Source organism: Pleurodeles waltl, chromosome 7, assembly GCF_031143425.1.
Source record: "Pleurodeles waltl isolate 20211129_DDA chromosome 7, aPleWal1.hap1.20221129, whole genome shotgun sequence".
Classification (NCBI taxonomy): domain Eukaryota; kingdom Metazoa; phylum Chordata; class Amphibia; order Caudata; family Salamandridae; genus Pleurodeles; species Pleurodeles waltl.
Genome location: NC_090446.1, coordinates 295,589,999 through 296,166,714, shown reverse-complemented (window position 1 = coordinate 296,166,714; position 576,716 = coordinate 295,589,999). Strand labels below are relative to the sequence as shown.

General features: G+C 43.6%; 1 protein-coding gene across 14 annotated transcripts; it reads right to left on the bottom strand.

Moving 5' to 3' along the window:
- Window positions 1-94,261: 94,261 nt before the first annotated feature.
- On the bottom strand, window positions 94,262-553,024 carry EPB41L1 (erythrocyte membrane protein band 4.1 like 1). Of its 14 annotated transcripts, XM_069243684.1 has the most exons (25): window positions 552,698-553,024; window positions 473,881-473,931; window positions 296,251-296,453; window positions 270,126-270,290; window positions 245,781-245,885; window positions 223,143-223,185; window positions 216,947-217,022; window positions 210,878-211,096; window positions 205,368-205,455; window positions 203,982-204,134; window positions 178,628-178,725; window positions 175,302-175,477; window positions 168,917-169,074; window positions 160,995-161,030; window positions 158,839-159,033; window positions 155,107-155,208; window positions 140,289-140,384; window positions 137,327-137,740; window positions 127,029-127,154; window positions 124,153-124,233; window positions 122,614-122,739; window positions 121,167-121,262; window positions 115,351-115,431; window positions 107,967-108,083; window positions 94,262-98,976 (listed from the first exon to the last, which is right to left on the bottom strand). In XM_069243684.1, exons 3-25 carry the CDS (start codon window positions 296,437-296,439, stop codon window positions 98,968-98,970), a joined length of 2,949 nt encoding a protein of 982 aa, XP_069099785.1. In that variant the 5' UTR covers window positions 296,440-296,453; window positions 473,881-473,931; window positions 552,698-553,024; the 3' UTR covers window positions 94,262-98,967. The 14 variants fall into 14 exon arrangements, with proteins under 14 accessions (XP_069099785.1, XP_069099789.1, XP_069099788.1 ...); XM_069243688.1 differs by lacking the exon at window positions 140,289-140,384; XM_069243687.1 differs by lacking the exon at window positions 160,995-161,030.
- Between the last annotated feature and the right edge of the window lie 23,692 nt (window positions 553,025-576,716).

The window sequence follows — 576,716 nt, the reverse complement described above, 5'->3', positions numbered from 1 at the left end:
TTAGCTTTATATGCACAACACGTAGGGAAGCTTTGTATATATAGGCCTAAATCGTGCACAGACACTTTATTTGTGGGTACTAGTGAATGTAGACATGTGTTTTTGTTCCAGAGGAAATAGACTTTTATTTTGAATGGGCTGGACCCTGCAATTCCAGGGATTTACTATAGTTGTGGACTTAATGCTTTTTACCATCTTCCAAGAGGATGGTATTGGACATGGTATTTGGGGATAGTTTTCCCAAAGATTTTTCAAATGAAGGATTTGAAAAAGTTGCTAAAAGTGACTGAATTACATCTTAAGAGACAGAGGAGGGGGTCCTCTTCTTCTATAGTGGGAGATATATTTGGAGCAGTGATTCCTTCAGTGGGAGTCATCCTAAAATTGATTAAGATTCGAAAGTTGTCTACTATTGTGGATAACATGACGACAAATTTTTCAGGGGCTATACTCCTAATCGATACTGAATAAGCTGCAGTTAGAGCTATGACTCTTAAAAATTGTCTTGCTTTAGACATTCTTTTAGCGTAGGATGGTGGAGTCTGTCGAATGATTAAATTTAGGCATTGTTGTTCGTATATACCAGATAAAAGTAAAGAGATAAGAGACTTAGGGACATATGTACAAACACATTTTCCCATAGACACAGAATGGGTAAAAACCTTTGCTACATCTGGCCCTTACTCACTAATCTGACTAATGCAAGTGCAGATTTAAAGGAATTGAAAGAACCAGGTGTTTGGGAAAATGTTGGCAAAGGGTTTGCGTCAGTGGGAAATTGTCTCAGCAAAATTATGAAGAAATTGTATTATAAGAGTTTTAGCTGATGCAGAATTTTGTGGGTAAAAGTGTGATGACCCATTTATGCCCTCATTATGAACATGTCGGTAAACACCGCACCACCACAGCAATCCATGACCTATATGGATTACTGGATCCTGTACTGAGACCTGCCAATTGGAATCAGCATGCCATACCTACTGAAGTGCACGTTTTGGCTACAGGCTCATTTCAGGCGACAGTGGGCATGGGTGCAGGGTTCTCACAGCCAATGTTTAGCCTTATCCTGTCCAAATTCCTGGATGCATTTGTACAACACCTGCAGGCATATGTAAAGTTTTCCCAAAGGGCTGAACTCCCTCCCATCAAGTCTGACTTTTATGCCTTTGCTAACATTCCCTATGTTATAGGTGCCATCAATGGCACCCACATAGCCCTCATCCCCCCATGAGTGAATGAACAGGTGCACAGGAACAGGAAGAACTTCCACTCAATGAACATACAATTGGTGTGTACTGCTGACCAGTACATTTCACATGTGAATGCCATGTTTCCAGGATCAGTTCATGATTCCTTTGTCCTGAGAAATAGCAGTTTGCCACGCATGATGGAAAACTACAAGGGGACAGAGGGTGGCTCATAGGTGAGTGTGTATGACAATGGATCAGTACATAGCTGACAGCCAGGCTGTCTACAAGTAATGGCAGTTTGTTACAGTCCTGTTTCAACCACAATTGCAGGTGATTCTGGCTACTCCAACATGCAATAGCTCCTGGCACCAGTGAGAAATCCAAGGAGAGATGTAGAGAGGAATTATAATGAGGCCCATGGACGTACTAGGAGGGTGATTGAGCGAACTATAAGCCTCTTGAAGGCTAGATTCCATTGCCTCCATCTCTCTGGGGGTTCCCTGTGCTATGGCCCTGAGAAGGTGTAGAATAGTGGTGGCCTGCTGCATGCTGCCCAACGTGGCTGTGAGGAGATCTATGCCCCTACTAGAGGAGGATGGTGCTGTACATCCAGACCTGCTACCTCTGAGAGGGGGTGAGAGTGATGTGTGGATGAAGAGGGGAAAGATGTCCATTCCAGGAACCATCTGATCCAACTATACTTCCAGTGACTATGGGGTACTGTTCACTGATGATGTTGTCTGCACTGCATAATGTCTGTCTGACTTATGTTTTGGGGGATGTGGGGCCTGTAGTCATTGACACTGTGACCTGAAGAATTAGGTGGCAGGTGCCATGGAAACATACATGGTGTACATTTTGGTTTACTCCAGACAATGTTGTGCGTTGGGTACCATTCCTGCAATAAAGGTCTGATTATGGAATTGACTGGCACATGCATTCACATTTACAATTGATTCTACATAATGCCAGGGACATATGAATTGGTGTACATGTGTTTTATTTTGTGTCACAAATGCATTGGTGCACTGTACAGTGATAGGGAGTGGACTAATGGTGGATGTCCATACTAGGTACATAGGCTCAGTGATTGGTTGCAGAGGGTATAGGTCCATCTGTCCCTTGTAAGTTGTTAAGTTGCTGTTTGCGGGTGAGGATGGTAGCACAGTGGCACACTTGAAAGACAGTTCATGTCAGAGTCACTTCTTAGTGGGGGCCTTGGTCTTGGTAGCTGTTGTGCTATATTTGGGTCTGAGAGACCGTTTGAGGGTCTGGTGCTAGGCTGCATGGGTAGGGGTGCTGGTCTCCTGTGTGTCTCCTGTGTGTCCTCTGCCAGTGCCACTAGTCCAGTTGCTGCTGCTGATGTTGAGGGCTGGTCTGTGTCCTGGGCAGTGGCAGGGGCTTCCTGGTTTGTGGGGGCCTCAGGCTGGGTTAGGTAGTGGTGCTGCAGCACCCCTGCAAAAGTGGAAACGTGGCATTAAGTTGTTTCCATTGCACCATGGTCTCTTGATGTTGGGCTGTCTCCAGCCTTTGACTCTGTTCCTGGGTGGCCAGGCTCTGGCCCATCCTGTCTTGTGTATGGTGGTATGGTCCCAGGACCTCGGAGATCACCTCCTGGGCTGCAGCATCCATCCTTTGGCCTCCCCCCTGGGCCACTAATACCCTCCCACTGGGCCTGTCCCCTGTGGCTCTGTCCCCGCATGGGTCTGGCAGTACCACTTGCACTGGGGCCACCAACATCCTGCCTGTTAGTGGGTGGGGACTCTGGCCTCTGTACTTGTGGTCTGCCAGCCTGTGGCCTGGAGACACTGGTGTGGGGTCGTTTGGCCAGAGCTGTTGTTGGTGCCTGGGTGTTAGAGGTGTCAGTGGTGTCCTGGGTGCGGCTGCTGGAAGGTGACAGTCCAGGACTGTGTGACGGGCCAGGGTATTGCTCACTGTCCACACTTCCCTCTCAAGTGCCCTGAGTGGGGCCTCTGTCTCCATGTGGGGTCGCTGGCACTCCTTGGCCTTTCCATCAGGGTGGCATGGTGGTGGTGCCTGTGGGGGGGAATGGACATGTATGTTACATGTAATAATTCAAATGAGGATGCACAACTCTGCCCTATTTTGTTCTGTGTATTCCCATGTTGGGCCATGAAGGGACCTATTGTGGGGTTGGCATTACATTTTGCTAGGGATGTGGAGGTGCATTGTGGGTGGTGTTGTGCCATTGTGATTCATTGCAGGGGTAGGTGGCTGTGCACAGGGGGAGGGATGTGGCCCTGTTGGTGGGTTTGTGGACATGCAGGGTGACTGGATGTAGTTATTGTGGCCTGGGTGGGGTAGTGGTCCTGGTGGTCGTTGGAGGCGTTGGGTGGTACAGGCATTACAGGTGTGGTGGATATAACATTATTGTAGATGACTTACCCAAGTCCAGTCCTCCATTGAGTCCAGTGAGGCTCTCAGGGTGCAGGCTGGCCTGTACCTTTTCCTCCCAGTCGGTGTATTTGGGGGGTGTAGGTGGGGGTCCTCCCCCAGTCTTTTGGACCGCAATGTTGTGCCTGGATGCCATCAACCTCACCTTCCCACGCAGGTCGTTCCATCTCTTGCGGATATCGTCCCTTGTGTGTGGATGGTTTCCCACTGCGTTGACCTTGTTTACTATTGTCTGCTATAACTCCATCTTCCTGGCGATCGATGTGTGCTGGACCTGTGCCCCAAAGATTTGTGGCTTGATCTTGAATATTTCGTCCACCATTGTTCTTAGCTCCCTATCTGTGAAGCGAGGGTGGTTAGGGGGTGCCATGGTGTGTGTTGTGGGTGGTGTATTGTAGGATTATTGGTGAGGGTGTTATTGTGTGGTTGGGTGTGTGACTTGTGTGATGTTGTGTTCCGTGTATGTGTCTTGTGTTGTCACTATCTGTGGTGCTATTGGCATTGCAAAGGGTTGTGGAGTGTGAATGGGAGTGTTTTATAGTGTTGTGGAAGTGTGGGTTTTAAACTTGCCAATGTGTGCATTTCTTGCTCTTGGGTCCACTTGCTGGCTGTGGCAGTCCGTACGGCCAATGGTCATTCTACATCCACTATCCGCTGTGGTGATTTGTGCATCATTATTTGGAGGGCGGGGGATTTGTGTGCTTGGCGGTGGCGGGGTGGGGTGTGCAGCCTTTCTGCCATGAAGGGCCCTGGCGGTGGCTGGAGGTAGCAGAATTTTTGGCATCATTATATGGTGGGTTTATGTTCGCTGCCAATGGCGGTCTTCTGTTCACCGTCACCATGGCGGTCGGCTGTGTTTCCTGCCATGTTCATAATGACCACCTTAGTCATCAGAGGAGGGATTGCTAGGGCAGGTGTCTTTAATAAAATTTATTAATGAGTGTTTATGTATTTTGAATAATGGGATGATGTAGAAAATGAAATAACGTAGAAAAATAATGCACACATTTGAAAATGTGACCTCGAAGAATGGCCACCAATGTTCATGAAATGTACTAATTAATGATCAATACATATGAAATGTTGAAAAGGTATTAGATTAATGCAGTAATAGGTCATATTAAGGGTTATGAATTAGGCTTTAACTTTATTAATTGTAGGCCTTAACTTAGCAAGTGTCTTGCCCTATTTTGCCAGGCCTCATGCAGAAGCTGTATTTCTTAGCGTTTAATAAAAATGCTGACCGAATTAATTAAACTGTGAAATGTTCATTGTCTTGTTAAATGGGCTGAACTGAAGCTTTTCATGAGAACCGACTGCTAGGAGATGATGTTCCTGCTAATGTAACATTTTATGTTTAATGTGTGTGAGACTGACTTTCCCAGGACAAGAATAATGACGATACTGACTGGAGTGGAAGCTCCAACAATGTTGTTACCTGACAAGCCGGGTGATAAGAACATAGTAAAGTGGACCAATCAACTGTATGTGAGCATAGAAATATTAGAATACATAGATTTGGTATAGAAATATTATTGGAAAACAAGTCAATGTATGACTAACTGACCAATAGGGAATTAGGGGATAGTTTAGGTGACTTTCATATAACAACATGGCAGAGGGAAGATACTTCAGACAAGTTAGAAGAGGGAGAAACTTATTCAGATATTGAGAGACTCCAGAGATAAAGGAGAGAGACACTCATTGTGACATTGGGCTCATAATCCCTGACTGAGAGCCTGATGCCTTGCTGATCGACTGATGACCTGAGGACGAAGACTGATTTTGCTTTGCTGACCCATACCAATGATAGGTATAAATTGTAATGTGATTATTGTGCATATTTTGCCTTTTCTTTCTAGGTACCAACTGCGCAGTTTTGATAGAACCATAGCTAGATGTTTTACCAAATTTGGGGCACTAAATTATTTTGCATTAAGCCCAACATGCCGATGCCAATCTGATGTTAGTTGAGGGTTCTGACTTATGACGGAACAGACCACTGCTTGAAGGATTTCTCTGCTTAACTACATGTATTACATTTCATTAACGCAGCTGACTCTGCTATTGATTTGTACTGTAACTCTAGAATGTGTTGTGGTTCAAACCTTGATTAGATTACGTTTCTTCCACTTCTTTGGACAACCAGTGCTGTTTTTGTATGTGTTTCATTTGATTTTGAGATTAATCTACATGACCTTAGCATTGTTAATATAGGGAAATAAACTTACTAAACTTTTAATAAAGGTGTGGTTATTCATGGCTGAAAGGTCATGGTGCGTGACAATTACTGACTCCATTGATTATTAATTTTATTGATTACTAATGATTTATGTTTATTGTGTACTGATTATTGATTAAGTACTGGAGCTATGGTAAGAACTTCTTAATTGTGAGTCAAAAGGTTCATCGACTTAGTAGCGTCCCCTTGGAAGTTTACTTATTAATGTCGGATGCAATAACAGCGTTGCTCCTATTGCTTCGGCTACGTCATCTGCTTTGTGACCTGGAATAAGATGGCTCCTGGAGCGAGAGCACCTTCGAAACCTGGTTGAGCTTCTGCTGCATTAATGAGACCCACTCAGGGATCTATTCTTGTAGTTTCCTTCAATCAATTTGATCTATCTTCCATTTGTTTCTTTCCTAGGCAGCTTCTCAATGGCATTCTCTAAGTCACTGTAAGATGCATATTGAACAACCCTAAATTTAACTTGGGTCTGTGTCAGTGCTTTGAATAGACATATAGAAATATACGTGCTCACTCTTTAGAGTACCTATTTGCTCCTAGGAAGTGTTAACGCTGAATTTTACTTATAAATATTCATGTATTCTGAATATTGAATCTGCATAGACAATGAGTGAATATATAAAAAAAAATACACAACTTTGAAAATGTGCCTACTTCAGTGGCCATCAGTAATCACAAAGGGGGTCATTCCTACCCTGGCGGTCATGGACCGCCAGGGCAGGGGACGGAGGAAGCACCGCCAACAGGCTGGCGGTGCTTCAGCGGCCATTCTGACCGCGGCGGTAAAGCCGCGGTCAGAAAAGGGAAACCGGTGGTTTCCCGCCGGTTTTCCCCTGCCCCAGGGAATCCTCCACGGCGGCGCTGCAAGCAGCGCCGCCATGGGGATTCCGACCCCCTTCCCGCCATCCTGTTTCTGGCGGTTTTCACCGCCAGAAACAGGATGGCGGGAACGGGTGTCGTGGGGCCCCTGGGGGCCCCTGCAGTGCCATGCCACTGGCATGGGCACTGCAGGGGCCCCCTAACAGGGCCCCATTGAGATTTTCAGTGTCTGCAAAGCAGACACTGAAAATCGCGACGGGTGCGACTGCACCCGTCGCACACCAGCAACTCCGCCGGCTCCATTCGGAGCCGGCTTCATCGTTGCTGGGGCTTTCCCGCTGGGCTGGCGGGCAGCCTTTTGGCGGTCGCCCGCCAGCCCAGCGGGAAAGTCAAAATGACTGCCGCGGTCTTTTGACCGCGGTACGGTCTTCTGGCGGTTCCCGCCAGGCGGGCGGCTTCCGCCGCCCGCGGGGGTCAGAATGACCCCCAAAGTGTCTTTATTAATTGCTTATTAGTACGGAATGTCGTGCTGATGTTTTGATTAATGCAGTAGTATGTTATATTAATGATTATGTATCATTTGCTTTATTAATTGTAGGCCTTAAGTTAGCAAGGTCTTGGGCCTAGATGTACAGCCTCATGTTAAGTTGCACTGCTTAAATAAGTCACATAAAATGGCTGCGTAGAGAAAGAATATTTGTATTTTCCCACCATGCTGACCAAATGCTAGTAAATGATTTTCTTTCCCATGAGAACTGTTGGCTAGAATATGCTGTATTGGCTGTTGTTACAATGTAGAGTTTAGTGTTTGTGAAAGAGATTTTTCCGTGAGCTAATAACAGATGCACTGACTGGAGGATGGAGAGATACAAAATTGTTACCTGTCGAGTCCGACAATGAGAACAGGAGCCAATCATCAACATGTGAAAGACAGATTAGTTATATCTTAGATTTGAGGTTCTACTTTAATTGGACTAAAGGTAAACATGCGATTCTTAGACAAGTAGCAACGTGGGAAGAGTTCTAAAGAATTTTAACTTAGCCCTACTGCACCAAGAGGAGAGAGGTCACTTTTCTTAACCTTTTACGGAGAAGCACCATTCTGATTATTCCCATTCCTCAGACATTTTCTATCTTATTGCGAAGTCCCAATGCTGATGCTGACCAAACAGATGTCCAATTGATGAAGACTACTGCAGCTTGCTAATCCATATTGAGGAGAGGTATAAGAATGTTATTGTTCTTGATGTAATTTGACTTTTGTCCCTAGGTACCAACCGCTAATTTTGACAGAGCCATAGCTAGATGTTTTCCAAAGTGTTGTTGACTAAATTATTTTGCATGAACCCTAAACATGTTATTCTAATCAGAAGGTTAGCTAGGAGACTCACAGAAGATGTTTACTAATAATTAATCACTACGGTGCTGTGGACGAGCTGATCTCGCCCTCGGTACAGTGCTGCTGTGCCGAGGGCAAAACCAGCTCGTCCTGCACCTGGCCCACGGGGGGAGTGCTCCCCCTGTGGGCCTCCCACCCCCTACCCCAGTCAGGGATGGAAGGGGAATCGCTTTCCTTTCCACCACCAACCCCCCGCCCCTCCCAGTGACGTCTGATGACATCCGCGCACGGTCGCAAGCTGACGTCATTAGACTCCGCCCCCATCGTGCTGGAAGCTCCTGACAGAGGAGAAACAGATTAGTTTCTCCTCGGCACGGGGGCAGGGGAGGTCAAAGAGACATGAAAAGGAAAGCAAAGGCTTTTAATGCCACTAGACACCAGGGATCCTTTTGGCATGCGTCGCTCCCCAAGGGGGGCATGTTTTATACGGCCATTTCTGCCCCCCTGGCAGTAGACACCAGGGATCATTTTTTTAAATTATTTTTTACATGCGGGGAGCAACCCCTTAGGCAAGGGTCACTCCCCTGAGGGGCAAAATGTTTTTAGGCAATTGATCGGCCTATTTTTATTAGGCCAATCTGTCCCCAAGAGGACATTTAATTATTTTGGGTTTTGGTTTTATATTTGGGCTATGAGAGGTTGTCTAACTCTCAAACTCGTCCCACTTGAAATGGTGAGGGCTGAACTTTTTGGACTTAAGCATGTGGGTGAGTCCAGGATGGTGCGCTTCACATGCACCTCGCACCATTTTCTTACCCACAATACTCTGCAAACCTCCAACTTTGCTTGAAATCACACATTTCCCCCACATTTTTGTGATGGAACCTTCCGGAATCTGCAGTGTTAGAAATGGGGTCTTTGGTTGGCAGTCAGGTTACCCCCCTGTCCAAGCAAGGATCCTCACTCTAGTCAGGGTAAGTACACAATCCAAATTATCCTGTGCCCACCCTCTGGTAGCTTGGCAGTGAGAAGTCAGGCTTAACTTAGAAGGCAATGTGTAAAGTATTTGTGCAATAAATCATGAAATAACACAGTTTAACACCACAAAAATACACTACGCAGTGTTCAGAAAAATATAGAATATTTATCTGGTTAAATGCAGGTCAAAACGATCAATATTTGATAAGTACATGTTGCGATCTCACTTCATAGAAGGATAAAAAGAGTCTTTAAGTCTTAAAAAGCAACAAGTGTCTCTTGCAAGCACAAAGTACCTGGTTTGCGTCTAAATTATCCGCAAGGGGCCGCAGAGTAGGAGACGCATAGAAAACAGTGAGGTGTGCGTCAGTTTCTCCGGGCACACACAGATGATGCGTCTGTATTTTTCATGCAGCCAGGGACTTATGTTGATTTCTGGCGTGCAGACTTGGATCCTCTTCGGGTAGCAGGGTATTTGGACGCCCCGGGGACGATGCAGAGAAATCCTGGGCGTGCAGGACGAAGTCACAGGAGCTGCGTCGATCCGGTGGGCGATGGGGGGAAATTTCTGTCGCACTGCAGGTGCTGCATCAATTCTTCTCGCAGGAAGTCTGGGTGTGTCATTCCGGCTCGGCTCTGCATTGATCCAGGGGGCCGTGCGTTGAAGTTCCGGTCTCAACTCTGGCGCTGCGTCGATCTCCTCTTGGGGAGCTGGGCTGCGTTGTTCCGGTTCGGCGTGCGGTGATTTTCTCACTGTGATGCCGGTTGTGTGTTGTTTCTGGCAGGCTGTGCATAAACTTTTTGCCGCACAAGGAGTTCTTCGCAGAGATGAAGTCTTTTTGGTCCTGATACTTCAAGGAACAGAAGGCAAGCTCAATCCAAACCCTTAGAGAGCACTTCTCAGCAGAGCCAGAGGGCAGCAAGGCAGCAGGGCAACAGCAGAGCAGCAGTTCTTTGCACAAAAGCAGTCAGGTGAGTCCTTTGGGCAGCCAGGCAGTTCCTCTTGGCAGGTTGCAGGTTCTGGTTCAGAGTTTCTTCACCAGCGGTATCTTGTCCAGAAGTGGCTGAGTTAGTAGGGTCAGAGGCCCTGTTTAGATACCCAAATGTACCTTTGAAGTGGGGGAGACTTCAAAGAGTGGCTTACAAGTGCACAAGGTCCCCTTTCAGTAGGGGGTTAGTCAGTCCATTGAGTGAGAGCAGGCCACTGTCCGATGACATGTAAGTGTCAGGCTCTACACCCTCCCAGCCCTGGAAGACCCATTCAGTATGCAGATGTGTGCAGGTGTGACTGAGCATCCTGTGTTTGGAGCTGTCTGAATGAAATGCACAAGAGAGCTGTCAACTAACCTAGCCAGATGTGGATTGGAAGGCACAGAAGGATTTAAGGTGGTCATTACAACCCTGGCGGACGGTGTTAAAGCTGCGGTAATACCGCAAACAGGCCGGCGGACAAAAAAAGGGAATTACGACCCTGGCGGAAACCGCCAACTAAGACAGCCACTTTAACACATCGCCCGCCACGGCGGTACAGACAAACAGCGCAGCGGTCACCGCCAACAGACAGGCGGAAGACAGTGTACCGCCCACACTATCACAACACACCAATCCGCCACCTTTTCCGGGGCGGATTCACCGTGGATAAAAACACGGCGGAAACAGCTTGTACTATGGGAAAACGCTCACCTCAACACATCCCACGAAGAACGAGGACACCATGGAGCCAGAACTATAAATCTTACCTGCCCTTGCATTCCTGCTCATCTATGACCAACAGCGACGTAGGCGCAGAACAAACCGGTGAGTACATCACCTACGACACGGGGAGGTAAAAGTTACGGGGACACACACCAAACACCCCCACCCTCGCATATTACAACATACACACCAATGCAGTCACAAAAATCACAGTAACAACCCACAATCCCCCCGGAAGAATGCAAAGACAAATCGAATAGCGGTCAAACTTTGTATTGTGCCAATATACTACTCATCAAAAAATCTACGGATATATATCACGAAATTAGTCAAAAATAAATGTACAATACAAGAAGTAGTGCAGATATGTACACAATAATGTCCGTGCACCAACAGTCCAAAAATGCATGGGCGACGCCCACAATAGATACCTGACCAAAATCTGAGAGAACACTGCCGGGGCATCAGATCGAAACAATACAGGCACCTCAGGGGGAAGGGAAGGGGGGGCACCTCAGCTAGATGAATGCGAAGCCAGATCCACGTCGGGGCTCCATGACCATTGATGTATCCTGGGGAGTGCAAAGCCACAGTCTCTCAAGTCTCTACAGTGGGTGGGTTGCCCACTGTGCCATCTTGGGGAGTGCAAAGCCACAGTCTCTCAAGTCTCTACAGTGGGTGGGTTGCCCACTGTGCCATCCTGGGGAGTGCAAAGCCACAGTCTCTCAAGTCTCTACAGTGGGTGGCTTGCCCACTGTGCCATCCTGGGGAGTGCAAAGCCACAGTCTCTCAAGTCTCTACAGTGGGTGGCTTGCCCACTGTTACATCCTGGGGAGTGCAAAGCCACAGTCTCTCAGCGGTGCTTAGCCATGGCGGTCTTTGCCCTGTTCAGCGGTCTTCACCATGGCAGTCTTGGCCTTGTTCAGCGGTGCTTAGCCATGGCGGTCTTTGCCCTGTTCAGCGGTCTTCACCATGGCGGTCTTTGCCCTGTTCAGCGGTCTTCACCATGGCAGTCTTGGCCTTGTTCAGCGGTGCTTAGCCATGGCGGTCTTTGCCCTGTTCAGCGGTCTTCACCATGGCGGTCTTTGCCCTGTTCAGCGGTCTTCACCATGGCGGTCTTGGCCTTGTTCAGCGGTGCTTTGCCATGGCGGGTCTGATACAGATATTGGTGTGTGGCATTACGATCTCCACACTGGACATTGGTGTGTGGCATGACAAACTCCACACTGGACATTGGTGTGTGGCATGACGAACTCCACACTGGACATTGGTGTGTGGCATGACGAACTCCATACTGGACATTGGTGTGTGGCATTACGAACTCCATACTGGACATTGGTGTGTGGCATGACAAACTCCACACTGGACGTTGGTGTGTGGCATGACGAACTCCACACTGGACGTTGGTGTGTGGCTTGACGTTCCATCATTGCCCAGAGGGGCTGTGGGATTCTGGACCCTCATGGGCTGTGACTCCGGCGGTGGCGGTGGCGGTGGTCTCCTGACCAGTAACCATACTTGAGCCCTCCTGGGCTGTGACTCCGGCGGTGGTCTCCTGACCAGTAACGATACTTGGGCCCTCCTGGGCTATGACTCTGGCGGTGGTCTCCTGACCAGTAACGATACTTGGGCCCTCCTGAGCTATGACTCTGGCGGTGGTCTCCTGACCAGTAACGATACTTGAGCCCTCCTGGGCTGTGACTCCGGTGGTGGCGGTGGTCTCCTGACCAGTAACGATACTTGGGCCCTCCTGGGCTATGACTCTGGCGGTGGTCTCCTGACCAGTAACGATACTTGAGCCCTCCTGGGCTGTGACTCCGGCGGTGGCGGTGGTCTCCTGACCAGTAACGATACTTGGGCCCTCCTGGGCTATGACTCTGGCGGTGGTCTCCTGACCAGTGACGATACTTGAGCCCTCCTGGGCTGTGACTCCGGCGGTGGTGGTGGTCTCCTGACCAGTAACGATACTTGGGCCCTCCTGGGCTATGACTCTGGCGGCGGTCTCCTGACCAGTGACGATACTTGAGCCCTCCTGGACTGTGACTGGCGGTGGTCTCCTGACCAGTAACGATACTTAGTCCCTCCTGGGCTATGACTCTGGCGGTGGTCTCCTGACCAGTGACAATACTTGGGCCCTCCTGGGCTGTGACTCTGGCGGTGGTCTCCTGACCAGTAACGACTGTGCTGGCGGTTGTGTCCGGCCCACCGGAAATGATGGCGCACTTCTCCGCCGTGACACTCACAACAGGTTGGGGAGACTTCCTCGGGACCTTCCCCACCTTCTTTTGAGTTACAGATGACTCACCAATCGCCTTGGATCCCATGTCACTGTTTGTCCCACCAGGAGTCTTGACACAGGCCTGTCGTCCACTCTCCAATTTCAGAATTGGGGGCAAAAAGGTCAATTTGACATAGGGACAGTTTCTGACGTACACTGGGATGGGTAGCTGGAGGGGCTCTGGGAGTGGAGGAAGAGGAGGTGGTTGTAGGAGGTGTCACTTTAGCTGTTTTGGGTGCAGGTGCAGGTACTGGAGGCTGTCGTGAGGTGGATGGATGTTGGGTGAGTGATTGCCGGCGTTTGTGTACCTTGGGAGGGGGCGTCACAGACACACTGGGAGAGGACACAGGGGACGTGTAAATGGCAGTGGAGGTGGTGAGTGCAGGTGAGCGGCTTGTGGTGCTGGGTGTCCTGGTGCGAGTCCTGGTGCCTGTAGATGTGGTGCATGCAGGTGTGTGTAGACGACACTGGGAGGGAGGAGGGAGAAGAGGAGGAGGGGGACACAGTGGAGACTGTGGATGTTGCTGTGTCTGTATGGGTCCGATGCTTGTGTGAGTGCCTGTGGTGTGTGTGGTGCCTATGTTTGCTTGAGCTACTTGTGTGTGTTGACTTGTGTGCATGCTGGTCTGTAGGTGTGCTTGGGATGGGCTGGGGTACAGGGGATTGGATCTGGGTGGAGGAAGTTGGAGGGGGGAGGCTAGACACCGGGACAATGGCTGCCATCAGTGCAGAGGCCAGAGATTGCAGGGTTTGCTGAAGGACAGCCGGACCAGAATGAATGCCTTCCAGGAATGCATTACCGTGTTTCAACTCTCGTTCTACACCCTGGATGGCATTCACAATGGTAGACTGCCCAACAGTGAGTTACCTGAGGAGGTCAATGGCCTCCTGACTGAGGGCAGCTGGGGTCACTGGGGCAGGGCCTGAGGTGCCCGGGGCAAAGATCATGCCCACACTCCTGGGTGAGCGGGCACGGGGCGAACGCTGAGGGGCTGCTGGGAGGGTGGTGCTGGTAGGGGAGGTGGCGGCTGTACCTGTAGAAGTGGGGCGCACAGATGGTGCCGCCACCACAGGGGAGCTCCCATTGGTGGACGAGTCCGTGTCGCTGTTTGGTGATCCTGTGGCCGACGTGAAGCTCCCCTCGCCCTCCGTCCCACTGGTGAATTCAGAGTCTGTGGTGTGGCCCTCCATGGCCATGTGGGATGCAGCTCCCTCGTGCTCCGGTGCCACTGTACCTCCGCCTGTTGATGCTGATGTACAGAAGGACAGGGAGAGCAGAAAAAGGGTGGAGACAGAAGAAAGAGAGTTTTAGTGCATGGCATACCGCTACCGTTGGCGGACAAGACAAACGCAGCAGCCCCCTGCATTACACCGTGCTCCTGCCCTCTGCACATGCAATTTCTGGGATATGGCCTACATGGCAATGGTAGAAATCTGCCCACATGGATGGCAAAGGGGCAACTATACATCAATTTGCCTTTTTTTTTAGCTGGGATAGAGTGCCACATGGCCTACATAACGGAGGGGCCTTGCCTACCTAACTCGCCCTGGCCTAGGGACACCCACAGCCCACCACGCCCACCCAGACAGCTCCACTGCACGCAAAGTCCATAGGATGAGGTTGTACTCACCCCCTTGTGTCTGCTGTGATGTCCTTAAGCGCCCATCCAACTCCGGGTAGGCCACGCCAGGATCCGAAACATCAGGGGGGTCATGGTGCGACGGGCACCCCTCCCACGTTGGGAGGCCATCCCCAGCTGAGCCTCCGTCGTCTTCTTGCTGCAGCGGCGAATGTCCTCCCATCTCTTACGGCAGTGGGTGCCCCGTCTCTGGTGGGTCCCCAGGGTCCGGACGTCCTTGGCGATGGCACGCCAAATGTCCCTCTTCTGGTGGGAGCTGACCTACATGACATGCACAAGGAAAGAGGAACAGTCATTACCTAGAGCACCGTCGTTGTAATTGGCCCCCTCCCAACTCTATCCCTGTGGCCCATTCATCCCCATGCATGACTGTACTATGTACTCTGCCCCCTTCCCTCATCCACCCAGCCCTCTCCACCCAGGCCTAGCCCATACAACGTGCTCCCTGTGTACTAACCTGTTGGTCTGGAGGACCGTAGAGTAGCGTATACTGGGGAGGAACCCATCCACAAGTTTCTCCAACTCCTGTGCAGTGAAGGCAGGGGCCCTTTCCCCAGACGCAGCAGCCATCGTCACTTCCAGACCGAGGTCACAGCAGCACTCGCAGTGTAGGTCCTCTCCTGTCGAAGGTCAGGTATCTAGTGATTGAATAGATAGAAAATGGTGGTGACATCCGCGGCGGTGACGTCCGCGGCGGTGCGCATCATCACCGCCAGCGCACCTGTTCATTGGCTCCTGAGACCCATAGGGTCCAATGTTAACCAATGCAGCATTGCGCTGCGATCTACGACCGCCTACCGCGACGGTGTACAACGCCAGCGCAGTTACCCCACAATTCCAATGTCCCAGTTTAGAGGTCAGGCAGCCGCCATTTCAGGGGGCCACATGGCTTCAATTACTACTGCGTCACACATACCGAGGCCTACACTCAAAACCTTTCCCGGATGGGTTAATTGTCTGGTGTAGTATTGTGTGTGACTGTGGGTACGTACCTGGAGGAATGCTGACAGTTTCTTCGCTGTTGTCCTTCTTAGGCACCGTCAGTTGGGACATATTGGAAGATGGCGGAATCCACCGGTGTACCGACCGCTAGTGGACCTGTTGACAATGGAAGAGCGACATGTCATCGTGACCTACCGGTTTGACTGTGCCACAATCCAGGAACTATGTACCCAGTTGGAGCCAGACCTGATGCCACCAATCCGCCATCCGACTGGAATCCCCCCTGACGTGCAGGTGCTGTCAGTGCTCCATTTCCTTGCAAGTGGGTCTTTTCAGACAACTGTGGCCATGGCATCAAGGATGTCCCAGCCTATGTTTTCCAACGTCTTGTCCAGAGTGTTGTCTGCCCTGCTGAAACACGTAAGGAGATACATCATTTTCCCTGAGGTGGCGGATTTCCCTACAGTGAAAGGTGACTTCTATGCCCTTGGACATATCCCCAACGTCATAGGTGCCATTGATGGGACCCATGTAGCTCTGGTCCTCCCACGCAGGAATGAACAGGTGTACTGGAACAGGAAGAGTTATCATTCCATGAATGTACAGATGGTAGGTTTGGCAGACCAGTACATCTCGCAGGTAAATGCAATGTTCCCTGGCTCAGTGCATGATGCCTACATCCTGCGGAATAGCAGCATCCCTGATATGATGGGTGAACTCCAGAGGCACCGTGTATGGTTATTGGGGGACTCTGGTTACCCCAACCTGTCCTGGCTACTGACCCCAGTGAGGCATCCCAGGACCAGGGCAGAGGAGCGGTACAATGAGGCCCATGGGCGGACTAGGAGGGTGATCGAACGCACCTTCGGCCTCCTGAAGGCCAGGTTCTGGTGCCTCCATATGACAGGTGGGTCCCTATTCTACTCACCGAAGAAGATGTGCGACATCATCATCGCCTGCTCCATGCTTCATAACTTGACATTGCGACGCCAGGTGCCTTTTCTACAGGAGGATGATCCAGATGACGGTGTTGTTGCAGCGGTTGAGCCTGTGGAACCTGTGGACAGTGATGAGGATGAAGCTGATGAAGATGAAAACGACAACAGGGAGTCAGTCATACAGCAATATTTTCAATGAGACACAGGTGAGTACAATTTCATGTTTCACATCATATTACATTTCACACGTCTACCTCTATCCTGTACCTACATTTCACTCCCTATTTGGTAACTGAGTTGTCCCCTTCCATTTCAGTTTCAGTAATGTGGTAACCTACGTGTCAACAGCTTGCACCCTTGAAAGGCTTGTGATGTGTGACATTGATATGTTGACCTTCCAATGGGTAACCTTTTTTAACACTGTAATTGACAATACAAAGTTCACAATCATTGACTGACTCAAATATTATTGAGGTTTCAAGGGTGTTTATTGAAGTGCATAAAAATGTAGGGGGGTTGTGAAATGGGGAGAGGTCATGGTGGAAGAATGTCCATGGCAGAGTCCAGTCTATTAGTCTCACAGGTACATTGCACATCTGGCCATTGGAAGTGGAGCTGGGGCAGTTCCAAGCTGGACAGGGTAACAAAGTGGGACGGGGGGGAAATCAGGGTGGTCTTATTTCCTGGCGGGGTCTTGCCATCTTGCTCTGTCCTGTTCCTGGATCTCAGGGCCCGCTTTCGTGGTGGTTGTCCGTCTGCAGGGGGTGGGGTGCTGGTGTGTTGGTCCTGTGGCGGGGCGTCCTGTCCACTAGCGCCGGCGGAGGTGGTGGGCATTTCATCGTCCTGGCTAGTGTCAGGGGCCCCTTGGAGTGCCACGGTGTCCCTCAAGGTCTTTTGAATGTCTGTCAGCACCCCTACAATGGTGCCCAGGGCGGAGCCGATGGTCCTGAGCTCCTTCCTGAACCCCAAGTACTGCTCCTCCTGCAGACGCAGGGTCTCCTGCAACTTTTCCAGGACCGTTGCCATCGTCTCCTGGGAGTGGTGGTATGCTCCCATGATGGAGGATAGGGCCTCGTTGAGAGTAGGTTCCCTTGGCCTGTCCGCCCCCTGTCGCACAGCAGCCCTCCCAGTTCCCCGGTGTTCCTGTGCCTCCGTCCCCTGGACCGTGTGCCCACTACCACTGCCCCCAGGTCCCTGTTGTTGTTGGGGTGGTGGGTTACCCTGGGTGCCCTGTAGTGGTGGACACACCGCTGATTGACCTGTCCTGGGTAGGGAGGTATGGGCCCGCTGGGTGGGTGCTGTGCTGGGGTTACCAGAGGGTGTAAGCTCGGTGTTGGGCTGTGGCTGGGCAAGGGGAACCGACTGTCCTGAGGCCCACGATGGTCCGGGCTGGTCATCAAGATCCAGTAGGGCAGAGCTGCTGTCGTCACTGTGGGCCTTTTCTGGGGTTGGAGTGGTGTTGTCTGGACTCTCTGGTGTGGTGACGTTCCTTCGGGTTCCTGCGGGGGTATAAGTACATGATTATTGCATGTGTGTGTTTCATGGTGTGCAATGGTTGGGTGTGCTTGAACCCCAGTGCAGGCATTCCTGTGTGGGGGCTTGTGTGGTGATGTTTGGGGGTGTTGTGGGTGTGTGCGGTGGGCATGCTTTAGTGATGGGTGTCCATGCTTAGTTGTGTCATGCAGGTCTTGGGATAGGGATGGGTGGTTGGTGTTATGGGTAGATTAGTGAGGAGTTAGGGTGATAGGGAAGGGTGTGAGGGTGGGGGTGTGTGAGAGCATGCAGGTAGGGTGGGGGAAATGATAGTGAAGATTTGACTTACCAGTGTCCGTTCCTCTAACGACTCCTGCGAGGCCCTCAGGATGCAGGATGGACAAGACTTGCTCCTCCCATGTTGTTAGTTGTGGGGGAGGAGGTGGGGGTCCGCCGCCAGTCCGCTGTACCGCGATTTGGTGCCTGGAGACCGTGGAACGCACCTTCCCCCCTAGGTCGTTCCACCTCTTCCTGATGTCCTCCCTATTTCTTGGGTGCTGTCCCACAGCGTTGACCCTGTTGACTATTCTTTGCCATAGCTCCATCTTCCTGGCTATGGATGTGTACTGTACCTGTGAGCCAAATAGCTGTGGCTCTACCCTGATGATTTCCTCGACCATGACCCTGAGCTCCTCCTCTCAGAAGCGGGGGTGTCTTTGGCGTGACATGGGGTGGTGTGTGTGATGTGTGGGGTGGTGTATGTGTTGATGAGTGTGGTTAGTGTAGTGGTATGTGGTGTTTTGTGCGTGGATGTTGTGTGGGTGATGGTGTAGTGTGCCTCTGTGTGATGGTGTTATCTATTCTGTGCTGTCTCTCTCTGGCCTTTGTCTCTAATTTGTGGTCGTAGGGGTTTGTGGGTGATGTGGGTGTGTGTTTTATATTGTGTTGGGTGTGTGGGAGTAGTGTGTGTATGTGTATCAGGTGTGTGTATTTGTAATTGTCCAATGTGGCGGTGTTTTGGAGCTGTGTGTGTATTTTGAGCGCGGCGGTGTGTACCGCCAATGGAATACCGCGGTTGAAAGACCGCCGCGTGGATTCGTGTGTCGTAATAGCATGGGCGTGTTTCTGTTGGCGTGGAGGTGGAGGATTTGTTTCCGCATATTTATATCGCTGACCTTTGGTGTGGCTTACTTGTGTGGGTGTCTGAATTTCGGCGGAATCCGTGATGTGTGTCATAATAGCTGTGGCGGTCTCCCGCCGCCGCCGCGGTGTATTGGCGGACTTCTGCACGGCGGTAAGCGGCTTATACCGCCAACGTTGTAATGACCCCCTAAGTGCAGATAAATGCTCACTCTAGAAAAGTAATATTTAATCCCACTTCACCATTAAGCAGGATTTTCTATTACCATTCTGGCCATACTAAATATGACCTAGTTACTTGTTTCAGATTGGAACCTACCACTCAAACAGTATATGAGGGTAACCCTAATTCTATCCTATGAAAGGAGCAGGCATCACAGCAGTGCTAAATGAATTTAGGAGTTTTACACTACCAGGACATAAAGAACACACATGTTCATGTCCTACTTTTTACCTACATAGCACCCCGCCCTCTGGGCTGTGTAGGGCCTACCTTAGGGGTGACATATTAAAAAAGGGGAGTTGAAGCCTTGACAATGGCAGGCCTGAGACACGGTTATGGGCTACTTATGTGGGTAGCACAACCAGTGCTGCAGGCCCACTAGTAGTATTTAATTTACAGGCCCTGGGCACATGTAGTGCACTTTGCTAGGGACTTACAAATAAATTAAATATGCCAATTGGGTATGAGCCAATATCACCATGTTTTAGGGAGAGAGCATTTGCACTTTAGCACTGTTTAGTAGTGGTAACATGCGCAGAGTCCTAAAGCCAGCAAAAATGAGGTCAGAAAAAGAGAAGGAGGAAGGCAAAAAGTTTGGGGGTGTCATTTCCAACATACAAGAATCCACAAAATTCCTAACACCCAGCATTGTCGCATCTATACTGATAAACAGTCTGCCCCACTTGTCAGCCTAAAACCTTTTTTTTTTCAAGCTGCCCTTTTGGACCTTCTTTAGTTCCCCCTCAATTTCAACATGTTTTTGTCTCTTCCCTGTCACAGGCACTTGGCCCACCTACACAAGTGAGGTATAATTTTTTTCGGGAGACTGAGGGGAATGTTGGGTAGTAGGGAATTTTTGGTGGTGCTGTGACCCCACACAGAAATGTGGGGAAAATATGATTTTTTAGCTAAATTTGATGTTTGCTGAGGAGTCTGGGTAAGAAAACACTGGGGAATCCATGCAAGTAACATCTCCCTGGACTCCCTCGGGTGTCTAGCTTTCAGAAATGTCTGAGTTTGGTAGTTTTCCCTAGATGGCTGCAGAGCCCAGGACTAAAAACACAGGTCACCTCCTCAAAAACAGGTAGTTTTGTAGTTGATCATTTTGATGTGTCCACGTAGTGTTTTGGGGCATTTCCTGTTGTGGGCACTAGGCCTACCCACACAAGTGAGGTACCATTTTTATTGGGAGACATGGGGGAATGCTTGATGGAAAGAAGTTTGTGGCTCCCCTCAGATTCCAGAACTTTGCATGACCAAAATGTGAGGAAAAAGTATTTTTTTTGCCAAATTTTGAGGTTTGCTCAGGATTCTGGGTAACAGAACCTGGTGAGAGTGCCACAAGGTACCCCATCCTAGGTTCCCCTAAGTGTCTAGTTTTAAACAATTTACAGGTTTGGTGGGTTTTCTTAGGTGCAGGCTGACCTAGAGACAAAAATCCACAGCTAGGCAGTTTCCCAAAAACTTGTTAGTTGTCAATGTAAAAATGTGATATGTCCATGTTGCATTTTGGGGCATTTCCTGTCGCGGGCACTAGGCCTACCAACAAAAGTGAGGTACCATTTTGATCGGGAGACTTGGGGGAATGCTGGGTGGAAGGAAATTTATGGCTCCTCTCAGATTTCAGAACTTCCTATGGTCGAAATGTGAGGAAAAAGCATTTTTTTGCCAAACTTTGAGGTTTACAAAGGCTCTGGGTAACAGAACCTAGTGAGTGCCACACATATCACCCCATTCTGAATTCCCCTAAGTGTCTAGTTTTCAAACATGTATAGGTTTGCTAGGTTTCCCTAGGTGCCGGCTGAGCTAGAGGCAAAAATCCACAGCTAGGCACTTTGTAAAAAACAGGTCAGTTTTCTTTGAGTAAATGTGATGTGTCCACATTGTGTTTTGGGGCATTTCCTGTTGCGGGCACTAGGCCTACTCACACAAGTGAGGTATCATTTTTATCGGGAAACGTGGGGGAATGCTAGGTGGAAGGACATTTGTGGCTCCTCTCAGATTCCATAACTTTCTGTCACCGAAATGTGAGGAAAAAGTTTATTTTTGCCAAATATTGAGGTTTGCAAAGGATTTTGGATAACAGAACCTGGAGAGAGCCCCACAAGTCACCCTATCCTGGATTCCCCTAGGTACCTAGTTTTCAAATATGCACAGATTTGGTAGGTTTCCCTAGGTGCCCGCTGAGCTAGAGGCCAAAATCCGCAGCTAGGCATTTTCCAAAAAAACCATCAGATTTCAATGAAAAAATGTGATGTGTCCATGTTGTGTTTCCTGTCGCAGGCATTAGGCCTACCAACACAAGTGAGGTACCATTTGTATTGGGAGACTTGGGGGAACACAGGATAGAAGAACAAGTGTTATTTCCCCTTGTCTTTCTCCTCATTTTGTCCTTCCAAATGTAAGACAGTATGTAAAAAAGACGTCTATTTGAGAAATGTTAGTATGGGGGCCTCGGAATGCAGAGATGTGCAAATAACCACTGCTTCTCAACACCTTATCTTGTGCCCATTCTGGAACTACAAAGGTTTCCTTGATACCTATTTTTCAGTCTTTATATTTCACCAAATTAATTGGTGTATACCCAGTATACAATGAAAACCCATTGCAAGGTGCAGCTCCTTTATTGGCTCTGTGTACCTAGGGTTCTTGATGAACCCACATGCCCTATATATCCCTGCAACCAGAAGAGTCTAGCAGATGTAACAGTATATTGCTTTAAAAAATCTGCCATAGCTGGAAAAAGTTATAGAAGAAAACATGGACAGAAATGGCTCTTTTTTTCACCTCAATTTCAATTTCTTTTTTAGCTGTTACTTTCTGTAGGAAAACCTTGAAGGATCTGCAGAAATTACCCCTTGCTGAATTTAGAATTTTGTCTACTTTTCAAAATGTTTAGCTGTCTGGGATTCAGCATTGGTTTCACACCTATTTCTGTCACTAACTTGAAGGATGTTGAAAGCACAATAAATAGTGAAAAAGGGGTATGCCCCAGTACAATGCCAAAATTGTGTTGAAAATTGGGTTTTCTGATTCAAGTCTGCCTGTTCCTGAAAGCTGGGAAGATGGTAATTTTGGCACCTCAAATCATTTGTTGATCGCATGTTCTGCAGCCATTTGCCCCCATTTTGTTTTAGAAAAAATGAAAATGCAGCTGTATTTTGGCTAATTTCTTGGTCTCCTCCAGGGGAACCCAGAAACTATGGGTGCCTCTAGAATCCCCAGGATGTTGGAAAAAAAAGGTCTCAAATTTGCCATGGGTAGCGTATGTGGACAAAAAGTTATGAGGGCCAACTGCGAACTACCCCAAATAGCCAAAAAAAGGCCTGCCACCTGAGGGGAAAAAGGCCTTCCTCTCAGGGAGCGAAGGGGTGAACAACATTTGGGATTAACAACAATTCATGTCAGTTCTTTGCTGAATCTAAAAGTATGCTATATCTATAGCGCAGTATTCTTGCTATTGATTTGTACAGTAATTCTAGAGTGCATAACTATACAAGCTTTGATTAAATTGAGATTCTTTAGGAAATTTGGTCAACCAGTATTGTTTCTGTATGTTTATCATTCGATTTTGAGATTAAATTACATGATATTAGCATTACATAAAGGTGTGGTCATTCATAGACAAAGGGTCATGGTGGGTGGAAATTACTGACTCCCAAAAATATTGATTCTATTGATTAATATTGGTATTGATTGGTATTAAACTGAGTCTTCTGGTGGGAATTATTCTAAGCACAGTCAAAAGGTCCATCAACTTTCTAATGCGTCCCCTTATAAACTATAGATAAAAAGAAAAATAAGGTCAGAGGCGCAAACAGAGATGGAAACACAGTATGATGGTTCGGCTCCTTAAGAGCCCATCATAAAGGTCCGGTACAAAAAACCCAGTACATGGTTGGACTCCTTAAGAGCCCATCATCATAAGTCAAATTGCATTTTGCTCTCTAGAGAAGGTAAGAGAGTTTGATGGTTACGTTTCCTTAAGAGACCACCATGAAAGTTTCCTCTTTGAAAATAGCTGGTACCTAGAGATTGTAATAGGGTAATCGTTAGTCCCCTAAAGAGAAAATAATTTGTAGATTTGGTAAGAGGAATTGGTGAAAGTTTGAATTTTCAGATTCGATGATACAAAGAGGAGAGAAAATGTGCCCCTAAGAACTTAGGATGACTTTCCTAGAACCTTGGAGCTCGCCAATGGTTGTTTGAAGATGTTCTTGGCGTTTAAGTGACACTGTGAATGGACTAGGTTTTGTGCTTGCACAGATTATGCAAATTGCAGGTGAATTGTCATGTTTGTGAGGGATTAGGGAGGTTGCGTACTCCAAATGAAGTAGTTGAAGGATTTTGCATACTCCGAAGTGTGAGCATAGGGAAGCTTTTGAACTTCACATGTGTGTGGTGCTAAATTGTCCATGTGGTTTTTGGTATACTGGCCCTGAGAGGTCTAAAACTCCGGAGTATATTGAAAAGTGTATGAGACACTTGGTTTTGTTGTAATTTGTCTGGTTTAATAGGTCAATCAGGTGTGGTTGGCAAACTCGAGAGTGCGTGCTAAAGTGTTTGAAAGGATTTTTGACTGAGATTTGGTGAGTTCTATGTGCACCAAGACAGACCCTCAGATCAGTTGAGAGTAAAATTTGTGTGTCAAATTTTGCTTGCGAATCAGGGGAACTGAGAAAGAAAGAGTAGCTGCTAGAGTGAAAGGCCATCAGTGAAAAATCCATAAGATTTCTGAAGCGATTGTGTTACCCTAACTGTAGTAAACTGACAAATTGGGTTTTGATTTTGTTCGGTGCTCGTGATAATTTTGCATTCGTTCTGCCTGAGACTGAGATTAGCAGGGCAAGCCGAAAGACTTTGGCAGCCACTGTACATGTGAGTGTGACGTCATTGGAGCCGCGCTGGGATAGGTCAGTTAGTCAGAAGGGTTACGCACGGATTGGCGGATAACCGTGAAGCATCATCAGTTGAGTAGGTTGGCGAAAAGGATTTTGGGATTGTAAGTCACTTCCTGATTTGATTGAAAGTCGCATAAAAGTTGCTGAAATTAAATGTTTCCAAAGCTTTAAAGAGTGCCCTAAGAGGAGATAGTAAATTTTAATGAGTATAGGAGAAACTACACCACCAGAAGGTACACCGCCTATATTGCATTCAAAGAAAAGGGTGCTGTGCCATGTCTTTGGCTGAAACAATGGCGCAAAGTGACGGAGAAAGATGGGATTTTAGTGTTTCCTGACCACAGAACATTTAATTTGAGGAGCTTAGAAAATTTGGGGAGGGTGCTGTATGATTTGAAACCTCCTCCAAGACAGCACAGTTCAAGGCATTAACAATTTGGGAACTAGTAGCCAGACAGCAACAACAGCAAAAATGTGAGAGAACAATTTGAAAAGCTGAGAAGACACTAGCAGAGGCTAGATGGGAAAGTGATCAGAAATTTTGGAGAACCAAGACTTTACAGGGAATTAAGTTGTTTCCTGCAATTACATTGGAGAATGAGAACAAAGCTAGAAACAGTACTAGAAAGAGGGATTCATATCCTTCCGATTCAAGAAATCCACAAGATCCAGGAAGTCTCTGACATATGATGAGGAGTCAGATGATGATAAATTCATTTTGCAGTTATTAAGAAATCGTCCCCGGCCATATGCAGCGCATGAAAGAAGTTCAAGCACCAGTGTAGATCCTCATGCCCCGATATCAGTTGAACCAACCCAGAGCCAGATATATGTTAGCCATAATTCTCCAGTTACTTCGGCAGTTAAGAGGCCTATGCCGCAAATGGATATTCCAAGAATTTACCCTGATGTACCCATTGCAGATACTGCAACAAACTTAATAGTGCCAACAGGACAAGTTTACCAGAAGCCAACATTGGTCCAGATAGAGTCCACCCCAAACTTGATGTCCCCCGATACAGTCACAGACAGTTCCACGATACACCCCTATAACAGGATCACAGACAGAGATGTTCACATTGACAAAGCAGAATACAGGACTAGTACACACACAAGAGCCAAATGTCAGACCAAGCCCAAATGCAGTGTCTGTACAGGTTACCATAGGTCCGGTCATACCATTGTTTTCCTAGGGAAATAATGAGAACAGTGCAGCCCGAGCGTAGAAAGGGAGAAATACAACACAAATGCAAGAATGACAACTCCTATGAGACCACCATTTGATGGAACTGGTCCGTTAATTAATTTTAGTCCTCTTATCAATATCACAACCCACCCGTCCCAAACCCAAACCCTGCATGCAACACCAAAGCATGGACACCCATCACCAAAGCATGGCCACCTCACATACCCATACACCCCCCTAAACCATCATCACACAAGGTCCCACATAAGAATGCAAGCACTGGGGTACACCGTCACCCACCCAATGCACACCATGGCACACACAGATGCAATAATCATGCCTTTATCCCCTGCAGGACCCCTACCCACCGTCACCGGACAGGAGGGTCCAGACATGTCCACTCCACCCACAGAAGAGGCCCACAGTGATGACAGCAGCTCTGTCCAACTGGATCTAGACGACCAGGCCGGCCCATCTGGGACCTCAGGACAGTCAGTTCCCCTCACACTGGCACAAGCCACTACAGGGCTTCCCCCCTCTGGAAACACCAGCACAGCACCCACCCAGCGGGCCCATACCTCTGTCCCCAGGACACGTCAATCACCAGTGTGTCCACCACTACAGGGAACCCAGGCTAACCCACCACCCCAACAACAACAGGGACCTGGGGACAGTGGTAGTGGGCACATGGTTCAGTGGACAGAGGCCCAGGAACACAGGGGAACTAGGAGGGCTGCTGTGCGACAGGGGGAGGACAGGCCCAGGGAACCCACTCTCCGCGAGGCCCTCTCCAACATCATGGGAGCCTACCACCATTCCCAGGAGACGATAGCAACGTTACTGGCCAAGTTTCGGGAGACCCAGCGGCTGCAGGAGGAACAATATTTAGGCTTCAGGGAGGAACTCAAATCCATCAATTCCACCCTGGGCACCATTGTAGGGGTGCTGAAGGAACTCATCAACACCAGGAGGGACACTGTGGCACAACAAGGAGCCCCAGACACTAGCCTGGATGATGAACTACCCACCAACTCCGCTGGCGCTTGTGGACAGGAGGCACCGCCACAGGACCACCACACCATTACCTCACCTCCTGCAGAGGGAGAACCACCCCGCAAACGGTCCCTGAGATCCAGGACAAAGACAGAGAACAATGCCAAGACCCCTAGCCAAGAAATGAGACCACCTTGATTGTCATCCTTTTGTCCCACCTTGTCACCCTGTCCATCCTTAAACTGCCCCAGCTCCACTTCCTATGCCCCTTTGGACAATGCACCTGTGAGACTTATAGACTGGACTCTGCCATGGACATTCTTCCACCATCACCCCTCACCATTTGACAACCCCCTCCTATATTGAGCACTTAAATAAACACCCTTACAGCACAAAACAATCTGGAGTCTGTCAGTGATTTCAAAATAGTGTATTAGCAATTACAGTGCCAAAATGCTCTTTCAACTGTAATGTCAACATACCTATATCACACAGCTCTCGTCCCTGAGGAAACAAAGCAGATGTCACACAGTGGGACCCACATCTGTGAAATCATAAGGGAAAGTGAAAACTCAGTGACCATACATTGGGTGAAAATTACAGACAGTAGAGAGGTAGTAGATTTTAATTAGATGTAGCAGGCATGTTTGTCTTCTTACCTGTGTCTCACTGGAAGTATTGGAGGATCACTGTGTTCCTGTTGTCGAAGTCCTCTTCTTCTGCTTCCTCGTCTTCACTGTCCACAGTCTCCACAGCTGCTACAACACTGGAACATCCTGCAGAAAAGGCACCTGTCGTCGCAAAGCCAAGTTGGGAAGCATACAGCAGTCCACGATGATCTAGCATACCTTCTTTGGTGAGTAGAATAGGGAACCACATGTCATATGGAGGCACCTGAACCTGGCCTTCAGGAGACCGAAGGTCGGCTCTATAATCCTCCTAGTTCGCCCCTGGGCCTCATTGTAGCGTTCCTCTGCCCTTGTCCTGGGATTCCTCACTGGGGTCAGTAGCCATGATAGGTTGGGGTAACCAGAATCACCAGCAAATGGCGAGGGACAACTGGTAGACACACACTAACTCATAGGGATATACACAGACCTAGACAACTATTCCCACTGATTTGGGTCCATGTGCTCACCTAATAGTCACACCCGGTGCCTCTGGAGTTGCCCCATCACATAAGGGATGCTGCTATTCCGCAGGATGTAAGCGTCATGCACTGAGCCAGGAAATTTGGCATTAACATGGGAGATGTACTGGTCTGTCAAACACACCATCTGCACATTCATGGAATGGTAACTCTTCCGGTTTCTGTACACCTGTTCACTCCTGCAGGGGGATACCAAGGCCACATGTATCCCATCAATGGCACCTATGATGTTGGGGATATGTCCCAGGGCATAGAAATCACCTTTCACTGTAGGCAAATCCTCCACCTGAGGGAAAACGATGTAGCTCCGCATGTGTTTCAGCAGGGCAGACAACACTCTGGACAACACGTTGGAAAACATAGGCTGCGACATTCCTGATGCTATGGCCACTGTAGTTTGAAAAGACCCACTTGCTAGGAAATGGAGTACTGACAGCACCTGCACATGAGGGGGGATTCCAGTGGGATGGCGGATAGCTGACATCAGGTCTGGCTCCAATTGGGCACACAGTTCCTGGATTGTGGCACGATCAAGCCTGTAGGTGATGATCACATGTCTTTCCTCCATTGTCGACAGGTCCACCAGCGGTCTGTACACCGGAGGATGCCGCCATCTCTTCACATGCCCCAGCAGACGGTGCCTATAGAGGAGAACAGCGAGCAGAGAGTCAACCAACTCTGAGGTACATAAGCACAGCTTACTCTGAAAATATTCAGAAATCGATTTTGGCCTGTAATAGTGTTGTGGCAAGGCCTAGGAATGTGTGACGCAGATAAAAATAAAGCCATGTGGCCCTCTGAAATGGCGGCTGCCTGACCTGTAAGGTGGGACAAGGGAATATGAGGTAACTGCGCTGGCGTTGTACACCGTCGTGGTAGGCGGTCGAAGACCGCAGCGCAATTCTGCATTGGTTAACATTGGACCCTATGGGTCCCAGGAGCCAATCACGATGTATGCCTGTGGTGACGGTACGCACTGCCGCGGACGTGACCGACATTTTCTCTCTGTTCATTCACTCGATAGCTGATCTTCGACAGGAGAGGACCTACACTGCAAGTGCTGCTGTGACCTCAGTCTGGAAGAGACAATGGCTCGTGTGTTTGGGGACGGAGGAGTTGGAGAAACTCGTGGATGGGGTCCTCCCCCAGTACACGCTACTCTACGGTCCTCCAGACAAACAGGTGAGTACACTGTGAGCATGCTGTATGGGCAATGCCTGTGTGGAGTGGGGTGCATGAAAGATAGGGAGGGTAAGAATGAGGCGTGCATGAAACAACGGTGAGTGCGTGTGCGTCATGGCAAGGGTAGGGATGCGGGCCAATGACTGTCACAGTGCAGTTGGTAATTACTACTCTTATTCCCCTGTACAATTCCTGTAGGTCAGCGCCCACCAGAAGAAGGACATCTGGTGTGCCATCGCCAAGGAAGTCCGGACCCTGGGGGTCTACCACATACGGAGCACCCACTGCCGGAAAAGATGGGAGGACATTCGCCGATGGAGCAAGAAGACGGCGGAGGCCCGGCTGGGGATGGCCTCCCAACATGGGAGGGGTGTCCGTCGCACCATGACCCCCCTGATGTTCAGGATCCTGGCGGTGGTGTACCCGGAGTTGTATGGGCGCTTGAGGCCATCACAGCAGCTACAAGGGGGTGAGTACACTCTCATTCTGCTGATTCAGCGCGCATTGTAGGTGTCTGGGTGGGGGAGGTGGGCTGTGGGTTCCCTTAGGCCAGGGCGAGTTTGGTATTTAAGGGCCAGATGTAGGTAGGGAAAAATGAGTGACTCGCAAATTGCGAGTCATTGCGACTCGCAATTTCCGACTCGCTAAATGCAATGTAAGAACAAAACGCGAGGACAATTTGCGACTCACAAATGCAGTCGCACCGAAGATAGCGAGTCTGCTGTTTGCGAGGTCGCTTTTTGTGACCGCACAAAAAACGGACACGCAATTTGCGAGTGGGTGTCGCAAATTGCGACTGTGCCGCAAATTGAATGCAGGTGCTGCAGAACACTCTGGAAAACACTTCCTGGCACATGATGATGACATCACAGCCAGGAAGTTTACAAATACACCTGGGAGGAGGGAGGACCACACCCATTTTAACAGCAGAACTGCAAACACACAGAGCAGCAGCTACCATGGCAGAGACCCCAAGGAAGCGGAAACTCAAGTTTGCAGAAAAAGAGTTGGAGGTGTTGACCGAGGAGTGTTGTCAGCACCATGACCAACTGTTTGGAAGGTCAGCCCTCACCGTGCCAGAGTCTGAGAAAAGGAGACTATGGATGGACATCCAGGAAAAAAGTAAACTCCTTGGGTGTCAGCCACCGGAGCATTGATGAATTCAAGAAAAGGTGGTACGACCTGCGCTCCCGGACCAAGGAGAGGGTGGCAGAGCGGCTCCGGGAGAAGAGGGGCACAGGAGGGGGACCATCAACATTACCACCACCCACACCCCTGGAGGAAAGGGTAGAGGAGACCCATGAGCCTGAGGCAGTATGCGGGATGGGAGAGCTGGACACATCTGAGCCAGGACCATCAGCCGGTGAGTACCATGAGACATGCATGTACCCTCATTAATGCCATTCCCCCACCCACCTTGTACACAGGAGCATACACAACCAAAATAGCTCCATTTCAGAGTAGCAATCACCAGATGGGTGCATTATGGGCAATGTAGTCAAGTAGGTATTTAATAGGCAATAGTTTATTAGGAAGTTGACAACAGATAGTAGATACTGACAGTGTGTTCCCTATGTCCCACTGGTCTTCCACAAGACACCCCCACCAGCCAAAGCAGCCAGGGGCCACTGGTCAACCAGCAGCCACACGAGGGATCAGGACCAGCCACCACTGCGACCTGCACCACCAACACCCTGTCCCCTCACGAGACACCAGTTGACAGATCGGTGTGTGAGCCTGCACCAGCTCCCAGCCAAAGTGCCACAGGAGACGTCACAGAGCCTCCACCGCGTCGCAGGCGATGTGAAAATTCATCCTCACAGCGGCAGGCAGAGTCAGGGGATGCCTCCATTTCACGTACTGAGGCCGCACTCCTACGGGGTCAGCGCCTGCAGACACAAGAAATAAGGAGGATTTCAGGGGCATTGCGGTGCATGGAGCGCAATCAAGGAAACAGCATGCAGCTTGTACATTCTGCAATAGTTGCAATAGATGAGTACACACATGAGCGACCTTGCACTCTCCATTCGTCAACTCGTGGATGGACTGCTAACGCAGACAGAGAGTGCACGGCATTGGGACAGGCAGCTGCTGAACTGCCTAGACAGAATGTCATCATCCATTGTAAGGCTGGCGGTGAACACTACAGGTCTTTCTAGGCGCACGGTCAGCCTCCAAGTGGACATGGGCCACTTTGCCAGTGATGTGGCACGTGGACTGGGCCGTCTCAGCCACGCTGTAGACTTAATGGAGGCACAGCAGGTGGCCAGGGGCACAGGCGACACGCCACAAGATAGTGAGGAGGGCTCCACCATCAGCAGTGTCTCTGCTGGTGACACCAGGGTGCTTCGCAGTGAAAGCGCAAGGCAGGGCACTGCTGACCCCCCAAATACCAGCCATGCTGGCCGAGCCCGGCGTAGGGTTTGAGCTCCACACAGTCCTGGGGTTGGGGCACATGAAGTCAATGTGTCCCATGCCAGGTGGACTTTTACAGCCCCTGACCTGTTCAAAATGTATATAGTTTTTTTGTTTGCACTTATTAAATCTCTTGTTCTTTCCACTTAACACATGGACTCTTTGTGTGTGACATTAGTGAGTATGGTAACAGTTAGCACGTACCTTCCAAAGTATTGGATTGCAATGTGTTCCCGTCTCAGTCTGCCTTGATTTGCTATGCTTCTATCCCCATGATGGCGATGTGGTAGCTCTTGCTCTTCATCCTCAGAATCAGGGCCTTCAGGGGTGAGAGGTAGCCCACATCTGGTGGCAATGTTGTGCAGTATAGCGCATGCTACAACGATCTTGAAAGCTGTTATTGGGGTATACTGGAGGGCACCTCCACTTCTGTGGAGGCATCTGAATCTTGCTTTCAGCAGTCCAAAGGTCCGTTCAATGATATTTCTGATCCTCTTATGTGCACTGTTGTATCGCCTCTCTGTCTCATTCCTGGGTGTTAAGTACGGGGTAAGTATCCATGATCGGAGTGCATATGCACTGTCACCTGTTTGGCAAAAAATGTACAATGTTAGCTGGGCATGGATGGTTTCCACATTGACCTGTGTGTATGTCTGCAAGGTGTTTTCAACTATACCTAGGAGGTATCCGTCTCCAAACTCCCCACGTTCTAGGCGTTGGTGTATCCCACTGTGCCTAAAAATGTAGGAGTCATGAGTACTTCCTGGAAATTTGGCAACCATGTCAGTGATGACATAATTGGCGTCACATACCACTTGGATGTTGAGTGAGTGAGTACACACCCTATGACATGGGGGAAGTTGGCAATCCTGTAGAATTCCAACTTGGTACTGTTGATTTCTGCCTCATTCCTGGGTAGGTATATGTTTCTGGACATGTGTGTGAGTAAGGCGTCTAGGAATGCCCTAAAGAACTGTGAGAGTGAACTTTGGGATACCCCACCTGCCACAGCAATGACCCCCTGATACCTACCCAAGGCGAAGAGGTGCAGTGAGCATAGCACTTGCACATGTGTAGGGATGGCGCAGCCGCGCACAGTCTGGCGTTGTAGCTGTGGTTTGAGTAATTCTATTAAATCTAGTATAGCTGCACTGCTGAGTCTATATTTATCATAAATCTCCTCCTCAGTTTGTTGGAAAAGTGTCTGCCTGGTTCTGTATATCTTCTCCTGTCTCTGGTTCCTCCTCATCCTCTGCTGTGCGGTGTGGGCTCTCCTCCTCATTGCTATCACATATATCTCCACCATCTTGGGTAACCCAGATGCCTTCTGGGTCTCCTTTTATACTTTGGTAATGGTTACCACCTGCTCTGAGTTAGTGGTAAATTGGAAGTGCAAAATGGGCTTTTTTGCGACTAGTAGCAATTTGCGAGTTGCTATTGCATATGGTTAGCGACTCGCAAATTGCGACTTCCTATTTGCAGGTCGTAAAATGGGGTCACAAATTTTGCGAGTCGGTAATGGCTCGCGTCACCTTTTGCGAGTCGGAAATGGGATTTTTGCATACCATTTCCGATTTTGCAGGGTCGCAAATTGCGATTCGGGCCATTTGGGACTCGCAAAAGTGTGCTACATCTGGCCCTAAGTTCCCTTCTTCAGGCAGGCCCTGTGGCACCCCACCTGTGTACAGTGCCAACTACACCTAGTCAGGCTCCTGTGACATCCATGTGTGCAGAAATTGAGCATAGCCTTGTAAGCCATGTCCCAGGGATTGAATAGTGGACCCCAAGTGAGCGGCGTAGTGCAGGGGGCTTCTGTGTCTGTCGTGTCCATCAACAGTAGCGGTATTGCATGCACTGAACATGTCTTTCTTCTGTCCCCCCCCCCCCTTTTCTGGTCTCCCTGTTCTTTTGTGCATTAGCATCATCAGGCGGAGGAGCAGTGGCACCGGAGCAGGAGGGAGCTGCATCCCACATGGCCCTGGAGGGCGAGACTAGAGAGTCCGAATTCACCAGTGGGACGCAGGGCGAGGGGAGCTTCACGGCGGGGACAGGAGCTGACACCAGCGAGACGGACTCCTCCTCTGATGGGAGCTCCCCTCCGGTGGCGGCACCATCCATACCCCGCACCTACAGGTACAGCCGCCACCCCCCTACCAGCACCGCCCTCCCAGCAGCCCCTCAACTTTTGCCCTGTGCCTGCTCACCCAGGAGGGTGGGCATCACCTTCGCCCCAGGCACCTCAGGCCCTGCCCCAGTCACCCCTGCTGCCCTCAGTGAGGATGCCATTGACCTCCTCAGGTCCCTCACTGTTGGGCAGTCTACCATTTTGAATGCCATCCAGGGTGTAGGGAGTCGGTTGCAACAAACCAATGCATTCCTGGAGGGCATTCACTCTCTCTGGTCAGGCAGCCCTTCAGCAAGCTTTTCAGACTCTGACCTCAGCACTGATGGCAGCCATTGTCCCTGTCTCCAGCCTCCCCCTCCTACTTCCTCCACACAGACCCACACCCCTGTACCTCAGCCTATCCCAAGCACCCCATCAGACCAGCATGCACACACCTCAACACACAAGGGAAGCTCTGGCAAACATAAGCACCACACATCCCACAGGCACTCACGCAAGCATCCCACACATGCAGACACACCAACATCCACTATCACCACTGTGTCCCCCTCCTCCTCATCTCCCTCCTCCTTCCCTGTCTCGTCTCCACTCACACCTGCATGCACTACATCCTCAGCCACTACGTCCTTCAGCAGCACACACACCACCACACCCCGCACACGTGCTGTCACCACCCCGACTACCATTCACACATACCCTGTGTTCTCTCCCAGTGTGTCTGTGAGGCCAACTCCCAAGGTACACAAACGCAGCCACACACCCACCCAACAGCCATCCACCTCACGACAGCCTCCAGCCCATGCACCTTCACCCAAAGTCACCAAGCGTACACCTCCTACAACCACTACCTCTTCCTCCACTCCCAAACCCCCTCCAGCTACCCATCCCAGTGTGTCCCAAAAACTTTTCCTGTACAACCTTGACCTCTTTCCCTCACCTCCCCCACCCCTTCAGTCTCCTAGGGCCCGACTCTCCAGGTCCCAAACTAGCACCTCAGCCACAACATCGGCGGGACCAGTGGTGCCAGTAGTCACAGGATTATGGAGTGCACCAGGCAGCAGGGCAGCCAGTGTGGCAAGGAGCCACAGCACGGACAGTCCACCACCTGTCAAGCATCAAAAGTTGGCCAGTGCCCGGCGGGAGAGGGGAAAGAATTCAGCTACCAAAGCCGCTCCCAGGGGTCCAGTTGGGAGTGTGGAGACAGCTGCGGCACCATACAAGGTGGGGAAGGGGCACGGTAAAACCGGCAAGTCTGGGAAGATCAGCACGGCGGACAAGACCGCCAGCAGCCCTGCTGCTACAGACAGGACCACCAGCAGCAGCCCCGCTGCCCAGGAAAAGACCGCCAGCAGCCCCGCTGTCACAGACAGGACTGCCAGCAGCAGCCACACTGCCCAGGAGAAGACCGCCAGCAGCCCCGCTGCCACAGACAGGACCGCCAGCAGCAGCCCGCTGCCACAGACAGGACCGCCAGCAGCAGCCACACTGCCCAGGAGGCGACCGCCAGAAGCTCCACTGCCCCAGACAGGACCGCCAGCAGCAGCCCCGCTGCCCAGGAGGCAACCGCCAGTAGCCCCGCAGGCCAGGACAAGACCGCCACCCGCTGAACCGCTACCAAGGACACCGCCGCCACTAACACCGCTGAACAGGACAAGACCTCCACCAGCTGAACCGCTGCCAAGGACACCGCCGCCACAAGCACCGCTGAACAGGACACCGCCGCCACGAGCACCGCAGGCCAATGAGCGCCAAAAGCTGTGACGCTACTGAGACCGCCACGAGCAGGATGAAGCACTCTGGGCACAAAACCCCCTCCAAAACCAGTGGAGATTTACATCCACTTCCTCTGACCTTGGCAGGATGAAGCACTTTGGGCACAAAGCCCCCTCCAGAACCAGTGGAAATTTACATCCACTACCTCAGTCCTTGGCAGGATGAAGCACTCTGGGCACCAAGCCCCCTCCAGAACCAGTGGAGATTTACATCCACTACCTCTGTCCTTGGCAGGATGAAGCACTCTGGGCACAAAGCCCCCTCCAAAACCAGTGGAGATTTACATCCACTACCTCTGTCCTTGGCAGGATGACGCACTCTCTGCACAAAGCCCCCTCCAGAACCAGTGGAGAATGTTATCCACTTGAGAGACTGTGGCTTTGCACTCCCCGGGATCGAACAGTGGGCAACCCACCCACTGTAGAGACATGTGAGACTGTGGCTTTGCACTCCCCAGGATTGAACAGTGGGCATGGAGCCCCCTCGTGGATCTGACGTCGTGCACTCAACCGGCTGAGGTGCCCCCCCTTCCCTTCCCCCTGAGGTGCCTGTTTTATTTCCAATTGATGCCCCTGCAGTGTTCTCTCCGTCTTGTTCGGGTATCTTGTGTGGGCCTCGCCCATTCCTTTTGGGCCCAGTTATCCACGGACTATGATGGTGGAATCCCTTGGACTTGTGTTCTTGGTGTATATAATTGTATGTAATATAAATGTATTTATTTGTAAATATTTATGATGTAGGTAATTGAATATATCACAATTATTCAAATTATTCTTTTTGTCCTTGCATTTTTCCAGGGGGGGTAGAGGGGTGTAACTGTTATGTGTCAATATGTATTAGCGTGTGTGTTGTAGTGGGTGAGGGTGGGGGTGTTGCGTGCTGCGTGTGTGTGTCACTGTTTCTTCCCTCCCCTGTGTCGTAGGTGCAGTACTAATTGTTGTCTTTGACGCAGGCATTCGTGCTCCTGGTAGAGGAGCAGGAAGATAAAGGCTGGCAGAATCTGGAGCTCCGGTTCCATGGCATCCTGATTCCTCGTGGGGTGTGTAGAGGTGAGCGTTTTCCCTTCGAAGTCCTGTTTCCGGTGTGTTTTTCTTCGCGGTGAATCCACCCCGGAAAAGGTGGCGGATAGGTGCGTTGTAATAGTGTGGGCGGTACATTGTCCTCCGCCTGTCTGTTGGCGGTTACCGCCGCGGTGTTTGTTTGTACCGCCGTGGCAGTCAGAGTGTTAAAGTGGCTGTCTATGTTGGCGGTTTCTGCCACAGTCGGAATTCTATTTTTTTTTACCGCCGGCAGGTTGGCGGTTTTACCGCTGCTTCAACACCGACCGCCAGGGTTGTAATGACCCCCTTAGTGATTAAATGTTACACTGTTGTGCCAAATCCATCAGTGATCTTGTTTCAGATCCCATGCATTTCTGAATGGTTCACAATAACAGATTTGCACAAGCATTCTTTTCTGTTCCTCTTTACGAGGATAATCAATGTCTCTTCTGTTTCAAATTTTTAGGTAGAGTCTACTGTTGGTGTAGAATTCCTCAACGGTTTTCAGAATCTCCTTCCATTTTTAACCAGATCTTGAAAAAGAACCTGGCGTCATTGGAAATGCCTTTCCAATCGACATTGGTGCAGTACATTGATGATTTGTTGATTGCATCCAAAACAAAAGAAGAATGCAAGTATGATACGATTGCTTTACTGAACCATTTAGGGAAGAATGGTCATAAGATGTACCCAGTGACATTACAGTACAGTCAGATAGAAGTGAAATATTTGGGTCACCTAATTGAGAAAGGAATTAGGAAAATATCCAGAGAGAGGGTTACAGCCATACAGCGAGATGTCAGGATGTTTCTGGGAATGGTAAGCTACTGTTGCCACTGGATTCCCAACTTTTCAGTCATTTCAAAGCCATTGCAGAAGCTGACTCACAAAGAGGTTACTAATCCTTTAGTGTTAGATCAAGCCTGTATGAAAGCATTTTATGAGTCAAAAAAAAAGTCTGTTCAAAGCCCCGGCTTTGGGAATGCCTCATTACACCAAACATTTCACGTTGTTTTGTCATGAGCATGATGCATGTTTTTTATCTGTCTTGATGCAAGTCCATGGTGGTGTGAGCCGCCCAGTACCATATTTTTCAGCTACTTTGGACCCAGTTGCAGCAGCTTTACCAGGCTGTCTGCGTTCAGTCACTGCGGGTGGACTGAGCCTCACTCAGAGTGAGAACATTGTGTTGGCACACCCCCGACAGTAAGGGTCCCTCACTCTATCGAAGTTTTGCTTACACAAACCAAAATGCAATACCTTACAGGTGACAGGCTGACTCGCTATGAAACAAGCATCCTGGGGTCCCCAAATGTGTCACTGAAAAGGTGTACAGTGCGTAACCCAACAACCTTAATCCCGAAAGAGAGCGTTGAAATTGATAAATTAGATGTTGAACATGATTGTCTCGAAGTAACTGATCTGTGCACATAACTGAGACCTGATACTAGAGACACCCGATTGGAGGAAAATGACCAAATTATTTTTGTTGATGGTTCCTGTTTAAGAGACATCACGGGAACATTGAGAGCAGGATATGCAGTGTGCACAATTTCTGGTATACTTGAAGCGTCCTGGCTTCGAGGAATATATTTGGCACAAGTGGCGGAATTGGTAGCCCTTACTAGAGCATGGGATGTTTCTGCACAGCTTAAAGTTACCATCTATACGGATAGCCAGTATGGATTTGGAATAGTGCATGATTTTGGCCAGTTGTGGTCACAGAGAGGTTTCCTGACCTCTTCTGGTTCACCAGTCAGAAATGGTGAGAGAATTCATGAATTGCTACAAGCTATTCAAATGCCTGAGAAGATTGCTGTGGTGCAATGCAGTGCACACCTGAAATCTCAAGATTTTGTGTCAATGGGAAATGGATATGTGGATCAAGTCGCAAGGTTTTGCACATTGAACTGTATGTTGTTAAAGAATAAATGGTAATTGTTACCTGAGGAAGATGAGATGGGCCCAAGTTATGTATTACATGTTATAGATACATTGGAAAAACTGAAAGCATTGCAGGATAACGTTGAAAGGGAAGAGAAAAGGGAACGTTGATGGGTCAAATTGAAATGTGTACAGCGTGAGGATGAACTGTGGGTTTCAGGAGAGGGTCAATTGGTCTTGCCGAACAGCTTGTTGACTCAAATGGCTAGATATTATCATGGTCAATTGTATGTTGGGAGGGATTCTATGACTCAAGTGCTTAGACAAAATTGGTTCAATGCAAAGTTTAGACAGGTTGCCGAAGCTGTTTGCAATTGTTGCGTCATTTGTCAGCAAATGAATGCAGTTAAAGGCACAGTGGTCAATTTGAGCCACATTGGAAGAGCAGGAGGTCCATTCAGAAGAATGCAGATGGATTGTATTGATATGCCTGTGTGTGGAGGATTGAGATATGTGTTAGCGATCACCTGCATCTTTAGCCATGGGAGTGAAGCCTACTTTACACCAAGAAATGACAGCCTCAAAGTAGCAAAATTTCTGCTTAGGGAACTGATACCACGTTTTGGGTTTCTGGTCTCTTTAGAATCATATAGAGGAAGTCACTTTAACAATGAAGTAATTAAATTACTATGTTCAAATTTAAACATTGAGCAGAAGTTACATTGTAGCTACCGCCCTGAAGCATCAGTACTTGTGGACCAGATGAATGGGACTTGGAAATCAAGAATGGCGAAAATGTGTGTGTCCACGAATCTGAAATGCCCCGACGCACTAACGTTAGTTATGATGAAAATGAGGAACACACCCAACAGGAAGACAGGTCTGTCACCACATGTGATCCTCACGGGCAGAGCAATGAGATTGCCAGTGGTTCCTGACAATGCTCTTGTGAACATAACAGATGAAATGGTGTTGGACTACTGCAAGGGTCTGGCTAATGTAGTTCGCTCTTTCTCTCCTCAGGTGGAAGTCACCACACTGCAACCGTCTCAAGATCAAGGACACCATCTGAGAGCAGGTGATTGGGTTGTGATCAGAAAGCACGTGAGGAAGACGTGTTTGGAGACTCTGTGGAAAGGCCCTTACCAGGTGTAGGAAAGTACCATCTTGCCTGGCATGTTACCCCCATTTTTCACTGTATATATGTTGTTTTAGTTGTATGTGTCACTGGGACCCTGTCAGCCAGGGCCCCAGTGCTCATAAGTGTGCCTGAATGTGTTACCTGTGTAGTGACTAACTGTCTCACTGAGGCTCTGCTAATCAGAACCTGCGTGGTTATGCTCTCTCATTTCTTTCAAATTGTCACTAACAGGCTAGTGACCAATTTTACCAATTTACATTGGCTTACTGGAACACCCTTATAATTCCCTAGTATATGGTACTGAGGTACCCAGGGTATTGGGGTTCCAGGAGATCCCTATGGGCTTCAGCATTTCTTTTGCCACCCATAGGGAGCTCTGACAATTCTTACACAGGCCTGCCAGTGCAGCCTGAGTGAAATAACGTCCACGTTATTTCACAGCCATTTTACACTGCACTTAAGTAACTTATAAGTCACATATATGTCTAACCTTTACCTGGTAAAGGTTAGGTGCAAAGTTACTTAGTGTAAGGGCACCCTGGCACTAGCCAAGGTGCCCCCACATTGTTCAGGGCCAATTCCCCGGACTTTGTGAGTGCGGGGACACCATTACACGCGTGCACTACATATAGGTCACTACCTATATGTAGCTTCACAATGGTAACTCCGAATATGGCCATGTAACATGTCTATGATCATGGAATTGCCCCCTCTATGCCATCCTGGCATAGTTGGCACAATCCCATGATCCCAGAGGTCTGTAGCACACTCCCTGGCACTGCCAAACTGCCTTTCCTGGGGTTTCACTGCAGCTGCTGCTGCTGCCAACCCCTCAGACAGGTTTCTGCCCTCCTGGGGTCAAGCCAGGCTTGTCCCAGGATGGCAGAACAAAGGACTTCCTCTGAGAGAGGGTGTTACACCCTCTCCCTTTGGAAAATGGTGTGAAGGCAGGGGAGGAGTAGCCTCCCCCAGCCTCTGGAAATGCTTTCATGGGCACATTTGGTGCCCATTTCTGCATAAGCCAGTCTACACCGGTTCAGGGACCCCTTAGCCCTGCTCTGGCGCGAAACTGGACAAAGGAAAGGGGAGTGACCACTCCCCTGACCTCCACCTCCCCTGGGAGGTGTCCAGAGCTCCTCCAGTGTGCTCCAGACCTCTCCAATTTGGAAACAGAGGTGCTGCTGGCACACTGGACTGCTCTGAGTGGCCAGTGCCACCAGGTGACGTCAGAGACTCCTTCTGATAGGCTCCTTCAGGTGTTGCTAGCCTATCCTCTCTCCTAGGTAGCCAAACCCTCTTTTCTGGCTATTTAGGGTCTCTGTCTCTGGGGAATCTCTAGATAACGAATGCAAGAGCTCATCCGAGTTCCTCTGCCTCCCCACGCCAGACTGCATTGCTGGGACCGCGACTTTTGCAGCTACTCTGGCCTCTGTGCACTTCCGGTGGAAATCCTTTGTGCACAGCCAAGCCTGGGTCCACGGCACTCTAACCTGCATTGCACGACTTTCTAAGTTGGTCTCCGGCGACGTGGGACTCCTTTGTGCAACTTCGGGTGAGCACAGTTTCATGCATCCTCATAGTGCCTGTTTCTGGCACTTCTCTGGGTGTTACCTGCTGCTGAGAGGGCTCTTTGTCTTGCTCGACGTCCCCTCTGTCTCCTGACGCAATTTGCGACATCCTGGTCCCTCCTGGGCCACAGCAGCGTCCAAAAACACTAACTGCACGATTTGCAGCTAGCAAGGCTTGTTGGCGGTCTTTCGGCGGGAAAACACTTCTGCACGACTCTCCACGGCGTGAGGGATCCGTCCTCCAAAGGGGAAGTCTCTAGCCCTTGTCGTTCCTGCAGAAACCTAAGCTTCTACTGTCCAGTAGCAGCTTCTTTGCACCCACAGCTGGCATTTCCCGGGCATCTGCCCATCTCCGACTTGCTTGTGACTTTTGGACTTGGTCCCCTTGTTCCACAGGTACCCTCGACTGGAAATCCATCGTTGTTGCATTGCTGGTTTGTGTCTTTCCTGCAGAATTCCCCTATCGCGACTTCTATGTCCTTTGGGGAACTTTAGTGCACTTTGCACTCACTTTTCAGGGTCTTGGGGTGGGCTATTTTTCTAACCCTCACTATTTTCTAATAGTCCCAGCGGCCCTCTACAAGGTCACATAGGTTTGGGGTCCATTCGTGGTTCGCATTCCACTTTTGGAGTATATGGTTTGTGTTGCCCCTATCCCTATGTGTCCCCATTGCATCCTATTGTAACTATACATTGTTTGCACTGTTTTCTAAGACTATACTGCATATTTTTGGTATTGTGTACATATATCTTGTGTATATTTGCTATCCTCATAATGAGGGTACACTCTGAGATACTTTGGCATATTGTCATAAAAATAAAGTACCTTTATTTTTAGTATATCTGTGTATTGTGTTTTCTTATGATATTGTGCAAGTGACATTAGTGGTACTGTAGGAGCTTCACTCGTCTCCTAGTTCAGCCTAAGCTGCTCTGCTAAGCTACCATTATCTATCAGCCTATGCTGCTAGACACCCTATACACTAATAAGGGATAACTGGGCCTGGTGCAAGGTGCAAGTACCCCTTGGTACTCACTACAAGCCAGTCCAGCCTCCTACACCAGGTACTACTGATCACTACCACAGCTGTGAAGTGCGCTGAAGTTCTGAACTGGATCCACGCAAGCCATATGAGGAAAGTGGCATGTCAGTTGAACAATAAAGAAGAGTTGTTGAGTGTACCAACAATGTCCTGACCAACCCCAGAACTAGAGAACTGAACTGAACTGAGCAAACTGAAAGCGGTTCAGCCACTCTTCAGCCACTCCTGTGAGACACAAAGGAGAAGACCCCAAGGAAAATGGAAGTAAACCAACCTCAGCTTTGGCTGCAGGAGAGTCTAATCAGAGGAGGGCTCTCCCAGAAGTAGATGGTCTTGAGAGACAAACAGAGCAAACGACCGGCCCCAAGGGGGAAGGAGTTGAGGCGGATCAAAGCCAATGAGGACTGACTCCTGAACAGGTTGCAGGTCCGTCAAGAGATGATCCTGCAGAACAAGGAGAAGTTACTAATCTGACTCTGAAAAGCGCATTAATGAAAGGAAATAAGTGTTCGAAGTCACAAACAAATAGAATAGAAGCAATTACAGTGACAACAATTGAGGAGAAAGTAGATACAACAAGGAGAGAAGATTTGAGTAAAGGAGAATTAAATGGAGACCGAAGGTTGAAAAGAAAGAGAATTGCAAGTTGGAGGTACGCTGGTCCTGAATGGGCATATGCAACAACAAGCAAATAGCAGAGAGAATTTGTGTCTTTTTGTTTTGATTGAGGCACTCCAGGTCAATATTTTGGCACTTGAAAGAAGTCAATGAACTGACCTGTTGAAAATTGTAAGCTGAGAGAAGTGCTAGAAAGAAACTATTGAAAGCAACCAGAAAATACTTTTTGATAAACCTGATTCTTGACAAACTTATTGATTTTTGACAAAAGTATCCTCGAAGGAAGACTGAAAAGCTGTAAATAATTGCTAAAGAAGATTAGATATTCTTGTTTTCTTTTCATTTTTGCTGCATAGTTATAATTTTTCTCTTCTACTTTCTGATTCTTTACAGATCATGAGTAACCTTAGCCAACAGGGAAGGAAGAATAGGTGTTGTAAATACATGAGTATTGGTTTGGCAATTGTATGCCTGATATTGTGCCTAGTACTGATTGTCCTTGACACACGTAATGCCAACCATACCTTAGCATTAGAGACAACTACCACACTTACAAAAATAGAGAAGTTTAGGCTAGTTGAGAAATATCTGCACGTAGACAGTATGCAACTAGAACTTTCTTCTATTGTTTTCTTTTGCTTATTGAGTGAGTATGTTGAGACAATGGATGCGAGAGATTGGTATTTTTAATGCAAATTCCTTCATCAATAGAGGAAGGTGTTCTTATCATCGTCTGCCCATCATGTATGGGATAAGCTGTAGTCTGTTACTAACAAGATTCTATACATTCAGTATTTCTATTCCAATTATGATGTTGTGTTTTCATTTGTCCCTATACTTAAATATTTGAGTAGAGTAGCTTAGGAGAGCACTATAGAATTAGTGAGAGGATTCTTTAAGTCTACACTGACATTTGGTACAGCTTATGTGCATAGAAACAACCTAACATGCTTGCTTACACCCATAGAAAAGAGCTTCTTAGATCAGACAGATGATAGGAGAAAAGTATTAAAGGAGAAATTAGAGAAGGGCTTAGAGAAAAGGTCATTTAGAAAGAATTATGCATTTAGGGGCATATTTATACTCTGCGCTGGATTTATATCATTCTTTTAACACAAATCCGGTGCAAACTTAACTCCACATTTATATTTTGGCACTAGACATGTCTAGCACCAAAATATTGGAGTTAAAGTCATTTTTTGCCCACGGAAAACTACCTTGCATCAATGAGATGCAATGTAGGCGTTCCTGGGGGAAAAATGACTCAAAGGCCCTAGCGCCTTATTTATCCTCTTGTGCAAAAATCACGCATGGGAAGAGGAAGGCATTAAATAATGGCGCTAAGCCTCCTTAGCACAATTATTTAACGACTTGGCCAGGGCAGCGTTGGTGGACCTGTGGGCCATTTTCCATGGTCAGAGACCATAGAAACAGCCCACAGGTGCCCTTCGATGCCCCTAGGAACACCTCCACCCACCCACACCCATACCTAGAGGACACCTAAGAAGGGGGGGACCCATCCCAGGCAAGTCCAGGTAAGTTTTTTTATTTGTATTCAGAGTGCCATGGGGGGGCCTAACTTGTGCCCAATGGTCATGCCCAGGGAACATAAGTCCCCTGGGCATGGCCATTGGGCTGGGGGGGGCAAGACTCCTCTCTTTACTAAGACAGGAGTCATGTCTATAGGGGTTGTGCATAAAAAAAAATGACGCTAGTCAGGTTAGAGTCATTTAACGCAGGTTTGCCTCAAAAAGTATAAATATGGGCTTTAGTGGGTTAAAGACACAAGGAAGGTTAGCTTTAGATGTGCAACATGTGGGAAAGCTGTGTTAATGTAGACCCAAATCTAGAACTGATACATTGTTTGTGGGAATGAGTGAATGCAGACATGTGTTTTTGTTTCAAAGTAAACAGACGTTCATGTTGAATGGACAGGATCCGGCAATTCAAGGAGTTTATTACATCTGTGGACCAAATGCATACTACCGTCTCCCAAGAGGATGGTATAGCACATGTTACTCAAGGATAGTTTTCCCAAAGATATTTCAAATAGAGAGCTTGAGTAAATAACCTAAAATAACTGAATTATATCATACTAGACAAAAGCGAGAATCATTCTGGCATAGTTGGAGTAATATTTGGAACAATCATTCCTTCAGTAGGAGTTGCTCTGGATTAATTGAAAATTCAATACTATTGTGGATAACATGCTGACAAACTTTTCAGGAACCATGATCCTAATGGATACAGAGATGGCTGCGGTAAGATCTATGACTCTCCTGAACCGCCTTGTATTAGACTTACTTTTAGCAAAGGCTGGTTGAGATTTGCAAAATGTTATATTCAAAGCATTGTTGTTCATATATTCCTGATAATAGTAAATAAATTAGAAGCCTGAGTTTAAAGAACCAGGAGTTTGGGAAAAAGCTGCAAAGGATTTGCATCCATGGGAAATTGGATTGGAAACCTAGGAAAAGGGATACTATTGAGAAAACTACAAGGGATATTGATTAGTGTGGTCTGCATAATTGGAGCATGGGGAATATGTCAATTGTATCATGTGATTAAATTTAAGAGAATAAAGAATGATCAGAGGAGGGAAGAAATTAAAATGGAAAAATTGTTAAGGGAAAATTCGACGAGGGAACGAAAAATTGCAAGAGATGGGAGACAAATTTTAGCGGAGCGAAAATTTGTGTGGCAGATGTAAGTGTGATGACACATTTAGTCATCAGAGGAGGGATTCTTAATACTGAATTTTATTAATAAATATTTGTGTATTCTAAATGTTGAACCTGCATAGAAAATTAGTTAATATAGAAAAATAATACACAACTTTGAAAATGTGCCGACTTGATTGGGCATCAGTAATCACAAAGGCCCACAATATGTTATTGGCAGTATAAACCGCGGTGGCAGCTGTCAAAAGACCATCACCGCAGTTACCATTGGTTTGCCACATTATGACCACAGCCGGACTTCTGCCACAAGAACGGCGAAAATCCAGCCGTGGCCATACTGACGGAAGGTGGTAAGGTGGCGCTGTTACCACCAGCACCGCAATACCAGTAGACTGCCGCCAGCCGTATCATGACATATGATACGGCCTGGCGATGTTCTGCTGTCGGGCGCTGCTGGCGGTAGAAGCCCCCCGTCCCGTTCCCCGACAGAAGACCACCTGGATTCAGGTAAGTTGGGCGTTCGACAGGGGAGGGGTGTGGGGGGTGTTGTGCGTGTGTGTGTGGTTGTCTGCATGAATGTGTGAGTGTGTGCGTGAATGTGTCTCTGTGTGTAGTGTTGTTCGTGTGTGTGTATGCATGTGTGTGAATGCGTGTAAGAATGGAAATGGGGGGGCATCTGGGGAGTGTTTGAGGGGTGGGTGAGCCTCCTATCAGTGACAGGGAAGGAATTCCCTGTCACTGGTAGGGCCTACCAGTGTCTTTATTAATTGCTTCTTAATATGAAATGTTGTGTTCATGTATACATTAATATAGCAGTATGTTACATTAATGATTATGTATTTGCTATTTCAATTGTAAGCCTTAAGTTAGCGATGTCTTGGGCCTAGTTGCACAGCCTCATGTTAAGTTGCACTGCTTAAATAAGTCACATAAAATGGCTTTGTAGAGAAATGAATATTTGTATTTTTCCACCATGTTGACCAAATGCTAGTAAATGATTTCCTTTCCCATGAGAACTGTTTGCTAGAATATGCTGAATTAGCTTTCATTACAATGTATGTATGAGTGTGTGTGAAAGAGAAGTTCCCAGGAGCTAACAACAGATGCACTGAATGGAGGACAGAGAGATACAAAATTGTTGCCTGAAGAGTCCGACAACAAGAACAGCAAAAGAGGAGCCAATCATCGACATGTGAAAGACAGTTTAGTTATATCTTAGATTTGAGGTTCTACTTTCATTGGACTAAAGGTAAACGTATGGTTCGTGGACCAATAGCAATGTGGGAAGGGTTTTAAAGAATTTTAACTTAGCCGTACTGCACCCAGAAGGAGAGAGCTCACTTTTCTAAACCTTTTACTCAGAAGCGCCATTCCATTTATTCCCATTCTTGAGACATCATGAACTTTATTGCAAAGTCCCGATGCTGATCGAACAGATGCCCAATTGACGAAGACTATTGCACCTTGCTGATCCATATTGAGCAGAGGTATAAGAATGTTATTGTACTTGATGTAATTTGTCTTTTGTCGCTAGGTACCAACCACTAATTTTGACAGAGCCAAAGCTAGACTTTTTTCCAAATTGGTGTTGACTAAATTGTTTTGCATGAAGCCCAAACATGCTATTCTAATTAGAAGATTAGCTAGGAGACTCACAGAAGATGTTTGCTAGTTATTAACAACAACAGATGTCAGTTCTTTGCTGAATGTAACTGTATGCTATATCTATTGCGCAGGTATTCTTTCTATTGGTTTGTACTGTGATTCTAGAGTGCATGACCATCCATGCTTTGATTAAATTGACATTCTTTAAGAGATTCAGTCAACCGGTATTTCTGTATGGTTATCATTTAATTTTGAGATTATGTTATGTGATATTAGCATTGTTAATATAGGGAAATATGCATTCCAACGTTTACATAAAGGCGCAGTTATTCATGGCCAAAGGGTTAATGGTGCATGGAAATTACTGACTCCCAAGATTATTGATTCTATTGATTAATACTGGTATTGATTGCCATTGAACTGAGTATTATGGTGGGAATTACTTAGCGCAGTCAAAAGGTCCAGCGAAGCGCTAATGTGTCTCCATATAAATTAAAGATTAAAATCCAAATAAGGTCAGATGCGCTAACAGAAGTGCCAGAACTCAGAGCGGCTTTAGGGCAGTGCGACTGGTGTGGCCTCACTGGGTGCTGACCTGATTGGGGGCACTGACCTTGTGGGGGGGAGGTTGTTGAGCAATAGCCTACAATGTAAAAGCACATGCTGTAGAGTTCCTTGTACACCAGCATTCAGGCAGCAATAAAAATGTCAAGATAACTCTTGTTATTAATGTTCCTGCTGGAGAGAGGGATGGGTTTTGTCTAGTGGCAGTTTTGACTCATCATAAAGTAAATTCCTTTATGAGCGAAGAAGGAATTACACATCATAGCTTACCACTAACATATGGAATCAGTTGTATCCCATTAACAAGGCTTTTTTAATCAGGAGTACATTCAATATTTCTATTCTATTTTCGACTTGGTCTTTTCTTTTGTTCCAGCTAACCAACCCTTGAGTAGAATTGCTAAAGCTAGGAAAATAGACATTGTAGGAGGTTTCCTTGAGCCTACCCTAATATTTGGCACTGCTTATGCTCATCACAATAATCTAGCATGTACACTTTCACCGGCTGAGAAAACTTTCCTTGATCAAACTGATGATAGAAGAAAGGCAATGAAGGAGAAAAGAGAGAAGGGTTTAGTGAAACATGACCATGCATATAGTGTAACTAACACACAAGGGAAGCTTGTTTTAGACTACCAACATTTAGGAAAGCTTTGTATATACAGACCACAACCCAGGACTGATACTAAGTTTGTGGGAACGAGTGAATGCAGACATGTATTTCTATTCAAGCATACATGGGACTTTATGCTGAATGGACAGGATCCTGCGATTCCTGGTGTTTATTACATCTGTGGAAGAAATGCCCATTATCGTCTCCTAAGGGGGTAGTATGGACTTGCTACTTAGGAGTGGTTTTTCCTCAAATATATCATATTGACAACATAGATGACACGCATGAGAACTTGAGACTACAATCAAAGAGTTGTTCGTAAATAGCTGGAGAGAAATTTGGAGCAATTATTCCTTCTGTAGAAGTTGTTCTGAATGACATGAAAATTAGAAAGCTGTCTACCATTGTAGATAAAATGCTAACAGATTTTTCTGGAGCAATTATGTTGAAGGATACTGAAATGGTTGCGATTCCTTCGATGGTTCTTCAGAACCGCCTTGTGTTAGATATACTTTTAGCAAAGGAAGGCGGAATCTGTAGGATGCTTAAAGCGCAGCATTGTTACACTTTTATCCCTGACAACAGTAAAGAAATTAAGGCCCTCATTATGACATTGGTGGTAAATCCTACTTACTGCTACGTTGACGGCCCCCAACATACCGCTGCAGTGGTAGATCTCTGTTATGCTTATTATGACACACACACACCAATCCGACAGAATACAGCCACATACACAAATCTGCTAGCCCAAAGGTTAGTGATAAAGTGGCCACGCCAATAGAGCAATACCTACCACATCATGACCCATGAACCACCACAGTGGACGTTCAATGGTGGTAAACCATTGGCGGTACACATCACCATGCTCAGAATGGACAACCAAAAACGAAACTACACAAAATTGGCCAATTCAAACATCACACACCTGAGCCCCATACACACACCACACCCACCCACTCACACCACTATAAAACACACATCTACATTACCCACAACCCTTTACATATACACATCTTTCCCACCAGTCAGACATCAAGATCACTGTGACAAAAACACACACCCATACCTCCCTCACGCACTCCACTACGCACACCCAATCACACAACCCAACATCCATACACTCACACACATCACACAACAGCCATTTCCTGACAAAGGCATCCCGGTTTCACAGATGAGGAGTTGAGGGTCAAGGTAGAGGAAATAGTCAGGGTACAGCCACAGTTGTTTGGAGGACAGGTCCAGCAGATATCCATTGCAAGGAAGGTGGAGCTATGGCGGAGAATCGTGGACAGGGTGAATGCCGTGGGACACCATCAAAGAACAAGGGATGACATCAGGAAGAGGTGGAATGACCTACGGGGGAAGGTACGTTCCGTGGTAGAAAGGCACCAGCTTGCCATCCAGAGGACTGGTGGTAGACCCCCACCTCCTCCCCCACAGCTCACAGCATGGGAAGAGCAATTCTTGGCACTACTGCATCCTGAGGGACTCGCTGGAGTAGATGGAGGACTGGACACTGGTAAGTCAACATTTACCACTTATCAACCCCCATACCTGCATGCCAACTCACACCCTCACCCTCACCACTCCACTCCATCCCACAACTGCACGAATGCAGATGACTAACCCCAATGCCAAGCCCTGCCTGCCATACCAATGCATGGGCAGCCCTCCCAGCCCTGCATGGACACCCATCACCAAAGCATGCACAGCATAGGGGAACTATCAATCCCACAATACATCACCATACACATTCAAAGGTGGCAGGGCAATAGCAACCATAGAGGGGAGGATAGGGATGTACAACATGTCACAGGCATGAAGCATAATACATCTCTTACATACCAACAGATGCCCCATCCAATCTCAGTGGAGAGGAGGTGCAACGACTATCCAGTCCCCCAACAGAAGATGCCCCCAGAGATGACAGTAACTCTGGACTTCAGGATAAGGATCAACAACCTGGCCCATCAGGGACCACTGGACAGTCGGTCACCCTAGCCCACTCACAGTACACCACAGAGCCTCCCCCATCAGTTACCAACACAGCAGCAACCCCCCAGTGTCCCCACACCTCTGTGCCCAGGACACGCCAATCAGCAGTGTGCCCACCTGTACTGGGACCCCAGTGCACAGCTTATACCCAAGACAATCAGGGTCCTGGGGTCAGTGGCAGTGGGCACACCGTTCAGGGGACCAGGCACAGGACAACAGGGACACTGGGAGGACCACCGTGCACCGGGGGAGGACAGGCCCAGGGAACCGACTCTCCACGAGGCACTCACCAAGGTCCTGGGTGCCTACCAACAATCCCAGGACACGATGGGCTACATTCTCAACAACATGCAGGAGAACAAGCGGCTGCACCACCATCAGGAGATCAGGGAGGACTTGCAGGCACTCAACACAAACATGATCTCCATAGCAGGGGGCTGGCAGACATGGCCAACATCATGAGGGAATGGACAGTACACCAACGGACCCCTACCACTAGCCAGTCTATTGACTAGCCCTCCACTTCCGCTGCAGCTAGTGGACGGGAGGCCCCGCCACAGGACCCACAGACCACCAGCAACCCTCCCCCTGCAGAAGGTGAACCACCCCGCAAACGTTCCCTGCAAACCAGACAGAAGCCAGTGGGCAAGTCACCCACCTGAGAGACTGTGGCCTTGCACTCCCCAGCACAGAGAAATGGGCATGGAGCCCCCTCCAGAACCAGTGGACAATTCACCCACTCCAGAGACTGTGGCCTTGAACTCCCCAGCACAGAGAAATGGGCATGGAGGGCCCTCCAGAACCAGTGGGAAAGTCACCCACCTGAGAGACTGTGGCCTTGGAATCCCCAGCACAGAGAAATGGGCATGGAGCCCCATCCAAAACCAATGGGCAAGTGCCCCAACTCAGCTGAGGTGCCCTCCCCCTTCCCCCTGAGGTGCCTCCTGACTTACAACATGATGCCCCTGCAGAGTTCCGTGCAGTTGATTTCAGGAGACAAGTTGGGCCTTGGACTGTGGCTATGTGGGCCCTTTGTACTTTGGACTGGGCACTGGCCCTGTGTGGACAGTTGTACATATCATGTTCATGTGGTGGATTTTCCCTTGCTAATACATTTCCAGTACTTATGTAATCTGGTCCATGTTTTATTGTGCTGTGTGTCATGTGCGATTGGTTTACGTGTGCAGTGGATTGTGTGTATGGTGTGTGTGTGTGTCTGGTGTGTGTTGTGCTGTGTGTGTCACTCTCGTTTTCCTCCCTCCCTCACTAGTGTGCTAGGCGGCTGTACTCACCATCGTCGTCTTCATCGGCGTTGGTGTTCCAGGTGGAGCTTGGTGTAGAAGAGCATCAGGAAGACTTCCGGTTCTGGTTCCATGGTGGCGGCGCAGTCCTCTGTATACTTGTTGCTGAGTTTTTCATTTTCTGTGTTCGGTTTCAGCCAGGCTTTTGATGCGTTGGCACCACCCTGGAAATCATGGCAGTGTGCTGTGTCATAATATGGTGGGTGGTACTTTTTCTTCCGCCTGGCTGTTTATGGCGACCGCTGTGGTGCATGATGTTAACGCCCTGGTGATGGTGTAGTACATTGGCTGTCTATGGGAGTTCTCACTGCTATGGTCATAATTTGGCGGTAATTTTTGCCGGCCTGTTAGCAGTATTTCCGGCACTTTATCACTCACCACCAATGTCGTAATGAGGGCCCAAGTGCTATATTAGAAATTTAACAAATTTAAATTCTGATCTAAAATACCTGAAAGAGCCAAATGTAAGGGAAAATATGGGCAAAAGTTTTACTAAGGTAAACAATTGTTTGGGAAACCTTGGTCAGGATGTTGTGGGAATAATACTGAAACCATTATTCATCGTGGTTGTATGTCTAATTTATATAATCGGGCTTTACAAATTGTATAGATTCTTACAAAGACAAAATTTGAAAAATTAACCAAGGAGGGAAGAAATAAAAATGGAAAAGATGGGAAGCAAGTACTTCCATGATTTGAGAAATTTTAGATATACTAAACAAACTAAGGCCCAGATTTATGAAAAGTGGTGCTGCATCTAGTGCAGCGCTACTTTTTGTTGCACCCCTTAGTGTCTCCCTAACACCACCATGTCCATGTGTGCGCCATATTTAAAATATGGCGCACCATGGCGGTAGTCAGGGGGACTAGTGTCATCATTTTTTACACTAGTCCGGCACTTTGCTGGACTTGCGTTAAAATGTTTGTAAATATGGTGCCGCGTTTTTGCGCTTCCAATGCCACATTAGAATAAACAAATGGCACTAATGTGGCGTTGGATTGACTCTAGGCACCCATAAATCTGGGCCTAAATTTTGAATTGTCTCACTAATATTAATATATGTTCTTTTGTGACGATACATATAGTCGTCAGACGAGGGATTGGTAGAGACCAAACATTATTAATAAAAAATGTGTCACTAAAACAAAATGTGTAATAACGTGTACTAAAAGGCCTAAATGAAAAATAAACGTGTGGCATGAAAAAGTGATTGCCTTAGGGTCAGCCGCAATGAAGTTAGATGTGAAATAATAAATGCTAATGAAAATGTATTTTGTTTAATCTTAATTACATGTACTGACAAAAGAAGATTATTAACGTACTACAAAAACTATTGCTTAGAAATTAATATGGAATCTTTCATTCTTGTTTAGCATTAGGCAAAAGGCCCATATTTTAGTATTTTTCCAAAAACACAATATTTAAATGTGTGCTAACTTTGCTAAATAATGTTTTTTCAAACACCCTGTATGACTTGCTTTTTTGGCCTTGAGCTCATGTTTAATTTCTTGTACTTTACTTGAGTAAATAGTTGCAACATTTACAATAGGCCTTAGTTTTTGGCAGGAAGCGACATGTCATGTTTCTATGTAGTTTTAAATGTAATTTTTGTTCGGAAGCTTTCGACTGTAGAGGAGCGCAAGAAAAATGAAAAGAGATACACCTGAAGCACAGATTATAGTTTATTAGCTGCGCACTAAACCACCTCATAGTCTTGTCCAATAGAGGCTTAGCTAGTAACGTTTTTGGACTTTAATTTTGAAAACTTTAGGTAATGAGATTAAGATTCATTTTAGGTCCATTCAGAGTCAGTTTAGCTTTTCTTTCACCTCAATGCAGCTCAGCTCTTTGCAATGTGCTCATGTCTAACAGTTCAGATACATTAGGCCCCATTATTGCTGAACTGTTGCCCCATTAACTTTCCTGTTGCTTGATGCTGCGCTATGAAGACCCTCAGTTCCTGGTCTTTGCTGATGAAAACTGAGCTGACTGCTGTTTCATTTTATTAGAGGTGTAATCAATGTGTATTTATTTTCCTTTGCAGGATTTTTCCCGTTAAGAAAATCCAACCGCTTATTTTGGTTAGCACCATAGTTAGATGTTTTCCAAAATAAATGTTGTCTTATTTTTATTTTTGCATGAAGCCCCCACATTCATTTCGAATTAGAATGATAGCTAGGGATGCCTGACCTAATATTTGATTTTGAATGTATATTAATTGATTGCGATTTATTAAACTGCACAAACGAAATGTGTACTGTTTCTATTATTCACTTACTTTTTGTTGTTATTCTCTGTTGTTCTTTTGGAGTGTTTAATGGTAAATGTATTGGCAAGTTTGAGATTCTCCAGGTGCTTTGGACAGCCTGTGTTGTTTCTGTATTTCTATCATTTGGTCTTGCGCACCATTTATGTGGCTTTAGCATTGTTAATTTGAGGGCAATACATTTTGAAACTTTCCTAAACTGGTGTGGTGATTCATGGCCATATAGGTCATGGTGTGTATGAATTACTGCCTCCACATTGAATATGTTGATTATTTTATATTATATTTGATGATTATTGGTTCATTTTGTCTGATCTCACACTCCTATCCGAGTCAGAAGCTTTGAGTTGACCTCTATGGGTAATAATTGCTTACGTGTCACCTTAGCCTGATATAGGATGTCACCCACCCACAAAGGTATGTTAAGGGCTGAGCATTTGGCATCTCGACAGTCCATTTACTTTAACTTTTTTTTTTTTTGGTCTGGTGATTTTTGTATTTGGGCATTATTGTACTTCTGGTTTTAACTTTGCTGTTCTTTGGGAAAGCTTCTGATTTTCAACTGGAGGTGGGGCTTACCGTGCAGCCATTCCCTGAGGGCTCAACTCAGTTCTCTGTCCTCTTTTTAGTCTATGCTATCTGTTCGTATACTCAAATAGCATAGAGAGAGCAGTTTGAGAGAGGGTGTTTTCTGTTGACTAGGGGTATTGTGCCATTTTTTTTCTCTGTGTAATCAGTCGCATTCTAGTGCTTAGACATTATCTGCCCTACTGCCTCTCACTGACCATGCAGACATGGCCACAGTGAGGACGCACTGAAAGCTCGTCTGTGGCCCGAACGCGCCCAGCGCCAGCCACTATGGCAGCTTATGTGATGGAGGAGCAATCAGTAGGTCGCCTCCTACCTTTTAGCTTTAAGTATTCTGACTTAAAGCTAAAAGGTAGGAGGTGAGGAATGATGATACTATGACTAATTGCCCCTTTCTCCTACATGGGGTGGGCCCCAGCTCTTGCCTGAAATGTAGGGCTAGTTTCTTTCCACCCATGTCACTCAAACAGAATGACTGTCCGAATAAACACGTGAGGGAATTGAGGGCGTACCTAGTCAATGTATGCTCTTTGCAGAAACACGCCATTGAGATCTTTGATTTATTAAAAGATGAGTGCCCCAATTTGGTTTTCCATAGTGAGACTTAGCTAAATTAAGCTTCTTCACCAGATCTACAGCTTGCCCAAGACATATTCATGTGTGCACTAACGGTTGGGAAGAGGGTTTTCGTTATTTTAAAGAAAACTTTGAAATGTAAAAGTGTGGGAAGGCCAATGGTCCTTCTCTGGGGCATTGGTCTGTCGTACCCCCAGGTACCCAGGTGATTTTCTTGCTTCTCTAGACCTTGTCCTAGCTCCCAAATGCACGACATATGCAAATGTTACTCAGATTGGTGATTTTAATTTGGATTTAGACAAGACAGGGGATCCTTTGGTGTGAAGCTTTTTGGAAATAGTGTACTCCTTCAATTTGAGTTGTATTTCTATGGGTGCTACACATAGGCGGTCATTCTGACCCTGGCGGTCAAAGACCGCCAGGGCGGAGGACCGCGGGAGCACCGCCGACAGGCCGGCGGTGCTCCAATGGGGATTCCGACCGCGGCGGTAAAGCCGCGGTCGGACCGGCACCACTGGCGGGCTCCCGCCAGTGTACCGCCGCCCCATTGAATCCTCCAAGGCGGCGCAGCTTGCTGCGCCGCCGAGCGGATTCCGACCCCCCCTACCGCCATCCAGATCCCGGCGGTCCGACCGCCGGGATCCGAATGGCGGTAGGGGGGGTCACGGGGCCCCTGGGGGCCCCTGCAGTGCCCATGCCACTGGCATGGGCATTGCAGGGGCCCCCGTAAGAGGGCCCCTAAATGTATTTCACTGTCTGCTGTGCAGACAGTGAAATACGCGACGGGTGCAACTGCACCCGTCGCACAGCTTCCACTCCGCCGGCTCGATTCCGAGCCGGCTTCATCGTGGAAGCCTCTTTCCCGCTGGGCTGGCGGGCGGCCTGAAGGCGACCGCCCGCCAGCCCAGCGGGAAAGTCAGAATTACCGCCGCGGTCTTTCGACCGCGGAACGGTAACCTGACGGCGGGACTTTGGCGGGCGGCCTCCGCCGCCCGCCAAGGTCAGAATGAGGGCCATAGTGCTGAGCATGCTATAGATGGGACATTCTCAAATGCTCCTATGACCTGGGAGCTTCAGCTGCCAGTGCTATGATCTGACCATTTTGTCTTGCCCTTTTCCTGGCAGTCTGGCTCTGCTAAGCAACCCTACCCGCTCTTACCTAGGTATAGGGCTTGGGGTAAGTTTACTTGATAGGATCTGAGAAGTATTCTGTTGGAACTTAAATCAGATTTGTTGGGGTCCATTTAGAAGATGAATATGATCATTCAGAGATGGCTAGGGATGACAGCTGAGCAGGTAGATCCTTTAAGAATTAAGACGCAAACCATTAAGCCCCACGTTGGTTCTCTGTGGACCTAGATCAGGAAATGGCAACCTTCAAGAAATTGGAGATAAATTGGCAAAACATTATCTGGATGTAGATAAGGCTATTTCTAGAGATGCGTTATCCAAATAACACAAAAATATTAGGAAACCTCATTGCTCCTTTTATACGAATTGCATTGAACAGGCTGACAATGACAGTAAGGAGATCTTTAAAATTGTGTCTTTGGAAAAGGCAATTATGCTGCCCACTGGGCCTGATGTTTCATCATTTTCTGTCCGAACCATGGAGGTTGTTGTATTGGCCTTCACCAAATGCAACTCAGGCTCCCCTTCTAATCCCATCCCCCATCAATGGCTGAAAGCAGCTGCTGATATTATCCACCTTATTTATCATGATCTGTTCAGCTGTTCACATTAGAAGGGGACTCTTCCTAGGCAGTAGAAACAAGCAAGTGTTGTCCTCATTCTTAAAAAGGCCAATGCAGACCCAGATTCCTTGTCTAACTTTAGATGGATCTCTTTACTCCTTGCTGCTGCTAACATCTTATAAAAATTGGATAATCAACTTCAGACTACCATTTTAGAAGAGAATAATTTACTACATCCCTCCCAGTTGGGGTTTAGAGCACACCACAGTACTGAGGCAGCATTATTGGAGGGGTCTGAGTTTATTAGATTCAGCTTAGACTCAGTGTTGCACTGGTGCTTCTTGACCTGTTAGTGGCTTTTGACAGTGTTGATCATGGCATCTTGTTAAGCAAGTTGAAGCACATGGGTGTGACTGGCTCGGCCTTGGACTGGTTGAATCCCTTTCTGATGTATCGAGAGCAGGTTGTTTGGATGAAGCCTTATGTTTCTGACGCAAAGAGGATAAGATGGGGAGTCCTTCAGGGCTCCTCCCTTAGTCCCACTCTTTACCTATCTATATGGTGCTGTTAGTCTTTCTGGTGAAATCCTTTAATATCAGTGTCATATCTTACGCCAACGACGCTCAACTTCTGCTTTCTTATGAGTGTGATTCATCGGAAGCAACTAGCTGTATGGATGTAATTCTTGGTTGGTTGAAGGTCAATAAGCTTCAGTGTAATCCCGATAAGACTTAGATCTTCCTATTTCCTATCCCCTTGCCAGGCTGGACGAGAGCTTGGCCTCTGACCCCCTCTAACCCCTCCACCCACATACGAAGCCAGCAATCTGAGAGTGATATTTGATTCTAAGCTCTCTTTTTTAGCACAGGTGTCCGCTGCAGTCAAATCCTGCCACTGGATTCTGCGTAAGTTGAGAAAAATATTGTAGTTTTTACCACACTGCCCAGGGGACTGTGGTCAGGGCTCTGATCATTTCAAGACTGGATTATACCAATGCCCTTTACTTGGGAGTGCTATCTTATTTATATAATCTGCTACAGATGATTCAAAATATGTCCGTCTGCCATCTGTTCAAACTGCCTAAAACGGCTGCGGTGTCCTCCTACCATGAACAATTGTATTGGCTGCCAGTGAAGCAACGTATTTTTTTTTTTATTCTCAATTCTGGTTAATCAGGTCTTTTACAATAAGGGGCCCAGCTTCCTCAAAAAGAGGGTGACAGAATATATTCATGCATGCCCAATCCGGTTTAGTAATTCAAACCTTGTAGTGATTCCTCACTTTAAAAGGACCCGTCTAGGAGGCTCTCCCCATACCGGGGCCGCTTCTAAGTTATGGAATCGGCTTCCCCCTATTTAAGGTCTATCCTAGCAAAGGATCTTTTTAGAAAAGAACTGAAAACCTACCTGTTTAGAATTTAGTATGTAGTTTGGGCTGCCGTCGTTCTGATCTTTGTTTGTACCTAGGGCTGGGACACTCTTCTGAGTAGCCGTGTGCTTTATACGTTTTATTAATTCATTCACCACAAAAACAGGTTAAGTGGCCACCTCTGTTGTGGAAATGAGTACTCCAGACTGGTTGAGATCTTCTCCATCAAAGTGGAACGTCCTCTGGCATGTCAGGTCTGTCCTAGTACGTGTGCAATGTAGAGTTAGGATTTTAGAGTGCCCTCATATTACTTGGTGCCCAATCACTTAAGCAGCACTCATGCAATGTTAAGTTCCATAGCACCCCTTTATAACAGGTTCCTTCATTTCAGTTCATGGTGAGGAACACTTTAGAGCTCCCAGGACCCATGCTCACCAAATGGTGTGGGCCTGTCACTGTGTTAGCAGCAAATACCTTCAGTTCATCCCACCAAAGCTCCATTATAGTCCCCCTTCGTCTACGCAGTGTATTCCTCATGGAAGGGCAGCACCAGTGCACAACCTGAGGAATTAGTCAGATATCTGCCTTAAAGTGGGGTCAAGGCCACCTCTCTAGGAGGTTGGTGCCACAGCCCAGGTTTTTGGTACGAAACCTGACAAGGGGAACCGGCAGTAGTAAACCCAGTGCTGGAGCACAGAGACTTTCTCAGTCATTACTGATGTGGAGATGTTGCATTCTGGTTGAGAAGCACACTGACTGGAAGTTTCTGCCCCAAAATTGCAGACAGCCTTTGCCTATTTCAACAGGCAGCTCTAAGAGTGGTTCTAGGCCGTTTATTTCAAGGCATAATCTTTGTTGTTTTGTGCTAGCAAGAAGGTGGCACAGAGCTTCAAGTCTCCTGCCATGGCTGACCTAAATCAAGAGTAAACAAAAAGGAGGTTATTTAACTACAAGTTAGTCTGTGGTTGTGAGAGGTCCTTCCACTGAACAATGTGGCAGCAATGTGGCTGGGGCAATGGGCACATTTCTTAAGCTTCTAAGGAATCCTTTATTTCCTCTCCTGCATCCCTGTTAGACCTGGCATCTTTTTGCGTGTTTCCTCTCTCTTTTTGCCTTCTGACCTCATGTTTTTATGGTATGCTGGACTCTGTTTTTTGCTGGTTTATTTTCTCTGTGCACTTTACCACTGCTGATCAGTGCTGAAGTGCAAGTGCTCCCTGTGTAAATTGTATTGGTTTATTGGTTTATCCATTATTGGCATATTTGATTTAGCAGTAAGTCCCTAGTTCAAGGGCCTGTAAATAAAATGTTACTCCTGGGCCTGTAGCATTGATTGTGCCACACACATGAGTAGCCCTGTAAACATGTCTCAGACCTGCCACTGCAGTGTCTGTGTGTGCCGGTTTGCACTGCAAATTCTACCTGACAAGTGTAAGGCACCCCTAAGGTAGGCCCTAGGTAGCCCCATGGGCAGGGTGCAGTGTATTTAAAAGGTAGGACATGTATTTGTGTGTTTTACATATCCTGATAGTGAAATACTGACAAATTCTGTTTTCATCATTGCAAGGCCTGTCTCTCCCATAGGTTAACATGGGGATTGCATTTAAATTCCTCTGGAGTGTAATCTTCCATTGGGAGCAGACAGAGATATGAATTAGGGGTGGTCTGAACTCACAATTTAAAAATACATATTTTGGTAAAGTTGGTTTTTAGATTGTCTATTTGGAAATGCCACTTTTGGAAAGTAGGCATTTACTTGTTTAACCATTCTGTGCCTCTGCCTGCCTGCTGAATCCATGTCTGGGTCAGACTGACGGTTGGGCTGTTTGTGAATTCCCTCTAGACAGTGACACAAAGGGACCTGAGGTGTGTCCTGCATATCCTGATGAGTCTTCCTGGCCTAGAGTGGGGAGGGAGGAGTTGACACCTGCACCTGAAAGGGCCGTGCATGTCCTCACACAATGCAGTCTCCGACCCCCCTGGAGTGAGTCTGGAGCCAGACCTGGGCAAGGCACAATCTTGTGAACAAAAGAGACGTTCCTTTGAAGTTTGCCTACTCCAAAGACAGAAATGAGTATAAGTGGTGGACCCAAAACCCCAGACTTTTATAACACATCTTGATCAAGAGAAACCTCTGCCAAGGAGAAGAGCTGAAGAGCTGGAAGAGGAGTACTGACCCTTTGCTGTGTGTGCTTTGCTGGGCTGGCCTGCAGTTGCTGCTTCTGTCTGGAGGCAAAGACTGGACTTTGCTGTGTTTTCTGCTTGAGAAGTTTCTCTAAGGACTTGAAGTAGAGCTTGTCTCCTGTTGGAAGTCTCAGGGATATCAAAGTCTTCAGATTCATCCTCCTACAGCACTGGGAACTGTGTGTTTTGTGCTGCAACAGAAGAAAAACCACTACAACCACTACAACTCTGCTGTCTGCACCGTGACCTGGCCCGCCGTATGGAGTGCCCACCTTAACATTGCAACCCTGGTCTCACTGAAGCCGCCACTTGACGCCATCACCGAGCCGCTGCTTGCACCATGAACTGTGGGCCCCACTCTCCACATCATCTCCCTCAAACCACAGCCTCGGTACACCCAACACCAACAGTCTACGCTGACACCGACGCAGCTGCCTAGACCGAGGCCGGAGGACACCGCTCGTGAGGTACACGAAGCACCATCACATCCTGCACTGCAGCCAAGGTCCACTGACGCGAGCGCCATCAACTCCAGCATTGTCAACAGATGCCCCTGTCTGTACCATGACACGTGGGTACCGCACGGAGCCCACCCTGTGTTGTAACGCCGCCTTAGGCCTACCAACGACAGCGCTTCAGCAACAATGAAGCTGCTGCCTGCACCGCAACCTGGAGCCACCGCAGGTCACAACCCCTGCTTCACACTGTAGCACTGGTCTCACCGACGCCGCAGGTCGCAATCACCGAGCTGCTGTCTGCACCAGGAATTGTGGGCGCCACATGTCGCATTGTCCCGCTTCGCACCGCAGCCCCGACGTCATCAATGCCAGCACTCCTGACTTTGCTATCATCCTGGAGTTCGATCTGCAAGGCGTGTGACTTCAAAAGCCCGACGACCCCTACACTGACCTCCGGAACCAATGCCTGCCGACGCCAGTGACGGTCGGCCTGAACTGTTGGATTTGTTGTTCATCACGATGTGATAGCCCCAGATGGTGCTATTGACTGCAAGGAACTGTATTTTTAAATAATCCTTGCAAAATTAATATCTTTATTACTGTATGTTGGATTTTTCTTGTTTTGGTCTAGTTTTATACAGGCAAATATTAGTTATTTTTCTAAAACTGGTGTACTGTCCTTTTGTAGGGTTTTCACTGTATTACTGTGAGTTATGCACAAATGCTTTACACATTGCTTCTGAGATAAGCCTGACTGCTCGTGCAAAGCTACCAAGGGGGTGAGAAGGGGTTATCTGAGCTGGGTATCTCCCTTGCCCTGAATACAGTGAGTGTAAGCCGACTGCCAGCTAGAGACCCCATTCCTAACAATGCCCAAAAGTCTGACCTACTTGAAAGCATCTGTAGAATGTCCTGCAGGAGCCCTACAATTCATTTTACTGTCTGAGCCTTTATATCATCACGAATGTGCACGGAGATCGCTTTCTCATCCCCTCCTTGTATCACCACTTCAGTGTCTACTGGTTGGTGTCAAGAATTATCAAGGTGTCCAAGGTTTTAGAAGGACTATGAGAACACTGGTAAAGTTTTTCCCTTTAAGGCTGTAGCATACAGGTCTACAGTGCCTGGGGAACTATGAATAGCTGGCCAGCCTGCGTCAAGGGCGTGACTTCTGGGCCACAACTGGCAGCAGCAGTATTTAAAGTACAGCAAGCGACTGGGAAGCTGCCTGGCAACTTTGTGTTGTACTGGCTCTTCACTATTCCTAGTTCATCCACCTTTCCCGTCCATTACATTGATAGTTTTTTCCATTTATAGGGCCAGTTGTATGAAACCTTTTTGCATTCGCAAACGGTGCGAATCGCAAAATTCGCCCGTTTGCAAATGCAAAAATGTGGTCTGCGATGCATGACAGGTATTCGCAGACCAAAAATAAGAAATCGCAAAAATTTTGATTTTTTGCATTGCGACCTGGTTTTGCGAGTCGCATTTTGCGATTTGGTATTTCCAGTGGGAAATTGCGAGGCGCAAATTGCGATTAGCGAAATCCAAGTCGCAAATCGATGCATCAAAAAATCGCAAATTGCGATTTTTTGCAGAATGGCATTTTGCACATATAAAATACCACTAAGTGAAACTAGGTGGTAACCAGGTGCAACCTATATAAAGAGGCCCAGAATGCCTCAGACTCTTTTCCACAATGGCTGCACTCTACGTCATGGCGATGAGGATGAGGATCTTGGCAGGTTTGAGGAGAGGGAGGAGGAGACAGGAGCGCATTTTCAGAGTCCGCATTACACTTTTTAACCAGACAGAGGAGGAAATATTTGATAGGTATAGGTTGAACTCAGCCATGATACTTGATCTGATAGCTGAGCTACAACCCATACTGCAGCACAGAACACAAAGGACTCTCAGCATACCCACCCATGTGCAGGTATTATGCTCCCTCCACCTACTCGCCTCAGGGAGCTTTCAAGGGGTCATAGCAGCAGCTGGAGGAGTATCACAGAGTGCCCTCTCTAGATTTTTCAATGCATTTATCAACGCCATGCTGAGCAGGATACACCAGTACATCAGATTCCCCACACCCCACAGGATATACAGCAGACAAAAATAGATTTTTACCAGATAGCACAGTTCCCCCACGTCCTAGGTGCCATAGATGGGACACATGTTGCAATCTGTCCACCATCAGCCAAAGAGTATGTGTACCGCAACCGTAAATACCAACATTCAATGAACATACAGGTAATTTGCAATGCCTCCTATATTCACACAAGACTGCTAGCTGGGGAGTTTGGAGAAGGATATCTACTAGGTATTGTCCCTGTATACAATGGTGCATTCATGGTGTGCTGATGTCAGATGGCTCAGTTTCTCATCATACCCTCTGTCCCTTCCAGGAGACAGTGCCTATGCAGTGCGCACCTACATGATGACGCCCTACCTCAATCCTGCAACACCTACTGAACGGAGATACAATGCAGCACACAGGGCGACCCACAACATAGTGGAGCGCACCTTTGGACTGCTGAAGAGTCGCTTCTGGTGCCTCGAAAAAAGTGGAGGGGCACTACAGTACAGCCCAGAGACCACATGTAGAATAGTGGCTACTTGTGGAATCTTCACAATATAGCTACCACCAGGGGCATACCTGTAGAAATATGTGATACTGAATCTGATGAGGATGATGATCCCATACCACCCCTACAGCCAGCAGACAGGACCAGTGCAGCAGAGGGAAGGCAAAGGCGTGCTGACATCACATACAACCATTTCAGATGTAAGTATGAATAAGACAAATGCACTGACAAATGTACCTGTAGTGAAGTAAATTTATTACCTTAATGTCAGGTAATGTTAGTCCAACGAATAGCAAACAAATTGAGTTAAAAAACCTAGAAACAATAGAAGTTCAGAGTAATGCACTATTACTTCATAGTGTACTAATTACCCCTCTGGCCGCTACAGTTACTTCTTGCGGCCACGCACACCACTCGGGTGCCCAGTTGCCTCACTGGCACCTCAATTGTCTGCCTCAGTGGCAGTGCTGTGCCTGGCACTGTGCCGTCTGGTGTCCATTGCGGGTACAGCTAGGCTGCTGAGGCTGGAAGTGTCCTCTGTGTCCCCCAGTCCAAGCTCACTAGGTGTGGCTGACCCCTGTCCCATGATGTTGTCAATCACATTTGTGATTTGGACAAGTCTGTGAGCCACATCCCTGCTGCTGTTTGCTGCCTCCACCTGTGCAGCCACTGCATGACGTGCAATCAGTGAGGTTGAAGTAGCTAGCCTGTTGACAGAGCGACAGATTCCCCCAAACATGTTCATTAATCATCGCTCCTGTCTGCGGTGGCTCACCCTGTCATGGCGCAGCTCCTGGCATAGTTCCCGCACAGCAGAAGTGAGCTCCCTTGTGTCCTGCGATGCCTGCACCTGTCCCTCATGCAGCTGTTCTATATTCGTATTCAGGCACTCAAGCTGGCGATGCAGGCCCCCCATGTTGGCATTATGTTGCTGAAATTTTTCTGTAAACCAATGATCTTTCTGTTCTGTAGGGGCTGCTTTTGCAACATAGCTGCTTCCAGCCCACCAAAGAAGGAGGGACCCTCACCTTCCTCATTCGCCTGTGCACGGGCATTTGTCGCCATCCTGCGGGGTGCTGTGGGCTGCTGAAAACTGGCCTCCTGCATCTGGGTGCGCCTGCCAGTTGGGGATGGTGTATGTCGCCCTTCCTGCTGCTCATCCCAGTCCTGACTGAGCTCTGGCAGTGGCAGTGCCCTGGGTCTGCGTTGGAGTGGCACAATGGTGAGAGACTCACTCGTGTTTGAGTCTGAGGCTGGATGGGTGTCAGTCGCCCCTACGCTGGCACATGCTGTGGCTGCTAGGCCTGGCCCACCTGCAACAACAATATGCAGCATGTCAGTTATGTTTGTTGCAAGTAAGGGCACACAATGGTAATAAAGGTACAGGTTCTTCTCTTCACTGTGTTGTGGGTGTTGTGTTCCTCTGGGTGTTGCTCTACTTAATTACATTACATTGTATGTGCTACTTTATGCTCTGGGTTGTGGACTGCCACTCCCATAATGCATTGTTGTGCTGCTTCTAAGATATGGAATGGACTACTTCTCACAATGTTGTACATTAATTGCTAATTCCTAAGGGCTTTTGTGCATACACATATGGAGTTACAATTCAATCCTGCACTTACCTTGGCTGGTACTTGGTGTGCCGGAGGTGTCTATCTCTGTGACCCCACTCACTGCTTCAGGGAGGAGTGTGGACTCCACTAGGTCCTCTAATGGGGTGGATGGTGCCTCTGTGGGTGGACCGCCTCCTGTGCTCCCGGCCTCCTGCAGTCTTCTTGCCACCCTCTCCTTCACACGGGACCGCAGGTCATACCACCTCCTCTTAATTTCGTCGACCGATCGCTGTGCCACTCCAACTGCGCAGATCTTGGTTTGTATATCTGCCCAGAGTCTCCTTTTCTCACTCTCCGGCACCTGGAGTGAGCTTTTACCAAAAAGACGGTCATGGCTCCTGACCACCTCCTCTGTCGGCACCTCCAGCTCTTGCTTGCTAAATTTGAGCTTCCTCTTTCTTTCTCCCTTCTCCTTTTCTTGGGCTGAGGTATCCATCCTTGTTCAGGTGTGCTGCCTCCTTCAGAGTGTTGCTCAGTGTGGCTGGGCTGCTTTCTATGGATGTTGGTTTGGGTGTGGCACCTGAAACTGCCTGGGATGACTCACTTCCTGCTTGTGATGTCATCAGGCTCCTCCATGTGTGCTTTCTCGAAATTTCTCGCAATTTGTGATTTTCAATTACCGAATCGCAATTTGCGAAAATGCAAATTGTGATTCGATAATTGGGCCTCGCATACCACAAATAGCGATTTTTAAGAAATCGCTAATTCCGAATCGCAATCATGATACATGGCCTATTGCAACTCGGAAATAGCGATTTCTTAAAATTCGCTATTTGCGATTCGCAAGGCCATTTCTTCATACATCTGGCCCATAGTTCCTTGATTTCTTGAACTCTTTGTCTGCTTACCCTACCTTTGCTTTGAGGATTCAGCTTGGCTTGGGTGTACTACTGTGGCTTTCCTCCTTTAGGGCTCCTTGACCCTTTTACTCTTCACTCTGATCTTGAACTTTAGATTCTGTGTTGGCTCGGGTATTTTCCTGTAGATTTACTTCTATGATTTTCTGACCTGTCCCCTGTGATGCTGCCTTTGATCTATTTACTCTGTTTTGGCTTTGTTGTCTGGCTGTGGAGTACACATACCAAATTGTTTGTGCTACTGTGAAGGCACAGGGATCACCACATGGCAGTGGTGATCTCTTAATTTGGCAGGTGGCGGTCCATCCAGGAACTGACACTATTATTTTTAAATTACACCAAATATGTTATTAGCTTTTGAATATATTGTACCGGTGTATACATTACTCAGTACATCTAACTTTTATAAAACAGACTTGATACCCGGTGCAAGAGGAGCGCAGACCGATGGTGAAGTGCAGAGATCATTCAAGTGGGCGCTAGAGAGATAATGACTACTGAATATGGTGTCCTTGCAGTACTTAATTTGTCTCTGTGTTTGCCAAGGCATGAAGCCAATGCTTATTTGTTAACATCGCAACATTTTTATACCATTTCTCGACATGGTGGCACTGTCTAGTTTTAAAGAACGCATATAAGATACATCTTTAACAATTCATAAGACATTTTTAAAAAGAATACCAGTGCGCCCAAGCTACTTGCAGTTTTCCGAGAAATAGAATAGTCCTATTTGTCACATTTCTACAAGTGTGATTTTGTACATGTTGCATTGGTGGTGGCACTGTCAGCGACCATGCAGGGTGCCATGTTACACACGTTTTCTGTATTCTACTAGCATGCAAAGTCAGCACAGCCTTGTCATGGTGAGCTCTGCTCACTGGACTTCCACTGTGCCATTCAAGCAGGCTGGGTGTGTCCCAAATATCAGTGGATGAGGCTGTCTCTTATCATCTGTGTGTTGACTCAAAATCTTTCTTGGTTACAGACACAGCACTGACCTTCAAGTCTGTTCTTTCCCCTTTGTCTGGCAAATTCACCTGTGCCATAACCCACGGTGATGATTTCCACAGCATTTGCTGCTCCAGTGCAGCCAGATTTAAGCCATAACGAATAATCATTAGAGACCGGAGATGCTGATTTAAACAGATGATTTTCAGTAGACTATTAAAAACTTTCAGGTGGTGGGAGGTTGCTTCATAATTTCTCCTGAGAAAGACCCCTTCAATGAAATACGTAGGGTCGAAAAGTCAAGTAATAACTTACTGACTGACATTAATTAGAGGGGAGAAAAATGAATTTTGAACATTCAGACATAACTGAGTCAGAATTGTTGATTTCATTTTACTTCTGAAGATTGCACTAGGCAATTTATGATACACCATTGTCACTGATCATTTCCACTGCTCCATTTTTTGGAGAACCCATGTGTTGGATTCTGCTCATGTTGAGTATGGTAGCAAGAATTAAATACCTGTTTATTACTTTTGTGTATACGTTTTGCAATTACAAATTATTTTTGCCGAGGAAAAATAGGCTTGACCCATTCTCTAGAGGAACCACAGTTGATTTTTTGATTTCATACCCAACTTCGCAGAAATGCCGAGTGAGCCCCTTATTGTCAGTTTGGTAATTCTGTGACTGCAGTATTTTCCACATAAATATGTGGTTGCTACACGTACCACATAAACCATAATCGTTTGCATATGTTGCAGATTTTACCAAAATTTGTTTAAAGCTGAAACAGATCAAATATTACTAACAATGCATCCACATATGCTTCCAAACAGTGGCAGGCCTTTTGCTAAGAAGTGAACAATCACATTTCAGTTGTTGATGCTGTAGTAAAGTGTTAAACTGATATCAATGAAGTTAAACCTTTGACCAGGGAGTATTAACTTGGGCAAAAATGACAAAATAGAGAAGTAATACTTCCACAGAATGAGAAGCATTACATCACAAACTTTTGTTTGCCGCATAATTTAGTCAACCCCGCTGTATATATTGGTCTTCCCTTGTCGCATAATTTTGCGGTTCTAATATAACTTTTTTTCTTTGCATTACTCTGTACATATTTTAGGATGAGCCATCATTTACTGGCTCATATTCCATGACTGGAAGGCAGACTAAGCAAGATTTGTGCAACACAAACTACTCTTCACTTGCATTTAAACGTCATTGAATAAACAACTGATACGTTTGACAAGGCAATGAAACAATTCAGCAAAGAAAAAATATATCCTTATTTGCACCATGATTATTATCTGAATTCAGATTAAGGACACTCCACAAATGAGGTTTGTCATATTTCCTGATACACGTTCCTCTGGATCATATGATGAAGATCCTCCTACATAATCTCGTCATGCATATTCCCAAAATCAATACTTGGGGGTTTCAGAATGTGTAACAGTAGGAGGCAAACCAAAAATATAAGAATAAGGAATATGTTTTTCTCCAAGGCAACAACAGAGACTGATAATGGAACAACCAGAAGGGATACCGAAATCAGGACAACAGGAGAGGTACGGATTTAATGAACATAGGAGCATATTTATAATGCTCTACCTTGGCCACATTAACATCATTATTTTTTACGTTAATGTGGCCCAACAATGCCGGAATCCCTGCGCTGTATTTACAGAGTGGCTCAATGCATGCATTGCGCCACCCTGGAACCCTTTGCGCTACATTATGCCTGCGCCAGGCATAATGTATGCAAAGGGGGCGTTCTCCCGTTATGGGAGCCGGAAAAATGGCGTAAGGAAATCTATGAAATTTCCTTGTGCCATTTTTTATGGCACTTTTAACGCCTGCTCAAGAGCAGGCATTAAAAGGGGCCTTCCATTCTTTAGAATGGGGCCCTATATACTCTGCAGGAGTAGCGCCAATATTTTGGAGCTACTCATACAGAGTACATCAATAGTGTCATGAAAGATGACGCTATTGCCCCCTACCCTGCGCCATGGGGCACCGTATTTTAAATATGGCACACACATGGTGGCGGTAGGGGGGTGCTGAGGGGTGCAGGGAAAGTGGCGCTGCACTCGGTGCAGTGCCGCTTTCCATAAATCTGACCCTTAGTTCTTCACACCTCCGTTGTATAACAAACTTCTTTTGTTAAAGTCACAAGTTTATTCTGTGTCTGTACTAATGAAATGTATTTCTCTTGGGAAAATGAACTGATATGAAAATGTTTCCACATCTTTGTAACTATCGTCAGGTAGCAGTGTATTCTGGAATGGTTGAACAAAAGGCTCCACTGACACCAGTCGGAAGCAAGTCTAAGAAGCTACATTAGGAACTCCCCCTGTTTACCCTTAACACCCCACGTCTTCTGATGAGGACCCTGCCCACCCTTGTCGTGGTCCCACCATACTTATTATGGACCCTGGTACTCTCCCAGCAGTCCACTTCCTGAGTTAGTTTTCTGAAGTCAGTCAGCTTGCTGTCAATTAGGTGCTGGCGCAGCTCTGGAAAACACAGACTGTACAAGTACTCCTATGCAATTAAGTTGTAAACCCCCTTATATGTTTTTCTCTTACTGCCTTTCACCCAACCATCCAGTGACCTGCAGAAAAAATCAACACATTCTAGCCAAGTTTGGGATTCTTTCTTTTTGTAGGATCTAAACTTGTCCTTGTATGCTCAGGGGTGAGACCATACCTTGTGAGTAGGGTAGCCTTCATGATAGAGTAAGTGAATCCCTGAGGATCCCATAAGGATGTCAGAGTATCCCTCCCCTGTACCTCAAAATGCTTCCACATACCTGCCCCCCCAATGTGCTTCAGGGACCATATTCATGTGGAGCGCAGACTCATACCCCTTAAACCACAAGTAGATACCATCCTCCCCCTTATAATTCTTCACTTGTTCTTTAGGAACGTTCACCCTCTTCTCAGGCTGCAACGTGGTACTGCTGCCACCATCTCTGCTAGACTGAAATGAGTTCAAATGATGCTGATACTATCCAAATGTTTAACCTTTCAAACAATTTACTTGGAAAAGCAGAAATGTTCCTTTTAAGTATGTGCATAGTATGAATTGTGCCATCGCCCAGAACTGTTGTCAGACACATTTGGAAATACACATCCCTTTTGCAAAGTAGATTGAAAAGACTATTACAGGATTGTGTGGATGATAGGCATTCGACTTCATAGACCATCTAGATTTAACTCACCTTTATCTGACATGGGGTTTGAAGTCTCTATTTTTATAGAATGTTGATTAAAGGGATACAAATTATTTCACAGATATGTAACTCAGTCACAAACTATGGCCCTCATTATGACATTGGCGATAAATTCCTCCTACCACCATGCTGACTGCCGCCATCGTACCACAGCGGCGGCAGATATCTGCCAACCATATTATGACACACACATACCAATCCATTGCTATACAGCCATACACACAAGTACGCCAGCCCAAAGGTCGGTGATAAACTGGCGGTTTCCAAACCCACACCGTTACGCCAACAGAACTACACCGACAATATTATGACCCACGAATCACTGTGGCGGACATTCAATGGCGGTAAACCATTTGCAGTACATACTGCCGTGCTCAAATTACACACAACCTAACAAAACAACACTACATTGGTCAATTCAAACAACACGCACCTGCCACCTATACACACACCACACACACACACACACACACATTACCGACAACCTTTTACGACTACTAACCATTGCCAAGAGAGAGCGTCAGCAAGAGCACCCACACAACCAGAGCCACATACCACCATCACCTATACACCACTCACTCACCTCACAACACACACCCAAACTAATCACCCTACACACCCTCACCCATACCACTCACACCACAATCATGGCACCACAACAACACCCCAGGTTCTCTGAGGAAGAGCTAAGGGTCATGGTGGAGGAAATCATCCGGGTAGAGCCACAGCTATTTGGATCACAGGTGCATCAGATATTCATTGCTAGGAAGATGGAGCTATGGCGGAGGATTGTGGACAGGTTCAATGCCGTGGGACAGCACCCCAGAACAAGGGATGACATCAGGAAGAGGTGGAACGACCTACGGAGGAAGGTACGTTCCATTACAGCAAGACACCAACTAGCTGTACAGAGGACTGGCAGTGGACCCTCACCTCCTCCCCCACAACTAACAACATTGAAGGAGCCAGTCTTGGCAATCAGGCATCCTGAGGGCCTGGCAGGAGTAGCAGGAGGACTAGACTCTGGTAAGTCAACTCTCTATTAATACCACCCCCCCTACCTGCATGCTATCACATACCCCACCCTCACATCCACCACTCCACCACCTCCCACACACCCCACCATCGCAACCCACTCATCCCAATGGCAAGCCCTGCATGCAATACCAATGCATGGACCCCCCTCACAGACCTGCATGGACACCTTTCACCACAGCATGCACACTAGAGAGAAACACCTAGCCCACCACATAACAACTCACACAAGGAAAAGCTGCCAGGGAAATTCCAACCAAAGAGGGCAACACACCCATGCAAAATATGTCACACACAGAAACAATAACACTGCATTTACATCCCCACGGGTAACCCAGCCAATGTCACTGGCGAAGAGGTGCCAGTAACATCCAGTCCCCCACAGAAGAGGCCCACAGTGATGACAGCAGCTCTGGCCACCTGGATCTGGATGGCCAACCTGGCCCATCTGGGACCTCCGGACAGTCGATTCCCCAGGCACACTCTCACACCACCACAGAGCCTCCCCCCTCAGGAAACACCACCACAGCACCAACCCAGCAGGCCGATACCTCTGTCCCCAGGACACGTCAATTAGCAGTGTGTCCACCACTACAGGGACACCAGGCCACCCCACAAACACAGGACAATCAGGGACCTGGGTGTCAGTGGCACACAGTTCAGAGGACAGAGGCACACGACAACAGGGAAGCTGGGAGGACTGATGGGTGACAGGGGGAGGACAGGCTCAGGGAACCAACCCCCGCGCACTCACCGCAATCCTGGGAGCATACCAACATTCCCAGGATACGCTGGGCCACTCTGTCACCCTGTCCACCTTGAACTACCATTGCTCCCCTACCTATGCCCCCATGGACAATGCACCTGTGATAGAAATAGACTGGACTCAAACCTGGACTTTCCTCCATCATCACCCCAGCCCATTCCACTACCCCCTCTTCTTCAGAGCACTGCAATAAACACACTTTGATAAAATACAATTATGGCGTATGTCAAATGTTTTAAAAATGTATTCGTTTAACCAGGTTCAAACATTGCAATTCAACTGTATAGTAATGTTTACGTTGGAAAGATCTGTAGTTGGCTGCACTGAACACACCAGGAGCAATAGTGGGGTACGAACATCTGCAAAAAGAGATGCCAAAGGGTACAGTGAGTGGGCATAGAAGTAGGAATACATAGCCTGCCAGTGACAATGTCATACATAAAACTGTCAATGAAATGTGTGCTAACACTGCCTTACCTCTGTCTCATTGGAAGTAGTGATGAATAATTGCACTTCTGTTGTCCTCATCCTCTGCCTCCTCATCTCCACTGTCCACAGGATCCATTGCTGTCATACGGCCATCTCCAGCCTCCTTCTCCTCCTCCTGCAGAAAAAGCACATGACGACACAAGGCAAGGTTGTGCAACATACAACGTGCCACGATGATCTGGCAGACCTTCTTGGGATCCACCTGTTAAATGGAGGCAACAAAACCTGGCCTTCAGGAGGCCGAAGGTCCTCTCTATAACCTTCTTGTTCGCCCATGTGTTTCATTGTGCAACATACAGCGTGACACAATGATCTGGCAGGCCTTCTTGGGATCCACCTGTTAGATGGAGGCAACAAAACCTGGCCTTCAGGAGGCCGAAGGTCCTCTCTATAATCCTTCTTTTTCGCCCATGTGTCTCATTGTAACGTTCCTCTACCCTTGTCCTGTCATTCCTCATAGGGGTCAGTAGCCATGAGAGGTTGGGGTAACCAGAGTCTCCTACAAATACTGAGGGATAACTGTTAGACACAAACTCACCTGTGGGGCCCACACCATACCCAAATACCAACATCCACTGGGTGGGAACCAGGGCTCACCTATTAGCCGCACCCTGTACCTCTGGAGTTGGGCCATCACTATTCCTCAGGATAAAGGATTCATGCACAGACCCAGGATACCTTGCATTGATGTGGGAGATGTACTGGTCCGCCAGGCACACCATCTGGACATTCATGGAGTGAAAACTCTTTCGGTTTCTGAACACCTATTCCTTTCACCGGGGGGGACAAATGCAATATGTGTTCCATCTATTACTCCAATGATGTTGGGGATATGTTCCATTGCATAGAATTCAGCTTTCACTGTGGCAGAATCCTCCACCTGGGGGAAAACGATACAGCAGCACATGTGTTTAATCAGGGCAGACAACACTCTGGTCAGCACTATTGAGAACATTGGCTGCGACATTCCTGCTGCCAAGCCCACTGTCACTTGGAAAGAACCATTTGCCAGGAAATGGAGCACTGATAGGACTTGTACAAGAGGGGGGATCCCAGTGGGGTGACGGATAGCAGATATTAGGTCAGGCTCCAATTGGGCACACAGCTCTGTGATTGTGGCCCTGTCAAGTCTATAGGTGAGGATAATGTGCCTGTCCTCCATTGTTGCCAAGTCCACTAGGGGTCTGTACACGGGAGATGCCTCCATCTCCTATTCATCCGCAGGGGTTGCAATCTATGGGGCAAAATAGTGAGCAGCTGGTCATTATCTCTACATTCCAACCACTACAGTTCAATGCATATTGTGATTGTAACATTATTTTGTTGAAGATGTCCAAATAGTGCCTTAGTGTACTCTGATGCAGTTAGAATCCATGGCCTGCACCCCCCTCTGAAATGGCATCCGACTGTCCTGTATGGACGGACAGGTGGAAATGAGGTAATTCCGATGACGTTGTGTGCCGTTGCGGGAGGCGGTCGATAACCACCGTGCAACTCCTCATTGGTTATCATTGGGCCCTATGGGGTCCAGTGGCCAATGGTGATGTACGCTGGCGGTGACGGTATGCACCGCCGCAGACGTGACCACCATTTTCTATCTATGCACTCACTTGCTACCTGACCTTCCACAGGAGAGGACCTACACTTCAAGTGCTGCTGTGACCTGTGTCTGGAACCAACCATGGCTCGTGTTATTGGGGAAAGAGTCCCTGCCTTCACCTCGGGGGAGTTGGAGCGACTGGTGGATGGGGTCCTATCCCAGTACCGACTGCTGTATGGGCCTCAAGACCTACAGGTGAGTACACCATGAGTGCGATTCATGGGGTGTGAGTGCATGGAGTGCTGTGTGTGAAGGCCTCATGTAGGAGGTGTTGGTGGATGGGCCCTGGGCAGCGTAGAGCATGTATGGTGGCCCATGTCTGTGCTAATGGGGATGGGAAGGGGCATGGTGGGCCATAAGTGTAACAGGCAGGACTGTTGGACTAATACCTTTCCCGGTGTCTATTTCCTTGCAGGTCAGTGCCCATCAAAAGAAGGGTATATGGCATGCCATCGCCAAGGACGTGCGGACCCTGGGGGTCTACAATAGGAAGAGCACCCACTGTCGGAAACAGTGGGAGGACCTGAAATCCTGGGCACAGAAGACTGCAGAGGCCCAGCTGGGGATGGCCTCCCAACAAGGAAGGGGTGCCCGTCAAACCCTGACGCCCCTGATGGCCCGCATACTGGTGGTGGCCTATCTGGAGCTAGATGGGTGTTTGGGGGCAACACAGCAGCCACAAGGGGGTGAGTACAGTGCCCTAATTTACAACTTATGCCTGGTGGGGCGGTATCTGGGTGGGGGGATGGGCCCTGTGGGTGCTCCTAGGCCAGGCCTGGCATTGCAGAGTAGGTCCCATGTGGTGGAGGAGCAGAGGCACGGCGAAGGAGGGAGCTGCATCCCACAGGACCCAGGAGGCCGAATATACTGACGGTGAGGGCACCAGTGCGGACGGAGGGCGAGGGGAGCACCACGGCGGAGACTCGAGGGGACAGTTCGGACGCGGATTCCTCCACCGATGGAAGCTCCCTGTGCCCACCCCAGCTACAGGTACAGCCACCACCCCCGTACCAGCACCACCCTCTCAGCAGCCCCTCAATGAGTTTCCTGTGCCCGCTCACACAGGAGGGTGGGCATCTCCTTCACCCCAGTCACCTTAGGCCCTGCGCCAGTTAACCCTGCTGCCCTGAGAGAGGAGGCTATTGACCTCCTGCAATCCATCTCTGTTGGGCAGTCAACCATTGTGAATGCCATCCAGGGGCTGGCAGCCTAAATGCAACAGTCCATTGCATTTCTGGAGGGCATTCATACTGGCTTGGCGGCCCAACAGAGATCAATCTAGGCCCTGGCCTTCTCTCGCTGATGGCAGCCATTGTCCCTGTTTCCACCCTCCAACTTCCTCCACCCAATCCCATTTCCATCAACCCCAACCTATCTCAAGCACATAGGCAGACGAGCAGGCACTCAAGGCAACACACAGAAGTGGACATGGCAAATATAAGCATCACACTTCATCCCACAGGCACTCACAGAAACAACAGCCAGAATCAGACATACCAACATCCACTGCCTCAACTGTGTTCCTCTCCTCCTCCACCTCCCTCCCAGTTGTGTCTACACTCACACCTGCATGCACCACATCCTCATCCATTACCACCATCACCAGCACACCTATCAGTACACACCCCTCACTGGCAGTCACCACCCCCACATCCATGCACACTTCCCTGTATCCTCTCCCACTGTGTCTGTGGCCCCTCCTCCCAAAGTACACAAACGCAAGCACTCAGACACCCAACAACCATCCACCTCACAACAGCTTCCAGCCCATGCACCTGCACCCAAACACAGCAGGCTGACACCTACTACACCACTCCCTCTTCCTCCATTTCCAAACCATCTCCCTCTTCCCACCCCAATGTCCCTATGAAGCTTTTCCTCGCCAACATTGACCTCTTCCCTAGCCCTCCTCCCCATCCCTCACGTCAGGCCAGGGTGGTCCAACCCCAGGCAAGCACCTCAGCCACCCAGTCCACGGGCACAGTAGTGTCCCCAGCTACTCCAGGTGGGAAAGGATACCGGACACCAACCAGCCAGACAGAAAGGGTGCCTGTCCCAAGTGCGTCAAGGAATGGCAAGGAGTCAGCCCCAAGTGCAGGAAGGAAGGGCAAGGAGTCAGCCCCAGTTGCAGGAAGGAAGAGCAAGGAGCCAGCCCCAGCTGCAGGAAGGAAGAGCAAGGAGTCAGACCCAGCTGCTGGAAGGAAAGGCAAGGAGGCAGCCCCTGCTGCTAGAAGGAAGGGCAAGGAGGCAGCCCCAGCTGCAGGCAGGAAGGGCAAGGGGCCTGCAACAGCAGGCAGTAGAGACAAGGGGCCTGGTGCTGGGACTCAGTCAGAGCCCCCACCACCAACCATGGTGGTGCAGGCGTGCAAGGCTGCAGGGGATGTGCTGGAGCCTCCCCCCACCACTGCCAGCACCGCCACCAGCACTGCCACCAGCACTACCAGCCCCAGTGGGCAGCCGTCTGAGGCTGCAGGGGATGGGGTGGAGCCTCCCCCACCACTGCCAGCACCACCACCAGCAGTAGCAGCCCTAGTGGGCAGCAGTTCGATGCTGCAGGGGATGGGCTGGAGCCTCCCCCCACCACTGCCAGCTTCACCAGCAGCAGCACCACTGCCACCACTGAGCAGCCGTCACCACCGGCGGGCAGTGTGTAGTCCTGCGTCCATAGGCTGTTGTGCGGCCTGGCCCCTGCAAATCCTGTGGGTATGACACCCAGGTGAAAGACTGTGACCTAGCTCTCCCCAAGATCTGCATCACAGAGCACAATGCCCCCTCTAGAACCATTGGAGAAGCTATCCACTCACCCCATCCTCCCCAGGATGAAGCTCACAGGGCACAATGCCCCCTCCATAACCAGTGGAGAAGCCATCCACTCACCCCATACTCACCAGGATGAAGCTCACAGGGCACAATGCCCCCTCCAGAACCAGTGGAGAAGCTATCCACTCATCTCATCCTCCCCAGGATGAAGCTCACTGGGCACGATGCCCCTTCCAGAGCACCCACTTTAGAGACTGTGGCCTTGCACTCCCCGGGACAGAGTAATGGGCATTTTGCCCCCTCCAGAGCATGTGGGCAAGTCACCCACTTGAGAGACTGTGGCCTTGCACTCCCCCGGACAGAGTAATGGGCATGTTGCCCCCTCCAGAGCATGTGGGCAAGCCACCCCCTTGAGAGACTGTGGCCTTGCACACCCCAGGACAGAGTAATGGGCATGATGCCCCCTCCAGAGCATGCAGCAAAGTCATCCACTTGGGAGACTGTGGCCTTGCACTCCCCAGGACCAAGCACAGGGCATGTTCCCCCCTCCAGAGCATGTAGGGATGTCACCCACTTGAGAGACTGTGGCCTTGCACTTCCCAGGACCAAGCACAGGGCATGTTGCCCACTCCAAGACCAGTGGTGCTGTACCATCTTCCGGCTGAGGTGCCCCCCATTCCTCGTCCCCCTGAGGTGCCTGGCTATTTTTGACCTGATGCCCCTGCAGTGTTCTCTCCGTGTTGTTGCAGGAGTGAGGTGGGGCCTTGGACTTTGCGATGTGGCCATGTGGCAAACGAACATTGAGGACCGGGCAGTGTCCCCTGATTTGTGAATATGTATATACTTTTTTATTTGGATGCACGTATTACTAATATATTTATATTATTACACTCTTTTTACTCTATTTTGGTTGTCCTTGCATTATTCTTGAGGTGTAGGGGGTGAATATGTAATATTATTGCATCTGCTTATGTGCATGGTGCTGGGGGTGGGGGTGTTGCGTGTATGTTTCACTCTCTTTTTCCTCCTCCCTCCCCTCTGTGCTTGGCGGCAGTCCTCACCGTGGTCATCTTCGCCAGCGTTGGTGTTCATAGAAGAGCATGGGGAACACTGGCAACTCGGGCTCCATGGCGGCGTTGTTCTTCCTTGAGTCTCCAGAAGTGACTCGGTTCCCTTCTGTGTAGTGTTTACGCCAGGCTTTTGATGTCGTTGGTACCGCCCCGGAAAAGGTGGCGGATTGGTGTGTCATTATACAGTGGGTGGAACATTCTCGTCCGCCTGGCTGTAGGCGGTTACCACTGTTGTGCCTGTTCATCATCATTTGACTTTATTTCGGTAGGTAAAAACATACCATAAAAGTACAATGCACATCAAATTTTTAAAAGAGCAAAAGAACACTGAAGATAGAAACACATTAAAAAAGTAAAAAAGATTAAAGAAAATTTTAAGTCCAAGCAAAATAAACAACAAAGTGGGTGTCTCTTAATAATAAAAAATTCCACTCAACGAAAGACCAGTTCCATAAATCCATAAATAATCAATAGTGTAGTGAACCAGTTTCTATATGCTACAATTTTGCCACTGGTAAAACTATCTGGACGGATGAATCAGATTTTAAAATTCTCTCAACATGAAAACAAGACCTTGCACCTGTGTGTTTGCAAAGCAGGATGATCCAAAGAGCTCTTTGTTTGTGGTATGCATGGCAATGAAAAAAACATGTGAAACAGACTCTTCACTTTTGCAACCCATCAGGCAGAACTTAGATCTATTGATGGAACTGGACCATTTATACGTTAGGGAGCACAAAGGGAGAGACCCTATTCTAAACCTAATAAAAAGGGCACGTGCAAATGGAGCTAACGCTACGTCCATAAAGGGCTCAAATTCATAATGGCATTTGACTGATAAATAATTATCAGACATAGACAACGGGACAGACTTGGCAAATTGAGCAATCTGGACATTATGACAAAAAGCATCCTTCAACAGCTGCACAGTGTTTTTAGGAATGGAGGAGGGATCCTGCCAATAGGACCCTAGGCCGAGATGAGTGAAGTATCGTTCGACGAAGGCACACCATTTGGTTTTGATAACAGAATTGCGGCCCACCAATTTAAGAAGCCCACAACGAAATGGAATAATGGCATCTGTTGTCCATAACCGAATCCAGAACAACAGGGGCCTTAAAGCAGCGATCTGCGAAATTGAGAAAAGGTTTAGGTCCATTCGGATGGGCAGAGATGGTGTGCTGGAGGGAACTTTTAGCAGCATTTTCAAAAACTGATTTTCTGCCCCTGCCAGATTCGCCAAGTTGCAGTGGCCCCAAAGTTCAGCACCATATAGAGCCCCCCCTTGTATAGAGCCCCCCTATATAGAGCCCCCCCTTTATATAGAGCACCCGTATATAGAGCCCCCCCTATATAGAGCCCCCCCCTTGTGGTGCCTGTTGATTTCACCCCGGCGGTCGGTGTATTAAAGTGGCTGTCTGTTCGAGTAGTTTCCGCCGAGGTCATAATTTTATATTTATTCCAGCTGGCCTGTTGGCTGTATTACTGCCACTATATCACCAACCACCAGTGTTGTAATGAGGGCCTATATTTCTTACTCAGAAATACAAGTGCTTAAAAACCTGAAAAGTAATGCTGTACTTATATTCAAGAACCCTGACAAAGTGGGAAGTGTAGTATTGGTCAACAGACAAGGTAACAAAATCTATTCTTCAGCTTCTATGAGTTGAAAAACATTTCATCCCTCTCAAGTCTGATCCAACAAATAAACGGATACCTATAACTGTTGAAATCACAGCGAGGGGACTAGAAAAAAGTGCTGGAAGGCCTACGTTTAGTTTCTATTTTAGCCTTTCTTTCTGATGGTGGATTACACATTTTTTTTACTAAAACAGGAATGTGCTACATATGTATTTATTCCTGGTAGGCATTGTCGGCCAGTAGTCTGCTCAATTAGTTCAAGAGTAACACAGTGAGAATGTAATGCCCTTGTTATCATTTCTGTGTGATCATAGGAGACAACTCTTTCTACCCAGGCTAAGTAAAGATGCTGGTCTGTACCTCTGACACAGTATTATTAAGATAAACAAGTTACTTACCTTTGGTAACGAAATATCTGATAGAGACATATTCTCGTTGCAGATTCCTTACCTTAGAATTTCCCCCAGGCGTCAGACTGGATCCAGAGATTTTTCTTTGACCAATACCCTTGCGTGTCTGTAGGTGGGGTCGGTCGACTCCGCGGCCGTTGTTGGCATTGTAGTTGCTGTGATTACGTCGTGAGTAGTATATAGACGCCGCCCTTGCGCAGTGACCTCAGTTTCTTTTAATGACTTTCCATGCTAAAGCGCAGAGCCGCTAAGAACACTTAGATTGGTGAGCCAGAGCTAAGGACCTGAAAGGGGGAATCCCTGTACCTAGAATTCAGTTCACAAGCGAGGAGGATGGGTGGGCGGTAAGGAATCTGCAACTAGAATATGTCTCTACCAGATATTTCATTACCGAAGGTAAGTAACTTGTACATCTGATAGAGACTTATAGTTGCAGATACCTTATTTAGAATGGAAACCCAAGCAATGCCAAACTCGGTGGTAGGCTGTGAACCAAGATCATACTAGGAAGTCCGGCAGGACCGAATTACCAAAGTAGCCGTCCCGACAGACCTGACTGTCCAGACAGTAGTGCTTAGCAAACGTATGCAGGGGCCCCCCACGTAGCTGCCTGGCAGATATCCAAGACAGGAACTCTGCGTGCTAACGCAGTGAAAGCAGCAGTTGCTCTGGTGGAATGAGAACGCAAGCCCTCAGGAGGTTGCTTCTTGGCCAAAGCATATCACATTTTGATGCAAAGAAGCATCCATCGAGAGATGGTACACTTTTGCACCGCCTTCCCTTTTTTCGCACCCAAATACCCAACGAAGAGTTGATCGTCTGCCCGGAAATCTTTAGTACGATTGAGGTAGAACACCAACGCTCTTTTTGGGTTCAGACGGTGGAGTCTCTCCTCCTCATGGAAAAGATGTGGGGGGGTGTAGAAAGTAGGCAGAGTGATGGACTGGCCTACATGAAAGGGTGTAACCACCTTAGGAAGGAAGGAAGCCTTAGTGCGCAACACTACTTTGTCAGGGTGCACAGATAAGTATGGAGGTTTTGAGGAAAGGGCCTAAAGCTCACTCACAGAGGTGATAGCAACAAGAAAGACAGTTTTGAAGGGGTGGAGCCACAAGGGACAATTATGCATTGGTTCAAAGGGAGTACACATCAAATAAGTAAGGACAAGATTGAGGTCCCACTGAGGCATGATAAATGGAGTGGGAGGAAATAAATGGATGAGTCCTTCTAGGAATCTACTCACAATAGGAGATTTAAAGAATGAGGGCTGATCAGGTAGCCTAAGAAAGGCCGAAATGGCAGATAAATACCCTTTGAGGGGGCTCAAAGCAGAGCCCTGCTGGGCCAAAGAAAGAATGAACAGAGAACCTCGGATAGAGGGGCAGAAAGGGGATCAACAGATTTGTTGGTACCCCATGCCACTAATTTATTCCGACGATAGGCGTATACAGTTTTGGTTGATGGACGCCTGGCTGCCAAGATAACATTGCAGACTTCAGGTGGAAGTGCAAAAGCAGTAAACTGTTGCCGCTCAATCTCCCAGCATGAAGCGGAGGTTGGACAGGTTAGGGTGAAGAACCGTCCCCTGTTGCTGCGACAGAAGATCCGCCAGAAGAGGCAGTCTGAGTGGAGGATTGATGGACATGCTCAATAGCTCTGGATACCAAACCCTCCGTGCCCAGTCCGGAGCCACAAAGATAACTTGAGCCCGGTCGTTCCTGATTTTCTTGAGAACTCTGGACAGAAGAGGTATAGGTGGAAAGGCGTAAAGGAGGCTGGAGTTCCACTCGAGACAAAAAGCGTCTCCGAGCGTAGCCCCGGAATCCTTGAATCTCTCCAAGGCCGAGTCCGCTTTGTCTCCGAAAAGACGTGAGCCATCAAAGGACATGTCCATGAGTGACTGTTGGACATCCCCAGAAAAACCAGAAGTACGCAACCAGGCGTGGCGTCGTAAGGCCACCGTCATAGCAACTGATCTGCCCAGAGGAACGGTCGTGTCCAGCCCACAACGGATTGTGAACTTTGCCGCATCTCTCCCATTGTTCACAGCTTGGGAGACGATAGCATGGGCCTCCTCCGGTATCTTCGGCAGGACTTGCGCAACCGTATCCCACAAAGAGTGGGTATAGCAGCCCAAAAGGCATGCAGTGTTCACAGGCCGCAGCGCGAGCCTGGAGGAAGAAAATAACTTCTTGCCAAACTGTTCCAGCCTTTTGGATTCCCTGTCTAAGGGTGCGGAAGGGAATGCGCATGAAGAAGAGCCTGGATAACAAGACTCTCAGGCGTGGGGTGTTGGGACAGGAATTTAGGGTCGTTTGGAGCGGGCCGATGATGGCGTGTGATAGACCTATTCACAGGAGCCCCTGTGTTGGGTTTGGACCAGGTACCCAAAAGGACATCTGTGAGGGCTTCATTAAATGGCAAAAGGGGTTCTGAAGTAGAAGCCCCAGGCTGAAGCACCTCTGTCAGGAGATTAGACCTGACCTCAACAGTGGGAAGCTCAAGACCAAGGACCTCAGCTGCCCTACTGACCACCATACTATAAGTCGCTCCCTCCGCCGTAGCAACGGTAGGAGGAGACAGCATACCAGCATCAGGAGAATTATCCAGACCACTGGCTTCGCCCAGTTCCTGAGCCAAGTCCATAGAAGGGTCATCCTGGTATTCATAAGGGTCCAGGGACCCCTCCAATCCCTACCCTCATTCGTAACCATAAGAAAAAGGGTCCGAATCTGACCTGGGGCGAATAGGGCCCATCAAAGTCGAAGGTGAAGTCGGCCAACACCACTTCGACTCTGAGTCGTCAGGGATAAGAATTGGGTCGACATCAATAGTGGGCACTACTGACGTTGGGAGCGTTGATAATCGAGCCGGCACCAGGAAAGGTCTCAAGGGTGCGACCGGCACCAGTGCGGATCAACACGCGGATCTGGAGGTGACCTCAGTGGCCTGAGCCGAAGCCGCCGGCACGGAACCCGAAGGACCCTCGACCGAACCGCTTGGGCCCGAAGGTGCCCTATCGGGGTCGGACCACCCAAAGATGAGGCGCACGGCCTCATAAAACTCTGGGCGGGGGTCGCTCCGGCTCCGGGAAACTCGGGGAAGCGAGGAGTCAACCCAGACGCAGGCTCCAAGGACGGAGGCCTTGTGCGTGGACGCTCCTTCTGCGTCGCATCGGCCGAGCGACGGGGCGAAGTTGGAGAGTGATGGGATCTCTACGACTTCTTTTTCTTACCCTGACCTGAGGATTTGGAAGAAGACGAGTGGTGATGGCTCCGTGACCGGTCTCGAGACCTTCCTCTCGAGCGAGACCGGGACCTACGCGGAGTTGAGTGCCGGGCTGAAATGAGCTTTGGGCCCGCTCCCTCAAAGCCTTCGGGTGCATGGCCCGGCACTCTGGGCACGACTTTGGGTCGTGGTTGCGCTCGAGACACCACAGACAAACCCGATGAGGATCCTTCACTGACATCATACAATGACAGGTCTCGCACGGCTTGAAACCGGTCTTCAGGGACATCCTCGACGAAACAGTTGATTTGGTCAAAAATAGACCAGGGTAGCTCTTCTACGGATCAGCGCATGGCAAAGAAAGAAAATAACTGACGTCACTGTGCGAGGGCGGCATCTATATACTACTCCCGATGTCATCACGGCGACTACGACGCCAACAGCGCCCGCGGAGTCGACTGACGCCACCTACCGACATGCAAGGGTATTGCTAAAAAATCTACAGATCCAATCTGACGCCTGGGGGAAATTCTAAGGTAAGGAATCTGCAACTAGAAGTCTCTGTCAGATAGTATTTTGTTATATAAACAGCATCCATGCTAGGCTTGAGGAGAGGAGCGCTTCGCGCTGAGGTTATTATGAAACTGCTGTGAACTGTAACTGAGATGCATTCCTACTGATCCTGACCTTGATCCTGAGAGAAAAGATAGCCATGCAGAGAGATGTATGCATGCTTGTTCACTTGGAATTAACTTTGTTGATGCACTAAGACCAGCTTTCTGACACATATCAAGGTAAGAGGGTTAGATCATTCCAACGTGTCAGGCTGAGGGTACTCCTACAATGCTCTCTTTTAGTGTATAGGTATTAGTGATGGATAGGAGTAACATTAGTAACATTAGTGACAATTAACACGGTTGAATTGCTTGTATTTTTCACCAGTCTAATAATCCTTATTACAACAAAATTTCTCATCAGCCTGATACCCACAGCTGATATTTTATTCACAAGCCTAAGATCTTTTTAATAAATATTTGAAAATGGATTTGTGTATGTTTTCTTGTGACACCTTGGGTATGCAAACGTAATGAACAAAAGGGTTAGATCTGTTTCAACTAATTTCTTGTGATTCAGAGTGTTCATGTTTGAGGTTACAAATAACATCTATCACCCTAAAAGGTTAGGTGGTTGGATGTGGTAACGTGAGCTAGCCCAATAAACCAACCTTTACTGATGATATAACTAGTCTAAGGGCCTCGTTTAGATATTGGCGGACAAGTTGCTCTGTCACAACAGGAATGACATCCCGTCCGTCAAAATCTAAATCCCTTATGATATAATGGGATTTAGATTTCAGTGGAAGTGATATCAGTCACTGTTGTGATGGAGTAACTCATCCACCAGTATCTAAATTCCTCCTCAGTCTCTATATTGTGAAGTTTTTGTTGACATAATACACAGTCCTACTAAATCCAAAGAAACCATATAACATGAGACCACCAACATTCTAAATCTGGTACCTATTTAATGCGCTTCCTGAGCAGTTTTCTTGCGTGTGCCAAAGGCTCCTTTTTCACCTTTATATGGAGACATCTGTGGTGTTAACGATTTATCCTTTGCAGCTTATTAGGAAGCACCTGTTTATGTCTGGAGGTTGTTGGAGCTTGAACTTTTAAAACAATTACACCTTATAGTGTTTCCTTTCTTTGGATTTCATTCATTAAATATGGCACAAGTAGTGATTATTGCTGTTAATTACAGACAAGCTGTCATTATTCATTTAACTGCACATGGGGTCACTACTGGTGACGATGTTACCTTTGTGGCTGAGGCACACAAAGCTTATAATAGGGAAGTTTTTTATTCATGGGTTAATTTTCCTGCAGTTGTTGCCATTACATACACATTTCACACCTCACTGTGGCTCCAGTCCTGGCTTTCTATAAACCTTTGAATATTTAGAAATACCATTACCTTACTAGTAACATCATAATTAATTCCAAGGAACCCTCCAATATACACTTCAAAATGTCAGAATGGGTCCTCTTAGTAATGAGGAAGCAACCTGGCCAGCCCTGGCAGGCTATACTCCATACCCAACTGAACAACAATTAAATTGGGTGATACGCCTTCTCTTTTAAACCACCTGGTTAGAGTATATTGACTTCTAATGTAGTTCATTACGCATGAATTAACTACTGCCCCAGTAAGGGCTCTTCAAGCTGAGCAGCCACAGTTAGACGTGCCTGCAATCAGTCCAGTTACTATTAATGCTATTATGTGTAAAAAGCCTACCAAACAGGATGAAATTCCTTTTTGGATTGCACAAAAATCAGACCCTGAAGCAGTGTTTTCCCATACTGGACCCCAAGATAAATGTAGAATTCTCACTATGGCCCAGATGTAGGAAAGTTTTTGCACGTCGCAAACAGCGAATTTCGCTGTTTGCGATGTGCAAAAACAAACATTGCAATACCCAATCCCCGTTTACTGACTCGCAAAACGGAACTGCGAGTCGCAATTAGGAATGGGTGTTCCCCTTCCTAATTGCGAGTCGCAGCGCAATGCTGAATTGCTTTGTGACCGCGGTCGCAAAGCAATCGCAGTTACCACCAGTGTCACACTGGTGGTAACCCATTCGCAAAAGGGAAGTTGTCCCCATGGGACCCCCTCCCCTTTGTGAATGGCATAGAAAACATTTTTTCAGAGCAGGCAGTGGTCCTATAGACCACTGCCTGCTCTGAAAAAATGAAACTAAAACGTTTCATTTTTTTCATTTTGTAATGCATCTCGTTTTCCTTTAAGGAAAACGGGCTGCATTACAAAAAAAAACTGCTTTATTTGAAAGCAGTCACAGACATGGTGGTCTGCTGTCTCCAGCAGACCACCATCCCTGTGAGTGCTGCGAGTTGCACGGGGGTCGCAAATTGCTACCCACCTCATTAATATTAATGAGATGGGCCTTTGCGACCCCCTTGCTAGTAGTGTCAGGGACACCATCCTGCATCCTGAAATGCAACTCGCAAATTGTGAGTCTCTCTGACTTGCAATTTGCGAGTCGCAATTCAGGAATTTCCTACATCTGGCCCCAAGTGTCTTCCACTTGGTATGGTTCTTTCTGGTGTAGAATGTAGAACATGGGTACTGTATTTGCTGCTATACATACCAGTTCACATTGTACTCCATCAATTGCTGTTATGCTTGAAGTGCTTAAAATGAACACGCAGCCCCTGCCGTGGATTTGAGGATGACACTCATCGGTCACTTTGCCACAGTGTCCTCAATAATTTAAAGTAGTATTAAAGGGGAGGCAGCTTCTTTGGTGATACTCCAACATCTTGCATTAGTTCCTGTTGCTGACAAGGAACGTGAGTTACCTAGAACAATTTCTGAAATCTATACATCTATATGCCATGATGGTTTTGGAACCACGCCTAATAAGCCACCAGCAAATCTAATGCAGATAGTGCAAATCAGACCGTTAAGTCTCCTGGGATAAAAATAACAATAAAGCCAAAGCTAAAACATGGACTGGATTTCGGCAATCAGAGTCCTCCCAACACATGTTATAATTTATGCAACCGTGAATCACTTAAACAGCCAAATAGGTATCAATATTCTTCAGAGAGATAGAGACAAAGCGAAAGCAGACAGGGTGAATATAGGAAATGAAAAACAGACTCACAACGCTCCTCTGAACTCATCATAAAGTAGGAAGAGAAAGTTTCATAACAAAAACACAATTTAAAAAGAAGAAAGTGGGAGGCATTTTTGGCAAATAGGCAACAAATAATCAAAACCCTTGTTCTAAACAAGACATTGGCAAGAACTCTGCTCGACAGCATAGAAGAGGTCATAATAGTTGAGCCACACTCTTCCTAGAGTTTCTGTGGCGAAACCGACTAATGATGATCTACAGATTGAAACTCTAGATCAGTGGCTATGCCCTTGTAGACTTTATAATCCAGACATACAAATTGAGGGTGATATACCACGTACTATTGAAATAACTTTGTGGCATAACTTAACTATTGACTACAACATTCTCTTGGCTGAGGTGGGTTGGCCCCCTGAGTTTGTTATAGGAGTCCCACGGGGGAAGATGCAATACTACCTTCTTTTTCTGTTCTTGTTCTCGAGGAAGTGAAAGCAGCATATGCCACAGAATAGGCTCTTGAACAGGCCCCAGCATTATATTGCAGTCAAACAGGTTAGGATGAGGACTCACTTATCATGTTATACCTATTAGACACAGCCCTTAAGTGCAAGCACCCTATCAAACAAGAAGCTAAACTTCCTGTTACAGAAACTCTATCACAATTACGATATCAAGGTGTGATTGAGAATTGCACCTCTCCAATGTATAATCCCTTATTTCCTGTGGTCATTCCTATAAAACAGTCTCAGACTATAGACATTTAAACAGTCATACACAGACTTTTGCTATACAAACTTCTCACAGCAACACAGCATTAATAAATAACATTGTTCATAAAAATTACAAACCTGCCTTGGACATTTCCAATGGTTTTATCTGTAAAAATATAGTGCCTGAAAGTGAGGATCTGACCACTTTCAATGCATTAGGAATGCAGAGAAAAGTCTGTGGACTTCCACAAGGGTATAACAACAGTCCAGGTATGATTGCTACCTGAATGACACCAATTTTACAAGAATTTGATTCAGAAGCGTTGACCTATGTTAGTGAATTTTATCTCACATGTAATGATTTAAACAAACATTTGGCCAGAGTGGATCGCATAATTCTAGGTTTCGCTGTCCACGGCTATAAATTCAATTTTCCAAAATCTAAAATTGCTTTTCTTAGTGTCCTATTTTTAGGATATGAACTATCAAATGAAGGTAAAAGCCTAGAACCACACTTCTTACAGAAATGTGCTCTTTTACAACCACCATATGCATTAAAAAAGCTCTAATCATTTTTGGAAAAAAATCTGACTTTAGCTGAAACAGCTGTCCTAAAGGAAAGCAGAAATGTGTTGTATCTCCTATTCCAGTCCTAGAGACTGTCACAAAGTCTAGCATTCATAACACGAAAGCCTTTCATCCAAGATGAAGCCTTAATAGCGACATATGTAGGCCCACATTCTCAAATATTTACTTTTGTAACTCTAAACTGACACTAAACTTTTTTGGCATTCACAAAGCAACGCAAATAAGTATTTCCGTTAGTTTGTGTGGCAAAGTAAAGCATCACGGGGGCATTAACTGGGCGTACCCATGCATTTTGATGCTAAACCCAATTCTGAAACATCAGAAGAAAGGATTTAGCACCAAAACTGAATGTCTTTGAAAAGCAGGCACACAAGGCAGAAAAGTTTTCATTTCTCCCTGCTTTTCCGAATTTGCATGTGTGCTGCACTGTACAGCACACATTCAAAGTGGGGAAAGCATTTGCATTTGTCTAGGCATTTTATTTTGCACAGGAAGTCTTCCTGTATAAAACCTATGCTAGACTCATACACACACCTTAGCACTATTGCGCTACAGTGTGTGCGTGGCGCACAGTAGCTGAAAACAGCACTGGCACTAGAGAAAGGGAATGAGAGTGTCATTTCTATGAGAATATGGTGCTTCCTGCTCTCGCCCTGTTAAACAAAGCAGCACAGCAACTTTGGGTGCTGCGCTGCGTTGCATGTCACCTACCAGAATCTGGGCCGTAGACTATGTTTTTGGCCCTTCTCTGAGAACACAGGAATTTCTCCAGTATGAACAAGAATACCCCAGGTCTAGTGAAATTATGCCTCTAGATCAGTATGCCTGCATAATATATACTGATGGTTCAACCCAGCCCACATTCCGGTCGCCTACGAATTCAAGCAACCTGACATCATGATTTAAACAATTTATGATGCCACTTATACTATGTGACTGATGATCAGTACTGACATCTGCCCAAGCGGGAGTCAAACCATTTATACAGTGTCCATGTTGGATGCATTTTTTGAAAGGTAGTTGATCAATATATGTTACTGTATTAGCAACACCAGGGACCCAATTTAACACTTTTGGTTTACACACTGGGAATTTAGAATTTTTTCTTTTAAGGGGGGGGTGGCTTTGCTTGAGCATATTTTTTCAACTTTTTCTGCAAACAAAAAATTGTGAACAGCTGGTAATGCTGGAATGTCTCAAGAGTTTATATGCAAGGCAGTAATTGTGGCTACAAGAATCTCTGCATGATCTTTAAACACAATCATTAATTCCGAGCAAATTCCGAGCAATGGACTTATGTTAAGAATTATGATGCTCCTTAGAGTCTTATGTAAATAGTGCGAATGTATATTTTTTGCCTGGTCGAGAAAGAATTACACTTACAAAATATAATAATTTGTTGCACAATGGTGCATGTTTTTCTAGGAGTTAAGGTATAGTTGTGTTGAATGTGAACTTGAAAGAAAACGTGCAAAATAAATTTAAAAAAATAAAATCATGAAGTATTAGTGGGTTGTTCATAGATTAGTGACGTAATGCTTTCATTTTTTGTTATTTTTTTATACACAAAGTCACTTCTATGTATTGAATATGTTTTTACAAATAATATATGGTCCTGATGAAGGAGACTCATAATCAGTGAGAGTTCCAAAACATAGGTACAAGAGCCTGAGAGGATTGTAATTTGTTTGGTTCCCCAATGTTCAGTTAATGAATTGTGGAGGAGCACAAATTTGGAGGGTAGTAATACCTGAGCATATGCTTCATCCCCAGGTCTACTGGGATATATGTAATTATTGGACATCAGACATGTGAATGCTTTCATCATACTTAGCATTATGCCAAAGTACATTTTGTATTTTTTCTAAAAACATTTGCAGTGCTTTACCATTTATTCCCTTGTCATGTGCTTTATAAATGCGTGGCACAAATACTCCCCTAAAGTACAGAAATGTACCTGTTTGTTGATTGGTACTTTGATGAGGTAAATAGTCAGTCCTCGATAGGCATCCTTAGTTTTGATTTTGGGATTCTGTGATTGATTATATGAACAGACATCCTGCTATGCAGCTAGCATGCAGCATTTTTTCAAGGTACCTTAATAGTTAGGCGCCAAGGCGATTCACTTTGATAGGCTGTCAGCTACTAGTCTTCATTTTCTTTAAATGGATCCTTTAACGCTCAGAGACAATTCTTGCTTCCTGAGGGAGGTCATGGTCCTCACCTTGGTCTGTATTATGTAATGGGTGCACTGTCCCTGTTTGTGCTATGGCACACCTTATAACAGGTGCGCACAGGGATAATATGCCCTATTGCAATTAGTTTGCTAGCCTCATGGTAGACCCCGTGGGCAGCGTATTTTGTGAAATATGGAGTAGCTGCTTACAAGCCGGTCCATATTTCATAGTGCAGGTGGCAGCCACCTGAACTTTAAAGAGACAACAGAGTTCCCCCTGTGAGCAGGTGCAGTGAATGCCTGCACCCCCCTTCAGAGTGAGGTCTGAGGTTCATGGAATCCCTTTTTACCCATCACTCTTAGTGTGGCTCCCAGGGAGACTGTCTTGCACCTGTATCTATTGCAGGGCGCAGGTGCAGGGACAAAGTGTTCCCTTCATTTGCATAGGGCCACACACCCTTGAAAATCAGGGAAAGCCTACTCAAGATGGGCCCTAGCGCTGACACTATTACTGAAGGGGCCGCACAAGCATTTGCGCCCCCTTTTGTGTTACCATAGTGCCCAGAGGTGCACACATCTGTTATGCCCCGGCCACAATGCATAATATGGCCCCAGGTGCTTGCTGTGGAAAATATTTAATTTTTTGGGCCATGGCACCAATAAGAGTATCATTCTGAATAAGTGCAAATACTTTAACTATTTCTACAGAGCCCACCATCTAATTCCACCGTGGATGCCCACTCCGTGTCTGTCCTCTGCTACTACTCTCTATGTCCTCTTCTCTAGTCCTCCTATCTATGACCACTGGATTTTAACGAATTTCTCTGTTGTTTTGACGCTTTTGTCAACTGTCACTCTCCATTTCTGGTTTCCTTTCCCTCCATTTACACGTGCCATCCTGCTTCTGTCCTTCTATCAATGCTCAGTTGTCTCTCCCGTTTACCTCAGGTCTTTTCCTAGTCCTAACTAGCTCTTTCTCACTCTTACCTGGACCTTTCCTCAATCAAGCTGGGCATCTTCTCTCAGGCTGCCAATTTCCCTTAACTGGAATGGGAAAAAATCAGATAGTACTAATCACCATATTACGAATTCACCACACCAGAGACTCTGAAGCACAGTCTGTACTCTGACTTTTGCAATCATCTTTGCCAGAATTTTACAGTTTTTTAAACTTGCAGAGACCCAAAGTGGTTTGAGGAAGTAATAAAGTGCAATGTTGTCACTACACAAAAACATGTGGGGATACCTTGGTTAAGTAAACAAATAAATGTGTTGTTTATGGTCCATTAAGAATTCTGAGGTGCAGGGAACCATTTCCGAAAGACACTTTAGCCTGAAGGAATATGACAATACGTGGTAAATGGTCCCCTGCATTAGTAAGATCCAAGCTAAGGAAAATGCAGAATGTATACAAAACATATTATAAGAAAGATAGTGTGAAGGATGTATATCTGATGCTGGAGATTTGGTGAGAATAAAGATGTGCAACAAGACCAAGAAATGGGGGCAGCAAATTTTCAGAACCACTGCGAGTTAAGGTAATCTATTCAAGATCAGCTAGGCTGAGTGACAATAAAATATGGCATTTTAGCAGGATGGCTATGTGCAATAAGTTTCTAGACTGGCAATTTACCAAGAAAGGGAAAATGGCACCATCTATGGATTGGATGTGGGAGGAAGTGACAAATAGGAAAGATAATGTGATGCCTATCACATCAAGTGAAGGAAGCAAAGGTATTAATAATGGAGACGACTATAATTCCATAACTGATTCCTCAGTTCCGAATAGTGACTCAATAGCAACACGCAAAGGTAGACCCATAGTGTTACCTAAGAAATTTGAAGATGTTATTATGCAATTGAATAAGGGAGAATGAGATATTCTCTTCTACATAGTTTATGCATAGCTGATGTATATTTATATGGAGTACAAATTCTTCTTGGACGCAGATTGTAGTATATTATACATGATTCTTTTCCTCATATTTATAGGTAGGATGTTAAGAAAAATATATATATTTAGTGCATACTTATAGTGTAATGTCAGTGCTACTAATACTGTAACGTAATTTTATGACTTGTGTAAGGAAGAGGAGATGTGGAATCCTAACTTCCGGGTTAGGTAGCAGAATGTCACAGGTGTTATAGTTCTAGATAACAGAAAGGGATGAAGGGAGCGGGGGGGTGACAGAAGGTGGTGGCTGGTGTTGTGAAGCCGCACCTGCTTGCTCTCCAATTAATTTTTAACCCACCTTTGTGGTTCGAGTCATCTTTACCACCCTGGAATCTTGGTGCTGCCATAAATGGCCAGTCAGCATTCTTTTCAAATTGGGAACATTGTCGGCTTGTGCAGCGTCACTAGGGGGACCCATGTTCTGACCTTGGTGCAGTCTTCTCATTGTTCCTAAGTTTGGCCAAGGGAATGCACAAATCTCACATGTCTTTCATGAGGTACATGAAGCCCGTGAGAACGGGGACTCAGCGTCGAGGTCATAGGAAGTAGGAAGACCACTGGCAACTCTGGCTCCTGGCCATGCCGAGACGCTCACTCACTGATGCTACATTCTTCCTGTGGTCAAATCAGCAGAGCCTCATATGATTCCTGTTCTGAGGCTTGGTGTGACTGGTTTGAGGTGTTTCAGCATATATGTCATGCGTGTGTGTGTGACTGGCACTGCTGTTTCCGTGGTGCCAGGCCGGTCACTGCCAAAATAGTACTAGGAGGTCCCGAAAGAGTCACTGTTCCTAAAAGCAAGTGCCAGCTGGGGCCACCGGCACAAATTACCAACTGTTTTCGCATCAACCTTTGTGAAAAAAACCCATTTAGAATATGTATTTTAAGGATAGATTTAAACTTGTTGGAGGTTTACTGAGCATCCATGTTTAGACATCCTTGAGGCTTTCCCACTCGCAGGCTAACTGTAATCAGCTTAAAAAATATATGTTTGTCTTCAGAGCAAAGGGATCTGACCCAAGGAATCTGACCAAGAGAAGAGTGGAGGGTGGAGCATGTTTGACACTCTCCTTGTCACTGCAATTGCACCAGAGAAAACCTAATGTAAAAAAAATACATAACGGATAACGTGCAATATGTTCCTATATTTCCATATTGAAGTTCTGGTGACATTTACAAACCACTTGGCCTTCGGCCTCATAGTTTATTATGGCCCCATGGTTCTTTGGGAAGGCAAAGTGGGCAGTAACTTCAAAGACACCCTTCCTCATAATAAATTGCACACAATCTCTATTTATGGACTGATAGGAATATCAGTGCTTTTTAAGAGTACATTTATTTTTAAAGTGAGCTGATGAACGTGCAGGTGGCCTGGGTGAACATTTTGGTGAGTAGTTCTACAGTGGAATGATTTTCAACGGCAAGACAGTAACCTTCAAAATTAGCTACAAAGTTTCCACATGCACTTCCGCAACGGCGTCAAGGCTCCTTGACTTTTCTGTAGCCAGTGTATCAGCCCATGGTATGACAGATACTAAATTAATAAAATACAACTTGAAAAAGAAACGTCTCTCGGTATGGGGCAAGTAATTCGTCCAGTTCAAGGATGCTTTCATGTTATCCATGATGTAGCAAATGGTTTGGTTCCTACTGAAGAGAGAGCTCTGCCATATTGTAACAAATCTGTCCTAGTAACTTCAGTAGGAGTCGACCCATACCTTTCTTTATTTATGGAGACTAACCTTACTTGCTGGAGGGGTGAAAACATACCAGCTTTACTGACGTAAAATTTTCCGAGCACCAACACATCTACCAATTGTATATGTAATGCCAATAATTGTGGCACACATTACTGTGTTGAGGCAATCCACGGAATAGACAAAAGGTTTGTAAGCAGTCTTGAAAAAGGTGTTTTAGACTGGAAACGTGCCCGCATGTAAACTACAGGACAAAATTACAAGAAAGTGGCCCATCATATATGATGTGCCACTATTCTTGTGTCCCTCTACTGGCACCTAACAACACCATGGTTGCACCTTATTTATAATAAGGTCGACCATGGTGGTCATTAGCACAATATTGTCATTTTTTTTACGGTAATGTGATGCTTTGCTACCCTAGCGTGAAATATTTTTATACCATGCTCTGAGAAGGCGTTAAGAATGCACGCAAAAAATGGTGCACTAAAATCTTTTTAGTTTATTTGCGCCTTTTTTTCAGGCCTCTCTGCGCTGGAGCGCCCCCTTGCATACATTATGGCTGGCGCAAGCATAATGTGGCATAAGCATAATGTGGCGCAAGAGTTTCAAAGAGGCACAATACAAGCATTGCACCACTTTGTAAATATGGCGCGTTAGAAATGGCTACCTAATGCCACATTAGCATAAGAAAAAAAAAGGCTAATGTGGCGCAGTGGCCTTGTAAATATGCCCCTAATGATGAGCTGTGTGGTTTTTGCTGAAGGGGAGAGTGAAAATTAATTTTGGAATCTAAAGAATAATACATTAATCAAGTGAAACTCTGCAAACGTTTTGAAGAAGAAGTTAATTTGAGAGTGTTAGTGGAACCTGACATAGGAAAATTATTGCACAAGCACATTCGATCTATACTGTGACATTTCAATTTTAATTGTGTTGTTTACTCCAGAGACACATTCAGCAGTCACAGAGATAAAAAAAACAGATAGAGGGACAAATCCGTATCACACATTTATTTCACTTTATTGAGTACAAGACCAGTGAACACACACGCATACATCACCAAGCACTGAGAGGGAAAGGGAAGCTGTAAGGGAACATACGGAGGCAGGATTGTGATGGGAACCGGGGAGGAGAGAGTGAAAGGACGACGTGGCATTGCATTAGGCTGGTAAGGTGCAATTTTATAGTTCTTAATACACATGCAATCTCAGACTGGCTTCTGATGAAAACTGCAGGTTTTTAACACTCTTTCCTGGCACTCACTTGCATTCTGACTGGCATTCTCCTCAGACCTCTACATTTGGTCTCAACACACTCACACATACACATACATTTTAGAACATGCTACTTTTCGAAAGCCAGCCTGGTCAGAAAAGGGCAGTGGAGCATGGGGCCCAAATGAAGAAATGTCAAGCTTTCTGGATAGATACCGATTTGTCATCTGCATTATTAAGGGACATTTAGAGGGCAGCTTCAGTACAATTTGTACAGATCAGGTTTACTAGTCTCCACAAGCGTGGCTATTGATCCCGGGAAAGAAGCATCCTTCACAATAAAGATGGAAGAGGTACTTCAAAAGTCAGGCATAAACATAAAGAAAACTTCCCTCTAGATGAGCTACTTTACCTAGAATGTATCACAAAAAGATTGCAGTGCTTGTGGGCGCCTTTGTGCTGTTCCGTGCACACACGGCTCCATGACATTTGTGAAAATCCCAGAGCCCTTGAGTACTTACTTCTTTTGCTGCAAGGGATTCTGAAAGCTGCCCCTGCCTTAGTGATGTCTGAGTGTTTTTTAACCTTGACCATGGTGATCCCACGCTCCATTCCCTTCATATAATGCATCAGCGAAATCAAAACACCAGCACAATCTGATCATAACTCCCTTTCCTAGAACAAGTCATCAGAGGATCATTGAAGAGCCAGTAACTTGTGGTAGGAGCAAGTTGTAAATTTGACTCCCTACTCTCTAGTTCTGAAGATCTTCCCTTTGTTACCATCACAGTTGATTTGGCTGAGGAGTGTTCAGTGGAGCGATCAGAGCCAGCATGCCCATGCTCCTCCTTGCAAATCCTCGCCACATGCTCCGCCTCTGATATCAACCATATAAGGCAAGTTGTCAACCTGGCAAAGGGAGATGGAGGATTCAATCCGTGATAAAGTTCTTTTGATTTCTAAAGAATGAAGTCTGTTGTCTATGTTTTTTGTGAAAGGAAAATGTTTTTTAGGAATGCCACAGTCAGTCGACACATAATTTAAAAACATCATCATACACACCAGCACAAGGACTTATTGAGTATCATGATTTTTCAGTTTTTTTGTTATTTTGTGTTATATATAATATACATAACTCTTGAAGCGCATCCATATAGAAGAATCCCTAGAGGCCGCCTTATCTTACAAGTGAAGAAACCATATTAACATCAGCCATGTTTATGTTATCCAGAGCTACTCCCAAATTACCTTCAATGGAAGGAGACACAGATTGACAAAAAGAGCGTACAGAACGATATATAAGTCAATACGAGGGCAAAGGAAAATTGTGTTGAGGCTATTGACACAGGTCCCTAAAAAATGCTTTTGGGTAAAAATTAAAATAAATTTTTACAAATATGCTTCTTTACAATATGTCAGAAAGAGGATTGTTACACATAATTTCTACTTCACAGTGGCATTTCTATCCATCCAGCTTCAATGAAGCTAACCAACCTTTCCAGCAACAGAATGATAAGTTTATCCATGTCTGAAATGATCCCTGCATTAATAGGAGTCAATGTCTGAAAGTGAGCAGTGATATTTGTGTTGTTTATGTTTACAAATATTGAAAGCTGACTATCTGGGGCACCGAACGCGATACAAATTGCTGGATAGAACTACTCTGCACTTCTATAAAGAAACCGGCCCTGTTGTGGATAATGTCAGATGTGGTGCAGGCCAATTTTTAGGGTATCCCTGGAGACCAGATCGAGGCCTTCTGCCTAACAACTGCTCCTGGAATCTACAGCCACAGTCAATTGCTAGCCTGTGGTCCCCTATCAGGTACACATGTAGAATTTACAGCCCTAAAAACTGTGAGCATTCAAGTTACAATAATGCCTATTTCGGAAACTAGCCCCTGCTACCCTGTATAGTAGCTTTTCCTTTCATTAAGTTGTTTTAGACATATATCAAAAACAGATGCCTCAACTTGACCGCACTTTGTCCATCCTAATCACAGGAGGTAGCATGAAGAAATAACCCTGACTGAGCTGAAAAGGGGCCTCTCTAAAGAGTGAACATTTACTATTTTATTGAAACATCATTTTTTGGATCTAACACCACCCCTTTGTATATGAATACCTGACTATGTCAGCACAAATTATTGTAGTGAGAGAACATATAATCTAGGTAAAAGATATGTAGGAATCATTGAAATTAATAGCTTTCACCTGCTAAACAATATTAGCTGCATGACACTATGTTGCTTGGAAAGAATATGATCATTTTTATGGACAATCGGAACTACGAGATCACATCGGTAGCTGGAGCAACATCCACACAGTGTAAATTTTCATTTGTAAACCTTTCCTCTAGAAAATTGTTTATATACGCTGCCAATGATCCGAGAAGTATATATTTCAAAATATACCAGATTTAGAAGCATGTGAATGATGCCAGCTGTGTTGCAGTTGTTAATATTGCTGGCTGTCTATTGGAAACAATGACTCACATTCAAGTAATAGGAAACAAGTTAGCATTAAGGGCCAGATGTAGCAAGCAGTTTTGCCCATTCTGTGTCTATGGGAAAATGTGTTCGTACATATGGCTCTAAACCACTTGCATTAGAAAGACCCACGGGGAAAATGACACTAAACCAATTTCCACACACACACAGATGCCTGCCTTGATACATCCTCAGGCCAGCATAAACACATTTACCACCAGTGGCAGTATACACGTTTTAAATGGAGGTTATATTGTAGTGTGTGTGGATTTTCAAAATATATTTAAAGGTGATATGTGAGTGATAAATCATGCAATATTACAAATATTATTACCTTAATTCCTGTGGCATTGCAGCCGTCATGTGCCACTCAAGTAAAGGCATTCCAAAGTGAAAAATACCTTTTACGTTACTGCTGACTACCCTGCCTGATGCACTGAGGTGACCACTGCCGATAATATTGTATGGGTGGCCTCTAATGTAATCTTGTCTGACATGATCACGATTCAAACACTAATATTCGTAGTCTAAATTCTACTATCAATAGTACAGGAGGGTGTTCATTGAACTTACGCACTCCTTACTACAGAAAAGGTTGGGGACCCCTGCTCTACACTGTTAAAGACCCATAATGACTCTTTATGTACACTTGTGCCCCTGCCAGGGAGGTCTGATGGCTCTCCATGTGGAATGTCCACATTAGGAAAGATCTCAGATATTTATTACTACAACAAATCTTCACCGGGAAACAGGCATCACAAAAGAAACTGAGATGCGTCAACCAATTAAATTAGGAAATGTTAACCAGTTGTATCATGCTGTCTTTCAGAGGTATTTGTGATTGAAACACAGAGACATAATCCAATGGGTGTGTAGTGGTGTGCTTGTGTGTGTACAAGAAGTGAGTGTGTTTTTCAAAGCAAACTATCACATTGACACAACATGGGATGTCACCATCCTGTTACTCATAAGTTTTATGCATCTCAATTAGGAGACTAATTTTACTGTGGAAATTGCAGACCTCTCTCACGCATTCTGCTGAATAAGAAAAGGAAACCTCCCTCCCCTACCAAAATGTGACCAGCATGACCGTGCCCAGCATCCCGCTCTAAAGACAGGGACTGTCTTATTAGTCTTCAGTGGGTTAACATTCAGGTGCAATGAGTCCAACACAGTGTATGACTAACCTTTTCCTGAAAGACATATCATAGAGTCCACCCTATTGTAGTACCCGGGTGCAACATTTTGGCTTAATGTCATATTAATGAAAAACATCTTCTTTAAATATGCTACTCACACACAAGTTGCAATGTATGAGGTGCGTTTGATGTTTAAACTAATTTTTTAGACAATCTGTCCAAAATCCTCAACACATTCTTCTTGAACCTTCCTCCCTTCAGGTGCAATGCATGGTGACCTGATGTCCTCATTAATGAAACTAACCTAGCCTGCTCTCCAGACAGTAAAATAATAGGGGGCTATCGGAAGTAGGAGAGATGGATAGTTGATCCTGGCATTTCAAAGTAAATTCTCTCTATCACACACACGAGACAACCACCATCTCTTCCTCATGAAACAACTCTTATTAGCCTGTGGCCTGTCTCAATGCAACATGCAAAGTGTTATTCCGTGCAGCAGGGTGGGTAGCATATGTAACCCGCAGTAAGGTAATGCTGCTGTGATGGTCTGTCCTCTCACTCAAATGCTGAACAGGTGTTAAACAGGCAATGCTGGAATGGGGTACAGTTCTTCTTTTCACACGAGTTTTTTTCGCCCAAAAACATTACGACCTCAACGTTGCAGCATCTTTCCAAGGTCGCATTTTATGATCCCAAGAAATAATAGAAGGCTTTAATTATTTTTGTCTTTCTGTCGACGAGGGAGTCCTGGCGGTCAGGGTGTCTGGATATTCTCATGGAGGAATGTAGCACGGTTGTGGACGCCTTGGCTCTTCAAAAGTTGGGGTTTGAGTTGCAACACCAACTTCCCAATGCGGAGGTCAAGAGTCCTAGAAAAAAGCAGAAAGGGAAAGTGAAAAGTACAACAGAGAGTCAATACGTTTGAATTCAGAGAGAGAGTGTGACAGATAGAGTAGTGTGCATGTGTGCGCGAGGGCGAGTGAGGGAGTGCATAGGCGTGCAAGGGTATATTCAGATAACAAGACCATTCTTTACAAGATTTAGAACATTTTAAGGAACAGCAGTTGGGTTTTCAAAACAGATGTTTTGAAACAAAATAGAGCATATTTGATTATTGGATGTAGTGAAGGCACATTGCCACTTGGTCCCACTTCAGTTTCCATGCCCTAATGTCAGGACGTCTCTGAGCTCATGTAACAAACTTCTTGCAGTCTGCTATATCATTTAAATACTTTTCTGGATCCTTACCTCTGCCAATCGATGGTTATAAACAAAAACAGTTTTATTTTTTCCTGTCTACCCAGCAGCAGGTAAACAAGGGGTGGTAAATATAATCATCATCAAGGGCCGGAGGAAAGGTAATGTGTCCAGTGGTGAAGGCTGCAACAAAATGAAACTAACTTGAATCTTGCTAATAACAGGATTTCGGAATCAGTTAGGATCCTGGATATTACAGAAAAGGAGAATGGAGTTGACGACTTAGTACTTCTGAAAGCAGGCTGTCGTTGGTAGTCATCGGAGGATCAATGAAAAGCTGGTTTTTTGTGGCAGGAGTGGATGGGAAATGTTTTTCTTCTATATATCTTTTTATTGTTCTTCAAAACCACAATACAGCAAGTTTCTCAGCATGTCCCTTACTCACCACATTTAAAAAGTGTTTAAGAACAGTGCTGCACGTAGCATAGTTACTGATTAGCAAGTAGAAATGAGATTGCAATTTTAGTTTGAAAGCAAGTAAAGGTTGAGTAGTATTCAGTGGAAGTGCTCCCACCAGGGTCTTCAAATGTTACTTTGTTTTTTGGACATCATCTGGCTTTATAAATGATTTCGTCTGCCTTCCCATAGTAGTGTATGGCTCTAAGCTATTCTGCAAATTTAGATGCCATATCTGATCGCCCATATCATGCACTGTCTTGCTTAGCCACTATCATATCCACTGCCACTAGTGTGTGTATATGTCTATGTTCTCCCGCCTCCAGTATGATCCCAAAGATAGCAGCCCTACATTCAGGTGTTACAGGCCTTTCCACCACTCTTGCAAGTGTGTTGTGAATTTGTGACCAGTATTTACCTATGATAGGACATTCCCATATTGTATGAATACATACGATCCAGTACCCATACACATCCTAGGCAATGAGGGTCATAGCTTTTCTCGATTTTACAGAGCCTTTTGGGCAGTAGTTGACTCTGTGGAAGTCTTATTACCTAAGTTTTTAATGTCAGTAAGGTTGCATAAATTACAATGGTTAGGCAATCCCATCACAGCCTTCTGTCAGCCCCAGTTAGGATCTCTTCGATTGGTTTAACAATTCAGATTGTAATAACAAACGGTAATGATTTTAAAGCCCTTCTATATTTGTATAGATATTGGCATGCTCTATTTTCAGCACATTTATGGTTTTTCAGGCACACACTTATTTTGCACCGGTGTGTCTCCTGTTTTCATCTCCGCCATTGAGTTATAGCCATTTCCCTAGATTTTGAAGATTCAACCAGTTTGGATTTTTGTGACGTGAACTCTATAGTAGGTTTGTAAAGTCATATGTGAAAAGCACACCACTTGGATTCCAGAGGTCAATAGTAATTACTGTTTTTCTGTATTTCAGTGAAAGAACAGCATCTAACTCTAGAGAATAAAAGGCTGAGTTAGAGGACTTATTAATCGAGATAATTAGGTAGAAGGTTGTATATTTTATTGATGACAGAAGAATCTTTATTAATCTGATATTGTTTCTTATAGACTTCCACAGTGGTCCTGGAGGAAGTGTGGCAAGCCTCGCAGAAGTGTTTTCTCTCTCTTCCTTTCCCCTTTTCTCCTCTGTTTGGGCTATGTGATTTCTGTTCAAAGTAGGGCCATGGTCTCTCTGCGGAAGTGACTACAACTAGCTTTGTGGCACTTCTGCACATTGATAAATCGAAATTTGTGAACTGCAACACAAAGATGAATCAACATGCAGAAGAACTGAAAGTGGAGCATACCATAAAATTGTGGCCCAAATATTGCTTGACAAAAAATTTGTGCTCTAAACATTGTTTACAAGAATATCACTCAAATGGCGTTAATAGCAAAACATCTACACTCATTCTATATATGTCAGACTATAGCTGTGGTATTGATATTTTGAGATGCAACTGCTGAATCACAAACCTAGGAGTGCAAGAGGTCCTCAAAAATTCTGAATTTGCACAACTGAAGGGTGCCACACAGGCTGGAAGCAAGTAAGCATGGCTGTACTCCACTATGAATGTCTGAAAGTTTCTAACAGGAACAATATGGTTAAAGGATTTGTCTTGCTGTCTGCTGATAAGCTTCAACATAGAAGTTGTTTCAGTTGTTTCAGCCGACAGCAGAGATAAGAAAACATTCCTATAGATGGAGCGCATATTTCCCCTCAACATTACACAGACAAGGGTGAGTACAAACTTCATAGCACACTGGATGATGTTGTTGCTTTCCTAAAGAGCCTTCCTCTACTAGGGCATTTCCAGCTGCCCCTTATTCGACTACATGTCTATCGATTCGTGTTCGAATCAACACTGCCTGTGCTAGCCCTGGAAGCAATGTGAACAAAAATGTAGCAAGGCCATTTTTGAGCATTGGTAAATTCTACCTTTGATACAGTGTGCTAGTATATACAAGGAAACCCTTTCAACCCATGATTTAAATGTGCATGCAAGGAAACATTGTGCATCCAGTTGCACAAATGTATCTATTTATACTGATACATTTTTATATATCGCTTCATATGTTTTTCAGTGATTTATCATTTTGATGAACCAAATAGCATTGCAGTTAATCAATAGTTCATCAATATACATTTTTACATATTTTTTTGTCTAAATTGAAAGAGTTTGACAAGCACCACCATCAGAGAAGGGATTCTGCTTTATCAATGTGACGAAATAGGAGTTATTATGGCGGATGGGATATCTGCCATGTTTGTGACAGAGTTACCCCATCCACCAAGATCTAAATCAGACCCTATAACTGTTATGACAACAGTCCATACAATCAGTTGGGCATATGGACCAATGTGTACATTTATTGTGGTGTCTCATTTGGGCTTTCATAGGGGTTGAGAAGGTACTCCTAGAGCCCATGTTATCAATCATTTTGATTAGAGAATTTTCACAAGTGTTCTGCAGTTGTGATTACAGATCTCAGTCACTCCCATTGAAATGACTGTTGACACGTTTTGACTGTTCGTACGTCTCGGGGTCTTCTCAGGACTAGAACCTTATGATTTCTTTTGTTTAAAAAGGTAAAAGAATAGTCGACTATTAAAATAGCAGAGGGTAGTGGATTAAATAAGTGACAACCCCTAAGTGCTTTGCATGCCTTAACTCAATAAAGGAGATGTCTCGGTCATTTAGTGACATGACCAGTTATTTTAGAGATAGAGTGAAAATATTGTTATAAGGCATGTCCAATGGGGAAAGGTAAACATTTAAAAGAGCAAGGAGCTTCATTACCTCTAATGTTTCTTGCTGTTGCTCATCTTTTATCTGTTGTTCTGATATACTGTTTAAATGAAGAAAAGGAATTACAAGGCTCTGAGTGACACTTTGATGTGTGTAAATGAATGAAGTGTCTTTGGTTGTGACCAGCAAACAGCAACCAAGCACTAACCACTATGTTCATGTACAGAGGATCCGCTCATCAACAGGTATTCTTTTTTGTTGCCATAGCTGCTGCAAGCTGAGCTACGAGTTGGTTCCCAGCAGTCTTTTTTTGAGGGATTGAAGCCTGTTCTTAAGTTAAATGAGAGCCGACAGTGTGATTTGTCTGTTTTGCGTCTCACACTAGAGTTTATGGACAGTGTAGTGGCACATCAGATGTGTGTCTGGGCAGCTGACATTACTGGCACTAGGCAAACCGGGAATTACAGATACTCTTTTGTGTAGCTTGTATCTATGTCATATCTCAGCGGGACCACTAATGATCATAGGTCTAGGGGATCTGCCACTCCTAGTAATATTGTTTGTAGTATTGATCAGCATGTTGTACGTTTTTAGTAAGAGTGACGTTGTAAGATGCATTGGATCATGTTGCTTATAGACCAGGTCCCTGCCTAGGCCAGCTAACATCACTGACTCACTGTATATGGGAGTTCTAGCGAATCTGACCTTGTCAAATGCAATATGGTGCTCATGTACAGGACTTTAATGCATTGAGCCAAGTTTGTGCTATATTTAACTATAAAAAAGATGCTGTGTCATACAGTGGAAATCAGAGCCACACCAGGAGTTGAATTGTGAGTAATGTGTAATACTTTATCGATGTACTAGTGCAGAGATGCACTTCTCCTGTTAAATATTCTGCATTTTCCTGAAATTGCATTGAAGCCATTGCATAGAATATTTAGTCTGAGGTTACGGAGCGTTTGTTCCATATTTTTGCCAGTGGGGTTTTGTTTGATACATTCAGAACAGTCAGTTGGATTTGGTTTACCGTGTGTCCCTCCTTTATAATGTTCTGGACAAGCGATGAGTGTGGTACTTTGCATAGGATTTGAGATCTATGCTGGTAGATTAATTTCTGATTATCCTGACTGGTTTTGCCCACTAGAGTTTTTCATATGAGCACTGGATTCCATAGACACAGTTTTTAGCTCTGCTATTTGAAAATCTCAGACGTTTTTATTATCTTGCTATTGTAAGAAAATTCAGTTCCTTTAATAACCCGAGCATATACCACATTTGTGGTGACCTTGCAAGCCTTGTGAGGATCTGGAGATGTGCAGGCCCCAAGAAGATTCACTGACACTGCATTTTTTCCCATAAGTGAAGGTTCGTTTTTGGATCTGAAGTTTCATGAGCACTAGGAAGTGCTCGTTCTGGGAATTATTTTGAATTGATTGGTATTTGGACAAAATACTGTGACACATTCCTTTGTATTTTGCTCATCCTTGTATCATTTTGTAGGGCAGTTCTTGAGATGGTAGCAAAGCCCTTTCACATGTGTTCTTCAGCAGTTTGTGGTGTATCCTCCTCTTTTTAGCTTGTTTGTCAGGAATTGTGATTTGCCAAAGAATTTGTTTTTAGTGCAGTTTAACCATTACAAACATTTTCTGTATTGGTGGTTGTCTCGCATACTGTTAGGGTGAAAAAGTTAATATTGAGGGAGACTGTCTAAATCTGTTGCCAAAAATGCGGTTATAAGAATTACTTTTTCTCCTTTACCGCAAATATCCAGCACATTTATTATAATTTTATTGCTGGACATACTAAGCTTAATGTCCAGCGAATGTTTGTTAGACCTGAATATTCATTTTGCAGTTCCTCAGTACCCGTCAAGACATCATCCACATACTTCTGCCTCACCGTGATTTTTTCTCTGAATAGATTTCTCCGACAGATTCATTTTTATTCATATTCTGCTACATATTGTGGACTCGCTTTGACTTGGAGAAAAAAAAAGTCATCCTTAAGGAGAAGAAGTTCGTTTATCATGCTATCTTCACCAAAGATGGACTGAATTCCGTGGTTATTCTTTGTGGTTGTTCTCTTCCTTCTAAGTAAAGTTCAGTCACTTCAAGGGCTTCATCCTGTGGAATATTAATGCAGAGAGGGATGACACCCAGCCTGACTTGAATTTTTGTAGTGTGGCTTATTTGTGTTTCTTCTATCTTCTTGATGAAGTCTGTCATATCCTATATGTATGATTTGATAGATGGTACAAATGGCATATTGAATAATTCAAAGTATTTTAGATGGAATTAAGAAACAAAAGTGCGTACTAAGATAATAGGTCTTTCTGGTGTTTTTTCAGTTTTTTTTACTGAACATTTGGTAAAAAGGTAGAAGCCAAGGGCCGTATTACACAAGTGTCCCTGGAGCGCAATGAGGGATTTTGCCCGCTTTTGGTATTACACAAGGGGCCGCAGGCTCTTGTGTGGCACCAGCGCTATCATTAGAGGGTGTTCCCTTATTTGCATGGGGGTCTGGCCATATGCAAATGAGGCAATCACTTTACCTCTGCACCTGCGCGTATTACTGATGTGGGTGCAGAGGCAAACATGCGTTTAGAAGTGCCTCAAAAGGTGACACACTTTCAGTACGCCTTCTAAATGCAGCCTTCTAAAGGGATGAAAGCGTGTCCCTTGAACACCCCCAGACACATTCTTGCAGGCTGGTGAAGTCACTCACTGCACCCGCCTGCAAGGGGATATATAATCCCTTTTACAAGGGCCGCAGCCTGCACAGAGACACCAGGAGCAGCTTTTAAAGTGCTGCTCTGTATTTGTCTTGAATGCACTGCACTGGGAGAAGCGCAAGTATACCTCTGCCCCAAGGGCAGTGCATTTTTTCTGATATGGTTTTTTTCCATGTTTGCACCCGGTGCACCTGCTTTAAGGTGCGCCATGGGGCAAACATGGAAAGTGCACCCGGTCTGTAATAAGGCCCCTAGTGTGCTAAATATCTGGTCGCAAAAAGCTTTTGCAAATTAAACACATGGGGCCAGATGTAGCAAGTCGGCAATTTGCGACTTGCAAATTGCGAGTCCCTGCGACTCGCAATTTGCAAGTCGCAAATTGCTATGCAGTACGGTGTCTCAGACACCGACTGCGACTCGCAATGGGGTCGCAATGACCCACCTCATGAATATTCATGAGGTGGGTCGCAAATTGCGGCCCCATTGCGAGTATAGGCACTCGCAAACATGGAGGCCTGCTGTCGTCAGCAGACCTCCATGTTTGCGACCTGCTTTTCAATAAAGCAGTTTTTTTTTTTTTGAAGTGTAGCCCGTTTTCCTAACAGGAAAACGAGCTGCACTTCAAAAAAACCGAAACCTTTAGTTTCGGTTTCTTTTCAGGGCAGGGAGTGGTCCCTTGGACCACTCCCTGCCCTGAAAAAACAATTTGGGGTCCAGTCACAAACTGGAAGGGGTCCCATGGGTACCCCTTCCAATTTGCGAGTGGGTTACCATCCACTTGAAGTGGATGGTAACTGCGAGTCCATTTGCGACCGCGTACGCGGTCGCAAATGGAATTGCATCCCACTGCGAGTCGCAAATAGGAAGGGAACACCCCTTCCTATTTGCGAGTCGGAAATGCATTTTGCGAGTCGGAGCCGACTCGCAAAATGCATTTCTGAACGGCAAAGTGGCTTTTGCGCCTCGCAAATGGCGATTTTCGCCGTTTGCGAGGCGCAAACACTTTGCTACATCTGGCCCCAAATTTTTGCTACCAATCCCTAAGGTTTACAAACTGACCTATGTACTAATTGGCTGGTTCGCAAAATAAGGAATTGGAGGGGGTATCAGACCGATCTGCCTAATGAATATCAATGAGGTGGATTGCAAATCGCAACTCCTTCTGACTGATTTTAATATTCTCTTATTTCTTCACTTTCACTAAGCAGAATTACTGTTCTGGAGGTGTAGCTTGTCAGTCTCTTTCAACTTTAATGCACAAAATGTAAACATGTATACTGATGATAAAAAACTGAAAAACATATGAAATACTCTATATAAAAATATCAATACAATTAGTTTATTTAGTGCAATTCAGAGAGACAGCAGCCTACATGTATATTTTGATTAAATCATCATCTGAAAGTGATGTCTTGTTTATAATAGCGATCTGCCTACGAACACTGCCCGATTACCTGCACTTGAGGGACCCGGTGTATTAATGATCAGCTCTACGACTAGCTGAGAGGACAATTAACAGAGGAAGACATTATCGGCAGCAACAGCCAGAACATTTCGGGTCTTTGTGATAATCTTTGAATGTTTTGGAAAGACCTTTGCCTCATCTATGCCTCTGTTTGAAGGAGGTCTTCGAGGCTCTCTTAATGACTCTTGAAGAAGGCTCAGACTAAAAATTAAATTTATGTCAGATGTCACCCACTCCTTCACCTTGATCTTAATGGTACCTGCATTGTGCTGTTTTTATCTCAGGCTTTGATAGACTTTGAAAGGTCAAACCCTCCCAGAAAACTAAGCACACGTTTCTTCCCTCTCTGGCGTAGCAAATCTTTGGATCAAGAATGTTAACACTCCAGTGATCACCTTAGCTTTGTCTCTTGTGCCTCTGAGCTGTGTAAAGCCATGTTTAGGCCTACATGTGACCCTTTGCTTTAATGTTTTTCATGTTTCCGTTTGCACTGCTTTAGAAAAATTGGCTATATGAAATGTAGGCTATTTGAATGTTTAGATATGATGTATATGATTGATGGATGAATGTGATATGTGATTTTCGTTTGGCATGGCAAAGGCTAATATGCATCATTGATTACTTCAGTTTGAGGCAATATTATCTAACAATTAATTTTATGAAAGTGACAAATATGTGTACAAAACAGTGATGCAGACTCACCATCCTAGTTAAACCTAGTCGCCACGTGCAACATGCCTTAAAAAGCTTCCAAAGTGATGATTCAAAAGCAGATGGTTAACTGCATGCAAGTAGCTTTCTAGGAGCACACCCCACAATACATGTAAAAAAAACATGGTGTCACCGTGTACAATCTAGCCAGAAGCTACCACGTCTGCTCTCCTACCCTAAATTACAGTATCAGCTGTATATGCTTAATCGAACACTGAAGTACATGGAGTCACTGGCCATAACACCCTACCATCAGGACTTAGAATAAACTATCTGTCATGAATATAGTATAACCACAACTGTTAAGGAGGTGTTTAAATAGTTCTTTCCCAACCTCCTATTTCTACTTCAAGTTTGTGTTTACATTTTATTGCTTCATCCACTCCTACTTTACTATACGTTTTCACAGAGCCTGGAGGAATCGCACAAAACACAATTCATTTTCAATTAAAAAAACAGTAAGTGCTTTTCCCAGCTGTTTCTGCTTGGTGGGCTCCCATTTAGTCTGCCCATCTGTTCCATACCTGAGGTTTCTTTTCCTTCTCCTCTGGTGATGGATCCGTCTCTCTATACACCACTGCTTTGGTTACCAGCATGTCTGGATGTTGCAGCTTTGCTTCTTTGATTGCCAAAGCCAGTGCCTGGATGTAGGAAAGTGAGGGGTATTCAGTTTGGGTTACACAGATGTCTAGCACAGATCAAAATAATTGTTATTGTGAGGATTCAGACTCTTACACTGTTCTTGTGTAGAAAACCAGCAGGCTGCTCCAGCCTCAATTACACAAGAAGGTACCCTTAAGTTTCCTACAAGGGCAGAAATAGCTGTACACAACTGAATATTATGTGTTATGTCATGACATTAAGATTTGAAGAGTCCACTATTGCATAGGAGGGTATACTGGCACTGAACATGTGTGAGTCTGAATAAACCTAGGGACTAGAGTGACTACTTGAAAAGCCAGGTGTTCCACTCCTTGTGCTATTCAAGAAGTGAGGAGGCTCTTATGTGTAGTGGCAGGTTGTTTCATGCTTGGGATCTGTACATGTAGGAATCCAGATGAACGAAGGTGTCTGGTAGGTTTGTAAAACCGAATGGGATTGTTGAGGTATGCTGGGCCAGAGTTATGTAGTGCCTTGAAAGCGTGGGTGAGGATTTTGAATTGTGCTTGTTTGTGTATGGGGAGATTGTGTAGCTCCTCAGATGTGGTGTGATGTGAGTGCAGCATGGGAGTTTGATAGTAATTCTGGCCACTGAGTTCTGAATGGTCTACAGCAGTCGGGTATGTTTTTTGTTGATCCTGGCATAGAGGAGTGTTTCCGTATCCAGTTTCCATGTGATAAAGACGTCCGTGGCGGTCTTCAGGTTGCTGACTGTGAGCCATTTGAAAATCTTCCTCAGCATCATTAGTGGATGGAAGCATGAGGTGGTGACAGCACTGACATTGACAGTCATGTGGAGTTTGCTGTAGATGACAAACCTGCACTTCTTGGCTTGGGTGGTGCAGGTGGGTGTCGGTCCTAGCTCTGTTGGCCGCCAGGTGGAGTCCCATGGTGAAGTGCTCATCACAAAGATCACGATTCTGGTTTTGTCGGTGTTTGGCTTTAGACATTTAGTCTTCACCCAGTGGGCTCTTTTATTCATGCAGGCATTTTGAACTTGACCTGGGTACTGGGTGTTTTTTAAGTGAGCGCAGGAGAGGATGTGGAGTTGTGAGAGCGGATAATGCTGGCTAGATGGATCATGTATCTGTTGAAGAGGATCGTGCTCAGGAAGGATCATTGCTGAACTCTGCAGATGAGGTCGAGTGTGTCTGAGGTATGTGGGGCCAGGCTAAATGACTGGGCCCTTCCTGTCAGGAAGGAGCAGATCCACTGGAGTGCATATCCTTGGATTCCGATGTCTTGTAGGTACTGTATGACGATGGGATGGGAGACTATATCACACACCACAGAGAGGTCCAGGAGAATGAGGGCCACCAAGTCTCCTCTGTCCAGAGCCATGTGGATGTTCTCTGTTACAGCAATGTAGCAGTGTCCATGCTGTGGTTGGGTCTCAATTCAGGTTGAGGAGTTGTTGTCAATGAGGTATTCGGTAAGGTATTTGTTGATGATATTCTCTGAGACTTTGTCCGGGAATTGTAGTGGGGAGACTGTAGTTGGCAAGTGCTGAGGATCTGCAGAGGGTTTCTTATGTAATAAGACGACAGCTTCAGGTTTACAAACATCTGGGACTATTGCAGAAGAGGTAGAGGCACTCAGAATTGATGTGGCCATGGTGCTGATGGGTTGTAGTCCTCTGGAATAGGTGTTGGTGGGGGCAGGGGTCTAGAGTGTATGGACATTATTGTCCCTAATCAAGACTTTTGCCGGTGCAGCACCAGTCAAGGACGATGTTTAAATCTCATACACTCAAATTACTTATTGCTAATCATTCAAAAATTGACATAGTTAGACATATCATAACAACAAGGAAGACACTTGGATTTTTGGCATATATAAGTGGCAGAAGCATCCTGATATTCAGAAGTATTGCTTAATAATTGAGCTCAGTATACAGGGAGTGCAGAATTATTAGGCAAATGAGTATTTTGACCACATAATCCTCTTTATGCATGTTGTCTTACTCCAAGCTGTATAGGCTCGAAAGCCTATTACCAATTAAGCATATTAGGTGATGTGCATCTCTGTAATGAGAAGGGGTGTGGTCTAATGACATCAACACCCTATATCAGGTGTGCATAATTATTAGGCAACTTCCTTTCCTTTGGCAAAATGGGTCAAAAGAAGGACTTGACAGGCTCAGAAAAGTCAAAAATAGTGAGATATCTTGCAGAGGGATGCAGCACTCTTAAAATTGCAAAGCTTCTGAAGCGTGATCATCGAACAATCAAGCGTTTCATTCAAAATAGTCAACAGGGTCGCAAGAAGCGTGTGGAAAAACCAAGGCGCAAAATGACTGCCCATGAACTGAGAAAAGTCAAGCGTGCAGCTGCCACAATGCCACTTGCCACCAGTTTGGCCATATTTCAGAGCTGCAACATCACTGGAGTGCCCAAAAGCACAAGGTGTGCAATACTCAGAGACATGGCCAAGGTAAGAAAGGCTGAAAGACGACCACCACTGAACAAGACACACAAGCTGAAACGTCAAGACTGGGCCAAGAAATATCTCAAGACTGATTTTTCTAAGGTTTTATGGACTGATGAAATGAGAGTGAGTCTTGATGGGCCAGATGGATGGGCCCGTAGCTGGATTGGTAAAGGGCAGAGAGCTCCAGTCCGACTCAGACGCCAGCAAGGTGGAGGTGGAGTACTGGTTTGGGCTGGTATCATCAAAGATGAGCTTGTGGGGCCTTTTCGGGTTGAGGATGGAGTCAAGCTCAACTCCCAGTCCTACTGCCAGTTCCTGGAAGACACCTTCTTCAAGCAGTGGTACAGGAAGAAGTCTGCATCCTTCAAGAAAAACATGATTTTCATGCAGGACAATGCTCCATCACACGCGTCCAAGTACTCCACAGCGTGGCTGGCAAGAAAGGGTATAAAAGAAGGAAATCTAATGACATGGCCTCCTTGTTCACCTGATCTGAACCCCATTGAGAACCTGTGGTCCATCATCAAATGTGAGATTTACAAGGAGGGAAAACAGTACACCTCTCTGAACAGTGTCTGGGAGGCTGTGGTTGCTGCTGCACGCAATGTTGATGGTGAACAGATCAAAACACTGACAGAATCCATGGATGGCAAGCTTTTGAGTGTCCTTGCAAAGAAAGGTGGCTATATTGGTCACTGATTTGTTTTTGTTTTGTTTTTGAATGTCAGAAATGTATATTTGTGAATGTTGAGATGTTATATTGGTTTCACTGGTAATGAAAAATAATTGAAATGGGTATATATTTTTTTTTGTTAAGTTGCCTAATAATTATGCACAGTGATAGTCACCTGCACACACAGATATCCCCCTAACATAGCTAAAACTAAAAACAAACTAAAAACTACTTCCAAAAATATTCAGTTTTGATATTAATGAGTTTTTTGGGTTCATTGAGAACATGGTTGTTGTTCAATAATAAAATGAATCCTCAAAAATACAACTTGCCTAATAATTCTGCACTCCCTGTAGCTGAGCACCTCATACTATACCTATGAATGGTTTTGCTGTGCTTAGGCTCATTTTTAAGGTGAATTATATGATATGTTATCTACTGTAGCCCATACTTAAATGCTTTGTACGTCTACAGATGAGGCCTTTTGACTCTAGGAATGAGGATTTCTTGCCTCTAAACACGAGGGTCTTTTGTCTCTAGGGAGGAAGGCTTCTTGCCTCTATAGATAAGGTCTACTTCACTCTACATGTGAGGACTTCCTTTGTGCTTACGTAAAAGGTTTAGCCACTGCATTTCCAAACTGCATGAAATGAGTGTAGAACAATACTTGCAACCCTTCGACTCAGCAAATAAGTATTTACATCAGCACCAGATTAGCCAGCCTCGAGATAACTATATGTGGTGCAAATTTAAAACTCACAAAAGAAACAAGTGAAAATTAACCTCATTGTGTACATCAAAATACTCTTATCCACAACTATCTGCAGGACAAAACAGTGAATTGCAGGCCTATTATAACTATAGGCTTGTTTTCTGCAACATGTTGCTGTAGAATGTGGCGGACATAAGGTTCAACGTGAACTATCTTTAAGGTCTACAGAAGTGTGCACATATAACTTTAACTGCATAGAATTGGCCAAGGACAGGCCCATAGTTTTTTCAAAGGACATCTTAGCCAGGCTTCCTACCTTGAGCTAGTTCAGCTTAGAAGGTCTTGCCTATGTTGTAATTGTGTTCCTTCGTATAGTACAGGATTACTTTAGGCACCTTTTGGGTAAGATTGTTTACACTGATGCACAGTGACCAGGCCAGTGATTTTGTGGGGTGCCAAATGTTCTAATTCACTGCCGGGTGCAGAGGCATGAACAGAGAGGTACAAACATGCCACCACACCTGAATGAAAGAGATGGGGTTTTCATAAGAATCAAATTAATTTATCAACCTTAGCAGAAGTAAAGCTCTTCGAGTCACAGCTGGTTTCCATTGTAATGTGCGCTGAAGAACAATACATTTCAACTAAAGGGAAAGCTAGAATTAAGGCATTGTGAACTGCTTCAACTTTGCTATTAGGTACTACCTTAATAGCACTGTCAAGACAAAGGGATGATTCTGGACCGAATCATCATCAAGAAGGCAGCGTTTCATAATTATTGAAATTCAGTATAACCTTACTTGCAAGTCGTTATTTATTCAAAGGTGTTGTAAACCACCTGCTTTTTCTGCATTGGCACGATGTGGTGCTGATACCAGCGCAAGCAGCTATTCGTATTGATTCCATGGTTCCATTTTGTTGGAGACACTGATCAAAGCTATGGATGTAGTTAAACTGGCAGATATTCGGCTTCGATGATCCGTGAGATCAAATTGCACACAAAAGGGGAAGGTTAGGAAGACCTCTTTCAATAGGCTCGCGGTCACATGTTTTTTTAAAGAGACTGCAGATCTGGGCTGTGCATTTCAGAGGAATGGGGATTAAACTCTCTTCAAATGACTTTTGGTCCTATGCAGAAGGAGCAGATCTCAGATTGCAAGCGGAACTATAGCTGAGGAATAGCAACTGAAGAAATGTCGGCCCAAACAACATTATAGCCATCTAAACTCAATAATATGAAAGTTTTAGCCAATTCGGCAAAGATAGTCTTTTGTGTGTCTCGATTAACATAAAAGTGATGATTTGATCTTTTCAGACATCTCTGCTCTTAGCTTAATGATCTTATTTTCAGAGGACATCATGTTTCCACAATTTGATTAAAAGTGAAAGGGTCACTCTTTAACATTTTACTGCAATGGTTAGGTGCCTGGTTGAATCTGGTAGCATAAACGGTCTTTCTCTGCTTTCTGGATTGCTCTGTGGAATGCTCTTGTATGAATTTTATAGTTTTGTCCAAAATGTCTCAGGTTTTCCTTCAACATGTTTTCAGCTTTCTGCACCACCTTTTCATGTCACCCAACTCTGACTTAAACCACATGGTGGTTGCTTCCTTGGTTGGTCTTTATTTCTTAAAATTAAGTGGCGCCTATGTTGGTTCTTTCCAGATGTGCTTACATTTTTTAAGCTGACCTATTATGCATGACATTTACGACTTGCATACAGCTCTGGTCGATATTCTGTCAAATACATCACAATGTGGTTTGGGCTGGTTTCTGCTACATGATCAAACTAATAACCTTTAAACAATATTGGCTCTCCCAGGTTTAACATATACTACTACTTATCATCTCAGCTACAGCATTTGTACATGCAGCACATGAAGAATCTATGAATAAAACTCATTTAGAACAAAGTGGAAAATAAGTTATGTTTTTGTGCCTATTTGATAAGACTCCAAAACCATATATAATCTGGGCCAGTGCTTGTCATGCTGAGTGGGTGGGTGTGTAGATCTGTTGAGAAAGACTTAATGATTCTAGATGTTTCACTACCTCAGAAGGCTGTATTTCTCGTCTGTCCACTGAGACGCTTAAGTTTACAATTAGAAGGGTATTTTCCAAAATGGCTTCGGTGGACAGCACCAGGTCTGCAAGATTCTTGATGGAAAGAGGATTGTGTAATTGGGATGCTAATGAATATGGACTTAGGACAAGGAGAGATATGAATAGTCATCTGTTCAAGGCAATGGTAATCTGAACCTGGGATCTCCTTCTATTAAACTAACCCTTTGATGGATGAACACCATTCCTCAATAATTGCCTTCAGGTTGTTTCTTCATAAAGATTTTATGCCCAAGTGCAAGGAGATTATTGAGGATGGTGACCACACGTGATACAAACCAGGCAAATAACTCATTCATAAAATGTTTTCATGCTCCCCCTTGAACAGCACATGTATTTCTAGTTAGCGTTTGACAGTCGATCCAGCTTTTATAATTACAGTCTTGGCTCATTAACATATACGACCGATAGGTTCTGCGCACCCTCTTTAGAGGTAGATGATTTTAACCTAGCTGTTGAGGTAAGAGCATGATGGAGCCTAGGAGACACATGTAGTTAGTTAAGTGCCTCATAGTGGTGAGAGAACGGTCAGACTCTAGACTTGCCATACCAGTTTTATACAGTTGGATGATACAAAGCAAAATCTCTTTGTGGAGCTGTTGATGGACTGGCTTAAAAAAGTACCTGTGGTAAGAGTTATGTGCCAGTTCAGAGAACTGGAAAACAGCAGCAAAAATTAAGTACTGCTGCAAAGATATTCAGGAATTACAGGAAGGAGTACCATTGACTACATATAAAGGCTTCCACTTGTGGATCAGCCACCACATCTGATACTGTTACCCATAGTTTCATACTTGAATGTAACTTGCACACAGACCTTCACAGGGTCAGAACAAAGAGGACTATTGTGAGTCGCACACAAACCAAAGGATACCAGAAATACCTCAAAGCATTCTGGGTGGTAACACTATCTCAAACAATCATTGCCAAAAGAAAAGGGACAGACTTTTCTGCAATATATGTTACTCCAATGTTGAAACTAATATTTTTGTAATGGGTTGGCCATTCACCAAGACATATGGCTTTCCCTTCATTAGCTTGAAAGAACAAAGAGTGTAACATAAGAAGCCTGATGACAAACAACAAAGCTTACTAAAATTCGAATCCATTAATGTAGGCAGGGGTATCAAAAGAAGCCTGCGTCAACCTGTTTTCCCATGTCTTGAGGTTATGAGTATTTTAGTGACTAGTTACAGCTGTTGTCAGTCTTGGGTTATTAGGAAGGTGCAGTGTCAAATGATGTCACTTCCTATGATGCCGCCCTAGGGTCAAAGAGCTTTTAATGAAACAGGGCCATTCAGCCAAAGTCCTACCTGGTCTTGGTCGACATCTTCATCGCCCGTGATGATGATTCTTTTTTCTATCCGTGTTTCAGAAAAGCCTCCCTTCACCGTCTAAAAGGAATGCAAGAAGAATTTGCAAAGGTTCCCAAGGTTCAAATATGAAACATCTAATGCTCTCCCCTGAAGAATCTACCACTCTCCAGCAATCACACATAGGTGTAATTTTTGCTAATAGGTTTAGGTTTATTGGGGTCATCATCGTATCAGGGTTATAGGAATAATATAACTAAAGATATATAATCAGTCAAGGTATGGGCTTTAATATCACATTTCTACTTTTAACATACTTGCTACGGTGATTTTTGAGTTGTTATACGGTGCTAGCCCACCGTTTGTGTATGTTGTGTGTGTATGCACATGTGTATACATGTACACAAATGATGAAATTATTTCATTTTGAGTAAGGGGGTGTGAAATTGTAATTTCCTTTATGGCAATAATATAACATTTCTGAAAAAGTATATGAAATGGAAAAAAGGAAGGTAGCACTATTTCTAGTGCAAAATGCCTCCTTACATCCACTTTGCACGTGGAGGTGCATTTTACCATAAAAACAAGAAAACACATGTGCTGGAAATAAGCTGCTTGCTATCTGGTCGTTCACATTGTTCCCATGTTCCTGCAATTTGATTTTTACTAGAATGGTCTTTAATGACACGAACAGGCCTAATGACATTATTTTGGAAATTTCCCTTAACAAGCATATCAGGAAATGCTGGCAAAACGAAAATGTCCCCAGGGCGAATTTTGAGACACTTAGGGGATTTTGTAGGACATCTACATTATTTTTAATATTTACAAAATTTCATTTAATGGCCAATAAGAGTGCTGCATTCCAGTTAGCAAACTGCTTGAATTTCTGCACCTTTTGAGTCTGTCCGCAAATTCTCTGCTTTTCCTTATTCGTACATTATATTTCATGAATTACCTAACACCGCTTCATTGGGCGACATATTGGATGTGAATGCAGAGCAGGAATAGAGGAGCGTTTGCCTGTTTGTAACAGCCAAAGCGGTATATTATTAGGAATTTCACAAATTATTATTTAAGTTAATATGAAATACCCCAAACAGCTCGGCATAATGAAAAAATATCCATTTATCTTATGTGTGTCAATCAAATGATCAGATAACAATAAATGCCATTTCTTGAAAATTCTAATATTTAGAATAACAATACAATCTTTAGGAAAGTTTACAAGTATGAGGATTTTCACCAGCCTCTCTAAATATTTGGGGGCAATTGGTTAACACATTATTTTATTTAGTGATTTGCAGTAATCGATGGATGCAGCCATCTTCAATCTAGCATTATCGCCCACTTCCGAAAGCCTCTATAAATTGAATAAATTGCTACCCGAGTTATAACTCTTAGTCGCAGGCAACCCGTACTGGCTTAATACACAGATGGGATTCAGGCTGTCAATATAGAGAATTTGATAAAAAGAAGAGAATTTTCTGCTGGATGTTTACCTAAAATTGAATAGGTTTACAATAATAGGAACATTTATTGGCAGAGGGGCATTCAAAAAACGTAGGGAGGCATAGACAAAAAGAAAGACAGAGGGTGTGTGAGGTGAGAGAGAAGGAGAGACAGAAAGAGAGAGAGAGAGACATAAAGTGGCTCTCCCTCTAGAGTTGATAGCCTACTGAATTGTGTTTTATGTAATTTATCTTGCTGTGTGGTTTTGGACTTGTTTAGACTATGTTCTATGTTACGTTAAAGACCTATTTTCCTGCAAATAAAGGTCTTTCCTTTTTTCATTCTTTTTTTGTCTCTGGTGTACTGAAGCAGCAACAATTTGTTTGAAATGTTGCTGTCGTTCTTTTACTTTAATGGCATTTCTCAGCTTAAAAGCAAAAGATAATGATATATGCAAGTCATGAACAAATACCAATGATTAGAGTATGGTAAACTATTTCACCCCTTATGCATTGCTTGAATTGATTTGTACATTGTATGTGCAAAGCTTCTGATGCATCCAAGCAAGGAATTGTATCACAGATAGGACACAATCAATGCTAGGATCCTGCCTCAGCTTGTGTGTGAAGCGAAAATAACCTATGCCCAGAAGATGCCTACTTCAAGTATTGTTCCCTACAAACCTAGCAGAGCCAGAGTTTTCATTAGCTTTCAGATGAGCTGACTCCTCATTAAATGATTCAAGTTAACCTTTTGAGCCCTTCTACTCACAAAGCTTATTGCTGACCACTGGCCACTGCAGGAAATCTTCTCCCATTAGATGTCTCGAGTCTCCATCTGTTCAAGATGCTGTGTGAGATACAGCACCGGTGTATTGTTCTGCTTTGATTTTAAGTTCCCAGTTGTTTTTTTGATCACTTGATTTAAGGTTTTTTATTTCTCATGTCTGCTAAAACTCGGATTGGTTTACTTGCCAACGCTGACTTCATAGCGCCAATAACCAGCGAAAACATACTGCTTTGTAGCATTAATAAAACAAGCATACACATACTGCATGCCAATCAGCAAGGATTTTAGAGGTGAGCTTCTTATTGTGGTAGGTTTTTAACACCCTCCACAATAGCTGATTATTCCCACAAACATGAATTTGTATATAAGGATTTTTGCAGAGCACAACCATAGTTAGAAAGCAACAGAGAGCTAAACTTGGGCATGAGCCCTAAATCATGATTTAAGATGGTTTACAATGAGACAAGGTTCAAGAGTGGAGAATCCTGAAAAGTATCAATGGTCTTAGCTGCTTCAATGCTTCTGCTCTGCACATTGCTTGCTAGACTGAGAGATCTCTTCTGCAAACCTTGTATAATTAACAGTCTATAAAGTATTACATAAACTTTCCCTCTACTCAATATTCAACTTTATTCTCCTCTGTAGGAAAGTACCATCTTGCCTGGCATGTTACCCCCATTTTTACTTGTGTGTCAGTTTGTTTTTGCCTGTGTCACTGGGATCCTGCTAGCCAGGACCCCAGTGCTCATAGTTTGTGGCCTATATGTGTTCCCTATGTGGTGCCTAACTGTATCACTGAGACTCTGCTAACCAGAAACACAGTGTTTATGCTCTCTCTGCTTTTAAAATTGTCACTGCAGGCTAGTGACTATTTTCACCAATTCTGATTGGCACACTGGAACACCCTTATAATTCCCTAGTATATAGTACTCAGGTACCCAGGGTATTGGGGTTCCAGGAGATCCCTATGGGCTGCAGCATTTATTTTGCCACCCATAGGGAGCTCAGACAATTCTTACACAGGACTGCCACTGCAGGCTGAGGGAAATAACATCCACATTATTTTACAGCCATGTTACACTGCACTTAAGTAACTTATAAGTCACCTATATGTCTAAGCCTCACTTTGTGAAGGTTAGGTGCAGAGTTACTAAGTGTGAGGGCACCCTGGTGCTAGCCAAGGTGTCCCCACATTGTTCGGGCAATTTCCCCGGACTTTGTGAGTGCGGGGACACCATTACACACGTGCACTACATATAGGTCAATACCTATATGTAGCTTCAAAATGGTAACTCCGAACAGCGCCATGTAACATGTCTAAGATCATGGAATTGTCCCCCCAAGCCAGATCTGGTATTGGGGTGCCAATCCCATGCATCCCCAGGGCTCCAGCATGGACGCCGGGTACTGCCAAACTAGCTCTCTGGGGTTTTCTCTGCAGGTACCACTGCTGCCAACCCTCAGAAAGGTTTCTGCCCTCCTGGGGTCTGGGCAGCCCAGTCACAGGAAGGCAGAACAAAGTATTTCCTCTGAGAGAGGGTGTTACACCCTCTCCCTTTGGAAATAGGTGTTAAGGGCTGGGGAGGAGTAGCCTCCCCCAGCCTCTGGAAATGCTCTGAAGGGCACAGATGGTGCCCTCCCTGCATAAGCCAGTCTACACCGGTTCAGGGAGCCCCCAGCCCATGCTCTGGCGCGAAACTGGACAAAGGAAAGGGGAGTGACCACTCCCCTGTCCATCACCACCCCAGGGGTAGTGCCCAGAGCTCCTCCAGAGCTCCTCCAGTGTGTCCCAGACCTCTGACATCTTGAATGCAGAGGTGTGAGGGCACAATGGAGACCTCTGAGTGGCCAGTGCCAGCAGGTGACGTCAGAGGACCCTCCTGATAGGCTCTTACCTGATTAGGTAGCAAATCCTCCTCTGAGGGCTATTTAGGGTCTCTCCTGTGGGTTCCTCTTCAGAATGCAAGAGCTCACCAGAGTTCCTCTGCATCTCCCGCTTCGACTTTTGCCAAGGATCGACCGCGGACTGCTCCAGGACGCCTGCAAAACTGCAACAAAGTAGCAAGATGACTACAAGCAACATTGTAGCACCTAATCCTGACGGCTTTCTCGGCTGTTTCATGGTGGGGCATGCTCTGAGGGCTATCTGCCTTCACCCTGCACTGGAAGCCAAGAAGAAATCTCCTGTGGGTGGAGGGAATCTTCCCCCTGCTAATGAAGGCACCAAACTTCTGCAATACCAGTCCTCTGGGTCCTCTCTCATGTTGACAAGCGTGGTCCCTGGAACACAGGAGCTGGATTCAAGTGACCCCGACAGTCCAGAGGTCCTTCTGTCCAAATTTGGTGGAGTTAAGTCCTTGCCTCCCCGCGCCAAGCAGTAATAATGTGTGCTGTGTGAACTGCAGCTGTTAGGGCTTCTGTGCACTTTTGCAAGGAATCTTTCGTACACACCATAGTCCAGTTCCCCAGCGCTCCATCCTGCATTGCTCAACTCACTGAGTTGACCACCGGCTTCGTGGGGCCCTCTTTTGTAGTGTTGAGATGACCGCCGTGTTCAAGTGCTTCTTCAACAACGACTCTTGCAGCTAGCAAGGCTTGTTGGCGGTCTTTCTGCGTGGAAACAACTCTGCATCCTCCAGCACGCAGTGGGACATCTTCTGACCAATGGAGAAGTTCCTGCCACCTTCCGTTGTTGCAGAATCTTCGGCTTCTTCCACCCAGAGGCAGCCCTTTTGCACCTTCATCCGGGGTTTAGTGGGCTCCTGCCCCCCCCGGACACTTGCGTGACTCTTGGACTTGGTCCCTTTCCTTTGCAGGTCCTCAGGTCCAGGAATCCGTTTCAGTGCTTTGCAGTCAGTTGTTGTCTTTGCAGAATCCCCTATATCGACTTTACTGTCTTTCTGGGGTAGTAGGGTAACTTTACTCCTACTTTTCAGGGACTTGGGGTGGGGTTTCTTGGACACCCTTAGTGTTTTCTTACACTCCCAGCGACCCTCTACACACTACACTAGGCCTGGGGTCCATTCGTGGTTCGCATTCCACTTTTGGAGTATGTGGTTTGTGTTGCCCCTAGGCCTATTGTCTCCTATTGCATTCTATTGTGTTCTACAGTGTTTGCACTACTTTTCTAACTGTTTACTTACCTTATTTTGGTTTGTGTGTATATTTTGTGTATTTTACTTACCTCCTAAGGGAGTATATCCTCTGAGATACTTTTGGCATATTGTCACTAAAATAAAGTACCTTTATTTTTAGTAACTCTGAGTATTGTGTTTCTTATGATATAGTGCTATATGATATAAGTGGTATGGCATTTCTCCTAGTTCAGGCTAAGCTGCTCTGCTACAGCTACCTCTATCAGCCTAAGCTGCTAGAACGCTACTAATCTACTAATAAGGGATAACTGGACCTGGCACAAGGTGTAGGTACCACAAGGTATCTACTATAAGCCAGGCCAGCCTCCTACATCCTCTTCATCCCTTAAGACACTGTCCTTCTAGGACTGAGGTCAATGGTATGGTGGATTTGAAGATGCTGCCAGAATCACATACATGCCGCAAAAGTGGGTCACTTACCTTAGTAACGTGGGTGGTAGTGGATGTTGAAAGGGTCTCTGCCATGGCAATGTGAGTGCAGGTGATGCCGTCCTTGTTGGCAGCACTAATGGATACCTGGAGTTGATTAGAAACACATTCTGGTTTTAGGATGTACATCAGCAGAAGAGGATGGGGTTTATTCGCCAGGCAAAATGCATTTTTAATTTCCTAAATTACTCAAGTTCTCCAAGTCAGACCCATTTTTAGCACCACTTCTAGTGGCACATAGCAAACCACCAGCCTCGTCACTCAACAGGAACCACTTTAGCACTGGTTCCTGGAAATGTTAAATTCTCATCAACCACCTAGACATTTATTAGTTTAGAAGCTAGAGACAATAACACAACTCTCCAAGGCTACCTCTCTCCTATTTGTTCTTCAAACTTCCCCGGGCACTCTATCCTTACATGTATAATTATTATAGGAAATTTCCTTAGCCAGTGATGTATTTGGAAAAAATACATAATAAAAGGATGGGCCAAATGTTTTTAATAGGAGCTGTCTGCCGAAGCTGCTGAATGCTAGGGTAGCAGAATACCAAGGCTGCCTAGTATTGATTCCATCTCATGACTCCTTCTTCCATTCCCTGCACATTCAGCATCGCTGCCTCATTTTTGCAGGTTAATTTCCATCCCTGCTTCCGTTTTTCACTGATTTGCTATACTTCTTTGCCTCCTTCATTCTTCAATTACTGACTTTTGCTCTCTTGCTCTGGTTCAAAATCCTGGTCTCCAGGAACGAATGCTGTTGTCCACCACCTGCATGCACCAGCATAGGTTAAGCCATTTTAGCACATAGAATTCCACCACTTCCTCATTCTTTCTTTGTTCTAACCCCTACTGCTCCCTTTCCATGTCAAAGCTAGGTAAATTCTAATGTGTGCAATTCTCCTAAGCCCAATTCTGTCTGTGTGTCGAGATTTGTTAGCCACAGTACTTACTTAATATAACTAATCTTCAGAGCTGAAAGAGAAATTGCCTAGCCGCATTACTCTGCTTCTAATATAGTCTCTATGAGTTGGTCTCTGGAAAGCTGATGGCTCACAGGCATATCCATTTATCTTTATGCACCCTCTTCCCTTTCTTTATGCCCAGCCATTCCCTGCTAACAACTTAGTTCACTTCTATGAGGCAATTGTTGTATATACTCCATTAGTGTAACTCGTGCCTCAGTAATGTGATAGATCCTAAGAATAACACCCTTTTTTCTATCACTGCCAATCATGGATGACGTTCTACTTGAACCAATCGTATCTTCAGTTCTTGGCTATCACTCACTCTCCAAGCAGAACGTCTTCTCAGACACACCACCAGACACCTTTAGTGTTACAAAGCTACTAGTTTCTCACTTCCTCCCAACCCAAAGCACACTGCTCCCTGCTGTACTTAAAAGCTCTTTTCTGACATTGACGTTGCTTCCAACTTACAGGAGATAGGGACCTTGTTTCGGACAAGGTGGTTTGGGAACTAGGTGCTGCCAACGCAGGTACCGTGGCAGTTGACCCCAGCACAGTTGCCGTGATGGCCTCTTTCCTTATCTTGGTACTTTGATCCTGAAATTTTAGGAAAAAAATAGTTACTGATTTCTGAAAAAATTAAACTACCCAAAACATAATATCTAACACCTATAGACGCAGATACAATCTGTTGAATACACTATTGGGGGAAGGTATGACAGCTCCTTCTCATATATTACTTATCCAAGAATCAGTCTTGATCATGGTTGTCCGCAAGCGCAGGTGCTTTAGGTGCTTATATAGATGCCTTCAAAAAGTAGCATTAAGCATAAAGCAGTACAGCATGACAAAACATACTGTCATTTCTGTGATTTTCAAATCAATCCTGTGAGCCAGTCACCTGCTCTTAACATATCCCTGAGCAAATGGATGCCCTCGTTTGTGAAATAAAAGATAAAGCCCCATGATTTTTGACTACAAAGGTGTTTAGACAAAATATGAGAAAAATAAATTGTGTGGACAAAATACTGTGTCAAGAATAACGAGAACAAAAATATAGTTTCTATGGGTAAGCAAAGTTTTACTTTGTATAACTCCAGATATTTGTACCTTGACAATAAATATATATTCAAGGTAAGTAGATGTGGAGTTAAGAATAGCAAGTCTATACTTACCAATCTGCACCTAGCTTCTCAATATTTTGGTCTTCAATATTTTTGACACAATATTCTGTGAGTGATTCGTCTACAAAGGTGTAACAGGGACAATAACTGGTCCTTCTCTAAGAAAAATATGGGACCAGATGTATCAAAGGATTTTATCCATTCTATGTCTATGGGAAAATGTGTTCGTACATATGGCCCATGGTTTTCACAATCCCAGTGTTTCCAAAAAACCTGCCCCAGTGTGCTTTCGCTACTTGCTCCCTCACCTTGTCATCTACAGTCTTAGTGAGTGAACAATGTTGTATTACGATTGCTTAAAGCTTTATCTGATATTGCATTACAATCTATAATATTAAACCTGGAAAGATGATTTAACAGCAGAGAGAATAAAGCTATTAGCATCCTTAGGGAAGTATGCCATTAAGTTAAAGGAAGACTATCTGCAAATGAACATAGTGTAACGTCTGGAAAAGGACTAATATACTACTACAGGGAATTGTACGCAGGAGCAAATGAACAGTACGTTTAACAAAGAATATCACAAACTATGTGTGGTGCAGCGACTGGTTCTCGTGACCTGTACCTGTGGATTGGTGTCTGTGACATATATACCTGCATGCTGACTATGAATATGGTGTGACACCAGGAATTAGTAAGCAGGGAAAGAGTGGCAAAGTGGTAGTACAGAAAAAAGATGGAGGCATGTGTATTCATGTAAATCTGCACATATGAGAAACCATGCATAAGAAGATATAACAGTAGTTGTAATAATTGCTATCCTATCGCAGTAGAAACTGTCCATGACTGATGCGAGGTCAAGGCATATTAGACGCTGAATACTTACAGGCGTCGTTGATACTGTTTCAGCGTTTTCGGTATGGGAGATCAAACGTGTTTCTTTCCCACCAATGATGTTGCCATCAATCTGCCATGAGAAAAGGGAGCTTTTCAGAAATGCACAAACAATATTGGATTAAGCATGTCTCAGTAGCCATTAAACATAAACATTTCTCCTTTTCCCTTTCGTGTTTGATTCCATATTATGCTCTTTAAGTGCTGAACTACTGAGTCCAGAATCCACAGTCCCCTTCCCTCTACACTAGAACAATGTTGGGACTCTCCTCCAAGCTTGACATGCAATTGCAAGTTATTAATTTTACCAGGAGTCAGGAAGGATGTGGAAGGCTCATGGAAATATTTAACAGGATGCTAAAGGGAAGACAATTATGTGGTACAGCTCTGGCTCCTTGAAGAGTATCATGGACAGGTTACAGGTGATGCTTAGACAAGGAGTTTTAGGATTCCTGTGTGTCTCCTAAATCAACATGGGAGGCTCCAGTTCTACACATGCTGGTCATTTGCCAGTGGCCATTCAATGTAAGACAGTGTCTACTATAAAGATGATTTATCTCTTCCTCTTCGGAGTATTAATCAGCATTCACTAGAATAGCTGACACAAGCGTTCTGACTTTATCTGCCTTAAGTGCATATTGATGGGTTATTATTGAGCCTGCTCTGTTTGCACCCCGTCCTCAGTGCTTGTTGAACCTTGTTTTGTGTTCTTGTGTTCTTGTTCTCTGCTTTTTGTCCCTCCACTTGCTTATTCTTTTGCCTTTTTGTTTTTGTGTTTTCATTCCAGTACACCTTACAGTGGAACCCTTGTGCAACCTGTCTCCATGTTTCCCCTGAGTCGAGTTTCCAGCATGTTCCTCCTGAGTTTGCTGGGTTCTACTTCCCAGACATGCTTTGTGTTGCTCACCTGTGTTGCCGAGGCCAGTACCTACAGTACAATGTAATTTTCTCATGATCTCCGAGGTATCTCAGTTACAGGGAATTTGCAGGGTTATCCCTAGACATCCTTTTAATAGGACTTTGTTTGTGATAGCAAACATTGAGGGAGACAGGGGACGACCGAATCCTAGTGACAGATTAAAACATGTGATTGAACATTATAAAGAGAGACATCATGCTATGGACATTTGGTTGTGCATATCATCTCATTCCTCCCTTGCACACATCTTTATCTGTTTTTGGTGAACTTTGGCCCAATTCATAAGGTTTTGTACAAATATTTGTTGCACCCTTACAGATTACTACTCCAGATGGAAGTAGGTAATGAATGGCATATTACTGCTGATGTTATCAACTGTTTTAGGAATATCTTCAGTAATAAAGGGATATCCCATTCGTTGGTTGACAATAACAGTATTCAATTTACATATTGCTGACATGTAAACTACACCATCATGAAACATCTGGGCTTCAACTAGTAATTTGGACCGGGATTAAGACAGATTTGCATATGGATGGGTCCAAACTGGGGTGGCCTGGTGAGCAAAAGAGCAATGGATTAAACCCAGATCTGTGACTGGGGGTGAGTGTTTGCATTGTTCAGCACTCCATCCATCCTCCTTTTGTGTTGCTTCAACTAGTAATCACATGCTGCTCCAGCTAAGCTTTGATCTCAAAGAAACCACCCGGTTTCACTACTAGTGAGTTTACCATTGCATTACTCAAGGGTAGAACGGCTGTAACCAATTTACAGCCTGTATGGCTGAAGTTCTAGGATGAGATCACAAACGCCATCCAATGAATATAGTTTGAAATGAAGGTATCTGAAAGAGTGGAGCTTAAATTGAGAATGAAAAGGGAATCATTTAATTTTAAGACCGAGGAAAAGAAGCAAAAATCTGCAAGGTCACAGAGGACTTTGCACATCTTTTGGCAACAACAGTTACTGATATTTGTGAGGGAGCTGTTCAAGTGGCATATGGTCACTGTTGGAATAGAACCATAGCCATAAAGATTGAAAAACCAGAGAAGGAAGTGTGTGTGAATACCAAAAGGACTGTTTAGGGCATCCTTTAGCAATGTTGTTTCCTGGAATTGCAGTATTTCAAGAACTCGAGAAAAGGGTTTCAGCAGAGCCAAACTTAAGTGGCACTTGTAATGAGGAACACACAAAGACACGTGATGTACTGTACTACAGTCAGGATATTTGAGTGTTAGGGAGAGTAATTTGACACCTCATTTTAAAGATTTACAAAGTGCAGATCCAACTGAGCTTTTTGTTTATGGATGTTTTGCCAAAGTGGTCAGCAGAGTCTTGTTGGGGCAGAGTCTACACAACTGTTGATCGTACACAGCCTATGTTCCATGGAGTATGGGGTGTATTTAGAGTAGTGTTTAGAATGTATATCCTGTGGACTGTGGGAAACAGATGCATTCAGGAGCTGGGCTGTTGGTGTGGGTTCTTTTCGGGTGATAAACTCTACATGCGCTCAAATTCTTTCAAGAAGGTTCACAATCATGGTTCACTGTTTTGAGGCTTTAGTAATGAGAGCATTACATCCACTAAACTGATCGGTTTTATGGTACCATTTGAGTACAAAAATATAACTTTCACAAATATCAACTTCACAATATTGACTACACATGTATTATCAAAGTAAGCGTAGTGAAATATAGATTTACAATTCTAACTCGAAACCTAATTACATTGGTGATAGATTGTAGTTGATATTGTGGAGTCAATCTTATTGAAGGTCGGTATTAAAAACTCAGCACTAAAACTCTTATCTTCTGGCCTGAGTGATACAAAATGTCCTCTCACCTGCTACATATTTGACATCCCAGATAAAATCACACCTAAATATGTATTTGCTTTCAATAAAAATAAATAGCTAGTATTCCAAGGACAATGGAGAATACTGTAATTACCAGTGAAGTTTCTACGGATACTTTCTTCAGCTCCTCCTGATCCTCAGGTTTGGCTCTTGATGCCTCTGCTGTCTTCACCACAGACGCTGTGCTCACTGTCATTGTTTCTGTTTTCTGAAATGAGGTCTAAAAAAGTGAAAAAGAATATTTAGTCACTGTCACCTCTATGTCCAATCCTGGATGCCTAGCAGACTGGGTAGCACATGCAAAGAACCTCAGCATCCTGTAGCGTGCAATAAAGCTCTCTATTAGCCCCATGGCATTAGGAGATACGTTTTCAGCTGTTATATACCCAAGGAAATTAACATTGGAAATGGACTCTTGGAAGAAACTGATGTGATGTGAGGAGCATTCCATGTATGATAGTGTACATGACAGAGAATGGTTGATAAACGGGCCTAAAGTCAGAGCCTCTAGCAAATTTGCCCAGTGTTCAAGAAAACTGGTCCGTATGACAAACACGGTCCTATACCAAAGAATACCAGGTCGAATGCCCAAGGCAGATGTAGACCTGTAGATCACATCTCAGGCTGGTTGGCCATCCAAAAGAAAAAGGATCCTATGGTACACATCAAGGACTTAGGCAACAATGCTCAAGGCTAATGATTGGTAATCCACAACTAAAGACTCATGTATCCCAAGGGCAAAGTCTAGTCAATACATCTATGAGACCTGTGGGTGCTCACGTCCAGGATGCATCTGGTAGGTCACATTCTAAGGTCTAATGAAGCTATTTGTTGCCAAGATCAGAGCCTGTATAGACTATGCCAAATACCAGTAGGTTAACTGCACTGTGTGCCAAAAAGTTCAGAGAAATGCGTTCAATTTCAAATACAGGTAGTGTAGGAGAGTATTAAGCTAGAAATAAAGACATTTTAGCTGTGCTCTTGAAACTGGATAAAACAGCTACAACCATTTCAAACATGATGAGGGCAGACCAGCATCTACATGCAAGACTGACACATGGAATAGCTGTACCAATTGCAAGAGTTTAAGATTCATTTGGGCCTTCTCAGGAGATTTACATTAGTGTGGTATTCATTCTATTGATTGATATCCAAAATGGCAGCTGTCATACAAGCATAAATATAGAAGTAGAACATCACTAGCCATTGTAATCATTCTTTTTATTGAGAATGTTAGCTGCTCTAACTATACTTCTATATGCATATTGGCATTTTCCACTTGCTGTGTACACCATTCAGAAGCTGACACAGTATTGGCATTCTACTGAGAATAATTGAGATTATGTTGTTTGCAAAATGAGGACAATATAGTTCTTGATTCAAATTATGAACTTTTAGACGGGTTATTCCATTGTCAACATTAATAAGAGGATCTATTTACCATAGGACAATCTTAATCCATTCTAAACAAGGAAATACAATTGTTTTACAACCATAATCTATGGTATTCACTGTATCGAGTGTGAAAGGACATACGAAAGAGTCAGTGCCCCAATAGTGAAACCTGTTTTGCTTGACAGGAATGAAGCTCACGGACTAGTTTTGCTGCTTTTTTATGATTAAAAAAGTCATCCATTGAGTATGGTTTAGATTTGGTGGCACAACTTTGCTGCATTTCTTCTTCCACAGTCTTACTTTGTCCTTAGCCAAGGTCAGAGTGCTGACTGGTCCAATATACAACCTGCTCAACAGATACCGTGCCCAACTCACAGGTAGCCCAGTTTTAGGAGTCCAACTGATCTCAAGCAACCTTCAATCACATAACCTAGTTAAACCCAGCACTGAACCCATGAACCTGCTGCTCTGCTCCAAGCCTGCAATAGCATAGCCAGCTGTACATGCCACCACTGCTGGAACAGAAGCCTAGTCCAACCCAGAGACCAATCCCATCCAGAGCCAAGCACTAGACAACTAATAGTGCAGCCCAGTACGCATCAAGGATAATTTTTCAGTCCACAGCTCTGTGTAATCTGATGGACATGTAGTTAAACAACCAAACTGTCTCTGTTGCGATCAGTTTTCACGTTATAGGAGTGAGGATTCAAGGTGGACTGAATTGCATGAATAATCGCTATCCCTTGCTAACAAGGACCTGAAAATCATGTTCCAGTATTGGTGGTCGGGTCTCCAAGTCCACGCATTAGGAGTGAGTATACTTTATTTTGCTTGTGGGTGTGCATGATTTTATAGAAGAATTCCAGTCCTGGAGACAGTTTCAAAATGCAGAACTTTTTACAAAGACCTCACGTTACTGGACGGACATGAATTAAGGTCGCCATTCGGTTTTCCTACCAAGATTCTTAGCAACATTCTCACTTCAGGTTACGTTCAAATGTTGTCATGAATGCCATCAGGAGATACTGTATAATGAAGCCTTTGCTACAAAGTGCATTGCATATGGATGTTTATTACTATTCACTATATTCACAGTATTCTCTGTTGACTGCGGGTGGTTGACTGACAGTGTTATTTACAATATCGGGCTTTCCAACCACTTTGTTTCAGCCAGTACTTACTAGGAGCCTGCCCGTGTGCACACATGGGAGCTTGAGTAGGGGTGCACGAGCCTCTAGAGAGATCGTTGTCTTCAGGTGGAGAGCCGCTTATTCTCATGAGGGGCTTCCATACACCAGCAACACTCTTTATCTGCCCATCTCAAAAATCCATTTATCTAGCAAATATTTAAGTAGATTAGCTCAAATGCAACTCATGCCGAGCTCCAAAGGTGCCAAAGCCTTTTGGTGATTTCCAACGAAGCCTTTAAGCACAGAATTAGCTAGAGTGCTGTATCTGCCAAGAAGGAAATAACAAGGAATTTTATCATTCCACCTAGAGTGCTACAGTTTTGAACTGGTGATGCACAGTTATACCCCCAAAGAAAGCAAATAAACCAGACCAGAACCAGTTTTGTAAGTATCCTAATATGCCATTATTGACTACCATCTTATGCCCGTCAGCGGTTCCGTTGTTTACAGTTCACGATGTCCAGGCCTACAGTTGGCTGTTCTATCACTCGTCGATAACAGTTCAACATCAGAATTGCAGCGGATCCTCAGTTTTCATCACTTTAAAACCACTGGGTTAGTGACTTTTGTTTCTTATTGTTTTCCTTCTGTGTGTACGACCAAATAGAATTTTTGCATGCTGCCTCTATTGTGACGGGCAACAGTTTTTTGGTAAATGATGCCACCCATTAGTCTGTATACCTCGTTTCCTTTAGTTAGGGGTTACTTTAGACAGCTACTCCAACTGTGTCCTGATTAAAAGCTGCACCGTGTTTTTCAATGCGGGACATTTTTCACTGCCATCTTAGGTAGGTGCGCTGCCTAACATAATCATTGGCTTTTTAACCACTCCTTGAGTGCAGCCTTGCCAAAGGCTAGTACGTCTGTGCCTGTCCGTACCTGGGTGCGGTGCTGTCCACATGTCCGGAGAAGGGGAGAGCAGATCTAAAACTTACTCCCCAGATTGTTTCCCACCTCAGTAAGAATGTATGTCACCAACCACCATTCCAATCCTTAGGGCCAGTGAACTTTACCACTCAATTATATTGCAAACAATGTACTCTAATGGCTATTCACACTAATGCCATGTTATGCAATGCAAGTCCGGTAATTAAACATAGAAACCAAATTGCTGATCTCATCCATCTGCAGTGCCTTAACATGCTGTTTTTAAGGGAAACGTGTCTCACTGAGGACGGTACCCCTTTACTGGATGAGCCAATTCCTCCTAATTTGTGAAATTTTGCAATTCTTGTGCATGACTTGTAATAGAGCAAGCACTTCCTCGGCAACTGAATTCCGAACAAGAAATCCTTGTTAATATAATTTCATTGCAAACAGCTACCATAAATTTCATACTGATTTACAGGCTACCTGACTCTCCTCGGTCCACTGTCACTTCCCTATAAACAGAACTATCAGCTTTAAATATTTATATACAGAATCCTTTGCTCCTTTGGGTCTTAAACCTATGAACGAGTCATCCTTATACAATCCCACAAATTTTAGATGCAACATGGCTACCCTAAAACTTGAATTATTAAACTAGGAGCCCACTCACTTTGCAAGACATACATTGGATGTACTTTTTGACTCGGCAGGTCTATTTACAAGGCACAAAACCACCCCTCCAATCTGATTCCACAACTTTGGAATTGCATTTCTTAATAAAAATGAATAAAACCCACTGGCAGCTACAAACCTTTGGCAACGGCATGCAAATGTAACTGCAATAATTTCATCCCAGAACAAAAATGCTGCAGAAATAATTAATCTATTGGCTTAACAGTGTCACCACCAACAGACTCCAACCCTAATGTTCTGTTTCATAATTTCAACGCCTTACTCCTTGCTACCCTTGATGAAAGGTGAGCTACAAAACCTTAAGCTCGAAGCTGGGAGGGCCAAAATGTAATCTAGAAGAGTAGGTGGGTCATGAATCACCCAATTCAGCAGCTTCAGCGGGGGTGGGGTTCCTCATGGGCCCCGTCTCCCTGCAACTCGGCAGACAAAATCTGATAAATGCCCCTATAAAGGCATGAAGCTATAGGTGAAGAGTAAGCAGCAACAAGGAAGAACGAAAGATGGCTAACTAGAAGAGAGAAAGAAGTAAGGAAATGTTTAGAGAAGGAATGGTGAAAGGATGTATAAATAGGTGGATGAATAAATGAGTAGATGGGGGATTTTGTGAAAGGATGAGTAACTATATAGGTGGATGACAGGTGAAAGGACAGCAGAGTAAAGCGATGGATGGACAGGTGAAAGAATGGAAGTGTAAAGGGATAGATAGATGAGTGGATAAAAAGACGAATGGATGGCAGATTGATGGACAAATTGATGCTGGATGCATGGATGGATGGCAGAATAGGTGGATGGACGGCAGAGTCAATGAATGCATGAGTGGATTGACTGAGTAGATGGATGGATGGCAGAGTGGAAGGCAGTGGATTGATGGAAGGATCGGTAATAAATGCATTGGTGGATGGATGCATGGACAGATGGATGGATGGCAGAGTGGATGTATGGCAAAGCAGATGGATGAATGGATGGCAGAGTAGATGGACGGATGGCAGAGGGGAAGGATGAGTAGATTGATGAAGGATGGATGGCAGAGTGGATGGCCGGATGGACAGACTGAAGGATGGCAGAGAGGATGGATGGCAGAGTGGATTGACGGATTGAACAGGGAAAGACTCAATGATGAAAGAATTATTGGATGTCAGAATGTAAGGGTGAAATAGAGGATATAGGCAGGTGGATGGAAGGGTGAAAGGATGAATGGATAGACGTTAGGGAGGAAGAGGAAAGGAAGGTCTTCTGGGGAGGGTTAGGCTCACTTGCTTTGCTTGCTTGGTTCCATCAGAGGTTTAGTTCAAAGCCGGGGGCATTTTATTTTCTGGCTACTCCCTTGTAGAAGAGACAACTGCACATCAAATAATGAGGCCCTTAGGTACAGAAGCATTTCACTCCATTATGCTCCCACATAAAGCAAATATTAAAGCTGAGTAAATGTCTTTCTTCTTTGAAAGGATTTATGATTCCATCAACTTTCTAAAGCATTGTTTCACAATGTCTCTGAACTTCAACACCTTGCAGCCATAAAATTAGCAATATCACCATTTTAAGTCATTTGTGACAATATTGTTTTTTTTCTCAGAGATAACTTTTACTATGTAACCCTCCAGCAGTAATGATACAAGTCCTATGCCCGCTTCACTATTTAAATCTATTTTGCAGACAAGGAGCTGTTTAGACTTATTCACACAAATTAACCTAGGAGGAACTCTTGCAGACCATAACTAACAGCCTCTCTACTAAACCCCAAATGATCCTTTTCTATCACGGCATCTAAAGACACTCTCATTAGCTGCATATTACATCCTCCTGACTGTCTTTAACACCTCATTACAGCACTGCATTTTTCCACACCTCTGAAAGGCAGACACAGTGAGACCTATGTTAAAGAAGCCCAACAGGGGAGTCACTGACAAGATAATCTTAGACCAACATCATTGCTGTCTTACATAGACAAACATATAGAAAAAGTGCTCTGTATCAGCATCAGGACTTTGCAGAATTGAATGACATAATGGACTGCAACAAGCAACTTTCATCTAGGTGACAGCACCCAGCTGGTGGTTCTATCAGCCCTCAATCATTTCCACAGTCTCACTGATAAAGGAGAAAGTGCCAAACTAGTCTTCTTAGACTTGTCTACCGCATGATACAACTGACCACAACATCCTGCTTAAGACCATCGAAGCAGCGGGTTTCATTGGTATGGCCATGAAGTGGATGGCATCTTTAATTTCAGGTTGATTACAAGTGGTCACTCTTCCTTTGTACTCTTCAAATGTCAATCATCTCACCCTTTCTGTTTAACATGTAAATTAGGCCCGTAACCCTATGTCCCACCAAGCAAGGGCACCCTCTTAAATTAAAACATTTACAAGATAATACTCAGCTTATCTTTAACTTATCTATAGCACAATATTCTTCCAATCAAAAGACAAGACCATTAACAGAAACACTGATCACCATAAGTGTATGGATGGCCAACAACCTCCTCAAGATGAGCCTGGCCAAAACCAAGATATTAATTCGTTCCACATCATCAGTCACAGATTGAAATACAATCTTATGACCAGATAAAATCGGTAGCATGACAGCTCCTTCAATACTAGTGCAGAATTTGGGAGTGCTCTTTGACAGAACCCTCCCCGATAGCCGAATCCAGGAATGTGGTCAATACCTCTTTCACTCATATTCTAAAAAAATCCTTATCTTCACGTTACCAATTTGCATAAACTAGTAGTGATTGACATCATATGATTGTGATTACATCTTCACTATGCGAATTCAATCTATCTTGAATTGCCAGACACAATGTTACATTGACTGCAACTTCCTCAGAAAGCTGCAGCAGAAGTACTTACAAAAACTCCCAGAAGAGTGCATACACCACTAGTACTGCAACCTCTGCACTAGCTGCCCATTCAAACTTGGGTAACCTTTAAGGCCCCAACAATAGTCCATAAAGCCCTACTCTTCAGATCATCTTTCTTTCTGGCCAATAAATTTAGCTTTTCTCAACTGTCGTGCTCTCTCAGATCAGTCAATCAATTCATGTCTGCCAGAACTAGGACCACATCGGTCACTTATGGAGACTGTGCTTTTATTACAGCTGGAGCCAAGTGAATGGGGACTGGAGTAGAAATGCTAAGTACACTTGACTGATAAAGAAAAAGAGGAAATATGAAGCCAATGTAAGAAAGCAGAAAGACCCAAGATAAAGACAACAAAGGGTGACACCAAGGACGTGGAAGAATATAAGATGATAATAGCCAATAAGGTACAGATTCCATGGACCATTTAAAGAGGTTACCAGAACTTCCTGGAACTCCCCACTAAGGTTTAACCATTGAGAATAAAGATACAAGACCTTGAAGACTTAAGATGCAAAGGAGACAAAAGTGGTGAGTACCCAGAGGACCTTAAAGCAGCAGTGTGGGTACTCTGTGGCACTTCTCCTTACTTGACTATTTAGGCATGATAAGGGGTGATTGAGAATGCCTGCACCTATTAAGGAATGAAAACCTACAGTAGCAATGTTTCTGCTGCATGTTTGCTCAAATTTAAAGGATTAACCTGGCTTTATCTTTAGTGCCCCCAAACACAAACTCGTCTTGGGCAATAATGATGTCAAGAAACCAAAGTAATGACTGAATTCTCAGTGTCAAATATATATCTCTTCTAACCACCAGGGCATCGGTTTCTGCTTAGTCTAGAGGTAGGTTCGTCTGTCACCACTAAGCCAAGAAGTGGACCACAGTGCACAGTTTAGAGGAAGGCAGAAGGACCTGATGAGTGCACCACAGACCTGAAGAAGCCCACCCCACATCTCCATCTGAAAGACCGGTAAGCACTGATGAATCCACTTCTCCTCACTGGTGCATACATGACTAGTAAGGTTAAATCCTCACAGTTAGGGGACTTCTGCCAGAAATGGCATTTCACTAGTTAGATTTCCACTTGTGTGTCAAATGAAGTATGTCAAATTGCATGAAATGAATCAAAGCCTTATTTTCCCTCTCCAATAAAACTACTCCTTTAATGGAGACATATTCAAAGACAGAGTGTAGTCTAACAGCCAAAGCGAGAACACCTAGGTGTCATGATTAAAGCCTTCAGTAGAGCATGTAGCGTCTTCAATGGACTTCAAATACTATTCCATACACGTTAACAGTACCAGATATAGTGCTATTGGTCTGCGACCATCAGAGAAACAATAGCAACTTAGTGTTACCTACTGCCCTAGCTAGTTTCTGAATATGCTACTGTGAGTGCACCACGACGAGGCAGCAAAGAAGGATCGCAAAGGACCTGCTTCTGAAAAAGAAAACCTTAAAGGTATTGACCTTTATCTGAAATGGCACTTGTGGAATCACACAGTGATGATAAAGAGAATCAATTAAGATGGATGAGGAGCTACAAACATTTTCTAATCCAAAATGGAGTAATGCTAACTGAACTGAAAGGAACAGATTTTTAGCTGAAAGATACTGCTTCCCAGTCTCTAAGACTGCCAGTAAAAAAGAAACGAAGTGCAGAAATTTGGGGCTATAATTATAGGCACTCATTGTATGTGTGAAATCTACTTACTGCTCTTTGATGTTTTCGAGGAATACTAAATATTTCCTTCTCCCTTTCTCAGTCACAAGGACACATTGCCAAACAATTAAGGAAAACAAAATCCCCACATGCATGAAAACATGGGTTTTCTTTCATCTGCACATGGTATGTTTTGTTTCGGACCAAAATATTTCCCACAAACGTGCCATTCATTGTCGACTAACTCTATTCTCAAACCAGTATCTACTCTTGAAGACCAGTTGCAGCAATGTGCAAAGAATATTGGAGGAAGGCAATCCATCCAGTATCATCTGGAGACACTTTCACACCAATATTGACAGGACAATGGGTAATAAAAATTAAAATGTTCTGATCAAGCACTGAAATATATCATAACTACATTTTCTAGGAATTAGCCTCTCTTCCCCTTGCTCCTCTGTCCACCCAGCCACCCTTAAGTACAGTTTGACCGTGGGGTGGTTTTGCATGTTCCCAAATCCCTAGTCCATACTCCTCAATACGTGGTTAATAATCATAGAATTCTGATGGACCCATGCCCAGACAGCCATTCTATCTAAACAACCTATGATAGGACACATCCGTGCTATATACATCCTTTGAACATGTTATAGGGTGAAATGGGAGTATGATGACATGAGATTGCCAAGTTACTAGTAACAGTAATAAAACCCAAGATGAAAAATCAACTAACTGAAAACATAATCATGGTCATCATTAAGTCGTGGCATAAAATGTTTCAAGTAAAAGCAGTACATAATTTCTACCTACTGCTTTATTTAAGGAAGGGAGAGTTCATTTGGTGAATGAAGACATGTGAGAGCTTCTGAAAAGCTTCATGTTGTCCTGTGCTGTCCTTTTAACTCCTTCCAAGGCTAGTACTACATGAGTCGCCATACTTATCTGCTTCATCATTCATGCAAACAATATACAGGGGGCATGAACAGTACAAGACTACACCACGGTGTGTCAAACATGCACTCATTTGAAAGGGTGCCTTTAACATCTAAGGGGGGCGTTTATTATGATGCTACAACTGACCTACAGCCTCCCAACCCACGGCCTTCTTGATGAATTACACTTTTCAACTAACACATACTTCTTAACAATCTATATAGTTGTACTCAAAATACATACCAATATACATATTTCTAAACAGACACACATATGTATATATGCAAACATATATATACATTTAGTTATGTATTTACATATACACAACCACATAAAAAACATAGGTATACATACATATATATTACATATGTATATACATATATGTATATATATCCATATACATATATGTACACACAGACTTGCGTGTGCCTGAACAGACATGCAACAATGCAAGTCGCATGCAAATGGTAATGGATGTGACAGTAAGTGGATGCAACAAACAGGCAGATTAACATATTGCATTGCAACATGGTAAGTGCTCAGAACGAAATGACGTAAACAAACGCGCATGCCCAAAACACATGCAATGGAAGTGAAACATGCAGTCTTCAGAGTTGCTCTCGCTGCAGGAGTCATTAAAGTGCGGAATGGTGCCTCTGCGCTTAATGAGAAACTGTCATGCTTCTTTGGCACTGGCTTCTGTAGGGCATGCTCTGCATGCCTTGTCACATGTCAAGACATGCCCAAAGAATACATGGCATTCTGGCATGGATCTGCCTGGTACCTCAAAGAGTGATTTTTCTGGGGTATGGTGGGAGACATTTTCTGGGGTGCGGCTGGGCTCATGGTTAGCTTCTAGGGCATCCAGTTGTCCTTCTGAATCTTCATGATGTTGCCCATCTTCTGTCACTGCTTCTGTGTAGCTCTTGTCTTTATCAAGCTCCGGTAGGCTCTTGGAGAAGTCCTCAAAGGCCATGCCATGGAAGTCTCCGATCACCGTGAAGTCCACCTCAGCCTCCAGGCTGGACGTGGAGCTCACAGTGATGCTGGAACACTTTCGCTCGATGGCCAGATGGTTGTCCTTTAGAAAGACTGAGTCCTTCTCCTGGTCTTGGTCGTCCTCGCCTGCATCGCTGTCCGCCCCCTTGTGCCGGGCAGGCTTCCTTTTCTCCTCCAAGCCCTCCCTCATTCCGGCTCTCTGAAGGAAACACAATATCAGAGAGACACCAACATTGTAAGTACCAGACGGCTGGTTATGGACTGCTGATGGACGAAAAAACAATTGAAATAAAAAAGACAAAGAAAACAGATGAAGGTGTGTTAAGCATGGAAACAAAACATCCTCTCAAAAGCGATGACACGGCATATTGGTTTCATTTGTTTTTGCCAATGTTTTTTTATAGAACAACAATTTACAGGTCAAGCTGAAACTGATGCACTGGCATGCCCGCAGGCATATACTTGAGGAAGACAGAAGCAGACTTGGATAGAAAAAACAAAACCAAACATACAAACGCTGTACATGGATCAGAAATGTGTCCTCCTAGCTTCCAGACCCAGCCCTGTCAGGTAGCATCATGTCAGGCATGAGCGAGTCAAAAAAAAACAGAAGTGGGAGGTAGAAGAGGTCGAAAGCAGGACATGGAAAGAAAAAGTGGTTAGATTTTGTAAAGATCCGAGTGGAAGCAAGCAAACTTGTCAATTTCACTGAGGCAAACCACATATGGTCTCTGGAGGTAAGATACACGCTAAAAGATCAATTCAGTTTCAGTCATTTCTGGCGTTTTCAATAAAGGATTTTGGTGTATACATAACATGAAAACATAGTTGTTTTTGCTTGATGGCAGACTAGAGAAGACACTGACTGTCACCTTCTATCGTGTGTGACACTGAGGACTGTTTCTATCAAGGGCCTAGCATGGCATTGTCATGATTACCTTTGAGGATACTGCAATATAGGGAAATACGAAGTAATCACAAAAGGTTAGTGCCTTCAGAAGGTCGGCAGGGGCTGTCTGTTCTCAGCCAATCACGTCTGATGCCATTTGATTGGCTGTTTACATGAGTGATGTTTCACAACTCCTCTGACCTCCCGAAGGCACAAACATGCCAGACTATCATCTAACATTGGTAAGGACCATCTCTTATCTGTCCCATCCTCTGTTGGAATCAATGTTAGTAAGCAGAACCATATACCCACTGCTAATCATCCAACCTAGTTCACTAGAGAGTTCACTAGAGAGTTAGTGAGGAATGGCTGGTGTAGGTTGAAGAGTCCATGTACAAGTAAGTGTTTAGTCAGACCTACACTTTGAGGTTTAGCAGAGAGAATGAATTTCTGTTGGGGTTTGGCAAGTGTTTAATGGCTACCATCTACGCAGCTATGAAGCCTAAGGGAAGTGTACCAGCAACATACTAGTCCCATTGGGGAGGGGAGTTCCCAGCACCTGACTCGGAATGATCAAAAGCAAGCACAGAGTGATTGGGGTTTTAGATTTTATTTTCTAGTTCAGAGTGACAGGTGAGGTGTGGGCCCACAATAGGAATAAGGAACTCTGCACCATATCTGCAAGTAGGATTCTGGTTGAGATGTTAGCGTCTAAATAGAGGAGTAATTGAGTTAATAAAAAGAGTAATACAGGAGTAGCTTGTATCTCTGCATTTGCTTGATTGTCAAGAAATATTCTTCTTTTACTGGTAGAGGCTATATGTCAAATAATATTAAATCCCTTAAGGAACAAACAAGAGCCACTGCAGATTAGACCATGAGTATAGTCAGGCTCCATCTGATCATGCAAAGCCACTATATGAAATGTTTTTGAAAAATGTATATTTCTGAAGTCCTATGTTTAGGAATTTTAGCCTTAATGGCAAACATATTCCGTTCTTTTCACCCTGATCAGTTAACCTGTACATTCCGAAATGCAAGCTCTTGCCTCGTATCTTAGCTGACTTTTTGCCTATTTTGGGTCAGGGCATTCCGAATGCCTGTATTTAGAGACGTTTTGTGAGAAACGTTAAACGTTTTGCTCATCGGAACCAAAGTTTGCCCCTCCCTCACATCGAGGGTGATAAATAAATACATCTCCATAAATCAGTGGAATTGACAGCAAGTTCATAGCACATGAGTGGAAGATGCTTCATCAATAAGATCATCGCAAAAGGGACACACACCTCTCAAATATACTTGGAATTGTCCCAAGTCATGCACTAATGCCATGCAGTCCTGTGCTCATAGGATCACTTCAATTCAAGAATGTGTGATGGAGTTTTAATAATTGTGTTTTGCTCATGAACAGAACTGAATGTCAGCATTGACTATGCGCCAAATTTTAGCACAGAAAACACATCTCAATGTAGCCACAGATGCCTCAGAACTCATGACAGTATTGTCATTCAAATTAGTATCTACTGTCGAGAGGATACACCTTGGTGGTGATAGGTTACATTGAGTTATGATCTACAGTTTACACTCAAAAGTATAAAAAGTTCCTAATCTGACCATCATTTTTATTAAGAAACTGCAATGGCCTTGAAATGTTTAAAGATCTTGCCACATTTTGCAAGTAAATCAATTAAACTGAATTAAATTGAGAGGTGCAGTCTGAGAAATGAAATTCAAAACAGGCTGAACGAATATAGATAGCTACACTGAACTGTGTAGAAGATTCAGATGAGGCAGTTCTTAGTAGATTTGGTTAGGCGTTTGAACCGTGGTTAGAGTTGGTTAATAAAAACATTGAGACCTGAAAGATCAATGGGGCCTTTACGCTTTCGTCCATCTGCGTAGCTTTTATTGTTGAACCAGAGAATTCCTCCCAGGTGGGCTCCTGAGGCTGGCTCTGAATCAGAGAAAAGTATTAGTCTTAAGATGCACACGTAAGCTAGAGTAAGGGTTTAGCACGAGCATCTTGCAGAGCAGCTGAAAAGCAATCTCAATGTCCAGTATGGCAAGGGAACATTGGGAATGGGCAAAGGGGAACTTCACAGGCAAAGCAAGACAGGAAATAAAAAATAATATTTGCGGGAAATGGGACAGGCCAAAAGCAAAGTTGTGTACGTAAATATTCAGATTTCTTGGCATTTTCCTTTGCATGCTGCATATATGCCAGGATTGCCTTAATTGTCAAGTCAATATTGTGAGGGGCGAACCCTTGGATCACGAACAAAAAAGCAGATGTACTGGTTGGTTTGCATTTCTGTGTAGGTGCTAGCTGTGTGTCATTACACAAAGCATTCAGACAGTGATGCGAAGCAACCATCTCTTTCGTGTCGTGGCCAATGAATATGTCTTTTTTGTGATGGAGAATACAAATAAAATAATAAACTGCAGCGTGGACATGCTGTGAACTTTCCATTGGAAGAGTTCTTTGCAAGAGTTACCACAGCTTCTGTCAGTGTGATTTCACATCCCGAGTCTGGAGATGCAAGTTCATCTCCTGGTTCCCCTTCATGTTCGGATCCAGCAGAACTGCCATCTTGGAAGCTTTCATCTTGAGAAGGTTCTCTGTCAGTGGCTCCTTGCTGGATGGTTAGGAAATCCATGGCTTGTGTTTTCTCAAGAAGCTTTGATTTCCTACCTGCAACTTCTTCTGTTGACTGATTCTTGAAGCAACTCTGTGCCTCCAAATGATCTTCAGAGTCTACGTGCTTTGATGGCTCATCGACTACTGTATCATACAATGCTCCCACTTGCTCACTAGACACAGATACAACTGGAATATCTTCCTTGTAGGCGTTCATTTTGAAATCCACTGTAATTTGTTCATCTTCTTCCAGGTTGTGAAAGCATTCCACTCCACCTTGATCAACTGAGTAAGGTGTACATTCTACATGAGCCATCGAAGTCTTTGCAGTTTGTTCCATTTGGAATTTTCGAATGTTCATGATCTCAGAGGCCTCCACAATTCCTGTCTGAGAAGCAGGATCATCTGAAGAAAATGAGGTATTTCGAGACTCTCCCAACGTATTTACACTTTTATTGCTTTCAGTTTCAAGAAGCATCTTAGATAGCTTCTTGTTCTCCAAATCTTTTTGTTCCTTGTTTGTTTCAGGAATAACAAAAAGGATATTCTTCTTTCTTGAAATATGGTCATGTATTTCTATTGTTTCCAAATGCTCATTTCCAGTCAAGGATTTCAGGTTATCCTTCTCCTTTTTATTCGCTTCACTAGTTGTCATTGTTGGTAATGAGGTACTAAACCCCAACCCACCCAAAAATTCACTGCAAGGACTGCATTTCAGGTTCTTGGTAGAAAAATACAAACTGGCCTCTTCATCTTTTGCCTCATCATCCAGTTCTGAAGTGCACATTCTAGGGTCAAGATCATTAGTTATTTTTTCATTACTGTGATCTGTCACCACTTTAATTTTCTGGGAATCTGGTCTTTCAAGCTTTTCTTGCCTGTTTGCTGCCTGATTATGGCTCTCTGCCATTTTGGAACCCGCTCCTGCTATGTCTTCCATCTGACACATCCTTTGTTCTTGGTTAGTAATCAACACCACTACTCTCTCTTCCCTATACCTCTGCTCTCTTCTCTTGGGTGTTTGATAGCGTTTTGCTTCTGTTCTAGGTTTTTGGATATCCTCTTTGCTGCCTGAATCTTTTCCAGCCATGATCTGAAGTTCAGCGTGATCTGGAAGACGAGTACCCTTAGCAACTTCATGATCTTCCTCCTGCGTTGGTGAAGCGAGTAGTTTTTCATGGCATTCTTTTAGTAGTCCTTTCTCATGCAGTTCATTAGTGATTTCCATCTTTGACAGGCGCTCACTTGTCTTCTCCTGATCTGTACCGTTGTAAGGCTTTTTTTTCTCAATATCCTTTTGAATATGTTCACCAAAGCTAGGTGCCTGAATCTCGACAAAGACCCAGCGACCAGAATCCTGCATTTCAATTGGAGCAAGAAAAGTTAGCATTAAAAATGAAAAGAGGCAAATAGGGCAATGTTGTTTTTTAGATTGTGTCTGCAAAGCAACAGACTTAGTAACAAAGACTAGAGCATGCATTCCAATTCCAATGCACTGCTGGATGGACACACAGACAGTTACATGACAGGGCTGTAGTTCTGCAAACATTCATAAAAAACCTATCAAACCGCATGATGGCATTTAAGTTTGGAACTCCTGCTGCTTGAAACACACCATGGTTCATACCACAATAGAAAGCACTTTGAGCTGTTATGTGAGTAAAAATGCCTATTTTCTCATTCAACCCAATACAATCGATTATCCCCCAAAAATAATTTGCAGCTAAGTCTGAATTGGAGCCTATACTTTAAACAGAAATCCTTTGTTAAATAAATATTGGCAATTTTCTCTAATCTGTAGTTTGGTACGATCCCAAATCAGGACTGAGAAGTTTTTAGAATTTACCACGCTCCAATTTCACATTCACATTCTGCAGCATCAGAGCACAAAACCCTAATGTTAGTGGAAATCTGTTAAGTGTTGAAAAAATGAGATTCAGGAGAGAATATCACCCCAATGAAGACTGCAGCAGGAATATACTAGGTGTTGTGTTATTGCACCAAAATGTGGGGCGCCCAGAATGAAGCCCTTTCTCGAAGACCCTAAGCATTACAGGCATTAAAAGGTCACCAAAAGCGTGTCAGCGGTGGGACTGATCATAAGAAATTGGAGAAGGAAATAATACCTTTTTAAAATACCATTTCGAATTTTCAGAAGCAATTAGAAAACAAAACAAAAGTTTTCTACCTTCCAGTAACAAATGGTGCAAGTCTGTATGCTTGAATTTCATGCTCCTCTCAAGGTTATCATATAAACGTATAAAGGGTACGTATCCCTTAGATTAGCTATAACTTTCACTACAGCAGCTCATTCAAGGAATACTGGACATTTTCCAGAGCATAAGTTTTAGGTGTACAAACTTTTTTTTAGGGCTGAGCCTGCGAAAGCATGCGTCTTGCTTGCAAGACACTATGTTATACAAAAATACCTTGGAGCCTGCTCATTGCTTTAGCATTTGTTAGCTACACATCACTCTTCTTTGCTGCCTCCTTAATTGGTTGGTGTAATTTCCAATCATTTCTGTGGAGCACGGACCAAACACAGATTGGTTCAAGAGAACCACAGCCCGTATGCTGCTCCAGAGCTGATTGAGCTACTATTTCTTTCCACCTCCCCTTGCCTGCTGCTCCCTCCGTAGTGCTTGCACTTTCTTTCTTGTTTTAGTTAAGTTATCCCAACTCCCTCTCTGTTTCGTATCATCCCGTCCCTCTTCCTTCTCCCACTCATACCTGAACTTTCTCTTCAATTTTGACCTGAAAAGCGCTATGAAAGGACCAGCGCTTTGTAGTGCTTTTTCAAAACATATTGCTATCCCCGCCCACTCCTCCCACCGTCAGGCACCCCCACACTGCCGACACCCCCTACAACCCTGTGTTGTCCATGTATGCCTCCCTGACTCACCCTCCCTCCTGTGTTTGCCTCCAGCAATAAACAAACAAACAAACAAAAAAATTGGCAAAGTCAACAGATCTAATCCAGGTGAGATCTATTGGCTTTCACAATGTTCGATTACACATGTTGCATAGCACATCTGCTGTGTTATTTTGAATGGCAGCTGCGCTGCAATGCAAAATGACTCAAAAAATATTGACAAACCAATTGAGCTAGCACAGGCAAGGCTTATTAGACTTACCAATGCTTGCTTAATACTGGAGCACTGATTTACCACACACTGGTACTTATTTACAAAGTGGTATTAACAACAATGAACTTGTATAAATGTATATCGGTATTGTCACTGGCATCTATATGTTGCATATTGCTGACATACTATTACTTTTTTAGAGCACGAAGAATACGTTTGCAGAAGCAGTAGTCAGCGTAGAGGTGACAATGTTCCAACAAATATTATTGATTTTTAACTTTTGCACCATCTCCGTATTTTTGCATTTTGTAAAGTTGCATCTCATATGTTGCCTTGTTGAAAATTGATCTTATTGACAAACACATTCTTGTTGAACACATAATAATGCTGCCAAGGCATGTTCTAGTCACTGCAAAGCAGTAATTAATTTTGGACCAATCTATTACTAAGAGGGTCCCGGATGTATACACAAATCTCTTGGAGTGTCGGGTGCCTCCCTCATTTTTTTAAAACGAGTGACTTGCTGATGCTACATATCAGGGACTGGGAGCACATTGATATGGTGACTCGTGCATTCGCACGACATAATGTGTCAGACACCAGGCCTGGTGACATATACAGACAACAAAAGTTTCACCACGCATGACCACATTTACATCATGATGCCGTCAGCATATGTTTTTATTTATTTATTTACTGTTACAAGATGGCGACTGATCATGCTGGAGAGGTACATTTTAAAGATTAATAAAATGTGATTGAAATTGAAATGACCCCTGCTGAGAAAGGAGTAGCCCGGCAGCTAAGTGCAGCTATCGAGCCTCGCAAAACAATTCTTTTTTTTTCTTTTTTCAGAAATAAGGAACTGACAGGTAAGGGCAGAGGCGAAAAGGTGGAACGGGTGGGGGTTGTGTAAGCCATAGGTAGGGACTCCCAGGGCTTTTCCTTTTGATATATTATTGGAACACTCCCAGTCCAAGAGCCAATGATTACTATACAAACTTCCTAAAATAAAAACCTCTGAACACCCAAAAATCAACAAAATCAGCTAAATCCACAGAGATTAAACAGTAGTGTCTGTAGAATTAAGCCATAACATACACTCATTGATTATATCCGTTCTAAAATACATTTGTTACAGAAGAGAAATTTTGTAAATATGAATTTGTCAATTTACTAAAATTGGCACACAAAAAAGAACTGGCAAGTGTTAGGGATATCACAAGAACATTTGGCAAATTTGCATTTAGCTGCTGGAAGATAACATGAAGATACACAAAGACAGACGCAAGTGAATAATAAACAACCATGAATGCCTGATCTTTTCTTGCACCCTTGTTAAAAGAAAAAGAGAGAAGAGGATTACAATGTACAAGCAATTACCAACATTTAGCGCACAGGGTAAATTATGGGTAACCTCTGCCATAACATAGATCGCATTAGGTAAAATATGCAAAAAGACTACTACTATCATGCAATATGTAAAAGATCTATAAACTGAAAAATATTAACATTGACCTTAATACAATTTCACTGGGTAGTCAGCACGGCATTTATTATGAAACATCCTGGTATACTTTCATCAACTGTATTTTATATCCCAAATCTGGGAGAGAAACTGTAGTATTTCCCCATACGGTAGATGACCAGCTTGGTAAAGGAGACCAAGAGATCATCATTGAAACTGATATGCACATTGCATTTTCTATCAAAACACAGGTGTGCATGTGTGGGGGAGGAACTGCCTTTTCAGTATCATTTTCCCATCCTTTTTCTAGGCATCCATGGTAGGTGCTCAACATTTTGACCTTGTTATTTTAGGTACTGGACAAACAGTTAAGAGGGAAAGCCAAGAAGCAGCCTCCCAAGATGGATACAGGTAAAAAGGCCTGCGTGCTTGAACTACAAATTCCACTGCCATTAGTACCAGCCTTTTCAGAGTTTAGAACACTGGGGCATTAGCCACCATTACTCAAGTTGAAAGGGAGAGGTTGGTGCAACCCTTATAAATATAGCCTAGTGTAGATGATGAACAAGTTTAAAACGTTATTTGTTGAATCCAGGCCTCCATATACTTCACTTTTGAAGTGGCCGTATATAAAAAAAACTTGAAGCTAAGTTACAACAACTGGATCAATTATACATGTAAGAGTGGACTCGTGGTGGCATATTGGTTAACATTATTGGACACATGTGGGCTACAGAGTATAAGAGGAGGCCTACATGATGGACGTATATTTTGTGAACAAAGAGAGATGTTATTGTAAGCATGAAGGGTGTAAGAAATTGGATTGTTGGTTGACTGGTCAAGTAGCAGCCACAATCCTTGTCAGGATAAAGCACAGGCAAACCCCAAATTATGCTGTGCTCAATCCTCTGGTAGCTTGGCACCAGTGCTTAATTTGCACTTGTTGTTTCCGGTGCTGAGCACCGGCACTTATTTTTGAGGGTCGGCCCTTAGTCTTCTGCCTCAAGCATTTGCTGTGAGCAAAAGACACATTTGGCAAAGACGGTGGAAGATAAAAACAAAAAAGCGTCACAATGAGAGAAAGTAGGAAGCTGCAGGGGTGAGCTGAAGGGGCAGGGAGTGGCTTTAAATGGACTGAAGAAGCCCGAGATGGCTTCAGGATTACTCTGCCTCAGTAGTCCGTGTACGCACATTTAATTGCAGCGTGTTTAAGAGGAGGGCTTTGGGCACCGGCACCTTTTGATTTACAAATTAAGCACTGCTTGGCACAGACCAGTTAGGCTTAACTTAGAGGCAATATGTAAAGTATTTGTGCAAAAATGTAAACAGTAGCACAGTAGAAACAAACCACAAAGGGAGCCCACAACAATATTAGGAAAACACAGCGATTTTTAACAAATGAAACAAGACCAAAATAACAAAAATCCAATCATTAGAGCCACAGACAACACATTTTAGAGTTTTTAGGTAAGATTGTACTAAAAAGCATAAGGTGCCAACTGTGGTTATCAGGTCTCGCCAGACTTGGACAAAGTAACAAGTTCAGGATGACCATAATGGAGTGTGGGCCAGCTACAGGGACCCAGTTGGGCCCACTGGACAAAGTACCTTAAATACTGGCTTGGGGAACATTGTGTGGATCCGCATCAAAGATGTGTTGTACAGTCGAATAGATGCATCCGTTTCGAGATGCGGTCAGGCTGCAGTGCGAGGTCCTGTTGGGTCAACATCAAAGATCCAATTGATGATGGAGTGCGATGTGAAGTCCGGAGCTGGGGAAGTGGCACGCAGTTGGTGGCGATGCACGAGTTCCAAGGAGCTGCAAGGCAGCAATGATGTGTGTGGCATCATTGTTGATGCTGCCGTCAACAAGAGATTTGAGGGCCTGTGCCAAAGGTACATTGCACAGTGGCGGTTCCAAAGGCGATGTGGGCTTTAGTTGGGATGTGAGTCTTGGCGATTGGTCCAATACACACAGCAGTGTAGATACCCCAGTTCTGCTCAAAAGAGGAGATGCGTCAGTTCTACTGATCCACAGAGGCTGGCATGGCACCTTAACCTCACTTCCAAGGTCCCAGGACTGAGGTAGCATCACTTTGCAAGGAAGACACACAAATGACAGAGTTGAGGTGCAGATGCAAGGTTGTTGAAAGCTTGTCATGTCCCTGAGTCTTCAGATCAGGAGGCCAGCCAACTATCCCTTGGAGTCACTCTGGGTTCTGGGTTCAAGGGATGCAGACCCCACCCTCCTCACCCAGGCAAGAAAGCAGCACAGCAAAGCAGGAGTCCAGAAGAGTGGCAGTCCTTCAGCAGCACAGCAGTTCTTGTTGCTGGCGGAGTATCCACAGGCCCAGAAGTGTAAAGAAGTGGTGGTGTCTAAGGTCTTTCTTTTATATCCTATTGCGCCTTTGTAGTGGGGAGAAGCCTCTAGAGCAATGCCTTTGAAGTGCACAGATGCACTGCCTTCCTGGCCCTGGCTCCAGACTAATCTTAAAAGGTATGCAACCCTTTGTGTGGAGACAGGACACAGCCTATTCAGGTGTAAGTGAGGCTGGACCTAGTTCCTCTCTCCCGTCCTGCCTGTGATGGCCCATCCAGTCACACCTAAGCTCCCTATTGTGTGGGGCTGCCTAGGAGGAGTGCACAAAGTTCAACTGTCAACTACACCCAGTCATGAGATCAAAGACAGGCTACGGGGACTGAATGGCTAGGGCAAGTCAATGTCAACTTTCTAAAAGTGCAATTTTCAGAACTGAAATTTAGAATCAAAGTTCACCACAAGTTAGGATTTTAAATAAGAATTCCAGAGACACCAGAAATCAACCAGTTATCTCTATCTATTTGGAAATTACACTTATAAAATGTAATAAGGCAACTCTAAGGGCCAGATGTAGCAAGGGTTTTGCGAGTCGCAAACGGCGAAAAACGCCGTTTGCGACTCGCAAAAGCCACTTTGCTATGTTGAAATGCATTTTGCGAGTCGGATCCGACTCGCAAAATGCATTTCCGAATCGCAAATAGGAAGGGGTGTTCCCTTCCTATTTGCGATTTGCAATGGTATGCAATTCCATTTGTGACCGCGTATGCGGTCGCAAATGGAGTCGCAGTTACCATCCACTTGAAGTGGATGGTAACCCATTCGCAAACGGGAAGGGGTCCCCATGGGACCCCTTCCCCTTTGTGAATGGACCCCAAAACATTTTTTCAGGGCAGGGAGTGGTCCAAGGGACCACTCCCTGCCCTGAAAAAAACGAAACAAAAGGTTTCGGATTTTTTGAAATGCAGCTCGTTTTCCCTTAGGGTAAACGGGCTACATTTAAAAAAAAAAAAAAAACTGCTTTATTTAAAAGCAGGTCGCTAACATGGAGGCCTGCTGACTACAGCAGGCCTCCATGTTAGCGAGTGCCCATAGTCGGTATGGGGCCGCAATTTGCGACCCACCTCATTAATATTAATGAGGTGGGTCTTTGCGACCCCATACCGACTCGCAGAAGGTGTCTGAGACACCTTTCTGCATGACATTTTGCGACTTGCAAATTGCGAGTCGCTAGTACTCGCAATTTGCAATTCGCAAAATGTCATTTTGCTACATCTGGCCCTAATATTCTCCTATGGGAGAGACATGCCTTGCCACATTAAAAAATAATTTAAGGAAAATGGCATTTAAAACAATTGGTTTAAGAATTATTCAACAACAGCAGCAGTGAATAAATGAATGCAAGATTTTTTCACTACTAGGGCATGTATAATTTAAAAGTACTTGTCCTACCTTTCAAAATAGGCAGCACCATGCCCTCTGGACTTTCCAGATCATAACCGAGGGGTGAATTTTATATATATAAGCAGAAGGTTTGGGCCTGGCAGTTTAAAGCAGCACAAACAGCCTCTGCAATGACAGGCCTGAGACATGTTTAAAAAGCTACTGAAGTGGGTGGCACAACCAGTGCTGCAGGCAAACTAGTAGCATTTAGTTATCAGCACCGGGATAACCTAGAGGGTGACAAGCTGCGCTTTACAAATCCCGATTTATTGATTCATTAATTTACTCTTCCTGCATATGTGTAGTAACACTTTACTAGGGACTTATAGTTAAATTAAAAATGGCACTTGGGGATAAGCCACATCGCCATGTTCAGAGGACAGAGCACAACCATTTTAGCACTGTTAGCAATGGTTATGTGTGCAGAGCCCTATTGCTAGCAAGAACTGAGGTCTGAAAAAGTGAAGGAAGGCAAAAAGTAAGGGGGAAGATCATCCTAGGGCTGACAGGTCTAACAAAGGGGTATTATTTATAAGTTAGAAACCAGATTTATGATGCTGGGGAAATAAATGTGTTGCCATTGGTGGATATGCGTCTTTGCATTAGTGATAGATTAGGTAGACATGACTTCAAAAAAAAAAATTGCATTGAAGAGGAGAGCAAAACTATAAGGTGCACAAAGTAATATTCAGAGTGGAGGACATTTTGGGTTAAGCAGAAACTATTTGGCCTCAAGGTTCATTGGGTGTTGGAATGACGTTCATGAAGCCATCTGTGAAATTGCAAATTGTTCTCCCTTAGTAATCTCTGTGAATATATGCACTTTCTGACTGTAGTTATAGTCACAAGTGAGGTTAATTGCAGCGATTTCTCTCTTAGTAATCCCGGTGAACACCTGTACTTGCTAACTGTATTTGTTGGCACAAGTGAGGTTATTGCTCAAGTAATTTATAACATCATCTGTAATGTCGTGAGCATTTCACTGGTGTCTTATGGTTAAAGATACATTTAACTTGGCTGTATCAGTGTTTTTTGATTTGTCACAATAATGTTAAATCAGTGGAAGCATATTAAGGTAATTTTTAATCATATGATTGATTTGTAACTGAACTAGGGGGCTTTAAAATATAATCAGGGCCACTGGAGTTATGTGGCTGCGTAAATCTTCGCATAATTATAGATTTGCCACATCTGCCACAAAATTCATCATTTGCTGCATATGCTGATTTCAACAAAAATATTTATCTAGCTGAAACAATTCAAAAGTTACTAGAAATGCAGCAACACGTGTTGTTGCGCAGTGGTAGGCCCTTTCCAATGCTGGGTTGGGCATTTTTCGGTTATTCATTGCTATATTTGCGTATTAAAGTGGTACTAAAGGGGTGCAAACAATGTCTATACAATGTTTAAGTTTAAAAATGATGAAATAATTAAGTTATTCTATCAAAAAATGTGCCACGTTATACCGTATAATTTGGCTTTTCGTGCTGCATAATTTACTCAATCCTGAAGCATAGTTTGGCCCTTTCCTGCCGTATAATTCCAGTGGGTTTGACTATAATGTAACAATTGCCTAGTAGTTACCTCAACCCTTGCCTCAAGTTCCTATTGCAACAAATAACAAAGAAGAAACGCTTAAAATATTCTCCGCTACTGGGCATGGACACCTTAAGGGTTTTTGGGGGGCCCGTGCCAAACGTATTGTGCCCCTGTTCGGAACAGTTTTGACTTTATGATCCAATTTCAGCTCTTTCATGCACCTTTGGCCAGGACACTGTCCACAGGCACACTCATCCAAATTCTAATTGTGTATACATTTACTATTCAGAGCTATTGATGTGTGTTTTCAATATTATAACACAGCAGCAGTTCGCTAACATTACTGAAAATATTCTCTGACACCCTCCCATTTCTCATTTGTGAGGTCCTGTTTATAACAAACTTTTTTATGGATGTTGTATAAAACATAAACACACCATTTTAGTGAAAAATGTCTGTAATAGACTCTCGCACATCACCCGCACTGAAAATTCATGAAAGGAAAACGGTGTTTAAAACAATCTGTTTAAAAATTATTCAAGGGTACCAGGGCAAAGCTCTCTACAGGACAGCGCTGGCTCCATCAGGGGGTTCCCTGAAATGCTGGGGCCCTGGGACAGAGCCCACTTTGCCCATGCCTTAAATCGTCTCTGTACGGGGTTACTTGTGTTCCCATTTGGAGGGAACCCAGTCTGTCAGTTGAGGCTGGTCTGCTTCTATAGGAGCTGTACCAAGGCTGATTTTCTTTTGCTTGGTCTCTGTCTAGAATGCCACAGTAGTAAAACATGATGGACTGGGATGCAACGTGAAAGAACGCCAGTTGCTGAAATGTATTGAAGCTTTGCTTTACTTTACTATTTGTTGTAGAAGATGCCGTAAGTGCAGTGGCTATATCCAGACGTGTTTCATTGTCACTATGCCATAGGATTTAAGGTTCACTTCAGTAATTAAATCCCAATAGGGTGAAACTGGCCTTGGGTTGTTGGTGTGCCCGTCAGGAGAGGACCTTGGTAGCAGCTGAGCTGAACTGCTCATTTAGTAACAAGATCAAGACAGACACGCATAAGGCTGGACTCCACCAAGAGTGGCACAGTAGGTGAAAAATGATGAACTGGAATGTGGCCCGTGCAATCTCCACTGGAAGAGCAATGCAAGCATTTTCTCCATGACTTTATTCTTTGTTGCAGAAGCTGATATTGCACTCTTTCCCTAGTATCCCAGCTCTTGGATTCACAGGGTCCAGCCTGCATCATTGCGGGCAATGAACAAGGCTCCCATGTTTGTCTTGGAAAGCCCCTCGGCCAGCATTAAGACACTGGACTTAAGGATTGGCCTTAGGGAAGGCTCTGTCATCTGTACCCTGGTTCTTTTATCAATGGACACAGAAAAACACTTTGAACACAATCTATGCCAGTGCGCTGGTCCATGACCATACTGGGCCTAGCATTCAAACATGGATCAACCCTCACAATGAACTGAAAGGCTTTGGTGATCTATGGGTATATGTCGGTTGATATACAGCTATTTAAGAATTTGGAGCCTGGCGTTTTGTGTGATACTGAATCCTATAGTGATGCACATGCAGGATGCTCTCAATGCAGCCTCTATAAAAATTGGAACTGAGGGATGCTGTCTACAGAAAAGCGACACAAATAAAACACATGAATCCGAGTGGAACTGGCCAGAAGATTGTGAGTAACTGTACATCCCATAAGAAGCATAAACTTACGTTGGTGCCTGTCCACCTAAATGGTGAGAATTTCACATTTTAGAAAAACAAACCACTACCCAAGGTCTGAATAGCCGTCAGTGGGTTGTAAGTGAAGAATGAGGACTGGGATTCATCAAGATGTGTAGAGGCTGGTAGAAGAACAAGAGTACATCTGTCTTCTTTGCAGGGAAGTAAAGAAGAGCTAGAATCAGTACTCAAGAATCACAAGAGATACTGCAATGAAAGATACAGTTGCATGTCAAATAAATATTTTATTAGGGGAAGGTACTGCACCTCATAGAGATGGATTAGTTTATCAAATGTCGTATCAGTGAAGCAGTTTTATAAAATTAAGCTGATATCCTGGACTAAGCTCACCATTTTCTGTGTTTTAGCACATGGGGCTGATGTCCCTTGAGATGAACTTGATGAACAGGTTGCACTGGACAAAACACTGTTAAAAATGAAAAACAATATGCTTCACCTGTTGTTCTTCCATCCTCCCTTAGCAAACTACTATCTCCTACTGAAATATGGGGACAGTAGAATAAGGTGGACTGCTTTCTAAGCTCTATCAGCATGGCGTAGTAAACAGACATTCAGCAGATTCTATTTTATGTGGGGATATAGTTAAGAACCAGATGTACTAAGGTATTTTGTTGTTGCAAAGGCTCCAATTCCATAAATAGGCGCCCTTGCAATTGCAAAATCACTCTTGATAAATACAAAAACCAAATAGTGATTCAGTAACACTTTAGTGAATCTGAATTTTGATTTGGGATTATTTAATGAGTCACTATTTAGAAAGGGGCATAATACAGGGCATGCTATCCAAACAGAGATTTGCAATTGGATGTAGTAATATTTTGTGACCAAAATCCAGTCGCATAATATTCCAATTTTGCCAACTACATTAAAGTAGTGGCAACCCATTCTCAAACAGGAAGCGGCGCAAAGGAATCCCTTCCCCTTGGTGAATGCTGACAAAACCAATTTTCGGTTAACTGCATCCCAAAGATGGCATTCAATGGTAATGAGTCACAATTTGTGACATACCTTGTGAATATTGATGAGGCAGGTCTGATTGCAACACATTACAATTCAGAATTTTGTGAACCAACCTATTAGTTCATTAGTTCATGCAAAATGTCACCCTCGTTGCAAAAGTACTGGCCACAAATTGCTTAGTTTCAGTACATCTGGACCCCTGTGATGAATGGTTTAGTAAAATCGATAAAAAATATTTTAAAAAGATAGTGGCCTGTTTAATAATTCTTGTAAACAGGTGCCGCAATCCATAGTGAACAGAATACTAACAAAAAGTTGGGGAAAACATATAATAAAAAAAAAATGATTTGCACTCAGGGCATGTACAAGAAGAACACTACGAGAGTCTGCCCACCTCTAAGCTACATATCTAAGAATTGCATCTATGTCATGTGTGTTTTTGTTGCTCCAAAAATCAAGAAGGTACTATTGAGAACCTTTGGCCAGAGCACCTATTATCATATATCCACGTCCTCCAGTGGCTGTCTCTGCAGCTCTGTTGCAAGCGTCCTAGAGCGCATGGCATGCTGACACTTGTGGCCTAACTGGCACTGTGTTAAATGTTTCATCTTCAGATTCCGAGAGTCCATAAGACAAGGATGGGGTCTACTCTGAAGTGTGAGGTCCTCGCCCATGCTTTCATCTGTGACAAACAACCTTTTCATTTTTAATTAATTCTCTGAATTAATGCATGATCTCACTGAGGAAAGAAACATCTAGTTGAGCTGCGAAAGAGATAGCACAGAGCATTTAATCAGGTTCATCTATGAAAGGGGAAGGATTTAGCTTCAAAATTAACGTGAGACAAATCCCTTGACTTTTTTCAAAACAAGGCTACATCACAAGAACCACTTCACTCCAGAATTATGAGGTTAAAATGAAGGCCAAATTAACTGGCACAGTCAACCACCTCCTGCAAGGTGGATTCCCATTAATAATGAGTAACGCTACAAAATATGATTCATAGTCTTCATAATATCCTTGTTGTGATTGCAGAAACACAAAGGAAAGTCACATATTCTTGGGAGGCAAACCATACCTTTTATGTCATCGCCCATCCACTATAATACGACAGTGCGGCTCTTCCACACACCTATTAATAGCATCTCTTCAAAATTGCATAAGGAGGTAGAATTGGGACTTTTCTTCTTGTGCAAGTCTACATTTAACCTTATTTGGTCATCACAATTAGAAGAAAGATTCTTGGAGAGAAACAAAAATGAGAGACACTAACTTGCGTCCAATGAAAGATGTTTCCAAGTTGAAGAGAGGTGGGGTACACAGAGCAGTAAATGAAGAAAGATACTTGTAATCAATGCTTTAAGGAAAGTTCAAAAAGAAAAAAGGAAGAGAAGGATACTGGAAGGGAGACAGAGAAGAAGCCAAACTAAATGAGAAGCAATAAAGTAAAACAAAATATTGACAACCTCAGGAGAAGAGGCAGGACTTTTTTGCAATAAAGTCTCCACGTTTAATGGTGCAGCTGACTCAGGATCAAAGTTGTCGACCTCTTCCTCCTCTTCCATTCCCTGATCCAGCATATATAAGGAGGATATACCAAACACCCAATAGAGAGGAGAAAAAGGAGAAAAAAAAGACACCAACATCCATCAATTGTTCTGACCCAAACTCCACAAAGGTTTTTCAACAGTGACTGTAATGTAAGTATCCATGAAGGAAAAATGTCAACATCTGATGTGGGGCCTTCTACTCAAACTTAGATTGTTTTTATTATTTTGTTCAGTCTGAGCCAATCTCAATCAACTTGACTGAAGGTAAAACCAGGCATTTTGAGACTCTGTTGTCCCATCTCACTTAGATGAAGTCCTGGCCTAGCCAAGCCAAAGAGTTCTCAGTAAACTTTGTGACAGCACTGGGAAATCAGGAACAAGTCTGAAATGGCAAAGGAATGACGTTCTCCTTTTCACTTCAGCAGTTGTGAAGAAAATACTTTCTTAAAGGACTTAGGGCCATATGTACAAACACATTTTCCCATAAGGACAGAATGGGTAAAACCCTTTGCTACATCTGGCCCTAAGTCTATAAACAAAAATACAAAGTGCCTAGTGTGAAAAAAGTTTAAACATCATGCAGTGAAAAATATGAATGTCTGCCTAGAGAACATGCAGAGACAATTGAGGACCTCAGCACTCTGCTCAAGGTTTCTAAGAAAGGACCATCCAAGAAAAAAGTTGGTAAGCAGAATGCCTCCAAGTGCCACAAAATAGCAGTCTGGATGATACCATTTAACACCGTAAGTAGGAGGGATGCACAAAAATAGATACCTCCTCCCAAAAAGCAGGAAAGGGTAACATAATGGAGACACAAATTAATGCTCTCACAACAGTTGCCTAAATTGGCTTAACCCTCATGCAAGTTAAGACAATTCATTACATAAAAGGATTTGGTATCCTCCTCTGTGTGTGGTGAGCATCGAAGGCCTATTTAGTTTTTTCATTGTACCTCTGTCATCCAAGGGCCTGCAGTATTTGTAATTATGGTGTGTCATCTAAAGTTCCTGGTTGCCTTGTAAGTATCCAGGGTATATTCGCCAAGTGACATCAACATTGTTGTGAACATTTTACCTCAGAGATGTCAATTTCCAAACTCTACCACACAAGAGGCTTTACCTTCATGTTTCCAAGACAGTTCTGTTGTGTTTATTGTCGAAGGTCAGCATGCTGATGGACAGTCGCCGGCATGTCACCGTGGTAGTTTCAATGTTAATTCTAAAAGCTACAACCTAAATCCTTAGATCATCAGATTTACTCCTCCAGCATCCATGCTAATACACAGGTCTTCATGCTTATTACAAGCCTTGTGAGATAATTCACATAGGGTCCATGCCTGTGCTAATTGATTGTGAATCCTTGTTAAGGGCCAGGGGTTTTCATGCTGTTGTAAACAAAAAGGCGTCATGCACGATTCAAGCCAACATTGTTAGATTCACATGCAAATTTCCATTGATTCCACAGTGTTTGGCTTCTACAATTAGTTCCAATGTTTCCACACAACCAGGACTTCAATTGACAGCATAATGGGTTGCTCGTTGGGCTTTCAGACATCTTCTGATGGTTTTATGTGACTGGGCAATGATTATAGATTGTTGAAAATCCATAGCATGGGGTTGCAGCTAAAAATAGCCAACATAATGTTTTTGGATTAGTTCAATGTTAAACGCAAAACCATAATTCCCCTTTGTTAGAGTGGCCATATGTTGCTTCATTCGGCACCAATAGTTTATACAAGACATTTCTACTTCCAGCTGAATAAAGAATAGGGTTGATATTTTGTCTGTTCAGAACACTCACTATAGATACCATTTGTTAATAACTGTTAATCGCTTTGAATATAATTGTAACAACACACAATTTATTGCGACAAATAAATTCACATTTGCTAAGATGCACACACATACCAACAAAGAGAGAAAAGGAATGGGCTGGCCATGGATGAGAAGAAGGATAGCTGCAGAAATGTATAGCTCTCAATCTCCTTCAAGAAAGGGATGGAACGTAATCCCTTATACCAAATGTTCGGCTCATTAGAGATGTGAAAATTAGAAAAGAATGTATATCATTAACTCAGAGATCTTACATGACTTACTTAAGCCTTATTACTGCTGCTGTCAGTACGTTCACAGACACAACACACATATCGGCTTATCTAGTTGCTGTGTGCCCCAACATATTTACTAAACTAAGGGCCAGATGTAGGTAGCGTTTTGCATGGCGCAAACTGCGAAAATCGCAGTTTGTGCCATGCAAAACGTGCATCGCGATGCTCATTCCCATTTTGCGAGTCGGTACCGACTCGCAAAATGGGAATGCGACTCACAAATAGGAAGTGGTGTCCCCTTCCTATTTGCGACTCGCACCACAATGCTAAATTGCTTTGTGACCGCGAACGTGGTCGTAAAGCAATTTGCAGTTACCACCAGTGTCACACTGGTGGTAACACATTCGCAAAAGGGAAGGGGTCCCTATGGGACCCCTTCCCCTTTGTGAATGTTGCCATAAATGTTCTTTCAGAGCAGGCAGTGGTCCAATGGAAAACGGGCTGCAATACAAAAAAAAAAACTGCTTTATTTAAAAAGCAGTCACAGACATGGAGGTCTGCTGTCTCCAGCAGGCCACCATCCCTGTGAGTGCAGAGAATCGCAATGGGGTCGCAAAATGCGATCCACTTCATTAATATTAATGAGGTGGGTCTTTGCGACCCCATTGCGATTCGCAGGCCGTGTCTGAGACACCGTTCTGCATCTGATTTTGCGATTCGAAAATTGCAAGTCGCACCGACTCTCAATTTCCGAATCGCAAAATCAGAAATTTCTACATCTGGCCCTTACTGTTCATAAGCTGTATCTCTCACAGGTGATGACGGGGGTTGGTGTCTGTCTATGGAGGCTCAGACGGGACATTAGGTCACCTATTAGAGAGGAATTAAGGCCACCCTAATGCCATCTGTCTATTTTTGAGAGACCAATTACAGATGTGACCAGCCTGTGGTACATCACCGATGGACTCCTTGCTCAATGGTTTCCATTATCAATATGGAAGTGGGAAAGTTTGAATTAGTTCCTCAATGATACTTACTGCCTTGTCCTACAAGTAGAAGCAAAGCAAAGACTGGTCCTAATTGTCATCACTGATGGCTATCCGTTTCCTAAATACCATTTTGCCATACTGGATGGAGGCAGTCCATTGTCCCATCAGGCAAGATACATTGCAAATCTATAGACAACTCCAAGATCTTGCTTGCTACAAATAGGTATTAACTGATTGAGAGCCACCTTTGTGTTGTGGCAAAGAAGGTAAAATTACACAAGTCTGATTTGACACCACCTAACCAACTTAATATGGCTGACACCTTTCAATGAAAATCAAACGAAGAAGACAAAAATAATTCCAACAATTTACAAAAAACACAAAAATATATTAAGATAGGTCGTTTTGACTTCAAAAGAAGAACCCATCTTACTTGGCAACACTTCTAATATGAGGTTTTAGTTTAGCTCTGCTTGGGATAATGGATTCTAGAAGGACAAAAAATATACATGTAGGTGATAAAATAAGGATGAAATGGTTAGATGATGGAGAGAAATGAATGGGCAAACAAATAATACTTAATCTGTTGATCATCATTTTTTTAAAACTGACCTCAGTGGACCTCTCAGGTGTCCCCTGTGGTGACTCCTCCTGCTTAGGTGAGGAAGACGTTGGTGAGGAAGGCAGCCTTTTTTCCCTGCTTTTTTCTCGGTGCACCAACTTGCTGTTTGGCTCCTTCAGTGTCCTCTTCAGTTCATTGATACTGGCTTGGTGCTTCAGCAGAACATCCTGAGATTTGTCTAAAAACTTTAGTAGAAAAGGAATGGATGAGGAGGGATAGAAGATGACAGAAACTGTTAGCACCCAATCCTTAGTAAAGCATTATTCATCATTCACAATAGGAAAGATTCACATTAAAAACTCAAACAACATGATGGAGTAAAGGGGGTCTGCTCACCAACCATCATGGTAAGGTATGCTCTACAATGAAGGAACATGCATGGGAGTAGTTTTTAAAAACAATTTGTGCATTGTGGCAATGAGAGCTTTTGTGATATGGCCTTTGTTTACTCATGAAGTATGAGTAGGAGTCACAAGATGAGTAATGTGAAGATGATGAGTTAGTTTAAGAACCTAACTGGGCTATGCTTGGTGAAGCAGAAATGGATTATAGGTGGATGAGTGAGCTGATGCCAGGAGAGTTATGGGCAATTAAGAATATGGCAATAATAACCACTTGGAGTATTTATAGCATTAATTAATACACCACATGAAAAGGGTAATATAACGCCAAGAGCGATTGATGAGGGAATGGAGTTAAGCAGTTATGTCAACTACAATATAAAATGGACACGATCCATGGGAAAGCTCAAGCACAGTGAGACAAGATACATACATAAAGTATTGTAAAACAGACAGAAATTGGTTAAGGAATGATCTCAAAACACTTATGCAAAAATGTAAACAAGCAATATATGATAGCATGTGAGGATAAGGACATGCCCATGCAATGAGGAGAATGGATTTCTTGGGGACTTTGCACAATGTCTACAAAATAAACCACTGCAGAACATGCACTCTGTCACAAGACGTAGGCAGGAAAACAAAGAATTAAACCATATCTATTGAAGACAGCTATTTATGAAGGAGTGTACAATACCAAATATATTCCAAAAGACTCAGTGGCCCATTTGGACACTTCTGTATAGTATGCATGCGTCACCAGAGTGTACGTTCCAAATCCAGTCATGGATCTCTGAGTAAAGATTTGCATGGCTGCCATATATTGATATTTAAAGAGACTACAGTGAGGTACACATTGCTCATCCTGGAATGAACATCCAACCTACTCATAAATATCTGCATATAGTGTACGTTCACAATCCAACAAAACTAACATATCCAGCGGAGATGCCACAGTAGTGCATTGACATAAAACACTAAGGCATGGATATGACACACAGCCAGACAGGAACATGAATCCTTTAGGTATAGATTTCGCTTGAGGTCATTGACACCCTAATTGGCTATTATCACCCAAGAAGAACAAAGATCCTAGCTTTGTATCAATACATCAGCCCGAACAGTAATAGCAATCAATTAATGGTAAACTTGTTATTAGAAGATACCCCATTCTACCATAGACATCCCACTAGGTCAAGAACTCCCAACATAGGCTATAATTACTTGTTTGACCTTCACAAACCAGTTGCCTATAAATGTCCAATTAGGGCTTGTATCAATCACCCAATCAAACATGGATACTCTGGCTGGAGAGCTACAATCCACAGTGAGATCTAGGAGGGAATATAGATTTAAATGTTATTAGGGGCTGGAATGGGGAAAGGTTTGAAAGAAAGAGAATTGTTTTATTTATTGGAATATCAGACGTTTGATCTGGATAGCCAGGGAGGGGATTGTGGAAAACCTTTGCATAATGCCCCATTTTGTAAGCATTGTTAGGTATTGTACCGATCATGAAACATCATTAAAAACTTCACAGGTGGTATCAACCAAGTTTTATGAAGTCCAGATAATCACAAAGAGCATTACGTCAGTCAGAATTCTTTGTGCTTTGTGAAGTAATAAATTGCAAATTTTACGAAAGCTCTAGGAACTTCAAAGTTAACAGTATAGTGATGTGAAAGTCCGGGATAGTACGTCTGGTATTCCACTAAACACACAGCTGGAGGAAGTTTCAGTGCATGCATTGTTGAGGTAGCAAAACGTGCAGGAGGAGAGGGACTCCACGGACAAACGTTGAATACCTCCTGCTTGTGCCGTGGTGTGGTTTCCTGTTCCGACTGGCAGCGGATAGGGATTTAAAATAAGCAGTGGGGGATCAATGTGATGTTATGACATAAGCAGCCTGTCCATCTTATCCCAGGGAAGGTTCTAGAGTAACACCAGTTGACTGTGTTACCACATTCTTCATGATACTAACATCACTGTTTTTATGGAAGACTCTCCGCCATTAACAACACACATTGATATGGAGTTCAGCAGAGTGAAGCCTCGACCAGCATTACCATGTCTATGAACTAAAGCCCCCCTATTGATGGGCATACTCTCAGTAGCAGCATCCAACATTGTGCAAGTTTTTATATCCAGTGTCTGACTATTGCTATATGACACGAACAGCACATGCTCTGCCATTGTTGTGTTGTGCTAATGCTGCAAGACTCCTATAATGTTATATTGCTTTTTCTTTTAGCAGTGATCATGTATTATTTGAATTTTTGTCACTTTTATTGTATCAGTTGATGACTTACTCTATAGTCGGTGTCTTGAACTGTGAGTTAAGCTCATAATGCATGTGTTCAATTGACCAACTATATGCTACTATGGCGGTGATTCAGTCTGTATGTGTTGTGGGTAGTCGCAAAGGAGCGTCATCACAGGAGGAGCGGTCTTTGCCACCTTTCTTCAGACCCAGGGGTGTGGAAGGCAGGCACATCTTGCAGACAAGAGAGTAGCTTTAATGTCATCTGGTCCCATGTAAGACCATTCATACAAGGTGTAAGACAAACAGTGGCATTGGAGGAGGTCTATGTGGGAGCTGTTTTAAAAGAGGTGAGGCATTGAGTCCCATTAGAGGAGCTTCGAAAGGAGGCTATGCTCTATGACCTACTTCTGAACTGACTGAACCAACGTGGAAGGACATGGATCTTGTGAATGTGTGTGTGTGTGTGTGTGTGCGTGTGTGCGCATGTGTGTTTGTGTATGAGTTTGTTAAACGGCACTTACCTGAAGAATTTGGAGTAGTGTGGGGATTGTGAGTTGTTGTGCTCTGTGTTTTCTGATACGATGTGATGGAGTGTGTGATGACATATGCTGATGGTGGAGGTCTGCAATGTGGAACCATAAATTGAGAGTGGTATGTTTTGTAGTTGAGTTTGCACAGCAGAAACCTGTTGTTACTATAAAACTCTAACCGTGTTCGCTCTCTCACACTAGCATTAGCTATTGATATAGACTCATCACAATTTATTATTGGTGCCATTGTGACAAAATCAGACAGTTTTATAAGATATCAAAATGACTAACTAGCACAGTAGACAGCATCACAGAAAAATTACATCACTTGACTACTGATCTTTGTGAACCAGAGAAAACTAAACACAATACAACAACATATACAGTAAGACCCTGAAGAAATGACAGGATAGGCTGTATGATGGAACCATGCGTGCCATTACCACACATGTTTTTACAACACGGCCGGTACAATGCAGGTACCGTTATCACGCGTAACATTTACCACGCAGGATTGTACAACGACTACACCTTTTCCATGCATGCCTTTACAACAAATTTCAAAGCAAAGGGATCAATGGTAAAGGCGTACGCGTGGTAAAGGTTTTGCAAGTAAATTTAAGTATTTTACAGGTAAGTATAAACCTTTTTTATATAAATTGTTTATAGTTTCCAGTAAAATACTTACATTTTTAGCGGTAAAGGCATGCATGGTAAAGGCACAGGCGCAAGTAGGTACAAACCTTATAAATATTTATATATATATATATATATATATACACACACTATTTTTACATAAATATGTATATATACAGTTTATATATATCCACATGAATAAATAACTGTGAAAGTGTATATAGATTTTTTATTTATATATGTATATATAGTAAGTACACACATACACACACATATATATAACCTTATGAACCCACTACCCAAAACCCAAACACACCCTAAACCCTAAAAAATCCCTTGCCACCCAGATCCCATACCCACCCTAAACCCTACAATTACCCTTGCCACCCAAAAACTCAGCCCCACCCTAAATCCTAAAATTATCTTTGACACCAAAAAGCCATACCCACCCTAAACCCTATAGATTCCCTTGCCACCCAAAAAGCCATACCCACCCTAATAACTCCCTTGCCACCCAAAAACACATACCCACCCTAAGTACAAAAAAATCCCTTTTCACCCAAAAACGCACACCCACCCAAAACCCTAAAATGCCACTTGCCACCCAAAAACTATATCCGTCCTAAATCCTAAAATTACTTTTGCCACCCAAAAACCCAAACCCACCCTAAATTCTAAAAATACCCATGGCACCTAAAATCCCAAACCCACCCTAAACCCTAAAATTACCCTTGCCACCCAAAAACCCATACTCACCCTAAACCCTAAAAAAAATCTTGTGCCACCCAAAAACCCATACTCACCCTAAACCCTAAAAAATCCCTTGCCAGCCAAAAACCCATACTGACCCAAAACCCTAAAATTACCCTTGCCATCCAAAACCCCATACCTATGGTAATCTCTAAAGTTACGCTTGCCACCGAAGAACCCACCCTAAAATTACCCATCCCACTCAGAAACCCATATCCACCCTAAACCCTAAAAGATCCCATGTCACCCAAAAACCCAAACCCACCCTAAACTCTCCAAAACCCCTTCCCAGCCACAAATCTAAACCCACCCTAAAAAACATGCTTGTTACTTAAAAACCAATACACACCCTAAACCCTAGAAAATCCCTTGCCACCCAACGAAGTTCGTTGTAAAGGCATGACTGGTAAAGGTACAGGCGCTGTAAAATCATGTGTTGCAAAGCTTATGCGTGGTAACGGTACCTGCGTGGTAACAACTGAGTTGTAATGGTAATGGTAACAGTTGTTTTGTATTGGCTGTTTCCTGGCAGGATTGGACATAACCAGACCTTCCCCCACAATCTGCGCGACACAAAAGGAAATAACTTCTACCTAAGTGAACTGAGACAAGCAGATTCAGTCCCAAACTCACTTAATAAATTACTCACATTCACTGAAAAACTCTCTATAGAGTCCAGACTGATAAAGCACTTGTTCATGGTATCTTTTTTCCGACTCCGAGAACAAACAGATATCCACCAAGGCTCTAGATAGTAACCAGCATTCCTTACAACTATGAGAAAGATTGTGATCCTGTCAGCTGGAACATGTTCCAGATGTGATAATTTTATTGCCCTCATAGATTTCTGCAAAGATGATATACTGCACTAGCTTTGTGGGCCCTAACAATTTACTCTTCAGTTATTAACAGAATGGTGGAAAGGTTAAGTCGAGCCAATGCTGCATCACGTGTCCATTACATATTTTAAAAGTACTGGTCAGCAGAAGTATTTTCCTGGAAAGTAGATTGTGTTCCACAGTGAACTGCTGGTCTCAGACGGAAGATATGATTCTGGCACAATGGTCGAAGTGATAGCAAAATAAAAAGCAAAGCCTTTTAATTCATACCAAGCTGACCGGGCTGACAAAGGTGAAAAGGTGCACAGATACTTAATTGGGCATGTGCAACTGATTACTAATATTTTGCTCACAAGTATTAAAAGGTAATGGCTTTGAAGAAGTTTGAAAGGGAGGAGTCTTGCATGTGGAGCATTTCGTCCTAAAGCGTTTGTTATCTCTCCAAGTTTCAGCGAGTCTGTTTTAAGAAGCAAGGCACCTCATTGACCTGTATGGTGTCAGCAGTTAAAAGAGGCCTTATGAATGGTGCCCAAGGTACTGCATGTGACCCTTGTGTAATCAGCAGACAATGAAGCAACAAGATCACAGGTGAAATGTGCCAAAACAATAGTTCCTGAACTAAAATATTTTTGAAAAATCATACAAAAACAGTGACGTCACTCTGCTGGTCCAGTTTGTGCCTCAAGTCTTTCTCTCTAGGATCCTGCACCAACTAGTCTCCCTGGCACTTCTCATTTACCTTCATTGGAACGCCTCTTGTGCCCTGGTCTATTTCCAATAGTGTGATAATCGTATGGCTTCTGCTGTACTCAGGGACTTGCTCTTCTCGTTGCGGGACTCCTCTCTAAGAGTACCTTTGCCTCTCCACCTCATCCAGGACGACCACAATTCATGTGGTGTCATCACAGTCCCAGACCCCCTTTATAGGCCTTTGGGTATTGAGTTGTCTCATCTTTTTCTGTTTGTTTTTTCGATGTGATGTAGACCCAAACAATGCAATTCTTTCAATTCCCGACGATTTCTCTCGCAGATCCCCCTTCCTGCAGACTTCATATATTCAATTATTTTGGTTCTACTGCTGTGGTCGCATGCTACATGGATTTACACCTGCTCTACCCCATCCTGACAAAAACATCCTTGAGCTCCCTTAAGAGCCACATCTTTGGTCATTGCATCCTTGATAAATGTGGACAGGCTGGTACTTTTCACCAACCTTGCAAGACTGATAACTTGTCCTTATCTACCCACTTAGTCTGTCTTTCAGCTGTTGGATGTACCTCACCCTCACCACGCATCCTCACATTGATAGCTTTTCCACAACTCCCCTTGCCTTCTCATTTACTGTTTAGAGACTAGAAACTTCCAACACTTCCCATCAAGTCAGTTAATTCTTATCCTTCACAGCCTGTTACCCCAACACTCTATGATTCTAAAATTTCATTGGCCTGCTACTCTTCCTTGTCAACTTCTTTAGGACTCATCCCAGGACTTCTGACCTACCCTTCCTGAGGAATTACCCCATTATCCCTCCAGGCCGAAACGTCATCCACTACGTTACTGTGAAACTATATTTGATTAATTCTTGTTAGTGTTGAAACTGCCTATTTTTCTTCAATACAGCGTGTGACACCTTGTTGTTATTTTAGTCATAAGATCACTAAATTTGTTCACATTAGTTATTTTTTCAGTTTGTTGGGTGAATCACCAAATCACTCAGCCACTTTTCTCACATACACTCTTTGTTGCCAAACAATGTTTAATACCCCTGTCTCTCTCTCACCCTCTCTGCAATGTAACTTTGTATGAATAAATTACTATGTGTATCGACTAATAGTATTAGGAACCTGCTATAACACGTTTCTTTGAGTTGTTATTTCATTCATTGTTTTTTGTTGGATTTATCAAAAATGTCTTAGTCCACCAACCAAGGATTTGTCTTATATTTATCGCAGGTAGATGGGTAATTCAATAGGCTACTTTCTTGTATTAGCATGTGTGACAGTGTGAGGCACAGAATAAGGCTCCACAGTTTCCGTGGTAGGCAAAGCAAACATATCCATTTCAAGCTGCAGATTTCAGATAAGCCACCACAGGGGAATGTAGGATTTAAAGCCACATTTTTACGTGTGCCGAGAGGCTGTGAGCTACCAGTCAGTTCACCACTGTATTCCATAAGCTCTATTCTCTGAGGCTGTTCTGCTTTACCGGGATCTGGAATGCAGTTACCTGGTGGACGTGGCTCCACTAATGCACATTTTCTGTGCCGTGCACCCATCCTATGCCAAGCTGGGGACATTTGAATGTATACGATGCCTGCAGGACAGAAACGTTTATGGCAGAGTATCCTAGGCCTCCTCTTATGTTCCCCTCCCTGTCGTCATAAAATTATACTCCAAACAGAGCTCAAAGTGGGGGGATCTATGGAGAACGACATGCCCGTACGTTTTAATTTAATAAAACCAGTTTCCCTTATCTTTGTTAAAAAATACCATCCCAGAATGCTGGATGGAGACAGGTGAAATGGCTCAGCTGAAAGTGAAAAGGAGGGGTCTTCTATGGAGTTGATGGAGGAACAGAGAGTTAAAGAAGAAACAGGGATTCCTGCTACCTGAAAAAATGTAATGTGTGTGACTGGTTAATCACCAAATGTAGAGGCTGTCTAGAAGTTAATTTAGTATTTACTTGATGGAGTCATTTGAAAGTTCATGAAGACGAACAGGCATTCTTTTTGAGAGGATACAAAATTATTTCTGGAGTTCGTGTTTTAATGGACACAAAAATATTTGCACTAGGTGCCGTCTGATCGCTTATTACTAACAATAATACGCTGGAAGCACTTGTTTTTTAAAAAAAACTATATAGTTTTGCACATTTTTGGGACAGCTTATATTATGCTATGTGTGTTGCAATTTTAATACTGACTTACATATTCATAGTGCTTGTTGTTACAGGCTGGGAACTCGTAGCACTAAAAATACCCAAGTCACTATTCTCCACTGCACCAACCAATTTTCTAGTGTGCAGCTCTCTGGCTACACACAACTATCTGCAGTGATCACATTAGTCAATAGAGGTTTAATATATTGGAAAATAGGGATTTTTACCCTGATTAGTTTACCTTTAATTTAGTTTTCATATAAGGTGTGTACATTATTTTATCTGCACTTAACTGAAAGTAAAAAAAATTAAAAAATAGTTACAGAATATTTTTTCCTCTTAGCCCCATCTTGGGGAACATCTCTACAGTCACTAGTAACTCCCACCCCCATTGCACTCAGGATCACAGTTCCCATACTTTTATAAATGCACTTCGACTGCAGAATCTGATAAATATAACTCTTTTACTCCGTTCTGAGAGAGTTTACAGAGAGGGACTCAGATGGCCATGGAGATTAAGAGGGAAAAAATACATAATTGTTTTATAAACATAGAGAATGTGTGTGTGTTGCCTACAAAACACTGTTAGTATGTACAGTATGCGCCCGTCTAGACATATATAGTATATAGTATAAGAGGGTTTTAGACAAATAAGATATTGTTGTCAATATAGGCAATGAAGCAACTCCCTAACAACCACCTCTGGAAATGTGGCTGCCTTCATCACTTGTACTCCCACTATAGCACCCCCCTTACTCCCCTTGGTGGTGGTGACCTGGGCTGCCGTCTACCTTGGCTTTGGACCGTTATTGAATGTGTATGTGATCAAATTAATTTGTCCATTCATGTAGCTGGGTATGCAGTGCGCGCCTGTGTGTGTGTGTGTGGATTCATATACTCTTGTTCGCGTGCCTTGCTGTATCCACCTGGCACTGCTTAAAACACCTGTAACAAGAAGGCAGTTTACCTGGACTCAAGGCTAGCATAAGTTCCAAATGATATGCTCATCTTGAGCACTTTGAGTGCTAGAACAGCTACACTCGGATCTATTTACTGGTACTGGATGGGGAGGCTTTTTGCAAGACCCACTGTGCTGAGTGCAACAACTATGTCTGATGTGATTTTATGGTCTGAGTAGGTAAAGTAACACTGAATGAAAATGTTGATGCATGCGATGTGGTGCCGGGGCAATTATACATATTTTTATCTATTCTTTTCAATCTATGTATCTCACCTGCTATCACTTATTACTGAGACTGCAGATGTACTATGTGACAATCAATTACTGTGCTCTTTCTTGCCTCAACACCAATCTATGGATTGAGTTGCATGCATCAACGTTTGCCCAAAGAGTAAATGGAACATGGCTGTGGGCCCTGAGCACAGTAACTTATTACTTTGGAATCCCTTTTTGTTAAAAAAAATATATTTCTATCTCGTACATGATGTATATCTATAAATGCTATTGATCGTGACTGTGTTGTTTCAATAGGTTTCGCATGTGGTGAAGAGGAGGCTATGGGCTCTGAGGAGGTTGGCTGCTACAGTCACTCTATTACAAAATGACTGGGTACTTCTGTCTGATAAAGAAAGGCTAACAGAGAAAAGACTGATACTCCCATATGGAAGATCCTAATCACAGGCATATGTTTACTGTGTCCAGTGGCATGGTATTTCTAACAAATTAGTTGGAATGTCTGCCCAGGGATTTGTGCCTAAAGTCGGAGCCCATTATCTCACATTTAGTAAATGGCTAACGGCATCCATCTCGTCCTCCTTCTATGTTTAGACCATTAACACCCCACCCTTTCCCCAGGCCGACACGTCCACACCTTCAGCTCCTTGATCTTTGTAGGTGTCGTCACCTCCTCATCATCCTCAGCTTCATGCTTGTTCCTCATCCCATCCAAATCCATGTCTCCATGGTCCCGTTTCTCAGAGTCAGGGCCACCATCATGGTTCTCGTTCACAGAAGTGGGCCTGGAGAATTCTGCAAAGATAAGTATCAATTTGATGAGACTATCAGGCTCTGGAGGGTTACAATCAGTCAGAGGTCCTGAAATTCACCCCTACCACTTAGTGACCTCAAATCTGAACACAGAAACATAAAATGCACCACTTTTTTTAAACTTCATTGCCCTCTAACATATTCCCATCTAACTCATATTCAATTCGATAAAATTTCACTCAAAGAAACACAACACAACAGTGACACCACTAACCAAAAGTCTTATTCCTGCATCACTGAACATATACAGTTCAGTTGAGTCCTAAATTAATAATTGTGCTATCTCCTCACCTGCATGACGCTTCAGGCATGCTCATATTTCCAACCTCGTGGCTTCTGCCTCAATTTCTTATCATCAGTGTTTTGTCCAATCCCACGTCACAAGCCTCCTCTATTTACATAAACTCTCACAAATACCTCAACCAAAGTCTTGATATAAACACCAGTGAGTGTCACTGTTTGACACAGCACTGAAGTATAGCTCTCCTCCATCCCGAATCATGGTCTTGAACTATTATCATATTTTTCCCTCGTGGCTACAAAATTAGCCACTTCTGTGGAATCTCTTTGGTCTCATATGTCTGGAGTCGTACACCTCCTATTCGTTTGTGCACTTCCCATTCACTCAGAATTTATATCATACATCGCCATATATATCCCTCTAGTATCAGTCTTATGTACTGCAATAGGTATCCCTTGCTGGTAAACGTATACTCTTCAGTGTACAACATTTTGTTAGAAGCCTCAAATATTTCAATAGAGATCCCCGTCTTTAACTTCATACTCTTCAGCAAAGTCTCACTAACATAACGTCGGTCTCGTAAAAGTCAGTGTTTGTTTATATGTCACTGCCTGCACACATTAATAGTTGAGTTTCATTTGTTCCCCCATTGCTTGCTTCATATATCGAAATGCATGATGTATTTTAGTCATTATCAGCGTCAACTTTCTGCCTTGTGTGTATGCCAGCTTTACAGCATGTGGAAAGGGAATTAGCAGGCAAAGGCACATCCGATTCTCATTTTGAGTTAGGTGCACTGCCAGAGCATAGCGGGTTTCCTAATCTACAACAGCAAAGAGTGCCTTAATGGAAGAACAAGGTGAACTGACAGAGCTAAGTGAGTTTCCATAGCATAACAGCAACATGTGTTGTAGGTCCCAATTAAAGGGAAATGGCATAAGGCATCAGGCTTTTCAATGAGCTGTTAGAAAAGTGAGGGTTAAATCATGTCTGAGGTACATAGACGGGCGTAATCAGGATTTGTTATGAGCCATTTATGGTCATTACACCAACAAGCATCAAAAGGGCAGCTTGATAGATCATGTGTTAGAACCACTTTGGACTGACAGGCAAAAGTGTCCGGGAGAGGGCGTGTGAGCCCATCTCTAATATCAATGGGATAAACCATAGTGGTAGGATCCCTGAATCAGGTGAGCCTTAAAATCCCAGCTAAAACTAAAGTGTTATACGATTATCTATAGCACACTCTGGAAAGCATCACATAGGCTGGCCAGGCACCAAAATAAAAGTCGCCCCAATCAGTGAAGTCGTTAGCTAAAAAAGTGGCCTGTGCTTGAAATTTTAGGCAGTTTTGATCTTAAAGACACAATATATAATTGCTTCTCAAGGCATAGAAGACTGCACGGAATTTTTTTAATATTAGGGGAATCAACATTAAAAATCTGGTCCAGGCAGAACATAAAACAGGCCCACAAACAGCTAAAAATGGGCCTGCACACTGAACTGTCAGACCAGCCGATCGGGCACAGCTGGATTGCTCTATAGGCCAGTCCCTCCCTGGCTGGGGCCGACTTTAACTTGCAGGTAAGTTGTGAAGCTGCAATCATTATAGAATGTTTGGAGAATGGGTGAGAGTCGGAAACCTTTGACAGGCTACCACTGTCAACCAAGAGCCGTGTTAATAGAAACAAGATCCTGAGGTCTCAATTGTCAGATAACCCAGACTGCTCGATTCTGCACCTGGAACAGCCAGGCTTGGGCTTACACAGTGCCTTTGATGTAGAAAGAATAGCATTAATCAAACTGAAACAACATCAAACACCGTTGCTCTGATGAGGGTTGCAAGATATTGAGCATCTAATGTACAACGCTCTAAGCTTGTTGCATGCAAGTTGCAGCTGTTATTCACTTCCCAAATCTATTCTCAACTAGATAAGTCAGGTTTCAAACAGACACCAATATTCTAACATGCCGAATGAAAGTTGGGGAGATTCCGATAGATTCAGGCTAATAGAAAAGGAGGAGTGCCTGGCTAAGACTGCCCACCAGCACCACTGTCACCTCGAACCCATTTAGGGTCAACATGCTAAGCTCCATTCTTCTTTGGATGTCCTGAAGCCTCTGTGAGATTGTGTTGCTCACAACACTCCTCAGGTTAATGGTTATGAAAGTATCATCGGCACACAGCTACAAATCCAGCTTCTGCATTCCTGGTATCTCTGCCACTGGCTGCATGCAGATGCTACCCAAAGGTGTCAAGGAAGGTGGCCATTGAGTGGCACCAAAATGTACTGCTTGTGTAAAAGGAGAGACCTGAATCTTTTGGAAACCATGTGCAAGAAGAAGGTGAACTAGGCATTTGGTGTTCCCCAAAATTCCTGCAACCGCAGCTGACTCCTTCAACAGAAGAACTCTGTCCCACAGACAGACAACACCTCTAGAAAAATAAACGTCATTAACTTGCCTTCATGCTTGGCCAACAAAAGTTCATCTTAAATGTTTCGTATCAGCAAATCCAAAAAGGAAACTATACTGAGGCGGTTTTGCAGCTGTCCACAGACAGTACATTGTCACTACTGATAATTTAAAAGTGGTTGGGATGTCCACCTGTATCAACCATTTGATTTATAATCAGGGCCGGCTTTGGGGTGGTGAGAGCGGTGTGTTCGCACCGGGTGCTGACTTGAATTGGAGGGCGCTATCCTCAGGGGGGCATTGTGTTTAGCAATAACTTAGAAATTTGTGATTTAAAAGCACCTGCTGAAAAGTTCCTTGAGTGTCCACCTTCAGGAAGCAAATAAAATGTCAAAAGAACAAAACTATGTTTTATGTGGATAGCTGAGTGAATTTGTAAAGCCAGCCTTTGCAAGTGCTTTAAAACAAATGAATGTATGTGAACGGGGGATTATGGAGAGATGAGAGGCATGTTTACTGGGTGGTAGTGAGGGAATCCGAGGAGGTGGTCAAGGGGTGAGCTCCAAAAAAGACTTTTGCACAGGGCGCCATCAACATTATAAAGACCACAGGAACAATCTCCATGACTTGTCAGAGTACGGCAGTTCAGGTTCCAAAGCGGAAGATGAATAGCACAGTACTCCAGTGAAATGTGTGGCTTGTATTCAGTACCTTTTTCCAATTTCATGGAGTTGCGAGTGCTACAATCCAGATGGCGTTATTGTTGTTAGACATTCTGGCTGAGCCCTAGTAGCATTTATGTTGTTGGTTATTCTATTCTCAAAGATAGAAGCCAGGCTCTTAGCCATCACACAGGGACACCTAATAACCACCAGCATACATGCTGCTTGCATACTGGAGTTGTTAGCTCTTTAAATAACTTAATCAACAAGAAAAAATATTTCATTTACTTTGGCAAAGTCTCCTGCCATCCCAATGTCACTGAACTTTAATTTTCTTCTGCACTTTGAGAGATCTTACAAGACAATCCAATTTCCCTAATTTCCCATCTGACTGCATCCTCCTCTCACTGTTACAAAGTATTCAGTAAAGTACAAAGCCTTTTTGAGAGGGCTCATTTTGGTCAAAATATCAATTGGCTATGCTAGTTGTTGAAACACTGTCACCTAGAGGACGTGAAGTAGATAAAAAGAAAAGAGGAACTAATGAAGTCAGCAACCAAGTCAACGTCCTTTTAGAAAATTAGATTTCAATGTCAGAAACCTGGAAGGTGTGGTCTTGGCAAAGGGAAAGACTACAGCTAATAAATGATCAGACCAAGGTAAAAGTACCTGCATCACTTTCATAAATTCTAGGCTAGGCTCATCCAGTCCAGTAAGCTTAGAATGCACCAACGTGTCAAAGCACAAGTTAACAACAAGAAACAATGTAGACAATCTAAAAAAAGAAGGGTCTACAAACTTTTTCTAAAGAATTTTAGATCTTTTACCAACCTAATATCTACAGCTCATTTTATAAAATTGACTCCCACAACATGAAGTGACTTGTTGCTTGTCATACTCATGCATTATCAAGGGTCTGTAAGACACCTAATAGACATAGATCTCAAGGTTTTGGTTGGGGTGTAATCAGCCATTTAGCTGGTGGTCTGCGGAAGGGGTGGCTCTTGGCAAAATGCTGTGTATAAATCTCATCATCATCAGCCACTCTGTGACTTTGCATCCTTCTGCTAGCCAGCTCACACCCTCTAAATAATTCTTAACTATAGTCTGCATGACTTGCACTAATTTATATACGATCTCATGGAACCATAGGGAGACCTATGGTGGCTCCACTGTCACCATACTTTCCCCAGAAAATAATAAAACAGACTTTCACAGAAGTTATTGTAATCATGACAGAAATGGACCGAATCAAACTGTTTGTATATACCGAGAACCAAACCTGCTCCTTTTTATCTGCCCTTTTGTCTACCAAAATGCCTAATGGAATAGCACAATGTGGTGCAGGTCAGGATTCAAGTGAAGTGCCAGATCTAAAAGGACTTTTAAGGTTTAATTAGTATAACACACTGGGATTCAAGATTGAGGTACACTATCAATAGAGCCCTTTCTTTCAGTAGCAGGAGGCACGGCATTCCAGGACTGAACAGCATTAGACAGTTGTGTGGCCTGATAGAGCGGGTTGTGTTCAAAGTCAGAACATGAAGTTGCACTGTATTTCTGTAATACTGAGCAAAGACAAACTGAATTGCCTTGGCACAGAATGCACAGCATTTCTATCACCATGCTGGGGAAACAGATATTTCTCTATATCTGACATAGGTATACCACCTTCCATAACCTTTAAAGCAAAGAGGAGCAGAGTACTAACGAATGTGAGGGAGCAATCAACTGCACTGGCTATTTATATAGTGGAAAAAGACAAAAGAATGGTTGTGTAGCCCTTAAATACTACGTAGTAACATGAAATATGGAGTAAGTCATGTCCACACAAGAACTATGTGTAATGGAGGTTAGATGGGGGTCAGCACACCCAGCAGACAGCCTGCCTCTTATCTAGGGACTTGTTTAGTGATAGCCAGACCTAAAGGAGTGTTAGGCCTGCTTGTGTTTTTGGATGGAAGCAGGGGCAGTGCAGAGTAAGTATAATGTATAATGCTTCTGGAGCTTGTGGTATGTGGCCATCATCCAGTATGCACCATCAATTGTTCTTGTGCATAATGAAAAGGTTTTAACCCTTCTTCCAACAAGCAGGACTGGCTGTCGGCCTCCAAGCACTGACGATGTGGGACCGAGGAATCCACGTTGGGCAGGACATGCCAGAGAAAAGCCTCTATCCAATGAGCAGAACGAACTCACCCCACAATCGCCCTGAGGAACTCAATACTGTTCATTTTAATGAGAGAGTCTGTGAACTTGTACCTACATTTGGTCTAGGTGGAGTTATGGAATCCAGCTCAAACAGGGTGAGAGCTCTATAAAGATAGTTAATCACTGAAATTTTCTTGCAGGCAAATATTTATGTGTTGTCTCTCTTAGGCCCTGTTCAAATCGAGTTCCAAGTTCTTTAGCAAATTGTACACAGAGAAAACACTAAGTAGGCTGAAAGACAGCAGGCTGTTTTCAAGGCTAGGAGCGAAAAGACCATCAAGCCCCGTATGCAGTCATGAGGCACAGTTCTTACAAGTGCACTTGCTACTTGCTGCTGAAGATGCCGGAAAGTAGGGTGCCTTTTCCTGAATTACTGGAATACGTTTCTTCATAAATTCTGGAAAATCCTCTGGCTGTGTAGCTAATACATTTCTAAAATTGGAATGTAAAATGATTGGTTTAGACTTATTAAAAAAGAAAATATTTTCTCAACCCTTCCCCTGAACTCCAGCAGAAGAGGGTCAAGCTCGCTAGTTTTGTGCAATATGGGAATGGTATTAAAGCTTATTTGAGGGCATGTTTTAGCTTTCAGTTTAACCATGTTATGTTCACAAAACTTCACCCACTCCTCAGACTACCAGAAAAGCAGTTGTACTTGATGGTCCATGTGCTGTACATACCTCCATCCAAGCTGCGAGACAAGGTGTATCGTTTGCTAGAAGAGCGCTCAAAGAAGGGAGCGGGCCGATCGATGAGTGCACTCGCTTCCTTGGTCTGTGCCTGCGTTCTGCCGCTGTACCGGAATTTGGAGCCCATCACCAAAAAGCCCTTGGGAGGAGGTTCTGGAGACACTAACCTGAAAAGATAAGTACAAGAAGAGGATGTAGTAAAACAGGCAAATAAATAAAGCATTTTTATTCTATTGCTTTTTTCTGCTCTATATAGACACTTATGTGTCCCCAGATCTACAAAATACCGTTTAAATTCTTGATTTTTTTGTCAGGGGGATTCTATTAAAAAATGGGTGCTCATACAGGCTACCATCTTTGGCATAACCCTCTCAAGGAATTACGGTCTAAAAAGGTTTCCAAAAAGGAGTCTAACTATGTTGAACATGAGTAACCTCCTCTTAAACTAAGAATGATTGAAATCCAGATGTGTAAGTTTACATGGGTTGGTAAGACCAGCAGGCCTCATTTCATCTAGTAAGTTTGGCTGCAATTGTGGATTGAGAAACGGTCATAAGTCAACTTAATTGGCAGATTTATTTTTTAAGAAAAGATGAGAGATACTGAATATTATCGTATCTTGAGTCACCCCCTGAAGGTTTTCAAAGCAGTCCAAACATTCTGTTTGACGTTAGTTTATTTGGGCATTTACAAGCTGTGACTGCCTTAAGTTATTTGCAGTCAATTAAAAAACATCAGTTTTAAACTATTAAAATCTTTTTCCTTCTATTTAAGTAACCACTTTTGTATATTTGAAGAAGGTTTTTCTTTGTTGTATGTAAACATGTACACATAAATACTAAAACAATCGATGAGAGTCGTGGTAATATCAGCCGTGGCTCGTGGGGGTTACAAGGGGCAGGGCGTGTTCGGCAGGCGGGGGGGAATATTAATAACATAAAAAAGGGGGAAAAAAAAAACGCCACTCCCTCGTCCCAACAGCAGGCACATGCTCCCAGCCTGCCCTGCGGCCAATCTCGACGATGCTCAGAGCAGTGTTCGGATTGCCCAGACTGCCCAGAGTTCCCAACCAGGGTGCCCCTAGGCAGACTAGGAGCCTGTGCCTTTTCTCTCCAGCCCGGCCAGGCCAAACACACATGCACACTGAGGGGTGTGCACAGTGCCCTTTACTCGTCCCTGTCATCCCCACCTGCCCTGTCTCTTTAACAACGAAAGGATAATAAACATAGCTTATATTCCTTTATTTGTTAAATGTTTGCAGCCGCTGCTGCTGGGGGGGGAGGGGTGACACTCCTCTGCCAATTCGGACGAGCCGCCGCTGGGTAATATGACCAACAAACAGAAGTACCAATTGTAGCCGGATATTCAGGACACGACCTGCAGAGCTATTTGCATATTTTAGTGCTCCAATAGCACTGTTATTTTTAAGTGTAAACTACTTTGAACATCCACAATAGTTGGTTCTATACTAGCAAAAATATTTTTTACACAAACTTACTGGTGTGATTAAATCTTATTTGGTGGGCTGTGACTGGGAATTCCAAGACAGGAAATATATTGTGCACAAACGTATTTATTTGCAGGTTGTCACACAGTTTGGCTCTCATTATGAGTTTGGCGGTTGGACAAGCTGACCACCAAACTCGTGGGGAAGACGCTACCGCCATGGCGGTGGCGCCCCCACCGAGCGTATTACAATGTTCCCGCAGGGCTGACCGGCAGGAACACTGTAGTACGCAGTTCCTGTTGGGCTGCCCAGTAGGTACAGTGTTCCGATATTGGCCTCGGCTCCCTTAAGGGAGCCGAGGCCAATACTGTAGCACACAACACCCTCAGAATGCGCACCGTCTGCAAAGCAGACAGTGCAAATTCCAAGGGTGCTGGCAGAGGGCCCCTGTACTGCCGATGCCATGGGAAATGCAGGGCCCTGTGGTCCCGAAAACGGCTCTCTGCCAGCCTTCTCATGGCAGGGACCCCACAACAAGAAGGTTGGCGGATAGCTGAGTTGTAATCAGCCAGACGGCGCTGAACTCAGCACTGCCCTGGCTAAGCACAACTCAGATTGCCGTTGGACCCTTGAGAATCACGTTCCTGGTGGAGAAGGTATTTGTCCGGCGGGTGCGCCGACCAGGGTTGTAATGTGGCGGTTTAGGCCACTACAGTTGTGGCAGTCTGACTGTCCTTGCGAGGCTTGCAGTCCTTTGACCGCCAGCCTCGTAATAAGGCCCTTTAGTCCCATCCTGGGAATGTGTCAGAAATGTAGTCCTGTCAACAAAAGACCTAAATCTCTTTACAGATTCGGTAAGGGCTGGTTGGATGTAAGAAATGGAGTTTCTCCACTGGGGAAATCATTCCTCTATTGACTAAAAAGAAAGCAAAAATGTTTGCAATAACTTTCTAAAGTTTATTTGTATAATGCACTGTGCACATGTGCATTTGCTTATGCAAAAAAATAATTCACAAAAGGATTTCAGAAGTATTCCTGGGAAAACTGAGTCAGTTGCCTCTCCCAACCAGTCCTCCTTTAAACCTTTGTAAATTAATAAAAAAAATACCAAGGGCCTTATTTAGATATTGGCAGACAGGTTACTCCGTCACAGTGGTGACAGCTATCCCATCGGCCCAAATGCAAATCTCATTAGATCCTATCGGATTTTGATCATTTTGTGAGTTATTATTTTGCATGAGCAAATGCACATGTGCAAAAATGACGGAGTAACTCGTCCATCAATGTTTAAATGAGGTGCTAAATCATTTTCAAAGGCAAGAGAATTTTGTGATAGAAAGATTCATGATTTTTGTGAGTGACAATTATTGACATATTCCTCTCGTATAGAAAATCCTTTTAACTATACAAAGTTGTATGTGTTTCTAAATATACACATATGTATTCCACATTGTAATATTCTTTACCACCATTTGAAGATCCACCCGTCTCACTAATAATAATTCATAGCATACGATTTGTGAAAAAAAAAAGTACAAATGTGTGCAAAACCAATTCCTCTGCCGTCTCCTACAAGTACTGTGGCCAGTCTGTGGGGGACATGGTAAACGATAAAGAAACTAAAATCTAGAAATGTTGTTTAGACATTATTTTAACATACCATCTGGATAACATATGCTCTCATAAGCTGACAAAATGTACACCAAGGTAATATCATAACTTGAGAAGTGACGCACAATTACCCATCTTCGGCCATTTACGTAAGAAAGTAATAAGCAGTCACTCTATGTAATGTCTCTAGCAACATTTGTGATCCAAATTTAATACAGTACTTTTTTACACATGCTAAGTTATCAGATCTTTCTCATACCTGAAAAATGTGTGGTGCTCTATGCAAACTTTCCAGAGCCTTTTCGACGCTCGGTGGTTGGGGAGTTTGAAGCCGATGGTGCTCTCAAATTGTTCATACTGGAAGTCACAAATTGTATGATTTAGGTGTGGAGTATGGCCATGTTTATATTTAGAACACATCAACCAAATCTTATGCATTACAAATTACTTCCAAAATCAGCATTTCCTATTGTCAGCGCACCTGGTCCTTAGTAAGTAAACTTAAAAGGGGACGTGTATAGGTCGATTAACCTTTTGGATCGCATGGAGTATCCTAGCTATGGTGTAACCAGTGACCATCAATAATCAATACACAATCAGTAATCAATAAGCAAAAACAATAATCACCAGTGAATAGCGTCAACATCTCATGAATAACCACAACTCATTTATACGTTTTATCAATTTTATTTCCCTATCTGTTACAATTCTAAGTCATAAGGTTAATTCAAACTTTATTCAAACTACTCAAGATTAATTCATTAGTGACCACCAATAACATAACCTAATCAGTACTTGAGAAAATATACGTTCTAATGCCTCAACATAAGCCAATAAAGAAGAATGTGTTAACATGAATAGCAGAGTTCAGCAAATCAGTTCATCAATTATTTGTCACCGTATACGTCAACTTCTCAGAATAGGAACCCTACCTACCCCAGATTAGCATTGGCATGTGGGACTTCATGCGAAAACAGTTTAGAACATGAATTTAGAAAAACTTCTATCTAGACGAAAAACTATAAAACAGCGCAGTTGGTACCTAGAAGAAAAGGCACAAAAATCAATCAGTCACATTGTCATAGCTACCTGTCCACAGTATGGATCAGCAACAAAGTCAGTCTTCGTCTTTCGGTCATCAATCAATCAGCAGCGCATCAGGCTCTCAAGAGCTTGAGCCCAATGACAGAGTCTTGAATCTCTTCGAACCTCCACGCCTAAGCTTGAACATCTATTCTCTCCAACGGTTCTCCCTCTAGATCTGAAGTTTTTTTCCCTTTGTCACAACATTATATTAAAGTTACCCAGCCTATCCCACAAAACCTAATTGGTCAATTAGTCACCATATGTGACGCTAGCCAGTGACTTTATTTTACAAATCTATGAGCTCTAATATATCGGCGCTCTCTTTTGCATATTCTTCTCCATTCAGTGTCTCTTTTGTTCGAGTCCTGGGAAAGTACATCTTGTCTGCTTTTCACCAGGTTTGATACAAATTTGATTCCCCCATCTCCTGTCCGTCGGTTCACTGCAGAATATTTTAGCTAAGCAGATTTTATTAACATAAGTGGTTAATGGCCAGTTCAATGAATCAGCTTTTCTACTGATGCGTCTACATTGCATGATCACTCAGCTTCTGCATGAGGCCTGGCAAAACTAGGCCATAACTTCGGCTAAGTTAACTCTATAATATAATGCAAAACATACGTTATATAGCTCAATATTACATATTACTACATTTTTATTACGCATTTTCAATATTTGAGGCATTTTTAATCATTTTAGTATAACTCATTTGAGTTGGCACCCACTCTTCGTGGGCACATTTTCAAACATGTACATTATTTCGCTACATTAATTTTCTCTACATATTATTATCATTATTCAAAATGCATAAACACTCATTAATAATTTTAATCAACATATCAGCTTGAACATTCCCTCCTTTGATGAATAAATATGTCATCACACTACCTTTACCATCATCATTTTCATAATTCAATCTCCTCAGTGTTTTGTCTTCTTTTCAAATCTTCTCTATAAATTCTTTCCATTTTTTGTCCTTCCCTCGTCTGATTATTTTGAGACCTTTTTAATTTAATCTCTTGACACAATTTACATGAACCCCATACTCCTAATGTCCAAGCAATCACAATTAATATTCCCTGTATGATTTTTAATAATACCCCATTCCAAATGTTACTAAGCCAATTTCCCACTGAAGCAAATAATTTTCCAACCTTTTCCCATACACCTGAAACCTTCAATTCTTTCAAATCCTTACTTGAGTTAGTCATGTTAGCTAGTAAGTCTCTTATCTCCTTACTATTATTAGGTATGTATGAACAACAATGCCTAGAGTTAATCATTTTACAGACTCTGCCATCATTCACCAGAAGGATGTCTAAAGCAAAGCGATTCCGAAGCGTCATAGCTCTATCTGCAGCTAATTTTGTATCTATCAGGAGTATTGGTCCTGTAAAATTTGTCAGCATGTTATCCACAAAAGTAGACAACTTTTGTATCCTGATCAAATTCAGGATCACTCCTAGTGAAGGAATCACTGCACTGAATATATCTCCCACAATAGCAGAAGATGTTTTCCTCCTCTGTCGCTTATAATATAATTCAGTAAATTTCGGAAACTTCTTTAAGTCATCTATCTGAAAATTCTTTGGGAAAACTATCCCCAAGTAACATGTTCCATACCATCCTCTTGGAAGTCAGTAATAAGCATTAAGTCCACATATATAATAGATCCCAGGAATAGCAGGGTCCTGACCATTTAACATAAAAGTCCACTTACTTTGAAACAGAAACACACGCCTACATTCACTCATTCCCACAAATAAAGTTTCAGTGAGTGATTTTAGCCTATATATACAAACCTTCCCTACGTGTAATGCATCTAATGCTAATTTCCCTTGGGTTTTAATTGCAGTGTATGCATAATCATTCTTATAAGTTATTTTCTCTAAGCCTTTTTCTAATTTTTCCTTTAATGCTTTTCTCCTGTCATCAGTATGCCCTATGAAGCTCTTTTCTAAAGGTGTAAGCAAACATGTAAGATTGTTTCTATGTGTATATGCTGTTCCAAGCGTTAGTATAGGCTCAAAGAATCCTCTAACTAATACTATATCATGATCCTTAGCTACTCTACTCAGATATCTAATAATAGGGACAAATGAAAACACTAGATCATAATTATAGTAAAAATACTGTATATACACTTGATTATAGAACCTTGTTAGTAGCAAACTACAGCTTATTCCATATATTAATGGTAATCTGTGGTACGTAACTACTTCCTCTACTGATGAAGGAATTTGTGTACAGACAAGACGATCCCTTGCATCCATCGTTTTACATACTCACTCAACAAACGATAGAAATGTTTGAAGAAAGCTCTCCTTGAGCATTATTATATTCATGCACATACTTTTCATCTAACTTAAACCTTTCTAAAGCTGTTAATGTAGTAGTCTCCGGAACAGAAGCATGATTGGCTCCTTTTGTATCAAGTACAGACATTCCCACAATCACTATAATTAACAAAATCCCACACATAATCGCCGACCCAATGCTCATATATTTACAGCGCATAGCATTTCTAACTTCATTATTCATCCCAGCCATGATCTGCAAAGAATCAGAAAGTAAAGAAACTCTTATATAAAGTGCAGTAAAAAAAAATAAGGAAAAAAAAACATTCTTCTCTCACAGTTCAGTTTCACATCCAGGATCCCTTTTCCTTTGTCAAAATCGATTAGCAGTTTGTCACATCCCGTTTTATGTCAATCAGGTTATCAATGTCTCTTCCGGTTTATTTTTCAACAGTCTCTTTTAGGTTTTTCAGATTGGCTCAACAATTCAGCTTCTTGTTCACCTTTAGGTTACATCAAAGTACTGACTCGGAACCTCTCTATCAAAACAAAAGGACATAAACTTGTGTTGCCATTTGTTAGTAGTTGCATACGCCTATTCAGGACCTGCGTACCGCAAACTTGCTATTCTCTTTCTTTTCAACTTTCAATCACCACTTGGTTCTCCTTCACTCAATTCTTTTTTTCTTGTAGTATCTACCTCTTCCTCTATTGTTTCATTTATGACCAATTCCTTTCTTTTCCCTACTTGTGACTCAGGCCAATTATCTCCTTTTCTCCATCCTTCTGTCAATATTCTTATCAGAATTGGACTCTTCTCCTTTTCTTTCTCTATGGTGTTTTCTCTTGATGGACCTGCAACAGGCTCAGGAGGAGTCGGATCACTTTGACTTTGATCTGTCTCAACTCTTTCCCCCCTCTTGGTCTGGCACTTACTCTGTTTGCTTTTCAACACCGTCTGCTTCTGGGAGAACCTTTGCTGCGCTAGGCTCCCCTGTTGTATCCTGATTCTTCTGCACCCTCCTGTAATTCTTCACCTATGTCTCTTACAGTGGCAATAGAACCATCTTCCACAGCTCTTGTTCGAGTTCAGGCTCTCTTGGCTCCTTTTCTGGTTCAGGTGCCGCAACCTGTTTCATTGTTGTTGGTGCTCTCAACAACACTATTCATGATCCTGTGGACATACAACTTTCTTCGTGTTACTCGCGTGAATCCAGTTCAGGAGTCCTGCACACTTCACAGCTGTTGTAGTTGTTAGGACCATCTGGTAAGGCCCTCTCCAACGTGGCTCTAAACACATCTTGCGCACGTGTTTTTGGACAATGACCCAGTCTCTGGCTCTCAGATTGTGACCTGGATCGTGGATGGGTGGCAGGGTGGTGGCCTGCACCTGCTGAGAGAAAGAGCGAACCAGATCATCCAGACCCTTGCAGTTGTCCAACACCATATCATCTGTAATGTTTACAAGTGCATTGGCGGAACTGCTGGTAATCTCATTGCTCTGGCCATGAGAATTTCATGGGGTGACAGCCTTGTCTTCCTGTCAGGTGTATTTCTCATCGACATCAACACCAAAGGCAATGCATTGGCCATTTCAGATTAGTAGCTGCGCACACCTTTGCAATGCTTCATTTCAAGGTACCATTCATCTGTTCCACTAGTCCTGATGCTTCAGGGCGGTAACTACAATGCAACTTCTGCTCAATGTTTAGTGCTGCACATAAGAGTTTAATCACCTTGTTATTGAAGTGTGTTCCCCTATCTGATTCTAAAGAGATCAGAAACCCAAAACATGGTATCAGCTCTCTAAGCAACAACTTTGCTACTGTGAGACTGTCATTCCTTCTTGTAGGGTATGCTTCAATCCAGTGATAAAAGAAACACACAATATCCAACACGTACTTCAAACCTCCACAGTCAGGCATTGCAATGAAATCCAATTGCATTCTTCTGAATAGTCCTCCTGCTCATCCAATGTGGCTCAAATTTACCACTGTCCCTCTTCCCACGTTTAGCTGCTGACAACTTAAACAGCGATGACATACTGCCTCTGCTGCCTGTCTAAACTTAGGATTGAACCAGTCAATCTTGAACAAACGAACTATGGCATCCCTCCCAATGTGTGCCTGTCCATGGTAGTATCTGGCCATTTGTGACAATAAACTATTTGGCAGAACCATCTGACCCTTTTCAGAAACCCAAATTTCATCAGCCCTTTGGACACATTTCAGTTTTGACCAAAGTCATTTCTCTTCCTTGTCAAAATTATTTTGCAATGTTTTTAACTCTTCCAAAGTATCAATCACTTTCAATGCAAAACTTGTACATGTATTGTCTTCTTCTGATATCAGTTCCCACTTATCTTTGAACAATATACAGTTCAATGCGCAGAATCTTGCGACTTGATCTGCGTATCTATTTCCTAGTGAGATGTAATCCTCAGTCTTTTGATGTGAACTGCATTTCACCACGGCAATTTCTTCAGGTAACTGTATTGCATACAGCAATTATTTTATCCTGTCGCCATTTCTTACTGGTGAACCAGTAGAGGTCAGGAAACCTCTTTGCGACCACAACTGACCAAAATCATGAGCAATTCCAAATCCATATTTGCTATCCGTGTAGATAGTAACTCTCAATCTTGCAGATACATGGCAAGCTCTAGTAAAAGCTACCAATTCTGCTACTTGTGCAGAATATACACCTCAAAGCCAAGAAGCTTCTAAAGTACCTGTAATCATGCACACAGCATAACCTGCTCTCAGTGTTCCTGTACCATCTCTGAGACATGAGCCATCGACAAAGACAATTTGGTCATTTTTTTCCAATCGTGTATCTCTGATATCTGGCCTGGGTTTCGTGCACAACTCAGTTACCTCAAGACAATCATGCTCAATGTCTTCATCCTTTTCAATATCAACAATATCACCTGGAAGTAATGTTGCTGGGTTCAGCACTGTATATCTTTTCAATGTTAGATTTGGAGCACCTAGAATGCTCGTCTCATACCTTGTCAGTCTGGCACCAGTCAAGTACTGTGTTTTTCGTCCTTGTCAGTAAGATCTCAACAGAGTGAGGTACCATTACCGTCAATTAGTATCCCATCACCACTCCCTCACACTGTGATAGGCTGTGAGCAACTGCCGCAACCACAAACAAACAATCTGGTAAGGCTGCTGCGACTGAGTCCAAGGTAGATGAAAAACAGAATACCGGGCGATAAGCACCTCCATGGACCTGTGTCAAGACAGGCAAAGAACAAACATCACCTTCATGACAAAAGAATATGAATGGCTTCGTGTAATCAGGCATTCCCAATGCTGGAGCCCTGCACAAACTCTCTCCCAACTCAGTGAACACCTTCATCTGATCCAACAATAACCTACCATCCCCAGAAACATTCTGACATCTCTCTGCAAAGTCGGGGGACTTCTCTGCACTATCATTGTAATATTTTCTCTGGAAATTCTCCTTGCCCTTTCTCAATTTGGTGTCCCAGATATTTTACTGACTTCTGACAGTACTGCAATTTCAATGGTCACACTTTATGTCCGAACTTTCCCAAATGATTCAACAGGGCAATCGAGTCGTACTTACACTCGTCCCTCGTTTTAGATGCAATCAGTCAGTCGTCAATGGATTGCACCAGAGTCGATTGGTACAGTAGTTCTAATGACTCCAGATTCTTTTTCAAGATCTGACTGCACTGAGACAGTGACTCAGTGTACTCTTGAGGAAGCCTGCACCAGCTGTAGACTCTGTCCAGGAATTTGAAACTAAAAAGAAACTGACTATCCTCATGGAGAGGCACAGAAAAGAAAGCTTGTGACAAATCAACCACTGTGAACCACTCTGCGTCGCATGGAATCTGAAACAGTATTACTGCTGGGTTAGGCACTACAGGACAACACTTGACCACCAGGTCATTCACTTTTTGCAAGTCTTGTACAATTCGTACTTTCCCACAAGGCTTCTTTAGGCCCATTATAGGTGAATTACATGGACTGCTCAACACGTCCTTCAAAACCCCTGGTTTCAGAAAATCTCCAGTTATCTGTGCCACTTTCATCAGAACATCTAGTGCCATGTGATACTGTGGGAGCTGAGGAAACACTGCATTCGGCTTCAAAGTGACCTTAATTGGCTCCACTCCCTTGATCAAACCCACTTTCTTTACCTGTCAGGTCCCACACATTTTCCTGTACTGTTCCCTGCAAGTCTGCATGTAATTCTTTCACAGTAAACATCAGGAAAAACTTAAACAACGGGTACTCCTCATTAATGGTTTCAGTTTCAGGAGCTTGTTCTTCCTCATCATCACTATTCGTCTGAACCTCTATTTCAGTATTTGAACAGATAATCGAACATCTGGTCTTGCACAACAAGTCCCTTCCCAGTAGAGATAATGGACTTGAGTCACAGACTACAAACTTGTGCAGTCCCTGAAAGTTGCCAATCTCAACCTGTACTGGATCTGTGATCGGATTTATCAACTGCCTGTTCGCTACCCCTACGACCTGCACTGTTCTGCCTAAAAGAGGAAAGTCTGGAGCTTCTGCACTTCTCACTGTAGAATGTGTAGCTCCTGTGTCCACTAAGAATGAGAACCTGTGACCCATCGCCTTTCCTTTCACAAAAGGCCCTCTCTGATCTTCCTCTAGGGACGCTGCAAGCATACATGGCTCCTCATCTGAACTCTCACACATCCACTTGTTTATTCCATTCTCACTATGTAATGGGAACTGGTGCACTGTGTTACTACTTCTTTCTTGTCTCTGACCTGCGACCTGCTGAGGAAGCATCATCTGTTGCTGTTCCATCAGGGCTTGAGGTATCTGCGTTTGCTGTCTTGGTACCATAGGAACCTGCTGCTGCATTGGTTGTAACTGTGTCATTTGCGCACGAGGCATTTGCATCTGTTGCATGGGTTGAAAATTCTGCACTTGATTCATGTTATTCTGAAAATTTGGATTAAGTCCTCTCATTCTAGGGACTTTCACAGTTTGAAATGTATTGACATCACAACTTTGCGGAACAACACCATTCTGCACCATCATCGGACACTCCCGCTTCCAGTGTCCCACGTTTCCACAAAGATGACATGGTAACATCTTTTTCATCCGTTGTACATCATTCTGAAGCACTACAGTACTCAAATTCGGACCACGATTCATATTGGTTCTACGACCCCTACCTCGCATTTGAGGTGGGAACATGACAGTTCCCTGCTGCTGCGGTATCTGTTGCACTAAAGCTCCCTGCACTCCATTTAGAGCTGCCTTAATCTGCATCACCATCGCCTTCTCCTTCAGCTTTTTCTGCTTCAACTCTAGTCTCATCACTACAGTATTTCGCATACTGCAACACCTCATCAATCGGCTTTGCTTGCCAGCAAATTAAATGACTCTTAATCATCTGACCTATTTCAGGTCTCAATCCTTCTACGAACCTGAACACAAAGTGTAACATGTCCTTTGGCTCAGTCACTTCCTTACCACTGTACTCCTTGAACGCCTTCAACAATCTCTCATAATAAGTATGTATCGAGTCTTTTACTTCCTGCACTGTCCTGTCAATTCTCTGCTAATCAATATTTTTAGGCGAGATTCTCATCTTCAGGAACTCAATCACCTTATAATAATGTTTCATTACTTCAAGTGATGGTGCACCGGTAACTCTGTCCCTTTCTGGTTCACTCGTTGGCCAATCCACTGCTCTCTTGCATCCACCCACAAATCAGCTGGCACTAATATCTCCAACAAAGTGTTCAAGTTTTCCCACAGACATTTCGAAAGCTTCACAAATCTATTTGTCTGCTGGTACCACTCAACAGGTTTCTCTGTCAGTTTTGGGTAATCATTTGTGAAGGACAGAATATCACTCCTGTGCCAGGGAACAAACTGCCCTCCTGGAATTTCTCTCATTGGTAAAAATGTTACTGGATCTTTTTCTTTTTGAATGCTTTCAAACCCTTCTTGTGAATTTCGTTTCCACTTATCATTCTTCTTTGCCAATCTGCCTTCTCACTTCTCTAATGCTCCCCAAATCTGAGCACTCTGCAATAATTCTTTGAGATGCACTTTCATCCCAGCTGACCCCATGAGTTCAAACTCTTTTTCCTCAAAGCTAGTCTGTAACTCCTTTTCAAGTGCTTTGTTTTCACAATTTCTATGAAATGTTTATCTGCCAGATCTGCCAATTTCTGATTTATCTTGCCCACTTCTCTTGTAATTCTCAGACACAAGTACCTCAGCTCTTCTTCGGTATAGGTTTCTAACCTATTCACTCCAATCGACCCTTCAACTAATTCGGTTATTTCGATAGCCAGTCTTACACGATTAATCTGCTCTTCACCCTTGGATGTATTTCGAGAGGAATTCAGACTGTCTAACGGCTCATTTAACTTTTGTGCTGTCAATCCCTGCAATGAAATATTACTTGCATTCGGCAATGGCACCTGTTGTACCACTGCACCTGGAGTTTGCGGTGTCAGAAGCTTCAAGCTCTGACTAACACTCGGGCCATTTACAGAATCTGGAAGGCAAACAAGTGAACTAAGATCCATTAATGGCCTAGATCCATCAGAGGTCTGACCCATAGATTAAACAACCTGCACATGCTCTCTCACCCCCCTCCTCATGAGGCTTTGTGACATTTCACCCTGTTCTCCTGCAATCGGCTTATTCTGCACAAACAAAGGTACCGCTGGACCAACAGTAATCGGCAGCGATATTGCATCTGGTTCGGCTCTAACACCCATATTTTGTGGAAGGGCTACTCCCATACTCTGGTTCATCACTGGTGTCACATCTGACTGTGTTCCTGTCATTGGTGTGAACTTCAGTAAACCCTGTGGCTGTGCCTGAGGAAACAACATTGGAGTTGGTTCAGTCTGTACAAGCATCAGCCTCGGAACCACTTGCTCCGTAGGAACTACTAATTTCAAAGTTCTCTCGGGAACTGGTATCTCTGGATAAATTCTCTGTACCGGTGGTGGGTGGATCTGCGCTTGGACCACCAAAGTAGTCACCACATTTGGAGTACTCTGCATTACCCACTGTACCTGTCCATTATCTGTCTGTATTGGTCCCACTGTCCCCAACACTTGAGCTGGGGCAGTTGGAGCAGAACTAGTACTAGGACCCCGTTCATGTATCGCATATGGTGGAGGTCGGTCCCTCAACACCTGCGTAATAAGATCCTCAATGTCTGAATCTTCTTCTTCTGCATAAGTCTTTTTCTTCTTTTTACCCCCGATGAACTCTTTTCACACCTTGCTAGTATCCTCTTTCTCTTCTGACTCATCTTCCTCTGTAATCGCAGGGAACAACTTAACACCTTGCAATGTCAACATTCTCCACTTTTTCTGTTCTCAATCCCATCTCGCCTCTGCTAAGGACTCCTCCACCTTCCTTATTCTCCTCTGGAATTTCATTTATTGCTGTTATCTTGCTATGAGCTCCCAAATCGCTAATGCCTCAAACTGTGCTGGTCTTGGAAGTGGCTTTGTCTCATAAAATTGTCATTCGCAACTGATCCAAAATTCTCAAATTAAACATTCCATGCTCTGGAAATGCCAAAACTCCCTGTTTCTCTGTCAATTTGAACAACTGCTTTAACTAAAGACATGGCGCTACACTTCGTTCCTCCGTCACAATAAATGCCGGAGAATTTTCCGGTGGGGTCGGCTTCCCCACTGTCGGCCTTAATGTAACTATTGCCCTTTATGGCACTCCTGAAACTGTCTGCTTGCCTGGTCCTTAGTAAGTAAACTTACAAGGGGATGCGTATAGGTCGATGAACCTTGTGGATCGCATGGAGTATCCTAGCTATGGAGTAACCAATGACCATCAATAATCAATACACAATCAATAATCAATAAGCAAAAACACTAATCATCAGTGATTAGCGTCAACATCTCATGAATAACCACAACTCAATTATACGTTTTATCAATTTTATTTCCCTATTTGTTATGATTCTAAGTCATAAGGTTAATTCAAACTTTATCCAAACTACTCAAGATTAATTCATTAGTGACCACCAATAACATAACCTAATCAGTACTTGAGAAAACATACGTTCGAATGCCTCAACATAAGCCAATAAAGAAGAATGTGTTAACATGAATAGCAGAGTTCAGCAAATCAGTTCATCAATCATTTGTCACCGTATACGTCAATGTCTCAGAATAGGAACCCTACCTAACCCAGATTATCATTGGCATGTGGGACTTCATGTGAAAACAGTTTGAACATGAATTTAGAATTTGGAAAAACATCTATCTAGAAGAAAAACTATAAAACAGCGCAGTGGGTACCTAGAAGAAAAGGCACAAAAATCAATCAGTCACATTGTCATAGCTACCTATCCACAGTATGGATCTGCAACAAAGTCAGTCTTCGTCTTCAGGTCATCAATCGTTCAGCAACGCATCAGGCTCTCCAGAGCTTGAGCCCAATGACAGAGTCTTGAATCTCTTCGAACGTCTACGCCTAACCTCTCTCCAACAGTTCTCCCTCTAGATCTGAAGGTTTTCCCCTTTGTCACAACATTATATTAAAGTTACCCAGCCTATCCCACAAACCGTAATTGGTCAATTAGTCACCATATGTGACGCTAGCCAATGTCTTTTATTTTACAAATCTATGAGTTCTAATATTTTGTCACTCTCAGGTTGTCGATTGGTTCACTGTACGATGTCGTCATCATCCGGCTCATCAGGTATCAAAAATGTTGCGTATTCTTCCCCTGTAAGTGTCTCTATTGTTCGAGTCCTAGGAAAGTACATCTTGTCTGCTTTTCACCGGGTTTGATACAAATTTGATTCCTCCATCTCCCGTCCGTCGGTTCATTGCAGAATATTCTAACTAAGCAGATTTTATTCACATAAGTGGTTCATGGTCAGTTCAACGCATCAGCTTTTCTACATTGCACGATTATTCATCTTCTGCATGAGGCCTGGCAAAACTAGGCATAACTTCGGCTAAGTTAACACTACAACATAATGCAAAACATACATTATATAGCTCAATATGACATATTACTACATTTTTATTACGCATTTTCAATATTTCATGCATTTTTAATCATTTTAGTATAACTCATGTGAGTTGCCAGCCACTCTTCATGGGCCATTTTCAAACGTGTACATTATTTCTCTATCAAACAACCTTGCCTTATTTCCATACTAGACAAGACTAGTCCAATACTGTCATTCATATCCAAAACAATGGCTATGATCTGCACACACTCCTTATTAGGTCTTGTGTTTGCCAAGTCCTGTTATTTTTTACTTAAATTCTATCCAAATACATACCTATACATACACAAAGGGGCCTTCAGTCATCCCTTTAGCATCTACTGGTCTGTTCAATGTTAAAAACCTTGTTTTGCAAGCACTGCTACAGGTCCCTGCAGTCTCTTGCAATTCACTGCATCCCTTAAGCGTGCTGCGATCTGCGCAAACCTTCAAATAGGCTCTAGAACCATTCCAAGAGGGCAAATGATGGATATGCATGTATGAGCTAAGTCGGGCAGATATCTTTAAATATTTTTTGTTATACTTTATTCAAAACCATTCATAGGAAACAAGCACAGGCAAAGTCAAACGTTTGTCACAAACAAGCTATTGGTGATGTCACTGTTTCATTAAGAGAATGGGATTGTACAACCAAGTTCTTCTTCTCTCATAATCGTAATGTCCTCAATAAAATATGAATGGTCAATACTACTATTACTTCAGATACTATTACTAGTACTATTACTGATAATATTAATAATAATAATAATAATAATAATAATCATCATAGAACTACTACTACTACTACTAATAATAATACTGGATGCACTCTTCCAACAACTCCCTTGCACTGGTATCTGTGGATCCAAATTACCATCTAAAATGGGATACCCATTCTAATTCATCAAAGAAAATGAGAAAACGCCCGTGAGTGTGGTCCTAAGGTTTGTTGAAGAGCACATGAATAATGTTACTCCCCGCTTGATGGGATCACCCGACAAAAGTGGGTGTGGGGCTGGGAGTTTAGTCCCTGGGGCCAAAACATCAGGACTGGACCAATAAGTCTGGACACTGCCCCGTCATCAAAAGTAAAATTATTAAAGGCTTTCCAACTCTAGTTGTGGAGAATAACCGCCAAGTCAAAAGAATATGGAGAGCCGTCCCTTGTTACACCAAAAAACAGAACATGTCCTGTACAGGTCATCTGATAATGTGCATGAACATGGTAATCTAAATGAAACATATCCAAGACACACTCAAGAAACAAGAAAACATAGGATTGATGGAAACGGCATGTGCTGAGTACCCAACTTGGGGGGGGAAGCTAACACTGCTGAAAAAACACCAGGAAAAGGATAATACAGCGATGGTCAACATACTACAAGAACATAAGGCAGACACCGTAAAAAGATATTCTCTACATGGGAACTTATTACAAATCCCTGGGTGTTTTCCGACCTGTACGCAAAGCCCTGTTTGCTCAGGAATTGGAAATACAATTTATGCAAATTATTTGCACCTGATAATTACAGGGTGCTATAAAGTCCACAGACCCTTATAAGTTTCAGCAAGTTAAACCTGCCACAATTTAACACTAGAAAAGTGCCTAGTAATTTGCGGCACATACGCATTTTGGTGTTGTGAGAACTAAAACCTGCATATTATTCTCCATTATTGGAGAATCTCTTGTAATGATCCCTGGGATATTTTGATTTGTCATGTGGATAAATATCACATCAAAAAGCGGGTAACTCGTAAAGAAGACTACAGACTTAGAGCCAGATTTACAAGCCACATTAGCATGATTTTTTTTACGCTACTGTGGCTCAACGAGGCAAAATTTGCGGCACCATATTTACAGAGTGGCACACTGCATGGATTGCGCCACTTTGCCACCCCTTGCACCACAGTATGCCTGCGCCAATCATAAGGTATTCAAGGGGGGTGCGTTCCGGCGTTTGGGGGCCCGCAAAAATGGCGCAATGAAATCTGTAAGATTTCATTGCGCCATTTTTGGCGTAATTTTAACGCCTGTCAAAGCAGCCGTTAAAAGGACGCACCCATTGAAATCAATGGGACTCCCCGCACTTTGTCCACTAGCGTCAACATTTTTAACGCTAGTGCAGCAATTCACCACAATAGCATCAAAAATGTTGATGCTATTGGCCTAATGTTCGCATGGTGCGCCGTATTGTGAGTACGGCGCACCCATGGTGTCGTTAGGTGGCGGTGGGCAAGGCGGAAGAAATCTAGCCCATCAGTACTGATTCAACAGATTCTTTTAAATCTAGGCCCTAGGGCACAATCAGTACATTTTTTCAAACCCCAAGCAAATTAGGATATCTGCTCTCACTAAGGGGGACAGCCAGTGGCGTAACAAAACTTGATGAGCCCACCCCTCCCCCCTTGCATAGTACATGGAGAGGGCCCTCTCTGGACTCACTCAAGAGCTCTCAGGTGTGGGTACTGTGCTGAGGGGGCCCACAGGAGCTTGGGGCCCCCTGCACCGCAGGGGCTACCGGGGTCTTAATTACACCACTGGGGACAGCCTAATATGTAGGTTAATATACATGAAGATTTTTCGGTCCAGAATTTTGTAATGGATGTGAAGTACATGAAGAGACTCTGTGGCTGCTCGGCTACACACGCAGAATAGTACATTAAACAAAAATTGTACAACTGCTAAAAAAGTGGGTTTTAATGATACCCGTTGTCTCCCAAAGCTAACAAAGAACCTAGTGCTACACCTCTAGGAATTCTTTAAGAAAAGAGGTTACTTTTAAGCCTTTTAATTCAAGTATCTTTTCCATGGCCTCCTCTAGCCATTTATGTTTTACTATAGTTACCAGAACCACTTATCAACAACTAATTGTTAAATACGTACAGTCAGTAAAGAAAGCAACATAACTACCATTTTTGATACAAGATGTGATAATGACGTTCATTTACTTGACAAGAAAACAGATCTGAAGCCCGATTGTCCTGTTGAGCCATTATTTCCATTAATATAGCTTTTAATCTATGACTTTATACTTTTGTATTTCCCTTTGGCATCATTTTCTGGGTCTTGTGATGTAACCGTCAGTACTGATCCCTTGTGTCGTGGTTTACCATCATGTGATAAAACTCCATTTCAGTGGAGAAATCCAACGTGTGCCAAGCGCAAAAAGCACTGACTTGATTTAGATATTGTTAGAAATGGGGTTTTTGGTTGGCAGTCAGGTTACTTCCTGTCCAAGCAAAAGCCCTCACTCTAGTCAGGGTAAGTCACACACTATCCAAGATTATCCTGTGCCCACCCTCTGGTAGCTTGGCACGAGCAGTCAGGCTTAACTTAGAAGGCAATGTGTAAAGTATTTGTGCAATAAATCATACAATACCACCATATAGCACCACAAAAATACACCACACAGTGTTTAGAAAAATATATAATATTTATCAGGATAATTGTAGGTCAAAAAGAATAAAGTTGCAATGGAAAATTGTAGAAATATCACAGGGAAGTGATATAGAGTGTCTTAAGTCTTTAGAATGCAATACAGTGTCTTTCAAGCACAAAGTACCTGGTTTCTGGTGAAAAATCTCCTCAGAGGGCCACAGGAGAAGAGATGCGTGGAAAAAGGGGTGTGTGCGTCGATTTCTCCTCAGCACACACAGACTTGCGTCGATCTTTTCCACGCGGGGAAGTCGGGCGTCGTTTTCCGGCGCGCAGACAGTCTCTTTTTGTGGATCGCGGGGATTACCAGATGTCCCGGGTCTGTGCGTGGATTCTCCTGCTTGTTTTCCGGCTGCGCGTCGTTCTGCGGGGCTGCGCGTCGAAGTTTCGATCTCACGGTAAGCGTCGCGTCGATTTCACCTTGGAAGTCGGGCGGCGTTGTCCTTGCGAGGCCGTGCGTCGAAAGTTTGGTCTCACGGCAGGCGTCGCGTCGATTTCTCCTTGGAAGTCGGGCGGCGTTGTCCTTGCGAGGCCGTGCGTCAAAGTTTCGCACTCACGGTGGGTGTCGCGTCGATTTCTCCTGGAAAGTCGAGCGGCTTTGTCCTTGCGAGGTTGTGCGTCGAAGTCTCGATCGCCCCGAGGGCGTCGCGTCGATCAGCGTCGGTGTGCGGCGTTTTTCTCGCCGCGAAACAAGCTGTGCGTCGAAAGTTTCGGCGCACGGAGCGTCCAAGTGAAAGGAAGAAGTCTTTTTGGTCCTGAGACTTCAAGGAACAGGAGGCAAGCTCTATCCAAGCCCTTGGAGAGCACTTTCACAGCCAGACAAGAGTTCAGCAAGGCAGCAGGGCAACAGCAAGACAGCAGTCCTTTGTAGAAAGCAGACAGGTGAGTCCTTTGAGCAGCCAGGCAGTTCTTCTTGGCAGGATGTAGTTTCTGGTTCCGGTTTCTTCTCCAGCAAGTGTCTGATGAGGTAGGGCAGAGGCCCTGTTTTATACCCAAATGTGCCTTTGAAGTGGGGGAGACTTCAAAGAGTGGCTAAGAAGTGCACCAGGTCCCCTTTCAGTTCAATCCTGTCTGCCAGGGTCCCAGTAGGGGGTGTGGCAGTCCTTTGTGTGAGGGCAGGCCCTCCACCCTCCCAGCCCAGGAAGACCCATTCAAAATGCAGATGTATGCAAGTGAGGCTGAGTACCCTGTGTTTGGGGTGTGTCTGAGTGAATGCACAAGGAGCTGTCAACTAAACCTAGCCAGACGTGGATTGTAAGGCACAGAAGGATTTAAGTGCAAAGAAATGCTCACTTTCTAAAAGTGGCATTTCTAGAATAGTAATATTAAATCCGACTTCACCAGTCAGTAGGATTTTGTATTACCATTCTGGCCATACTAAATATGACCTCCCTGCTCCTTTCAGATCAGCAGCTGCCACTTCAACAGTGTATGAGGGCAGCCCCAATGTTAGCCTATGAAGGGAGCAGGTCTCCCAGTAGTGCAAAAACGAATTTAGGAGTTTTACACTACCAGGACATATAACTACACAGGTACATGTCCTGTCTTTTACCTACACAGCACCCTGCTCTAGGGGATACCCAGGGCACACATTAAGGGTGACTTATATGCAGAAAAAGGGGAGTTCTAGGCTTGGCAAGTACTTTTAAATGCCAAGTCGAGGTGGCAGTGAAACTGCACACACAGGCCTAGCAATGGTAGGCCTGGGACAAGGAAAAGGAGCTACTTAAGTGGGTGGCACAATCCGTGCTGCGGGTCCACTAGTAGCATTTAATCTATATGCCCTAGGCACCTGGAGTGCACATGACTGGGGACTTATAAGTAGATTAAATAGTTCAATCAGGTATGATCCAAAGTTACCATGTTTACAGAGAGAGAGCATATACACTTTATCACTGGTTAGCAGTGGTAAAGTGCGCAGAGTCTAAAAACCAGCAAAAACAGTATCCAAAAATGAGGAGGGAGGCAGGCAAAAAGTTAGGGGTGACTACCCTAAGGCTGTCAGGTCTAACATGTGTCCCCCCCAGCTGAAAGTGGGGAGAGCTACCCGACCTCCTGGGAGCTCTCATCGCTAAGGCGGAAGTACCTGGAGAGACCATCAGCATTGGCGTGGTCAACCCCTGGGCGATGTTCCACCGTAAAGTCCATCCCCTGTAGGGAAATGGACCACCTCAGAAGTTTTGGATTCTCACCCCTCATCTGCATGAGCCATCTGAGGGGCCTGTGGTCTGTCTGAACTAGGAAGTGAGTCCCAAACAGGTAGGGCCTCAGCTTCTTCAGTGCCCAGACCACAGCAAAAGCTTCTCTTTCAATAGCACTCCACCTCTGTTCCCGTGGTAATAGCCTTCTGCTAATAAAGACTACCGGTTGATCTTGGCCCTCCTCATTTAGCTGTGCTAGGACTGCCCCTATGCCATGCTCTGAAGCGTCTGTCTGCACGATAAATTCCTGGGAGTAGTCAGGGGCCTTGAGCACGGGGGCCGTGCACATGGCTTCCTTTAGGGCGTCAAAGGCTTTCTGACAAGCCTCTGTCCAATTCACCAACCTAGGTTGCTTCTTGGACGTGAGTTGGGTCAAGGGGGACACAATGGTACCATAGCCCTTGACAAACCTGCGGTAGTAGCCGGTGAGGCCTAAGAAGGCCCTCACCTCAGTCTGGGTTCGAGGTGGTTGCCAGGCCTTGATAGTTTCGATCTTGGCCTGGAGTGGCTGCACCTTGCCACCACCTACTAGGTGTCCCAAGTACACCACGGAACCCTGCCCAATCTGGCACTTACTAGCCTGAAGCACCTCCTTGAGGTGGAGCAGGTGTTCCTCCCAGCTGGAACTGTAGACAGCTATGTCATCCAGGTAGGCTGCACAGAAGGCATCCTTGCCAGCCAGGACCCCGTTAACCAACCGTTGGAAGGTAGCGGGGGCATTTTTCAATCCAAACGGCATCACCCGGAACTGGTAATGGCCGTCAGGGGTGGAAAAGGCGGACCTTTCCTTAGCCCCCTCAGTCAGGGCGATCTGCCAGTACCCTGAAGTAAGATCAAACGTACTCAGGAACTGGGCAGCGCCTAGCCTGTCCACGAGCTCATCAGCTCGGGGGATGGGGTGAGCATCAGTCCGTGTGACTGAGTTGAGACCCCGGTAGTCCACGCAGAACCGGAGTTCTGGCTTCGCGCCTGGGGCAGTAGCCTTGGGGACCAACACCACTGGGCTGGCCCAGGGACTACTGGACTTCTCAATAACCCCTAGCGTCAACATCTTGGAGACCTCCTCCTTGATGCTGGCCTTCACCTTATCTGACAACCTGTAAATTTTGTTTTTCACAGGGAGACTGTCACCGGTGTCAATATCATGAACACAGAGGTGGGTCAGTCCCGGAGTAAGGGAGAAGAGGGGGGAGAACTGCTCCAACAGCTCATAGCAGTCTCCTTTCTGGTTTAGAGTCAGGGAGTCAGACAGAATGACCCCGCTTACGGACCCATCACCTTCTTGGGCAGAGAGGAGGTCAGGGAGAGGTTCACTCTCCTCTTCCATTCCTTCATCTGTGACCAGAAGCATGTTGATCTCCGACCTCTCAAAATGAGCTTTTAGTCGGTTCACGTGGAGCACCCTTAGGGGGTTCCTAGGGGTTTGGAGGTCCACTAGGTAAGTGGCCTCCCCTTTCCGCTCCTTTATTTCAAATGGGCCAGACCAGCGGTCTTGGAGAGCTCTGGGCTCTACTGGCTCCATTACCCACACTTTGTCTCCAGGTTGAAACTCTACCAGAGTGGCCTTCTGGTCATACCATTGTTTCATCACCTCTTGACTGGCCTCCAGGTTACTTTGGGCCTCTTTCCAGAAGCGGGTCATCTGATTGCGGAGGGCCAACATGTAGCTGACCACGTCCTGAGGGGGTGTCTTTGGAGCGTTCTCCAATCCCTCCTTGACAATGCTTAAGGGTCCCCTGACGGGGTACCCATAGAGAAGCTCAAAGGGACTGAACCCTACCCCCCTCTGGGGGACCTCTCTGTAAGCAAAGAGAAGGCATGGTAAGAGGACGTCCCATTTACGCCTCATGGCCTCAGGGAGGCCACCAATCATGCCTTTCAGGGCTTGTTGAATCTCTCCACAAGCCCATTAGACTGGGGGTGATAGGGTGTGGTGAACTTGTAGGTTACACCACACGCATCCCACAGATGCTTCATGTACGCGGACATGAAGTTAGTGCCTCTGTCAGACACTATCTCCTTGGGGAACCCCACACGGGTAAATATCCCCATCAGGGTTCTGGCTACCACCGATGCAGTTACGGTCCTCAGAGGGATTGCCTCTGGGTACCGGGTGGCATGGTCCACCAAAACCAGGATAAACCTGTTGCCTAAGGCAGTTTTGGGGTCCAAGGGGCCAACAATGTCGACGCCCACCCTTTCAAAGGGGGTGCCAACGACAGGAAGTGGAATCAGGGGGATTTTAACCCTCTTTCCTGCTTTACCACTAGCCTGGCAGGTAGGACAAGCCCTGCAGAATTTGTCTGAGTGTGTCCTCATTTTGGGCCAGTGAAAGTGGTTGACAAGCCTGTTGAAGGTCTTGTCTTGTCCCAAATGTCCTGCCAGGGGAATGTCGTGAGCCAGACCCAGTAGGAAGGCTCGGTAACATTGGGGGACCACCAGCACACGTGCTGCCCCAAAGACCGGAACCCTAGGCTCACTGTAGAGGAGATCATTCTCCCAATATAGGTGGTGATTGCCAGAGGCGTCACCTGCTGCCTGGTTTAAGGCTTGTTTCCTCAACCCTTCTAGAGTGGGACACTCTTTCTGCGCCTGGCAGAATTCCTCCCTGGTGGGTCCACCCTCAACTTGCCAGCCAGCAAGCTCCGGTAAGTCACCCAGGGTGGCAATGTCTTCCCCAGTTGGCTCGGGAGTCTCCTCCTCAGGAGCCCCGTCAGCCACTGTGGGAACTTCTGGGGCCGGTTTCCCGCGCCCCTCGTCCCTCCTCTTGGCAGCTCCCTGGGCCATCGTTCCAGGCTCCAGGGGCCCTTGACTTCCCTCTCGGTCAGCCATGGACCGGGTGGTCATGCAGACCCACTCAGGTAACCCTAACATTTCCAGGTGAGATCTGAGCTCTACTTCTTTCCAAGCAGTATGCTCTAGATCATTGCCTAACAGACAATCTACAGGCATGGCAGGACTCACAGCTACTTTCAGAGTACCAGAGACCCCCCCCCACTCAAAGGGAACCCGAGCCACCGGTAGGTGACTCTCGCGGTTGTCAGCGACTATGACCTGGTGGAATGTATTCGGGATTATCTGCTCTGTGGACACCAGCTGACTCTTGATAGTAGTCATACTGGCTCCTGTGTCACGCAGAGCCTCCACCTTCTGCCCATCAATGAGGACCCACTGCCGGTACTTGGAAGTATTTTTAGGCATGTGGACCTTGGACATCATTTCTCCTTCCCCCAGGGACACTAGGGAAATCTCTACCTGCTCCCCAAAGCTAGTGGGGTCCATCTCCCCCCCGAGTGCTACACTAGTCAACCCAGGCGCCTGTCCGGTAGTGGACGGTGCCCTCTTGGGGCACTGTGGGTCGCCTTTGTAGTGACCATATTGGTAACACTCCATGCATTTGGGGCTAGATTTTCCTGACCTGCCAAATGTCCCTGGTTTCTTCCCAAATTTGGAAAAGGAAGGGTTGCCACCCCCTCCCTGGGAATTCTTTTGGGGGCCTTTAGAGAGTTCCTTATCTGTAAGTTTATCTCCCCCCTCTTTCTTCTGTTGGGAACCCTGACCACCTTTGTGGGAGTCCCCCCCAGGTACCTTTTTGGACACTCTGGTGCTAACCCAGAGGTCCGCCTCCTCAGCAAGCTTCCTGGGATCAGTCAGCTTACTATCCACTAGGTGCTGGCGCAAATCGGTATAAGTAACATTAAGCATATGCTCTCTCAGGATCAAGTCATATAAACCTTTATAATCTGCTACTTTGTTGCCCCGCACCCATCCATTCAGTGCCTTACTAGAGAAATCAAAGAAATCTACCCATGTTTGTGTGGATTGTTTGGTGCTGTCCCTGAACCTCTGACGGTATCCCTCAGGGGTCAGCCCAAACTTGGCAATTAAAGTGGCTTTCTGGAGTGGGTATGTGTTTTGATCCGGTGGATCCAATGTGAGAAGTGTGTCCCTCCCCAATGGCGGCACATAACCCCACATAGCTACCCCCCATTGCCCTTCAGGAACCTCATGAGCCCTTAGTGCAACTTCATAAGCAGCTAACCATTTATCTATGTCATCTCCCACCACAAAACTGGGCACCACATTTTTGGGTATACGAACCTTCTTTTCTCCAGCAGGTCCTGTCTGTATGCTGCCACCATTATTGCTGGATTCAGACTGTCTTGCCTTGATCTCCAGCTCCTTGAGACTCAGTTCATGAGCCAACAATAGTTTCTTTTCAGCCAACGCTCTTTCAGCTTCCACTTGTTTGGCTGTTCTTTCAGCTTCAATCTGTTTGGCTGCTCTTTCAGCCTCAGCTTGTTTGGCTTCTCTTTCTGCCCTCTTCTCCTCCTGTTGTGCCTCAATTTTCAGTTTCGCCATTTGCAATTGGAACTCCCTTTCTTCTCTCCTTTCCTCTGCGATCAGGCTTTGCATTGAGACACTGCTCCCTGGTCTGGAAGGGTGCAGAATTGCAGTGGTACCACCATCCATAGATAGTGGAAATCCTTCTGAGTGGCCATTTTCTGGCTCCTCTTCCTCATCATCCTCTAAATGGGCTTCTGCCCAGGCCCTCAGCGCCACTTGAAAGTCCTCCTTTCTGGAGGCCCCTTGGGTGGGTACCCTTAATGCCCTGCAGAATCCTCTTAGTTGTTTGACCGTGTATGTATCCAACTGGACTAGGTCAAAGTCCCCTGTCTGAGACCCAGTCAGAGACATGTTGAGTGAGGATTTAGTTTTTGAAAATTGTCAGGAAAAAACGGATTTTCAAAAAGAGATAAACACCAAGTTGACCTTCAACTGTGGGTATGTAGTGAAATACTTAGCTACTGTATGTCACTGCACAAATACAAGTCCTATCCTCACCGCTGATCACCAATGTTAGAAATGGGGTTTTTGGTTGGCAGTCAGGTTACTTCCTGTCCAAGCAAAAGCCCTCACTCTAGTCAGGGTAAGTCACACACTATCCAAGATTATCCTGTGCCCACCCTCTGGTAGCTTGGCACGAGCAGTCAGGCTTAACTTAGAAGGCAATGTGTAAAGTATTTGTGCAATAAATCATACAATACCACCATATAGCACCACAAAAATACACCACACAGTGTTTAGAAAAATATATAATATTTATCAGGATAATTGTAGGTCAAAAAGAATAAAGTTGCAATGGAAAATTGTAGAAATATCACAGGGAAGTGATATAGAGTGTCTTAAGTCTTTAGAATGCAATACAGTGTCTTTCAAGCACAAAGTACCTGGTTTCTGGTGAAAAATCTCCTCAGAGGGCCACAGGAGAAGAGATGCGTGGAAAAAGGGGTGTGTGCGTCGATTTCTCCTCAGCACACACAGACTTGCGTCGATCTTTTCCACGCGGGGAAGTCGGGCGTCGTTTTCCGGCGCGCAGACAGTCTCTTTTTGTGGATCGCGGGGATTACCAGATGTCCCGGGTCTGTGCGTGGATTCTCCTGCTTGTTTTCCGGCTGCGCGTCGTTCTGCGGGGCTGCGCGTCGAAGTTTCGATCTCACGGTAAGCGTCGCGTCGATTTCACCTTGGAAGTCGGGCGGCGTTGTCCTTGCGAGGCCGTGCGTCGAAAGTTTGGTCTCACGGCAGGCGTCGCGTCGATTTCTCCTTGGAAGTCGGGCGGCGTTGTCCTTGCGAGGCCGTGCGTCAAAGTTTCGCACTCACGGTGGGTGTCGCGTCGATTTCTCCTGGAAAGTCGAGCGGCTTTGTCCTTGCGAGGTTGTGCGTCGAAGTCTCGATCGCCCCGAGGGCGTCGCGTCGATCAGCGTCGGTGTGCGGCGTTTTTCTCGCCGCGAAACAAGCTGTGCGTCGAAAGTTTCGGCGCACGGAGCGTCCAAGTGAAAGGAAGAAGTCTTTTTGGTCCTGAGACTTCAAGGAACAGGAGGCAAGCTCTATCCAAGCCCTTGGAGAGCACTTTCACAGCCAGACAAGAGTTCAGCAAGGCAGCAGGGCAACAGCAAGACAGCAGTCCTTTGTAGAAAGCAGACAGGTGAGTCCTTTGAGCAGCCAGGCAGTTCTTCTTGGCAGGATGTAGTTTCTGGTTCCGGTTTCTTCTCCAGCAAGTGTCTGATGAGGTAGGGCAGAGGCCCTGTTTTATACCCAAATGTGCCTTTGAAGTGGGGGAGACTTCAAAGAGTGGCTAAGAAGTGCACCAGGTCCCCTTTCAGTTCAATCCTGTCTGCCAGGGTCCCAGTAGGGGGTGTGGCAGTCCTTTGTGTGAGGGCAGGCCCTCCACCCTCTCAGCCCAGGAAGACCCATTCAAAATGCAGATGTATGCAAGTGAGGCTGAGTACCCTGTGTTTGGGGTGTGTCTGAGTGAATGCACAAGGAGCTGTCAACTAAACCTAGCCAGACGTGGATTGTAAGGCACAGAAGGATTTAAGTGCAAAGAAATGCTCACTTTCTAAAAGTGGCATTTCTAGAATAGTAATATTAAATCCGACTTCACCAGTCAGTAGGATTTTGTATTACCATTCTGGCCATACTAAATATGACCTCCCTGCTCCTTTCAGATCAGCAGCTGCCACTTCAACAGTGTATGAGGGCAGCCCCAATGTTAGCCTATGAAGGGAGCAGGTCTCCCAGTAGTGCAAAAACGAATTTAGGAGTTTTACACTACCAGGACATATAACTACACAGGTACATGTCCTGTCTTTTACCTACACAGCACCCTGCTCTAGGGGATACCCAGGGCACACATTAAGGGTGACTTATATGCAGAAAAAGGGGAGTTCTAGGCTTGGCAAGTACTTTTAAATGCCAAGTCGAGGTGGCAGTGAAACTGCACACACAGGCCTAGCAATGGTAGGCCTGGGACAAGGAAAAGGAGCTACTTAAGTGGGTGGCACAATCCGTGCTGCGGGTCCACTAGTAGCATTTAATCTATATGCCCTAGGCACCTGGAGTGCACATGACTGGGGACTTATAAGTAGATTAAATAGTTCAATCAGGTATGATCCAAAGTTACCATGTTTACAGAGAGAGAGCATATACACTTTATCACTGGTTAGCAGTGGTAAAGTGCGCAGAGTCTAAAAACCAGCAAAAACAGTATCCAAAAATGAGGAGGGAGGCAGGCAAAAAGTTAGGGGTGACTACCCTAAGGCTGTCAGGTCTAACAGATATGTTGCTTAAATATGTGAAATTTGAACAATGAACCTGCACATTGCATTTTCCAACATCGCCATTTTCCTCCTCCATATCTTAAATTAATTTCCTGTCATTGTTTTAAGCTATGTTATATCTTTTTCCAGCAACAAAATACATAGCAATTTCAAGTTCTGCCCAGTTAAACAGAATCACTGTTCCTCCAATCCCCCACGGTAGATGAGGTCATGTTTCAAGGTCTCTCCATGTTGCAGAAGCCTTTGTCCCAACACCTCAGCATCAATGAAAAAGTATTGTTCTAAAATCTCCGAATACCTGCATCTCAACTGCAGCTGGACATTCCTAGCCATTGCTGTCAAAATACATTTCATCATTTTTTTAAAAATTTTACTTACATTTTTTATATATGTTCACTTTAATTCCAATCATATTTTGTCATTTTATATGTCATATTTGAAGACACCCACCTCTCCAGGTCGAATCTTTATGTAGAAGTTGCTTCTCTTGTAGGAAATCTTGAGGATCTTGGGCCACGCAAAACGGTTAATCCGCAACCGATCCCGGTAGATGAGCAATCCATTTGCACAAACCCCCAGCATGATATCAATACCCTCAGAATCCTGTAGGGAAAAAAATGATCTTTAAGAACCATTAAATTGCTAACTGGGGCTAGACCAGAGAGTACCAGATGATTTGCATTATTTTGTGGCATAAATAGTGGGCACCATAGATGTGAATGTTTATCATGTTTGGATCTTCTGGCTTCTCAGTTGCAACAATCCATAAGTGCATTTTAATGTACAAAGTGTTTTTACCATTGTATTGCACTGGGACTAAACGTATTGCAGTGGTCTCATATGTTAGCTGAATATCCTAGACAGTTACTTTACAGGTTTGTATATGGTTTTCATAACATCACACTACGCCTCAACAGAAACTGTGCTCTGTTTTCTTTTGTTTTTATTCTTGAAAATAACTTTGCTTTTCTCTACCTTCCCGTTCTAGCTTGATTTAATGTGCAATTTTGCTCTTCAGTCTATCCACGTATGAAATAACAAATGTAATACAATTTTTTTACTGAGTATTCCCTGTGTCTACCTGCATATTATCTGCTCTGGAGATTATCTGCAAACCCCATGGTGTCTGGGCTCTAACTATATCTTTGTGGAGCCATGAATAAAATAGGCCTCATTCGAAGATGGAATTCTGTATTCCCTTCACATCCTACAAAAAACTGCATGTGGCCAGTATGAAAGTGGGAAGTGGATCTTGACATGGGAACACTACTACAGATCTCCCAGCAGAGAGAAACCATTGGAGTGCCAGGTATATTTGTTCAGTAACATCGGTATGAAAATGAGAAGGCAAGACATCAAAACTAATTGTTGGCTATTACATTTCTCCTTCATAAAGTATTATAATGCTCGCATCTATTCTCCTATTCTCTCTCCCATACACTTTTCATTTCTCTCACTCCTCTTACAGATTGTTCCTGATACCCTATTTCTCAATTTTTAGCTTCAACTCGTTGACTTTTCTTATCTCTCCACGTTTTTCACTGATTTATTGAGTCTCGTTCTTCCTTTGTGCTTATTCTACTGTTAGCTTCGTCGCTGTTGCTCTTCACCTTTCTTTCACGAAGCTCGTTTTTGTTCTTATAACTTTTTCTCCACCTAATTTTGCCCTAAATGTCTCACTTTGTAACTCAGTTTCTGTGTGGCTCTCATTTACACTGTCTTTCTTGTCTAACTCCCTTTTCTGGCCATCACACTCCCTCTTTGTCTTCTCTGAACGTCTACGTCCCTCTGTGATTTACTGTCTGACCCTCCCTCCCTTTGTCTCCAGAGCCGCACCTTGGCATGATGTAGGTCTACTCCATACATGGAGAGTTTTTTTGCGTTCTCAAGGAAATGAATTTCTGCTTCACCGGGCGTCATCCCTCTGCAAAGTAAAAGGAGAAGATAGACAGCAATGAAATATTAATCAGAAGGATAGAGGAACACCATATCCCGTCCGTACATGTGCCCCTACAGTACAGGCCAAAACACTGGAGTTACTTTCACACCCAGCTGATTTAAGAAAAATTATAGATAACTGTAAGAAAAAAATGTCACGTAAACGTGTTTACTTGACTTCCATCATACCACTGTTCACTAGGGTGCTGGTTTGTACTGAGATACTAGCCCACTGTGCAGAAATTAAAGGGAGTGAGAAAATTAATCAGTCAGTGTGTTTTTAAATGTTTCTTCAATGGAGAAAGTGCCAGCAGGCAGGAAATGCCAAGTATGAGCTATTCTGCAACCTTACGAGTAATAAGGGAAAATGTTGTGGGTGTCCACAAGGTAGAAAAGATGTATGTAGTATAATCGTCCTGAATATGATCTTAATCACAGACCAAACACCCCTTTTTTGTGACTGCTTTTATCGCTTTTGGTCATAACCTCGAAGGCTGGGTGATTGGCTGTACTTTTTAGGTCGAGCGCAAGCGTACGACCTCAAGTACACTTTAGCATACATCTGTGGCTTACAGTCACCCCCTGCTTCCCATTTGTTTGTTTTAGTGTCCTTTAAAAATCCTTGCTTGCTAGTGGTAAGTCTTTCTCTTTGTCATTCATCCTTACCGGGAGCAGAGACCAACTACTGTATCATTACGCTTTGGTTGCTTATTATGTTCTTTAGGGGACTATTTTTTCTTCCTATGAATGTTTGCCTAAGTTCAGCTTCGGTGTCATAACTGCTTGATTCTTTTGTTTCTTCTGGGTGGCTTGGAAAGACTCTCCTTCGCACAGCTGCTCACCCTACCTTTGGAATTCCAGTGTGATTGAAAACGGGACTTTAAATCTTACTAGCATGGTGAGCATTTGATTTTATCAGCGACTTGGCCCCGGGAGACTACATTCACACGCCTCTTATTGTTTTTTTTTTTTTCATCTTGCATCACTGATGATGCTTTCTCTCCTCCCTTACACAGCCTGGCCCTCTTTCTGTTACATTTTCTCCCGAGCCTCCTACTTCTTTGCTGGTTGCCGGGTCTCATCTTCTGCCGACTAATGCGGCCATCCTCTCTGCCACTATTATTGCCCCTCCCTAGTCTTGTTGGGTTTGAGGAGATTTTGTGTTCACAGCAGAGTGATCCGGAGCACATAGTGGTTCTAAGAACCTCCCAAGCCCCCCATACGGCAGGATGATGCCGTAATCCGCTGTAATCAGGAAGATGCAGATCAGAATCTATGTGGAGATCAAGCATAGCGATGGTGAGTGCCAGTACACCCATTCCCTGGCCTTTATACACCCTGCAGCCCACTGTCTTGACAGCCACTCCTATCTCTAGTACCTTGTGGCTGGGCATCCCCTCCTATGGAACTTACTTCTCTAATTGTCCTGGTTTTGGTCCCTCTATGTATGCAGTAAGTGCTGTGCGCTGTGCGTGCGCTTCTTTCACACTTGCTAAAAAGTGGACATCACTGCAACGTTAGCCGCCATTTTGTTGTAGAGGGAGCTGTGTTCAGACTGGACAGCAGTGGTCGTGCAGTCAGTCTCTGTTGAGACCTGGTGGTGTTGATGCCGTAATTTAGCCTTTCCCTAGCCCTGGACTATGGCGTACACTGAAGCCTTTGCCCTGGCCCTGGTCTGTGGTCCTACTCATTGACTAATCACCATTCCCTAGTCTTTCAGACTGTGACTGTCTGCCCACAGTGCTGCCCTGGCACTTTCACATCAGCCCATTACTCTGCCCCAAAGCTGCCCCTCCCGTTACCCCTTCATTCACCCTTGTCCAGCCCTTCACTCTGCCCACAGTCCTGAACAGACCTTCACACTGCCCAAACACATTTACATCTTTACTCTCCCTTGCCCAGTGATTCACTCTGGCTACAGTCCTGCCCCAGCCGTGCACTTTAGCCCCAGCCCTTTATCCTGGCCCCAACCTACTTCACCTGCTACCCCTACATTCACCATGATCAGTGGTTTCCTCTGTCCACAGTCCTGACACAGCCCAGTATTCTACCCATGCGCTGTTCTACCCATGCACACAATTTGAGGCCCCTGAGCTCCTTGTAGGATGTTTGATGGAAAATGAGGACTGCAGTTGGAGACTGCCACCTTACTGACTGCAGGGCCATTCCCGCTCAACAAGAGCCCCTCATTCCTAGCCAGGCTTCAGGGGCATTCACAGCTGTACTGCGTCACCTCCATTGCCACCATCCTAATAACAACCCATCTATACCACTCACCATCTAGGTCCTGTTTGCCCATACTCCCATGCTGCCTCTGCAGTACCAGTTTCTCTCCAGGGGCTTGGTTTCTAAAGGTGCCCAACTGGTGCTTCTGTACTGCCTCAGTGATTTGAACCGTATCCAGGGCAGAAAGATATTCACACTGGATATTTGAGCTTTAGTTATCTGCAGGGTCACTGGAATTATGCGGCAGAAAGGACCAAATTATGCAGCAGGGTTGACCAATTTATGCGGCAAGAAAAGTCAATTTATGCATTTACAATGCCAATGGCTCAAACTCTTGCAAATGTGAGACCTATTGCATTGCAAATGCTTGTTTTCAGAGTCACTCTATTGTGTGGGTAGACTTGTACCAATTAATGTTTGCGGTGATTATAGCTGTGTAAGGAGCAGGGAAATTAACTGTTAAGGACGTCTGGGAGGTGGCGCATCTATTGAATAGGGTGCCCTAGTGCATGTGAAGGATGGATGAGGATGGGATAAAGGGACTCCATGAGCCCTTGGTCAGTAAGAGTTACAGACCATAATCAAGGAACAGACTCACTTGAGTCTCATGATTGGCACTCTTTATATCCTGTAACAAACAGTCATCCAGCTGACACCACCAACAAAATGCAACAGGAATAATGTTGTCCCTGTTGCTGACTTGTGCAACCACTGTCTACATGGCAGGATTGGTTGGATACATTTTATGGAGGATTGGCACTAGATGCATGATTAGGAAGTACCAGTTGAACTCTACACTATGATGGACTATTTTTAGGATGTTGATAGACATGTACCTGTAAGTGTGGCAACCTAAATCTTAAAAATAGACTGAGTTACAAAAAGATGGGATGTCTTGTGGGTCTCCAAATTACGGATGCAAGAATGCCTTGTTCAAGCATTGCTTAATGCGGATGCCAGCTTTGTTTATTAACTCTCATCTCTTCTTGGTTATGGCAGATTTGCCATGTATGAAAACCTAACGAAATGGTAGAAATAGAGAAATATGTTACTTCCGCAAGATAATTAATGTATTCTTTTTTGGGAATTATTGGGTAAAGAAATTGGTCACATAAATGCAGGGTCAGTGTGATAGGATTGCTTAGTGGTATATTTGAGAAGGTTGTTCACTACTCACACACTCAAGTCTTCGTAATGCTCAGAATTAGCAAAGAGAAATTTTGTAGGTAAATTGGTGGCAAAAAGGAGAGAAACTATGCAGATCAAATTTAGGAAAATATAACAGCATCAGGAATATCCAGGTAAACAGAGGACTGAGCATGGGGAATGGAGTTGGGATTGTCAGTAAGTGGTTGTTTGGAATCATACAGAGGCTGTAATAAATTTGAATCTTTTATGAATCGAGCTCCAATTAGCTTAGTAGAGTCATAGGTGATCAACGTGGCCTTTGATCGTAGCTACTATAATGAAAACAAAGATGTTTCTTCCATATTACATTTTAAGGCTACTTTGATTGCTTGCAACATTATAAACTTAAACATCTCTCAGTATTGCACCACAGAGGAGACACTTAGAACAGAAGAGGAGGCTGGAAGGGAAAGGGGTGAGCCACTGTGAGAAAATTTAGGGCCTAATCATAAGTGAACTAGGCCATTCTATTCTGAACTTGCACATTGTTCGTAGACAGGTATGTACTGATTTATTTAATTTCACCATTTCAAAACATTCGCCAATATAGCCCAGAAAAGAAGACAAACTGGAGGAAATGATATAAACCTTCAATTCTCTAGATCGTCATTAACAACTTATTTCTTAGGCCCATCATTTGTTACAATCCCTGGCACAGCTACCACTATGCTCATTCAGTGGTTGGAGCAACACTACCACCAAAATGTGCTCTTTGACAGGCTGCTGCAAGAAAACTGCAAAATTGTTCAACCTATCTTCTCTGTACAAACCATTTCCTCAAACAGAAGCTTGGTTATTTTTAAAGCAATGAAACACTGCATAGCCCAAAGCTCAGTCTGCTCACCATCGTGCCACTCTCATGACGAAAGCATTTACTGCCCCATCACCAACCTACCCACCCACACTACCTTGACAAGAAGATTAAAAAATGTAGCTCTCCATTTACCTGAAAAACAACACTTACTCTCTGTTACACAAAACCGCACTCGTGTCTCAGAATATGCTGTAACAATGAGATTGGGATCATCCAAATAAAAATAGATCAATCCTGGAATATCAACAACATTGATGGTTCTTGAATCATGTCTGGATCTATCAGCTGACCATATGGTACCACTGAACAGCCACCCTCTTGAATGCATACAGGCTTCAAGAACTTTATGTTACAGTAGTTCAGCTGCTATCAAATAGTCCAGCTCATCACTTTCAGATTCCACAGAATTCCGGGTCCTATATGAAGTATTACATGCAACCATCCTCTCGTCATTGATTGTCAATCATTACATGTAATCTCTCAGAGGACTCCTACCCAACCACAATAAAAACATACACTAGATATTTCGAGTCACATCAGGCTCTGCATGAAAGTTTCACCAGGCCTCTGTCTGGGTTAATCCCAGTGGACAATATCTTTACACAAGCATGGATAAAAGCATGTTCCTCCAACATGAACGAGGACAGCGTCTCCATACAATGAATGTTTTTCAGCAAATCACTGACATTCATCATCAGCAGAAGCTTTTTCTTCGGAACACACATTGTCAAGAAAGCACAGCATGGAAACAGCGACCCTTCCTCCACAAAATCAAACTTTGCATTCACAAAACTGATTTCTGAAAAAATCATTCAAGTCTAGTCCCATCAAACACAGATGGAAATAATGCTCTGGGCGTGTGCAGAAAGATAAAGGAGGGTTTCAGCACCGCAGAAGCGCTTTTGAAAAAGTGATAATCAGGAGCTGGCTCCCAAAAAGTTGGTGGACACATTTTCACATTTTCCAAATGTTGTGACCAACACGTAAGTTAAGATACTTGGATTTAGCGCTACATTAAATATGGGGTCCTGCATTCTATATAGAACTCTTGCTCTCTCTCAATCTGTGTTTGTGCTCAATGTTGTGTTTGACAGCTATTCCAAGTAGACTTGTCAAAGCTCCATAGTTTGCACTTTCCTTTAATGAGCATGGCATAGGAGAGTGTTTGTGATTCTCTTACCTGTAGGTCCTGTGAAGCTCCATGATTCGGTCCTCAAGCTCTTTGGTTTGGTTGGGTGCGAAGCGTAGTTCGCTGATGTAGTTGCTCGTGTGCTCCTCTGGGTCATAGTCCCCAAGTTCTGCCTGAACTGCGTATGAACCAAGCAGTGCATGTGTGACAAAGGAGCAGGGTAGGCGCCCACTGATGATGTCAGATCTAAGCTGCAGACAGAGGTAATACCTAAATTTGGACCGGGAACAACAATGAAAATAAAAGGAACAGCAGGTAAGTGTAATGTTTTATCTGAGATGCTGTCTGACCTATTGAGACACGGAGGAGATCCTCAAAATAATAATAATATTATTAGTAATTAATAATATTGTTAGTAGTAGTAGTAGTAGTATTTGTATTACTAAACAACAATACAGGGAGTGCAGAATTATTAGGCAAATTAGTATTTTGACCACATCATCCTCTTTATGCATGTTGTCTTACTCCAAGCTGTATAGGCTCGAAAGCCTACTACCAATTAAGCATATTAGGTGATGTGCATCTCTGTAATGAGAAGGGGTGTGGTCTAATGACATCAACACCCTATATTAGGTGTGCATAATTATTAGGCAACTTCCTTTCCTTTGGCAAAATGGGTCAAAAGAAGGACTTGACAGGCTCAGAAAAGTCAAAAATAGTGAGATATCTTGCAGAGGGATGCAGCACTCTTAAAATTGCAAAGCTTCTGAAGCGTGATCAACGAACAATCAAGCGTTTCATTCAAAATAGTCAACAGGGTCGCAAGAAGCGTGTGGAAAAACCAAGGTGCAAAATAACTGCCCATGAACTGAGAAAAGTCAAGCGTGCAGCTGCCACGATGCCACTTGCCACCAGTTTGGCCATATTTCAGAGCTGCAACATCACTGGAGTGCCCAAAAGCACAAGGTGTGCAATACTCAGAGACATGGCCAAGGTAAGAAAGGCTGAAAGACGACCACCACTGAACAAGACACACAAGCTGAAACGTCAAGACTGGGCCAAGAAATATCTCAAGACTGATTTTTCTAAGGTTTTATGGACTGATGAAATGAGAGTGAGTCTTGATGGGCCAGATGGATGGGCCCGTGGCTGGATTGGTAAAGGGCAGAGAGCTCCAGTCCGACTCAGACGCCAGCAAGGTGGAGGTGGAGTACTGGTTTGGGCTGGTATCATCAAAGATGAGCTTGTGGGGCCTTTTCGGGTTGAGGATGGAGTCAAGCTCAACTCCCAGTCCTACTGCCAGTTCCTGGAAGACACCTTCTTCAAGCAGTGGTACAGGAAGAAGTCTGCATCCTTCAAGAAAAACATGATTTTCATGCAGGACAATGCTCCATCACACGCGTCCAAGTACTCCACAGCGTGGCTGGCAAGAAAGGGTATAAAAGAAGGAAATCTAATGACATGGCCTCCTTGTTCACCTGATCTGAACCCCATTGAGAACCTGTGGTCCATCATCAAATGTGAGATTTACAAGGAGGGAAAACAGTACACCTCTCTGAACAGTGTCTGGGAGGCTGTGGTTGCTGCTGCACACAATGTTGATGGTGAACAGATCAAAACACTGACAGAATCCATGGATGGCAGGCTTTTGAGTGTCCTTGCAAAGAAAGGTGGCTATATTGGTCACTGATTTGTTTTTGTTTTGTTTTTGAATGTCAGAAATGTATATTTGTGAATGTTGAGATGTTATATTGGTTTCACTGGTAATAATAAATAATTGAAATGGGTATATATTTTTTTTTGTTAAGTTGCCTAATAATTATGCACAGTAACAGTCACCTGCACACACAGATATCCCCCTAACATAGCTAAAACTAAAAACAAACTAAAAACTACTTCCAAAAATATTCAGCTTTGATATTAATGAGTTTTTTGGGTTCATTGAGAACATGGTTGTTGTTCAATAATAAAATGAATCCTCAAAAATACAACTTGCCTAATAATTCTGCACTCCCTGTAATAATATTGATGATGATTATGATAATAATGTCCAAATAACTTTGAGAATTTCGCACAATTTGATCTGGAAAAAAAAAAAGATACTGAACAACGTTTTAAAAATTCTACGAGTTACACATCATATAGTAGCTGCTGGGACAGAAATGTCCTCTCAGGCAAACACGGATCATACATGAGTGCCATGACACAGGCCTGTCTCACAGATCGGAGTCTTGTTAGACCATGAGGGGTGCCCAAAGCGCTGCTCTCATAGATGTGAAAGGTTACCACCTTCATTAAGAGTTAAGCAGGACGAATGCAGTGGTGGCAATATACAGTGTAGTGATTTGGAAGTTTTTACCATACGTCACTGGACTGAGGTCTACAGGTTCACTCACTTTTTTAAAAAATTCTACTGCTGTGTGCATAACTCACCCTTGGCCTGCCTCAGGTAGATGTGGAGTGCTACAGAGTACAGGAGTAGTGACTCTGCATTCATTGTATGTATTCCTGGGAAGGGTATCGTACAAGAATGGAACAGCACTATGCAGTGCATGTGTAGTTCGCTGAGTGGATGTATGTTTAAGAGGAATACATTAAATAACAGATGCAGTGTGACGCAGTGCATATGTGGATAAAACATGTGCTGGGTGTATGTGTGCTTGAGTGAAGTACATACAATATATTAATGCTGAGGAGTCGTGCAGCACACGTAGTGAGTGTGTCTGCTGACAGTGTGTATGTGTTGAAATAACAAACCCTCGTTAAAGCTTCACTGCTAAACAGTGCACACAGACTGAGGTGCTCATTACAACTTTGGTGGTCTTTTCGGAAGATCGCCAAAGCCGTGGGCACCAAAAGATTGACAGTGCTGGCGGTCCGAAGACCAACCTACTACGACATCATGCCAATTTCCACCCAATTTTGGGTGAAAATTCAACACAGTGGGCCTGGCCTACGTCATAATAGAGGCGCTTTCCACCACCACGCCAACAGGACACCGCCCGCTGTATTACAGTCCGTAAAACGGCGCAGTGGTTTCCTGCACGTCGGTGTGGTGCGAGCTGTGGAAAGCGCCGGGACTCATCCCCTCCCGGATGGCCATCTCAAGCTCAAAGCAGGTAAGGGGGGCTGGCAGGCTGGGGGGGTATTGTGTGTGGTGTCTGCATATGTGTATGAATGCGGCAGGGGGAGGGGGTGTCTTTGTGTGCGTTTGTGAGTGCGTGTATGCCGAGGGGGGTGTTTTGTGTGTGTGTGTGTGAGAGTGCATGTATGTTTGTGTAAATGCGGAGGGGGGAAGAGGTGGCACTTTGAATGCCTGCATGTGAGTTTATGTGTCTGAGTGCGGGTCTGCGAGTGAATGGGTGTACTTGAGTGCAAGTTAGGGTGTGAGTGTGTGGGGGTGTATGTAAGTGAATGCCTGGGTGAGTGCGGGTGCGTGAATGTAGGTGTGTGGTTGTGTGAGGGTGTGCTTGCCGGCGACAACAATGGAGATTCCTGTTGCTGAGTGCATGACCGCCAGCATTTTAAATGCTGGTGGTCTGCTGAGTCGTAAAACCGCAGCTACCACCGGGCCAGAGGTCCTCAACTACGGCCTGGCAGTCCGACTGCCCTGGCGGTACGGGCTGTGTTTTGGTGGTTTGACTTTGGCCAAACTGCCAAAGTCATTATATGGTGGCCTTTACTGTGGGACCCGACAGCGGTAAGACTAACACAGCAAGTTTGGCGGTGCAAGGACCACCGGACTCGTAATGAGGGCCTGAGTGTGTGTGCAGTGTGCATGAGCACATGTAAGGGTGTAATGCATGGAGGTATTGGTGCTGAACAGTAAGCGTGCTGAGAGTGTGCACTTAGTAAACGTGCCTGCAAGGGAACATGGCATAGAGAACCCCGAGTTACCTTTTGGGATGCCCAGGCCTGCCTGGTGAAGGTATGAGGAGGAAAGGACTCCCCACAGAAAGATTTGTGGATTGCTGCATTCCTGTGAGCTGGGTGGGAGCACACATTGCAGGGAATGAAGAGAATACCTTTATATCTCAAATGACTGCACTTTGATTCAGTGACTGATCTTTGTATGCCAGGAGAGAGGCTGCATTGTTCTGAGCCATATCAGAAGATGCAGGAAGCACCAAGCTGCATCACCATGCTGGAGGACCCTGTATGCCAGAGGGGGGTCACAGTGGAACTGAGTTTGGGTTAGGTGCACAGGACCTGTGACTGCTGCGTTCAGTTTCAAAAGGTGGCCTTCAGTGCTCGGTAGTCAATGCTTGCACCAGTGGGTCGATGTATGCTGAAAGGGGTAGCTGCATGCCACAAAGGTCAGCTGCAGTGACGGAGATCACCTAAGGAGAGTCTGCAACCTGATCGTGAGTACAACTGCAACCCCGTACGCCAAGAGGGGCTGCAGGTGCCACTTTGGCATAGAGTTCAGGCCATTGCCATGATTTGAAGAAGAACTACTGTGCCCAGCAGGTCTGGCCCTCATGCCATGATCTGCTCCTGATGAAGTCCCCGAGGTTTGCTCAGACGCCACCAAAGGCATTACACCCTCACTGGAGCTCCAATCGAGAGCCGAGGATCACATCAACACCCCCACCACTAGGGGCAAGATTAACACACCTTTTTTGTCCACCAAATGGGAGAAGCTCTGATCACTGGAAATTGACTGCCAGCACTGCTTGACAGGAAGAGCCTTCACCTCCGAGTGCTGTCACATCCGTCGCAAGTGGCCTGACTTCACCGGATCCAGACTTAGGAGCACCCGTGGAGAGGGCAGTCACTGAACAGCAGAACACTGCCATACTGCCCGAGCAAGTAAGAATGAAACCAGGCCTTTGTGGTTGCAGGGCAATTACTGCTAATGGTGTTGTAGAAACATGGACACTTCTAAGTTCTTAAAATTGCAGAAGGGAGAGCTCTTGAGAACAGCCTAATTGTGTACATTCCCTGATGTGGCCACCATTGAATGGGGATTAACCTTGAACACCTTACATGAAGAAGAGTGGGACAGGGATTCTGCCTGAATACTAGAGCCCCTACCTCAAGAGCGAATGTGTTGTTGCTTCTGAATGTTATATTTCCTTGTATATGTATAATTAGAAATAAAATAGTAGTTTTCTTATAAAAGCAAGCATTTGGCTGGACATTGATTTATTGTTCGTGCTGCTAGCATTTTGAGTTATGAATAGTGTTCATTGACTTGTATCCACATTCTAACAGGAGTGTTGACTGCTCGACCACTGCTACCATTAAGAGTCACGTGCAAAAGGGGTTCTCGGCCCAGATGAGTGGGATACACAGTATGTCAGGCCCCATGACATCAGAGGAAAAAGGCCTCATCTTCTACAGATGGGCCTAGTAACATCTGGTGCTCCGTGGTCCTCTGAAAGGGGTTATGACAGCTGAAGTTTTAAATGTCTAAAAATGTCCTTGACTCTTGTCCGCAATGGTTGGAATCAATTTTGATTCTATTTTATTTCCTTTTTGTAGTGATTCAGTATTTTTCTGCATTTTTTGATTTACTGCATTCGCTATTCTATTTTAAGTTAAAGAAGCAATCAGCAAAAAATGTCCCTTTCTTAATCCCCTTTAGAATGAGCTTCAAAAGCTAATATATCGTATCTATTTTTCATCTCCAGTATTAAGAGTGGGAAAAATTTCTGGACTGGTACAAATAACCAAATCATGCACACCGATTCGTTGGCTAACAAAATACAAATTCCCATGAGCCTTCTTCCCACTGTTCATTTCATGTATGCTTTGGCACCCCCTGAAAGGACTTTTACCTATACCATTTTTTACTGAGCGGGATGGCTACTCAGTTGAAATGGCAACTCTTGCTGTGAAGCTTCTTATGGTTTCAAAAGAAATATTCCATGATCCCTGCTACCTACAAAATCCTATATTTTAAGCCATTCTGTAAGTGCTGCTTGTTTCAAAGGTGGCCTTCAGTGCATGCACCAGTGGGTCACTGTTTCTAACTCTCCTGTCCTGGTATGACATGCCTCATAAAAACACGATAATCTGATTTTAACTAGAACCTTTTCATGCAGGTATTTTAAAGTTCTCTCTTAAAAAGTGGGAAGCTACTATTGCAGAAAAGCTGGCAATGTCACACCTCACCTGGTAATATCTTCTGTCAACTGGGAAGGGTCCGGCGGGTAAAATTTCACGGTGAAGCCAAAAATCCAGGGAGCACCTGAGAAAATTAAATGGGAAAGGATGAAGATTGGGAAGACCAGAGGAGGAAAGCTTTGGACAAAATGATAAGGAGGAGAAAGGAAATAGAAGATGGACAAAGGTAGCTGTGGGGGGAGATATTGTAAGATGAGAGAGGCAAAGAGACACATAAGAGAAATGGAAAGATGGACTTTCACAAAAACAAAGGCTGCTCAGCCAGACGGGGAAACATGAAACCACCACAGGTCAACAGTGGTGAGTACAAAACCCACAAAGAACAAAGGTCAGCAAAGGTGAATACGCTGCATGTGCTATGTAAGAGAAGGCTGAAATCTTGTATGCTTTCAGCTGCCACAGTGGAAAAACTGTCTAGCTCTACGTTGTAGATTTAGAAAGGCAACTAAACCAATGAATTGTCACAAGTTGGGAAGGGTAATCCAAAAGATGGTTCAAAGCCTAGCCTGTATATTTTACAGGAGAAAGCACCAGAAGAACAAGTTATTTACCAATGGTAACAGTCTTCCCAGTGAACACTTTATCCAACTGCAAAACTCTATTCTTTAGAATATTCCACAGGCACCTTACTGTGCCTGATAACTTTTCATTGCAGTGCTCCCACATGCCACTAGGCGATGCTGTTTAGCTCTGCATTGGCTATGTTCTGCCATGGAAGTGATGGAGCGGAGCTGCATATAAGTGCCAGACCTGTGTACCTCCCAAAAGTGGAGGATCTGTGGAGTGACATCAGACTGCAAAAATTGAAAAAGGCAAAATGACCTTCCTGTAGGACTTGGCTGTTGAGGCAGTAGTACTTCATGAAGGTGTGCACCAATGACCACGTCACGGCCTGAAAGGTATCCAACAGGTACTTTATGTGCCAACGCAGTGGTTGCAGCCTTAGCCCTGGTCTGAGACCTTCCGGAGGCTGCTTTTTTGCCAGTGCATAGCTGCTCCTACTGCAGAGGACTATCCATCTCAATAGAGTTCTTTTCTTCATAACGTTTCCTTTCTTATCCCAGAGACCTCCACAAAAAGCTGATTATCCCCCCGATGGTCCTTGCTGTTCATCGGAGTAAAAGCTTAAATCTCTTGTTGGGGTCCAACTGATTAAACTTCTTCTCTTTCAAGTGGTGAGGCGAGATATAGAATGTTGGAAGAGTGACGGATTGCCCAGCAAAGAAACAAGTCACAACTTTTAGCTGAGTCCTCAGCTCCAATTTGTCCAGAAAAGAAGGTGGTGTAAGGCGGTTGTGCCAACAAGGCCTGGAGTTCACTCATGTGAGACGTTGCAGTGATCACAATGAGGAAGATGGGTCAGAAGACAAAATAAGCAGCTGTGTATCAGCTTAGAAGGATCACACATGAGGAATATTAAGGCCATGTTAAGCTCCCACTGTGGCATCAGAAATGGTTTGGGAGGAAACGTGTGTCAAACCTTTAATAAACCTCATCACAACAGGTGATATAGACTTGTGTGTGTAAGAGGCTGGCCTGGCTTGTAGTGGGTACCAGAGGTACTTACACCTTGTGCCAGGTCCAGTTATCCCTTATTAGTGTAGAAGAGGTGTTTCTAGCAGCTTAGACTGATAGAAGGTAGCTATGGCAAAGCAGCTTAGGCTGAACTAGGAGACATGTAAAGCTCCTACTATACCACTGGTGTCATATGCACAATATCATAAGAAAACACAATACACAGATATACTAAAAATAAAGGTACTTTATTTTTATGACAATATGCCAAAAGTATTTCAGTGAGTACCCTCAGTATGAGGATAAGAAATATACACAAGATATATGTACACAATACCAAAAATATGCAGTAATAGCCAAAGGAAGTAATGCAAGCAGTGTAAAGTTACAGTAGAATGCAATAGGAGCACATAGGTATAGGGGCAACACAAACCATATACTCCAAAAGTGGAATGCGAACCACGAATGGACCCCAAACCTATGTGAGCTTGTAGAGGGTCGCTGGGACTGTAAGAAAACAGTGAGGGTTAGAAAAATAGCCCACCCCAAGACCCTGTAAGGTAGGTGTAAAGTGCACCTACAACCCCCAGAGAGCACAGAAGTCGTGATAAGGGGATTCTGAGAGCAAAACCAACACCAGTAAAGCAACAACAATGGATTTCCGGACCTGAGTACCTGTAAGGCAAGGGGACCAAGTCCAAGAGTCGCGACAGTGTCGAGAGTGGGCAGATGCCCAGGAAATGCCAGCTGAGGGTGCAAGGAAGCTGCCACCGGATGGAAGAAGCTTGATGTTCTGCAAGAACGAAGAGGACTAGGAACTTCCCCTTTGGAGGATGGATGTCCCACGTCGTGAAGAAGCTTCCCACGCAGAAAGACCACAAACAAGCCTTGCTAGCTGCAAGGGTTGCGGTTAGGGTTTTTGGATGCTGCTGCGGCTCAGGAGGGACCAGGATGTCGCCAATTGGATGAGGAGACAGAGGGGGCGCCCAGCAAGTCAGGGAGCCCTCACAGAAGCAGGCAGCACCCGTAGAAGTACCGGAACAGGCACTTGGAAGAGGAGTGAACCGGAGTCCACCCGAAGTCAGAAAAGGGAGTCCCACGACGCCGGAGGACAACTCAGAAGGTTGTGCACTGTAGGTTAGAGTGTCGGGACCCAGGCTTGGCTGTGCACGAAGGAAATCCTGGAAGAGTGCACAGGAGCCGGAGCAGCTGCAAATCACGCGGTACCCAGCAATGCAGTCTAGCGTGGGGAGGCAAGGACTTACCTCCACCAAACTTGGACTGAAGAGTCACTGGACTGTGGGAGTCACTTGGACAGAGTTGCTGAGTTCCAGGGACCACGCTCGTCGTGCTGAGAGGGGACCCAGAGGACCGGTGATGCAGTCTTTTGTTGCCTGCGGTTGCAGGGGGAAGATTCCATCGACCCACGGTAGATTTCTTCAGAGCTCCTTGTGCAAGAAGGAGGCAGGCTACCCCCAGAGCATGCACCACCAGGAAACAGGCGAGAAAGCCGGCAGGATGAAGCGATACAAGGTTGCAGTAGTCGTCTTTGCTACTTTGTTGCGGTTTTGCAGGCGTCCTGAGCAGTCAGCGGTCAATCCTTTGGCAGAAGGTGAAGAGGGAGATGCAGAGGAACTCTGGTGAGCTCTTGCATTCGGTATCTGAAGAATTTCCCAAAGCAGAGACCCTAAATAGCCAGAAAAGGAGGTTTGGCTACCTAGGAAGGAGGATAGGCTAGTAACACAGGTAAGAGCCTATCAGAAGGAGTCTCTGACGTCACCTGCTGGCCCTGGCCACTCAGAGCAGTCCAGTGTGCCAGCACACCTCTGAATCCAAGATGGCAGAGGTCTGGGGCACGCTGGAGGAGCTCTGGGCACCTCCCCTAGGAGGTGCAGGTCAGGGGAGTGGTCACTCCCCTTTCCTTTGTCCAGTTTCGCACCAGAGCAGGGCTGGGGGATCCCTGAACCGGTGTAGACCATCTGTGCCCATCAAAGCATTTCCAGAGGCTGGGGGAGGCTACTCCTCCCCAGCCCTGACACCTTTTTCCAAAGGGAGAGGGTGTAACACCCTCTCCCTGAAGAAGTCCTTTGTTCTGCCTTCCTGGGCCAGGCCTGGCTGGACCCCAGGAGGGCAGAAACCTGTCTGAGTGGTTGGCAGCAGCAGCAGCTGCAGTGAAACCCCGGGAAAGGCAGTTTGGCAGTACCCGGGTCTGTGCTAGAGACTCGGGGGATCATGGAATTGTCTCCCCAATGCCAGAATGGCACTGGGGTGACAATTCCATGATCTTAGACATGTTACATGCCCATGTTCAGAGTTACCATTGTGATGCTACACATAGGTAGTGACCTATGTATAGTGCACGCGTGAAATGGTGTCCCTGCACTCACAAAGTCCGGGGAATTTGCCCTGAACGATGTGGGGGCACCTTGGCTAGTGCCAGGGTGCCCACACACTAAGTAACTTTGCACCCAACCTTCACCAGGTGAAGGTTAGACATATAGGTGACTTATAAGTTACTTAAGTGCAGTGGTAAATGGCTGTGAAATAACGTGGACGTTATTTCACTCAGGCTGCAGTGGCAGGCCTGTGTAAGAATTGTCAGAGCTTCCCATGGGTGGCAAAAGAAATGCTGCATCCCATAGGGATCTCCTGGAACCCCAATACCCTGGGTACCTCAGTACCATATACTAGGGAATTATAAGGGTGTTCCTGTATGCCAATGTGAATTGGTGAAATTGGTCACTAGCCTGTTAGTGACAATTTAGAAAGCAGAGAGAGCATAACCACTGAGGTTCTGGTTAGCAGAGCCTCAGTGAGACAGTTAGTCATCACACAGGGAACACATACAGGGCACACTTATGAGCACTGGGGCCCTGGCTGGCAACATATATACAGTGAAATATGGGGGTAACATGCCAGGCAAGATGGTACTTTCCTACAGTGTGGTCTTGCAAACATAACAAGGCAGAAAGGGCCAACAAATAACTTATAGTAGTGCCCACTTCAAGACCTTGCTTTACTAAGACAAAACTAACTGTAAAATATATAAAACTTTAGTTTGTAAAGAGTTTGTCTTGCAGATGACACACCACGCCCCAGTTTTGTCCCAGCGCCTGGCATAAATGGACTTAGTAGATTAATGCCTGGAAGCAAAGATCACAACCACAGCCTCAGGTGGAAGATTGAATGCAGTCAACTGCAGGTGCTCTATCTCCATGCATGGAGTTGTAAATTGGCCATGTTTGGGTGCAGAACCCTGTCCTGCTGCTGAGGAAGTTGTCTCCTCTATTGAGGGTGCAAAAGGTAAAATCAATCCTGAGCCTCTGAGTATATCTCTATGGTAATGGAGGCAGAGGATCAAATCAGAGTAGTAAGGAGACTGGGTGTGTTACAGCAGGTTCAAAGCACAACTTTGAAGGGGGTTAAGTGGCTTGGGTCAGACGGCAGAGTCGGTACCAAATCCACCTCAGGCAATGGTACCAAAGTCAGTGGGAAAGGGACCAGCACAGGTCTTGGAGCTGGAGTGGAAGTCTGCACTAGATTCTGTGTGAACTCTGAGATGGATTTCAGGGGTTCAGATGACAGGGAGGACAGATCCACCAGCCGTAACTTGACTGTAGGCCCCTATGAACCACTGGGGCCCAAAGGCTCACCAGAGGGAACCAGAAAAATACCAGATATACACATCAGGGCCTCCATAAAGGCCTTGTCCTACTGTGGCGTCCCCAATGGCCTGAGAAAGTCATGGAGCATCAGAACCAACTTCGGAATCAGCCCCTCAGTCATGGACAGGATCCCTCTTTGACTTTGAATATGACTTACTAGATGACTTGGTCTACAAAGGTGACCCCTTATGGGTTCTGCCACAAGAGTGGGGCAGCAGCCTGGTCTTGAATCTAGAGTGGCACTTATGCAACGTCTGTGACTTCTTCCTGTATATAACGGTGTATGGCTTCACTTCACAGTGTTAGGTTGTTTCCAGGTGCATGAGGGGGCATGTATTTCATGACCTAGAGTCATTCTTCAAACTCAAAAAACAAAAGGCGCACCTAGTCATGACCAGCATTTGCTTCTGCAGTTGCTGCTTAGTTTAAAACTGGTAGCTTTGGTGGGAACATTTCCCTTGTACACTAGATTCAATACCTGGAAGTTGTTGAAAGGCCAACAGAAATAGAAGTGGTGCTCTGGATCTGTTCGCGAATATGTGTAAAGTTGACAGGTCTGCTCTGTCACTTCTGGAAGGAGTCTAGCCAAGGTAGAGATGCATGGGGCTGCCTAGCAGCATGCAGGAACACTATAATTCAAAGTTTCCAAATCCAGTCTAGTGGCTGGGGAATATTCTGAAAGCAAAGGAATCTGCGGTCAGTAGTATCCATTAGAATATGTTTAGGTAAGATGGGGCACTAGGTCTGCATACTCTACAAGTTGAGCACAGTGTGAAGCTAAGTATCCTACAGGATAATGATCTCTGAAGAAAGAAGTAGATTGAAAAGCATACATATATATATATATATATATATATATATATATATATATATATATATATATATATACCAAAAGCAGATGCTTTGCTGGGGCTGCATGGGCTGCTGGTAAGAGAGGGTATAACACACATATAAGTATCATGCAGAGAGAAAGAGAGGGCATCTAAGAAGCATACGCCACTTACTTCTTATCTGCTTCTTGATTTCTTTAGATGGATCCAGCCAATTCTGTAAAAAAAGCAGAAACGTCTACATTAGCTTATTAAACAAGTATTCAGTCAAAAGATCATGCCACATCCAGTTTCCTCCTTGTGATCTGCATTGTTTAAGTTTCCTCTTCATTATCTGCTGCTGAAGAAACCATTGCCTATTATTTTTAAAGAAAGAAAGAGCGCTGGATCAATCTATTGCTTCTGTCATCATTGAAAGCAGCAGCCTACTAAGACTCTCCTCTGATCCACACTCATGAAAAAAATCTGCATTGCACCTCATCTCACAGCATCCTCCTGAGGCATTCAGGCATTGAAGAAAAAGCCTTAAAATTGACATAGTCTAATCCTTTGTCATTGTCACCAGTTCATGAGCAGCCGTACATGTCATCTGTGGATTTTCACAAGACACCATTATTTCCTCGGTAACCCTCAAACTGTACCTGGAGCCGGGACCAGTGACAGCTCTTTTCTATGACCACGGACTTCACATCCACCTTTGTTGATGATGCCATCCCTTCCTTAATGTAAGGGCTTCCAACACATCCAAATCTTCTTCACATGAACCTCAAAGCCACCTCCCATCCACTGATCTAGTGTGCCATCTCTCTTTTAAAACAATCACTGCTGAGACAAAATGGGTAGCCTAGTGCCAGCTCTCCCTAGTATGCATTATTAAGCATTACATTCCAGAAACCATGTCTCCCATTCAATAGTTGCTCTTATCTCAGCTAGCTAGAGTCTTACTCATTGACCTGCCTCAGCCAAATAACTCGTCCTTTGTACTGCACACCTCCTCAAATTTAAGCACAAGTTTTACAATATCATTTGATCTCTATTCATGGAACCACCGCAAGTTGCAATAATTTTGAAGTGCTGCTTTGTCACATAAGTACAAAGCAGGAATGGCAAAATCATCAGTATATGTGATGGTCTCACTCAATCCAGTGGCAGACACAACGGAGAAACATCTCAATCAACAAGAATGATATAAGAGAAGAGACCCCTTCTCTGGCTTGCCTCAGTGCTGTGGAACAGCATGCCCACTAAAATCAGAATAACAACCTCAACCCCAATTCAGAAAAGAGCTCAAGATCCAGGTGTTCAAGGAATTATGGAAACAGAAAGCACAGAGCAAGGAATTATGGAACCAGAAACCACACTGGTAATTTACCTTCATCTGCCAGTCATCTCTCTGTACTCTATTTCACATCATACTGCCTGCTAAATCTAATTACTTTGTACATGATGTACATTTCACCTACCAGCATAAGTGTATTTGAACTATTCCCCTATCGCTATATATCAGTGTCCCAATACCCCAGTAAAATACAATATGTATAATAAAGCAGAAAATAAAAACTAATTACATGGTAATAAAAGATGTGTGCTCAATGAAAGAAAGTTGTGATGAGCATAAACACTGTGCCAAGCTTTCTGCCTCAGTGCCATTACAACAAGTTTTCCGTATCAACATGTTACAGGCTGTCACTGGGGCTCAGTTTACATTGGGACACATGAATGGCAGCCTCACTGCATGGTGACTTTGTTTGCCTCCACTATAAAGATTTTTAAGGGCCTGTGGATGTCCTGAAGGGTGAACTTTGTAGACAAGTAGAAAAGGAAAGATATTTTGAATTTCTCTTTTAACAGGAACAGTAGACACATGGGTAATACAAACTGAAGGACTTAAAAAATGTATATTCTGCTGTGTAACAATAATATGACATTTTTCACTGTCACAAGAATGTAAGAATGCACTGTTGGATCATCTACTTCTGGGATTTAGCCACACTACAAGACTCCACCCTATCCATTTCCCCATTTATAGATGATGCAGTGATTGTTGATTGGTCTTATAGTAGCCACAAGTTGTCAGGGCATCGGTGCAGAATTCACAAACTTTTTTTTAGAGATTTCTGTAAAATGCGAACTGTGCGTAAATACACAATAATTGATGATTTGAATCAGCCTTACCTCCTTGTCCCTCCGTCTCGTTCCAGTAATTGGGTCACGCACGAGCCACACCCACAACCCGAAACAGACACTGTGATTAGCTAAAAAAAAGGGTTTTATTCTTAAACTCCATCCCACACAATCCCTGTGAAGTGGGTCTTGAACATTTCCACATCCTGTTTTGTCTGTCTCTCGAAGACAAGATTCCACATATGCTGTTCTATCCGTAAATCCCGCCAGAGTCTAGACTTCCTGTTTTTTTGGTGCCCACTCCAGACTGTCAGGGCCTTGCTCGCTCCTCCTTTAGTGGACTAAGGTTTGAAGGCTCAGTGAGCAGGATAGTAAGGGTGAGATTTGGGTCTGGAGCTGTAGGTGAACCAGAATGCCATCACTGTGCTTACGTGGAGACGCTGCTCACATGGAGACACTTGACCAATCTCAGGGGGTCATTACAACCCTGGCGGCCGGCGGTAAGGTGGCGGTAACACCGCCAACAGGCTGGCGGTGTTCCGCCAGCAATAATGACCGTGGCGGAATTGCCACGGCCATACCGCCGGCCCCTCCAATATCTTGCCAGGATTCCGCCCGGCGGTCATAATCCCCAGGGCAGCAGTGCAAGCACCGCTGCCCTGGGGATTATGAGTCCCTGATCGCCAGCCTGTCCGTGGCGGTAGACACCGCCATTGAAAGGCTGGCGGTAAGGGGACTTGGGGTGCCCCTGGGGGCCCCTGCACTGCCATGGGCACATGGCATGGGCAGTGCAGGGGCCCCCAGGCATAGCCCCGTCGCGCATTTCACTTCCCGAATTTCGGGCAGTGAAATGCGCGACGGGTGCTACTGCACCCGCTGCACATCAGCATTGCTGCGGCTCTATTATGAGCCGGCAGCAATTTTGATGTGACATTTCCGCTGGGCCAGCGGACGGTAACACTGTTACCGTCCGCTGGCCCAGCGGAAATGTCATAATAGGGAGCCAGGAATACCGCCGGCAATGGCGGTATTCTGTCTCCCGCGGCCTCGGCGGTCTTTTTACAAGACCGCCGAGGTCGTAATGACCCCCTCAGTGTCTTAGGTTATTGGGAAGGTAACCACAGGCATACAGGGAAAGCCTCAGAGGGTCCGACACAGTCCGTGTCTTGCCTACCTTGTTGCCATTAGGTTGTCATGGAACACCGGGAAATGAAACACTCCAGCAGCTGGATTCAAGATCTGTTTTGGCAATTAGAAATGAGTGCTATTTTCATTAGTAGTAGTAATTACTTAATTAACATAAAAGCATACATAGATCTATAGATGCCTGACACTCAGAAGTTTGCAAGCCGCAATTAACCATTTTCTGCACGACTGTATATACCAGGGCCTCAAAGAGAAAAAGAGCCTCAGTTTCTTCATCCGATAGACAAAAGGGGCAGAACACTGAGGAATCTTGCTTGACCCATTTGGCCCTTGTGGTTCTCAAAGGTAGAAACCTATATCTAAATTGGAGATAAAGCTGTTTGGCAATGGGTGGATAGATTTCATCCATGAACTCCTCATTTGCTGGAGAACATTTGACGTTTAAAAATTGCCAGGTCAGATTCTCATTATCATACTTCAGCCAAATCTGTTCGAGGGCACAATTCCTATAGGCACTTTTCATTTTCTGCCAGGCTCGATTAGCGGCAACTGCTGGCGAGTTCCAGAGGTCTATCATTTTCAGCTTCAAGCACTGCATCTTAACATTTCTGAGCCATGGCGTAACTACCCTTGTATCACAGGAAATCAGATCACTTAGGGAGTCCCTATAAGGTGCCAGCTCCTCATTTGACCATAGTCTTACCCAATAGAATAAGGGTTTTAAAGCTACCTCCAGGTTAAGAGGTTTAAATGCTAAATCCAACCTCAGTGGGACTAGTGGCATAACCTTGCCAATCTTAAGTAGACCCCTTATAAAGTTATTCTCAGCCACTAAGAGGGCTGTTGCATTCGCAAATCCCCAGGTTTCAGCCCCATAAGTTGCTGCCGGTAAAGCTGCGGCTTTATAAACCTGAAGGACCGGGGAGACCGCCCCCCTCCACCTAATAACTTTTTTTCTACTAATCGGATAAATTCTCTGATTAAGAAGATTTTTGCTCTTCTAGATTTGGTGGGTCCAGGTCAATGTGTCAGACGAATCCCCAGATAGTCAAAGTGTTTGACCGGTTTGATTATGGAGCCTTCAATTACCATTCTACCCTTGGACGATTTATGGGTATTAATGCCCATTATTTTTGTTTGATTTCAATTCCTGCATCTTGCAGAAGGCCTCAAAAGTAATCCAGCTCTACCTGAAGACCCATAGGGGTTCTAGAAATGAGCGAGGTATCATCCGCAAACATTAAAATTGGGATTGCAGTTCCAGTTAACTTAGGGGCATTATGCATACATTGGGAGAGCCATTTAACTGCACCATTGATGTAGAGGCTAAATAATGTTGGGGCCAATACATACCCTTGTTTTACTCCCCGCTTGAGCTTTCCCGTCAGGGCCCCTCCCAAATTCACCTTACTTTTACAAAGGTGTTTGTATGGAGGGCTCTTAAAATCTATAATAGTTCACCTGGGACCACATAAGCCTCAAGAACCTTCCACAAACCATCCCTTGGGACTAAATCAAATGCCGACCGCAGAGCTATAAAGGCATTGTACAAATGGTCTCTCGTCAGGGTAATATACCTCCATCACAGCAGCTTGAACCAGAAGACCTGATCAAGATTACTAATACTGGACCTAAAGCCTACATGAGCTTCTTCAATAATATGATTATCTGCAACACAGGATTGAAGCTTTGCCGATACATGTCTACAGAAAATATTTTGGTTGTTATCCAGCAAGCTAATTGGTCCATAGTTGGTGGGGAGGTCCCTACTCCCTTTTTTATAGATTGGTACAATAACTGCTCCTCGCCAAGTGGGCGTTAATTCTTCACCCCTCAGAATGGCATCACTAAGAGTTTTAAGATAGGGACACCACACCTCAGGATGGTATAGAAAAAGGTCACCCGGAATACCATCAATTCAGGGGGGGAGGTCCTTCTTCATTTCTATTAGTGCTACCCTTGTTTCTTCCAGGGTGAAGCAGGGGTGCTCTGACTCAATGTTATCCACCTTCAGTAAGAGGTTAGTTCAATCCACTGGAGCTTCAAGGCAACCCCCTTCATTATGCTCCTTCAATGTTATCCACCTTCTGTAAGAGGTTAGTTCGAGTCACTGGAGCATCAAGGCAATCCCCCTCATTATGATCCGCCAAAGCATTCCAAGAGTGTTCCCGCCCTTTCTCACTGTACAAGGTCCTGAAGTGTTCTACCATTCCCTTAGGCTACACTACTGTGGCAAGGTGATTATCAATTATCTTTGAGCTGGAAGCTTCCAATTTCCAAAATCCCTTTGTGTTCTTTCTCTTAAGTGCGTTAGTCAGCTCATTCCATTGATCCGTCTCATAACCCTTTTTCACCTTAGATAGAGTAGACTTATAATGGTTCCTTGCAAAGGTTATTTGAATTTTGGTGACTGACTTCAGGACTTCCACGAGCTTGGTCTTAGCATTCCGACATTCCTTGGTGTACCACCCTGGGGCATGTTTAAGGGCATGTCCTCTCTTCCTCTCTTTAAAGAACAGGGGCCTTATTTGTTACATTAACTGGCAGTGCACAGGGACCATTCTGGGCATACACCCTCTCTTGTTAGTTGCCTCAGCTAAATTGTCCACAAAGAGCGCATAGATTTGGGTTTGGGTAGCTATATTATCCATAACTTTTGCCCATTTGACACTCCTTCTGTTATTACTCGCCTCTACCAGACTCATATTGTATGTTGGGGATATGTTACTGCTTGTGAACATAAACACTGCAAATACAGCACTCAAAGCGTCATGGTTGCTATCTGCTCTGGAGATGACACCCATATCAATTAGAGAGGCCCACAAATCTTGATCCAGCAAGAGGTAGTTGATATGAGATTTAACAGGACCTCTCATAAAGGTCGGCTTGGGAGGAATATCAGATCTAGTGCTGCCATTTGCAATTCTTAAGCCATGCTCAAGGATCAGATCTTCCAGTTGATTTGCGACCGCATGCAAGGTTTCTATGGTTTGATCAAACACCCCGTGGCTATCCATTTGTCTAATTGGATATGGAATGAAATCCAGATTCCTCAGCCCTATTCAGAACCTCGTGTTACAGTCACCAGCAATAAGTTTCAGAGTACTACCTTTAAGACTCTGCAAAATGTCAGCAAGATGGACCTCTATGGGGGAGAGCACATTATAGGGGACAGATCTGATATAGACATTAATAATAGCAATGTGATGCACCCCAGTGGAAGTTTTTACTTTTACATCTACCCCCAGCAATTCCTTAATCCCTGCTACAACACTTCTCACTATTGGGAAGAGATGTAGTTTCAACCAAATAAGCAATTCACCAGAGGCTCTACCTGAGTTAGAAGGAACCACCCACTATAAAAGTGACACACTCACATCTAAATACCAGAGCCACAGGCCACGTTCCCTGCAGAAGTATTATTTGATGGGAGTCAATAAACTCTCCCCACTTCGGGTCTGATAGCTTGGCTCAAAGACCTGCCTCGTTCCAAGATAGCATTCTTATTGAGCCGTTTCCAGGTGGCCCTCTCCCAGTCATCCACCCCCCACTATTAATGACCTGGGCTTCCACAGTCGGGATCACCTCTGCATACAAGGTTATACCGAGCAGTATCGAGCAGTACCCAACCGCCCCCCCCACCCACCCCCAAGCGCCTTGAGACCCTACTGGGTGAGTAGTGCGCTTAAGAAATTATTTGATTGATTGATTGATTGATATATCCCTTCCCCCATCACTCTTAGCACAAAGCTCTGAGTCCTGTAGCATCCTTCCCCTACTAATAGGACCCTGGGATTCCACAACAGAGTTAGGCTCTGAATGGAAAGCTGTATCCCTTCCATTGTCTCTATTGGCACCTGTCATTGTGTCCTGTCTCAGCAGTACTCTAGCCAGCCTGTCCAAGCCACCATAAGTGAGCCGGTTACAGGTAGATTCAAGCCCTGCATTCCTTTGTTGTCAATCAACCTTGGCTAACATGGAAGACTCGTCCTTAAAAGCAGGGAAAAGTAGAGGAGTTAGGGGATTGTGTGCTAGTGAATTTAGGTCACCCTTTGCTGGGTTAGAGACTGTGAGTTTGAGTCCTATATTTGAGCTTGAATGGCGCTTGAATCTTAACTCCCAGACTAACATCTCATCCACCATTTTACGGCTCCTTAATTTCAGCCCTAAATAGTCGCTTTGGAGTCCTGCTGGGCTACAACGAGTAACATACAGGATGTCATCCCTAATTACCAATGTAAATCCCCTAGTGTGACAAAGCCAATGGTTTAGTTTGTTCACGCAGGAGTAATGTGATTCTCTACCTCCACGTGGAAGTCTAGGGACAACTATCAAGTAGATGTCATTCGAGTTTTGCATGTGCGCTATGTTACTGCTGGGACTGCAGTACCCAGAGGGGTTCTGGTCTCTCTGGCTTACATTTCTCCAAATAAGTTGTGTTCTATGGCAACTATTCTACTTAAGAGTGTTTCTTCCCTCAACAAACTCACCTCTTTCAAAGCTAGGGGGAATTGTGGTTACTTTGCCAGAAAAACCTTCCTTGCCCGTGACTAACTCTGAAGCCCTTTGGGGTTTGCCTACTGTACTGAGTCACTACTCTATCAACACCTACTTTAGTACATATGTTATCCACCAGTAGAGAACGTTTAGTCACCTTTATTTCTAAATCACTAACCAGCTTGCTCTTACACTCACACATGGTTTTGATCTTTCCCCTTAGTAGGTGGAACTGTGCAAGAGATTCACACAGATTGGACCGGCTAATATCACTCAAAACTACAGGCTTAGTCGTGCCAGAGGGATCCTTCTTCTCTGGTGAAGCCCCTGCATCAGTGGCTAGAGAAGCAAAGTGATTGGAGCAGTCAATATTGATTACAGATGAGCTTTCCATCTGGAAATTTCCCAAACGCTGATCTCCATCAGCCACTGACCCACGTTTAGCTGGAAGTTCTTCACAAGGGGCGGTACTGGCATCTGTCTTAAACCAGCCATGTTACCCAGACTGATGGAGGTTTTATTAAAGTATAAGTACAAACTCTTATGTTTAGCATCTCTAGACCCTTTTGCTGGGAGAAGGCCGGATCATTGGATGCCGATATGCCCTCCACCTCTATTATTAGATCATCTATTTAATTTAATGTGCAGTTTTCTGCTGAGTGCAGTATTTTCATTAATTAGTAATGTCCACCAGGTTTGCAGATCTACCAGCTTGATTTCCATATATCAGACTCTTGTAGGTGAGTGAGGTGCACTCTATGGGTACATTCATGTCTATGTTGTTTCAAGGATTCCAAAAATGGGACAGAATTACTATGATTTTCACTGCTTTTTTCCTGGAGGATGAACTCGAACTATGCTGTTTACTATCTCTTTATGGCTGCTGAGTTTCACTTAGGTCTTCATTTAGTTGTCTTTGTTTTCTAGGTTTTAATCTTGGTTGGTATTTCTAACTTATGCATGAGTTACTGACCTACCTTTTTTTCAAGGCTGCCTTTCCAGCCCCTCAGGTGGCTAGGTGAGTCATGCCCTCACAGCTCATAGCTTCAGGTGTCCTGGACATTTCAGTTAAGAATACTGGCAGAATGGACCACCCTTTCCTCCTCCTTCTGAGCTGAGGTTGATACAAATGCACTGGTATGTTGGGTAATGGTAACTCCTGTGTTTTACAGGGTCCTGTAAAGGCACATCCATGGACACAAGCACTGAATGAAAACAAATTTTTGAATTCTACAAATGTGTCCAGCTTCTGTTTGGGTTGGTGGGAAACTGTGATTATTTCTGAATCCCCCTTAGGTATGGGGGTAACAGTGTCCTGCTAGATAAATGTTGATGCTTCTTATCACTTACGATGCCCAGGATTGTGCATTTTTATTTGAGGTGGGCATCCTAGCTCTCCTACATTTTTCACATAGTAAAGATTTGAAGGGACACACAACCATCAGTTGCAGTGCCTTCTGAATGCTGCCCTGGATCCCTTCCAGGATGGAGGTTAAGACCAGGTATATACGATTACAGTTGAATCACAGTTTGGCTAACTATGTGGTTGGTTGGCTACTGAGTGCTTGGGTTTATTGTTGCTGTGGCCAAGGAGTTTCTTATGGTTAGCCGCAACCGGGTACATATCATTACTCAGGTCATTTGTACAATGGTTAGATTTTGTGTTTCCTTAAAAGATCATACACTGTGTTCCATGAAGTTTACTTTTCTATACTGGGTCAGCCTGGTAGTGCTTAGGCATATCCCTGTAACAAACATAACCTGACCATGAAAAAGGGACATGGAGGTAAAACCATGCTTACTAGCAGCATCACTCAATACTCCAGTTCCTGCTTGTCCTAGCCCCAGTACCAATGACTCTCCTTCCCTTCCATTCATTTGCTTGGTCTCCAAACAATATACTGTAATGGAGCATTTCAAAAGCACGTCATACCCATTCAAGGCCCCAAAGTGCACTTTGAAGGTTGGCTAAATGATTACTGAGTTTGTTGTGCATGGTTTTAAGAGTTTAGGGTTCCAGTATAATCTATGTGTCAAGCAGTGGTGTGCTCCAATCATATTTCAGGTGATTTGTTGCAGCACTTATCCCTGACTTTGATAGACAGCATTATTTTATGAAGGACACAGGATGTGGGTGTGGTATAGGCCTCCCTACATGATAGTATATGGGAAGGGGCCCTAACAATTTTTTTTTAATTCTTTTGTCGTGAGCTTATTTTAGCATCTTTAGTGGGCACGTTATTTTAGCCATAGGCCTGCAGTTTGTACCCTTCAACCAAGAAAATAATTAATTGTATTATTTTGAGAGAAGCCTCATTTTACGGTGATTTTATTAATTCTTTTATCTGTTGTTCACTCTGCTTGGGAATTGTTTTCATTTCTTAGAACGACATCTTCAGTGTGCTTGCTTAAGGCTGCCCAATGATATTGTCCGTACAAAGTAGAACATCACATTCCCTGCCATTTCATGGAAACATACGGGCAGTTTTCTTAGAACATCAGATGTTTTATTATAAAAAACACCTCTCTGCACCTTACACTTTAGAAGGAAATTCCAGCCAGAGATTGCCACTGTTCGCTTCATTGCAGCTGTCTGCTGAGACTAGACGTCTTTCCCACATGGAAGAAAACTCTTGGTATACCAGCAGCCCTCTTTGATACTACCATATTCATGTTTGGGGATGGTATCTCCCCACGGTCCTGAAGGGCAGATTAGGGCTAACACTGCTGTGCTCTTGTATAGCACCTTAGTAGTATAGGTAGGAATTCAGACACTTACCATTGTGACACTATGATATGACTTTTCTTACGTTTCACTTTCTTTGTCAATGCCTTGGTATTACTATGTTTCATTATCCTAATTATTGCAGTACATGCTTTTTTTCTAGGATGCAGTTGATTCAATAAAATTAATTGAACCAAGTCCTGCTTCTGTTTGTCTTTGTATGTGTGAAAGGAATGTAACTGAGAGAAAAGGGGTAAGATCTGTTCCTCCACGATTTCCCTGAGAAATCAGAATGTCATGTGCATGACTGCCACAAATCACCACCACTCTCGGATACTGTTGAGGTAATGCTAGCTGTCCGGAAGGGTTAGGCCAACAGTTGTCACATGGTGTGGAACTGGACTCAGTTCCTCACAATCCTGTGGTGTGCCGCCCAAATCCAGCAGTCTCATTGTTATAATGAGAGCAACCATAACAGTTTTAAGTAGAAAGCTGGGCCTGCTATCTCAAGCCACAGTCTCGTTTGTGTGGACACATAGACATCAAGTACTGGGTTTATGACTAAATTAACTTGGTTTAATTATTATGCCTGGTAGTAAATAATCAAGCCAATAAGTAACTGAGCATCCTTTTCTGCAAAACTCAGTTCTTTTAAACCTTAAAAAAAGACTCTTGTTTGTTCTGTGACTCTCTTTGTAGAAAGATTTTCTATGGCAGTCTAGCTTTGTCTCTGTTTCACTGACTTGTGTGGTTGATTTCAAAGAAGGAAATGACATTTTGTGCAAGTCTGCTATAAATCACTAAAAAAAGAAAAAAAACGTTGATCTTTTTAGCTTTTGTGGTTTTGTAATGCTAAAACAAGTTCATCGATGTGTTGGATGACTCACAGAGGTACATGACATTAAAGTAGAGCACTTGCATTTTTAATTTCTTCTTGAAAATTGTGTTGTAATCACATTGGTTGGAACATGCAGTGGTCAGTGACTGCTGGGGAATCAATAGAATTTCTATTTGTATTGTGTTTTTCCTTGTAAAGTGTTCAGAAATAATTCCACTTTCTGACCTGTCTAGAGGACACTTGACCTGTACCACACAGGAAGGCACCGCTTTGCCAAATAGGGATAATAAGCAAGCCAGGGATGTTATATTTTGCTTTACTTTGCTGCCCGTGAAGATTCAATATACTTTCAAGATAACTCCAAGCAATCCTAAAGATTCTTTATACTTCCAAGACAAACCCAAGCAATCCTGAAGATTTTATATGCTTCTAAGACAAACCCAAGCAATAAACAATAAGTAACAAACCATGCACAATCTAAAATGCAATATGGTTGCACGCACAATTTCACAATACTATTAGATGTCACTAATCGTGTTGAAGGGCTAGGGTAATCAATAAGATTAGAGATAGGCTCTCCATTTTAATGCTGCAACCTTTTGTCGAGGCAAGCTTTTGACCAGCAGCACTATGCTGTGCATTGCGACATAGCCGTCACTGTCCCTGTGGCATGAGGGAGATCTCCAACCGCCAACACCGATAGTGGTACAGGGATGTGGAATTCATATCGCCCGACACATCTTGTTTGGGGTCAAGGGCAACAAGATTTTATGTTTACTTTGTCCTTGGGACAAGTAGGCCCAACCCTCTGCAGCACAAACCCTTTGGCTGCCTGTTTACAGAAAGTGGAACTCTCTGCAGTTGAGGTAATGTGTTTCCAAGAGATAATGCTGTGCGAACTTGTATTTATGGTTCATTATTTGAAAACCTTCATTATTAGGGTGAGTGCTGTAAATAAATGTTTTAAGGTCACACTTCACTACTGACGTTGGTTCCAGTACAAAAAAAAAAACGTGTATACACATGTTTGAAAAGTTTAGGCTATGAGGCTAAGTATAATGCTCCCAGAATGCTCTCTGATTATATGCAAATGAAGTGTCATTTAGTAAAATGTTTTGATGCATGCTAGTATTTCCCAAAAATATTTCTAATGGAAAATCAGTGTAACCATTTTCAACACAATTATGGGAAGCATGAAAATAAACAAACACTGACAAAGCCAACTGATCTGACATATTTTTATAAGTCTTTTAGTTTCATCAATGCGTGTCTTGTTTTGACATGGCTTTTGTAACACTTTATTGTTGTGGGAGCTACCAGGTCCTCAACATTGTAACAAACACTGGCAAAAAAAAAAAAAAACGTTTTTGAACTCTAAAAGCACATGTTGCCACCAGTGGCATAACAAAGGCCTGCAGCCGCCCTCCAGGGGGCCCCTTCAGCACCTGCCCTGAGTGAGTCTGGAGAGGGGGCTCCTCCATGTTCTTTGCAAAGGGGCACCCTCCAGTTTCATTACGTCACTGATTGCCACTGTAGTTCCTGACACTGAACAAAACTACTTTGTGTGCCAATATGCTCCTTGTGGAAGAGAAGAATGCGATCACTCACAGTAAAGCCAGCCGAAAGAGAGAGAAATAGAAGTTTAATAAAAACAAAATGTCTTTGTTAACACCAGACCTAATTAGGGACCAAGACCCACATGTAGGTAGCTTTTTGCATGTCGCAAACAGCGACTTTCACTGTTTGCGACGTGCAAAAAGCACATTGCGATGCACAAACCCAGTTTTGCGATTCGGTAACCTGATTACCGAATCGCAAAACGGGTTTGTGACTCGCAATTAGGAAGGGGTGTTCCCTTCCTAATTGCGACTCGCAGTGCAATGTAGGATTGTTTTGCGAATGCGGGCGCAAACCAATCGCAGTTTGCACCCATTTCAAATGGGTGCTAACACTTTCACAAAAGGGAAGGGGTCCCTCTGGGACCCCTTCCCCATTGTGAATGTCACTGTAAACATTTTTTCAGAGCAGGCAGTGGTCCTGCGGACCACTGCCTGTTCTGAAAAAATGAAACGAAAACGTTTCATTTTTCGTTTTTGTAATGCATCTCGTTTTCCTTTAAGGAAAACGGGCTGCATTACAAAAAAAAAAAAAACTGCCTTATTGAAAAGCAGTCACAGACATGGTGGTCTGCTGTCTTCAGCAGGCCACCATCCCTGTGAGGCCGCCATTCGCAAGGGGGTCGCAAATTGCGACCCACCTCATGATTATTCATGAGGTGTGCATTTGCGAAGCCCTTGCGAAACACAGATGGTGTCAGGGACACCATCCTACATTCGGATTTGCGACTCGCAATTTGCGGGTCACAAATCTGAACCTACCTACATGTGGCCCCAAATTCTTAAAGAAAGTCACAAAAGTGCACCTATGGTATATGTCGTACCCCTATAAAATATTTGTGAACTGTATTTTAGCATGGGTAAATACGCATGTGTAGATTTGCTCATGTGAAAATCTATTGAGCATTTGCAAGTTCATTTTCCCTCCAGCCACTTTCTTCCCAACCCTGAAAGAAGTTCTAATTCTGCCATTGTCAGGAGTAAATGTCCAACCTTTCTTATTATGGGAAAATATTAGAGAGAAGTTGGTGAAAATCTTTAAAACATGCAGGTTAGTAGGTTTGCAGACTCAAAGGCATTCCAGCCCTGGAACTATTGCTTACTGCTTCCTCCAGCCCCAGTATGCAGATCTGCAGAAAGGTGGAAAAATAAGGAAATTGCTACAGTAGGGATTGAAACTGCAAGTATTCAAGCCCTACTATGGTAGTAGCCCTGGCATAATCAGAGAGGCTATTATCAGAGCTCTTACATAATGAGATTGCTGCTATAATTTGGCGCCACACTACATGGCACCAAAGGGACAAGTAGATCTTTTTACAGGACAAGTAGATTTGAGAAGCAACCTGTCCCGTGGACAAGTAGATATTTTAATAAATTCCACACCCCTGTGGTAGCACTCAAAGCAGCACAAAACGTATCACAGGCTCATGCCTTCCGTAAGACCTGCAGTATTGTTGTAGATGCAGTCCTCTTAATTCCAATTTCAATATTCATTTTTGCAATTGAGGGCCACATGTGTGAAAATATTTTCCCACCAACAAAGAATGGGTATATCTGGCCCTAAATGCTGATCAATATTCGCGATATAATCTCCTTTCAGTACAGCTGCAAGGTCAGTGAGGTAATCTCCTGACATCCAGATCTTTTGCTTTAATTATGGATCTTCAATGGATCTAAACCTTCTTAAGAGGCACCAGCTATGAATGCTGCAGAACAACGCAGAGGGTAACATCAGAAATTCCTGTTCCTAGCAAGGGACCAATCTGGTGGCATAGATCACTGCCATGAAGCAGCAAGTTTTGAAGACATCAACAAAGATTGTGGTTGCTCATAGACAAAGCAGCATGGAACTTCCAGTGCTTAATTTGAGCAGTTGGTTTCCAGTGCTCGACACCGGCACTTATTAATTCTGCCACACTGTGGCACTGTCTGTCTAACTTAGAGATGAGCACTATAACAGTTGTTTAATAATTCAATAAACATTAACCATTACTTATACCTGCCTCCCAAGCCAATCTTATATCTTTGGGGGCCTAGACTTTTCACGCATGTAAAAAAATGGTGGTTGGCATTCATGTTGGTACTGTCTTGAAGAAAAACATGCAGGTCCCTCCTCAATTCCCTCCACAGTACTCCTTTTCAGAAATATAGTCAAACCATGCTACGTCGGTGCCCCAGCGCAAAGGCGCAACTAGTTTTAATAAAAATGTGCTGTTTACCTCTTTAACCAGTACAATCCGTGGATCTCTGAGGACTATTTTACTCAGTACAAAAGTAACGAGCATTGGCAAAGCTAGTAGGTCTGGCCTTCGGAAGCGACCACAAAGGTTACATTTGTTTTGTTTTTTTATTGTATGGATACACCATAAAAATATTAAGAAAAACAAAAGAAATATCCATTCCACTGTCTAAACGTGGTCGCCATATGCTTGTAATAAAAAATGTAAATACAAAATAACTTTTGTGTATAATCATAACAGCAAGGGTACTACCTAGCCGATAGGTTACTTAGAACAGTTATAGAGACCTGTTTTGATGCAAAAGACATGAAATTTGATTCTTAGGAGTGCAAAGAAAGACACAATTGATTTTGAATTACTGTAACCTGAAGATAAAGATGACTAAAAATTTAAAAAGATACCTAAAGAATGTAAAGCACAAAGCACTGGCCCACCAGTTCTGGCACTAAAATGCCCTTATTTTTTAGAGGTATGTGCACATGTGACCGAGAAAATGACATCACCACCTCTCACAGTGCAAGAGTGTAATTGATTTATTGCTGTATGCGCTAGTAGGTAGAATCAAAATGTGAGTGAAAGTTGAACTGACCAATAGATGAAAACGGAGGACCTAGGTCCCTCTCTAAGTATGTACTTTTAGATCTTTCACAGTCTCACAGCCTCAGATTTTCCAAATAAAATCAAAATGAAAACTTAAATATATGTATACATACATTTGGGGACTTTCAGTCAGCCCTTTTGATCAACTAGTCTGTGCAGGTGTTATTCAAATTATGTTTCCACCCACCATAGCATGCAGCATAGGGAAGGGAGTCAACCCACCTGATGTCTTGCACTGAGAGATAGCCTAACTATACTAGCAGAGATGCCTGAAATGTAGGGTATTTCAGTGCCAAGGTTGATATGCCAAGGCTGATGGGCCTCTACTTTATCGTTTATGTTTGCCAGTTTCGTTTGCCCATTACACATGGTTGGAAATGTGATTTCCCAAGTCGTTTGCCTTCGGGAAAACAGCCACACCTGCAAAACTATAGAGAAGTCCCTTATAATGCAGGCTGACATAGATTTGCCCTAGCTACACTTCAAACACGTGTATCTCTGCCCTTCTGTTATCCCCATATACATGTGAACTCACCATTCAGGAGTACAGTTTATTGATTTTTAACTTACATTCAGAAGGAATATGTCTGAACGCGTTTATATTCAGTACTGTGCAATTATTAGTGGGGTTTAGCACTTTAACCCCTATTTTTGGTATATGCAGTGCTTAATTTGTGCTTGTTGTTTCCGGTGCGGAGCACTGGCACTTATTTATGCGGACCGGCGCTTATTTTTCTGCCTCACGCATTTACTGCGAGCAAAAGACACAAATGGGAAAGACGGAGGAAGAGAAAAACGAAAAAGCGTCACAATGGGTGAAAACAGAAAGCTGCAAGAGTGAGCCGAAGAAACCGAGAGTGCCTTTAAATGGACTGAAGAGGCCCGAGGAGGCTTCAGAAATATTACTCTGCCTCAGTATTCCGTGTTCACACATTGAATTACAGAAGCCATGTGTTTAAGGGAAGGGCTTTGGGCACCGGCACCTTTTTATTTACAAATTAAGCAGAAAATATGACAATAGTCTGTAGCCTAAAAAATCTATAATCGAAGACATTGGCACATCATAGTTTTTGCTGGAGTGGCTGGCCTATTGCTTAATTCTAGTTTGTGTCTGATTTTCAGCATAATATTTAACTTCAGCAAGAACTGCTGCGGGGTCTGCCCTGGCACCGAGCTAGGTTTCAAAATATTCTTAAAAGCTATGTTATGAATTTCATATGGGCATCTGACTGCAAAGCATGAAAATTGTCACATCAGTGGGGAAAGACGATCAAAGTGGGATCTAAAAGCCCACTATTTTATTGACATCTACAACCGTCAAAGTGATTAACTGCCTGGGAAATCCCCCTTTTTTCCCCTGACTAAAATAGTTCATACTAAGTAAAACTTCAATATCACTAGCCAGCTAGAAAAAAGTCTCGCTTTCTGGCAGTGTGTCTCAAATATTAACAGAAAACTAGAAGCACGTTTAAGAGTAAATAAACTGTAAACTGAATCTGACCTGTAGCTAGAGAGAACCGCTTTCATAGGCGTTCGCGCGGTTTCCCATTCAGGGCTCAGATTGCTGGGTCAACGACCTCCGCTCGGGGCCTGCCTACGCACTGGCAGCTACTTCCGTCTCTGCGAGCGACTGCCTGGCTCCAGGCCTCCGCTGAGACTGGAAGCAGTCCTGGAAGATGTTGTAATACCAGCAAGCACTGCAGCAAATGGGTCCGAACATATCCCAGAGGCAGGCCCATATGGACGGCCTTTGCACAGTGTAAAGAGAAGTGACTGAATTATTTATTTTATAGTTTTACAGCACAGTGTTGCCAACATATTGGTTACTAGAAAGTCACAGGCTGTAAAAGCAGTTCTCAAACGAATTAAATAATCTTGTACTCCAAGAAGGTAGCATAGGACTCAGAAGCATCATTCCTCCACAGCAGTATATCACTCAGTGGTCCAGCACACCATGGTGTAAAGTCCATGGATAGATCAGTCCATCCCGCCCTGCATGCAATCTCCTGCCCGGGGGTGCCCGAACGTCTCCTATGCATTCAAGATAGCCAGACCAGCCCTTACTAGTTCCAGTAAATGTTCTCTTAATTCTCTTACTTACAGCTTTATTGAGAGGAGGGCAGTAATGACAGTTCTGGCAAGAAAAAAAAATCACCGGTTCTCTATTAGCGGATCTGACACTCATGTAAGTGGTATTGGGCACGCCACCCACTTTCGAACAGCCCTTTGGATGGAGTGTCCAACAGTGCCTAGTGATTTAAATCTCAGCTACTGGGTACCTGCACTTCTTTGTTTTGAGATGGAGAGTACCTGCACTTCTCAGCAGAGGTGTAATACGTTTAATTGAAGAGCACCAGCAAGCAAGTAGGTACTCTGGTACCTGTTTTTCTATTTCAAGCACTGCAGTGTGCCTGATGTAAAAGACCGCTATTAATATATTTCCAAATTGGTCCGACGCAAGAAGCTGCTGGGAGACGTCTATGGCCTTATAAGTGGCTTTTGTTCTGTGGGTCCTACAAATGCACCCATATTTTAGAAGTCAAATTCCAGTACAACAAGACCTAACGAGAGTTCATCACAGAGGGAATGCTGCCACATTCTTATTTCCTCCAAAGCAGCTTATGAAATGGAGGCAGAAAAATTCAAGAAGAAAATCCCATTGGCAGGGAGAACAACTTTACATTTAACCAGTGGTGCTGGAATAATTTTCAGTATGTGTGTGCTGCCATCAACATAACATCACAGAAGCCGTAGAGATTAGGAAAAATACAAGCATCTCACAAAGAACAAATGTAAAAAATGAGCCAGACCCATTCAGTAGTAGATGGGTAAGCGCGTAGTATGTGTCCGATGGTGCATTTTGGAGCATACGGTCACAAACTTATTATGAATGCATAGTGTGGTAGACTACAGTAATTTACACACAGCTCATTTTCCATTGAAATGCCAACTAGATTTGCACAAACATGCAGTTTTACAAATAAAACGATATTGAGTTCAAAGGATAATATGTGGAAACGTGTTTCAGCGAATATTTATCATTTGTGAGTCACCATGTAAAGTGTCTTGCTTCATTTCGATCCTGTTAAAATCTTTATTTCCATCACACTTCAGAATTTAAAAAATGTGCCTCAAGTGTGCTTTCCTTGCTCGTTATATAGTTTCAAATATTTGCAAAGTTCATATAAAGGTTTTAAAATGCTGTGTTAGAAAAAATGAACTCCTACTGCCTTTCCTTCACACTCCCTGCTCCCCAACACGTTAGTCAGATAGCTCACTTTAGAAAATCCTCTAACTTTGCAGTCACAGAAAGAAAAGTAAACACCAATCTCCATCTTAAAAAATAATTAGCTTTTTGCCAGAAGACATAGCCTGACATTTGACCTGTGTCTTTGAAGGCATTTTAAATGCAACAAGATACAAACACAATTTAAAGGCATGTTTATTGCTCATACACTTCACTTTCTGACTCCAACTGGATATTTCGGGGGTGCTGCAGCACACCCCACATCTCTACTTCCTGCACCTCTGCATTTAATGATCCAACTGCCACACGTATATAGGAGGGGGGTCAACCCCTCTGGTGCTTTGAGGCAGCCCTGCCAAAGGCTATAAGAAATTGCTAGTACCAACGTACTCTAAACAGTAAGACTGATATCATAACTTCTGAGTTTTTTCACTCCTTTTAATTTAGTCTATTACCATGTCTCTTTACTAATAATACAATGGATCTTAAATATACTTTTGTGAGCACTAAAACATCTGCACCTTTTTAGGGTCGAGTCTGTGTAGCATGCGAATGCGTATCGCTTGCGAGACGCTTTAGTAGTTAGAAAAGGGCTCGGAGCCCCGTCCATGTCACGTCAGTGTCTTTCATTGGTTTGTGGGCTTGCCTTTTAAAATCTGCTTGCTTTTGTTAGTGGAAGGCATGCACACGTCATTCCTTTTCCGGTGGTTAGCCCTCCTCGAGCGCAGCGACGAAGTACTGAAAACATACGAGGCTCGCCATTTGCCATCCGGTTTGTGGACTACTTTTTATCTTTTTTTCGCAGCGGGATCTCGCTTGGCAGAAGTCGAGCACTTTGCATGTCATCGACCCTGTTACATAGTTAATTGCACTTTTACCAGTTACGTAGATAATTGCACTTTTGCCAATAGGTTTCACTACGAGTGAACTGTAGCAGCACGATCGCGCTCATTTTTTTCCCATTTAAATCCGGTGGGAGTTTACAACTGCTAATAGCTCTAACTCGGAGAAATGCATGACCCATTGCATTGCAAATGCTTGTTTCTTAAGTAAAGTGTTTCAAAATCGTTTGCTCTGGAGGGTGACATGTGGTACCATATGCCTTTACAATGCAGTGGCTCCTTCTTTCCATGGAGACTCCTTTCATAATGCAAAGTAGTACAGAGGCCGCTGCTAAGCTGTGACAGCCGTCAGTGATAAGGAATACCAGTGGTGAGTGTCACTATCTAGTTAAGATGGCGGAATAGAGCAAGGAGTCTCCAGGCTGCAGGAACCAAAAAACAAAGACACAAAGGCAGGGGACACTGCCTCATTTAAGTACCTGTTAACCAGTGTGTGGGTGGGCGGGGGAGCTTTCAGACAACAATGGGCCCAGAAAGTGTAGGAGGAATTCCTAAGTTCCATGGGCCCTCTGTCTCCTCTCCTTAACATTCATAAGTCAGACTCACTGCAAATGGTCCCTTGAATGTCCTGTGGAAGTGTGCTCAGCGGGTGAGGGTGTGTGGTTGCACTCTGCAGTTCTGCCTGTGCTCTTCCTCGAACCCTCTTGAATGGAACAAATACACAACCTCTTCTTAGCGTGGCTATGGCCACCTGTGCAATGCAGGTTCTGTACAAACATCATCTACCAATTCCAAATTGTGCATACATGTGACATCAAAGTCCCAGAGGGATTGAAGAAAAAAGCCTACTATTGGGGACTAGCATGGGTGACACTAGTAAGCAACTCTTTTAACATTTGCTATCACGTTCTTCACCATAGTACAATGCTTCAAACTATTTTGGCTCGGAATTAGCTGTGTTTGTGTACAAATTGTTGGACCTAAGAGGCAAATGAGTCTGTAGAGGAATATTTTCATGTCCGCTCCACTAGTAGTTTCCTGTATCTTTCAGTGTACAATATTTAACCAACATTGGTGGCATTGGGACCAATGATGAGCAAACACCCAATTAGTGTATACTGTTGATCCCTCAGACCTCAGTAATGGGTAAAGCATGGAGGACATGAATTGTGCCAATGAAATCTTATTTTAGAACACCCAGGAAGTAGAGGCCCCATTCTAGAAACCTGAAAATCTGGCACAAGTCCAGATCCATTGTAGGACCTGGAACCTCTTGATCTGTAAACCGCATTTTGATAATGATATGAGCTAATAGCTGGAAGGGCTCAGAATGCAGAACAGAGCATTCTTTTGATTATTTTTCTTTATCTCCCTCACTCCTAGCAGGGAAATATGGTTCAAACATCATTCTTGACAAAGACAGTTCTTATACCTGGTGGACAACGTCTTCATTTTGTAAGTCAAGGACTTGGAAGTACATATAAGAAGCTGCATGTCACACTACTCTCTCATCCAGCCTTCCATGTGGCTTTTACATACTGAAATCAAGGCCAATGTGTGCTCTAGACTTGTCCACCCATACTTCCATGATATTGGAAGTCAGTGACCAATGACACCTTATTAATTAACCTGGAACACTCACCTGCTAGAGTGGTATGGTGCTGTGGTTGTACGAAACTATACTGAGATCAATAATAACTCCCTACTTAAATATTGCATACACTACATCACCTGCCACTACATCATTAGGACAAGTATCTATTTATAGAGTTGTGCTAAGTTGACAACTTCACATCTACACAACTTCAACTGCATGTGAAATGTCCTGGGAGACGTTTCACCATAATCTATTTTTATTGGAATATTTATTTCCCAATAATAGATGTCTTTTACGCGTGTTTGCTCCTGCATGTCATATTTCACCCCTTTTAAACCTGTCAAATCCTTGACCCTCCTGCTATGTTATGAGCCAGGCACACCATCATTTTTCTCAAGGCAGTCCTGCTGGCTTCACCATCGGAAAGATTACTCTGATGGCCTGAAAAATTAGGGCTATCAGAGTAAGGACATCAGACCGCTCGCCCTATTTAGAGTGGATGATTTGATGTTTTTTAATGTCCACAATAGTCATGAAAAAACATGGCAGGAACGGGCAGAAAAAAGACAAATGACCCCTTCACGCAAGGAGAAACCTTCCAGAGTGGGATGGGGCAATAGTTTTTTATCTCCAAATAACAAATGCCCGCTTTGGGAGTTCGTTTTTGAAAAACAAAACAGTTTAGTGCGTGGCAGCCTGAAAGATGGTAGCCTTGCACCAAACATGCACCGAGGTCTCTGTGCGGTAGTCCACCACAATCTAAATCCTCCCCTAAAACGTTACAATGTTAGGCTGCTACACTAGGTTAAACAGAGAATTAAGTTAACCTGATGTCCATTACTCTTGTCATTAAAAGAGATTGTTAAGCACTTACAAGCGAGCATTCTGTACACGAAGATAGCAACAGGACCTGTTTTCTGTAGTTTTTTCTGATGAAGCAAATTATGACCGTAAACTTTGCTGAGCTACCACATTACATATGCCGGCAGCTCAGCAAACTTTCCGTACCTTTACCGCTCGTGCTGCAAGAGCAGCTCTGCTGAAGGCATAGAAATATCCTCCTGCCTGGCAAGGATCTCTAAATATGGCAGGCAGTATTCCACACGGGCATCTGATTACGATGCCCAGGGGCTGATGTGCATGGATAACGAAGGACCAGAATCCCTAATTTCCCTGTGCCTAAACCTGGCGGTTACAAGCTACTTGACCCTGCACGGGAAAAAACCACGGACATGGGAATACTTGGTAATATTCTGTATTTTTCTCCCCTTCCAGCGGAAATAACAAGCATGACGTACATGAGCAGGACAGCAGGGCTTTTATTTAGACCACACACTTACCTTCTGGCTATCAGAGTCACAGAAAGTGAGGCCGAAGTAATCCTTTTCTAGCAGGTTCAAGTGTTCACATACTGTGTCAAACAGAGCTTGCCCCTTGGCGTGTTTCTGGGAGGAGAAAACCAAGTAAAAGGATTAAGTACTGTTTCACTCCACACCGTCCAAGTTTCAGAAAGATAACACGAAGTAAAAGAACACTTACCAAGAAAAAGTACTGTTAACTGTAAAATTCTAAACCTGTGCATCAACAAAAGCAGAGGTCCCAAGCTTTCCTAGCCCATGTGTGAGTAGCTCACCCAGGCCAAATTCTTTGCTTTGAATTCTGGGACTTGTAGTCGTTTTTTATAACAGAGTGAACAGGTCAACAAGCTCCAAAGTGAAAAAGAAATTCATATCTGGGTGAGTTACTCAAGCATGGTCCAAGAAAACTTGAGAGCCCGAGAAAGCTAGAGTCAATTTTTAGGTGCAGGGAGAAAAAGCTTTCTATGGTTTAACACGTTTCTTAAATAAATTAGGATAAGTGTGGTGATGGTTTCAGTAACTGCGTCAATTTTGCTGTCTTATTGGCTGAAAAGTGAAACCCTTTTCTCTGTCTTGAGTAGGATGATCTGAGACATGGCCCCATTGACAGCGTACACACTCATTTTTGCACACCTTTTCACCGGATTCCCGAAATCAAGAACTCTGATGACCAGCACCACACATGCCTGACAGGCTAGAGAAAGAAAAGACCAAAATACAACATTTTGCTTAAAATTCTAAAGATGTGAAGTAGCACCCTGAAGCAGATCTAACCAGCACTATTACTCCTCCGCTTCCGGTAAGGACACAATACCCGGCGCTTCAAGGAACACACTATGCAGTCAATGCTGCATCTCCTTTGTTTAAAGCACCAGGCATCAATTCAAGAGCCACTTCTTTGTCTGTTCCATAATTAAGATTTGCATTGACTCCTCTGACTCCTACTACACACAATACTCCATTACCTTAGAACTAAACCTGCAGGAAAGGACCACAGACACTTTTGGGTTGCTTTACCATGACTTTGTGCTCAGCCATAAAGGATGAATGATAATCATCTCTGCTCCATTCATGTTATAAATCTTGTCTGACTGCAGGCACAGTCCTGGGTCGTGGAGCTGTCTTTCCCAAGGAGAACACCATGTTGCCTGATTAAATGGTAGTGGATTTATGCAGCTTCATTTTAAAATAAGGCAACTGCCTATGTATTTATCGGAATGTTTTATACAATGCCATTTGGAACCAAGTAAGCAATCAGAGCTTTCAGCATACAACAAGAACCAGCAAGGCACATGGAACCTTTAAAATAAAGTATTGAAACTGAAACTCAAAATATTTTTTTATCTTTCCTCCCATTTTTCTAAAGCACACTCAATGCGCACTGTAGGTCAGAACAGCAAGGGTTCTTGTGTCAGTCACTTGCAGAGAACCAAAAAGTAACCAAGAAAGGCAAAAATCACAAAACAACAATTCTGTAGCAGTCTCAGCAGTGCTTCGAGTAATGACTACAGACAAGAATATGAACAGTGTTGGCTCTAAATTGCTGCGGGAATAAAAAGAAATATATGGGCAGAGGGCGACTGCTCAGGGTAGACAAAACATCTACAGCTATTAGGCTCATGTAAAGAGCGAGGAAGGGAAAAACAAGGTGTGAGGTAACAACACAGAGAAATAGAGATAATTTGAGAACATGTTGAGTTAGAAACGTCGAGTAGGGGCGTAGAGAGGCGTGCAGAGGACCAAGAGTTTACATATAGAGAGCATTAAAGAGTAGTAGGCGATGAGTAGTGGAGGAGATGGGGAAGGGGGGATGAACCATGGAGACATGGAGATAAAGGAGGGGCTGAAAGGAACTCAAGAACAAATAAAGGGCCTGCACGGAAAAGGAAAAGTAAAGATTAAACACGTATGTTTTTAGTCCTTTGCGAAATTGTAGGAGGTCTTTGGCGCATCTCAGATCGTCTGGTAATGAGTTTGAGATGGCAGAAGCCGGGGAGTTGCACCAATGTTGGCATAAGAGGGGAGAAATTAAGGAAGACTGAAGGAGAAAGGGGTCAGACTGGGGATCAGTACTTAATCCACAATCACCTGGCAATGAATATTACTGCATCAAAATATGGATTCTGACAAAAAACAGCAAATGAACTTTCTGCATTGACAGAGAGATGGGAAAGGTATGTGGTCCACGAGTGAATATTCCAGATTTCTGATGCTGTCCAAAGGAATTATTAAACTACTGCTTTACTGTTCTTGAAGGCAGGGGTTCCAGCATGAGAAATTACTGATTCTTTAATTCTGTCATTGCCACCACCTCCCATCAAAGTATTGTTCTTGACTAGGAAATCACTCTCTTCTTCGTGTGCTACAGCCATGACGTCATCTCTGCTCTGACTGTTGGTGTATCAACGTCAAGGGGGCTCTACATAATGTTGTTGCCACTGACTAATTAGGTTGCAGCAGGAGAGAAGAAAATGTAATAGTGGTCCTGGCAAGTTGTAACTCTAGGACTACGAAGAAGACAGTCTGATCACAGGAATGTTCTCCTGATGACAATCACGGCTCGTGCTGACTAAAAGGGGCGGGTGGCGTGCACGGTGGAGGGGAGAGAAGAATTTAATTAAATTAAAAATAATAATTAAAAAAAACCATTTTACTGCACTTCCGCACCCTGGCCAGAATCACTACCAACCCCCTTTTCACACAAAGGTGACAGCGCCTTGGCGCATCTGTCACTATGTATACGGGAGGCATAGTCCCACCATGCGAGGCACCGAGCCTCTGGGGTACTCTCTTTATTGAGGGGAGGTGGATGAAAAACATTCCTAGTACAGGAGCTCCAGTGCTCCTAAGTGGCTAAGGGCTGTCACCTGAATAATCCTGGCAGGACAAGTGTCCTTCATCGAGGGTCATCTCTCTGGCCTTCTGCATGTATCCTCCCAGAAGAGGAGAAGGCAAAGAGGGTCTCGCCATCAACGATTATGTCCTCTGCCCCCTCCCGGCTACCTGTACTCCTGCTGCTGTCGGGGGCAGGAAGGCAGGCAAGGTAGTTCACTTCTCCAGAGAACTCGGGAGGCCTCCCGCGGCCTCTTCTCCTTTGCAGACGGTGGGTGGGGGCTACTGCCCATGACCATGCAGCGTGACTGCCCTTTTCAGTTTGCGGACCTCTACAAGCTCTCGGGGGAGCGCACTTAGAGCACTCCAGGCCTTGCTCCTCGGAGCCTTCCCGCTGGACTGGCACCTCCAAACTTCTTGTCCTGGTCACAGCGGTGAAGGCCCCCAAAGTGAATTCCTTCTGGTGCCCCTGGGGAACGACACAGAGCATGGTGGACCGCGCCAGCTCCGTGGCTTCTGGTGGAAGGGGGGGTGCAGCTACCACGACACAGGTGCTTTTCCTGCGCTCAGGGATGGATGTCCATGAAGCGCTTCTCATGAGCTGGGGCTACAAATCATTCTGAAGCACTCTGGCCCAGGAACCACAGATCTTTCTTCACGTCGGGGTCATAAATGGAAAAGCGATCTTCTTGCGCTTGAGAAAAAGGGAATAAATGCAGGGGACCAGGGAGCACACCACCCAGCCCCTGGAGACAATAAATGGGGCACAGGGCTAAAGGACCCCAGCAAAGAGGCCAGCACAAGGTTTAGGGAGGCAGTGGCAGTCCCATACAGTGACCTAGCAGGTCAGCACAACAGCATCAGCCCCAAGGCGGATCCTGGCGAGTCCTTTCAGCAGCATCCAGTGTCCAGTTCAGTAGTCCATTAGTGTCTAAAAATGTGGGGGAAGGCCCCATGTACTTATACAAATTTTGTGCAGCTTCCACAAAGGGAGAGAAGGTGTTCCAACTAGCACTAACTGGTTCCAGGAATTTCTTCTTTCTCCTCTAGCACTGGCTCCAGGCATTGGGGGGTAAACAAGGACCTTTTTTGAGGCCACAGAACATCCTTTACAAATGCAGGTGTGCCCCGCCTCTCCATCTCTCAGCCCAGTAAGAGTATTCAATGTGCATATGCACTCTTGTGACACTTCCACCCTCCCTGTGGACAGGCAGTCTGAAAAGTATGCACAAAGCCCTGCTGTCACTCTGCCCCAGACGTGGATTGGAGGTAAGCTGCAAAATACTGAGTCATAATCACAGAGAAATGCTCACTTTCAAAAAGTGGCATTTCTAAAATGATAATAAAAATCCACCTACCCCAGTGAGCGCCATCTCTCACTACCATTACAACCACATCAAACATGCCTACGCTACCCCTCAAAGATTAGGATATACCACCTAGACATAAGGGAGGGTATTTATTTCCAATGCAATCCTATGAGAAAGGTACCACTCACAGTAGTGAGAAACTAAGTAGGCTGTTTGTCACCACCAGGACAGGCCACACAACCAGGCACATGTCCTGACTTTTACCCACACAGCACCCTGCCCATAGGGCTAGCTAGGGTCTACCTTAGGTGTGACTTATATGTAGTAAAAGGGGAGTTCCAGGCCTGGCAAATAAGGTTAGATACCAGGTTCCTGTGGCAGTAAACTGTGCATGCAGGCACTGTGGTAGCAAGCCTGAGACAGGTTTGAAAGGCTACATCTGTGGGTGGTGCAAGCTGCGCTGCAGGCCCACTAGTAGCATTTAAGTTACAGGCCCTGGGTATAGAGATACCACTGTACAAGGGACTTACAAGTAAATTAGATGCGTCAATTAGGCGTAAGCCAATCATACCAAATTTAGAAGGGAGAGCACATGCACTTTAGCTCTGATCAGCAGTGATAAAGTGCTCAGAGTCCTTCGGACAACAAAAAGAGGTCAGAAAAAAATAGGAGGAGGAAGGGAAAAAAGTTTAGGGATGACCTTGTAAAAAGGGCCAGGTCCAACATGACTAAAGACATTCACCTCAGCTTCCTCATTTACATGAGCCAATCAGAGGTCATCAAAGTCATATTTTATCTTTAATAAATCAGTCAAGAAGAAACTTCTCAGGCTGTATGCCAGGATTGTCTGTAGCCGCATCTGCTGCACCATTGTAATGTCAGTTATAGGATAGGAATCCAAATGAGGCCCTATCCAGAGGTGACAGTGACAGAGGCACCTCAAGCAAATACTTGAAGAATGTATTCTCTTCAGTATGAATCAAAGACAGTTCAGCACCTAAGTGCTGTATCTAGATGCTCCCATTGCCTCTCTCGTTGAGATATTTATGACGGGACCTACATGATTTCTTTAAAAAAAGGACAAGACACTATGGACTCACTGAAACAAGCTTGTACCAGCCTTGATAAACTTCTGATACTCATACTCTAAGCTTCATGTAAACATGGTGTTGCATTAAGTCAAAATGAGTATCAGTGCTAGGAATGGACGGTTGCATTGTGTGTTGTGCCCAAACATCATAACTTTGATTGCAATAAATTAAAGTAAGATCTGCAAGCAATAAAATTCCATGCAGCAGATGTAGGGCATTTTCTTAGTGGCAAAGAATGAGAGAACAAAAACGTCAGCATTGTGTATTTGCTCATTAAAAGAGAACCCTGAGGTCCACAGTTTCAGAAATTCATTATGTTGGTGTTTAGCAACTGCCCTTGAATTTGGCTGTTTTGTAGTCTGGGGGAAGATTGACCGATTTTAGTTCCGTTTTTATCTCCAAACCACTGTAACTTGTCCCCAATATAGTGGAGAAATTATGGTCGAGCTGTGGCAGGCCGTAATTCAAATGTAACTCATAAATACAATACAGCAATAGTGCTATTTCTGGTGTAAAGGAACCATTAATTTAACAGACAGAATAGTTGTGGACCACAAAAAATGCTATGGCCTATCAAGTGTGAGCAGTAGGGAGTGATTGTGGTTACCTTTCGAAGCTGTAACTTTTACTCTCCAATCCAAATTGCCAGAGTGTGATCACAGGAATTATCTCCCATTGACTTTCCCTGGCCTCGCAAGCATATCTGTTTTTGTAATGATTTTAATAATTTTAATAACTCTTAAAATGAATGAAGTCATGTCACTTAACAAGCAAGCCAAGCAATAGTTTTAATGTAGTTCTGACTGAATACATTTAACATCACGTTCATATCAGGTTTGTATGATTGAAAATGAGAAAAGTGCAACATTTTCATGTGACTTCGAAGCAATCTTTTGACAGTTTTACAGTGTAACGGTCAATGACCTTTGCCGATGACCCCCGCCTTTCTCTTACGTTCTTATGCACTGTATTCAGTGACAATTGTACTAGACATCTGAAGATGAAAGTATAAACATGAAGTGCAAGTTAATTAACCTTTTCAAAAATACATTATTGTATCATAGAATTGTAGCAGTTTCTATTTTTAATTAAATCAGTTTAAATCCACAAAGGGGTTGGGAGGTTGAATAGAACATCCCCAATTCATTGATAATTCTAACAGAAGTTAGGGAAACCAAAATAAGTACTTGAAAATGTTACGAGTCTCTAAAGGGCCACATGTAAGTGGGTTTAAACGGTGGTTGTGTTAACTACTCAAAAGCATTTTTAATGGCAAAGAAGCTCTAGGACTCATCATTGGTAGAAAAAGCCTGTCAATAACTAGGAGGAAATATTGATCACGAAATAGAAACAAAATTCACCTCTAAAAATATTTTCCTGTATGTGGTTTTGAGCACACGTGAGCCGCAAATGTTTACAAATATTTTATGGGTCGAAGAAAGAATGAACAGCTCAATGCTCTGGATTCTGCCTTGCCTTTGGAATTGATTGCTCCTTAACTTCAGGTACACTGAAGCTAAATGTTCTTTAAAAATTCTCAAAATACCAAAAATTCAATTGTTCCCACCAATCCATGGCAATCATATCAATAGGCTGTGACAAGAAGCCGTTGCTAGCAATATGGCACATGATGCAGTAAAATAACACAGCATGAAGACCAGGTGCCTTAAAGATCTTTTTCACATGTTCTAACTTTGCATGTTAAGGTGCAAGAGGGCTCTTTAATAGGTTGCCAACCGCATGTGTGCATAATCACGTGTGCATGGGTGTGACTACCAACGTGCACAGACCGGTAACTGCACCCAGGCACCCTGTTGCAGATGGGACTCTGCCACAATTGGTACTGACTGGAGGAAGGCCTTATAATATGAGTAGGCATTCATATTGTACTTCTGTAGTGTTTACTGAAGGTTCTCACTCTTTTCTACATTATAGTCAAAATCTGCCCTAAAGTCCAGTTGGGCTCCACATAGGCCTACAAAGTCCAGGGAGGTATCAAACTGGTGTAAATGACCAGGTGGTCAGCGCATCACAATTTAATTAAATCCCTTTGGGTGTAGGGGCATGTGTGGGTTGCCCTTGCCGGATTCAGAATCAAACAGAGGTGCCAGTCTCCTTGGGGGCTGGTGCAAGTTTTAGTTTTTGGCTCTGGACCCCATCGCCGAGGTGTTGCCACCCTCCATATCCATGTCTGGGGGGAGAGGTCACACCCAGCACCTTAACCACCTGCTGCTGCTGGAGCAGTAGGCAGAGCTGCTCTCACTGTAGGAGCACAATAGCAGTTGCTCCACCCATCCTGGATGCTGAAAACAAGATGCTGGGTGGCATGCAGCATATGTGAGGAGCTAATGGGTTTATAAAGGCCTTGGGGCTCCTTCTGCAGGACACAAAGAACCCTGTCACATGTGAATAACCCAAGTGGGATCGGGCAACCAAAAGCCAAAGCAGTACATGGCACAAGGCTGCATTGATAAAAAGAAACAGAGGGAGAGCCGCTCAGCAATATTCACCTTGTCGGGTTTGAGCATCCCATAATGCCCCATTAGGTGGCTTATTTGCATATTTTTCTTCACTGTGGTGCCCCAATGAGAGGCAGGGGCGTCACCAATGGCAGTTACAAGTGTTTCATGGGGATGGGCTGCATGATAAGCAGAAGCCCCCTTGGAACGCTTTGCATGTATCACCCTAACTTTCCGATGGAGGAGTAAACATTGCCATGGGTGAGGTTTTACATTATTTTCAGCACTCCCCCCAACCCACGTCCTCCCTTCCTCCCTCCCCTGCCTGTGGTTATTATTAACATGATGATGCCATGACAAGGCTAATAAGCCTGCCTTATTAAAAATGCCCTCCTTTATATTGTGATGTTGCATCTGGTATAGTTGGGGAGTATTGTGACTATGGAGTTATGGATCCACTGGGGGTGTAATGGGCATAAGGGTATCACCAAAGATACTTCCATCTGCCTGATGTACATAGCTGTAATTTAATGCGTAGCATTTAGTAATTTGTGTAATGAAAGTACTTTTACTTTTTTTTAAATACAGGGACTGACTGGACAATAGTTTACTGAGTGTTGTGTGCCAGCGACCTGGGACTGCTAGACCACACCATCTCCTATGAGAAGACAGTGCACGGCTCTGCTTTGCTACCCTGGGAAAGTCAAGTTCTACAATAAGGTACTTGGTGCCCAGTAATATAAAGCTACTCCTTGATATGTGAGGTGAATTATTTTGTGCTGGATGCCATAATGCACCTTAAAGGAAGACGAGGCAGCACCGATTATGGTGAGTAGAGACAAAGTACTGCATGAAAAGAAAAAAAACACAAGAGCACGGAGTAATGAGACACACGGGGCGTAGCTTCAGGGGGAGCATTTTGGGATGTTACAACCCCTATAAAAGATATTCTGTAGTAAGTAGCTGGATACAACGGCTTTCAGTCGGGTAAGCTGAAGTATCTGTCGGATTTCACCTGAGATTTTTACATGCGTACACTGACAAAACAAACCCACAGCACACTCTAATAAATGAGGATTATTTTGAAATATGTGCTATTTTAAGTGCCCCTAACAATTAGGCACTTTATCTTTCCACTGCCCCTTAAGCCCTCATTCAAGTCATGCTTCTCATATAATGCCCAGCCTGAAGCTCAAACCCCATACCCCCACACACACACAATATTACTGACCAAGCTAGGCCCCTGGTGAACCAAAAGAGACGGATGCATGATGAGGAAAAAAGAAAGGGGCCGTAGCCTGGGAAGACGAGGGAGTGGAAAAAAGAAGCAAAGACAAACATGGGGAAATAAGACCGAATAAAGAGAGAACAGTGCATGTGTAGAAAAAACAGTGTTATGCGAAAATAAAAGTGATAAAAAAGACCATGGCAAGAAGCTAAACAAATACATATGGGGAGAACTAGTGAGACCGAGGATGGGTAGAAAAGATATATTAGAACCTTGGCGGAGGATAGTTGGTAGATCGAAAAAATAACAGCAGTGTAGATGGGAAGGCCTAAAGTGAGGTGAAAAGACCAGGGATGAAAGGGGAGAAGAGGGGCAGGAGAGGGAAAAAAAACAGTTTGGACAAATGGTCGGAAATAAAGTATATGTACTTAAAATGCGCAATAGGGAAGGAAAGACAAAAGCAGAGGGAGAAAGAGGTGAGGAGAGAGTGAAGGAAGGAAAATAGAGACACGCAAGAAGAGGGGCACTGAGAAACAGAGTTAGACAGTATATATGCCAATACACCCGATTTAGGCCTGAGGCTCCTGTAATTTTAAGCTAAAAAGTATTTTGTTTTAGCTTTCTGCTGCCTGAAATTGATTGCAAGTCAATGCGTACAATAAATTCCCCCCAAGTTACTTTTTTAAAATTCTCCCTCTTTCCTGTTTCATTGTTGACATACGAGACAGGCACTAGGAGATATAAAGAGAGAAGTGGGAAGGGTAACCTTGACGAGTTGAACTAGACAGAGTGAGAAACTGGGAAAGAAGGGGTGTCTGCTTCTGAGTTTTTTTTATATTTCCCAAGAGAGTTGACAGCTGCGTGTTCTGAATTTGCTCGGGGACAATAATTAAAGTGAATCCGTCAAAAGCAAGTCTTAGAACTCTTAGTCAGGAGAGGAGGCGGCGAGGCAGGCCACAGGAGGATTGCGTGGAAACTCTAATCCCAGAATGCCTTGGACTCCGACAATTACCACAATGGTTGGGCTACTCCCCGAGAGGCCGTGGCCTGCCCATCCCCCTGCCCCTCCACCCCCTGAGGAGGATAAATGAGCAGGCAGCCGAACTGCACACAGCCAGCACTGTCGCCGCCTTATCAGGCCTTCGCTGACAGGCTAATCAGGAGAGATGCTGAGCGCGCCATTCTGCGCAGCGGCCCTCGTCGGTGCCAATCAGCGTTGGAGGCCCTCCTCACCCCCCCCCCCCCTTCTCCGCGGCACTCTCAGACACAGCACGAGCACACCCCTTCCAGAGCAGTAACCACCTGAAACAGGACCCTGTTCCGAGGGCACCCCAGGAGACTTGGATCTCCGAGGGTAAACATTAGCAGGCGTACAGGAAACACAACTGACAGCAATAGCAACAATAACATTTCATTCAAGCACCCACACATTGGAAGGGTGAAAGGGAGCAGAGAGGGTAGTGGAATAAGGAAGGCTGGAGTGAAGAGAGGCAGACTTTCGGAACAGACAGAAAGCCGTTGGTCTTCTGGTACATTTGCACATATAGGCTATATACATTACATTTGCCGGTGTTGCTCTCAAACAAAATTGATATCAAGTAAAACCCGATAATAAGGTCGTCCCGGCTCACTTTATTGGTCACAAACTGTATTTTTAGAAAGCTCAGTCAATTCATTCAGCCCCCAGCTTTAAACGTCTATAGGTAGTTAGCAAGGTTGTGGCACAGCTAGGATAGCTTAAGTGGTTGAAAAATTCTGATAATACCTGTGTCTAATTTTTGGTCCTTCTTTGATTCAAACGTTGCTAGCGTAAAGGGTTAGCAGGCCTATTACAAAGAGGTGGCACGCCAGTGAAAGCTCGAGCCAGGCTCAAGTGATGGCTGACTGCAGTTCGAGGTTCTATTGCATCCCCCAAGGCAAAAAAAAGTCGAGCTTTAAAGCGGCTTCTGACTGCCATCCACTCTCTACGCTCATTTAGCAGAAGAAAAAAAGATACCCAAATAGTGGCTTAAATGCTTACTGAAAAGCCAGAAAACCGCTTTCTTATATCCCTGGACCCCCAGCTTGATCAAATTGTGTGATGTTAATCAAATATTTGATTTCAACGAGCCTCCTCCTTCTTGATCACATATGACGGCACCTTCAAGTACCTGAGCTGCACTGTGTAAAAGCCTCTTGTGTTTGATTTAAAAAAATGAAAAAGAGAACTGGCTTTCCTTCAACCTAGTGTTTTTTTTTTTTAAACAGTGATTGGAAGAAAGGAGATACTGATCGCACCATGTTTATTTTTTGAAGGCTAAAGGCTGGGCCACTGGAAGCACGGAAGGACCGAGTTATAAGGTAGAGTTGGCTAAATTATGTGCCAAGAAAAGGAAACGTATGCAGCGCAATTTGTGATATTATTCATAATGTTGTCATTTTTACATCTGATAACACTGTCTGGTTAGAGGTTTCACCTCACTGGTACCAGTTTAACACCCAAAGACAGCAAAAAGAAATAGGTGACCAGTCAACTTTTGTGCTAGAAATCCCACTGCAAGGCCACTTTTTATCCGTTTAAACTCGAATCTGCACATTGCACAGCACATGATGGATTATGTGGCAAACCCATAATTATGCAGTAAAAACAACCACCTCAGAATCGCATAATTCCAGGGCCTCTAGCTGTAGGTTATTACAGGAAAGAGAATCTCTCTGCACATTTGTACACTTCCGAGTTACAGCAGTTTTAATCAGACTCATTAAACTGATTCTAAAATCTTTTTGCAACAAATTACTAACTGCTTTTGGTGTGTTTCATTTCACACAACAGCTTTCAACTTTGTTCTTCGTGTCTACAAACATACTTTCTCTTTCATATTAAAGAGCAAGGCACCAATCATTTAATTGGTTTCCCGGAATGGTGACGGCGTGACCATGTATTAGAAGGAATAACATATCCCGTTTAACACTTTAAAAGGACATCAGTGTTCCATTACCTTATAAAGGAACTCGGCCTTCAGCTTCATCCCTCTTAATGTTCACGGAACTCCTTAGTGATTTGCAATATCCTTATTATGTAGAGCAACTGGTATTTCACCCCATATAGGTAATCTCTAACTTTGTTCAGTCAAAAATGGAGAAGCCAGTGCAGCATAGCAGTATTTTATCTGCATACTTTTATAGTGTAAAATAAATGGACACATGATATATAGGGCAAAGAGTGTGTCAAGTGCATTCTGGTGTTTGAGCATATGTAAATCCATCCCAGTTGCAATTGTAGCAGAGTCAATCTCTGGGCAAATTACTAGGCCCCCACCAAGCACCATTAGCTGTAGCTATCACTGAAGAACATCACTTCCCTGCATGTTAGAGAGACTTATGCTGGGACTTCAGGTGCTGTCAGCAGATGCGCTAAGCAATGAGCTTGCTGACAATGCAGATAGCCCTTGAAGATATCATGACTTCAGGTCAGGGTGACAATATCCGATGATCTCCTAAAATGTGCTGTGATGGGGTGGTTGGGGAGTCATCTATGCTTATCTACTTCTTACACATCATTAAAGCCGATAAAATCTGGACTAGGAGAGGGTTTGTGGTGCGAGGCATGGACAAGCTAGAGGGAACAGAGCTAATGAAACATTCAATCAGGCATTATCTCCTCTGGAAGATGGTAGAATTTGTGAGAACTATCTACTATGGGTAAATTATGTCTGGTCTTGAAATCGATTGTTAGGTACCAAGCTTGAGCTGTTGGCGCTGTGGTTATGCTGTACTGCTGGCTGGGTCACTTTAGATGATCTAACAACTTTCCAGTGCAATACTAACTCTCAGTGATACCCTTTTCTTCAGGAAAAGAATTTAGATGCTGAAACATCTCAACTGCACTCTACGCTAATGCACTCTGCATCTCTTTTACTCAAAACCAATGAACTCTACGGCACTGCAGTCTATGGCAGTCTTTTCTACTCTACACCACTGTATTCTACACCACTGTTCTCTATGCTACTCCACACTGCACCACTCTACGCCACATTACTCTACACACCTTCACTCTGACACTCTACTCTGCAACACTGCACACTCTGCCATTGAACGCTATGCTACTCTCCACCACTGCACTCTATGCCAGTCTATTGCACTGCACCCCAATGCATTACACCACTACACTCTATGCTGCTGTACATCACCCCACTCTACACCCTCTTACTCTAGGCCACTGCACTCTTCTCTGCACCACTGCACTCTGTGCCACACAACACCACTGTACTCTACCCAGCATAACTCCACTCTAATTTGCACCACTCCATGCCACTGCACCCTGTGCCACTCTACTCAACCCTGCACCACTCCACTCTGCACCACTGCAATCTAAGCTGAACTGCAATCTAAGCTTCACTCTGCGCCACTCTACTCAACGCTATACCACTCTTCCCTACGCCAATGTACTTTACTCAGAACCACCACACTCTATGTCAATGCATCCTACACCACTTTACTCAAAACCAATGGGCTCTACACCACCGCACTCCACACCAATCTACTCTGCACCACTGTAGTCTATGTCACTTCACTTTAGGCCACCCTAAACCACTCTGTGACACTCCACTCTAGGACATTACACTCCACGATACTCCAGCCTGTGACACTCTACTCCATTAAACTCTGCTCTGCCCTATGCCACTCCACTCTACAACACTCTACTCTACTCTGTCCCTCTACGACACTCTGCCACACTCTACACAACTCCATGCCACTTGACTCCACTTTTTTCCATGACACACGACACATGACTCCACTCTACTCCACTCTATGCCACTACATGACACTATGCCACTCCACTCTATTATACTCTACTCCACTCTGACATTCCAGTCTACAACAGTCTTCTCCACTCTGCTCCACTCTAAGCAACTGCCTGTATAACACTCCATGTTAGTTTACTCCACTCTACCCCACTCCACTCTGACACTCTATTCCAGTACACAGCACTCTACTCCACTCTACGCTCTTCTACTCTGATACTCTACTCTTTCCATACATTCCACGCCACTCTATGCTAAGTCACTCTATGCCACTCAACAACACTCTGCACCACGCCACTCAATGCCATGCCACTCTCCCTTACGCAATTAAATAGTGGCCATACTGAACAGAAACTACTATGGTGTACAACATGAATAAAACATATTGGCAAATAGCTCTTGTATAGGCGAGACCTATTGGCTTTGTTTAATTTATTAAACTGTCCAGCTTGCTTCTGTGGTAGTTCTGCGCAACTGTGCCCCCTTTCTTCTGTGGCCAAGGTTATGAAAAAGTACTGCCAGGGTGTAAACTCTGCACCATAAATACTGGAAATGTGCCCTTCCAACCCACCAGTAGCATGCAATTATAAATACATCTCCACAGATTTGGGAATACCCAGGCAGACCTGTTTTTTCTGGGCCAAATTCCGCATGATATTACCTTTTCCAAGGGGATTAACAGTCACATTTATACCGGCTATAAACAGGCTCTTGGTGGGGGAGGGAGCACTGTATGATGTGGGGAGTGGGAGAGGGTGTGATGGGACAGGGATGCTGTTGTGAGGCAACATGGAGCCTCCTGTGCTCCTCAGTGTAGAAGATGGTCACGTGAGGTCAAAAGTCGAGGCCCTGCATCTTCTTGCACTCTGATCCTCACGCGATTTCACCAGGAGGATTTTCTGCCCATAAAACATTTCCGGGTTTCCTACATCTTGGAAATCAGAATGTGGAAACACCCGGCCATAATTGTACCAAGCAGTATCCCACCGGGTGAAACAACTCCACTCAATTTATAATCGGGAACTCACTGCTGCATTTTTTTGTCCTCAGTCACTTCATCCTTTATATTGTGTTTCATTTATGTGATTAAAATTCATATATGTGATTCCTTTACCTACCTCTGCGCTTCTACATTCTCTTAGCCTTCGTTCCTTCATTACCCTCGTTTGTCTGAATTACTTTCATATTATGTAATGTAGAATATGTGTCTTCCTTCTCACAGTGTTACCTATACCTTCCTCAGTCACCAGCAAGCGCTTCAGGACTTCAGGGGACTAAGGAATTAATCAAATGTTATATTTTGTAAGTGTATTTAGATAGCAATTTCCATTCATTTGTATTGTCAAGAAGCTCTTTTTGAATCTGGGTGCACCCTACTCTTCTGGGATTCATGTTCTCCAGATTCAAAGTGGATGGATGATAATTGCATATGGTTGTGCATTCTGTTATTTAGATGTAAGCTGTATTGGATGGTGACAGACAAGGTTGGAGTAGTTTACTGGATGCATTGTGAGATATAGTGGTTAGCTAGATTCAGTAAAAGATCTTTGGGGGGGGGTGGGTATGCATCTGCACTGGGGCATATACAGAAAGTTATTGACATTTGTTCTGGGTTGTGCAGTTATTCCTGGCATGGCTTCAGGATGTTGTCAAGTTTCGGGGCATCTTTTCCCACCACTTAATCTGAATGAAAGGTGTAGGTATCTGTGAACAGAGGTAAAGTTGACGTGGCAAATGCTTAGCCAGCTAAATTTCTTATTGCCGTATTGTGTACATTACAGTGCCAGGAGTTTCATCTAACGTGAGTAGGAGTTGTGTTAATGTTGAGTAATGGTGGAGCCTCAAGACAGGCTTTTACGGCATCTCTGAGTTGTATTTGATTGCATGTGGTATGTTGTTTTAGAGTATTTTTGGAATAACTTTTGGGCCTGTTACTATACTGATGTAGGTGTTTTAGAATACAGCGTGCATGTCCTTCCATGGCATGCCACCAAACAGATACAGCTAGTCGAGGCCACCATTAATCTGTTCATCCTGGAAGGCATTCTACCCAGAGGCATGACCCAGGCAGCCCGTCATCCCAAGTAATACACCATATAGATAAATGCAATGTTGTAATATCAGCATTTGTTTTGTGTATTCAACCAAAGGGTTTTCTTAATCTGGCTCCCTTTTCATATAGTGGTCTGCTGAGACAGAGCTAGAGACAGCACAATAGGGAGATTGAGAGAGGGTAATGGAATCATAGTGCATGTTTGAGTGTGTGGGTGAGAGACGAACTATGTGTATGGAAACACGCAGCCATCACTGCCCCACTAAAGTAACCCTCGATGACCTGACCAAATTCGCTGTTTACCAACCAATATCACCCCTTCTCTACCCAGCCAAAGTCTTGGAAAAAGCCAACAACAAGTGCCTCCCGACCACATCGCCAAACACCAGTTTCTCAACACTGTGCAATCAGGATTTAAACCCAACCACCACATCGGAGCTGCCCTTTTAGCAGCAACGAATGACATCCAGATGATCCTTTACGAGGGGAACCGCAGTCCTCATCCTTCTAGACCTAACATCAGCCTTTACACTGTTTACCATTTCATCCTAATATGATGACCCCATAACGCAGGCATCCAGGTACACGTCCTCAAAGGGGTCTGCTCCTTTCTTAAAGGAAGAACCCAAACCATCAACATAATCCCTACTTCTCTGAAATATGAGATCTAATCTGCAGAGTCCAGCAGGGCTCCTAGCTCAGCCTGGCACTCTTTTACATCTACATGACTCCTTTGGCTGACATCATATGAGCTCACAACATAAACATCCTAACTTACGCTGACAACACACAACTGATATTGTCCCTCTCTCACAAAACACCCAACGCAGGAACATGCATGACCGAAGTGGCCACTGGAAGAATTCCAATTTCCTCAAACTGAGCTTGGACAAGACTTAAGTTTTGGTATTTGGGAAATATGCCTCACCATGGTACTTCACCTGGTGGCCCATAGATCTAGGATTCAGCCCACACCTTGTTCGCAAGCAAGAAACCTCAGGCTCATCATAGACAACAAGTTGGACATGTACGTCGAAATCAACACAGTGGTCTTATTCTGCTGCTACAACACCCTACACATGCTGAAGAAAATCAAATCTTCAAATGACTGACTACCAGACATCACCAAAGCTCTTATCACCAGCAGATTAGACTATGGAACACCTTGTATGCAGGGATGACCTGACTGGCTCAAAACGCAGCAGCCAGACTAGTCCTCAACCTTCCACTCTGAGCCCACATCACCCTACACCCTAGGGAATTCCACGGGCTCCTGAAAAATCAAGCATACACCCTACTAACTCCTTTCTCACACCTGCAAAGCACTCCATAACACAAGCCCTGACTACCTGAACAGGCCCATTCACTGCGGTCAACCTTTCAGACACCTCCACTCTGCCACTCTCTCATTAGCACACACCCCACGCATACACAAAAGCATAGCAGGGGGCTGCGCCTTCTTATACGGGCTCCTAAAACCTGGCCTGACCTCTCACAACACATTAGAGCATCCTCCTATCTTCTTGACTTCTGCATAAAGCTGGAGACCTGACTTTTCAAGTAAGCCCTTGTGGGCTAGCCTCAAAAACCCGCTAAATAGAGCCTGGATACCCTGACAGCTGATTAAAGCACTAAAAAAACACCAATAGCATAACAATGTGTGTATGTGCGTGTGTCCATCAGTATGGTGGCAGCAATTGGGCTGCCACACCAAGTGTTCTGATTGAGGGATATTGACCCAGGAGGTCCTTAAGAGAGTGAGATATGCGTGACCATTCTGCCTCTGGTAGTGTCTACGTTCAGATCACAGCCAGATATCTCTCAGTGGTAAATGCATCAAACTCTGGGCGCACAAACTGAAAAAAAGTGATGATAAGAGCTACAGCTCGAGTTATTAGTACACTCCACCCATTCCTTAGGTGCTGTTACTTCTGGGATCCAGAGGTATTACATCAGAAGGCAGAGGTCTCCTTTTTGAGACTCACACATGTTAGGATGCCAAGGGATAATATACTAGATTATGGGACCTCACACACGGTGTGGTTTAATGGCAGCTTTAGGGAGCCCATTGCTGTTCACTCTGCCAAGGGATAGGCTCAATTGTGGGCATGATTGGAATACATGTAAGGATGCAGTGCACAACCCCCTACACGTTTTGCTCAAGAATTACACGATTTTGGACTGCTATGGGAGGGTGACTGAGAGTGAGTTACTTAGTACAGTTCATGACTTTAGGATATTGGACTGCTAGTGGAAAGGTATTCAGTGTGTGAGTCCTGTGCAGTGAATTATAGTGAGTCTATATGGTGAAGGGTTCAAAGTGCAGACCCCTGCCCATTCGATTCAGGTTTTCAGTAATAAGGACTGCTACTGAAGAGTGATGCATAAAGTGAGTGATGGGATGAGAGTGAGTGCTGAGTTGTGCAGTTCCGGTTTAGTATGTCAGTGGGGGAGGATAGTATGACAGACATTTCAGCATGTGGTTGCACAGGGCCATTTCAAAATATGTAGGTGATTGAGTGAATGTCTGAGTGTGTACAGAATGAATGTGCGTGGGTTCACTGGGTCCACTACCACAACTATTAGTAGATCTGTAGGTGCAGTGGCATCGAGTGCCAGGCTGTGTGTCGATCCTCTACATCCCAAACATGGATGTTTTTCACTGCTCAACAGTGATGAAGACTGCCTATTTCACAACATTCCAAGAAGGACCATGTTACCCTTACTAATTTATTTGAATTTGTCTGAAGGAGATACGTAAGTGTGAACAAATGTAGGTAGCACCACATGTAGAAGGAACCCAAAAAATGACACAATAAAAGTACCACCTTTTTACTCTTCCCTGACTCACATATCCGTAGGGAGTGAAATACTGTGTGTACCTATTTAAAGCCTGGCAGAACAGTCACTTTCTAGGATCCAAAAGCGTACTTATTTCGTTTGTTACCAATTTCTCTCATATCTACAACATCAGGGTAGATATCTGCACCAGGATTCCCCATGAATATATTGTATTCTCACTTCTCACTCTCAAATGCTGAAAGATCTCGATTGAGGTCTAGGTACCTGTTTACTTCCCTTCCTGGTAGTGATGGTAGATTGGTGCATTGTATCAAATACATAGCCGGAGACCGAGACACAATCTAAAAAAAATAATAGCTAGAGACCGAGACACAATCTAAATAAAATACAAAAAACAGAAGGTAACATACATCACACCCGTAACTTTCAATACAAAAAACGACTGGAGGTAAAATTGCCAAAGTGGCCAAATAAACAAGGATTGGCAAAGCCAATAGATCTCTCATTTGGTGTTAGCTGACCTTTTGTCTTTGTTAATGCGTGTTGCTAATGCTGAAAAGATTCAGTAACAACTTCTTGCTGCTGAATAACATTGGAAAATCAATCAAAGCCAGCCCCAGCTTGATGACACATGTAAGAGCATGTTCCACCACATGCATATATCTGGACATGTCTGCTATTTTGGTCCAGGGTGATGATGTATGCATGCACATATGCTATAACGTGGAGTTAATTTTATAAAATGTATTTGACCTTTTTAAAATGATGGATGCCCATCATAGATCAGTAAATTAAAAATATATAGTGTGTGAAAGCACAGTTAGTTAAAAGAGCAGGTCAATAGCAAATTTGAAGTAACTGGGCCCTCCTAAAAGTTACAAAAAAAATAAACATTTAGAAAAAGGGGCAGGTAGAGGTGAAGAGGTCAATGCAGGACTACTGCATCACTTAGGTAATCACGTGAATGCTGCCAATGAGGGGAGAGCAGAGAGCGAAGAAATAACTGAGGAGCCAGAGTGTGGGCGTGCAATACAGAGAGCATGGGGTCAGAGAGTGATGATGCAAAGGGTGATGCACCATAAAGGTGAAAGGGGCGAGCAGCTGGAAACAAAAGAAAAATGTAGTTTCGTGATGTGGAGTCATGGAATGATACAAGTTATCAAGTCAAAATGAAGGTAAAAAACTGTGCCTCAGGGAAGACACAAAAGCAAGAAGAAGAAGGAAAGCCATTAAAAAGCAAGCAAATGAGATTGACAAGAAAGCCAACTAAGGGAAAGCAATGGTTCTGACCCAAAGCCCGTTCCAAGTATTGATGTAGTATAAATAAGTCTTCAACAACAGGTTCGATCTAATAAAAAGGAACCAACTGTATGTGACACACGAAAACATTTACCAAAACCCGAGACAACTTTTGGTTTTGTCAGCCTTCTAGGCAAAAGTATGCACTTGTTCATTTCTCATCTTTAAAATACTTTTTAATATTTGTCCATTCCTAGTTGTGAAGTAACCTTGAATGTCTTTTGGAATTTGAAGCTATGTTCAACCCGACATGAGACAATCTTATAAACGTTGTCACTTGGTGAGACTGAGCTTGTAATATCTCCTGCTAATTTAGAGGGTCATGTCTGTGAAGCTTGATGGATGGGTTTTATTACAGAATTAAATAAAAGTCACTCTTTGAAATCAGTTTTCGGGTGTAATGAATTTCTGGTGAGTAAGTATCTGATGTAACTACAGGAAGCACAGATAATTTCAGAAATAATTTAGAATGTAAAATCCTCTAGGGCATGTGACCTGGATCATTTCCTGGCTACCATATTTAAAGCAGACCCACTTGGATGGGCTGATGTTTTAAGCCCTTGTTTTAAATGGGTCTCATCTCCAGGGAAGATACCTGATTCATGGTGGGGTACAATTTTCAAGCTGATCCCAAGAGAGGCATTAGCAGGGAAGCAAAAATTATAGGTTGATCTCCCCACTTGATACCATGTCAAAGATGTATGTGCAAACATTGTTAAACCATCCTCAGAGTATGACATTTTCAGATGCTCTGATTGTATTATCCCTAGAGAACAAGGTGGATTAGACAAAACTATTTCACTGTAGACCATTGTAAGATCCTTTGTTCAGCAGTGAGGAGATCCATTGCAACATATGGTTAATTATGCTGTTGCTTTGTAGATTTATGTGCCCTTTTTCACCTAGTTGATTGGGGTGCCTTCTGGAATAAATTACAGAATTACAATATACCACAGGACTTGCTATTTATGATCCAACCAGTTGCATTAATGTAATTGGGTTAACATTGACTTGAATATATATTATCTGAAAAGTCCCAGTTGAGAATGGTCTGAGGCAGGGGTGTGTCTTAGCAAATCTTCCTATTTTACTATCAAACACAAATTATTTTTTAGTTGAAAATTGGTAAACGTCTATTTCCTGTGTCTTATGTATATGGATGATGTAATCTTAACAGACTACACCCCATTAGGTTTTCAACAAAAACATCAAGACCTCAGATAATATTGTGAATATAGCAGACTAAGGGTCTGATTTAGAAATTGGAAGACGCGATACTCTGTCACAAATGTGATGGATATTCCATCCACTGTATTACGATGTCCGTAGGCTAATATGCGATCGGAAAACCACGGATGGCATACCTGATACATCTGTGACAGAGTAACCCCCTCCGCCAAACTTTAAATCAGCCCAAATTGTCAGTGTGAAGAAGACCGAGATGCTAATCTTTACTAACCAGGAAAAGAGGTTTCTGAATATGCTTTTCTAAAATGTGAGTGCTTATAAAAAAATCTTTGATATCTACTTTGCAGACAGTTTGAAATGGGACAACCATATGGCTGTACTAAGAACTTCCCTACTCTCTACTGTTAATCGTCCTAAAAGATTTGATACTTGTTTCGTGAGTTATTCAGTGGCATCTCGAAAAAAAAAATCACAGTCAAAATAATGTGCAAAGCACTTTATGGTGCTGAACTGCTTACTCTGTATCAGCGAGTTAACTGGGATCTCTCGTGAAGTCAATGCTTTAAAAATCTTCTACCTGTCTCTGCTAATTCAATGATCCAGGCTATAAGGTTGGAGTTAGGCTTACATACCTTGGCATTACAAGTGGAGTCCCGTGGGCTAAGGTTTCTCATCTCCCTAAGACAGTGCAAGCTCAAAAACAATCTTTCAGTGATATCTATGAGGGATACAGTGCCTCGGTCAGATATATTTTCACACGTTATCCCTAACATTCCTGCCAAATCCAAGTTAGGAGTCTAAATTTTCAAATTAGAAAATTAATTTTCTTTGTTGAAAATGAAGATACATCTTTGTGAAATGGTAAGGCATGTTAGCCCAATCAGAGTCAAACATTACCTGCTCTCAGAGAAGATGGAAGCTCATTTAATCTCTATCCTCGAGGAAAAATAGGTTTTTACTTTTTTTTTACTTATTTGTACTAAATTCCCAATAAACAAATCTGGAATTGCTATTTCAAATCTGCTTTAGAATTAATTTATATTTGAGAATTTATAGCTTCAGAGGTAGAACGTATGCACATAATGATTTTTGTATTTGTGGTTTTAAAGCAAAATAATGTATAACTTATCTCCTCTTAGACTGTTTATTTTTTCTTAGTGAGAGCAAAAAAGATTATTCATTTCATTTTCATGAAAAATGACAAGAAAAAAATAATAATTCTGACATTAGTATTGCAACTGCAAATTACATCAAGTTATTCTGATGAGAATTTTTAGCTGTGTTCATGCATAAGGATTGCCAGTTTTCTCAAATGATATATGTTCTTTGAATATTAAACATGCACACTGCATTTTCTAAATGTAAGCATTATACATGGTATTAGTCTATTTTATGATGTAAGGTTTTGGAAACTGTATGATATTTAACAGTCTTTTCAATATTTCTATAACTTATTTTATTGAAAATACATCCTTTCTGCACATACACAATTGATGAGGCTCAGAATTTGTAACTGCTGTCTGACACTCAGGACTTATTTAACCAAGCTTGCAAAGCGCTTGCTTATGAAATATAGAAGTAAAGTGTGGCACTGGCATAAAACCCTGAACATCGGGGTTAGCTATAAATGACACAAGTTCCGAATTAGGGAAGATGTTCTGGATTTGTGAAAATAGTTCACTAACATCTCACATAGGCACATCCTGCCTAGTCTTTCTTCTTACAAATGGCTTGAGTCGTCTCATTTTCTTCCTTAAATGTCTCCAGTACAGTGGCAACAAATAGGCATTTCCCTACTCTACCATGTGCAGATTTGCAAGCAATAAATATTTTGAGTTGCATGAATTAAACTCTGAGCGTGGTACATGTCCTTAGTCAGGCTAACATATTACATTCTTACTGGTACACCCCTTCCTGTTTTCAAAGTACTTTAGGCAGAGATGGGAAACTCAATGGTAAATTACAGGACGGGGATTACAGGACGGGGAATTTAACTGACATTTGTCTGCAAAAGTTCTAAGAAAATTAATTAATTAGCTTTTCCAAATTTCTTCTATACTTATCAGGTCTCAGTGTGTGCCTTTGAAGGCTAACTCAGTGGCCTTAAAACATCACTTGATACACAAAATACACCTGGGCAATGTGTGTGCAAAAGGGTTCCCCAATCGATCAATCACATATTTTGTACTCTCTATGCTTTTTCAAAGAGGTACTTCTGGTGTAAACACATATATTGCTTCCAAAACAGAGATAGACATCAACAAAGGCCACCGTTTTGCAATTCCACCAACCAAGTGATACAGTATTAGTACAGATCACCAGGAGCAGATATAACTTGACTTCTCTTCTAATTTCGTAAAGGGAAATTCCAGCAACATATTGTCCCTGACAAAACCTCCTTAGCAACAGCCCAACATAAAATATAGAGGCAGATGTTAGCTAATCTACACAGAGGATATTTATTTTGTATTTGCCATTAAAATGCACTGAAGAGAATGTTAGTCACCATCACAATTATGAATGCAGATGCCCCTGCCCAACAGTTAGGGCTTCAAGTGCATGAAGCACAACTTCACCATTTGTCTGGTTGGAAATACATGTCATGATAGTGCAGAGGTGCATAGATGTGCCTATTCTTTATATTGTCTCTTGCTAAAAGGTGGTTGAATTTGTGAAAATCTACAGTAGTGTGCTATTCTACATTCCACCAGGAACAGAATGTCAAGATTCTCAACCAGATAATCCTGCTTATTTTTTATAGTTGTATAAAGTTCTTTGTTCTTAGTTTTCTCCATCCGGTGTCCTATCAATATGAAATGAAAAGGCTGAAGGGAGGATCTTCAAAATGAGAGAATCTAACCATGAAATACTGTAACTAGAGTTTTACTTCATGCATTTATGATACCTTGCCTTGGCTGCTAGGAGCATGTCACTGCTAATTCCACCTAGGACAGTCTACTTATCTAAGAACAGATGTGTCTGAGTGTTACGTGTGGCAAACCTCTTTCCACAGAGTACTGTGGCGAGATAGGACTCGGGTGTTCATGGATTCAAATGATACAAAATGTGGATTTGCAATTGCTAAAATGCAGGACCTATATGGACAATTGGCAGCAGACCACTGCACGCTGTAACAAATTGTCAAGAGTGACCTGACAGAAGCTGTCTAAGGTTTGAATAATCAATCAATTCAGCAGTGTCAGAGGATTAAGGACTTACTCCTAGACAGAGGAGACATAGACAAAAAACAAGAGAGCAGAAGGACATGCAAGGCTCCTTACCTCCACTTCACACTCATACTCAGAAGAATCAAGCAAGACCACTCGGCAGAAGGTGTTCTTCAGCCTCTTTGAGGACTTCTGTGGAGATCGCTGGGTTCGACTTGGGGTTGTCTTCTCTGATAGGCCATCCGTGTCAGTGTAGTCCTTGTCTTCCATGTCCTGGCACTGGAGATAACCCATGCATTACAATTAAATCAAATGTAATACTGTTAGAATTGTGTTAGTGGAACAAAAAGAGTAACATTTCTGCCTACAACTGGCACTGAGTGTGGATTGCAAACAGCCAGCACTGTTTCTACTATATTTCACAACAAGACGTAATCCTGATAGACATTTTAGGAGCAGGTTTGGGAATAATAGTGCTTGGTTACTGGAATAAAGGTCAAGCTCTGTTCTTTAATATCTGAGTGCACAAAAGTTCTGTTTTAGGTTCAAACGGAGTATGGGTCTCAGCTTTCAAGATTCATCAAGTTGTCAATTTGGAAAACTGCAGAAGAAAAGGTGGTGGCCAGACGTTGTCAATAATTCTACAGAGGGCAGTAACAATGGAATATGAAGAGGTACATCAGGAGGTAAACTGGCTTCTACCCAGACACTTGTACATTAAAGTTACGTTTGTACAGTGTGTTTTACCAGAGCCTCTAACACATCAGGTGCATTTCTGTATGTCTCACTGATCAACCTTTAGTACTTTTTGTCAGTTATGCGTGAATTGAGTGGTATTCTTGAAAGAAGAGTCAGGAGGGTAGACACAGCATGAGGACAATAGATTTAATAAGCACGTGCTCCCATGAAAATATAAATGTGATGTTAAAATTCTGAATTTTGTAGAATATTTGAAATTATTCCTTGCAGTCCTCTGAACTATGTGACTGTTATGAAAAATGTTCATGGAATGATTTTTGGTTTGTATCTGAGAAAATTACAACAACAAAGCACCAATGTTACTCACACCAGTACTCTTTTAGATCACTCTAAGTAGAAACCCTACAGCTTATATCACACTTAGGGGTGAGTACTGCTCTGGTACAACTCACAGACAAACCTTTTGTCAGGTTGTGATCCTTAGGCAAACAACTAAGATGATAGGAAGCGCCTCAAGTAATGGACCGCCATGAGTCTGTTGGCTGATACTAGCCAACTGGCTCACTGTATTATCATTGGCACTTCTCTATAGTAGCAGGAGGACTAAACAAAATGAGTAACTCTGTTAGTGCTTAGTGTTTATAAAAACTGCTCAACTTTTTTGAATTATATCTTCCTCCTGCATCCACCAATTTGAAGGTCCTCAAGCAAATGCGATATTATTGCTTCCTCTCATAAAAGCCTTCAAAATGAGCCCCATGAGACATGTCATATATTCTCTACTATATCCCAGACTCATGATTAAACACCGTACGACATGTTTAAAGCAAAATGATGCAAACAGCTGACATATTTCAGTGCCAAGCAAAACCTATAGCAAAATTCATTCAGGCAAGAGGAACCATATATCACCAAACTATGCACCATACCATATGTCCACCAGGTGAACACCTACCAGTGGGCCAAAGGAGTAACTTCTGGGAGAAAAATAATGCGTTGCCTGTTGTGCTGGCGAACTGTGAAATCAGCCAACAGTGTATTCTTATGAGATAACCAGGCAAATAGTGAGGATACTAAAGGTTGGATAGATGAACTGAGCTTTTGAGATCATGGCACAGACGTCCTGACAGACTAACAACCACTCACACTGGGGAATGGTGGCCAAGATGGAGATCGTAATGGATGCATTTTAAAGAGGTCCATGCTTGGCCCATGGAAAAATTCTGCAACATCCTGTACATCCAGCCCTGCTTAGACCCCACACGCCCCTTATTAGCCCTTATCATCGGGGATTGTACATGCTTGTGAACTGACTGGAAGTAAAAGAAATGCTGTTCTGGCGTGTGCTCTGGGCTCCACGGGTCCTGCCATGAGGAGTCCCAGCACGGGCCAATAGCAGAGGTCTGACGGATGCTTTCCCTGCAACTGGAGATGTGTAGGAGGGTCTCTCCCACCACCACCACCACCACGTGAATGCCTTACCTGCAGCTGTGCTCTATTGCCCTGGATGCTGTGAGCCCGAATGCCGGGAGCGGGAGAGACTGTAGGTGAGAGTGAGGAGGGGCGGAGGACAATGCAGACCTCCTGTGCAATTGCTAAGGGTCCCACGACCCATGCTATCAGGAAAACCCCCAAGGGCAATTATTACCTATTCCCAGGATCTGGTGCTTGCTCTGCCCTGGGGGGTGGATGGGGGTTGCACTCATGTTGCCTGTAGTTCAAAGCTCCCGCCTGCTGCCTCGGCCCTGCCGCAGCGAGCGACTCAGTGCCCATCGGCCTGTGGTGATAGAAGGTCTCTTCTGGATCAACTGATCCCCACGTGCACAGGCCGTTCAACCCACTCCTGCCTGGCTGTCCAAATCGCCCTGCTGACTGCTGGACAAGAGCTTTGACAGCACGCTGCTTGCATGCCATCACGCAACACCAGGGTAGTCCCCGTGAACTGCCTGGGCCATCCTTGCACTTCGTTGCCTGGGCACCACTACCTTACTTCAATACTGTCTTTACACCTAGACTTATAACTTTCTTCCTGGAATCTGGGTGGCGGCGGGGTGTGTTACCTAGTTTGCGGGGCTGTACTTGCTAGGTGGGAGACCAAGAGACCACTTGTTTTTCTCTTGTCCTGCCATGGATAAAGATCGTTGAGCCCTGCCTGTTGCCCTTTGCCTTCTAAACCCACACACATTGACGATGGACTGTGCTACACCACCTGTCCTTCCCCTACCCATGCACTGGTGATCATCCTGCACTGGACCTTTCACCCTGTGGTGATTTGTTACCACTACAAGCTCTAACCTTCGTCTGTGACTTTTGGGAGCGCACCATTCAGCCACTGGCTTCTGGCCCCCACTACGGGCCAGCGCATGGGGACATACACTAATCAGTGGCCTTGTGTTACTGAGTGGCATTCATCCTTGCCTATTGTGCCATCCCTGCTCCTCACTGTTCCAGGGTGCCTGCACTGTCTCTAACACTGAGCGCTGTCTCCAGCTACCCGATCTGCATCTTCTGCCTGTGGCCACGTGAATCCTATCCCGAGGGAAAGACAAACTGATGTGACTTGACCCTGGTCTCCTTGTGCAGTGCGCACCCGATTTGCCCTGCAGTGGGTAGCCACACATGCTCCAACCAGTGGACCTGGGAATGAGTACTTTGGCATGACTGATGGGCGTTAGCTGCACTTGTCGCCGTCAGATATCTTCAGGATTGTCCAACCTGGTTTACAATGATGAGGAAGCCTAAGACCACCAAATCATTACCTACTGGCGCTCGGGAGGTGATGACTACCTCCGCGCCTGCTGACAGGACCCTCGATAGTCTACAACAGCTTGAAACAACTCTTCATGCTCACTCTACTCAGTTCGACAAGGTGCTGCAGGCCTTCTTGGATACTAAAACCTCTCTGGAAGCATGAATTGTTACTGTCTTATTATATGTGAATTTACTACCAGCTAATCACCTCAAACTAAAAGACAGAGTGAATGATACGGGGTCCACACTAGCCACGGTGCGGCCAACAGTGAAAGACCTACAGGAGCGCTGAAAAATGTGGAGGAAGTGGTTGCCAACCTTCATCACAGCGCTGCGGACATGGAGGGTTGGTCTAGGTGCAATAATTTCAATCTTATGGGCTTCCCCAAAAGCTCAGAGGGGCCTAGTGTGGAACTGTTCCTTGAGGAATGGCTGAAGAAGACTTTCCTGGAGGACAGGATGTTGAAATTCTTTTCCATTGAACAAGCGCATAGGACACCAGGCAGGCCACCCCTCCCAGGCACCCATCTGCACCCCATCATAACTCACCTTCTCAATTATTGGGATTGAGATCTACTACTGGAAAGGTGTCGCAATAAGGGTTCTTCACAACATGAGAATGCAACGATCATGGCGTATCCTGACTTTACAATGGAGGTGCATCGCTGCAGGGATTCTTACTCCAGAGTCATGCAACATCTCTGTGAACTGGAATTTAAATATGGCCTTATGTTTCCTGCGAATCTTAGAATGGTTGATGGCAAAAATGACTCACATATTCCTCTCACAGGAAGATGTGTGGACTTACCTTCATGCTAAGGGCTTGTGCATGACCCACCAGAGGGCTCACTATGTTGGAATACTTAGCCTGCACACTTTCAGACCACAGCCCACTGCGGGCAAGCTTGCAGTGGGGCAGGTCGCGTGCACGTATCCCTACATGCACCTACAAATAGAAGCTTTGCTAGATGTCCCCTTTAAGGAGGATCTCTCCGCCTGTGTGCTCAATACTTTGAGTTAAACAAGGTGTCCATGCCACTCTGAGCCAGGGAATGGGATGCCCACAAATTGGTAGTGCTTGGTCGTTGTATTACTGTTTACTGGGTGGGTCCGGTACACACTGTACGATGCCTTAAAAAAGGTGGAGGGGGAATTATGGCCCTCAGAAAGGGAGGCGGCTGAGCGGGGAACAGGGATCCAGCATCTCAGACACTTGTGTACATGACACAGAGAGGTGGAGATGAGACTGAGTAGACATGGCTGCAAATATCGGATTACCGGGCAACATTCAGAAGGTAGATTGTTAGCGTGGCTACCCAAAGAAGCTCAACAGCACACACTGATCCGTGCTATCTGACATGATGATGGCTTATTGGTCATGACATAGTCAGATATCAACAATGCATTCCGTGACTACTACCGCACATTATATGGGGACGTAACACCACCCAATCCTGACTTGGTACAGAGATGTTGGTCCTGAATTATGTTGTCCTGCTTACCCCACCTCAAAAAGTGGATATGGAAGAACTGCTTCAACTGGCAGAAATCAAGACAGCTTTGGCCCAAATAGCCAGGAACAGGACCCCTGCCACAGAAGGGTAGCCCATTGAGTATTCTGCAACATTCTCTGCTCAGTTAGCTCAGCCCTTCCTAGAGGTACTCGATGAGGCCCATTCTAGTGGCCGGCTGCCGGACTCGCAACATGAAGCATTAATAGTTGTTCTTCCCAAACGGGAATGAGATTCTCTTGGACGAACAGTCCTACCACCCACTGTCCAGCTTAAATCTTGATGGAAAAGTTCTCTATAACGTGATGGCTAATAGGCTGCTATCGATGATTAATGCCCTGGTCCCTGAGGACCAATTGGGTTTAACACCAGGTCACAGCACCTTTCTCAAGATCCACCATCTACTGCAGATTGTTCATGATACACCTCTAGAGTCGTATGGCAGGGATGCTGTGTCTCTTGACATCGAGAAGGCTTTCGATACCCTGTGCTGGGATTTCTAGATGTCTATGCTACACTACATGGGCTTTGGTGAGGGGCTCATGTGGTGGGTATGTGCTCTGTACTCAGATCCAATGGCGAGAGGGTGGACAGGGCACCTGATATCAAGCAGTTTCCCGATTCTGCGGGCATGAGGCAAGGTTGCCCATTGTCTCTGTAGCTTTTTGCGGTTGCAATGAAGCCACTAGCCTGCCATTTACAGCTGCTGGCGCAGGACTGGGGAATCCTGGAACTCGACATCCACCACATTATCTCTCTACACAGACGACGCACTAGTCTATCTAGGCAAAGTTGTGACCTCACTGCTGGAACAAATGCGCCTATTGGACAAATTTGGGGCTGTGTCTGGCCTCAGTGGCCAACTGGCTCAAATCTTGTCTGATCCCTCTGTCGCCCACTCTGGAACCTTACAGAGACACCCCTCTCCAGAACACTGCCTTCTAATATCTTGGTGTCCAGATTTTTCATACCGATCGTGCATTTGGGGAAGGTAATGTATGGAGGGCGGTGAGATTGGTACACGGCTCCCTTCCTTTCTGGTGCTCACTCATGTTTGCTGTACTTTTTTGCCGCACTGCCGATAGTACTTCCCTAGAGCTTTTGAGAGCCGAATGGCCTTCTCTTGCATTTAGTATGGGGGGAGAGATGCCGGCATGTGGCACTATCTATTGCACAACGCCCACTCCTCAAGGGCATGGATACACCTAACTTCAAACTTTTCTATTCGGCAGCCCGGCTGCAGTAGCCTCTACACTGGATGGATGCTCACCCCACAGCTGAATGCACGACTGTCCTCTCGAAGCTTGGCACAGTAAGCGTCTACATCTGGGTATCAGACCACACTTGCCCGCCCAACGTGGCTCGAGCTTGATGGCACTGGCAAGGACGTAGTGGTGGCAGTTTGTACATAGCCTGAAACACACCATGCCTTATTTCCCCTTGACCTCACTGAATCATTTGCCAGGCATACGCAAACTAGCTTGTCAACATGACCTGAAGCCATGGAGGATTGCAGGGATTGATTTCTTGGTGATTTTCTTCAACATGGCATCCTGATGTCCTTTGAGGCCACAACGGACACATACAACTTGACAGCAGGGCAGTTCTTGACATATCAAGCCATCAAACGTGTTGTTAGAACCATGTGGGGGGCTGCTGAGGTGGAGCCGCCCCACACATCTCTCCTTCAAGCCCTCCTCACATATGGTGGTGTGCGCTGTGCCATCTCAATCCTTTGTAGATACCTGCTATCTGGCAATCTGGCTTACGTAAGCAAATAGCAGACTCGCTGGAACAAACTGCTTCCCCTTGCCCTGTCCAACAAGGCCTGGGCACAAGCGCTCTAAGGCATAAAAGAAGTCACTCGGAACCCCCGATTCTGTTCCACACAACTTAATTATAAGCACCCGCATATCTCTACCTCAATGTATCAAGGAAATGTACCCCGCTTCCGTGCCAGAATGCCAGAGAAGTAGACTGGTGTAGGCCGGGTTCTATCCTATGGTTTGGGACTGCCCTCTTCCACAAGGCACGTGGGATGAGGTTACAACCACTGTAGCCGAGCTACCAGTCCATGCGCTGTTGTCCGCCCCTCAGTTTTGCGTTCTGGGCATGTGTTTTAGATCCAAGCGTGATAAAACACCTGCATCGTTTTATTGACTACAGGGCAGATTTAAGAGCCCCTACTGCCTCCTTGCACCACATTAGCGTAATTTTTTTACTCTACTGTTGCCCAACGAGGCCAAAATCACCACACCAAATTTACATAACCCTTTGCGCTACATTATGCCTGTGCTAGGCATAATGTATGAAAAAGAGGTGTTCCCTCATTGGGGGGGCCAAAAAATGGTGCACAGAAATCTAAGAGATTTTTTTGCATCTTTTTTTGGCACTTTTAACGCCTGCTCAGAGAACTTTTCTTAAATCTGGCCCTAAGTATTTGTTCTCTTCAAGCAGCAGACTGCAGGCACTGGAAGGCTCCGGTGGTTCCAGATAGTAGGAAGTGGCTGAACACGTTATAGTGTGCTTGCGTGGAATTGAGTGTGTTGCGCTCTTTACGTGCCACAGGAGGGGAGAGAGTTGGAGGAGGGATTTGGGAAGTATGCATTATGAATACTGAAGATAAGAACGGTATGCACACATCCTGATGTGGATGGTTTGGACCTACAGATGTGCGCCCTATCGTGGATGGGCGTGTGTGGCTTATATATACCCAATACCTGGCAACAATCACTCATGAGGGAAACATCGGTAGCCCACACCCACATTTGTACCTTTGGATCAGTGACTACACTACCCACTACCGGCAGCCAGACACTCCCCGCACATCACTCTGATTTCTGCAGTCCATGAAGGAGGCTCCACTGCCACCCCCACCTAACACAAATGGAACTGTCATTGACGATACACTTTTTTTCATGTCACTTTATATTGATCTATGTATTGTATTGGTGATCATTATGACTGCTATGTATGTTACTTTCTAATCATACGCTGTATATTCTAAGTCTGGATTCAGCTTTGGTTGTTATTGCAAATGAGTAAAAAAGATTGAAAAAAAATACTCACACTGCTTTATCCTTGTTGTGCTAAACAGTAGAACTATCATACTTGGCTTTCCTCTATGGTCTAGACTTGAAAGCCCTTATACCTTTCGCTTTTGGAAAGTTCAGAACCTTTGGCAACAAAACCCAAGACTCTCCGGCCTCCTTCATGTCCCTTAATACTTGGTTTGAGTAAGTATCTATAAGGGGCACTATGTACCAGCACATCATGCGTTCTAGCCCATGCAAGGGTTCCATTTAAGATAATATGGGGGTGATTCTGAGACTGGCGGGCGGCGGAGGCCGCCCGCCAGTCTTCCCCCGACAAAATACCGCTCCGCGGTCGCAAGACCGCTGAGGGTATTTTGAGATTTGCCCTGGGCTGGCGGGCGGCCGCCAAAAGGCCCAGGGCAAATCTACCTTCCCACGAGGACGCCGGCTCCGAATGGAGCCGGCGTAGTGGGAAGGTGCGACGGGTGCTGTTGCACCCGTCGCGTATTTCAGTGTCTGCTTTGCAGACACTGAAATACTTTGTGGGGCCCTCTTACGGGGGCCCCTGCAGTGCCCATGCCACTGGCATGGGCACTGCAGGGGCCCCCAGGGGCCCCGCGGCACCCACTACCGCCATCCTGTTCCTGGCGGGAGACCCGCCAGGAACAGGATGGCGGTAGGGGGTGTCAGAATCCCCATGGCGGCGGAGCGCGCTCCGCCGCCATGGAGGATTCTCCCGAGCAGCGGAAGGTCGGCGGGAGACCGCCGACTTTCCGTTTCTGACCGCGGCTGAACCGCCGCGGTCAGAATGCTCGACGGAGCACCGCCAGCCTGTTGGCGGTGCTCCCGTGGTCGGTGACCCTGGCGGTCACATACCGCCAGGGTCAGAATGACCCCCTATGTCTACAATCCGCAACATTTTACCTGTGAGCCCTTGTGAAACTAAGTATTTGATGCTGTACTGCTAAGCTCTTAAAATGTTTTTGTTTTAATATGCTTATTCTATTTTTAGCCTACGTTTATAGAAAATCTCAAAACTCGAAAAATACTCTGCACTGGAAGCTGCTGGTTGTCCTTCGCTGAAACGCTTTCAACTATTTTGGTCTTCGTTCTATCCCATAGAAATTCCATTGTGTGTGCAAATGGGTGTTTGTATCCACATTTTGATTCTGAATTTTGCAATTATTACCACATTTGGGGCCTGATTTACGAGGCCCTAGTACCCCCTTAGTGCCACCATTGCGTCATTTTTTTTTACAATAAGGCGGTGCTAAAGTGGCTTTTTACACATGCCATATTTACAAAATGATACAATGCATGCATTGCGCCACATTGTAAACACTTGCGTCACATTATGCCTGCGCTAGGCATAATCTATGCAAGGGGGCATTTCCCCGTTAGGGGGGTTCGAAAAATGGAGCAAGGAAATCTAAAAGATTTCCTTGCTCCATTTCTTTCGGCACAATTAACCCCTGCTCAGAGCAGACATTAAAAGGGGGCATGCTGTTGAATACAATGGCCCCCTATGTACTCTGCAGGAGTAGCGCCAAAATGTTGGCGCTACTCCTGCTGAGTACATCAGTAGCGTCAGGAATTCTGACGCTATTGCCCCCTACCCTGCGCAACGGTGCACCATATTTTAAATATGGCACATACACATGGTGGCAGCAGGGGGGCCGTAAGGGGTGCAAGGAAAGTGGCGCTGCACTGGGTATAGCACCACTTTACTTAAATCACCCCCCTGGTGTTTCTTCCCTCATGATTTTTTCCAAAACCTGACAGAAACCATGCAGGGATAAAAAAACAGCATTATGAGTTTTTACACATCTGAACGGGAACCCATGGATAGTTCTCGAATTATTCTCTGTCCAGAGGTGCACAAAGAAGTGCCTAGTAATTACCCATCTCTTCAGTATTGTTAGTTCCAGATACAGTAATACCACATCATTTTCATCAGTGGAGACAGAAAGAATTAGCTGCTAAACATGTAGTACTGTGTCTTGCAATATGTCTATCCACGAGCAATCGACTGGGTGAGAATTCCAACCCATTCTTCCTTTGCCCACCATGCCATCTCAGTTTGGACCCAGTCAAATGTAAATCAGTCTAGAACCTGCTCCAATAGGAACAATCCAGTCCTAACTGCAAGGCCAGGACATGCCTGAACCAGAACACAAGCAATCCAAGGGGCCCCCCTCGCGGCATAAGTTTGTTTTCCCTGAATAAAAAAAGTTTTCAGGGCAGGTACTTTAAACATGGCGCCCACTCGGCAACACTTCAGTTCTGCAACAGAAGCTGCTACAGCAACTACTCTCTTCAAATCACTGGGATCCTCGCCAGGCTTGTTGGGATCTCTAAATAGCAAGAACGGTCCTCAGCCAGGATGGAGGTGGCCATGACCTCTGTTCCACTGGCAGACCAACATACCATACCCCAAGGTCTAAACAGCCCATTGTGCACTGTGCATCAGCCTTTGGAGTACAGACATGTATGAATTATAGCTGCAGAGAGTAATGTGCATTAGGGAGTACATGGCTATTTATATTGAGGAAAAGATGTCATCTGTGAGACCTTGAGCCAGTCCACTACTGCTTTACTGGCAGGTTGCATCTGTATCCGGAGGTTGTTGAACCCATACGTATAATAGCAGAAAGTAAACTAGAAGCACCAGAATGCAAAGTTCTCTTGGCAGAAAAGCAAAAAACCGAGATGAATGGTGTCTTATGTAACAATTTCATTTGCATTCATATACTGTACTTTGTCTCGTAAAATGTCATTAGCCATTTCAAAATGTAATAAGGAAATATGTAACTGAAGAATGCAGTCATTACATAGTAATTATAGATTGTCAGTCGTTTTCCTAGACCCAGAAAGATGAAAAAGATTGTGACTGATAAGCTAAATATGCTTATGTTGTGTACTTCAAAAATGTTTGTTTTTACTTTTCCTGCAAATAAATGGCATTCTATAACTCTTTTCAATTACGAAAACCTTTAAAAAGCTGGTTGGCGCCACATGTAAAGCACTGGAATTTAGGTAGATAGCAAATTAACAATTGTCTGTTCTCGAAATGTTTGCTGTCAAGACACAACTCCCTTACCTTTGCCAAGTTAATGAAAAGTCAATGAAAATAGAAGATACTGAACGAAGAATGCGACACAGATGCAAAAATTCTTCACTGAAGCATGATTGTGGCAGCTCAACGAATTGCAAATGTACGAGTCCTCGTACCAAACTGTGAGTTCTTGTATCATCAAAAGAACGTAGGAACTAAACTTTCTTAAGCGTTCCTAAAGCAAAAACCGAAAGCAAGGAGGTGCAATTTCTTTGCACAAGTAACCAGGACTATACACCTGCGCACTTCAAAATTAGATGTGGGCCGGCCAGATAGTTACTGAGGGAAGATGAGCCAGAGTCGGACCAGAAGTCCAGCAAGAGCCAAGAAATCCTTATATCTTTATTCTCTTGCTTCCTCTCATTCTCTTTCCAGTTTATAATCTTAATGTATTTCCCTCTTTTTGCCTCTTTCCATCTCTTGCGTCCTCTCACACTCTCTCCCTCTTCTGCTCTCAGTGCTTCTGTTTCTCCTTTTCGCTTCTCTGTTTCTTTCTGGGTCCACTTTCTCTCTTCTCTCCCTCGCTTTCTCCCTTTTACACCTCTCCCTTTATCACTTTCTCGCCCACCATCTCTCGCTTACTTTCACTCTCATTGCCCCACAACTTCTCACTTTTTCCCCTCTACTTCAGTCTTTCGTGCTCTAATTTCCTCTCCCCCTCATACCAACTCGGATATCAGCCCCCTTGCACCAAGTACGATCTCGCTACCAGCTCAGTTTCAAAGAAAATTAGGCAGCCTGCATAACACCAGTTTCTTTGTTTTTCAAGGACAACAAGAGTCCTTGTTTCAAGTACTACTTAATTTTGTTTGAGTCGCGCAGACCTGTAGTCTGACTCTTGGCCTCACTCAGGTTCATGAAGAGGCTCTTTCCGCCATACCCCCAGCTTCGTGTCCCGGCAGGTTCGTCCAACATTAGAATTAGCTAAGGCCAAGTGCAGCCATGGGGCATCACCTGGCCACACTCAGCACAGGCCTTGGAGGACCTGAAAGTCTGACCGCCCTACCACTGCATGGGATGCAGCTGTTTCCTAAACTTCTATCTCACACCTTTTCAGCAGCGTTGGACTGGGACAAAAATAGGCTAGACACCAAAATAAGAGTGGCCCCCATTAGCAAACCAGAGAGCTAAAAAAGTGGGCCACATTTGCAAATCAGGTCAGTTTTGAACTTGTAAAGACATTCTATAGCAGAGGGCTTCAAACTGGGGGGGCGGGCCCCCATAGGGGGCCCTCAAGTGATCACGGTGGGTGGTGTGGGGTCACAGGGGGAGGCTCTGGCCAAAAGAAGCATTGCACAGATTAACAGTGTTTTATTTTAAGCAGAAACATTAATGCATTTTTAAAAAGGTAACAGTACTTAACTGCAATGTTTAAATACATCTAGACATATTTAAACATTGCCATGTTTATAAAATATTGGTGAAAATTTCTCAGGGGGGCCAAATGATTTTTATTTTTCAACTGGGGGGGGGGCGTGGCATTCAAAAGTTTAGAAACCACAGCTCTATAGGTATTTTTCAATGTATGGGAGACAACATGCATTTGTCTTTGCTGTAGACAATGATTGTGGTAATATCAGGGAAATCAGCAATATAAAGCTAATCCAACTGGCCATAAGACCCGCCCACAAACTCCTACTAAACTGGCCCACACAGTGCTCTGTCAGACCAGTGGACCAGGCACAGCCTGATCACCCTATTGGCCAGTCTGATACTGCTTTTCAGGATCTTTGTTCCCAGATCCACAGCTTACAATGACGCAGCAGCTCGTAAGACACTGAATAGATGCTGATACCTGCTGAGCTTGTGCCATGAGGGTGGCATGAACGCAACCACATTACTCATGTACACACATACAGCCATGCACATATGTACATATTGCATGAGCCAAACCTTGTTAAAGATGTTGGGTTTACATGATTAACCACTGCTGGACTAGCAGTGGCTGGTCCATAGGTTGGGTACAGAATTGACTTTAGTGTATGATTTGTTGCCTTTCTATTGTAATAAACAGCTGACCTGCATCTTACACATACATGGAGAGTGTTATACATTTCTCCATAGAGCTTCAATTTCATCTAATGCTATGGCCAAACTAGACCGAGTGCACTCTTCTGCCTGCCCCAAATGTAAGTCACCTACTGCAGAGTTTGCCCATATGACTTGGACAGGTGACATTATAACGGCATTCTGGGGTGACGTATTTATTAGGCTACCATTGATGCTGGACGCCCCTATCACTGCTGACCCCCTGGTGGCATGGTTGGGCCATGTTGAGGGAATTACTAAATCTCTAAGGCGCTTTGCAGCTATTGCCCGGTGGGAGAAAGCACTGCATTGCGGTCCAAGGTTCCGCCTACAACGAAAGCTCGGCTGCAGAGCCTCACATGTTGTGAAACGACAAGTGAAGCATATGCATCCCTGCAACCCCCCACATCCTGCCCGAAAGACATATGGCAGCCGTTAAGAGACTACCTTTTGACCCTGGACGACCCAGAGCTCGACAGTACTCATTGAGATATCCCCCTCCCCCCGAGTCTAAGTCGCATCTCTGACCCCAACGCATAAGCCCCTAGGTCTAGATAATTGAATGTTTCCTTATACTGATAATGTATGCCGCCCCCTGCATTTGCGTGTTCTCAGTTATTACCATTCCAAGTATTTTTGCGCATTAGATTACTAAGCAATTGCACATCTGTTTTTGTAATGTGTCATGACTCTACTCACGTCGGGAGTAAATGAATGTCTATGTATGGCTTGAACAAATTTGTGGACGAAAACTTATAGAAAGAAGTTTAAAAGAACACATACACAGAGAGTAACATACAATACTTTTAGATAACGCACAGGGTTATTACTGCCTCCTATATATTGCTGGCATTAACCCAGCAAGAATATTAAAATATTTAATAATAATAACTTTTTAGGGCGCTCTTTATCATAGTCTCGTTGCTCTGCAATGCTATAAAATACCGTTTCTGCTGTGATGCACTATTATGGTAGTCAAAGTCTGGAAGTAGGCTAAAACCTGGGATCCCACACCCTTGAACCTCTGACACAAGTACTCGTTTTCTTGATACCTCGTAGAATGTGAAAACACTACCGGATGGTAGAATGTGTACTCTTGACACGTGTAAGGAGTAGATAATCAGACTTCAGCTTCGGACAAAATACAATTTTCCGATAAAAATGCATAAACGTGCAGGGAAATTATTCTGTGTCTCTTGGCTTTGCCCTAAATAGAGACATTTAAACTAATAGAACTGTCTCACACGTTCCAGAATTTTACGTGTAGAGGTCATTGGAGGTTTCCCTTAAATGCCTCCAGGCACTGTGCTACCTAGGAGATATTTTAGTGCATTGGCGTTTCATTCTATTTCTGGGGTTCTCACTTCTCGGTTGCTACAGAAACCTGAGGTTTTCTTTCTATGTGGAAAGTGCGAAATATTTGAACTAATTTGACAACACCCTGGGCAATAGACCGAGGATACGATAAAACAATACAGGGTCGCTTGTTTTTTATTTTCAGTACTACCTTTTGTACATTCAAGCTTTGACAGCCTAAAGGTATCATGGGAATTACAGTTGTTCTACACGCGTGTACCCAGAACGCATATCTCACCGTTTGAATATTATAGGACAATAACTGGTTAATTAAATAAACAAGTTGAATACAATAATATTATTTTCAGTGTTTCTAAATATTTTTTAATATGTATTAGATTAAAACTATTTTTGAAGAGTAGTTCTAAACAAACAAATTGATCCCTACTGATGAATCCCTGATAGGCTGAATCCTAAGGGTGCTTATGTTCTAATTCTGAGTAAACCTGGCCTGGACCTTTTGGCTAGTCTCTTTCAGAGCAGTCCAAGGCTAATCTGCATATGGCTCTTCCCTGGCTGAGGATGTTTGGTGGGCAAAAGAAGATTGACTGGATTGCAATCCAGAGCTATTTGCAGTAGCTGAGATTAATTCAAGCAACCCACTAATCACCTTTTCGCTTTCATCCGTGCAACACCATCCGTGCAATGAGTATGCCCAGGTATGGGGCCTCTGTTCATTGTACCATAGGGCCCATGGTGACTCCTAGCAGTCTGTACCCATTCAAAGTGCATGTGGCCTAAAAATTCAGGTTGGAATGTTTCTATAGGAGCTGGACAGAGACTGGTTTGCCTATGACAGGTCTCTGTATAATAGAGCGAGTGGATGAAAAATGATGGTCTCGAATTTGGCCCAGAGCAATTGCAAGTGGCTGAATTTAATTCAAGCATTCCTTCCATCACCTTATTGCTTGTTGCAGCAGTACTCTGTCAGATGTCATAACATCATGTAAATCACTACAGTAAAAGAGGATTAACCATGTTAGGGAACGGGAAACCAAGAAGGAAAGTCTTGCACAGCACAGGGAGTGGAAAATCTCACAGCTCTTTTATCCAGCTAGAAACCTTCTTTTAGCATAAGTGAACAAGCAGGTCCACCAAACACGGGAAAAGTTCTGCTCGCCTTCTACTTACAACTAAAGAAATAGCCTAGAAACATGATCTAGGGTTGAGGTCCCACAAGTGAATGATTTTGAAGGTGTACAAGGCATAATATGGTGTGACTAATGAGAGTCAGTCACTTCTGCAAAGTATACCCATGCATCCTTTTTCTATACGTCGCTCCAAGACTTTCACTCGGCCCAATCCGTGCTTGTAAAAGAATATGCAGAAGAATTTTGGCCCATATTTATACTTTTACTGTGCCGCATTTGCATCATTTTTTTTACGCAAAAGCGGCGCAAACTTAGATAGTACAATTATATTTTGCAAGTTTGCGCCACTTTTGAGTCACAAAATGACACAAATGCAGCAAAAAAAGTATAAATATAGGCCTTAGTGTGATCTGTACAATCTTCAGATTTAACTATTTTCCCTTGTAAAACTGGAAAATATTTTCTAATCAGTGAGCACAGTTTTTACATCAGGTCTCCATGAAAGCCTCAGTCTCTCGTGGTTAGCTCTAACAGGGGAGTCAAAGTTACTAATCTATTCACATCTTAAAAGTTATTCAATTTCCATTTGTCTCCACCTTTCCAACCAGCTAGGGTCTTTTCCAGAACAACCTGGAGAAGGAATCTCTAGAAATGCATTAGGGAAGGACAGACTAAACAAACCTCCTTATTCCACTAATGTGTAAATAATTAGACAAGACAACCAACAGAAGAATGCAATTCCATCATTCTAGAAAGTTTAGGGCAGTCAGATATTTCACCCTGAGCTGAGTATCCCATTGGAATGTAGTTTGATACTACCAAGGTAACTGAACCTCTCCAACCCTGCAGCCTGACCAAGTGTTGAGGCTCTCAGAGGTTCTCTTCTGATTATCCTTGGTGACTGATAACAGACTCATTCCAGACTCATTCAATAGGCCCTCATTCCAAGTTTGGTTTTATTTCCAATCTGGTAGAAATGCTAGTTTCCTCCACAATAGGTATCACACGTTGCATGGTACAACACAGTCCAAGATCTAATCCCTTAGACATTTCTCCAGGAAAACCCTGGCAAAATGTAAGTCGGACAAATGGTATGAAGTGAAGTACAAACCAGTAGGAATCAATCACAGATGTATCCTGCATCTTAGAACTGCTCTACCTCGACACACTGGTAACTCTGGTTGTAGGATTTTCAATGTGATGTTCCATATTTCTTTTAATGAGAGCTTTAATGGCACCAGTGTGCCTTGTGAATGTGCAGTGTGGGCAGTGAGGGAGCTCCTCCTTAGCTCACATCCAGTCTGATTATGCAATGATCTGTGGAAATGGCCCGTAGTCTGAAATTTTAGCTATATAGATAACATAAGCATACTCAGTGAAAAATGGTTTCTTAGAAGAATTGTAGTGCAGAATATGAAGTGGCAACAATATCGTGAGCAAAATATCGAAAACTAAAATTTCAAGGAGGTAAGTGCATCAAAGTAAGTTTAGATTTAAAATTCTAAATTCCAGATCTATGTACCTCCAATATATCTGTATCATCAAGGAGTTAGATATAGAAAATCTATACATACTTACCTTTCAGTACTTAGGTCTTTGATATTTTGGTCACAATAGAGTAGCCACTTGATATTACCAGACCTTCACCCTTGCAAGCCAAATGAGTGGTAGATGTTGAGTAAAAGTCAAGCTTGCAAAACATATTATAATGGGACTGCATACAAGCTTCGTACAGACCATATATTCACTAGTCCAGCACTGAATAGGAGTTGAGTCTATGAAGTAGCAGTTTGACTACTCTTTGGGAACAACCAAACCTGTTGTGCATGATCAATAAGCAAATTCTTTAAATAACATTGATGAGAATCAGCCATCCGCACAACAGTGAAAGACTCAAAACGGCCTTTCCCTGACCTCCTGACTAACCGTCTGAATTTGGACTTCTGTACATTGCTCTGCCTAGGAGTGCTACATTATTGATGCAGTGGAATACAAGAGTTGCTGAAGAGTAAACATGATTTTGCTGCTGGATAGAGGCAGGAGTCACAATTTGACATTTGTTGGATGGGAATAGTGACACAGGATGACAGAACTCTGACAGAAGGCTTTTTTATGTGCAGGGCAGCAGAGCAAAATCTTGTCCAAAAGATACTTATCACCTTACTGACTTTATCTACCTGCACCGTTCACAAACAACAGCACTTTCTTCTCCTTGTTTCGCTGCTATGCCTCTGTTGGTACTCTGGGCAGGTTTCCTGAGGTGGGCACGCAGCTTAGAGTCACAGGATGGAAGTATTTGTGTCCAATTTAAATTTTCTTATTGCTTAAAGGATGATGGAAGGGGATCTTAAAATCCTTTCATCGTAAACCATACTGGATATCATGTGCACTGAAGGTGCTGTCAAAATCAGACAAAATGCCATAGTACTGTCATATTTTCGATAAAGGCCCTGAAGGCATTGACCGGGCAGTGCCCTGCATAGAGGGCAGCCACGCTCTCCCATCAGACATTGCTTCAGAGTCGCTGCCATTTTACACCACGCTCGCTATGGACACTAATACACACGGCCATTTTATCAGTGAGGCACCAGGACGAGTTCTGGTACGTTTGGGTGTTCTCTTAATTACTGAGCATTTCTGAATATTATCCAGCAACCCAGTTATCACAGACTCAGTTGTGCTGGAACAATTTTCAGAGCGGCGGTTCATCACTTAGCCATACGGGTTGTGAAAAATCCAAGCATAACAAAGAACATGTGTAGTAAATGAGCCACACTAATTCAGCAGGAGGGTAATAAGGATGTGGTATCTGCTGTGTATTTTGAAACACATTTTAAAATATATCTATATAGCATGGTATACGGTGACCAGATTATGAGAAGCAAAAACCAGGACAGGTCAGACATAAAAGTAGGACTAGAGCCCTTGCTTAGCCGTTGCTTCTACATCTGGCCTGTCCTTTTTTGCATAGCCTTGTAAATGTGTTGTGTGTGTGTGTGCGTGTGTGTATATATATATATATATGTATATATACACACACACATACATATGTGTGTGTGTGTGTGTGTGCGCTATGGTGTAACTCTTGTAAATGTGTGCACATATACACAGACACACACCAAAAAGAACAAAATGTTCTCGTTCACAAGGCAGGAACCATGGAAGGAGTTGAGTTTCTTTTTCAGAGATCAAAGAGTTGTCTGTCAGAGTTCATAGAGAAGTGGCCATAGAGAGCGTGGAAGTCAATCAATTGGGGACTTGTAAAGCGCACTACTCACCCGTGAGGGTCTCAAGGTGCTGAGGAGGGGAGGGGGAGAAGGTGGGGGGGGAGTGACATCACGTGGTCTTTAACTTCCCACTGATTACACAGAAAATGCTGTAACATGAAGTACAACTGTGTCCAAACACAAGGATGTGACATCCACTAGCCTTTGCCAATAACAACTTTACAAGGGGTGAAAAAACATTGGAGTTACACTACAATTGGGTGAGAAAATATTACAGTGGTGTAACATTAATAGAGTGATTATCTATTTATATGATACAACTTTAAATCGCAATATTATTCTATTCCTTACACATATATTCCTTTACTGTGTAATCATGTGCCTATATATTTACTACTTTATCCTATGTACAGAAGGAAAATAAATACTCTCTTGAAAGCTTTACTCTGTCTCACCATCACCCTATACCTCTATCAATCTATCCTCCACTCTCTGACCCATCCGAAACCCATTCTACTACTATGCTCTCCAAAATACCCTTCCTAGACTCTTCCTTCCTCTACCCCCTGCCCAGCTCACCCCAAACTTCAGATTACTACTATCATCTCTCAAACAATCCTGCTAAATTCTCCGTCATTTATCTCTCGACTGACTCATTCCAAACCCCATTTTAATACTATGATCTCCCTATTCCCTTTCTACAGACTCTTCCATCCTCCATCTCTCCTTTGCTCATCCCAAACCGCATCTTACTCCCATGATCTCCCAGTTAACACTTCTGGATTCTCCCCTCCACTATCCCTCCATCGTTCTATTCAATCCAATTAACAGACTAACATGTCCCCTGCTCAAATTAACTCATACCTCCCAATTCTAAAAGTAATATTGTACTCATATTTCCTATACTAATCCACCACTAATCCTCTTGGATTCCAGAATAGTGTGCTACTCACCAAATAGCGCTTCAACAGCTCATCAGGGGTATTAGGCGCTAAATAAATCCGACTCCGATTACATTTACAAGTGCATACACACATATCACACATTTACAAGAGTAGGTTTTAGCAATGGCACCCTTTCGCCCACCTTCTCACTCCTCCCCGCTGTCTCTCTGCTGGGAGCAGGCTCCTCCTGTGCTGCCTGGCAGAAACAGACACGTGACTTAAATTATTAAATTAACTTAAAGTATTTTAAACTTTGGGGGCTCTTGTGGAAAGGAAAGCATACCTTTCTAGGAGGACCTGACCTTTCTTCCAGAAACCGGGACATTTATTGAAAATATAACAAATGCGCCCATTTTAAAATGCATGTTTTAAATCTGCAGCACTAGTATGCAGTGGTATAGGGGTGGGGGCATATCTTGGTTGTTGCAATTTCTTCTGAAGGCCAGGGCAACAGACCAGAAGGTTATTATTACCATAGATACAAGTAATAGATCAATGATAAGAAAACAATTTGAGATCTTGAAGATTCAAGTTAGTTCAGCATGTCTTGTTTTTTTCAGCAACATAAAACGGTTCTCTTAATTTCAGTTAGACAGCAACTAGTTTGCAATATCAAGTGTAGTTTCTTTACTTGCACTGTTTGCCGTCTCCTCGGCGTTAAACAAACGATGACACGATTGCAGGTTGGTGGGAGTCTCTTCATCTTGCTAGGATTCACACTTAGGTTGAGGAAACACTAGAGACATTTCATTATCAGGAGCCTTGAGCCAGTGAGTTATCTTAGCAATTTAGGAAGTCAAAATTCCAAGGGGAAATTACATTTGCCCAGTATTTATATCTTTCATAATATTGCAGTTCTGAAAAAAAGCAGATGGTTTAAATTTTTTTTTTTGATCCGTGGACCTTTATCTTTTTCCAGTTTTCAAGGAGAGCAGGTAATTTAGCAGAAGGGATTGCACGTTCATCCTTTTAAGCTTGCTTTTGCCCCTTTAATTTATTTGTAAAGGACACAACAAAAATAAGGGAATACTATGTGTGCATGTGTACTTTCAGAATTGTGTGTCTGTCTGTGTATTTGACAATGTGTACCTATAAAGTTGACAAGTGTGCCTATAAGCATGTACTCTATGTGTTCTGTCAGTTTTGATTGTCTGTGCATGTCCTGGAATAAACACAGACCTATTGGCTTTGGCAATGCTTGTGTTTATTGGCGTGCCAAAGTTGTTCTTCGTATCAGGGGGAAGCATAAAACTGACTGTACAGGGGAGTTTCTCATTTCACCATTTCAACATGTTATCCTCCAATTCACTGTGATGTAAGACTGAGCGCTACCAATTTAGAGATGAAAAACCTGTTTTGGGATCGGCTCTTGGTAGCTGTAATTTAACTGCAAGCTTAGTTCATGATCTTTTTACCTATGTTGATTCCTAGAACTCAAATTTTTGTTAGGATCTCTATTCTTATTTTGGCACCACACACATACTTTACTAAAACTCAACGACTTATTGGAAGTAATCTACCAACTCATAATTACCTCTGCATTGCTGTATAACCTGCTTATGACTTTATCAAATTATCAAACTCATTTTCCTTTATTAATACGACAAGGATATGGGAAAAATGGCCAGGGGAACATAAATGTTACATTCCATCTACAAAAGGAACCTGGTAAACACTAATCAACCATGATACATTTTCAAGACTGGGTCCATGGTGACTCTGTCGGGTTTCTTCTGTTCAGGATAGCTTAACAATGTGCATCTGCTAAGGGAGAATAAACCTTAATGCACCTATAGTGAAGGCAATAGTGAGCACTTGGCATAACCCTGAAGAACAACCTGACTGTGCAGATGTGGTGGTCGTCACAGAAAAATGACTTTTTAGCTTGCAGACCCTTTGATCACAGATTTGTTCCTGACTTAAATTGTTTCACACGGCCTACATTTCTCTCCTGCTTCTCCACATCAGTTTCAAGTTTTAGTGCAAAAGTAACACAGATATTTTTTCTTCACTACCCTTCCTCCTGTTTAAGTTTACCAGAGTTGAAGTCACCTCTAGCCTCTTGTATGCACAGTTTCACATCAGAACAAAATAAACAGTCTCCTACCACCTAGATATTTGTGGATGTCATACGGATACACCACCATTCTCACAAGCACAAGCGCCCGAAAATCACCCTACAGAACACTAAGTCATTTGTGCTCTGCAACTTACTGTTGGCAAGCCACACACAAGAAAAAACTCTACTGCACGGCAGTTATCAGAACTTGGCCGGAAATCTGTGATACACATGTAACACAGTGGCCAATATTGCGCCAACTCCTCCTGGAGCAGAATTTGTCACCCATTGACTGACGGAGTAAATATTTCCTCTCTTACACTCTCTTCTTGGAAGCAGGTCTGCCATCCTGCCAAGCTACAGGCCCTGACAAGCATTCCTTTGATTGCCAATTGATGCAGAGTGTTGTTGCCTTCCTTTCTCTTCCTACTACAATTTAAGCTCATGCTGAAAGTCACTGATCAGCGTCAGAGAAGCTACAGCATTATTCATTCTTACCCAATAGTTTAAGGGACTTAGGGCCAGATTTAAAGAAAAGTGGCTCAGCGTCAATACTGGCAGCACCGCGCTGCATCATTTTAGAAATGCAGGGATGCCCCATATTTAAGGGAATACGGCGCACCCCTGTGTTTCCCCTTGCACTGGCGCTAAATTTTGCTTCCAGCGCCAACGCAGGCATCCTTGCACCATCTTGCAAGGATATCTGTGTTGAGGGGTGTGGCACGCCCACAGCAACACCCATTGCTCGCCCCTTCCACGCACAGTGCTGTGTGGGAAGGGCCTGTATCTACAAGGTGGTGTTAAACCAGAAAAAGTGGCTTAACGCTACCTTATAAATAAGGCGCTGGGCTTAGTGCCACAGGAGCGTCACTAAAAGGGATATGGCCCTCACTAAGTATCTGTTGTTTCCTCCAAGAGTCTGAATACTAGTCTTGCAGCACCATCCTCATCTTCGAGATCACTGGATACGTTAAAAGCTGTGGTTGTCTGAGGTTTTATCCGGGAACTCCTCAATTACTTCTGCAGTGAAGTTAATATTGTGAGACATTCCCAGACTTATGTCCTTCTGTCTTCAAAAAGGAACATACCTGTACAGCCACTATAAAACTTCCATCATCTAGATTTGAGTGCAGTGTGGATGAGAGGGAGAGAGAATCACACAGAGAACTGTGTGCGTGTGTGTGTGCACGCGTGCACGCACAAATACTGTATAGTGTATCACAATCTTCACTTTTTGAAACAATTTTAGGAAATCCTGCCTATGCGTTCGTACAGTGAGAGATTTGTTAGGTACAGTTTGTTCTTCTGTCATCTCAGCATCTGATACTAAGGTGCTGGTCACTCTGTTTAGTGCATGGACTTCACTCTTCCTCATTTTCTGTGAACTTTTCTGAGAATGAGTTCTCTCTTATTCCTAAACACAGCAAAGTGGAAGCAGTATCCTCCCTTAAGCACAGATACTGACTTGTGGCTTGTATAATGACTGGAAACGCCCTTTGTTGATTCAAACCCAATAGTCTCAATCTGAACTTTTATGTAGAGTCTGCTGTAAATCTGGAAAGAGTCTTACAGAGCAGCCTTTCTGAATATCGCCTGAAGCAGGGCACAAGTGGAGAGCTGGGTGTAATTGGCACTATACTTGTTTTGTGTCAAACAATTGCTTTAATCAGCAGATCTCTCTGTGAGCTGCCTTTCATCAACACCTGCTCCTGTTTAATCAGTTCAGTTCAGAAAATAAACTGTTAGCCAAAGGTATTGCCAAATTCTCACTGTGAGTATTTTTTTGTTTCAAACATGTCCCTCTACCTATTGTTTTTTTGTTACAATACTGAGACTTAAGAAGAAGCATGCTATCGACCTGATCGGACTGACTGTAGGGCAATCTGGCAGTGCCAGAAAGGCCGGTCTGAAAGGTCAGGGTTGGAGCCAGGTTTTGGCTGCTTATGAGCCTGTTTTATGGTCTGATGTGACAGTTTTTAGGGTCGAACAAGCAATTGCTCTGGCCTGTTGTAATCTCTCTGTGGGCTTTTAACCATGCCCACTCTTGCTATTCATTCTATGTTGTGCTTGTCTTAAATGCTTCATTTTTATTGGTGCATTTTGTGAAATGTCCCTCATTTATGTGCCGAGTTCCCTCCCAATTTCATTAAGCGAACATTTTTTGGGGCCATCACCCTACGTCACGCTTCCTCCTGTTACAGCGTATGATGCCCTTCCTCTGGTTTTGATTTGCCTTTCATCCAAGCTGCGATCCTTTCTAGACATTCACACAGGGAGCCAATAACTCTGGCGCTCAAGCTTATGGTGGCTGTGGCGCTTTAAATTGGCTTGCTTCTGTCAACTGTTTTACTTTAAATTTTCAATTTATGTATCAAGAAAAGTCAAGTTAGGAATTTTACAATGCTAATAGCTCTAACTCAAGCAAACGCGAGACCCAGTGCATTGCAAATGCATGTTATTCTTGAGAACCCTGGCATTAACAAAACAATCCCCTGCAGAAAGCACAAATTTATACAATCTCCCATGCAAGACACCCAGACAGACTATCTATACAAGTACCACTGCCAACATTTTCGAACCTGAGCCACCTTTTTAGCTCTCTGATTCGCTAATGGGAGCAACTTTTATTTTGATACCCCAATGTCCCAGTTTGATCCTGGCTATCGACCAGATCAGGTTTATATACGCAGGAATTCTCAGTGAGGTTACTCACAGAGAGGTCATTAGTGATGAAGCACATACATCCACACAAGCACACACACACACACACACAAGTGTGCTGGTACACTGTAGTAGAACACACACAGCACTGCCCCCAGTGAGGTATTGCATACTAAGCATTATTTATGAGTGTATACAAACGCAGACAAACAGTCCTCAGTGATGTAAAATACAAAAAGCAAAATAATTAGTAATTCGTTTCAATGGGAAACCATCAGGAATGTGGTGATGTCATGCACACACGGAGTGGTCCTGGATGATTCAACCAACAGGGAGTGATACTCAGGGACACCCTACATGCTAAGCAGTCGTCAGTGAGCCATCAGCATTGATTAATCTTTAGCGATGTGAGATAATGAATTGTACTGAGTGATGTCTTTTGTGACAAGTGGTCCTCCATGATGCCATACATGCTTAGCAATCCCCAGTAATGTCATACATACGCACACCCATATGTACCTTGACATATACCACTAATTAGAATACATCAAGGTGCAAATTGGTGATTGATAATTTAGGATCCTGCCTTCAAGATCACAGGTGTGGCGTTGCCTTTTTAAAAAGGACTCCCACCCACATTGCTATTGTGGCATGCTTCATGATTGAATCTTCACCCATAATGTAGATACATCAGGATAGGCACAACCTTGATAAAGGAAGATCTTTATTTGTTATTGTGCTCAGGAGATCAATACAGAGAATAACTGATTGCTGATAGGACTATCCATTCCAAATAACGATGTGAATGAGAGCCCTTTAATAAAAAAGAAAACACTTCTGTGATGTTTGCAGCAGGATCCCATGCTAGCAATCAGCAATTTGTTCCTCGACTGCTTCCTTTCAGTAGGTTATATCGTGGTATTGATATTTGAAGGATAAGCTGCTATAGCCTGCTTCCCACACTTCTGCCTCTCTCCTGGATTAAAGCTTAACACATACTCACCAATCCTCAGTTTATCTTCATGCACACTCTGGAATCTTTCTTTGTCAGGAACCGTCAGTGATGTCATACATACAGAGAGATCATCACTTATATCATTCAAACTGATCCACAGCGGTCATACACCAAGAGTGAAAATCAGTGACGCCAGACGCGCGGTGCAATACATAAATACAGACACATGCAACTGGCATGCGTATTTTGAGTGAAGCATTGGTGGTAGAGCAATAGGGAAGCGGGCAGAGGACGAAAATGTAAATGTCACTAAACGGCAGCAGAAAGGAGAGCAGGCGTGATCAAAGAGTTGTGATGGGAGTAAAATATAAGGAAAACAAGCTGAGTGAGAGGGGGAAGGACCAGGAAACAACTGTAAGTGGGCTTAAAAAGTACAACACCCCAGAGCTTTTGGAGCGATATCGTATCATATAGCTTCCTGAATGTAGGCAGTGGAACGATACAGGTCATCCAACCAAACGGATGGAAAAGAAGCAATGCCCATAAAAGGGACAAAAATGAGCAGAGAATGGAAAGCATTTGAATGAGATACAAGGAAACGAGATGCACAAAAAATCCAACCAATTGTAAGCAATGGGCTGACCAGAAGCATACATAGAGATATTGTCCACAATAGGTCTTCAACAGCAAGCAGCTAAAAACTGGCTGTAGGGGAGACCTAAACGCTGTATGTGTCACTGAGTAAGCAGCAGTCAGATGGTGGCTTCGCGGAAGGCACCCTTTGCTAACATGGCCTGTAGCACGCACCTGTTCGCTTTTCGATGAGTCAGCATTGGCTCCCGACTTCTCCTGGGCATCCAGATTGTTAGGCCGAGGCCCTGGATTTGTTGGCGTGACGGCCGCTGGGGGCACCACCGCTGCTGCCGCTTCTAGCTGTTGTGGTGGTTCCTCGTGGGCATTCTTCAACTCAGAATCTGGGTCCGTCTCCGTCGTCATGGCTACTAATTATTCTAGAAAATTTCCACACACAAGGGCAAGAGAGAGAGAAAAAAAGAAAGTAAGTGGCTGAATGAGGAAATTAAATGCTAAATCCCTGTCGTCTTTGATAAGTGAAGCAGAGACATGAAGGAGCACACGGCCCCCACCTCATGCCTGAAAGATTATTCACTAAGGTACGCTGTTGAGTTCCTGGGTAGGAATTTGCATTGATTAATGAAAAAAAGGTTACCGATGTACATCAGCCTGGAAAGAGCAAAGAAGCAACAATCTGACCTTTAATCTGAAACTAGAGAGTCCCTGCCCCCCCATCCTCTATATACCTTGCGTGCTACTCTCTGAAACGATGACTGCGGGAGCAGAATCATCAAATGTTGGTGCTAATTATAACCCACAAGATCTCCGAATTAGGCTGTGTGTCGGATTACAATTTCGTCGTCAATATTGCGCCCTAAATTTTCAAAAATATACTCACAATGAGTGTAGATTTTCTAGTATTAACTCCGATGGGATATTTTTGCAAACAATACTTTGGCCAAACTTTGTATGTCAGGCGATATTCTGGCAAAGATATTATGGTTCTACACCCCAGACATATGTGCCTGATAGTCAATGGAATAGATCTCAAGATAGACCACTCATTTGTTAATTGTGAGTGGTTCCAATCAAGATAACTGGCTTTCGACACACAACACCCCTTCCTTTGAACCGACAAAGCAGGGAGCAGCCCTAACCAGATAGTTGGAGAACTGATTAGCATTGAAAAGGTGCGTTGATACTAGGAAGGGCTGTCCCTTTTCTTTTTATGATACCCCCCTCTGCTCTCAGAGGTGCCATCTTTACAATAATGCAATACTTTTTATGCAAATATACAATACACAATTAATGGTTTATATATAAAGTACTCATAGATGACTGCCTACTTGCCACTGCAATGCAGTCAATATTTGAGGCAATACACAATTCTACAATTAAAATATAATGCATGCATGTATTAAAAAGTATTTATTCCTGCCATGCTATAAAACACAAACTAAGGGAAAAAATGCTGCTTTGTGCAGCTATGCACTGCAGTTATCCATATTATAAAAGTGTGACGTGTTGGATGGTTTGTGACAATGTCATGGTTGTATTAATGCAGAGAAGTGCCCCCCTCATGTGTAGATCAAAACTCCACGAGTTCGTGTGAAAAGTATCAACACCGTATGTCACAAGAAGGTTCTTTCTGACATTAGTTCAGACAGAGTCCTATTAGCAATTAGTTTTGTGTGACACGGGCCAATAAACCAACCAGTCCTACTAGCCATTATTTTTGTGCAGCCAATAAAAGAGCCAGTCCTATAAGCCATTATTTTTGTGTCACAGAATAACTGAGCTCTTTCCCGACCCGTAAGTGTTTTTTAATGCAAAAAAATGAGAAGCTGCCCTGCAGAGAGCAGGAGAACGCACACTCTAGCTGGTTGGAAATATCCATACTTCTGGGTGATGCGGGCCACAGGAGGCCGATGGAAGCTGAAGGCCAAACTGCAGGGAGTAAAGGAAAGCAAGACAGCAAGTGCCTAATCCTCCGAGATTCCCTCTGGAAGGCGCACTATAGGGTTTACATCAGAATATTGTGTAGAAAAATATTGTGCTACAAGCATACTGTAGCCGAAAGATTAACTACCACAATATTGTGAAGTAAGGTATACGCAGCTTTGCATAAAAGTATTATTCCCAACTCTGCAGCTCTTTCACAGGATGTCTCTGCCTCAAAATCGGTGCACCAGAAGGGATATTCTCCTTCGTAGTCAGAGCGAAAGACCAAAGCCAAGCAAGAAGTAATGATAACAAATTCATGTCAGGCCAGGCACTGAATCAAACAGTATGGCAGCTTTGGGTTCCCTGGCTACCCGTGGGCTTGTCCTTAGTCACCCTGAGCATCGTGTTCCTAAACCTCGGGCTTGAAAGCTCAAGAAGAGAACAAACTACTTCTCTTTCACTCACCAGTACCAAAACCTCCACTACCCTGTTGGCTTTGACACCACTTGAAAGACTTTACAGATACACTTGGTGCTTTCTTCTTCCTGCCATCTTATTCTGACAGCATGGGCTCATACAGTAAACTTGGCACCAGGGCACAAAATCCATCATCAAGGAGGAATTGTGTGAACCAACCAGAATCTTAAAAGTCGGAGCCACAGTGTGAACTTTGTGCTCGCCTGTGGACGGGTTCTGTTCCTGGCTTAGGCATGTCACACCGCAGTGCAGAGGAAAAATTACTGAGACAAAAAGACATGGAGATGTCTCTTCCAATACAGAGGTTTGGGCTGATGGAAGCGATGGGAGGATGTTTCCACAAGGCAAATGAATACAAACACAGTTTCTCTCGGAGGTTCATTGGGGCCGTAAGCTTTCTTTAGAACCACGCAATTGGCTCTATCAATTGTTGCGGGTACCAAATACTAAGTCTCCATTCTTGATACCATCTCATGCCTCTTTCTTCCACCACTAAATACTCCTTTCCCCTTTATCTTACTCTTTTGGGTTCTTTTTTTTATCCCTGTTTGCTTTCTTCATCACTGTTTATCCATCTTTCACTCCCTCCTTCTTTCCCCCTGTACTAGTTTGCGGGAAAATACATGTTGGTCCCAACAATGAGTACTGGAGGGCCCCACCTGCAACCACCAGTTCAGATCTGGCTGCACCTATTTACCAGTTTAATTTAATACAGGGACTCCCAGGCCACATTTTGAAGGCACAGAACACCATTGTGCATAAGTTATTTATGATTAGCATGGATTCCTTTTTGGGCTTCTTCCATTGGATATAATAGTATTTAAAATGTTGAATTATACGCCTATGTTAGTAAGCATACAACTAGGATTTTAGGGAGCCACTAGAGTGAAAAGTGAAAAGGCAAACTGGAATAAATAGGATGGAGCAGGGTAAGGCTTAAGAGCAAACGTTGGAACGTAGCAGTGGGAGCAGCTTCAGGTGCGTGACGAAACCAAGGGACTGGAGCGTCAAGAACCCTTCGAACAAACTATGGTTGAAATGCTGAGCCATTCTGCACACTGAGAGTACCTCTGTTTTGCCATTGTTTATCTGGTGATAACTTGCAGTCACCCATGTTTCATGGGATAAAAGATAATGATCGAAGTTCACCAGCCGGGTACGAGTGTCTGTTATTCGGTCTGGAGCTACCACTCATGAGTACAACATCAGTCCTCCCTCAAAACATGCCACCTTCAACCACTACTGCCTGGAGGTTCCCTGATTCCTAAACATTTTTTTCTGTTGTGTTGCACTTCAGTGTCTACAGATTGGATGGCTGCTGACACATGAACTATGAACACATGAAAGCCCTGTTATATTAATGACTTGCGCTGGAGTCTTGAACTGGGAGTTGTTACTTAGACCAATAGTGTGTTTACAGCAGTTGTTCTCCATCCCTGAACTGTAGGATCTGAATGACTTATGTGAGGAGCCCATGGGACATCGACCTTGTGTCTCCTTCCAGGTTCCTATGTAAACCTCTCTAGAATGTTTTTTTTCTGCAGTTACCTGTGAGTGACCCACAAGTCACTGACCTGACTTGTAAATAGGCAACCACCGGTTGTTCTTCATAGTGCCCTGTCGATCACTGAGAGTGGAACCTGATTACACCCTCCATGTCACAAATGGAAATATAGTAACAGCTTTATAAAGTGGTGAGCATCGTGTTGAATTTATCAAGGGCATTGCTCCATCATACTGTTACATATGTCATTGCCATAGCAGGCCAATCCATCAGAATGCTTGATGCAGCTGAGTCATGGCCTGTAAGATCGCCCAGTTCATGGATGAACTTCTTATCATGTCACTTTTCATGTAATGTGTTTGATTGCCAGCCGTTAAACTGATTATAAGTTTAAAAAAACAGGGAGTTTTGGGAACTACGCTAGTGTGTGAGTGCTTTATCATCCCAACCGTACTGTACTGTACTAGTGTGCTTGTGTTTCTTTGTGTACGTCTTTTGTAACCATCAAGCAAGTTTGTGATTATTAGACACAATGCTTCATGTGCTAACTATACCTGTGTATTTTATTAACGTGAAGCACATTTTATTAGACAATATGGGAGCTGAGTTCCGAAAGCGTTTCTGAGTGCGGGAAGTAGTAGTGCAGGAGTGGTCTTTTACGCACTATTGCATGGCTTTGTGAATGTGGACATCCAACTTCCTGTAAGTAAATGGAGACAAAGGGCACACTTATGCATATTTGTTCTAACTGTATATGAAAATTCCTGGTATATTTTCATTTTCTCCCCATTTTAGGCGAATTAGGACCAATTCATGAATGAGTGTAAGAATAAGTAAAACAGTACTATAGGAATAGAACTTTACACCCTCCTCCACAATGCTATTGTGAATAGGCCCCAATATCTCTTGTACTTACTCTGCACGTGTGTGTCATAAATGCCCAGCGCGCACGCAGAATTCATCTAATAATCAACATAAATATGCCTGCTTGAAAAGCCAAGTTTGAAGCGCTTTCTGAAAGATTTAAACGCAGTCGCAGCGCAAATCTAATCTGGATTGGAGTTCTACAGTGAGCTCCCTGCACAGAAAAGCTTCGCCCCTGCACCTATTATTGCATACTTTAGAATCACCAAATAATTGGGCAAGGAGGGGCGCAGAGAGTGAGTAGATGCACACACTCTAATGCACTTTGCTATAAAGAATGCAACATATACATAGCTTTAAAAGTTAGCCAGAATATTTTAAACTGGATACTTTGATTCACAGGTAGCTAATGTGACTGTTTCCCCAGAAGTGTAACATATGAGATCTTTAACCGCATTTCCAACTGCTTGCAGTCTAGAAAGGTCGCCTTTAGGCAGACCCAAATATTGGCTCAGTCCAACCTCCAGCTAATTATTGCTACCATTTTACGTTCTTCTACCGAGAAACATAACACAAGCTTCCTAATCAATATCAGCAAAAAAACATAAATTTGGAAACCATCATGATAACATGAGGTTTCATTCAAAGACCAGTATACCATTCCAGACCCAGACTTTTTGCAGCGTTTGTGGGGTCAGAAGGTGACCCATTTCCAAGTATCAGTAGTAGTTGCTCCAGATGTCAAGCCTGTTGTTAGTGACTGTGCCTCTGTTTTTCTGCATTCAGGTTTAGGTGATTGTCGCTCATCCATCTCCAAATAAAGCACATAACGTTTTGGAAGCCATCTTGAGTAGAGATTTTACCATTAGATGCAGCAGACAGAGGTCTTTTACCAATTTAAAGACCTCTTTCTGTATTTTTGGTTTCTTCAGATACTTTAGTTGTGTAATAGGTGTTCTTTACAGTCCATATGTTTTTTACTCCAACATACCCTGCTTAAATCTGTTTTAGCAGGCTTGTCATATTTCTTTTCCTACTACCGTTCAAGTTTGCATAGTTTTTGCCTCCATCAGCTCATGAGTAAAGCATGGAGCTCATTTAACTCTTTTTAAACTCATCACTTGACTCTGGGAGCGTGTATTTTGCCCACTCCATTTAACTATGAAGAGTTTGCTGTTTCAACATCTTCAACTATGGTCCCCAAAATAGGTTTTCCATTATTAAGTGTTTTTATTATTGCCTCTAGGTCGACCTTATTCCATTGTCAGACTATTTAAACGTAACTATAGTTTGATTTAGATTACCAGCTCTTTATCTTTCACTGAATTAATAGAGGGAAGAAGAGTGGAGGCTAAACTGCAGCATAGAGGGTGAGAGGTCATGCAAGGTAGGACAGAAAGGAGAGTCCCAATTAATGCATAGTGTGAAAGATGGAAGAGAGGTGCTAATGACTTTCAGGGGCACTAAGTGAGCATGAGAGAGGAACCAAAATGCCTACACATGAGAAGAACAACAGATGTAAATTCATGTCCATAAACTCAGAATAAAACTTCATGTAAATAGGAATTGAGGCAACGGTATATGGGTGGAGTGGAGTATCTATCTGACTAGAGCTTCCTATTAACCATGCTAATTGTGCATTGCAAGAGTATATTACCAGCTTTGCTGTAATGATGGACTTAGGAGCCTTCTTAAGGTAGTAGGTTGCGACTAGCTTCTTTTTTTCCTTATTGGCACAATATGTGCCTTATTACAACCACCCTCTGCTAAGTGGGATTTGATCGATTATTTAAAAAGGAAACATTGAAGTCTGGCCAAAAATGCACTTAAAATCACTCTCTGAATCCCATTTGGGTGTGGCTCTCTATTTATGTTAATTAACACAAGTTATTTCCTCGCATTCCCATTAGTAAGCAACATCCCATGCACAATGACTTATGATGGCACATCTGTGAACCCAACACTTAAAGGGCATTCAAAGAAAGAAAACTTGTTAAGAATTTCTGCATTCTCTCTCTCATTAATTATAATTTTAACATTTTGTTATTTATACACTCGTTGAACACAAGAAGTTCTACTCTGTTTTGCTCGGCTGTTCTTTTCTCGCTAATTGTTATTTATTCAGCATTATGAAAAAGTGCCTGCCTTATTTACACTACAGGAATGAATCTTTAAATGAAATCAAGTATAATATTTTAAGATACAGCACTCAAGTTATTCAAGACAGATGATATGCAAATGAGTATTACATCGTTTTCTAATAAAATTATATTGTATAATTCACCTTATCTTTTTCTAAGTCATAATATGCAACTAAAGGCTTCTGTTTTCTCATTAGAATAGGTCTGTTCACATTTTAAAGAAAATTCGTATTCTATTTTAAAAATTAATCAAGTTTATTGGTTTGGCTGCACCTAGTCTTCAGTTTACATTTGTAGCTCCACTTTCTCATTCAGAAACCCAGCCCCCATTATTGTGTAGTACCCACTCATATTTCGTAACTTAAATAACACATTCTGTGACTGTCGCAACTTCTAGTCTGTAAACCACAGCCTTAAACTATAACTTACATCCACACCAATTTGTATCTTTAACCATTCTGCAAGTCACTTTACCCAACACTAAAACTCACATGCTCAGTTTAGTATTTTAAATCCTCCCAATCTGCAGTTCCGAGTCACCATAGTTCTATTCCCATTCCATAATTTTGTAACACTCACCCCTTTTTCTGTAACTTCATTATCCAATTCAGTAATTCATGTCCATTTCCAATCAGTAAATCCTTCGAGCCTTTAACTCTCGTCATTCAATTTGTATCCCCCATTTCCTTCGACACTGTAATTCTACCTCTGCTCTGTAACACAACCTCTTTTCCCTCATCACTGTGTAACTCTCATCCATGCACTTTGCTAGTCCTTTACCCCAGTCTGCAACTTCCATCGCTCTGCATTATAACACCCACCACACAAAATGTCTGTTCTTCTACTCTATAATTTCTGTAACTCCCATTCGGCAGCTTCCATCTCCGCTCGCTATTCTGTAGCCCCCCTCAACTCATTATGTAACTTTTCTTCAACCTATTCTGTAACTCACATAACCTCTAATGCAACTTAAATTTTCATTCAATAAGTTCCCTTTCCTGTTTGTGTTGTTCCAATCGCTAAATTACTCCCTTCGCCCTGCTTCGTACATTCTCTTATGCCTTGTTCTGTTGCTTCTCTATATTCATTTGCAAAGACCTAACCTATTCTGTAACTTTCACTACTAACCCATTGTAACTCCCATCTACCATTCCAAAACTCACAAATTATGTTCTGTAATATAGATTTCATTCTCTAACTTACATCCCTAGTTCCGTAGCTAACATATAAACACACCCTCAGAACTTAATTTGTGCTGACTGTGGACGGTGACACCCATTTTTGGGGACCTGGGTCACTTTACATCAGATTTTGGCACAAAGTTAGAGATAGAAAGGCAGGAAATGAAGAAAAATGAAACAACAAAAGATAGAGAATTTGTGACAAGGGGAGAAGGAGTCACAACAAAAAACATGCATGTGTGAGATTAAGAGATAGTAAGTTTATGATGGAGAAAGCAGTGGCATGGGGTGGACCAAAGACAAGAGGGCATTAGTATTTGGAAAATTAAACATTTGACAGTGTACAAAAAACATTTGCCTCATGTACTTATTTAGGCCTTCATTACGCCTTCCATGGACCGCCAAAGCCAAACCCACCATTCGACCGCCACTGCTGGCGGTCAGTAGACCGCCAAATTACGAGTGGTGGCTGCTCACCGCCATTTTTGAGGCAGAAAGCAGCCACAATTCGTTCTGGCAGTCGGCGGTGCAGAGGCTGTTCCCTCGCCGGCACTGCCAAGCCAGCATGACTCCATCCTCCATATTATGAGCTGTAATACGGCTTGGTGGTGTCCTGCTGGTGTGGTGGTGCGTAGAGGGAAGACTGCCAGGACCCATCCCTTCCCGGACGTCCTCTTCAGTGGAAGAGGTAGGTGGGCGTCCAAAAGGGGGGGGAAGGGTTATCTATGGTGTGTTTGAGTGCGTGTGTGTGCGTGTATGGGGGTGTCTGTATGGATGAATGCGAGTGAGTGGGTGTCTCTGAGCGCATGTATGCGTATGTTGAATGGCTGTGTGTGTGAATGCTTGCATGCGTGAAGGGGGGTGCCTGTGACAGGACGGGTGGGGGTGTGTGTGGGCATGCGTGCTGACATGTGTGTGCCAGTGACAGGAATGAAGATTCCTGTCGCTAGGTGCGTCACCGCCAGGCTTTTCGTGGCAGGGTGACCTCCACGCAAAGCCTGGTGGTGTGCAACCTCATAATCCAGACGGCGGCCTGAGGCCTGCCGCCGAATTGGAGGAGGTCACCACTGGCCGCGGCGGTGCCAGGTGGGGTTGTGGAGGTTTGGCTTCAGCCAAACCCCACAACTCATAAAACGGCGGTCTCAACACCGCCAGCCTCGTAATGAGGGCGTTGGTTATGTTTTAAAAAATTGAGCACTGCACATATGCATTGTGTAATTCAGTCTCCCTTTCGTAATTCATCTTCCCATTTTGTAATTATACCTGTCATTCTGTAACACACAAGCCCGTCACGGAGCTCTAATACCTGAACCCCATATATCCTACCCTTTTGAAGTGTAACTTTATTCCTTCCACTTCCCTTAGCTCCAATCCTTTGACTTTGTAAAGAGAATCCCAACCTATTAATCTTTAAACCCTCTATACTGTCACTCCTGCCACCCACATAGCCCAAATCATGTTCCTCATTCGCTTCTATTGACAGCTAAGTTTCAGCCACAACGAATGTGCTCCTGGCATTTGTCGTGTTTGAAGTTGACTCTCTTCAGGTCTATGACAATTATGTTGGTTTATTGTACTGTCTTATAACAATGCAACTGTAGTACGAAACGTCTAGATGTGGAATTGATAAGGTAGATGAAATTGTTGAGTTAGTGTCATTGCACATGCTGAAGTGGTAGCTGTCATTTACCCAAGCCTCGCGCTCCTTTGCTGCACTCACTGCCAAAGCTCTTGTGTTTGGTGCGTTCCAGCAAACATAATCCGATCACATTGCATATCTGCCCCTCGAACTTTACCAAATTTGATCTAAAATGTTTTTTACACCGACCTGTCCTGTTCTTACATGTGGTTAATCATCACCCTCCCATCAGACAGTTCGAGCTGTGTACTCACAGCTCCTAGTGCTGAGAAGCCGGATCTGCTACTGAGGCCTGAGACTGAAGAGTAAGCCCTGAATGCCACATGACATTCTTTGTGTCTGTATGTGAGTCCATTCGTGGTATGGGCTAGCCAAGGCACCTCGACACTGCTCTTTCATCCCTGCAGTGGTTCTTAATAACATTGTTACCTGCTCTGACTACTCTTCCTAAAGAGTTGTTAGCACTTTGAGGCCAATATACAGAGCAGATTTCTCAACCTACTGTATTAATGTGTAATTCCAGTGTCGTACCAAGGGTGCCTATGGCCATAATGCAAACAAGATAAATTGTGCCGCTCCTTTGGGTTGGTAGTAACCTGGCTGTGTCAGTAGATTTTTGTTATCTGCATCACAAAAAGGGGAGACGGAGGGAGTCTGACCTTGCAGATTAAAGCAGGTAACATTTGTTTAAAGTTACCAGAAGGATCCCAGATTTTATCAATCCCAGAAGGACTGACAAGATGAATGGTTTAGGATCAGAAACGAGAACTTAGACAAAAAAGTATTACACGGAAGAAGTTGAATAGAGAGGAAGAGCTGGGCAAGAAGATCAGGGGGTGTATTCCAATCACAGCAAAAAGTGAAGGGGAGGAGCGGGGCACCCATGGGAGGAATAGAGGCAAACATGAAGGAGAACAGAGGTTAAAAGAAAGCATCACTTGACCACCGAGCACCCGAAATCTTGGTGTGGCCCAAAACAAACTAGGCCAACAGCAATCCCCATAGAGCTTCTTGCTGACTCACAGACTGTCGGTGCCTTGGTCTGCGTGTACTCCGGGAGCCTACAGACAGAAATGCAGGGCATTCTGAGTGACATATGCCATTGCCAGCTACATTATGTGTACATAATATGTGAGAATTCAGAGAAAGGCGGTGTACGGGAAGGTGTCCCGTTGCCAGAGTACCAACACCACACGTAACACCATTTCAGCCTCTGTGAGTTACCAGACATGCCACGGAGGCTTTTTCCACCAAGGTACTAGGGAAGAGTTGATTAATTACATGAACAGTTGCACTTCCATTTGTACCTTTTCAGCCAATGATAGCTTCTTAACATAAGTACATGCATTACATGAAAGAAGGCTTGTGTTTTACACGCTCCCCTGCATTCATTTCGTTTCTTTTCTTTTCTCTCTCGATTTTGCATTTCTTCTATTCCCTATTTGCCTTCTTTCTTTTCTTCTACCAATATATCTTTACCTTTATTTCCTAACTTTAATACTGCTCTGTGTCTGAGTTTAGTTTTAGACAAAACCCCACTTTGTAGATATTTTTCTTTTAAGTTTTTGTTGTTGTTTTTATTACTGATTTTCTTTAACTACTTACCTATGAAGTTTAACGCGTAATGTGAATCTGATGAACTTGCACCGCCTGACAGATATCTCATCACTCCCCATGTATGCTAACGCACCCCATGGGTTCTTGGCAACAACTAACACCCATGGTTTTCTCTCTCTCAGAGATTAGATTTGTGCCAGTTGGGGACTCTTTGATCTGGCAAACGCAACTTGCAAACAGCTTGCTGCCTCTAATTTCCTCTTAGCCCCGTGCTGGGATGCAATAAGAAACAACGCAGGTTGTGGTTTAAGCCATTTCTGTTTGACCTCCACCATATGCATCCGGGACCCTCTGCCGCATCAGCATTCAGAGGGAGAATGATGCAACGTTTGTTACCCATGTGACAGGACCACCATTAGAAGAGCCTGAGGAGCAAAGATGGTGGCCTCTAGCGTTGTACGCGGCATACTAGGAAATAAACTCGATAGAAGACCCATGAAACATATATTTTACCACAATACCGCAGTCATAATATCAACGTGCCAAAATATCGTATCCACAATATTTACTACCAACATATTGTCAAGGTACGTAGATGTGGAGTTAAGAACTGTAAATCTATTCTTCTCGGTACAAACTTACCACGCATCGATATTGGCATGCGATCTCATGGATACAATACTTTGGCAGGTCGATACTAAAACCACAGTACTGCAAAAAAACAGCCCTTTTAAAAAAAAAAAGAGACCAGTTCTCAGGCATGAATTGAGGAGCCTCACAAGTCAGAATGAGGATGGGCAGATCACCTGAAGAAGCCTGTCACTGGTCAGACTGCCAAGTGCTAGAGTTGGCTGACAGAGACTAGATTCCCCTGTTGAAAGACACTCGCCAGAATAATAGTTCCCTGTCTTAATAACAGACCATGTATTTCAAATTCCTTTAATGGCGCTTTGGTGCTGGAGTGCCAATGTGCTGCAAGCCAGGATTGCTGTCTGGTCCACGGGTGTCTCGGAGTACAATGGGTCAGTAATGTGCAGCATTGACACAGCTCTTTCAAGTCAACACGAGACAGAGCAATGTTACTGGTGATGACTTCAAGAATGGTTCGGGGTTCAAGCTGCCGGGTGCAGGTGTTTTAGTTCAGGTAAGATCTGTTTAAAGGTACCAGAAGGATCCCAGATCGTATCAGTCCCAGGAGGACTGACAAGATTAATGGTTTGGAGCAAGGAATGAGAGCTTAGAGAAAGAAGTAATATACAGGAGAAGAAGAATGGAGAGCTCTGAAGGAGAGGGAAAATAAAGGACCCATAACTCAACATAATAAGACAAGGCAGGTCACAGGTAAGACTGATCCACGGTGACAGCACAAAAAAAGTGAATGGAGAAAAAGGGAGGGGTAAGAAGGCCCAGGAAGGGGTATATTCCAATTTCAGCAAAAAGTGAAGGGGGAGCGGAGCGAAAAGAGGCAAATATTAAAGAGAACAGGTGCTAAAAGTAAGAACCATTTGACCAACCCGAGCACTAGAAATCTTGGTGGGGCACTTGGGATAAATACACGGAAAGACAGGACAGGTAGGAAGTGGACTGAGGTCAGGTGCAGAGGGAGGAATCAACAGAGGTGACAAGAGAATTGACAAGTCATGCTCATATTCAAGAGAATATCCAAAGAGAGAAATGACACGAGACAAACACGACAAGAAGACAAGGAACGTAATAATGTGAGGAAGAAACACAGCAGAAAAAGTACAAGTCAATGGGAAAAATGAAGAAAATACGTGAATTACATTTTACAGAGCAGAAATTGAACTTGAGAAGGGCTCTGAGGAAAAATGTGGCTGTAGGTGAGCCTGGTGGGTATCCACTCTGGAGCACAAGGAAAGATGATGGAGATGAATGAAACTGAGACCTGTTCTTATTAGGCGAATAAACGTGGGGTTTAAAAGAGGCCATAAGACATAAAGGAGCGAAAACACAAAATTGCAAGTATTACTTTTAGAGACATCGATGTAAGAAAAAAAATATGGGCTTGATTAAAGGGATGATGGTGAAGTGCACAGGGCTCCTGGGCCTTCGTTTATCCTATGCTGCGGCCTAGGTGACCCCTTAGAGAAAAGGGTAAATAAAAGAGTGCATGGATTGACGTCCGTAGTGAGAAGCACTGCTGTTCGTAGTCTGACATTGGGCAGGCTGCAAGCTGCCAGCGTGGTCCGTACTGAGTGTGCATCAGGAGACAGGAGCAACTGGCACGTGGCCGACCACAAAAGTCACATGTGTTTTTATTTGCATAGCATGAATGGCGCATCCTTTTCACGGGCAGCAAACAAGCGGGGCGGATGCACAAACACAGGGGCGCGAGGCAGACATTTCTAGTTGAGTACTGGCAACGCACTTGGAGAGATCGAGCTCTCTGCGGTTAAGAGGAATGTCTCTTTCTTACTTACTAAAGCTATTGCAAAGACATATATATATGGGGAGCTTGCAGGGTGTCTAGCTGACATATTTCTCTTAATACTGCGATACCACGGACATCACAGATTTCACATTCGTGTTTATTCTCAGAGTACAACTATTCCCTTATTTCGTGTGGGACACAGGTCTTTCAAATTTCTGTTGGCCTTTTAGCCTCGCACTGCTCAGGCAGGAGGTGTTCCAGTGATGCACCCATTCTTTTTCTGAAAAGTTACTTCTGTGCTCTCAAACAGCCAAGTATCCCAATCACATTTTATTGCATGACCGCCTGCTGTCTTACTTTAAATAAACATTAGCACAGTCAATAACGTAGGCTATGCCTGTTAGTCTTCGGTCTTTGCCAATGCTTGTTTTGTCATGGTTTTTGCAAAATAGTATAGGGGGAAGATGGGCGGCCTCCTTAATCTAAAAACTCAACTGCGGCTAAACGCAAAAAATATTTTTCAGTCTAAAAACACGTATTGTCGTTGCAGCTGCTGCAACTGGATGGAGCTCCTTTGTGTGCAGATGTGTTCTTTGTGAAAGAGCAGAATGGGCTGACCTGTGCTTCTATGCTGTGGTGGGCAGAAGAAAAATTTGAATGACACAATAACAGACCAATGGATGAACAGAACTCAATGAAAGCCCATGTACATTGTATGTATAATTATAACAAAATCAGAAGGCTAAAAAAAAATAGACTATACTCACTGCCTACAATGATCCCCTTGGGTATTAAGATGCATCAATCTGCTCAAAATATGCATTTGTCCCTATATAGGTGTGGAATCCATCCGGCAGCCATCATCCAGTTTCTTTATAATGCATGTGGATCCCTCCAGAGATGAGGAGACTTACAGATGTGAACCCCTTCTGATAGGTTCAGTCTTGCTATTGTTAGACAGCCATCTAGCACTTGTTACTTATTGCATTTGCATAGAGCTTCTTTCACACTCTGTGGTGCTGCAATACTTCCTGAACCTAGGTGACCTTTACAGGTCCAGGATGCTCACTGACCTGCGTTGAAGAGGTCAGTTACTTTCTATTTGGCTGTATTTCCTGTTGTTCAAAGGTGAATCAGGGTGGATAGTGCACAGAGAGGTTGATACGGACTAGTGTTTTAATGTTTGGAATTGGATTGTACTGGGCAGTTTTCGGCAGGATCCTAGTGTGGTTGTGTGCAGAGCAGTGGTTCCCAACCTTTTGACTTCTGTGGACCCCCAATTTATCATTACTGGTCCCCGGCACCCCCACTGAATCATTGTTGGAATCCGGGGAGCCCCCTACTGAATCATTACTGAAGCTGGGACCTAATATGTTAATATTATTTAATTTTCTAAGCAGTCGCGGACCCACTGAGGAGCCTTCACGGACCCCCAAGTGTCCCCAGACCAGAGGTTGGAACCACTGGTGTAGAGTATTATGTACATGGACCTGCGCGCTGAAGGGCATTATTTCTTTGTTTTGTTAGTGGTGCACATGTATCTGTTGCTTGGCTTCTGTTGCCTGGTATATTCCAGGTATTTTTGCCCTTTATATCGTTTTGATGACACTGTGTGCATGTATGAGTGATAAGTTCATGTAAAATTCTAGTGTGCTCTGTGAACTCAGCATTCACAATACTCTCCCTAGATAGATTCTTGTTGCTGTTTGAAAATGCTTAAGTAATCACACAAAATGACTGCAAGACCACTCTTCAGCTTGAACCTCCAAGTTCTCTTCCATGTTCTGCAATTGTTCTCTCTGGCTTCTGCACCCCAAAATACACGAGTTACACATGGTCACGCTGAATTGTGGTCCCTGCCTCTCTAACGACTCTTTCACCACCAAATCTAGTTTCTAACTCACATGCAAAATATGGTGCTACAAGGAAACATGGCATGCCAGCCACTCTGCGATGCTGTTGAAAAGGCATTCTTACTGCATAGTTGAGTCAACCTTGCTGTCTACTTTTGGTTATCCTGTGCCATATAATTCCAGTTCTCCCTGAGTGTAGTACACAAGTACTAGTTGCAGTATGTATGCGTTCCCTGCAGTCTCAGCTTCCCTCATTGGTAGGCGTCATGGGGTAAGGTGCTTAGATGCGAGAGTTCATGTCTCCAACAGTCTCTGTTTACCAGTAGCAGGATCTGTGGATATTGGTGCACAATGTCTAGCTATAGTGAGCTCACAAGTTTTGCTGTATCTGCTTCTCACAGTGGAAGGCACTGTAAGTGATTGTGTAGAGCCTGGATACTTAAAGTACGGCCTGCGGGCCTCATGCGGCCCCTTGGACCTTTACATGCGGCCCCTTGGGCAACAGGAGCACTGGGCAGCTGTTTTACTCCACCGCACTAACAATAAAAATATTAAATAGACACACAATCATTTAGTTCAAACTTAATTGGTGTTAAAGAAAGGAAGTAACTAGGGACTCCGTCACTTAACTTTAGAAACGCCTTCATTTTTAAAGACATCTTGCAGCATAAGTGTAAAACTAAGACAGTCTCTTCAAAATTAAAAAAAGTGTATTTAGTTAACATGCAGAATCTTTTCGCCTTAGTACAATTTATTTTATCAGTGCATTGAGAAGTATTCATTTTAAAGCATACATTTGGAAACATTAATTCTTCCCCTTACACCACCAATAGTAAATTAAAGAGGCAAGTCACTTGGTACGTGCACTTTATGGGTGGCCTGGGTTCCTATCATCCATGAACAAAATTATAGTTTAATAAATCAAACATATAAGCAGGTTTTGTGCAGCGCACATCATGAATCATGTATTTTGAGGTCCTCTTTAATGTGATAATGCAGAAAAAGGAGGGAAAGTGAGATTAAACAATTGCCCAGGATCACACAATTTGGAAAAGTAGGTAAACTGGGATTAATTCCAGGTTTTTTGGTTTCCCATTGTTTATTTCAGCCACTAAATGTATATCCTTTGTTTCCCCTACACCTACCTTGCCACCAATCCCCCTAACCACCCCACCCAACCACCACTGCCCTGGCATCAATGCAGCCCCCAGGCACATCACAGACCAAACTTTTTGGCCCCTGAGAAATGTTTGCGAGTACCCATGGTGTAGAGAGTGATAGCACGCCCTGTAGCCTCTGCGTCCCTTAATAGCAGGCATCATACGTAAAGGTGCATGTATGCATGCTGCAATGCCCACTGGCTGGCTCCGTAGGTAATGGCACATAACTGCTTGCTGCGGAGAGTTCACAAGTTTTGCAGTGGATGCTTCACACAGGGGAAGGCCCATTGTGGTCTTGTCTGGGCCACTGCAACATGTTGCAGCAGCTGCAGCGTGTTAAGCATAATTCTGAATTTGTCGCATTTGCCACATAATATATCGAACAAAAAATGTTTCCAGCTCAAACCGATCAAAAGTTACTAAAATATAACGGCAACACTTTCTGGCGCACAGTGGAAGACCCTGTCAATTGCTTGTTGCTGTATTTCGGTGTCCGCTGGTACTAATGAGGTGAAACCTTTGCTCAGATCGCGTTGAATAGTTGATTTTTTTTTTTTTTAATGAGGTAATACTATCACAACATGTGCCACAATATGCCGCATAACGTGTCTTTTCTTTCCTCATAAAAGCCAGCTCTGCCACATCATTTGGGCTCTCCTGCCACATAATTCCAGAATTTCTCGGTATGTAAAACAAGTGAATACTGGTCACCTGTCTATTGCTTATTGCTGTATTTCGGTGTCAGCTAGAACTAATGAGGTGAAACCTTTGCTCAGATCGCGTTAAATCGTTTTTTTTTTTTTTTTTTTAATGAGGTAATACTATCACAACATGTGCCACAATATGCAACATAACGTGTCTTTTCTTGCCTCATATAAGCCAGCTCTGCCACATAATTTGGGCTCTCCTGCCACATAATTCAAGAGTTTCTCGGTATTTAAAACAAGTGATAGCATTTACCGTCACCTCTGCTTGCCCCAAAGGGAGGGAACCATATATTGTGGTGCTTATGGATTAACTGTCGAGAGTGCACATATCCAGCAGGCTTTGCTTTTGCCAGAGTGAGGCATGGCAATCCTGAAATCAATGTCGGGCTGCTAGCAGTGTTGAGCTCGTGTGTCCTTCATTCTGTTTTTCCAGCGCGGGAGGAGGCACAATATGCTGAGGTTAGATGTGGGCACTTCGAATGCCCAACAGTCTCTGCTTTTCCCAGAGCAAGGCACCATGAACCCAGTTATGGTGCATTACCCCTAGCTACAGTGAGTTCAAGGGCATTGTAGGTAACGGTGCCGATGTCGATGCAACTGTTTGTTTACATGTCTTTGAGTTGATTTTCCTCATCTGCTGGGGGCACACGCCACAGTGTACAAGTTTTGCTAGCTAGCTTTTGTATGGTGCACAACTTTTGCCATTTTAGGACCCAAACTGCCTGGATCACTGAGAGGTGCCCCTGTAGTTGTGCCAGGGAAGTGTAAGGTTGTATGTAGTATGCCATCTGTGAGAAGAGCTGGGTGTGGTGCACGAGGCCCCGACACTTAAAATCATGACCTGCGGTGTGTACTTCCTCCGCTAGATGGCACCTTATGATATAGTGCATTAGTAACAGCTGCGGTGAGTTAATTAATGTGCCAGATTGAGACAAAATAATGATGGACGATTCCTATGGTCATCTCTTGAGTCATTCTGTGCTTGCTCCCACCAGTGGGAGGCATTGTACAGTACTGTGTCTAAAGCACTAGATGTGGTGAGTTAATGTGCAGCCTCGGCGTTTTCGGTATAAGATAATGGAGGCCCACAGCATGTGGTGCACTAACGCTATGTGTTTGTATGTGTACTGCAGGCTCCGCTTCACCCAGCAGGGGGCGCCGACGGAGGTGATACTGAAAGCTGACCTGGTGGCGGTCACACACACAACAGCGGGTGCTTTGTCAGCTGGGAGTCGCTCACTGTCCGGTATAATATCTGCAGTCTTTGATCAGAGGACATAACGAGAGACGTCATGAAGCAGCCACGAGCAAGAGAGTGCTCGCTGGCTGAACGTTACCGTATAATGACGCGTTTTGAATCCTGTTTATAACCCCTCCTCCCCGCAGCGCTAGCCCCTCTCCTAGGTTTCATCATAACGCGCCCTTTGAAGGCAGGCGAATAAAATATTTATAAAAGTAATAAGGAGGACGGAGAGGAGAAAACTTTGGTGCTTCAAGTGAGGCGCCTGCCGCGGGTTTCCACCGTGGAAGACACTCGCGCATTGTGTCAGGTGAGCCCTCCCCCCCCCCCCCCCCCCCCCCCCCCCGTGATGAGAGGGCACCGGGGGGAATGAAAGGGAGTAACAAAAGGCGACTGTCTCTCCCTGGGGGTGAGCGGCAGACAGTGCGCCTTGGTAAACAGGTTCTCCTCACCCGTCGAGCCTCACCGTCGCCATTCACCTAGTGATTTCCTTTGTAAAAGGCAAACAGCCTCTCTCCCTCCCGCATCTCTATATTTTGCTCACTGCAGTTCTCGTGGTCATACAGCTTAAACATCTTAAACAAGCACTGGCAAAAGTACTAGGTCTCTCATTCGAGATCTATTATTGGCTTTGCCAATGTTTTTCAGTAATGCTATGCAGCATGGCTTAAAAGAAAAAAAAAACACAACTTTGCGTCATTAAGTCGCCATGATCATGCATTAAACAGTCACACACGCGTCTATAAAAGGACACACGCCTATAAAAGGACACAGGGATTATTATTATTTTTTACGGTTAAGCCTGCTAGTGCTTGGGCAAACGCACGTATCTCCCTTTTGAGTCTTTGTTGTGCATAGTAAAGGGCTTGTTGCCCGCCTGTTGCTTACCGTTTGTTGGCTTGTGTGGCACTCTGGTTTACAGACTTGAAAGTCGTCACTGGTGGCCTGGCATCATTTCTGTTCCACTGTCTGGGGCAGGGACCAAGCACTGATTGATTCAACTTAATCAGTGTCCATTGGCTGCTCCTGACGTGATTGAGGTACTATTTTGTTCCTTTTAACTTCTAGTGCCGTGCAAACAGGTGTGTGACTGACAAAAAAGTGCCCAGCAGGACAAACAAAATTGCAAAGCTTTATTTTTTATAGCGTACTTACTTTTATTTTCCCAAATCGTCTTTTCTCACTTTGCACTCATGTTTGCTTTTGCTCGTGGGTGCTGTTCTCGAAAGTTGACGATTAAGCAACATTGTTACTTTATTGTGTGTAATTTCTGAAATGATGCTTTAACATAACTGTGCAGTACACCCCAATCCACCCCACTACAATCTGCCCCACTACAATCTACCCCACCTCTCCTCACCTCACGCCACACCAATCCTCCCCAGCCCACCCCACCCCAATCCAATCCACTCCAACCCACCCCATTCCATTCCTCCCAACCTACCCATCTAATGTCTCACTCCAGTTCGCCTCATTCCAATCCAAAACAATCTACACCACTCCAAAAAAATCTGCCTAATTCCAATCCTAAACAGTCTGCCCCAATCCAAAACAATATGCCCCACTCCCATTTACCCCATTCTAATCCAGCCCACTCCAATCCAAAACAATCTACTCTACTCCAGTCTGTCCAATCCAAAACAATCTGCCCCACTCCAATCTGCTGCCCTCCAACCCCAAACAATCTGCCCCACTGTAATCCAAAACATTCTGCCCCACTCCAATAAAAAACAATCTGCCCCACTTTAATCCAAAACAATCGGCCCCACTACACTCCAAAACAATCTGTTCCACTCGAATACGCCCCACTCCAATCTGCCCCACTCTAGTCCAAAGCAATCTGCCCCACTTCAATCCGCTGCACTCCAGTCTGCCCCACTCCAATCCAAAACAATCTGTTCCACTCCAATCTGCCCCACTCCAATCCAAAACAATATGCCCCATTCCAATCAAATCCACCTCCCCAATCCAGTCCAACCCACTCTATCCCAATTCACCCCATTCTAGTCCATCCCACTCCCATGTAATCCACCTGACTGTACTAATGCAGAGTACGACCCATCTAACAATGATTTTCTAAAACTGCACTGCCCACCTTTCTTCACGTCTACATCACCAACAAAGAGTTGATCATACACCCGGAACTCTTTTGCATGAGCAAAGTAGAACGCCAACACTGTTTTTGGGTCCAGGTGGTGGAGTCTCTCCTCTTCCTTAAAAGGATGTAGGGTGCGTAAAAAGTAGGGAAGGTGTTGGATTGGCCTACATGAAAAGACGTAACCACTTTTGGTGAAAAAGAAGTCCTAGTGCAAAGCACCACTTTGTCAGGATAGATGGAAAGGTAGGGCGGCTTAGATGACAATGCCTACAGCTCATTCACCCTGCAGGCAGATGTATTAGCCACATGGAAGGCTGTTTTCAGTGTAAAAAGCCTAAGAGGACAATTGTAGAGAGGCTCAAAACTGTACACATTAGGAATGTCAGAACCAAATTCAAATCCCATTGGGGCGTTATGAATGGGGATGGAGGAAACATATGGGTAAGACCCTTAAGGAACCTATTAACCATAGGAGACTAAAAGAAAGAAGGTTGATCAGGCAAGCTCAAAAGCAGAGATAGCAGATAAATAACCTTTTAGAGTGGCAAAAGCACAGCCCTGCTGGTCCAGAAAAAGGATACACAACAGAACTTCTGAGAGAGGGGCAGAACGGGGGTCACCAGACGTGTCTTTATACCATGCCACAAATTTCTTCCAACAACAAGCGTATATAATTTTGGTGGAGGGACACCTGGCTGCCAAGATAACATTACAGACTTCGGGCAGAAGATCAAAAGCTGTCAACTGCTGCCGCATAATCTCCACGCAAGAAGGCAGAGACTGGACAAGTTTGGATGGAGAATCTACCCTGCTGCCTAAAGGGGCAGTCTCATCAGAAGATTGATGGCCATGCTCAATAGTTCGGGATACCAGACTCTTTGTGCCCTGGGCAGAAGTGGTATGGGCGGGAAGGCGTACAGGAGACCTGAGCTCCCCTTGAGATGAAAAGTGTTGCCAAACCTTTGAAACTATAACGCACAATACAGCTGACACTGCATGTTCTTTACAGAGGTGAACAGAATTAACCAAGGCTCTCCCCACTGCTGAAAGGGACCTTGTGCCACCTCCGGGTGCAGACGCCAGTGATGACTAAGCATTGCCAACTGAGTTTGTCAGCTCTGGCATTCAGAGAGCCTGCCAGATGTTAAACCAACCAGGGAAATGCCATGTCCAGAGGCGCAGAGCCTCTTGACAAAGGTTCCATGATCCCAAGCCACCCTGCTTGTTACAGTACCACATGGTGGTGGTATTGCCTGTAAACACCTGCACTATCTTCCCTTAAAGAGAAGGAAGAAATGCTTTCAATGCTAGTGTGATCGCCCAAAGCTCCAACAGGTTGGTGTGGAATCCAGACTTCGCCGGAGACCAGATGCCTCTGATCTAGGCCTCTCCCAGGTGGCCACCCCCATCTTAGGTGTGACGCATCTATCATTAGTGTCAGATCTGGTTAGGGAAGGGAGATTGATCTGCCGCTCGCCTGATCGCGGTTGGTTAGCTACCACTGCAGATCTCGTACAGTTCCCTCTGAGATCTGGACTATGTCAGACAGATTCCCCTGATTCTGTGCCCACTGGAACTTCATATACCACTGCAGATCCTGCATATGCAATTTGGCAGGTGTCATTAGCAGAATGCAGGAGGCCATGATGCCCACCGGCCTCAGACTCATCCTCACTGAAATCCAGGATAGAGGCTGAAATATTGGTATTATAGCCTGAATATCCTGGACTCACTGCTCAGGAGCATAAGCCCAAAACTGTTTTGTGTCGAGAGCAGCTACAATGAAAAGGAGTATCTGAGAGGGAGTCAGGCATGATTTCAGCATGTTTATAGTGAACCCCAGTGAATGCAGGAGGTCTGCCATAGTCTGCAGGAGGGAGAAGACATCCTGGGGTGAGCCTGCCTTCAACAGCCAGCGATCAAGATAGGAAAAGACTGAAACCCCTGATCTACGCAGATGAGCTGCGACCACCGCAGTCACCTTGGTGAACATCTGTGGGGCGCTGGTAAGGCCAAAGAGGAGCATGGTGATCTGAAAGTGCTTGTGGCCTACTGTGAACCTCAAGTAGCGTCTGTAGGCAGGCAGGACTGGAATGTGAAGTAAGTGTCCTCCAAGTCCAATGCTACCATCCAGTCTCCTGGGTCCATGGCAGATAGAACCTGAGTGAGGGTGAGCATTTAGAACTTTTCACTCTTGAGAAATAGATTGAGGGACCGAACGTCTAGAGTAAGGCAAAGCCCCTTGTGCTATTTGGACATCAGAAAGTAGCAGGGATAATAACCATGACCTGCTTCTGGTACCCTCTCTATGGCTTCTCTATGGCTTCCTTGGCCAAGAAAGCCATAACTTCCTTTCAGAGAAGTGCCAAGTGATCCTGTGTAATTCGATCGGAGGATGGTGGCATGGATGGAGGGGTAGTCCTGCAAAACCCACCTGTCTGACCTGATGGACTGCCAGCGGAGCAGGTGATGGCAGATCCTGCCTCCGATTGGTCCCTGGTGGGGAAGTGTCAAACTAGAAAGGTTTGGAAGGAGCTGCAGAGGGTGGGTGGGCGGCGGTGGTGGACTGGCCAGACCGCTGGCTTCCTGATGCACAAAGAGGCTGAGCATTATTTGTGGAACAGTAACTGGAGAGGAACAGACATGGCTGGGCACCCCTTCCATAGCCACAAAAGGGGCTAAAAGTATACTCAGGGGGATGAGGGGCTGCAGCAAGGCCCAAGGACTTGGCTGTAGCATGAGAATCCTTGAAACGCTCAAGCGCTGAGTCTGCTTTCTCTCTGAAGAAACTGGTGCCATCAAAGTGCATGTCCATAAGATTAGCCTGAACATTCTCTGAAAAGCCAGATGTCCACAACCAAGACCTCGGCTGCTCTCCACACACCACTGACTATGAAGCTCCTACTCCGTAGCCAAGGTTGGGGGGAGCATGCCAGTATCTGGGGCAGTATCCAGTCTACTGCCTTCACCCAGGTCTATACGACGGTCCATGGGGTCTTGGATCTGGTATTCTAAAGGGACCAGCGACCCCTCCCCTTCCTCATCGTAACTTAGCCCAGAGCAATAAGGCTCAGCGTCCAGCATAGGGGCAAGTTCCCTGCCGGCACTGGAGTCAGCATCTTACGATGCCCATCCGGCTCCATGTCGGAGTCATCATTTAGGAAGGGGGTGCGCCACCCTGGGGCATGGGTGATGCCGGGAGCATCAATATCAGAACTGGCACCGGGGAAGGTTGAAGTGGTGCTGAATCAGATCCATGAATGGATCTATGGGTGCCCCTCAGAGCTGAGGCCGAAGTTGCCTGTGTAGAACCCGAAGGGGTCGCTTCCGCAGGGCCTGAAGGCATGCCAAGGGAGTCAGACTTCCAAGAAATGAGGCGCATGGTCTCATAAAACTCTTTAAACTGGGCAGAGGTCACGCCGGCTACAGGAAACTCTGGAAAGGGTGAAGAAGACCCAGATGCAGGTTCCACAGATGGAGGCCTTGATCTATGACGCTCCTGCTACCTCATCGACTGACTGACGAAGTGAAGTAGAAGAATGTTTAATCTTTTTCAACTTCTTCTTATGCCTTGACTTACCCGAATGTCCAGAGGACTTGGATTGGGATGAAGAAGAGGGAGGGGGGATTCTACGACTGATCCTGAGACCTTCCTCTCAAACGAGATCAGGACTTACGCGGAGCCCAGCCGTGGCTGCCATCAGCTTTAGGGACTGCTCCCTCAACGCCTCTGGATTCATGGCCTGACACTCAGAGCACAACTTCGGGTTGTGGTCGCGCTCCAGACACGAAAGGCACATGGGGCGTGGATCTGTCACAGATATCGCACGATGGAAGGATTCACAGGGTTTGAACCTGGTCTGACGCGAAGTCATCCCTCAATGCAAAGGACTAGAATCTTTCAAGAGTAAAAAAAAGACCCGTCAAAAAGTGACTGAGGGGTAGCTCCTTCTTTGGATTAGCACTGGCAGGCACAGAAATAAAATAAATTATGTCAGCTCACTGAGGCGGTGTCTATATAGGATCCCCGATATCCTGTTCGGCGTGGACAACACCGACAAAGGACACAGCCGATCGACGGCACCTTACGGTATGCAGGGGTACTGCTCGAGAGAAAACTCCAGATCCAGACTGATGCCTGGGGGAAATTCTAAGGTAAGGAATCTGCAACTAGATGTCTCCATCAGATATTCCTCACCACTAACTTTTAACACTGTTGGACAGCATCCACACAGGTGTACAACATGGCAAAACACATTGTCAAACACATTGTCAAAGCCAAAAGCTGTTGTATAGGTGAGGCCTATCGGCGTTGCCAATCCTTGTTTTATTTACCAATCCAATCCAAGCACTTTAATTTAAAAAAAGTAGTGAGAATGCTCATTTGTAAAAAAAATTAACAGATGAAGGGCCTGTTGGGGTGAGGATTGAAGCAAAATGGTGAGTGGGGGGGAGAGAGCAACACAGCGGGCAATTGGAGAAGCAACATAAGGCCGTGAAGACAAAGGGGTAAATGTGGGAAACACAGCAATAAGACAGCAATGTGGAGCATGTTGGGAGAACACAGGCAAGAAAGAGCAACATGAGTGCCAAAGGTGGGGAGAAGCACGTGGGCGACAGAGAGCAACACAGACACGAGGGTGACAGTAGGAAAACATTTGCACGCTCATGAAGTGCTCAAACACAATGAAAAAAATTGTTCCCTAAGAGCCACAAGAGGAAGCATAAAAGTCAGCAAGTCAAAAAGTTGGTAAAGTGGCTATGCTCCATGGGAAGAACAAACACAAGATGGACAAGCTGAAAGAAAACAACTTTGAATCTGTTTGAACTAGAAACATTTTTGTGTTCAAAACTTCAAGTTATGTAACAGAAGGAGGATTATGCTGCAAGTGTGTGGTAAATCCATAATTATGTGGAAAAATCAAATGCTGCAGTATCACACTCCAGAAATTTTGAGTATTCTACACGCTATTCCGTGAAGGAATAATAATTTGCTTCACAGTACGGTGTTTCGTACCAGTTTATGCTGTTTCAAATGTGCCAGGAATATTCGGTGTTCCTGTTACCCAATTAATAGTACTCAATTTTAAAACATCGAAATGATGAAAAGCTATTTTGGTCTTAGGCAGAATTCGAACTCATGATCTGCAAATCAGCCCATACTTCAACAGTAAGCGGGCACTCACTGACTGATGCAAGTAATAGTTTCCCTGGTTCTTAATTTCTTCACAATCTTAGACGCCAGCATGCACGAGTCCTGCGAAAACCATCAAGAAGCAGAGGCACAGATGGCACAGAAAACCAGCCCAGCAAGCACCCTGAAAATACAGTGCTCTTCACCTCTCCAGCAGCAACGCTTAGCTGCAACTCCCGCCATACCTCCCTTCTGTCGGCGATCCCATTTAATATGTAACACAAAAGTGGGTATTTTCCATTAGAAACTAGGGAATTCACCAGTCACAACCACCACGGTAAATGTAGAATATGCATGGTGAATTGATGTATTTCACTTGATGCTGGCTACCCTAAAATGCAAAACACCCACACTTTCTCTCTCTGTTTGGCGTGATTTAGATGCCGGTCTAAGCTTCTGGGAGTTTTGTTTCGTCTTCGGCTTTTTCGTTTTTGACATCAGAGCACAGAGCATTAAATGCATTCGCATTTCCATGAAGTGTCATACCCAGAGGCCCTTTAGTGGAAAAATACTTTCTGTCACAGCGTGCGTTTAATTGGGCTTCATGTTTTTCTAGATAATGTCGACCCAGAAGATCAGTTTTGCTGTAACAATGTGTACTGAGAGTTCCGCATCTCCGGTGTACCTACACTTCTGTCGCTCAAATACTGTACAAGAACAGGTGTCTAAGAGAAAGGCTGGCTCAAGATAAACACCTCCAAAATAGAGCTTTATATCTGCACCCTATCCCCTGTGAGCCTCAACAGTTTGATCTTACTTCAAACGAAAACTAAATGCCTGCCAAACACAGCCTAAAGGAAAATATAACGACGCACTGAGGCTACACAATATGTCCGCATCCTAGCTGAAAATGAACAAAGGGATTACAATTCAAGATCCAGGATCCTTTAGTGATTGTAGAAAAGGATAAATTGTCAATCAGCATGGTCCATGCTGACATTTAAACGTAAAGTCCCCTTTTTCAACTGAGTCACAACCCCTAAATCGGTTCACTGCATCCCACACACTGTAAATTCCTTCAACAGCAATGGAAAAGATTTACAGATGCCCCACCATCCTTTTTTTAATTTAAACATCTGTTTTCTGATTTTCAGGGAAACATTAACACATACGTGCATCATTTAGTGTTATATAGCATCAGCAGCTACCACATTGTGTTGTGTTTACAATTACTTTACAGCAGTTATTACCTCCTTATTTCTAAGTAACTTTTTTCAGAATATAATCAATTGGAGTGAAGTTGAGTCAATTCTTACATGGAGCTCTATAGTTAATTTCTTTTGTCAAACTTTCTCATTTCAATTAAATGAACGTAAAGTACAGCAGTTTACTTAACCTGCATTGATTAGGTTCAATATGTAATTTTATAAAGTGAAATGAGAGCTACAAGTTTACTTTCATGCAATAAACCTAACAATTAGACAAATTCCACGAGTCTTGCATTTTCATCAAGGATATAATTTTGCTTCAAGTGCGTCTGGTGGTGTTTTCCTCTGAGCTTTATATTTTGTAGGATCTGTCAAAGAGGGAGGTGACAGGGCTTACTCTAAGTGTCTATCAAGATGTCCAACAGACAAGTGCTAATTACCAGGCACATTAGCACATTAAGAGCAGTTTTACGGGCACATTTTCAGGCTTCCGTTTATTGATGCTGCAAGCTTTTTATTTTTTGCTCATTCCAACTGTTTTTAAATTTCAACAGTAAAGTCTTACATTCCTACATTCAATATGTGTCGATCATACCCAAGGCTACTGAAATTATGCAGCACAGGAGCACTACATTATGCAGACGGGTTGACTAAATTATGCTGCAAGAAAGGGCAAATTATGTGGCAAAATGTAACAACATTTTTGATAGTATTACTTCATTATTTTGTAATTTTACACATTGTAATACTGTTTGGGCAAATACGTCACCTCATTAGTACCAGTTTCACCAAAAATACAGAAATTGGCAAGTGGAAGGTAACCAGTAAACCTTTGTAAAGGGCCTTCCACTGCATGCCAACACATCTCCCCATTTTTAGCAATTGTTGATCTGTTTTAGCTAGAATTTTTTTTAAATAAAATCAGCAGACGAAGGATTATGTGGTAAATGCTGCGAAACCATAAGTATATGAAAAAAACCCTGATCATAATCCGTCTCTTGTCGATTCGTACACGTGTATTTGGACAAAGACAGAAAGACACATACTTTGACATTACCAAAATAAGTACAGTCTTAAAAGTTCCTGAATGAGATGTTTTCGGACTATAATGTCAGCCGGGGATGACGCCATTACACATGACATGGGGTCACATGGAATCTGTGCATATGAAGCTGAGTGAAGGACAGTAATTATACGTGTTGCAGTGGTATATTGCTTTTTGGGCAAGATGTTTTTAACATATCCCAAAAGGAGCGTGGTTAGTCCTTAAGCTCTGATTTCTGGAAGAAAAAGCAAGGTACCTGTGACAGGACGAACAGTATAAAGACAACGGAGAGGCGTTGGTGTTGCTCAGGTAAGTGGTTTATTCAAAAGTAAATGTTTCACTGGTTTTTAGGGAGTATCGGGTGTCTTTTCTTTTTAGAATGAAGGTGTTGTTCTTCTTCTCTGACGGGTGGTTTTCCTCTCTTTCTCTTTCTCCTCTTTCAACTTGCTGCTCTGGTGACCTCTCGGGTGGCTCCAGTATTGGGGTACCGAAAACAGAAGGATATAAACGCTATGGTAAGTGGTGTGGAGAAATACGTCTCTTTCTCTCTGAGCTATAATAGGCTGGGGAAGAGGTAAGACAAGGGTGGGGTTGTGCCAGTGAGGAGTTGGGGAACGAAGTGTCCACTGCCTTGGTTTTTGTAGTGCCTTGCAAAGTGACTCACACGTGGTTGCCCCTGTCTTATAATTCCCTCCCGCTCTACCCTTCACCCTTCCCTAATTCTCCTCCCCAGTCTCCGTTACAGTAGTGCTCCCTCTGTGTGTCCAAAAGGACCGTACCTTGTTTAGCCACGACCCTCCAGGGTCGTGGCTGGCGCTGGGGTAGTCCGTCTGCTGATCCCCTTTTACAGTGTTGACCGATTCCGGGACCTCGTTGCACGCGGGAACTCTTCCTTCGGGCTTCCCCGTCTGGCCGTCTCCGCAGATGTCCTCGTCCTCGCGTTTCCTTTCCCCTCGTTCTGGTCTTGTCTCTGCTCTTTTCTCTTCCGGCGTCTCTCTCCTCTTGCTCGGTGCACTCGGGCTCTTTAGCGTCCCGAGCCGGAAACCCTCCTGGGTTACCCCGGCAACGTCTGGTCGCCAGCCTCTCTCTGGCCGCGTTTCCCTGGCAACGCGGGAACGCGGAAGTGACGTATCGGGTGATTCCGATACGTCACCTACAGCACTCCTCGTCGGCTTGATCGGGGATACCCGGTCACAGTACCCTTCTAGAAGTCATCAAATAGAAACTGTAGAATGTAAGAACATTGTTGGCATATGGTACAGAACCTGGTTCTACGTTGAACATCCTTGGTCCAGAAAGGATTAAAAGGTGCCCTCATGGAAGGAACCCATCGGGAAATACAACTAGCTAGACGCATTTACAAAGAATCCATCACCCGAGCAAAAAAACCTGGGAAGACACAACCTGGCAGGAGTTATTGGATGCTACTCAATCCAACAACAATAAATTGTTTTGGGAATTGTTAGGTAAGCGAGAGAAAGAGGGCAGGATTGGTGTGAGAAGCCATATACAGCCAGAAAGATGGGTCGATCATTTTTTGGGCCTATATGGAAAAATTGAGACCCCCACAATCTTAGTTTCAGGGGAAGCAGGCCAAGACCTTCTCCCTATTCCTGATGAGCATCACGGGCCAGCTCCCCTTGTAGGGGGCTCACAGGAGTCTAAGAGCCATATCTGCTTTACTATCAAAGAAACTGCTGAGGCTATTAGTTCTTTAAAACTTGGGAAAGCTCCAGGTCCAGACAAAATTCTGGGGGATCTTTATTCGTCAGAACCAATAGTCTGGACTTGGTACATCAACACACTCTCCAATAAAATTGCCGAAGGGGGGCAGATTCCCACGACATGGAAGGGTGCAGAAATTATTCCCATCCATAAAAAGGGTAACGTAAACCTCCCGACAAACTATAGACCAATCAGTTTAATTGACAACCTCCAAAAAATATTTGCCAAGCAACTCCTAGGTAGATTAACCCATTGGGCCAAAGATCAGCACATTCTCTCTCCTCTCCAAGCTGGATTTCGACTAAGGATCAGTACAGTAGACCAGGTCTTTAGACTGGCCATTCTGTACTGGAAATACACAGCCCTGGCAAAACAACCATTATACATCGCTTTTGTTGATTTGAGATCAGCATTTGATCGAGTCCCGAGGGAAAAGTTGTGGGAGGTGCTACAAAAAATAGGGACTCCGGCCAACTTAATCCAACTTTTGAAGCGGTTGCATGAGGACACATATGCGCAGGTGAGATGGGGTAACCTAGGCGAACTAACGGACAAAATTCCCATAAATAGGGGCGTTCGCCAGGGTTGTGTGTTGACACCATTTTTATTCTCTATTTTTATCAATGAGGTTGTACAGGTTTTAATGACGTGCCAGAATGATGCCCCCACCCTATGCGCCCAAAAAATTCCAATCCTTCTTTTCGCTGACAACTCTCTTCTTATTTCTAAATCTCCCATGGGCCTCCAAACTCTTATCAATAGATTCAACTCCTTTTGTCGAGATTACGGCCTAGAGCTGAACCATAAAAAAACCAAGTTAATGGCATTCCGTCCAGGAGTGCGGAAGAAATGTACTATCCATTTAGAAGGGAACCTCCTGGATAAGGTTTCTTCCATTGATTATTTGGGTGTAAGGTTTACTGATAATCTGAACTGGGTAGAACAGGTCAATAAAAGTGTGGGTCGCCTGCAGCACGGTGCAGCATCAATCCTGCGTTTCTATAGGGGTACGACAGCAAAAACTGTCTCCCCGGCAATTAAGATCTACATTGCCAGAGCACAGGGTGCCGTCACATACGGAGCTGAGGTCTGGGGTTTTTCTGACTGTAACAGGCTTACTATCAGTGAGAACAGTTTTGCGAGGTCTTTGTGTGCCTGTCCTCCTAGTATTCCATTGATACCACTGTTCTTAGATCTGGGCCTGAGACGCATAGCCAATCTAATTATCTTAAGACCATTATTATATTGGATAAGACTATGGACCATCCCTGAATGAGACGTTTATAAGACCTCACTCCACGACCTGCTAAAGTGTTCCAACTCATCCTCTATTCCCTGGGTTAAACATGTATCCAGATAGTTCAACAAATTAGGCCTCAGCCACTTTTGGGAGGAACCCCATAAACTAGAAAAGGCTCACTCCAATGTACTGAAACGCATATACTGGTCCTATGTACGCAACGATTATATTACCCACAGAACCTATGGCACCTTAACAAATCACTTTACAGATTTTAAGTGGTATCCACAATTTGAACCATATCTAGACAATATTCCTGACATCCTCGGTAAAAGCTTATATGCCAGATTCCGTTTTGGGTCGTTGCCGCTGAAGTCATTGGTGTGTAGATGGGGTACAAAAACAGATACAAGTACATGTCCAGCTTGTGGTGCAAAATCTGAAACAGTTGAACATTTTATGTTTTTTTGCCCTGCTTATTCCCTTCCCAGGTCTAGGTGGATCCGTCACATCTGTCGCGAAATGGGGACAAGAGACTGTGCCTCTGCTTTGAGGATTTTAAAAAGTTACCATTCTACGGTTTTAATACATGCTGTTAGTAAATATTTATTAGTAGCATGGCGAATACGCAATTCTATTGTTAGGACTGTGTTTTAATTTAGAGCCCTACATTTTTACTCTTATAAGAATTGCAGGAGGGGGGTCGCAGCCGTATTATGTGTATTATGTGTACTGAGAATTTTAATTGAATCATGCTCTTAGGCATCTACGTTTTTTATTTTATATCTATGTACTATTATTATTATTATTATTATTATTGGTTTTATCTTTATTCCTATCACTACTGTATATTCGCTTTGATGATCGATCGATCGAATAAAGCATGTGTTAAATCAAATCAAATCCATGGTCCAGACAAGATAGACAATTTCATTAAACATGACACATAGGTTTTTGGGAGGTTGGCTAAGTGCCACAGATATTTGAACTATGGGTGGAAAAAAAGGTCCCTGGGCTGAGATTTTGGCCTTATTACCCGCAGCTCTTTCATGCCTGGAACAGAATATGTGATCTTGCAGCAATGAAAGAGCCACCTGACTCATCCTCGCTACGACAGTGTACCCATCGTCATGAAAAACAACCAGTCTCTGTCTGTGGTCACTCATCTGAGAGCAAGGCACTGGGCCCAGACTGAGAGGCACTCCCCCGGAGGTGGCAGAATCCTGGCAGGATAACTGCTTAATTCAAAACTAAACTGACCACCTCATTTGAATCTACACAAATTCACTGGGGGTGGAAGAGGTTGGTACTACCTCATGATGATGATTTTCGAAAATAGAAAATGCCAGTCTATTGGCCAGACACTAAAGAAGAGCGAATGAACAGTTGGATGATTTGTCAAAATTACAACTTTCATGACTAACAGCGCTAAACCTTGCATCAAATCCATGGTCCAAACTACAAATAGAAAATAAATTAAAAAAAACACAAACGTTCTCACAACTCTTAAAATGTGTGTATATTTAAGTGTATAAGAGAATGGAGAAAAAAAAAACATTACAAAAAAATGTTGGTAACAGTCGGTTTCTCTTTCAAATTGAAGAAAGACTGAAGAGGAAACAGGAAATGACACAGAAAAAAAACAAGCAGAAAAGATGTAGAAAGTGTAAAGGATGTCGGCATGAATGTAACTTAGAGTGGAGGAGTGGAGGGTGACGTACAGATCAAAAGTTAGAGAGAAGAAATTAAGAACTCAGCTACACAACATAAGCAATGGAGGGAGAACGGTGAATAGCAGAGGCAAGGAATGTGAACCGCAACGAGACCTCTTTCATAAAATAAAAAAAAGGCATCAGAGAAGGTGGAAGAGCAGGTGTAGGACTGACTGTGGAAATATGAGAGGATCAGGAGAGGAACTGTGTTGAGGCAGAGCGAAGAGATAGTAAAAAGGGAAGAGGTACCGTGCAATGGGAAAGGGAAAGACAAGAAGGATTGAAATTTTGGATTTTTCCCCTTCACAACGTATTGACGGGGGCAATGTACTTTTCTAACCCAAAGCAAAAAATCGACAGAACAATGATTTTTCATTATGAGATTGTAAATGGCATTCACATGGACAAAACCGATGTCATAGATTTGTCTGGAAATACACGTGCACCGTAATTTTTCACTTACGTTTTGTTTTGTCTGCATAGCATACAAACATAAATACAATCTATCCATCAAATGAGGCTGAAAACCAATTGCTTCACCTGTAAAAATCAAAAATCAACAACTGTGATGCTAATGTAGCACTCATATGTAGGGTGTTGATAACCCTCTCTTTTCTGTCTCCCCTTATTAAGGTGATCTATGCTGAATGGTTGGTTGGCCTGCTCCAAGGGGCCAAATGCTGAACCAGAAATGGGAACAGCTGAAAAGCCAATGGAAACACCATGGCTCCCTAATAACAGCCACAGCCATTTCCGGTACACCTGCAATGGGAATCTCTTTGCAAGGGAACCTTAAAGAATCATTCCCCGTCTTCTGAAGCTTCTGCAAGACACTAACTTCTAATTAAACTCAAAGATGTAGAGCTCGCACTCTATGTGGAGTTCCAATTACCAGCTGCGGTAAAAATGATTACCTGATTTCTCCCCCAAAATCTAATCACACCCAGTCCGAAGCATCTCCACAGCAATGTACACACAAGTTAGTAATTCCTACATCCTCTTTTGTAGTTATGGGTCTTAGAAACAAAGAATTCAAAAGCAGGACACCAGTCTCATTAGGGCTCCTCGGCTACACTACATCTCACACGCACTATAGCCCTCTTCACATCATCCAGCACAGATGTTTTGCAAAGGGTATGTCATAGACATTAAGAAACCAAAGATACAGTACCCCAGATTCATACTAAAGCGTTATCTCCATACAATGCAAATAAATTAAACAGTGAATAATATACACAATACAAGATCATTTCAGACTAATAAGGAAAGTTAAGGGACTTGAATTAACACAGCTACCAATAGCTGCAAAAAACATACAAAATACATTTGCCAGAAGAATGAACGCATATTACTCAGAATGTTTATCATATACAACCTTAAACGCATCTCCGTATTGTGCCTAAGATTTTGTCCAAAATAAAGACCAAACGATGCCCTATCAGCTCCCAAATGTATTTGCCATTGACCTATACGATTTATTTGATCTGAAAGTCAAACAAGCGTTGAACATGTCAATTGCTCTGACCTATGAATGTAAGAGCCTTTTGTGACACTGATGGGTTTAGGCACTCAATCATCATACATGCACTCTGTCACTTATCTTTGCACTCATGCATGCATTCATCCATTAACTAACAACGTCTGGCATTAATTCACCTTCTGACAGAAGCACAATAAAAAACACCCAGAAACACAACAACAATATATGCAAGATAAATAAAACAAATATAAGTAGGAAAAAAAGATGCATAACACAGTAGGCATATGCTTACAATAACAGAACTAAATATAACAGTGAGGGTCCACCTTGGCGTGGTATTGTACATAGTCTATAGTAGTTTTAAAGCTCCAGCATCACCTCTGTGTTTACAACCAGTGTGTTGGCCATCTTGAAAAGGTAAAACAATGATACATTACGGACAACATAATTGTGTAATGGCCTTCTGGTTTAGAGGAAGGGTTATATCTCGGAACCACGGGTGCCTAAACCACCTGTGGCTCAGCAACGAAGTCAGAACAACGACCTCGTTCTAACCACAAATGCCTTTACCACGAATGCATTTACAACAATATTACTGCTGTAAACGCATTCCTGGTAAAGGCATTAGCAATAAGCATGCACGACCCTGCATGCTTCCACCCCAGCCCCCCACCCCACCCCTTAAACCTAAACCCTGACCCCCCTGTTCCACCTAAACCCAAATAACCCCCAGCCCCCACCCCAAAAACTACAAATACCCAGAGTCCCCACCCCGCCCCCAAAACCTAAACCCTGCCCCCAACCCTAATCACCCCAATCCCCCCCAAAACTGCCCCAGTCCCAGCCCAACTTACCTCCTCCTTCACCATGTCCGCTCCGACTCCCTTCTGTACCTTAACTATGCATGTGTGTTGTTCAGACATGCGTGGTTAAGGTACCAAAACCAGGAAGTCGTGGAAAACGAAAGCATTGTTTCGCTTTCGTTTTTCACAACCTTGTGGTTCCGGACTCGTTGTTCCAGGAGTTTCCCAGAGGAGGTACCCACTCAAAGCAAAATGAGTGGCAAGCAAGTGGTTCATTAGCAATGACTGGGAAGCTAAAGTATCCTCTTAAAAAATTCAAATAAACGAGGGAAATCAAATACATGAAAGGGGCAGTATACAAGGAGAACAATGAAAACTAAAGGACTATTCAATGATCCCTAAGACAGAAGTGCACTTATTTTGACTTTGTTGTGCACATGTGATCAGAAAATGCCATTATATACAAGTGAAGAGAGCCATTGACAAAAAGTATTACAGAACAAATCTTCTACACCTAGGATTTGTTAAACTGGGTAACCAACACCAAAATTCTCAGTACAAGGGTAATCTGCAATACATAATGTAACTAAGTACCTGATTACAGGCTTCAACATGGTGCAAAGCAATTTACTCCTAAAGGTCTATTGACTTTAACCTATTTGTTGCATAGTAAATACATCAGGGATACTCCTTGCAATACTTTTTCCTAATAAATAGATCAGGTCTACGTCATCTGAAATACCCTTTCCTAGTGAATCAACCAAGCCTATAGCTGTTATCACCATTAACATTGTCCCCATAAACAATGCATGTATACTATATTAAGTATAGATTTTTTCAAACGTCACCCGTCAGGCATCAGGTATATAGCCATAAAAAGTGATAATAAGTGTACAGAATTACAGTTGACAAAGCCTCCCTCTTAAGAGGTTCTATCTTGGATTTAACAGTACAAATGTTCTATATCCATGGGTTGTCCGAGGAGATAGCCATCACAAATAGCCTTGCCTACTAAATTAATCTGTGAGATTATATGTAACTAAATATCTGTCTGTGGCCTTTAATTAAACATAATAACAATTCACCCTTAAATGCTTATTGACTTTAAAATATGCTTTTATCAAGAAATATGTCAGGTCTACTGCCTTTATCGTAGTTTTTCATTACAACCAGGTACATATCCTTTATCACTGCTTGTGTGTAAAAACTTTCCCACAAGGCAAATATCAGGTATACTGTAGTAAAATTACAAATATGTATAGAAATACAGTTGTCAGAACAATATAAAACTTCTCCTAAGAGAGCATTATAAGGATTATCAAGTGCACATTGTCTATCTCTGCATTTTGCTAGGGTGTGCCTACTACGGTCATCTGTGAGATTCTAAGTAGCAAAATATCTGCACGCAGGCCTTAGCACAATGTAATAACAATACACTCGCAAAAGCTGATTGCTTTTCATAATAAGTAAGTAAGGGTGCAGGTGTTGGCCTCACACCTAAGTAAGGCCTTCTGGCTTTGTCACAGTGTTTGATAATAAACAGATCATACTTATGGGATCTGGCACAACTTTTACCAATTAACTAGTAAGGCCTACACCTTTGCCATTGGCTTGACACCAAAAGCAACATAGGCCTATTCAAGAATGTATAAAGTGGATAAATTGGAAAACATCATGCATACAATTCAGGGCTCGAAAAATCTACTGGACGCTATGGTGAGTTTTATTTTATGAGGTCAAGCTATTTTTAGATCCTACTGCCCCTTCCGGGAATTGGACAAAGAACAGGTGTCCTGTTCAGCCAGAAACTGAATTAGCAATCAAGATGCCTTTAAATGTTATTCTTGTCACATTTTCTCTGTGTTCAGAGACAGAGTTAAAAAGTTAGTTTGTCTTCTTGCACTGCTAATACTTTTCCTTGTGACTGCAGTGTTCCAGGATTTTGTAAGGTGAACTGTCTGACCTATGTGAAATCAAAGGCTGTTGGTGTCAGGTTTTTCCTAACACACAACATTTATATAACTAAGTGAAATATATAAACATTTCAAAATATATTTCAGTAGTTGTGAAAGACTATTTTGATGAAAAAATATTTTAATGGGATGAAAAAAAAGTCAGAACACTTTACTTTATGATGTGCAAATGATAAATGTTTTCTGAAACCCAATTTTCACAGATTATTGTTAATACACTATATAGTTTTATCAATAAAGCTGCAAGTTAATGGGAAGGTTTTTGGACATTTCTTGGAAATGTACTGTCTGTAAATGACAGTGTACTACTACATCATGCTTTAGCTATATATTTATTAGAGTGAGTCATTAAACATAAACTGAGAAACACTCCTGCCCTGATGGCAAAGTTATTAGTAAACTAAGAGGCAAGTCATGAATGGATCATGTGAACCCTGTATGTGGGCTAGATTTAATATACATGGAGCAAACGTTTAGTGTATTTAATCAAACAAAAAGAGGATTTTTTACAGCAGAAATGCTGAACTCGCATATTTGAAGGTACACTCATATGTGAGAATGAAGAAAAAGGCAACTGTAAAATACAATATTTGGCTAGTAGCATACAAGTACATTACAGTTATGTTGAGTAGATTATTCAAGCCACTCGACCTGCAGGTCTAGTAACATTTTTATGATTTGTTCGAGGCCTGCAGTTATAAAATTACAAATACTTAGAAAATCAGTTTGCAAAACAATGTACAACACCTTCAGTAGGACTTAACAAGAATCATCACAGTAAAAAATCCCGGAGTTTGTCAAAGTGAGGCCAACACCTAAATCCTGCCTACTACAGTAATCTGTGAGATTACATATTGCACAAAACCTGTCTATAGCTTACTGCATATTGTGATAGCAACCCACTCTTAAAGGCCTACTGGCTTTGACAAATGCTTTTTCCAATAAAAAAAGCTAGGCTTTCTGACTTCATCATAACTTTTCACAATAGGCAGACCAGAGTTATAGGATTGGACATAGCATTATCTTGTTCATCAATTATACTAATTCTTGTCACCCTAACCAAGTCAGGCCTACTGTTTTAAGTGTAACATTTACCATAAGGCAACTATCAGGCATACGGCCTTCAAATTACAAAAGCATACAAAATAAAACTGTCAAAATAGTATTTCTACTCAGATGGCCTAACAAGGCATTTCATAGAACAAATCTTCTATATCCACGGTTTATCACATGGGTTAACCAACACCAAATACCTTTGCCTACTACATTTTTCTCTGAAGGCTTTCAAATACAGTAATAGCAATCTATCTCCTTAAATGGATTGATGTTAACACATGATTTCCACAAGAAATATGTCAGGCCTACTGACTTTCACAGAACATTTCATGTTAAACGGGTCATGACTATAGTCATGATAATTATCTTACCACATAACCTACTCCGTCCTGCTATTTTGAATGCAAGCTTTGACACAAGCCAAAAAGTGACATATAGGAGTCTTTGAATAAAAACATACAACATTTGCCCAATCAAATCCTGTACTCAGGGACACAAACATGTGGGTGGGGCATTTGTTCCTCTCTCAGTAGTAATATGAGAGGTTTTTGTTAAGTTCCTCAATGCACCACTCCAATCCAAGCATGAAAGGTAAACAAAACCTAAACATTCCAACCATTGCCCACTGTTGGGTGCATCTTGTTCAAGAAAACAACTTGTTCAAGCTAACTACCACAAAATAAACATATATTATAAAAAAGACTTAACTGGTGATGTGTAATATGGTGATTTGTTGCCATCTTGGGATTCTATTGAAATTTAGAAGCTACTCAGCTTTCAGTCACTTAATTTATTAAGTGGGCTGATATCTTTGATGAAATAGAGTGCCATATTAAACAGCTGCCTATTAGGTATTCACTATCTCTCTCTGAAATTCACCAGTTATAGTTATCTCAGGTGACTAAAACTTGTCCCATAAATTAATTATAACCCATACCCCTGGACATCTGGAAATGGATCTTCTGTCAGCTATTGCATATGAATCAACAGGCTTAGAAACAACTTTCAGCTGCACGAAACATTACACACAAAACAGGTGTACAAATGCCTTCACTCCATTACTTTGATAGAGCTTAAGGCATTTTGTAAAAGAGTTTTGTTTGCTTTAGAATTTACAACCTCTACCTGGCCATTTTCTTAGGGTTTAGGACTTGCAGCCCATAATCAGAGGACTTTCGCACTCACTCACTGCAGTCCAGCTTATTGTGTTTTAAACCAGTATTTCCAATGTAGTAAAAGGCTTGCATCACGATGTAGGAGGCAAACTTGTACCATTAGAAAGTGCTTCAAGGTCTTGTTATGACCTTGGAATAACCCCTCCTCTCGGGGATGGAGTGCCAATGGCAAAAAGGGTGTCCTGGGTGGCGGAAAGCTGTGGAAAGGATGAATTAAGCATTCTTCACCACTTCAAATATGTATCTGAATGTCCAGAAGCATTTTCTAAAGTATACGAAAAAGGCGCTTTCAAAAGATAAAATGAACATCACTGCTATGTTGACTATGAAAAAATGAAAATTAAAGGTAATAATGAACATCCATTTTTGTGACAATTTCTCATACTTTATAAACCTAATACCCCTAAATTCTCTCTGCTATATCTGCACCCCCCCCCCACCTTCAATATGTATTTAATTTGGTATATTTTCTTTACTGTTTCAAGGGAACAAAGCCAAACATAGTTTTGAGGCTTAGCTGTCAGCCCTCTTGTGCCCCCACACAGCCTCTCTAAAAAGGTCTAGGTTGCTTATCACTATTATTTTCAAAAACAAAGTTAATCTGATACATTGAAAAGCACAAGTGAATATCCATTTTTGTGTCCAGCAGTTGTTCATAAACCTCTCAGAACCAAACGCCCCATTTTTGTGACCATACTGTTAATGGACATGATTTTTTAATATAACTAAAGCATCATATGTAGTTCATTGTCCTTTACAGGCAGCTCATACCACTGTAATGGCCCCTAAATGTGCACTGTCATACACCTTTGCTGCTAAAACTATATAGCACACAAGTCATATTGTGTGGAAATCAGGGTTCTGTGAACATGTATCATTTGTTCATCACCAGTTAAGGGTCTTGATTAGTTTTGATTCTATTAAAATCTGTGTTTCCAAATTCCATCAAATTTCAGAATTACAAAACAAAATACTTCATTTTTGCTTTCCTAACTGCTGGATGCATACAGTTCATTTACAGGTATTTACATTTTGTTGTGTATTGCAAAACAAAAACACCCTACATTGTCACATAATTCACTTAAAAACTCCTCTCCCTTTGTAATCAGAGAAAGAAAAGGAAGCACCAATCAATCCCCATGTTTAAAGAATAAAGCAGCCTGACATTTGACCTCAGCCTTTGAATCACCAGCAGATGTGACAAGTTAAACAAAGAATTTAAAGGCATCTTTATTTATTGTTCTGACTATCATATCCCACCAAAAATCAGCTGAATCCACAGTTTGGGAAACAGGGGACTACAGTATTTAGAAAGAATCCCCCCAGGTCCTACAGTGTATTCACAGTAGGTAGCATTTTACATAATAATTGATTGAATATGGGATGGTGTCACTTTATGGGGTCCTGTCTGACTCAAAATGAAAACATTTGACCGGGTTGAGATGTAGGACACCAAGTTTCTTGCTTCCATTCGACCTTTCTTCTGTGATGGTGGCATTCAGCAGAGCATCCCATGGACATAACAGCCTTTCAAGCTAGGTGTGCGGGGGATGAAAATAATGATCTCTCCAGCCCTCTGCAGTAGGTTGGAACTAATGCAACCAGTGCTGGGTGACTTATGCTTTCAAATAGGTAGGATTTTTCAAATTTCAATACCACTCATTTGCATAATGATGATGTTAATAGAATTTTACAAAGTGACCTATGACAAAATCATACAAAAACAGACATTTTCCATCCAAGAATCTAGTTTTTGTCTGCCTTTCCCTATCACTCTAGTCCTTTCCGTCGTGGGTGGTATTAAAACGTCTATACTCTGTCCTCTCATCCCTTCTTCTTTGCACCAATTTCCCCATCCTCTGTTTCTTGTCTTTTGTTTACTTCCCCTTTTTATAGCTCCCCTTCTCTCACCTGTCATGTCCCTCTTCCACTCCCTTCCCCCTTTCCTATCCCCGCACATCAGCAGAGATTGTCTGTCCCCAGAGGCCAGTCATACACTGACTGCAGCTTATCTCAGGGTGGGTGGAGCGGCAAGGCATGGGAAAGGATGAGGGTGACTCATCCAGCCATGGTTCTTTTCAGTCTCAGGCTTGATACATAGCGTTGTGTGTTGTGCAAGATACACTACCTCTTCATAGGGGTGGAGGGCACAGCCACTTCTATACACTGTTGTGCGCCGCACCCCCTAACACAATAACAGCACCTCAGTGGTCATCACGTACCACATCGAAACACTTTTTTCATAGGATAACAACAAAAATAACATCCTTAGAAAACACACAACTTACATGATGTAGTGTGCTACTCATTAAGCAAGCACTTCAACAATTCAAATCGAGGTAATATATGCTATACAAATTCTGCAATACAATGGAATATAATTCTGTCCCTGGGCATGGGGAATACTAGGTCAGCCCCAGGCACCCCTTATAAATCCAGAGTGGGTACCATGTTGCTCTCAGTATTCTCTATTGGCTTCTCCTCACGGTTTTTTAAACATCGTATTAGAATTTAACTATCAATGGAATTTACTTCTAAAGTCCACATCACTGTCTTGAATGTTTAGTTATTGGCCTGATTTAAAGATGGGTGGGAAAACGCAACCATCTGATTTCGCAGAGACGTAGTAAACCGGAAGGAGTCACTGGTAGAATTTCACCCACCCACAACCAAAACTTAATGAATAACTTATTTTCACTGTATCTTCTTTTTAATCCTGTACAGACAATGACACCATAAGCAGGACAACTGTTTCACAAAAAATTATCATACAACTGGAACAAAAAGTAAACTACAATAACACAAAAATACAATTTGGGGGAGTCCACTAGAGCAGACTCAAACATTTTGAAGCACACAGGAGGCATATTTACATACATGATGGCTGAGTTCAATTTCAGCATCTTCTTGTATAATAAGTTAAACATGTTTTAACCGAGTTAAAAAAGAGTATGTTTCAACTAAAAAATGTGAGCATCTTTATAAAATTATTAGTAGCTTAGATAATGTTCTATACATAGAAACTACTGCTGAATAGATTTAGGCTATACTTTGCTGCGATTCTGTGAAATGGAGGTTTTGCCATACTCTTTGTATTTATTGTAGCTATATGCATGTGGCTATTAGAAAGTTACTCCTACATCAAAAGTTAAATAAATATATGTATCGAATGCAATACTTTTACTAAACAAGTCAGTAATTAAAACAAATTCAGGAATAACCCCACCCCCCTCAGGATTAATGGCATATATGTGTACTTGGGGGGTGAGACGGGAAGTCAATGCCTTCTGGACTACCAGTCTCCCTAAGCCAGTGGTTCTTAGCCTTTTTGACTTCTGCAGACCCCACTGTATCTCAACTGGAAGACAGACACCCCCAAGCTATTTCTACAATTTGTACCTCTAAAATAATACACAAAGAATTACTCAAGCAAGTACACGTTGTATGAACTCAGCAGATCTGCTTTCCTCTGCAACTGCTTGTTTAAGTATGAGAGCGACTCTACACACATATAAGACCAAGTAGTTATTCACAAAGTACTGGGTAATTTTGTGAATCAGAGCTCTCAGTAGAAGCGGTGGGACAGAAGTAAACACTATGGGGGTCATTCCAACCCTGGCGGTCGACCGCCAGGGTGGATGACCACAGAAGCACCGCCAACAGGCTTGCGGTGCTTCCCTGCCCATTCTGGCCGCGGCGGTAAAGCCGCGGTCAGAAAAGGGGATCCGGCGGTTTCCCGCCGGATTTCCCCTGACTGGGCTGAATCTCCATGGCGGCGCTGCAAGCAGCGCCGCCATGGAGATTCCGACCCCCTTCCTGCCACCCTGTTTCTGGCGGTTTTTACCGCCAGGAACAGGATGGGGGGAACGGGTGCCGTGGGGCCCCTAACAGGGCCCCAGCATGATTTTCACTGTCTGCTTAGCAGACAGTGAAAATCGCGACGGGTGCAACTGCACCCGTCGCACCCCTGCAACACCGCCGGCTCCATTCGGAGCCGGCTTCTGGGTTGCAGGGCCTTTCCCACTGGGCCGGCGGGCGCCCGCCAGCCCAGCGGGAAAGCCGCGGGCGGCGGTCAGAATGACCGCCTATATTGGCACTGGTCTTGAAAAAACAGAGGGTAGAAATCGAGTTTAGTTGGGACAAAGATGGAGACCATGCAGGGTCTTTAGTCAAAAGGTGATCAAGACAGTGATCACATATGTCCTGATGCTCGTTATGAAAGACTATTTGCTGCCTAAAGAAAGTGGTACTCTGTCTATGGAAAAATGTCAGCTCTGATGACAAGTGCAGACACACTGCAAATACAAGACGTGTTTCTGCTTGGAATTTGTAAGTGTCAGCTCATGTACAGCAGTGGCTGGCAGAACATGCATCCTGGAAGGGTCTTTTGAGCAGTCTACAAGAGTTTAATATACATAGACCGCCGAGAGCATAGAAATCGCGTTTTTTTCAGTGTGCAAATGCATATGAGTTTCTGGAATCTTTTAAACAATTTAAAATTGTTTTTAGTCAGAAGCTGACTGCTAGTTCAGGTAGCAGCGTGTTTAAATGCAAACAGTGACGGTGCCAATTCATACATGCTCTGCCCACCGCTAGCATTCAGCTTCTGACTAAAAACATGTTGTACAGGTCTATGATTATATTTAAGTATGACTTTTTTTATTTGATTTATATATACATTGAATACATTTGTGAGGTAATAGAGCAGACTTCAAGTAAGCATTATTGTTAATTGGTGAAGCTATTATCCAGGTATAATGATCCACCTTTATATAAGTATGTAGCACCACATTCTTAATATTATTGATGAAAAATAATTTTTATAAGTTATATGGATCATTGGACTCCCGGTATAATTGGTCCAAGGACCACAGATTAAGAACCACTTCCCTATGCTATTTTATGAATAATAATATCTGTACGTACATGAGTACAACACTCTGAGGCCCTATTTTTCCAATTCCCAATGGGTGCCAGTGGACTACTATTACTATCCAAATGAGGTACTTTATTTTCATCACCCCAGAAGGATGAAAGCATAAGCCACCATACCTGTGAGTTGCAAGCTACACATTGAACCCTGCAGGAACATTATCATCCACTGTTGTATCGTGCTAGCACAAAAGTTGCTTTTGTAGGCTTGTGTCCAAATTATTTTTTTATTTCATGCCTTAAATGTTCTTCATTCACACCATTCACAAGGAAAGTACCACTAAACATAACAAACAGGATTTACAATAGATACACCTGTTTGTAACTTGCAACTGTCAGAAAACAAAGGCTTTTGAAAAAATATAAATTTCTGAAATGATGCGGATATTAGCTAAATTTACTCAAATATGAGATGAACTGAATGTACTAGAAGATGGTTCAGTAAAAAAGTCACAATTATAAATAATTTAGGCAAACATTTTGTTTGAAAAATATTAGGGGACATTAGGAAGTGTCATTCAGCCCTTATACCACTGATTATGCACTTTGTCAATCTGCCACTCAATGTATGAGACATATTATATTCATAGGGTTCACACAGGAGTTGGCAGCTATGCTTCTCAAGACACCCATTGTGACCCTTGGTCGATAAATAATTACAGACCCTATTTAACTTTGATTTTTGAAGCTCTAGTGAACACTCAAATACATACCCACCAGAAACATCCTCATTAGCAGTTTGACAAACATCAAAAAAGAGCTAATCACTTTAGAATAGGGTAGCACATGTAAACTAATCCTCTATGACCTCACAGAGGCAACACATTAGAGTTAAAAAAAGATGCTAGTGTGGCACAAGGAGGCTCTAGGGCCTTGTAAATCTGGCACTAAGCTTCTCTCTGTAGATATCTTCCTCTACATCTTTTCTTCTAAACAGAGTACTAGGGATTCAGGTAAGTCCTAAAGTCATGACTGTTTTGATTGGCCTTTGGGTTGCTAACCACTATTAAGTGCTGAGAAATTTTAAGTGCTATGTAATAACAGCAGTAAAGCCACAGAAAATACAACTAAAATAGTGTGGTGTGATTGAGCAGAGCACACCACATTCTATGTACGGTTGATAACTTCACCAGCAGGTTGCAAATTCCAGCTCTTGGCGCTATAATTAATCAAATAATCAAACTGAAACTCACTGAGTAGTCCTTCCACTGAGTCAACTTCATAAGCTAAAAAATTGATTAAATTGCTTATTTTCAGTGTTACCTTTCATAGACTTTGTGAAGTAAGTGATCAGATACAAGACAAAGTAAAATATGTGAAGGGTATTCCTGCTGAAAAGGAATTGGGAGGCATACTCGTCATACTGGGAATAGTACAGGTACAAGCAATATCGGTATGTGTGATAATAGACATATAACTGGCATTAAACATGCTAATGATACTAGTAGCAGTTGTAGCAATACTTGTGAAAGCAGAAGTAACTCCAGCAGTAGTAGGATGTGGAGGATTATTACTACTGGCAACAGAAGTAGTGAGAAGAGTAAGCCATAGCAGTGCTGCCATTAGTGGTACTAATATTTGTAGTTGCACTTAGTGTATTATTATCAGTGGTAGGATCTGCAGTAGACGTACAAGTTATAGTAATGGTATTAGCAGGTCTACACATAATACCAGTAGTAGTATTAGAATAAATATTTGAATGTGGCGTACCACTACTATTTGGAGCATAGACAGTAATGGTAGTAACAACAATAAGCTTGATATTTAATTTCATTTATTTGCAGTTTGCTGTCGCTTGAATATGACCCGATGAAGGAGCTAAGAGTTTCACAAGAGGACAGTCACTACACCATGCAAGCAGTGAAGCTGGAACAAAGTTCATAATGAGGGTCCTGGACAACAGCATCATTTCACTAAAGGCATAGGGGACATTTGGCAGACTGTCTTGTCAAACATTACAAACGCTGCCAGAAGAAAAACATTGTAAGGGCCCCTTTAGTGTACAATCTCCATCTAAATATTTTCAACTTTTATGGTGGCGTGCTATAGCACCCCTCACCCCGCAACCTATTTCAAACACCATTGCATGCAAGCAGTTTACTAAAGAACACTTGTATAGGTTTTGGCACCTATGTCATACAAAGTTTAATCAGTAATAACATGGAGAAGTTACCACAGAAAGATATATGTGATAACACGAACAAGACAAGCGATACGACCACTTGTAGTCTCAGATAAGTAGTAGTAGTAGTAGAAGCAGTAAACACAGCCATGGTAGTCGTAGAACCAGTGATGAAAGACTTCTTTTAAATTAGAAAACGTATCATACTGGTGCACTGTACTGAATTCCACATTTATATTTGAGAATAAGTGAACTTGGAATCCTGTGACATTGATTTTTGTAAAGTGTTTTTCTTGGTTAATGTACTCTTCGAGAAAGTGAACTCAATGAAATTGACATTGTGATTTGCACCACGCAGGGAAAAAGCAGACCATCAGACCAATATTTTATGTAAAAAGCAAAAGAAGTGTATCAGCGGTATATCCTTCTACATGTCCATGCGCATGATGCTCCACACATATGAAGCTAGTCAAGTCTAAATTTATTGCCACCTATCAACTATAATTCACTTTTAAACAAAATGAAACACTACTACAGTGTGAATAGACCACTCTTGTTGAGTCCTGTGGACCATAACCCATAGAACAGCCGGATACCCAGATTCTGCAAGTGTTACAGGTTTGTAAAATAGTAGCAAATGCCATGCAAGCACAAGTAAGGAACCATAATATCAGCTTGCTTCTTGCTCGGAGCTCCAGGACAAACGCTTGATATAATATATATGAAAATTATATGGTAGCCCGTCAAGTTGGTGCATCAGAATATTCTTGGCAGAATGTCATTGGATAAAATATTATTGCCACTATAGAATTAATGAGAGAACATCTACTCTAACAGGAAGATACTTTGTGAACTTTATTTAGGACATTCTCCATATGATATTCTGAGATACGGTCCTTATCAAAGCAGCAAGCTTGATGATTTAGCATAGAGAGGGAAAGGAGGGTAACATTTACCCCTCCCATTACAAAATATAAGTCTCTCCCACATACAAAGAGCCTCGGAGCTGCATTTTACCTCCAAACCTTTTGGTAAAGGAACACTAATTGCCAGTACCAGACACAAGCCCCATACAGCCCTTTACTGAAAGGTTCTCCTCAGAATCGACGCATAGTATGACTTGAGGATGTAAATTCTCATTGGGGGTTGCACAATTTAGCCACACCAGGTTCAATAAAAGTTCATAGTGAGGCACTATCCACAGTTACATCAAATGTGGCCAGAATATGCTTATATTCTGGCCACATTTAATGCACCTGGCTGTGTGGTGAAAAGCGTGTAGAGGGGTTCTCCTGGCATCAGTAGTTGATCCCTTTGAGGAATAGGATGCTCTTCAACACAGCCATTCTTCATGACTATGTAGCATGGTACCCTGTGCACTATCTCATCCACCGCTCTTTCAAGGTATGCAAGGGATGGAGGCCTGAGTTCGAGGTGGGTGAAAGAACACGCAAAAAGGTGAACAGCTGACATGGGCCAGGCCATCGAGTAGGTTGGGCTGCAGACTTTTGTTGTGTCATGGGGCATTTGGACTGCTGGTTGAAGCCTACCCAGATCCACAGCCTAGACATCGGACACCACGTCCTGCCTAGGGACTGGAAATGACATTTAGGGAAAAGCACAGGCCTCCAGGGTAGGACAGTGGAGGAACAACATGGGTGGAGACAAGCTACCCCAGAATAGAAGAGCAAAGAAAGAGTGAGGACTTTTTTAAATAAAGAATAGATTAGCACCATACCTGCGTCCATGTGATCTGTCCAACTTATCACCAGTCCATTACAGAGTTAGACTGCCTACTGGGTGCTCCATTTTTTCCTGCCTGCATTAGGTACCATGGCAACCATGCTACGCCACTGCTACACAGCATCCCTCACACAACAGAATTGCAGGCACGTTGTGTACCTCCCGCCAACCATCTACCAGTTATTGGAACCTATTAAGCTACATCACAGCCTCTCTAGTTGTGTTTCCAAGCCTAGCTCTATCTCTCATCTCTTTCTGTTCCCTGTCCTGCTACCCTTTTTTAACACAAACTTCATTGGCATTTTGATAATAATTTCCATTGTGAGTTTACAGATAGGTATGTTGGTATACATAGTAGTTCGCAATTAATACAGTCTATATTACTTGTATAGTAAAATTATCACACAACAATGTTATGATATGTAATACCATCCCCTTCCCACCCACTCACAAAAACTAACTTCTGTTGATCCAGTTGGCGATTAATTTACTGTGGGGTTGTAATTCCTATTAGCGCCAGGGCCATGTAGGAGCTAGTGCAAGTGCTAATGCTCATGCTTTAGTCAAAGACTATGTAGGACTATGTGGTAACAGCTTACTGATGTGCGGTGGGGGGAGGGTGGTGAGAGAGGGATTTTCGGGCCCGGGTAAATAGAGGGTCTTGACCAACTCTACGGCATAGGGTGCAATGTGAAGGACCTGTCTACCCTAAGCTTTCCGACTCCCCGGATTCACTCTGCGCTCAAAAGCACTCCAACAAAGCATCCCATTCTAATGATATCGGTTTCTGATGAAGCCCTCTATATTCCTTACGTCAGAAAGCCAGGCTCTCAGCCTGGCCCCATCGTAGCACCTCTTCTATTCAGGAAATAATTGGAGGGACCCGAGGGGACTTCCAACACCTGGTCAACTGCGGCTTCGCTAAGAGCGTAGCCAAGTCCAAAAAAGTGTGAAATCACTTTAGAGCCTCTGGGTCTAGGGTATAAACACAATAAAAAATTATCTGGTGCTAGCCCCATATTGACACCTGTAAGGTCCATTAAAGATGCACTTATAGTGGACCAGCACTGTGCGAGGGAAGGGTATGCCCAGACCACATGGATGAGGTTGGCATCATGATTATGACAATGGGGGCACTAAGCCAAAGCAAAGGGGTACATACTGTTGAGTCTATGTGGTGTAAGATATGTGCGATAAAAGAGGAAAAATTGTGTCAGCTTAAACGGAGAATTTCTGGACTTCTTTCTGGAGTATTGTAGAAGAATGGTCAATTCCCTAGGTGTAATGTCTCGCCCAATGTCAGTGGCCCATTTTGTTTTAAGCAAATCTAACAGTATGTCAATATGCGCACCGAGTCCCTTATATAGCCATCGGGTAAGGTGCCTACCGTGTCCCATTGTGTGATGGGCCTGAGAGAGCTCATGTGTTACCGGCTCAGAGCGATCAGGTGCCCAGTATCTGCGAACATAAGCTAGTATTTTCGCAAAGGTTAAGAAGAGAGTGTCTGGCAACCCATGAGCCTGCACAAAGTCCGAGTGTCATCAACATGCCGTGTCCTGAACAGGTCTCCCAGGGAAAAGACTCCCTGTTGTTCCCAGACCTGGAGCATGACAGTTGTCATAGTACCTGTGAGAGTGGGAAGTCTGCAAAGAGGCACATTCGGGGCATATGCGACCCAAGAGGATGTATATCTAATCACCAGTTGGGGGGCTCAGGCACAGCAATCGGTGTAACAAGCCCCTTTTCAGCAATGCGGCTATGTAATAGATTTCTCCCAGGTTATGTCTGGCCAGCCACTAGGACAACCATCACAATTGTCCTGCTATGCAATAGGCCTGAAGATCTGGGGCCCGCAGACCTCCGTCATCAGGCAGCAACTGCAACTTAGACAGGCTGATTCGGTGGATGCCTTTCACCCAGATAATGTCAATCAACATGGAGTTTAACAAGTGAAATACCCGAGGTGGTATCAGAAGTGGCAAGTTAACAAAATAGTGTAACATATGTGGTAAAACCACCATTTTTGCTAAAGCCACTCTGCCGGATACAGAAAGGGGTAAAGTGGCCAAAAAGCTACCTGAGACTGGCATGCTGTAATTGCACACATTAGGTTGTCTTCCAACAAGTCCGTATGATCGCGGTATATATGGATGCCGAGATACCGGAAAGACATGGGTGCTGCAACAATGTTCATGGGTCCAAACTGAATCAACAGTTCCTGGAAAGTGTCACTGAAGGAATATACGTAAGATTTGTTGGAATTAATTAGGAGCCCGGAAACATCTGTGAATTGAGATAATTTCTGTGCTGTCTGCCCCATGCCCTCGCACAAATCTCTATAAGATCAAGTCATCTGCATATAGCAAAATCGAGTGAGTAGTGTGACGCAGCACAATCCCCCACTCCTCTGTGCTGTGGCGAATGTGTTTTGCAAGTGGCTCTGCCCCTCTGCTACTTCCCTTACTCACCCTGCCTCTTCTCCCTGATTTCACCCTAACTCACTTCTACTCTCCGTCTCCACCCTTAAAGTCTCACTATTCTCTTCCTTTTGTGTCCATCCTCTAGCTCTCCTACCTTTCTACTCGCCCTTTCTTTGTCACTCCACCATCAGATTGGATTGGTAAGGCGGGCAGTTGGGCTTTGGCCGACGGACCAGTGTATAAAGGTGAGTTGTGGGCTGTTTTTTTAGGGCCTCTGCCAACCGGCCCGTGGTATGCCCTTTACCTCATTCCTCCCCAGCCAGGCCATCACCCTGAGGCTATGATGGGCAGGGGAGGCACTGAGTCTAAGATCCAGTCTTGCTGGGGGCTAGATGCTGCTCCGGCCCTTTGGCCACTCTCACCACTACCCCCTGTTGAGCCGGCTCCTGCCCAGAAGCAGTGTTTTCCCCGACCGCCCTGCTGGGCCACTGCATTGTGGGTATGGTGGGTGAAGCGAGCCGGAGTATGCAGGACCTCGCGGGGAGGAGGCGTGGGTTGGAGTTAAGGTCAAAACTACTGAAATTCAAACTGAACACTATGTTCGATGAGTCCGATGTTGCTCAACATCCTGTTATTCTGGGCAAATCACTCTAAGCTTAAAGTAACAAAAATATAATTTGATATTGTTTAATGTAACTAATCATTTGCTGCAGTGCCATTTAAATCTACAAAAAATACATAAAATGCTAATTTACCATGCATTAAGGTTCTATAAAGGCCAGAGCAAGCTAACAAACGAGGGCTCTTTATATAAGAATATCCTTAATTCTTTATAACAAGAATTTTATGCCTTTGTTCACTTTAACTATTAGTCATAAGGCAGCTTTAGAACCCATTTTTAAGTGCTTCTGCCTTAATCTACTGTTTAAAGTACACAGCCATCAGAGGGAAAAAAATACAGCTTTGGGTGCTTTTCTTTGCTTTCCTACCATGTTGCCAGGTGGCAACCCAGACTCGTCAGGTGTGTTTTGGCGCTCCGGATTCATTTTACACCTCTTCCACCAAGCCACAATACAGTAAGTCTACGCCAACGTTACTTGCTCTATAAGCTTTAAGATGCTTATTTTTAAAAACATTTTTCTAAAGATTAGTCCAGTGACATCAAGCAAATAGTGTTTAATGGAAGGGAGTCCTCCAGGAATGTGGAACACTTTTTTTGGCACTACCTAGGCCTAATTATGGGCCAGGTGTATCAAAGTTCCATTTTGCATTACTTAAATAACGACTTTTAGGTAACTGCTTTTTAGGTAATGCAAAATGGAATGTAACAAAATAGCGATTCCCGAATAGCGATTACTTAAAATTCACAATCACTATTAGGGAAGACTCCATTTGTTCCTATATGCCTGAAGGCCCACATGTGCAAATGTTTTGTGTTTCCTAATTTGAGAATTCCTTCTAGGAATTTGCAAAGCAGGAAATGTAAAACCAAGGGTGGTGAGGGCCTAAGGCCCCCTTTGATGCACCCTCCCAAAACTATTGTGCACATGTAAAGCGAACACATGCCCTTCATGGCATTTAAAAAAATGAATTTTCAATGCATTTTTTAAAAATGAACGTTACCACCAACTTGGAGTTTGTGGTATTTGTATTCCTAAATGCCTGGTTTGCATTCAGGAAATGCTCGATACATGTCCATAGGGAATCGCAAATAGGAATTCCTTACTTGCGATTTACTATTTAGGGAAACGCAAACTGTGATTCCCTAATCGGAGTCGCAATTTTAGGGAATCACAAAAATTGTAATTCCCTAAAATGGGACTGCGATGCCTTTCATACATTGTGAAAGGCTATTTTGCATCCACAAACAGTGGAAATTACCGATTTGCACTGTTTGCGAATGGAAAATCCTTTCATACATGTGGCCCTATGATCCAATCCAACCCTGTCCACAATCCCCCAGGTTTCCCACATTCATTGTCTGTATTTGTTGTTGGTTTAAGAAGCGCCTCATGAGGAATACATACAGTGCTTAATTTGTGCTTGTTGTTCCCTGTGCTGTTTCCGGTGCTGAGCACCGGCACTTATTCTTGAGGGCCGGGGCTTATTCTTCTGCCTCAAGCATTTGCTCCGAGCAAAAGACACATGTGGGAAAAACGGAGGAAGAAAAAAACAAAAAAGCTTCACAAAGGGAGAAAATAGAAAGCTGCAAGAGTGAACTGAAAGGGCAGGGAGTGGCTTTATATGGATTAAAGAGGCCCGAGATGGCTTCAGGGTCAAGCCGCCTCAGTATTCCATGTTCCCACATTTAATTCCTGCAGCCGCGTGTTTAAGAGGAGGGCTTTGGGCACTGGCACGTTTTCATTTACAAATTAAGCACTGAATACATAGGAAGACGAGAGATATACCTCTTACGAGGACACAGATCTACATTCTAAAAACTGTATTTTTTTCCCTTTAAAGTCGTTTTAATGCAGATTAATCCACCTCTGTTCCACACTCGAGCCTAGCCGCCGCCTCCGCTCTTCGCCTGGCACTCCATGCTTGCCACCCTCTCGTCTCCACTCTCCATGCTTTCACCCCTACCCCCCCTCATCCTCTACCCCCATCTTTCTCCCGCCCCCTCTATTTAACCCCCCGCCACCTACAGCCTCCCTCTCTAAGCCTCCACCCCCGCGTGGACGGCCCTACCTTCCAGGGGGGTCCCCGTCCTTTCTGCGGTGCTCCTCCATCACCGGAGCCGCCCGTGAATTGTGTACAACGCAACGTCTTCCGCAGGGCGGGCTGCTGGGAGCTGCATTGATTGATGCATGCTGCAGTCACAGGGCACACCTCGCTGCACACAGCCACGAACTGGGCTGAGTTCCCACTTTCTGGCCAGTGGGATGCTTACTTTCACTCACCGACCTCGCACAATACCTACCATTCCCTCCAGCACGTAGTGTGCGGACAGCACTCTCACAAGCCCACACGGTGTGACAGATGCTCCAGTTACAACACAGATACACTCTGTTCACATCTATACCGCTAACTCTTCTCCACAGTGAAGTTAAAACCCCTCTCCACCCTTTTTGAGGCACAAACATGAAGCAGTCCGAGGTTGTGGGCTGCAAATCCAGGTGTAGTTTAAAAATCATATACCTGGGCAAATATTGACTTATGTGATCCAAACTTGGGCCCATATTTATACTCTTTATCGCCGCATTTGCGTCATTGTTTGACGCAAAGGCGGCACAAACTTACAAAATACAATTATATTTTGTAAGTTTGCGCTGCTTTTGCGTCATAAATTGACGCCAATGCAGCGCTAAAAAAATTAAAAATATGGGCCTTATTTTTTTCAAACTGAGCGGGGCAAGCCCAAGTTCAAGCCCTAAAGGCTTTCACACACCTAAGAGGCTGGAGGGCATGATAAGCACTCTGTATAATAATAACGCACGTATACACATTTATTACTGCAGTGGAGAGGTCAAATTCCAGTTTATTAGAGTACCATGCAGTTCACATGAAAACATCACTGTAATCAACATCTTACTATTTCTTTACTCATGGAAACAACTGTTCTACTAAACATGAAGCTTCTTCAAGGTGATTTTACCTTACGAGCCAAACCTAACCCTCAAATCCTGGTATTAGTCACTTTTTAAAAACAGCTACTTGTGATAAACAGCACGGCATAAACCATATATGCAGATGCGTAGAATGTAATATGCTATTTCCTACCAATTTTGAGGATGAGGCGGGGCAACATGACCGTCCTTGAGCACATTCCGCACATTCAGCTATATTAATAAATTAATAGCAATAGCACCAAGGATTTCCAACAATGTGCACAGCAGTTTTTAAACCTAGAACCATTCCTGGAACTTTGCTTCTTGAGTTAGACCTTCTTGGGGAGACATATGGTGATCCCCCATTCTTGTAAGTATGTACTCCTATCCCTTAGCACCTGCTTCGTCAATTGGCATAACTACATGTTTTTTCACTTCAGTTTTTATAAAGTTAGAGACCCAGTTCAGGATCAGGAAATTGGCTGATAGGACTAAACTGAGGCAGTCAATAGGATTCAGAGCTTGGAGTTATATTTTAACTTTCCAACCTGTTCACAAAGCAAATTAAACACTCACCTCTAAATTGTGCACTTTAATTTTCTCAAAACTGTTCTCAAATGTCATCCAAACACAACAAATGCATGTCTTTGTCTCAAATACCATCTCCACACAATGACTGTCATAGATTTGTCCAGCAGCTTGGGTTGCACAGCTTAACAAATATATCTATGCTTATTTTATTGTGAAATGCTGGTCTAGCTTCTGGAACTGTCCCCCCAAAACACTCTGGAGTCTTTGTTCTAGGGACAAACATGAGTGCCTGCGTGAACTTATTTTTACGAATTGTTCAGATTCTTCATAGACAAGGTTTTCATTATTTTGATAAGTGATTTTTTCATAGCTTAATTGACTTAACCATTAATACCGAGTCGCTGCGACATAGGCCTTCATTGTTTACGAGCTGGTAATCCCAATTGGCAGGAAACCAGACAGGAGTACCATCGGGAACACACATGCAGGAAGGCCGTGGCTTTCACCTGAAAACTTTACCCAATGTCTGGGAATGAAATCTAAACACCAAATCTTGCATGTTCTCTAAAAACTAGTAATGTGGGGTAATTCTTCCACCCCATACCTAACGATCCCTGCGGGATCAACAATTCTTGGTGGAAAGCATTACTCGGACCGCTTCAGTACCAAATGCAGAGAGAGAGAGAGAGAGAGAGAGAAAGAAATAGACTAAAAGGAAGAGAGAGAGGGTGATAGAGAGGTGAGGGTGGGAGGAATAAATACAACGATGCAAATAGGGGCTAACCAATAAATATGAGTTGTAAAAGGAAATGGGTAATAGAGAAAGGGAATCAGCAAAAGCTAACAAGCATTTGCAATGCAATGGGTCTCGCGTTTGCTCATGTTAGAGCTGATAGCGTTGTAAACTCCTAACCCGACTTTTCACCTATCGGCAAAAGTGCATTTATGTATGTAACCCGAAAAAGTGCAATTAACTATGTAAAGCGCTCGACTTCTGCCAAGCAAAATCGCGCTAGTAAATTAGAGAAAAAGTAATCCACGAGACGGACAGAAAACAGCGAGCCTCGCATGTTTTCTGTACTTGGTCGATGCGCTCGAGGAGGACTAGCCACCGGAAAAGGCATGACCTATGCATGCCTTCCACTAATGAAAACAAGCAGATTTTATTAGGCAGGCCCACGAACCAATGAAAAACACTGACGTGACGTCGACAGGGCTCCGAGCCCTTTTCTAAACACTAAAGCGTCTCGCTGCGATACGCATGTGCGAGCGCATGCAACGCAGGCTCGACCCTAAAAAGGCCAGCTCTGAATCTAAAAGTGGCAGCTGCAAGCATGCCTGGGGAGCCAGCATTTGTGTTCAGTGGATTCTGTGTGTTTTTCTTTATCGCTCACCTCGTGAAGCCAGTCACCAGAGTCTGTTGTGCTTTTTCTCCCTCAGTTAATGAGACCACGTCTCTCCGCATATAAAGAAGAACGCCACAGCAGGGGGAGGGATGGCTTGCATCCTGATTCCAGCTCCAGTTTTGAAAACACATCATTAAACAAGCAGTGACTGGGCCAATATGTCTGGCTACGTATTTATGTGTTCTTTGTTTTTCACAGAATTGAAATGCATCACACCACAGAGAGGAGACTGGAGATTGGCAGTATGTTGGATTTTATTAGCTTTGTGTGTGCACCCGTTGATAACTTATCACAAATCATTGGCAGTGTTACCGTAAATTCCTGACGTTGTTATGAAAAATATACTGATGAAAGAGCTTACTTCAATAGGTTGCGGTCAAGTTTGATCTTTTCATGTATTTTTTCCTCTGTGTGTGTTTTCGCCTTTTTTTAAATCAAATATTATTCGTAATAGCACAACATATACATTAACACTGTCGAAGAATTAGAAAATAATTGTGCTAGCGATAAAGCCCAACATTTTTAGAAACTCAATCTAATTTGCTCGTCATAAGGCCAACTTAACATATAAGAACTATACCTTCGAATGGTGCAGATGAATGAACGTGAGCCCCCCCAAAAATCGACTGTGCCACAGAAAAGAGCGTAATTGTACAGCTTCATGTAGCTATTCCATGAACTAGTGCTGTTGAATTAGTATATGATAACAATAAAAAATGATGAGTGAAACTCTGGAAATAAACTCCGGCATTGTTAATTATTCTGGGCTGAATTCCAGTCCGTTGCCTTTTTTGCTGCCTCCATGTAGGTTGCGCCCACAAGCCAATAATTCTTGGTCCACCTCCAGTAGGAGTCCTGCTGAAACTGCAGGGTCACCTTACCTCAGACCGGGAACACGTTCAGGTTAAGCCATTTGGGTCTCCTCAGTGTGGTGTAGCTTGAGACACAGGTCCCACAAGATCGTTAGAGAGATGGTCCCATTTAGGGGTAATATTCTTAAAATTGTGGAATACAACATGTCAAATTATTAGGTGAAGGAATATGGCCGTTTTGCTGGAGGCCATGCTTATCATGCCAATGATACCTCAGTCACAGAAGTAGTTCAGCAAATGTGTGTATACAATATATATGTTACAGCTTTACCTGCTGCCTTGTCTCCCCCCCCCACCCGATCATTGTGCGAGTCAGCATCACTGTGGGAGCTATATAAAAATGTTTATAGAGGATTCTGAATTGTGTCTGATGAATGACTCCCACTGAAAATAGGGTGCTTTCATGCTTAATTTGTGAAAAAATAAGAGCCAGGTTCTTCATCAGGAGGTCCCTGCAGCTTTCACCGCCCACTGCCCCAGCCTGCCAAGGATAGTACCAACACAACTACTAACCATCAAACGTCCACAAGTGTGGCAATTTAGAATATTTCAGGCCCCTAAAGCTGTAAGAATGGCTTGTGCGGCAAGTATTTGTAATTTTTAATATCTGTTGAATTAATAAACAACTATTGCTGTGCTCAACCCTAAGTTAGTCAATTTGTGCCAACAGATGGGAGACTGTCATAAGTGCAAGTGTTCACAATTGAGTGCTGGGGCCGAGCTCCGGAAACCAGAGGCTCAAATTAATACTGGGTGCTATATAAGTAACCTGATTCCTTTAAATATGTTTTTTCTGACTCACTGAGGGGCATCACTTTCTTATAAAACTGACGAGGAATAAAGCAATTTTGTATGCGTTGATTTGATGAACTTACTAATTGTGAGGGGGTATATAGTCATCACTCCCTTGAAATCAGGAGATGATCAATCTGCTATCATATGCCAGTGTTTCTATCATCCTGTATATGTCAGAGGAATATCATGGATCACATTGCATTCTTACTGCCTTGAAAGCACACACATAACTGGTGAGAGTGCATATATGTTACTCAGGATTTGTTTGGTCCAGTGGCTGTGATGACAGTACTTCAGGGAGTAATACACAATCTAATTCGTACAAGGTAACAATTCGATGTTGAGGACCAATGTTGTGGAGTTTGATGAGATATTAGCCAGTTTGGGAGACTGAGTGGAAGGGGGGTCCGAACAACGGTCAGGAAATGAGTGCGGTCTAGACAGAGCCCACGTGACGGAAATGGAATTGGCTCGCTTGAGACCATGCATCTAGCTGTAACCAAAACTGAGGTTCACCAGAAGATGTAATGCATCCATTACTTACCGATAATGGCATTACACCTAGTCCTACTCCCTCGTCTTCCTTCTTAACTAATGAGGCTCCGTCACCTCCAATAGACCCCTCCCTTCTCTAAATAAAAACGCACCCATCCCTCCTCGTCCTGTACATAAACAAGCCAACCAAAACATTCAGTTGTATTGTCCAGGAAAGGTGGGAGGGACCTCGAAGGAAGGTGATAGGCCTAGGAGCAATGTCATTATCGGTAAGAAATGGACACCTTATCTCCCGTCCCTCCCTCGCCTTCCTTCTTAACCATTGAGTCATAGCAAGTACAATGGAAACTGACAACTGAGTGGTAAACACCCAACAGAACGAGTGTGCTGAACAAAGAAACAAAAATATCCCCATAATGCATAGAGGGCAAAACTCAGTGATCCAACACATAATCCAGATGGGCCAACTCAGTAATCCAAAAAGGGACCAACAAAAAGGTGAAAGGCGAGCCAAGTTGATGCCCAATAAATCCCCACCAACGAGACCCCTTGCAAGTGAGCCACCACAGAGGCCACCAGAAAATAAGGACAAAAGTCAAGAGAATCCAAGCAGAACAGACAACGAGCCCAAAAGGAGGACCAGGCAGGGTCACGAACACCAACAGTAAAACCCAACCAGGGAAAGAAAGCACCGTCCAGGGCAACAAAGAATACATCAAGAGCTACGAAACACCAGAACCGCAGCCCTGGGAATCCTGACAGTAGCGACCAATAGACCGATGTGAGTCCCACCTAGCAAGAATTGCAGAAACAGAAAAAGACTGCCAAAGTACGAATCACCGGTATCCTCGAAAACCAGACTGAAAATGCTGTGCAATGCTAGGCTGAACAAAGCAGCGAAAAGGACCACGTAGGGACCCCTAGACCAGCCACATCGCTCCATCTAATCACCATGCTGTCAAGAGCAAGGATTCCAACAATTGCAGAGGAAGAGCCAGAAAGAAAAGAGGAGACAAGACAACGAGAAGAGCCCATAGCTGGCCACACCCCAACAACACCTGAACAGGAGAAAAGTCACACAGTGCCCCCAAAATCACCAAACTCGCAGATTACTGGCCCGCACCAGACGGGCCTCTAAGAACAGGAAAGCAGAAATCAAACCTCAGACCCCTAGGCCAACTGCAAGGCAACCAGCCCATGCCCAAGCCAGAGGACTACCACACTCTGAACGAAACAGATGCCCCTCGGCATCCGCAGAGGAAGCAATCAGGGGTAACAGCCGAACACCCCACCACTGACCAAACATCGGGAAGAGGCCCGGTAAAAGGGAGCGACACTTGCAGAGCAGGAATGCCCAGCCCAAAACATCAGCCGGGTCATTCACCATTCCAAACTAAACATAACAATCAGCAACAGAACAGAGGCCAGTGCCCAGACAAAATGCCTTGGACAAACAAGTCCATGGACATGGAAAAGGCACGGGCGTGCCGGAGGAGGAAAGATGAGGGAACCAGACCTACCATCTGAACCAGCACCACCAAACCCAGCAGGCAAGCCCGAAACGAACCAGCAGGACAATCCAAAACATACACCAGCATGAAGACCACCATGAGAATGGAAGAGCCCAGAATACCAGGATGAGCACAGACAACAACACTAGAGACGGAGGAAAAAGAGAAACCTCATGCACTACACGATCTCAGACAAGCCAGCATGATAGAACCCCACAGACCGGGAGCGACACCCAGAAGCGGACCAGAGATGCGAGAATTCTTGGTCACCAGAGGGAGAGAATCAGAGTAAGCAGAACGAGCATGCGAAACCAGCTCAAGGCGCCAGAAAAACAGGTGATGCCAAAAGACCCAGCACCCACAACCTCTCATGACAGGCCGGAACATGCCCCAAAAAACTCCCGAGCCTGTGACAAACGTAAAGAAGACTGTTCCTCCAAGCACCCAAACTGAGACCCTGCAAGACCGGCAACATCCTGTCCACAGGAACCACCAACAGGGAGTCAGGGAGTGCACCAACAGATTGCCAAAAAACAGGGAGATAGGGGAGAAAAACCTCCCACCTAAGGAAAGTATAACCAGAACTAATGGAAATGCTCAAGGACATGCCCCGTGTCCACAAGTAAGAACACAAAATGAGCACTCCTAAAGCAAAACCGGGGACACCGCACAGAGGAAGCCATGTCAAGGGCGGGAAGAGGCCCTGACCCAGCGACCCGCAACTGGCAGCTTGCAGAAGGCCCCTATCTCTTTCCAGCCCGAAGTCCAACCAGTACCCCTCGACCGCCAGAACCGGAGGCAGAATGACGGCAGCAAAAGGGGGAAGTTGCCCGTAGCCTCCTGCGTAGACAGAGGCCACAAAGACCAGGGTCCAGTGAACAGACTCACTCCGAAAGGGAAAGGGATGCTGCTGTAGTGTTGTGCCCTGTGACGCAACGGAGGCGCGCCACAGGAGGCATCACTGTGATGCTACATCAGTGGTGTAAGATGAGACACCCCTGCACTGCTGACCCAGGTGGGAAAGGCCCTGGGTCAGCGAACGTGACCCAAAGGGGCAGCGGTTTAATTGCGGTCTGCCGGAGCACATGTTTAAAGCAATACCTATGTGGGCTCCGAGTCATTTATAGGCCCCAGATTGCATCACAAGGCATGGATTAGCCGGCTGCATGCTCAACGCCCTTGTGCGTATCACAGGGGCAGAACGTGGCCATTGCGGCCACAGACGACATTACAAATTGGCAACGAGGCGGGGTGGCCTGCCACTTGACAAAGCAGACCACGTGTGCGACGAAGCAGACCACGTGTGGGGCAGAATGCGGCACCGGGAAATACAGGCCTCATCGGAAGCCGAAAAAAAGAAAAAACAATACATGAAAGGAGGAGAAGCAGAACTCCACAGTAGCCCCCACCACAGGCGGTGACTGAAAAGAGAGGCAGCGGAAGGGCCCAGAAGCCAACAACCTAAAGCAAAAGGGTAGGTCACCACCCCTGGGGCAATAAAAAAAACAAAGGACAGACAAGGCACAATACCTACCTGCACCAGCATACAGGTGCATAGACGTGGCAAACAAGGCAGGGGCAGTACATCAAGACAAACATAAAGGGAGAAGTACAACGCGTGAAGAAACATATCCAACATACCCCCGATAGAGCCGTTCATCATAGAAGGGGCCCGTCGGCAATGTCCTCCAGGTGGAGAGTCTGGGTAGAGAGAGTAACCCTGTACTTCGACGCAATGAAGATAGAAAATGATAGAAAGAGAGCCATGCTCCTGCATCTGGGAGGTAAGGAGCTGCACAGGATATCCAAAATGCTCCCAGAAGCAGACCCCAGGACACATGCAACCCAAATAACCTTGCTCAATGCGTACTTCATGCTCATGGTGAGCCAGGACTACGAACGATTCAACTTTCGACAAGCCAGACAGCAAAAGAGTGAATCCCTCAGCGTGTTCCACACCTGCCTTAAGGAGCTAGCAAACACATGTGGCTTCACAGTGAGAGCAAAGAGATAAGAGGTCAGATCATTCAGGGCTGTGCTTCAGCCAAGCTAAGGGAGCGCATTCTGGAGGAACCAGGCAAATCCCTCACCAACATTCTGACGATGGGGAAAAACAAAGAGCTCTCAAAGCCAGAGCCTCTCACATGGAGGCTGCCCTCAATGAACCCATCAAGACAGAAGCCATAAATGCGATCATGTCAGACAAACCCCGGAAGACGCCCATGAAGACAGAAATACTACAGAAGTTGTGTGGATACTGTGGGGGGTCCCCCTCAACGCATGACGATTTGCCTGGCAAAAGGAAAAAAGTGTGCAGTCTGCGGCAAATACAATCACTTCGCCAAAGTCTGGCGATCGAGTGAAAAGGGAGCCACCCCAACCTGTGTCAACACACTACTAAAGCAACAAAGTGACATGGACGATGACGAGTTCGAACTCACTGTCCATGCTGTGTTCCCCGTAGGCAGGAAGATGGGAGAGCACCCACATCTCCCACAATGTCATCTACAAGTGGGCACCCAGAAGGTGTTGGTGACAGTAGACACAGGGGCTTCCATCAACCTGCTGTCCAGAGAAATATACAACAGCCACCACCCTCTTCCACCGCTACACAAGACAATGGTATAAGTCTTTTAGTATGGACACAGCCAGTCTCTGCACATCCACAGGAAGTTCCATCCACCCATCTCCTACGAGTCAGAAGTATGCAACTCAACCATCTATGACAGAGGAGAAGGACAGGGGATGCTGCTGGGATGCCAAACAGCTGAAGCCCGGAAAATAGTTACCTTTGCTCTCTGGGTATATCAGGAAACTGTCACGCACATTCTTTAGGAGTTCCCTGACGTATTCAAAGGAATTGGATGTCTAAGAGGGAAAGAAATGACCATTTATATATACCCGACAGTGAAACCAGTGGACCTAAGGCACTGATGGATTGCGTTCCACCTGAGACCCCAAGTTGAAAGAGAACTAGCCAATCTTGAAAAAGAAGGAATCACCAAGAGAGTGGAGGGGCCCACTCCATGGGTATCCCCCATAGTAGTGACAAGGAAACCGAAACAGCCAGGGGAGGTCCGCATTTGTGTGTGGATATGAGATTACCCAACGTAGCTATGAAACGAGAATGACATCTACCACCCACCGTTGATGACCTCCGCTCAGAGTTGAACGTTGCTTGCTGGTTTTCTAAAGTGGCTCTCCGCTCAGGATATCATCAGCTCACCCTGGCTAAAGAATCAAGGTATATCACTACCTTTTTGATGCACCAAGAACTCAGACGATATAGTCGGTTGAACTTTGGCAATTCCAGTGCGGCTGAAGTTTTTCAGAACACAATTCAAGAGATCCTTGGAGGACTGCCAGGGGCCATCAATGTCAGTAATGACATCCTGATATATGCCAAGTCAATCCCTGAGCATAATAGTCGACTTCGGGGAATACTCCAGCACCTACAAGAATCAGGGCTCATGCTACACCTAGACAAGTGTGAATTTTTTGACGGATCAGTTTCTTTGGATACACCTTTTCAGCTGAAGGGATCACCTCAGACCCTGAAAAAGTCAGGGATATCAAAGAAGCCGCAGCGCCTACCACAGTGTCAGAGGTCTGCAGTTTCCTGGGGATGGTGAACTACTGCAGACTATATATCCCGGACCTGACAACACTAACTCTGCGAGATCTGACCGGAACGGCCACCCGTGACAATGGGGTCCTGCTCAACCACAGGTGTTTGAAGCCACCAAAGCAGCCCTTTAGGAGATACCACCTTGCTGTATTATGACCCTCAAAAGGAAACTATGCTCGCCGTTGACTTCGGACACAAAGGTTTGGTCGCTGTGTTGATGCAGTGACCGACTGATGGAGAATGGGCCCCGGTGGCGTTTGCGAGCAGATCGCTCACAAGTACTGAGCAGCAGTATTCTCAAACTGAGAAAGAGGCCATAGCGGTCCACTGGGGATGCTGGCATTTCCACCTCTATATTTTTGGCTGGCCCTTTGTAGTCACTACTGCTCACAAGCCACTAATACCGCTCTTTCAGGGGACTGCGTCAAAACCACCCCACAGGATAGAAAAGTGGCTGCTCTAATTGCAAGAATGCGATTGCCAAGTGGAGTATCGACCAGGATCTAGTAACCCAGTAGACTACTCGTCCTGACACCCTGGAGCGGCCATCCCAGCTGAAGAAGAAGAATCCCAAGAGACTGAAGAATACGTCCGATATGTTGTGGACCGATCTTGCCCTCTTCCTTTGTCATTAGAACAGATACAGCAAGCCACAGCCCAAGATAAGTGCCTGCAGCAAGCATTGAAAGCAATATAGACCAACCAGTAGCAGAAGTTCAAGGAAAGTTGGGCCCAGAAAACTCCTGAGTCCCGACGCATGTTGGAGAGCCTATACCATGTTCAGCAGAAACTAGTGGCAGATTCATGAGGATGCTTAATGAGGGGCTCTCAGTTAGTCATCCTGGCTAGTCTCCACTCCCAAGTAGTACAGCTAGCCCATGCCGGTCACCAGGGCATGGTGAAAACCAAGACTAGACTGCGGACAAAGGTGTGGTTCCCCTTGATGGATGAGCAAGTAGAAACTCTTGTTCGAATGTGTCCATGGTGCCAGGTCACTGGAGCACCCTCTCATCCAGAGCCCATGATAACAGAGGAAGGGCCGCAATAGCGGTGGGTATGTGCTAGTCTTGACTTTGGTAGCCTTCCAGATGGGAGGCACACCATGGTGGGCACTGACGACTATTACAAACACCTGAAGGTGGAAATACTAACCTCTCTCACTGCTCAAGAGGTCTTACCCAGCTGGAAAAAATAATGGCCACCCGTGGAGTACTCAAAGAACTGAGAATAGACAATGGACCTCCATTTCATAGTCACAAAGTAGCTGACTACTTGAAGTCCTGGAACATCCGCCACAGACGCATCACTCTCCCTGGCCACAGGCAAACGGAGAAGTGGAGAGGTTTATGCGCACCATCAATATTGTGATCAGGATCGCTCATGCCAATCTCCAGCCGTATGAGTGGGCCATATAAGCTTTCTTGCAGGAATGCAGACAGACACCTCATTCTACTACTGGTCAAGCCCCTGGACATATGGTGATGGGTCGAGTAGTGCACGACTCAATTCCTCATCACCTTGACTGAACTCCAGCCCACATGGACACGATAACATCTTTTGCTCAGTGCCAGAAGTCAAAATTCAGGGTCAACCACCAGTGCAAGGCTCGGCCACCAAGACTTCAAGTAGGAGATGCAGTTCTTCTGAAATGTCGATCCCAGACAGCAAGTTTCAGCTTCATTTTGAACGGTCTCCATGGACCATTGTCCACATTCGTGGCACTAAATTGACTGTGAGGCGAGGTGAGGAGGAAGTGTCCCGGAACATTTCACATTTGAAGAAGTTCCACGGCCCTTTGCCACTCTCGGGGGAGGGAGAGTTAGCTGAGCAGAGTGGTGAGCCAGGGGGCATCATATCCCTGGGAGATCACTTTTAAGGAGCCAGGCCTTGCGTAATGAATGATGATGAGGGGAAGCCAGGATCTAGTTGAATCAATGTCAGCTGACGGAGAGATTACTACTCCAGTGATCAGAGGCAGGAGTGAGAAGACCCGCTATAACCTGAGGGCCAACCCTACACAATCATCAATGCTGGAGCATCACGTAATATATCATTGACTTTAGATGTGCAGCTGAAGAGAACTACGCAGTGTGTGACATGACTGTTTTGAAATGTTTTTAACGTTGTTAAATTTAAGGAGTAATGTAGTGTCGCACCCCGTGAGGCAACGGAGGCCACCCACGCAGTGGCGTAGCGTGGGGGGTGCAGGGGGGGCCGGCCGCACCGGGCGCAACATCTTGGAAGAGACTAAATCCACGGGTTAGTGGGTGCAAATTACTTGCCTTGCCCCGGGTTAGGGGGCGCAAATTACTTGCCTTGCCCCGGGTGCTGACAACCCACGCTACGCCACTGCACCCACGGGAGCCATCACTGTGATGCAATATCAGGGGTTTAAGATGAGACACCCCTGCATGTTTAAAGCAATACCTGTGTGGGCTCCGAGTCATTTATAGGCCCCAGATCGCATCGCAAGGCTGGGATTGTCCGGCTGCATGCTCACCGCCCTTGAGCGTATCGCAGGGGCAGAACGTGGCCATTGCGACCAGAGATGACATTACAGCTGCCAGCCTGCAACCACAGCCCCGGTTAAGAACATACAATGTCCAACGAAACATCAGCGAACAGCCCCACGCACAGCACCAAAGTAGCCAACAGATCGGTGAACACTACACCCACCTGAATGGCCACAGCCAGTCTAATAAAGACCAGAACCAAGGCGCGTGCTGAAGAGGCCGAGAAAAACCAGCAGCCAAAGCAAGGCATGGCAGCACAAGCCCCTGACTCCCGAGACCACTGGTCTAATCGCAGCAGCAGAGAGAGCAGAGCACATCGTAAACAATGCCATAAAGCAAGCAGGGTAGCCAAAACCGAGGCCAGACGAACAGAAGGAGGTAGAGAATCCACCTCCAACAAAAATGAAAAGAACAGTAAAAAGCAAGGGACCGGAAACACAGCAACAACCTGCCAGACTCCCAGAACCAAAACCCAACAGTAATCGGAAAGGGCATGGCAATCCCAGAGGGCCTAACCCATTGGGGAAAACAGAGCACCCACAACTGTCCCATCCAGAAAAAAAGGCAAATTCCAAGACGTCCCTTACAGGGGCCAGTGGAAACAAACACCCATACAGAAGAAGGAGACGGCACTACCAAAGACAAGGCTGAAGAATCCGCTACAGTCACCACCGTCAGCGGCAGGTACATATGCAGCAGGCCATGCTGAAGAACAGGAAAATGCTGCCAAGCTCGAAAACGGCCACCCAGGGCTCCGCTCCCGGCAGAGATCTAAACCACTAAGACCCCCCAGGAAATGGAAGAAAGAAGGTAAAGCTAAAGGGAGACAAAAAGGAACAGGACGAGGAGTGGGCGGGGCGTTTTTTTTTTTTTTTTTTAGAGAAGGGAGGGGTGTATTGGAGGCAAGGAAGCCTCATTGGTTAAGGAGGAAGGCGAGGGAGGGACCAGAGGTAATGTATTGCAGGATTTGTATTCTGCACAAACTGCTAGAATCTCAGAAGAGGGTCAAAGGGAGTGGGTCATGATGAATGCCAAAAATGAGAGGTTCAATTAAACGTTCCATTGCTGTGAAGGTTGAAGAATAACCAACAAAAGGGAAATAACAACAATCAATCACATAAGCATGCAGTAGTTTCTCCGACCGTATCTTTTACAATCACAATGCTTGTATTTTGCACTCTAGCAAGTAATGTCAATGGAACGAAAATATTTTTATTTGAAATAAGAAATGGCTGCGAAAATAAATGTGGATAACTTCTGGATGGGCGCTGCATTCAAGAGTCCCAAAATCCCAGGTCCCAAAAATGAGTGTTTGTACTCACCACCTGCAAGCACCCGCACAAATTAAGCACCGAGGGCAGGACCTATTCGAATGAAAACACCCTGGACCCTATTCGAATGAAAACACCCTGGACCTCTCTCTGTCTTAAAGTCAAAAAGCATTTCAAGTCAAGAGTTCATCAAATTTTTTAAATACCCAAAGCAAGGCACCAGTTTCACAGAATCTAGCCTAAGAATTGAAACACCAAATGAAAAATTGCTCTGAAGCACAGAAAACTCTTTCCCAAAGATTATTAACTTTCGGCAATACATAGCAAATCATTACGAGCGCAGTTTTCAGCCAATCATAACGTTTCACTGTAATTGGAACTGGATTGTGCCTAGAGGAAATTACACCACGCATTTCGGATCCCGTGTACTGAAAGTTCAAGCAATTCTCTTACAGTAATTATTAACCGCGAACTCTTCAAAAACCTCCACAAAACGTACTGCACTGAGGTCAGAAGGATGGCGCCTCCTGTGTAAAGCATGCAGTAGATCTGGGTGAACGAACACTGTAACGAGATGCTTAATTCAGTGTTTAAGGTGCAATGGAGGGAGAAGACAGGCAACGTGCACACTATGGGAATGGCCGAGGAAATTCAGGAGACCCTACTTGCAGCCCTGAGCCAGAATACTTAAATGACTTGGATCTTTGGGAAGGAGAAAAGCCAAGCAAAAGGTGGCCTACAAATTGAAACCTCTCTCAGGTTCCCTCGTAAAAGGTGGCCTACAAAATAAAATAAAACATCTTTCAGGTTCCCAAGCAAAAGGTGTCCTACAGAATAAATGTTCTTTCAGGTTCGCAAGTAAAAGGTGGTCTGCAAATTAGACGTTCTCTCAGGGTTCCCAAGCACAATGATGGCCTACAATATATATATATATTGGAATATATATTTTCGAGGCGGGAATGCATATTGTGTAATGCAGAGTAAAATGATCACCCTCTCTCCCCGTGTGTGGAGAGTCCTCCTCCACACGTCTTCAGCTTCCATTGAATGGCCTTCCCCTCTGCCCTGGGGCACACCCTATCCTTGGTTGTGTTGAGCAACAGGTTGAAATCTCTGCCCAGCATCACCAACGCTGGCAGAGTCTCCAACAGACTGTTACCCACTTTCGGCAGTATATCAGCCTGAAGTCCAGGATTACCGTATAGCACCGATGTGTGTCTGTCCACAAATGTTTGCATGGAATGGGAGTGTTTTCTTAATCAAAATAATCACCCCCAATGAATCTGAGGTGTATTGTGCATGTCCTTCCCTTTTTATATCGCCCCCCATACTGCAATGTTGCATGTCAATTAAATGTGTCTTGCAAGTATATGACATTGGGTTTAATTCTTTTATTGGTCCTTAGCACCAAACTTCTCTTTACTTTTTTGCCCAGGCCATTAACTTTCCATGTTAATAGTGTTAGTTACGGGAACGTGTCATGGCAGATACAATTGGTTCTTCCGTGGAAGGGTGTGGCTCCCCATGGGTAACATGACTAAGGCTCCCGAGCCTTAGGTGTGTCGTGGTGTCATGAAAATTCCCTAAGTATACCCCACCCTACCTTACCAGGTAGTGATTGTAGAAGTAACCACCGCCCCCAAGTCTAGGTATGCGTGAATCCCAAGCCAACACAATATCAAACAAACATATGCAATTATCGCTTGTCCCAGCTGCCGGCCTCTTCTAACAGGCTGTCCATGGGTCTGATTAAAGACCCTAGGCAGTCTCCAATCAGTGAGCAAGGTTCTTTCATCGCCCAAGGCCCCTGTGCCCCAACGCCAAGCCCATTCTTACCAGACCCTTCCATGGATCTGGACTACCATTACTCCAGGTGTTCTGACGCAGGCATCAAAATGCAAATCTCACTGAAACATCTGACAAACATGGCAATTAATGCAGTAACCGTGATTCCTTGATGTTATTTCCTCAAATTCCATAATCAAGTTCTTTCCCTGCCACTTGATTAGCAGGGACTATTGGTAACTAGAATCCTAAGTCAGGGAAATAATGGGATCCACATTAGGTGTTTTGCATTGTTTTGCATACTGCTGGTGTAAAAATCACTCTGAAATGGCCAGAAGGCAAGTGTTAAACTGACAACAAACACTCTGAGGAGCTCAAAAGATGAAAGGCAAGAATCACAACAGGTTCTCTAAAGTTGTACAGACAGGACATGCATTGACGCAACACAAATATTGCATTTGAAATCAGGGAGAACGGTTCGTTCATTGCACCTATTAATAGGATGCACCTCTTTAAGATGCGGACCTGTATTAAAAATAGAACTGTTTTATAGAGAAAACCTTACAAGAATTCCAGTGCCCCAACTACTTAATCGAAGACAGATACCAGAGATGTATTTTTTAAACTGGTAAATAAAGCAGAAAGAATAGGAAATACAAACCAAACATGCTTCTGTAATGATACGAGTGTTCATCAAACACTAACCTGTTTTTGTTATTTTAAAGTCAGTAAATCCTAATCTAGATTTCAAAATCTGAAGGTGTAGCAGCTGCGCAAAAGTAAAAAAATATGCATTATTATTACTACCCGCATTCACGGTTTTCTGTAAGTCTAAGAATAAGCGGGGTGCCGTCTCTGCCCGTCATCGCCAGGAGAGGCCGGGCCAGGAACCCCCTCTTTCTTCTTTATTGGAAGGAGCGCAGCAACTTGTAAGTGAACGTTACTTTGGTCCAGATTTATTGGTTTAAGCATGGGGAAGAGTAAAGCTTCTGATGTAGTAAAATCAAGCGTAAAGAAATCTAAGCGGCTCGTGGATGTGGCTGCAACCTCAGGCTCTACAGTAGAGAAAGGTTCTACTCTGGAGGATATCAATCACTTGATTAGAGAGGTGGAGTCAATATTAAACACAGACTTAATTAAAGGACCTGAGCCGATATCAATCCTAATCCAACAATTCCAGCTATGTTTAGGAAGAAAGGAAGTGGAAGTTCTAACACAGAGTCTCAGTTGATTGTTGCCCAGGGTGAACCGATAGTTAGAGCAAAGTCGCCAGTACCCACCTCTTTACCTCTTTCACCTAGGGTCATTGTTATGGCCATTGTTCCCAGTGCTAACAGATTTTCTGCACTAGCTGAGAAAGATAATCCAAGCCCCCATTTGAACATGGCTCAAGGTGTCTATAACGATTGTGCTGGCCAGACTAAAGGGACTCTATTGCAGAGGTTAATAATCTGCGGAAGATGTTGACTGAAAATGACCTGTCAGCACTTCATTGGGAGCTTGATGATCTTAAGCTCCTGATATCTGGGCTCATAGATCAATTTACTAAATTTAGAATATCCATCACAAATTGTGATCATAGATATCACAGCTCTAAATCTGCAGCTGCTTGTAAAGATAGATCTGTAGTTAAAAGCAATAATGTGAGAACAGCAACCAAAGTTTCAGGGGTAAGATAACTGGAAACTAATTATGCTACTCAGATGACTCCATCTTCTGATCCTAAAATGACTGGCGGAATTACTAAACATAAGGTTAGGGGAGTACCCAGTAGACTTTATCAGAGGGCAATCCAAGGCAAGGATTTATCTAATCCATCTAGTTCTGTGCATGCCTTCAATCTTCTCCCATCTCAGTCTCAAGCATCTAAGCTGCTAGGTAAATTCAAACCTATGGGCCAGAGGTCTTATATTTCATCTGTGCGGCAGCCAGCTTATGGTACATCTTTAAAACAAGAAAGGAAAGTATACTTAACTTCTGTTTCGAAGTAGGGGAATGGTTCCTTTGAGGATACGAATTATTTAACTAATAAAATCATACATTGGTTTAGATCAAAGCAAGGCTGTTTATCATCAGGTCCTATATAGAATTTCCTAAAAGAATTAGCAATATCTCACAAGATATGGATTGTGTGGAAGTGACATTGTGGAACAAGGCACTGGTGGAAGACCTGATAAACTTTGAACTGCACAGTTGCTCATCCACAAATGGTGTCATTCAAATAAAAAGTTCCCTTCCGTTTGTGTTATTGGTAAGCAGGGGCCAGACTGACTCTATGGGCATGCCACCCAAGCATGCGTGTGATGTTGAGTTAATTATGAATGAACATCAAACAGGATGATCAACACTTTCTTCAGATCAGGTTGAATGACTAAATAGAGTTTGCAGAAAGGGTACTGGGGCCGATTATTTGAATGTAATTGCTAGGTTTACAGTATGCGCCTTGAAACGTGGCCACAGCAATAATTCTAGTCATGGCACAGTAGTTATTTCGAGAAGCAGTCCAAAATTGAATGTAAAGTATCTCCCCCTATTTCCACCTTAAAGAAAGTTATATCACTGATTTCATGGAATGAGGCAGGTATTAGGTCAAAGCTTGGCAAGAATGAATGGTTGTCTTTTATTGGGGGTTAGGATCTTTGTTATCACAGGAAACATGGGGTGTGGAAGTTGTATTTATTGATAGTTATGTTGCCTATAATGTTAGAGCTCTCGCCCCAAAGAAGTTTGGACGGGTCAGTAGGAGGTATGATGATTGTGTTTGAAACTGACCTGGGTTGTTCGCACCATTTACTGAATACTGATTCCCACGATCTAATGGGTATAATGCTTAGTTTTCCAACCAGTTTGAAACTGGCGATGTTGAACATCTATGCTAGGTCTATGCCAGTTTGCAGTGACTTGCCAATGGTGGCTCTCTTGGACGACTTAATTGCCCAATACCAACAGGAAACCAGAATTCTGGTAGCAGGTGATTTTAACACTCTATTGAAGCTTCTCCTTCTATTGATTTAATAACTGAATCAGAAGATGAGTATTGGGACATTCCTAGTGTTACAGGAAAACTGCTGTGTCATCCTCCTATTGTGGCCATGCAAATTGCCCTCATAGTAGTGGGCAGAGGCCTAAGAGCCTGTAACGGGAGGACCCGCTCTGACTCAAAGGGAGCTGTCACTTTTAAGAGAGGGTTTACTATGAGCATTATTGATTATGTCTATTAGATGTGAGGATGTGGGCACAATGTAATGATATGGAGGTAATTATTCAAATTGACAGTGATCTCAATGCCCTTAATGTTACTTTGCTCGGGATGATTTTAAAAGACCTGTGAATTTTCAACATACTCTGATCCCTGAACCAATTGTGGCAAACAGTTACAAGAATGAGTCGTGGCCTAGTGTTCTGGCAAATGAATAACTCCATGCAGAGATTTATGAATTGGTTTGCATATTATTTGCATAAATGTAAGGGCTTACCGGCAGGGGATATTCCTATATTAGATATCCATGTTAAACTATTTAAAATTGTAAAGGGCATTTTCTGTAAAGAATCTTCTGGAAAATCTGGCATTGTAATTAAAGAGCCCTGGTGGTACTCAAATGATAGCATTAGTGCTAGGCAATATCTCAGAAAAGCCTTTAAAGGACACAATTGCCAAGAGATTTGTGGAGCCAATTCGAGGTACAAGTTAGCCATCACGCGGGTCAAACCTGAGTCAGCGGATAATAACTGGGACAAGATTAACCAGGCACTAAAAGTTGGTGATAGTAGAACATTTGTGGCACATCATTTCCCATGTATCCACTTGCTATGTAAAACCCATCCATTGTAATATTCAACCATTGAGCCTGAACCTAAAAAACTTTGTAATGGGACTAATGATTGCATTAGAAGCGAAGCAGGATGGGCAGATCCCTTGACTACAAAAATATTTTTTAGCCTTCAGGAGACTCTTTCTGCTATTGATGGCCTAAAGCCCTCTGAGGCACCCAGTCCAGACCGTGTACTGGGTGATCTTTATAAATCAGAAACCAGTTTGTGGGCCCTTTATGTGAATCTTTTATCTAATGCTGGAGCTGAAGAAGGGGAGTTCCTGACTGTGTGGGGCAAAGATACTACCGATTGTTTAAAAAAAGTGATACTGGTTGTCCTGGCAACTACGGACCTTTTAATCTCATAGATAATTTACAAAACATCTTTCACAGGCAAGTGTTAAATAAATTACAGGTGTTTGTTAGATAGGGAAGAGTTATTGCCCCCCCTCCAGGCAGGGTTCCAGGCTAAGACAAGTACTTTAGATAAAAATGTTCGCTTTTATTTCGGAAATATGTCTTGCCTAGCAATGAGAAATTGTATGTGGCATTTGTCGACCTGGGGGCTGCGTTCGATTTGGTTCTGTGCAAAAAACTTTGGCGTGTATTACTGGGCATGGGGGTCCCGGAAAGTTATTAATACTTATAATTAGGCTGCATAAGGGGAATTATGCACAAGTGGGGTGGGGAAGTAATGGAGAACTGACAAAGCGCATTGCCACGGGGGTGTGACAAGGATGTGAACTGGCACCTACCCTGTTTATCTTATATATCAATGATGTGGTTAGGGCGCTATTGGAATGTATTAATGACTCTATGGTTTTGAATGGGACGAAAATACCTATTCTATTGTTCGTTCGCTGATGATTCCCTTTCAATATCTAGATCCCCATTGGGGCTGCAAAATCTGCTGGATACTTTTATGGAGTTTTTTGAAAATAGGGGACTAGAATTAAATACAACCAAAAATGCAGCGAGAAGCAGTGTTGTTTAGGTTGTATAGAGCGTTTGGAAAGGGTTTATCGATTTGAATATCTCGGATTGGCCCTGACTGATAAATATAAATGGGGGTCACAAATCATTAAAGGCTCATTGTTAATCACACATAGATCTATAGCCATCCTTCGATTACAAAATAATACCTACTCCTGTTTCATTTCCCAAGCAACAGAGGCCTACTGGGCTAAATCCCAGAGTGCCACTCTATATGGGGCACAAATGTGGGGTTATGTTGATTTGCAAAAGTTGCAGATGGCCGAGAATCATTTTGTGAGAGCTGTTTTCTGTACCAGTAAATAAACCAGTCATTCCACTGTATTTCTGCTTGGGTCTGAGACGAGTGGCTGATCTGGATCAATTGAAGACCCTGTTGTTTTGGAAACGGATCTGGTTGACCCTGATTAAGGGATTATAGGAACTCATTGAAAGATCTGCTAACCCATAAGGAAGCAGCAAAAATCCCATGGTTACGTTTTACACAAAGGTGGTGTACGAAATTGGGATTATCTAGAATTTGGGATGCACCTCAGTCTACTTCTAAAGAGGATGCAAGACTTTTGAAAACATCTTTTTGGTCTTATGTGAATAATTATATTAATACTAGTGAGACAATAGGGCATTTTATTGAACAGTTTTTGGTATCTAAACCAGCCTTGGCTCTGGAACCCTATTTGGATCTCATTACTCCATCATTGGCTAAGAGCCTATATGTGAGATTTAGACTTGGTAGTTTTCTAACGAGAGTGGTTACATGAAAGTGGCAAGGAGATCCAGCCTCTATAGTGTGGCCAGTATGTGGCTCAACCCCCCGAAATTAAACTGTATGTTTTATTTGTATGCCCAGGGTACCGTGATCTGCGCAGAAATTGGCTTCATCCATTATGTTTAAAGCTAGTGGTCACCCACAGTAACGATGCCCAGCGTATCTTGAGGTCTGATACATCAATTCCAGTTGTATGTTCCATCAGTCGTTTTCTATTTAACATGTGAATAAAGTGTGGAAAGCTAAAGAAATAATTTGCCTCAGTGTACTGAGTGTTCCCAGATTGAGATAAATGCAAAAACGTTATTATTTTGTATAATGTACATTATCTCTATGCACTTTATTGATAATTGGGGTTTGACAGAAGTTTTAGATATGGGTATCAACTGTGTCTTAGTTGTTTTATCAAATGTTGGTTTTAATCTTTTAAGGGTATTTTATGAATTAACTAACAGTGTCATTATAGCTGAGTATCTGCTGATGAGATTAACATTGATTGATTGTTATGTGAAGTTATTTAACTTATTGAAGTAGTGTATTTATTAACTGTGAGCAATATAACTTAGACAGTATAAAGCAGTATTAATATGAGAATTACATTGCATATACTTACTTTTTTGCAATTATTATCCAACAGTCACTAGAATGATACTGGTAAATAGAATTATTGTCATGGCTTTTTCCCAAAGAAAGGTCAGTCAGTGAGGGACACATGATGTTTAGTTGATAAATTTGTTAAATCTTGTGTAGGTATCCACGGTGTAATGGTATCTCTCACCTTGCAATGCTTTTGTTTTGAATTTTAAGGTGGTTTTATGTGTACATTTTTTAGTTTTAATAGTAATATTTTTATAAGTGTTATGGAATGATGAATTATGTAATATGATGCATGTAATTAACTTTGATGGTCTAAGTACCGAATCAAGTTTTGGGTGCAGTAATTGTAAAAAACAGGGCAAAACACCTTAAACGCTTTTTAAAATCAAGGTAATGTCTGATAACATTTGATTTATTGAAATAAAAATCTTGGCTACTATTATTATTTGAGTTACTATGACAAATAGGTAAATAGTTCCTATGCAGGATTCTAGAGGGGTAATCCCCATCAGGGAATATTATGGAAATATGAAAAGTGACATTTATCATTCCTTGAATTATATTTAATTAAATATGTCCATAAACCATGTTTTAAAATAATTGTACATTTCATCGAGGTGGGAAGTGTCCTTATAACAATTCCACCAAAGATAACAGAGAAAAAGTATATGTCAAATAATATATTTTATCTCCAAGAAATAGTGCACCAATTTATAAAGACTCTTGGGGGGTCTCTTGCCTGATAGCTTCGTTTGAAACCTGCATTTTGAATTTGCTAATGAAGTGTTAGACACATTGGAAACTCTCTGTTATTTAATAACGTAGATGCAGATCAGGTAAACTCATGATCTGAAGAGGGCAGTAGACTGTTTAAGCCCTGACCATGTTTAATGGGGAGATAAAGTGAATCATACCAATGTGCAATTCATGTATTAATGTGATACTATAAGTTATTGGGCCAAAACATTATACAAAAGTCAACAATGTCATGTGCTCATGTGCTGCACTAGCTCAGCAGTACTCCGGATGCCAAACGTTTCACAGCAGATTCTTTATCCCTCATTGTCACAATACTTCTTGGTACCTTTGGCTACTTTCAATTTTGATTTACTAACAAAAGACTTATTTCAAAAGACTGACTTTTTTCTCGAAGCCAATGATCTATTTAAATTATTTGGTCTGTTTTAGTCCTTAAGTACACCTCTTCACAGTATGATTCCTCTCATAAACCATTAACATTGAGTATTATTGTATTCCTTTTCTGACCATTCAGTAATCTTCCTTAGTACTCATCCTTTTTTGCTCAGATATGCAATACCAACAGCACATTGTTCCACTAATTTCTGCCTGCTAGTGGCAATTGTTTATTTCTTCTCCAGAACTGAGGAAGGGGAAAATTATCCAAGTATTTTCACTATCTGAAATGTAGACTTGCAAATTATTCTCACATTTCTTTCTTTTTAATTTCTCGTCAATGAAGAAATTATACAGTGTAAAAATAAACTTGGCAATCAAGTCACAATGAAAAAAAGAAAAACTGGTGCTGTCCACTTCTATATTCTTTTGCAGTATACAACACTTAACAAACTTGTCATTTCTATGCATCAATGATCTTCTCATTCGATTTGTCGTACACAAGGGGAAAGGTTGCTTGATTATACTTGCAAAAGGCTTAGACTTGTTTTCTTTTTTTAACCAAAACTTTAATTCATTATTGATCCTGACCTTTTCCAGCAAGTCAAATATTAATTAAAGATGGTGTTTTAAGTGTACAATTGAGGATCACGTTAGTAAATCATTTTCAAAACTGAGTATAATAAACTTCATACCAATTGAACATAATACTTTTGAAAAATATTTACAGATAGTTCAAAAATTGATAAGCAATTTTCTGAATCTTTTCTGGAATTTACATAATTAAAGCTGTCATAACATGCATTAAATTCAACTGTTTGCCCAGATTTCTCATAAAAGTCAGCTTAAAGCAATGGAGGATGTGTGGGTTTGGAGAAGCATATTAAAAGCTATTCTTAAAATATACACAGATTGGATCACACTGTTATTCTAATTTGGCACACTTTATCAATGTGTGGTGTATGATTATTTGTTTTGTATGGTTATTTGTTTTTGTACTTTTTTAGGTTCTTAATTCTTAAGAAAATATAAACATCAAACCAATTCCAGGATTATTCACACAGCAGGCACACGTATTTATGTTTCTCATATGTGAGTCATAACTAAAACAGTTACACATTACTTGGATGCGTTCGTCTTAATCCAAAAATCCAGGGCAGTTAATGACCCACTTTGGGAAAAACAGCGTTATCATTTAGTTACAAACACAATTTTATTTAAGCATTTTAAAATATACATTTCACCAAGAATAATACCATACCATAAATAAGTGGTGAGAGAAGAGAAGAGAAGAGCGCACATTGAGTAAATCACATTTCCCATAGATAATGTAAACACACATCAAGAAAATGTTCATCATGTATATTCTGTAGTCCTTTAGTAGAAATTCTCTGTGAGGATCTTAAAACTATTTTACTTTGTCAAACTAATATTCAGGCCCAAAGAAACATTCCTGTATTAGGACTCGTTTAGAGAGCAAATGCATTTGAACACCCAGATATTAATTTCAGTTTTCATACATTTTGAAGAGAAAGAGAGTTCCAAAAGTTCTATATAGTTCCATGTTTTTGATCACCATGCTTCTCTCTATGCATACTTTCTCTGCATGAAAGCAGGCTAGATTACACGCTCAAGCATATCATCTGCAGTGATCTGAAGGTCATATTTTTGAAACCCTTCAATGCAGGTGCAGCCTTGTACGGGTCTGAGATCAGTGCATTTTGCACAATGAAGTGATTAGTACTAACTTGCTCCAGTATTAGTCATCTTCTCCTAAGTATATATGCATAAATATTGCATAGTTCAGGCCTGATAAAATCATTTTCTTTTCCATTTTACAATTAATGTTTAATTAATACTTCGTAAGTGGAATTTCTTCCACTCATTCCTCCATGCCTCATTCGACCATCCTCCTCTTTCAAAGCACACTCACAACTCTTTCCGAGGTGGGCAGAAAAGTGACTAAAGGCCATATTTAGAGCTTTGTGGCTGGAGTAGTGCAGCACAAACATGGCAGATATCCTGTTAGCTGCATTATAAATTGCATTATACCCTGTGACACTTGTAATATTCTGCATGTCATGTCAAAATCTGCCACATTTTGGCAGTGCATCCCATCTGCCAAACTCTAAATAAGACCCTTAATATCTCTACGGACAAAATAACACAATATGCAATTAGGATAAACAAAAGTTTATTAAAAACACTTCACTAAATTCCAAAATGATGATGATGTAAGGCACACAGATAGGTGCCATGTCCCTGTGGTGCATTAAAACAGAGGGATAGTCTGGTCACCAGGACTGGTCCTCGTGGAACTTGTTTAGTGCCTTCTTTGGGAGGTTTCTGCACATGCTATTACAAGTGTGTATCAGTCTTTGCATGAGTGTACTAATGAAGACCACCTTAAGATAATTACTTCAGGTGACAGTGTGCATCCCTCACCAATGTTTTAACTTCAGAGATGATCAAAGGCATCGAGTCAAGAGTAATAGCTACATTCTGTGGTTTGTAGGATGGAATTGGTGGGTTGCCCACCTATGGTAAACATTTGAACGGTAGCTGCTTTTAGTTAGCTTTACCAAAATAATATTGTCTGTCTTTAAGCTGCCGAGGCATAGTTTGCCTTCTCTCTCTGACTATGGCAAGGTAATTTTCAGCTAGTGTGCCTAAACTCTGATAAGCAGATCAGAATGTTTGCATGCATTTAGGGAGTCTGAAACGGCATCTTTCACAGTTTATGACATCAGTCAGGCGAGGAAAGCATGAGTTAAAGTGCCAATGAGACAGAACCCATCATATTACGACCTCACATAATATTCCCTGGATTGCCAAAATATGCTAGTCACGTTTATTTGTTGTGTACGGCCCTGTGGGATTTAACTGATGCACACCAAGTCTGTCCTCAAAGTGCCTAATTAGTCTTGGAGGCAAGAGAGCAGGATGGGGTAATTGACTATCATATGCCTTTTAGAGGTCATGCAGTATTAGGGCTGCCAGGCGACATCAAGTGTTCTCAGTTACCCCTCATAAATGTCAATGAGGATAGACTCGCTGAGACAATAATAGCGATTAGAACCTAAACTCCAGCCTCAGCATCCGTAAAGTCATGTATTTCTGCGTGGATTTAAAACATTCATATTTCTGCTGAGCATCCAGTTTTCCTCTTGGACACTTAAAGCACTTTTCCACTTACACAGCATTAATGCTTTTGCAGTGCTGGTGGTTGGCTTTGAATAATGTATACATTTTTGAACATCAGCTTCAAAACTGTTGAGGTAAAAATGCATAATAAACAAACTTTAGAAAGCTCCTCTGGAGACTGTTGCCTGCTGAGGTTTCTCACAACCTCTCTTATTTTGGATCAAATGGTAGCATTCGAAAATGTACCTCTTTCTGTGTATTGTTTAAAAGGGACACTTACGGCTTTGTAAATAAACTCTCGTGGTTTGGGGCAACCAGGGTCAGATTGCCCCCTTTTTTCATTGTCCATGCATCCCACAACACCATGCACAAATGGTCAACAAACTAATCCTTACAGATAATCAAGAGGTTATGTGCATTACTTGCAGCCTCACTAGTTATAATCAAGTTATCTACTTGTTGCTAAATGAACCAGGATAAACTTACAAACAGCTGTGGTCTTAAGTGCAATATGCACTAAATTGCTCCTTTTCTGTTTGGATGAGTGTACTTCTTCTGTGAATAACTTTTGTCATGCATTTCCATGGCAGTGAGAGAGATGCGCCAAATCCCTTATACCCATTGGAGAAGGTTGTTATCTTTTTAGATGGTGGTGGACATTACCTAATGTGTTAAAATAGAGGAGACCAAGGATGCAGGGATGCCTAGTCTTGAATCCACCTAATTCTTTCTTCTGTATCTACCACCATCCTACCGTTCCCAAACTTCCTATCTCTTTATTTCACTCTTGAATATTATTTGCTTTTTAACTCAGCTGTAGATCAAAGTCTGATGATGAAAAATATGTTTTGGTACACAAAATGAGTACCAGTGTCCACCCCTTCCAACAATGATCGCACATTAAGTAACAATGGTGTTGGATGCTGAATTAAACTGGCCATGGTAGAGGACAAGAGAAAGTGCCTGAGATCATTATGTTTCTGGGCTGATGGGTTATAAGGTCCTGTTTTCTACTGAGTAATGTAACCTAAGGCCACATGTACAAATATCTGGTCGCAAAATATGTGAACTGTGGCCAGTATTTTTGCAGCCAGTTAATATTTTAGAACAGACCTATGTACTGATCTGTTAGTTCCAAAAAAGTTAAACTGCAATTGGTCGCAGACTGACCTACCTTGTGAATATTAATTGCTACAAATTGTGATTGAAGGCCATCACAAGGTGGTGCCTGTTGGGGCCAGCTGCCCATGATGTCTGTGATTGCCTTGCAATAAAGTCAACTTTTTATTATCTAAAGTTTGTTTTCCTAGAAGGAAACTGTACTGCATTCAGAAAGAAATGTAATTTGTTGTTTGTTTGTTTAAGAGTGGTGCCGTGGACCACTGACTACTCCACCCACTACTTTTTCTATTCACAAAAGAGGAATCCCCAACGGACTCTTTACCTTGTGTCAATGAATTACCACCTCTTTTGAGGTGTCAGTAAAATATCATTGTATTAATACATTAGATACCTCGTCAGTAGTTGGAAGAACTACCCACAACATGCCTCTTCCAGATCAGTATCCATTTGTAGTTTCATTTTATGTGTTGGAAATTTTTTTTTTTATGCATTCTGGAAAAGGAATTCGTATGTAAAAAAATGCAATTTGACAGTCACAAATTCCAAATTGGAGCATTTGTGACTGTTAAAATAATACTTCCGGCCCTAGTGTTTCTATAAAGGTTGCCCAAGAGGCTGGTATGGTACACTGAGGATTTACAAATCTGGTTGTTGTCAGTATGTGTGAAGATTTACCAGGCAAGAGACTGAATGGGAAAACAAGTGCATTCCCTCAGCAGACTCTGAAACCTAGGCACAACAAGGAAGGGCGGCATTCCACCTCTTGGCAGGGAAGTATACTACTAAACCATTCTACATACATTATTTGATGGACCATTCATAAATATTTATCCATCAGTGTGAAAGAGTTTGTGCATATCTTGCCCTGCATATTCTGTGCACACACCTTATCAAGGTTGGTGCTGTTGTTGGTGTCCATATCTATGCATTCAGGGTTGTCATGAATCCGATCGGGCTGCTCCTTTGCTTTACAAATGTTTCTGCCCTATGAGGTTTATTAACGCACTGTACACATGCCTTCTCTTTACAAAGATTGTCTGTTGACCTACAAACCCAGTGAGACCTGAACAGGGGCTGTCACACATCATCAAATAGTCACTATCTAAGTCAAGCTATAACCTGACAGGAAGCTGGTCTTTTCAACTCACGTCAGGGTGAGGTGGGCACTTAAGGACCTCCACCCCAGCTTCACCCGCATTCCTAAATCAAACAAAATAACAATGCTTACTACTTTTGGAAAGCATGCAGTGCCAAGCATCAGCAGAGGATTTAATCTAAAGTTAAATGGGGACTTTAATTGTCATGTCGTAAAGAGTGGGGCGAGTTAGTTAAACTTAATTTTTGTTCATCAAGAAGTGTAGTCTTATGTATGTATAGTCGCTGAAAAAAACAAAAGGTTACAGTGGTGATGTAGGTGAGTGCTGCAATAAAGTAAAACCTGATGTTTAAAAACATAAAAAACTCTTACATTCACTAGTTACAGTTTACGGAACCTATTATAACTTAACCCCCACCATGAAATGCTTATGTTTTTACATATGACATCACTCATGACATGATAAATGATATCAATGATGTCCACTGATGACATCTCAAGTATAATTCAGTTAAGTCATTTGTTCTGTATCACTTGCAAAAATTTCCTATCAGAGTTTCCATTTTTCCACTGAACAGGCATTTTTTGTTTTCTTAATAAATTTGCCATTGTTATACAAGTTTGCATGAATCGTTTACAAAGTTCATCCCCTTTGGATTCAGCATGGCAACGTTCATGCACATTTGTCAAGTAGAGGTAAGACACAATTAGGTTGGATATTCAAAAAAGGTGGTACTCCCCATTTTAACTTCCCTGTTATTCTTTGCTCCAAGGAACTTTACTCAGGGAAGTGACTTTTCTTGGTTTGGTGAAAATCTTTTCAGTATCTTTAAAGAAAATAACAACATTTTTGGTAGACATGAAAGGTTAAATTATATAACCGGACCATACGTCCCAGAGGTCTATAAACCCCGTTTTGCAGACCTCACCAGTACACAAATCTCAGAAAATATTAGTTTGGGTCCGCGAACCCAAAGATGAATCCACGGACCTAAAGCTTTCTGAATGGCTGGATACAATTTGAAGAAAATAATGTGACTGCGTCCAAGTTTACTGAAAAAATTTAAGAAGACATAGGAAGACATGAATAAAATTCCCTGACCCTGGACTCAGGGAGTAGCGGCCCTACCTGTGTCAAAAATAGTCTATACCCTGGGACCATACGCACTGTCCATGAGATATAAGAATCCTGGCAATGGGACTCTGAACCCAGGGCAAGTTTCATCGCTGGGGACCACAAACCTATGTCAAGCTTCATTACCCTATGTTGAGCCTTTCACAAGCTTTGCAGACCTAGAAAAATAACCACATGCTGAGGGAAGGGGTAACACAGGTTTATGAATTGTGGTAGATTAAAATCTATTGCCTTGAAGTTTGCTGCAGGTTGGCAAACCCTGAAATATGATTCACAAAACTTAAAATATGGTCTATGGCCCGTAAAATAATTAAAAGCAAAAACAGAAGGCCTAACCTGTGGTGGATACTGAGCCTGGGCCTAGGCCTTTGGTCCAATTTCATGCGCAGATGAGATCTGCTCCTGTGGATGTTTGGATACAGAGCCTGCGGCCAACTGCTGCTGCACACTACCTTTGGCGGTGTGCATCAGGCATTGGCCACTCACAACAGGTCTGGTGCTCGGCCTAGCTGTTTGAGTTTGGTTGGGTGCAGATCACTCAACAGTCACGGCACGAGAACTTTGGCCATGTACACCAAAAGTTTAGAACCAAAAAAATTGTCATGACCTGATCCTTGATGCAATTTCATAAATCTTACAAATAATCTTACAATCAAGATACCACATTACCATTAACATTACGCACGACAGGACTTTTTTGATACTTTTATACTATTTACTGCTATGAGTATGTGTTGTCATTTAATTACATTTTGTTGTTAGGCATTTATATTTGTTTATATAAATATTGTGATATCATACACATGGCATATGTTGTCCGAATTATGGTTAGCATTTTTGTTGTGTCAGTTAAGTATTAGCATCCAAACCATAATTTGAGAACGTCCGTACTCTTTTCAGTTTTCATTTGTAACTGTAACATTGCCTATGTTTAATGCATTTATGAAGCCTTGATACACCTGTGCTTAATTGCTGTAACCAATGCTACGGATAACTTCACTTTAACCGTTGCTTTTTCCGCGCGAATATAGTTATTAACCATGAGACCAAATTATCAAAATAATACTAACAGAGTATGTGGCACATAGGGGGTCATTTCGACCCTGGCGGTCATGGACCGCCAGGGCCGGGGACGGAGGAAGCACCGCCAACAGGCTGGCGGTGCTTCAGGGGCAATTCTGACCGCGGCGGTAAAGCCACGGTCAGAAAAGGGAAACCGGCGGTTTCCCGCCGGTTTTCCCCTGCCCCAGGGAATCCTCCACGGCGGCGCTGCAAGCAGCGCCGCCATGGGGATTCCGACCCCCTTCCCACCAGCCTGTTCCTGGCGGTTTACACCGCCAGGAAGAGGCTGGTGGGAACGGGTGTCGTGGGGCCCCTGGGGGCCCATGCAGTGCCCATGCCACTGGCATGGGCACTGCAGGGGCCCCCTAACAGGGCCACATTAAGATTTTCAGTGTCTGCAAAGCAGACACTGAAAATCGCGACGGGTGCCACTGCACCCGTCGCACACCAGCAACTACGCCGGCTCCATTCGGAGCCAGCTTCATCGTTGCTGGGGCTTTCCCGCTGGGCAGGCGGGCGGCCTTTTGGCGGTCGCCCGCCTGCCCAGCGGGAAAGTCAAAATGACCGCCGTGGTCATTTGACCGCGGTACGGTCTTTTGGCGGTCTCCGCCCAGCAGGCGGCTCCCGCCGGGGTCGGAATGACCCCCATAATCTGCCTTTACCTGACAATACCTGACATAATTTAGATAACTTTACCAAATAATGTGGTCCTTCATTTCCACATATTCCTGGTGGTCCTGCATAAAAGGTAATGGGAAATCTCTTCAGAGTGATTTGGGGGCTACATATTTCATGCTTTTCTGTAAAATATATATATGGGTTTTATACCACAGAATCTGTGCAAGAGGTGCGTCAAATTATGTGTTAAGAAAGAGAGAGAAAGAGAGCACAGGAGTGGGATGCATAAAGGGTAACCATGTAATATGGTCCAATATTGCATTTCAGATGGTTCTATTAACATCGTAAACAATGAGGCTGAGGGCTGTGTGGTTGGTAAATTGTCACCAGAACTACAAGATAGCAAGATTAGACCATTTTATACATGGTTCACATAATGGATTTGTGATATTGCCTGCTTTTTGTGGACATTAGCTTGAAGACACTGCTATCTTTAAGGTGAGGTTATCAATAAAAACAATATTTAAGTTTCATTCAATTTTCATGAATAAATTGATTAAAACATGGATAATGGTGAGGGGCAGTGGATTTGTGCAATCCTATGGCGATAGTGTTTACCTGCATTTGTCACATAATTTACTAAATAATTAACAGTATACTCCAGTCCTCCATGCTGGCTAGTCTTAGTAGTGCTGGAAATGGTAACTCTCTACAGTGTGGTTTTGGGACTGCCATTATGATAATAGTACCGCTGTAGTAATGGTTAGATCACAGCATGGACGTTATTTAGGGGTCGCAGCTGGCTGGCTTGCCCCTTGTGACCCCTGGGACTGTCTTTGCGACCCCTGGCTTCAGAGGTGGCGAAAGCAGTGCCAGAAACATAGCAGAAGCAGGTCTTACGGAGTTGGTTGGAGCGCCTTTCTCTTTGTTTTCTCTCATATTTTAGTACACTGATAATGAATAATGTTTAATTATTCACTGTGGGTGTAATAAAAATGGAGTACAATTAGCTGGATTAGCCCCTCTCTCACAGCTGAGGTAAGCCATACAAATGCTTTTAAATGTATGTTGTGTGTTTGCTTGAGAGTGAGTGTGTTTAGATGTGTGAGGGTGTGTGTGTGTGTGTGTGTAAGTGTGAATGTATGTGTTAGCATGTGTGTGTGAGTGGAATTGAAGGTCAAAATGGGTGTGTGACATCACTTCCGCTACCCCAGGCATTTTGATGAATTGACGTTCAGGGGTCAGAGTTTCCATCAAAATGGCATTTTTTTGTTTTCTTAATAATTTGGTGTCACTTGACAAATCTAGACAAAAATTTCCGAAAATAAATGTACATCGCGAAAATGGCATTAAGTGATCAAAGAGCGCAATTACCCATTTTAACTCAAATAAGGTTATTTGTCGCTTGATACAGAAAAACCGCTGAATGTATACCAAACATGGCATATAAGCAGAACTATATGCAAATAAAGTTTGGAGCTTTGTTTGGTGTAAATCTATTTGGTAACTTTAAAAAAAAAAACGTTTAAAAAGTGACACAATAGGGCATTAAGAAGTTACATTTTGGATATATTTGGACAGTTGATTGACATATCTGAATCTAACTAAAAAAATCAAAGGTGCACCATTGGAAGAGTGAGCTTTTTCTCTTATATCCTGTCATGCATTGAGGATTTGTGAAAAAAGTAGCAGATTTGCAAATCTACCGCCCTGTGATTGGCAGACCCTCACTGGATATTTGTGTTGGGTCTGCCATAAACTGGCATCATCCACCATAGAAAACTGAGCACCCCGTTGGGAAAGAGAAAAAAAGCAACAAGGGCCAGGTGGAACCTACCCTGAATGCTAACATGTGGGGACCCATAAGTGATCCCATCAGAAATAGACTAAACATTTTAAAATGTATTCCTATTGTGAGATTTACAACACTATGCTGAATATGGAAATCCTGAGTGTTCAAGAATAGGATTTGTGTATCCTTTAAAAAAGTGTGGTAAAACTTTTTTCCACTTTTCTAAGAAATTTTTGGTATTATTTGGATAATGTGATGGTACATTTAGAAAATGAAAACCAGGGAATATATCATTTATTGTCATTACTGTATTATACATACTATGCACCATACCATCATATTTACCATCAGCAATTGTAAGCCACACCTCCTAGTCCTGGAAGTGCGACGATCATTTTCAAGTAATTCAGTAACAGGACTTTGCAATTCAAGAAGGATACAATGTTCACTTGAGCTGGACTACATGCCAGCAGCATTGCGAGAAACTCATCATAATATGCAATAAAGCTCTCATTAGTGAACGGCTTCACTAATAGGCCAACAGAAAAAAATAATTTACGAGCATACTCGATTATTCCAATTCCAAAACACGTGGCCTAGGATTGGAATGCTCGTGTGTATTATTCTACTCATCCTCCACTGTTTTTTGTAGGTTTGTTCTATATACACAAGCTACATATTTATGCAGGTTTCAGTCACGTTTGCATTCTGCATATTAATCCATTCAGGGCTCTGAGTCTTTGAACGTGGCTCAGTAATTAAAATGCAAATAACAGAAACTAAAAGGTTATAAATGGTCAGTGTGTAAAGTATGACAAACGTCATTGCAAAATATTTCATGGTGTATAGAAAAGCTAGAAATATTTTTAATCATCCCATGTACTGTAGAATTCTGTATTATTAAGCACATTATTATAGCAAGGTTAAAACAAATTAACTCTGATACTTCCCAACTTACTTACTTATGATTCTAAAATACACATCAGTAGGTTTTAGAAACGTCTGAAGTAAATATATCTTATGAGTCAATATTTGATATGTCATTCATGTTAATGACCTTGTGTCATTCATGTGATTCAGTGCATACACCTTAAGTGCAAAAAGACGAGTGCAAATAAAACAAATAATGGTGATTGTAATATTCCAGAAACCACGAATGATTTTAATTAATACGAAATTCGACCCCAATAGCACAAATGATTTTTTATCATTAGTTAAAGTTATCGCTCTAGAAAATGGTAAAGACAGAATTGAAAGCACAAGTCTAGAATTACGGTTTATAGACTATGTGTTATTTCACAGCATCTGAAGCCATCACCAAAGACATAGATTAAATTTATTTCGGGTCCACTAAATACTAAGGAGTAGATTTGAAAACATGTAAAATCCATGGATTTTAATCCTTATTGCTATATTCCCTAGTCGGATTACCTGCAATGATGGCCGCAATTTTCGATTAAGGTGCAATTACATCTCCCACTCCCCATTAATTTTCTCGAAAAAGAAAAACATTTTTCCATGTGGTGAAATTCCTTCCCAAGTATTTTTGTAAATAGGAGGCATGTGAGTCACTTTCGGATCCTAGTGTCAACGTTTTGGAGTTGATAAAAATTACTTATTTAAGGTTGGAAATTGCATTTAGAATATTTGCGGATTCGACGATGCAACTTTGGAATCGATTACAAGAACCTCGGAATTCCTGATCCAGTGTAAAACAGAGTTATCAGTCATATTGGGAATTACAAGGTCTGTGGTTACCGCAGATCTGCTACATTTCATTTGGGGATTCCACCTGCTGAAAGCAGCAGACACCTCTAGGTGAAATTATAGGGGGAAATGGGAATTAGAAGGGAACTGCTCAGAAGTACCAATTACATTTGGAATTCCTTATTTGCCTGCCTTTCCAAGGGTTCCACAAATAATCTGTTTTAAACCCCCACTAACCTCCGAGTTACTAACCCCTAACATTGCTAACTGCAGGGGTCAAATTTAATGGGGCTGACACAAAGGACCTCGTTATAAGGACTTTTGTGTGTGTTTTCAAAAGTCCGAAAGAAGACACCACTGACTTCCTGTGGAGGATACCTATTAGTGAATATGCACACACAATACGGTTGGAAATGTTACTCATGAAACCGGCGACTGAGCAAGCTAGTTTACACTCACTGCACGGATTTACCAGACACCAATTTGTGCAACTCCTCTTTGGAATTCCACGTAATTGTTTCCACTGTAACACAGTGTACATCGCATTACGTTTGCAGCCACGGTTGTTCTCTTGGCGGAGCTAGATTGTTCACTTTTATAAGTCCTGTTCATCAGGGGAAGACCATGTTTGGTCGCCATGTCATAAACAGCACAAGAGGCAGACATCACTCTTGATTCAAGACTCCAGTGCACCAGTATGCAAATTCCTGGGCGAAATCCATATTATTCAGATATGGTTGGACAGTCATGGCCCAAAAAACCTGAGGTCACAATTTCTCAAAAGAAGAGGGCTGAAGAAAGAGTATCCCTGATGGAAATAAATTAAACTTCCACCCACGTTGAATCCAAGATTATCTCCGGTTGGTTAGTAAGAACCAATATCAAGGGACAGGCAACGCCTGACAATTTCCCCCATATTGTAACTCTTCCATATAAGAAAAAAAAGAACCATCACATTAATCTAGGTAGCATGAACTGTATTTACTGCCTTTAACCATCTCCAAGTTCAATTTCGTGCACTCTTAATCATTACTCATATAAGGATGACTGTAAGGCATACCATTCAGATAAAGCTCTGTCTTCTCCTCTGAAACTTTCTGCACTTTTTTCATTGTCTCTGGACTTACACAATCCAAAGTTTATGTGGACTAATTGCTTCACAGAGCATAGGAGGTGGACTGAAATACATCTGTGATCACTGAAAACTGAAAATGGAGCGAATTACAGCAACCAGCTAATTAAAACCTGAGCCATTTTGTTTTTCTTTTACTTACTCTTCTTTCATAACACTGCTAAACACCAAGACCCACGACAAGAGAAAAGCACTATGCTGGTCACTCATGCACAACACCAAAATACTTCCCACATAGGTTCAAAGCAAGTACAGCGTCCTTCCAACCAAACCCTCAGCCACGGTGTAATATGCTACTTGTCCAGGAACTAGCTTTGCACTACACAATGGAATATATGAAGTACTATAAAAATTAAACTACAACCAAATAAAAAAATATGCCTTTATTAGCTCACTGGTATGACACATTGTTTGTGTGGCGTAATTTAACCGGTAGTCTTTGTCCCAGTGTTCAACAAAAGCGGGTGACGCCTAAACCTCCTGGTAATTGAAGAAGGAGGCAATATGGAATCCCAGGACAGACAGTATGGTAGAACCCTGTTTTTATGGTTGTGCTTCTGACATGAAACTAGCAAAATTATAAAGACCATAAAGTACCAATGAGACACTATGGCCCATATTTATACTTTTTTCAATTGTATTTTGTAAGTTTGCCCTGCTTTTGTTGCGTCAAAAAATGAAGCAAATGCAGCGCTAAAAAGTATAAATATGGGCTTATGTTTGCTAAGACCACTTTTAATATACGTGCACTGTAATTATGTGGCCGTAGATGCCATAGAGGACAGGTAGCAGGATCACTGCAGGATCATTTTATTTGGCTAATTTGTGTGGCTCCTGCCGAATAAACGCTTGAATTCAGTCTTTTGTGGCATGAACTCACTAAGGAATTAAAGCACAGAATGAAAATGAGACACACTGCAAATGTATTAAAAATGTGACACCTAACAATCCTTATATCCCACTACCTCAAAACAAGTTCTAGTACTGACCATAAGAAGGCATTGTTCGCATATGAAGGGAAACTACTGTGCTGGATGGATCTTACTGTGGCACTGCACCAATTTACTGTGTGTGTGAGGGAATTGTGCATTGTGTTTGTGCTAGTTACGTACTGTGCTGTATTGCTATATCCTGTGCTTTAAATGGGCCGGAACTATATGGTAGGGAGTACTTGCACTTCTTCATATGGAGAGGAAGAGTACCAGCACGTCTCATGAGAGATGCATTTTATATCAAAACAAGCCCTATTTGTAGATTAAGGCCTGTTAAAAAAAACAACAACAAAAAAAACAACGCATCATAAATTCATATCTCTGAATTCTGTAGATTTCTGGCGTTTTGAGAATTCACAAAAATATCAACGAATACCCATAAAAATCTAACCAAGACATGGATTTCCATCTACACTCCCCCACTTGATTTACTCCTGCAGGATCGTCACTGCAGGATCATTATATTTGGCTAGTTTGTATATTTTCACAGAATATTTTTTTGTTTTTTTCCACCATGCAAGAACATTTTTCAGTGAATGTTCCCTTCCCTTCCCTTTCCTTCCATGAACATGCACTAAATAGTACCTTTTGCGGGAGTAGTTTTATGTACATATACAAGATGGGAAATACCACACAAAATATTTCTAAATATTGATAAATGTATAATTTTATCTGAGTTGTGTGTAATGTGCAGGTTCCCCACATGACTCGATCACATTTCTGCCAAACCCTGAAACCAGGATTGCAGAAAATCTATTGCGTGTGTGAATTTACCACAGTACTAAATTTCAGCATCAAATCACGCTTCTTTCAGTCAGGATCATGTTTTTAGGTCTGGCTTCACAGCGCGATGGATCCCTTCCTATTTTTACCAATTCTTTAAACTGTACACAGTGTGCATTTTGGCTCCATCCAGAAGTATTGTGTACGTAGGATGATTCACAGGGCCTATCGCTTAGCAGGTATTTTAGCAACGACTTCAAAACAAAGAGTCGCCCCACCCTGGCCTGCTAGCCACGTCCACCTGGAGCTCTTCCATTGGGGCGGCCCCAGCTTCAGGTAATAGTGAACCCATGTGCTATGCTCTCCACAGCAGCACATTAACAGTGGACTGATATCTGTAAAATATCCAAGTCCAATATGTAAAAGAGTTAAAGAGGACATGCAGTCACTGAATGCATGCATTGTTTTCCTACTTATAATGTAAAAGTCCACTTCCGCCAGTCATTTGCCATTGAATAAAGAGGTCAATTTTAGGTGCTTTGCATTTTTTTGGATTTAGGATAATGCAGTCCACCTGCCTCATTTAGTCATTTATTGTTTTATTTTTACAATGCCCCAAACATTAATGGCGCTATGACAAAAATATTTTAGCAAATAAAGACAATGGCAAGGAAAAATGATGGATAAATAACGTTGTGAGCATAAATGTTATGACAAGGGGAACAGCTGAGCTCTGAGTTTTAGGGGGAAACCAGATAGAGTCTGAGATTGATGGATATCGAGAAAGAGGGACTTTCAGTGAAGAGAGGCAAATGGATGGGAGGAACGCAAGCAAAGCAGGATGCCCCATGCTGGAATGGATGGCCATGGGAGCTTGGAAGAACAACAGCGAGATCAAGAATGGGTATAAAGTGGAAATGAAAGAAGAAGAACGGGATCACTGAATACTTAAGGTCTGCAAATGATGCTGATTCATTTGAAAATGATCTCCTGGAAGTTAGGTGTTCTGTGGAGTTGTGAGGAAAGAGCAGAAATAAATTCAGGAAGAGGCTCAAGACATTGGTAATGGTACATTTGTTCTCATGCAGACTTTCTGTGCTCGAATGCTAACTCATGGGTTTGATTAGCCAGCGATAAAACACATGATGGTGAAACTGATGATGAGTGGGCAAAGCAAAGTGAAAAAGAAAGTGAATACCACAGGTAGCAGATTTGTGGAGAACTTCAAGAGTATACAGTGGGCAGTTTTAAGGATAATACTATGGAAGAGCTACATGCAATCCATTCAATGTGTTCAACCTATTAATCAAATCGATCACCTTTTTTCCCATGCAAATCCCCAGGCATTCATTGGTCCATCTTCCAACCACAGCCCCAAATTGTTTTGTAATGAATGGCATTATCAAGCAGCCAGTTCATCAAAGAATTAATGAGGAAACCTTACCAAGCGCTTTTTTGGAACTGTACAAGATCCAAGAATCATCCACCCATATTATACGTTTCACTATAACTGCTGCCACTTTTTCCCCTACCTTAACTGCAGAAAGTTGACACCTTGCAACTATTATCCAGTCACGAGACAAGTTTCTGCAAGGCCCTGTAAAACATTTCCGTCAGTGCTCCACACCTGCATTACCACCTTTATTTAAACTAAAAATATATAACCTCCAGGAGAAGAGAAATTGGGTCTTGTTCACCAGCTGCTGCCTCGTAGCGGTACAGATGTCTTAGCTGCCTTATCATCAATAACCAGGACGTTTGGTTTATAAATCTATAAATAACTTTTGTAGCACGAGTGTGTTAACGTGAAAAAAACATAAGGGGTGTGGATCAATGTCCACTCCCTCCAACCCCTCTGAGGTCCCTGCCACCATTATTCTCCTTCAGTGCTATTCAGTGACGCTTTCCAAGTAGAAAAGAGGCATATGGTAATTTGTCACACTTTATGAATGTATGAGTGTTTGACCCTTATCGCATGTGGTTTGACCTTTGCGACCCCTGTCATTTTCTTTGCGACCCCTAGAATCGGAGGTGGCAAAATCAGTTCCAGAAACACAGTGGCAGCACGTCCTTATGGGCGTGGGAGGGGGGTCCTTGCTCTTTGTTTTCTTTCATTTTTTGTTACACTAATAGTAAATAATGTTTAATGATTCACCATTAGTACAATAAAACATGAAGTACAATTAGCTGGACTATGGCCCTCCCTGGCAGCTGAGGTATGCAAACAAACGCTTTGAAATGTATGTTGTCTGCATGCTTGAGGATGAGTGTGTGTTTACATAAGAATGCGTGTGAACGTGTGCATGTGTAAGCAATGTATGTGAGTGAGATTGAAGGTCAAAGGGTGTGCAATGTCACTTCTGCTACCCCTGGCTTTTTTGGGGTGAACTGACGTTCATGCCTTAACGTTAGCGCCACACCCCTTTTCCAAAACGTGATCTGGCAGGATCTCATTCCTCAGACCTCATTGTGAGTCTACGCTTGTCACATCTAAACCTGCATGAGCATCCCTCAGAGCAGCACTACTGAAAACCATAAATGTCACTGCCACTGCAAGTACAATATAATTCTGTGAGAGGATGATATCAGATTATCTTAAACACAGACATTTCAAAAACATGGAAAGATTTGAAAAATTGTTGAAAAATGATCCACTGTGCTGTAGCTGGAAGGGTCTGCATATAGATGAATTTGAGGACACTCAGGTAGGATTTGTCACTTATTTATCTTAGCCCCAGGGTACAGCTACAGCATCATAGTTCAGATGAAAGCTCCATCCTTCTTCCACCTATAATTAAATGTCAGGCTTCCCCCAGCACACACACCCAATATACCATGCACCATCACATTATGAAATGATCCATATCTAAAATTGCCCTTAAAAGAAAAGGGTCTGACCGGATATGGGTCAGGTGCCACTGGAACCGAGCTACACCTGACTGACGCGAATGAGAGTGAAACTGATTTTAGGTTGGTAGCATCCTGGTTCACGCTGGACCTCACCTGGCAGTTCGGCTGGACTGTTCCTACTGAAGAAGGGTCAAGACTGATTTGCACTTGGGTCGGTCCGAACTCAGGAGGCATAGTGGGCAACAAACTGTGGGTTGGAATGCAACCACAAACAATTATCAGGTGTTAAACTTATCCATCAGGTTTTGTTTGAATCAAACTATTAATGGCATCATTTCAAATACCTGTTCAGTTATTCATCATTTATACTGCCAAAGACCCTAGGCCTGAAGCCATTAATTCCCACTTACAGCTTCGTTGGCGCATTAATAATGGAATCCGGACATCTTTCACTCGGTGAGATCGTTCTCTTCAAAGGCCGCGCTACTGGCGGTTTCGTTCATGAATTCTGAGCCCGCATCCATTCAAGCGTTTTATTACCTGATACATTTAGTTTCCAAGAAATCCATCTCGAATTCGAGTCACCTCAATCTTTATTGATTTACTATTGTTCTCATTACAAATGAAGTACAAGACTAATTGGGCATTTCTAAAACAAATACCCACAACAAAATAATCTGTATGAAGGGAATACTATCAGATTACATTGCTCACAATGTTCTCACACACACATTTAAAGCCCAATTTAGTGATTTTATGTTTCTCTCTCGAATACATTAGATACTCAGACAAGCAGAATCTGACTCCAGGGGATCATCACTCTGTGTTCCTTTCAAAAGAATGGGGCACCTGAGTGTCGCTGGCAAATCCCATGTGTTACATATATTGACGTTTTGTACTTCTGCACATATTGGTTGTCTAATGCGTGCACAATAAGGAAGTATGCAACTATTTCAAAGTTTCCATGCCATGGCTGGTTAAAATAGCTCAGTGTGTTAATGTCATCACTGCAGGATTACCCGAGTGGGCTGAGAACTATAAGAGGTTCGATGTTCATAGGGCTTAGTCATCTTTTCATCTTTCTACAGTCTAAATAAGTGCCCGGTCGGCTGGCTAATAACATGCCTGTTACAACACGTTTTAAAGTTATTGTAATTGTACTTACATAGTGCTTATTACCCCTGACAAGGCGTTGAAGGGTTTTTCACGAGTACCATGCAACTCAAGAGCCCTAGATTGATTAGTAGAGGGAAATCTGAGCTTGTACTGGAAGTGGTGGATATGTGAACCTGTTAGTTGGGTGAATAGGATAAAGGATGGGTAAAGTAGGGAAGAATTTAAAATGGGTTATGTAGGAGCTCATAGTAGTAAAAGAGGTTTGGGATGAGTCAGGGAGCCTGTTAGTTGGGTGAATAAGATAATGGATGAGCAGAGCAAGTAAGAGTATGGAAAGGGTTGTTTCGGAGTTCATGGTAGTAAAAGAGGTTTGGGATGAGGCAGAGAGTAGAGGTGAGGATATTTTGAAAAAGAAATAGAATGGCCCATATAATAGTGGTTTGGGGAGAATATTTAATTATTTTTATTCTCTGCAGTGGCAGGAAAATATATAAATATGTAGATACAAAAACACACTTAAGAGGTAAACACACATATATTTTAACATGATACACATATGGAAAATAATCAGGAGATTTACAATTGTACTCGATGAAGTCCCATGCATGAATAAAAATATTACAAACTCAGGCTTTCCATGTTTACAGTAAAAAATTGGATTTTTTTAGATTGTTTTCTTCCTGCAGTGGGAAGGAAATATAGACGTATGTAGATTCATAAGCACATAAAATGCATGCATACATAGAGATTTCAACATGATAGCCATATGCAAAATAATCAGGCGATAAACAAATTGCACTAGATTACGTCCCATATGTACATGTATGGATACATATTTACAAAGTCAGGCTTCATATTTTTGGTGTAAAAATAAAATGTTGTTTAGGGTTTTTCTCTAATTGTTTTCTTCTCCTAAAAATGTATATTTGTTCCCCAATATTTTAATAGTGAAGAACATTGTGACAGACCTTTAATGGACCTTTAAATCAGGAGCAGGCATTTAATAGCCGGTAGAGCCCGCTACGGCGGGTTCTAAGGCAATATTAATGAATTGATATACTTCTATATGGATATAATTTTAAAGTTATATGTTTTTCATTTTCTATGTATCTATTTATTTTTAAATGTATTTATTTCGTTTTCATTTCTTTAGTAATGATGAAATATATGTGGAGGGAAACATACCCGTATTATTTCAGTTTCTTTGTTTTTATTTTTTCTATTAATGTATTAATATGTTTTACTTTTATTATTTAATTATTTATGATTTATGCATTTTAAGTAATAGGTGTACTGGATAGTTAACATTTACACATTCAGTGCCTAAAAACATAATTTTGGATTAAAATATCAATTTGCATTCACTTTATCTTGCAAAGTCTATTATTTGCATAGAGGCGTTTAAGTTATGTTATCCATTTTGGTACTATATACATTCAGCTACGACTATTTGTCCTTGACTGGGGGCTGAGGCTCCATGTGAGAGACCTTTGTGTATATGTCCTGGCCCACGAAAATGTATGTTGTGGAATAAGCATAGTGATTTCCTGGTGAATGAGAACAGTAAAGGGGGACCCGGGTCTTATAACCTTGCTGTCCTGTCCTGCCAGTGCTTAATTTGTAAGAAAATAAAAAAAGTGCCAGGCCGCTCGTAAGGAGGTCACTGCAGCTTGCACCACCCATTGCACCTGCCAGAGCTGCCAAAGATAGTACCATCACAACTACTAACATTAGACTATTTCAGGTCCCCAATGCTTCAAGAATGGCTTGGGTGTCAGGTATTAGTCGTTTTGAAAGATTATTGACCTAATAAACAACTGTTGTGCTCATCCCTAAACTGTCTTAAGTGCTGGTGCTGCCAATTAAGTGCCAAGCACTGGAAACCACTGGCTCAAATTAAACACTGAGAGCCTGATTAAAACCTTGGCAGAGGGAATTACTTTGTCACAAATGTGATGGACATCCCGTCCACCGAATTACAAGTTCCATAGAATATAATGGAACCTGTAATAAGGAAGGCATTCTCTGGCAAGGTCGTAATCAGGCCTTGAGTCCTGTGTGGACTTGTGATATCTTTGGATTATTTCTTCAGTATGCATTGATGAGGTGCTTGTCACCTGACTCTGCCTTAAGTAAGGCAGCCTTGGAAGCACTGCCCATCACATGGGCTGTCGTCAGATCCTTTAACGCATCCCCCTACTGCCTTCCCAATGTTTTGGTGGGGTGGTTTCACTCTGTGTTGTTTGATGCAATTGGTACCAGCCTTTTCAAAGTTGTTCTTTAGCTGAGGGGCGAGCCAGAATATTAACAGAGTGAATTCTTATGGAAAGTGTCTATTCCCATTTTAAGACTGAATGGCATGGCTACCAAGACGTCCTAACCTGCTGGACCTTTTCAGGGACCATCAAATCAGATTTATGCATCCAAATATTTTCAGAGGACGTGTACAGACTTTTAACCGACAACAATAAAGTGTCAGGATGACGTAGCAGTTTATTGACAGTGAAACAACAGAACAAAATGATTTAAGTGGAGGCTTTTATTGTGAGTAACCATGTTTTAGTTCTTGTACATTCTATAGTTCATTTTATTACATGTTTTTATTAACCGACAATAACGAATGGTCTGGCGTTAGATCTGTAGCATGTATTGAACCTTTCCTTACAAATTATGTTTTTAGCTGTGCTCAGTGCCATGTGCCAGTATCATGTGCAAGCATGGACAATGGCCCATTTGACTACTTTGGGTGCAGGAAAACACAGTTTTATTCACGTACAATGGGCCTCTCTGGCCTCAGGTGCACTGCACCTACTGCACCAACCACAGCCACGCCCCTGGCTGTGTTGTCAGTTCAATTAAGGTGCTGAAATGGTTCCCTATGTTGGGAACATTATTTATTCTACAGAGCCCCCGCCCCCAGTTCTTGTGTTTCCCTGTATCTAGGTTCGCACTGGGATTCCCAGAAACCAGATTCTCATTCTCTCATCACCATGAGGGTTGTTTAGTTTGTTTTTGGCTTGTATTAGGGTTCTCCCTTTAACATCGTCCGATTTCCTTCTTATTCATCCTTCTGCCCCCACTCTAACTCATTCTGGTGGCGAGCACTGGAGGTTTTTGTATGTTATGTTGTGTTATCAGCCCCACTGTTAAAGCTTTCTATAACCCAGTGCCCTTGGTGTGCTTCCGGAAATGCCATCAAGTGATTGTAATTGATAAAGCGTCAGACATGAATAAATCACTCTGAAATCGAATCAGCTATTAACTTAGGTTTTGAATCAATGAAGTGCATATGAATATATGTCAAATCAAGCAGCCATTCATCCATCCACTGTGAGGCATTTATTCTATAAATGTGTTTTATGATCCGTGCACAATCCTTCTTCCATAAAGTATGCTTAGCTTCTGCAGATTGTTAGTTTTTCCTGGGGTGGGGATAAAAGTGTGATCCAAAGTCTGCCTGAATGCAGGGGCAGGACTCTGACATTATAATGGTAAGAAGGAGCTGGAGGATGTTTTTTCCTAGGGTTATACTCCTCAATATCCAGCTGAAGAATATCGACATACAAGAATATTGTGGACAGATTATCAAGAGACAAAGGTTCTCATTACGTGTCTGGCGGTCAACAGGCTGCCAGAATCGCAGGGGCGGTCATGTCCGCCACCGGTTTGGCGTTCCGACCTCCAAATTAAGAGTTTGGCGGTTGGATTGCCAAACAACCACTGTCTCCGCCTGGAACAATGTTCCCGACATGCTGATGGTAGTGTAGATCGTAATCAGCCATAACCTGGATTTCTACCAGCCTTTTCATGGCGATTTCACTGCCATGAAAAAGCCGGCAGAGAACAGGTGCAGGGGGCCACGTGGGGCCCCTGCACTGCCCATGGCGGTCTGTGCAGACAGTTCACATGATGAGGGTACTGGTGTCCCCAGTGGGCAGCGGCATTGCCGCCGGCTCGATTACAAGCCGGTGATAATGCTGCCACCACTTTCCCACTGGGCTGACATGCAGAAACCTTGGGATAGTCATAATAGGGCCGGCGGGGAGGTCCCCAGTAAGGCCACAACCTCCTTGATGGAAGTTCGGAAGACGGGTCTTCCTGTCCTTGAAACTCAAACTCAGGCCCCAAATATTGAACGGTAAGAGCATGTACATGAGTATAGATTTACTATCTCTAACTCCACATATACGTACCTTTAGGGTATATTTATTTATATATCACCAAGGTACATTATGCATGGAGTTAAATACAGAAGAGCTATACATACCTTTCAACACTTTGGAATTTTATATTTTGTCCTCGGTATTTGCATGCCTCGAAATTCTGAATTTAATATTCAGGGTGCACACCATTTAGTACTTAAATTGTTGGTCGTGTAACTAAGACACTTGAATGCTTCACTAAATGTCCCCATTGGCAAATTGTGTAATTACAAGCAGGTCTGCTTTTTTTCTTCAGTCCATTTAAATTGCAATATTGACAAAGGGTAAAGGCAGGTTTTCCATGATTCAAAGTTCTATTTGTAAAAATTGAATTGGGTGCTTATTTATGCTTTATTGAAGTAATCACTTTGGACAGCAGCTGGATCCATCATCAGTGGAGAAACAGAAGGTATAAAACTCTCTCTTCTTAATTGACCACCACCAATCAACCTGCAGCGTGCTTACTGCAGGGCTTCGTGACAGAAAGCATGCACCACTGGCCTCAACTTTAGCAGAGGACCCAGAAAGGGTAACTCACATGAGACCTAAGTAGACAATGACCACAGTGGTGGAATGGAAGCTAAATGCATCATGTATGTAACAAATACTTAGATTCTGAGGGGGGGCAAAGGCAGCTGCAAGATTGTAGTTTTGCCCCTACTAAAATTGCTGTTGCACTTAGGGTCACATTTAAGAAGGCCCTAGCGCCAACTTGTGCCACATTAGCGTAATGTTTTAATGCTAATGTGGCATTAGGTTGGAAAAACGCTGCAACATATGTACAAAGTAGTGCAATGCATAAATTGCACCACTTTGTAAATCCTTGTGCCACATTATACCTGTGCCAGGCATAATGTGTGCAAGGGGGGCATTCCAGCTTTAGGAGGCCTAGAAAAATGGCGCATTGGAACCTATGAGGTTCCACTATGCCATTTCTAGCGTCATTTTTAAAGCCTGCCTAAGGGGCTCCCATTGTTTTTAATGGGCCTTCTGACACTTTGCAGGATTAGCGTCAATATTTAAGGCGGCAATCCTGCAAAGCACCAAACTAGCATCAACATTTTTGACACTAGTTCCCTGGTGCGCTGTATCATAAATACGGCACACACACGGTATCATTAGGGAGGTGCAATGGGGAGCAAGAAAAGTGATGCATCACAACATGATGAGCCACTTTTCATAAATTTATCCCTAACTACAGAAGCCTACAAGCCGCTATTTAACATGTGGATGCATATAACAGAGCACAGTTTGGAAGTAAAACAGTGATAAATGAAAGGAAATGTGTCTAAATTAGTGATACAGAATGTGGTTTACATGAAACGCACAGCGCTGAGATCCTAAAACTAAGAAGGCTCTTTTTGAGTAAGGCTATGTTGCTTGAGTGCCCTAGCATTAATTGAGCATTAGATTTCACCAATTTCACTATTCTCTAAGCTACTGTGAACTTTAACCAGCTATGCTAATTTAGCAGTGTGCTGCTGCCTGAGTGCACACTTTCAGGGATTTGATTCGACTTGGAGGCCTATTGTCCTACCAGGGGATTCTGTAGAGTAGTGCAGCAGTCCTGGACTTCGAACTGCTAGTTTTGCTAGACTTGGATAGTCTACAGACTCCTCCTTGACTGGGATATTCGGAAGGTCGGCAGTGCTATAAACAAGCTGGGACTCACACTGTTGTAGCTAACCTCGGTCATTTGTACGGTGTGCCGCCAGGTTGGTTCATTACCAGGGCATACTGAGTCTGGGCTAGAAAAAATGACTTGAGATCCTGAACATCTTCCTTGACCACTCCACTCAGACTCAGGTGTACCTCTGCACAAAGACAAGCCTGGTTCGCAGTTTTTCAAAATGAATGTGTTAGACCAGTGTCATGTCCAGTCTGTCAAGATTGAGGACTCTCTGTCACCTGCCCCCACTTTCATGAGTCATCATGGTTGACCCAATATCTATAAAGAGTGCGAGGAAAACAATTACAGGATCACCTTCTTCAATGGCACAAAAAACAGAACACAAAAGAAACTCTGAAGAGATACTGGCTCTTCCCATGTTGAAAAATGTATATAAAAGTAGGGGTTAAATACCCTTGATTCTAAAGGGTGTAACTTACTGTCCTCCATATACAGAATAATCTTGTTATGTGACTGATGTGAAGGTGCAAGTGTGTTTGTTAAAAACAGACCTCGTTTTTTTTTGCAACAGAAGTGTCTTATTGATACATTGGTGGGCAGCCCTGGAGAGCCCTCCAAGGCAGCAAAGGCTGGGGCACCCACTCGACTGACAGAGGATTACACATCCGACTTAGAGAGCCTTTATAGCAACCACTGGTGTTACAGTTGGTTTAAAGGCAGGAGAGTTTCCCAAGCAGGTCCCTTTTTTTTGCCTGCTCTGCAATCATTTTGGGTTTACAGAAACAAATCCCAAAGCTGGAGTTTGTTAGCACAAAACAAAAAAAATCAATTGCCTTAATGCTTAGGGAGTTTTCTCCTTGCACATGGGAACCACTGATTGATTTCCTTGTCGAGGACCACTATTCAATATGTTGCTATTACAGGAAGTGAATGTAGTGATTTCCCCCACCCTAATCTACATTCTGTAATAGACTTTTATTATATAAGACCTTGGTCATAGATTGTAACATTTGCCAGTAATGACAGTCACACTAAGAGACAATAGACACCTTCAAGTCATGGGAAGATGAACATTTAGGGCTCTCAAGCTGACGCATGCCAGACCTGAATAACTCACTCTGCCATGTTTTTTCTTTTCATTCTGGTTCTATACTTCTTGTTTTCTGAAGGAGATAAACAAAGCTACAAGTATGAGCAGGAAAAAATAAATACGTATTTTGTCAAACTAATTATTCACACTTGAAAAAGTACAGCATGGGAAGTCTGGGAAAGCTTCGGGTTGCTTCTAAGCACTATTAATTTTTAGGCCAATAAGGGAATAGACAGGCACAAAGTAATTTCCAGGATCGCACGATTTGATACAATGTGAGGATTTCAACATAATCTTCTGGTTCTGAAAGTGCTACATAGCTGCTAAGTGTTGTATTCTTGCTATCAATGTCCTCAAGGAATTACTAATGCTAACCAACCACTGGCAAACTTGATGGTTTAGCAAAAATGGCATCGAGGGTAAACATTACTTACTAAGGGTTTTCCATGTCATGTTCCATTCCTACAAAACACACCGCAATTCAGACACATCAACATTACATTTTTTCAAAGATGCCTGTATACTTCATGGCAAATATACATTTAACATGAGATTACGATTTTCTCAAAGTCGTTTTTCTGTTTTATTTGTAAGTTAAAGATTCATTATTGGATGACTATAAAACACAGGGTAGAACACAGAAATGTGAAAGTACACCTGATTTTCAGTAAGCAAAGCATTTCTTTCACTGAATTAGCATTTTCTATAGTTAATTTAAGATAAAAACGTTCGACTTTTAGATTTATGCAAAGAAATGTGTTAAGTAAATTGTTGTCTGATTCCAGCAAATACGTTTTGGATTGATTGATGTTTCTTAAATTGTGGGAAACATGCGTTTTTTATGTACTACCACCTTTCTAAATGCTCACTTCACACTAACTGTGGAAGCTTGCATCTGACAGGTTTAATGGGATCCCCGCTGTGGGGACCACCCTATGCTTCACCAGTTTAGTCAGATTAAAACACTGCTTTCTGAGCAATGGGGCCTAGTCCAGTGGGGTGAGCCAAGAACACATTTCTCCCTTCCCTTTCTCCCTTCCCCTAGTTCAGTGGTTCCCAAACTTTTGACATCTGTGGACCCCCACTTTATCATTACTGGTACTCGGGGACCCCATTGGTACATTATTGGAAGCCCGAGACCCCCACTGAGTCATTACTGAAAGCTGGGGACCTAATCTGTTAATATTATTTAATTTTCTAAGCAGTCGCGGACCCCCTGGGGAGGCTTTGCAGACTCCCAGGGGTCCCCAGACCACAGGTTGGGAACCACTGCCATAGTTACCTTTATTCCTACTCCTAAGAAAGCATCCCTGAAACTAGCATTAGCAATGTCAAAACGTCTTACGTTGACTGTCAGCCCTTTAGATTTGGTGATGCTTGTTTTTTCATGGGTTTTGCAAAATTATATTGTTAGGGAAACTACCAGGCTCTCATCATTATAAGAAAAACTAAAAACATTAGCTAAAAGCAACAGGCATTGGTAAAATCAATAGGTCTCACCTATCAGAACTGGTAGTTTTGCCAATCTTTTTCAACCATGCTATAGAGAACAGTGGCTGCTGTGCAACAAGGCTATTCAAAATAAAGCACTGTGACGTGGCAGCTGCATCACTTTGCTGGCGCACACGTATTCAACATGCATCGATGTGCCTAGAAAACATACATTTTGAAAATATATTTACCAGTCCTGTTTTAAAATTCAGCACGAAAGCTCTTCATTTTTTTTTTCATTTAAAAAGGATGTCCATGTTGCGGGAAAAGGTTAGGGTGAGGGAAAAGCAATACGGTGGGTTGTGGGAGAAGTAAGTGTGAAAGACAGCAATGTGTACCTTGGGGGACTGCGGAGAAGCACACAGAGGCAAGAGAGAGCACACATAAGTATAGGTGGAGAAGAGAAGCACATGCTGATAGAGAGCAAAGTGAGAGACAGCTGGAAAACACATGCACTCTCATGGAGTTAAGAGAAAATTTAAATTTAGTTTTCTAAAATTACGGAGTGGGAGCATAGAAACCAGTCTTTCAAGGAGATTCATGAAGGGGATGTGCTCCATGGAAGGGACAAACACAAGATTTACATAAAGCCATCAAACAAAAAGAAGCAAAATAAGAGTGACAGTGAAGCCAACCAATAGTAAGCAATGGGCGGGCTACAAGCCCCTGCAATGTTCTTGATATGCCCACAATATTTCTTTAGCAACCAACTACACTGTCTCATAGCTCAATCTATAAATATTTGTTGAGACTCAAAGAGAACCCATAGCCATATTAGCCAATGGCACAAAAGGGAACTACTTTGGGGGGGGCATGCTCTTTTTGAAAATCTCAGAACGCTGACACTCACCGTTAAGTCAGTCAGTGACTGAAGTGGGATGAACCTTTGCCCCATGCTATATAGTGTGGTGGACAGAAGAAAAATGAAAATTACACCATAACATAGCAACGGATGAAAAGTACTGGCTAAAAGCCTCTATAAGGAGGGCGACCACCTGGACTGGAGGCAAATTCTGGGCTGTGCCAATTCAGAACAAAGCATAAAACTTCAGGACAAAATTCTGGAAAAGGGTATATTTTACAGACACATGAATGAAGGTTTGCAGTAATAAGTAGTTAAATAGACACCCACACAAATGCAAGTCAAAATAAGTTTATGTTTTTTGTTTTGTATAATAAATAGCAATAAACAGCAAAGAGTCGCATGTAGCTAGAATTTGTTAAGGATTAAACAAACCAGTAAACATACACAGTAAGCAGCAATTGATAGCCAAGATAAGGGACAGCTTCAGGCATACACTTTACCTAAAAGGATGCTTGCTATGGTGGACGGTTAAGAGGAGTGAGGCCAACCTTACCAGGTACTCTGGCATTTTAGATGTGGGCTACAAGCAACAGAACTGGATTCAGGTATCTGTACTTGCAAGACTGCAAGATGAACCTCTGAAATCGAACATGGCAATACTGTCATTAGGTGCAGCTGCCTATTAGCTCAACTTCCTTAACAAATAAAGTTATAATTTGTATGGAGGTATTAACATTTTCTTATTCATTTTTATGGCAATCAAAACTCGACCATTTGTAAGTTGACTTGTTTCGGCAGGGTAAATGGATAGAACAGATTGCTAAATTGTGCTTTCACTCTGTTTTGCACAACAATTTAATATTTTTCTCAAATTGCATTAAAACCCAGGAGTTTGGTATACCAACACAAGACGCCTATTTTTTCCAGGCTAACTTGCTCACCATCTTAATTTAACATTCATCCGGACATCATCTCACCCAAGGTTGAGTACTTGGAAACTAATGTAATTTGTGGTTTTGAATTGAGACACAGCGGGCCCCTGCACTGCCCATGCACTTGGAATAGACAGTGCAGGGATCCCTCTGGCCAGCACCCTTGCAATGTTCACTGTCTGCTTTGCAGACAGTGAACATTGCGAGGGTGCTGGTGCACCCTGCATCCTACAGCATTGCCGCAGGCTTGATTACGATCCTGAGACAATGCTGTAGGACGTTTCTCACTAGGCCAGCAGGCAGAAACTCAGGTTTCTGCCCACCAACCTAGCGGGACACTCTTAATGGGCCTGGCAGGGAGGTAGCCACTATGGCGGCAACCTCCCCGTCAGAAGTTCGGTGGACAGCCTAAACTGGCCGCTGAATTGATAATCAGGTCCGCAATCTAGCTTGTGAATACCTTGCTTCTTTAACTGTAAATACGTTTTTACCCCAATTTTGAATGTTGGTGTATGACAGCACAATCCATAAAAGTACAACCTCGAATTACAATTTGTCAAATGCTTTCAGCTGCATTACTAAAATATATGTTCCAATGCTGTTGGGGTACAGAATGGAAACGGCCACTGATACAATATTTTCTCCATGTTGTGCACACTTTTCTCCTAGTTGTGCACGACAAGTCTATTGACTGCAGGCAATGCTCTTCTACCTCTACTAGGGAAAGACCAGGATGTAATGTTTCTGATTATGTGGAACTCATTTAAGTATGCAATATTTCTTCACTTAATCGTCACTAGTGATTTGAACATGCGCCAATAATGCATGAAGCATGTTTTATTACCCTTAAATCTTCAAAATCAAACAGGGACAGTCAAAAAGGCGATTATTATGACTGACTGTCTTTTGTCCCATCATGTTGGTAGCTGACGAAATGTATGTGGTATTGCATACTATGGTTCCAATTTGTTGTCTCATCATGAAACTTGGTAAGCATTAATAAATTTGTGTCAGAAAAATAGTTTGATCAGTTCTTCTAACCTGCTAGTGCCAGCTCAAGTCCATGACTTATATAGCCTGCGCCTAAAAGCGTTGTTCTGGGCAACATCCCCAATGTATTGAACATCACAGAGCCCCCAAAAAAGGGCCACACTGTTTTGAAAATGAGCAGTACTCCATATTAGTCAAATTATATCACTTTTATCATATGTTGGCCCTCTTACAAGCCGCTGCCCCCCACCAGACTTGGAACAATTAGGTCTATTATTGAGTACTAGGAATGAATCCTTTCATTTTCTTGTGTATTGAGTATGAGGTTTAATTTTAAGATCAGTGGCTCAAGCTGGCTTTCATATTTATTTACTTTAGATGAGTGTAATGGGATACCCTCAGTGAATGTCTATTGACCACATTTTGAGAATTGGGGCAAGATTATGTGGCAATGCCACCCATTAGTTTAAGGTGTCATTGTCTAATCTCTGCACTCTCATCCAGGCTAGTGGCCTCGATAACAGGACACAAATCACTAGTGGGGACACAATGGAATAGCTTGTCCTGTGATCCTTGTTGACGAAATCCTGCAACAAGGCATCACTGTTGAGACTGCAGTAACAAGGTAAGAATTGGGATCTGCAGATTAGTACAGAATATATGGGTTGCTATAGTATAAGCACCTGGCAAGAGAGCAGAGACTGGGCATGAGTATATCAACAAACTTTTTAAATTTCCCTCTCGTTTCTATTCTTTGAACGGTCCTCCTCACTCCAAATATAGCCTACGTGAAATTGTATACCTGCCTGCCTCAATTTCATTTTTGTATTTCTGCAGATTGCAAACACCCCGTTCCAGAAATCACCTCTCAGGAAAATGGAGTAAATGCATGGAATTAGTTCCATATGAGCACAAGGCTAATTCCATTAATCAACAGCAACCACTTATTTCTGGATTAACCATTTACCTCAGGTTCCAAAATAGAGAGACACTCGGCATAAAGTGCTTCAGTGCCGTGTTAGAGGTAGAAAGCACTATACAAATGCAATAACAATACTATACTACCTCTTCTGATCTTAATTATGTGTTTCGTGAGTGTTTCCAGTTATTATTTTTACTAAGTTATTTTGCTATTATTACTTCTCTCTGCTTCTGAGACATTCCAAAGCCTGGCGTCACTGGTTCACTGACTGAGCCCCACTGATCTTAAGGGGCGAGCACAAATTCAGGATAAATAATTACAAGCATAGGGACAAAATTGATAGGTACTTGTTCTTCATATTGAATTGCAATTGCTGTACTTAAATAGACACAGCACATAATAGGTGTGTTCATGTACAACTGGAGAAATAGTTTTGCAGCCTGCTGGTCATGGTGGAATCCTGACATGGGCAGGCGCGGTCTTTCATCTTTCCAAGATGAGGTATGTTGAAGACCCTATATAATTGTCAAGTTAGGATTCAGGGGCATATCTATACTTGTTTTGCGCCGTATTTACGTAATTTTTGTTACACAAATTCGGTGCAAAACTAACTCCATATTTATACTTTGACCCTAGACCCGTCTAGTGCCAAATTTATGGAGTTAAAGTCATTTTTTGGACGTGGAAAGCTTCTTTGTGGCATATTTATACTCTGTTTGCACCGAATTAGCGTCATTTTTTTTACTCTATTTCGGTGCAAAACTAACTCCATATTTATACTTTGGCGCTAGACCCGTCCAAATTTATGGAGTTAAAGTCATTTTTTGGAGGTGGAAACCTACCTTGCCTTAATGAGATGCAAGGTAGGCGTTCCCATGCAAAAAATGACTCTGTGGCTTTAGCGCCATATTTATCCCCCTGTGCTAAAATCACGCACGGGGGGAGGACAGGTCAAATAATGGTGCAAAGCTTGCTTTGCACCATTATTTAACACCTGAGTCAGGGCAGGCGTTAGGGGACCTGTGGGCCTATTTCCATGGTGGAACACCATGGAATAAGTCCACAGGTGCCCGTCCCAGGACCACCCCCACCCACACCGGAGGAACAGTGGAGGATGGGGGACCCCATCCCAGGTAAGTACAGGTGAGTACAGCAAGGCCCTTTTTGGGGCAAAACTGCAAGTACAGGTAAGTATTTTATTGTATTTTTTAAAGTGCCATAAGGGGCCCTGAAATGGGCCCCCATGCATGGCACAGGGTGCAATGGCCATGCCCAGGGGACCCTGGTCCCCTGTGCTGGCCATTGGGGTGGTGGGCATGACTCCTGTCTTTTTTAAGCCAGGAGTCATGTGGTATGGATGGTTTAGCGCCAGAAAATGACTCTAGGCAGGTTAGAGTCATTTTTTTTTCACTCTAACCCGCGTTACATAATTTTTTGGTGCAAAACCCCCTTCTTCCATACCGCCAGCCCCACCCGACTAACATCATTTTTTTTTTGCACTAACCTACCCTTTGCACCGGATTGCACCATTCCATAAATATGGTGCCCGGCAGGTGCTCAGAAATGGTGCAAGTCGGTGCTAAAGTTTTGCACCAAAATGTATAAATCAGGGCCTTCGTTTCATGTCTTTCATAGCACATTGACTTAACTCATCAGTACAGTGAAAACACTTTAGGCTAGTTATCAAGTGCAGAAGGTCAATCTAGTTCTGACTTTAAAAAAAAATATAGAACCCAGTCACCCTGATTATGGCATTTCCATGCAGTCAAAAACATATCTGTTTGTAAAGCATGGGGGCGTGGCCTAAGGTCGATGGAGCAGCACACGTGAAGCAGAGCTCCCGACGCCCTCCAACGATTAATCTCATCATCCTCATCCCCTGACCCCCGGCCCCTGCCCCGAGGCGTCCTAATACTCAAGGACACCCCCGCTGAAGTCGGGACCCATAGCGGAACCAGCAGAGCTGATCCCGGGAAAGCGACCGACTGATTTGGGAAGACGGAGCCCTTCGTCAAGATGACGGCTCCAGCAACAGAGCGGAAAAAAAGGCAAGACCCCAACGTGCGAAACTAACAGTAACACGGAGTGAATTGGGCAGCCGGGGGCGGCGGGCGCCAGGACGCCCATAACAGCAAACAGAGGAGGGAGCGGCCGTTGCTTGAACGGGGCTGGTCCCGGCGCGAGAGGCAGAACCGCGAGGTGCGGAGGAAGACCCCGGAATGAGCGGCGAGCCCGTACGGACTCAGACGGTGAGTCAAAGCACCCGTTCAGCACACCAACAGTGACAGGCACACAGAACCTGGGCTCCAAGGCGGTGTACCTTACTGAGGGCCCGGCACACCTACGCACCACACCAAGGGGGCAAGGAGCGGGCGGGCTGAATGATCTTGGGGCCTGCCCTGGGCGTCGGCCCACCGGGCCCCAACACAGTGCCATAAACGGGCACTAGATCGAGGCGTGGGCGCACGGATGACGAAAGCCTATACCTACCTAGCTGCAAAGGCAGGCCCCAAACTAAACTAAATAAACTAAATAAACAAGAAACCGCAGAGACAACTAGCAACAAGCCAGTGCTGAAAACCCGAAAACTAAAGACCACTCGAAGCAAGCCTCAAATGCACACAGCACAGTAACTAGAGTAACTAGAGAAACAAGCAGATTAGGACTGAAATGCAATAGGGAGCAGAGAAAGGAAACAAATATAATAAAACAAAGGCGAGCACATGTTCTGGGCACAGGAATAGTCAACACGATAACATTTGAAACTTCCAGGGACCCAACCAGGAGGAAAACAAAGAAGTAACTGGAAATGGGGAAATCAAAAAAGAAAGATGGCACTGTGGAAGAGAGTAACCCCCACAAAGAAGGAAGAAATGAGGAACCAGACAAAGAGACCACCTTGGACACACTACTGCAGGCAATACAAGCATCCAGAGAGGCATTGGAGCTAAAAATAGACTCCCTATCGGTGGACTTGACTCTACTAAGAGATGACCATAGGCGACTCACGGACAGGGTGGTTGCCAACGAAAAAACACTAGATTATCTCACCCCTGAAAATACGAAAATTTCTAAAACAGTAATTGAATTCGCAACCAGGATCAAAATGCTCGAAGCAAGAGCAGAGGATGCTGAAAACAGAGCACGGAGGAGCAACCTTCGCCTAGTGGGCATACCAGAGAAAACCGAACTTGAAGACCCAGATATGGAAACCTACCTGGAAAGATGGATACGCTCTGAAATAGCTCCGGAGGGCCTACCACAGCACTTTGCAATAGAAAGAGCCCACCGTGTGCCTGCCAGACCCCCCCTCCGGGAGCCAGCCCGCGCCCGATCATAGCAAAGTTATTACACTTTAAGGACAGAGACTTTATACTAACCCAAGCAAGGAAAAAAGGGGAGATCAGGATAGGAGATAGGAGGATCATGATCTTCCGGACTTCACCAGAGAAACTCAAAAACAAAGAGCCACCTTCACAGAGATAAAAAGGTGATTCAGAACATGGTCAATACGATACGCTATGCTGTTCCCGGCCAAACTAAAAAATTATCACTAACAATGAGACCCTGTTCTTTACCTCACCACAGCAGGAACAATGGCTAGATACCCTGGGGATAACTGGACAAAACAACGAGGGACGACCCACACGCCCCCCAAAAGAAACTCGCCACAGGAAAGACAAGCCTGCTTTGGGCTCTGCTCCACAACGCGATCAGGCACTACAAGAAAGAGAAAACGCGATAAGAACCGCAGCGGCCTTGAGTAGAGAGGGCTCGATGTTTGCCCGTTCGCCTGACCCTCAATCAGACCGAGAATCAATATCAGATGACGACTCCTGCTCATCGCTAGAAACAGCAGAAAACCTGCCACAAATCACCCCAGGAACATCCGACGAGATCATCTGAAAAGAAGACGACACTACCACGGATCCCCCGAAACCCACACAAGGTGAAAACACATTGGAAAAAGTACTCCGAGAAGTATAACCGCAACAGGGGACTTTGCTTTACAAGGAGATCATAGAGATCTACCACGCAAGAACCATTAGTACACAGTCGACCCGACCCTGCGGACGACCGCCGACTTGAAGAGCAAGTAACTTTGGGGCCTGGGAGAAGGGGTACACTTACTCAAACAATTCATACATATGGAGGCCAGGGATGGGTTATCCAACCCTAGCCATGCTCCTCACTTATTATTATACATAATGTTTCTCAAGTTTAGGGAAGTTTGGACGGGGATAGTTGGGAATCCGGTCCTGGGGAGAAGAAAGTTAGACACAATAAGAAACATTTGCTTATTAGTTAACTTAACAAAACTAGCTGACCCTGCTCCGGTCTGCGCCACTCATGTTAGAATCCCCTTGCAGTCACACCCCACACAATGGTTATTAGGTAAGATCTATAGCCCCATACCACCTATAACCACACTTAATGGACAGAGAGTCAAACTACAAGCTCCTCACATGGAACGTTAGAGGACTGAACAGCATGCACAAACGGTACAAGGTGTACAGTCAACTGTGGGAGGACTTGAACTGTATAGCAAACACTGAGATAGATAGATCGCACCCGCCACTGCCCCACTCTCCAATACTTAAAACAGCCAATAGCTTTACAAAATGGCAGAAGGATTGGGGCCTACTAGACTCCTGGAGGCACTTACACCCCTTAGAAAGGGACTACTCTTTTTACTCACACTTGCATGACCTGCATGTACGGTTGGATACCTTCTTGACATCCCCTGAGGTGAACAGCACAACACAGACGGCGGAATATTTGTGCCGCACCATATCCGACCACAACCCATTATTACTCACCCTAGACTGGAAAAGAGAACGTTCCCTGATACCTGACTGGAGGCTCAGGGCCGACACACTAGAAGACCACACCTTCTGTCAAAACATAAGAGAAGCAATAAAAGAGTATTTTGAACACAACCAAAACACTGCATCTAGCAGAGCCCAAGAATGGGAAGCATTCAAAGTCACCCTTAGGGAACTCTGCATGACTGGGGTAATGGGGGTTAGAAAAACATTAGAGGGATAGATTAACAAGAACGAATTAGAATTGAGAAACCTAGAACGTAATAGACCTGACAACCCAGAACTTGCCCCAGATATCTCAGAGACTAAGAGTAAGATAGCTCTAGCCATGGAAAAGCTTAGACAAAGCTTTGACTACAGGAAATACACTACCAGACAACACGCACAAGGTGATAGAGCGTGGGCTTTACTGGCATGGCTAGCAGCCCCACCTAGACAACAATCACTAATAATGGAGCTAGTAAACCAGACGGGAACCAGAGTATGTGGCCAAGGAGAGATCAACACATGTTTCACAGAATACTACTCAGGCCTATATGCCCCCCCCATCGACCCCTTTAAGACCAGAACAATTACACGACCTAGCACATACCCAGCTTCCCATACTAAGCAAGGAAGATCAGCTGATGTTGGGAGGGCAGATATCAACTAGGGAAATAATGGTAAGGGTGGAGGCAATGGCGAGAGGGAAGGTACCTGGGGCAGACGGTCTGCCGGCAGAACTATACAAAGCATACGCTGATATCCTAGCACCCAAATTAAGTGTCCTCTACGAAGAAGCGTTTGAAACAGGGGTTCTGCCCCAGTCCACAAACGAAGCCATCGTTGTCCCACTACCCAAACCGGGGCGCCCACCTACGGACATCTGCTCATATCATCCACTATCCATGCTCAATATTGACTACAAAATCTTGAGTAGCGCTCAGCCACCAGGCTGCTACCCCATATGGAACACCTGATACACGAAGATCAAACAGGCTTTATACCAAACCGTAATACAGCCACAAACGTCAGGAGACTCATTAGCATTTTGCATTCCAAATCCCTGACCATAAACACAGCAGCAGTACTGGTTGTAGATATCGAAAAGGCATTTGACAGCCTTCGGTGGGACTTCTTGGAAGTGGTGATGGAGAAGATGGGACTATGGCAGGGATTTATTAAATGGGTGAAATTATTATACTCAGCCCCAACAGCCCGCGTCCACACGGGCAAAATAATATCCCAAGCATAGAGAATAGGAAGAGGTACAAGGCAGGGTTGCTCGCTGTCGCCCCTACTCTTTGCTATTGCAATAGAGCCACTCGCACACATGGCTAGATCAGGAGCATACTTTAAAGGACTAGTGATAGGTAATCAGACACACAAGATAGCGCTCTATGCAGACGACATGCTGATATTCCTAGGAGATCCCAACACCGAACTACAGGGAGCGATGACACTACTAGAGCGTTTCAGCAATACTTCGGGTCTCTGTATTAACTGGCAGAAATCCCACTTATACCCACTAAAACAGGGATTACCCCGGATCGCCAACGCACAAGAACTAAACTGGTTCCCAACCACGTTTCGGTACTTAGGCGTCCACGTATACCATGATATGCGAGATCTATTGGAGGGAAATGTTAACAGGACGATCCGGAAATTGAAAACAGATGTTCAATTCTGGAAAATATTACCCCTGTCAGTGACAGGTAGAATAGCCCAGGTGAAAATGGTAGCTCGGCCTAGACAGCTTTTCCATGATTCCTTTGATAATCCCTCAATCAACCTTTAAAGAGATCAACACAATTATCACTAATTTCATATGGGGAGCGAGCCGCCATAGACTAGCCCTACACAAACTCCAGCAGCCGGCGATAGAAGGGGGCTTGGCTGCCCCAGACATAGAACTATACTACCTGGCAGGGCAGCTTCAGTGGTTAGCTAAGAAGTGGCACTCAGTCCTTCACGTAGAGACAGACATGTATTCCCGAGATCCCTCGACCACAGGTGTTATGGGAACACTCCTAATACCAAGAAAAGGGCATAAAACAGAACCCCTAGAACTTCAAGTATGGAGCCATTGCTGGAATCGAAGTTTACAACGCACGCGAACCACACACCCATATTCCCCAAATTCACCCCTAGCCAGTCTAACTACATTACCTGGGGGCTGCAATATTGCAAGAATCACAAAACTTGGGAGGGCAGGTATTGGGACTGTGGGGGACCTCTATAGGGATGAAGACCTAATGACCCAATACGAAATTCCGGCCGGAATATTTCTCACACACAGAGCAATCATAACCCTAATTCAAAAACATTGGAAGCAGGGATCTAGACAACCCTCCACTCATGCAGGATGTCACAGCATATGCACAATAGGTGGGGACAAGAAGATGGTATCAACGCTTTATAAATCACTACAAAAAGACACACTACATTCCTTGGATAGATTGAAGTACCAATGGCAGGAAGACACCCAGGAAGACATAGATGACAACCTATGGGGAAAAATCATATCGCACACATATAGAGTTTCCCGAAATGCTAGATTCAAACTGATCAATCTATACATATTACACAAAGCATATCTAAGCCCCGCAAAGATAGCCTCTAATTACCCCGGTGCGAATAGTCTCTGTCCTCGTTGCACAGCACCAGAAGCAGGCGTATTCCACATGCTATGGGCCTGCAGCACAGTGAAACACTACTGGGAAGAAATACTAAACATCCTCACTACAATATCAAAAAGAAGACTCTCACCTACTCCAACAGCAATAATATTAGGGGGTTTCTCTAGACCACATAAGAAAAAAACTGTGAACAAGTTTATAGATCTAGCGCTGATACTGGCCAAACGAGAGATCACAATGCACTGGAAAGACCCCAAAGGCCCACAGACGCTAAGATGGAAAGAGGCAATGATTAAATGGACTAGAGCTGAGGGAGAGACATTGCATCAGGAAGTGGCAAAGGGAGTGGGAAACCCAGAGAGTGCTCAGGGTTGGGACGATTTACTCGACCGCCTGAAAAACCCACAGGACAACAAAGAGGACCAAAGTTCATCATCGGGCACAGACTAAATGGAAGACTAAGCACAGAAACGCAAACACACACACCGATCATACCAACTTAACCAAGCTGGAATCACATGAGGAAATGATCTAGGGGCTATATAATAACACCCAAAAGAAAAGACATGATGGGGAAATACAAACGAATTAACAACACTGGAGCTTTGACTGAGGGCAGCTCAAGGGTGGGGGGGAAATAGGGAAAAGTTGTAAATGTTGCGTTCTTTTTGTTTTTCTCCACTTGCAAGAAAACTAATAAAAAAATTCAAATATATATATATATATATCTGTTTGTAAAGCATTTGAAATGTATAAGAGAGAGGGTGGGAGCAGAGGGACAAAATCTGAGGCAGTGCCAAAAACTAACACCACCCATAGCATGGTGCATTGCTTTTGTTTTCTGCAGCACACATAGAAAGAGCAAAACCCCATGAACGGTTGTTTATGTGCAGGAAGGCGTTCCTTCCTGCACATAAACAATCATTCAATAATGATGATTTGCTACTTCTATGTGTGCTGCATTCACTGCCATTGTAGATTGCTTATGTGCAGAAAGGGACACCTTCCTGCAAATAAACAATTATTCCCTTCCATTCAGACACCCTTGCACTTTGGTGCAAGGATGCCTGAGTTTGAGCTGACAGATAAATTTAGCACCAGAGCTATCTGGAAACACAGGGGTGCACTGCATTATTGTATACGCGGCGCATCCCTGCATTTCAGAACAGACGCAGCGCTGCACTGTGCTGACAATTTTGGCACAGGGCTGCGAAGCGACGTGCCAGTTTCTTCTAAATGTAGACCTGAATTTTGGGCACATTTTGTGCAGCCTACCTTGTACTATGTACAATTTTGAGGCAATGCCATACATACGTTGTTTTTTGTTAAAGCACCAGGCACCATAGTACTGGACATCTGTGCTACGCAGGATTCAGTTCTGTGACCCCTTGGTTACACACACAGAAATAGGCAGTGTTAGAATTAACCAACTTAGCTCACGTAAAATAAGAGTGCATTTCTCACAGATTAGTATAAATTGCATTTTTTCTTTTAAGGTAATTGGGTCGTATTTTATATGCAGTAACCTGAAGGTGAAAGAACTAGAAAATTGGGGGAGGGCAGGAGGTGGACGGATGTGTGGGTGGGGGGTTGGGAGGAGCGAGAGAAAGAAACAGAGAGAGAGAAAGAGAGAGGAAAAGAAGAAGACGAGTGAAGAGAAGAGAGACACTGAGACCTCGTGGCATGACCAGGCCTGACTTACTGTTTACCTTTGCTGCTGAGGAGAGTGTTTTTTTGGAAGGTAGGCAGGGAAATTTACGGACAAATGATGTCTGTTAAAGGATTGCTAATGGACATCTGGCCATATAATGAGCAGTCTGTCTGTGAAAATAATGGACAGGTAGCCACCCTACTCCAACTATGTATATTATGCATATAAAGGGCTTGCCCAACTTCAGACCTAAAATAAAGTGTTCATAGCACCCCTTATTGTACCAGGAGTAGTGAGTGTGTATGACCATCTGAAGGAGGATTTGAGACAAGGTAGTAAATGATATACGTGCGAACCATAAAGTTGTGACAGCTGATGATGCCTTCTTCCGTTCACCCCTAAAAGCAGCGTCTCGGTCCCCTATCTACTGGGTTTTCTGTATCCATGTGTCTATCCCTGCCTTGGGTAACCGTAGGGTCCGCGTGGGTCTGACATAAGAGTCGGTAGCCCAACTGGGAAGAGTCTGACAAGCCCAGCAGCAAGGGTCGGTTTTAACATTGTCTGATCACTGGAATCAAACAAACTGATCCAGCAGGTATCTCTCACCAAGGAGGAGAGGATTAACTCAGGGTGGGGCCTCTTCAGATCCTGACAAGCTTACATACCTGGTGCACAGCATATTCATGACACTGAGAACACACAGGGCGGCTGTGGCTGTGGCTGTGACATGCGCGCTACGTTGTGTGGGTGTGCCATTCGGGCAAACCCTGGGTCCCAATTTCATGTCCTGGCAAGCCAGAGACTGTGGCTGTGAATATGGCTTAAACCATGGGCCAATTTACACCTGGCTGGCACACAGTGCAGTGGCATATTTTTAATCTTAGGTCAGTTTTTAACTGACCCTGCGTATTGCTTGAACAGTTTAGCTTTCATTGTCGAAGCTTAGTCAGGCCACGCATGTGTAACGTGACAGCCTGAGTCAAATCTATGACTGGGGGATTGTAAATTGAGAGCAACATAAAGAATTCTCTTAGCCACACCCATCTACTGTGAACCATTTAGGAGTGGTATTTTAGTGGTTTCCTTTACAACAGGGGAGCATATGATGTAAGTAAAAAATGTTGCTCCCCGTCTCACTGTAAATTGTGGGATCCTGGACAAATCACTGTAAATCCTTACAGCTTAGTCCCTTAATTGCCAAAAAGGGGAGCCTCAAAACAGGCTAAATACCTGTATTCATTGACAAAGCTGTTCTGGAGCTATGCTTTGAAATGGGAATGGAAAATTATTAGGTCTCGTTATTTGGCAGCTGGCATCATTGGGGGCTCCATCAGCTCTCAGGCTTCAAGGTGGACAATACTAATAAAGTTTCACGATCCAAAATCCCCCACAAAGTGGAATACTTAAACAAAACCAGGATTCTTTCATTTACAGATAGCATGAGAGTGCTTCATAAAACCTGAAGGGTCGATTACTCAGAATACATAGGGGGTTATTCCAACTTTGGAGGAGGTGGTAATCCGTCCCAAATGTGACGGATTTACCACCAGCCGTATTACGAGTTCCATAGGATATAATGGACTCGTAATACGGCTGGTGGTATATCCGTCACTTTACCGTCACTTTTGGGACGGATTACCACTTCCTCCAAAGTTGGAATAACCCCCAGAGTATCTCCCGTTGGTAACCCATATGGTGGCAAGGAAAAAATGCCGTTCTTTTTAAACATGCAAGCAATATAGTAAAGGAATGTTCTGGCCCCTGGAGAGGCTATACCATTCATGCATTCTGGATGCATCATTCAGTGTTTAATTTTTACAACGTGCTTATCACTATTCGAAGAATAAAATGGTTTCTACACTAAAATAGCCGCATTATGTATCAATTGCATACCTGCTTGATTCACCAAATGTTGCTATTCTTTGCAAAAGAACTTCTTTGTAGCACGAGTGCAATGAACTAAGATGGAGTCTAAATGGTATGTGGAATTAAATGTGTAAACTTTATTTGCGATTGAGAACACAAACTAGAAGTTTTTCCTGCTATAATGCATGGTAGGTAGAAATGGGACCTGGCGCAAAATAAAATAAATTGCAATTGAGATGTCAATAGCAGAACAACATTTCAAAAACACAAAGAAAGGGAGAAGCAGTAGTGGTTGGCCAAAAAAAGGGTTCGGTGACGAAGAGCACGTCTCCACCGCCTCTCTAATTGGCCCTCCTTAGCATCAAGGCAGCAAGTATATAACATTTAAACAAAGAAAACCCGACACTGAAAATTAGACCGATATCTTTAGGCAGAAGTACACAAATGGAACTCTGTACACAAGCAAATGATCAATTTTATTATAGTGTTTTTTCAAGTCTTGCAGATTCAAAATACATAAGATGATGGAAACAAGACACAGGTGGCGGAAACTGTCTCCCAGATCAACAGTTTTTAGGTCTTCCCTGCAGACAGTTTTAGCTGTCTTACGTTGAAGAACTAAGGTCTGATTTAATGTGTGGTGGGTGGGCTGCTGTCCGACATGGTTGCAGAGGTCATTATATCCGTCGACCCTAATCGGACTCCCAGGCCCGTATTTATACTTTGTGACGCTGAACTGCACCAACGCAGTTCAGCGGCAAACAGTTTGCCGCAGACTAGCGCCATACCAAGACGCCGGTCCGGCGTCATATTGATGGTACGACTCTGGCCGGCAGTAAGGCCCGGCTAGCGTCATAGAAAAGGACGCTAGCCGGGTGGGGGAGGTGTAGGGGGAACAGGGGTTTAGCGTCAGATGATGCTAGTACAGGCAGAGGCAAAAAAAAGCCCAGTGGGCATGGTCATTGGGTGCAGTGCCATGTAGGGGGACCCAAGTTAGGCCCCCATGGCACTTCATAAAATAAATGTTAATACTCACCCATACCTACCTCTACTTTCCTGGGATGGGGTCCCCCCCATCCTTAGGTGTCTTTCTGGTGTGGGTGGGGGTGGGTGAGGGTGTCCCTGGGGCCAGGGAAGGGGCCCTGTGGGCTCTTTCCTGCTCTCTGACCATGGGAAAAGGCCCACAGTTCCCATAACACCTGCCCTGACCCAGGCGTTAAATAATGGCGCTTAGCCATAAACTTGACTAGCGCCAAAATATAAATATGGAGTTAGGTTTGCCCTGAATTAGTGTAAACAAAATGACGTTAATTCAGTGCAAACCGAGTATAAATATGGGCCCAAGTGGTTAATTTGTGAATAAAAACATGTGGTGCCCAAAGGTCTCCTCTGAAACACACGGCTACTGCAATTAAATGCGCAAGCACGGTATAGAGAGGGAGTGTAACCCTGAAGCCATTTCATTATCTTTAATCCATTTACAGCCATTCTCTGCCCCTTCAGCTCACCCTTGCAGCTTTCTGCTTTCTCCCTTTTTGACGCGTTTTCATTTTTCTCTTCCTCCATCTTTCCCACGTGTGTCTTTTGCTCGCAGTAAATGCTTGAGACAGTGCTGGCCCGCACCGGAAACCACCAGCTCATAAAGCACTCTAGACTCCCACCTGACATATCCAGACATGATTGCCAGCCCTGGGGGGGATCTCTGTTTGCTCAGATTTGCTGCTGCAATGGTGGCTCTGTGAGTGCACTAAAACTTTGAATCGTGTCCTCCATGTTGCTGATGGCCACACACCAAACTTTTCCTTTTTCTGAAAGAAATGCCTAAAGTGGGAGATTATTTCTGAATAAAAGAAAATGGTACACACACACTCCCCCCTGTGCCCCCCACCCCGCAAAAGTCATGCAACCCACTTCTTGACTTATGGGCCTATTTCCAGGGTCAGAGACCATGGAATGCACCCACAGGTGCCCTTCCCTAGTCCCAGGAATGCCCCCACCCACACCAGAGGGACGCCAGAGGATGGGGGGACCCCATCCCAGATAAGTAAGGTGAGTACGGGTAAGTATTTTTTATTTTATTTCACAGTGCTATAGGGGGGCCTAAATTGGGCCCCCCTACATGGCACTGGGTCCAATGACTATGTGTTTGGGACATATGCCCCTGGGCATGGCCATTGGGGTAGTGGGCAAGACTTTTGTCTTTACTTAGACAGAATTCATGTCCAAAGGGGTTTTACGTAAAAAAATGACGCTAGCCTGGTTGGAGGCATTTTTTATGCCCATACTGTCATCCTCTGACACACAACCTCCTAAGCCCCTACACCTTCTCCCCCCGGCTAGCGTCCTTTTTTATGGTGCTAGCCGGCGGTATACTTTTTCACGCAAAATTGTGTTAGCGCAGTTTTGTGTGAAAAAGTATAAATATGCCCCATGGAGTCTTCAATTCTTTACAGTATCTACGTAATTCTGTCAAATGGGTCAGCCCATTTCTCATGAATGGATACATTTCTTGTCTACCTCGTCTCCACGTTTTTTATGGCTTCCCTCCCTATTCAATGTTTGTTCTGACTCTTGAGTATTTCTTCTCTACCATATTTCTCACTGGTTGATGTATATACTCCCACTGCTCACATCAAGAAACAACGTTTGTCTTCAAATTTTAGCACTCCTTGGAAGTGCATGTCTTTCCTTGCCATCTTTCCCGCTGCTCTCCTACTTTGTCACAAAAGCTTTTATAGATGGCTCTTGTAGTCTGTACATGTGTTCTGATGTCAATGCACACTCAAGGTAGCCTTTTTCATTCACTTTTTTGCATCTTCCAAATCAAACAAGTAATGGCAACGCAATACCTTGCACTTACCTTTTAATTGTGTGACACATTGGCTTTGCCAGTGCTTGTTTTTAGATTGATGCTCTACAGACTGGAGGTCGGGACTACCTGTCCTCCTTTTGACACCCGAGTCAGTGGACTATAACCAGAGCTTAAATATATATTTTTTAAAATTCAGGTTCACGAGGATTTTCCTAGGAGCTTGGCACACGTGCTGCCGAAGACCTCTTTCTTTCATAGCCCTCCGCTTCCTGCCTCACTCCTGAAAGCTCTTTTTCATCCCTGCTTTCTCTTTGTCGCTGCTTTCCTACGTTCACATTCCTCCTCCTTTCTCCCTTTGCTGCCTTTCTGTTTCTTGAGTTATTTTCTATTTTTTCAAGAAAATTGAAAGAAAAGTCGACGTGATTATAGATGAGCCTTTCTCCCACACCCCTGGTCATCTCTCTCATGTGATTTTATTTCCGCTGTTAAGGCACTATCGGAGGTCACAGGCTGCTTGTCACGTGTTCACCATTCTCCACCCTCATCGCCAGTTAATGGACTCACAGAGCTTTCTCTGATGCCTTAATGCTAACTATCAGTGCGTGCCAGCCTGCTGCACGCGCTCTATTTATACACACCAAGGATTCATGGATTCGATTTGCAGAACGAGAGCAAAGGACCCTTCGACCCTTGGCGGAGTCTGAGATGGGTTCTACTGTGCGCCAAAGCAAACAGAAGCCCAGACTTGACTTATTCATGCAATGGTTGGGCACCCTCACCGTGGGAGGAGACTAGCCCAGGAATGTGGACGGCCATGGAAATCGTGCAGCTCTTCTATTCGGTGGATTACTCCATTGCCAAGTACTCTACAGGCATCTGAGTAATATGGAGCTACGTGCTGGCAGGATCTGAAGAGAAAAGGCCCTGTTCCAGTTTGTGAATATACTTTCAGTACAGTTCTGTGAGGGCATTCGTGCCAGAAACATGGATGCAAACTGCTGCTACTTGCTCTAAAAGGCATGGCTGTTCTTAAGAAGCAGGGACTATGGGGTTTAGCTAAAATATTAGGGTTGATCACTGCCAAGAGAAAATTAGTTTAATCATTGGCCCTGATGTTCAAGAATTCGCATCATTTGTGTATACATTACTATTTCCAAATGGAGGGGCCTCAATATAAGCCCGTGGGAGAATTCTGGATGTCCATTAGTAAGACTGTCTATGCATCCAGTGCATTTAGACGTGTCCATGCCATTTTGTGCCTCTATTCCAAACACATCAAAATATATCAATTCACCTACCATCGTCGACCCTTTTCCCCCCCATCACCACCTCCTTCACCACAAATCTTCCCACTATACAACCCTTTCCATCAAATAATCAAGAAAGCGTGGCTGCCAGTCACCAACCCTGCCATCTCGGCTCAAACCGACCTTAACAAACCTCCCCTTAGATCAGTAGGCACCAGATTTAGGAATCACCGCCTTTCAGGGATGCCTTCCTCAAAAGACAGTTTCTCCAGTCAGAAACTCATTAACTATTGCCCTCTTGTTGCCTGATTTTCAACCTTAATATAATTTCAAAAATATCGTTAGCCGTTAATGTTGTTGCAAAAATACCATGATGTCCAGATTATCATGGAACATAATATTGCAAGTCAGAGTATGTTTTTTATGTATTTGTTTAAAATGTCTGAATATTTAATATCATTTTACTGAAAAGTGTTGTAAAAAAATATTGCATTATGGCTTTTTTTTATATTAGATTAGTTTGAATATTATAAGTTATTAGTATTTTTGTTAATTATTTGTAATCATATTCGTATAAGCTATTTTTGGGTCTGTTAAAATAGTTAAAGATTATACTTCCTCTAATTTTTATTTTTTTAATTTGCTGGTAGGCTGTTGGATTTGTAGGGAAGTGCAAGGAGACATTCTTAAACATATATATTATGGTTAATAATGGTAGGAAATGTGGCCTAGAGCCCAGAGCTTCCGACGTTGCGGGTGGTGACCAAGGTCTGAGTCTTGATGCCAGTTCAACACCTTGTCAGTCTGGGCAAATAACTGAATCTTCATGTGCCCAAAAAAACAAAGGGCTTGCATTTGCTTGAGGTAGAACTATTGGCAGTGTAAATTCATAACTGTATTTGTCTTGATATAGTTCCCGCTGCTGTGCCTGTTCGCTCTTTGAGCACCATGGCCTCCATACAGCACCAAGGGGAGAGACAAAAGAAAAAAATGGTCTTCCCATGTTGAATTATATCGGTAATCATGCTATAATCCATGTAACAATGGCAGTCTGCAAGGTGTGACAAAAACAGCCTCAAGGCGAGACACACGTAAAGCATTTACCAATAACACCAAGTGATCTTTGAAAGGCAAGCCTAGGAACGTATAAAAGTGATGGGTGTGAGATGGGTGTGGTTTAAACCCCACAATACTTACAGCAGGTCAAAGTTCTTGCGCGCTTGATTTAATGACCTTGTGTAATGTATTCTGGGGTTTATGCAAAGTGTAATGCCCTTGGACAAAGTTTGGGCTGTATACAGCTGCAAAGAAAAATAATACTGTTTGATTAAATAATTATGTAAATTAATTAATTTTAAGACAAACATTTATGTGCATTTGTTTTACTTGTTTATTAATTGTATATTTTATTAATATGTTAATCCAACATGTGTATTTTATAGATCATAAATTAAAAGATGTATTTAAAAATGTCCTTTTTGGTAGGTAGCTGGCTTTGTTAGGGAGTAGGGTGAGCAGTGTGTTAAATATATTTTCACATTTTAATATATGAATTATTTTTTATTTAGTTCATTTGTCTATTACATCTGGAAAGTATTACAATTAACTATTTTTTAGCATATGAATATTTGTTGTGGGAATTGACAAGCAAGTTAATTTTTGAGTACTTGTGTTAATGAACTGTGTTTGTGTTTATATCCTTCATATATTTTAATAATAATGAATATTTAATGTGATTGTGTGTTATTGTTTAACTGTATGTATTAAGTATTCAATTGTCAAATTAATTATTAAGTTGGTGAATTATGTGATTGAATATTTTGCCTTGAGTTTTTATATTTGTGTTTATTTGGTTTCCCATTTTCCTCTATACATATTTTGATGAAGTAGTATTCTTAAAGTTGACACTACGTTTTACATTTTGTATAGGTAAGTATAATTATTTTCTTATTTTAAAAATAGTTTAGCATTGATGTTTATTGTTTTTTATATTAATAGTTTTATCACGTAAAATAAATGTAAATGTTGCTTAGAGTTAATTATGTTATATTTATTTAAAGTAATATATTCTGTTGGATATGATTTCAGTGGTTATAATTTTTTTTTTTTTGTTTACACTTTTTATGTTTAGATAGTTGGATTTTAAGCAAAAACAATTTTTCTAACCCTGAGGTTTAATAGTAAAAATATTTTTAAAGCTATACATTTTTTCTACTGCTTGTCTGGTTGCAGGGCGAATAGTATGATCACTCCAAAGTCCAATACTTTCCCGACTGATGCTCAGGCTGGAGTGGCAAAAGTAAACCTGTACCCTCCAAAGTACAACACATTTCTCAACTTTGCTATGTTTAGGTAAGGAACAGTAAACTTGACTACTCCAAGGGACAACACACTCCCTACTGTTGCTCTGGCTGAGGTAGGAGTAGTAAATCTGACCCCTCCAAAGTCCAACACTTGCCCTACTGTTTCTAACGCTGGAGTGCAAATAGTAAATCCAAGAAGACCAACACTTACCTAATTTTGCTTAGGTAGGAGTGGTATTGTACTTCTGACACCAACAAAGCCCAACGCTTTCGCTACTCATGCTCAGGTTGGAGTGGGAAGAGTACATTTGGTTAACTTTGGAATGTTGTGTTTTATTAGAAATTTGGTTTTAACGTACTTATAATGGCATGTTTTTATGTATATGCATTTTAAATGTTCATTAGGATTGAGTAAACATTTTAAATATTTTCCATTTTCTATCTAACTTACATCTATTTTAATAATGGATGTTAGATTCTATTTAAAGTAGTATTTGTGAATATTTTTGTTTAATTTTAATTTGAATGTTCTGTATTATTTTTTATTTGTTTCAGTATTTGTTTATAAAAATATATTCTAAAGTCTTTATACTGTTCTTTGTTTTGTCAAGATTACTGAGTAGTGGCTCTGTGATGATTCAAGGCTGCTGTTGGTGCATTCTGAATGAATGTATCTGGTGTCTTACAGTTTCCCTTTGGTTCCTATTCAGAATCTTTGTTGGAATAGGTATATGATTGGGGTTTGTTGACTGTATCCCTTGGGGGTACAAATACATCTGGCAAATCCTGAAAATGAATACAGACCACACACCAACAGAATAAACACTCTTTTTATTCATAGTACTTGTCTGCAATGGCATGATTGTGGCCAACAAGAATCGAATGAAGTTATCCTTCAGTGGAGAAGATTCAGACTCACTGAACACTTAAGAGCTGTTTCCTTAAACCTGTGTGATTTATCATCCTCCTGGAATAGCTACTAGCCTCCAGAAAGTCATAGAATGAATTGAAATACTAAACTCCTGACACACTGTATAATAGTGACCCATTCAAAATGAAAACTCTCATTTTAGTAAGGAACTGTACATAGAAGATAACATCCCACTATTAGAGTGTGGAAATTGATGCTATGGTGACATCTAAGGCAAAGGAAAACACTTTTGTACTGTTCTCAAATGACATCTCAGGTGTACTCGGAAGTAGACAGCATAGCAGTTCAGTTACATGTAGATGTCTTTATTCAAGTGGATCCAAAAATATGATGCTCCATCAGACTTACCAGCAGGAACATTGTAATACACATCCCAGTGTTAGGATATTGGCCCGGCTCCTTTAAGGGAGTTGAGGCCAATATCCTAAAACACCAGCACCCTCAGAATGCACACTGTCTACAGTGCAGACAGTGTGCATTCCAATGGTGCTGGGCAGGAGTGCCCCTTTACTGGCCATGCTATGGGCATGGGCAGTGCAGGGGCAGCCCTGTGGCCCCTCTGCCATTGTGGCCCCTGGCTTTCCACCAACCCTTCCATGAAAAGGCAGGCGAAAAGAGGGGTTGTAGTCAGCCGGGTGGCACTAAGTTCAGCGCTCCCATGGGTAACTACAACCTCAACCACCATCACCTCACTGGGAACTTTGATGCTGGTGGGCATTCTGACCACCACCCTGGGGAAGGCAGTCCTGGGACCAGCAGCCTCGTTATCAGCCCCTAATATGTAAGTATCTCACTAAATAAAGATAGAAAATTGTGCACATAGACCCACAGTTAAATTACACATTTCCAGGCACATAAACACTAACCACACATTGCAAATGAAGGACTAAATGTAAATAATGAACTTCGTTATTTCTTAGGAATTTGAACCTTATAAGAGACATGAATGGTCTATGATGATTTTAGAGTGCTTTTGAAAGATTCTTGACTTGATAAATTATCCAATAAGTTAACATCTATTGGGTATTGGATTTGATGTGTTCCACCATTGGGTCTTTATTGAACAATAGTTTTGATGTGTCCCAGTATTGGGTCTTTATTGCAAAAATACATTTGTGTTGATGATCCTGTAATGATATAAAAATGTGATCTTCGTATACATATGGAAGGAAGTATGAAGAATATTGGTTTTCATCAAACATGATTTTATGAGGGTGATGGTGACATATTATGTTATGATTTAGTGAATTTATCTCCTAGGTTAAAATTAGATAAATAAATAACATCTGTTTCTTTGTTTCTAACTGACTTGACTGGGTAAACAACATAAATTTTAAATATCTGCCACAAATTAATATATTCAAACACGTCCGCCATATAGATACAGAATGGGACATAACTTGAGTGATTCTGTTTATAACCAACAAAACCCGATAAGGATAATGTTGATAGATCACATTGTAATTGAATGTATCTATCTTGTAGGCTACAATTGGACACATAAATAACATCTGTTTCCTCGTTTTTTAATTGATTTGAGTAAGTACATAACAGGAATTATGAATGGCCACCATGAGAAAACATACTCAAATATGGCCGCCGTAAACATGTTAATGAAAGGCGATCTGAGGTCTTTTGGTTTCAATCAAGTAAGATCTGACAAGTGAAACAGTGATATAGCATGGTAAGATTTATTGCATTTGTTTCGGATGTGGGAAAACAATTTGACACGTATATGACATTTGTATGTGCTCTTCGGAACGGATTGAAACCGGCAAATAACATAATCTAAAATGGCTGCCATGAACGAATGTATTTAAAATGAGGGAAAAGAAAGATGAGACTATTATGGACTTGTGTTACAAGCTAAAAGTTAGATTTAATCTAGTGTTTTTGAATTATAATTCCGATTGGTACAATGATTGATTAAATTTGTGGTTCAATAATTAAACGCATTGAATCCGTGAGGACTGAGAAGGCTTGGAGGAATGGTGATTGTGTAAAGGTCCGATCATTTCAAGATGTCTGCCAAACTTGCATGCACTGACACGAGCTTTAAAGAAATGAACACAGGTGATAGCAATGACAGGACACCATAAAAGCGGTGAGATCCAACATGAGAAGTTTTGCTTCTCTGTCTCCATATGGTATTGCGTTTAGAAGAACGTCCTGTCTGATTTGCGAAGTAGGAGTCTATCTACGATACTCTAAATCTGAGAACGATTAATCTTATTCGAGTTCGCTTTTCTTCTAAGATAAATAGAGCATTCCAGAATTTATAGATTAAGCGTAACATGTCCAAGTCTTTATAAAATTAGATAAAAGTAATCCACATCAGAATGGTCTATGTAGTATGCCTATGTTTTTAATGAAGGTGATTTCAATCAATATGCTGTTGCGATTTAAATATGCAGCCTTCAACTTTGACATATAATATACATGATTTAAGAAATGCCTTTTGAATATGTCTTTGTGGCTTGTGACGGAGATTAAATTGAACTAGGCTGTTGCTCTACAAATTAATTTCTACGTTTACCATATCAAAAAATGTAAATAAACACTTTAGCACGGAGACTGTTATCTCTTAAGTTATGTTAGTAGGCATCTGTCTGTTATATTATCTAAAATTGAGCAGTATGTGGCATGTCTTGATCGCAAGAAACATTTAAGATTTCGATATTTAGGGCATTTTTGTGGAGACAGGATATTATTGCTAATATGAAATTCATGGAAAATGGACAGACAAATGATTACTTACTACTGACTTAGGATGTTATCCTTTGGTTCAGTTTGAATTTATTTATCATGAGAGTTTGATTTATTTTACAATGGCTCTTCTCTACCTGCCTCTGGGTCAAAATAATATATATTAATAATTGAAAATATTAAATTAATAGAATTGATGTACATATGGGAATGATTTCTAATGCATATGGACTTTGTAAATGAATTCAAAGGCGACATGAGAACTTGCCAAACATCAGATGTACTGTAGGTGTATTTATGTATGGTTTTAATGTTTAATTATTATTTTTCTTTTATAATGATTCTGTCTTTTTTCTGTATTAAATTATTGACTATTTATATTTGTATGCTTTTTGCCCTGAAGAAGTCCTTTGGGATGAAACGCGTTGGTTATGGCTTTTTTCACTCTACATGAAGTCACATATGGATGATTATAATTAATAAAAATCGAGCGTGTTAAAGAAGGACGTGGTCGATGGAATAATGCTTATATATGATGCTGCATTAAGACATAAAGACACTTAAGGGAATTCTCCCTCTTCTATAATTTGATATATATTTGTGCTGAGTCTTATTTCGTAACTAACCACACATAATGCATGAAGCATATGTTAAATCCATTACGTTTCATCATTACAAAAAAAAAAAAAAAAAACAAGCATACTGTGGAAGAAGTGAAGAAAAAGAACCACATAATTTCTTCAACTAGTAAGCATAAACCAAAGCAGCCTTCATCAATATCCTTCTGGCAACACATACATTTAAAAGGAAACACGCTTTGTGTGTGCACACACCTACAAGCATTTGCATACAGACGGACAAAGGGTAGCACCTCCTGACCACACCATGAAGGAGTAAAGGAAAAATACAAGCTTACAGGAAGGGAACAGGAAAAGCCCAACTTTTGTGTGACACGGCATAAAGCACAACAGCAAACCACACACTCATCCTACTACAATCAGCATTCTACCAACTGTATTAGGTCGTCACATGGATGTAATCACACCGATAGGCATTCCGGTATACCACTGAGTACAGTTAGTTACCATCCATGTATGCCACATACACCACTTAATGAAGCATGCATGGGCAGCTCAACCTGTCCATGAATGGAAATAGCTAGAGCTATTCTCTCTGGTCAAGATCAGGACTCTCCATGCACACGTTGCAGAGCAAATGGCATCCCACTGGGTGGATCACATACTTTCCCGATAAACATCTAAAGTAAGGGGTAACTCACCTAGTAGAGTTCAGCACTGTCCTCAAACAAAGCACAGGCTATGGGCGTACTGCCTGGTAGAACAGGCACCAAACATTAGAAGTAGCACATACCCCTCATTCACCGTGACCCCGAGGAAAAGAAACAAGGAAGCAAATGCAGACAGCAAGGAACAAAAATTGAACACAGTGGCAAAAGTACGAAATGCAGAGACATAAAACTCATATAACGCCATCTATAAAATTAAGTATAAAACGTGCTAGTAAGATAATTTAAAAACAACTTGAACATTAGTACCAAAAACGAATAATAAGCAAAAGCTAAATTACCTACTAGTGAAATGGCATAATATTGCTGTCCAAAAACAGTGAAGAAAACCACTTAGATGCAGTTATATGGAAAAGCGTATAAGGACGAAGAAATAGTTCCACGGACCACACAAGGGAACACAGCGAAATAGCAAAATCTACATTTCAGTTCTGTAACCGTCAGCCCAGAGGCATAGCTTCTAGGGAGTGGGGGTGTTGGGGTTGGAACACAACCGCTCCCACCCCAACCCACAGTCAATCTATTTTCCGACAAGTAGTTGGGTACATGTGCTTCCAGTTGGGTATGGTGAATTGTCTGTCGGATTCCACCAGGAATGTCTACATACACACAGACAAAAACGCGCGCACAATCTATTCCTCTGTCTATTTTGAAAGTCTCCAAAAATATTTGTTATTTTACAAAATATTATGTTTTCTCTTACTTAGTACATCTATCAATCTGCATTACTCTCCCTTTCAACTGCCCCCTAGACCCCTCCTGTGTGTCCTACTTGCTGTATAATGTATTTTAACATTATATGACAGCGTGATTATTGGAAAATCTGAAGCCACCCCCACCCACTCTTACTGACCAAGCTATGCCCATGTCTATTTGTTAGTATACAGTCCTAGTTTTATTTTTTAGGCCCACTAGGCCAGAAAGTAGTGATGCACCTTGCAAAGTCAGGACTTGCACAAGAAGCCCTTGTTTGTTTCTTTTGCCAGGTCAGGACTTTGCACGGTCCAGAGGACATGCTGTACCACTTGCACAAGCCCTTGCCAAGCAATTATAAACGATGTGGGATCAGATGATGGTCACAGGCCCTTGCATTCACTGCTTGTACATAACAAGCAAATTCGGAACGAATTGGACAAAATGCCTCTGAAAACCCGGCATGGTTGTTCCAGGCGCTCCAATCACTGGTGTGCACCCACACACAACCATTAAAGACCCCGCCGACCATTTCCTTAAGTTCTAACAAGATATTATAACTCTCCTGGATAAATTTTGCAAGGCAATCTTCTATCATTACAGACAGCCTCATTGTATACTGAACACGGTATACAGCAGACATTCAGTTCTACATAACCTAGAACACAGTAGCGACATACCAGCAATGTGCCCAGATCACTTTACACACGAGCACTAGATTCCTTGGTAGCAAATTCACTTACACAAAATAGCATCACATTTTCAATGCAACAGTGCCTTTGATACATTCTGCAGCGCTGCAGGAGGTGCTCTCCTTCCTGAGCCAACAATGGGAGCAATCAGTGCTTCTGAAGATCTGCTACTCCACACAAGCACAATAATTAACCTACACAAGATTGTGCAAATTAGATTGGTACCTTCTACATCAGCTTTTCCTGGTAACCGATGTAGGTCAACTCAAACTGTCAATAAATTAATCAGTGTCCTGAAGGAATTGTACTATGCTTAACTAGCAGGGAGCAATCTTCATTTCTCTCAACATCTCAGTTCATGCCTGACTCCTTAGGTGGAAAAAAGGGATCTAAAATTGAGGACTACATATCGGGGCATTATGAGCTAATGTTTAAAGTTACGGGGAGTCATAATGATTCTGCCTATGGTTGGTGGCAAGTGAACTATACCTAATGAACTTGTAAGTAGAAGATGCGATATCCATTATATTTGTGCTGGAGTTCCTGTAGACCAAACTGTAAATCAGGCTCTTTGCACTTCTGGACACCAACTAACTGATGGCAAGTATGGCACAGAATGTGAGTGTGGAACACGTTCATGCTGCAAAACATTTTCCTTCAAGTTGAGAGGTTGTGATGAGTACTTACTAGATACTCACCCTGTGGCCTCTGCTTTGGGCTGCTACATAAAACACTCATGCATCATTACATCACATTCCTTGGAGACGAGAGCGATGCAGGTGTAACCAAGGAGAGACAGACCATGCACACCATCCTACACCACTATGAAAGATTTAGAGGTGGCTAAGACCAGAACCAAGCAGAAAGAGGTAGTTTGGTCACATAGTTACAAAGCTCTTGACTACATGATAAATACAAACTTCAAACTCTGCATTATTTTGCCTGTCTCTGGCCCATCAGACTAATGCATCCGCTGCGGGGGTGGTCAAAGCTGGAAATCACACTGGGTGGATTCAGCCTTTTATCCTCCAAAGATTGGGAGGAACACTGAGTTGGGTAAGGATAAACATCTAGTTTAAAGTGCCAAGAAATCCCTTGGGGAAATGTACATTCAATAGATGCCCCTTATGTGATATTATCATAGCAACTTGCAAAAGGTCATGATGTGGTTCATGCCTTATTGCAAATAAGAGAATGACTGTAGTCATGAAACCTTCAAAGACTGGCAACAATATATCTTTCAGTCACTCAGAAGAGACACAAAGTCCTTCATTACAACCCTGGCAGTCGGTGTGAAAGCGGCAGTAATACCGCCAACAGGCCGGCGGTAAAAAGAATGGGATTTGGACCCTGGTGGTTACCGCCACCCAACACCGCCACTTTAACACACCGACCGACAGGGTGGTAATAGCCGCTGGGCTGGAGACTTCAGACTCCAGCCCAGCAGCCGTCACATTCCCACCGTCGGCATTACGACCCAGCCTACAGCCATGGATTTTGTGGTTCCTGTACCACCATGAAAACCTTTCCCTGGCACTGATAGGGGCCCCACCCACCCCACCCACCCCCTCCCCAGAGTCCTCCCCCACACACCCACACGCGCACCCATCTATACACATGCACACACGCATACCCACCACCACCCACGCATGCACACATACATATTCACACACCAACATACCTTGTCACACACACACATCCACAACACACAATACTCACAATCACTCATTCATGCATGCATCCAACACGACTCACACCCACATGCACGCATCCCAAAACATACACATACCTCCCCAGCATACTCACAACACCCCCCTATCCAGTCGGAGAACCCGACTTACCTGCTTGCAGGGGGTCCTCCGGCTGGAGACGGTCCGTGGCGCTGCTGTCAGCTGCAGCGTCTGCCAGCAAAAAACTGCCAGGCCGTATCATTGCTCATGATACGGTCAACAGTGTTTTGATGTTGTGGCGGTGCTGTTGTTTCTGGTGGAATACCGCTGGCGGTCATAATACGCGTTGCTGGCTGGTAGCCACGGAAGCAGTATGTTGGCTCCTGTTGCCGTGGCGGTAGGCGGTCAATACCGCCAATGTAGTAATGAGTGCCAAAGTATACATTAACAATAATGGTTCAAGGGATCACCTGTGTGGAAACGTCGTCAGGATAGTTGAACAGGTACATACAGGGAATAAGGCGATTGGTATCACTTATGTGGGAGACTCTTCATCATGACCTGAGGGATATAAGGGAAATATTTGTTTATTTCACCATGTTTCTCCTCTTCTCAGAGTTCTAAGCTATTGTGACAGACGTTTAGATGAGCACACAAAAATGGCCCATTTAACACTTTGGTAGTGTCACTGATTTTGTCTGTAAAACTTGTATCACAACCTTTGATTTGCAAAGCATTCACTTAAGGATGATTAAAGGCAAGTTCAGTTTTCAGGCTATTATTGAACCGCGATTGGGTTGAATGAGCCCTTAGAGCTATGTAAAGTCGATTGATTGAAGGTACCAGCAGTAATGACATCACCTCAGCATCCCCCTGTGGTATGCATGGAAAAGATACCCTGTGGTATCATCCATGTGCGCACAACTTCAGCATATCTGTGGCGTATACATATATGGTAAGACCAGTGGTTCAATCTCTGAGTGAACTGTTTCAGCATTACCTCTGGTTATGTGTGGGTTATGAGGCCAGCTGCACTCCTCTGATTAAACTATCTCATCTGTGCAGAATAAAGTCAGCAGTACCACCACTGTGGTTCAATCTCTGAGTGAACTATTTCAGCATTACCCCTGGGTATGTGTGGGTTTTGAGGCCAGCTGCACATCCTCTGTTTAAACTATCTCATTAGTGTAAAATAGTCAGCAGTACCACCACTGTTCTAATCATTTTGAGGATTCATCTGGGTACACATAGAGAATGTCGGCGGCACCACCTCTGTCTGAACCACTGTAGTATTTAACTGTGGTATGCATGAAGAATAAGGTCAACTGGACCACCTCTATTCGAACCAATTCAGCCTTACCCTTGGTTATGTTTGGGATGTGAGGCCAGCTGTACCACCTCTGATTAAACCACTTCACCTGTGAAGAAAAAGGCTAGCAATAGCACCACTGTGCGCACCACTTCAGCATTCATCTGGGGACATGTGGAGAATAAGGGCAGCATTACCACCTATACGTACACCACTTCAGCATTTATCTGGCTACATGTGGAGAATAAGGTCAGCTGTACCATCTCTGTGCGCTCCACTTCAGCATTCACCTAGGATACACAAGGAGAATAAGGCCAGTAGTAAAACTTCTGTACTGTGAACCATATTTGCATACACTGATCGGCGGTACGTCTGGGGGAGCATGCCAGCTGTAACACATCTGTGGGAACCAATTCAGCATTAGCGTGGAGTATGCATGGGAGATAAAGATAGCAGTAGCTTTTCCAGGCAAACCACTTCAGCATACCCTGTGTTATGTATGTGGAATAAGGTGAGCAACACTAAGGGCCCCATTAGAAGTCTGGCGGTCTTAAGACTGCCAGCCTCGTGGTGGCAGTCAGGACCGCCGCTGCTCTGGTGGTCCGACCATCACATTAAGACCCTGGCGGTGAGACTGCCAGGGTTCTGCCAGCACCACCGAGATCCATGAGCCCAACGGCCTGGCAGTGACAGAGATCGTAATCTACAGGGCAGCGCTGCCCTGTGGATTACGACCTCGTTCTCTGCCAGCCTTTTCATGGCGGTTTCACTGACATGAAATGGCTGGTGGAGAACAGGTGCAGGGAGCCACAGGGAGGGCCCTGCACTGTCCATGCACTTGGCATGGGCACCACAGGAGTCCCCATTCCATCACCAGTGCAAAGTTCACTGTCTGCTGTGCAGACCATGAACATTGCAATGGGTGCTGGTGCACCCTGCAGGCAAAAGCATTGTCGCTGGCTCGATTACTAGCCCGAGACAATGCTGCTGCCTGTTTCCCGCTAGGCCGGTGGGGGGGCCTAGCGGGAAATGCCTAATAGGTCCGGCATGGTGGTCAACACTACAGCGGCAGCCACCCCGTCAGGAGTTTGACAAATGGGCTTTCCCGTCCATCAAACTTGTGCTAGCACGTCAATCCTTAATAAGTAAACTTACAAGGGGACGCGTATAGATTGATGAACGTTTTCATTCGTTTAAGGTGTTCTTACCATTGTATCAGTAAAGAGACAATAATCAATGCACACAAATCAATACACATTAGTCAAATCAATAATCAACAAAGTCAGTAAATTTCACACACCATGACTCTTCAGCCATGAATAACCACACCTTTAATTATAGGTTTAGTGAGTTTATTTCCCTTATAGTAACAATACTAAGTCAGGAATTTTAATCATCAACTTCAAATCAAACTATTTTAATAAGGCTTGTTAATCAACAAGTCACAGAAAACATGATCTAATCAAAGCTTGAATCAAAAGACATTCCAAGGCATTAACCCAAAACGTTAGTAAAAAACATTTCAGCAAGGCTATGATGTCCATAAAGTTCAACAAAATAGTTTGTCAACCATTTGTCTGTACAATTCGTCATTCATCATGCGAATAACCTCAACTAACCCAGATTAGCATCAGCATGTGGGGCTTCACTCAAAATGATTCAGAACACAAATTTTGAAAACATCTACCTAAAGAAAGTTTTTAGACAGCGCTGTTGGTACCTAGAAAGAAAAGGCATAAAAATGCAATTCAGTCATTGTCATATCTACCTATCCACGGTATGGGGCAGCAGCAGAATCAGTCTTTGTCCTTGGGTGATCAATCAATCAGCAAAACGTCAGCCTCTCAGTCAGAGAGTATGAGCCTAATTACAGAATCTCGAATCTCCTCTTCTCCCACCGTCACTCTAGATCTCTCGTCTCGCAATCTGTCTAAGTTCCCTCTGTCACGTTGTTATATCAAAGTTCTCCAAACTATACCCCAATTTCCAATTGGTCAATTAATCGTATGTTATTACTCTGCCCAATAGAGTCCACATACCTAATCTATTAATTCTAATATTTCACAGTTCACATGTCATTGATTTGTCTGCTTTACGATGTTCTCATCATCCAGCTCGTCAGGTATCAATTTTGTTGCATCTTTGCCTCAAGGTCAGTGTCTTCATGTTCACGTCCTGGGAAAGTACATCTCAGGCACATTACATACAATTGGATACATTACTTGAGACTTCATCTCCTGTCCATCAGTTCCCATAGAAAGTTTCTGCTAAGCATTTTATTAAAACAATGAGCATTTCTGAGTTAGTTCACCCTGCCAGCATTTTGTATTAAATACTAAGAAATACAGCTTCTGCATGAGGCCTGGCAAAACTAGGCCAAGACACTTGCTAAGTTAAGGCCTTCAATTAATAAGCAATAACATAACTCATAACCCTTAATATGACATATTACTACATTAATCTAATACATTTTCAATATTTCGTACGTATTATAGTTTAGTACATTTCATGAAAACTGGTGGCAATTCTTCAAGGTCATATTTTCACACGTGCACATAATTTTTCTAAGTTATTCATTTTTCTAAATAAGTCATTATTCAAAATACGTAAACCTTCATTATAACTAAGACATCTGCTTCAGCACTTGTAATGAGTGCCCAGATCTGTGTGACGCACTACAGCATCTCAAGGAATATGTTTGTGCAATATGATTAGAGGTACAACCTAAGTGCATTGTTATGGCTAGCACAACTCAGCTAGATGAAGAAATTCAGCATGAACGAGAGGTTTTTTTTTTTACTCCAGAGCAGCTGTTTGGTCTGCAGCGCTTGTATGTGTGTCTAACAATTCCTTGTTTATGCCCGAGTAAAAAGTATCACCCTCCTCTGGGTCACTTTATTTACATTTGTTCAGGCATGAGAGGCCAAGCTCTGTGGAGAGGATGGCCAGGGTTTGAATACTGGAATACCCTGTGTGTCTTAATAGTTGGGTATTTTTCTATGAACAGCTGTGCGTGAGAACCACAATGCAAGCCTGAATTAATGTATAAAGGAGTGATGCTTGTGGTCCGTATCAATTGTACCCCGCAATACACAGTCTACTTATTCTCCTAGTTATGCTGCGTGCCATTAGTTTGGCTCTGCTGAAAGAATTTATTTTTTCATATTATTTGCTTAATTTTCTTATGGCAGGGGTCGCTGTTATATAGTTGGTTGTGGTGCTTGCTACTACCAGCGATGTCTCTGCGTGGCAATGGCTGATCAGGAGCTGAGAATGACATATAAATAATCCTCTGCAGCTGAGTTTCCCTTTTGATTGCGGTTTCCCAATCTAGCTAGCTTGACAACAAAGTGTGGCTGTGGGGATACTGACGGGAACACACATATCCGACACAGCAGTTTCTTCGAGCGGGGAACTACACCTTGAGAAATAAAGGGCAGCCAATCCGCTCTCTTCGACCGGGCCGCATCCGAGACGGGTTGCCATGGCAACAGAGACAATGGCCCCCTTCTCGCTGGTTGGATAGTGGTCCCATGTTAAATAATCACGGCTGAATCCATAATAGCTGTACAGTGATCTCCCCCCTCCCCATTTATCTCTTGAAATTCATTAGTGATATTGTGTTTAGCACAGGATGAATGGAAAAGGAGCAAGTAAAGTGCTCTAGTTGTGCTAAAGCTATGCCACCGTGCTGTTTTTCTCCCAAGGCGCTCAACAGCTGAGAGTACGTGTGTGTTTGTGTGTGCGTTTGTTTTTTGTATGCTTAGGTCTACTATGCATGTGGAACTTGAATGTGGGTTTTTGGGTGCTTCTCGGTGACACGTTTTACGTTTCTCAAGATGGTGGTAACATGCAAGTTTTACTTCGTAATTGGATAGTCCTTGGCACCTCATCTTTGAAGCGCTGTGGGAGCTTCGAATAAACATGCAACACTGTATTGTCATTCCAACCTCACGAGGTCACAAAAGATACATGTGGAAGGTAAGTTTATTTTAGTGCCTGACAATATCCACGCATGAAAACCCACACTCCACAGATCTCGTTGTGGAGATGATCTGCAGAACCAACGTGAGCCTGGTGCCTTAAGAGAGGGTTTCATGGAAAAAAGATACACCTAAGAATTCAATAACACATCACAAGTAGAAACACCAATGCAGTCAATAACACCTCTGAACTATAAACACCAAGGAGGTCAATAACATCTCAGAACTAGAAATACCAAGGCAGTCAATAACATCTCAGAACTAAAAACACCAAGGCAGTCAATACCACCCCAGGACTAAAAACACCAAGGCAGTCAATAGCACTTCAGCCTTTCAGTTGGTTCATTCACTACATGGCTAAAGTAAGCTGGCAGATTCGTGACGTCTTAAAATGTTGCCCTTTCCCCTAGACACCTAGAGATCTTCCATTCGAAGCATTTCATACCAATACATTTCCACTAGTTATAGACAAGTTTTAAGCAATTTGATGCATAATTTTTAATCAATCGAGCCAAATGATTGATGGATGTGTGTTGTAACTGGAGACAAATTGGGGGTAGTAAGCACTATATAAGTGCAATTACAATAAGCTCGGTGATTATACACATTGCCTCCTCATCCGTCTTCCCTGCCAGAGTAACTACACCATGAGCATTAGCCTCCAATCAGAAACGTCCAAAGTTAAAGTTAACCTACTAGCTTCCCAACCCTCTAAGATGGCAGACGTCCTCTTCCACTGTGTTGTAAAAAACAGATGTCAACCCCACCCCCATTCTGTTTTTTTAGTTTCTCCCGGGAAACTTTAACTAGGAGTCAAGTATGACTTGCAAGCAAGTGTTAAAGGTAAATGTGGGGTAGAGGTTTCGCAATACGCCACTCATAATGACCCTACAAACAAGAGAGCTAGAGTGTCAGACTCGGTGCAGTTTCTATGTTTGAGACTGTGCCTCTAGTGGCAGGATTTTGCAATACAATTACAACCACTGCAGCAATGAACATAGATGACGCGATCACCCTCTTAGTCTCGAGGAGTCATGCCGTAGCCGACTCAAGCTCTATCGGTGGTCAAGCAGAATGTGCTCAGGCTTGGTGACCATGGGTTGAAGCACAAAGCGGGTGACTGTGATTTGAAGCTCCCCGTAGCAAGCAAGAATATGGTGGTTGAGTGCGCTCGGCAAAAGCAAGTGCATTATAAAGGTGTGTCACTGCATCCGTGCCAGCCACAGTTAGACGCCTCGGCAGGGGTGCATGGTAGTATAGGTAGTCATGGGGTTGCTCGGAGACAGTGGTGTATTAGGGGCATTATGAGAGTCCCCTAGCAACTACATAAAGCAAGACGTTGCTCCTTTCTTTCTTTCTTTGGCATTTTACCTCTGTCATTATGGAGACTGGGGTAAAGTGACGGAGAAAACCCATAATGTGGAGGAATGTGGGTCACTGGTGCCAGTTACTTCTTTTGTTGCAATCCAGCACATGGTCAAGGCATCAGTTTCTGCTGTTTCTAGGAACAGGAGCTACAACCTTCTGATCCTAAAAACCCTCATTTTTAGAGTGGATTCCTTAATGGCAGGTTTAGCACCACAGGATACGATTATTTCAGAGTATGCGTCTCCATTAGATCCAGTGAATAAAAGGGTGGATAGAGCTGTGAAACATACGTTTACTGCATCTAATTCTGCTATTATGGCAGTGGCGCATTCTTCATATGTCATTCAATGACTGGTGAAGGATTTTCAGTCAATAGCAGAATTAATTAAGGGGAAGACATTACCCCTCATTGGCCTTGATAAAACAATAAGTATGACTTTTCATTTGATTCATTAGTGACCTCAACTGCACGTTCGCCCATAGCTGCCAGACAGCTGTTATGGCTGAGGTCTTGGAATGCGGATGCGGCAAGAAAAGCATTATTAATGAAAATTCCTTTTGCATGGGGCTAAATTGTTTGTCCCTCAATAAGAGAAAAGAATAAAAAGATCAGCGGAAGACCGTAAGCTGATGGCTCCAGAAAAGGGGATAAAGCTGAAGTTATTTGGCAAAAAGAGGCCTTTTGGATCATCAAGACAAGAGAAAGCTAATCAATCTTTTTGTGGGAGGGAGGCGAGGTTGGTGTCCCTACTTCGGAACATCCCAGTTTCAGTATCAAGGTGCCTCGTCTTCTCGGTCCACTACAAAACCCTGACTATATGACTGGTACACAAATTCGGGTAGGGGGAAGGATTTCTCTCTCCTACAATGTTTGGCAACAGACGGTGTCAGATCAATCGGTTCTTCAGGTAGTCAAGGAAGGTTTTCCGATTTGTTTTCTCTCGCATCCACCAGATGTTTTTCAGCCAACTTGTCAGCAAAGAATAGTTGAATTGGGTTCTATTTGAGGTTATAACCATTTTTAAGAATTTTGACAGACAGAGTAGAGTTGAAGTCAAATCCTACGTTCGCTCCTAAGGTCCACTCCTTTTTTCACAGATCAGTTAAGGTGGGTCTTCCAGTGCTTTTTTCAGAGCCTATATCTGAAGAGGAGTGTTTGTTGCACTTCTTAGTTGTGAAGCAGATGTTATTGATTTACCTTACTAGGACTGACTCTTTCAGGAAGGTTGACAGTCTTTTTGTGACTTTTGGGCTGTTGGGGCACGGGTTGAACTCGAATTCTACATTAAATAGGTAGATTAAGTAGTCAGTTTTGTTAGCTTATGAGACACGAGAAAAGGAAATAGGGAGTCAGATTCAGGGGGGATCGGCTAGAGCTATGCTCACTTTCTGGGCAGCATTTAAAGGCGTTATCAGTGCAGGAAATGTGTAATGCAGCCACATGGTCCTAAACTCATACTTTTATGGAACACTATAGGTTGGAGATAGGAGGGGGCCTCCTGTGTCCTTTGCTACTTCACTTTTGAGTTCCAGTATCTGGAAGAATTCATGTGATGTAACATATTTTGGTGATTCATATTCAAACATATATGTGGCATTTATGCTTTTGGGTATATGTTTTATTATCATGTCAAATGAAGCCAAATTACTATTAGCATCAGCTCATGACGTAATTACTGTGGCCAGGAAAGCTGATGAAGAGGTAATGCCCTGGTTACTTACCAGTAACCTTCATTACTCCGAGTCCAGGTCTTCCTCGTCATAGTATAGTTTCCCATCCCTTATGTAGTTGACTTAGGGCCTGATTACAACTTTGGAGGAGGTGTTAATACGTCCTAAAACTGACGGTAAAGTGACGGATATACCACCAGCCGTATTACGAGTCCATTATATCCTATGGAACTCGTAATACGGCTGGTGGTATATCCGTCACATTTGGGACGGATTAACACCTCCTCCAAAGTTGTAATCAGGCCCTTAGTGTTTTTTTAATTGAGGCTTTTCGAAACAGAAAGGGGTGGGGTTGATTTCTCTTATTTACAACACAGGGGAACAGGAAGTCTGCTGTCTTGAAGATATGGGAACTAGTAGGTTAACTTTGACTTTGGAGGTTTTTGATTGGAGGATAATGTCCACAGTGTAATTACTGAGGTGAGGAAGACCAGGACTTGGAGTAATGAAAATTACCGATAAGGAACCAGGGCATTAATACCAATCCAGGCCAGAAAAACTAGCCAGAGAATTTCACGTCTGCTTTCTTTAGCCATCTAAGTGATATGGTATACTCAGGTACAAGCAAGTAACAGAGGTAAAACCTACTAAAAATATAAGAAGCATAATTTTGCATTTATTATCTAATTTTTAAAGGACTTCTAAAAGGGCCAGCAACTGCTTCCTGTGTGTTTTTGCTGTTTGTTGAAGTGCTGCCTGACCTTTAACCATCGGTAGCAGAATATCATTGTCCGAATATCGTCTGACGATATTATCGTGTACTAAATATTTTCTAAAAAATTTCGTCCCAAATGAGAAAATAAATGTAACTCTAAACTAAGTGGGTCAATATTTTTGTGAAATTATTTAGTGAAAAATATTTCCAGTAGATGATGTTGCTGTATAGAAATTATGACATTCAGCTATCTATCACAGACAGCAAAAGGTTCCTATTACTTTTCGAATTTCCTTCCACAAAGATCTTTATCTAGAGACACACTGTCAGAAACCATGATCCCTTTCATCTGATTCCAAGTGTTCGCGAGAGCTGTTTGTTGCACCGCCTCATGAATAGGCATACTGAAATTACACGAACATTATGTGCTATTGCTTATGCAGCATTATATCCTTCTGTAATATTCTCTGTGTGATCAGTGCAAATATATGACCTCCGAATGGATGACCTTTCACAGCTGGAGTTCCCTTTTGAAAGAATAAATGAAAAATGTTGTTTACAGCATGAACTCTCAGCTTTAAGATTCTAGAATTAAAAAAACAAATCCTACAGCAAATTGACATCACATCATAATAAAATATGTAAGAAGCTTCTGCAAACCTGGCTACTGTCAAGGGTGTCCAGGTAGCCCCACTATTGCGCTTGAGAAGCTCAGGTGGTCGGATCTCACCCTCCCTGTACCTCTCCACTGCCACTGCACAGCTCCTCATCCCCACAGCCACCATTTCCAGAGAGATGTCCCCTTCCATCGCTCGTACTTCTAGCCCGGGTTATGTGTAATTATTGATGACTGTCAGGCGCAGTTAAGCCTCCGTCTCCCCGTCTCTCTCCCTGAAAGGAATACGTTGACTTCTGCCCCTTCCCATCGCAGCTCCAGATGCAAAGCTTTCATCAGCCCCTGCTTTCATCTGCTAAAAGGACGGGGTGCAGTCTGAGCGCAGTAACTGAGCGCTCCCAGAGAAGGGATTAACAAAGAAGGAGCGGAAGGGTGGAATCAAGGTGAGCTCCCTAACTTTATTTCTATCTTACGTCACCTGTCTCTTCCGATTCTGTCTCTCCCTCTCTCTTTTACACCGCTCCTCCTTTCTTGTCATGTTTTACTGTTCCCTCCTTTTATCCTTTTCTTCCCTTCCCACTCTTTCCTCCCACACTCTTCACAGTATCAATGTCAGCTGAACTTCTCGCTCCTTTCTACTTGCTTCCCCTTCGTCCTCCATTCGTTTCGTCCATCAACAGCTGACCCTGCCCTCACTGTGCTAGAGCACACGATCTTTTTTCTGTTGCACCTCAGTTTATCCCCCCCCCGCCATCCGAACACTTCCTCGCCATCTCTAAGACACATCTCTGACAGCCGTTCTGCTCACCAGGGCTCAGCGCTCTCTTCTTCCCGAGCAATGTTCCCTGCCTTCAGCATCTCATGTCTGTTTTACCTCTTCAGAAGAATCCATTCTAGCACTCTCTGCCAGGTGCATTTCAGAGCTATGCTCTCCTTCTCCACCCCTGTGCTTGAAGGGTCACAGCTCTCCCCTCCTTCATGTGTCACTGTTTCACACGCTTTCTCCTTCGTAGCTCCCCTTCAATTAAACTCTACTTTGCACTCTCCATAACACCTCCTTGTCTTCACTCCCATTGACCACCACCTCTGAATCCATATGATTAGCTCTCCCATCCAACGCGTAACACACACATGCCTGGCCTGAGTGGCTGTTGGCCCACTGTCTCCATCCAGGCATGTCTAGAGCTTCTTTGCCATCTGTAAGACATCTCTGGGCCTCTCACCCACTAGCCTCCTCCTCTTCTCCCGCTTCATCTCTGCAGCCCTGGTCGCTATAAAGTCAGGCTCCCATCTTCTCTTTCCCAGTTTATTTTCGTTTTTCCTCTTCATCAGTAATTCCAGCTTAACAAAACAGGTATATTTTTCAAACGTTCCCTCCAAGGGATTTCCTGGAGCTATTCACAGAATACAGATGTTTAGTGTTACCCAACTCAGCTACTCATTTTATTGAACTCAGAAGGATGAAAAGCTGAGTTGAACCACTGGGATTTGAAGCTGTCATGGTGGGGTCAAAATCAGATCTCTGCAGCACATGTTGTATTCTATCTATTCCTCTATGAAATTTCTAGAGCACCTCTCTGATTCCTCCACCGTTCAACACCGCTTCTCTAGATAAGTCATTCTCTCTACCGCTTTTAGCCCACATCTCTTTGTTTTCCCATTTTCTTTTCATCAGGGCCTTTGAGAGCTTCCAATAATGTTTAGGCTCTTGTGAACAGACAAAACACCTCCTCAAGTGCCTATGTTCTGGTGCTCTTAGGGCTTCAACTTTACTACATCATTGGCTCATCTTGCCAGCCTGCAGTACCTTCAAAACTAGCTGCAACATTTGCAAAGCCATCACAACCAGCACCTCCGCCTATCTTGCAGACAAGCTCACAATCGCTTTGTGGCTCTTGGCACACTTGCAGCCAAGACAGCACCAGATTGCAGATACTAAGAAGGGAAAAAAATACAAAAACCAAGGCAGCAGACCTTTTACCTCTAGGCACCCAAGATCTGGAACTACATCTCTATAATCATCTTTTAGGAAAGAGTTGAAGCCACACTTCTGTAAAGAACACCACATAACAATGCATTAACTGTCTACAAACCAGCTACCTCTCCTTTCGCTCATTGACTTTATGCTGGTCGTTGACCATGTACAGGACTTCATTACTTTTTGGTTTGGTCTGCACTATAGGAATACCACATCGATCCACATATACATACACATTACAAAGTATATACCCAGGTTAAATAAAAACATACACAAGCCAAAGTAAATATCCAAGTTAAATAAAAACAATCTGTAGACCTATAGCACACAAAATTGGGATTACCCTTGGACTCAAACAACACATGGCTGATATTCACTTTGCAGATGGGCTGATTTCTCCCTCCAGTGGTTAGAAATAATTTAATTTATTAATTCATTTTATGTAGTACAAACTTGAACCTCTGACAGATCAGAGCACCATCTAAAGTAATAGCTGTGTACTTAAAAAAGAAAAAAAACATAAAATGAAAGCTCACTTGATAGATCTGAGGACTGGTTCTCTTCACACATGACTCAGTGATATATTTGCATATCATGGGAATAGGAGTGGAAATTTAGGCGTACATGGTCTTAAGTGGTCTATGATCAAGGTAAGGTGCATATTGAAAAGATAAGTAGGGGACAGCAGGGATTCTCGGGAGAGGAATAGGCAAAAATGTGCTCAGTATAACTTGCTATGAGAAAGGCACAAAACCTCTTCTCTTTGTCTTTTGATACGCTATAGAATGGCAGAAATCAGGTGAACAGTAGTGTCAAAAATATAGTGTACCCCAAGTTTCACCTGAAGAAGATTAGTGCTTAAATTGCAGAGTGTATATTGATCTGGATCGTAAAGGCATTCCAATAAGTATTCTATAAAGCTGATAATGAGTGACATTTGATTGTAAAAATCTAGTTAAATATATTGTACTCATATTAAAAAACACCTCAAGCTGTAGCGAAAAACTTCCATTGAACTTGTGAAATACAGTCATGGTCTCAACTGCAACTGAACAATCCACAAACTGTTTGGTATGTTATGCAACAGTTCACACCGTTCATGGAGTCTGATGATGGTGAGTGCAATGCAAGTCAGCACCTAATTCACACCTGTCAGTCGGGATTTGCATCAGAAAGAGGAACAAGGGCAGCACTGGTGAATATCAAAGGGGACCTGCTCTTTGACCCGGAAAGTTAATTATCAGCATTCTTTGTATGATAATCATCTAGGTGTCAATGGCACAAATAATCATTAAGTCATGTTGAAACAGCTACATCTTTCAGCCATGTGTGATGATATGGTCTTAGAGTAAATCTAGTCCTTTCACTCCGCTGCTAACCAAACATACATATGTGTCATGGTTCGGCCTTGTAAGTACTACTTTTCAATATTCAACTGTGTTCTCTTAGGTAGGATGAACAACTTATACCAACTTTGGATGTAAATGGGAGCAGATGATACCCAGATCCTCCTCCAGTGAGGTGTTGGGCGTGGAAGGCAAGGTAACCAAGAAATCAACCAACCCTTCAGGAATGTGTTCCTATGGCTGACGCACAGCTGTCTCTGCCTGAATGGAATGAAAACAGATGTGTTATTCTAGGTGAAGAACCAAAAACTATGATCCCATTGGTGTAGTGTACATCTGATGGCGAGGTCCAGAAACCAGCATACAACTTTCTGAACCTGGGCACCAGATAGTTATGAATTTCTCCTCAGAGACACATGTAAATATCATGGAAAAGTTAACTTGTTCCTTCCAAACTTAAATGCTCAAAATAGTGCCACCATGGTTGCATGTTTATTGTCCTACCACATTAATTTGTTAGCTGATCTTAGCAAACTTGGACGAATGCAACATGATTTATATTGTCCTATACAAAAATGCTAAAAAAAACTGTTAAGCATCCAGAATCAGGAGGTCAGAACTTGTACAAACCTATAGTGATATATCCATATGACACCATCCTCAAGAGATCCCAGTGAAGAATAGGGTCATCTTCAAACTTACTGGGCTTACTGTGGCAATAACCTAGTCTACCTCCAGATCCTAAAAGCCACACAATACATCATCCACAAACCGATGAATTGGACACGTCTGCCCTATAAATACAGCCCAAATGCATTTGGGTTAAGCAAAGCTCAAGGTAAAATTGTAAATTTGCACTTGTATAGCGCACTACTCACCTGTTAGGGTCTCAAGGCGCTGTACTCATACCACTATGGAACCCCTCCTGGCTTTTCCCTGTGAGGTGCCCACTCCTGGGCACCCCCAGGATGAAGCCAGGCATCCAAGCACTGTTGGGGCCGTTGTGGAGATTAAGCAAGCTATTGCCCAGAGTTGCAGAGTGGGACCCATGAATTAGATAAGGAACCAAGGCGAGAATAATCTGGTCAAAGGGAATTGAGACCAAGACCTGCGGAAGTGGGACTTGAACCCTGGTCTTGAGCCAGGTCTCTGCTTCAGGGTCTGCCGCTCTAACCATTGTGCCACACTTCTCCACTAGGTAGCATTGTATTGTAAACATTCAGTACTATGCATAAATCCAAACAACACCCCTGGTTTAAGGTAGGCCTTTCGGTTATGATTAATGCTCCCAGTTGTCTGTTTTTACTGATTTTTACAGATAGATACAGACAGAAAAGAATATGTTTGTATTTATTTTTGAAAGTGGAAAAATGCTCAAGATTGTGCTTCTAATGAGTGACTTTCCATGCTGCCTGTTGTGAATTCCAAGACAACATATGAGTAGATAGCATGGGGAGTTAAATACAGATTAAGATATCCTTAAATACAGGCACGTTAGAACATATTTGTAATAAATTGCCACTGTTTACCTGTGGTTGTATTGTTTTGCTATATTTGGCTGCTGAATGTGCTAAAACGTGACAGGCATCAAACTATGAGTGCATGTTTATCAGTTAAAAAAATGAAAATGTACAATTTTTGACTTCACATATTTGCAAATCACAAAACAAATATGGATAAATATTGATAAGGTGGTCAACAGATAAATATAGTTAAATACAGATGGAAATATTAATAAAATAAATTCCATAAACCGGGATCCCTAGTTATGATTCCCACAAACATGACCTTTTAATCATTAATTATCTTTGATTCTGAAACACCTATCCTTACCAGGGAATGGGCACATTTACCAAAAATCAAGACTACTGTACAAACACCCCTGTCATGGCGTTTGTATGCCATGTGGGTCCTGCTATTCATGCAACATTGTGTGTGAGAAGATATATTTGATTAAGCAGAGGAGCCATGGACGAGTGAGAAGGCAGGTGTTGGGGAATGTGAGCACAGGTATGCAGCAGTGGACCGTCATCATTTTAAGTGTGGGATGGAAGGTGTAGGTATTGGGACAGCATGGCTAAGAAAGGCTTGCAGGATTGGAGATGGAAGTGCATTTAATAGCCCTGGTCATTTATTTGCTGCCATCACATTCTATGTCACTTTATTTTACCCAGTTTCTGACATAGCAATCCCAGCTCTTCAAAGACAGCGGATCTCCTTCTACTCCCTTTTTTGTCTCAGAAGTGACTCCCCTTTCCCATCTTCCTCCCTGCATTTTCAATCTCTCACTCTTGTTTTCTGGTGTTCAGAATACAACCTCTCACCATTCATCGCTGCCTCTTCACTTCTTTCAGACATTCACTACTCCAAGCTTTTCTCCTATAATGACTGTCTCCTGTTCATTTCATTTCTATTGCTCTCCCCCTCCCTTTGTTTCTCCCTCTGTTTCTCTGTCCCAACTTCTAACATTTTCAGTCTAATGACTTATACTCTTGTACTGTGCAAAGCTTACAAGTTTAAAAATTTCTCAGGAGTAGGAACTAATTAGGATATTTGATGATGTCACAGGAAGTGATGTCTCATAACATTTAACAACCATGACATTAAATGAAGTGAGTGACAACAGCAGTCAAAAAAACAAATGTGAGAAATTGGGTTGTTGGTTGACTGGTGTGAGCTCTGATCAAGCAACTGCCACAATCCCTTGCAGGGTGAACCACAAAAGCCATTAAAGTAACCTGTGCATAATGCTTGGATAGCCTGATACAAAGAGTAGTCAGGATAAACCCAGAGGCAATGTGTAAAGTATTTATGCAGCACACAAACAACAATACAGTGAAAACACAACAAAATTATAATAAATTATTTGACACCAAAGTCATCAAAATCCAATTACTAGAACCGGAGTAATACATTTTTAAACTTTAAGGTTCTGAATAGCAAGTCCTCAGTTTTAAAACATGGCCACCTAGGTACCTTTATCTCCACAACCAAGGGTGCAGGAGTGGATGGAGACCTCTTGCAGATTCAAGACTCACTCAGGCTGGGTCCAGGTGCGGGCTTAGGTTGGTGTGAGCCTGTTATGTCCCTATGGCTCTCAACAGGAGGTCAGCTAAAATAGCCGTTGGAGTCACTTCTGAAGTTCTGGGGGCAGGTGAAGACACAGGGCTCCACACCAGGGCTGGCCTCTGAAGGTTCAAGGCAAGCTCCACTCAGCAAAGTTGTCCTTCTAGAGTGCACAGCAGGTCAGAGCAGCAGGCAGTCCTCTGAGAGTCCTTCCGCAGGGCTGGTAGTGAACTGAAAAGTGGGTCTGAGAGGCCTATTTTTATACCTTGGTGCCTGCTCCTCGAAGTTGGGAGAAGTTTCCAGAAGGGTTCTCTGAAGTTCCAGGGGTTCCTGCCTCCCCTGCTCTGGCTCCCAGCTGGCTGTACTGACAATAAAGGGTTGTTAAGCATATTGTGTGGCAAAGCTCAGCCTATCCAGTTGCAAGTGGGGCTATGCTTAGCTTCACTCTCCCATCCTGTCAGTTAATTATCAATTCAGGCTCTGCTAATCCCACTAATGTGTGACTATCTGGGGTGAAGTCACAAAATCTCAACTGTTATGTGACCTAAAGCAGGCTGCAGGCACGGAGGGCTAAGGGCACGAAAATGCAACCGTTCTAAGAGTGTCATTTTCAAACTTGTAATGATAAATTGGACTTTACTATTAAAGAGGTTTATCATTACAAGTTCATAGATACCAAACATGACATATCCATCACACCTGGTTTATGAATTACAGTTAATTAAATATAATAACAAATCCCCAGTGTTATCCTATTGGAGGAGTAGGCCTTACAGTACTGAAAAAACAAAGTTTGAAGTTTTTCACTACTAGGACATGTACAACTAAAACGTACATGTACTACCTTTTAATTGCACAGCACCCTGCCTTATGGGCTACCTAGGGCCTATTGTAGAGGTCACATATATTTAATAAAAGGGGTGTTTAAGGTTTAAAAAGGGGATTCAATGGCTAAGTCCACATGGCAGTGGGACACCACCTTCAGGCTCCAATGGCAGACCTGAAACATGTTTTACGGTGCTACTTAATTGAGTGGCACATATGTGCTGCAGGCCCACTGATAGCATTTCATTTACAGGCCATGGGTATACGGTATAGCACTCTGTGAGGAACTTACATGTAAATTAAATATGCCAATCAAATTATGTTTATGGAGAGAACACAAGCATATTATCACAGGTTATCAGTACTAAAGCCAACTGGCAAAAGGCCAGCAAAAAGTAGGAGGAGGAAGGCAAAATGTTTGGGGGGTGACCCTGTAGAGAGGGCCATTTCCAATAATATAAACAATCAAAATTCATCTAAATGAGTAGACGAGCACAAATCCTCACTAAATTATACTATTGCTTTACAAAAGTAGTGAAGCAAAAATGTAGGTGTTCAAAGCAGTTTCTTTAATCACCTTAAGGGAACTGTAGGGAGATATCCCAGTGGTGAAATCACTTTCGGAACTCTTTACAAATCCAAAGAGCTTCTCTGCGCTAAACAGTGCTTATTTAGGGTTCAGATTATACTGCTTCTGGTCATATTTTACATTTAGCCTGCTGTTACTCAAATTTGGCAGACAGTGTGTTCCACTGTAAATGCAACAGAGCTACTATGTCCAGCAAAGAAGACAGCAAGCATCCTCTCATGAAGTAGGGGCAGCCTCGGAAGGAGAATTAGTTTAGTTTAGTTTCTAGGATTTGTAGAGCCCATGGCTACCCGAAGGCCTCCCAGTGCTGAGGAAGATCACTAGGTAAGAGGAACAGACCTAAACAGGGAACAATACAGTTTTCAATTTTCTACGAGAAGAAGATTCTGACATGTCTTGACGAAGTTCCAAGGGAAGGAAGTTCCAGATCTAAGCTGCTCTACAGGCGAAGGATCTACCCCCCCTCCCCATCTAACTTTCTAAGCACGAAAGGAGTTAATTAAAAAAGCTGAAGAAGATCTGAGTATTCTCTGGGGGTATAGGGAGTGATCATTCGTTTGAGGAAGACTGGACCCTTGTTTCGAAGGGCTCGGTGAATAAAACACATAGGTTTAAAAATAATGCCTTGTTCAATCGGAAGCCAATGGAGGGAAGCCAAGTCTGGAATGGCAGATGAATGTCTGGGGGTGTCTGTGAGTAGGCGAGCAGCAGCGTTCTGCACCACCTGAAGTCTCTTTAGAACATGCGAGGGAGAGCTCAGGAGCAGTACGTTCCCATAATCGAGATGTGAAAGTATCAGAGCTGAGAAAGAAGTCTTTTGGCTAAAAATGTAAGTAATTTAAAGATTTTCCTAAGGGTTCTTAGAAAACCGAAACAGGTAGCTGCCAGTTTCTTAGAATGGCATTCCATTGTAAGGTGCAGTTCTAGACAAAAGCCCAAGCTTTTTATGGAATCTTTAGGTTTAGGTAGATCCTTAGGCAAGTTCATCGTTGAGCTTAAGCTTGCTCTCTATCATCCATCTGGCGATATCTGAGAGACAGGAAGATAAGGTAGCCTGTTCTTGGGTATTCTTAGCAGAGAAGGAGTAGACAAACTGAGTATCATTCGCATAAGATGCTAGAGGTAGTCCAGGTGGCTCAATAATTCTTACCAGGGGGGACATTTAAATGTTAAAAAGAGTAGAGCTCAGAGAGGAGCCCTTTGGCACCCCACAACCGAGTGGTAGAGGTTTAGAAAAAAAAAGATCGATCTAGGACTTGATGGTCCTGTCCTTCAGGAAGTCAGAGAGCCACTCAAATGGGGTCCCTGAAAAGCCCATCCGAGAGATTCTCTGAAGGAGAATATTATTATCTACAGTATTGAATGCAGCACTCAGATCCAAAAGGATAATTGCTGCTTAGCCACCTGAATCCAAGCATTGAAGGGTGTCCTCGGTAACCGCCAACAGGGCAGATTCCGTGCTATGCAAAGGTCTGAAACCCATCTGAATGTGAACTAGAAGATTGTAATCCTTGAGAAAGCCTGAAATTTGTTTGTTAACATGTTTTTCGATAATTTTAGATTTTATCGGCAGAAGGGCAATAGGTCTATAATTGCTCAATGACCCGGGATCAAGCCTAGGCCTTTGTAATAAAGGTTTGATGAAAGTATGTTTCCAGTTTTGTGGAAGTTGACCAGAGGTGAGAGAATTATTGAGAATCCTAGTTAGAACTGGCACAATAACGTCCACGCCAAGGATTAATATAGAAGGTGGGGCTGGATCAAGGGGACAGTCTGATTTTATAGTGCATAGGAGATCGAGAACTAGGTTCTTAGTCAGAGGCTGAAACACTATGAAGGTGACATTCGAAGGGTTTTGAAATGCCATAGTGGCTTCTTGTGCAGAGAGGTGGGAGAAGCCTTGTTGAATATCAATAACTTTTTCTTGAAAGAAATCTGCCAAATCATTGCTGTGCTCCGAAGATGCTTGAATTGGGCTGCAAGGAGAAGGGTCTTGAGTTAATTCTTTAAGAATTGTAAAGATTTCTTTAGGAGAATTGGAGGATTGTTCTATTCTGGCTGCAGAGAACAGTCCTTGTGCGGTTTTAATTTCCACATGATAGTCTCTAATTGCTGCCCAATGTTCATGTTTGGAGTCATAGTCATTACATTGCCTGGGGCAGAAAAAAACAATAATGACCTTGACCTGCAGGGAAAAAATGCCCTGGGTCTGGGGGTCATCCGTGTTTTGTACCTCAAAAATAAACTCTTCTTTGGGAGTTTCTTATTGAAAAACAAAAGGTTTGCAAGAGGTTAAGAATTTGGTGGATGGCCATCAAAACTGATGGTGTCTGTTTACTAAATGTTTTGTACCTTGAGAGGAACCACCATAATAATAGTAATGGTTACTGTCATGATACAAAGAAGAGGGGTGATCTTTAAATTTAGTAAATGGTTGTCCCTTAGGCTTGCAAATGTAATGTCCTCCGCCATACTGACTCATAGAGTATCGCAAGCCATGTTCTATATCTGGCCTCTAATCTGATCTCTAACGATTAGATTTATTAGCAATGAGTGAGATTTGAGGTCTGTAATGTTGTTATTGATTTTGCGGTTGAAGACAACTCTTTAAAACACACAGCTTTATAATGCATTAACCATTCACAACCGATCCTCCTCTCGTCATGCTGATTTTATGCTTGTTGGCCATGTACATTGTGCCACTGCCTTTTGGCTAGGTTTGCGCTAATGTAATACCATACACACACATATACATACTGTTAGACCTGGTATCCTTGCCCTCTGATCCCGTTTTCTGACTTCATTGTTGCTGACTTTTAGGATTCAAGGCACTTTATCAACGGTGACTAATGCTAAAGTTCAGGTGCTCTGTACTCTAAAACCTGGTAACATTGGTTTCTCCACAATTGGGATATTTAATTTATTTGTAAATCACTAGTAAAGTGCACTATATTTGCCCAGGGCCTGTAAATTAAATGCTACTAATGGGCCTGTAGCACTTATTGTGCCATCCACTACAGTAGCCTTTCAAACCTGTCTCAGGACTTCAACTGCAGAGTCTTTGTGTAAAGTTTTAAAGTAACATTTGACCTGGCAAGTGTACGCAATCTTATCACAAGAAAGTATCCCTGAACCTACTCAATGGTCACAATACTGACCACTCATCACACTGTGATTCCCTTTTTTCAAGAGAAAAATAAAGATCCTCCTGGGGTCTAAATAAAAATACACTACTGGTCACCAAGGTATTCCTTTATTCATAGGGCCAGTAGGTACAAATAAAATAGCTCAAAAAAAGGGGATTTCTTGGAGTATTATAGTCCTAGGACCCTGATCTGGGTAGATATATTAATCAGTTGTCAACATGTTTCTGCCTCTGTTAAGACCAATGAGATCCTGGGCTTTCATCAGGACCAATACAGGATAATGTGTCCCTGGTTGGTGATCAAGGCAGGCTATAAGAACATACTCCTATGGTCATGCTTGCAAAAATAGAAATACCTTAACTTTCCTGTTCATGATTAATGAAGCACATAAATGGTCCCATTTTCAGGAACTACCTTGTTTCTCATGGAAGGGGAGGGGAGCATGCCCCTTTAGTCACACAATCATCAAGGGTATTGCACCACAATCAGTACAATGGATGCCTCTCCCTCCAGGCTTGCACCACTTGCCAGGCCTAAACCCTACTTTTAATTACATGTAAGCCACCGCTAAGTTAATCCCTAGTCAGCCCCAAGGACAGGGTGCAATGTATTTAAAAACTCGGACACGCACTTTTAAGTTTAACATGTCCATATAGTGAAAAACTCTTAAATATGTTTTTCACTATTGCAAAGACTATCTCTCTCATAGGACAACATTGGGATTACCTTGAAACGCCTTTTAAGTGTAATTTCCATTTTGGAAGAGACAGACATGTGGAGTTTGGCGTCCCTGGACTCACAATGCAAAAGCAAAACTTATGGGGAGCTCAGAATTTAAATAGTAATTCTCAAAATGCAATTTTAGAAAGCTGTCCTTTTCTTACTTTAACCATTCTGTGCCTCTGCCTGTCTCTGAATACACTTCTAGGGTAAATGACAGCTGGGCTCTGTGCAGTCACACTAGGCTGTCACACACAAAGGGAGGTTGGTTGTGGCATTTACATATTGATGGCCCATCACCAGGCTACTGGGTCTTTCTGGGCTAGATGGGTGGGAGCAGCTACACTCCTGAATAAGGCTCTGCCTCTACTTATACAAAGGGCTGCATAACCCCCCTGTAGAATGTCTGGAGCCAGGGAGGGTAGGACAGAGTCCTTGTGGACTTCAAAGGAAGGCCTGAAAGTTTCTCCCACTTTCCGTAGCCAGGGCACAAAAGTATGAATATTGGACCACAAGCCCCTCCAAATCAGATTGCTACTGGAACCACGGATACTCTGCCAGGAAGAAGGACTGCTGTGCTGCCAGGAAGGACTGCCACTCTATAACTATTTTGCTGTGCTGGCCTACAGTGGCTGTGCGCTGTGCTGTAAGCCGGACTGCTGCTTTACTATTTGGTCTGCTGTGTTCGCCTGCTGCTTATGACCTGAGTGAGACGGACTGGACTTGCTCTCTACATCCTTGCACTTAAGAGTCTCCAAAGGCTAGCTGGCTTGCCCACTGTTCTTCTGCAGTCTCAGGAACATCAATTACTGCTTGCAACTCTCCTGGTATTGCTGGACTCTGCTATCTGTGAGTCCTACTCTTGCCTGAAGTGCCACTCTCCAGTTCTGGGCCTCAGAAGTGGGTTCTGCAGGGACAAACTTCAAAAAGCAATGCATCGCCCCGAATCGGCAGAAAAGTCAATGCATCGCATCTCCAACTGAGACGCAGCAGCAACCCAATGCCAGTGGCTTCACCTTCTGTACGGCTCGACGTCGATCTGCACGGCCCGCCGGCAACACATTGCATCCACTTCTACAGAGCTCGATGACAACGCATCACCCCAAGTGCGGCAGGAATATTGATGCATTGCGTCCTCATCGTTGATGACTTTCTCCAACAAAAGTACTGTTTATTGGAACGTGCATGGGTTCTGTAGCCGCCCCCACCCTCCATCATGGTCGGCCTGGATAATGGATTTGCACTGGTCCTTCGCGACCTTAAGTAACCTTTTTAGCGCTACAGACTTTTAAGCACTGTTTTCACAGTTAGGGCCCGATTTAGATATCGACGGACGGGTTACTCCATCACAAGGGTGATGGATATCTCGTCCGAAGAAATCTAAACCCCATAGGAAATAACAAGATTAGAATTTAAGAGGACGGGATATCAGTCATTGTTGTGACAGAGTAACCGGTCCGCCAATATTTAAATCAGGCCCTTAATCTTTAAACATTCATATTTCGACTACTATTGATTTCATGTTTGTCATTTTGGTGTTGCTTTAATCAGATTAATATGAACTATTTTTCTATAGTGAGTTGAGTTTTTTGGAGTTTTTTTCTACTGATTTGAGGTAAATAAGTGTTACCCAAATACTTTACACATTTCCTTTTAAGTTAAGCCTGACTGCTCTGTGCCAAGCTATCAGGAGGTGAGCACAAGTTAATTTAGGGAGTGTAACTGACTTACCCAGAGTAGGATTGTGGTCCCTACTTGGGCGGGGAACATACCACTGGCAACTAGACACCCAATTTCTAACACATACATACATGTTATGATAGTCACAAAGCATAATCAGATGTATTAGGGTATGAGAAACCTGTACTGATTCTAAAAACAAAATCCCATTGGCATTAAACAAAATACTGAAAAGGTGTCCATCTGGGAGGACAGTATAAGCAGTGAGTGGCACATTTACTATTATTTCATGCAATGCGTCACTGCAAGGGAACATGGTGGGCTGTGTTGTGTGAAAGAGAGATAGCAGAAATGCTCCATATTTACAAGTACTTGGAGATGCTGTCTCCAGGCAATGGCGCTCTGTGTGCTGCCTACCGTCAAAGCAGGCATCCTTGCGCTATTGAGCAAGGATGCCTGCGCTATGTACAGGATTGTTTTTTTGCAGCAAGGGACACTTCCCAGACAAAAAAAAAACCTTAGATGCATGTTGCTCTTTCTATGTGTGCTAGAGAGTGCAAATATATGAAACAAGGAAGAAACAAGAATAAAAAAAGATATTTCTCCTAATTTTGCCGGCTTAGATAGGTGCACCATTTTGGTGCAAATCCAGGTTTACCAGTCCTTGCAAATCTGGGTTTGCAGCCAAATACATGGGTGGATCCATGCTTCATCTATGCAATGTCCACCTGACGCAAAGTAACACACGCCAGCAGTGCATACTTTGTATTTACTTAACCAAGCAGAGTGGATTTTCGTGGCTTATTAAAAGCCAAAATGATTTTGTCTCATGACTGAGCCACAAAAGTGATGGAACCCTGACACAAAATAATAGTAAATCAGGGCCTAAATGGCTTAGAGTACTACAAACATTTAGTGAACATTTACTAAGAAACAACAGTCCAGATTTTGAAGCAGTCTAAAGGCTGGAGAAGGCCAGCGACCACCATAATCTAGGTGGAAATGCATTTAGCCGCTGTGCTGTGCGGAAGAGGCTGCTTGTTCTGGCTGCTCCCTGCTCCAAGAACAGCGGTCAGATCCAGATGCGACAGGATACAGTCTAGGAAGTGCCCTGTCAGTAAGCGGAAAGAAAGCTGAAAGCCGCAGCAGCGAAGGTCGAAAAGGTGTCACAATGTCAGTGAAACCTGCAGCAGCCAGCCCCAAAAAAGCTCTGCACTCTCCACCATCCTTTATTTCTGACACACCTCCTTCTTCCTTCTGCACCAGGTGAACCAGCAGTTTCTGAACAACAACAAGAGCACACCTCCTTATTGATGCCTTAATCTAACAGGGCTACACCCACTCCTGCTAGGGAGCAACCCGAAAAAAAAACCTGGGAAACATTCAACAGCCATTCAGGTGTTTTCCTAACCACCCTCCTGGCTTTGCTGTCACTGCCACACGATTCCAGGAGTGTTCTTTGAAATATCAAATCTCCACCCATGTAAGATAATTAATAGTTGAGTTTAGATTTCAGAATTTTATTAGAGAATCGGGTCGCAAATTGAGTCACTTTCACATCTAAGCTTAGTTTACACTTGGGAATTCCTTCGTAATTTGGACCAAAGGCCTCTACACAAATAACAACGGCAATTTTTAGCACCCACCAGAGTTTCCAGTCAGGGTTTCACTTAATAATGTGTAGATGCCTCACCTCTTGCGACTAAACAAGTTACTTTAACCACAAAGGCTAATTTTAATACAAAATGGGCCTCTATAGTGCTAGACGTCACTCACTACGAACAAAGATGAAATGACCTTTGGAGACTGTCAGGAACTTCTAGGGCTGCTGTGAGCTACTCACTGTAGGCAGAGGTCTGGGGCTGTGTGTGGCCCTTAATTGGCTTATTTGACATACTTACTATGCTTCCTCGATACTTCAAAAGCCAAATCACCACCTGGCTGTCTACCGTTTCCTGTTGTGTTTGGCTTAATGCCTCCAAAAGCTTGAAGAAATCTACCTCTTTTTTCCTCTATAGGTAGAAAAGCTTTCTGCTGTTCAGACTATAGCCCTCATCAGTGTTTTCCTGTTTATCCTGATGAGTGCAGAAACAGGCGCTTCCACCTGCATAGGATTTACTATTTGTGTGTTTAAAATGTACTTCTGTTTCACTTTCCCATGTGAATGCTTTGCTAAATAAAATCCACCTACATCGCTGCAGGCAAAATGGCCTGGAATTTCGAATAACAATGAGGAATTCAGTGTAAACTCTGATTCTGTTGTTATTCCCTAATGTGAGAGACAAAACCTGGAATTCCTTGGGTATCTTGCACTTGGAAAATACAGACCACTGTATATGAATTCCTTATCAAATCTTCGAATCCTCCCTTCAAAAGGTACATCAGAGGGCTGACAACTCAGTCCTACACAAGCTCTATATCTAGAAATGAGCATATAAATAAACAAAAGTCCTCTTTGGTGAAAAGCCCTCCCTCTGGTACCAACCAGGGGATGGCTTACCTTGTCCATCTGGGATCCTTTAATTAAAAAATTACTTTTGTGTGTCTCCTATTAAATGCACTGTTATTGAGATTTGCCAGAGATCCGAGACTGGGCTAAAAACCCTTTTATAAATATGATTTTATCTTGTTCACCACGACACTGTCTATCCATCTGTTAATGAGCTAAACCCCAGAACTGAGCAGTCTCTCAGATGTAAAGCTGAACTCCTCTCGCTATATTAGTCTCACAATGCTAGCTCACCTTGTTTGAGCTACAAAAGAGTCTGTAACAGAAGTATTTCTCGGATTTAGATAGGGTGTCTTCAAAGACAGATCCTATCCTGGAGAACACAAATATCTTAAAAGTTATGATTCTGTTAAACCTCATCAGACTAGAAACATTCGAGTGAATTTCCAGAAGAAAATTTGGAGCTTGTCTTCAACTTAATCTGCTGTTTGACTCTGGGGTGCGCTAATAACACGTACTGTGAAGGTTTGTTGTGGCTTTCCCTTTTAAAATTCAGCTCAATGACCCTTTGTATATAAGCCAAATGTTCAAAAGTTCTTAGTGTGAGGTAGCACAAGCTCAGACACTTAGATTGCAAGTTCCAAAATGTCAAAGTTTTATGTCTCTTCCTGGTAACAAGTAGCAGCACCACACTACAATATACATTTCAGTTTGACTAGGAGAAAAGTAACTGAGAACGTGTAATGTTGGTTCTCACTCGATGCTCGAATTTAAATTTCATCACACTCAAATCTTCTGCAAGCAAGTTGGTTGGGCTTCAGTAGACCTGGCCAAGTACCATGCAGTCCGATTTTCCATATAATTCGCAATTTCAGAGAGAACTAGAACAGTTTTGTGCACCTTGTCAGAGAAAGTAGGAGGTGATTTTTTTAAGTGAAGATCCATTTAAACAAAAATAATTCTAAATTATGATTCTGATAGATTCGTTTAACAAATGCTTTGGGTAAAAGCCTTAGGTTAAGAAGACAGTTTGAAAAAAGATTTCTTGAAAAAAAAAACAATACTTTAAGGTTTGTCTCTGTACCCCCAAACATTAGTCCTCTGCAATAGGACATAAAAATATTTGGTATCAAACAGTGTGCGCCCAGGATAAATGGTGGATGCACACCAGGAAATGTTTGTGCAATACGACAATTCAAACCTATATCAATCTCAGTCACCATCACCCCATGAGGAGGTGGTGGGCAACACCATCCGCATCTCTAGTCTCCCTGGAATCCATATGGGTCGCCATAGTGAGCCTGAGGGTCACAACCGTGAACCCATTAAGGGAGCCTCTGCATCACGCAGTCACTCCTCAAAATGTCACCGGCCACTCAGTTACAAAGTCCCTCACCTTAGTCGATATTAGGCAACTGTCAACCCTTCTTTCTGCTATGCTTTTTTCCTGTACAGTGTTAAAAATATGGGCCAGGAAATATAAAACTAGAGTGGCATGTACCACCCCTCCGTACCGAGCCCTCCGTCTGGTAAACACTGGGCACATACCATGCAACATGTTTCGCTGGGTGGATTGGGTTGGAGTACAAGGAAAGCATATTACCTTGTTCTCTCCAGTTTAATGAGAAAGGAAGACTAGCTGACCACCCTTCAGCACCTCATTCTTCTCAGCCAAACCTGTAACTAATTTTGCTTGATGTTTCTATTCAAATGTTCAAGGAGGCTGTGCACCTCAGTCAAGTAAATGTATAGATAATATGATCTTTAAAATCTGAAGTTAGTTTCAGTGTCTGGCCACAATACTACGTCCAGGATGTCCACCTGCAACAATATTGGGTGCAGAATATTGACTATTACTATATCATACAGATAACTATATATACGTTCAACAGATTTACTAGACTAAACTCCACATTGATGTACCTTGGCAAGATACATACATGCAATGTACATATATGTGGGGCTAAGAATAGTAAACATATATTTACCTATAGAAACTTACCTTAAAAACAAAGTGATAGTCAACTTTCTGTAAGCGGTATAGGTGGGGCTCGATATGTTTCTACTGAATTTTGTGGCATACAACCTTTCCGAAAGCCCCCAGCCTTTGCACATACCAGAAAGGAGGCACAGGAGAAAACATGCATGTTCTTGGCTCACCCAAGGCAGAGAATTGATAACTAGCAAACAGGAGAAGAAGGGACTCTTGATTCCAGAGACTGATACACAGACATTAGCTCACAGTCTCTCTCTTTGTCTATGTTCCTGAAATCTGCAGGTTACATATTTTATTAGCAATCACACCCTCTTCAGAGAAAACACACCCATCTTCAAAATAACAAAACACGTCTTTTAAACACATCCATAGAAAACATTGGGTCTATTTCACTTTAATATCTGCTTGCAAGTTATGCTAATTATTTCAAGGAAATGAATGGGTGCAGTCTGGGCTGATCATGGAGTGGAATTTCATAACCTACTTCACTTCCACTCCAAAAATACTCACACGATAAAAAAATGGTCTCTCTCCTCTATTTTAACAAGATATACATTATTTTGACCGTGAGCTTTTCGTTTTAGCAGAAGACTCCTTAGGCTCAACAGACAATTCTTTTGTTTGAAAGGAAGGGAGCCAAATGCCCAATTGCATACAGCTTCGGAGTCATTTCTTTACCTGAAATCAAATACATTTTACTGAGCACAAACTTTAAATTTTTTAGCAGAAGACTAACATCAGTAATACATTTAAAAAATCAAAAGTAGTTATGATCATTGTGGGGAGACAGTATGGGGTACTGGCTCTTCCTCTGAGCTAAATTCTCCCCCACTCTCTCGTTTGTGTTATGCTAACTATAAATTGACCTAATTATAAAGACACAGTAAATTTTCATGTTTCCTTCAGAAACAACTAAAAATCTTCTCTAGTGATTATGGAAATGGTGCTGGACAAAAAGGCACATGATCTGGAGCTCCTGAGATTAAGGGGACTAGGACATCATTTGAAACATCGTTATAGCATTTTTAAGTCTTCACACAGTCTCACCACTTACAGTTTACACAAAACATGTGAGGTTGCTGGAGTGTTTCGCTTCTAATAATCAGTAGAATGAGAAGGCACTGTACACTATAGACATTCAGGTTTTGGATCTCAGTGGACAATAATTTAATAACTAATGAACAGTGTAGAAGAAGGGAGTGATTCAGCTGGATCCCGGATCTGCCCTCTGTTAGTGTGTAGAATCCGGGATCTTGCTGGCCCCAGTGAAATATGCTGAATTTGTCCATGTGTAATTTGCTGACACCGGGACACATTCTGCAGTGCCCTCATGTTGTCTGCTTTCCATTCAGAGCAGCAACCTACAGGCAACGAGAAGGCTTAATATTTTCACTTGCAGCTGAGCTCAAAACAAAGGCCTTATTTAAAGGGCCACCAGCCCTTCTTATGTTAAAGTTTCAACCTTATTTGGAACTACTTGGAGCCTAATAGCTAGATGCCAATGCAATGAAGTGAAACAAAGGAACATAGCTTGTTATAATTTCACAAGTACTTAAGAGAAACCATGAGCTGGAGGCAGGGTTTTAACCGTTCAACCATTGTATATAAGAGATATGTACAAACCGTCTTAGATGTATCTTATTGTATGAGTAATTACACAAATAACACTCTAAAAACCACCTACTCATTTATATTTTATTCAATGTATTTATAGTGCTATTCACATTAATATAGGGTATGAGAGAGCTGTACATCACACTTGCACATTACACAGAGGCAATATATAATGTAAGTGTGCAAATCAATGTACAAGAAATGTTACATGAGGTTACAAGGTGCAGGAATCACATACTGTTCTTACTGGTAGGCATAATATGTAAAGAGTGCATGGTCAGGAGAAACACAAATTCAGGATTTAAAACATAATGCAGTTCTAATAAGATTTTGGTACTAAAAAAGGAACCTGTTTAGCAATCTTTTCATAATGACAGCCGGGGAAAAAAGAACAAGATTTTTTAAACTCACAACCTGCAATTTGCATGCAGCTCATTGACGTCAGTTCATAACTCTCTCTGCTATGTATGAATTGAAAGTAACAAAAGGATCTCTGTGTCAAAAGCAGTAATCCACTCCCCTAGCTACATAAAATACAAAACTGTGATCTACATATTACACTATGGGGGTCATTCTGACTCCCGCCGGGCGCGGTCACCGCGCGCCCGGCGGGAGCCGCCAAAATACCGTACCGCGGTCGGAAGACCGCGGTGGGTATTTTGAGTTTTCCCCTGGGCTGGCGGGCGGCCTCCAAAAGGCCGCCCGCCAGCCCAGGGGAAAACGTCCTTCCCACGATGAAGCCGGCTCGTAATCGAGCCGGCGGAGTAGGAAGGTGCGACGGGTGCTACTGCACCCGTCGCATATTTCACTGTCTGCTAGGCAGACAGTGAAATACAAGCGGGGCCCTCTTACAGGGGCCCCTGCAGTGCCCATGCCATTGGCATGGGCACTGCAGGGGCCCCCAGGGGCCCCGCGACACCCCCTACCGCCATCCTGTTCCTGGCGGGCGAACCGCCAGGAACAGGATGGCGGTAGGGGGTGTCAGAATCCCCTCGGCGGTGCAGCAAGCTGCGCCGCCTTGGAGGATTCCAACGGGCAGTGGTAAACCGGCGGGAGACCGCCGGTTTACCCTTTCTGACCGCGGCTGAACCGCCGCGGTCAGAATGCCCTCGGGAGCACCGCCAGCCTGTTGGCGGTGCTCCCGTGGTCGGTGGCCCTGGCGGCCACTGGCCGCCAGGGTCAGAATGACCCCCTATGTGCTTTGCAGCAAGAGCATTAACTCTTTATGCAGTTTCATGTGTCAATACTGTGACTAGACAAAACACAGATCTCGCCAACAAGTGCATTTATCACTAGAGTTATCGCACCAATATTATTATTCCTTTAAAAATTGCAGGCCACATAAGTATCTCTACAGCAGCCTCTTTGTGACCAACTAAGCAAGACAAAAGAGATTTACTGTCACAGTTTTCGTTTTTGTAAATTTCTCTGCAGCAGAGTTTAGGAGAAAAAACATAAATTGAGTGTCAGGCTCTGCTTATCATGAAACCGCCCCTCGTGACTCAATACCCTTTCCGCTACCACTTCCAACCCACAATGGAGATTTTAGTCGGCAGCCGACCGCAGGGAAGGTCTGACCCCCCCCCACCCTGGGTCTTTTGGGAGTGGGTGCAGTCAAATATGACTTCACTTCCCTTTAGTTGGGCTTGGGCTCCATTGGAGACCAAGGTAGCCCAATTGTAATTTTTATGGGGCTACATTTTGGCTCCCAGCCACCGTTAGGCATATTGGTGACCTGGTGTCTGGGTAGCTCTCCCATGTTCTAAATTTTTCAGATGGTGTCAAGTGAAGATATGGTGGTGGAGGCCATGCAGCAGCTCCTAGAAGCAGGCCGCATGGACCACATTGTCAGGTCAGGAGTGGCGGCGTGGCTGATGACAACAGCATTGGACCATGTCGCAGCAGTTATCGCGTGTTTGCCACCCCTCAAGGTGTGGACGGAGTTGTCAATGGTAAGGAAACAAGGCTGCTCTATTCCTCAGCGGGCCGCCTCGCAAGAAAATACTGGTAGTGGCGGCTCGGGGGAGGAGGAGGAGGAGAATGAGGGGCATGAGAATCAGACACACACACACACACCCTCATGGCTGGCATCAGTGCTGCAAGGCATTGGAGGTGGTAAAAGCAAGGTAATAACTTTGAGTGAGGCGGCAGCATTACTGGCAGCGGCACCTCCCTCACCTGATTATACCTCGTCTGGTGCATGCCCCAGGCGCGTGTACCGGCACATGATTGAGGCAGAAAATGGGCAGGAAACTGCTGCAGCACTAAAAACACAGGATGCCCCGCATTTGAGAACACGTACTAAAGGCAGTGTGCAATTTGATGAGGGGACTAAATCTCTGGGTGTGAGCAACCAGAGAGACAGTGCCTGTTAGATTTTCAACCTGGATGAGAGTGAGGAGGGGGATTAACAGGTTTTATTATATGCTGGGCACCTCTAGACAAAGGGTCTCCTCTAATGGGGCCAGACGATTGTGACAGGGGAGGATCAGTAGATATGGATGACGATACCCCTGGTTAGGTCACTGTAACTGCCTCAAGAGGGCCCTGCAGGACCTTCAGAAACACTATGAAAGAGGGGAGCTCTGTGGAGACTGTGGTTTGTGGGTGCACAGCATTTTAAAAGATGGGGTGGGGAGTGGAGCGCACAGTCCCACAGCACCAGGAGCAAATCACTGCGCTTGAGACAGTCAACCTGGTATGGATTGGGGAGGAGGAGGATGAAGGGTTGGACATAGAAGATAGGAGTCCCCTTATCATGGAGGGAGGCCAGGCCAGGTTGCCATTCCTCATGTGGGATGGCACATTGTCCAGCGGGGTTAGGCGGGGTGACCAGGGTCATTGGTCGTGGCTCCCAGATAAGACACAGGTGTCGGAGAGAAGGTTTGGGGGACTGGGGCGCCAACACACAAGTCCTGTCTTCAGTTTTGCAGGTTCAGGAGTGGCATGTTTTTCCAGACTTGGTTGAGCTAGGAGTGGCTTGTCTATGGACCGAGACGAAGAGACGGCTGGGTCCAAGGAGGGTTGCCGGAAACCAGCAGGGATCCTGTCACAGTCAACAAAAGTAGATCTAGGACAACTTCATTTGCTGCAACAGCAGGCAGGTCTGGGGAAACCTCTGGCAAAGTCTGCACTGAGGAGGGACAGGTAGTGTCAATAGACTGGTATAGTGGGGTCCAAGCGGCTCTCCTGGGCACCAGTTGCCGGTCCACGGTTGGGGTTAGGGCATCACTTCCAGGATGGTATGATGAAGGAGGCCCAAGTTGGGCCAGGTCCGAGGACGCATGGGGTGTGTCGCTGGTGGATTCTGGAAAGGACAGCCTTGAGGAAGGCGAAGTGTGGGATGGAGTAGAAATTGGGGTCCAGGCAGGAGATGTGGCTAATGCTTCGTCTAGTATGTTACAGGCATGACACAAGGTGGCATTAGGCCAGTGGCGGTATGCAACCACATGGGCACTGTCCTTGGAGTCAGGTAAGGGGCTTGAGGTGGGCTTGGGCCCTGAGTTTGTATCCACTTGTGTGGATACAGGGGGAGCGGCTGCAAAGAGGTAAGTACATGATTGACATTGATATGGCTGATGTTGGGTACAGGTTGGGGTGGGTACAGACACTGCAGCATACATTCCCGAGACTACGGCGGGAACAGGGGGAATGAGCCAGGATGGCAAAGGAGAGATGAGCGGAGTGAGTGTAGGAGAAGCTAGCATGCAGGGCTCAAGTCAAGACTGTAGCAGGAACTAGGGTCCCGACAGCAAGGAGATGAAGATCAATTATCTACCCTATGTGGGGATGACAAAACGTTTGGGGGCACACTTAATGTTGGCGATAAAGGCAAAAATAGGGAAAGAGGAGTATGTGGAGATGCTTAAGCTGCTACGTATGGAGGTGCATTCAAAAGAAGGGTCAAAGGAGGAAGAATATGAGCTGGCCAAGAAGCCGAAGGTGCCTTTGACGATAGAAAACTGGACAGCGGCATTTGGAGTATGCCCCAGTGTCTACTTCAAGAAGTGCCCGAAACATTGTATGGCATTGTTTAAATACATGGATGTGATATGCAAGGCCCATCTGACATTGGGGGGTATGCACGGGCTCAATACAATGAGGAGTTTAGGGCAAGGATGGTTTGGGACCCCGAGGCAAAGAGGTGAGAATTAGGTACGGATCTATGGCAGCAAAATTTGGCAACACAAGTTTCACAGCCAGCGGCCTTCCCATAATATAAAAGCCCTTCCAAGGGCACCCCTCCTAAGGTGGTGGGAGTCTCACCAAGCCAAGAGGAGGGCTCAAAAATGGGTTTGCTGTGACTTCAACAAGGGTTTGTGTACTCGGGAATCCTGCAGGTTTTCGCATGAGAATTCCAAGTGCACAAGCAAGCACACACCAGTACACTGTTTTGGTGGCAGAGGCGGGCACCAGGACCGAAATAGAGGCAGTAGCAACCTTATGGGCACAGCCAGCCTCCCTGCAGCAACAGCACCAGTTCAGCAACAGGTGAGGCAAAGGGGCACAGGGACCTGGGGCGAAAGGCTCATACAGGTGCAGGAGAAACTGGATTAAGAAACTGCAGAAGGGACGATCACAGGCCCATTCGAGGATTGACCCATGGAGAACTTGCTTGTATCATCTATAGGTATGGTACCCAAAAAAGATAAGCATTTGCAATGCAATAGGTCTCGCATTTGCTGAGTTAGAGCTACTGGCATTGTAAATTAATAACTAGACTTTTCTTGCCACATAATTTGGTCAACCTTGGATCATAATTTAGTCTTTTCCTGCCATATAATACCAGTGGCCCTGCATATAACTAAATCACTTCCATTTACCTTCTTCCTGTATCTGCAGCAAAAAATGAAAATGTTTCCATCTAGCATCCTAATTTAAATCAGCCATGCTAAATCCAATAGAATACCACTTTCAGCACCACACTATCAGAGTTGTTGGCTGGCTAACACAATTCCCCCCAAAAAAGACACAAGGCAGCCACGGAGGAGAAATGCACTAGAAGGGTGACCCAAAAATATCAAGAGTGTTCAAATAGTCATAGTGTAATAAGAATGTTAAATTGGCCTGAATTATGGTCTTAATTGTAATAAGGATAGATTAATAAAACATACATAATTATCAGTGAAACCTTTACCAGGATCAAAGTTTTGGCATTAGACTGTAATGCTCAAAACAGCTCTGAGATGGCACCATAACAAAAATATAATTTGTAAGAAATATGGTCATGTAACCATATTGTTAGCGCCTAGAGAGCATATCCCCATGGAAAAAAATAATGGAATATACCTATATATTTAGCCTCTAGAGAATATTTTCAAGACTAGCAGGCCTACTGCAATACTATTACAAATAAAACCTTTAAACAAAACTTCTACTAAATATAAAACAAATGTTCTAGCCATGAGGAAGCTTAAAAGACATTGAAAGGTGGGAGGGGTTAGTATCTTGGAGTCCCCAGTAACATAGTGTGGGGACCCAGAGATGGCGTAGGCAGAAATAGCACATTGTGGTCAGTGTTTTTAAGGTGGTCCCATTGTCCTAGGACTACCGAGTTATGATAAAAAAAGTAATGCCCTACAAAGCATTATGGGGCAAGTTTCCATGCCACAAGTATTTTAATATGTTGATATGACTGTAATGCTTGGATCAGCCCCTTAACAATACCACAATGAAAATAGCATTTGTAAGAAACATGGTCATGTAAATATATAATTAGCTCCGAGAGGGTATAACCATACAAAAAGCAAACGGCAACAAATAATACCGAAAATGGCACAAAATACCACAGAGTATCCATATACGTTGCCCCTAGAAAGCATAGCACATTCCATAAATTCAAGAGTAGCAGGCTTTTGGCAATGGTATTACAAACAAGGCCTTTAAAACACAAGCCATTCCCAACTAAAAAACAAATGTTCCCACCATGAGACTGCTTTTGTGGATGGTAAGAGGGGTTATTATTTTTGGTTCCCCACTAACCCAGTGTGAGGACGCAAAGATTTCCTAGACAGAAAGAGAGCATCATGCTGAACATTTTGGTGGTAGTTCCATTACCCTACAACCACCACAGGTTGAGTTATGGGCAAAAATGTTGTGAAAAAGAATGATTGCAAAGCATTATGGATTGAGTTTTCCCGAGTGCAGTGAATATTGTAGTGTCACTGTGCCAGGAGAGCCGCTTTCACTTTGAAGATTTCTTTTTTATGTAAAGCATTTACCAATTTCAAGTGTTTTAAGGCGAGTAATGACTTTGATTAGGTAGCTGTGAATAATATGACCAGCGCTTCAAAACTGCCAAACAAGTTCAGGCTGTTGTGCCCGCTCACGCTGAGAGCTCCAAGGCCACCATGCAGCACGAAGGGGAGAGTAAAAAAAATAGTTTGTCCACACTGAAGTTTATCAGCAATCAGGCAATAATCCATGTAACAGGGGCAGTCTGTAAGGTGTGGCAAAAACAGCCTCAAAGCGCGACAAATGTAAAGCAATGACCAATTACATCAAGTGATTTCTGAAAGGCGAGCCCATGAATGAGTGAAAGTGATGGGCGTGAGATAAGCGTGGTTAAAAGTTCACCATACTTACAACAGGTCAAAGAGCTTGCAGGCTCAACCTAAAAAGGGCCAGTTTTAGTCAATACAGCATTTGCCCTGGCCTGAAGAATGGTCAGTGAATGACTTCATTCCGGAACAGGTTGTTACGGTGTCCTGTTCCTCAGTGGATGTGGCTATGTCCTTGGTGGTGGCAGCAGGGCAAGGGGCAATGATGGCAAAGTGCGACATGAAGCCAGCTTTTTGGATGTTTCCAGTGCACCCGGATGATTTCCCGCTTTTAGGCAAGCAATTTGATGGCAAATGGTTTGTGAACAAGGACCTGCCCATGGGATGCACTATATCTTGTACACTCTTTGAGGGTTTCAGCTCCTTCCTGGTGTGGCCTTTCACATGGCACAGGCCACAATCTGGTACAGCATTATCTTGATGATTTTCTGTTTGTGGGGGTACCAGGCTTGGTGGACTGCCAGCAGGCATTGGCTAGATTCCAGAAGCTCATGGGTGACCTGGGGATTCTTTTGGCACTGGAAAAAATGGTGGGCCCAAGCACAGTTTTGTCTTTCCTGGGGATAGAGCTTGATGTGCAATAGATGGAGGGAAGACTGTTCCAAGACAAAAAAAGAGGCCATGCAAATTTCATGGGCCTCATGTTATCAAAGAAGAAGGTAAAGATAAGGGAAGTGCAGGTACTATTGGGTCACCTCAATTTTGCCTGCAGGGTGGTCAGGGCAGGAAGGACATTCTGTAAGAGGCTGGGCCTGCCTCTAGCATGATGCTCACTACCACACCATTGCATCTGCTTTTCAGCTGGGGTCACGGAGGACCTTAGAATGTAGGTCTTTTTCTTGAATTCTTTCAACGGTATCCCATTGGCCAGGCGGCTGGTGCTTTGGGTTTTGGACTGTTCTCGCGAGTGTCACTGGTGTGCGGAAGTGTGGCCGGAACATTGGAAAGCAGGTGGCAGGAGTACTGAGATTTTTGAACTTTTCCCCTTGGTAGTGGCTATTACCCTGTGGGGGGCTCACCTGGTGCACTCTGATGGAGAAAGGGCTTTCCCGGGAGATGGCAGTGGGGAACCTGGCAGGTATTGGCTTCCTGGGTCTTTTGTGTGGTTGTGCTCTGTCAGCCTGGGATTTGTGGCAGAGGATGCTTGACAAATGTGCTCAGGAACAGGGTCGCTGGGAAAGACCTAGGCACCCCTTAACTTGGGATCTGTTACACCTGGTTCTTCGCAACATCCCTATCGTATGCCGGGGGAGCGAGGAGAAGTCTGTTTTCTCAACCCTAATGTCCTTAATGTTTTTTTAAGCTTTTTGTGTGTCTGAGTTGGTGGAGTGACGGTGTAAGGACAGTCATGTGGGGGGATGTTTTAAGGAGGGAAGACAAGTTGGTGGTTAGATTGAGCAGCACCAAGCCAGACCAGCAGGCCCTTTGGAAGAATGGAGCTGAAGGCACTCCTGGGGTCGGTTTTATGCCCAGTGGCGTAGGGTGATAAATGGGCAGGGTGGTGCAACAATCCTGTAAGTCTAGTTTTAAAGTGGAAATTGTGAGTAAAGTTACTGCTTTCCAGCTTCTTTGTTCAGAATGAATACTTGCAGTCTTGAGATAAAGGGGGAGGTTAAAGTGGGTAAGGTTGAAATTAGTTACAATTTCAATAAACACTGTTGACGTGGGTTATGGTGGGTGGGGACCATAGGGTTAGGGGTAGAAGGTAAGTTAACTGGTTGTTAGTGAGGTGTTAGTTTTTTAAGGCAGTTTCCACAGGAATGGGTTGCTATTGTGCACCTGTCTCAATAAAGTGACTTTTTTCCATACCTTATAAGGTAGTCAGTGTTTTTTGCCTGAACCCCTATGTCCCATTGCACTTTATTCAATTCCAGCATGCTTATGGAGGTCAGATTTGTCGAATATCTCCAAGTCACACTGCATAAACACATGTGGCTTCTTTATGCTAGACAAAACTGCGAGATTTATTTACTGTGAGTCTAGAGGATGGTACCTAAAGAGTGAAATTAAAGTGTTTTATTTGTATCTACATGGAGATGTGTAAGGAAGTAAACAACAGCAGGCAGACCATTTGAGTGGAAATTAGCCAGACAAAATGAAGTGATCAGTAGTGGGATACCAAAATGAGCACTCAACTCATGATTCATTGGCATCTCTAATTTGTCACTACATTCTACACTTTTTGTGTTCGCCAGCTGCCAGGGAAATCTTAAGGATTTGGGGGTCCCTGAGCCCAAAGTATTTTCGGGAGCACTTTTCGCACCAGTTTTGAATTTATGCACCAGTTTCAGCTCTTTCGTGCCCTCATAGGCCAGGTCACTGACAGTGCACAGACACAACGGTCCAAATTCTAAAAGTAATATTTAGGGCTAGTGACGTCTTTTGAATATTGTAACATAATAGCAGCTCACAAATAACACTGAAAATAAATCTCGGTGACCTCCTCGCATTTATCGTATGTGAGGCCCTGGTCTGATCTAAAAAAAACGTTTTAATGGATGTTCCATGATACATAAACACAACGTTTCTCTGTAAAATGTCTGTAAACAACTCCTACACACCACCCACCTACATTCAAAATAAATGAAAGGAAAGCACAGAGCTGGCTCCATTAAGGGTGCCCCCTGAAAGGATGGGGCTTGGGCCAGCACCCACTTTGCCCACGTCTTAAACGTCTCTGCCAATTGCTACTTTGCCTCTTCACTGGATTACAACTCAGCCGGCTTTCCGACTCTGTTTCTCACTTTCTCTCTCCCGTACTCAGGACCTGATTTATACTTTTTTTTTAGCAAAAAAAGTATATATCTGGCCCTCAGTCTCACGTTCTTTCTCGTTCCACTGTCCTCTCTCTCTATATCTCTCTCTCTCGCCGTCTCTCTTTCTCTCTCACACACACACACACACACACACTCAAGGCCCCACTCCCTTTCACTCATTTTCTCTTAATCTCGCTCATTTTTCTTTCTTCCTTACTCGCCCTGCCCCTTACTTGCTCTCTTTCGCTATTTCGTCCCTTCCCTCACTTACACTCTCTCTCTCTTTCTCGCCACGGCTCTTCTCCATTCTTTATTAAGCATGTTTTTGCAACCAGTTCTATCTTTGTAAAGCTTTCTGATTCCCCAGGTTTGGAATTGCTTCTATATGATCTTTACAAAATAATTCAAGCGGTTGCACCTCTACTAAAGTGCAGATCCGTATTCTGAATTTATTTGGGCCTGTACATGAGTTTCCCGTTGAAGAGGTTCCTCTGTCTAAGGATGGGCCTCAGCTTAGAAATCCACTGCAATATGCGTAGTTTCAAGGTTGTTTTGAAGATCCAAAGTATTACTGTTTTACCACCAACAAAACTTCTGTTTATGGAGAGTCTTGGGTCAATGTTTGGTCAGGTTTATTATACAATTTCATCATTGCTCGTCAAGATAAAAAAGAGACAAACATGTTCTTCAAGGCAGTAAGAAGTGTGCATCCGGCTAGAGTGGGGTTTATCTTAACTACATTTACTAGAGAATTTTGTGGAAAGATAGATCAGCTGCATTTTCCCTCAATCATACAACAGCAAACTCTAGAGAGCCATGTGACATGGTTGGCATGTTGAAACACTACAGGAATCCACAGTTACAAGTACAGTGATGAACCGAGCTCGGAGATGTGGTACACAGACGATGGTTTCAGTTGCCCTTTGTCCTCCGCGGGCACTGGGACCAAAACTGCTGTTGTCAGGACTGCTCGGCACTTCTACATTTAGATGGCCACAAGCACCTTATAATACAAGCCTTGACATCTGCTAGTGGTTGTGGCACAATGCTTAAGTCACAGAGGATTTTCTGATCAGCACGAGCTCTGGGTAGCCAGATATTTACCTCAGAATCCAACGTGAACGTTCTCAGCAGACATATTTATGTTCTCAAAAGCTATAAAGAAGTTACTCCAAAACAACCAAACTTCTAATCACGTGTGGGAATTAGCTGTAGGCTCTGTTCATAGGACGCATATCCAACACCTGTGTTGTGGTTTCACAGGTCGCAGCTGCTGTTGTCACCAATCAACCATTTGCATATCATATTGGGCACAATAACACCAGATGCTTGCTCTGCAGAGGAAGGATAGCTGGTTTGACAAGTTTGAGCACTGCCCGGGGGAATGTGAGAGGAACACAGAAACTGCTGTGACAGGCTATAGGCAAAGACAGGAAATGTGCACATAAATTGTGCCTCACACCTACTGTCACACACAGAGAGGAGCTGTCTCAATTCCCCTCTCCCTTAAAAAGTTCTCTATCATGACCTCAGTTATCAGTGACATAACACATATTCCTTCAGAGCTTGGGATTCAGGGGGCTTCGATTTCTCGGGGCACCCAATTCAGAATTCCATTTTTCACACAGTCTCTTCTATGTTCACACTGTCGCACACTTGTAGTGTGCACTCTCTGCCCCACTCCCCATCAATTCTGTCTTTTACACACAGTGAGGCGCTGCCTGCATTGTCTCACACATTAGTCATTCTTTGTCCGTCATAGCAGTCTATCTATGTCGTTGTATTCTTCCTTACCCACTGAAAAAGCTTCTGTGCTTTCTCATTTAAAAAAAAATACTCGGGACCCCAATGCACTTAGTAAATTTCTCCTACTTTTGCTGCTTTCACTCATTATCAAAATAGTGGAAAAGGAAGCTACCTCTCAGATCGCTTCCTTCATAGAGGCAAATCAATTGCTGGATCAAATGCCTTCTGGAAGTTGTCCCTCTCATTGCACTGAAACAGCGTTCAATGTTGTTTATCAAGATCTTTGATCAATTTCAGATCATGGTGTCAGAGCAGAACTCATCCCTCATAATCTGAGCGCTGTATCTGACCATGTCTGACTTGAGGTCTTGATTAATTGTTTTGCATAAACTGCCACAAGGGGTATCAGTCACTAGTGGTGGGTGATTCAACATATTAACAGGGAGAGTCGTTCTTGAGCTGAGCCAAGGGTCTGGCTTGGCTCTAAGAGCCCGAGCATGAGCTGAGCCTGAAAATATTTGCCAAGTAAATCAGTTAACAAACATCACATAAAATATGAGTCTATTCAAACTTTTAAAAAGTGCATTTCTTTAATATGTGGCAGCTTTGAGCTTAATAACTTGCATTGTAGGTCACTGAGAGATAATGAAGAAAAACGGGGACTATTGAAACAATTTATTTGCCTACGATCACACAGTTTGGTTAAGCAGAGAACTCGGCATTAATCTAGAGTTTTCTCATTTCACTTTGCACAAATCAGGCACTATGTAGGTGTCCATTTGTGTCTCCTATTTACTTCAAATGCTAAAGCTTTGTTTTTAACTTCATGCACGAGGGTAGAGCAAGGCCACTTGGAAATTTGGCTTGTTCTGGGCTCGAGGTTCCAAGAATACCTCGAGCTGAGTCAGAGCCCGGCATCTCGCTCGAGCTTTAAATGGCTTGCCCACCTCTACCACTCAAGCTGTACTCAAGTAGCTAACTGCACTGCATTGAATATGTACATTCGAGAAAAAAGCCATAGAGCAAGGGGTGCACATGCATGCTGCCTAGAATCTAAACCCACCACTGTAAACACCTAAATCTGCATTTTTCATGGGCATGAGGTAAGAACTACATCACCTACAGTCTAGTGATGCATCCATAAACGTGTAAGGGATACTAAGACACAGTAGATTTATATCTTACTAGAACCTAAGCTGACTTTATGCAGAGTCCATCACCCTACACCATTGAGCTCAAAGTCAAACACAATGCTGTTCAAGACAGATAACATAAGGCTGATTCAAAGATCTTTTAAAAGTTGGAAATCTACTCAATGTAGGTTTACTCTGTTTGGAGTAGATTTGATGCTGTTATGGAATTTTATGGGGTTTTAGGTGAAATATGAAATTTATTAAAAGGTGCTTTTGGCAAATAATTAAAAAAACATAACTGCCTTCTGTACAAAATATATAATGACCATGATCGCAGAAATCCACTTCCGCATATGATTTTTTTTTCTCAACAAGGAAAATATTTTCCCTTGTGCAGTCACCCTCATTCCTGTCCCACTGCTAACAATGGAAGTGTTTCCTTCCCTTTCCTTATTGCTGCCTTTTTGCAGGAGTGGTTTTCTGTGTGCTTTAATGGAGGGAGATAAAATTGGAACTGTTTATGAACATCCCAATAGCCCTGGACTTGTAGGCATTCACAACAGCTTGCCTAAACAGACTACTATAGAAGGCATTTTCTATATTTCTTTTTTAGGTCGAGCACGCAATCGCTTTTCGACCTGTTGTAAGTATTCTGTGGGCTTTTAACCACGCCCATCTCACGTCCATCACTTTCACTCATTTGTGGGTTTGCCTTTCAAAAATCCCTTGATGTCATTGGTAAATCCTTTACGTTTGTGCTGCCTTGGGTCAGTTTTGTTACCGCCTTGCATACTGACCCGGTGACATGTATTATTGCACAACTGTCGATATGTTTTACTGTGAGCACTGCATTCCGCCAGCTACTCTCACCCGTCTCTGAGTCTCCTGTTCCAGCCAGCCTGTCCTCACCACCCCTCTCCTCCCACATCGTTACCTGTTTCTTTTGTGTCTCTCCTTCGCGCTCAAGCTCATGGAGGCCATGGTGCTTTGAACCTACTAGTCCTTGGTCTCTGCCAGGTTCACTGCTATGTAACAGGTATTTCATGAAGCTTGAACTGTACGTACATCTTTACGCTCGGCCTTGTGAACTTTTGAAGTTGCTCGCAAATTGCTGCTTGGACCAGGCAATTTTTAAGACGCTATTTCTAACATTGTGTGAAACTCACACTTTATTCATTATCTAATTGAAGAAGGCTCCAGCCCCCTTCCTGGAGTACCTCCAAAGAATCCCGCATACAGTGGGGCATGAAGAACCGGCACCTCTTTTCTTGCTGTCGCGGAACAAGCTTAGCTGCAGCAGTCCGACATGGCAGTGAGGTAATCGCGCTGGAACTTGTCTGTCCCATAATTACATAAACATGAGGATTGTGTGCCTTCTGCATTGTGTGGTTACGTCTTCTCACAACACTTCACCTTTGGGCATGAATTATTTCATGAATGCATTCTCCTTGTTGTACCACACTGCGCCACACACCGAGGCATGCCCACATCTAACGTGCCCCTGTTGTGTGTTGTGAGGTGTGCGTACAAAACACTGATAACAAAAAAGGCTTCAGGTACACAACAAAGACCATTTACTGTAAGCAACATTTCTGATTTGTTTTCAAAATTCTCTGTAACAACATTCCCTAAGTGTCTTCATGTTCTGTTGTTTGACTTTTAATAGGAAACAAAATGTACATTAGGACACACATCATTGGGCTGAAAAACGCACACTATTAACAGAGACAAATGGAATAAACTATGTTAAATGCTAATTTTTTTTGTTTAATATGTTTATTAAAGGAAAAGCAAAATGCGTGCTGGCTTGACTCACCAACTCCACTTTGCTTTCCAGCCCTGTCTTCTCCACGTTGCTTCCTCCCTCTGGCTGGTCCCTTTTTTCCTTACTTTTTTTTTATATGCCAGGCAGCAAATTGCTACCTGCTCCTCCACCTTATAATATGCTTTCAAGGTGCTTAAATTTCATATTAATTTTATGTACCGATTTATCTTGGAACAGTAAATAAAAAAAGGCACCAGTACCATTTTGTAGCTACCCATGTGATGTGGCACATGTATGTGCTTCAAAATAATGCGGCCTGCAAGCTGCTATTTGTACTACAAAAAGGCTCTGGTCTGGCTCAAAAAACAGCTTTGCAGTGGAAAGTAAGGGCCAGATTTACAAGAAAGTGGTGCCTCAGCTGTGACGCGGCACTTTTTTTGCACCTCCCTACTGGCACATAACAACACCATCGTATTGTTAATATGGCGCACCGGGCACGTTAGGACAATAGCATCATGATTTATGATGCTATTGTGGCACTTTGCAGGATCAGTGCCATAAATAATCACGCTAATCATGCAAAGTAAAGGGAGGCCTGTGGAAAGTAATGGGTGCGTTATTTTAATGCCTGCTCTAAGTAGGTGCTAAAAACAACACTAAAAATGATGCTGTGATTTGTTGTAAATTTCGCTGCACCATTTTTATGGGTCTCCCTCTGGGGGAACGCCCGCCTTGTATACTTTATGCCTGGCTTAGGCATAATGTGGCGCAATGGGTCGCAGAGTGGGCAATGCAAGCATTGTGCCACTTTGTAAATATGGCGAAGTAGAATGGTCTCCTCAACGCCACATTAGCATAAACAAATTACGCTACTGTGGCTTTAAGAGGCGCTAGGGCCTTATAAATCTGGCTCTAAATACCTTATCAAGACTGCACACCTCTTTGTGGCACTTTGCATGATTTTGAGATGGTACAAAGTGCCTTGTTTAAAAAAATATTCCAGTAGGCCTACTAGCCCTTTAGTTATATGCAGGGCCGCTGGCAATATGTGGCAGAAAGGATCAAAACATGCGGCAGGATTGATCAATTAATGCCGCCAAAGAAGTCCAGTTTTAAATTTACAATGCCAATAGCTCCAACTCAGGTAAATGTGAAACCTACTGCTTGTTTCTTTTACATTCTACTGACTATGGTCCTCATCTGGAGTTTGGCAGAGCACGTGAAACATCACAAGTTGGTTGTTTATCTGCCTATCAAACGCATGGTGCCCCCATAGAGTTGTGAGAAGCATGGGGTTGAGATGAAAGAGCCTCATCTGGCTCTGACAGCTGATATGCCAGGTCCTAGTGATGCTCAGTCTGTCCTAACTAGGGTGGGGTGACCCGTACTAGAGGGAAGCCGACACAACAGGGGGCCTGCTTGGTGTTTTCTTCAGCCTACAGTGGACTTGCTGCACACAGATCCACACGAACCGCTCAACGGTAAGCGTGAATCATTAAATTAGACAGCTTGAGCTTTGCAATATCCCTCCTTATAATTTGGAAAAGTCCATCAAGTATTGTTAGCTTCAACATGTGTGACTCTTCATCCAAGAGAATATAAATTCAACTTTTTTTGTACATGTAATTAATTGGCATTGGGTGTGAGAAAAATGTTAGTCGAGCCGGTCCTAAGCATCCATAGGTAATACAGTATTACATGGAGCTCTCAATGTTACAGTAGTATACAAGTGTTTTGGTAGCCACAAGTCCAAGGAAACACAAGTCCCTTTTGGTTCGCAAAGCACAGTCTTTGGAAATGAAGATCCAAGAGGTCTTCTGACTCTGCACTTGATGGCAGTGGTTTTCCTATGAGCCAACTCTCAAGAAAGAAGAGAGAGCCAACAAAGGTAGCATATCTCCCATGGGTGACAATCCACTACACTGAGTGGCAATGTAATAGACGCATGTCTAGATGCTACTGTACAGGACAATATCACCCCTCTTTCAGGAATACAACATACAGTCACATACTTAAAAGGTGTAGCTTTAGGGACCGACCTTAATTTGTAAAAGTCGATGTTAGCAAAACTGTAAAAAATTGAGAAATTAGGGATAGAAAATAACCTGCAAGAGTGAGATAAAGAGCTGGTGGAAGAAAGGAACATGATTTGAGATCAAGAATAGTCAGTTTTGTTATTTGGCATCACTGAGAGTTGGGCAGCAGGATCTTAAGAAAAAATGAGACTCTTGCACACACTTTTTGTTTACAAATTAAGCACTGCTTAGCACCCATAACTTGCAACTTGAAACAGAAAACAAATTGGGATAGGTCATGTTGTGCATCGAGAGATGCAAGGGATAAATAGAAACAAACAGTATTTTTTTCCTACACAGTCCAAGATAAATATATCTAAGAGAAACAAACTCCCAAGAAAAGGTCAGTGAAGAATGAAAAAGTATAGAAAAATGTTGAAGAAAAACTATAAATCGTTTTAGAAGAGCAGAGAGACAAAAGAAATTGCTGCAACTAAGGTATATGCTGCTATTAAGATCAACACAAATTCTAAAATCAAGAACACCCACTGGTTAGATTTAACTCTACATGTATACCTTAAGGTTTTAATTGAAATGCAGCAAATTACTGATCTTGCTATTTTGTCTGTTGGTTTTCAGTCACTGACTAAATGTGGCAACGCTAGTATAACTTGTCAAGCTAGTAAAGTTCATTTTCATTTGTGGTATACTCATTAAATGAAAACAGAAAATGGTTTTGCTGCGAAAGATATACTCACTGTGTATTCTTTCAGGCCTTCTTGGAGTCTGCCAGTTGTGCTGTATGGGACCTATTATACAGGAAAAAATAAAAGTGACAATTAACTGTATGCAAAAAGGGACATGAACAAATGCACATTTCGCCAACTACACAAACCTTAAAATAAACCTTCCAGAATAGACTGTAACACCTGGAGAGGTGCATAGATCTTGTGATGCTTGGACAATGATAACAAACCTGTATTGGATTTACAGTCAATACCAAACTTCTCAACTTGAGGGTTGCCTCTGAACTATCTGTGTGATGCAGAACTCATTAACTGCCACATAACCCATACTGCTGGATAGATACTTAATGCGGAGAAAAAAAATCAGTGGCTTAAGGTTCCTGTTGCCTAGATCTGAGCACATCCTAAATAAACATATTATAACTACAAATGTTTCATTTTTGAATTAGTCAACTGAAATAAAGAAAGCATATTAGAATTTCAAAAATACAGCTTCGATGGCTTCCACCCTAACCTTAAACCTGATTTTAAGCTTAACCCCATTCATTACCATGGCCCTAAGCCTTTTCATTTTTTAACTAACCTTACTGTAGCCATGATGCTAACCATAACATGAAGCCTGCACCCTAATCACATTCTCACCCCAATTGCCATAGTTACCCTTATTCTACCTTAACCCTTTCCTCCCTGTATCCCCAAACCTAACCGCCATTTTTAACACTTGAACCTATCCCTAATTGAAGGCATGTATTTTTCTTTGAATAGGAAAGGTACTGGACAGTAAGAACCTCTCCTATACCTTTGACAAAACAATGATTTAGGAGTCACGCTGTGTTTCTCTAGGGGGGTGAGGAGTATTGATTGGAACATGGCCTAGGGCCTTGGGCAGTTAGACACTTGAAGATGAAGTACAAGGTTATGGCCAGCAAAGCCTTGTTCTGTGTTGGTGATTGTTACAGTCGTGGAGCAACCCCATCGCACTTACAGACTGCGAAGCTCATAGTGGGAAACAGAAAGGAAGACTAATTGAAGGCTAGCAAACGCTGGGTGAAACCAGCTTCGACGGCATGCAATGTCTTTCAGTGCTTTCGTCCCTATATGGTTTGCTATTCTGCGCTTAACAAATACCCCCAGAAGCTATGGGCATCGATGTCAAAAATTAGAGCTGTGACCCGAAAAGTAAATCACTGAATCACAAAACACTTTATCAAGATTTGGGTAATAACATAGTGGTGGGTGTTTGCGTACATAAGGGCGAGCCTAAGTAGTGGGGTGACATTCATGTGTACAGCATGTGTACGACCTTGGAGACTTGCACAGACACAAGCTACATAGAGACAGTAGCTGTTTGGCATAATTCCTGCCTAAACCATACTGAAGGACAAAGAGCCCAGAACTTCTTTGCCTTTCCAAATGACAACACAGGTTTGCTGAGCTGGTACCATTCTGAAGGTGACACCCTTATGGACCTCATGTCTTGCTGAAGTTCTTGCATAATAATGCTGCCTGGGGGACTCTGGACACTGCAGAGTCCTACTGAAAATACCCTTGTTAATAGTCAGTGTAGGGACTTTACTGACTGGCCATGCAAGTCAAGTTGCTGTTTTGCACCAATGCACCATGTATTATCTTCAGTTTTCTATATTTCATAGCTACCTACCTCTTTTGGCCACAGTGCATGACGTATGTTGTGCGTTTGGTACATTCGTCGAAATTGCACCTTTGCTATGCATCTAACTTAGTAAACATATTTTGGGTATTTTTGCAGTAAGTTCTCCCGAGAATATCTGGCACCCATTACCTTAAATCTCAATGTCAAAATTCTGAACAGAACAGTGTTTCAAGGCGCTACTGAAACAAAATGTAAAAATATGCCAATGAAATGCATTAATAGCACAATATATCAAAATCAAATAGGATGTGAGAATATTGGATTGAACACGGCTGGTTATGATGCAACAAAAGTTTTCTCATCTTGTTCCTAGCTCTTATTAACAGATCTTAATATTGATATCTGAGACTAAATCGGAAAAATCAAGATTTTTAAGAGGTTTTAAGAAAGTATTATAATGGAACCTGGATGATGAGGGGCAGGAGGCCACAACTACCGTCGTCCAGAGCACGCCACATCGCATCTCTCTCCAGTCCCCAAATGACAAGAGGGGGAGGGTTCTAAAAAGTGCTGGCATTGTAGCCTGCAACTGGCTGGAAAAAGTTACCTACACCACAAGGGTATATGGTTTTTTGAAGATAGCCAAGTGTATTACTTACAAACGCTCTGGATATAAGCTATTTGTAAACTTTTTCCTAAAACGATCATAGGTCCGGTGGCATGCTTCACTATGGGACCCATTCACCACAGTTCCTGAATTTTTTGAGGATGTTGTAGGCTCCACCTGAATCTCTCTACAAGGTTATTATTTTTTATTTTTTAATTAATTACTCTTTCCATCTTAGGAGCATTGAGTCCATAAGTAAAAGGGAGGATTAAAAATGCATCCATAGGAGCTAAGATTTTATTGGCAGCTCCCGGTCTTATCAATAAAACCAGGAAGATGCCAGGGTCTTTTATAATGCTTGATCCTTGGTGTTAGTGTAATTTTGTCAAAATGTTTCTGCCCTTATCGTGAGGCCCCTTCAGGTCCAGGATGCACAGGAAGTCCTTTTTAGGAAAAATCCCCCACAAAATTCATATTAAGAGTGATTATAGGTAATATACTGTGTTATCTTCCCAGGGCTAGATACCCTTATGATATGGAGGGTGTTGTCGCAGGTTTAAAAAAAAAATCATTACCAAACAAAACACGCATTCAAAGGCCAAAAGAAGTGCGGCCAATGACAGACCCATTTCGTTTGCCATTGCTTGTTTCCCTAGCAAAAGTAAGGCAAATAGAACTGGCTTTACACTGTTAACCTTCATTTGTGCTTGCAGCAACTGCAGACAGTATTTGTGAATGTCTCTGTTTTTACACATTATTATATTAAAGACAGATAGTTGGCTTAGATAATATACGTCTATCTAACCTGGTTAAAGCTCCAAAGATAATTTCCTAACTGGAAGTCATGTTTGTGAGTTTTTTAGATTTATCTAGGCTGCAACTTTAAAATAATTGTTTTAAAAAGGTTCATTTTAGGCCGAATGTTTAGATGATAGATTGATTTTGGAGTTCAACACGTCTAACAGAGAATTCTAGAAATTCGACTGATGAAGAAAAAAGATCAAATTTCTCATCTTGACTGCACAGACATGACTCTATTGCGTATATTTTCTGGTGGTGGGAAGATTTCCTCCTTTTAATATTTTTTTTACTTTATCTGAGCAGATTGTCTAATATTTTCTGTGACTTCATACATGAGGGCAGGAGACGTGAAAAGATTACACATGCAAACTGACAAGAATAGAGATGTATGTATGTTATATGAATAGCACTAATCTAGCTGAAAGGCAGAAAAGTGATGGAGAAGGTTCAAGGCACTGACAGGGTCACAGAGTGAATCTAGAACGAGGTGCTGGGTTTTGAGAGGACATGTGGACTATATACTTCATCACATTTAGGGGGTCATTACGACTCTGGTGGCCGGCGGTAAGGTGGCGGTAATACCGCCAACAGGCTGGCGGTGTTCCACCAGCAATTATGACCGTGGCGCAATAGCCACGGCCATACCACCGGCCCCTCCAATTTACCGCCAGGTTTCCGCCTGGCGGTCATAATCCCTAGGGCAGCGGTACAAGCATTGCTGCCCTGGGGATTATGAGTCCCCGACCGCCAGACTGTCCGTGGCGGTAAACACCGCCATGGAAAGGCTGGCGGTAAGGGGACTTGGGGTGCCCCTGGGGGCCCCTGCACTGCCCATGCACTTGGCATGGGCAGTGCAGGGTCCCCCAGGCATAGGCGCGTCGCGCATTAAATGCGCGACGGGTGCTACTGCACCCGCTGCACATCAGCATTGGCGCCGGCTCTATTACGAGCCGGCAGCAATGTTGATGTGACATTTCCGCTGGACCAGCGGAAATGTCATAATAGGGAGCCAGGAATACCGCCGGCAATGGCGGTATTCTGTCTCCTGCAGCCTCGGCGGTCTTCTTGCAAGACCGCCGAGGTTGTAATGACCCACTTAGTGTTTAAGAGGTGTGACTTCAGCCCTTTCCTAAATTCGAGACGTGTACAGACTTTACTAATAGATTCAGATATAGATACTGAGATATAGTTTCAGATTCTGGGTCCACATATTGACAAGGCTTATTGCGTGTTTTTCCGCTTGATTTAACCTTAGTTCTGAAGTCCTTTCTAGGAGAAATGGTTTCACTTTGTTTAATAGGGAAAGCAGTTATCAAGCCATCTTAGTTTATTTGGTACTGTGTTGATTGAGGGTGAGGCCAGTCTCCAGGATGAATATGAGATGTGTTGCTTAAGTGTAAAGAGTTTGTCAAGTGTGCACTTGCATCACTTGGGATCAGTTGAAAGTTGGGTACCGAATCAATTGAGGTACATATAACACAGCAAGTTTAGGCTAGTTGTTGCTTGCTGTTGGAAAATAAGGAAATATTTGGTGTTGCTGGGTTTAGGTAGTTGTTGGCCATCCAGGTCAGAAATAGGTACTTTTTCCAATAAGCATTAGCATGTTACCCTTCAGATCCTTGACTACAAAGTCTGTGCAAATAATTCTCCTTTCTTGCCCAGATTTGAAACGTTATGGTCCTGGTCTGAAACAGTACATGGTGAAACAGTTTTAGATATAATTGATGAAAGGAACACAGTTCTCCAGCTTTCATGCCCTACACATTGTTTCTACAACGGATGCACCAAGTTGCAAAGATCTTTAAAACGTAACTTTATGGAGATTTTTGAAATCTGTGCAATCTTCGAAAGAATCCCAAAATTTATGACGTTTTAGAAAAAAATAAATGGGTTAGAGCTTCTTCTACAACAATGGGTGGTAGAAGAAAAAATCCAGAACTACACATTTTGCAGGATAATACTCTGGAAAAAATAATTTGTAAGAACATTTTTCATGGTGCTCCTGAAGACGGACATTGAAAAGCTATTTAGGGCCTGATTGTGTTTTTGGCAGACTGGGTTACTCCGTCACGATATCCTGTCCGCCATACTACGATCCCATTATATCCTATGGAGATCGTAATGCAGCAGACGGAATATCCGTCACGTTTGTGGCAGAATATTCTATTTGCCAAGATCGTAATCAGGCCCTTAGTCTTTTTATGCTGAGAGGTCTTCAGCATATAGGGACCATGTCGCACAAGAACCTAAAGTTTGTTAGCTCATCGCTCTACGAAATAAGGGCAACTTCTCACTGAGCCTATTTCTACTCTTTTTATGTCAGGGTAAATAGGAAACCACTCACCAGTTCTTACTGTCCATAGGAGACATTTAAACAATCTTGATACTTAAGTGTGTAGCTGGCCTGGAGGCTACCCTGTGATGCATGCTTTTCATGTCTAGATGGTCTTTGCTACTTTGTGTGTTTCAACTCTGATGGAAAGATAAGGGAAATTAAGGAAAACCTCTGTTATAAGAAACAATTCAGATAGATGTCATGGTGAGCCAACCTAAGCAAAGTTTCTGAAGTTGTATTAACTTATAAAGTGCGCACACTCAATAGCACGCAGCCAGCTCATAGGGTTGCGACCCATAGGTCGGGAAACATTGCTCTATATGGACTGATGTGAACATTTTACCGGCAAATGTTTACTGGCTCCTGGTATACCATCTGCAGTACTGGAGAATATTGGTGGTGTTATAAATTGTCCTTCTGCCCCAGTGGCATCCACATGGAAACCCTTGTTCCGGCTGCTCCACTTGTTCAGAGGTATCCAGCAAGCAGAGTTGAATTTGAGCCAGTAGTTGAAGAAGAAGCCACTGGCATTATTTTTTGGGGACCGGGACTTATTTTACCTCATCAGACTTTGATACAAAGTAAGATAGAGTAAACAGACAAGGGGGGAAGAAGGAGGGAGAAAAATATCTAAAAACAGTGACAAAGGAAGAAAGCAAACACGATAAAGACCCTAAATGAGTGAGACAAAGTAGAAGGGAGTATCTGGTGATGGAAGGAGTACACAACTGACATTCCACGCACCAGCTATTGGTCTCTAAGAAAAACTTTGGGTTCTGGAACTTATTCTTTTACACATAAAGCACTGCCTGTTCGTTCCCACGAAGGCAAAGGAGAAATTTCTATGATCTTTCAGGCTTTGCAAAGTAAAAAGATATGGCTGTTGCCCTGATTGGTGGTCAAATACTTCAGTGCCGGGGATAATTATGAGCAGATAAGTCTCTCTTACCATTCTTTTCAATTCTATTCTATTGGACTTGTAAAGTGCATGACTGCCTTTAGGCCTCCCAGGGCTAAACAGTCATCAGTACTGAAAGGGACATGCGCAGCTGAGCTAATGGCTAAACAGCCAGGTTTTCAGGGGCTTACAAAAACAACATACATCAGCCATATGCCGCAGTTCATAAGAGAAGGAATGGCTGCCCCAGGAGGATCTCTTAATCTTGGGGACATGAAACAGAAAAGCTGAGGAGGATCTTAATAGCCTCCCAGGCATGTAGGGGATAGCAAGTAGACCTAACAGTGAAGGACCTCTTTTATGCAAGTCTCTTTGTAAGATACATAAGGCTTTAAATTGCAACCCCTAATTCACAGGAAGCCAAAGAAGCTCTTTCAATGCAGAATTTACTGAAGCCTGCCTAGGGAGGTTCATAAGAAGACAAAATAAGAAGGCGTTTTGAATAACTTGTAGTTTCATGGTAACATATTGAGGGGAACCAAGATACATGGAGTTTCCATAGGCGAACAAGTGTTTTTAAGGACCTGATATATAGGTCTTTTTTGCCAAAAAAGGTAGCAGATTTAGTATATTCCTTAGTAATCTCTGGATCCCCAAGCAGCTGGCAGTGAGATACTTTCCCTGATGATTCATTGTGAGTCTGTTGTTGAGCCACATCCAGGGTTCCTTATCACAGGCTTGGGACTGGGTAAGCTTTCCAGCAGGAAAAGAGCTAGAAGAGGGGAGACACCTATTCAAATTGTTACCCAATACCATCACCTCTGTTTTGTCTCTGTTCAGTTTCAGTTTAAAATTGGCAATCCAACTGGCGACTTCCTGAAGACAAAGAGAGAGACTGGCATGCGAGAGGCTGGAGGAGGGGGAAATTAAAATCACTAGCTGAGTGTCATCCGCCTAAGAGACTACTGCATGCCAATGAGAGTGAACAATCTCTGCCGGTGGATGCATAAATATGTTAAAGAGAGTGGGCTCAGGGAGGGCCCCACATCTCAACAGAAAAGACTGAGAGTAAAAGGTGTGACCAAGAAACTGAAAGGTTCTATTCTCCAAAAAGGAAGCAAAAAATTCTGAGGATTGACCTTCAATGCCAGCGTGTGCTATGCGACGGAAACGAGTAGTATGGTCCACAGTATCTAAGGACACACTAAGATCTAACAAAATAATTGTGGCTCAACCTCCTTGATCCAGCAGCCATCTAGCTTCCTCCGCTGCTACCAGCAGGGCTGTTTTCGTACTATGCTGTTGACGAAACCCCATTTTGGTGGGATGAATTCTCTGGGTTTAGGAGTAAATTGCTGGCCTGTGATGCACTATGTTGCCTAGATGATTTGGAGGCAAAGTTTGGGAGTGAACCATAGAAAGGCAAATTAAATGTTTTGCTGCATAATATTACTAACCCTACTTCATAGCATTGGTGTTAGGATGAACATATACAATACTCCTCATTTATATTGCACCCAAAGCAAAGTAAAAGGTTTGCTACCTAAAAATGTGTATATTACTAATCATACAATCATGGAAAGTTTAATTAATGCCTGAAAATGTCAAGCTTATGTTTTGCATGCTACATTGAGCTATTTAAAGTAGATGCACAGCTAACAGCTATTTTACCAGGATTATCAATTGAAGGCAACATAAAAAGTATCATCAACAAAAACACCAACCTACTGAGCTTCTTATCTTACGCAGAATATGAATCTGAGGCCTACACTTATAAACTGTGTGGCTGATGAAGATTTACGTTGATAGGATACTCCATCACAAATGTGATGGCTATCCCATCTGCTATTTCACAATTTCTGTACGATATAATGTACTTGTAACACGAAGAACAGGATATCAGGAACATTTGCAACAAAGTATACCATTCTTCAAAGTCTAAATTTGGCCCTATTTTCTACAACAGCAACATTAACTCTGAGCTATCTTATAATGATTGACAGTTACACTCTATCTTATTGTTATTATGCCTTTAACCTTGCTGCATACTCAAAGATTTATGCAGCTGGTACTTTCACACCATCAAAAGCTTAAAATGCACTCTCTCTGTGACAAATTAAGGCGAAACAGCTTTACTGTTAAAGTAAATTAAAGACACTTTTACATTTTTTTGCTGCCTAGTTCTTTGGGAGTCGAGTATGAAAAACCTGCCATGGCTGCCATTCAACCGTACCCCTCAAAACAACACCACTCATGATTACGCACACCTTCTGCAGCCATCCCTAGTGTATGAATTCCCAAACTACATTTTTTACATTTCCAGCACTGTGTGGGTTTTAGACAGAAAGAAACTGTGATATGGAGTTAAGGAGAAAGGTGTTAAGAAGGAAACTTTTTTTTAAAAAGAGTAGAAACAGTGAATGGATACAAAGAGAACTCAACAACTGAGAATAAGCGGGAGTGTGAACTGTGCATGGTAGACAGACCGGGTACTGCAAGCATTTTCAGACAACATGATATTGTGCAGACTGGGTGCTGCCTTGCCCTGTCCCTTTCCAATGATACTATGTTACGTCATTTGTTGCAATCTGGTACCTTCTTATGGCTATTTGTCATGCTACTATAAGTCAGCTGTGTAGAATGGTCTTAATGCAGAATCTTTGCAAATGTGAAGAGACAGACCAGCGGTGCTGAGTGAAAAATAAAGAAGATGTACAACACAGGAGTTAAAATGTAGATTAAGAACAGAGACAGAGATATAGACAAACTCACAATTAGAGAAAATGAGACAAATGACAGGATGACAGAGGCAGGTAAATTGAAAATGGTATCTGGTAAGCAGAAACAACGTGAGAGGTGCAATACTAATCGTGCCTTGTGTTCAGAAAAGCTGTGACAGCAGCAGTAATAACGACACAGTGCACAGAAAAAGCGAGACACCATCATATGCCTCTTGGAGGTAAAAGAAAAAAACACAGCATCATTATCAGAAATAGTGATACGAAAACAAAGTAACACCAGTGAAACTACCTATACAAGATGTAGAACTTCATTCTGCTAAAGAACAACTACCTGCACTAGTTATACAGAATCTGCCATTGTGACAGCACTGATACTACTTGCCCAGGACAGAAGTGGTTAGCGTGAGAGTAGTAATACTGTGTTGTATTCATAGAATTGTCAGCACATTCCTCATGCCGACAATTCTATGTTAAGAATGTGATGGGATTCAAGGGTGGCGGTTGAGAACGGAGAATGAGGAGCTAGATGCTAGCAGGGGATATCGCAGCGTGTCTGTGTCCACTCTTATCTTGAATAAAAGCGATGTTAGAGCAAATATTGTTTAATGTTATTCGAACCCCACAACATATTTATGGCGACAATTGTTAGCGTACTGGAGCGGATTGTGTGGGGAGTTGGCAAAGACACAGAAGACGTATGCGACGAACTCAGAAGTGGAATTTTCTTTTTAAAAAAAAGGAGAAGAGAAAGAAGAAAAGTAAACCATTTAATGGAAAGAGGTAGCGTTTCATTTTTACTTATCTTACTCTGTTTGGGCGAGCACGAAAGGATCAGAACGCATATCGATGTTTCCAGTTATTAAGTGTGTGCTGGACAGCGCGAGCGCTGCTACGTATGCTGTTACCTCGTGCACAGTCTCAAGCGTGTTGGAGGATTACCAGTGCGCACATCGCTGTCTTCCGCTATTGAGCGCGTGATTGACAGTGTGAGCGCTGCTACGTTATGGTATTAACATGCGCATAATCTCGAGCGCGTTCAAGAATTGGTTGCCAGGAGACAGCTGGTTGGTTGCTAAGACGCTGATCTACGCATGAGGCGTGAGGCCATCAATTAGAGAGAGACGCTCTACAGTGTCATGTGAAACTTTTAACACTTTGGAGTCAAAAGTAAATTAAAAAAATAACAAAGAGAGAGCAAAATATATTTTTTATTTCACTTTAACTATATTTTTTTTGTTTGTTTTTTCTCTCTTACACACTCAAAATTGATAATGGCCAGCAACGTCAAGGTATAATACCACCACCACCATTTTTGAATCAGCCAGGTAACCAAAACATTCCTTGTGGAGAGTGGGTGGACATTTTTGAAAATTACTTGGTGGCGCTGGATTGACAAGACTTGAGACCTGCTAGGAAAAAAGCAATTCTTCATAGTACAGTGCGGCAAGAGGGACAGTGTACATTTAAATACTTACCTCAAATTGTACAGCAAGAAGGTCAACAAACATTGGACGTGTACTCTGAAGCATTTAAAAAGGCTGGTAAAACAGTTTGCAAAAGTATCTAATGACAAGACATAAGTTTTATACACAACCTCAAAGAGTTGGGGAGAGCATTGATGAATTTGTTTCAAGGTTAAGAGAATTGTCCATCAGATGTCAATTTGGAATGATGACAGATGAATTAATCCGTGACCAGCTAATTGTACAGTGCCGAAGTAAAAAATGCAAGAGAGGCAGTGGGCGGCGAAGAATCCTACGCTGAAGGATGTAATTGAAATAGCGAAGGTGGTGGAACAGTCGGAGTAGTGCATGAAAGAAATGGAAAAGAAGGACAAAAAAAACACAGATGGGATTGAGGTTAATTGTATAAGTAAAAAGGGGGAGGGGGATGATGTGTTGGCAGGGACAAACTCAGCACGGAAACACAATAACAAAACTATTCACAGAAATGTAGGGTAAAATGTGAATAAGATATGCACAAGGTGTGGGAGCAGATTTCACAGTTCTGAGTCCAAAACGTGTTTTGCAATAGGTAAAGAGTGTATGAAGTGTGGAAAAAAGGTCATTTTGCACGTGTATGCAAGACAGGATCTAAGTTCCATGTGGGGATGGTGCGTGATGATCATCCAACATTGGAAGAGGGATTGGATAGAGTTTTATCAGTGGAAAACAAAGAAGTATTGGGAGACATTAAACCACCTAGACCAACAGCAAACTTTATGATAAGGGGCAAGGATGTACAGCTTATGATTGATTCAGGGTCATTGTATACGATTATCCCCAAATAATTATTTTCACAGGAGTGGCTGGGTGTAAGACTTTTGCCCAAAGACATAGATCCAGGAGGTTACCAGGGTGAGAAAATTGACATATTGGGTTAAATGTTGGGAAAGATTGAGTTTGGAAAGAGACACGTGAATGGGAAGATCTATCTGGCTAGCAATGGACCAGCAATTCTAAGATGGCATCATCAACATGACCTTCACATTAGAATAGATTCACGGGCGCATGAAAGTGTTATGTTAGTGGACAGTAATAATGTTGACATGATTTTGGATGAATACAAAGAAGTCTTTAATGATACTTTAGGGGAACTTAAAGGCTATGTACATAAGATTGTGGTAAAGGAGAATGCAATTACTGTTCAACATAAATTGAGAAAAGTATCAATTTCATCTCGCCAGAAAGAGAGTAAGATGATTTTGAAAATGGTTCAGAAGAGTGTTATTGAGCCAATTGAAACCTCCAGTTGGATTTCTCCAATAGTTATAACTGGGAAACCCAATGGCAGCTTAAGATTTTGTGTTGACTTACATACTCTCAATCAGAATATTGTGGTGGATAACTATCCGTTACCGAATATTAATGCGTTAATTCTATGGTTACGAGGGGGGAAATACTTTTCTAAACTTGATCTTAGGAGTACATATCATGAACTCAAACTGCATGAAGAGTCTAAAGGACCTACGGCTTTTATCACTATGGAGGGAATATTCCAATTCATGAGGATGCCATTTGGACTTGCATCTGTTGCAGGAGTGTTCCAAAGAATGATGACTGAAATTTTCAGGGGAATGAAGAATGTCATTTATTTGCAGGATGAAATTTTGGTGTTTGGTGACACAGTGGAATAACAAAACAGTGTGTTACGAGGTGTTTTGGACAAGATTAGAAAGTCAGGTTTAACATTAAGGGAAAAAAGTGCAAATTTCTGATGAGTGAGATCGAGTACTTGGGGTACACATTATCTGACCAGGGAGTCAAACCAAAAAGATGTTTGTCGGATGCTATTAAGAATGCTCCCGCTCCTCAGGATAAGGACCATCTTAGATTGTTTCTTGGGTTGATTGAGTATTATTCGAAATGTATTCAAAATTTTACAGACAAGACAGAAATTTTGAGGAAGTTGTTGCGCAAGGGACAGAAATTTCATTGGACGGTGGAGCAAAATGATGCCTTTCAACTCATAAAGAATGAGATGTGTGAAGCTCAAGTGTTGGTACCATTTGATGTGAATGTAAAAACATTTATTACGGTTGATGCAAGCGCTGTTGGTTTGGGGGCAATCTTGTCACACATGCATGGTGGCAAAGAAAAAACGGTGGTGTTTGCTTCCCGGTCTTTAACTGCAACAGAACTAAGTTATTCTGGGATTGAAAGAGAGACTTTGGCTGCCACTTATGCGATTGAGTATTTCAGAACCTATGTGTGGGGACGGAAAATTACTCTTCGCACAGACCATAAACCATTATTGAGGGTGTTGTTACCGGGGGTATAGGCAAAGTTTCAGCAAGATTAGCCAGGATGGCGGCTCGCCTGCAGTCATTTAGGTTTGAGGTCAAATATATTCAAGGTTGGCGCAATGTCAGGTCTGATTGTTTGCCTTGCTTACCCCAAGAATGGCAAAATGTTGACAGAGAGAGTGTGCAAGAGTGTGAGGATGAAGGAGTAGTGGCGAGCATTGAGGATGTACAAGAGTGTACTCAGGGAACAATTTCCCAGGAAGAATGGTGTAGGTGTATAGGAAGAGATGTGATCATGAACGATGTGATCAAGTTGATTAAGGAAGGAGGGAGGAGAGAAAGCACTCTTCATGTCTAAGTTCGTCCTTTTGTCAAGGTGTTGGAGGAGTTGTCATTGACGACTGATAACATTAATTTGAAAGGCGACAAATTTGTTCCCCCGAGGATTTAAGAATCAAGTTGTTTGGATTAGCGCATGAAGGTCATTTAGGTCAGACCTTAACTAAAAGAAGATTGAGAGAACATTTCTGGTGGCCGGGGTTAGATTCTGATGTGGATCTTTGGGTTGAGAGGTGTATTGATTGCAAGGAGGGTGAGAAGAGATTAAAGGTTGGGAAACAAAGTGTGTTTGGTGTAATTCCGGATCCTGGTAAAGCATGGCACACAGTATGTATGGATTTTATTGGTCCGCTTGGAGGAGTTACTCCAGATTTGAGATGTGCAATAGTTATGGTAGATGTCCATTCAAGATGGTTGACAGTAACATTTTTAAGAGAAATCACTACCAGCAATACGATTAAAGTGACGAGAGAAATATTTTTGGAGGAAGGATGCCCTTCTAAAATCATCACTGATAATGGGACTCAATTAACTTCTGTTGAGATGGAAAGCTTTCTAAAATCATGTGGGATATGTCATTCTTGCACCTCTTTATACAAGCCACAAGCAAATGGTATAGTGGAGAGGAGCAACCATCTGGTGAAGGGTATTTTTCAAATGGTATTAAGTAGTAGAAAGGATGTAGGAAATATGGTGAATGACTTAGTTTGGGCTTATAGGACGACTGAAAATGGAGGAACCGGTAAAGCACCCATCACGGTGATGAGAGGCAGAGAGGCCGGAACAAAACTGAATCCCTCATGGATGTCTATGTTAATGGAGAAGAGGGAGGTGTTTAAGGGGAAGAGTGTAGTTCCCACGTCAAAAGTCGGGAAGATCGTAAGGAAAGGTGATCTTGTCAAAATAAGATCTGGGCGCATCAGTGCAGGCCTCACAAAATGTAGTGTACCGTATAAGGTGAGGGAAGTGCATGATTCACATGTTGTGTTAGAGAAATGTCATTGATGGAACAAAGGGAGAGTTGGCTTTTACAGCAAGGGGGGGTGAGGAAAGAGACATTAATGATTGGAATGGAAATGCTGGTGGATGCAACAGTTTTTTGCTTATGTCAGGAGAATAACTGTTACAGAATGGTCACATGTGTGCGCAAGGGGATGAGCAGACGCGAATAATCAATGACCATTCTCATTGACGTGGATTAGGTCCGAGATACCGAAAAGTTCCAAGTTATTTACAAGATTATATTATGTGATATGTTGCTGTGTGCTTTATGTTACTTCACTGTTGCTTATTCTTCTTTGCTGTTTTATTTGTATAAAGGGAGTGGATATGTTGTATTCATAGATTTGTCGGCACGTTCTTCATGCCGACAATTCTATGTTAAGAATTTGATGGGATTCAAGGGTAGCGGTTGAGAACGGAGAACGAGGAGCCAGTCGCTAGCAGGGGATATCGCAACGCATCTATGTCCACTCTTATCTTAAATAAAAGCGACGTTAGAGCAAACATCGTTTCATGTTATTTGAACCCCACAACATACTGCTTGCCCAATTATACACAAATCATCAGGGAGAGATGAGCAATGGTAGGTGTCTCATGTCTAAAACAGAAGTAGAGTATTCTACGATGTGTAACTTATTTTCTGATTCAAATTTGGATTATGTTCATACAATTATAAGTGTGCACTTTTTATTCTTTCTGCTTCAGTGATGCATGTAACTTACTCCTCTGGCATCTATCTTCAGGAGTTCACAATACCTTTACTCTCTTGATATTCCATACTGAATTAAAACGTAGAACACTTATCTGGTCTGAAATGGGTGTACCTCATGACTCATATATACAGTGCAGTTTCATGACAACAAAGCAAATGGCCATGTCTCGAACGGGCTGTGCGTGGAGCATCTTATAGAGAAGTGTGTGCGTCTTCCTTATTGGGTGTGTTGAACAATACTACAAATCTGTTAAGGAAATACTCACAAAAGTGTAGAAATGCATAGGCCTAACATATAAGGAGTCGAAGTCTGGTGTCCTGTCTGAATGTTATCCCTTTTCATTGGTCTTTCAGTCTTCTTCTTCCTCTTTTAATTCTATGGGTAGCTATACACTGCCAAGATACTAGTCAATGCAAAGAGATACCCACAATCCAGCACCTTTAGGAACTATCAAACAATCACAGGCCCATACAGACATTGCTGGCACAACTGATTTCTGTACATAAACTTACTCCAACTACCTGCCATGGCTCTGGTCATGCATCATAGGGGTAACAAGTCAAAACAGCCTGATTTAGAGTTTGATGGATATCCTGTCCATCTTATTACAAGATCAACGGATAGGAAGAACAGAAACCAGCGAATCAGGAAGATGGTAAAGAGGTTGTACGCCAGGCGAGAGACAGATACATGACAGGCATGCTGAGACAATGAAAGCCACTGCATATGAAGGAGGGAAAAGAGAGTGAGAATAAACCCAAATGATAGTATGCAATGGGTGAGCTGTAAGCCCCTGTAAGATATTGGTAAGTCCAAAATCGGTCTGCAACAAGACAGCTTGCACTGTCTCGTAGGCTCAACCTGAAAATGACAATCTGGCCAGTGCTTAACTTGTGAAAGTTTTTGTACCTGTTGGGGATTGGCAGTCATTTTTTTAGAGAGACCTAAACTTATTTTTCATAATCAGCTATTGCCCCAGAGCAATAGAGAGAAAAGTAGAAAGGGATTTCACGTTATAAAATTCTATAAAAAATATTACAAGGAAGTAAAATGTGGAGTAGGTGAAACGTGACAAAACAGTGAGAGAGAACGCAGGACTTGAAATTGCAGGCTGGGTCCCAACACTTATTTTATTTATTATAATTTACACTCCGTCGCTAGCCACAAGGAGGCCACTACATGTCATATCGGAGTTGACTCAGCCAAGCGGCGTAGCATGGGTTGTCAGCACCCGGGGCAAGGCAAGTAATTTGCGCCCCCTAACCCGTGGATTTTAGCACTCGCGAGTGCGAGCGCCCCCCCCCCCCCCAGATGTTGCGCCCCCCTGCACCCCCCACGCTACGCCACTGCAGCCAAGCAATGTTTTGTGCACGTCTCCTGGCACCCTTTCCCCTCCGCCCTCATCTTCAAACAATTTCCCCATTCTCACGAACTCCCGTGGAATCACAAGGGATCACGGGACTTCTCAAGACGTCACACGGTGATAAAACAGACTCGCTTTCCTCCCCTGTGCGCCGGTAGTGGCTCGCACTAGGCCGGGCGACGATCAAAGAGCTGCTTGTCTCTTCCTCGGAGAACCTCCAGCCACGTGGGACTGAGGCCTAGCCAGGGGCTGTCACTGCCAGCGAGAGCAAACAAGTCTTACACGTTTCACCCAGCAGCGCCTAGGCCTGCCCCTGCCGTGGAATTCCCCCCGCCCAGAGGCCTTCAGCCCTCCTCATCAGCCGGTCCTCGCATGAGCAGCCTGTGCCGCGGGAAGCTCCTCTACCGCCCCGCCATCCACGCCCCTTGTATCCATCGCTCGCATTAGCCGGTCCGAATCTCATGCACGAAGCGTGAGAGGGCTGTACTGCAGAGTGGCGGCATTGGGAGTCAGGGTGGTTCAAACCACTGGAGTCAGGAGATCACGGCTTTGATTCATAATTGCCCACTTAAGCTCTGTCAAGCAGAATCCTAAAGTTTTTGTCCCTGCATAATTAAACTTCAAGACTTAAGAGTTCGAAAGCGCTTATCATGTACGACATATGATCCTGAGCAGATGAGTAGGCATAGTTAGTAGCATATGTGCCCAATACCCTCAACTAAGTGAACCTTTAGCTTAGATAATTGAATTATCACAGGAATGGCCAAGGAAGTGCAATGCAGTTTGTTCGATCTTTCCCGTCATTTCAGAGTAGCCTACTCCCAAACAAGCATAGGGTGCACAAAGTGTGAGCTCGTCCAAGTAACGCTAACGTTTTTCCTTTAGGTGTGTAATAAGCGGCGTTATGGATCGTTAAATATAATACTAAACAGCGATAAAGATTAATTGATTGACTTATTACGTGCTTGCATACAGGACACAAACTTGAGGATAGACGTAAATCTCAAGCTTACCGAATATTGTAAACTTTGTTAGGTAGATTACAACATGCACCATTAATACATGTATTTCATGAAAATGTACATGGATGTCAAGACACGAGTAAAGTACGCACATATACATGTGTACAGTATGCATAATATAGTTTAAGGGTCCAAATAACTACCTCTCTGTATCTGGGCCTTGTGATCGCTAGGCTTTTTATTTTTGTTCCTTATTTAAAAGATTACAGATGGCCCTTAGAAAAATCCCACTACTTTTAGTGTGGCCTACCATTGGTTAGGCTGAGCTGGAATCCTGCACTTCGGCAGTGGAGTCCAGCACCTGTCTGAGGAAAAATAATGAAGGGTGAGCAGGTTCCTCCAGGCCCTAAAGCACTGCGATCAACACTGTTAAAAAAACGTGTTTCGCTTTACTTTACTACAATGCTGACGATCCTCGCTCTCCTTACCTGCCCTATTGAAAAGCAGCAAACGGATGTGCACAGCTTTATTGAGCCCCCACCTATCCCACATCCTGTCAATTGCTTAGTGTTCTAATATGCACATTAATTCTTCTTGGAACTGTAACACACTGTACCACACAAAAAAGGCTCTCTAGAAAGTCAATTGATTGGTAGGTTATGCTCTCTCTCTCTTGATTTAGGCACAACAACCCAAATTGCTTTATTCTATGTGGAAGTGAACTACATGGGACTATGAGACATTTGGAGAAGGATGGTTTTAAGTCCGAGGGCCCTTTGGGTGTAACTATCCTGCCCTGCAGTATGATCAGCACGCAACTGCTTTGCAGTGTTTGAGTTAGCTATGGCCAGTTGCTGAAAATGTGTCCAACATGACCAGATGTGCTGTAGTGCCTTACCCTAATAAAAAAAGAGCAACTAAAATGTAGAGGTGACAGTGACAAATACAGTGCATCAGTTAGGGTTTGGCAGATTCCCTTTGTAGTCCAAGCACAAGCAGGGCAAGGTAAGGGGTCACTAAAAAGGTTGTGTACCTCATTATGGGGTTCTATCAATGGGGGCAGTACCTCTCTTCATGGAGTAAGTACTGGGGCGAAGAAGAAAGAATCCGAGTAATAAAGATTACCAATAAGCAATCAAACCATTTCACTTCGCCCATACATGGGCTGCTGGCAAACTCATGCAATCTGCCCTATTTGGTCCAAGAAGGGGCATTCTTAAAGTTTTCACCAAGCGGCCGATGATATCCTTTGGGCATGGCAGAGAGGCGATAACACTTAAAGATAATTTCAGCTGAGAGCATATGTCAGTAAAAAAAAGCAGTCCTGCGTAGTGTTATTTAGAGTAATGCAAAAAGCAAAACATATCATTTTATCTGCATTGGACTAAATTAAAACAAAGGTGATTTATCTCAAAATGATACTCAGTAGCAGATGCCTAGATGCAAGGACTCAGGGGGAGCTTGCTCAATGGTGGGAGACTCATTGCCTGGCAAAGAAATCCATACAGGTTCTGTGGCTTCAGAGCTCAGTATGTAGTGAAAGGGTGGGGCGATTCTTGGCAGCCGAACAAATGCAAAAGAAGGACTCCCAGGAGCACTTGCAGTCAAACCACACACAGAAACACTCCTTGCATCATCATATAATGACACACCCTGGGACCTGCACAAATACAGGCAGCACAGACAGCAGTCTCCGGGAGAATGAAAACTGGGCTGCATGGAGTGGATAATTTGTGCAGGTAGCTTCAGTTCGTCGGCACCAACACACATTTCTGTGGTCTGGGGCGTATTCTTCATTATTAGACTTTGGCTTAGGAGAAGGCAGTGAAAGGCACAAACAGTGAAAAACGAAGAGACACATATTAAAAAATTCCCAGACAACCAAGGAAGTAAAGACTGCAAGGAGGCAGATAGATAGGAAACAGAGGGACATAGATAACATTTCTTGACACAGTGCAGCAGAGCAAGCCTTCTTGCAGCGCTGCCCTGCATAAACAAAAAGGGGCAGGAATGTGTCGTACCTACAGGATATGGCACATTCGTGTTCTTTTCTCCTGTGATGGCGCTCAATGGGCTGCCATGTGTCAAAGCAGGCACCCTTGCATCATGGTGCGAGGGTGTCTGTTTTGTGGGGATTATTGTTTTTGCATAGGAAGAGACATCTTCCTGAACAAAAAAAAAATCACAAGAAGCGTTTTCCTTTTTTCTATGTGTGCTGCAGAATGCATAGAAAGAGAAACATTAGGAGGAATAAAGGTATATGTCCTTGTTGCACCTGCCTTATACCTCCTCTGGGGAGGCATAGGCTTTTGATGCACTCCTGTGTTTTCAAATCCTTGTCAATCTAGGAGTGCATCAAAATCAATGGGTGTTGCTTGGAAACACCCACTGCAACAGCCTCTTTGACGCATAATAAGGCAACGTAGCGACTCCATATCTACAAGGCCATGAAAAGCCTTGCAAAGTGTCTTTGCATGGCCTTGTAGCCATGGGCCTTCACTGTTGATGCATCAAAAAAAGAAACACACCGGCGGCGCAAGCCACTTGTAAATATGGCCCAGAGTGTGGTGGAAGAACAAGGGGCGGACTTGTAGAACTAAGCAACCTTGGTAATTGTTGTCTTTGGCATTTTGCAGTTCTGTGAAGGAGAGTCCAGCCAGGATGTCTTCTAAGAAAGAACTATACTACTGCACTTTTGTTTTTCTACAAACTAACCACTGGTGAGCAAATATAAGTAATCAGAATGATTGAAAATAATTTCACTGGTGGTCATCAACAGGTAATTCAGTTCCTTTCAGTCCTAAGGGGACTTCTTTGTTCTTGTCAAATTTATTTTTGCATTTATATAGCGCAACTGTCACTCCCAAAGGAGCATCATGGCGCTGAATTGGTGGATCCTCCAAGTGGAATCCATCTGCCCTACATATGCTGTGTCTCTTTTGGGGTCTTTCATGAGTTCAGCTCTTCATTCTGCTTTACCAAGTCTATAGAAAGGCAACTCCCCAAAGTACTCTTGCATCCCTTGATTGTATAGAATACTCTAGAAAGGATGTATAAACTACAGGAAAATCATATACATATATATATATGTATATACATATAATTATTATATATATATATATATATATATATATATATATATATATATATATATATATATATATATATATATATATATATATATATATATATAATTAAACAAGAATTTTAGCATTGCACTCCAGGAAGTCCATTGGTCATCTTATTTATTTAGAAGAAGTGTGTGCTTCCACCACCTGACGCGTTTCGACCGACAAGGGTCTTGATCACAGGTCAATATATATTAATATATATCAATTACCTAGTGGCGGTCGCCACTGGGTAGTTATAGTTAGGACCGAGTTTGTATTGAAAAACTGTTTTTTGTTTTGCTAATAAGTTTGGCGCCGGTTGATGAATCTTCACAAATTTTTCAAAACGTATACTTTGCTAATTCAGCTTATGTCTTAAAAGTTTTGGGGTGATCTGTAAAGTGGGGCTGAGAAAAAAGAGGGGTCCAAAAATGCGTTTCCCCATTCATTTTCCCATGAGACCTTTAGACACGACTACAGCCCAAACCCACTGAACTGAATTACACCAATTTTGGCACAAAGGTAGTTTCTGTTGCGCAGATCTCTCTTTCTGTGATTTGGTGTAAATATGTTCAGTAGTTTCGGAGTAATTAAAGGCAAAATAACAAAGTATATAGATATATAGGGATGTGGATCCTCCGTGGATCCATGCGCCACAAGAAGAATCTGATTGGCTGGCTGCAACCTGACAGAAATGTTGCGGCTGCTATTTTGTTTGTCGCATCGGCTTCAGGGTGGGAAAAGAAGAGAGAGAAAAAACACAGAAGGGTTGACCCCATGAGACACATAGAGGGGTCGGACCCCCCCTGGGCAAAAACTGCCCAATTGTTATTTTTTTCATCCGATTTGCAGATCTGCGGATCCACAGATGGATCCAGGATTCGTGAATCTACTTGAGGATTTGCGAATCTAGAGAAAAATTGAAAAAAAAAAAAAAGATACACTGTATCCAAACTCATGCTATGCACTGCCAAAGGCCTAATATAACGTTCCTGTAACCTTTGGATTTTTCAGTGAATTTCTATGTTTTTTTTAAGGTAAAGTAATTTTAATTACTATACGTTAAGCCAACCAGCGCCGCATGAAGGCCGTGCATGGTGGGGTTGGCCACAGGGCTTGGCCTGTGGCCAACCCAACCTTGCGCCGTGCACGGCCAACCATGCATCCAACCACTCCAGCCACCTAACCCTGAGAGAGTGCTATAAGGGGAGAGATTGAGCAAGAGAGAGCGAATTAGGCTTTGATGAATGATATACTTAGAATGAGATATTTCCAGACAAATTGAAAAAAAATGTTTTGTCTATTAAAAAGAGTGATATCACCTTTCAGTATGTAACTTAAATATTTATTATTGAAAGGAAACTAAAGCAGGAAATGACAACAGACTCACCGAGACTAAAACCCTTAATCTTTAGTGTGCATGTCTGAGACCTTAACCACTAGGCAGGAGGTGACTCCTTACTGTGCAGTGTACAGACTTACTTATGACATTGAACCCACAGATTTTGGGGCATATTTACAAGAAAGTGGTGAATCGGTCTCGATGTGCCACTTTTCTTGCATCGTCCCTGCCCTATCTAACAACACCATGGTTGCGCTATATTTACAATACGGTCATCAGGATAATAGCGTCAAAACTTTTGATGTTCGTGCAGCGAAGCAAAGGGAGGCCCATTGATTAAAAAGGGTGCGTCATTTTAACGCCTACTCTGAGCATATTAAAAATGACAGGTAAAAATGGTGCAGTGAAATGTTGTAAATTTCACAGCACCATTTTTTCGGGCCTCCCTGCATCGAAACATCCCCCTTGCATACATTATGTCTGCACCACTTTGTAAATACGGCACAGGAGAAAGGCTTCCTTAACTCTGCCATATCATAACCAAAATGACGCTAGAGCAGTGCAAGGTGGTGCTAGGGGCTTGTAAATATTCCACTTTGAGGGGGAAAAAGACTTCAATATTACATCACAAGGAATGTTTAACTGTCAAAACACTGGAAAATAAACTGTCATGAGGTACTAGGATTTGAACCTTCAGTCTACTGACAGTCCATGACCTTTACCATTTGGCCAGAAGTGACCATGGTCTGCTGTCCACCAAAACATTATTCTAACATTAGAACCAAACCTTTTTCTGGTGTGAGACTTTGTAGTCATTACATGGGGTGACCATTGCAATAATGATCTCTGTCTTTTCCATCCCATTATGGGAGAGTGAGAGGACTGAGGGGGGAACCTCTGGGTCCCCATAGTACTTGCTAGCTTCCCACACCCTGCGGGAGTCAACATTGCTCCCACAAGCAGGGAGCACCTTTAAAAAGCTGTTGGCTATTTTAAACATAGCCATCTCAAAAGGTATCTTGTTCTTCATCTGTACAAAACATTTGCATGTTTTGGCAAAATCCTTCTGCTTTGAGTCAATTTAATTATGTTGTGAAACTGTCTTTTTAGAAACAAAGACCATAATGGCATTTCAGTCTCAGCATCAGCCTAGCATATGGTGATCCTGGGCAATTTACACTATTTATGGGCAATTCACTGTCAAGCACAGGATAAGATATTTTCACTGAAAAGCGCCAGCCACTTTGTAACACAATTTAACAGTGGTTTTCACTTTGATGTGTAAAGCATATCCTTTATTTGTGACATGTGTGGCAACTCGTTTGGGAGAGTTGGATAAATTTAAAGGTGCCTTTTTATGAGAGCTTTTGTGTGTGTTGACTAAACAATAATTGTGTATTCCGTCTGCAACTGTGCCTTCTTTGGAACACATACATCACTGGATACAAACAATTTCCTAGTGTTATCTTGCAGGCACTAGTGCCATGATTTAGCTGGTGCAGCAGATGCAGTGGCACAGGGGCCAAAAGCTCTAGGAAACCCACAGAACACCAATTATTGATATATGTAATCAGTCGGCAAGAAATCCCAAGCGCAGTTACCTTGCAGGCACTAGAACCATGATTTGGATAGTGCAGTGGCACAGGGGCCAAAAGCTATAAAAGACCTAGAGCACTGATTATTGCTATATGTTACCACTGAATAAGTGGTCCCAAGTGCATGATTTGAATGGTACAGCAGGTGCAGTGGCACGGGGGCAAAAGCTCTTGAAAACCCACCAAGCACAGATTCTTGCTATTCATGCCACTGAACAAGCAGTCCCAAACAACGTTACCTTGCAGGCACTAGGGCCATGATCTGGATTGGCACAGGAGCCAAAAGCTCTAGGAAACCCTCTGAGCATTGATTCTTGCTACTTCTTGCCAACTAAACAAACAGTCCCAAGTGCAGTAACCTTGCAGGCACTAGGGCCATGATCTGGAAGGTCAGCAGGTGCAGTGGGACAGAGGCCAAAACATCTAGGACCCCCACAGAGCACCAATTATTGCTATATGATGCCACCGAACAAACAGTCACAAGTGCATATATCTTGCAGGCCCGAGGGCCATGATCTGGATGATGCAGTAGGTGCAGTGGCACAGGGGCCAAATACTCCAGGAAACCTGAATTGCTATATTTCACAAGTAAACAAGCAGTCATAAGTGCAGTTACCTTGCAGGCACTATAGCCATGATCTGGATAGTGCAGTAGGTGCAGTGGCACAGGGGTCAAAAGCTCTAGGGAACCCACTGAGCACCGATTATAACTATTTGTTACCACTAAACAAGCTTTCAAAAGTACAGTTACTTTGCAGGCACTAGGGGGCCACAATTTGAATAGGGCTTCATGAGCAGTGGCACAGGGGATAAAAGCTCCAGGAAACCCACTGAGCACCAAATATAGTTATATGTTACCAATAAACAAGCAGTCACAAGTGCAGTTACCTTGCAGGCACTAGGGCCATGATCTGGATGGTGCAGCAGGTGCAGTGGCACAAGGGCCAAAAGCTCCAGGAAACCCACTGAACACCAAATACTGCTATATGTTACCATTAAACAAGCAGTCACAAGCGCAACTACCTAGCAGGCACTAGAGGGCCAATATATGAATGGTGCACCAGGTGCACTGGCACAGAGGTCAAAAGCTCTAGGGAACCCGCTGAACACCGATTACTGCTATATGTTACCACTAAACAGGCAGTCATAAGTGCAGTTACCTTGGGTCACGCTATAAGTTACCAATAAACAAGCAGTCACAAGCACAGTTACCTTACAGGCAATAGGGCGGTGGGGGGCACAATTTGAATGGTGCAGCAGGTGCATTTACACAGGGGACAAACACTCTAGGAAACTCATGCTAAAATATCTAGGAAACTCATTGGACAACACTTATTTCTAAATTTTATTACTAAACAAGCAGACAGAAGAGCTTTTTTGATTATTTTGTAACCATTGTACCCAAAGTAACACATAGCCTAAAGCATCACTGTTGTAAAAGCTATAACCTATTGGACGTGTCTATCTACCTACAACTTGTGTTACATTCAGCACATTAATATGGCACATTTTCACAGCTTTTGTATGGTCCTAAAATGCTCCTGAATCTGAACACAGTAACACCTTGGCAAGGGCATTCTGCATTCTACAATATTAGCACTTCAGTCATTGTAAACACTATATAAATACTTATAACTTATCGTGTGGCATTGCACACCAGGCATTGGCAAAGCGAATAGGTCTCAACTATGCCAGATCTATTGGCTTTGTTAATGTTTTTTTAGTCATATTATATGGCAGAGGTAGCTTCAGTGCAGCACAACTGAATATAAAAAAGTGGTATAATGCGGACAGCATTGGCTGTGTCATATAGCTTTTTAAAATACTTTCAGCTATCTGCAGCATTAACAAAACCAATACATCTTACATGGGCAAGACCTATTGGCCTTGCCAATGCATGTTGTACACATTTATAACATACACCATTCAACCAACTACTGCACATTCGAGTCTAGAGCTTTCCATTTACAAATCATCATTTTGAAGTTTGTTGGTGCAATGGGTTCTATTGGAGTTTGCCTGAAAACAAATTGTTGGTTAAACTAGCCTTCATTAACTAACCAGGCTTGTCCTTTTTAATTCCTGTTTTAAAACTTTAATTGTGGATTGTCAGTCATTTGTGCATGCCTCCTTCTGATGCTACTGCTGCCTGATTTGTTGCTACATTTGTGTTGAATGTGGGTAACTCTCTGTGGAACAGTAATCTCTGCATGTTGCACTTTATTTTTTCTTTAAGGCCCATTCTGGTATAGCGTCCATTGTTAGGTCAAGTGGGCAAGAGCTCTGACACGTTGTAACATGTCTGTGGGCTTTTAACCACACCCACACTACGCCCATCACTATCACTCGTTCATGAGCTTGCCTTTAAAAAATCATTTGTTATCATTGGTAAATGCTTTAAGTTTGTCCCTCCTTGAGGCAGTTTTGTTACCGCCTTGGCCATCAACCCTGTTACATGGATAATTGCACATTTCCTGATACGTTTGACTGCGAGTGTACTTCTTTTTCAGTTTGTGTCTCTCCTTCAGGCTCATGCTAGCCGTGGTGCTTTGAATAAGCTTGCTTATTTCAACTGTTTTACTTTCCATTTCCAAATTATTTGTCAAGAAAAGTCCAGTTAGGAATTTACAATGCTAATAGCTCTAACTCGAGTAAACGTGAGACCCATTGCATTGCAAATGCTTGTTTCTCTGCCGCTTAACTTGTCTAGTTGCTTACTAGCCACTTGAAGCTATGCAGACAAGTCCTGCACGGTATAAACACTCACACTGCATGACTGTGCAACAGGCTTGCTCAGCGAGCTTGAGATTGGTGACCGTGGAGTGATGAAGACACAACAAAAGCAAGATCACTGCTGCCCATCCATGCCTCAGTCGCAGTCGTTGTCATGGCCAGAACCTCTGGTCATGAATACTCGGTCTGTCTGATACTCCTTGGAAGAGCATCTTCTCTTGGCCGCTCGTCCAGTTGCTTTAATTGGTAAGCAATATATGATTTTCCTTCATAAGGCTATGACAAACAACACACACTGCTCGGCTTGTCAGATATGTCTGTGCACTGCGTAGATCGTCAGTAAAACACTACGTCATATTTATCAGTTCATTTTAGACCATGCTCTTGATGCTATTTTCAGAACCAAAGCCTAGATCAAAGACACCTCATTGCCAGAGTTCTCACTATGTACCCTTTCTGGTTACAAATCTAACCTTGTTCACCAGAAGGCTGATATGAGTGAGAGTTGGTGGTCAATTATTCATTAGAAATCTCTAAACAAGGACTGGTGTGCGCTCAGATTAGGACACATTTTATCCAACAGCTTTACTTCTTCTTGCACAAACATCATGGGCAACTACTGTTTGTGATTTGTCTCATGTCCATTAGATCAATACCAACTGTCCTAATGTGTTTGGCCAATTTCAGCCCTAGATCTGCTGTTTTCTGATAAAAATGTGTTTTCTCATTAAGCAAATTCTTCTGTTCCTTGGTATACTCACTCTCCCACAGAAAAAGACAGTCTTGCAATGTATTTGTCAGCTCGACTATTCCTTGACTGCTAAGAGTCAGTAAAATGACATTCCTGAATACTTCCAGGAGATCAGAATATCAAGGATGCATTTTTATGCCAGAAGCAAACAACACCTGTTATGAATTGTTCAAGATTGTGCTAGAGTTCTCTATTCCTAATCAATGGATTGCTCTGCAGAATGATCTCCATATGATCTTTGATCAGAAGCACATAGTGAATCTCACCCTTCTTGTTCTCTATGCAGCCTTTGACACCATGTATCATAAAGCTATAATTATGAGACTGCATGGGGCAGTGCTCATTGGTCAAGCACTGAACTGAATTGTCTAATTTATTTCCAGTCGGCGTCTGGAAGTTTCATTGTCACCTTTTTGCTCCTGTGCAGTCAAACCTACTTGTGGAATCGCTTGCGGCTCCTTGCTTAGCCCTCACTTTATTCAACCTGTGTGTGTCTCCATGAGCCAGGCTCATGCCTTCATTCAGACTATCCTCTATGTGCAATGCTGATGACTCTCAGCTCATTCTGAGAATGGATGGAAACTTTATGATTGTCTTGCCTCAACTTAAAGTTCTGTTTTTCTACATTGGCTGCTTGGAAGGAGGACAATTTGATTAAGCTTAATATACACTACCCAGAAATAGTGTTGCTGGAGGCTTCCCTTCAATTTAGTGATCATCCAACAATGGCTCAAGTCACTAGGCCAATGTCTCACACTTTCTTCTACAGCAAAAAATCTTGGTGTCCTTTTTGAGGGCACACTGTCCTTTAACTCTCAGGTTTCTAAGTTATCAAACACATTTGATTTATCTAAAAATCACAAAGAAGGTTCTCCAAATCGTTCAAGATCATACTAACTTTAAACATCATACAAGCCAGTTAGTTCTCACCGGGATTATACAAGTGCCCTCTAGTTACACATCCCTGCATCCACAACTAACTCTAGACAGCTGGTCCAAAACACTGCTGTTGCTCACATTCCCTCATACTAATCTCATATCTAATCATTTATAGAAACTTAATTGGCTTCCAATACACAACCATGTCATGTTCAAAGGTCTCTGCATTTGTTTTAATGCTCTTGATTGTAATAGTCGTTCTCTCCTATTGCAACTCTCAGTTGCTCAATTCCTTAGTGATCTCTGTACCCTGTTCATGATTGGGAACTGTGCGTTCCTACGATCCAAAAGTCTTGTCACAGCAGCTGCACTTTTATATTTTCTCTCTGGATCTCCTTAACCATCCACCTGTGATCTATGACTAGCTATGTGCACTTTAGGAAGTCCTTGAAAACCTAGCCATTCTAGCTTTATCAGGCCAGACTCCCAACACATTTTGTCAGGAGACTTAATCGCTGGAAGCCTCCTAAAATTAATCTGATCTACAAAACAAATATATATGTATATATGTGAGAAATTGGGTTGTTGGTTGACTGGGGTGTGAGCCCTGGTCAAGCAACAGCCTAAAATGCTTTGCAGGGTGAACCACAAAAAGTCAGTACTTTAACCTGTGCTTAACCCTGGGTAGCTTGGCACAAAAAGCAGTCAGGTTAAACTTAGAGGCAATGTGTTAAGTATTTATGTAGTACCCAAACAGCAAACCAGTGACAAGACAACACAATAAAAATCCCAAACCAACTTAGAAAAATTGAGAAATTTGCAATAAATAATTTGAACCCAAAATCCAATTACTTGACCAGAGATCTGAATTTTCAAAGTCCTCAGTTTTGGAAAATGTCCACCTGGGCACCTTTAGCACCACAACCAAGGATCCAGGAGTGGATGGAGAGCTCTTGGGGGTTCAAGACTCACTCAGGCTGGGTCCAGGTGTGGGTTCAAGATGGAGGGAGCCTGTTATGTCCCTGTGGCTCTGAACAGGTGACCAGTTAAACTAGTCCTCGGATTCACTTATGAAGTCCTGGGTGCAGGTGGAGATGCAGGGCTGCACAACGGGGCTGGTGTCTGAACTTTCAAAGCAGGCTCCAGGCAGCGCAGAAGTCTTTCCAGGTACAACAGCAGTCTGGCAGAGTGCACAGCAGGTTACTGCAGCAGGCAGGTCCAGCAGTTAAGTGAAGAGTGGGTCTGAAAGGCCTATTTTCTACCCTGGTGCAGTGCTCCTAGAATTTGGAAGACGTTTCCAGAAGGGTTCTCTGAAGTTCCAGGAGTTTCCTGCCCCCTCTGCCTTGGCTCCTAGTTGGCTGCTCTGACAATACATGGTTATTAAGCCTACTGTTTGGTGGCAGAGCCCAGCCTATTCAGTTGCATGTGGGGCTGTGCTTAGCTTCGCCCCCATCAAGTCAGTTAATGACCCATTCAGGCACTGCTAATCCCACTATTGTGTGACTATCTGGGGTGAATTCACAAAGTCTCAACTGTCAGTTCCACCCAGTCATGTGACCTAAGGCAAGCAGCAGACATAAAGGGTTAAGGGAAGGAAAATGGCAACTTTCTAAAAGTCAAAACTATCCAGGGCAACCCAGTACCCCCCCGGAATTGGGTACATTCAGTGTATCAATAATAGATGTTCCTAGGTCATACCTACATACAAATAGATATAAAAATGAAACAGTACGAAATCAGGACCAAAACACACCATGCTGGGTGTATTTTGGTTTAACAGGTGGCATACAAGGTGTGTTTTGGTCCTGATTTCGTACTGTTTCATTTTGATATCTATTTGTATGTGGGTATGACCTTTGGTACTTCTCTCAACACTGAGTCCTGAAGATGGTCTGATGGACCTTCGATTGTCATTACAGACTGAAACGTCAACACATTCCGTTCTATGATACGCCGTGGGGAATACCAACATACCTCTTTCATTGGACTGTAAATTGAGTTATGGGTTTTTGGTCAAGATGGTGTTTACAATCCCTTCCTGGGTCCTCAGATGTGATTTGTTACATATTTATGTTATGAGATCCAAGGAGGAAAATGTACAGTATTGGTGACCTTGGGATATATATGTATATTTTAAGCATCCACGCTTAATATAATTCAACTGAACCGTACGGATGTGTATGTGCCATTTATTGAAAAATTGATCTATTTGACCATTGTGATTTAACATTATTACTCTCTGAATAATTCCTCTAGGAGCATGTGTTATTGAAAATTTCTAAAAGTAGCATTTTCATACTTGTAATGATAAATGCAGCTTTAAAATATTACCAGGACTGACCATTACAAGTTCATAGATACCAAACATGAGATATACACTACCGCCAGTTTAGGAATTACAACATATTAAATATAATAAAGAAACCCCAATGTTGTCCTATGAGAGGGGTAGGCCTCATGGTAGTGAAAAAACGAACTTGCGAGTATTTCACTCCAAAGACATGGAAAACTAAAAAGTACATGTCCAACCATTTAATTACATAGCACCCTGACCTATCGGCTATCTAGGGCCTACCTAAGGCTGGACAAGAGGTTTTAAATGCCTAGTCAACATGGCAGTGCGACACTGCCTTCAATCTTCAATGGCAGGCCTGGGAAAAGTCGTAAGGTGCTACTTAAGTGGGTGGCACAATAAGTGCTGCAGGCCCACTGGTAGCATTTAGTTCAAAGGCCAGGGGTATATGCTATAGTACTCTACAAGGAACTTGCATGTAAATTAAATATTCCAATCGGGGGTATGCCGATCAAACCATGTTTAGGGGAGAGAGCACATTCACTTTAGCACTGGTTAGCAGTGGTAAAGTACACAGAGTCCTAAGGCCAACAGAGCTAAAATCCAGACAAGATAGGGCAAGCAGACAAATGGTTTGGGGGAAGACCACCCTAAGGCTGACAGCTCTAACAATATATTAATAAATATAGAAATCAATAAATAGAGTGAACCATGACCAAGAGTCCCAGGATGCAATGGATGGTTAAATGAAATACTTAGGCTGTCCTTATGTGGTACATGGTAGCATGAAACAAAAGTGGCAGCACGGTACCACTTCTTTTTTATGTCCGAAAAAGCTTTATTGAATCATTTCAGCAAAAGTATGTTTTATTAAACATGCCTAGTATACATATATAACATATTGATAAGAGAAAACAAAACAAAGTGCAGAAATGTGATATGCTTCACAGGCATAGAATAAGAAAAAAAATTGCACTGTATAACTGTAGACCAATAAAGGTTTTTATGCAAAAAAGTACCTAATAATATTGTGATTTTTATTTTGTATTTTGTGAAAAAGAGAAAAAAAGAAGGTAGAAGTAGAAGAAAGAAGAAAGAAAAAAAGAAAGAAAGAAAGACAAGGAAGAGAACAGTAAACTTATCTAACCTTTTTATGAAATAAACAATATAAGTAATTTGAATAACAGTATTGTAAGCATAAATGAAGAGCTCATGGAGGTTGAAAAAACATATTACTATGTTGAATATAAGCAGAATTACTTGATAAACATGTGGTAAATTGTGCCCAAAAAATATGTTTCCGAAGTAGTTGTTGCATGGAGGTGACATATACTTTATCAAGTCTGTGATGATGATGATGATGTTGTAGGTTCCACCATCCAGTAACAGTGACCTTATTAGCATATTTCCAGTTGGATGTAATTATTTGAAAAGCAATAACGATAAGTAAATCCCCAAATATTCCCAATTTGCGTCTGCCAGCCCAAGTATGAGAATAGCTTTCTAAAAAGATATATTCAAGGAGCACATCTTAAGAAATTACTCTACATATCTCCGTCCAGAAGTACTTAATAGGTGACCATTGAAAAAACATAAGCATGTATGTGCCTGGGACACTATTTTACAAGTCAAACATGTGTTCTGTATGGTTCGGTTGTATTTAGAAAGAGAGGTTGGGGTAAAAAAACAGCTTATAGTAGAAATAAAATACATTTTGGGTAGTGCTAGCTTGCAGGAATTGTGAAGGACTCGTGATTAAATGGAGTACCAGGTCTGAGTGAAGTTATGGTGTAGTTCAAAGAGGAGAGCAAAGAGGAAAAGGGAGAACAATGTTTAGAGATTGGTATTTAAGAGTGGAGAAAGAGTCCAGATTTGATTTGATCTTCGAAAGAAGATTTACAAACCGCAAAAGATGTTTAACCTGTAAAATTCTTTTAGCTACCCAGTCCTCCAAAATATTCTATGGTTAGACAATTTAATATGTTTATTGTGCCATACTGAAGATTCAAGGAACATGGACAGCAGAGACAGAGACCTTGTAAGGGCCAGTTACAGTGTTGGTATAGAATGCTTGATGGTGGGATATGCAAGGTTTTTTGGGTGGGTGGAAAATTAAGCCAGAGACTGAAATGGGAAAGGTGAGAGCAAATAATCTATCCTGGGCCAAACCATTGAGGAATTTTTTGCGCCGGTCTGCAAATAAGGTAGAACCTCTTTTACTGTGAATGAGGAACGGTATTGTCTAAAAATTAGGGAAGCTGAACCTGGGACCACTTCTAGGGCCATATGTACAAACACATTTTCCCGTTGACACAGAATGGGTAAAACCCTTTGCTACATCTGGCCCCTCATTTCATGTGTGTTTGAAAGCACAGCTGTCTGCTAGAGCTGTAGTAACCAATTCCTTCTCATGTAAATAGCATTGGTTTTGGCTCCACTCAGAGCAGTATTTCTGTTTCTCCTCATGGTACTGGAGGTTGGTATATCATTCCACCTTCTCGGATGGGCTTTAATTGAAAGGAATGGGTGTCTATTTTACATCCAAAAAGTACAGTACATTATCACACTGTGTGCCACATTCAGTTCATCTACTGCTTTCAGTCTATACAGAAATAACTTTTTGCTACTTTCTTAAGCATTGGGAGACCAAATATGTCTGACTTGAGTGCACTAACCAGGATTATTGCATGCAACACGTGAACACAGCATCTGTGAATCCCAGTTCATCCATGTGATGGCACTTCAAAGCAGAAGCTATTGGCTTTACCAATGCTTGCTCTTTGTAGTTTTGGGCTTACCACTTCTCTAAATTGGAACACCTTGCTCCTGGTGCTAACCTCCAAACATTAATCAGGTTGTTACATTATTTTTTTGCTATTGGCTAACTGTCTCCTTGTCCCTCCTACTACCATGGATTTACTAGCTTGCCACTGCACAGAACATTATCTCCATAATACAATAACTGATTGAGCTGTCAACGTGTTTGGGATGTGAGACCTGTGAAATACAAAAAGACCCCTAGAGAAGGAAGGATGCGTTTCACTCAATCTAGTGCTCTTCAGTAGAATGTTCACTTTAGAACAAAACTGTTATGTAAGGTGAACATGACAAGTTAAGATCAGTGCATGGCGCACAATACTGGCATTTTAAACAACTCATTGCTTAGGGCTTTTCGGAAGGTGAGTTGGTGCACTGTTTTTCTGAAGCTAATTAGTACGATTCCACACTTTGGAACACAATTTTACAGACAGCTGCCAAGACCGATGTTATGAAGAACACCTTCAGCCAACGTTCAACACCTAGCATGCCGGGGCTTGTAGTTTCACTCTTAATATTATGTTTATGGGTTTAAAAAGCCCAGTATGCGAAGTGATGTTCGCTTAGAAACCTAGGATTGTGTAAAGTAATCACATCTTATGTGTCACGTTTGTCACTTGCAAATTATGACCTCCATTGTGATCAGGCCTCTAAAATAGTGGGCAAAGTGTGCAATCACAAATTTGCAACTGCGGGGTGTTCCATTATTTTATATATAATTTAGGCCCTCATTACAACCCTGGTGGTCAAAGACCGCCAGGGCTGTTCTGGAGTTTGTACCGCCAACAGGCTGGTAGTACAAACTCGGGCATTACGACCGCGGCGGACGCGCCACGGTCGCACTGTCGGGACCGGCGGTTTCCCACCACTGTTGTCCGGCGGTTGTAATCCCACAGGGCAGCGCTGCTTGCAGCGCTGCCCAGGGGATTACGAGTCGCCCTCCCGCCAGCCTTTTCATGGCGGTAAGGAACTGCCATGAAAAGGCTGGCGGAAAGGGGAGTCGCGGGGCACCTGGGAGCCCCTGCACTGCCTCATGGAGCTTTTCGAAAAACGCAACGGGTGCAACTGCACCCGTTGCACAGCCGCAACACCGCTGGCTCCATTTGGAGCCGGCTTCCTTGTTGCGACCGAGATCCCCGCTGGGCCGGCGGGCGGAAACCAGGTTTCTCGGCGGGGATCCAAATAGCCACCGCGGGAGTGCAGACGCATTGGCGGCCGCGCGGTGGTTTCAACTCGGCGGGCGGCGCTTGCCGCCCGCCAAAGTTGAAATGAGGGCCTTAATCTGGAAATGGGGAATAACAACCAAATACCACATGCTAGCCCCCTATTCCAGTAAGCGCTAAGAACACATTTGCGCTGTTTGCTCTCATGATTTTCACTAGGTTTCTTCATCTGCAAAACATGGTGCAAACACCAACAGTTTGCACTTCAAAGTCCTAGAATATTCTTGGTTCTGAAGAAAACGGAGATTGCAGAAAAACGGAATTTACCGTTCCACCATAATTGGAGCCTAGGAACATGTTATATAAAAAGCATAACTGTTAAAAGCTAGAAAAAGTCCCTCTAGTGACTGTAGTTCACACACAAGCTTTATTCGGTCTAGTTTACCCATCACAGCAATAATTTACAACAATAAAACCACAATGTGTGCAAAATAAGTATAATATCAAGGATTAAAAAGTAAAAAAAACAGCGATTATACAATAAAATAATAATGTAAATCGCACATGTATCTCCCCTCCTATATGTGAGGAAGAATCATCGATCTTTAGCTTCCTCATTGTTGATTAGATAAAAGTCACATTGAACTTAAAACTATTATATAAAACAATAGTTAAATTAAATAAGTTAAGATCGATGTTCAATTAAGAGCAAGTCTCTGTGATTTTTTTAAAAGGCTTGTGCGTATGTGCCATGCGGACGCAAGGAACTTGCTGACCGCACAAATTAAAAAGGAGGAACAATCTCTCATCATCAACCTTAGGGCATCTTTACACGTTCTCAACCCCATATTCCTGCAGGCGGGGGGGAGCCATTTCCGCCGAGCAAGCCCATAAGCAGGCAAATAAACGTAAAGTGCACTACAGTTTCTGCAGAGCCATTACAACTTGGGAAATGGTCGTTTAGCGAAGTGGAACACCATGGGCTAGTAAAAGACTTCAGGGGTAGACATCCATACCTGAACCGGACATACAAACTTTTACTTAGTTGATCGGAAATTAAATCTAGAAAGGGTTCGAAGTGAGGATACCACTTGAAATCGAGAAATTGGGATGTCAACCTACCATATGAAGTGCATAACAGATAGTTGTTCTTAACATGGGTCCAGTAAACTGCTTTCAAATGTTCCTTGTGAGCCCTCCTTAAGTTGTAGGGCTAGCTCCAAAAGTCACTAAGTCCCAAAGTATGGAACCAATCCGAAATATACTTGAGCCAAGGGATAGAGAGTACATTCGGTCTATCTAGTAAATCTTGTTGAGACTCCTTGTATACAACTAATTTGGGGGTGGTCCAGATACGAACCCAAAAAATTAAAGGCCTTAGAGCTATTACGTCAGAAATGTGGGAGAACCCTAAGTCCAGAAACACTGGAACCAAGGGAGTACTGCAAGGACATGCCAAAAGAGATTTTACAAAGTTATTTTCCCCCACAGATAATTTACTAGTTTTAATACAGCCCCAAACCTCTGCGCCATAGACCGCAGCACTCTGGCCCAGTATTGGACTTTTGGAAGCGCAGAATTGCCCCTGACCTATGTGCTAAAAGAGCCAAACTTTTTTCCACCTGGGCCTGCCAGTTCATGTTATTACTAATTAACACCCCTAGGTAATCAATGGAGCATACCTTAGTCATAGGGCCCTCATTGTGTAAAATGTTGCACCGTTTGGGGCGACCACGACCAAAAATCATAAATTTAGTTTTTCTAGAATTAAGCTCCAATCCATGATCTGCACAAAACACACTGAACCTATTCAGGAGAACCTGAAGGCCCATAGGTGTTTTGGAGATCAGAAGGGAGTCATCAGCAAATAAAAGGATTGGAACTTTTGAATAGTTCAGGGAAGGGGCATCATTTTGGCAATCGGTTACAACTTGCACCACCTCATTAATGAACAAAGAGAAAAGAGTGGGTGCAAGGACACAGCCCTGGCGTACCCCCGTCCTGATATCTATGTGGTCGGTGAGTTCCCCCTGACTGCCCCATCTTACTCAAGCATAGGTGTTCTCATGCAACCTTTGAAATAGGTGCACCAGATTCCCCGGGACACCGATTTTGTTTAGGACTTCCCACAGTTTCTCTCTTGGGGCGAGATCAAAGGCGGACTTTAAGTCCACAAAAGCAACGTACAAGTTATGTTTAGCCGGAGTAAAGTATTTCCAAAGTAGCAGGAAGAGCCTAAAAACTTGGTCCATAGTACTAATTCTTGGGCGAAAACCGGCCTGGAGGGGGGATAAAACCTGATTGGATTGAACCCAATCCATAAGCCTATCTAGGACTTGCTTGGAGAAAATCTTTTGTAAGTTATCAATAAGACTAATTGGGTGGTAATTTGCGGGCAGTCCCACATCTCCTTTTTTATAGATAGGGATAATTTCTGCCCCGAGCAATGAATCAGGAATAGGGCCACCTGCTGCTATGGCATTCGACAATGTATTTATATACCACGCCCAAATGACGGGTTCAGACTTAAACAGGTCCCCCGGTATCTTATCAGGACCAGGAGCCTTTGCGGGTTTCAAAGAATTAATAGCTGCTGTAGTTTCAGCAATTGTGAAAACAATATCCTCCACGGGGCCTTCAATAAGAAGTCTGCATTCATCACCCCTATGGTCCACAGGGTCCTGCTGTATGGATGGGGTATAAATCTCAGAGAAATGGGCCACCCATCTTTCTGGCTGGATGTGCAAGTTTAAGGTGTCATTACCCCCTCTATGCCTGTTGGTCAGCAAGCTCCAAAAAGAACCCTCATCTCTACTAGTGACTGTAAATCACTAAAGAATAATTGCGAAAATATTCAAAATAGTAAATGCTGAAATACTGAAAATAACTGTAAGTTATTGTCCAGCTAAATGCGACTTGTGAAAAATATTCAACTGCTGACAACAAAAGGCAAATGTGTAGCAGTTAAGTGTTAAAGCTAAACATTCACTGAACAATACTTCAGTATGAGAATACATTAACATTACAGATATCACTCGGGTCAGCTCAGGCATGGCTGGGGTGGCTTTGGTGCTCCCCAATAAGTAATGCAACAGACTACAGCCTGATTCACCATAATTAAAGGTAGACGTACGTTAACGATGGTTGACAAACATTCAGTCTAGTAAGCTCGAGTAATGTATAGCCTGATAATAGCTGACAGGGAAGTACAGCGGTACCTGATAAGCCGATGTCACGCAATGCCTGATTGAGGCTCATATGTGGTTGATTTTCCCACAACCATACCAGTCTTTCATAGGCATCATCCCATCAGGAGTTCCATTTTTACATCAAAACCATCCAGGCAGCGCGCTAATGACATCTTGGGGACATTCAGAAAGCTTCCCTGGGAATGCATTCTTCCCGTTGCTTTCGATTGGCTTTTGAGGTTATAACTCACATTTTCTTGCTATTTGCTGATTTTATTTGCTGTAGGTTGTCCAGCTTGAGTTCCTCCTTTTCCTTGCCCAAACCTTATTTACAGTATCCTTCTGAGTGCTCCCTGTCTGTAAACAGGCTATTAAGTCTTGTTCTTATCTTGTCACATTTGATGTGCATTCAAGGACAGAGGCCAAACATCAGGCTCCATCTTCCAAGGGAGCTTGGTGTTTACTTCTCTTTCCCTGACTTCAGAGTGAGAGGATTTATGTAACAATCATGCTGCCTACTTAGAGTAATTCTGAAGTGTGGTGTAAACAAATATGTTAATGCCATCAACGCCAATAAATTCACTAGCTAATAACATTTCCACACATTACAGTTTGTGCACTGTATACTTTTATCAGTAAAACTGCCTGTCTGTGCAAATGTAATGGTCATTTAATTGAAGATGTGTTTTCTGTTATGGTAGTGCACTACCACACTATGCATACTTCACTTTACCCCACTCCACACCATTGCACTCTACTGTGCACCATTTACACTAAGCCAGTCCATGCTGCATCACCACTCTACTCTGCACCATTCCAATCTATGCCACTTCAGTCTACTCCTCTCTACTCTGTATCACTCTATGCCCATGCACTCTACCCCACTCTACTTTACTATGCACCACTGCACTCTACCGTACTCAACTATACTGCAATCCTGCACTCTGTCACTGCACTATACGATAATGCACCCTACTCTTTACTACTCCACTTTACTATGCACCACTGCACTCTATGCCACTGCATTCTATGCCACTCCACCCTATGTCACTGTACTGCAACCATGCACTCTATGCAAGTGCACTCTACGGTATTGCACTCTACTCTGTACCACTTCACTCTATGTCATCTACTCTATGCCACTCTAATCTACTCTGCACCACTGCACTCTATAAGACTACACTCTACCCTACACTACTCCACTCTACCATGCATCAATTCACTCTACACTACTTCAATCTATCCCGCGCCATTCCACTCTAGGCTACTGCAATCTATGCTGCAGCGCTCAACTCTGCCACTCAGCTCTACTCTGTACCACTCGACTCTAACCATTGTACTCTGCACCAATGCATTCTATACGACTTTACTCAAAAACACTGTACTCTACACCACTGCACTCTGCACCACTCTACTCCACTGCACCCTATACCAATGCACTCTTGCCACTCTACTATAAACTACTGCACCCCCCAACAGTCTACTCTGCAACCCTGCACTCTCTGCCACAGAACTGTACACCCCTCTACTCTTTAGCACGGCACTGTACGCCACAGCAGTCTACTCTGCAATACTCTTCTCTACACCACTCTATGCCAATGCATTGCACTCTACCCACTCTCCTCTGCTTCACTCCACCCTACATCACTGTAGTCTACCCTGCACCACTTCACTCTGCACTACTCCACTCTATGCCACTTCACTCTTTGCCAATCCAACCCACTCTAATGTACTCTGCACCAGTGTACTCTAGGATACTGCACTTTATAGCTCTCTATTCAATGCCACTGCACTCTATACCGCTTACTTCTACTCTGAAACAATCTACTTTATGCCACTGCATTCCATTCTGCACTATTCCACTCTACACCACTCCTCTCTACGCAAATGCACTCTACATCACTGCGCTGTACTCCAATGCACTCAAACCACTTCTTTCAAAACCAGTACATTCTATGCCAATGTACTGTATGCCACTCTAAACTACTCTGAAACACACTACGGCACTACTGTATGGCACTATAACCTACCCCACTCTATTCAGCCCTGCAGCACTCCATACCATGCCATTTCACTCTACTTTGAAACAATCTACTTTATACCACTGCACTCTATGCCACTGTACCCTATGCTGCGCCACTCTACACCATTCTACTCTATGCCACTATACTCTAACCACTTCACTCTACACCTCTGTATTCTACTCTGCACCACTCTACCCTATGCCTTTGCATTCTACTATGCACCACTGCACCAGTGGCCTCATCAACTCCCCCTCAACCCGCTTTGAAGCTACAGCAAGGGTGGAGTTCTTGTTGGGCCTCTTCTCTCTTCAACTAGGCATGCAGAGGTGCATAAATTACAAGGAATTTGTAAATTGAGTGAGTGGAAAGATGTATGTATCAGTGTGTAAGTGAAAAGGTGGATGGATAAGTGAGAGAAAGCATGGATGGGTAGATGGATGAGTGAAAGGGCAGATGTAAGGATGGATGAGTGAAAAAATGGATGGATGAGTAAAAGACCTGTGCATGAATGGATGAAAGGGTGGATAGATGGGTGAGTGAAAGGATGGTGGCTGGATGAGTGAAAGGATGGATGAGCAAGTGAAAATATGGATCCTGAGTGAAATGATGGATAGAATGAAAGGGTGGATAGATTGATGAGCGAAAGGATAGATGGATGAGTGAAAGTAATTGATTCTAGGGCATTGTGAGCCCCCACCTTTAGCACCAGCAGCAGGGGCGAAGTTCTTGACTGGCGTCTTCTGTCTGCAACGTGGGCCCAGATTTACAAGAATCTGGTGCATCAGTAATAATGCACCAGATTTCTTTCACCCCCTCCCCCAACGCCACCTAACGACACCATGGGCCCCCCCCCCAACGCCACCTAACGACACAATGGGCACGCAGTATTTACAATACAGCGCACCATGGCATATGGTTGGCCAATAGTGTCAAAATAGTTGACGCTATTGTGGCGCTTTGCTCCATTAGTGTCACAAATGTTGACGCTAGTGGAGTAAAATGCAAGTAGGCCCATTGATTTCAATGGGTGCGTCCTTTTAATGCCTGCTTTGAGCAGGCATTGAAAATGACGCCAAAAATGTTGCAATGAAATCTTGCAGATTTTATTGCGCCATTTTTGCGGGCCTCCTAATGCCGGAACAGCCCCCTTGCATACATAATGCCTGGCGCAGGCATAATGTGGTGCAAGGTGTCGCCAAGTGATGCAATGCATGCACTGCACCACTTTGTAGCTATGGTGCGGCGATTTTTGCCTTGTTGATCCACATTAGCATAAAAAGTGACGCTAATGTAGGGCAAGGAGGTGCTAGGGCCTTGTAAATCTGACCCATGGTAAACAAAGGTGGCTGAGTGGATGAGAGAGTGAATGGATGAAAGGATGGATGGGTGAGTGAAAGGATGGATGGGTAGATCAATGGATAAATGAGTGAAAGACTGGTTGTAAGGATTGATGAGTAAAGAATATATGGATGAGTGAAAGGGAGAGTGGATGGATTTTTTAGCAGTATTTATAAAGCACCAACAGTCTTCCCCAAGGGGGTTATCACAGAGCGACTGAATGTCACAGATTGAATTACTACTTCACTTGGGGAGAGACCAAGGGGAAAAGCACTTAATCAGGAAAAAGCCAAGTCTTAAGCTTCTTTCTGAAGCTAAGGTTGTGATCTGTGCGATGAAGGTCCAGGGGTAGAAGTTTCCAGAGGCTGGCACAAGATGGATGAAAGAACGGCCTTCGACTCTAACTTTTTTCCATCGGTGTAGTCTTGGCCAAGGCTAATTTAGTGGATCTCAGATTTCTTGACAGGGTATAAAATACGATTTTGGCACGAAGAATCATAGGGCCAGAATTATATAAAGCCCTGTGCGCATGACACAGAGGTTTACATTTTGCCCTTTTTCCGGTGGGGATCCAATGAGGAGCTTTTAGGCAGGCGGAACTGTTTCTGTCTTTATTACATATGCTATTTTCTGCCAAATTTTAAATCACTGGTAGGCAGGTGAAAAGTTAATCGGCCAACCCCATGTAAAGTGTGTTACTAAATCCAATCTACTGATTACAAGGGTTAGGAGTACGGTCCTGCGCCAATTTACTGGAATCCAGTAGAACAGTTTTTGAGAAGTTTGAGCAGGCCGTAACATTTGCCGCATGTGGCAGTAACATAGTCTAAGACTCATCAATAAAACCATCCACATTTTTAGCAAACTTTTTTTGGTTTAGGTGCGGGTCCCAAAGATGCCTGCCACCATGATCATGGTGGATGAAAGGGTAGATGGATGGGAGAAAGAATAGTTGATGAGCGAAAGGGTGGGTGGACGGATGATGAGAGAAAGGAGGGATGTTTGAATGATTGAAAAAAAGAATGGATGGATGAGCGACGGGGTGGATGGATAATGGAGTGAAAGGCTGGATGCATGAGTGAAAGGATGGATGGATGAGTGAAAAAGTGGATGAGTGAAAGGGAGGGTGGATGGACGATGAGAGAAAGGAGGGATGGTTGGATGAGTGAATAAAAGAATGGATGGATGACCGGCAGGGTGGATGGATAATGAAGTGAAAGGCTGGATGCATGAGTGAAAGGATGGACGGATGAGTGAAAGGGAGGGTGGCTGGATAAAATAGTGGGTGGATGAATTAAAGAATGGATGGATAAGTGCAAGGGAGGGTGGATGGATGGATGACTGAAAGTTGATGGATGACTGAAAGGGTGAAGGGATGGGTGGAAGACCGGTGGGTGGCTCAATGAATGAAAGGACGAATAGATAAGTGAAAGGGTAAATGTATAGGTGGAAGGGTAGATTGATGAGTGAAAGGATGGATGGATGGGTGAGTGAAAGGGTGGATGACTGGATGAATGACAGCGTGAATGGATGGATGGAGTGAAAGGGTGAATGAATGGATGAGTGAAAAGATGGATGGACAAATGACTTAAAAGATGGATGAATAGAGGGATGAGTGGTGTGTGGATGAACAACGGATAAGTGAAAAGGTGGATGGACAGATTGATGAGTGAAGGTGTAGATAGATAGATAGATAGATAGATAGATAGATAGATAGATAGATAGATAGATAAATAGATTTGATGGCTAGGACTGGAGATGGATGGATAGGGTTGGGTATGGATGTGCAGACGGACGGAATGGTGAAAGACTGAATGATGGATGAAAGAATGAATGGGTGGAAGAATGTTTGGGTGAAATGGTGAACATCAGCAAGTGGATAAAAGTAAGAATGGATAGATGCTTGGATATAGGAGACAAGAGAGCTTTTCTGGGAAGGGTCGTGATGACTTGCCTCTTTTGCTTGGTGCCATAAGAGCTTGGTTCGAAGTGGGGGATATTTTAATTTTCTTCTTACTCCCTTACACTGCACTCTTAGCTAGTGCTGTCTACACTACTCTAGAATAGGCCACTTCACTCCACTCTACGCTGGTGCGCACTACACCACTGCACTCTGTGCCACTGCACTCTATACCACTAAGCTCTACACTACTCTATTCTACTCTGCACCACTGTACTCTATGCCACTTTACTCTGCACAATGCTACTCTATGCTACTACACTCTATGCCACTCTGCTGTACACCACTGCCCTTTACAACACTCCATCACTCTATTCTGCAACACTGCACTCTCCCCCACTGAACTCTCCGCCACTCTACTCTGCATCACCCTACTATGCTTCAGTGTGCTCTTTGCCACTGCACCAATCTACTTGACGTTACTGTGCCACTCCATTCTACAACAGTCTAATCTACTGTGCACCATTGCACTCTACACTAATACACTCTATGCCACTCTAGTCCATGCTGTGCCACTCTGTACTACTCTATGCCACAATACTCTATACCACTTCACTCTAAACCTCTATACCCTACTCTGCACCACTTTACTCTAAGCCAATGCACTCTACTTTACTATGCACCGCTGCACTCTTTGCCACAGCACTTACACCACTCCAGTCTATGCCACTCTACTCCACTCTATTCTGCACCAGTCCACTCAAAGCCAGTGCCCTCAGCGCTACTACTCTATGCCACTCCACTTTACCTGCACCACCACCAGACCCTGCAGCCCTCCCCCATACACCACTTCATTCTACTCTGAAATAAACTTCTCTACACCAGGGCACTTGATGCCACTCTACTCTATGCTGTGCCACTTTACACCACTGCACTATAAGCCACTCTCATCTAAAGCAGTGTACTCCACACAATGTATTCTACATCACTTTACTCAAAACGAATGCACTCTACATTACTGCAGACTAAGCCACACTGTACTGTATGCCACTGCTCTCTGCAGCACTCTTTTCTGCAACACTCTATGCCCCTGCAGACTATGTCAATTCACTCTACACTACTGAACACTAAGACACTATTGTGCCAGACTACACTCTCTGCCATTGAACTCCTCACCACTGCATGCTACGCCACTCTACACCATTGCGCTCAATGTCACTTCACGCTATGCCACTCTGTTCTACTCTACACCACTGCTCTCTACAGCACTCTACTCTGCAATACGCTACTCTGCGCCACTGCACTCTATGCCAGTACACTCCACAACACTGCACTGTAAGACTCTCTACTCTGCAAGACTGCGCTCTCCGCCACTGATCTCTACACAACACTGCATCACTTCACTCTATGCCACTGCACTTTACACCACTGCACCACTCATCTCTAAGCCCATGCTTTCTAGACCACTACCTTCTATGCCACTCTAATCTACTCTTCACCACTGAACTGTGTGCAACCCTTTGCCACTACACTCTATGCTACTGTACCCTACAACTCTGCCCTCTATCCTGCACCACTCGACCTTACCCTGCACTACTTGACTCTACTCTTAAACAATCTACACTAGGCTGCGGCACTCTGTGCCACTGTACTCTTTGCCACTCTATTCCACCCTTCTCCACTCCACCCTACACCACTTAACTCTACACCACTGCAATCAACACTGCAGCACTTCACTCTACACCACTCTAGTCTGCACTACCCTACTCTACGAACCAAGGGCTAGCCAGCAATAGCAACTGCTACCTCGATAATTAAGGGCCCTGCTGGCTACCTCGACTCCCGTGTACGGTGCACCATGAAGGTTAACACAGAGAATACGGGGGGTGCGGATATTCCAGCATCACAGACTGGCCCCGGAAAATGAAGCCAGACGAATCTACAGCGCACCGAAGCCTAGCCTCACTCGACACGGTGCTGACCGCGATGCTCACCGCAGTCATCCACCCTCGTAAGGGGAGAGAGCGCTTATTAAGTGCCTTGGAGTCTGCGTTTATTGTTTTCCTGCCGCTCTGATAAATTATAATTTCCTGCAGGAAGCTGTTTCCAGCGGCTTCATTCAGGCGAGAGTTGCTCACTGAGTCACTTCTGGTGTCTGGCGGTGGCTGAATTACCGAAGTGAAGGAATCTGGGATATAGAATGAGTGCGGTGTGTATGTGGTGCTTCTCGGAGCTAGGTTTAGAGTCTGGGCTGGAAGGAGGAACAACATCAACTAGACTGGGATTTGAGTGAAAGAACGGTATTGGAGACCTCGGAAGGTGTGCGACAGTGGTGGCTAGTGATATCTAAATGTGGCAGGGCATAACACTTGCCCTGACTTTCAGCGACGGAACGTAGCAAATAAACTCAACTTGTCGGTGGAGGGTTCGTGGCATGTGGTGGAGTAAGAGAGTCGGAGTCTCCCCACTTCCCCAAAAATATTGTTTAAAAATGGGGTCAAAGTTTAAAGTATAATTTATTATGAAATTTCTAAAAGGCCACATCTCTGAAAATGCACTAATGAAATATTCCAGTACTCTCATGGTGTTCAAATTAAGCCTCCCCGGGGCTTGATCCGTTTTTCAAATGATCTTATGGCGCCCCCATATACGTTTAGAATAACCATCAGTATACAACTGACAGCGTTACCATCCATGCAGTCCATATATATAATTGGATGGTCCATATGTCAAAAAATGCCTTTTGTATGCCGAAGCCATAGGGCCATCATTTTCTCAAAGTTGCCGTTTCTCCTTCCAAATGCCATGTTTGCCCTCCATAGGGCCAAGATTTACCTCCAATATGGCAGCACCAGCATTTTGCCACAGGTGCCACCTTACTCCAAGAATTACCAACAGAATTAGAGGGACTGCATTTTGACATTGGTTCCTTCCCTTACAAGAATTATCTGCAATAGGCCAGTGCCAGGTTGGGAAATCAGTCACCTCCGTAAGCCAAGAACTACCTCAATTATACCATATTCCCTGAAAAAATCGTAATGACAACTCACACACACGTACACTCTCTCACCACAGTACTTCACTCCACCACCCCTCCATACACCCATTCTAACACAATGACAGTCATACCTCTTCATCCTCACTCTCTCCTAATTCGTACTCACACAAACTCACCCATCCAAATGTGCTAACACTCAAGCTTACTTGCTCTCACTGCCTCTCACACTCTCACCTTCACTCATTGAACCTCACTAGCTTACACACACTCAGAACACTTAAACACACTCACTCTCAAACTTTCACATTTTCTTTCTCACTCCCCACATGCACTCGTTCTAAGCTACTCAGTCACTCGCTCTGCCTCGTTCAGTTTTAGTTCCTCGTCCCCTCTGACTTGCTCCCCCTAACCCTCCCTCCGTCTCTCACTTACTCCTCCTCACTCATACTCTTTTAATCACCCTCAGTTACACACACTCACAGGCTCACAACACATTCACAAACACTAACAAACACAGTCACACATGCACTCACTTACTCTTTGAGTCTTATTGCTGCGTCTCATTCACTCTCACTAATTCTCACTCATTTTCATTCACTTTTATCCACACAAATTAACACTCACACACATACTCTTACATGCTCATTCTCATTGATTTTATCTATGTATCTGTCTCTGTCACACACACACTCACAACCTCTCACACCCTCTGTTGCTTTCCCTCACTGTTTCCCACTCACACAGTCCCAAAGACAGTCAAACACACATTTGCTCTTTTTCGCAGTTCTTCTATCTCACTCCCCATCGTTAACTCATTCTAACTCATCAATTATCTCTCACCCAACTTCACTCACTCTCACTTCAGCACTCATCGCATAATGCACTCTCTCATTAACTCACTCTCACTGTCTTGCAGTAAACTCTTTCTTTCACGCGGTACTCACTCTCACTCACAGACATACACACTGATTCTTACACACACACTCACACACACATGCACTCTCACTCACACACACTCACTCACTTTCATATATTCACTCAAAAAGGCTCAGTGCAACAAGTTAGAAAGTATCTTGTTTACTTACCGAGCACTAGACATGGGATGTAGCACCTCCTGGTACAAAAGGAGAGCCAGGCAGGGCAGCAGGTTCATGAGACAGACCTGCCTAAAGTCCTCTCCCCGCCCCAGACAGTGCTGGAATCCATGGCTATCAGAAGGCTGAAGAGGTCTTGAGATCCTGCCCCTGCAGTTCTGTTTAGATATTCACTGGGAATCGGGATGCTCGGATGTGTGTGACGACAGCTCCACGTTAGCCAACATACTGTCCAACCTGAAGCGTGCACAGTATGTCCACTAAATAAAATGGATTGCGCCAGTGTGAGAGACCGTAGTTAAATTATGCCACTCACAAAAGCACAAACCAGACATCTATCTACAGAGTGATGTGTCCTTAAACAACACTCAGTAGATGGACCATAGCTCAGCCTCCTTAGCTCCCCTGTCCTCATCCTGTCAGAGGAGCTTTGAGAGGCTGAGGGTTGACTTGTACACTGCCAGACTTCTTGTGAGCGTAAAAAAAATTGTCTTCATGCACAGTGCGGCATTAAAAAAAGGCACTGTGGGCAGGATCGATGGACAGTATGATGTGGTTCGAAAGTGTCAGGGCTCGGCCCTGACACCCTTATGAGGAGCTGTCAATAGTGAGTGATAGTTCCTCTTTTGGGAGAGGTTGTCCCAAGCAATGACTTCCATAACAGAGGCGCATAGCGGCCTTATCTGATGAATTATTGTATTAAACAGTAGCATTTATATACTACTTCATACCACATTATGTCATGCCGAAGCACATTGGATGAGTAGCATCCTACACGACGGGGAAGTGCATGATTACCAGAGTGTGTATTTGTTGTGATCCTAAGTGATCAGCCTTTTGGTGGTGTGTTCGAGTGACTAGAGAGGCAAAGTTATCAAGTCTTGGGGAACACCACCTAGCAGTGTGTTGGAGAAGGTGTGATAAATAAGCATGCTAAATTTAACTGAAATTACCTGGAGGACCTAATTTATTTTGCAGGTCCCATGTGATCTTTCAAGGTTTCTATTATGCTAGAGGCAGAAGAAAGATGTATGGATCTACTTGGATGTTCTATTTTATAGGTGGTCCAGATAGGTGGGAGTTGGTAGGGTGTCTAAAACCTACAGGCCATTGCAGTTGGGAGAAATTACTATGTACAGCAAAAAAGAGGATAGTCAGACAAGACCCAACTGATCCTGATGAGCATGCATATACCACGACACAGCCACCATTTTTCTATTGTTCAAAGATGGAGGACACCTAAAGTTATCTAGGGTGGCCCACTGGATATAAGGGAAAGACTGTCTTCTGAAAGGAACTGTCACTCATGAATGTTATCCAGTGACATGCTTCATCATCAAACTCTTTCCGATCCTCTGAGGGTCAATGCATGTTGCGACTTCTTTCCTTACAAAGGAGCACTTTTTTAAGAAGAAAGGGTGTGGGATCTATATGAGGTAATCTTTAAGAACTCGATTATGAACCATGTCACCGGAAAACATTCAGTAAGTGAGAGTTCCATTAAGAATAAGGTCTTTCCCTTATATCGTATCTTTATATCCAGTGGGCACACCCTAGGATGAATCTAGGTTGACTCTCTTGATTGTAAGACTGTATATGAGGAGGGTGAGTCAAAACCTCAGTTTCACTCTCACTTCGTTCCCTTGACTTTTACAAAGATGGAGGATGCCAATTTTGGAGCAGTATATAAAAACAGATATATTAAACATGTTTGAAAGTGAATTTTCAATATGGAACGGTCCAGCAGCAAATTGCCGGTCAGCCCTCCAAAAAAGGAAAAAATAAGAAAAGGTGTGATGGGTTGTGGCAGGGGACGATCAGTGGAGTAGGTTGCGTGGGAGAGTAAATGCCACAAGTGGCAAGAATAAGAGGGAAAGAGTGGAAGGAGTAGCAGGATGGGTGAGGCTTATATTTTAGTAAGTGCAACAAGGATAAAAAAACAAATGAGATGGCGTGGGAGAGAAGCAATGGACGAGATTCAACTCAGAGAGCACAGGAATGTGTAGAAATGCAAGGGGGAAGAAGTCACCCAGGGAACAGTATAAGGAAACACATGACTGATAAAGATAAAAGAAAAAGTGGCTCAGCAGAGCCATCACCCTGCCCCAGAGAGTCAGACTAGAATGGTGCCAAGTCCAAGAGGAGCCTTCTAACTTTCACAAATTTGGCCTCCGAGGTCACATCATTTCGGCTTGATGCACCAAACCGTGGAATTCCTCACCAGATAGCTTCAGAAAATGTAGCACCAACTCAACTTCCAACAAGTGTTTGCAATGCAATGGGTCTCGCATATTTCTAACAAGTTCATTGTTATCTTTTGATGACAGTGGCCACAAGCAAAAACAAACAAAAAACGAGTGGAAACTGAGAAAAGATGACCTAACAAAATAAAAAAAAGTTAGATTTAAAAAATAAAACTTTGCAAGTTTGTTTGTCCTGCTGCACATGTTTCAGCCAATCAGAAGCCTTCTGTTTGCTGGACACTGGAAGTTAGAACAAAATAGTACCTCAATCACGTAGGGAGCAGCGGACGGGCACGAATTAAGTTGAAATCAGTTAGTGCTTGATCCCTGCTCCACTAAGAGGAACGGAAATTATGGCAGATTTGCCTTGTCGAATTACGAAGCTGTAAAAAAAGAGTGCCACGGAAACCAACAAATGGTGAGCGGCAGGCAGGCTCTAAGCCTTTTACTAAAAACAACAGCGTCTCGCATACAAGACACATGCACAAGCACATGCACTCACAGGCTCTACTCTAAAAAGCCCCAAGAAAAAGGAGTATTCAAATGTATAATTGTAACTCTGAACGTTTTCAAAAGTGACAAATATTAGAACGTCATAATCTGCAAGTTTGTCACCACATCATACTTGCAACTGTGAGTGAAAATGCAAAAAAAAAATTGTTGATGATAGTTCCACATTATGCAAGAAAAAAAGATTTTCAGTTTTTTTTTAAATAACCTATATTTATTTTTCATTTACTTTTTTTGTCCACAGTTTGTTTCATGTAGAAGTTCATGTATTGTACAGCTGGCAAATTTTAAAAACTGACAGAGATGGAAAGAGCCTACCTGTTTGTTCTTCTACACTATGCCACGTATCTGTAAGTTCTGCGCTTTTTTTGATGCTTAACTAATTTGGCCCAGTGACTCACAGGACTCAGGGTCTATAACTTGTCTTATAAATCCAAGCGACACTAGAAAATCAGGGTGTGTATTTAAATAATACTCAATTCGCCCAAACCTTTCAGCAAAAACTGCACACAGCTTCAACAAGAAACCCACCACGAAGGGCTCAGAGCACATCCCGCCAACATTCTAACCACATCTCTACCACCTCTCTTTGAACCATGCGCTCCAAAAGGATATAAAATCTCCTCTGCTACTCTATCATGCATAACTGCAGAGACATGTTCACTGTAACATGACAAGGCACGTCCCTGTCACATCACGAACCCCACCCGATTATTCCCACACAGGACAGCATCTACCACACTCATCTCAAAGTCCCAAGCTCACAGCAGCATTGTATTTCCACAACAGTGAAAACTCCTTGCTTTGCAAACTACCGATAACGTAATTTACCAACATGCCACCACAACCAAACAAAGCTCCAGCCTCCCCCAACATTGTGCCCTGCAGGTGAAAGGATTTATTTGGACTCAAACGCAGCAGATCCACTTATGGTCTTCCCTTTATTCAAGGTGGTGGAGACATTTCTCCCTCCCTCATGCAACAGAGGGCTGCCTTGTGCAACAATCCCCATGACTGCAGGGCCTCGGTGTGTCTCACCACAATTGGGAAATAGTGCGAAGTAAGAGAGGTTAGTCACGAAAATTGCCTGAGCCTTTGCTTGACATCGTAACCTCTCTAGGACTCACCCTAAGGGGGGCGGGCAGGTAAAGGATGGACTTGCAGCTTCCAGGACTCCCTGCCCCTAGTCAACCAAGCTATGTGTATCTCACCACAGTGCAAGGTGAGAGATAGCGTGCGGCAACGCATCGTTTCCAGCTCAACCTCACACAGCTCCAATAATACTGTGAGCGAATAAAATAAGGAAAATACCCAATAGAATATTTTACGGAAAAGCTGCATTCACTAGATTAATACAGACCCTCTGTCAATTTTCACCAATGGATTTCGCCCCATAAATGAAGGCACAAGTAGAAGAGAAGCAAAGTCCATTCCCATGTTCCATGGGTTTGTCTACTGTGTAGTTATTGATCAACTGTATGTTGAGAGAAAGTTACTCAGCACAGGGATATTCAGCAAAGAGACCCAAGGGATGGAAGTTTTTAAATGTATATTTTATGCAGTGTTATTTTTTACTGGTATGCACAAGTATCACTATAATGGTTTTGTTGGCATATCTTCTGACTCACTGGCAATAAATAGTCAGCAGTCTCAATTAAGGAGCAGAACAGGTCAATGAGGGTCTGTTACCACGTAAACATAAAAATACATTAAGCGGGTAGGGCAAAGGACCAGAGAGTGCAACACCAAAACACAAGTCATGTAAGAATGGAAGATAAGAAACCATCACCTCGGAGAGTTGGAAAGAACGCAAAACAGGCATCAGGGAAGGTGAGAGTGAATACTTGCAAAGGAGATTTATTTATAGAGAGGAGGAGATGTAGCACAGATGTTGTAATATTCTTTATCTAGAGATCTTGAAATCCTGTAATTGAAAATTATAGTTGGTACTAGAAACCTACACAATTAATAGGCCAAATAATGAAACATACCTACATATACTTCACGAAAAGCACTGTGTTTGATAAATGGCTCCTTCAGTTTGCATATACTCCATAGGGGGCACAAACTGGTTGACTGTGAAAACACATGTCCTGTTGGACAGGGTAGGATACCGGAGGGTGCCCCTTTTTGAAAATATCCCTTGCTCAAATTACTCAGATCACTCTTTGGTGTGATGTTGCAATATCCAGTGTCCAGCCCAGAGTACCAGAAGACAGAAGGGTGGATCTTTTCACAGTTTTCTAAACAGTGCCTCTTTAAATAATTGGGGTAGAATGTAGTAGGAAAGAGATACTGTCAGGTGGGCTGAGCCAGGACCCTTCAAGCATGCATTTGGCATAAAGAGTTCTTCACTTGATGGTCTCTACTATTTCCTTAAAAAAAGCTGCTTTATGGGTGTGAAAATGTTTGAGGAGGCCAACGATTAGTGGTTTCTCTGGAAAAGCACTGCCCTCAGATCATGCTGGGTAACATCTCCAGCATATCACACTCACCGCTATGCATTACCAACCTCAATACTTAAAACTTTGCCTTCCACTTTCACATTTTTAAGACCCTGTGAGGTGGATGAGCAGCTGAAAATTGATATCAAGATAAAAGTTCCAAATTCCCATGTGGACCCATATTTAGCCACTTGTCTAAAATAACTTATCCCTTCCATTGAACTAAAAGTAGCAAACATGATAAACATCTCACTCCAATCAGAAGTCCTGCCAGACCTTCTAAAGCATGCTATTATCATATCATTACTGAACAAAACACAAGGACAGACACCCCAAGATCAGGCCCTCCCCCAACATTTCTCTTCTCAGCATTGTCCTGAAAAAGATGGACATGGACAGCACAGCTCCAAGAGAACATGGAACTAAATCACTTCCTTCAAATGGGGATTAGTCCTGTGAGGACTATCGCAAAGGCCAAAACCCATGTGGGAAGCTCTTTCTCTAAATAAATTAGGACAAGAAATCAATCCTCTTTCTCCTTGACCTGTCTGCAAAATATAATAATAAAGGATATGGGTCTACCTAGTCACCCTAGGACCTGGGTAAGGCAAACATCAGAAAACACAACTGGCCCTGAAGGGGGAAGCATAAACCTAGACTCCTACGGCAATAGCAATACATACACCTTCAGTAAATGGGATGAGCTTAAACCAATTTATTATTTACAAGAATGAGCATGAGCAAAATTAGTTTAAAAATTATTTGAAAATATATAGACAATATAAAAAGTGAGGTTTAGTTTCTAAATATCACATTTTTAACATTTGCTCCCAAAAGTATATTGGTGCAGTGCAGGTGAAAATAAGAATCAATAGTGTGCAATAACAGTACAGATGGCTGGTAAGGACATGTGGATGAGATAAACAACATTCCCCCTTAGAGTGTATACATCCTCTGTCAAGCTTGGAAACCAGTGCACTGCAAAAAGTTGTCGACGTTTCAACCCCCTTAATACAAAAACTTATGGAAGGGTCATCATCAGGACAAAATATTTTTACACAGGAGTCACAAGGGAAGGAGAAAATCATCCTTCAATCAATTTGTAATGGGAAATAATCTCTCTTATATACAACAACTTGTATGCTCAAATTGGACTTACCCCCTAAGGTAAGAACAACCCACCATCCTAACAGCAGTGGGGGAGGACGTTAGTGCCCTGAGTGTTGTAGTGTGGTATGTATCCAACCTGTGGTACATAGCATACTCGCTCAGACTCAATGGGGTATGAAAAAAAAGGAAATTTAATCCAACAATCAGCACTCATGTGGTGACAAATAAGTATCAAAAAAGGGGGAAAGAAAATGGCACAGTATGCTTTTAAAGGGGTTACTTGGAGTAAACTAGGTAACGGACCTTGCCGAGTGCCTATGGGAGTGTGGAGGGGACACTATTTTGAGGAATGTTTCTATGTCATGGGCAGTTATATGTGAGTGTATCATTGTCACAAATGATAAAAACCTGCTGGGCATTACATACAATGGAAACATGAACATAAATCAGCAGAAAAGGGAGGAGCAATAGCAATTCAGAATGTCTCCCACTATCAGACCGAGAAACTCAACCAACTGTCTGACATTACCTATCATTCACCTCAAACCAAAGAAGATCATCTGTGGATTCCCCCAAGGATCGTCCCTCAGCATGACCCTCTTCAATACCTACACGATCCCCCCGGCAGTCACTGTTAAATCACATGGACTCAACATCATCTCCTGCGGTGACGACACACAGCTCATCCTCTCACTGTCTGAACATCCCTCCACTACAAAAGCTAACGTCCACAGAAGCATGATGAACATAGCGGAATGGATGAAGGGAAATATCAAGTACACTTCAACATTTTATGCACCCAAGACCAAAATACCCACCTAAATAACACTGTCATTCCCACTTCATGCTTGGACCTCACCATTCACAGGATTAAAGACTGCTTCTTTTGCATGAACATAATCATGACTGAAATCATCATAATGGTAGTAAGGAAGCCTATCTCATTACGCTTTGGTTGGCTTTGAGGTCATGAGACCACGATCTTCACGTACCATTCTGCAAGCTTGTTATCTAGGGATTCCTTTTGACTAAGAACTGTTGTCCATTCAACAACTCAATGTAGTGCTCAAGGAAATCAGACTCCAGCTCTCCCTACTCTGTAACGTATTCCTATTACCTCACCAGATCATTTAGGTTGAGTTGACAACAGCCCTTGTCATGTACTGAATGAACAGATGTAACATGTAGGTCCTGGCCTCCCCAAAATGCTCATTACCAGGGTATAAAGATCACTAAAGCAGGTTTCCCAAATATGTCTCAACCTTCTTAAGTTGGATCACATCAAGTCTGTTCTTAAAACATTACACTGGCTGGAAGTCAAGATTAAATTCAAATCAATTAAATTAAAAGTTATGAGGGCTTTTTACAAAGTCTTCTGAGAAAAGGGCCAAACCCCTGCAAAAGCTGCCTCCACACATACACCCTGGCTCTGAAACATTCACTCATCAGCTGGTGATCATATATAGCAAGAAGAACTGGCAGCGGTGTCACTTATATTTTGTATCTGCAGGCAGAACCTATTTTAGCAGCAAAATTATTTTTAAGACATCTGCTCTTAAGAAGGAACCCAGATTGAAACTACATATTTTATGTGTTCTAAGTCTTTTGATTTGACCTTTTTCTGAGGTGACTTGGGGCCTTCACTGCCTATAACTCCTCAACTAATAGAGGAGCCACGCCTGTCTTTACCTCATCTCTCCTGGCTTCTTACACCCATTCAATGTTGGCTTTCCATTTCCTTTTTGGCAGCTCATATTCTCTCCTCTTCACCTGTCTCTTCTCTCCCTAGTCTACTGAAAATTGTATCTTTATCTATTAAAAAAATATCTTAATGTTTACACTTTAGCAGGTCTGTGTATTTCAGGGGTATTCAAACTGTGGGGCAGGGCCTCCCGTAGGGGTGCCTCAAGTGATCCCAGTGGGGCATAGGCGCTGGCCAAAAGGAACATTATGCAGGTAACTGTGCTTTGTTTTAAGAAGAAAAAATATTGCTTTTTTTAAAAGGTAACAGAACTTAACTGCAATGTTTAAATAAATCAAGACACGTTGAAACATTGCCAAATTAGAAGAATAATTGTGAAAAATTCTGAGGGGGGAGCCCAATTACTTTTTTTTCCACTGGGGGCTGCGGCATTAACAAGTTTGACAACCATTGGTGTATTTCTTGGAGATAAATATCTTTCCTTATGAAGTTTGTCTCTTCTTGCATTGGCATACCAGTGAACTGTCAATTACATTTTCTCTCTTCTTTGACTAGCCGCTATTACCCCAGTTTCATCAGTCTGAAATAATCATGTGATTTCCATGTAGATTCCCAATCAGTCACTTAAACTACTGTGTGACAGTTGATGCTGGTCGTCTTTTTTCTTGGTCTGATTCGTTTTCAGGGTCGAACCTGTAAGTGCATGCCCTAGCGCATGAGCCTCCCTTTCGAGACTGTTGTGTACAGTAAAGTGCTTGGAGCCTGCCTGTTGCTCACCATTTGATGGTTTGCATGGCACTTTTCTTTACAGCCTTGTAACTTGTCAAAACAGACCTGGCATCACTTCAGTTCTTCTGTGTGGAGGATTGACCAAGCGCTGATTGATTAAACTTACTTAGTGCCTTTCCCTTGCTCTCAACATGATCAGGGTACTATTTTGTTCCTTTTAACTTCTAGTATCCTGCAAACAGAAGGCTTGTGACTGGCAAAAACGTGCCCAGCAGGACAAACAAAATTGCAAAGCTTTATTTTATACAGCTCACTTTCTTTTATTTTGCCAAATCGCCTTTTCTCACTTTCCACTCATGTTTTCTTTTGTTATTGTTTGTGGACGCCCTCCACAATTAACTAGTTCGAAATATTACAAAGCAACATTGTTTCTTTAATTTGTATAATTTCTGAAATTATGCTTTCACACATAATTGTGCAGTATACCCCAATTCACCCTACTTTATAACACACCAATCCAACCCACTGCAATCCAAACAACTGACCCTAATCCAATCCACTCCAACCCATCCCACTCCAATCTTTCCAACGCACCCCAATCTAGTCTGGCCCACTCCAATTCGGCCCACTCTAATCAAAAACAATCTGCCCAACACCATTCCAAAACAATCTGCCACACTCCAATCCAAAACAATCTGCCCCACTCCAATCCAAAACAATATGCCCCACTGCAATCCAAAACAATCTGCCCTACTCCAATCTGCCCCAATCCAAAGCAATCTGCCCCACTGCAAACCAAAATAATCTGCCCCATTCCATTCCAAAACAATCTGCCCAACTGCAGTCCAACTCACTCCAATCTGCCTCACTTTAATACAAAACAATCTGTCCCACTTAAATCTGCGCCACTCCCACCTGCCCCACTTCAATCCAAAACAATCTGCCCCTCTCCAATCCAAAACAATCTATACCACTGCAATTCGTCTCACTCCAATCTGCCCCACTCCAATGCAAAACAATTCGCCCCACTCCAATCCACCTCACCCCAATCTAATCTACCCCTCTCACAACCAGTCTATGCCACACCAACCCAAATCACCCAAAACCAATACACGCCATTCTAATGCACCCTAATACAATTTGCACCACTCCAACCTTCCCAACTCCAAACTGCCCCACTCCAATACAAGACAGTCTGCCCCACTCCAATCCAAAACAATCTGTCCCACTCCAATCTGCCACACTCCAATCTACCCCACTCCAATTCAGAACAGTCTTCCCCACTCAAATCTGCCCCACTTCATTCCAAACCAACCTGGCACCTCCAATCCATTTCAATCTCTCCCACCCCAATGGGCCCCACTCCAACCTGCCCCACTCCAATCCCAAACAACCCACTCTAATCGAAAACAATCTTCCCCACTCCAAATAAATCTACCTCACCTCACACCAATCCAATCCATTCCAATTCATCACAATCCACAACAATCTACCCCGCACCAATCAAATCCACCCCACATCAATCCAACCCACCCCAATCCAGCCCAGTCCAATCGGCCCCACTCCAATCCAATACATATCGCCCCAATCCAATCCACCCCATCCCACTCCACTCCAGTCCAATACACCCCACTCCAGTCCAATCTACTCTACCCCAATCCAACCTATCCCTCTCCAATTCACTCCAATCAAGTCCGCTGCTAACCAATCCACCTCACTCCAATCCAATCCACTTTAATCCACTGCACTCCAATCCAATCAAGTCCACATTAATCATCCCTACTCTTGTTCAATCCACCCCACTCCAAGCCACCTCAATCCATTACAACCCTCTCCAATCAATCACCCCACATCAACCCAATACAATACACCCACCCCAGTCCAATCCACCCCACTCCAATCTAACCCACTCCAATTCAATGCACCACAATCCACTACGCTAATGCACCGCACTCACTCCAATTCAACCCAACTGTCCCATCCACCCAACCGCTATTCAATACATCACACTCAATCGAATCCACCCCATCCTAATACAACCAACTCAATCCAATCCATCCAACTCAATGCAATCCACCCCACTCAAACCAATCCACCACACTCCAATCCACTCATCTCTATCCTACCCCAATCCAATACACCCCATTCAACCCCCCACTCCAGTCCAATTCACTCCATGCCAATCCAATCCACCTCACCTCAGTCTAATCCACCCACTTCAATCCACTCCACTCCATACCACCCCACTTCAATCCACCTTGTCCCACTCCAATCCACCCCTTCCCAGTTCAGCCCACCACACTCCAATCCAATCCATCAGGCCTACCCCACTCCAATCTACCCCACTCCATTACAATCCAGCACACTGCAAACCGCCCAACTCCAATCTAATCCACCCCACCCCAGTTGAATCCACTACAATCAATCCAATCCATCCACCACACCGCACTCTAATCCACCCCAATCCAATCCAACACAGCGCGTAATATCGCACATGGCAACACAGGAATTGGCATCACAGCCCATGACCTCACAAGAAATGACAACAGAAGAAGTGACAACAGTTACATCCTCATACATCCGTTTAGCAGGTCTTTAGTGAGTACATTTGAGTGTGGTACAATAGTTAACAAATGAGATTTTGTGTTGGGATGTGCCAAAAAAAGTGACGAAACCATGATTCAAACTCTAGGCCACAACTTATACATTTTTTTTAAAGCCTGCCACAAAGAAACTGGCATAAAAGAGAAACATGGCAGTAAATCTGTTCTGCTTAATTGGTTGCAAAGTCTGCATTTTAAGATGTCCTATGGGTTTAAGACACCTGCTGCTGAGATCTTTGTGTGCGATATAAATCATCTGCCATGTAAAGTGCTCTGACACCCTGCATTTGGATGAGTAGCACTATAAAAGAAATAAAACAAACCAGTGGCATTTAAATTGTTATTTGTGTAAATACTGTGACAGACCAATACATCCGACTTTCTTACAGTGCATGCATGTCGTGTATACAGGGACGGACCAAAGTCAAAAGCCTGACTCTCTTAACTACCTGTGAAGTTATAACCTGTGTGCCTTTGTTTCCCCTCCAATGCGTTTAGGTGTGAGGCTCCTGATATCTCCCGGCCAGGGTACTCCAACAAAAGGAGGCCTGATGGCCTCTTAACTTCAGCCTTTGTTATGGGCCCAGCTGGAACCTGATAAGCCTCCTCTCCGCTTGAACGTTGCTGCTCCTAAGGAAAATGTGCAGGCGATGCTGAATGTGTCCCTGTGTGTACAATTTATACCGGGACAAGTTTAGCATATTTTTGTGGGACCCAACCTCTTGGCAGGGTAGGCAGCTTCCACCCTGTAAAAAGAAAAATGGGTAGACACAGTCTACCCTCGACTCATGCCCTGATCATATGTGTTTGTAAAGCACACTTTGTGGCATCTTGCCACTGAATATCAGACATTTATTGTTACCCAACTCAATAGTATTCATCTAATCTCTCACAGGAGGATGAAAAGCTAAGTGGACCCAGCAGGATTTGAATCTGCACCCATGGGATCAAACAAAAGTTATTGAGCCGAAAGCATCAACCTTACTGAGACAATAGACTCTGCATAAATTTAGCTTAAATCTGGGCAGTAATTTACTAAAAGGAAAGTCACTTTACCAGCAACTTCAAAGGACCACCTTTTCAGAGCCTGATCCCAAAGATTCACCTCATCGATGCTTAGAGGAGGAGGAATTATTCCTCAACTCTCCCTTCAAGACCTGTTTTAGTGTCCTTCCCTGTTTACAGTGGTGTTGGCATCCCTTTCATGTCATCCACTCTGATGTCTGCCCAATGCTTCCCCACTCCCCCACTTTGTGTTTTGGATCTTTCTTTACCTGTAACATCACAGGTCCTTCACATTCCCTTAGCCCTTCCTGAATTTCCATGATACTTTTGCACTACCCTGCCACACCCCAAACTGCCCTTAGATATCAGTCTAATTTTTTTGAGTCCCTGGCTACCTATTGATCCTTCTCCAGGCCCAATCTGACCTATTCCTTTCTACTACTGCTGATACGTACTGGTCCCACATGCTTCTTCTCTGGCTCTCCACAGCAATTCCCTTTCCTCCCTACCCAGAGTTCTGCATATCCTATTATTAGCAGTTCCTCTGTTCCGGATGCACCTCAGTTACCAACTTGTTTGAGCTGTGACAGTGGGCAGATTCTCCACCTAGCCTGGAGCCTACCCAAAAGCCATTTCCATCTAGAAAACCAACTGAACAATTTTCATCTTGCCCAACCATTTTTTTCAGTCATACTCAGGAACAGTACAAGAGGAATCCTTATTAAAAATGCGTTTATGCCTCTGCCAGTGCCCTCTGCATCCCCCCATGCCCCACCCCGTCACCCTGCCACTCCAGCCTTTTCCTGCCTACCGCTAGTGGAACAGTAAGGCAACTGCTTTGTTTTAACTTATGATCATGAGAAGCCTGTTCAGATACTTCCTCAATCAGAACCAGCAGCAGCTCCTCCGATATGACGGAGAAGCGTTGCCCCCCCCTGCCATCAGCAGCAGCTTCAAAACCTGAAAAACAAAATGATAGTAAACCATGTTTATTATTGTTTTATTTTCTATGGGTGAGACTATGGGGGATATCAGGGAGGAGGAGTGGTGGCACTGCTGTCAGTGCGCATGTGGGTTTGGCCGGCCTTCTCAGGATTGCCAAACCGACATGCGCACCAAGCTGTCTCCAACCCGGACCTTTGTGGCCGGATTGGAGACAGCAGGCAAAGGGTCCTAGTCTGCCTGGAAGCATAAATCGAGGGAGCTCATGCTAATCCTGATGATACTCTCAAGCTGCCAGCAGCATGAGAGCAGAGTTAAGATTGGCCGCAGGGCTGGCTGGGAGCCTGTGCCTGCAGAAGGAGCCCGAAGAGCAGCGATGCAGCAGGTGAGTTTTTTTTCCGTTTTTGTTTTGACTCTGCCACCACTGCCTGCCCCCATGGGCTACTCTGCCCTGACACCAGCCACGACTGATCAGAATGTTCCTTTCCCAAAGAATACACAGTCCCAAAGCTGTCAACTTGTCCACAAATTGTGGCTGTCACCTGGATAAGGGGCACACATGAAACGTTACGATTTGTATCCACTGTTTAATCTCATTACCGAGGCATTTGGCATTTCATAGACATCATGACCACGTTAAGGCAGTGGAAAAACGGAGACAAGGCGATGCTGAGGAGAACGGTCCTGGGCCATGAAGTACTGGTGGAGACTGGGCTACAGAAGGATAGAAGCGAAGAGGCTGTCTGAGGAAGAGAACAGCATTGGCGGACAGGGGAAAGAAGAATTGGGAAGAAGGAGGGCAAGGTTAGGCAGTGAAGGAAACAGAGGATCTGTCGGAACCAGTGGTTAATTTGTGCCAGTTGGTGCCGGTGGGACCCACTGGAACTCACTGTAGGGGATGAGGTCTCTTTCTGACAGCCTGTCTACGTTGTATAAACAGTGCTTCTCTGTCCACACAACATTAATGGCTCCTCTGGCAACCCGGCGTGACTGACAGAGCAACAGGGAGCCTGTGTGAATGAGAGCGAGCAAGCATGCATGTATGCTAATCCGGGCTTTATGTGGGGTCCGTGCTCAGCACCTGCAGCATTTAAAAATAGACCTTGAAGTGAGCCCCTAAAGCACCCTCTCCTTCAAGTCCTTAACTTTAGAAGCAGACACAAGATTGCTTTGTCGACATTGTGCGCAGGACCCCTAAAGGCAATCCAAACCAATGATGCATACACTGTTACAGTTCACGTTTAACTTCATGGAGCATGGTGTATGTTTCCTTACTTCTTAAGGCAGTTTTTTCCTACATGTTGTTTCTGCCTTTTTTTTTAAAGTACCACATTAGTCCTGTATAGAGCACTTTTTGGCACTGAGTTTCCTCTAGGTGTCAGAGTAAATTCAGAAAGTGCATGAGAGTTCATGATGTAACGATAAAGACCCCATGAGTCGAGAGTGAAAGTCATGCACGTTTCTAACAGTGCCAGTTAAGGTGCCCTCTTTCTCCTGGTTCTACACCTGCGCACGAGCAGCATGTTTGCTAAGGTGCTAAAAGTCAAAGTCACCTCCAGACAAAGCATACAGCAACTGACTAGAATAACACAACGGATTTCTCAGCCTTTACAAGTCCGGTTTTGAAATGTTTTGTTACAGAAACCAAATAGGTATCAACCTGCGACAAATCTTTGCCTGGAACCTTTCATGTCATTTGAAGAGGGGGAAGGCTCACGAAGAGCTGAACATGCAAACCTCTGCGTACAAAGGTCACGCTGCGTGGGCGGGTCAGGAGACGTTTTGATACAAACGAGGGAAACTGTACAGCCCTAAACAGGGTTGGGCGGGGCTACAGGTCGTCAGGTCTGATGGTATGTTAATACCTGCCGGGAGCGACAGTGGGCGTGGCAATGGGTGGCAGTCGGGCAGGAATGTGTACACAGAGCACGTTTCGGTATTCCAAGTTCTGCTTCACTTCCAGGTGACCTTGAGGGCACTAGCTTGTCAGCAAACCAGCTCACCTGTTGCGGAACCTCTCTGCATGCACCTTTTAGGCACTGTCTACCGTCCCACCTCTCCTTCTAGCCTCCTCAGCTCATCCTGGAAGCCAAGTATGTATTGCGTGTGTTGTGCTTCTTTCCGGCAGTGTGCCCACACACTAGTACAGCAGAAAAACGGTCCAGGCTTTGCATTTGACGATCCGTATATATCTTTACATCGACTGATTATCAATTTCCCTCCTAGCGAACTAGCGAAGACCTTTTGATTTTGATAATCGTTAGACCTTTTGGGGGGCTCTTTCAGCCAGACTCCTTCACACATAGGTCAGTTTTGTGTCATTTACATTATCTTCTGCCAACTACAGTGGTTCCGTCATCTACATACATTGGTTAACTTCCTTCTGAGTGACAACATCCTGACCTTTCACAAAGAGTACATTCATATATAAAGTAGTTTCCTTCAGTGTCAGGGACTACTAAGGCACTGTGTCCTTTCTGATACCAAAAATGATTTTTGCTTTTAGCTAATGTTATTTTATTTGATTGACAAGGACCCAGCAGCTTCCCCAACGATAAAGTTTTGCAAAATAAACAGGACAAAAAAAGCAATGACAACCAAAAAGCTGGTAGGAAACGCCATACTGCTAGCTTTGCAAATTACTGTTTCCACATATCGTCCCTTTCATCTACCCACCTATTTCTCTTACAACTCTTTTGCGGTCTTGCCATTTTCTCCGCATATCTTTCCAGCACCATAACCCACCTGCGTTCCTTTCCATTTAGACATCCATATGTCCTTCTAGACAATTTTAAAGATCAACTGCCTACATATATGTTCGTCTGTACATATATATCTCTATTCTGCTCAGTATAATATGCACTTTATCAATTTACCTCTGAGTCGTTGCTCTATCAAGCTCTTGTGCATTTATCCATGTACACATTTCTTTGCTGCTCATCTGTTTCTCTATCTGGCCCACCAGCTCTATTCCTAAAGCAATTCATTTGTTCATCTCCGATCTATCTTCACATTGTGCTATCTCTATCAAACATTCTACCTGTCTTATCAGTTTATTCATTGCTATGCGAAACAATTGGTCTGTCTCTCAGTCTCTGCATCTGTTTATCCATTTTTCCCTAAGCTATATATCCCTCAGTCAATCTAGCCCTGCTCAAGTTATTCACCAGACATCCTACTAATTTGTACATTGAGTCACCTTTCTTCCCTGGTCCATCTGCCTCTCAGTCTATATATTCCTCAGTCTGTCCACTGTTCTATCAATTGGTATGGTCATCTATCCGCCTCCCACCTATTCATCTATTCACAGACAGAACGGTTACCATACGATTGGTGCATCTCTATCAATGCTCATAAGCGCTCTGGTTAGGACCAATTATACCTACACTATACTGTAAATATCATAGATATGCTGTGTGTACTTAAATGATTTTACTAGCCGTTTCTTTCTACTTGATAGTTCAAGGAGTACACCCCACCGTTTATGTTTGGTGTTATTAGTAACTGCAATGCTCATTACCTTATGTTGTTGTGCACACTTTCTACATTTCATTTTGTTTTAGTTTAAACCTAACTCTAGTTTTGGTTCAAAATAAAACAACTTACTGCCTCACTACCACTGTGACTCTTGGAACTGTGCCATACTTCAAGAAGCACAATTTATTAAACCTGTATTCTTTTTGTTAAACTGGAGTTTATTATGAATTCCAGAATGGCAGGTTGGGCCGATGGAGGGTAATTGCCCAATTGTTTCAGAATACTGCTTACTTCATTTACTCTGTTAGTAAACATTTTTAAGTGGGTATACATTCTGACTAATCTGTTGAAGGAATCCAAACCCTAGCCTGTTATATATGGGATAAAGTACTCCTGGTGTACACTATAAGGATATTGCAAGTCACCAAGGCGTTCCATGACCATATAGTGTTACATGTTCTAAAGCTGATTTCCTTTATAGGTTTATGAAACTCCAAGGTGACTTGCAATATCTTTATCACGTATGGAAGGGGGTTTATTCCTTATAGTACATGGTCACACCATCACCTTTCCCACAGACCACTTAATTCGTTGGTGTGTAGCTCTTTCATATGAAAGAGAGAAGAGATTTGCAAACATGAAGAATAGAAATAGAATCTCTAGTGCAATCGAAAACACACCAAAAAGTGGTTAGATATTAGTTGCAAAACGATACTAGAATCAAGACAGTTTTTTTCTAAAAAAGTTAATTGAATCAGAATGTGTAGAAAAATAAAGAAAGATTCTAGGATTTTAAAAATTATTCAGACAGTGCAAAATAAACAACAAAATAAACATGTTGTCATAAATATCACCTTTCTGCTTGTCACTATAGAGATAGAAAAACAGCAGGTACTGTGACATCAGTACTCAAATGAACGAAGTTGTTAGAGTTCAGTGGCTATGTCATTTCTTTATAATAGGCGACTGGATGCATCACAAGGCCTCTTCTATTATAAAGAAAATAGACTTTTTTTTGTATGGAGATTGCAGAATCCCATTGATCTTATATACATACTTTTTTCTCAAGGGAGAACCAAGGTACATAGCCCCCCAACCACCATACATATATTCCTGCATGTAGCTAAAATATTAATATCATAGGGGTAGTGCCATTCAAGTGTTAAATGTACCAACGTCCTTTAAAATACAGAGGCAGTAAGTGTTTTGAAAAGGACAGATAGTTACGAAGGCCATAGAGGTGAAGTCCCGTAATAACACAGTTAAACATAGATCTGTGGAGGCATCAAGATGATAACACTGACTCTCACAACATTGTGAAAGAGAAGTTAATAAGACTAAATCTACACAATTACGTTGACAACACATTTACCTTCACAGTATTTTGGTAGTCGAAATTATTGTCATAGCTCCGGGTTAATGTTTGGACTCTGATATGTGACGCAGAACTACCACATATTTAAAGAGCATCTATGCTGCTTTGCAAATCTGTGAATACAAGGTTTAAGGGTTAATTGGGAAACATGCACAGGTGTTGTAGGAACTAGCGAAAGGGTAGTACGGGTACTGCACTTCCTTTAAAAAGTTAATGCATTTTACTCTTTTGGTAAACCCATGGTTGCAGTCACTCTTACAATAAATGTCACTTCTCCTACTAGATATGCAAAAAATATGAGACATACATTTTACATCTGAAAATAATCAGTCTTGTTCAGTTCTTCAAAAATGGCGCCCGCATCCTAGATAAGACAGACTACTCGAAAGTCAAAACAACCTGATCAGGTTTGACCATGAGCCCCGGGTTAGTCTTGTTTGAAATACAGGTGCATTTGCTCAGAGGTGTCTATATATCTTTACTTATCTAGAATGGAAATTATGTAGTCCTGTCATAATTTTTATCATTTTCATATTGGATTTGCCTTGGCATGCAGACTGCTTTGCTGACTGCAGATACAAAGTGGTTACTCCTACTCAGATGGTTGTGCAGCAGTTCGTTTTTTGCCTTTGATGGAATGTGATTTTTTTTTTTAATTTACTGTTTTATATCACATTAATTGTGCCATTTTGCTATTTCATAATGCAGCACTAGTGGATGATGGACAGTTCAGCACAAGGATACCAAGAGTAGGCACTTCTTGAATCTGTCATGGAGAACACACAACTCTGTAAAATGTGTCAAACACTCTTTCTAATCCTCTCTTGTTCCTGATTTCTCTTCGATCCTTATTCTTCCCTTACGTATTGTAATTAAACCATCATACAAACAACATAACAAAATACACCCTAGGTTGATTTATACATAGAAGTTCCACATTAATTATGGATCATCCCCTATCTAAATTTTTACGAAATCTAAATTGATATTCCAGTTCAATTATCCAAACAGATGAAATAGGATTTGAGTTGTCATGATGTGTGAATTAGACCCTTGGACCGTCACAACCTAAACACAAGATAGGTTCTTTGCTGCACCTAGTCTGCAGCGGAAGTGAATCGTGGATACCCATTTTACTGCCTTCCTGTTTGAAAATAAAGTCATAAAAGCAGTTCAGGACGCTCACAAAAAATACAGATGTAGTATGTTCATGTAAAGGACCATCACCATTATAGTCTATAGACATAACGTTTGAGTTTATGATTAACCTTATATAGTAAAAACACTAATATCAACATTTGCTGTGCTGTTATTCAACTAAATCACAGCTATACGTTTATAAGACATTCTAAGAAGAGCTGCATAAGTTGGATTTTTTTTTCAAAGCAATTTATTGAGAATTTGCAGAGCTGGTTTTCTAGTGTAGGTGAGTGAGCCCCACAAGTAGTATGAAAAAGACAAACATCCTTATCATCATTTTACAACTCTACATTGTATAAAAATTCTTTCCAAAATTAGACATGCGCTGATTGACACAAAGAAGCATGACGCTGCCTGAACTTTAGATGATTTTCTGCACGGTTGCAAGTTACAAAATAGATGAATTTTGCAAAACCTGGCACCAATCCTAGCCTACCATTCTGGTGTCATCAACACAATCTTCATGCTAAGGTTGGCGTAATTTTGTCCTGCAATTGCTGTAGCAGAAAGCAGACCTTGCTGTGGTAATTTGAGCTGAAAATACGACTTTCTGGTTCCTCCATTTATCATATCCTCTTGTGACCAATATGGAGGAATTGATATAGATTAATCAAAGCACACAGGTGTGTTATTGGGAGCTTTTTGTGCACATTTATTGAAAAGTGACAAATCTATTAGCTATCAAAACAACGAGGGTCCAATATAATGGCCATCTCAGTCACATCTACAGTGGTGTTATATATGCATCCGGAGTAATATTTTGCATGCATTTTAATGAAAAAAATACTCCTAACAAAAGGAACCCGAATCTAAGGCATCAAAATTATTATTGACATCACTAAGTTAATCGGCGCAGGGAAACAGCCATTTCTTACTACAATTAACCACTGTGTGAAACAGCTGAGTTACAAATAACATCTAACAACTGAGAACGTTTAATTTCCCATTCAAGTTCAAATAACAACTATTCAATGTACGATGTTGCCCAATGTTAGCATTATTGTGACATTTTTTTTACCCACTGGTCTCAGAGGGAATACAGAAAGCAAGCTAGATCTAGAAAAACGATCGACAGAAAGACATTGGTTAAATCAGCCATGTAGCGTGGGCCCGTTTAGGGTAGATTCAAGTCAGATTTTCCGGATTCTCTCTATGACAATAATGTAGTTATGCTCATTTACGTAGAGAGTGGTTAACCCTGACATTCTTGCATGAGTCAGATCCTACGTTGACAGCCATGGTATAAATAATGTATTCTATATGCACCAACGGTGGTCAAGTACATCAAAGTAAGAGCCTAGTGTTTCATAAATTCTTCAAATAGGGAGCCACAGAGCAACTTTCCTTTTAAATACTTTTTGTCAAAATAATTTCACACAGTGCACAATTGTAGCTCATACCAGCAAGAGTTTTACAGGATGATTCAGAAACAAATGTGGAACTCTAACCAGTCATCAGCATAGATATATACCTTGCATAGTTCCCAGTATTTTGTGATTTTCACAGATCTCATACTCAAGGAAAAACTAGGACTTAGTGTGGGCCTTGCTTACCGTCAGCATAAATGGCTTTAGGGAGGGGTGAGGAGGGATTTAGTTGGGAAATGCAAGTACAAAACACCCACCTACACAAGGATACGCCTTTTGCTATTCACAGTCTACATTTCAAAAGTTACTTCAGCCAAAAAAGTCCCAAAACAGTTGAAAGTGTACTCCAGTCAAGCCATAGAGTAAGGCTCACTCAGACATACTCAAGACACTGCAGAAGAAAACAATGGAACCAGAATGAAAATAATACCCGATAGGAATTAAAATTCAAGGAACAAAATTATATTAACTTTTAAAATAAATATAAAATTGTCTTTAATTTGAAAAATAATATACATTTAATGAAATCATTTTTGTTTCATTAAAAAGTACGTTATTGAATATTTAAGTAATAAATAAAACTTTATTTTTTTTTACAAATAATTCTGTACTTAAATTTAAATACATTTTATTTCTTTAAATGTAGGTGGGATTTTTATTTTAAAGTTAAATAACTATAAGTTCAATAATCAATCATTCAATAAATATTTATAGCAATGTGATGCAACGTTTTATTTGATTAATTCTAGATTTTAAAAAACATATACAATTATTTAACATTAATGTTTTATATTAACATGTCTATTATTGTTTTTCAAGCTATACTTGAGCGATACATTTTCCTGTACTTTACATTAAGATCGGTGCCTTCTTGGCAGACACCTCTGATTTAAATGCGAAAAGATACTAGAATCAACTTTGCACTTGTAAATCTTAATCTGGGCGTCTCCACCACGGGGAGCAAATTTACACTCAGAAATAATTAATAGAAAAAAGTGGAAAGTTACTTCTAGATGCAGGAGTAGATTTGCACTTGAGTAAACCTACATCTGTAAATGTACCTTTATGAATAGGACCCTTTTTATCTAGAAAGCCATTCCCATTTAGATCAGAATTGCCCCCGCCCTCTTAAAATTAAGGAAAGCCACACCTCTTCATTGAGAGTATCCACCCTTGTCTTTCAGGCACTGAAGAATCCCCTCTATGCCGAACATTACCGTTTCACTGTTAGGTACCCATTGTGTTGTTGAAACAAGTAGAATTCCTGACAATGCACCGCAGGCTCTAGTCCTCTGTTCATATATCCATTCCTGGCTAGGCTTGCTCTATACAATACTTCTGTATGTCAAACAAACAAAATGTCCTCAACTTCAGGCTTTCAGCCGCTATTATATAACTTGTGAGGCAAATCTGAATTATCCAAATTAGTGACTCCTTTTTTAAAGGAATTCTTAAGGTTAAATGACTTGCAAAATATGTTTTAAAAAAACTATGGGAACAATGCAAAACACAGTGCAAGCCTATGTTCCACCGCCTGTCTTCATGCAGCTGATTGTCAGTTAGCAGCTGCTGTCAAGCTCTGCCATGAACTGTTATTAGTGTCAACAAAGCACACATACTGACAAATACTAAACTGCAGAAGGCAGCGCAAGGTATGAAAACCGATTTTGTATTTACCGGAGTTGAGACCTAGACCTTCATAAGTTCAGTAAAATGGTTAAAGTAACATTCCAGCACCTGCAATCATGTTGAGCAGTATGGACATGAAACCAGTAACACGACAACCTTGCACACACACCTCAGCTTTATGCTGGTCCTCACAATAGAGTCTGATCTGCATTTTCTAGTCAAAGCGGAAGATGTTTTCTCTTGGCATTCCAGAACTTTTAACTAATAGGATGTATTTCAAAGAAACCCTACCAGGGATCTGTCATCTTCACACTTCCATCAAGCCAAGTAATGTTTTAAGACAATGTTTCTGCCTAAGACATACTTGCATAACTCCACAGCTTATGGAAACGCCTTGATTCCTGGTATAACAAATAGAGCCTCGTAAAGAGCCTGTGGTGTGATGTGTGCATCCTTTCGAGGAGTTAGTATTGTATTCCGCTTACTCCCTGCTGCTCAGGCCATGCTACATAGGTGACGATGGCATAAAAATGCCTTAGTGAGTGGTAACATGTGCCCGCTCGCCAATAACATTGACAACAAAGTGACTTTCCTTTTTTTCAGACGAATGTGCTTGTTTATTTCATGACTCATTTTATTTGTTAAAGTAACAAATTCTCTGCGGTTTCTGGCTGTGTGACACAGTACAGGCCAGGACCATTTACCCAGGGATTGTTGTATCTAGGAGTACATTCCAGGCAAGACTGGCTTCCTTGCAGAGTCACTTCTTGTTTGGAAAATGTGTTTCTTTTTTCTCTCAAATGTGCATCATGTTCGCTATAATTGCATTCATTGTACCAGAGATACCTTTTCTCTGAACTTTTTATGTTGTCACCACTTTAGGCAGCCTATCTGAATAGTCATGGAACCTACATTTGAATAATCTCATTCCAGCTACACTTACTGGTACTGTTGCCTTTTCCACAGTGTATTCATCTTCAGGAGTTTCGTAATGCAGTGGCCTTCTGTTCACAGGACAGGGTGCGCCATTTCAGAGTGTCTGTTGTACTGCGACATTTGTTGTCATTTGGGATTGGAATGTTCTATGTTGTTGCAACTTCTTAGTTTTCTACAGCACTGGTGAGGCCGGGATTCCTTTGTCTGTCCGATACTGTTATGTTACAATGTCGAAATAATTGTCGGTGGATGACAGATGTTTCTTTTTTGCGTCTGCTGGTTTACCATTATTCTGCCATGATTACTTGTTACCCAGAAACCTATTGTGAGGCAGTCTCCAATCGACTATCACAAAGCTCACATTTACCTTTTTACATGCATGCAGCTAAGCATCTTGGGCCTGGTTTAAGAAAAGTGGTGCTGCACCCAGTGGAGCGCCACTTTTCTTGGTCCCCTTTGCAGCCCCCTAATGCCACCATGTGTGTGCCGTACCTAAGATGCAGCGCACCATGGTGGTAATTAAGAAACTAATAAAAAAATTACACTAGTTTGGAGTTTTGAAGGATTAGCATAAAAAAAATGTAAACTAATCCTGCAAAGCTCTTTGAGGCCCATTGTAATCAATGATGTGCCCCCTTTTAACGCATGCTCTGATCAGGCGTTAAAAGTGCAGCAAAAAATGAAGCAAAGAAAATCTCTTAAATTTGTTTGCGCCATTTTTTCAGCCCCCCTAATGAGGGTATGCCCCCCTTGCAGACATTATGCCAGGCACAGGCATAATGTAGCGCAAAAGGTTACAAAGTGTAGCAATGCGTGCATTGCGCCACTTTGTAAATATGGCACGGGGGTTTTGGCCTTGTTGGGCCACATTAGCGTAAAAAAATTACACTAATGTGGCGCATGGAGGTGCTAGGGGCTCTTAAATATGCCCCTTAGTGTCAAGCGACTCTCCCGGGTTGCTCTTGTATGGCTCTCATCTGTAGAATTCAGTTCTTTGTGCATAACTGCTCATACTTCTGCACTATAGTTGGCTTTTTTTCTGTTAAATAGATTTTTTGCACAGTTGTTTTTTTATGTTCTGCTCAATCTGTTACTTCTTTTCTATATGCCCTAAATACTCTCTTCGATTCTGTCCATTTAATGCTGTGTATGTTGAAGTGTAACCAGATAAAACAGCTAAATCTGTCTCCTTTATGAGGTCGGGGGTATTTTTAAGGGGTGAAATCCTGCATAATTCCTGATTGTTGGGTTTTTGCTTTTGTTTATCTTGCCTATTTTTTTCCTTTCAGTTCTGTGTTTTTTCACGGAATTGTCATCTGCTGGAGACAGGTTTGAACAGAAAATGTATCTGTGTTTTGTAGAAATTATTAAATTATTGAGACATTTTATGCTCGAGCTAATCTCCCATCAATATTACATGAGATTTTTGTATGCAAAATATTTCCTGACATGCAGTTTTTATGCGGAAAGCCAGTACAATGTATTCTGTGTAATATGTATTAAGCGAGGGAAATAATTCACAGATTTCCTAACCCAAATCCATGAATCCTATTGCAATACTATTTATGAATTTGGATCTTTGGGTCTTGTTAGTTGGATTGTGAAACCGTAGCTGCTGTTGTTTTCTATTAGGCCGATGCTTTCGCTTCTCTTGAAAGCTGGTGAAAAACTGGTATTTTAAATTACTTGACGGACATGCAGTAATTTCCATGCTTTCATTACCAATTGGTTCAATTTTTGGTCACTGTCTAATAAAGATAAAACAGAAATCGCAACTTGATTTATATGTTGACATTGGTTATATGCTATTAGGGAGATCTCTAGGATTAATTGTAATCTTTGGTAGTATGTTCTCGCTCATAGGTTTGTGTGATGGCTGCTGCAGCTTCTTCTATTCCCAGGCCTGCATCCCTCCTGGTCAAGTTCTTTCATGCTGGAGCCTTCATCCAAGTAGATGTGTTACCTAGTTCAGTATCCGTTTTCAAATGTAGCTTTTGCACATCTATCAAGCCTACTGTATGTCTTAGTAATGATGAGAAACTGTATCATTTGTTGTGGTCGTTCTAAGACAACCGCAAACAACATATGATTCATAGACTCAACCTTCACCTCCATCACCATGTGTAAGTGGAGACAAGGGAATAAGAGGGTAGGATGTTAAGGAGGAAGTGAAAGGAGTAGAGAGTGATAGATAGTTCTATGCACATAACAAGGTGCCACCCAAGAGCAAGAGACAGTGTAATAGAGACAGAAGTAAGACAGTGTTTTTCAGATTTTGTAATCAGTGACTCTTTCGAAACACAACATTATAGAGATGTCAGATGCAACAAACACTTGAGTGAGCAGCATAACTTATTCTAGGTATTTTATGATGAAAATGCTAAGGTTTAAACCTCTGTTCAAGGATAAGGGGGGCCACTTGATGGTTGAAAGAAAATAATATGACCTATGCTTGCAATGCATAACTTTCTCGGGTACTCCTCTGACTGTACATGTGGCCTGGCACTCAGGCCTCACTACCCTTTCAAGTGAGCTTTCACCAGGGTGGCCTGGGAATCATCAGGAGGGGTAGCTTGGGTTACATCCTTGCCCCAAGATGCAAGAGAACAGGACTTCTGATTTTTGATTAGGGGACGTATGAACCAGACAACAGGTGATTTGTAAAAGTAACACAAATCCTATTTTATTTGATGTTTTGCAATATATTTCACAGAATAATATACAGAAGTGCTCTGTGGGCCAGAATCAAGAAGTATTTTCAGAATATTGTACAAAGGATCAGGGCGTATTCAAACTGGCTTTCATTGAGTTCATTCATGTATCGGTTTAAGGCAAGTGTGGAATTGCTGCCTATCACCTGATATAGAGTGTTGTGAACATGCAGCTATGTGTCATCAGCATATATCTTATTAACATCACATGGGTATATGAACTCATGGTGGTGTGATAGCATATGCGCTCACCATTAACAATGATATTGTTAAAGATAGGAGTAAACCAAAACCTTCCCATAGAATAAATGAGATTGGTAACTAGATGTAAGAAGATTGTGTATTAAGGAGAACACGAGGTCACACCTGTACAACTTGGAGTATGTGGATTTCTCGATTAAATGTGTGACGTCTAAGTTGAGCACATCCTGAACTACTACAGCCACATAAGCTTAAGGGTTTGCTTAGGCCATCCATTCAGGTTATCAGATCAGACAAGAAGTGAGACCTTGAAGAGTGATCCAAAATAGAGATCAGGCACCAGAGAAAGGTTTGGTGGAGCCTAGTCAGAAGTCAAAAGTAATGCTGGTTGTCCATGAATTCTAATGCAGACCAGATGCAACAATGTGATTTTATTGCAGTTGCTGGTCTATATTAAATGTGGATCTATCTGCTAGTTGTGCGGAATATCTCTCCTAAAGCCTTGGTTGTTACCATGGGAGCTGTGAGGGGTAGTCAACATTATCAATACACTGTCCTTTGAGGCAGTGAATGGTGTGCAGTAATTTCCTCATTTGCATATCATTTATATGATGCCATAGGATTAGCTGGTACAGTGCTGTGTTTTAGCCTTTCAGCTGAATTTAATTGATGCTGATCATTGCTTGGAGTTGGATCAAGCTGGAATCTATAAGGTGGGACCAATTCATAAATCCCGTTTTAGGTGAAATGTGTGCTTATTGACAACACCGGCTGGATTTACCTTTGCAAACAATTAACAATAGGATACCTAGTAGCTGTCTATTTACTCTAACATGTGTAACTCAAGACTGCAAATAAATGTTTAGGGATAACTCCCAGGAAAGTGGTGGGAAGTGTTTTATTGCTATTGTCATGCTTAGACTGTTTACTGCGTACAGGTGATCCCTATGATTATTTCTAGCATATCTATTATTAAATTGGATTGCACATATAATCTGTGAATAATCTGCATTGTGCCACAGACTTCCAAAATCGCTCTTTAGTGCAACAGGCTGATGTATGAAAAAGTAGCTGGAGGAACCCCAGAATTTAAAGGTTGATTTCTATTATGGAACCACAGCATGTAGTCAGTAGAGTCACAACAAGTCTATAGAACAACTAAGTGGTCAATTTAGTGATAAACCTCCGGCTGAATTTTCCAGGGCGTGTGTTGTAGAATGTGTTATGCCACCACAAAATGTAATGACTATATTGGGCACTATGAAGAGAGTGGCTAGACACCTTGACAATCTAAATAATGTATTAACAAATTTGCACCTGGGTTATGCACATTGCTTTCTCACCAGTGCATTTTCTAGGGATTAGACAAGGATCAGATTAACGTTGTGTCAAAATTAGGATAGCTGCATTTTAAAAATCGTTTTATAAGGTATATGCTTTCTGAAATTGGAAAATTACTAACCAAGGGTGATTGTTGTTGTTTACTAAAACGGCTACAGTGGGACTAAGAAAGTCAGACTCCTAAAGGCCTCCTAAAAGCATGAAATCATAAAAGCAATAAAATAAAATTTGATTAGCTCACAGACTTACAAGACTGAAACAGGGCCATGTTAATTATCAAAATGGTGTCACAAAACATTTTTTCGAACCAATAATAGATGCCGCATGATTAAACTACTTTTAAAGCAGTACACATGATGAACTTATTGAAGGCTCCAGTAGCTTTCACATGTTTAATGGAACATGAATAAGTTATTCAAGAGTGGTATTTTTGCTTATTATTGTTAAGTTTCATTCAGTTTACACACCAGCAAAAAAGAAAATAGAGATAAAAAATAGAAAATGTACATTAGAAAATGCACAGTAATAAATCCTTAAATATATTTACTCCACTGTAGTGCCACATATGCCATTGCTATAACTGAATTTTCCTAGATCACTACCATTATCCAATAGCTATTAGCACTTCTATTGTATCTTTTAAGTGTACATCCAGTTTCATAATCAATGTGACATTTTCAGGATTCATCAGTTCATGAATAATGAACTTTGATTAGACTTCATCAAGGGTAACAAAAATGTTTACATTATTAAAAACAGTGATGTGAACAACTTTATTTCATAAAAACAAAATATTAAAGACTACTTGCAGTCCCTGGCCTAACAAGAACATTGCCTTTCTGAGACAGACAGCCCCTGTAGGCAACCAGTAATAACCAGGAAAAGAGGAAACTGACATGTGAAATTAAAACAAGATCTGCATGTCTCTAAAGTCATAGGCTACCTAAAGTAACTATACCCTAGACCAATGTCTGATGATATAAACATTTGCTGTAAGAAGGTAATTTACCAATTAGCTGAGATTATCGTGTCTACTCCAAGTGGAGGTAATGAGTTTCAGTTCATATCTAAATTGGGAATTCAATACCACATAGCATTTTCAATGTATTTTGCATATTTCAATTGAAGGATCATCTGTCCAAAACCTGTTTAACCCCCTGAGTGGGAAAGCTGGTGTATTACGTTTGTGTGGTGCCTGCAATATTTTATAAATGTTCAATAAACTTGATTGCCATAGAATTCACTTATTTGAAACAAAATTCAACCCAAGTTGGTTATATGACAGTAGTCAGTCATAGTATGATTCCTTGTGGGAGATCTAGAATTTAACACATTGCCAGAGCTGTCTATTAAGTCTTCTTCAAATGTAAAAAGTGGTTCAAACTAATATTTGTTCCCCTTTCAGACTGGTTTTGGTCAACCATGCCATTGCTATGAATTGGAATATGATTGAACCTATCCCTCGTTTGAAGACATCAGAATCATAGCCCACTAATAGGAAGCGGTCAACAGCACAAAGGTACCAGAGACTAGTGTGTGGTGTGAGTGTGACTTACTTATATTGTGTGGATTAGTTACTGGTTAACTTAAATGTGGCTATGACTTGGTGTTTCATGGAAGAGGTGGTCCCAGCAAGGACGTCTGATTTGAGGGTAGATATAAGCAGTTTTCATGGTGCTCGCATTAGCGTATTCCTGGTGTTGTGAGCAATCTAAGAGTAAGGAGTGAGGATTATATTTTGTTCCAAACAATCCTGAGCTAAGCAAAATATATATTTTTTAATCAAACAATTAAAGAGGCAGAAAACTGTAGAGATGTGTTTTGAGTGGAGAAACTACCTCTAACAAAATAAAAGAACAAGAGTATGGTGGGATGGAGTTTTCTTAAGGAAATACTGCCACACCTTGCATTGGCAAGCCCGCCTACATTTTTTAGAGAATCCTTGATCCACGAGCCACCCACCAGTGTTCAGACCGCAGCATATGTATACTAACCTTCTTCTCTGGATGCCTTCTCCCCGCCAAGCACCCCTTACATAGGTTTTGACTGCAAAATAAAATAAATGCAATCTTTGTCATTTTCAGATTGTTCACCTGACCTTCTTGAAGTAGTGTGAAGGACAAGCCTGTGACAATTTAGGAGAAATGCTTAACAGGTCAAGATCGTCAAAGACCTGGTCATGATATTTGTACAACTTACTATTTAAAACATGTTTTTTTGATCTGAAAAGCGTTTAGCAATTCATGATTATTAATATTAGAAATACTTTGCATGAGATCTGTGGTCCAGAAGAAATTATTTTCAGTTTTTCTGCTGCAGAATGTATGAAACGATTCTGGTGTCTGAATGTTTTTCCAGGTGCTGAGGGAAGTCTACGATGCTAATGACCAGGTCTATTTCCAGTTCCCTGTGGCCAACTTGACCCTTGCTCCACTGAGCGACATTGTAGATGGTTATAGTCAAATGCCTACGTCTGGTGATCACCACCTGCCCGCAACTTTGTACGTGCCGGGATACACACTAGGAGGACAGACCAGCAGAGGTAACACACTTTCAGCCACTGTACGTGCCTGGGCGCTCCAAAAAATCGGCAGCAATGTCATTAGAACCGCACACTCTCGGGGCTGTGGTTGCTAACCCTCCTCCGAGGGGCACTTCAGACTGAGGGTGTTGTAGTGATAACCCCTCATCAAAGCGACACTGCCAGCTCTGGGTGCTATAGAAACAGTCCCTCGTTGTATGATGCCAGCAAAGACTGCGTGTTGTGAGGAGCAACCCTTCATGGAAGGGTGTGTAAAAGCAGTCCACGTCCACTGGGCGCTGTACAGATCATTAAGGGTTGGTACAATCCCTTGTCTGCAAAACACTGCAACCTATAGGCACCGTGAGTGGGGCAAACCCTCTTCCCTGTGGCACTGCACATTTGGTTCTTCGTGCGGTGGTGGCGGCAGGCCATCATCCCAGAAACACAGCATAGCTCTTGGGTTTTAGAAGTAATACCTTCTCTCAAGAAATTTGCAAAATGTGGGATCTGCAAGAGAGATTTCTCCTCCTAGCAGCATGAACACTGACGGCAGCCATCAATGGGCGCTGTAGCGGCAACCCCTCCTCCCAGGAACACTCATTCCCTCTAGTGGGGACATCGCGCAGGGGTTGGTGATGAAACGGATTAGTAGCCCATAGTGCCTCACCCCACCCATGATGCTGACATAAAAAAAGAGAGCCTGACCCTTATTCCACCCTCCCCCATTCTACCCTACCGCAGGCCAGCATTGTCAGAAAAAAATCAAGCAAAAAAGAATTACAAAAAAATAAACAAAAAATTACACGATCAAGAATTCCCCTCCTGAAATAATAGTAACCCCACCCTCAAATAGCCCAGGGTGTGTAATCTGGTGAGGCGTGCTGCGGTCAGACGGGACTTTAGGCAGCAGAGAGCCGGGAGAGAGACGCGTCTATGGGGGATAATCCCGCAATTTAGCGTTTATGAAATCACAGAGACATCTGGCTTCAGGGAGGGCCCCGCGGTCACGAACGCACGACGGAAATGCACCTTACACGCGCACAGCGGGAAGCAGAGACACAAGATGGCAAACCTGGCTGGGGTTTGGATCAGCTGGAGGGGCGTGGCGGGCAAAGCCCGGAGGGGGAGGGCTGGGAGCGGAGAGCTGAGGAACACACAAGGCGACTGAACCCTATAACGTATGCTGCGAATGGCACAGCCTGAGTATTGTAAAGTGGGCATAGTGCCGCCCTCCGCTAAAATGTGCACGGAGGATACGAACACGTGCAGGCTAGATTGCCATAGGTTTTTTTGAGCATTTTACCGAGTGCACACGGCGCAGTGGGGTTAATGCTATGCGGAAGATATTGGACGACATCCATGACTTAAAATGTGTATTTAAATTAAACATTCTTGTAGTAAGCATGTAAAGAATGACGTCATAAGTGCATCTACAGGTACAAGGTGTAACATGGTACGATGCCGTACTGACACGTGCCATATGAAGTGCCCAATGTCAAAAACAGAATGGCAGTAACCTTGTCAGATGGCCAGATGCACTGTTAAAAGTACCACATGACATGTGCAATGTGACAACTGCTTGGCATGTAAAATAAGGACACCGCTCTGCCCACCCTTCTGCCGTTTTGTACCATTATATCTTTCTTGCCCTGGAGTACTGCACTCTCCCTTCCGCCTTTATCACTGTTTCTTCCTGTCAGAATCCTCTTTTTTCTCTACCTGGACATCACCCCCCCGCCCGCATTACTCCCCCAGCCTGCCGTCTGACCTTCCATCACTCCTGACACATATGACCCAAATCCCCTCTGCCTTCCCCGGTCTTCCTGGCTCAGGCTGCCTCTTCTATCGGTACAGCAATCTGTCCCCCTTCCTGTTCTCCTTATTTCCTCTCTACCGCCATCTCTCTATGCCTTCCTGGTTTACATCTTCTCATTTTTCCTCCCTTTACTTCTCCTGCCTCTGTCCCTTCTGCCCATTAATTCTCTACCCACCACAGTCTAGCTTCTTCTTTCTATCATCCTCACCCCCTGCCGCTCATGTCGTTCCCCCTTTCTTGCATTCCACCTCTAATTATTTCCTCTTTGCTTACCTCTTAAACCAAATCTTTCATCCCCGCACTTTCCCTCCTCTCACTCGCCTTCCCTTCGTCTTCCTTCTCTCTCTTTCTCGCCCCTCTCATTTTCTTACACTTTCTTTTCTTGCTCTCTACTCCCCTGTTCACCTTCGCCTTTCCCCCCCTGTGCGTACTTTCATCTCTCCCTGCCTTGACTGCTCCCTCTCTCTCCATATCTGCCTCCTCCCCCACGCCCTCGCCTTACCTCTCCCTTCCATGTCTTCCTACGCTCCCTCTCTCACGCCCACTGCTTCTCCTGCCCCTAACCCGGGCGCCTCTCCCCCCGCCGACCAGGGGCCCAGGCGCCGCTTTCACCGGCCTTACCTGCGGGAGGGGTTCGGGGCAGTCCGCCAGCCTCAAGCTATCCAGCGGTCCCGGGTGTTGTTCCTCATGTGGGACGGAGAGGGGGTTCCCGGCCGCACAGCCTCCCCCTATCTGGATGCTACGATTGATCAGTCCCAGACACGAGAACGTGGATAAATGGCAGCGATCAGAAAGAAAACAATCCCAGGCGTAAAAAGGCTGCCGTAAAAATGGTAATCTCGGCGGTGATTTTTTTCTTCTATTTAAAAAAAAATATATAAATCAAAGCCAGATGCCACAAGGCGAAAAGATCCGGCTGATCTGGAAAACAGGGCTGGATCTGGGCGAGGGAGGGAGGGAGATGACAGAGTGAGAGAGAGAGAGCGAAGGAGACGTCACGAGAGACTAAACCAACCTCCTAAGCAGGAGCAGGAGAAAACACACAGATCTACTGTATTACAGAAAGGGGAACCCGGCGCTTCAACGATTTACACCACCTAGTGCTGCGGTGAGGGATATATCCTGTAATCGGCAGCTCCCGCAGGTCCCACCGCTCAACAAGACAGAGCCAGCAACAGACCGGCATGCAGCCCGACACTGACACCCAAAGGGAGGCCGCCTCTCGGGACCACGCAGTACCAGGTTAATGAGTGCAATAGCTAGATACCACACGCAAAAGTTAACTGGACAGCATACCACACGCAAAAGTTAGCTGGACAGCCGTCAAGCTAGGCAGCTTACAAAAACACCCAATCACGGACAAGAGGGTGGTACCTTCCTAGCAACCCACAGAGGGCAACCCTCTACTGTGTAACGGAAATTGAGGTGTTGGCACACCAATCGCAGAAAAATAAAGCACCAAGAAGACCAGAGGGAGCAGCAGACATCCTCCAACAACCAGTTGTTAGCTACTGCCACCCACTAACACTAAATGTTCTACAGTTTGGGATGAAGTCTAGTGGAGAACATTGTCTGTCTTCAGTTACCACTGCCATTGCATGAACACTGGCACACAGCACTAGGCATATCAGGCTACAGACATCGGGAGTTGCTACCATTCACTGTTCGTCACGACCAACAGACGCCAGGAGCACCAACCACCCATGACTGCATCAACCAATAGCGATTGTCAACATTTAATATGGTGAGCCTCTGAAGAAGGTCAGTGTCAGTGACATGGCACAACTTATAGACCAATAACAATAATCAAGTACACTGTTCCACAGAGAAATAAATAATAGTAGAACAATTACTATACAGGGGAACTTGATAGTCAGGAGCAGAACAGCCCTCACACATCTAATAGGATGTCAAGCTTCATCACTGGGAAAGCTCCACGTCAGACCGGCATTGCAATGCCTGACGGGCCACCCCTTTATAAAAAGGAGGTAGCGCTTAACCGGAGATGTGGTTAGCAATGGTGGATGTGCTTATAATAAACACAAACTAGAGGTGTGTGCAAATCTACCTTTTGGCCAGTTTCTTAGACTACGCCATAACTGCAGTTCTATACAGACTTTTCAAACTCAGTCAAATGACCTCAAGACCAAGCTGTATGATAGACACTATCCACACCAAGGTATTAACTCTGCTTACAAGAGGGCTTGTAACAATCACGCAACAATCAAAGAGACGCACTTTTGATGCCTACTGTGAAGGAGCCAGAGACCCGGTTGACGTGCATCTCTACCTATACTCCCTTGTCTAACTCTGTGAAGAAATTGATTCATAAAAGATGGGCAATCTTATTGAGTGGTGGCACACAGGTTCAGAAACCTCTGCATTCAAAAGGACTGCAAATATTAGGGATCTGGTGGTACACACCCGCCCACGGGTAATCAAGCTCTACCTTTGCAAACCACCCTATGGAACCTTCCGCCAGTCACTGGCCACTTTCCTTGTGGCACATGTAATGTCTGCCCTCTGACTAGACGTACAGAGAGACTAAAGCCCTCATTACAACCCTGGCGGTAAATGCTGCTTACCGCCGTGCAGAAGACCGCCAACATACCGCTGTGACCGCGGAATTCCACTACAGCTATTACGACCCACAGCTCGGAATCCGCCATAATACAGTCACCCACACAAGTCCGCCACACCAAAGGCCAGTGATAAACTGGCGATAACAAAACCACCTCCTCCCCCACAACTAACAACATGGGAGGAGCAGGTCTTGGCAATACTGCATCCTGAGGGCCTCGCAGGAGTAGCAGGAGGACTCGACTCTGGTAAGTCAAAGCTTTACTATTATATCCCCCACCCTACCTGCATGCCATCACATACTCCCACCCTCACCCTCATCCCCATCACTCCAACACCTCACATATGCCCCACTATCACAAGCCACCCATCCCAACACCAAGCCCTGCATGCAACACCAAAGCATGGACACCCATCACCAAAGCATGTCCACTACAGATACCCACACAGACCCCGACTCAAATATCACACAAGGACCAAGACAAGAATGCAAGCACTGGAGTACAGGGTCACTCACCCATTGCACACGATGGCACACACAGAAGCAATAATCATGCCTTTACACCACTGCAGGACCCCAACCCAACGTCACCGGACAGGAGGTACCAGACATGTCCAGTCCCCCCCACAGAAGAGACCCACAGTGATGACAGCAGCTCTGCACAACTGGATCAAGATGACCTGCCCGGCCCATCAGGGACATCGGGACAGTCGGTTCCCCTCACACCGGCACAAGCCACTACAGAGCCTCCCCCCTCAGAAAACACCAGCACAGCACCCACCCAGCAGGCCCATCCCTCTGTCCCCAGGGCACGTCAATCAGCAGTGTGTCCACCACTACAGGGAACCCAGGCAAACCCACCAATCCAAGAAAATCAGGGACCTGGGGGCAGTGGCAGTGCGGACACGGTTCAGGGGACAGAGGCTCAGGAAAACAGGGAAACTGGGAGGACTGCTGTGCGACAGGGGGAGGACAGGCCCAGGGAATCCACTCTCCACGAGGCCCTCTCCAACATCATGGGAGCTTACCATCATTCCCAGGAGACGATGGCAACGGTACTGGCCAAGTTTCAGGAGACCCAGCGGCTGCAGGAGGAACACTATCTGGGGATCAGGGAGGACCTGAAGTCCATTAACAACACCCTGGTCACCATTGTAGGGGTGCTGCAAGACCTTGTCAACACCAGGAGGGACACAGTGGCACAACAAGGGGCCCCTGACACTAGCCTGGTCGATAAACAGCCCTCCACCTTTGCCGGCGCTAGTGGACAGGAGGCACCGCCAGAGGAACACGACACCAGCACCCCACCCCCTGCAGGTGGAGAACCACCCCGCAAATGTTCCCTGAGATCCAGGAACAAGACAGAGAACATTGCCAAGATCCCGACAGGAAATGAGACCCCCCTGAATGTCACCCTTCTGTCCCACTTTATCACCCTGTCCATCCTTAAACTGCCATTATTCCACTTCCTATTCCCCTTTGGACAATGCACCTGTGAAACAAATAGACTGGACTCTGCCATGGGCATTCCTCCACCACCACCCCTGCCCATTTTACAACCCCCTCCACTTATTTGCACAGAAATAAACACACTTCAATCACAAAACAATCTGGAGTTAGTCTGTGCTTTCACAAACGTGTAATTGCAATAACCATGGAATATAGCAATGTCAGTTTAATTGTTCACATACCGATGTAACACGGCTGTAGGCCTGGAGGAAATTTAGCAGAGGGCACAAAATGGGACCCACATCTGTGAAATGGAAAGGCAAAGTGACAAGTCAGGGTCCATACACTGAGTGAAAATGACAGACTTATGCTAGCTCCAACAATAGTGTGAGATGTGGGAGGCAGTGTCATCTTCTTACCTGTGTCTCACTGGAAGTATTGCATGATTATGTTGTTTCTGTTATCAATATCCTCTTCTTCTGCCTCCTCTTCTTCACTGTCCACAGGCTCTACAGCTGCCACAAGACCACCAGCTGGACCATCCTCCTGCAGAAAAGGCACCTGCCGTCGCAAAGCCAGGTTGTGCAGCATACAGCAGGCCACAATGATCTGGCACACCTTCTTTGGTGAGTAGTAGAGAGAACCACCTGTCATATGGAGGCACCGGAACCTGGCCTACAGGAGGCCGAAGGTGCGTTCAATCACTCTCCTAGTTCGCCCATGTGCCTCATTGTAGAGTTCCTGTGCCCTTGTCCTGGGATTTCTCACTGGGGTCAGTAGCCATGACAGGTTGGGGTAACCAGAGTCACCTGCAAATATCGAGGGACAACTGTTAGACACACACTAACCCGTAGGGACAACCCCATACCCAGAAAACTATTCACACTGTATAGGGTCCTTGTCCTCACCTATTAGCCACACACGGTGCCTCTGAAGTTGCCCCATCACATAAGGGATGCTGCTATTCCTCAGAATGTAAGCGTCATGCACTGAGCCAGAAAATTTGGCATTCACATGGGAGATGTACTGGTCGGCCAAACACACCATCTGCACATTCACAGAATGGTAGCTCTTCCAGTTTCTGTACACCTGTTCACTCCTGCGGGGGTACCAAGGCCACATGCGTCCCATCAATGGCACCTATGATGTTGGGGATATGTCCCAGGGCATAGAAGTCACCTTTCACTGTGATCAAATCCTCCACCTGAGGGAACACGATGTAGCAGCGCATGTGTTTCAGCAGGGCAGAGAACATTGGCTGGGACATACCTGATGCAATGGCCACTGTAGTTTGAAAGGAACCACTTGCCAGGAAATGGAGTACTGACAGGACCTGCACTAGAAGGGAGATTCCTGTGGGATGGCGGATAGCTGACATCAGGTCTGGCTCCAACTGGGCACACAGTTCATGGATTGTTGCACGATCAATTCTGTAGGTGACTATTACATGTCTCTCTTCCATTGTCGACAGGTCCAACAGCGGCTGTACACCGGAGGATGCCGCCATTTCATCACCTGCCCCTGCAGACATGCCCTGTGGACGAGAACAGCGAGCAGAGAGTCAGCCAACACTGAGGTATGAGAACATGTCATTTGCACACATTTATTAATCCGCAATGTGCCTGTTACTGTGTGTATTCAAGGCCTACATTGGTGTGGCACAGTTAATATTAATGCTATGTGGCCCCCTGAAATGGCGGCTGCCGGACCTGTAAGGTGGGACAAGGGTATATAAGGTAACTGCACTGGCGTTTTACACCGTCGTGGTAGTCGGTCGAAGACCACGGCACAATCCTGCATTGGCTAACATTGGACCCTATGGGTCTGAGGAGCAAATGACGATGTACGCCGGCAGCGATGGTATGCACCGCTGCGGACGTGACCGCCATTTTCTGTCTGTTCACTCACTTGATACCTGACCTTCAACAGGAGAGGACCTACACTGCAAGTGCTGCTGTGACCTCAGTCTGGAAGCGACGATGGCTCATGTTTCTGGGAAAAGGGCCCCTGCCTTCACTTCGGGGGAGTTGGAGAAACTAGTGGGTGGGGGCTTCCCCCAGTACACACAACAGTACGGTCCTCCAGACAAACAGGTGAGTACACTGTGAGCATGCTGCATGGGCAATGCCTGTTTGGAGTGGTGTGGATGGAAGATAAATGGGGGCGGTGGACTGAGGCCTGCATGTACGGACGGTGAGTGTATGTGTGTCAGGGCAAGGGTGGGAACGTGGGCCAATGAGTATGACGATCCGGATGGGTAAAGATTTTCCTTTTCCCCTGTACTATTCCTCTAGGTCAGCGCCCACTAGAAGAAGGCTATTTGGCGTGCCATCGCCAAGGACGTCCGGACCCTGGGGGTCCACCACAGACCGAGCACCCACTGCCGGAAAAGATGGGAGGACCTTCACAGCTGGAGCAAGAAGACAGCGAGGCCTAGCTGGGGATGGCTTCCCAACGTGGGAGGGGTGCCTGTCGCACCATGACCCCCCTGATGTTCCGGATCCTGGCGGTGGCATATCCAGAGTTGGATGGGCGCTTGAGGGCACCACAGCAGCCACAAGGGGGTGTGTACACTCTCATTCAGCTGACTCTGCGCGCATTACGAGGTGTCTGGGTGGGGGAAGTGGGCAGTGGGTTCCCCTAGGCCAGGGCGATCTTGGTAGGCAAGGTCCCTTGTGAGGCAGGCTCAGTGGCACCCCAACCCCACTAGTGGTTAGTGCCTTTCTCACCTTTTCAGGCTCCTGTGACTTCCATGTGTGCAGCAATCAGGCTTAGACCTTGTACCCCATGGACATGTGATTAGTCTAGGAACTAGAAGTGCATGGCGTAGTGCAGAGGGCAGCTGTGTCTGTTGTGTCCGCCAACGGTAGTGGTGTTGCATGCACTGAACATGTCTTTCTTCTGTCTTTCCCTCCCCTTTTTTTTGGGGTCTCCCTGTTCTTGTGTGCAATAGCATCATCAGGCGGAGTAGCACTGTCACCGGAGCAGGAGGGAGCTGCATCCCACTTGGCCCTGTAGGGCGAAACAACGGAGTCTGAAGCCACCTGTGGGACAGAGGGTGAGGGGAGCTCCACGGCGGGGACAGGAGCAGACAGCAGTGACAGCAACTCCTCCTCTGATGGGAGCTCCCTTGCGGTGGCGTGCCCCTCTGTGCCCCCGCACAACAGGTACTGCTGCCACCCCCCCTACCAGCACCGCCCTCCCAGCAGCCCCTCAGCTTGTGTCCCATGCCCGCTCACCCAGGAGGGTGGGCATCTCCTTCGGCCCAGGCACCTCAGGCCCTGCCCCAGTCAGCCCTGCTGCCCTCAGTGAGGAGGCTATTGACCTCCTGAGATCCCTCACTGTTGGGCACTCTACCATTCTGAATGCCATCCAGGGTGTTGAGAGGCATTTGCAACAAACAAATGCATACCTGGAGGGCATTCATTCTGGCCAGGCAGCCCAACAGAGAGCATTTCAGGCTCTGGCCTCAGCACTGATGGCAGCCATTGTCCCTGTGTCCAGCCTCCCCCTCCAACCTCCTCCACCCAGACCCAATCCCCTGTACCTCAGCCTATCCCAAGCACACCATCAGACCAGCATGCACACACCTCAACACACAAGGGTGGCTCAGGCAAACATAAGCACCACACATCCCACAGGCACTCACACATGCATCATACCCATGCACATATACCAACATCCACTGCCTCCACTTTGTCCCCCTCCTCAATGTCTCCCTCCTCCATCTCAGTCTCATCTCCACTCACACCTGAATGCACTACATCCTCAGCCACTACCTCCATCACCAGCACGCCCATCACCACACACCGCTCACGTGCACTCACCACCCCCACTACCATTCACACATCCCCTGTGTGCTCTCCCAGTGTGTCTGTGAGCCCTCCTCCCAAAGTACACAAACACAGGCACACATCCACCCAACAACCATCCACCTCACAACAGCCTCAAGCCCACGCACCTTCACCCAAATTCAGCAGACGTACACCTCCTACAACCACTTCCTCTATCTCCACTCCCAAGCCCCCTCCATCTACCCGTCCACTGTGTCTAAAAAAAACTTTTACTGGCTAATATTGACCTCTTCCCTACACCTCCCCCACCGTCCTTCCCCTAGGGCCAGGCTTTCCAGGTCCCAGCTCAGCACCTCGGCCACCACATCCCCAGGCACAGTGGTGCCAGCAACTGCGGGGTCATGGAGTGCGCCAACCATCAGGGCTGCCAGTGGGCCACGGAGCGAGGGCAAGGACATTCCACCACCTGCCAAGGTGAAAAAGATGCCCACATCCCGGAGGGAGAAGCCAAAAATACCTGCCACCAAGGGGTCAGGGAAAACGAAAGGGCATAGTGGCAAGACAGTTGCACCACCATCAATGGTGGGGAAGGGCCAAAAATTGAAAGGCACGTCAGGAGAGGGCATGGTGGCACCGACTGAGGGACAAGTGTCACACCTTCTGTCCACGTCGACGCCAACCTGTACGGCGGAGAACACTGCCACCTGCACCGCCACCTGCACTGCCACAGACCCCACCGTCAGCACCGCCGCCACAGACCCCGCAGCCAGCACCGCTGCCACAGACCCCGCAGCCAGCACCGCCACCACAGACCCCGCAGCCAGCACGGCCGCGAATGCCACCGCCACAAGCACCGCCGCGACTACCACCGCCGCAAGCACCGGCAGCGGCCCCGTGACATCCTCAGCCAGTGGCACCACCGCAGACATGGCTACCATCCCCAGTGGCCAGCCGTCCGAGGCTGGTGGTGAGTTCCAGGATCCTGGGCAGCTTCCATGAAGAATCACTGTCATCCAAGTTGTCACATGCATATGGAATGCGAAGCCGCAGCAGTGTGGGGTATGTCGCTGCCTCCATGGCGTTTCATGCTACCTGTACCTCGGCAATCTCTTGGCACACACACCCAGGTGAGGGAATTGTACCGGCCACACTGCACGTGGAGCACTCTGGGCACCAGGCCCCCTCCAGAACCAGTGGAGAAAGGCATCCACTACCTCAGTCCTTGGCAGGATGAAGCACTCTGGGCACAAAGCCCCCTCCAGAACCAGTGGAGAGATACAACCACTACCTCAGTCCTTAGCAGGATGAAGCACTCTGGGCACCAGGCCACCTCCAGAACCAGTGGAATATCTCATCCACTACCTCAGTCCTTGGCAGGATGAAGCACTCTGGGTACAAAGCCCCCTCCAGAACCAGGGGAGAGATACATCCACTACCTCAGTCCTTGGCAGGATAAAGCACTCTGGGCACCAGGCCCCCTCCAGAACCAGTGGAGAGATACATCCACTACCCCAGTCCTTGGCAGGATGAAGCGCTCTGGGCACCAGGCCCCCTCCAGAACCAGTGGAGAGATACATCCACTACCTCCGTCCTTGGCAGGATGAAGCACTCTGAGCACAAAGCCCCCTCCAGAACCAGTGGAGAGATACATGCACTACCTCAATCATTGGCAGGATGAAGCACTCTGGGCCCAAAGCCCCCTCCAGAATCATTGGAGAGATACATCCACTACCTCGGTCCTTGGTAGGATGAAGCACGCTGGGCACAAAGCCCCCTCCAGAACCAGTGGAGAGATACATTCACTACCTCAGTCCTTGGCAGGATGAAGCACTCTGGGCACCAGGCCCCTTCCAGAACCAGTGGAATATCTCATCCACGACCTCAGTCCTTGGCAGGATGAAGCACCCTGGGCAGAAAGCCCCCTCCAGAACCAGTGGAGAGATACATCCACTACCTCAGTCCTTGGCAGGATGAAGCACTCTGGGCATCAGGCTCCCTCCAGAATCTGTGGAGTATCTCATCCAGTACCTCAGTCCTTGGCAGGATGAAGCACTCTGGGCACAAAGCCCCCTCCAGAACCAGTGGAGAGATACATCCACTACCTCAGTCCTTGGCAGGATGAAGCACTCTGGGCACCAGGCTCCCTCCAGAACCATTGGAGAGATACATCCACTACCTCAGTCCTTGGCAGGATGAAGCACTCTGGGCAGAAAGCCCCCTCCAGAACCAGTGGAGAGATCCATCCACTAGCTCAGTCCTTGGCAGGATGAAGCACCTGGGCACCAGGCCCCCTCCAGAACCGGTGGAGGGATACATCCACTACCTCAGTCCTAGGCAGGATGAAGTACTCTGGGCACAAAGCCCCCTCCAGCAACGGTGGAGACTGTTATCCACTTTAGAGACTGTGGCTTTGCACTCCCCAGGATAAAGCAGCGGGCAAACCACCCACTGAAAAGACTTGAGAGACTGTGGCATTGCACTCCCCAGGATAAAGCAGTGGGCAAACCACCCTGTGAAAATACTTGACAGACTGTGGCATCGCACTCCCCAGGATAAAGCAGTGGGCAAACCACCCACTGAAAAGACTTGAGAGACTGCGGCTTTGCACTCCTCACGATAAAGCAGTGGGCAAACCACCCACTGAAAAGACTTGAGAGACTGTGGCATTGCACTACCCAGCATAAAGCAGTGGGCAAACCACCCACTGAAAAGACTTGAGAGACTGTGGCTTTGCACTCCCCAGGATACATCCATGGGCATGGAGCCCCCCTCGTGGAGCAGTGGCGTTGTGCGTTCATCAGGCTGATGTGCCCCTCCTCCCCCTCCCCCTGAGGTGCCTGTATATTTTCTATGTGATGCCCCTCCAGTGTTCTCTCCGTTTGGAGTCAGGTATCATGTGTGGGCCTCGCACATGCATTTTGGGCCCAGTGGTCCACAGACAATGATTGGTGCACTATCCGGACTTGTGTAGTTGGTGTACATATTTGTATATACTGAATTTTGACTTTTGACTAATGGATTTTTATTGATTAGAAGTTTACAATCATTTCCTTTTGTCCTTGCGTTATTCAAGAGGGTTTGGGGGGGTGTATATGTAATGTTGCAGCATGTATTTGTGTGTATGGTGTTGTGGGTAAGGGTGGGGGTGGGGGTGTTGCGTGTTGCATGTATGTGTCACTCTCTTTTCTCTCCCCCCTTCCCTGTGTTTTAGGTGCAGTACTCACCGTGGTCATCGCCGCCGTCGTTGGAGCTCCTGATAGAGGAGCAGGAAGACCATCGCCAGGAGGATCTGCAATTCGGGCTCCATGGCGTCCTGGTTCCTCGTGGGGTGTGGAGAGGTGAGTGTTTTCCCTTCTGTGTACTGTTTCTGCCGTGTTTTTATTCGCGTTGGTTCCGCCCCAGAAAAGGTGGCGGATAGCCGTGTGGTGATAGGGTGGGCGGTACATTGTCTCCCGCCAGTCTATTGGTGGTGTCCGCCGCGCTGTTTGTTTGTACTGGCGTGGCGGTCGGAGTGTTAAAGTGTCTGTCTATGTTGGCGGTTTCCGCCATGGTCGTAATCCCATTTTGTTTCCGCCGGCCTGTTGACGGTATTACCGCTGCTTTGACACCGACTGCCAGGGTTGTAATGAGGGCCTAAATTTGGACCCAATAGGTACCTGGCACCTTAATAGGCATACCAACTGCAACACACGCAATTGTATCTACATGATCACTTGCCCATGTGAGCTTCGCTACGTGGGTATGACCACTAGACCGGCTAAAAATAGGATTAATGAATACTGCAGCAATATTAGGTGTGCCCGCATAACTACCAAATTAAGTGTACATTCTTTGGGAGCTAAACATGGCCCTGATGATCTATGGTGGGTGGTACTGCAAGCACCGCAATTTTCACACCATGACTCCAGAATCCTCTTTAGGATCGAACAACGGTGGGTCTTTAAACTTAAGACACATATTTCGGGGCTCAATGATGTCATCCCTTGGGGGAATATCACACTATGATCTGATATGTTTACTGCAACACTTTTGTGCATGTACACTACCACCCCCTTAGGACAGTTCCCCTGTCTATAAATATCTTATTGCAGAGATAGGTGTTGTCCCTCTGTTCTTTGGCACTGTTGTCACTTTATGGCCATTGTGGCGTATTATGTCCTACACTTATTTTATCGCCCTACTGACCATCGTTTTTTTAAGAAATATTAATAAAACATTTTTTGGCTGGACACTCGCCCACTTACATTATGAGACAGGTGTAACTTTACCTAAAGGTGATCTGTAGCTACGAACAGGCTATAATAATTTTTTCTATAGCCGTTACTAAATGAGTGCACACGGCGGCCATTGGGAACGTAGTTTTTGAGCTCCGGGCCTTCCGCCCGATATTTTTTGGTCCTTCTACTATTTTTAGTTGATGCCACGGCCACGTGATCTTGCACCTCCAATAGAAATTCCGGAATTACTTCTGGGTTCCGCGCACAAGTGAGTTTTTCGGTAATATAAATGCTGAGGGCTCGTTCCTGTGCTCTTTGCAGGAACGCGGCCCCCGAGTAGGTTCCCTGTTAAAAACAGGTTAAGTGCGAGTGAGTACTTTCTTGTTTCTTTCTACGCTGATCTTTCATTATTTTTCCTTATTATGAGAACCATTTTGGGCGTTTTACATTCTAGTGGCAAATTTTTTATAGCCAACTCAGCTTACATTAATCATCAGTACAACACTGGACTATGTGAGAAGAGTTCTTTTGTTGTTTCAGGACGTGAATGTTTAAGAACTTTGTGTGTTTTTTTGGGGGGTGAACTACGAGTCCTTTATACCCCTCATTTGATTTGGTCAAACTGAATTTAGCTTCCTTTGTGTTTTTTCACACAATTAGATTTCCATATGACAGTGAGTATATATGGGTCATGTGTTTTTTGTATGATATGACTATTTGTTTCACATCTTGTCTAAAAATCTTTTTGTGCATTGTATACCAATTTGTTTAGTACTGCATACCTAGTTTTGGGGCACGTGCATTCCTAGGGAGCCTGTGTATTAATTTGGGATGGTAATCCTACGTTTCCCTTGAATGCTTTCACAGTGGCCATTCACGAGCACAGTAGATACCTTGCACTCGTGTTTTATTTGACTCACTTTGCTAAGCACAACTTGTTCATCAGATTATGTATTATTGCCTTTACTTCCCACAGGGTGACTTGCAGACTAGACTGACATTGACGCGCAGTTGGTATGAGTAAGTGACCAAGTATTATTTGCTTCATTGTATCCTAATGGGGTCTAGGTGATATTACCAGGAGAAGTTATGTTATTGGTCTTGAAGAAGCCTCACTGGATCCTTTGTGGCCATTTAGACGCGAAACATGTCGACCTAGTGTTATAGGAATTTGGACAGTGTTCATCTTCCCCACACATATGGAATGTGAGTGCGCCTGAGCATTGTCTCCTAAGTACTCCCCATGATCTTTTTTTATCTTGACCTGAACTACTCTCTGAATTATTAAAAGTGATGGTTATGGTTCAGAGCCAGTTTTATACTCCACCTTCTTTTCTCTCCTGCACACACCTCTAGTTTGTGTTTATTATAGGCAAATCCACCAGAGCGAACCACATCTCCGGTTAAGAGCTACCTCCTTTTTCTAAAGGGGTGGCCCGTTAGGCATTGCAACGCCGGTCTGACTTGGAGCTTGCCCAGTGATGAAGCTTGACATCCTATTGGATGTGTGAGGGCTGTTCTGCTCCTGACTATCAAGTTCCCCTGTGTAGTAATTGTTCTACTATTATTTATTTCTCTGTGGAACAGTGTACTTGATTATTGCTATTAGTTATATTCGGGAGAACGTACATTGGACCCGTAATCTCCCTGTTCCCTCTCTTATTATTTACACCAGTACAGCAGCATAGCTGTGGGACTTTGTTGACTCCGAAGTGGAGCTTCTGTTTTGTCTGTTCTCCGAATATGGAGGACTTTCAGGGTCTTAGCTTTGACAACAATATGGGGTCAGCTATATTACAGACCCCTTCGATCCTTAACAGTGATGGATCTGGCCCCTCAGGCAGTCTGAAGGAAAACTGGAATAGACTCTCCTCCCTAAAACGGGAATTGATAAAAACTATCTTGCACAGTACTATAATGACTGAATATTTAAGAGCCAATATTGCCCCCAATGGGCTATTTGCATCTAATATGTCCCGTATCTTCCTGCACGATTTAACATTGAGGAAGGACTGGGTACAAATTGGCTGGAAGTGTACCAAGGACTGGTTAGTCCTCATCATTAACACATCCAAAGTGTTAGCTAATCAATTACAGTCCAAATCAACTTTGTAGAGAACACCATTATGACAACATTTACCTAGGCAGCATTTAAAAGCTGTCTCATTGAAATTAAGTATGAACTCAATGAGACCAAAGAATTTTTGACCCAACAAAAGATCTCCAAACTACAGAAGGACATTAAGAAATTTGATAAAGAAAAGGTTTAGCCCTACATTAAAGAGGACTTTGAGACTGATGCAATCTCAGACCTCTGAAGATTCTACTTCTTCTTTAAAAAAAAACACGCAATTACAGCAGCAGCTCCTCCTCTGATGGATGGAGTACGGATGACAATATGCCACAACCCTATTTTAACTCTCCACAATATCCTGCCAACCAACCATTGATTTGACAACCTCCATACCCTTTCTTCCAACCACGTCCAATGATGCCTTGCATGCCTTTTTTGTCCGCGGCCGGGGCAGAGGAAGAGGGAGAAGGAGAGGAAGCGGCAGAAGAGTGCATTGGGACAAAGAAGAACCACAGATGGTCACTCGAAGTCAGGGCAGAAACCCACCACAGAGGACCTAGTGGTTAATTTATCTAATAGACATCTTTCCCTTAATGAAGCGAAAGCCCTCAATAGAGACCTAGGCCTTGTCCCCACACCAACTGAAGACTTCTTTCGCATGAATTGCGAACTTTCCCAATTTTTTAGGAAAATAAGTTTGCATTTCTTCTTTAAGGATAAACCAGCAGATAAACAGACTGAGAATTCTGGTTTAAAAAAAAAAAATCCTCTTTTGTTCCACCACCTCAATCAATACCCTGTGAGGTCCTTGCCTTTGAGAAAGCTGTCTTTTCTGTTCTTTCAGATCTCAATAAGTTGCACCCGAAGCATACCTTTATTAATTTACCAACATCTGAAAGGGACGCACTGAGGGTTTTGGCATCCAACTGTTCTATTGTGATCAAACCAGCTGACAAGGGCAGAGCCATAGTCATTATGAACTCTGATGACTATAGACAGGAATGCATTCGCCTTTTGAGCGATACTACTTACTACATTCCCATCCGTCACGATCCCACTGAAAGTTACAGATAAAGATTAAAAGCATGATAAAGGAAGCTTGCACTAATGTATGGATCTCAAGCAGAGAAGCTGAATTTCTTGACACTACTCATCCACGAATACCATATTTTTATTGCCTCCCTAAAATACACAAGGGCAAGTTTCCCCGCCAGGACGCCCTATAGTGTCCGGCATCGGTTCAATTTTAGAACCTTTCTCAGTATTTTGTGACTATTTTTTCCAACCTTTGGTGAGGGACTCAAGCACGTTCTTGCGAGACACTAAAGATGTCCTTAACCTGGTAGAAATGATTAACACCACAGTAGAGGTCCATGCTTTGATTACCCTGGATGTAGGGGCTCTCTACACCAATATACCTCAAGATGCAACTTTACAAGTGGTGGAGAATGCTCTTCTACAATACACTTGGAATTCACCAACCCCTGTGCATTTTATTATGCAATGCGCTACTCTTGGTACGACAAAGAACTTTTTTCAATTTGAGGGCACTCTTTACCATCATATTTGGGGTACTTCTATGGGTAGCACCTTTGCTCCCAGTCTAGCTTGCCTCTACATATATGAATTTGAACAACGATTCATATTACCTACTACAAATCCATTTCATGACCATATCAAATTATGGCGGAGATACATTGACAACATCCTAATTGTATGCCAGGGAATTCTGGAAGATGTTGATCCATTTATTGAATAGATTAATAATCTAGACCTGTCAACATCAGGACAGTGCGCGCTCTACGGGTGACAAAAATGCAAAAACCCAGTCTTTATGCAAGAGCATAATTCATGCATTGTGTTTATATGCAGTATGTTAACCTTTTGCATTGCAGAGTTTAACCTTGAAAAACACTAATAATGATGTTTGCAATAACTGTTCATTTGCAAGGTATTGCTGCAGGCTTACTGAGTGTGTTAGGGTGTGGTCCCTTTCTAGGACCTTCTAGAAGCTTTCCCTGCAGCATGACTGGGTGTGGTTTGTGGGCTGGGCCAGACTCTATATAAGGGAGCCAGCCCAGCTCTACGTGCTCACTATTCAGAGGTCCCGGAGCAGAGCAGCAGCAACTTCCTGAGCTCCTGTTCCGGAGGCCTACCTTGATGTTCCAGGCCTGCCCCTCATTATATTGGTGATCCTTGAGCAGGGCGGTAAGGCGGAGGTCGGGCTGGGCTTGGGTTTTGGGCCTACTTGTGAAGTTTTCAGAGTGCACGATTCATTGCTCTTGTGTAAACCTTGGCATTCAGATCGGCAACAGCTTGCGCAATCATTTCATTGCATTTGCATATTCTTGTTTGAATCGGCAGTGTGCGCGATTCATTTCCAGCATGTAAAACTTGATGTTCAGATCGGCAACAGCTTGCACGATCATTTCATGGCATTTGCATATTCTTGTTCGAATCGGCAGTGTGCGCGATTCATTTCCAGCATGTAAAACTTGATGTTCAGATCGGCAACAGCTTGCACGATCATTTCATGGCATTTGCATATTCTTGTTCGAATCGGAAGAGTGCGCGATTCATTGCTCTCATGTAAACCTTGGCATTCAGATTGGCAACAGTGTGCACGATCATTTCATGGCATTTGCATATTCTTGTTCGAATCGGCAGAGTGCGCGATTCATTGCTCTCATGTAAACCTTGACATTCAGATCAGCAACAGCGTGCACGATCATTTCATGGCATTTTCATATTCTTGTTCGAATCAGCAGTGTGCGCAATTCATTCCCAGCATGTAAACCTTGACGTTCAAATCGGCAACAGCGTGCGCGATCATTTCATGGCATTTGCATATTCTTGTTTGAATCAGCAGTGTGCGGGATTCATTCCCAGCATGTAAACCTTGACATTCACGTCGGCAACAGTGTGCGCGATCATTTCGTGGAATTTACATATTCTTGTTCGAATCGGCAGTGTACTCGATTCATTCCCAGCATGTAAACCATGACGTTCAGATTGGCAGCAGTGTGCGCGATCATTTCATGGCATTTACATATTCTTGTTCGAATCAGCAGTGTGCACAATTCATTCCCAGCATGTAAACCGTCACGTTCAGATCGGCAGCAGTGTGCACAATCATTTCATGGCAGTTGCATATTCTTGTTTGAATCGACAGAGTGCGCGATTCATTGCTCTCATGTAAACCTTGACATTCAGATCGGCAACAGTATGGCCGATTCAAATCTGGCATAAAGCGCTTGGCTCTTAGTTCCACAGTAGGCGCGATCATTTCATGGCATTAAAAACTTTGGTGTGTTGTGTTTGTCTGAGGTGCACACATTTATCCCAAGCTTTTGGATTTTCTGTGAAGATGCTCAACTCAAAGTGTGACATTCTTTGGGTATATTAAGTCCCTAGTACAATTCCTATTGTTTCCAGGGAATGTTTCAGATAGCCTTTGTCCTCATGTAAAAATGCAATATTTGTTCTGAAACATTATTCTAGGTTCTTATATTCTAGCTCATATGAAGCACTGTGTTCTTGATTTTTTCCAGTTATAGTCACTTCTTAGGGTCAGTTATAGTCACTTCTTAGGTTATCCATGGTTACAGTATGAGAACTCTTAGAACCAGTCTATTGAAAGTCAATGTGATTATATCTTGATATTGTGTTGTTTAGCCTTTTGCTTCCTACAGGTCTCCTTCCAGCTGTTCCCTACCTAATCCCCTTTTTCCCCCATTTGGTGATATTTCTCCCATCTGTGATATTTCTATCAGAGCTTTGGAGCTGTCTAGTGGTTGACACGTTGGGAACGTGCGCAGGCCCCGAGGATCTGGTCTCCCTAACATGACCCATATCTGAATTTCACTGCCCACGTTTCAGTAACCCATGTCTCTTTCTTGATTTCTAGTACATACCATAAGAGCACTGACCGTAATAGTCTACTTCTTTATGAAAGTCATCATCCAAAATCTCTACATGATAATCTAACTTTTGGCCAGTTTCTTAGACTACGCCGTAACTGCAGTTCTATACGGACTTTTGAAACTCAGTCAAATTACTTCAAGGCCAAGCTGTATGATAGACACTATCCACACCATGTTATCAACTCTGCTTACAAGAGGGCTCGCAACAATCACAGAGACGCACTTTTGATGCCTACAGTGAAGGAGCCAGAGACACGGTTGACGTGTGTCTCTACCTATACTCCCTTGTCTATCTCTGTGAAGAAATTGATTCATAAAAGATGGGTAATCTTATTGAGTGGTGGCACACAGGTTCAGAAACCTCTGTTTGCATTCAAAAGGACTGCAAATGTTAGGAATCTGGTGGTACATACACGCCCACGGAGTAATCATGCTCTACCTTTGCAAACCACCTTTTGAAAACGTCCGCAAGTCACTGGCCACTTTCCTTGTGGCACATGTAATGTCTTCCCTCTGAGTGGATGTATGGAGAGACTAAATTTGGATCCAATAGGTACATGGCACCTTAATAGGCATCAATACAAAAAAGTACACTGTTCCTAACTCTAGGGGAACAATTAAAGTTCAGGAGCTAGAGCCCTCACACACCCAAAAGGGTGTCATGCTTCATCATTGGGAAGCTCCTCGTCAGACTGGCTGGTGCAATATCTGACGGGCTCCACTTTCGGGGGCTCTTTGCCGGAGATCTTTTTTATATATAAGGGTGGCTGCCGTTAATTCATAGAGGTCAGACACTCATTATGGCAGGAGAGTAGAAGAAATTAAGATTGATTAGAAACCCCTAAACTGATCTGTTTACTGGTTATCCAAAGGGGTTACGATCAAGATTAAAAACATACAAAAGTGGAAAATGAGAATAATGCTCAACCACTTTAAAAAGCCTGGAGTACTGGGAAATTGTCACCTGACCCCTAGGGTCTGGTCAACATGTTTCGCGTAATTTGGTCATGAAAGATCCTCTAACGCTTCATCAGGACCTACATTAAACTAGACTTCTCCTGGCTGTATACAAAAGAAAACACTATCTAATTATGTGTGTGAAAAATAGGTAACAGTCACTTACATTTGTGTGAACTGTCTCGTCAAGAATCTGAAACAAAAAAGGTCACCCTAGAAAATAAAAAGTACAGTCGAATCTAAAAGCACGGTTAAATGACCATCACACCCAAAGTGAATCTGTGAATAAAGTGATGTCAAACAAATAGAAAACATCTGCTTACCAGCCCTCTTCGTGTGGGGGGCCCCTTGGGGAGTAGCACGATCCAGCCTATTGCTTCTAACGGGAGTTATACGTCATTAGCACAATAGAAAATGTGTGTCTTATGTAGGGGTCAAGATATGCAGTAGAATAACCCCTGTGGCAACAGATACTAATGCAAGCAGACATCAATATACAGCACAATGATGAATATACGTTATACTGGCAAAATAACTTACTCGATCCCATGTCTGTAGATACATAGATAATTACTATGTGTAGAGTTCCTCATCATCTTTAACAAATATCTGGTAGAATAGCTATATCACCATAATGTTTTTAGTCATAGCTTGGCGCATACATTCAACCGTAACTGGATAAAGCAGACACTCGGTAAAAACATGTCTATTGCAGTGAAAATGAAGAGATAGTCTCCACCATGCATTTAATTATGGTGAGGCCCCCTAACACTTACTTTAGCATGTGCGGCCTCGATTAGAGACACCTACCCGCGGCGTGCTAGCCCCGGGGACAAAATGCCGAGGCGAGATCAGGGCATTTGAAGTGCGGCGCGGGAGCTAATTGCTTCTGCGTTGCGTGAACGCGTCATCATAGAGAGAGAAAACGGACTCGGGAGGAAGTCCAAGTAATTTGCAAAAGTCGGGTCTCTCGCTGCTTACATGTCGGCCATCTTAAAGGTGATTAAGTAGGCAAGTCAATGGTTGAATTGAAGGTCAGAAAGAGACTTATGTTAAAAAACAAATATATTGCCTACACCATACTTCACAAATGGAGTGTTATAAAGTAATACAAATTCAATGGAACAGTCCAGAATTGTAACAACAGATAGTCTGTTTCGTGGGCAAGCTAGGCTATGGGATTGTGATAGAAGAGGAAATCATCGCTATTTAGTCTAAGGACCGAAAAAGTTCAGGAATAAGCCCATAATTAAAGGGCAAAAGCACGGAAAAGGTACAAACAATTCGAAGAGAATTATCCGAACTTGATGAGAATAAGTCAGTGATCTCATGAAAGGCAATTACCGAGAAAGGGACACCCAAGGGATGTCACCATTCAAACCAATTGTATTAGTGTGTAATTTGAATACCCAACGTTGTTCAAGCCTGAACAATGATTGGGAGGAATCATTAATAAATTTGGGGGATTCCAAGACAACCCAGCGCAAGTCATCTGGATTATGAGGTATCTCCAGGAAGTGGGCACATAGTTTCGTGGTTATCCGTCCACATCTGATGTTACTCCTGTGCTCATTGATCCGTATCTTGACGGGTCTGGAGGTCATTCCGATATATCGGAGACCACACGGACATGTTATCATGTAGACACAATTCTTGGTATTACAATTGGTATGTTTAGTCAGGTTCCATCGGCCGATAGGAGCCAGATCGAGTGTCTTGGTCTGGTATGTCAAAGAGAAAACGTTGCATTGTCCACAGGGATAGTGTCCTGACACTGGGGGGAGATTCCAAAGTGTCGACTGTGTCTGGGTGGTGTTTTTAGGACGGGTGTGTATTATCAAGTCCTTGATATTCTGGGATCGTTTGAAAGCAAATAGCGGTCTAGGGATTGTGCAGCCACTGCTGCCAAGTAATGACCATCTTTTCAAGATAAATCTCTTGATCATGTTAGATAGGGGGGTGAAAGTGGTCACACATGTCAATGATTTGTTACTGTCCCTAGTATTCGGTGCGAGTAATGCTTCACGATTATTATTCCTCGCTCTTTTCCGGGCTCGATTGACAACTTCCTGGGGATAGTTACATGATAACAGTTTAGTTTGAAGGTCATTAGCCTGTGTATTGTAAGTGTGTGTTGAGCTACAATTGCGTCTTAATCTCAAGAATTGGCCCAATGGTAGGTTATCACGTAACGATTTGGGATGGTGACTGTCGTATGTCAAGAGGCTATTACGGTCCGTCGGTTTGTGGTACGTACTAGTGGTTAGTTTGCCATTCTGGATAGTGATCAGTAAATCCAAAAAGCTAATCTCATTGGTTGACATAGTTGATGTAAATTTCAAGAAGGGGTTGAGTGTATTAACCCATTCTGTGAAGGTTGAAGCGGTCTCAAGGGAACCATGCCATACTACCAAAATGTCATCGATGTAACGACGCCATAATTTAATGGTGGCAAAAAACAGGTTGGTAGGTGGTAGGATGAATTGTTTCTCGAAGTTGTACATATACAAGCATGCCAAACTAGGAGCAAAGGTGCTACCCATGCAGGTCCCCCTTATCTGATGGTAAAAGTCATCTTCAAACTGAAAGAAGTTCTCAGTCATTGCTAGGTTAGCACATTGCATGATAAAGGAGACTGGTGACGTGAGATTCTCACTGTTTTCTAGGAGTGTTTTTTCCACTACCCGTAAGGTCGCATCCTGTGGGATGTTTGTATACAATGCCTCAACGTCCAAGGTGATCAGACCGTGGACATAGACCGTGTCATTGATCAGATCGATCAAATTTAATACATCCTTGGTATCCTGTAAATAAGTTGAAGATTTTTTAACCAATGGTTGTAAAAAATGATCGCAAAAGACAGACAGTGGTTCTAATAAAGACCCAATGCCTGACACAATCGGCCGTCCCGGCGGTGGTAAAGTGCCTTTGTGAATCTTGGGGAGGCAATAAAAGTATGGGACTTTAGGATGGAGTGTGTCCAAAAAAGCCGCTTCTTTTGGAGAAATCCAAGTGTTATTGGTTGCTTCAAGAATCATTGACTTGATCTGAGATTGTAATCTAGGGGTAGGATCCCTAGTGATCTTAGTATAGTAGGTATCGTCGCTTAACAACCGTAGACACTCATTTCGGTAGTCTCCGGAATTCATTATCACTATAGCCCCTCCCTTGTCAGCCTGTTTGATGACGATGGTTGTATCTTCATCCAGTGTTCTTAAGGCTTTCCTTTCGATTGTGGAGATATTGATGAAAGGGCGCTTTGGGTGCATGGTAGCTAGGTCGGTTAAGACCGCTTTCTCGAAGGCTAACACCTCACATGGAATGGTTGTAGGCGGTGGAGTAAATGTGGATTTGGGCCTTAGTCCTGGGTCAGTCTGAATACTGTCAGATGGTGTATCTGAAAAGTAAAATTGTAGTCTAATTTAACGGAAAAATTGTGAAAGTTCACAATTAAGCCTAAAAAAGTCTTCAGTCTGTGTGGGGACAAAGCCAAGACCTCGATTGAGCACCCTGGTTTCTATCTCAGAGAGTTGTCTAGTAGAAAGATTCACTACTAGGTTCTCGGAGGTTGATTTTTCCCCTGGCTTCTGGTGATCATCTGGGGTTCTTCCATGGCCCATTGAACACGTCTGCCTCTGCCTCTTCTTCTGCCTCTCCCTCTGCCCCGGCCTCTGCCTAAAAAAAGCATGTATGGCATAAAGGGGCGCGGTTGGTAGAAGGGGTAGGGTGGCTGCCAGGGTACATGTTGATTAACAGGGAAGGGGGAATAGTTATAGAACGGTGGAGTGGGTGAATTCTCATCCGTACTCCATCCATCCGAAGATGAGCTATTGCTAATTTTGCGTGATTTTTTGAAGGAGGATTGGGAATCATCTGATGAACGGGACTGCCCGTCTATCTCGAAATCCTCTTGGGTATAGGGATAGACTTTTTCCCGACTAAACCTGGTGATATCTTTTTGGAGTTTTGCAATCTTTTGGTTAGTCAAAAATACTTTAGTCTCGTTTAATTCTGTGTTGATCTCAGCTAGATGAGTCTTGAATGCAGCCAGAGTCACTGTGGTTCTTAATGTACCCTCTAAGGAGTTGATCTGGATGGTAATTGAGTCTGCCAACCGCCTGGAAGTATTGATGATGAGTACTAGCCAGTCTCTGGTGCATTTCCACGCTATCTGTGCCCAGTCTTTCCTAAATGCAAGATCTTGCAGGAAAATCCTGGGTATATTAGACACTAAAAGGCCGTTTGGAGCGATGTTAGCTCTCAGGTATTCTGTCATTATGGTCCCGTGCATGACAGTTTTAATAAGATCAGGCTTCAAGGTGGACAATTTGTCCCAATCTTCTTTTAGACTACCCGTTGGAACCTTAATAGGCATACCAACTGCCACACACACAATTTTATCTACATGATCACTTGCCCATGTGAACTTCGCTACGTGGGTATGACCATCAGACCGGTTAAAAATAGGATTAAAGAACACCGCAGCAATATTAGGTGTGCCCGCATAACTACCAAATTAAGTGTACATTGTTTGGAAGCTAAACATGGCCCTGATGATCTATGGTGGGTGGTACTGCAAGCATCGCAATTTTCACACCATGACTCCAGAATCCTCTTTAGGATCAAACAACAGTGGATCTTTAAACTTAAGACACACATTACGGGGCTCAATGATGTCATCCTTTGGGAGAATATGACACTATGATCTGATATGTTTACTACAACACTTTTGTGTATGTACACTACCACCCCCTTAGGAGAGTTCCCCTGTCTATAAATATCTTATTGCAGAGATAGGCGTTGTCCCTCTGTGCTTTGGAACTGTTGTCACTTTATGGCCATTGTGGCGTTTTATGTCCTACACATATTTTATTGCCCTACTGACCATGGTTTTTGTAAGAAATATTAATAAAAAAAATTTTGGCTGGACACTCGCCCACTTACATTATGAGGCAGGTGTAACTGTACCTAAAGGTGATCTGTAGCTACGAACAGGCTTTAATAATTTTTTCTATAGCTGTTACTAAAAGAGGCACACGACCAAAATAAACATTGTAATCCTCTCCTGGAATAATTTGCTGCATAGTCTTGTGTTTATATTTATTACCCCCGTGACCATGTGATTGTAGACGGCCATTAGGAACATAGACTTTGAGCTCCGAGCCTTCCTCCCAATATTTTTTGATCCTTCTACTATTTTTAGTTGATGCCACGGCCACGTGATCTTTCACGTCCAATAGGAACTCCGGAATTACTTCCGGGTTCCGCGCACAAGTGAGTTTTTCGGTAATATAAACGCCGAGGGTGCGTTCCTGTGCTGTTTGCAGGAGTGCAGCCCCCGGGTAGCTTCCCGGTTAAAAGCAGGTTAAGTGCGAGTGAGGACTTTCTTGTTTCTTTCTACACTCATCTTTCATTATTTTTCCTTAGTATGGGAAACATTTTGGGCGTTTTACATTCTAGTGGCAAATTTGTGATAGCCAACTCGGCTTACATTAATCATCAGTTCAACACTGGACTATGTGACAAGAGTTGTTTTGTTGCTTCGGGACGTGAATGTTTTAGAACATTGTGTGTGTTTTATTAGGGGTGAACTTCGAGTCCTTTTTACCCCTCATTTGATTTGGTCAAACTGAATTTAGCTTCCT

What these genes read in the sequence shown, in the direction of transcription:
- EPB41L1 (XM_069243684.1), bottom strand. Translation starts at nt 296,439, where the DNA reads ATGACGACGGAGACGGACCCAGATTCTGAGTTGAAGAATGCCCACGAG. An exon ending in GTGACTCTGATAGCCAGAAG is followed by an intron (nt 223,186 to 245,780) that starts GTAAGTGTGTGG and finishes CTTTTTTTACAG; the next exon opens with AATTGGCTGGATCCATCTAA. An exon ending in AAACAGTATCAACGACGCCT is followed by an intron (nt 122,740 to 124,152) that starts GTAAGTATTCAG and finishes CTAAAATTTCAG; the next exon opens with GATCAAAGTACCAAGATAAG.